General features: G+C 45.1%; 4 protein-coding genes and 1 long non-coding RNA gene across 7 annotated transcripts; 3 read left to right on the forward strand and 2 right to left on the reverse strand.

Annotated features, from left to right (window-relative positions):
- Window positions 1-148136: 148136 nt before the first annotated feature.
- ctnna2 (catenin (cadherin-associated protein), alpha 2) lies at window positions 148137-437728 on the reverse strand. Of its 2 annotated transcripts, XM_018735926.2 has the most exons (18): window positions 437360-437728; window positions 421758-421864; window positions 387807-388002; window positions 382338-382504; window positions 380061-380180; window positions 379305-379571; window positions 357122-357325; window positions 220944-221024; window positions 212362-212514; window positions 180618-180710; window positions 177962-178118; window positions 177288-177488; window positions 170944-171095; window positions 168417-168530; window positions 163884-164065; window positions 163072-163177; window positions 158347-158481; window positions 148137-149325 (listed from the first exon to the last, which is right to left on the reverse strand). In XM_018735926.2, the coding sequence occupies exons 2-18, from the start codon at window positions 421857-421859 to the stop codon at window positions 149038-149040; spliced, it is 2718 nt and encodes a 905-aa protein (XP_018591442.1). In that variant the 5' UTR covers window positions 421860-421864; window positions 437360-437728; the 3' UTR covers window positions 148137-149037. The 2 variants fall into 2 exon arrangements, with proteins under 2 accessions (XP_018591442.1, XP_018591443.1); XM_018735927.2 differs by lacking the exons at window positions 357122-357325; window positions 379305-379571; window positions 380061-380180; ... (2 more) ...; window positions 421758-421864; window positions 437360-437728 and adding an exon at window positions 246400-246426.
- lrrtm1 (leucine rich repeat transmembrane neuronal 1) lies at window positions 238723-241302 on the forward strand. Its single transcript, XM_018735928.2, has one exon. The coding sequence runs from the start codon at window positions 239292-239294 to the stop codon at window positions 240864-240866; it is 1575 nt and encodes a 524-aa protein (XP_018591444.1). The 5' UTR covers window positions 238723-239291; the 3' UTR covers window positions 240867-241302.
- Window positions 285373-288505, forward strand: LOC108924503 (uncharacterized). Of its 2 annotated transcripts, none has more exons than XR_001965304.2 (3): window positions 285373-285726; window positions 287281-287361; window positions 288000-288505. It is a non-coding gene; the product is annotated as an uncharacterized LOC108924503 (long non-coding RNA). The 2 variants fall into 2 exon arrangements; XR_001965303.2 differs by having other exon boundaries at window positions 285373-285700.
- A 109342-nt stretch (window positions 437729-547070) lies between the features above and the next one.
- adra1d (adrenoceptor alpha 1D) lies at window positions 547071-560605 on the forward strand. The gene is made up of 2 exons (XM_029258814.1): window positions 547071-548474; window positions 558640-560605. Exons 1-2 carry the CDS (start codon window positions 547526-547528, stop codon window positions 559188-559190), a joined length of 1500 nt encoding a protein of 499 aa, XP_029114647.1. The 5' UTR covers window positions 547071-547525; the 3' UTR covers window positions 559191-560605.
- A 2331-nt stretch (window positions 560606-562936) lies between these two features.
- LOC108924382 (5-hydroxytryptamine receptor 4) lies at window positions 562937-564022 on the reverse strand. The gene has a single exon (XM_074559724.1). The coding sequence runs from the start codon at window positions 564020-564022 to the stop codon at window positions 562937-562939; it is 1086 nt and encodes a 361-aa protein (XP_074415825.1).
- Window positions 564023-568037: the final 4015 nt, after the last annotated feature.

Here is a 568037-nt window from a genome sequence, read left to right on the forward strand (position 1 = left end):
CGAAGAAACGTCAAGGTGCAATAACTGCGATGGAAAAATTATTAATGTTATTATGTTGAATGGTGGGGGAGGAGAGATAATCTGACATGCGTAACGTTTTGCTTATGTAAGGGGATGAAGAAGAGGTCTATATTGGTTGAGGGGTGTCTGTACTTTATCGTATCAGTTCAGGGAAAGTACCTTGATCAAGGGTACTACTTCAGTAGCAGGAACACAAACAGTTTAAAACACAATGCCACCTGTTGCACTGTAACATATTATTAAAAAAAAATGAAAAACGAAAACTGGAGTCCACTTAGCCAAATGGAACCGCTCCCATTGCTCTTGATATTTAATACGATATTGGTGCAAAATAGCTGAATAACATTTAGCGAAAGATAAATCTGAGGAGAAACCTGTTTTAAAAAATTGCATTCATTTGGTTTGATAGTTTAGCTCATTGCAAGCCACTTTAAACAGGACTTGAAAAAATGGAGGGACAGAAAATTAAAAAAGAATCATGCTTTCCCCACTAAAAATACCGTACATTGTATTCCAACTTTAGCCTTGTTCTGCAGGTAAATATCCCACTCAGTATAATCCCATTCACTCCCAAACCAGGACTCTAAAGGTCGAACCCTGAACCTCGGACATCCTTCATCATCCAAAGACTCAGATGCTTTATTGTTATCAATTAACGTCACTTCAGCAAGACCAACCGGGGAGAACGTTAAACAATTTTTGATTGGATACTACCTGTAACCATGGGGGGGCGGGCTGTCGTGCAGTGGCTTTGGGTGAGGCCTGGGGTTACTGGAGTCCCACCTTGGGTGTGTCCCCTCCCCCTCCAGCCCCACGCCCTGTGTTGCCGCCTTAGGCTTTGGTTTGCCGCGACCTTGCTTGGGATAAGCGGTTCTAGACATTGTGTGTGTGTGCGTGCTACCTGTAACCCTAACCGCAAATGCTAACGTTACCAGTATAAGCAGACCAACTGGGTGCAAAACTGAACAAATTCAACCCTAGTTGAAATCCTAACCCCCAACCATAACCATAACTACAGTTCCATGTCATCAGATTACCATTAATATCCATCTCCTTGGGGACGTGGATGCATTTTTTCAGTGACTTCACCAGATTTTTAATTAAAACAATTCAGGGGTAGGTGCTATGGTGCTGTGGGGGTGTTGACTAAAACACACACCATGACCATAATGACAATACCATATAAGAAGTCATGTGCAGGGGAGTTTAGGCCCGGAGATTTATGACCCTGCTGATTTATATTAATTTGGACACAGACGGTGCATGCAGATGTACCCAGACAGACAGACAGACAGACACACACACAAGTGGTGGTGAATTTTATTGCCCGACAGTGAACACGATCAATTTCCCCGACAGCTGTCTGTCAGAAACAGAGCAAGTTAATCAGTTTGGTTTTCTTGCGTTTCAGAAGCAATACTTTTTAGTGTCCGCGGGGCAAGAAGGGGGAGGGGCATTATTCAATCAGCGCACCGCTGACTGCGAAGGCAACATCTTCTGTTAGGTCACAAGCGAGCGCCACCGTCGTTCGTATTATCTAAACTGCTGGCAAAATGAACCGTGACACAGGCGCTTGAAATTAAAAATGAGGATCGATTCACTTTGCCGAAACGTCCCTTCCTGGACTGGGACCCCCTACCAAGGATAAACCGACGTGATGCGAAAAAAAAAAAAGAAAAATTCAAAAAGCTGCGAAATTGTCGCGTGTGGCGGTTTGAAAGAGGTCCCTTTTAACTCCTTCAGCAGACAGATTGTATTCATTAGATGACAGACAGTCGTTTATCATAATTAGAAAGCCGCTCTGCTAAATTGGTTGCTGCCAAAGCAAGAGTCTAAACAAAAACACTTTCACACAAACTGGTTACATCTTATTAAAAGGCAAGAAAATAATACTTTTGTTGACAGTATCAGTAGGATTCTCTTTAAGCCGTGACAGTTTAATAGATTATACTGTCATTTTCGTGAAAGAAAAATGGGGGAACCTGTTTGCTTTTCAAAAAGCAGTGTTTAGGCTGTACAGCTGATATGTGTAATATCACCCTGCCCAAGAAATGAACGCTATAATCAGGCGGTATTAAAGTACACGTGCACACATTTTGCCATCGATATGTACAAAAGAGGATTCGGCCCACTCTGCAAGCTATTATCATCTGCAAAAATGCAATTGTTTGCTCTTTCTGCAGACGAGGTAAGTAAATGAACAGGGATTAATTCTCCACTGTATGATGTTCCGAGTGCATTAAAATATGGGGATTATTATTATTATCATCATCCTTCATTTTAGTCGACTCCTTTGTCCAAAATGACATATAATGTTAGATAACCAACGTAAGCGTTATTACACCCGTTTATGCACTGTATTTATGCACTGTATTTCTACTGACCCAGTTCAGGGTAAATTCCTTGATCCAGGGCACTGCAGCAGGAGGGGAATTTGACCACACAAGCATCAGATTGCAAGGCGAGGATCCCTCCTGCTGTGCCACCTGCTCTCTCGTGTATGAAAATAAATGTGGTAAACGCAGCAGTTTTGTATATTTTGAATTGACCTGTGTATAAAATAGGTGTATTGCCTCTGGCAACCAAGCGTGTCCTTTTTTAGGGTCCATCGAATACACCTGCACGGCATCACGGTCCGCGTGTCCCCCGGTGTCCTTAAGGGACTTTGATCAATGAGAAGTAATACCGGCACTTTCCGGGGGCAGCTCTGCATCTGTCGGCCCATTTAGGTGCGAAGTGTTGGGACACAAAAATTGCGATCAATAAAATTCACTTCCCCTCATCATTTGGATTGATTGACTTGGACTGGAGGGGAGTGCGAGTTGTGCTCTGCGCCCGATTACGATGGCAGTAATCTTTCTGTAAGAAACACCTTTGCGTTCACGTTTAAATTTATGTTTACCGATTGTATTTCATAGTTATGCGAATTCCGTGTTTTCGGGAAGCAGGGTGACATGTAGTGATTAAGTAGGTTACTGGTGCAGATCCCAGGTGGGGACCCTGCTATTGCACCTTTCGGAGAGCTGCTTACGACTTTGGCAAAAATCTTTGTCGCTCTGGATACTGGTAAAAATAGCAGTAAATAATAATTTCTGGAAATGTTCATAAAGAGGTACAAACGGTACCTAAAGGTATTGAAACGATGCTGTCAAAACATCGTTTTGTCCAATGTGCGAAACGAAAAACATGTTTAACACGGCCGAGCAATGAATTTGATCTTATTTCAGTTTTTAAATACTTGTTTTCCAGATTTAACCCCAGTTTCTGGTCCTCTATAAGACTCAGTGAGCCTTTGTGTCCGAGCTTCAAAAAGCTCTAACGGACAGTAAAGAGGTACAGTATTTAAGTGTAAAGTACTCACTTTTCTATTTTATTTTCAGTGCTTGCTCATTATTGTGTTATTTATTTTGTATTTTATCGCATAATCCTTTTATATATTTTGTATTTTTAGTACATTTATCAAACACCACCACCCATGCTTGCCCTGCTATTCATCCCTCTTTTGTCTCATGAGGCCACTTTGACTTTCACACCTCCCTCCCTGAACTGACCATCTGATGCTGTTGATGGATGTGGGGTCAAGTTTGTGTGTGTGTGTGTGTGGGGTGGGGGGGGTTCTATCAGCATTCTTTTTCAATTCCATTCATGTTCTCCCTCCCTCCCCATTGACTTTGAATATTTGGAGTTTAGGCACAAGGTGAGATGGGGGGTAGTTTTCCACACCCACCTCGAACGCCTACGCCCATCAACGGCCTCGTCACCTGCTTCGCTGCAGCAATGGCGGAAATGAGAGCACTCCCAGAATGCTTCAGCATCAACGCCATCGGCTGACTCGCGACAGAGGCACTTAAAGCAGTGGGTGGTTCTCCAGCAGGTAGGCAGTTAGCACCCACACCATCCCATCATGCCCAAAGTGCCCTCGGATGTCACTTAGAGTAGCCCCAGGTGTTCACTTTGCTCTGCAAGGCGAACGGGGGTCAAAACACCTATATGAGTCGCTTATACAAAACACGCCGCAACTCGTGATATTTCGGAAAGGTCTGTCCGGAACAGGTGCCGAGGGGCCCGGTGGATCGAGGGCAGGAACCGCTGCAGGGGCGACCTTTATCACGAGAGTCGCTGCGACGGCTCCCGCCTGGCGAATGGAAGGCAGCTGTTTGGTAATTGCGCCCGAGATCACAATGAATCACCGGCACGCTCCTAACATTGTTAGCGCCATCAAACTGTCAGGCGCCGCGCGTGCCCGGCCCGTGAGACGAAATAGCAGGTGGCGCGGGCCGACACTTTCGAATCGCCGGCAAAGAGGAGAGAAACTGCCGAGACGTGCGTTTCCTGCTCACGTGTTGGCAGCCTACTAGCATTCAGAGCTCAACCTGCCTGCTAACGTGTATATTTTGCAGCTCTGGGTATCAGGGTATTCTTTCTGGAGTAATTCAGGGTAAGCTGTGTTACTACAGCACTGGTACTACAGCAGGAGTGGGATTCAATCCAGGGACCTTCCGGATCTGCTGCCTCACCCTCCGAAGTGCCTCAAGTGAGGAGCAAGGCCTCGACTCGCAGTCCTTTGTCTTGCTCTCCTCTTTGCTTTCACGGAATCTTTTTTCCCAGATAGGTCACTCCACTCGTTTCACAGTAAATACATGGTACTTTGTTAAGCGCTGTCAAGTCGATGTCGATTCTTGCTGAACGTGTGTATCGAGTCTGTCACTTGCTGAGCTGTGACGGGCACGTTGGTAGCAAGGAATCCGTAAGATGCCGGCAAAATACCATCAGTGAAGTGCTGAACCTTGTTGCTCTTGTTGCCTGTTCACGTGCATTTCACCTCGTGCTGCTACGCTGCTTGTTTTGGTCCAGAATTCCACTTAACATTTTTTGTTTGAACTAGACCGGGTGCCGGGAAAGGCCTACCGGTATCTGTTTGTTTGTCATTAACATGAACATTTTTGTATTAAGTATGACAAGTATATGCATTTGGTTGTTAAAAGTAAATACATTCACTGTTTTCAAAAATCATTTCTGTAATCCTTTTTTCCTACCATTCAGCTGTTGGACATTCTATGGTGTTTGGTACCTTGTATTGTAAACCAGATGGAACGAACCATTTGGGGTATTTATAGGTGGGAGTCCTTGGGCACAACCAGCTTGACGGGGGTGTTTTACTGTGCAATCGGATAAATGTTTCTATAAGGTGTAACATAGGGATATTTATAGTAGAAAAATGTTTTGTATGGCTTGTATGTTTTTGTACTTATGTTGGATGTTATTTTTGGGGGGGGAATGCACTTTGGAATAGTTCAGGCTGTATGGTGTAGCCAGGAGGGCGGAGTTACTGCTATATAAGCTTGTATTAGGTCACTAGTGGGTGTGGCCAATTGATGAAAATTTATGCAGACAGGCACTCACACACACCAAATAGGAGAGTTGTGTTTTACGATACAGGAGTCGCGGTGGCGCGGTGGCGCAGTGGGTCGGACCGGGTCCTGCTCTCCAGTGGGTCTGGGGTTCGAGTCCTGCTTGAGGTGCCTTGCAATGGACTGGCGTCCCCTCCTGGGTGTGTCCCCTCCCGCTCTAGCCTTCCACCCTGTGTTGCCGGGTTAGGCTCTGGCTCCCTGCGCCCCCATATGGGACAAGTGGTTCAGACAGTGTGTGTGTTGCTGTTGGTGCAAGGGGTTAAGCCCATGGTTCATAGGCCTTATGTTCTTTTGTAATTTAATATTTGTTTTTGTATTTGGTTGGTGTTAATGTGTTTTGAAGAACATCTTTTAAGTAAAGAAAAATAAACCTTTTGGGTCCAGCTACTTCAATTCTCCACTGCTGCCTCCATCCGTCGTCCATACTCTCACAGAGTCTTTCTACAATGTTTTGTCCTCCACTTAATTTCTTGGGGTTTAAAGGGCTTTCATTGTGATGATTGATCCCAACCGCCTGGTTGCTGCTCGTCCTCTTCTTCTGTCTCCTCCTCCAATTTCTCCAGACATCACTGTCATCTCAAGATGTGTCCGAAAGACAACAACCTCAGTCTCATTTGTGCTTATAATGGGAACTTTGCAAATAGGCTTTAGAATATTGGTTCCCCAGTGGTGGACTGAGGTCCTTCAGCCCTTCAGAACTGCTGAATCTCTTCCAGCATTCAAGGCGTGTCTAAAAAGAAACTCTCTTTCAGACCCACTTCCTTCTCGAGCTCCTGACACCTTCAGAAGCTACTGCTACTTTTCATCTGTTTTCTTACTTCTATGTCACCTTTGTAAGATGCTAATGAAATTTTGGCCCTAGAACAATGGTGGTATGAGACAAATAAGCTGCGTTTCAACAATCTTGTGAATGTATCCAAGTCCCTGTATTTCCATCTGTTGTGGGATCCACTTTTGTTTACTTTTTACTAGAATTCTGCATAAGAAAAAAATTGTCTCACAAAGGCAAAAACATAAATATAGTCAATTGCTTTATGCTCTACATCAAAATACGCAGTGGAGAAAAACCTGATACTTGTATCATGTCTGTATTTTAGCCACATGCTCTAAAGTGGAAGGGGTTTTCAGTCAAAATTCCAGAACTGTGGGTCTAAGAAAAAGAAAAAAAAAAATAATTTTTTTTTAAAAGCAGACAGAAACAGACATGATACAGCATCCACTCACATGCCAAATCTGAGCAGTCAGTTCATCACGAAAGGCCATGTGCATTTGAGTCAGGATAAAACAGAGATTCGAAATTTTGTTAAAGACATAATAAACTTTTCAGGTCTTTGGTTGACACTAATGTTCATAAAAGAGAGATAAAAAAGGATCCGATGAAGAGCTAAAAACGGGACGTTGTATTTCAGGTAGCGGGAAGATATGTGTTTGACTTTGACAAGGGATTTCCAAATAGGACAACGATCCGGGATGAGTTATTGGCACACAGTTCAATGTGTTTATGCCTTTATTCATTTTGAGAGGACCATAAAACACCCTGTGCGTAATGGAACTTTGAAAACGAGCCGTAATGCGGCAGAATTCTGAATGTCATCGAACGATAATAGCGTTAGATAAAACACATGAATCGTGGAATTAGAAACAAATGATGCATTTGGGCCCGAAATCAGAGAGCTGCATTTTCAGAACTTTTCTAGTAATTACACAGCGTCATTTTCAAAGCTTTGGCTTGTGTATCGCTCATTTGTTTTTGGGGTGTGGTTGAGTGTATTTATTTATTTATTAATTAAAAATAAACAAGTAAATAAGTAAATAATTGGGAAAATGCCCATAATTTCATTTTTTCATTAATCATCTGGAGCAGAGCTGCGGCTCAGACACACAAAAGAAGTTCACAGCGGAAACTCATATTTTAGTTTTTAATTAAATTAGCTATGAAAACAGTGAGGACGTCTCCCTAATTTGATCAGGCACTGAAATACTGGAGGAAAAACCCACGGGGGATTAGAAGTGACATCAGGGCGAGGTTCTCGTCGTGCGAAACTTCCCCGTGCGTCGGAAACCCTCGACTCCGTAATTAGCCTCCTCTCATTTCGTGCGCACGCTTCGCCGACCCGTCAGTTTGCACCGCCGGGGCCCTCGTGTAAAGGTAACGGATGTGTCGCAGGCCAGAAAACCTATAATACGCCACTGTAATTGATGCATCGAGGTGTACGGCATATTTAATCCAACAGCAAGACGTCTCTCTTTTCAATCGCAGGCAATTACGGCAGCGCTCTCGCAGAGACGCCCGTTCCTTCGGATTGCTCCGGGTGCGCCTGATATCATGACCCTCGCAGAAAGCAATTAAGGAGGAGACGCCATTGCATCGTGTCACATAATTAACAGCTGTTTTGCATGTTAATTAAAATGAATCCCAGCTGACCAATATGCAACCAATTAACTTTTCTTCCTGCGAATGACTGACACGGGGGGAGTAATTTGCTCCTGCCCCCTCAATAGAGCAACAGTTAGGTATGTATAATGGGCTTTTATTTCTGCGGGGCTGGGTTACGCTGCCGGCGGAAACTCGGGACGCTCTACCAGATGTGTCACGCCGGCGACGAGGGCAATCTGTTTGTAGAGTAAGCGAAAAAGTGGAGCGGATGTCAATCAGATACCAGTCGGAGCAGGTCAGGAATCCTCACCTGAGCGCAAAATTAAAAAGGACAGATTCTTATTAAAGCTAAAAGGGAAGCGTTTGCTCATTGTAATGCGAACGTGGCCCTTCTACAAGCTGCCCGGGAGAATCAAAAGATTTTCCTTGAAAAGGGAAACATTTAATCGGGCCGAGCGGCTCCCCAGGAGACTGACGGCTCGACAGGAACTCCCAGCGACTCGGCTGAGAACGTGGACAAATCGCATGGCGAACACGCGAGGCCTTGTCACTCAGCCAGCGCCTTTGTGGGACGGGCGACATGCAAATCGGAGCGGCGTCTCTTCAAAGGGCAGGGCCATTCGCCGAGAAGGGGGCCGAGACGGGTGACGAGGCGTCTGTCAAAATGAAGCCTCGGATGAGTGACAGAGGAAGCACGGGGTTTCTAGTGACGCTTTTGCATACTTCGTCTGCTGTACTGAATGTCATAATGTTGTTATTATTATTACTCTTTATTTATCTGACATCTTTCTCCACTAATAACACTAAGCTCCTTACAGTGGTTTACCCATTTACACATCTAGGTCGTTTTGAGTAAGTATTTTGACTGAGGGAAAAACAGCAGGAATGGGATTCAAACTCAGGTCCTTTGGGTGCAAGGCGATGGCTCTAACCACTACATCACCTGCTGGCCGCACATTAAAATTCTAAAATGTAATAAAAATATTAAAACTATATATATTTTTGAATCTTAAAATAATCAAGGGGACACTGAAAATATTACTTATTTTTTTGAAGTTTATGATTGAAAACCTCATATTATTCTGTGGAAAGTAGATGCTATTTCCAACTTTTTTCGTTCCAAACTGTGATATGACCTTCCTTGCACTCTGCATGAGGAAAAATACATACATTAGGTTCCTTTGTTTAACTACACAAGAAAAGAGTTTGCTCATGCGCCACTGTATTAAAATTGACCGCCACCATAAGACAGTGGTCTTAGGGCATTCTCATGAGCTTATTTCTGGGTGACATCTCCAGTATTTGTTGCTGACATGATGCATTCATCCAAAGAGGTTTTTATCAGCAGCAAACATCCTGGAACCAGCAAACTTCAAGAACTTCTTGGGGGACCACAAAATGCAAGTGAAGTCAGTGGAGTTATTCACAAAACTGGATGGGGAGGGGGCGATCTGGGCTTGTCTGAACACTGTTCCCCCTTGGTATGTGTATTTTAGGTTATAAGTCCCCGTTCCTGGGGGTGCGGTGACGCAGTGGGTTGGACCACGGTCCTCTTTTCCGGTGGGTCTGGGGTTCAAGTCCCGCTTGGGGTGCCTTGCGACGGACTGGCGTCCCGTCCTGGGTGTATCCCCTCCCCCTCCGGCCTTACGCCCTGTGTTACCGGGTAGGCTCCGGTTCCCCGTGACCCCGTATGGGACAAGCGGTTCTGACTGTGAGTGAGTGAGTCCCCGTTCCTCTCATAGATTCAAGTGATTTTAACAGATTCTCCATATCACTACATACACTTGTAAAAATAAATACAAATAAATGCTCAAATATGTCAGTGAGGAATTTGTCACAGAGTATGGGTATATTTTTTAATTTATTTTATTTTTACTTTTGTCCTCTCATAATTAATCCTGCTGTGACCACATTTCCCGAACAAATGAGAATGACGCCATATCGCTCTTTTGACTCATCGTATGCAAATAAGGCCATTTTGGGCTCGTGAGAGGCCCGACAATATGCTGGGACAAAATACACTCCGAGAGAACCGTCGCTGGATTCATATTCTTCCTTTTAAATAAACACCGGTGGAGGTCATTCCTCTCCGGCTGTCAGAGGCGGCTTGGCAGAATGCTCGGCAACCTATCGGCATGGTAACAAGGACTCGCCCCCCCCAAGCACATAAAGTGCTGCGGAAGATTCGGCTGGTCGCCGTGAAGGAAGACAGCTTGGGAGACAGAAGGCAATTTAACGCCGGAGCCGTGCTTCCGCGGAACATGAGATCGTTGACGTGCCAGCAACAGTTCCCTGTGTCTTGAGAAAAAGGGAACAAAAAAGAGAGTGGTGGGGGGGGGGGGGGACTGGCTGTGCCAAAAAAGCCAATGAATAATTGAAGCGAGTGTGGGGGACAGAGAGAAGAAACACGTTCCAATGATTCCGGTTGCGTCGGATAGTGCAGCGGCACGTGGCTCCTTGAGTCGAAATAAGAGTCGTCACCATTAACCACTTGGCTCCCCTAAGCTGTGCTGACGTGAACCAACACACCCATCATTGCGTGTATGTATTTACACCCCAACTTGGCATAGGCCCTTCTTCTGAACTTGGGATGCCCGGTTTCCAGTGTTTTCCAGTTCTGGCTCTGTCCTTCACAGGGACACACTTCGGCAGGCTGCCTGCGGTCACCGCGCCAACCAGACGGAGAATCACCGCCTTCGGGGCTCCCGGTGGCCCGGAACTACGAGGCAGGACCACAGACGGGGCCGCGTGGCACCGTTAGTCACAGAGACGATAACAATTGGCTGGCCGACAGTTGCTGGCGTTGCAACTGGAAAAATCGTGATCGCTGCAGGTAGCACGATGGCACTGCAGGACAGACCTGAATGCATTTGAATTCTTCATGGGGAACTTTTAATTCAAGGCATGGACTTCTGAGAAAGTATAGCACCTAAAGTGTCGTTTGTAATGTTTCTCGGGTTCTTTGCTCCTTATTTGCATGTCTTGTTCTATACATGGGCCGAAAATGAAAACGTCAGTGCGGGAGAAGGCTTTTCAATATGAATTGTAGTCTTCGATGCATGTTCCAGAATGTTAGCCGTGATTAGAGGGATTGTCTTTCGTGGTGTCTGACGATGGCCCACAGTTTCAACATTATTATCGTGCAGCTGTTACCATGGGCTTGATTTATAGCTCACTGTTGAAGGAGACTATCCTGTTAGCCACCTTTATCATCAGTGCAGACGCACCGTGTCCCGAATCTCCTGCGAGCTGAAGGAACTCTAAAACCATCCAGCAGAAAGGCATCTGTGGCCGCCCCACACCTGGCTAACAGGTGTCCACCTCGTGTTTGGCGAAGGAAACGGCAGATGGTTCGGCTCCCAGAGCTTGACGCTTTGTGTCTTTAACGGGTCAGAACGCACGGTGGAAAGACATCCACACTTCTCCTGCGCAGATGGGTCCGCGTACAAATACATTGGAATTGAATGGAACTACACACTCGAACCTGCACTGGAACGGACTTCACTCTGGGAGAAGCAGGCAGTGGAGGATTTGATTAAGGAAACCAGATGGAAAGGAATCCATGCAGTCAATCCATCTAACCCTATTTGGAGGAAAAAACGGATGTATGCGTTTGTACGTCTACGATACCGACTGCATTACCTGCACGCCAACGGGCACAGGCGTGCGCACACACACACGCACACACACACACACACACACACCTTCGGTACAGAAACAAACCAAATTACAACTATTGTAAGATATAAATTTTGTTTTACAAACTGACAGCGAACCAACTGAAAAATCTCTATCTATCTATCTATCTATCTATCTATCTATCTATCTATCTATCTATCTAGGGTGCATCATTCCCAGTAACCCTTTCAGTAAAATGAGTACTACTCAATATTAACATAATAACGAATGCAACGAACATTTTCTGCATTAACACGTACTTATTATGCACAAGACAGTGGCGTTTCAAGGAAACCAAGCCTGCTGGTTTCTGAGCTCGATATTTTGCCCCAGAAAACTGCAAACTATAAAGAAACGGTTATGTTTAAGACCGTTTCCGGATGCATAATTCCTTGTGTTGCCGAGCAGCAGTTATATCAAAGCAGCCATCATGTTCCGTTTGATTCCAGCAGGTAAGAATATTGTGTAGCTATTAAAGAGCTTTCGTTTTGGGAGAATATCAAACGGCACTGTTCCCTCTGATCAATTGTGCTTTTTGAGCAGAATGGTTGCGCGCTGCAAATCCGGCCTCGTTTCGCCGGCGAAGCTGCTGCTGATGTTCTGTGAACCGGTCGGGGTGTTGCGCAACGGTAGGCAGAGCGATGACTCTCTAACTCCCAAACCACGGATTAGTCATCGTTAGCATTAAACTGATGCACAGGGCACACTTGTTTACATTCCTTACATTTTTGGCCTAAATTGAAAGGCCCTGATAGCAATGAGTCAAACCTTCTCGGGACGATATTTTCTGCTGAAAATGTATTTGTTCTAAATTTATGCGTAAGGGCAGCAGTTGGCTTAATGCTAAGGACCCGATTTTGAATTTCTACCCCTCATGTAGTAACTCTTGATCAAAGTATTTACACAGAACTGATGCAGTCGAAACGACTCAGCCTCATAAATGGGTAATCCATTGTAAATGACAAACAAACTATTGTAATGTAATATACTTCTGGAGAAAAATGTCAGCTAACGAATAAATGTAAATACATTTTCCAAAAAAGCACCTGATCAGATCCTGAAGAGATGATGAGGATTAGAGAGATAACTGAATTCTCTTTTTGCATCACAGATACATATTTCCCCGGTTTTATTACTTTCACAAACTCCGAAGACTTGTGCATATCGAATCGGCGTTCGGCACAACTCAAAAGACGTCCTTGACCAGAAGTCGACTCAGCATTTTATTGGCTCTTGGCGTCCCAAATTAATCAAGACAAAAAAAAAAAAAAAAAAAACGGGAAGGTCACAGAGCATCGTTTTTAATGCACGCAGGCGTTATATTCCCTGGAAACGATGCTCAGTATTAAAGCTCCACCAGTAAATCAGTGTTCGGTGCTCAGCTATTGCTGTTCTTACTCTTATTTCACACGTTTGTGCAGTCAGGCCCCAGTCCATGTATTTCAACAGTCCTCTGCAGAATCTTGTTCGTTCACCTCATCTGTTTCTAAGTGACATTTAAAACAAATAAGCCTTTTTTTTTTTTTTTACATGAACGAAGGAATGAATGACACAAAATTTTTTTAATGCCCATTTCTTTGCAGCAGCACACACTACTTACGTACAGTATGTAAATGCATACATGGTAAAAAACAGATAAAAAGATAAGTGAAGCTGCCTGGCGACACCTCCTGAAGACCTGCCCAATGAACCTGAATGAAATCCTGGAGAAAGGTATAAAAGGGGCCAAGTCACCCCAGGCAGGCTGTGGAGTCTCTGGGAGACAGCACACTTTCCCAAGCACTTTCTATTGCTTCGACTGCACCCGCGTTCCTGACCTCGGCCGCGACCCTTGCCCTTGACCTGGACCTCGGCTCTGCTCTGTGTCTTCGCTCTCGACCTTGGTTCGGTCCCTGACCACGACTCTGGGCCTGGCTTTACTCTCAGACGCAAGGACAAAATGAATCCTTACCTATTTTTGTCCCTTTCCGTGTTTGTCTTGAATCCTGTCTTGTGCCCTTCAGCTCTGCACTTGACTCCAGTCACAACCTCACTTCAGTGAAGATCCTGACGTACATAAATAAATAAGCAACCACATTTATACATAACTCAAATTTATACACTAAATATATTTAATTAAATTAAATCATATATCCTTGTCAGGATCATGGGGAGGGAGTCTATCCCAGTCACTAAGCTAGGAGGGGTATTAATATATTAATATGATATATTAATATATGCCAATATATAATGAAAGTGCAATGTCATCTTTAAAATATCTAAAAAAATTACTTTTTATACCAGAGATGTTCAACTGGTATATATTATATATGAAAATATTAACACATGCCATCAGAACACCAGTGGTATAAAAACTTTCATTTTTACTGCACTTTTTAAAGATGTGTTGGGTGTTCATGTTTCTATGATAATTCATAGGGTGCAGGAAATGTGCCCCCATCCCTTCTAATCCATAGTTTCAGTGAGTTGGCTGGTAAGTTAACAAATTAACTAGTGAAATCAAACATTACAAAAATGTTCTGACTGGTGTCCCATTCAAGATGTACCCTGCTTCACACCCTGTGTTTCCAGAATAGGCTTCTGAGCTCTGCAACCCCGCACTGGACAAGTGGTTGAGCAGACAATGGATAGAAAGGTATGACCCCTTCATGACCCTGCCCCCACCTCATTATAATATTTATCTCCCCAGCCTTTTTCCAACCAAGACCGAAACACCTACCTCTCTAACCACTCCAAAACCCCCACCGCTATATCATTAGCGCCCAAACACACTGATCTGGGTCTGGCCAAGACCGGGTTTTCTTCCCATGATGGATTCCGTGATTCAGTGAAGCTGAGTGAACCCTCTGCTCTTTCCAGCAAAAGCATTCATCACTGAGATCATCTGACCTTCTGCTCCTCAGCAGAAGTTGTTCAGCAGCAAAGGGGTTAATGAGATAGTTTATCCAGTAATTGGCAAGCAGCTGTACTATAAATTATAATAAATAATCTTTGTACAGTCCAAGAAATTCCTTTTATAGCTGTCAGGTGAGTGTGGCCTTGAAGGCTGTTTTACTGCTCTATATTGTACAACCTGTGTCTTTTTACAGATGGAACGCCGGGTTAATAAAGGCTCTTTGAATGTTCCCAAAAGCGTTGTTTAACAAGGCTGCTGAATAAATGTTAATGTGAAACTAAATTAACTTCTATGTTCCGCCATTGCTGCTATTGTACGGAACGTAATGGAAAAATTTAAAGAGTCAGAGCTGAGAAACATAATAATAAGTATTATATTAATGGAATATTATATATCCAGTTTATGTTACAGTAGTGGGCAATTTTTAGTTAGAGCAGGAATGTGGCTGTGGTGTGTAATGTGGCGAAGCGGTTAAGGAACTGAAAGTATCTTTTCATGACACTGCTGACTGACAGTCTCTCGTGAGACCTTCTTATTTTGGATGTCAAAGGCACACTTCATACCCCGGGACACCAGGGCAAACTTTCCCCAACCGCCAAATTCCCTCGACACATTCCTGGAACCATCTGTCCTTCCTTCGGACCCAATTTCCATGACAGGTGGAGTGGGATGTACCTTCCCCTGTAGCCCATCCTGTCCCATCTTGCCCCAGTGGACCCACTCACCACCCACCCTGTAAGTTAGGGGGAAAGGACAGTGGGGCAGATCACCCTCCCAGGTGTGGAAACCCACTGACTCTTGGCAGCAATGGGCCAAGGCTGGAAGCTACCTGCTAAATAGATGCATTTGTTAGATGTCCGGTCAGCTTGAGGGCATCTGGTGATCATCTAGAGGTCATTGTCCTTCACAACCCTTTCCTAATTGTTTATCACGGACTATTAATTGTAAATGTCCTCACCGCCATATGCCTGTGTATTTTTTTGCATATTAATCCTTGCTAAACACCTCTTCAGCCTATAGTAGTTCAGTTCTTCATAGATTTTACTAATGCTCTTTAATGTTGAGAACATCAAAGTTATTTTGAAATAATGCTCCTTTTCTTAACCACTACGCCGCTCTGCGTTTATTACGTTCATAAACCGACAATAGCATGAATTATCTGAGATAACTATAACATATTGTTGCTCTTAATATGCTACAGGATTCTGGTGGGGCTCAGGGGGATACAGATGTTTATGAATAATAATGGATACGGCAATTATGTCCTTTGAATGTTAATGAGCCACTGTTGAAATAAGACAAAGTCTGATGTGACATCCTGGAGCGATTTATATCTCTACGGAGAGCTTATTGAAGTGTTTCCAGTGATGTACCGGACACGGAAGACATACTTCACTTTAACGGCATGGTCGGGGGAATCGAATGGAAAGAGAAGTTTGGAACAGAGGCGTCCAAGTGCATTGTGGGTATGCAAACTGACCTGGTGGGAAGGGGATAAAACCTGTCCAGCCCTATGAAGTGTCTTCGTATGTGTCTCTTAAAGAGCACGTCGGTTAAACAGAAGTGCGTTAAATGTACACTAGATCACTTTCTAGCCAGTATATATATCGATTCACATTTATTTACTTAACGTTGTTTTCCAAAGCAACTTACGACGCTAAACTACCTACAATTATTTACTCATTTGTGTAGCTGGGTAATTTTACTGGAGCAATTGAGGGCAAGTACCTGGCTCAAGGGTACTACAAGGGTGTCACTGCGAGGAACACTGCTGTCTCACAGCGGCTTGGTGGTGCAAGAGGATGTGGGTTCAATCCCCACTCAGTCTACGTGGAGTTTCCATATTTCTCCCTGTGTCTTTGTGGGTTTCCTTTGGGTGCTCTGGTTTCTTCCCACAGTCCAAAGATACGCTGTTTGGGTTCACCCATAGTGTGTGAGTGAAAGAGAGTGCGCGTGTGTTCCACTGATGTATGGATGAGTGACCCAGTGTAAGTAGTGTATCCAGCAGTGTAAGTCACCGCAGTGAATAAGGTGTGTGGGCTGATAACACTACATAGAGTTTGTTGGATGTCGCTTTGGAGAAAAGTGTATGTTAAATAAATAAATGTACAGTTGGAAGTGGGAACTGAACCTACAACTGATATTGGGGTAATTTAGATTGCCGCAATCTTTTAATGTTTGCTTACAACACCTTTGTGTGTTTTCAGCTCACGACTGTTTTTAAGAACAGTTAAAGAAAATGTCACTACATAAATGCCATTTTTTTCCCTTTTTTAAATGTAAATACTGTGTAAATGCCACTGTAAACATACAGTAGCTGAGGAACCACAAACTTTCTGGGCTTTTTGGTGTGTTTCGGAGCGTTGGATAGGGCGCCGCGGCCTGATTTGCGATAAATGCCAGCTAAATGCCGAGGAAAACGACGCTCTTTCCGAGAGCCCCTACGAAACAGAAGGTGACACGAGTGCATTAACACATTGCGGTCGCCACGTCTGTTCAAATTAGCGTCATTAATCATAATTAGCGCGGCGCATTACATATCCCACTTAATTGCATGTGCTACAAAGGGAAAATTGCCCGGAAGAATCCAGACTGCGATCCCTTATCTCTCCAGAGACGTGCATTATCTCCGGTAATTGCCAAAAGGTACTTGAGCAGGAGTTGCAGATGTACCGTGGGAGGGAGGGATCGGTGCCTTTGACTCGGGGAAACCCAAGCGCGTGCATTTTCGAGCCTGCACGCAGATGAGATTGCGTGCAAAGCGAGGCTGCAGATAGCAAAGAGCAGAACTGAGCTGTTGCCCGGAAGGTCACAGGTTCAAAGCCCCAGAGTGGTGCTTTGTAACAGTAAGCGCCTGTTTGCCAGGGTAAAGTGTGCAGGCTGGATTACACTTATGGACAACTTTCTAATATCCATAATCACCATGGTAACTTCATGCTTTGATGAATTGCTGGATCATGGAGCAAATGAGATTTTGCTGACGCCGCCTGTTTTATTGCAGAACATCTGTATTGTGAGCAATGCAATATTTTCCATTAGCATTCCCGGAATTTTGATTTTTTATTCGAATTTGCTTTTAAGCGTGATGAAGAAGTGGATCAGCAGCAGAAAGCAACATGCTGAGGGAGTCACCATCTATGCTGATGTCATCTAAATCAAGTTGCTTTATTTTCCATAACAATGGTGGATAAATTTGGTGAGATCACACCTCCGTGTTGAATTACCCTGATTAAGTAAATAATTACGAGCTGGGAGAAGAGTGCGATCTGGGTTTTCCTTCCTGTGGAGATGCAAGAAAATATTATTGATTCATGTATTAATAAGCTGTTAATTATTATTACATTTACTCATTTAGTTGACACTTTTCTCCAAAGCAACTCACAATGTTAAGGTTACAATTATTTACCCATTTATACAGCTAGGTAATTTCACTGAAGCAATTTAAGGTAAGTACCATGCTCAAGAGTACTACAGCTAGAGGTGGAGATTGAACCTACAACCTTTAGCTCAAAAGGCAGCAGCTTTAACCACTCTGTTAACAGCTGTCCCCTATTACTAGCTTTGGCTGACACCTTTATGCAGTGGTAGATACACTACATTAAATTCCTCGCAGACGTTCACTCATCTATACAAGAGAGCAATGTAACACACACAGCCTGTGGTCCATTTAGAGTTCACCTGAAACACATGTCTTCAGACTGTGGGAGGAAACCAGAGTACCTACAGAAAAGCAACATAGACCCAGGGTGAGTATGCAACTCCACACAGCTTGAGCTTGATTTGAATCTGCATTGAACACACAACCTAACGCCAGCTGCTGTCCCGCCATATCCCAATATCAAGATGAGATACCGTGTGTGGCTGTTCTCAGGGCACAGCGTCGCTCGAGGTTAATGGTCCAGCAGGAGATGGATGCTGAAAGGGCACCGGGCTGATCTTCTCGCTTTCAGACCAGGCCGTGTGGATCCGGACTCTTTTGGCTGATGCGACAGCTCTGCGTTCTCTCCGCCTGGCCGACCATGCCGCCTCATTGTGCACACATTCCATTACTCATTTGCTTCCCACACAGTCGGCGCCTCTCACAGCCATTTTCCCCAGCCTTTGACCCAATAATTTCTATAATACATGTGATTAATTTACATGGCGGGGAAACAGGGCAACTGTTTCCCTCCATTTACAAACACGACTGTTAGTGCAGATGGCTGCCGATCAACCAGCATCACCTGGTGGACCCCTGTTGACCTGGAGGAATGTGCTACTGCCCAGTTCCTTAGAGCCACAGGTGCGAGCTCCGCCACTGTGCCACAGACATGCCCACAAGCACCATCATTTCAAATTTTGATTACGAACAGGAAATAGAAACAACCTGGGGGGAAGGTAATGGCCGCCACGCAGTCAGATACACTTAACTGGCATGGTATGTTAAGGTATCCCTACAAAGATGCTCCTTGACTAACGATGGGGTTACATTCCGATAATACCATCCTAAGTGGAAAAATCGGAAGTCGGTTAAAGAATTCGGTACCGCACCTACCGATCATCATAGCCTGACCTGCCTTACCTTAAACGTGCTCAGAACACTTACCATAACCTACAGCTGGGCAAATGTAAGCAGGAGACACACATGGGCATTTAGTAGACATAATGGGATGCGCAAACACACAAAAAAAAAACACTTTCAACACTGTATCGCTCGTTTACACTCGTTGGCGTGTTCGCTGCAGAGACTGCGATGGTGGTTGAGCGGATGCTGCGGCTCACTGCCATCGCCCAGCATCGGGAGAGAGTATCGTACCACGTGTCGCAAGCGTGGGAACAGATCGAAATTCGAAATTCGAAGAACGGATTTGACCGAATGCGTATCGCTATCGTCCCATCGGAACTTTGAAAAATCGCACGTCAAATCGTTGTAAGTAGAGGAGCATCTGCACATGTACATCATGTTTTACGTATGAAGTGTGTGTGTGTGGTTTTCTACATGTGTTATGTAATATATATTTACAGTATGTGTACACATGTTAGATGCTGCTTTATTAATGTTACAATACTGGAACCTAAATATCGTTTCAAGGGTTAAAACCTAGTTTCTGCTCCAATGTCCAAACAAACCAGAAAGGAGCAGCTCTAGTTCATTCTTTCATGTCATTACAACACATGTTTATCATCAGTGAGGTGTCTAGCTACCTACAAGTGGCCTTACCGGTACTCCCACTGTAAGCATCCTGTGCTTACGATCTCCTCTTGTTGGGCACATTGGCAGACAGCTGGAGATGTGGGTGTATGGAGCTGGGATAAGTCCACACAACCAACCCACAGACACAATGAGTTACTGTTGTATTAAAAAATAAGACATTAATTTTACCGTTCATTGAAGGGTCCTGCACGTCAAAAAAAGAACAAAAAAAGTCATAATATTCTGAGATTTTTCTGCAAGATATTGCAGCTTTTTCACATTATGAATTATTCTCACCTCTCGGTGGTGTTCGGAGATATTCCTCTCCATATACATACTGCCATATAATCGTGATGCTGTAAACGGGCCTCCGGGGAGCTCTCTGCCTCCGACCATATCCTGAAAGAGCCAGTCTCCAACCGAGGTGATGAAGATCATTGGGAGGAATGAGCAGGATGCTCAAAGTTAACCACAAACTTTTCTGCAGCACCCCCAGCTCAGACAAATGACCTTCCTTCGTTGTGTTACCAACACCTCAGGATTCTATTTTTCCCCAGGTTTTTATCTTCCCACCCCAACTCTGCACCTGAAATTTATTGGGGTCCCTGTCCTCCTCACAGGCACCGTGGTTAATTCACACAGGCCATTTGTTCTGGACCAACGTCTGCAGTGCCAGACGTCGGATACCGGGTGATGTCGAGAGAGCTGATGAAGAGCTGGCTGGAATGCGGCTCGGTAGGAGGGTGACAGCAACAAAAAAAACGGATCACAATGATCTCACAACCTCGCAGATTCTGCTCCTTCGTGTCCGTGGCACATTCAGCCAGGAAGGTTCGTGTGCTGCTTTGTGGACGTGGAAACGCTGCTGCATGTGGCCACTGGATGGCACCACTGTCAGTCAGATCCGGGGCAAAGCACAGCAGTGTCTCCCCTGAGGTGCGACACTGTTTGGTTTTGATGATGCCTAGAATAAAGCACACTTTATCGACCCTTGGGCGAAGCTTTGGAAACATCCCACTTTGACCACCGCAACACCCGTTTTCTCTGCACTTGCAATTCAGCCTCCAGAGTTCCCACGCGTTGCGTCACGTACCATCTGAAGTCACCTCCGTTCTCACTCCGCTGCTCTGTTTATCCATTTCATCCTGCATAAATGAAATGTCCTTCTCACCATCTTCAAGACGCTACATGGTCTTGCCCAAAGCACCTCAGCAGGCTTCTCCACATCTTTCCTGACATGAAAAGCCAAACCCAGAGGTGTCCAGATGAAGGATGTGTCCCATTGATAGTATTTGCTTCAACCCCCACCCAAATGGGCAGCTTCCAGAGATGGACTGAAGCTCAGGAACCTCAACTGTTTCTACTTCTGCCGGATTGTAACCGAGCGTAAATAAACTCAATATTTGGGCCTGTAGGCCTCTTATAATCATGAGGTTAACAACCTTCAAGATTGCAGCGTTTCTGGAGAATTCCGAGGCGGGGGAGCTGAGTTCCATCATCGGCACGCAAGTGAGAATGTGGAACTAGAATCATCAGTAGTAGGACAACCGCACATATCAAACCCCACACGGATAAGACTTGCTCTGATTTAGTCAAAAAGACCCTACTTTAGTATTCTTTGCCATTCTCTGAATGAAGACATATGTAGAAATCCACATTTTGGGTTTTGTACATTGTCCAAACACTGGATGCATCTTGGGCGAGAAGTGATGCCGTGACCCGGAGCTTGACCGAGATGCCTCCCGATGCGTTCCAGCTTTCTCCCTACGTCAAGCGCACATCATGCATCATGCATGAATCCTCATGCCCGTGAATCTGTATTCCACATGGATTAAATACGTTTGTTTATTCATCGAGTCAGGTGGTCCCTCCAGGCGATGCGCGTAGCCCCCCATCGTCTGTGCATTTAAAAAATGAATATGGGGTATAAAGCAGAAGGGTCTTTGATTCTGGGAGGGCCCCAAGCTCCTTCTCTCTTATTTGGCGCATGCAATATGCTGCACAATTGTTGCCGTAGGGGAAGTGAACATCTCTCGCCACCGTGTGCAATTTTTAAACGTTTTTGCTGTTATGCGGAAGAATCAACGGCTGCGTAGCGAGGAAACTCGGAATCGGACGCCAGGTCCAACGGCCTCACTCCGGCCTGGCACAGAGGGCACATCTATCTGAAATTTACACCCCTCTGAAGAATCTCTGGAACGGTTGTGAGCTGCACCCAAGCAATTGCAGATGAGAATGGTTCAGGAAGAGGAAAGACTGTCACAAGCAATCAAATGGTCACGATTCTGTGATCCCTGACATCGGTGCAGTCAAGTAGCCTGGCCAGAAATACAGAGACCCAGCATTAGTTTTGATGATGAGTCACTGACTGCAACCCATCAAAAGCACCATGCTGTGTTGATACTGCAGGTGACCACACAAGCAATTATTTATTTAGCCAAAGCTTTTCTACAACATGACTTACAGTGTCAAGCTACCTACAATTTTTTTTTTTACCTATTTATACTGCTGGGTAATTTTACCAGCGCAATTTAGGATAAGTACTTTGCTCAAGTGGACTACAGCTGGAGGTGGAAATCAAACCTGCAACCTTTGACTCCAAAGGCAGCACTTCTAACCATCACACTACCAGCTGTCTCCACAGGCCCTTATTGTGTGTGACTGCTGGGATCAAAGGGCTGGGGTCCGGTGGTCCAACTTGCCAAGCGGACTCCTGTTCTGTCATGCGCATGGCCTTGATGCTCTGCCTGCTGGCGTGATCTGTAGCGGCCCATCCAGGGTGCTATTTCCAACAATAGTCCCATGTTTCAGCGCACCTGCAGCCATCACACCTGCACTTCATCATCGAAACGCAGGAGTAAAAACAACCCCGATTCCCTTGACTCTAAACTATTACTGGGATGACGCTGGTAAAGGCATGGAATGCAGTCTTCCATGGAAGCATTTCTCATGACCCAAATGACCTGATGAGCCTTGAGAAGAAAATCCGTAAACCTTGCCGTTGACATTTTTCTTATTGTCTTTGCTTTTTATGCTTAAGCTTCCTGTCATAAATTCACTCCAACAGTGCTTGCTCTGCGATAGACTGCTGTTCTGGCCTTGGTGTACCCCAATTCACCTTGCGCCCCTTCCTTCTGGGATAGGCACTGGACCAAAGTGATCTTGACTTGGGCAACCGGTTAAGGATTGTTTAAAAGAAGCTCTTGTTTTTTGTAGAATGATTCTTAATATGAGATGTAAGCATAATATTTTGTCATGCTAATGTGACTCTAACACAAACTGCTTGTGTCTCTCTCTTGCCTTGGGACCTACACAAGTGGTCGCTGCGAGTCGGATTCAACTCGATGACGCTTCATCCACACCTGCGAGACTGATATAATATATACACATATAATATCTACGAATATGGTAAATCCAGGAAGAAAGCTGAACACAGTTTCCAGAGGTGCACGACAGTGAACCCCAGCGTAGCAGCTGGCAGACAGCATGAGGATGGTATCGCTCACTCCAGCTGAAACACACAGTTAAGAGAGAGAGAGATGATGGCAGAGAGCTGCGCAGTCACTACGTTAGTTTGAGAGCAGCAATCATCCGGGGTACCAGCAACCATGGATGTGTTGAACATGGACAGCAATCCTCAGTGATTGGAGATTGGTGGTGGTGAGGAAGGACAGATATCATTTTTGACTGTACTTGAATGGAGCTGGTAGACCTGAAGGTCAGCAGCCTGGGGTGATGGTTATGTTTTTAAAGCTTTGAAAGAGGAATTATTAAACAGATATTGATGAGATCTTTAGTAACCAAGCAACCAGCTAAGCAACTGACTAACCAACCTCTTAGACCCCAAGAACTCTACTTTTCTTCAACCCTCTAGCATCTCATGAGTTTTCTAAATGTCATTCTTATGCTGGCCTGTGGTCCCCACAGACCCCCTACCACAGTCTTTCTAGAAACTACAAAAATGCTGTAAAAATTGAGAAGACATTCCACACTTCTCTTTCGCCTGATCTTCTCCTGCAAGTTTTCTGCTCACTGGCTTCCAATAGTGAACAAGTCATAAATATAAATGGGGACATTACCTAACTTTGGAATTTCAGAGTGCTTGGAAAACCCAAGGATCACAATTGTTGGGCGAATCATTTATTTATGCTAAAAAGGCAAAAGCATTGTTCCTTCAAAATAATTAGGAAAAGCTCTCTGAATGTTTCCTGCATAATATAAACTATTCATGGGATCAGCCCCCTGCAACACAGCTACAAACAAACCATAAAGCCACTAATGAAAATGCTTTCATGCATGAAATAGTGAAAGATTTTCTAATGGACAAATGGAATGACTTATTTAATGTAACATATGTACGCTGACACGTGTGGTCACTGATGGGACAACCCAACGCTAATGGTCTAAGGTCAGGCTTAAGGCATCGCTCTGCACTGTCGTGTTCAACTGCAGTTTATAAGACCTGTGGGTCAGTGTGTCCGGTGTTCGTCTGACCCGGAGCACAGCGGACGCGGATGCTCCAAGGGCCATGCAGGGGTGCATCTTACTGTCGGCGCGGGGCCACTTGTCATACTTTGTTTCCATGGTGTCGGCTCCCCCGTCAGCTATAACAACTCATCATAACAATTACATCAATTTTGGACTGTAAAATTCAACGGCGGCTGGTTTTCATCCGGCAGCAGCGGGGACAAGATGAATGGATCCCGTGTGTCTGATGGGAGCTGTTTGAATGGAAAACAGGGCCTCCTGATGCATGATGCCAACCACGGAAAGGTGAGTAATGTGTGATAAGAAGGGTAGGCTTTACACCACCTCCCTGGAAACACACACACACACACACACACACACACACACACACACACACACACATACACACAGAAACAAACTTAAAGATGACACATACAATTACTGGCGTCTTTTTGTGCACCAGCTGCCACCTTGCTATACACCCTTTCCTCCCGTTAACTGGAGGTCAGCAGGAGCACTTAATGGAAAGAGCTGGAAGCTTGCTCAATTTTGTCTCTAAACGGACAGTGCAAAATTGGCTGCGATCTCTACTTAAGCGTCAGACACCTACCCTTTATGAATAATGCAAGTGATACAGGGAGGGCCTTGGATGAATTTGATTATTTACCCCAGGCATCCTCACCTCTTCTTCTTCCATACACCCCTTCTCCTCCTCTGAACTCCTTCTCTCATAATCCCCCCCCGCAACTCCCGCAAGAATTTTGCACAAACCCTCTCCCATAGACTTCCTTCACTTTCCTACAACGATGAGTCACACAGAGCATATTATAAAGTGTACTAAATCTGTGTTTGCATACTCTCGGGTTATCGGGAAGTTAAACGCCAAACCCTGGGAGGTATGCCTCCGGCTCCTTGCAGGAGAAGAAAATCATCAAACTCAGAGGCCATCGGGGAGGGAACCTGAATGAACCTTCCTGTGCTCTCCACGACCAGGGTTTTATGTTCAGGCCTGCTATACAGGGGAAACGCTCTATTTTCCATTGCACACAAAAGCCTTTTCCTCAGGTCTTCACCAAGAGGGAAATGGAAACCAGTTCAAGCATGGCTGCAGGAGATGCAATCAATCTTCTGTGCACTTCTTAAGGGTAGAGGGTGAACAGGCGCTGCACAAGGTGAAGTTGAATAAACAGCTGTGTGTATACTTTTTATTTCATTGCGAAATATATATATATATTTTTCCATGGACAAATTTTTATGGCTTCAGCTGTGCAACCTGGATATTCAGCGGGATGAGCTGTTTATGCAAACATGTCACTCTTGTACCTGCAACCTCTGCCTAAGCTTGACTCGAGGTCCCTAGTGATTCAGACCAACATGACCGCCCTGATCGCAGCAGGGAACACAAAGCAACCGCCGGAGCCAGAATTTAAAGAGTGCTCAAAAAAAGGATGGTGCCAATTAGCCCCTGTCAACTAAATAAGTGACCTCAGACAGGTAGGTCTTGAACATGCTGTTAGTGACGGGGCGCAAGCTTCTGCCTGTGCAGCGCAAAAATTGAGAGCGTGGGATATGGCGGAAATCACCTGACCCGGTCAAGGACGGCGACCGGGTAGTGGCCGAGATGGTCATAAAACACTCGATTGCCCTATAAAGATAGGTCAGTGCTGCTGGGATTCATCGGTCCAACCTTGGGGTCAGCAAGCCATGTTCATTACATCACATCAAGGCAATTTGGCACCTTGCGCTCCTACTGGCAAGTTACATATTTCACGATGCCTGCCCAGGATTATACGGGACAATTATCACACGAGAAGAATGAGTCACGGCACTATGCTAATGAATTATATAAGCGGTCTGAAAAAATAAAGGAATCCAAATAAAGTACTTAAAGTAATTAAGTGTTACTCTTAGGTGTACAAAAAATGAAATATATAGACGAGCACACAGGTTCAGACTAAGTGCATACAGTTCAGCCTATAAGTGTATTGTTCATATGTTGACATGACTTTCATTTGAAATGTCAAATAACTTTATAGAAGTAAAAAGCCTCTTATTACGCTTATTCATGGGGGGATTAAGGGTTCCCGTGTGTTTCTTTCGGTGAAGCCAGATTATTTTTGAGTTTAGTTCCCAGACCCTCTGGTCTTTTGTGCACAGAGGGTCCCCAACAACAACAAGAGGGGCACGTCTGGAAGGATCGCTCATGATTCTGTGCCTTGATTGATTGGAGATGGTGTAAAACTCCCTTCCAGCATGCATAACAAGATTTGGGCAGAATCCCCCCACTGCTGTTCAACACCCAGAGCTGGGTATTATTTCATTCTGTTAACACCGACGTGGTGCAGCCCAGGTAAAATAAAACTAAGATAAAAATGCCGAAATGATGTAGCATCGGATAACTTTCAGTACGTAAATCGTGCTTATGAGCCAGCAGATAAACCTGTGGAGAAGGTACTTAACCTGAACTGTGCTAGTAAATATATTCTGCTGTAGATATGAAGGGGGGGTTGAGTCTGAAAATTGAAAAGCTGCACCGAGCAATGAATCAGTAAATATGCATATGAGGAAAGAACACATTGTATGTTGCAATAACATAACTTGTTACATGAATGCATGAGGATTTCGAAAAAAATCTGTCGGCCAATCGGAAACGCACTGAAGGTGGACGTGTCACTTTTCCGATCTCCATCAAGCATGTACCGCTTTATTTACTGTCCCTCATGAGCTCTGATACTCAGGTGAGATCCTAAGCAGCAATGCAGGATGAAGGCTTCCCATTCAAACTATTCTTATTAGCATTTTTACTCTTTGACATTTTATTATGTGATGTTTTTCCAATTTTCTTTGGTGTCACTGAAAAGTAGCGTCCAAAGCACCCCTTCATACAATAAAAATGCTGCCAATGATCTTGGACATGGACTGTTAACATGAATGAAAGACGGGGACAACGAGGAAGTGGAATGCTAAAGAGCCCGCTGCATGCTGGGAAAAAGGCCCGTTTCATTTCCTGCTTTAGATCAGCAGATGCTGTCTGGAACACAGTCGGGGACTGTTGATGCATGAGTCCAGCTATGTTTTGTGTACCAGAAAGTAGTCTGCAGGTACCGGAGGGAAGGCGAGGCTCGCTTTGGTCGGCCAGAAATCAAGGGACCTGAAAAAGGCAGGAAAACAGCTTTGTGTTTGTGTATTCAGAGAGAAGAAGGGTACGGTGAGTCCCAAGGCGTAGAATGAAAATTCACAAAAGTGCCAGTCAACGAGTGAATAAGTAAATCGATAAATAAAAATAAAATCTTGAAAAAGTAAAAAAAAAAATTGAAAATAAAATTTTAAAAAAATGAAACTGCGGGCTGAATGCATGTAGTCTGGTAAATATGTAAAACCCATAGATTGAGAATTTCAGCTTCAGACAGAAGCAATGCAGGAATTGCTTTCGGTTTCGGTTTTTGGTGAAGTTTTCCAATAAGGAAACATCTTTGTTTTGGAGTCTGAAAACAGCATGGGACTTTTGTGGGATATTTTGACAGCTTTAAAAACTGTCATCATTTAACATGGGACCGTTATAATCCATAATCAAGTCGAGTAGCATCTGTGGTCAGACTACCAGGCCCTGGACGGTCCAGATAGAGGCCCGGCGCCATGAGTTTTCAGCCAAAGGTAAATTCTCCTTTTCCGTTCCGTATCCGCTTAAAGACCCAAAAATGTTCATGCACCCATCCATTATCAATGACCACTTGTATAATACAGGGTTGTTGTAGTCCAGAGCCTACCCTGGAAGCATAGGGTATGAGCCACGACGCCTTGGACGGGACTCCAGTCCATCACACATCCCACACACACACACACACACACACACACACACACACACACACATCCCACACACACACACACACACACACACACACACACACAAAAAGGACAACAGCCTGCCTAGTCTGGACTGTTCACTGAAAACACCATCCATTTTGCTCCAGGCTGCCATGACTCCTAAAACATGCCTAGCGACAGATCCGATGCGGAGTGGCAGTCTTTAGTTATGTATCCCTACGGGATGCTATTAAGCATGGTAAAACATGGCCCTCGTTCATCTTCCTGAAGGGTATAAATAGTTTTTAATACACACCTCTAAAATCATTAGGCCCTCGTATTGCCGGCAGTCTATAAACGCGACTGGCGCTCATTAGACGAGTCTGCTGCGCAGACGACTCTTTGTAGCATGCTGTTGCTCGGCTTTTGTTTGTTTATTTATTTAATTGTTTGTCTGGGATCTGCTATAATTATGCCAGAACAAACAGTTTGGATGCATCGCTGTGGTAACTGTGTTTGCAGCTAACCCGCGCATTCAATGTCACACGGCGCACGGCGCGCACCTGTATCTTTTTACGCTGCTTTTTGCTTCTCTCTGGCCGAACCTCTCTTGCTGTCCCATCACGGTTCAACGAGTAGCTTTTTCAAGATGAAATGGTGCGTAAATCATGTGGTCGTGTGGATATGCCTGCAGAAAATGATATCCAGGCACGGGGTGACTCGAATGCTATGGAGCCCAGTAACGGAGGCTAGCAGTATATTTGTATTATCTGGTATTGTCACGTGTAAATAAGCCACCCTAAGAAAGTAGGTGATGGAGGCAGGTGACATAGTCTTCAGCCCCTGCAATCATTGGCCCAGGGTTCAACTCCCAACTCTTGCTGGAGAACTCTTGATCAAACTGCTTACCCTGAATTACCCAGTAAAAACTACCCAGCTGTATAAATGTATAAATCAGAGTTAAATCAGCTTAACACTGTAATCTTTAACCTGGAGGGAGGTTTCACTTAAACAAAGAGGCAAATAAAGAAAAATAGATTATTGCTAATACTAATAATAATAATCCAAGGTACCTGGAGAAAATCAAGCACGGCACCATGGAACCCTTCTCATCACAGTGATCACTGGGCGCTTCCTAAATTGGTCATGGTGTTCATGAAGTCCCCGAGGAGTCAGGAGAAGGTAACAACCGGGTCCTAATGGACATCTGGTGCAGATTACCTTGATGACCCCAAGAGGTCGGATGCCAGAATGAACACCACCCTGGATGGTGCCGTAGTCTTTTGTTTGTTACATTCAAGTCGTGGTATCATGTTTGCTGCAGAATGCTACTTTGGACAGGGAAATAGAACTTAAAGAGCATTAATCATTCTCCATAGTTAAAGAACATCCAGAAGAAAGAGATTTAAAAAGGTCTTAAAAAGGAAATAAATTTAATTTTTTTTTTTTTTTCGGCTGGGCGCCATACTAGAACAGCAGTTAATTGAAACCGTTATTGACATCTCAGCCACGAAAGTTAAGGAACATTATCTTAATGAGCTCGACGCCACACGGTCTCGGAGGCTAAGCTCTAATTCACTGCCAAGTTGTTTACGTGTCCCGCAACTTCCCGTCTCTTTGTCTCACCCTAAATGAATTCCTCCAAACCGTGGCCGCAGCTGTAACCTTTACGGGTGTTCGGCAGCTCCCTGATTAATCTCGCACCGCGGTGAGCTATGGTAGGTTTGTTCCTGGAAAGGTTCACAATTTGGAAATGGAAATATCATCTCAAACTGTTATTTTTTACATTCCATGCCCTCTAGATCCAGATCCACTGTATTAATCTTATCTTTTCCATAGGTCTTGTGGACCTCTGAGGGGTTATTACGTGAGAATGGGAAGGAGTTTGATTTTTACTTAGGGTTTTGGATTTTCCATGTCTGGGGCAAAGATCTACGACTGCTTGGTGGTGGGAGAGTCAAGAACAAGGCCTTCTGACTACGTCATCAGTAGACCAGTTCCTCTCCCTCAGTTGTGACACCCAGTACTTTAACCCCTATTTTGAAATGGCAGTTGTGACTGATGTGTGGTATAGATGTGGGGGCAAATTCTGTGTGAAGTTCAGGAAAAGTGGTTAAGAGACTTTTCAAATTTTTATTGAAGCACATTAAGCAGAGACAATAAGGAGGGCAGAAAAAAAAACCACGAAGAGGTGAAAAAAGCTACAGCTTCTGCCTTGAAGACTATGTCAAAAATTTTGGTGTGCATGTGTTTGAGAAGGTTTTGGAGTGCTGCAAGAAGTGTGTGGAATCTGAACACAGGTACTTTGTGTGAAGGAAAAGATCCCCAACCACGAGGAACCTTCAGATGTGGAATGAAAGGAATAGTTTCAATCAACCCCCATACTTACGATTTGTTACACATCCAAACCCGTGCAGCTCAGTTGCTGTCATGGTCAAACTGCTGTCATGCTGCCAGACCTACAAGGTCATTTCTACTCTACCAATTCAGGAAAAGTACTGTATATTGACCAAAGATACTACAGCATCAGCAGGGATTTGAGCTCAAGTCCTTTGAATGCAATGCAAATGCAACTACGTTACCAAAATAAAATAAAGAAATAACTTAGTGATCATCAAGCTTCATACCTTTGCCAGGTAGATTTTGACGCTCTATGTCAATATCAGGATGCCCATCCTCAATGATTGACACTCAACTTAAGTAATAAAAAAACACACACACACACACACACACACACACACACACACACACACACACACACACACACACACACACACACACAGTTAACCTGCGTGCTATCCGGAAAAGAAATTAGTTTATCAAAATTGTGAAGATAGCCATGATAAGAGAATACACTTGGCTGGAATGCAATAATTACTTATTTCATTTTGACAGCATTGCCCTCCAGTCGGATGGGTATTCCACAGGCGCACACAGACACACACACACACAAACACACTAAATTATAAACACATTAAGCATCGATGCAGCTGCAGACTGCTTAAAAACCATTCCCGACACAGAATGCTCCTGCAGAAGGCTCTTTGCAGGACGGCCGAGCCACTGCATGCACCAGCAAACTGCAGAACTGCTCTGCTGATAATAAATTGGGCATGGCTTACAAGTGGTGCGTTTAGAGAATGATAATGCTTCCCAAAACACTTGGCCCTTAGAAAGGCACTCTCGGCATTGCAGGCGGAGAGGTGATGCAGGCATAATGCAGCGGAACGACGCAGCCGGTGTGCTTCGTCGCGTGTAACAATATGGCTCATCAGGATGGATGTGTGGGTAGATCCTGCATTTGGAGTTTAATTGTGTGCAGTCCTATCACTGGGTCAAATATCCACATCCGCCTTGCGGTGTCTCCAAGGCCACAGGTGCTGGAGCTCCACCTGAGGCAAACCCAATGCAGGAGATGAATGCGCCTCGAGATGACCTCCCTGTCCCCACAATGAGTCTCAGAGAGATGCGGCAGGACAGAAGAGCCATGTTGAAAGCAAAGGAAGCCCTCACTTTGTGATGCATGTGGCCTTTATCCCGTTACCCTGCTGAGGATTGACATGTTGTAGCACTTTGATGTTCTCAGGTGAGGATCATAGTGGGTGCAAATCCATCACTGAGACCAGCATTGGCTTGTGACTGGAGCATCATATACACACAGTTTGGGTTCTTTGGGAAAGGAGCAACTCTGTAACAAAAATAATAATAATAATACTAATAATAATAATGAAGAAATCCCTGCAGTGCTACTGCCTATGCAAATTTCTCTCTTTCTGAACAAATCCTTATTTTTCCGACAAATGCTGGCTTAATTTTCTGCTTGGCAATCAGAAGTGAGAAGACAAACAAATTTTGCTTAAGAACAGGATGTGCTTGTACAGCCAGTATAGATGTACTGAAGTGAGCTAAATTTAATAGCAGGAACATTTGGGTTAGCTTGGAAAGGTGCGGAGGATATACAGAACCAGTCAACTTGACAAATGGGTGATTGCATGGAGACCGGTGCCCGTGAACTTATTCCTCACCCCAGTGCATCGCAACACACACGTGCACATGTGCACGCTCACACAGTAACACACACACAGCAATGAGAAGCTGGCTGATGAGACATCTTACCTGTTTACGGAGGACCTCTCCAGCTCGATCGATAATGGCATCTACGAGTGCTCATTGCACTCATGACTTTTATTGCACGGCTCAATCAGGAACATGTGGCATGCAGGGTGGAACTTCTCGCTGGAGGAATTTCATAGGCTTGAGGGCCATGGGAATTGAACGCTTGCCCTACTCTACATACCAAGCAAAATGTCTAAACAAAAATAGCAGTTGCAAGAAAAACTGGAAAGAAAAACATCAAAATGACAAGGGGTGTGGCTGGGACACGCATGACCAGTGACCCATTAGTGAGGGTTCAGGTAAACACGCATGGAGCAATGACAGCTGTCGTGAGTTGAAGTCAATTTTAGCGAGACTGTCAGCTCCATGAGTGCACACCCACCTGTCGGTTACACGGTGCACTCCTTAACCTTTGTTGGAGGGAAATAAATGAAGTGGAGACAGTCTGCGCAGGATCAATGAAAAGTCAATACAAAAGCTCTCAGTGCATAGAATCAAACCTTCAAAGTCCCAAAGTTATAATCAGCATATCAATAACCTAAGTGCTTGATGGTGACAAATTCACTCTGAATTGTTGGGAGCGGTTGCTTCAATGAACGGCTAAATTACAGAGGTCCGCTTGGCCAGAGGCCTGTAACTGAAACAGAGCTGGAAAAGAAAAGAAAAATCTTTTTCAAAATGCAGCATCATGCTGCGTCCATCTCAACAAGTTGCCTCTGCAGACTTTATTCCATCTTTGTTGGGAGGTCACGTATGCCGCATCCGGACATTCGGGAGCCAGGAATTGAAAACAGTAGGGAGTTACTGTAGGGAAACTGAACGAGGCTGACGGTGAAGACAAGACAGGGTTAATGATGAGGTTATGGGTTGCCATAGCGATGCAGTTAAGCATTTCATTTGACGTGCGTGCCCTATGGCTTTGTTAAAGCTCCTGGAAAGCTTTGGGACTTTTTAATAAGTGTAAAGTAACATTTCCATAAGTAAGTGATATGCGTGGTAGATATCGGCTGTTTCTGTGTTCCTCCCGTGAAAATTACCTGAAACATCCAGACAGTCGGGATACAGATCAGCTGACCATGACAGCAACTGAGCTGCTCAGGCTACAAATTGCTATTGGTTTATGACGCGTCTGAGGACATCTGATTCGGACCACAGCGATTAAATTAATCCCATTCTAAAGGTTGGACCCCGATGCGGATTCAGAACTGATATTTGTCCCACACAGCTTGCAGCTATTGACTGAGTGGTGATGCGCCGCTATCTTGTGACATTTCACAGTGCGCTGAAAATAGCTGTTTTTTAGCCGTGACCTTGTGTGGAGCTGTCGTCACGGTGGGATGCACTTCTCCATGGGCTCTTTTTTCAGCGTCTCTACGTGTGAACACACGATGCGGTACCAAGGCATTAAAAGGATGCTGAGATGTCAGTCAAAATGGCACAACTAGAGCATCTTTTGTTTCTCGTAGTTATGTGAGCTCCATGGGATTTTCATAGGTTTGCATCTGATTAAAGCCACTGGGCTGAATCACACATCCTCCAGAAGAGCCAAAATGAAAGGTTTAATTGTTTGGCAGCCACCCTAATCTGGGGTAGCTCTTTACGGATGACTGTTTTCTCTTCAGACAACTGTATTTACAGAAGGTGTTCTGGGTATACGCCACACTGATGGGAAGCTCATTACCACCTCCTTCTGGGAGATGAACATGCAGGCTTTTGTGTGAAAACCCACTTCCTTAACTGGCACACCCTTTCCTTGTCTCCAGTCATAACATTTTTAACAAAAATCTCCTTCTTTATTTGCTTTTACACACCTTTTTTTTTTGCTAAACACAGTCATAGAATGTCCCCCCTTATCCGCGGTTTCAGTTACCCGCGGCCAACCGCAGTCCGAAAATATTAAATGGAAAATTCCAGAAATAAACAATTCATAAGTTTTAAATTGCGTGCTGTTCTCAGTAGCGTGATGAAATCTTGTGCTGTCCCACCTGGGACGTGAGTCATCCCTTTGTCCAGCGTATCCACGCTGTATACGCTACCTGCCCTTTAGTCACTTAATCTTGGTTATTAGATCGACTGTCACAATATCATAGTGCTTATGTTCAAGTAACCTCTTTTTTTTTTTTAAGAAAAAACTTTATGTAAAAGAAATCAATAGTTATGAGGACCTGGGAATTGGTCCTTATTTTTTTTTTCTTCTTTTTCTGTCCGGGAAAAAACCGTATATAGGGTTTGGGGCTATCCACGGTTTCAGGCATCCGCTGGAGGTCTTGGAACATATCCCCCGCAATAAAGGGGAACTGCTGTATTTATGCGGCTGGAAACTCAAAAAGGTCCGGCAGCAGAAATCCGATCCTAACAGTGGTTACAGATCTTGTCCTTCAACAGCTACACTGCTTGTTTTCAATCAAATATCGCATGAGAAAATGCTTCATCCCTCCAGACCCATTTAGAAACGAACTTCTTTCAGGAACCTGGTGAAGTTTAACGGCTAGGTTTGTACAACAAGTGTGTGTTTTAATAGCAACTCTTGACATTTTGTCTTGCACCTGCTCTTATGGTAAAAGTAGGTTTCCTTTTTTAAAAAAAGTCAACAGTTCATAAAATGCATATCGAACAAACAAGAATTGGGATTATGTGGGCCTTCATTAGCTAGAATCCGAGTCTAAAAAACATTTAAAAAGTCAGTCATAAGCACTAATTAGCAGCACATTAACATTTTTCATTTGATATTTATTTCTCGATGCGGCTCCCATCGTGCTGGTTCGGAGATGGCTGAAAGACGTGATTAAGAGAGAGAGACAGAGCAGACATTTCACTGCTGAACACGGGTGAAACAAGTCTGCACTTGTGGCACATGTACAAAAAATAAATATTAGAGCATGTGCTGTTTTGCCTGACCTCCCAAACCAAAAAAGATGCATTATCATGGGATGTTTACCCATCATCGTATGACATCAGGCACAGAGAGCAGCAGAGGAACGCAATCCTCTCCAACGGCGAGGGTTCGATCCCTTGCAGCGACCCCCTGCAGCCTCCTCTTCTCAGGTTACAGCTCTGAAAAATCTGGTAAGTCAGTCCCAGAACACACTTTGCTGCAACTGTGTAAGATCAGCTGTTAGTCAGGAGATACCGCCCAGTGGTGTCACTAGGAGGGTGCGCGGGGTAAAGGAGACACCAAGTGACACCATCAGAGGGGGTGACACTAAAATGGGTGTCTATAAAATTTGTGTGCAGTGTTTCAGCAGAGGGGGGGTGCGGTGGCACAGCGGGTTGGTCCGGGTCCTGCTCTCCAGTGGGTCTGGGGTTCGAGTCCCGCTTGGGGTGCCTTGTGGCGGACTGGTGTCCCCCCCGGCCTTATGCCCTGCGTTGCCAGGTTGGGCTCCGGTTCCCCGTGACCCCGTATGGGACAAGCGGTTCTGAGAATGTGTGTGTGTGTGTTTCAGCAGAAATGCATTATTCGTTTTTAAAGAAAAATATCCCTGTAGTTCTTTATAAGAACAAAAATGTTTTTCGTAATAAAGCCCAGCTTACATGTATCGATACACCTACAAGGATAAAACTCTGTGCACATTGACTTTTCGAACCTTCTAATGTGCACCGCTCAAAGCTTTCATTTTTACACAGTTACAATACAATTACAATTACAAGGATGTTTTAGATCACCTGGTTTCATCTCCACACGCTACAAACACGCTCCCTTGTTTTTGTCATTGATTTTGTCCAATTTTCTGCTGCTTTCGCTACCATATTGTGGTAATTAGTATTTGTGAACCTGTATCAATAACGTTAAAATAAACATAATTTTGGTGCGGTTCTTAAACGTTTTTACACACACACACACACATTTTCAGAGCCGCTTGTCCCATACGGGGTCACGGGGAACCGGAGCCTAACCCGGCAACTCAGGGCATGAGGGGACACACCCAGGACGGGACGCCAGTCCGTCGCAAGGCACCCCAAGCGGGACTCGAACCCCAGACCCACCGGAGAAGAGGATTGTGGTCCAACCCACTGCACCACCACACCCCCTGCTAAACGTTTTTACTTCCAATTCTATTGTTTTCTTACCGAATTTCACTTTGACCACATGAAACTATATCAATGTAAATACATTTAGGCTGTGCGAATTATATTGTAATTTAAAGGTGTAATTTTAATTTTGCTACTTGTTTATGTCACTACTACTGCCATTACATTCAGTAATATAGGGCAATTACGATTTACGAGTAACATTAGTAGACAAAACATTATTAAGGATTCTGTATGGTCCGGTACAGGAGGAGGTCCATGGGGGGGGAACACCATGAGTTACCGGACTGGGTGACACCAACCCTAGTGTCGCCATTAATATCACCTGGGGAAATTTTCCTCTGAGTTGCTGATCTGAAGTGATGAATATCATAAAACGATGAATAACCCGCCTCCCATACCCCTCAGATATAGCAGGCAAACAGGACCGAGAAGGTCAACGGGCACCAAAATCTCTCCCTCTTTCATTGTTTTGCATCGCAGTGTACACACTATACGCAGAGATATATTAAAGACATAGCTCCCACAACCAGGATGTCAGAAACAATAAAACACAGTGGCATTTGACAAGTTAAAGGTGCATGGTCAGTTCATGGGTTTCATGAGTTTGTTATTAAAAGATTTCAGAGTTTCTGCAAAACTTCCGCAATGCAAACATCAACATTCAGGGAAAAGGCCACAGAATACAAATGCAGGCATTTTAAAAATGTATATCATCAGAAATTATAAAGACAAGAATCCCACCCACTGGCTCTTTTTTAGTATTTCTGATTATGATCTATTCAGCTGAGAGGCTAAAATAATTTTTTCCCACACCGACCTGTGCTGTGGCTATGGCCATCTGATGATGCATCGATATCAACAGACTAATGAGAGCAACGAGACGGTCAGCAGAAGTGGCAATCTGGTATTTGCAGAAATCCCAGCCCAACCCATAAATCTGCACGTGGCGCTGTAATTCACCAAGGGAGACGGCGCAGGCAGGACCTGCGTTCAGTCTCAGGTTGCCACTGCAGACTTTATTACCTATTGATTTTCAGCGGCATCCAAATTATAGGTATATCTGTAACAAATGTGCCATGTTCATTTTGGGCTTGATGGCAGTTTATTAAGCTGCTGTGTTGTTGGCAGGATCTTGTTGGCCCAAAAAAGAAAAAAAATCAACACCTGTAAGACTTATTATGGGCTTAGAGCTCAGCCTTCCGATGAAGATGGCTTAGAGGACTGCAGCTGGTGTGGTAGTTAAGGGACTGCTGTTCATGACAAAAAGATACCGGATGAAGTCTCAGCGATCTTTATTAGGTGAGTCTATACATCACTTTAGATGAAGGTGTTGGATACACAGTTAAGGTCTGAATACCACTCCTGCTCTATTACCCTTGATCAAGGCACTTACCTTGAACTGATGCAGTAAAAATTACTCCGATAAATAAATCTGTCAAAAAAGTTGCATGGCATCCAACATTGTAATAGTCTTGACATTAATAATATAATAGAGCGTAGTGCTTTGAGCTGCTGCCTTTGGACCCAAAGGTCCTAGGTTTGAATCTCACCTGCAGCTGTAGTACCCGTGAACAAGGTACCTACCCTAAAATTGCTCCAGTAAAATTACTCAGCTGTATAAACGGATAAATAATTGTAAGTCGCTTAACATTCTAAGTTGCTTTGGAGAAAAGTGTCAGCTAAATTAATAAATGTAATATAATAACAGCTGCAAATGCCACAAATCAACACTGACGGATTGTGATGCAGGGGCTGTGCTGCCTGTAGTGAAAGATGTTTGCAGGGACAAAAATGATTTTTCCCATTTCAAAATGAATGTGTGTTCCTTTCAGCTTGGCCCGTTCTTGAGAAATTGGTAATCTTTAACTTCAAAATGCACAATTAAGGTGCCTTTTGTAGTTCAGTGCTGATTGTAATGGAGTTTCTTCAATTACATTCCGCTCCATTATAACAGCGTGGCAGTCATATAAAGTCCTCATGTACACCAGGGCCCCTATTCAGTAGTTTATTTCAGTGTTCTATTACTAAAGTGAGATTTTATAAGTTTCCAGAGTGAAAAGATTGCTTTAAAAGCGTTTTTTTTTCTTCTGAAAGAGAGGAATAGTACAGTAATAATGAAATAATCAACGCCGGTGTTGGAAGCTTGGATCGCAGGAGTCAGCGGACAGCGATCTCGCCGTCGGACTGACACACGTTACCATGACGACTGCTCAATCCAGAACACTTTGGAACAATTATAATTCGGCGGCGATGCTGCCGACAGCGTTAACTGCCCTGGCCCTGTGTGGCTGCTGCTGCTGCCTGGTTCGGAGCCTGTTTAAACTGGGGACATCAACCGTGTGGGAGGCAAACAGGCTGCAAACGTACAACTTAAGCTGCTATAGTTACACATCTGCAGCTTCCTTGAATTTCAATCCAGATTTATTCCACCAGTGAAGAAAGTTTTTTTTCTTCTACCTGATGACACTTCATAGCTTTGGAGCTGGCAATTACACCTGTAATTACAACTGCATGCAGAAAGCAGCATTAGTACTTACTTTTCTCTTTGGTCTCATTGTGTTTGCAGCGTTTTCAGAGATAAATTTATAATACATGAGCCAAAGTGCCTTTATAGAAAAAATAGACTGAAAAAAATAATGCAATCTGATTATTTACTTTCTGTTCAGCCTGTTACTTTCATGCTTTATGGTCAGTATAAGCACCTGGAAATGTGTGTGTGTGTGTGTGTGTGTGTGTGTGTGTGTGTGTGTGTGTGTGTGTGTGTGTGTGTCAGAAAGAGTGAGAGCCAACAGACATCCTGCATGAGTTTGTAGATATTTCACACTCACAGCCCAAACAGGAGGGTTATCTGGAAGCTGCTGTTTCAGGGTTGTCATGCTCTATCAGTCATGCTTTAAGTCATTTAAAAAAAAAAGAATCAAAAATAGTACATTTTCTGTACAATATGACTGATGACATTGAGACATCAGCAGGAAACCACAACACTAAAATGGACCAAAGTGGACAAGTGGCCAGTGTGTTCTAAGACCTCCCTTCAATTTTAGCCTCTTGTTTGCACCCCTTGGCACTCCTAGCGTGTTGCCATGGTTACAAGTGAAGTCCCAACATTGCAGCCAATGACTTTCCATCAGTGTTACTTCCCTCTGCACCGTCAACGGCGTAGCCATGCAGCTTGACGCAAGAAGGGAAAAAGAATTAAAAAAAAGGAGATGACATCGTGCACCTCGCCATAAATCCTGCTCAGCGGCTAACGGGACAGTGGGCCATCAGCAGAAATAAAGGTCAACAGTTAGTAGTGGAAGCAGCACGATCCATCGCAGGCTGGGAGGTGACCAGCAACACATCTGATGGATTGGATGCTGAGTGAGGACCAACTTCAGGAAACTGCCTGCAAGGGCTCTGCCACTTTCCTGCCCAATTGTGCACTTAGAAACAGCTAGCTCATATGCAAACGTTTACATTTGCATTTGTTCAGTTAGCAGATGAATTTCTCCAAAATGACAAACAACCCTTTAAACAAAAGTGCTTTTTTTGTAAGCCGCATTATACAAGTAGCTGCCTATAGAATCGGGAGGGAGTGAGAACATACTAAGGTGTGATGCGGATTTTCCGAGCTGTTAGGAAAACAGTAGAGAAGTGGGTTTAGGAAATGTTTTGAGACCCTTCTTAATTGCATAAAGGGATTCAGCCACTGTGAGGGATAGAGGGAGTTATATATAATAGAACTCCTACACAATAACGTTGTCAGTTGGCATCCTCTGCAAACAACTGGAAACAAGGCTACCGTGGAAATCATTTTAGTTCTCCAAATTAAGTCGTTTACATGCAGAATATTGCCTGCACGAAAGGCCCAAGTTATTGTTTTCAATTTAGTCAACTTTTCGTTGTCGCAAAGAGAAGTGAGATGAGGCTTTTTTGTGTCTCTCCAAACTCCCATCTTAAATCTCATCTATATTTAAGTGGGCCTTTGATTTTCACCCATAGAAATGACTCCCATTCTTTAAATGCTATGATACGTTCTCGGATGATAGATTGTATTAATAATAGCCTTTCTGGACTTTTCAAATATGACTATTTTCATATACATACGTATAAGAGGGCAGCTCCAAAATTACTTATTTATACTGTAGAATGAGGGCCGGCATGTTCCCAGTAATCCTTTTAATGTTTGTGGTGCACTACAGGTTAGTGCAAAGCATATTTCTTATTAGACGATATTAATATTTATATTAAATGGAAATGAGTGCTATACTAGATGTTCTATTTTGTAGAAAGTTATTTTTTACCACTACAAAACTTCTGACTGCCAAGAGTAAGAATAACCAGTATGTAATTAGTCAGTCCCAGGGGTCCGCGGCTCTCTTTCTGAATAAATTGACTGATTTCGGCACAATAGTTTGTCCTTCTTAGTCAGATTGTATTTCTCACTCATAACCGCAGCCCTTGAAGCAGATATTGTGTGAAAATTGACAGAGAAAGAAATTGGAGATGGAAAAGGATGCAAAAATTGGAAATGGTGAAGGATGTACCTTATACTTTTGTTTTCCATCAATGCTTGGAGGTTAGCGGCCTGGCAGGGGCTGGTCCCACACTTGAGTAATGACCCGAGATAAAATGCTCACGCAACACTTCGCCTCATGCTTAAAAGGTGTGAACCACTGAGTTTCTCAGGTGCCTTGATCACTGGTGTTACAGCGTTCCACACTCCATGTACAAACATGCAACCCTGTGTCACCGGGTGAATTGTGAAAAGGGTACGGTGGATTACAAACATTGGCGGCATCGACATTTTTGCGTGCCTCTGTGAACGCCAGGTCCTCAATCACCATCAAACCAGCGGTTCCTCTGCACCCAGCCAATCCAAGACAGTAACCAGAACAAATGATCACACTTTCAGGCACTGGCTGGGTGCTCAGAAGTGCAGTTGGAGGGGAGTCGAGGGACAGATTCTTCTTCCAGTGCCACTGCTGTGGGTCCACCTTTGTGGTGGGGAACGTTTGCTCATATGTATGACAGCAGCTGGTGCGTCACATACAGAATTGGGGAGATCTAGTGACACGGAAAAGCAATGTAAACCTGTAGAGTGAAACAACACCCGCAGAGGGAGGTCTAAGGGATGGCATACCATTGTCAACTGGCTTCAGAGGACTAAGGACCGAGGATGAGGTGCTTGGAAACATTGTACAGATTATATACATTCCATGATTTGATACCTTAACAGAACATTTTTTTTTGCATGTTCTGCATGACTTTTAGCTAAACTTTTGTTACTGTATAAAGCAGGATATTTCTCCTGGAATTGGAATCTGGACAGGAACACCACCAAAAGCAATTGACATCTACATTGGTGTCAGAAGTGGGGTTTCGGATCGGAACTTACTCTGTCACAGTGGTGGCTCCTCCAGTGGTGTGCCACCATCTGGAGGTCAGTGTTGACTGCAAGCTGCAAGTGGGTGGTGAAGAGGATCCTCTGAGCAGCATGGGGAGAAATGACAGGGAGAGCCAGAGAGAAAAGATAAACCAAGCGGAAGAATCCTGTCAAGCACTGGAGGAAGTCGGGGTAATGCGCCGACGCGTTTCCTCCAAACCGCTCTGGTTTGCAGGCAGTGCGTGAGCTGCGAAGCACGGAGAGGTTAAATGGGAACAGGGCTGTTTGCATGGTGGAAACGCAGAGCCTTATCCCCCAGCATAGAGACACAATTAAGCCTGTCACATTTGATACTGTAAAAGCCATTGCGTTCATTTGCCGAGAAGAACATGAAAATAGATTCTGAATAAATCTGACTCAAGAGTGAGATAAAAGAGGCCTCCCCCATCCACTTTTCCATGCTTAAGATTATTACACATGAGCTGATCTGTTTTTATTATTTACCCCCCCCCCCAAAAAAAAGTAGCATCATACAATATTGACACAAATTATTTGCACGTGAACGTGTGCTGAATAAATGGGCATGAATGCTGGAAGGAGATAAGACACGGAGGGTAAGGTTCAGTGATATACTCTCTGCACAGCAACAGATCTGTTGCATGCGACACAAAGGCTCAGAAAAGGAACTCCATGTCTGTCAACTTTGTGCCGTCTGTCGGTTATTTTCCAGCAAAATAACCCGAGGGCGATATCCAAACTGGGTGCCTGCTGTAAAAGGAGTTTTTGGTTGCATCAGGCGTGATGTTTCGACACTGGGTGCAGCCTTTCTGCCTTTAACCACCAAGCAGAAAAGTGTTACTGTAGCCTGTGAACACTTTAGAACAATTCCAATAAAACACAGTAGGTTTTACACCAGTGGGAAACACCTTACTCAAAGAATCGATTCGCCTGGAGTCTCAAGTTACAGGATTTAGTTATTATTTACCTCTATATATTGACATTGTTGCCCAAGGTGACTTACAGTGTTAGACAAACAACTTCAGAATTATTTACCCATTTACACAGCTGGGTAGTTTTTACTGTATCAATTCAGGGAAAGTAGCCTGATGAAGGATTTTACTGAACAAATGGGATTTGAACCCAGAGATCTTTAGATTTCAAGATAGTATTGTCGCAATCACATAGAGAGGTGGCTTGGTGATGGACTCATGTGCAGAGTTCATTTAAGGTACTAGTGACAGGACTAATGATAGATAGATAGATAGATAGATAGATAGATAGATAGATAGATAGATAGATAGATAGATAGATGCCTGTTGAGCATTGCTTCTCCATGACAAGACTTGAGGAGGCCAGCCTCACGGCACTACACCACACTAAAGGAAACTGATAACTGCATGCCATGATGGACGCGACGTGCCTATGCGAATTGGGACATGAACTTATTTGCGCTTAGCAACAATGAAATAAATAGCTGTAAATTGACTTTTTTAAATTGTGAATGCCCAGGAGTGGTGGGAAGTCACTGGCACAAGGACCCCCCTGGAAGGTTTTTTTATTCCCTTGCCTTTCAGTTGAGAGTTTTTTTGTTCCTTTCCTCTGTGAATGGCTGGCTTACTTCCAGCTTTAACAATTGCATAGTTATTGCAGTAATTTAATGTATAGCCGACCTTTTATTTATATTATGCCTCTGATCCCTTGTTCAACGCTCTGTGTCAGTGTGTGAGAAGAGTGCTCCATTGAAATAAATTGAACTGAATTGAAAAGTGACACCAAGGGCTGGATGTGACAATGAGATGAAGATGCTGAAGATTAAGCATGGATGTGTAGCCGGGACAGGATGAGGACGTGAACATTTACAGAACTTTGGAACTGGGCAAGGACTTGAACGATAATTTGGATGTCGAGCGGATGGATATCGCTCAGGAGCAGGATGAGAACTTGAACGTGGAGCAGAAGTGGTTCTTTGGCTGCCTGTGAAGCATGAGTACACTAGCAACAGACCGTTTGAGCTCTGTCTAAATTCTTTCCCATAACGGTGGATATGGTACAGATGTGTGCAAAGGTGGTCCATCCCCAGTTGGGGTGGGGTCCTGCTGTGTCCAGCCCATGATCACCGTGACAAATATCCTCAGTAACTGCACTCCAGCTGCACCCACTGCATACAGTTAAGCACTTGGTGATGAGTCCAGCAGATTTAGTAGTCAGATATTGAACGAGGTTCGACAGCCTGAAGTTGCCACATTTTTAGTTTTCCATTCAAACCTAGACCACATATCACTCAATGGATGTTATATTGAGGTCTAATGTTGAACCGTTGCCACCATATTCACATGACTTGAAACTGACATTGTTTTCTTGCATGACTTGAGAATACCCGACCTCTGACAAAAAAGTCTAGAAAAAGTTCTTCCCCGATTCATTCCTCACATCACCTGTATTAATGCCATTGCTTTTATTCCTATATATATACACATGCATACACAGTACTTTCATGATGCAGATGACATTACCCAACAGAAAGCAATGCTTGATTTCCACCTGTTTCTAAAGTGTGCATTTTCCGTGTGTTGCCATAGCAACGCATTCAGAATTTGATGGGAATAGGTCTTTTTTACTTGACTTGCTCTGATCCCTACCTTAATATTATATTTGGATAAGGATTTTTTTGGTGAAAACAAAACTAAATTTATTTAGTGTAGTAGGTACACTCAGGAATAAACAATAAATGTAGAAGAAATGTCCTTTTTTTATATTAGCTGGTGTGAAAACTTGTAAAACCCAGGTTTGAGCAACGGATACTTTTATCTTGATGCTAAGGTCTGACTAATCCCGAATTAAAAGCCCATTCGTTTATTTCACGGAACAAATTCCCTCCTCCCTTCTCTTTATCAGTCTTATTCTTGCACCAGAGTCACAGTTTCGAAGATTGTTGTTCATCCCCCTAAATTTGCTCTCTGAGTTTGAAATTTTGCTTTGAAAGCAAACAGCGTTTGCTAATCAAAAAATCACCCTAATAGGTCTACGTATGTTAAATGACAAATAAATAGTCGTCAGCATAAAATTAGATTAACATCATTCAAAACACAGAGTTTTACACTAGACAGGGCATTATATGATTTACCATACTGACCTGATGAGTTCATATTATACTTTCCAGAAGAATTTAAACTTGCATACAGGTGATTTTTAACACATTGATTTACATGTACGATAAATAAATTAATTATATGTGAATAATAGTAGACAAATTGTAGACAAATCTTGATGGCTTGTAGCAAAATGGCTCCTTGGCTTACAAACACATTTCGGACCGGAAGTCAGTTCTTAATTCGATTTGTTTACATCTCTAAAGTCACTTTTACCTCTGAATCACAGCCCATAAAATCTCAATTACCAACATGCCATTAATTTATTCACATGTTAAGTACTGTTAAAATCCTGGTAATAGTTGCAATGAAAAATATGCTGTAACACTTTTGTTCGAATGTTTTATTAGCTTTGAGCTACACACACACACACACACACACATTTTCAGAGCCGCTTGTCCCATACGGGGTCACGGGGAACCGGAGCCTACCCGGTAACACAGGGCGTAAGGCCAGAGGGGGAGGGGACACACCCAGGATGGGACGCCAGTCCATCGCAAGGCACCCCAAGCAGGACTTGAACCCCAGACCCACTATAGAGCAGGACTGCAGGCCAACCCACTGCGCCACCGCACCCCCCCTAAACGTAATAAATAACAATAAATAAATGATTAATACAAACACACCACACATGTAGTCATTTATAGGTGACGACTTAAAAGTGCAGTAAGTGCTATAAATTTTAAAATAGTGCAACTTAAATAAAATGTGACATAAAAGATTAGAAACCCTACACCTAACATAAACCATATAACACACCACAAAACACAACACTTACCTTCACCAAAAATAGGGGTTATGGTGTTCTGTAAGTGCGAAAGGACGTGTGTTACTTACCCCAGGATGGAGGCTCTGCCACAAACCTGTGGAGTCACAGCCAAAAGAGGCCATTCCACCGCTCTTTGGTTTCTGAGTAACCCCATTGAGTGACATCTTTCTCCATCCTAAATGTTAGATTGCCCCAGATTGTATAATACACACCCTGGACACTCAAGTTTACCCCTGTCTGGACCAGCTGGGTTCTTGTGTTCCAGAGCATTTTCTTGGCCAACCTAATTACCAGCCACGTCCGGGCTGCTGCCTTCTGAGCGCCAGGGTTCCATCCCCTCAAGATTTTGTCGTACGTCAAAACCATCTGCGGCTCGATCTTCCTGCATAGGCGAGTCACTAAACACCAGACCTCCCGCACCTGCCCGCAGTCCCAAAAAGCATGTGCAAGAGTTTCACTCTCACCACTGGAGTCGTGGGCAGAGTTGGTGGCTGGTCAATTTGTGCCTGTACAGGACTACTTTGACCGGCACTTACTGTGTAAACAACACCAGTTCAAACATCCTGATGGTGGTCAAGCCCCTTTGGATGAATCCTGGCTCAAGAGCCCTCCTCGAGTCCCAGAAGAACTCAAGTTCCTCTTCTCTCGACCAAGGCCTTATACAAGACTTTGTGCTTAAGGAGGGTCTCTGCCTCGACCCTGGCCGCCATAGTCTTTCTCCGCTTTACAGCATGGCCATATCTTGGCATTAGGCCCAGTGTTAGACCAGGACTTCACCAACTGGCGCATCGGAAGGGCCAACCAAAGATGCACAAAGTACTGGTGGGGATGCTCAATCGGAGCTGCCAGTCGGTTACATAACTGGGAGAGGAAGAGACAATCCAGTTTACATTAAAACAAATTTAATATATTGGAAATAAAAATATGTTGCCTCCACAAAGACCTATTCAGCCATTATTGTTGACAGATTCATCCCATGCAAAACTGGTAATTTTTCCCTCCTTTTAAATTTCTTTATTATTGCTACCTTTGTCTCCATGGTAACATCATGCCCCTTCTTACCGGTGCTGTCAGAATCACTAACTCTCATGAACACCAGACAAAAGTAATAAATACCGTGGAAGAGAGTTGAATTAAGGTGCACTTATTCTGCCTCGGTGCAAGTCACATTTTCTTTTCTAAAAACAGAAATTTTCAGAAAAGTGAAGAAAACTCAGTTAAAAACAAACACACTGAGAAGCCAATGTATTCTTCGAAATCATACATACAAAGAACAAGTTTATAATTCAGTTCAAAACTAACGAATGCGTACAAAACTGGACTCACATGATAGACCGGATAGCTGTTTGAATTCGTTGTCTGTCATCGACAGGGTGTGGGGTCACAGTTAAGATTAACAAAAAAGTGATGTTTTTCATTGTATTAAATCTATTAATTTTGCCAATGCTTTTCTCCAAAGCAACTTATAACATTATCCACAATTTCTTATCCATTTATAGAGCTGGCTAATTTCCCTGGAGCAATTCAGGGTTAGTACCTTGATTGCCGGTGATGGGACTTGGATCTGCAACCTTTGGGGTCAGAGGCAGCAGCTCAAACCGCAACGCCAACGACTGTCACCGAGAGACTCAACAGCTTCCAAATCACGTTGCAGTGTTAAAAGTTTTATTTATTCAAATCTTAACGTTTTCAGAGAGGCACAATAACGGAGGACGCGCTCAGTTTGAATTACCACCTTTATAGGACTTAGTGCGAATCACGGGCATCAATCTTACTTGGAATTTAACACTTCATTCTAAATGTTAATTAACGACTCTGGTAAAAGACTGTGATGTCTAAAGCCTTGTTTTACACAAAGGCTGTTTACTGCATGACTGATGAGCTTGGAAACTGGCCTTCTCTCACATTACCGCGGCTCTACAGTCATTTGTGCGTTTCGATATTTGCCAAATGCGACCTGGTGCGACCCATAAAGTACATACTTCCTCTCTGAGAACCAACCTCATTACTTATATCAACCCTTTAACGTGCGTCGGTAGCCGAAGGGAATTTGTCCTGTTTTAAGTTTCGTTTGTTCCTTTTTCGTATTGTGCGTTGAAAGGTCCGTATGGAAGGCATCCAAGCCCCACAACATTTGATGTGTGTAATTTTAATTATTTTCCTGCAGACAGGTGTGAGAACAGATGTACCTTTGTGTTGCTTTGCTGAGAATATGTAAACCTTTCATCCCAGCACGACGTAACAAGAGAACCTCCTGCTTCCTGTCAACCGCTAGCTGTCTCTATTAGCGGCGCTGACAGAGCAAAGGGAGCGGCTCGGAGAAATGGCTTCCTTCGCCGCCCCCTCCCATCTCCCAGAATGCATCACCGTTTGCCTCGAGCCGGCTGAAAGCAGACGGCCGTCGAGACGGTTTGTGTCTTAAGTGGAACGGAAGTATCGAGTCCAGAGAGTCAAACACTGGTGAGTTACCTTGAAATGAACATGCAAATAAAGGGCAGATGAATCAGTTCGTAAGTGCATGGAAAAGATCATACACAGTGAAACATGCATGCACACACAGTAGAGACTGCATATTTTGTCGCACACACGTCGTCTAAAACTGCTCGTCCCCTACGGGGTTGCGGGGAGCCAAAGCCTAACCCAGGGCGAAAGGCTGGAGGGCGAGGGGACACACCCAGGATGGGACACCAGTCCATCAGAAGGCACTCCAAGCAGGACTCGAACCCCAGACCCACCAGAGACCAGGACCCCATCCAACCGACTGCACCACTCCACCACCATATATATAGATGCAGTCAGGGGGCGCAGTGGGTAAAATACACACACACACACACACACACACACACACACACACACACACACACACACACACACACACACACACACACACACACTTTCTGAACCACTTGTCAGATACAGGGTCACAAGGAACCAGAGCCTAACCCAGCAACACAAGGCATAAGGCTGGAGGGGGAGGGGACACACCCAGGATGGGACACCAGTCCATCACAAGGCATCCCAAGCGGGGCACGAACCCCAGACCCACCAGAGAGCAGGACCCCGTCCAACCCACTGCACCACTCCACCACCATATAGACATATATATATATTTGCAGTCAGGGGGCTCGGTGGTGGAATGGTGCAGTGGGTTATCTGTATATATATATATATATATATATATATACACACACACACACACACGCACACACACACACACGCACACACACACATATTTACTGTACATATGTAAATATGTACATACACACACACACGCACACACACACACACCTGTATATGTACATATTAAAAAAAGCAAAAAATGATCATATTTTTCAGCTTTCAGCATTAATATCAAAATGTAAGCGTAAGGCATCTTAAGACACCTGAGAGAAACCCATATTCAAAACAAGTCTATTGCTACCAATAACACTCTAAGTACATGACAGGAAAAAACATCCACTAATTACCACCATTAGTGACCTTTAGACAAATTACAAGTTTTTCCATTATCTTGTGCCCAACAAGGCATGGCGAGCTGACGGTACTCATCGATCTTCGAAAGATGCTGACCTGCAGAGTTGGAAAAAGAAAAAAAAAACAAACCAAACAACTGATGTCATTTCCTACATCTTCTTAGCTTGACTTTACAGTCATAATGGCATGCAGTAAAATTGCGGTCTATTAAATATCAATTTATCATATTGTACACAGCTGTTGGCTTGAATGTTTCCAAGTTGCAAGGTCTTGCTATACATTCCAATTTTATTTCATAGATGACGTCTCCCTTCTGCATCTGGGGGATGGGGTGGTGCGACGGATTTGACCGGTACCTTGCTCTTTGGCAAGTATGGGATTTGAGTCCTTTTCGGGGGGCACAGCACCTCCGTGTTTCTCCCTGCGTGTACCTCTCCAACATACAGAAGACGGCACTGGCGACCCCCTTCTGTTCTTCCCTGGCCTTGAAAACCACATAGGTGGTCGCTATGGGTCAGGCTTGACTCGACGGCATCAACAAGAACAACCTTCTACATTAATTACATTTAAAAATTATGCTGAACGCTAAGGTAGCATTATGTCCATATGGGGCACGCAGGAGCCTCTCTTTTGCATTTTATCTTACAATAAATTTTATCTTTTTTGGGTGGCACGTGGCATAGCGAGCAGTGCTGCTGTCTCACAGCGCCTCAGTGGTGCAAGAGGACATGGGTTCAATCCCTGCTCAGTCTGTGTGGAGTTCGCATGTTCTCCCTGTGGCTGTGTGGGTTTCCTCTGGGTGCTCTGGTTTCCTCCCACAGTCCAAAGACATGCTGTTCAGATTCCCCCATAGTGTGTGAGTGACAGAGAGAGTGCGTGTGACCCATTGTAAGTAGTGTATCTAGCAGTGTAAGTTACCTCGGTGAATAAGGCGCGTGAGCTGATAACGCTACATAGAGTTCGTTGGAAGTCGCTTTGGAGAAAAGCGTCTGCTTTGGAAATGTTTTGCATCTTTTGTTTTTGATAAAAAGTCTGCAGGTTCACCATGTCTGACCTCACCTGGTCACTCCCCAAACCTGGCATGCCCAGCAGGCCACTTTGAGATTATTGTTTTCAGATATTAGTAATTCTGATTTCTGATTAATAAATCTCTAGACTCTTTTGCCAATTGTCGTTACCGCGTCTCCGTCCATCTCCCCGCCCAGCCCATGTTGCGCAACTGCCTTCCAGCGAAGCACACCACACCTCCGAGGAATACAAATCGAGCCCCTCCTAAATGTGCTGATGCCATTTAATTTTTTTTTACCCTCCAAACGCTGTCGGATTATAGTGGAATGCAGACACAGCGAACCGCAAAGCCAGGATGTGGAACAGCAGTAGCGAATGAACTCGGCGGTTCTGGAAAGCTGCTGCCGTTGTTGATTTTCCCAGCGAAGGAGAAAAAAAAAGTCGAAAAGGCGTCGGTGCCAACGGCCTTGAAACATAACAGCAGTTCTCTGCTCACCTTATCTCCCAATAACATCCCGACTTTTAACCGGCGAACTCGTCAGAAACAATATCAGCGTATGAGGTGTGAAAGGAAACACGGAGAGATGGGAAACGCTTGTTAAAATAACTGAAGGTCAGCGCGGAACTTCAAGAGCTCCGACGCAGTCATTTTAGAATGGACTTCAGTAGCTGGTTGATTGTGATAATGATCCCCTCATGTCTATTGATTTCTTCTGGCTTTGTGAGAAGTACATCTAAACCTGGTGATTATGGTTATCAGGCCTTACAGCTGGTCCTGTCCTATGGGCCAGATACACGTAATGCAATTGTCTTGCCTCGTGGAGCAGTCGTAGCCAATCATTTTCTTATTACGGCTGAAATCGAAATCTTTTTGTGCGATTAAGGTGGAACCGCCCCTCTTAAGTCTATTACGGCTCAGAACTTTATTGATGAGCTCCCCAAATCCCTGCTTCATTACAGAATGAGAGTGGCTCTACCTCTGTTGATCATTTAGTAGATGTACCTATTTATACACTGTGCTGTACGCTTGATCAGTGACACACCGGTTGAGCGAGGAGCGCAGGGTAAGAACCGAATGTGTATCAACAGATTTTTTAAAATGCTTCTTTAATTTTTTTGGAATTGAGAAAACGAAACAAAACAGAACAAGAAAATACCGTATGCTTATTGGTCCTTTGATTTAGACCGCCAGTTTGAGAGGGGTCGGATTTATATGCACCCGTAATTCACGGGGTAGAATACCATCCCCTTTTAGTTAAAGGTTTGATTGAATTTTTGGATTGAACTCCATTGAGTTTCCATGAAAAGCGATTGCGAAAAACACGACAAGAAAAACAAAATGCATATGACTGACAAAATGACAATGATATTTCTGACAGGGGGTTGTGGTGGCGCAGCGGGTTTGGCCGGGTCTGCTACGTGGTGGGTCTGGGGCTCGCGTCCCGCTTGGGGTGCCGTGCGGCGGACTGGCGTCCCGTCCTGGGTGTGTCCCCTCTCCCTTCGACCTTATGCCCTGTGTTGCCAGGTTAGGCTCTGGTTCACCGTGACCCCCATTCGGGATAAGTGGTTGTAGACGTGTGTGTGTGTGTGTGTGTGTGTGTGTGTGTGTGTGTGTGTGTGTGTGTGTGTGTGTGTGTGTGTGTCAAGGCCTGTCAAAAAACAAACCAGTTTGATGTAACACTTGTTGCTGCCTATGGCAAAGAGTGGCATGAGAGAAACAACAAAAATAAGATCTTGGATTTCGGTTGCAAAGGACAAATATGCATGCAAGAAATGAATGTTAAAAACAAAAAAAAAAACAACAAAAACTATTACAAATATTTAATATACAAGGCATTTTCTTTCCTAGTTCAAGAAGCATAATTAAATTTTTGTAGTGATGCATTTAAAATGCTTCTACAAGCAATGAATGGGTGGCTTTTGATGCAAATTGCGATTAACTCTGATGCGTTTCATTGCCAGTAGATTTAGCAGCCAAAAGTTGCACGATAAGTGCATTTAAAAGCATCACAGAAGACAGGATGCCGGTGAAACATGGCGTGCGCTTAAAACCCTTACTCAGCTGTTCTCGCACACGGAGCGCGGCGCTAACAAAGAGGAGAACCTGACGGAGCTGAGGCCGCCGATGGCTTTATTAAATCTGAGCGGGTGTTGTATACAGCAGGCCGCGTGAGTCGGTGTTCGAAAATAAGCAGAATTCATTAGCACAATGCTCATCTTCAGGTTAGTCAGCACACACAAATGGAATCAATTTGGGCGCATTTATCAGCAAACGCCGCAGAGTATCATATCGCGTGGCGTCTGCTTGAGACGAGGATTCTTCTCCCACGGTTATGCGGAGCTGCTCACTTGGATGGTTGTTGAGGTTCTACTGCATGATCAAACAGCTCATGTCGACTAAGTGGGAGATATGAGCCTGAGTCGGAGCGCATGATCCCAATCCATTCAAATACAGTTGGGCAAAAAAAAAAACGCATTAACATTGACAGTTTGGGTAATTTAACAATTGCCCAAATGACAGTGTCCACCATCAAGAGGCAAGAATTTAACACGTCCAGCCACAAAAATTTGACTGAATAACAGTATAAAGTTCAATTGAATTATGTATAGCGCCCTTCATAACAAGCTGCCTCCTGCCACTTATCAGCACATGCAAAAGCAAGAGTAATAACATCATATTGTGGATTTCAAAAAGACTGACATCGTAGGGTGAGTACCCGGAACATGCTCGGTACAGTACAAAAAGGGTGCCGGGAGTGCGTTGCATGGCTGTCCGCAAGGATTTTACGAGTCTAGGTGTCGGGGTGCACAGAGCTGACCTTAAACAGGACACACGAGCCAGAATGGCTTCAGGTCAACATACAGATGTCTGAATGAAAGGGCACCACACTGAACCAATGTCACTTTGGATAAAAGCACATGGTAATTGAATATTAAAAGGAATTAAATTCTGTGAAGCCCCCTTTTTGGGGCTCAGTCCACCACTATGTTCAAATATTCAACAAGCCCATATATACTGCGTTTTAGGGGTTACACGACTTCAGATATTTCCGAAGTCGATAGTTATGCGATGAAAGTTGAGTCAATGTCGAGAAGACGCTGATGACGTCATTGATAAAAGCACGAGAGAAGGGAATGCTGTGCAACAGCTGACAATCTGTATTCTTAAACTGAATAAATATGCTGACGACATCGTAGCCGGGTTAAAAAAAAAAAAAGAAAAAAGCAGCTTTTGTGTTTTAAAAATAAAAAAGAAATTATGAATTAATCATGTTTGAAAACCATTTTTTGCTCAAAATGTAAAATTTAAAATATGCCTCATTTATAGTTTCTTGTTCTCTTGTTTTTTGACTTTGACTTATTTTGTTTTGTGGTTTTCTTGAACAACCCGCATGTAAATGAATTGAAACTGCATATAATCCATCAGTGGCTTCATCGAACATGTTGGCTTCGCTCCGAGTTATTGATCATAAGTTAATATGGATCAATAGGTGCTTTTCAAAAACAGCAAAACATCCTCTTCTTACAATTTGTGCCACGCACAAAATCTTCGGACACTCATTGTAGAAGAACCCCACGCAGCACCGTGTTGTATTAGATTGTCTGCGATCTCTGAACATGTTGCTCTAGTTTGTATTATATTATTTATCATTTGCGCAAATGGCTCCAGAGTGGACATTTTTTTACAAAGAAAAGACTGCCAATGAGGCTCACTTTATGTCCAGGTTAGGCGACTTGTTAGATGTTTATTTTTTCAGCAGACACTTTTCTCCAAAGCGACTTCCAATGGAGCAAGGGGCGCAGTGGGTTGGACCGAGTCCTGCTCTCCAGTAGGTCAGGGGTTCGAGTCCTGCTTGGGGTGCCTTGTGACGGCCTGGCATCCCATCCCGGGTGTGTCCCCTCCCCCTCCAGCCTTACACCCTGTGTTGCCGGGTTAGGCTCCGGCTCCCCGCGACCCTGTATGGGATGAGCGGTTCAGACAATGTGTCTGTGTGTCTGACTTCCGATGAACCCTATGTAGTGTTATCAGCCCACACACCTTATTCACTGTGGTGACATACACTACTTACACACTCATCCATACATCAGTGGAACACACACACACTCTCTCTCTCTCTCTGTCACTCACACACGATGGGGGAACCTGAACAGCATGTCTCTGGACTGTGGGAGGAAACCAGAGCACCCAGAGGAAACCCACACAGACAGGGGGAGAACATACAAACTCCACACAGACTGAGCAGGGATCAAACCCACAGCCTCTCATAGCACCCAGGTGCTGTGAGACAGTAGTGCTACTTGCTGAGCCATAATGCTGTTAAATTGGAAATATCGGGCACTTTAGGGCATTCATCATATTTGGTATTGTGAAATTTTGATTTCTACACTTCGTATGATTAAACGCAAAGAGAAAATTAATAAACAAGTCCTTGTTTTCTTTTTGTGTATGTGCTCAGAAACAATAAAACCAGTTTTTCTCATTTTTCTGCTAGTTAATCTGTAACTTGTTTTTCATTTTTAAAACAAAAAACGATTGAAGGCATCATAATTCGCATTTTGTTTTTCAATTTCGAGTAAAAAACAAAGCAACGCAACATACACTGACCGATTCGAATCGTTCCTCTGCTAGAGTTAGCAAATCCCTTTTCGGATGAGTATGCGCATTGCACTTGCACTTTTGTTGTACTTCAGGATGCACTTGTATATTTTGCAAGTGACAGTAGCACAGGCTTCATCTTTAGTGAAGTATTTCGACACACTTGCTGAACCGCTGCTGGTTTGCTGCAGTGACCCACCAGGCTGCTCACCTCACGACTAGTCGACGTCAAGCTTAAAGCATAATTGCAGAGCAGTAAAGTCGACAAATCGACTAGTCGACTAGTCTGTGCAACCCCTACTGCGTGTGTACACACACACACACACACACACACTATACATAGGGTTATTGAATATTTGAACATCTATCTATCTATCTATATTCAAACACACACTTTACACAATTGCATTGCTGCTCTTCTGCAGTGTCTAAATGGAAAGATTTTATTTCTCTTTTCTGCAGTACCACAATGGTCTGAGATTAGATTAGATTTTCGCTTTAATTTTCTCAGTGTGGTAAATTTAATAGTACCGAGTGATGAGTCTGTTCCCATATAACTGATTCCATTTCAAACACCGAACAAATCTACCCAAAGACAGTTTGTGCAATTGCCGCTTTGCAGAAAGCCTCAATCAGAGTTCTGACACTTGACTCTGCAATAACTTGTTTTCGTTCTTAGGGTCCATGCTCATAAAGGGTACAGAAGCAGTAAATAAGTAACACAACGATAGAATATAAGGTAGCTTTCGAGAAGGAATGGCCTCTTTTTTTATGCAACAGCTACAAAACCACCAACGGCCCTGCTAACATTATGCTTCCATCATGCACTCTTCTTGACCTTTTCACCTTTCAACACAACACCTCAGGTGCCTCAAGTCCTCCCATCTAAAGTCTTGTTAATAGCTTGCACCAAGGTCTCATCCCATTTACCCAAAATGCCTCAGGTTTGTCAGTCATCTAGAAGTCAAAGGCTGTATCTCCACCACCAGCATGTCCCAGTTCTTCATTGCATGTTTTTATTTATATAAAACAATTCCTCAAAAACCCAATTACCTCTGTTCCTCAGGGCTGCAAAGAAAAAAAAAAAAGTGTTTATGGCTCTGTTAGTATGAGTGAAATGGGGGAAATCAAAGCTCTCTTGTGAATCACTTTTTTTATCCCTCTGTCATCATGTGCACAGCGCCAACACACATCAGACCAACAGACAGCTGTATTTCGCCTGGATAAACCCTTTTCATCTGCATCCAGCCAAACTGCAGAAAAAACCTTGAAAGAAAAGTCACAGAAATGCTCTGTACATTATGGATGGAACTTATTTTCCAACCATTCTGTGTCATGGATAAATGGCGACATAAAAGCGAGCCTATTACGTTTCAATAAATGGGACCGTCGTGTATGTTCACAAATGGTCCGTTCTTCAAATAGCATGACATTTCGGAACAGGGACCATAAAGGAAACATATTTTTCTTGCATTAAAGTTTGTATTTTCTCTCTTACAACAAATGCAAACTAGATAAGGCAGACACTAAAACATTGCAATCCTTTATTGATATTTAATTAGACTCTCATTGCTGGTTTTCCACCATTATTGTTACTTTTGTTGGCCCAGTAAAATGGTAGAACTTTCCAGTGCCCTTTACTTTAAAATGTTGCTGCTGGAGAGAAACTTGCAAACAATACACTTGCACAAACTACTTCATTTGAAAAGTGTGAAAAAGGTCTAAAATATATTTTGTTAAGCATTACAACGGAGTAAAAGATTTCGAGGCAACACTTTTAGGCTGAAGTGTTTTGTGACCTAAGCGAAAATCCCTCCAATTTGGGGTTAGGGATCATCATCTGGGCAACAGGAGAACAGCTCGGCTTTTCACTTTTCCACCCTTTTTCTGGCTGCAGTGGAAACAGAAAAGGGAAAAAAAATCATCATCAGTTGACAACTTACCAGCCAAACAGTGATGCGGTCAAAAGAGTAATGGATGCATTTTTTAGCTACATTGCTACATTTCTCTTAGAATTTTTCTTCACTTTCAAGGTTATGGCTTACAACACATCACTTAACATGTTCAGACTGAATGACTTTTGTTTTTTTTTATTTGTTCTAAGAGGCCTTACTATGCGCTAGAAATCCCAGTAAGGTTAAAAATATCGGCATTTTCATACAACGGAGGTGAAAGGTCATGCATGTTTCTATACACTGAAACAAATTCTTCAGCTGTGGTCTCCAATACGGCTGTTAAGCATCGAACCAAGAGATTAATAAGGGTGGTCTTTACCAAATGCAAAAACTTTTTCTGTATGTTACAATTATTGAGAAAACAAGAGCATGTGTTTTGACATGTGAATCAAAAGAAACCAGGATCAGGAAATTACACCTGACGGTGATCGTATCAAAAGCAGGGTCCCTTCAGTGACTGCAAGAGATGATGATTGTTATTATTTTGAATGCCTCACTCTCAATCTTCCCCCCTCTGCTATAATCTGCAGGGGCCCACGAGAAGGTTAATGGAATGGAAACTTTAATTGTATGCACTGTATGAACTTTAAAGTGCCCACCGAAAGGCTCAAGGCGATAAAATTCCTCATTCAGTTCTTGTGCTTTCACGCGTCCCTGTAGTGGAAAGATCGCGCCCTAATGTACTTCCCTTTCACATTTTCAGATTTCATTTCAACCTGAACCATAAAGCATTAATTGAAAAAAAGAGCTGTTCCCTTTTCAGCAGCAACTTTGGGAAATTCATTGTGGGATTTCTCGGAATAGCTGCATACGTGGAGGGAACGGACAGGCTTGGGTCAGGGATGCGGCTTCTTAACAGAAACATTGTGATGTCTGGCTCTGAGCCAGTTTTTATTTCCTTTCAAATAACTTGGATACACATCGTTATTATGGATACACATCATCATTAGTCATCGTCCTTTGTAACATAGGCAGATTTGCACAGAAGACTCTCGATTTCCAATCACACGGATTAAGCTAGCCTTAATTTTGATTTACATTGATCCACTTAGCAGATGATTTTCACCAAAGTTGTGTTCAACTCAGAGAAAACAAAAATTCAGTTTACCCACAGGTGGAGAGATACAGATGCGGACATACCAATTACGAAGTATAATTAATTAATGTTTTTTAAAAAAAACTATTTATGTGTTTATTTAAGAAGTTGGTAGTGTGATGGTTAGAGCTGCTTCCTTTGGACCCAAAGGTTGCAAGTTTCAATGCCACCTTCTGCTGTACTTATTCTTATTTGCTTATATATTCTTATTACCCAGCTATACCAATGGGTCAATAACCGTAAGTAGCTTAACACTGTAAGTTGCTTCACAGAAAAGCATCAGTTAAATAAATAAATGTAAATTTAATTTTTAAAAAGTGTAATGCAAGTTTATGAAGGACATAGGAGACCAGTGAGATGCGGTTGAAACTCTTCTTGATGCAATTGGGTTTAAACTGTTTAATTAGGACCATAAGGTGATAGATGATTCACTAAGTTTATGAAATTCTGGCAAGTGGCAAGGTTGCTGAATTTTAGTCAGAAGGTTGCTGGTCAGAATCCCCCCCCCCCCCCCCCCCCGGTTTTGTATCCTTGTATCCTTGGTCAAGGTACTCATCCTGAACCAATACAGTCAGAATACACTACTATATACGTGGGTACATGAGTGTAAAGTTGAGAATCTTGGGAAAAGAGTTCAGATAAATAAAAAAAAAAGTAAAAAAGCAATAATTAACCAAAAATTTTGTATACTCAGTCTAAACCAATCATTTTTTTTAACATTTCTTAACTGATAGTAAACAGAAATTCCAAAAAATATCTCTCTGCTTCTTGAAAATTTGAACAAAAAATGTGAAAATATGAATAATGAATATATTTTTCAATAAAAATTTTTAAATATGAACAAAAATTTCATGTTGCTCTTAAGTGAAACTCTAAATGCAAAACTGGCATAATAAGAAGAAAATATTTAAAGTCCAACACAGTTCTGCTCCATGTTTATGTAATGCTGGTAATAAATACTCTGCATGCGTGCGTGCACACACACACACACACACACACACACACACACACACACACACACACACAAGCAAGGAAATCACTTTAGTAGCACCTTTCTCTCTGGCTCGTGAATTAAGAAAAGTGATTGTACACTGCATGAAGTCTCAAAAAGTTCACAAAGAGAAGCTATATCTGCCCAGAAATAAATTTGCACATTTTTTCCTCAGAAAATCCCCAAAAGGACTGGAGCAATCTGCTGAAATCTTGTTTGAGCAAAACCACTTCAAGCGCAGTGTGATGTTTCAATAAAACATACAAAACAGGCCCTTTTCAGCATTTCTGGGTTTTTATATGCAGCACAATCTCTTTTTCTGTCTTATTTCTATCAGTCTTTTTCTATCACTTTATATGGATATGTAGATATATATCAACATATCTGTATAAATATACAAATCTTTTCAGTGGCTATGGGTGATGCAATGAATATTTGGAATATTTTTTAAAAAGGCTCCAAAATATTACAAAATAAAAAGCAATTAACACAAGACTGCAACAAGCACTAGTTAATATGCATCTGTTCCTCAAGTTTCAGCAGCTTTTTTTCTTTTCTTCCCCAGACCTTTAAAAATGATTTCTTTGAACCAGTTGGGTAATATTTCGCCCTAAGAAACAGCCATCAGTTGCCCATGTTGGTTTAATGGTGACTCAGTGAGTGGGGCTGTAGAACTGCTTGCTTCACAGGGAGGCTGAACAGCAGGAGAGAAAGCGCCGGATCGAGACGGTTCAGGGTCAAAACATGGATGACCACGAGGGACAGGACCGCACTGCGGCCAATTACTGCAACATCAAAGACACTGGAGAAACTGACCACTACAAAGGAACGGGCCATGTCCGAGTAAAGGCCGAGTTTGTGAGGCCTCCTGGAGGCGATCGAGCGCCGTGCTTTGTGGCATGTCCTCTACAGAGGCTAATTGGTCACGTCCCTATCCAGTTCCTGCCTCCCGGCACCCGGGTTTAGGTTTGTCAGCCGGTGTGATGGTTGCTGTTGTGCAACATATCACAAAGTCTATCGACATGAGTCTATGGGCACGCGAAAGGGTCTGAACTCAAGACGAACCACTTTACTAGCATTTACAGTATGTTGTTAGTTCGCATCCTCTATTTTGTCATACTTTGGCAAAATACACAGATCAATAAATGAGTGAAATGTAACACTGTAACTATTTACTTTGGGTCACTTCTAGCGGACGCATCCCTGCTAACTGACTCAACCACTTCAGGTGATCCTCGATTTACAATGGGGTTACGTTCCCTGAAACCCATCATAAGTCAAAAATACCCTAAGTTCAAAATGCATTTAATACACCTAATACACACCTCTGCGTGGCGGACTGGGAGGTGCGGATTGCTGCTGCTACCCAGCATCGCGAGAGAGTAAGGCACCGCATATCGTTTGCCTGGAAAAAAAATCAAAATTCAAAATTTGAAATACGGTTTCTACAGAATGTCTATCACCAGCTCACCATCGTGAAGTCAAAAAAATCAGAAGTCCATCCATCGTAAATCGGGGACCACCTGTGTAGGATCTGAACTTAAAATGTGTATAAATAGACAAAGGGTGGTTATTTTTAGAACAGTATTTGAACACATGAATCATGCTCTGCCATGTTTTATCAGTCATAGGTATGTTTAAGATTGACCTGAGGGGCTCAACATTTGACTCACTTGGAAGAGATGGTCTCTCCATTACTACTAGTTTTCCAACCCAAGGTGCCATGCATATATTCCTCAAATATATGTATATACAGGATGTGTGTGTGTGTGTGTGTGTGTGTGTATGTATGTATTTATTACTCAGTTATATACTTTCATTCCACTATTAGTCTGCTGACTAACTTGGGAGGTAGCATGACCAGAGGGACCCCTAACAGGTAATAACCAGGACCTGCTGTAGATAGCCTTTGTCAATGTCCTTGTGGACCCATGCCCTTTCAAGTCACCAGATAGCTTCATCCTGCGTTCAATCCCATAACAGTTTCCATGGAAACAAGACCTCTTTCCCTCTTTCTCTGTCTCTCTCGATTTCTCTCTCTTTCCTGCTTCCTTTTCAGGATCTTCATTCACTGTTACCAACAGGGACTTCTTGAGTTTTCCTTTGAATAATGTATCCTTTTGAAAGAGATCGATGCGAAACTGAATCAAAAGCACTGTAAAAATATGATTAAGTGTTGAAATGGACCATCTTATACTTTGATCAGAAGTAGTCAAGAGAGCAGTGAAGGTTCCTAGAATTAAAAGGACTCATAATAAGATAATGTGCTAACAGATCTCATGTTTTGGTAAATTTCAAGTTTCAGTTGGAGTTACTTGTTCATAACTAACACGAGGCTGTAAAAAGTATTTGCATGAGCACTTTTTTTCTTGCAAGTTGAACATTGAGTCACATTTATTCAGTACAGTTATCAACAACCGTACAAGGCAAGGGTTGCCAAGCAACGCTGGCCTTGTTCACTGCGTTCAGATTAATTGTGGGCAATTACTTTTTTGAATTATTATTCAGACCTGATTTTGGAACCTCCACAATTCAGTTCCGACTCTTCAAGCCAGAATGCTAATAAGTTAATGGTAATGTCAGCGAAGGAGCATTTTTCAATTTAAGGAAAAGACAATGGCCCTACCTTGCCATTCAGTAAGCATACCGTTTATTCTGATTACCCCACTACAGGTTAAAAATAATAATCGGAATAACTTGTGCATTTTTTAGACCATGGTGATTACGATTAAGCTCTTGCAAATGTGAAGTATCTCATTACCTGAACAGGACCAGGTAATTTGTTTTTTTGTTGGACGCACATTTCAAAATGAAACTAAAATGAGTAACTCGTTGACCTCATCTATAAATACTTTAAAGACGTTTACATCCATGCACTACACAGATGCAGTTCTGTGAACAAAACTGCCAACTCACAGTGAACAAAAGTGAACCAGCAGCAGATGAAAAGCTTCAGACACAGACCCAGGATTACTGAAGCACAGCTTGTCACCACGAGGTTACTCTTCACATCCCTGAAGTAGCTGCCTATAGAAGTGACATTCAAATTGCAAATACATAGATGATCGTAGCAGATGGTTTTGGACTCATTCATGTAAATGTAGCTAACAGGACATCAGGAGATCAAGATTCCCTAATACTAGGAGAGATTCAGCAGCTCTGAGGGGCAGAGGGTGCCCATTCCATTACACCAGGACCTAAACTTGGCTTAGGGTGTGATGAGGCCCAGTAGAAATCGTAGTGTAGATCCAGTCATGGTCTCATAGGCCATAACAAGAGTGCTAAATGTAATAGAGGCAGCTACAGAAAGCAAATGGAGACAGAGAAGGAGGAGAAGCACATGTCGAAAAAGTTACAGAACTATTGTAAAATTATTGTGCTGTATAATGTCTTATTAAAGGGAGGAGTGCACCTGAACTTTTTCAACTCCCACTATTGGCCCCGCAGCATTACCCTGTGAATATGACACAATGCACCTCTCTACACAATACTGACTTTCCCTTTAAGAAATACTTTAGCATTCCCTCTCAAATTGCAACAGATGTTAAATAAAGTTCTCATTAAAAAACATCAAATGCTCCTTGAATATTTACTGATGCTTTTGCGCCTGTTTTTATTTGCGTCCCCTGTTGTGAATGCCTGTGCCGAAGCCTTTGAATGCCTGCGTGCTGGTTTTGTGATGATGCATTTTTCCCCCTTTCTTCGCGCTGCCCTGACATTTTACTGCTGAATGACATTTAGCTTACATACCGTAGCTTCCTATTCAGCTCTAACTAAAAATCAAATGACATGCATTGGGAATAAAGAAAAAAATAAAATAAGTACAAAGATCACAGCTTGAACTTGAACTTGCCAGACTTTGAATGGGCTGTCAAACTAACTGAAATTGACTCTCAACTCAGTTGTCTCCATTTATTATAACAACATCAATAATAATAATAATAATAATAATAAGAGGGACAGCTGGTAGCATAGTGGTTAGAGGTACTGCCTTTGGGTCCAAAGGTTGAAGGTTTTATCCCCACCTCCAGCTGTAGTACCCTTGAGCCAGGTACTTACCCTAAAATTACTCCAGTAAAATTACCCAGCTGTGTAAATGTTGTAACCTTATAACCTTAACATTGTAAGTTGCTTTGGAGAAAAGCATCAGCTGAATGAATAAATGGAATAGATCAGAAGACATGGTGCTGATCTGGACTATTCCCTTGTAATGTGTACATTTTGGGTTCAAATTCAGCTTTTGCTGCAGGACCCTTGATCAAAGCATTACCCTGAAATAATACGGAAAATTACAATTCATAAACAAGTAAATAATTATAAAACTTCTTATCTGACATGTCACTTCTCTTTGGACAAAGGTGTCAGCTAAATAAACATTAATAGTGCTATTTCTAATAATTAGAAATGATAAATTTCAATGTATTTTCGTTTTTGGAAAGAAAGATCATTAATTAAAACGTGTTCCAATGATTTAACACATGTTATGTCCATATTGATTTAACAAGAATTGTACATATCCTCTGACCCGACGCAAGTCACATGGCACCGTCTCCACGGTAACGGGAGTCCTGGGGGTTAAGGTAAGAGGGATAACAGTTCTCTTTGTTGGATAGATCATGTCAGTCTGCAAATCGCAGCCATTAGCACTGTCTGCTCAGTAAATGGCACTGAGGGTACAGGGTGGGCTGTGGGGAGCGTAGCAGTTCAGCACAAGAACTCGGGATCGAAAAGAGCAGGCCTTAGCATGTGGGATGCTCATCCCAGAAATGTGGTAAAATGGGTAAATAGTAACCTTAGCAAGGTGACTGCACTAAAATGGTGTTCCAAGTAGCGACATTACATTAGAGCCCATGTGTCCTCCAGTATCAGAAACCCTACAGGGCAGAGTGATGAGCAATCCTGTAAGGCCACGCCCCTTCATTATTATTGGTCAACTGCTCTAAGTGGCTTGTCTTTCGTTGTGGAGAGTTTGTCGCATGTCTTTCGACGTCAGATAATCCTCCCCCCGGTGGCCTCAACCGGCTGTCAACCATGATAGCGTGAATACGCTGCACTCTTGGTGCAATCTCCGTTCAGGCAACTACATCCACTTCTTCATTAACACCACCGTTCCCATGTGCTCTTACTATACGTGCGATATTACAGTATAAATGAGATCATGCATTTATGGAACAATTGTTGGACTTTCTTCCCTATTTTTAATACCGTTCTCGATACTTAATTGTAATTTTGAATGTTATGTGTTTCTTTGTGGTTTTGAATTATTTGTTACAAATAATTTTTTAACTTAATAAATATAGTGAGAGCAGTTTGGCTAAACGTTGTTTAAACTGATTGTACATGAGTTCTGTTAAAAGGCTGGGGATTCTGCCTGTTATTTTAAGTGTGTGAGATTTTGTTTGATGTATATTTGATTATACTGGTAAGAATTTTGTAAAAATAAAATTGTTATTTTTGTGATTTTTTTTTCTGAAAGTAGGCTTAATACTTTATTTGGAATTTAATAAAACTGGGAAAAACATGTAGATCAGGCATTTATATCTTTATGAACTGTGTCACAGAAGAGCAAACTGCCCACAGTAACACTTCTACCAATTCAGACTACAGCTACACTGAGGTGTCTGATCCGTCAGTCTCCTTGTAGAGAATTGTCTGTGTCTCGGGGGGCTCCCCAAGCCTTTTGTTTAACCATTGAGTTGCAGCCTCAGTTAGGATGTCTGCGCAACGCCAAGAGGGACCCCGGTCATCACCGAAGGGATCTTGCTTCCGCAAGCACTATAAGGGCAGGTAATAAAACTTAAAGCCTTGTGAAATTCCCGGGTCAATTACAACAGACTTCAAATAACTTGATTATCGACCCTTTAGCCCAAGTCACTCCATAAAAGGGGGTACAGTCACTTTCGGGAATGGACAGGATCCATATGTGAGATAATGTGACATAATCCCTCAATAATGAGCATCACGGTGGACCCTGCGACCCGCGGGTCTCTGGTTCGCTGCTGAGGTTCTGAGCCATGCTGCTCAGCAAGAGGCTTCACACACACCTTCCGTAACAAACGCTGAAAAGGTTAAGTGTGGATTAAACGAATTCACCAATTCGCTTTGCGCAAATTCACCATTAAGCCTGTAAAAGCTATAATCACTGACACACATATACAATAACATGAGATATACCAACACGCTTTGGCCTAATCAAAGCCAAAGGCATAAAATTACTCTTAAAAAGCCTCGAACCTTGTGGAGAATTGAAAAGTCACTTACAGAGACGCGTGCACACACACACACACGACTCATCGTATTCCTGTTCTTGTTTTTTTCCTTTTCGGATTGTTCTCCATTATTCCGAGGTGCTTCAAGTTAATTAAGGTGGAGGAAAGCGATGGGAAGGCCCTTTGGCCCTTATCGCTGCCTATTACCCGATCCGGCTCTCCCAGACGGTTAACAGCCAATGCCAGACCCTCAGCCGCCCCAATAATGATGATGAGGGCGTTGATAAAACCAATTATTTTAGACGGCGACTAGATTTTAAATGCATCCAACTATTGTTCCAGGAAAATGCTCATGGCTGGTGGGTCAGGTCGATTAGGGCTCGCACGTCATTTCGAAAGCTGTATCACTACAATTTTTCGTAGCGTTTCACTGAAAAAAAGGCTTCTTTCCTGGAAGCTCTTCACATGGAGGAAAACAGATAAAATTACATTAAAAACCCAGTGAACAACAAAAACAAACAACCCAAAAAAACAGGAGGTGTAGTAATCCAAACATCCTAGGTTCAAATCCTACTCTTTCTGTAGTACTGTTGACAAAGGTACTTCCGTTAAATCATTCCAGTAAAATCACATTGCTGTACAAACAGAGAAAATTACTGCAAAATCGATCAACACTAAGTCACCTAGGAACAAATCTGGTACTGTATAAGTTCAATGAAGTGGGAAGAGTAATAGGTATTTCTGCAATATAAATTAAATTGTATATTCATATTATAATAATAATAAAAAAACCTTTGCTATGTGTTTTGCTGCTGAGAACACTCAGCTGAGCAGAAGCACATTAATTGCTCCAGAAAATAATTTGTTAACATTAAACAGCCAACTTCTGAGTGACAGTTACACACGTTTCTGCAGCAGTTACCAATAAGTGTAGTAAATAATCAATGCTCTTAGAATCACGACAACAGTGACTCATGTCACAACAATCAAAAGTATTGTTTTCCTTGATTGTCTCAATCAAGAGTAAAATTAGTTTTGGCAAAGAAAATTGGTCCTAATTAATTTGCCATTATTTCAGGGCCGTGTCCTCGGGATAATAAGAATGCATCCTGTTTTTGTTTTCCTTTACTCATCTGCGAAAGACAGATACTGCGGGAAACGGGATCCAGTGAAGTGAAAATGCATGATTTAAAAAGTTGCTTGCATTATGTTCTCTACACAGAAAAGAGAAACTACTGGGCTTTCCTTACTTTATATTCCAGTCAGAGTGGCAACAGAGAATTTTATTTTAGATTCAGGGGCCGTCCAGGAAAGCAGATCAATATTCATGAATCTGTGGCTTGAATCAATACGAAGTCACTGTTTCTACATCAAAGCAAAGGCTTCCCATTACTGATAAAGGAATATGAGTATTCAAATACTTGTGAAGACAGATTGGAGTGTGTTTAAATAAACATCCTATTCTAATGATCGTATGATTTTCTTACCTCCTTTTTTTTTAATGCTAAATGTATCTGGAAATTGTGCTCCTGTTATAACTGAACACCAAGATTAAATCACAGGTTAGTTGGGGAACAGTCCCAGGAAGAAGTACAGTCTGTGAGATGTGTGTGAATCTGTCTTTAAATACAGGAGGAAAAAAGATAAAATGCATATTATGACATCAGATTATATAGACCTGATATATTATGTCAAATTGAGAGATTGTAATGTTATTAATATTTCTTTTCCTAACTTCGTTGTCCATGAATACTTAAAATGTCACACTGTAAATTTTTCAACTTTACAGATATTTACCCTTTCAAACAGCAGGGTATTCTTACTGTATCAATTCACGATAACTGTTTTGATTAATGGTGTTACAGTGGGAATAGATCTGAACCCAGTACCTTAAGGCTGCAAGGAAACTGCTTAAACTTGAACATTACCAGCTGATCTGCTAGAAGGTACATGTTAATCAACAGTTTAATCCAAATTAAGTCCAAAGTACAGATGTTCCCCAATTTATGATAGGGTTACGTTCCTATAACCCCATCGTAAATTGAAAATATCCTAAGTTGAAAATGTATTTAATACACCTAACCTACTGAACATCATTGCTTCTTATCCTTTAAGATGGTCGAGATCGTTGGTTGCGAAAGTCCAAGTTCATGTTTGATGGCCATTACGGGCTTGCAGCATTCATGCTGGGCAATTATCTTGAGTTTCAAAAGTAATTGCCTTCCTCTTCTTCTTCCAACCAGTACCAGGAGACACAGATGGGCATTTCGTAGACATGATGGATGCTCAAAACACAATGTAGATAAGAGGGGGCATCCAAAAAAAAACGCTGGAAACACAGAACACTCTAGAGTATAGGTTGTATACGCTAGCAAGCGCATGGCAGACTAGGAGATGCGGATCGCTAACGCTGTCTAGCATCATGAGAGGGTATCGTACGGCATATCGTTTGGCTGGGAAAGAATCGAAATTTAAAATTCGACGTATGGTTTCTGCTGAATTAGTATTGCTATTGCACCATTGTAAAGTCGAAAAATTGTTAAGTCGGAGCATCATAACTTGGGGACCACCAGTAGCCATTTTTCTTAAGAACTGGGAACCTTTGCTGTAACTGAAGATAGGCTCATAGCATCATGCATAGCATCCTCAACCACAATGACGCCTGCTGTCAGAAATTAGAATATCTGGTGCCAGACAAAAGTCTGTTTGTCTCTTTACAGCCTACTACAAAAATCTGCAAATTCTGAAATACTGAGAATAACAACATTTTGCACAAGTGTAATGTTGTTTCAGAAAAGTTTCCAAAGTTTCTAGCATGGGTTCAGGCCAGTTTTCACGCACCAAAAAGCCTACAGTGCCAAACCTAGAATACCGGGGTGTAAATGACATGAATTCGCCTGCTGCCGGGAAGGAAATAGGCCTCTTTGAATTAGCCTAACTGCAAGAAAGGTTCCAACAGATGTTGACATAATTTGTGATTAATACGCCTGGTTCAGAAATGCGCAGTGCGCACGATAAAATGCCACCTCCACCGGGGCTGCCGGTGAAGAGGGGAGGGTGATAAAGCTTGTTTTCATACCAAGGGCCCACGTAAACGAGCTCTCGAAATGACATCCGAATCAAATCAACATGCAGCAATCAATATACCCTGAGAGGGTCCCACAGGGCCCACAATCTTATCCCAGAATAATATTTCCATATATTGCAACAGTAGACAGATATAATGACAGGAGTACATGCACACAGTGCAAGCATCAAATTGATTCATATCCATTAAAATACGCATTTAAATAGAATCCATGCCCATTTTAGACATAAAATGTGACAGAATTTATCGGCGTATGCATAACTATTTCAAAGCATGCAAATATAGCTACACATGTGATTTGTTTCATGTGAGATCATAACTGGCATTTTTAACTGCAAACACTGCGGGACTAACGGTAATCCTTACATTAACTCTGCTGTAATTTGGCTTTTTCACCTAAGCGCACTCCAGATTTCCAGGTTTTGCATCGATTAATGGGATTAAATGGTATGAAAATGTCGGCGTATTCTTTGATTTACGTTAAATCGGTGTAATCCATCTCTTCTCTTCCGACTGCTTTTAAAGCTTTTGGCAACCCTCACTTAGATTAGCGACACAGATCGGTGGAGGCATCAATGGTTTATTTAAAGTTCTTTTAAGCACGGTGTGTTGACTTACAGAGACTACAGTTTTAATGGATTTTAAAGTAAAATGTGAAGGATTACTATTAAAGTCTATATTATATGCACTATTTAAATATTTACATAAATGTACATGCTTCCAGCTTGAATCCCATCTGTAGTCCTGGATGTTTATGTATTTAACCTAGTTGTCTTTTTTATGTTTCCTTGGAATATTTTGCATGTAATAAGAATTAAAATTCACATTCTAAGCACATGGTTCAAGCTGCAATGGATTTTCACTCCTTTTCAATCTGATTTTTACATTTTTGAATGATTGCCAAACAGAACACAAGTCTGTATGTACCTCACTGTAAGCAGTACATTTAATAGTTTTTCTCCTTATTGGATGGATGAAATGTCAAACTGAAAATGTCAAAGTGTTCATTTTCTGATTTCTCTTGGATGTGTGCTGGTTGAGGAAGTGCACTGGTAACCATAAGGTTCCGCATGTAAAGCCCAGGATGTTTCTCAAGAACTTCAGAATACCTTCAAAGCTGTTATTCTTTCAAAATCCAGAAAAATATCAGGATCACTGTTGCCGTAGAAACACCACTAGGGCCCCGCACAATGACACTGTCCACACCCCATCCATCCATCCCTCCCTCCCTCCAGACCCCAAGGAACCTAAAGAAAAACCCAGACCACTCCAATCTACAGCCTTTCTTACCAGGTGCTGCTTTGATGGGGCACCAAACTGTCTCTGGTAAGCTGTAGGAGAATACAAGTGACAAACGAACCCCACCTGGATGTAGCTTGAGGCCCACCATTAATTAGCGCATGGCCTCTCGCCAACCACGATAAATATTTTAATATGTAGCAGAAACTCAATTAAGTGCCATAATACCTGCCACCAGTCTTTAAAAAATACTCCATAAATCATATCGATTATTATGTGCAGCAAAGACTGAGGGATTGTTTGTCACAGTCAAGATAGCATAGTAATGAAGGAGAAACACGAGTACTGGTTAAGTATCATCTATGGATGCACGTAACATGGTGGTTAAAGAAATAATATCATAAACAGAATGTCGCATGTTCAAGTTCAGTGAAAGACCTTGCTGTTGTATCCGTAACAGTATTTAATATAAATAATGTCAGAAAAATATATCCAGAGATTAAGCAGCAGTCTGCAAGTTTGTTTTGAGAAAATTTTCTAGTAATGAAATGAAACTACTGACGTTTGCATTACTGGCTGTCATGTCATGGGGTCTCTACCAAAGATCAGCAGGTTGACCATCCACACCAAGGTGACCTCAACTGAAGTACGTACATTCAGAAACAGAGAAGGACAAACTTCTCTGTACCTTCATTCTTCTCAGGTACGCATTGTGCTGATTTTAATTTAAATCTCTCTTGGATGACGCATAATTGAAAGTGAAACAGAATTTATTCGGCACTTTCTCAATGTTTGGGAATTAATAGACAAATATTTATGTGACGGCCGAGCATCTATCTCTGCGGCCTCGTTAAATTATCAATCTATGTGTTTTATGTCTGATTAAATTAACTATTGAAGATTAATGATGAAATAAAGCAAGAGATATATTGCAGTGGAAAAAATCATTACCTCCAGCCTTCAATATGAAGTGCAGAAATGACATGGGCTGAGGATCTAACACCCTCAGATTAATAGCTGTTGACAGTTAGAATGGGGTACAATATTGACACTAGAGCCAGGAGATTGAGCAGAGCGAATAACTGAAATGAAGAAAGAGTCATTCACTGACATACACTTTAGAAGATGTTGGTGTAGCCATTCGTTTAATTCAAAAATGGGCAACAACTTCAATTGGAACACTGACCTTACAAAGTCTTCCAATTAGCGAAATAGTGAAATACTATATTAATTCATGATGCTTTTTTTCAAAAACAGCTCACAATGTTGAGTTACCAATGTTTAACAACTTATGCAGCTGTCTTTTACTGCAGCAATTTAAAAGTACTATAAGAAGTGGCAACAGCTCAAATCACTACACCACTTACACAATAAATAGCTTTGATGATCAATGGTTCAAGGGCATCCAGGGCCACCTTTGTACCTTATGTTTCAGGTGTAGGCCCCAGAACACTGCAACCCTGTCCTGGACAAACAGTTTACTGATAGTGAGTGAGACAGTGATTTTTTTCTAGATAATTCTTTAACTTTAAATAAGTATTTACCTTTATTAAAGAAAAAAATGACAGTTTTAACTAAAATGAAAAATAAGAGTACATATCCTATAGGCTTTGCCATAGCTCAGCCATCAAGCCAATTCAGGTCTTTGGTTTCATTGATCGACTATAAACAGCCACCTTCCTCCACCCTCACCCCCCCCGTGGGTATGTCGGGGTCACTGCAATTTTTCAGTGCCAAATTTGACACACTTTATAATGGTTGCCATCAACAGAAAGGTTGTTCAAAAGGCTTTCTGTCCTGGGGCGGGACATATTTTCATAACCTTGTCAGTTTTACTGTCTCATAAATCTGTATAAGGTCAGCCGGCCAATGCCAGCCTCAATGGCAAGGGGGTCCTGGGTTAATTGAAGAAAAAAAAGCAGGTTTTTGCCATTTTCTTGTACAGATTCCATAGCTCAGGCTCTGCAATAGAATGCTTTGCAAGCAGCGGTGCATTGAGAAACTGAGAACGGAATGAACAAAAACAGCTCAGCTGCCACTCTGCGTTACAAAGTCTTTTTCCCTTAAGACCTGAAAGTAGTGTGTACCATTGTTTTTACTGCTGTGGCCTTACCTGTACAGCTGACCTACCATTTAGTAACAAAACAAGGACACAAAGAAGTTTAAACAAAAAAAATATCAAATTATGCAAAAATACTTAAAACTACGAAAGGGGGACTGTGATTTGTTTGCATTTGCTCTGCAAGATAACGGCTGACTGGTAAATTTGCTCCATTATGCTTCATGAGAGAAAATATGCACACCTGGACACGTGAAGTGCCATGTCCCTGCAATGGTTCTCCTAGCAAACACTGCAAATGTGAGGCATCATCAACTCGGCGAAAGCTCCCTCCAAGGGCAGAAGTGCATTTTTCAGTGTCATGTGGATCACCCCACCACCTGACCCAACAACACCCCTCAAGGCCCAGTCAACCCAGGAGATTCTGTTTGACATAGCAAAGCTTTTATCTGTCATCTCTTTGGTCTTGTCACACCGTTTCTGCCTGGGGGTTCATTGCTAGTGTGAGTAAATTATGATACTGAACAGACATGCTCTTATTTGCCCATTTCCATCTGTCTATCCCTTGCAATAATTTAACAGCTCAACAATTTAAAAATTTTATGTATCATGGAAGGCGTTGGAAAATTTAACTGACTCACGGGTCTTGTTGTGGCACAGAATCTATGACCCTTAAACTGGAGGTATATATAAATCATACTGAGCAAATTTCTGAGGGGGGTTGATCCTGGGTAACCCACATTCACAAAAGAAATACTTTATTGTGCAATGCAAGAGATCGAGTTAGTGAAGGGCGAAACATCGAAGAACAGGGGAGACCTGAGGGTCCACCTGTCCCGTTCCCACCAGGCACTATTTACATTGAGTGAAGATGATCATATAAAATCAGTGGATAAAGTGATTATGAAAAATTAGCTGCTTTTACTTTTCCCCATGAATGACCATAGCCTTTTGGCTCAGTTTTCAGCACCAAACACAGTAACAACTACCAACTGAAGAGTGGCCAAAAAGTCCCTCTGGATTGACTTTATATCCTCTGTTTATCATTTATCATTTGTTTTGTGGACAAAGATGTCCTGAAGAACACAGGAAAAGATTCAAATTTGTGCAGAAAATGAAGGTGAATATACAGATGATTCATAATAAAGTTTATATATATATATGTATAAATACATGCATATGTGTGTGTATTTGGTGGAAGGAAACAAACTGCACTTTAGAATCAATTGTCTGCATCTATTGCTCTTTTTCTGCTAACGTAATGAACACGTTTTGTGGGAGATGTACATTGCTTTGGAGAAAAGTATCTGCTAAATGAATAAATGTACATGTAAATATATATGTTTAATTAGCATACATAGGGTCGTTGCTGCCACCCTTTAGAGCTCATGTACAGGTGCATTGCAAAATCCAAAAGGAACAAACTTGAATGCGTAAGGAACTTGCATGTGCTTATCTTTTTTTTTTGTTATACTTTACGCTTACAGCTCTTCATAACTACATGGGGAAAAGCAAGGAGAACTTTGTTTTGTCAAAAAGCAATCAGACAGAGATAAATAACTGTATTTGCTACATGAGTCATATTACGGAACTGACCAGTTGGATTCAGCGTTACTTATATTCCAATCTCATCTGTACGGCAACTTTATCTCAGTTATTCCAGGTGCCATTTATAATTTGAGTCAAATATGCCTGTGATGGACTTTACTCTGTGACATTATCAACAGCAAAAAAAAAAGAGAGAAAGTGACTGATAGCTTTTAGAAAAATTCACAACAATGAAGATAAAACGGGAGTTTTCTAATATTTAGTGGCCTTTCAAAAAGTTTGGAGGTAATTGACTATTTCCTTACCACAGTCTTTTAGTGTATAAAAAGGTTGCCATTGACAACAACGTCAAGGAAGAAAAACATTTTCACTTGTAAAATTACAAGCAATCAGAATGATTCATGATTCAGAATAAAAGAGTTGAGTTCTACAAAGACAGGTGAATATATGCAAAGCAAACAGATGCGCCGAGCACACGGGGGACCCCTGCTGTGCTCAGAAGAGCACGTTTTCTACATCTGAATTTGTGTTTACAATAAATGTGACTGCAGTTCATTTATGACCCCAATCTTCACTTGCCATCAGACAATATTAAGCAAAATTCAGTCCTGAAATTTTCCCTCCACCATTTTTACTACACCATAACGCAAACTGTTTCAGAGACACGGCAAAATCATTGCCTCTTGAAAATGTAATTTTTGCATTTTAGCATCTATTGTCTAAGGAAATTGACGTGTCCTTAAGGGACAGAATTTTTCCCCTAGGGGATTTCAGGTCCTAGAGTCTATTGTTTTGTCTTTGAGCAAGATCCTTAAACAAACACGTTCAGTTAATAACCACTAGATACAGGAGACATATCTGAACCTGTGCATCCCTTTGGTTTATTGTTAAAGTACATCTATACCCTCCCAAGCGATGAAAACCATGAGCTGGATTTCACTTGACAGCATTCTCTCTACCTTACCTAAATAACCTTGTTGATCTCATTGATTTAATAAATATCATTAACCAGTTAATTCAGTCACAGTGGAGGCAAAAATCAGTGATGTGCTCAAGGAGAAACAATAACAACAAAAGTAACATCTGTAGTTTGTAGAGACCAGTTATGGAACAATGAAAGAAGTTTTCAAAAGACTTCTAGAGCAAAAGTCAGATGTGTCTCGTGTAGAATAGTCATCATTTCAGAGAAAAGCAGTTTCATATTGCTGAAGGCTCATGTCCAAATGTTAGCTTTTTGTTTCAGAATAGCTCAGACATGGCTGGATTATTCATCCACAATCAGAATGGGCACAAAAAGCAAAGTGAGGCCTGCGGAAGGATCGCGTCCCGTCCAAGCATTAAAACATCCCCTGGTGCATTGTGGGTGTGCTCAAACAAAGACTTATGGGAGCGCTCTATCAAAAGGCCAATGGTGGTTTCCATCCGTTAAACATCTCAGTGTTCCCAATTTCATGCCCGCCACAATGATTCACTTTCTAAAAATTAAATTTGCCGACAGCAAAACCTCAACAATCCATCAACGTGCGGCCTAAATCCTTCAGAGAGACATTTTATTAACAAAGCTGTAGGCTCTACATAAATGATAACAAAGGCTTAATCACCCAGCAGGACAGTAAAGAGAAACTCCTTATTGGAGAAACTTGGTGTCATCTTTAAACAGATGGTGGAGGGATTTTGCTACGTTAATGAAACCCTCTCTTTGCTCCAGGTATTTGTCTTCCTGACAGCTGCGTCCCTGTTGAGCACTTATCAAAGTTTTCCCCCGTCATTTTTTAGCAGTTTGTTTTGGCTTTAATGTCGCCTTGCTCATTTTAATGTCCACGCCGCTGCAGCGATATGCGCTGGGTGATTGCCGGACTTACCTTCAGAAGAAGGGCATCATCGCAGAACACGAGCGACTTCACTGCAGCATTTAAGAGGCCGTCGGCCAGTCAATGTTAACAGGCTTTTATGGTCCGGCGGGTTTCAGGAACAGCTGTGGTGTCCGTCTTTCATAAAGTCCCATCTCAAAACGTAAACAATCAATTTGTCCGTGGGACAACCTTTACTGGAACCATATGTGGCCATCTGGACCATCGGCGAGTTCTTCAAACACACATGAGCCTTGGCAGTAACTCCTAAGCTCTACAACATTGCCCTAATTTAGTGCACAGAGGACATTGAGAAGTCCTTCATATCTGAAACCAGAGTCTCCAAAAGGATCTTCCCAACTTCTAAGGGTAATTTAGTACTTTTTCCATGTTGAATTTGAGAGCTGCCATTAGAATAAAACTTCTCTGACTTCTCCGCCACTGTGATCCACTTTGTTGATCTCTGTTCTGGTGGCTGTTACTGCAGTAATGGTTGGCAGTTTGCTCTAGGAGTCCTGGGGGTTAATGCATATGCCTGAAGGCTGGATCGGAGGCACCTCCATTTATGATTGAGCTAGATGCAAAGAACTCAGCTCTGCCTGGGCATAATTTAAGAGCAGGGCAGCTGTGCTGGATCCAGCCTATGAAATGCCCAATCCATCAAAATGGACATACTTGGGGTTACGTATAACACACAAAAAAGCACCACTTGGGCTGTTTGTGGAATGGCTTTATTTTTAGGAATGTAGGACCTGCTAGAGAGCAGCTTGACACAGCTGAGTGCGCCAAAGGCAGATGTTCAGAGGAGATGAAACAGCAATGGCTGCCATGCAATTTTCAACACGGGTGAAGTCTAGACTGGAGCAGACAGACAAGTAGAAAGTCTAGAAAGAGTATGTGTTCAAGTAAGGCAGGGAAAACATGAGGTCTGAGTGCTAAGGAAAGGCCTGATGTGGTGGGATTCAGGATTTTGGAGGTCTGTGGATTTTAGACGCGAAACAGTTGCAGTTTTACCATCTTGAGGAGAGCGGGACTTGAGTGGAGTTAACAGTGGGATGTGCTACAGGAGTGCAGGTGAGGGAGATTTAAACACCAGCCATACTCCCGACCCTCCGCTCAACAACCCTCAGCTCAAGGCATCAAGCCGATTTCTGCTAAACAGAAGTACCAAGACAACGGAGTGACTCACTGAGGCCACTTGATTATTCTGTTAGAATAATAATAAGGCTCCGCCCCCTCCCCAGCCGCCACCAGTCTCGTCTGTCGGCAAGAACAAATAAATGGATATTTAAATGCAAGATCAAAGGATCTGGCGGCAAGTAAAAGGAATACCCTGCTGCTGGCTTGAAAGATATTTATAAAACAGCATCACAAACATCCCACCAGTTTTGCAATGAAATTAATCAACCTCAACATTTTTTCTTATTCATATAATTACTTTTTAAATTTAACAGCCACAACTTGTGTGATGGCGGGAAACTAGATATGTTTGTACTTTTGAGTAACATACAGTTGAAGGGTTTGAACTCCTGCTCTCACTGAGAAGCCCTTGATCAAGTTACCTTGAACTGAGACAGCAAAATTGACGTGTTTCTGAAAATAATGATTAACAGCAAGCCATGAAAACAATTCGGCCAGTAAAAAAATAACCCAGTTGTATGAACAGGTAAATAATCATTGCATAGTGTAAAAACCTAAAACTGTTACCCATTTTGGAGTGAAGTGTCAACAAAATACTGAAATAATAATCCTAAGAAATATATACACTGAGTTCTGTCCATTTTCAACCTTACTCATGTTCTTTTAAGCTTTCTCTCTTTCCCAAGTTAATCATAAAACTGACATCAAGTAATGAATTATGGATAAACACATATTGTAACTGTTCGCTCCAATTTTCCCTCCTCCAGCTGAACTGTACCACCTCCCTCATCTTACCCTGAACTACTACAGTAAAAATAACCTGTTGTATAAATGGCCAAGTAACTGTAGAGCTAATCGCCTTGGATGGCAAAATGAACCAGCTAAATGACTAAATGCTAATGTTATTTTATACTGTTTTACTTACCAAAGAGAATCATCTAAGTCACAACCATTACACGGTTCTGCCTAAAAATGTGACACTACTTTACTGGCCACTAAAGCAATCACCTTAAATGTTTTCTCGAAGCTTGTACATCCTGTAAATTTTTTTTTCCTTCCCCTTTTCTTGCGCTTTGACTAATTTCTAAATGGTCAGGATCAGGCAATTACACCCCTACAACATATTCGCATGCATGGTACATGTTTTTCTGTGGCTGCTGTAACTCTGTAGCACCTTGTTCTGAGTTCAAAGACGAAATGAACTTGCATGACTGCACAGAGCCACAGAAAGAACTGGAATACAGGATTGCATTGCAGCTACAATGTTAGACTATATTAAACTGGCCTCCATAAAGTGGAGTGTGTTTACATTACATTTACATGTACTCACTTAGCAGGCACTTTTCTTCAAAGCGACTTCTGACGAACTCTATGTAGTGTTATGAGCCCACACACCTTATTCACTGTGGTGACTTACACTGCTAGATAAATTACTTACACTGGGTCACTCATCCATATATCAGTGGAACACACACTCTGTCACTCACACACTTTGGGTGAACCTGAACAGCATGTCTTTGGACTGTGGGAGGAAAGCAGAGCGCCCAGAGGAAACCCACGCAGACACGAAGAGAACATGCAAACTCCATGCAAACTCCATACAGACTGAGTGGAGATCAATCCTAACCCTAACTACCCAGGTGCTGTGAGACAGCAGCATTACTCGCTGTGCCACTGTGCTGCAAAAAATAGCATGTTTTTGGGGTTAAAATGACTTCACACTACATTCCAAAGCAAAGAGAGAAACAAAGCTACAATCACAATTTTCCCATTGAAAAAAACTCACAGCCAATCACAAAGCATGTTGACAGTCGCATATTCAGTCCAACCCCTTTAATTATCCATCTATTAACAATGGCACATTGATATCTTTGAATTATGATTAGACACCCCCCCCCCGGTACTTTTTGGACCAAACAAATGATGGGTTATTTAAACAGAACATCAAAGAGCATGGTGGGACTCAAAGATGAAGATCTGGCTTTACCTCAGAAAAAAAAAATCATAAAAACCCTCAAAAGAATTTTTTTGCGCACTACATGAAGCAGGAATTTGTACGTTTTTCAGTTAGCATTCCCACCAGATGGACTACCGTCGACAGCTTCACATGTCAGGGTGATAATGACCAAAATGAGAAATGACAGCCTAATTGAATTCCCTTCTCATTCTGATGGGTGGCTTCAGAGGCTAACAGGCTTCGTAATTAACATTTCTGCAAAATGCGCAAAAAAGCTAATAACGAAGCCCAAAAATTGTTTTTATCTCCATCCCTCTGTGATTTCCCATCTGATTTCCAGGTTTCAGAAATTGTGGTCTTTTCTTGCATTTAATCCAAATGCGCTTTTAACATCCACCTGTGCTTTCATTGATGTTCTATCGTGGTTTAGGCCGACGCCAAGGACGCATGTAGTTCTTTCTCATCCTTCATAGCACCGGTTTGAGACTCCACTTCTGGTCCAACCCCACCTTCTCTACCACATCTGACCTCCACCCACCGCTTTCCTTCCCTGCCATATAATCCATTCCAGATCCCATATCCTCTCTTCCAATTTCCTACCTGTCCGTTCCCGGACACCCGTTGAGCATTACACTATTACGTACTTCAATAAGACCTGAGAGAGAATCGCACAAAGACAATTCACACAGAAGGCCAAATATTGGTCATGCTCATTAAAAAAGTGTGCACACCTATATTGGTGTAACGTTAGTTCACCTGCTTCTGAAAACGATGATTAATAGCAATCCATGAAAGCAATGTGACCACTCTCGGATCAGGCTGATAATTAAAGACATTATCCTTAATTTGGTGACAGCCACTCGACGTCTGAAAAGTGATTCTAAGCAATGAGTTTCCTCTTAGACGTGAATGGAAAATGATTCAATTTAAGTAATTATCCCAGGTTCTCATGCATTTTCTTAAGAAAGTGGAATAAGTGTGTGACTGCAAGTCTACAATGGGAGTCACAAGCGCTATCAGGAACAGTTCATTTTATGAGGCTTAATGGTGCAGAGGAAGAATAATTTAAAGCAGAGCTCTAATTAATTTAAAATTTCTACAGAGGAAAATGGATTAATTGGCACTAAAATCCAACATTTAGTCCTAAAAAATTATATGACAAAGAATTAAATTTGCTGATTTAATTAACACCTCATGTGGACTTGTTGTGCATGAGCAGCACTGAGAGTATGAGAGTGGGGGTGACAGCAGGAGGTGGGGGTAGCATGGGGTGGCACGGGGTGGCACGGGGTGGGCTGAGGAACTAGAGATCAACCAGCTATCCCTGGCTTGATTCCAGTGGGTTGTTGGTTTTATGAGGAGGAGCACAAAGCTAGAAGGTGGAGTCATTTTCTGTCAAGTGTGATGAATGACATTCGAGAAAGACCACCAGTCCTGGGAAAAAAAAAAAATAAAATAAAATAATAGTGGCAATTTTAAAAAGCAGCCCTAATGAGGCAGCACTGCTGATGTGTGGAGGAAAGGGAACAGCACCCATTTAGGGTGAGAGAGCATTTCTTGTCCACTGTCTCAGCTTTAATTGAGAAAATCAATTTGTTGAGACATTTTGCCGATAAACTTAATTCCCCTTTTTCTCTGCAGTTCCCCTCTGATATGTACACTATGCTTATTCGAAAGGAAAGAGAGAGGGAGACAGTGAGGGATATGGTGGAAGGGTTAGTAACTGGCCTAGAAACTTGGCAACACACACACACACACACACACACACACACACACACAAACAAAAATCAGAGGCTCCAGAAATTCAGGACACAGATTACATCACAAAAATCACTGCGAATCACTCTCCACAGAAGTGCTGCGTCCTACAGAAGGGTCACGGACTACAGGGGGAATTTATTATTGCCGGAATCTGCAAAGAATGTGAACCTGACAGACTTTGGGCTGCATCTAATCAATCGTCCACGAGACAGCAAGGTGCTGCAATACACAGAGGGCTGCAGGCATACCGCACACAGGATGGCTCGTGTAAGGGGTAGGAGAGCGAGAGAAGGAACCTGGTAGTGAGTAAGACCTTATCTCCTTTACTTCCCGTTTCTGAGGTGCACGAGCCAGTCTGTGCCAGTGAGAATATCACCGTCTAAGCCTCTGCATAACTGACAAACAGAGGTACGAAGTTCTCGCGGAAAGATCAGCAGGCATTCATCTCGAACCTTGTACTCACAGGACTAAGATGAGATGCTGCGTTTGAAATGACACCAGAGTGGATCTTACCTGCAACTGAGGGCTGAGCCTCACCGAGGCATATATATCGAACCCATTTCCTGGTGGAAGGAGGTCAGGACTGAAAGTCGACCTATCATGGGGCACAAAATTGGCAGTGACGGTATGTGACCCGATTACTGCAAAGCAGTAATTAAATACCTTTTGGCATAGACAAGAAATAAGGTTATGGACTGCAGTCCTTCTGAAACTTGAGATGAATGGAGGGATAATATATGCTGTGAAGGAAAAATCTAAACAGGTTCAAACCAACTCCCAAAAAAGCACGTACAGTCATTGCGCAGATAACATCAAGGTTAGGGAGCAAAACACCACTGGTGACCTGAGATGTCCACTAACCGTGTGACTGGGGGGCACACCTTGTCCTGTGAGGTGTAATGTCTAGTACTGATTTAATTAAACAGCGGGGAAATGGCAGTATATCACTACTTTAGGATAAGTTTGTTCAAGTAACACACACACACATTTTCTGAACCACTTGTCCCATACGGGGGTCATGGGGAACCGGAGCCTACCCGGCAACACAGGGCATAAAGCCAGAGGGGGAGGGAACACACCCAGGACGGGACGCAAGGCACCCCAAGCGGGACTTGAACCCCAGACCTACTGGAGAGCGGGACCTGGTCCAATCCCCCCGCGCCCCCCTTCAAGTAACACATTACACATCTAGAATACCCACCAGGATTGCAAAATAAATGAAGAGAATAAAAAAAACAACAATGATAGCAGGCAGCTGGTAGCATAATGATTACAGCTATTGCCTTTAGACTCAAAGGTTGCAGGTTTGAATCTCACTGCTGGCTGTAGTACTTTGAGTGATGTACTTACCCGAAAATTGCTCATGTAGGCTTTCCCGGCTATATAAATGGGTGAATAGTTGTAAGATTAACACTATAAGCAGTTTTGGAAAAAAAGCGTTGAATAGATATAAGATCATTTGTTACCTTTGTGTCCATTACGTCATGACGCAGAACATAACATAACTTCAGGTTTTCATTTGCAAATAAGAAGTGTCAATATTTATTCAACAAATTAATCATATACCTGAAAGCAATGGAGATGTGGGATCAGAGGATGGTCGTGCAGGATCGGTCATTGCCATGAACTCTGACAAAAACGTACTCATGAACATTGTCACTAAAGGGAACATCAATGAACATGGTCCAAAATGGCACAGTAGTACCATCACTGACCGCAAAACCACTGTAATCCTCACTTTTTGAACTTCTATAGAAGAATGTGGTGCTGTTTCTGTTCATCGGAATGTGTCTTAGGAAAAGGTCCTGCTCCCCATCAAAGCGATCATATTGTTCAACTGACAGATGACGTCCCCAGACTGACAGCCAAGCGCTCGAATTATTAATCTGACGCGCCGAGCTCCCGAGCGAAGCTGTCAAAGCGGACGAGATGCCGTCGCAGCCTTCTGTCTCGAGCCGCAACGTAATTACCCATGCGTTTGTAAATGCCACGACTGCAGCTTGCATGCTGCTCCTCTACAAGGGACTGCTTTGGGAATTCAAACTTCTGCACATGCTGTTTTGATTTTAATTTAGAGGCCTCTTGTTATGTAATTTTGAGCAGTGCTGATCCTGGCATTCCTTTGTACTCTCGAGGGACTGTTGAGTTTGCGCGGACGGTTTTGTGATTAACCGCCAGCACCGATGAACGGTTACCTTCACGTGTCTTCCTCAAGGATTCGTCTCCAGCGGCTCACGCAAACGCAGGGAAAATATTGGGACCGTCCAGCGATCGGCCCCCCCAGCCTCCGCAGCCTCGCTCGATTTCAGGCCCGGCGCCCTCGTTGCGCGTCCTTGTAATCTTTTGAAAACTTCTTTCATTTTTGCGTTTCTTTCCACCATCGACAGACCGTAAGACTTTGATCAGACTGGTCTCGGAGGAGCTGCGGGCGGCACCATTCAGAGTTCAGGCTGTTAAAAAAAAAAATCCTCAGGAGTCTCAGTCTACATACATACCTTAACCCAGATCTCAACCATGTGCTTCCCTGACCAAAAAAAAAATCACATTTCCTGCATTTTAAACAAAGCCACAGTTCAAAGCTCGAATCAGCGCTCTTCTCCCTGTAGTTATGGGCGAAAACTTTGGACGAAGCTCTAAGACAAGCTTGCGTTGCACATTAGATGCTTTTTTTATTAAAACCTTTGGCCCGGATAGACTCCCTCATAGCTTGTCCCCTTACATAAGGACAATGTCCAGGTTTTGGCTGCAGTCCAGTGTAACAGTCCCAATTCCCTGTGCGACGAACCGCACTTGACTTCTCTCAGCCAACCATCATGTGGTGTTAATCCTCGAGGAAACTCTAAGTTGTCTTTTTGGCTGCTACACAACTGGAACGAGTGTTTGGGGAGCTGTTTGTGGAATCAGGCAGGGCGCCACCCACTGTGAGAGTTCATTTGAACAGCGGAGAGCCCTTCAGTAAAGGGTCCGGTCTGGGAAGAGACACCGCAACGAAAGGCGTCCAAACCCCTCGTTGTGAGTGGTTCCGATCTGACCCATCTCCGTGTGCGCTCCGGTCGAATCAGAACCAGGCCTGTCCAGACCTGCTGTTTGAAATGCGTGGAAAACCGAAACCCAAAGCTCCCAGAAAGCCAATCGCTCATCAAATCAACACTACTCTGCTTCCACACGAATTAATTTGTCTCTTGGTGTTTCACTTCTGTAATTTCAAAATTATTGAGCTGCGCAGTTTGATTAAATCAGTTTCACAGACTTGAAACAACAGCATGTAGCTCTTCTTGTTGTGCTTGTAGGTGGATGTTGATCACAGTGTAAAGTGCTCCTGAAACAAGGGGTGAGGAAGAGCAGAGGGGTTTTTGATCTTCTTTTACCACAAATCATTCTTTATTACAAATATGAATTACACATTGCAGAAATAATTTTTCCAGTCAGTATTTCCTTCAATTTCTGTTCAGACTTAAGTAGTGGGATCCTTTAAAAAATGGATGAACTTATGGGGCAGTGGACATACTAGTACATTTGATCAACATATTTACCCTGAACTGTTGCAGTAAAAGTTACCCAGCTGTACAAATGGGTAAATATCTCTGAATCTGAATGTGCAATGCAACAAAATTTTTAGTATTTGATTTTTTTTTTTGCAGTTTCCATTCAGTTTTGTTAGATTGAACTTTTGGCATTAGTTTGTAATACAGTATATGTCAGTTTTTAGAAAAATATTCTGAATCCTTGAACTTAGCAAATTTTGACACTGCATTCCAAGCACAGAATATTCCAGTACCTTTCAGAATCTGATGCTTTCTAGAATGTTTTGATACTTTCCAGAATGTTCTGGTGCCTTCTAGAATCTTCCAACGGCTGTAAAGCACCAAACTAAAACTGACGCTAAGACTACTGGTATTTTTCCGCTCAGAAAACTTTAACTTTTCAAAATGAAAGCAAAAATCAACATAACGAAGAACTTTGAAAAATTTTGTTTCATTGTGTTTTCTAATATTGATAAGTTGCCTTTGATTAAGGCATCAGCTAAATGAATAAATCATAATGGAATAGGTCCAAATTGGGTCGATTAGTTGCGTTTCTCCTTTTTTGGAACGCGAGCCACCCAGCAGCCACAGTGGTATCTAGCGCATGTAACGGGCAAAGTGCTGCGTTGCATCCTGTCTTATAAATGCGACAGACTACAGTTCGTGCCCCTTGTCCATGAGTCACCTCGCCTCTCGTAACATTTTGCGACATGAGATGAAGTCGCTTCAGTTGCTTTGTTGAGGACAGCAGCACATCTCGCCACACGTAATGTTTTGCAATTCTCTCTCACGACATTTTGGGCAAATCCAATATAATTTCATACACGGGAAAGCCGCGCGGCCCCGAGAGACACGGAGCGAGCGAGAGATAGGGCGCTGAGGGCCACGTATCATCAGCTGCTGTGGCTCATAGGTTAATTATAACACTTGTGAATCCACATCAGCTTGGACAGTGTGCGACTTCAATCTCAGGCACAGAGGGTTTCATCCCCACCGAGGCGCTGGGGTCAGCCTTCCTACCGAGTGTACCTGCAGTTTACCGTCAGCGCGGCATTCCACTTTTCCTTGAAGTTAATTCGAGACAATGTTAGGTGGAGTGCAGGAGCGCCGCAAAAGAGGAGACTTTCCTTACAGAAAAGGGAGTCTGGGGACACGTGCAAACAAACGGACTGGGTGAAGGTCAGCAGGTTGAGATGGAGTCAGTGGGCAATAACCCCCCTTAACAACCCCCTCTCCCAGATTGAGACACATTGGAGCGGAATGGAGTGCTAAGAAGAAACAGGGTAGATCTAGAGGTTCCCTGGTTCGAGAAAGAGCCTCCGTGCTTCTGTTTCGTTCACATGAAGGAAGGCAGACGTGAGCAGATGGTGGATTGGTTTAGAAAGTAAACCTCTGATATGTATATGGCTTAATGAGAAAGAATGCAGTTATGGCTGGGAGTGATTTTTCTGAAGAAAATTTCTATCTGTCTATCTATCTATCTGTGTAGTCAAAACATAACAAAGTACAGTATGTTTATATACGTACTGTTATATCTGTAGGTGACCGCAGTTGAGATTGTGCAGACACAACCCTGAACACATGTTTAATGAACACTTTTGTTCCTCTTGGTTGCACTACATATACATATATGCGTCTTTAAAATTTAATGTCCAAAAATGCTCCTTACATGATTTATTGCAGGTAGATATTAGGGTTTGTGACAAATGTATGGGTTTTTGTGTTCTTTACCTTTCTGCAGGCAGATTCCTCATTATAGCCCTGTTGATTTGCTGTAATTTATTATATTGATTATTCACATTCGTTGTCACCTTTTAATGCCTACGGGTGTTGAGGGACTCCAGTCTTGACTCATGTCCCTTTGCGCTCTTTGCATGCAATTTTAATGACCATTAGATGTTCTTCAAAATGTTACTGGTTTGATTTAAAAATTGTGCACATGGAACTGTAACTTTCTCTTTTTCAGCAGGATTGCATAGATCTTCCTGTGTTATATACTCTCATGTCATGTTCTGGTGGCAGGGGGTCAAGAACCATATCTGTTTGAGGAGTCTTCAGCACAGATGATGGAGCTGGTGGATTGTAGAATTTAATTCACTGGGAGGACTCAGCAACACCTACATAGGCATACAGCCACTGATGCCAGAATCTAAAATAATATTAACTTTTTTTGTATTTTAAATGTTCTTGCTCCTGGGTGAGCAGGATATAAAGCAACATTTAAAATCTGGTATTAGGCACTTAAATTGTCTGTCATTCTTAGTTTTAAAAAGAAAAGCAAGACCAGGATATATTTAAATGTAAGGCCCTGAACAATATCCCGTAATTGCTGCTAGCTAGCATTCAAATAAGATGTTTAAATCCTGACGATTTACAACGGACGCTGAATTAAACTGGTAAAACTGAAAGCACTCGCGTATATTAAGTGCACAGAGCTCATTCGGAAGCCCTGGTTTATTACAGGTCAGCCTGGGCTGCAGCGGAGCACGCTGCCTCACCTCGACTTCGGCTGGTAAAATACGATCTTTAACAAAACGAGAACACCGAACAAGGAAGCAAAGCAAATAAAAAGGAAAAACAAACAAGTGGGGCGAAGAAATTAAGCCATAAAAATAATTGTTCTATTGACAATCTCGAGAAGGAGTGGCGAACGCCGCGGACGCGACAGGGTGAGGAACACGGAGGTGATGGGAGTGTGAAGTTAGGAGCGTATTGAACGTGGGGTGGGGGTGGCGGGCCGCGGTGAACTCATAGTCGAGTCTTGTATTGGAGGTCTTTTCTACCTCTGATGAAGAGAGATTAAAAAGAATACATTAATTAAAATGTGCATAAATTGCCAATAGAATAAAATTAAGATTCATGTATATTAAAAACGTCATTACTAATTTAAATCTTTCAAATCACTTCTTGATAAGCAGTTATGCCATAAATTCCAGATCTACCTTCTTTAGCGCAGTCTTAATGAAATATTGATGATCTTGACCTATTTAAGAGACACGTGGAGGAGGTTAGGATGCGTGAGAAGCCCTTTCACGTTGGCTTCCGGACTGCATCGTATACCTGTTAGCGCTCGATGCTTTGTGGTGCCTTACAGCGGGAGTTCAGTATGTACCGTGAGGAACTGTGGGCCAGTGCTGAAGCAGAAGGTTATTTCAATGTGTTGTTGGTCACATTTTCCACAATTTAGTTCTTAATAATAGACTTTTTTCCCCAAAATCTACAGATAAAGTTATTTTTTGTCACATCATCCACGTATTGTCTAACAGTTGCGCAACTTCACGTCCAGGCTATGGTGACATCCCGTCTAGACTGCTGCAGATCTCTCCTGTCTGGCCTTCCCACTGCTGCCCTCAAACCTCTACAGCTGATACAGAACGCTGTTGCACAAGTTGTGTTTGACTTGCTGAAGCATTCCCACATACCTCCCCTCCTCTTCTCTTTGCATTGTCTTCCTATAGCTGCCTGGATTAAATTTAAGACCCTGATAATGGCCTACAAATGCATCAGTAGAACTGTTTCCGGATATCTACAAGGCTTGATCAACTACACCCCAGCCAGACCGGTACGCTCTTCCTTATCTGCACCGCTTGGTGGTCTCGAGCACGAAAGGTAAAGCATGGAGATTCTTGGCTCTGGTTCCGTTGTAGTGGAACGACCTTCCCCTCTCACTCAGAACTGCTGAATCTCTGTCCACATTTAAAAAGCCTTTTAAAACTCCTCTTCCAGACTCACTTCTCCCATAATCTCTTAAGTTCATGTAAGATGTACAGTAAATGTTCATGCACTACAACATTAAGATCATCTCCAGATAACCCTTTACGCAGATACTCTTCTATGTAACATAAATGTTTATATGTATGCTTAAAAAAATTACTAGGAAGGTGATCAGGAATGGTCAAAATTCTGATAAAGTTTGATACAGCTACTCGTGCGATGAGCATTGGTGCATATGGTGGAAAGAAACAAAAAGATACTTAAGAATCGCATATCTGCAACTATGTCTCTCTCTCTGCTAATGTAATGAACACGTAGCATTTTCTCTGAGATGTGCACCGCTTTGGAGAAAAGCGTCTGTAAATGTAGTTGAATTAGCATCTATGTGCTGCTGAAAGGTACAACAACGAGATATTGAAATGCGACTCAAAGATTAGTTTTTTCACCAACGCTGGTCTTCATGTTCAATAAGTGCTTAGTCAATTCAGAGTCGCGATGGTGCGGAGCCTATCACGGAAATGGCAGGCCGAAATTTATGGACCACACTGGTGAGATGCCAGTCCGTCGGAGGTCACTGACACACCACACTAGCTGTTCCATGTGTGAAGCTATGTTTCCAAGACCATTGCAGAATGACTGGTACGACGTGACAATGCCGAATGGCTTGAGTTGGCATCGACTCCACACGCAAGCTGCAATTTGTATAGCAGCATTAAGGAAACCGTTCCCTTTTTTTAATTGAACATTATAATGACTCTGTTTGATGCTCAGCGGTTTCACTGAGGGAGGTACTCTAATGTGCGATTGAAGTACATTCATTGCAATTTAATGTGCTAAAATACCTACGGGGAACCGAACAAGGCTCCGCTACAAGGCCAAACCCTTGTTGAGAGCAGAATTGGGCTTTAAAATCCCTTCTGGTGTATTAATGTTGCATATTTCCTTATTCATTAGAGGACTTATTCATTGGATTTCTAAAGCTCTGTATAATATCTGTGGATAGAGCATGTAAATACAGGTGATATAGCATAATCAGTTCGTTCTTGTCAGAACAAACAGCTTTGAAAAATTTGCTTGGAAAACGTTGCGGCTTTCCATTAATTTTTTTTTCGGCTTTTTTGCCGGATGTGCTGCATTACGACCTGGAAAGGGTGGGAACGATGTCAAAACAGAGCCCAGTGTCTCTCTGTGGGTGGGGGGATCAATTCCCACGATCACCATCGTACCCGTGCCTCTAAATCACTTTAAAGCAGACTCGTACCTGAGGCCGCAGTGATAGTGAACCCTCCTTGCTGCCGCAATTCCCCTCTGTGCTCGGTATCAGGAGAAAGAATCTGACAGATGATTCTGAGAAAAGGAAGGCAGGTGAACGCCAAGCAGATTATAAAACATTGCCTGCAGAAGCAGTTCAGCATAATGATAATAATTACAAGTTTTATTTTTTATTTCTGATGGTTATGCAATCACTGTCTCTGCTTCTGATTCACAGGAGCACTTAGACCCAGGTGTGAAAGGGACATATCTGATGCATATTAATGATGGAAATTAATAACTCGGTGAAAAGCACTTGCTGAGAGAATTGCTGTGAGGTCTAAAGACAGAGGAGTGTGGGGTAGCAGGGCAGCAGTGGAGGCCAGGGGTCAGACGGTAGGGTGGTAGCAGTCCGCAGCCCACTGGGGGGGAGGTGGATCCACTTGTCTGAAAGGTTTCTTCCCTAAGTAATGTGGTTCCATGCTTCCCTACTGGACTTCATGTGCAGTGACATTGCTATGCTCACTTGTTCCACACTGTCCTGCACATCCTACCAGTCTGGATGAAACCAGAAAATCCCAACAGAATCCATCATTACTTCAGGCTCATGGTGCAAGAGTGACCACAATCACGAGTCCACTGAATAAAGGAAAGTTGGGTACACTTGGTGTACTAGTTATTGGAAAGAGTTCAGCACCTCCATGGTTTTATCATCTTGGATTGCACTGTATCTCCCATAAGAGGGGTGAGACCTTCCATCCAGTCACCCAGGATGTGTTCAACTATAAACTGCATTGTGTGATCATGTGATTCAAAAGAATTGATAATTCATGGTAAGTATACAATGCAAATGTTCACAAGGGCCGTATTACATGAAGTTGCAGGTTCACACGTGGGACGCCACTAAACAGGGTCTTCATGGATCAACTGACAGCAGCTGATTAGGATTCAGTTGCCAAGGTCGCGAGGTCTGGAAAAGCTGGACTATCTTGTGCTCTTTTTTTGACTGCTAAAATGAATTAAAAACTCCACATGTAGGTATCACCCACTCCTCTTCTTCATGGTTCCATGGCTCCATTGTAGTGGAATTAGCAACTTCTCTCCCTCAGAGCTGCTGAATCCCATTAAGGAACAGTCTCGAAGCACATCTCTTTCAGACCCACATCTTTCCTCATCTCCAGTGTGCTCTATACACCTGCATTACATTACCAGTCACAAATACATTATTACCAATGAATTCTATATGCAGCTTCCTCTTTAATGTCTGCTGGCAAAGGCAGCAGTACTGAACAAACTGATTGCAGAATAATTTGCCTGTATCTGTATCTCTTTGTCTGTTGCTCACATGCGCTTTTGTTTAAAATACCTGATACATGAATCCATGTAAATGTGAAAACACTCATTAACCCTCAGCTTTCCCATTTTTACCTAATTTTCCCATTTATACTGAATTTATTTAAATATTCTGATTAATTTACCAAATGCGGACATGCTGTCCCTTTTCACTCAGATTTTTTAACAGTATGAAATTATTTTAAAAAGTGACAGCACACCACATGACTCGTGGCTGCACCTTCCCCAGTCAACGGGTGGGACAACTGGTAGGGTAGTGGTTGGAGCTGTTGCCTTTGGACCCAAAGACAGTAGGTTTGGATCTTAGCTCTGACTGTAGCTTCTTCCATTTCTCCTCTAAAAACAGATTACCCAGCTTTGCAAAAGAGTAAATAATCATAAGAAGCTCAACAGTGTAAGTTGCTTTGGAGAAAAGCATCAGCTAAGTGTTAATGGTGTATCGGCCTTTTGCACCCGTTACTGGTGAATTATTTCAAAAGGCCTCCCTGGAGAACTCTGAAGTGCTGCCGAGTGGCACCGGAATCATTCTTTGTGGTCTTTAAAAGATGCCGTGCTTACCTTAACCCCGCTGCCATTCACCACCAAAGGGCCTGCCTCCCAAAAGCAATTTCTGCTCCTCCGTTGCTCGATTATGAGTAACGATATTCATTTAACAATGAGGCGCGGCCGTTTCTGAGCGCGATTAACCTTTTTTAATTGACCTCCACATCTACAATTCGCAAAGTGATTTGCTTGCTAGTTATTCTCCTACCTTAGTCCCCTTTCAAATATATTTCCCATTTTATTCTTTCAATTTGGAGGACCTTTTTATATGTGGGCTGGGATTCTTCTTTAAAAAAAAAAAAAAAAAAAAAAAAAAGAAGAAGGAGGAGAAGAAAGGACTAATAATCCAGAGGAAATCAATTTATTACTTTTACTTATGGGTAAAAACGTCTCCCTGCAGTGGGCGAAATGTCAGCCGTGGCGGAGTTTATGTGAACTGACTCAGAGTTACGGAAATCTAATGTACCTAACATGTTCTCTGTATGACTTCCAGCACTTTTCGAGGTTAATTATGAATTAGCTCTTGTGCCCATGTTATGAGCATTATGGCAGGACAGGAGAATGATGCAACATGACGGCAACAGCACGTGAATTCTCCTTCAGCTGATGCCGGCCTCCTGTAGCGGCCGTGCGATGGTGCCGTGACTCGGAGTCCGGCAGCAGATCCGTGGCTCTACAACACGACGTTCACCGCGGGCTCGAAAGCACCGCCTTCTGGCCTTCTCTGCTTCCTCTTTAGCACCAGAGGGAAACTACAACTTCAGCCTTGAAAAGGGAGATATTCCGTATACAGCCGTGCATCATAAGAGTCTTACAATTTAAAGCTGTCACGGATAATTGACAAAACCTTCTTCTCGTGCACCTGAAAAAAAAAAGGAAAAAAACTTTAACCGGCGCTGACAGAACTGTAACTCTTTTTTTTTTGTGTTTTCAGAACATTCAGAGCTTTTTCACTGACAGCACACCTTATTATTACATCTGTTTTACCCTAGAAGAAAAGAAAAAAAAAAAATCCAGTAAATGTTCTTTTACTGAGTCATTTCTTGAGAGGAATGAACACGAATTACATCATAGGCCTTTCTCTGCAGATTAAAGTACAAACATGTTGTTACAGCAGAATAACACTTGACAAGCTTTGCTGAATTTTAAGCTGTTCTCTTATCTATAGATATATGTTTAAAATAGAACAGAATTGCAACACGTCATATGAAAACATTGTATTACATTACGTATATGTGTACAGACATGTTAACTGCGTGTGTATAAATATAGACATAACGTATACTGTATATTTACGATATATCGTCTCATAAGTTTGCTGCTTGTTTAATTAGTGGAGGCTTTTCTCCAAGGCAAATTACAAAAAGAAATTATATATTGTTTTACATTGTCTATTTATATATTATTGTAAATACATATACATTGTATCATACATTTTACATTAAATGCATTTGCTTTGATTTAGATTTTTTTTTTATTATTTCTCGAGCAATTTCTGTAGAATTTATAAATTATAATTCCCGAGAAATTATGCATTCCACATATTTCCACCATACAGTCCATGCCATCACCACCATCTGTATAATAGAGAACCACAGGTAGAAGTTCACACGAGTTCCTTCACCCTGTGGCTGAGCGGTTCCGTTGCAGCCGACTGGATGGCACTGTGTGGGACGAGGGACCGTCCTCGCCATTAAACCATGCACTGCTCACCTTGTATAATTTATGTTTCAACACATCTCTCAGACACATAACAGCTGTCAGCGTCTCGGATTTCTCTCACTGCATGCGCGGTGCACACGGCACACACTCGCTTATGTAAAATTCATGGCGCGCAAGTCTCTAGTTTTATGGAGAACCGCCAAGTTTGCCGGGCGCTTTTGTTGTACTTTAAATAGATTCTAAAGAGGCAGAAGCTGAAGCATTGTCTGAAAATACACTTACAGATGTGTTTCAGCACAGGGGAACAACTGAAAGGGGAATGTTAAATATAAAACATTTACACATTAAATCATTTCAACGCACATGCTTCTGATCCTTTTTTACCCCCTTGGTGTTTGCAGCCGCCGTGATGCAACGGCCGCCCAAAGAGTGATGGGCTGCTAATGAAACATGATGATGAAATTCTACAAACCACAAAATATGGTAAAGTTTAAACTCATGGAAACAGTGGAAATAGCAGACCATCTGTGGGTAAAAAAAAAGAAAGTGTCCCAGTCCTGTCTCGTTGTGGACCTGCAAGAAGAGAGGGGGACTGAAGGATGCGGGTGGGGGGGTTGGTTGTCGTGGAGATGAGATGTGACATGAACCAGCTGGAAAAGCTGAGGAGACTGAGGCTCAGAGAGACCCAGGGGACGCATCACCCACCCCCCAGCCGCCTCCTCTTGTGACCAGAACCAGGTCATTTGTCCTCTGCACAACCCCAGGAAGAGGAGCCATCCCTGATGGAGGCGCAAAGCACGTTTTCCAGTGTTTTCCTGTAGAGGGCAAACTTCTTTTAGCCAAGAATGAGGCATCCAACTGGATGATTTTATTTTTTGGGGGTTGACACACGCACCTGTCAGGCCCTCTACCACCCTGCGCCACATGACCTTCATGCTGTGTGGTCAAATTAATTTGTTGCCAGGCAACAAGGTTAATATTGTGAATTACCTTTGACCAACTCTATTATTCACAATTTATAAACTAGGAGCTCAAAGCACATTCCTCAAGGACAAAGACTGAAGAAACCTGTAATAAAGACTGCAACCGCACAAGGAAAAGGTTGCGTTCTCTGATATGCCCACAACCAGCACAAAGACGGCGGAATTAGCCTCATCTTACCGTCACTGCCACCTAATATTCCATGCTAATGAGGGTGACTTGCCTTCTCAGATAAGTTATCATTCATTCGAAAGACAGAACAAGTGCTGAATAAGTAATGTTTTCTGCTTATTAAAGCTGTCCCGTGCTTTAAATTTTAATGACAAGTGATATGTGGATGCATGAATCACACACATGCCAAACATTGAAGAAACAGTTTAATTTTCTGCACTCACGTGGCTGTTTTGTCAATTCGTGGGCCCCCCTCTCAGGAAACGACTCATAATTAAACCGTGTCACGTACTGTATGTTATGAGACGGCTTTCTTTAAGCTTCAGCCATTCCTTACAAGGGAGGGAAAACAAGTATACTGTTGACTGCACCAAATAAACAGGCAGAGTATAAACCCAGCACCTTCTTGTTCTCTTTCAACCACAGCAACGGAAATAACGGCACAATTAGGCATTCAATGGTCTTTGTGTTGCATTAGTTAATACACAGGATGCAATTAAATTAGCAGCTTCTGCTTGTTTATATGTTATGTGTAGGATACACAGTACATCCTCTGCATTTAAGTCCTTGTCTATATTTACCTCCTTGAAGCCGACCTCAAGACCAAGAGAAAACAGAGGACAAAGTGTTGGTCAACAACATGGTTGGTTGGTTGGTTGGTTGGTTGGTTGGTTGGTTGGTTGGTTGGTTGGTTGGTTGGTTGGTTGGATGGATGGATGGATGGATGGATGGATGGATGGATGGATGGATACTATTGTGAATTATTGTTCTACATACAGGGGGTGCAGTGGCACAGTGGGTTGGAGTGGGTCCTGCTCTCCAGTGGGTCTGGGGTTCAAGTCCTGCATATGGGATGCAGGGTTTCAGATGAAGTGTGTGTGTTGTACATGTAAACACATGAATTTAGTTTTAAGAAGAGTAACTGTTATTTAGGATTTATTTGCTCTGATTTCACTCTGTATTCAAATTTGTGAAGGAGCACTGTTTTACAGTATTTTTTTTTGGCAGTAAGCTCTTTGTTATAACTGTGGGAAAGTAGCTTATAAACAGAATTTAAGGTACAAGATATATATATATTTTTTTGCAAAAGCAAAACCTCATAAACCTGCAGTTATACTGTATATTGACTTAGAATGTTAGGCTACTTACAGTTTTTTCCCATTTGTGCAGTTGGGTCATTTTTACTGGAGTAATTTGGGGTAAGTACTTTAATCAAGGGTATTACAGCACAAGTAGGGAGTCAAACCCAGGTCCTAGATTCCAAAATGACAGCTGAGACCGCACTGGGAGGAATTCCTTGACTATAGAATGAAGTCAAATAACCTGAGTCACATCAGCAGAATACACAGACAGACCCATACAAGCCACGATGCCTGAAATACCAGTATAGCATTAACTGGCGGCAATTAATTGTTTTTAAGAAAAGTAGCCAGAAATGCTTTTTAGATGCCAGCATAAGAAGCAAAAAAAAAAAAAAAAAAAAGTGGCAAGAACACATTGACATGCCATTTTTACATATTTCCTTTGCATATTTTACAGAAAGGGATGGGGTACTTAAAAAGATTGGTGCAAAAATCGAATCTTCTTCCTCAGCAGCAGTGGAGGGAAAAGACTAGAAACTATAATATACAGGAGGCGTTGGGGATAGTGCTGACTTCCTATTCAATAACTCTTTTATTTGGATGCTATTAAAGAGCTTTTATTACACACTTAGTCTAATTTTAATGCCACATAAACAAAACAGTGGAGCTGCTGTGAGGAACACCTAGGCTCATGATATTACTTCTTTGTGTTACGTAACGGGTAGCGATGACCCCTGAACAAGAAAAAAAAAATCCCACAGTACCCAAGGGAACCATAGCACGGAAAGGACGGATAACGGAGTCCGTTATGTAAAACATTGCAGATCGAGAAAATAAATGTAATGCAAAGTTATATATGGGATATTTGCAATGGGTGGAGAGGTCAGTGATCAACGAGCAAGTTGTGACAATAGATGTAGAAAGTTGCACATCGGAAACCCTCAAATGACCGGGCGCGTGTGGTCATATGTTACCACCGCCAAGCCCACCAACCTTTCCTGGCACCGGCGAAGCGGGCATCTGTTTAATGTGTTCCTAACGCTGCGGTGCATTCAGTACACTGCAGGTTCTCTGCTTATCAAGATAATCAATTTGTACTGCAGACTTCATGAGATCAATAGCTACTTTAGATGCAAAGTGGCATCTCCTGGTTTTGGTGGCTGCATTTTAGTTTGATATTTAATGGACCTGACAGTCTGTCCAAGTTATAAAGCCAATGTAATTTAAATGATTTTGGCAGAACATTGACTGCAATACATAGTGGGTATTTCTTGCTGTTTTTTATGCCCTTACTTTTTATTTTTATTCTTTTTTTCAATCCTAATGAAATGATTCTCAGATCAGAGGAACACAGATCAAAATTTGCAAGAAAATATTTCCTCCTTCTGCTATATAGATTTTATTGTATAGTTTTTTTTACGGGTGTGTGTGTGTGTGTCAGAGCAGATACCATAAGTATGGTGGCACTGTTGTGTGTTTTGTCCTTAGTGACATACAAAGTCCATTGCCAGTCACAAGGCATTCTGGGATGGTTCATACAGCACATACAAAATAGCCTTCACTGAACCGTAGACTTAATGACAAACTGGCTGGAAAAACACTACTGCCTAATAACCCAGTCAGGGTGAATGAAAATAGTTTTTAGAAGAAATGATGTAGTATATTCCTTGTTTCTTTTGTCAGTTGTTCTTTTCTGAATGTGATTGAGTAGCAGGAGGAGGAAAAACCAGGTGCTACAAGATCCAGCGATGATGATGCTGCACATTCTGGGCCCTGTTGTGGGGCTAGACCATGCCACATGTCCAGCATTTAGGCAAATGCAGGAAAACTCAGAATACTATTTCATGGAGCTGATCTTTCAAAGGGAACAGGCACTCTGTTAAGGTTTACATTCATTCATTGCTTTTCATGGCTCTACCATGGACGGTCCCAAGCTCGGCTGAGAAAGGAGGAGGGTCGGGCATGGGGCTAGCTACCTCACATCGTAAAAACCTTTCCAGCTAGAGAAATGCCAAGAAGGAAACTTCAACAGGAGAGCCCTTCTTGGGTTAAAGGTGAAGAAGAACAAGTAGCTTTTCTCCAAAGCAACTTATAATGGTAAGCAAAGTGGAAGCATTTACAGATTTTTACTTCTGGGTGATTTTTCACCCGGGCAGTTCAGGATGTGCCATGCTCAAGGGTGTTACAGCAGGGGGTGGGGTTCGTACCTTCAACCTCTGAGTCCAAAGGCATCAGCTCCAAACACTAAAGTATGTGCTGTTTCACACCAGTCTGATACACAATGTATAGTATATGGTTTCAAGAGCTGATACTAACTGCTTTTCCATTCAGGGTGTAACCTGCCTCAAGGTCTGTGCTTCCATGATAGGCTCCAGATACCCCTACCATTAAATGGACATCTAGTGACGGATGAATGGATGGATGGATGGACGGACGGACGGACGGACGGACGGACGGAAGGGCATCTGAATATCTGACACTATCCTTGTCCGACAGGCATATGTGTTCATTTGCACCTCACTAGCGTTAAACAGGAGATGATGTTGCATCTCAAGTCGTGCAACAACTAATGTAATGCAGAATGAAAAACATGAAAAGCAGTCCTTTTACTTTTAGGGCTGCTGGAATATATTGATCATTCTATTTAAAAAATACAGATCACTCTCTATGGGGTGAAGCAAGGCAAATCCCTTTAAAATCCCATTCTGGAACCAATCCATAAAGACATTAATGTTCGATTAACTACCACTTCATTAACATAGGGCTTCATGGGCTTCTCTCTGTATGGGTCTTAGAACAAATGCCCTCCAGGCTAAATCCTTGCCCCCCGAAGGAAGGTGACTAGTGTGACTTAATGTGACTGATATTGGGGTGGGACCTTAATATGGGATAGCTCTCAGATATTCCTATCACATGAAACTTCTTCAGCCAGTTTTTCTGTGTGCTGAGTATTCTCATAAACCTTGTCCTTTCCCCTGTCCTGTGCTGTATTCCATGGCTAGCTCACCTGCACAGAGAAATGTTGCTCTGCCAACAATAATCCCCCAGTAAAAAGCTGAAAAAACAGGACATCTCAGGAAGTGCAACACATTTTTTCCTTCATTAAAAAAGTCCTTTAAAAACCAAACACAACACACTGCATAGAACAACCCACTCAAACTCCATCCTCACAGAGCATCGCAAGGATACAACCAAATAACTCATAAATCCAGAATCTCCAAATATTACATGACTGTAACAAGGATGAAACCGTGGTACTTTCCACATTCATCCTTTAAAAGTTATTCAAATCAGAGTATCTAAAACGTTCTACAACTCATTACCAAAATAAAGTTCCCCTTAGGCTTATCACCCTCTGATTTCAGGACTGCACATCACTCCCACTCAATCATTTAATTATCTGAAACCACACAAATACTCATCATGATATAAAAATGCAGAGAGAGATGTACATTATTTAAAACCAGCCCTATGGTCTTATAGCAACCAATGGAGGGAGCTGAACAGATGCTGCAAAGTTGACCCGGATGACCTCGGACCCCATCCACTCACTCCAGGGGTGCACTCCACAGCTGTGTGGACATAGGGAGCAGCTGGAGATGTGCAGAGCATCCATCTGCAGAGAAATGACGAAACAAAACACAGCCACACCTCACTCAATATACTTTATGTAATAGTCCTTTAATACAAGTCTATCAACGTCAATGAGAATGGCTAAAAACTGGCACTGGATGCTTGCCTAATTGCAATATTATTCCTACTTGCAGATGACTTCAATATTTCGGGCGCTAGTAGCAGTGTCCTCAAGGGACTGTAGAAATAACCAGAAGAATAGATCTTCTTTTGAGATCCAGCCTGTTCTTAATACTACTAATTTCATTATATGGCCTACAAAGAGGCAGGTGAGATGTTTGGAGTTCATATTCACAGGGCAAGCCTTGGCACTGAGTCATAGCATTCACACACATTAACGCACCGCATGGCATTGGACACAAGGGCTCGTTCGGCAGCCGTTCGAATGGTTTCCTTCACAACAGCAACGAGATCTTGATCCCCAGCAGTGAAGCTTTGAATTGTAGTTTTCCAACATTTTTCTCCCTTTGCAGGTATTATATTATTCTTCCACCTGCTTCATTGGTTCTGGCATGGCAAAAAATGGAGTGCACTTTGCAAATCGGCAGTAACTCATTAATTACGCAATTCATTAATAAGTACCACGTGCTGGCTCTCGTAGCATTCGTTAACATTTAGAAGTCTACTGAATCGCACTCAAAAGCACTCAAACATGCCCCGCCGTTACATATAACAAACACTTGAAAGAAATTATTTGTGCACACAAGTGCCTGCAAGTTCAGGAACACCTTCTCTACATCTTAAGGTAGATCTGATAAGTGAAGTAAGTGATTATTAACTATGCTGTCCTATTGTGGAGTTTTATGAGGATAAGGTATGTTGGTATGTAAATGCAAGACCCCAAAATGAACAAAAATTATTTCCACTAGGGTTATTATCCTTTCTGTGCATTTAATTGTGGAGAAAATTAGATACGATTTGACTTCAGCCCCTAAATATTCTTGCTTTCATATGCACATTTTAATTTGACCTTTGCCACTGGTTTTATTGCACGGTAGAGCATACTTACCTAAATCAATAAAACCCATAGAGGTTCCGTGGCAAACTCAACACGATACTTTGTGGGATTTCTAACTGTTGGTTCACGCGATGAAAAGTGTGCATGATTTTCCAAAGGCTGGGAGCGAAAGGCGGGAGAAAATAACCCGCACGGAATCCGGTTCTTTGTGTGATGAAACCAGATGAAATCTGCAGACCCCCTCAGTTCCACAGGCCCCCAGGGGCAAGTGGCGACCTGTAAACACCTTGCTTCCATCAACTCCACCCAAATCCCCCCCCCCCACCGGCACATTCAGCCAGCACTCAGAGCGGTGCCGTATTCCCAGCGGCCCCAGCAGCACAGTGGCAGAGGCGCTCGGGGTCTTCTGCTACGAAATTCATGGAATTCATTTCTGTTGGCGCCAAAAAAACACTTAGAACAAATCGAAAGTCAGCGAAGAGGTGGGTTTCCCTAGTGCCTACAGAATCCGACTTGTAAACTATTGGACTCCAACCACTGGCAAGGTCATTTTTCATGGGCACCACAGCAGGACTGTTTGATTTTTACAAATGATAATCATCTGACTGGAAAAAAAAAAAAAAAAAAACACTGTTTGTGTAATTCTTTAAAGACCAGCTGTTGTTTTTTTTTTGTGTTTCATATACCGTAAAAGAAATGCAGGCCCTATGCCGAGCGCCCAGAGACATTATGGAACATATTTGCTTAGAGTTAGCGAGAGACTATGCGCATACAAAGATGCGAGAGAAAAAACACGATCGCTAGCCGGGCCCGCTGCGAGAATATGTATTTACATAGATAAATATGCCCGAAGGGTTATCAACACAAATAACGCCATGCCCCCCATTGGATAAGCGGTGAAATTAATGATTTACATAGATGTTCGCTCGGATTAAAAGAAACAGACAAAATGGCCGGGGAACACAGTAGCCAAAAGCTTTATTCATCGCTGCATTTATGGATGCTCTTAATTGGCACCGCAGCGAGGTCCTTGAGGATCCTTCGCTTGTCATGAGAATTACGCCTCTGAATCCAGCGGCCTCGACAAAGCTGTTTTTAATTTAGGCCCTTTAATTGTGCAGTTGTCACATTCACCAGATTCTACCTTGAGTGCTACCCCTCTGTTTCAATTAAAGCGCTAACTTTACTAAACAAACAGTGCCAAAATCTGAAGGCTTAGGAGCTGGTACCAGTTTTAGGGTTTTTAAAAAGGTAATACCTTACTTAATTTTTGTCAAACAAATATAAAAAGTCAGCTTGAATGACAAATGCATGCCATTGCCACAGCTATCATTACCATGATAACGGGTTTGAGGATGGATGGATGGATGGATGGATGGATGGATGGATGGATGGATGGACGGACGGACGGACGGACTGAACAAAACCAGACAAAACAGTTTCCTCACACCACAGCCTTGCATTTTTATTTCATTTATTTTGTTTATATTCTGAAGCACTGATTCTTTTTCAGAAAGTACTAATCATCCCCAGACAAGACCAGCATCCAAATTACATACATGCTTCGAGCTCCCAGAGGCTCATGGGAAGTCGAGCAAACGAAGGTGCTTAGACCAACTAAGTCAGCGAGGGAAGTGTGGTAACCCCTCCCAGGCCTCATGGGATTCGAGGCACAGTGGTAAGCATGCGAATCGCTTCGGAATGCCGCCGTTGCCACTCGCTGCGCCTGGATCAGGTTATTTGTAAAATACAGGCTGTAGGAGAAGTAGGAGCCTCAGTGAGTGATGGTAGAACTGGAAACATCTGATTAGTCATTCTCATCACGGACATCTCATCCATCAGCCCTCCCCGCAACTAGCCCCCCTTCGTAGAGCTGCATTAAGTAACGCGGAATCCCATTCAATCGCCGCAGCATTTTTTTAGAGGACAAATATATTCAGATAAAATAAATTTAAAAAATACGTAAGCGCCGATTAAACCGCTAATCACAGCCTTTCCTGAGCTAACCAGACAAAAATCTCATTATTTAAACACAACTCGTTTGAAGCCGGCCTCTTCGTGCTCCTCGTAAGTGGTTCTCAGAGCGCTGGAAAGACTCCGAACTTCCTCTTGCAGACGTGTTCGATGACCTCAGCTAATCCAGACGCCCTCCGCTAACGTTGGATTACGGTGCCAGCTTTCCGAAGCAACAGTAAGATAAAAGCCAATTTAATTAACTACCGTAAGTGTGTGTGATGCTGGTATATACTTGTATTCTTGTCTCCAGCCAGACACCCACTTTGCTGCATCTGCACAACTGACAGTTTTTTTTTTTTTATTTTTTATTTTTTATTTTTTATCAGACCCTGGCCAGAATTTCAGAGGCGCTTCCAAGGGAACCCTGCAGCCTTTGTTTCGACCCAATCGCACACAGAGGGTTAACATGTTAATGCTGCGCGCTTGTTCCATTGTGTGCGCTGACAGCATCTCGAGCGAGTGTACCCTTCGCACGCGTTTAATCCCCTTTTTCGGCCATTTGGAGGACGCGGCACGACGACGGACCAAACAAGCAATTTCGACAGGGGCCCGCAATTGTTTTTATTTGCTTTGCGTCCGCTGTCTTTCAGCGAAGGAGAAATGGTGAGATGAACACGGAGGACCGGCAGATGGTTCCCCGAACAGCGTCTTCAAAACACCCCGCTGACACCTCCACTACGGCCCGATGAGCATGCAATTTAGAAACCGATGTTGACGCATTAGGGGAGTGAAAAGCGACAAAACACGAACGTGACACGTGAGCCAGATACAGAGAGAAGACGACAGATATTAGTGGAACACCTGAGCCAGGGAGTCGCACTATAGACATGTTATTATTATTACCTAATGTTCATCTGACACCTTCGTTCAAGGTAACTTACAATGTTGGGATTGAACACTAAGCCGCTTACATTGATTCGCCCACTCGTAGATCACATTTTTCTTACTTTATTATTTTAAGGTGAGTACCGTGATCAGCGATTCAAACCCAGGACCTTCAGCTACAAGGCACGGTAGTGCGGCGGTAAGATTTAATGCCTGTGTGCATAATTACTAACCACATTCCACTCTTTTATTATGCTGTAGTATTTAATAAAAAGTATACAAGGTGTACTATCGAGGTCACACAGACATGTTAATTTTGGTATGCTGTGCTCATTTGCTATTCAGAATTTTATGTATTTAATTATTGCAGAGCCAGGCGGTGATGATGCAGCGTTTTTTTCATCCTGCTGTGGTACATCTTCTGTGTACTCAGGGTAAAAGTCCCCAGAGTGCATTGCCAGTTGAGTGAATTCTTTAGAGTGAGCACTGAGAGATGCATTACATCTTTCCTACGGCGGAGTGTAAGAGTAGCTCCAGTAGTGCCATGTAAGTGAATGAAAAGTAGATGCCACATCCCGGAAGCCAAGCAGAGCCAGGCAGCGGGAATATTAGTTTTGTGGCATACTCAAAAGTGAAAGTGGCCCACAACAGAAGAGTTTTCCACTCCACTACGTATTTATTCATCTGTGGTTTGGTTTAATGTCATGAAGGGCGAAAAAGGAACCAGCAGGTGGCACAGTGGTTAGAGTCATCACTTTGCCCGCAGTGGACCCTTGTTTGAATTCTGGAGTCAAAATGACCCAGGTCTACAAATTAGTAAATTACTGTAAGTGTACAAACAACATTTACATGTATTCATTTAGCTGACTCTTTTCTCCAAAGCGACTTACACTATTACGAGATTACAATTTTATGTCGTAGGTTACAGCGTATGTTGCTTTGAAGGATGGCGTCAGTTAAATCAATAAACATGAATCAAAGGAAAAAAAATGAGAAAGAATAAGCACACTGTGAGTAACCATGGTAACCATGGGCCATTAGACACTTTGACCTTGTGCATGGATTTCAAAAGTGGTTTTGCATCCAAATCATCTTCTTTTTTCCCCAAACAAATATTTAGCATTTGAGCGAAACAGGCTATCAGCATGTGGCATCACAAAACGGCACGGCACCACAAGCAAGTTATTGGAAGTCGTCAACTTTATTTGCCCAATGAACCTGGACGCCTTTCGCCTCCCCTGCAATGCCACGATTAGGCCAGATTATGGCTCAGCATTTTTCTCGGCGAAACAAGTCTTTGCCTTTTCGCCTAGACGAACTTTCCAAAGTCCCAGAAATTTCTCTTCCATGTTAAAGAGGATTAACCTTTATACTCCCAAACAAAATCGAGACCTGCGTAACAGTCATGAAATTCCCAGTATTCTTCAAGTACTTTTTGTACTTCTGTCTCATCCAAAATTGTCACAGGTAAATATGCCTGTATTATGTAGACATATATATGCTTATGGAGCATAAAATATGGGAAATGACTTATTCATCTTTGAAGCGTTTAATCAAGGTGACTCCTAAAACAAAATTCTTCCTTATTTGTCCTTATTTCTTCCAAATTCCTTCCTTTTTTTTGTTTAGATTCTGGTTTCAGATTTTTACTGGTCAAATAGCTCAGGTCAACTCAGGCCAAGTTTTTTGCTCAAGGCCACAGCAGCAAATATCAACCCGTAGACATCCGGGTCATGTAAGTTGCTTCCATCCTAGATAATTAGTAAATATCAGATTTTTACCTTTTGAGGCAGTCATTTTTGTATACTGTCGCGTTTTCAGTCCCAGCGTAAACCAGCTATCGGAAATATATTTTTGAACAGTTTCGGCAGCTTTTAGCAAGGAGCCGTTGGGATTTACCCTGCGGTTGCGTTCTGACCTTTCCGAATTATAATTTGCAATAAGGTTAATTAATTCATAGAGGATCGTTCACAATCAGGCCATAATTACTGTGCGCTACTTCATCCAAGTTGAAACAGGGCTTACACAAATAATTGTTTGATTGGAAATACGTGTCCGTGAGGTTATGCCGAATTCATTTGAATAACAAAATTTGTTTTGCAAAAAACTTTTGCCCAGAGTCACTTTGCTTACTTTTATTGATTTATTCTGTATCTTTTAACGAAGAGAAAACCCAAACATTTCTTGGTTAAGTCCACTAAAGCTCAAATTGTACTGGTCGGGCTGGCGGAGCTTTCCCGGTATGTCTCGGCACGGCGTGCTCCTGCTGAATACTACTTAAAAGCTTGAATTTTCTGTTATTGTTTTTTTTTTTTTTTTTTTACCTTTTTTTTATATAATACTTAGGGGGTTTTTTTCAATATGTTGAGAAATTTTTCTCCCCACCCGCCATGAATATGAGTATTGCTGCATTCCTTCTTTTCCAGTCCTTGTCACATCTTGAGCATTTGAAAGGTACATTAGCACTTCTTTTTCATGTCAGAATCTGGTTTCTAGTCCAGTTTAAAACAAATTTGGATTGTGTAGGTGTCTGCTAGCTCATGCTTGGATCTGATCCGCTGCTCTGCGGGAAACTGTGACAGTAAGAGGCCGTTTATAAGGTACCAAACCAGGAGTACGGGCTTCGTATTTCAACATACTGTTATCGGCTCAATAGCAGGACTTCACTCACGTGAACATATGGAATCTTCCACGGTCCACTTTCTAGCAGCTACACACTATGCGTGTCCCACCTGCATCCGCACTGGCATGACAGAAAACTCATGCAAATCAGCTGCTTTGCGCAGGGTGAAAAATAGAGATGGAAAGAATAATTTGGGGATCTTTTTATCCGACTGCTTATTATTCATTATTCGGTCATTATTCATGACAGGGAAAGGCTGAAAAATCATGCCTGTATCCAAACTCATATTGCTGTAAAATGAATGAAATCCCATCACTCGGTAAATGACCAGGTCACAGCCGTCTCCTGGGTACACACACGTCTGCAACTGCGGGATTACGGTGCGCGGCCCCCGCTCCTTCGAAGGGTGCCACATTACGACTGAGCGCCAGCTGGACCTCTGGGAGAGGACGATTTAATGGAAGAGGTTGGAAAGGGGACTCAGTTACTCCGAGACGGAGGGGAACGGGCCTTTTGACTCAGCGCTGGCATGTCGACAAGACGGCTCGCGTGTCCCAGATCAAAGGCTCTGGGAGACACCCCCAGCCGCGTTAGCCGCAGCCGTCTGTCATGCTGCTGAAATTCACCGGGATCCGTGTGAAATGGAAAAGCGTGTGATCTGGGGCTTTTCATAAGGGCTTTGATTTACTGTTTTGCTGAAAGTGGTAACCCCCCCAACTCTTTGAACCATGATGTCTGTATTGGAGGACTGTGGTGTTCAGGCCAACCCAGAAATAGAACTCCGGTGACTTCCAGAACTTAAAGCTTGCATATCAGTGGCAAACAGTTCAGCACAAAATTCATTTAAAAAAATCAGAAAATATTAGGATTACAATGTCATGAGAAACCAGTGTGAGAGTAGAGGTGTAGCTGTAACATTTTTTGCCACTGCAGGTTAAATTAATAGACAAATGGAGTCAAAAGTTCAAGAATCCCTAGCCAAACCCACCCTTTTGTTAGTCTACTTGTATTATTTGTCATGTTACATTGCGTTTCTCATCATTTCTGTAATCCTTCAAAGGTTTGAAGATACCACAGGTGTCTTTCTCAGGAGACCCCCTGCTTTCCTGGCTTTTCTGCAACATCCTATTTTCAATAAAGAGCGAAACTGGTTCTTTATATACAGAAGCAAAGAAGAGAAATATCAGTGCAACTATTGTAAAACGTAACTACTATAAGAGATGCTGCATCTTCTGAAGACAGTGGAAATAAAACATGTGGGACAGCACTCATAGTGAAACTGTTGCAGTATGAAATTTAAATAAGCGAAAAATGCCTTTCACTGTCTTCACTGTGTGAAAAACAATAAAATATGTAAATGGAACATATAGTGTCATGTGACTCAAATCCATGTAACAAGGAAAATTGCTGGAGAGAGAATGAATACATTAAGACATTTTTGGACAAAGGATTTAAGTGTACATGACACGATTGCTCATTTTATCGGTAAAATGTGGATGATGGGTTTCACAAATGTCACCATTGTAAGGCAAAACAGAACTTACAACGAATATGGGTTAAAGCACATACCTGAATGGAATTTTGCACTGATTTAAGAACTTTCATCAGTGTTGAATTAAACGGGTCCTGAGGGACATTAATTTACTATTGTTAATTTTGTTAATGTGAACGACATAATTCTCGCTTTAACATCACTGAACGAGACATTAAAAAACTCGTTGAGATTTAATTGATATTTCTGTATCTGTTGCACATCTATATTACGTATCGAAGTGTCTTATTCTCTTTTTGCTTATTCGGTTTAAATAAATTAAAGATTGTGTGCATTTCAGAACTAATTAAATGCATGAGAAAAGACTAATGTGGGCACCTTTAAAGAATAAGTGAAATCCTTCAGCTGTACTGAACAGATATCATTTGGTTGTAAAGAGCATGCACGGCTGCGACCGTGACCGTCTTCATGGCTGAAGCTAATATCTTTTCTTCACGCTACAGAATTGCAGAATAAATTCACCAACCCAATGACTGTGTGCAACTGTCATCAAAACCCTGGATACACTAGGAAAACAGGAGAAACAGGAACGGAACTGAGAAATAGAGATAATCCCAAATAAAGTAGAAATTAAAGTAATAGTTACAAGAAGCAAATTAGGGAAACATTGTCATTCAAACCTAATGATAATACCATGTTCAACATGTGGGTTTACCATGCTTCCTTTCGGAGTAGGGCATCTCTCCTTGTCACCACATCTCCTATGTTTGAGCGTGGTCTCAATCACCATAAACCCTAAGGAAGCCATTCTGTGTCCCATCCATCCATCCATCCATCCATCCTCAAACCAATTATGATGGTAATGGATGGATGGATGGATGGATGGATGGATGGATGGATGGATGGATTTAGAGTAACTACTGCTGACAGTGCATTTATGCCCAGTTAAGGTGTGTTTACTTTTTCCCCCACGTGACACAAATCACATGGTCACAATAACAAACCACATTTGGTTAGCATGTGGTTCTGCCCTGAACCTTAAGGACCAGATCAGAATCAGAGTATTTGTACATTGAACCTCTCAACATATTACAACGCACAGTTAAGCCATCTGAAGTTGCACTGGGGTTCAGCGAAAGGGATGATGCTGGGTTTAGTGTAAATATCTGCTTCAACCCAATAATCATGTGAATTAGCAGCCTGTTTGTACGGGAACTGTGGATGGGCTAGGACAGCCTGTCTGAGACTTGCGTCACTACTCAGTATGTGATCATTTTCATTAATACCTTAGAGGGAAACACCACTGAGGGTAATGATACAGGTAATAGGGGTGGTCGGAGATGCTTGCTGGGCTGTCAGGTTGCTCTGTTGTTCCATGCTCTCAACACCACTTCAAGACCTTCTCACAGTAGCATCTGTGTTTAAAACACCGGTAAAACCCCTGAGTGTGTTTAGAATTTTCTGGCCTATGTATACATTATGGATGGGACAGCCAGTAGCGTAGTGGTTGCAGCTAATGCCTCTGGATCCAAAGGTTCGATCCCCACCTCTGGCTGTAGTACCCTTGAGCAAGGTACTTACCCGAAATTGCTCCAGTAAAAAATTACCCAGCTGTATAAATGGGTAAAGAATTTGTCTGTAATAATAATTGTAGCCTTAACAGTGAAAGTTGCTTTGGAGAAAAGCGTCAGCTAAATGAATAAATGTAATGTGATTTATGGAAGCCATATCCAGCCTTAGCATACAAATGCCACTTCCAGGCAGGTGAGCATCCTCACACCTGCAACCTCATTGTCCTTGTGGCTTATGACCAGATTGTCTCCAAGCTGACCTCAGTCAAAGGCATGGCCCTTCCTGTTTGATCGGTGATGCATTCTTCTTATCGACATCTCCCACCGTCTTGCTCTCTTTCTCACACACATACACACACACACACACACACACACAAACCCGCTCACATTCAAGTGGTAGAATTAATTCACAGCAGTCCGGCACAGCAGCTGGATCCTGTGATGCAGAAAGATAAGGGCCCCCGCTCCAGCGGTATTGTTGTGGTCCACAGAAAATAGCGCTCTTATTTGGAACGGAGCCATTAGTCAGGCAAGGCGATACGGTCGTCAGGACAGGATTAATATGGTGGTAAAATTCAGGTGCGGAATGTGACCGTTTCAGAATCACGGTTTATAATTTCGATTTTCCTTAACGCCACAAGCGGCTCTTTGTTGCACTTTTTTGCTCCAGGCCGCGTTTCAGTGCAGATGCAGAATCAGTCGTGAAACATCAACGGGAATTCAGGTGCGTACATTTTAAAACATTTTCAATTTCCCCCTCAACAGTACGAGAGAACATGACTGAAAGTGCGCAAGCTAAAACTTAAAATGCGTGTTTTTAAAATATATGCATTCTACTGTGTATTAGTCTAAAACAATTAAAAGTTTCCTGTTGCAGCCCTTCTCTCCTCAGAGTCACTTGACCAGACCGGGTCGACTGACCTCCAGCTACATCGATCTGTGCTCAGGCCCAGTCAAAGGAGACGCAGCTCTTATTCTGTATGGATTTTTATATCTAGCTCATGATCAGAGGCACTAGGCATTGTGGGACCCCCCCATCAGTTCATTAACATAATCACAGATAACTTCCTGCCCACCCCCAAAGGGATCAAACATACAAGGGTGGGAAAACTGTTCATACCTGGCCAGATGCATTTTTTTTTTTTAACCTTTGGTTTATTTGTATGTGAATCCAAAATGTGACATGCTAGACAAGGTTAAATGGTTTTGAGTTTTCAGTAGTCCTTTCCCAGGATTCCGCGAATAGAGGGTGAGACATTTCAAAGCCAACCTGGCAACCATATGGAGATGTACTCAGCGTACATGTGTGTTTGTGTCAGACAGCGTTTGGGATGGGGGAGGGTCTCTTCAGTGGTCTAGACCACAACATTTCCTGAAAGGTGGACTAGCTGATGGATGAAGGTGGACAGGTGCAGCTGTGTAGAGATTGATGCCCACTATCCTCCCTCTCCCGCCAACGAGCACACTTACCCGTTTAACACCACACAGGCCAAAGTCGACTGGACAGCGTGGCCACCCCCACCCTACATAGGGAGACAACCAATGTTTCATTTTTGACCAAGGACCACTTCTCGCATCGTCCGCAGCAGCGGAATGTTGAGAATACAGAGTGAGAAATTTAATTTCCTCTGCAAATGAATCTACATATATAATCATCTCCTCTACAACCATTTCGCATTAATGGTCGGCAGTGTAAATAAAGTTGCCCGACGTGTTTTGATTACATGCATATAAATTCCTTCATTAGAAATAACCATACAGCAAGGGTCATGTATGCAAAATGGGGAAAAAAAAAAAAAAATTGTTCCATCAAGGCTCCCCTTGAAAAGTCACAGAGCCCTGCCCCCATAAAGAACAACCCCAACTCCAGCCACAGGGCCCGCCCGCTAAGAGCACCCTCACTCCACCCCTCATCCATTAAACCCTCTAGTCCTGGTTCTAAAGCTTGGTTTGTGGTCGACTTCCTACCGCAGAGTACAGACGTGCAACAGCCACCCTGCTGGTGCATCAAGTTACAATCTTCGGACTATTTGTTTTCCCAACATCTGTCGGTCCCTGGGGCTGATGTGTTGCTGCCTGAGGTTCCTCTTGCTCTGGAACCACATTGTTCATTGCGTGTGCTAGATGATCGGTCCCTGTGGGACGGTTGTCTGGGCCTAATTCCACCGGGCAAGTTTTCATTGACTCTTCTCTTTCCTTCATTGTTTGACATACAATCGTTTTACCAGCCCCTTTTACCGTATATAACCCTGTAAAAGTAATCACTGTTTTTCCTTCTCTGAGCTATTATCGCTGCTACTTAGCAAACAATTGCACCCAAGGCGACACTACGCCTTTCTGAAGCAATACGAATGAAGTATCTGGCCCGGTACTACAGTACCTGGTGCCCTTCAGCTTGTAGTGTCTGGGTTGAGATCACTTTCAGAGACTATCCATTTACACGTAGGTACCAACAATTCCAGCTTCATTCTCTGTTGACACTTTGCTCAGTTTCATCTGTAGAGTTGCAACTGACAGCATGTTTGCAGGGAATCGATGCTTTCCATTCTCAGTTAACCTCAGCTTTGTCTCAAATACATTTAAAAAAGCTTTTTCATTACTTCACAAAGGAATGGGAGTCGTCGTAAAGGGCAAATTCGCTGTAATACGTTACGTTCATAACTTATTGATTCTGAGAAATATTGCTATTAAATTGTGGCGAGCTGGGGAAAAGGATTATACAATAAATATTAAAAGGTTTACGGAAAGACAGTCCATTTCTTTTTCCTGGCCTCAGTTTTCAAACATGGGTATATAAATTTTAAAAATAATAAACAAACAGACAAATTACTCGAAATATGAAATATTATTTCATGGCTCATTCTGCATTAAGAATTACTGCGCTACTTAGCTGCCCCTTGGAAAAAGACACGAAGACATGAAAACTCTGTATGCAGACATACGTGTGTGTGTGTGTGTGTGTGTGTGTGTGTGTGGGGGGGGGGGGGGGAATCAAGCACCAGGCTGTTAACAGCTGTCCTGTACACGCTTCGCTGCGAGCCGCAGCGCCAGCCCAGCTCGAACCGGGGTGCAGACAGCTGTTCCTGCGAGAGCAGGCTGTTAGGAAATTAACCCCCTCCGCAGAAAAGCGACACGTCTGCGCACTCGGAGGCGCCGTCGCCTCAGGTGGTCGCTTCGCGTACACAACACATCTCGGCTGGTGCAAGAACCGTAAACTAATGGAACGAGGAACACGAAACGAATGCGGTTCAACTCGGGCCTCATGCTGAGCGCTGGGATTGAATTAGACCTTTAGTTTGGGTTTACAGGTGAACAGGAATTGATTCATATAAAAACTGACAGCTCGTGCAGTATTTAGTATTTTGCCATGACTTTACACCACAATACACATACACACACACACGCACACACATACACAGGGGCCTATTCCAAAGCCCAAGTGACACACAGCAGTTACCACTCCGTTAAATGCTGCTGTGGCGGATTGACGTTCGCAGTTAGAATGCAGCCCACCATTGAAATGGCATTTATGTAAAATAAGTAGGAAGCCTTTCAACAAATTTGACTAATGGCTCAGGAATGAAAGAAATATCCTTTTTTACAGGGCAATGTTTTAAAATTAACTGGCGTGTCATGATTTAACATGATCAGCGCTGATGCAGGGTTCAGCGGGTTCAACGCTGATTTTCCCAACACATCCTGAGCATCATGGTCATTAGTCAATAAGGCACATGATTCATTGGCTTTCTTCCTCATCTCAGCGCACATCACAGAAGCACCTCGACCGCAGAAGCAGACAAAATTGGCAAACTGGGCCATTCAGCAGCCAATGCCATTTGTTACCCAGAAATAGACCGTTGGGCTGCTGCAGCAGGTGGCGTAGTGGTTAGAACCATTTGCGATTGCGTAGGCTGTCCCGTTAGGTCCGCTTACTTACATCTCAGGGAGCGCATCACCACTCTCACGATATCGGCAACAAGGTAAAAACAAAACAAGATCACGACATTGTGTTCGTGGGTGCACAAAATACAGTGTTAGGCCATATTGTTAACAGTTTGGGGGGGGTGCGGTGGTGCAGTGGGTTGGACCACGGTCCTACTCTCCGGTGGGTCTGGGGTTCAAGTCCCGCTTGGGGTGCCTTGCGACGGACTGGCGTCCCGTCCTGGGTGTGTCCCCTCCCCCTCCGGCCTTACGCCCTGTGTTACCGGGTTGGCTCAGGTTCCCCGCGACCCCATATAGGACGAGAGGACGAGCGGTTCTGAAAATGTGTGTGTGTGTGTGTTAACAGTTTCAATTAACTGGTGCTTAGGTAAAAGAAAAAAATAATAATAATAAAAATATTTGTATAACCTTGTACATTTGCAGTACTTACCTCTGCTTATTTCTGCTGTTTTGCCAAACTGTACTTTTTTCCCTCACTACCAAACAGAAACAAAGCCATTTCAATGGACTTTGTAGTGCCTCATAGGAAGTTCCCGCCCTTTTCTTGGGAACGTACCACTATGGCAGGGGTGTTCCGCAATGTGTTGGCAGTTGTGGTAGAAACTGTAGTGCGAAATGTACATTGATGTCTCTGTTTTGAGATCTGATTATGCTATCAAATTAATGTCTGCAGATAGTCTGAGTTTGTGGCCATGATGTGTGATTTTGCAAGATTCCAATATGGTATGTGCTAAAAGGGTTGGTGCTTGGTGTATATAAGGAGGCCCTGAGCAGAAAAATGGTGTTCATTAGTACTTAGTGAAGTTTGTGTTCATAGCATGTACTTTTTAAAAAAAAAAAATAAAAAATAAAAAAATAAAAAAAATAACAAGAACATAAGTCAGTCCCTAGCATTTGTGTCTGTGACTTTACTGTCTAAGAAGTAAGTGGTCCTAGTTCTCCTCTTTTTTTTTTTTTTTTTTTTCAAATTTTTTAAAAAAGCAACATAATTCACCAAGGAATGTTGGATTTTGCAATACGATGACTTTTATTCCTTATCCTGCTGCATCACCTTTGAGCAAGACAATTACCTTGAATTACTGTAGTTAGAAAAAAAGAAAAATAGTCCCTCTCCAATAGAACTGGATAAATTAGTGTAAGTAGCTTAGTCTACAAAGCCTACACCCTGGGTAGGACCCCAGTCCAGCAGAGGGCTACAACACACACACATACTCAGCCCACCTGAAACATATGTCTTTGGACTGTGACAGCAAAGGGGGGTGCTGAATAAGTGGTTGCTCTTTTATTTATTTCTATATTCTAATGGGCATCATGTTCCAGCACAATGTTGCAAACGGCAGCCCTTGTGTCACAGTCAAATTTATTAAAGTTACCGCAAATCACCCAGTGTTGGCACTCCAACCACTGGCAGCACACATTTAATGAAAGTGACATCACCGGGGTGTCGGTTGATGCCAAGATGGAAAGGGTGGCGGTGTGGGAGCGGACCCTCTCGTCATTAGAATTCAGGCTCTTTGGCAGAAACAATGAGAGCAAATTTATGCAATCTGTGGAAGAAAAATGACTTTCCCTATGCGCTCATCACATGATAGACGGGGAGACCGGAACCCAGGGTACAAAATAACCGTGGAGGATGAGAATGGTGGTGCAGAGAGGTTAAAAAATGGATGCATCTTATATACCATGCCTTTCCACTTCCTAACTTCTGTCATATGATAATGATGACATGATTGTGTTATTGATGTTTCCCTCCGGAGCTGGTGGTCACAATGTTCGATTCCCAGCCACATGCCTGAAGATGATCAAGTGAATTTTCTTCCTGTTGCATTTGAACAAAGAGACACATTTGGGGATGTAGGTTTTCAAGAACTAGGAGAGGGTATACAAGAATGAAGAGGAGGAAAAAAACATAGGAAAATATCTAGTGAACCATATAACTTGTTTTAGGTGTCAGAAAAGCCTTTATATTTATCTGTTTTCCTGACTCTTTTCTCCAAAGCAACTTGCAGTGTTTATTTACACTGACTTACCCATTTATACAGATGGGTCATTTTTAGTCAATTGAGTCAGTTCAGTGTAAGTACCTTGATCAAGGGTATTGCAGCAGGAGTGAAAATTTGAACCCACATCTTTTGAGTCTAAAGGCAGTGGGTCTAACCATGACACTACCTCCTGATACGCTGCAGTGTGTCTGAATGCGCACATTTGTTTACTGCAGTTTTCAATAATCATTTAATTGGCATTGAAAAATATATTACTTTACATTAGCAATAAGAGTTAGTGGGATTTGAACCTATGTCCTTCGACTGCATGATGGTAGCTTTAAGCACCACATCACCTGCTGCTCTTGCATTGTTTTGATAAATAATGATATGTGAGAAATGTAAGAGGAGGTAAATTAGCGGACTTAGATTTGAGTCCCCGCTCCTGTTGTAGGACTCTTGATCAGGGGAAAAGTTACCCAACTGTATAAACCACTGTAAACTGCTTCACAGTAGAAGCTGCTTTGGAGAAAAATGTCACCTGAAAGAAAATAGAGGTTTCCCCCGCTATCCGAAAGTGGAGCGTTCCTACGAAACCTTTCGTAAGCTGAAATGGCATAAAGCGAAGAAGCAATTACCATTAATTTCTATGGGAAAAATTTCTGAGCGTTCCCAGACCCAAAAAATAACCTACCAAATCATAGCAAATAACACATAATACCTAAAACAACACTAGCATATAGTAAAAGCAGGAATAATATGATAATTACACAGCCTAAATAAAGTAGAAATAATGCATGTACAGTGTAGTTTCATTTACCAACAGAACACCACACTTTCTAGACCCATCAGTCCACTCAAATAATAAACTTTCCATTTTATCCATTACTGGATGCCGACTAAAAGAAACCACTTTGCTTCTAACAGAACCAATATTAACTTCGGCAGCTTTCAAGATTCTTCCTCTCCGCATGTAAATAGTATGAATGGTGGATGCAGGCAAGTTCAACACACGCACAATGTCTTTATTTCATTCTCCATGATCGAAACGCTTAATTACGTCCAGTTTTACGCTAAGTGTAACACCCTTACAAGCTCTCTTACGCTTTTCTGATATTTTGGGACACATCTTGCTAACGGATGCACAAAACAAATCGAGATGAAGCACAGATGCTCAGAGACACAATTCAAAGCTATGGTGGCTTGATGCTGAGATGCTGAGTGTCGTTCCTCAGGGTGCGGGCTACCTCTATTATGCTATTCTCGCTTTTTTCGTAAAAGTGAAAATCCTCTTCGGATTTCTTTCGGTTAGCAAAAACAGGTACTAATGTAGGTCTTTCACAGAAGTGAAGTGGTATAGGGCAAACTTTCGAAAAGCGGGGGATACCCGTAAACAAAATAAGTACATTTTAGATAACGTTGACAATCAGCAGACAACGCAAGACTGAATGTCACATTTTCAACATGGAACTGCAACTTGAGAGAGCATTTAAGTGACTCAGCTAAGTGTTTTATATGTGGCCTGCAGTGGCAATAGCACTCAATGACTGGAGCATCTTACGAAAGTAAATCCGTAGAGGAGCGATAGAGGGTTTTGAATGAAATGTGTATTCTGAACAAAATGAAAGAACACACGGGATGAGTCAAGTTCCGGAACCTGTTCTTCCCTCCTTTGTCCATTTATTCTATCAAACAGTGTACAAACACCAAGAGCAGTGTTTTAAAGGAAAACAAACCTTCACATTTCTATCATGTTTATTCTGGAAGGAAAAAAACTGCCAGCTATGATCTTACACGAAATGTACCAGCAGCTATAAAAGGTTATAAAAGGAGTGACAAACAGACGGCAGCCGTCTGCTGGGTCTCAAGCTCGAATAAATAGGCCTAAAGCAGCCAAGTTAAACGCATCGCAGCAGACATTTGATGCAGTTTGAGATCTTATTTATTTATTTTCCCCTGGCAGATTATGCAATTGTCCCGAGAAACCGACTGCTGAGCAGTGACATTATGCAACAATCAGCAGAGCACAAACCATGAGGAGGTTTGGTTTCCTTGATGACAATAACATAAAAACAGAAAATAAACTTTTTTTTTAAGAATGGCACCAACTTCACAACTAAAATATAGCTTTCCTGATGCCAGAATTTCTGTACATGAATAAAGGATTTTTTAAAAATCAGAATTTTACAAATAATTTACGAATGCACTGTCTAGTATTTATAAGAAATGTGTCATGGAATTTACATTTATTTATTTAACAGATGCTTTCGTCCAAAGCGACTTCCAGTGAACTCTATATAGTGTCATCAGCCCACACACCTTATTCACTGTGGTGACTTACACTGCTAGATACACTACTTACACTGGGTCACTCATCCATACCTCAGTGGAACACACTCTTTCTGTCACTCACATCATGGGGGAACATGACCAGCATGTCTTTGGACTGTGGGAGGAAACCCACACAGACACAGGGAGAACATGTAAACTCCACACAGACTGAGTGAGGATTGAACCCATGTTCTCTCACACCACCCAGGTGCTGTGAGACAGCAGTGTTACTCGCTGTGCCACTCTTTACTCCTTTTCCTCCATACTAGTAAGTGAAAGCTCTCGTAAGTTGAGTAGTATAGGGGATAAAGTACGTATAGGTTGGTCGGGAACAAACCCCACAGAAAAACACTTGAGAAGATTTCACCCAGGAAAAGGACATCCAGAGGAGATGAGCGCAGGAACAGGAGAAGGGGAGTCGCAAACAAGGGACACGTACCGAAAAATGGTTCTTCACGACCGGACACGTGGAAAATTGACGCTGGTTAATAGTAACGTACAAATTAGCATCATTATGCAAAACAGCCCGGAATGTTCATTTTTGATGAAATTTCACATAATTGTCTGTAACAAACCTTAATATACCCAACTTCACAAATTAATGTGCAACTTAAACCTTCTAAAGTCACTTTCAATACAGTTAGTAGCCTCTTATTGCAGCTGTAGCAAAGACATTTTTGTTTATTGCATCATCTTTAGTAAAAAAGGATATAACAGTGATTAGCTCACTACTTTGCACGAGGTAGCTTTTAATGCTAGATAATTAACTTTAGAGAGATTTACCCATTTATACAGTTGGGTATTAATTCAGTAGTAAGTACCTTGATCAAGGGGACTACAGAAGCAATGGGATTCAAACCAAAGACCTTAAGACTGCAATTTAATGACCCAAACCACTGTGTCACCAGCTGATTACATTCACTTCAATGTTAACTAAATTTCAATGTAATAAAATATACAAATCACACACACACACACACACACACACACTCTCTCACAGATCTGTGGTCTCCTGTTTTATTCATTTGTACCCATAATACCCATCCTCTTGCAAACTGAATTTGTTTACAAACACTCCATAAATCCTCTGTAGCTGCATGAAACACATCTGACAGATAAACAGCAACCTCCAAAGTCCCCTCATAAAACCCAAATGCCTATATAATTTCCACTTTATTTTGTTGCTGCACAGTGACCCGATTGCTTTATTATGTGCAGAAATATATCTTGCATTTCGTGTGGGCCGCATGGGTCATTATTGCAGAGCTCACTTTGAGATTCAGGTATATCAGCCCAATTATTTGACCATTATCTGGGAAGATGCACACTTAAACACTGTTGGGTAATCAACAAAAGTGTTATAGGTCGAATCCAGCAGGAGAAAATGAAGGTTTTGTTAAAAGAAACACACACACATACGCAAATCACATACACACACAGCCAGAAGATACAGACGTAACATCAAACGGTTTCCCCATCTGTACAACATAAGGCCTGTCCCTCTTCATCCGAATCTCCCGTGTGACATGTTTGTTTGTGAAGTGCTATGAACTCCCCCGGACACTTTCATCTCCCACCCGATGAAGTCATGCTGTTGAAGAAGAGGGTTCACGTGTCACGAGGGATCCTAGGCACTGTGCACATCACGTCAACTGCCGCCACATCCTGGGCTCACGATGAAAGAGCAAGGCAGAGTGTTTCCGCCAAAGTACTCGAGGATGTGGAGCCAGCGTGCCACCATCAGCCTCAAGTCCTCACCTGGAAAGATAAAACTTGGATTGTTTTTAATGTACAGTTTCAAACCTGCCCTCATCCCCGTCAACAAACACCTGAGAGCTTAGCTAAAGGACCTACCTGTAGTGTTACGGTGGAGAACATCACAGTCGACTCAGGTAGATTCAGGGAGTTTCTCCAACTCAGAGTCACAAAATGTGAAATGAAGAATCATCTGAACAACTGAAAACTTTTTTTTTAGAATTCCGAGAAAGGAAAAAAAATCCCAAGTTAAAATATATAAGCATGAGGGCAAAGGAAAGGCCACTTATCCAAGGTCTTATAGTTTGTTAACTATTCTGTGGTACCTTGGAGTTACTTGGAGCCAAGATGCGTTTCCTGCATTAATGCTTGCAGACCTTCTCAGCACTTCCTCTCTTTAAATTCATTAGTTCCATTTGTGTCATTTCTCCCATAGCAAGCTCTACCACAACATACACTCACCGGTCTCCTCCGCTCCATGCTAAACACGGTTGGTGTTTGGGTTGGCTGATGGTAAACAAAAATCTAGAACAACATTGTTATTCAAGGTGTGACCAACCTTTGAAAAGGAAAAATGTTTGTCCCAGTTTAAAGCTAAAAATTGTAATGTTCCACGATGACCGTGAATACCCACCACTGCACATTGTGTTACTGGGGCCATAAATAACTGCCATTAGAAGTGGCAGTTTTTTTCCCCTAATATACAAAAAAACTGTGCTGAGATTTTAGTTTTTATCACTGGGAATCTGCTGGAATGTAAGATTATTTGAACACTTTGGAGCAATGTGGCATTAATACATTTTAACAACCTGGAGAGAGCAGGCCATTTTCCAATCAGCTTATTTGCATATGAAACAGCTTCCGACTCATAGAACATCTGGGCACCAAATATGCTTGGTGTTTCCACACGGTGGTGATGAATGGCTGGTGCATGGGGCCTTATATCTATATAAACATCCAAGGAAATTATGTATCAAAGTGTTTTTTAATTAAATTTTTGATGGTGAGATTTAAAAACCAACGTCTCCTCTTGCATAACTCACGATGACTATAATCCTAGATGATCGGTAAGTAGAAGCAAAAGAAAAACATAAATCAGTTAATAGGTTATTCAACAAACGAGCCCTTGTTTTTTTCTGAGGACACAAGTAGATTTACCTGAAGGTCAAGTAATAGATAAAACCCCCTGAACGAAGGCATCTCATATTCATCTGCTAGATATTAAACTTCAGCAGTTCAGGCCAAACACACTGCCCTGGATACAATAGCAGGGTCCTTCATTTTGATCTCCATTCCATGGCAATGTAATCACATATCTACAGTACTTGCCATTTCCACTGCCCTCTAGATAGGCAGGGAAGTTCTGAGGGGTACCACTATAGTGCATTTGTATGTCAATGGTACTAGTCACAACCCCTTCAAAGGCAAGATAAAAACAGAGAAAACTTACAGAACAAATCTCAGGTAAAGTCAAGGAGTAGGGAGGCATCCATTGTTATTCAGAAGAGGTCAGAATCCTATGTACAGAGGCCTTGGGATGGTCGGAAGTGTAAATTCCATAGGCGAGAAGCTATAAAAATTTCAGCTGCATGATTTTCCTTTCAAGTAAGCACTTTAGGAAGTTTACACAATGTGGAATCTCAGTGTTTATCAGTCATTCGAAGGCACCGGGAGTCGCACCAGCAACTTTAATAACTTCTCAAAGCGGATGAGCTCACCTCCGATCGAGTGTTAAAGTGCAGGGAAATGAGAGCGGTGACACGTGGTCCGCGCCAAGACATTAGCAGACAGCTCCAAAAAAGCACACTAATAATTCCAAATCCTCTCGACAAAGTGTGACTTATGCAGTTTTACTTGCATAAGTGTACAGTTGTTGTTAGTGAGGTGCAAAAAAGTTATTCTTTTCAGGTTGCCAGACCTACAAAAGTCTAAAAATTAAACAAAATAACAAGATGCTGTTTGTTCTTGGTTCAATTGTTTTGAAAGGATAAATGAATGCAGAGAACAAACCTGTGAGTTTAGAATGGCCACCCTTTGTATGTGTGTGTGAGAGTTTCTATTGGTTGTGCAAAAGCTGATTTAAGTAGATTCATGGTGACCTTCCGCTCACATTCACACACCTAACACTGCGGCCCTCGGGGGCTTGGACTCTCCCGATGCTTCACACATTTAAAAGGTGGTGGTATTTTCTGTTTTTCCAAGACCTTTGAAATCAGTGACCTGAGAACTGTGTGTAGAATAGAGAATGGTGTGTGGAAGTCCATGAAAACAGGAATTTGACAGAGCCACACATCACAGGGTGTTGAAGAGACCCCAACTCAACCCAACCCAACCCAACCCAACCCAACACAGCCCAGCCCAGCCCAGCCCAGCCAAACCCAACTTGACCCCATGATCGTTCTATCCAGGACACGGCACATGTTGAGTGGTTAAATATGTAGAACATCACAACCCCCATGTTATGCCATTAAAGCGAATTCTCGCACGGTTCAACGCAGACTTGGATGAAGCCCACTGACCAAAATACATAAATACGGGTAATGAAGCATCGGCTCGAAGGGGCTCATATGTCACTATGTATTTGGCCAGTTAAAGTCTTCATTTGATGAGGAACATCACCTTTCCTTTATGTTGTGGATGAAAAACTGGCAGATTCTGGGAAGCTCGTACCAGAAGGACTGCAGTTTCTTACTTTCCCTCCACATGGCCTGACAAAATGCTGTTTACAGTAAGTTCATACATTAACGTGAGCCCCATGGTGTAAATTTTACCTTCTCGGCTTGGGGGATGTCAATGAACGATGGTGGCACAACGGAACGAAAGCCCTGTGGAGAGTGGAGACGAATTGCACTTGGATTCCAACCAAGCACATGCATAACCTCAGATTCTTTAAGACAAAGTAGGTATCTGAAAAAAACATTTACCCTGGTTCACAAAATGAGTAAATACAAGCCTCTGCATTCATCTGTCACAACCTGCACTTTACATGTTGGACCATAAAACATATAACCAGTAAAATACCCTGAACAGCAGCCTGCCATTGAAACAGACCTGAAACAACTCAGCTTGTCATTTATAAACAAATCATACACTTCACTGACAAATATCACTGCCCAAGGCAGATCATTAAAACCAAAAATGAACTTTGTGTATTTTTAATAGATTCCTCATGCAGGCACAACCAATCCTCATTTGCACTGCGCCATTTTTCAAGGCTCCATCCTTTAATACGATTTGCTTTTAAAACGTATGATGACCTAAAGCTGCCGTAACATTTGAAAAGAATAAATACCGGAGTGTACTTTTCTGTAACTGAACACGAGACAGAAAGCAGATGAGCGATTGCGGTTTATATTTGCGTAGCTAGCTGCCGCGCCGGAGCTGATAAGCTCTCGCTCGCTGAAATACACAGAAAAGAAGAATCCAAACCTCTTGCTGACCCCTGCGTATTGTGATTGTTAGGAAGAAACGGGGTAAATGAGGGAAATGAAGGGAAGTGTTATCTTTGCGGGTTTTTCCATGAGTCAGCAGTTTTCAGGAGCGGCGGCAGCGCTGCTAACTGCAGGCCCGAGGAGCAGCTACAGCGCTAGCCTTGTGAACTTATGACCACAGGTTTTGATTTCAAGTTCTTGGCCGTGAGGCTGGTGCTCTACTAGCGCTGAGAGTAGTACTTAAGCAGATTTGTTTCAGTATAATATCTAATGTTCATAAATGGATAAAAAAAGTGTATCTACGCAAGTCACTTTGGATAAAAGCCTTGCTAAGAAAGTGAGTAATGTAGGCTGCCCTCAGATGTCGGGTAAGTCCGGTGAGGCTTTTTCCTTTCCGTTCTCCTGGTACATGTAATTTCTTCTGACAGAGACTATGGGTCATCTGAGAAGTTTAAAAAAAAAAAAAAAAACAGTTTGATGAGTTACTCTGGACTGTCAGACAAGTTTTGTACTTTATGTACAAGATTAAAAAGTTTGAGGTTTTAGAGATGTCCTTTTAATTCCAAAGCATCAGATTTGTTAAATCATTATGGGCATTTTGACAGGTAAACAGCCAAATTAATATGATATTAAATTGAATTTTGGCCTCGGTCCACATTTCATTAAAAATAGGATCTCTTTAATATACCTGTCTAGTCGTCCTCTTCAGGGAATCTCGAAAGCAGCATCCAGCTCCCCCATTTACTGTTTTCTTGAATTCAAACTCATTTATTTTTCATCCTGAAAAATGAAGCCAGATTATATTAGTAACACATTAAGGAACAACGCATGCGTCTACAACCACTTGTCCCAAGCGGGGTCGCGGCGAGCCGAACCTAATCCAGCAACAGAGGGTGCAAAGCTGAAGGGGGGAGTGGCACACCCTGGAAGGGATGCAGCAAGCAAGGCTTAAGAAACAACATACATTTCTATTGTAATTCTTCAATAAACTCATACTTTTGTCCAAGGTGACTTACAGTATTAGGTTTGTACGCTACACTACTTACAGTGCTTCTTACAGTTTTGCAGTTGGGCAATTTTTACTAGAGTTATTCAGAGTAAGTACCATGACCAAGGGTATTCAAGCAGGAGAAGGAATTCGAACCTCAGCTGTTCTGACTGCGAGGGGTTCAATTCATTCTCTGACAGCAAAGCAGACATATGCAATAATTTGGTATACCGAATGAATGGATGGATCTGTTTGGAGGAATATCTGTCAACCCAGCACACTATGAGGTTATTGTAAGCTGAGAAAATGCCTTCAGTTTACTGGAAAAGCAGGATATTTCTTCCTGCAGGACATGCTCTACAGCCTCCTCCATTTGTCTACGCCCTTCTTTGAATTACGCAGGCAACACAACAGGAAAGACCAAGACGTAAGGCTGAAGATCCCCCTTGATATAAATCCTCTTCAGGATGAGGGTTATTGATCTGTTAGGTGAAGTGCTTTATACCTCACGGCTCATGTTGTTTTGCTGTTATTTATTTATATACGCGGTTATTTGAGTTTGTTTTACTACTAGGCTGCAACTCTTTTCCAAATGCTTAAACCACCATAAAAAGGGGGCTGGTTCTTTAAGTAATAAGGTTGGTTATTTATCGTCGCCATTACCGGCCCACCATGGTCCCGGAGACTGAATTTGTAGCTGGGAGCTGGCTGTTTTAATGCCAATCTCTCCATTATCTGCCCGGACCACTCTCCAGGCTCGTCCCACCCACCAGCCCCCGGTGCCTGCGCCATCCCCTCCACCGCCGTGCTACTGTCTAGACCCATATGTCTTCCTCCCACGTCATGTTCCGGACCCCTTTGTTGTCATCAAAGACTCAGCGTTGCTCCGCAGTTCCCCCTACGGCATGCTGCCTATTTGTGGAGGCCTACAAGGTTCAAACACTGCAGCGGTGACTTCCCAAATCGACCAGTGTCCCCACAGCACCAGCCCGATTCCCCTTATCCCTCTCCAGCACACTAGGCGTAATATTTTTATTCCATTTCACCAAAAAAGAAGAACCCAGCACTGCGCTGGCCTTTTGGCCTGGTCTTGGGCGACAGTTAATTTCCTGAGCCCTTAAGCGGACTGCAGGCTTCGCGGTTAAAAAACAGGAGCCGTGCCCCTGCCCCGTCATACCGCACCCCCTCCCCCGCAGTGAGGACTGATCGAGACGGCAGCCTCCAAGCAAAGAGTGCATGTCTGAATTTCAATGCAAGCTTGACTCTCCGGTTCCCCTGTAGCTCAGCTCTTAGCTGGCATCCCTCCTTAGCATTCATACGACTAGTCTCTGCAGAAGGGTGACTCCTCACAAACTCTGCACGCTGACCCCTACTGGCAGCCACAGATTAAACGGGTAGAAAACAGCCTGTCGGACTTCGCTCTCGATTCTGCATAATGAAGATGTGGAAGTGAATATATGTGTATTCATAAAAAAAAAAAAAACAACTTTGTTCTGAACAAACAAGGAGTGTTTGGCGATTGAAAATTGCTTACAGCAGTCGTACCCGCAGCTGTAGCTTTTTTTAAAAAAATTTTTTTAATTATCTCTGGGGTGAACAACAAACTAGTTGTGGAATATAACAAACCTGTCTAATGTGCATATTAAAACAAGTCCATTTTTATACATTAAGCACATGAAATCATATGCAAATAATGCAAAAATGTTTGCAGAGAGAAAGTTCAACATATGCTTATTAATTAAGAATGGGCACATTTCAAGTCCCAGCAGCAGAATCAAGGAAAAACATAAAACCAAAACCAACACTGAAATCATGTCTATAGAAATTCAACAAAATATGATTAATAACATGAAACAAAATAACACATTCAGTGCCCTTAGGTGTAAGAAATGCATTTATAGTGTGGTACAAAAGCATAGCTCATTCACCTTGGCAGAGTAATTGAAAACCTTAAAAAAAAAAAAAAAAAACTTGTAAAAAAATTATTGTAAATTGTTATATGGCCCCAACCATAGTTAACCTATAAACCACCACGGCTGAATTATTTTGTTACCTACATTAGCATTTGAAGCAGGAAAAGCCTCAGCGTTCATTCCAATTAAAGCCGACCAACTCCTATGTTTACAAGCAGCAATTTCGTCGAGGTGGTACGAGTCATTGATCGCGGAACAAGCCGTGTTTAATAAATAAAAACACAGGGGGGTGTGGAACCGCCGTGCGCTCCAGAATTTCACCGGTAAATGAACTTTACCCTTGTAGTTGGAACATCATCCCTTCATCACCTAATAATTTAAGAGGCGCTCAACTGCTCCAGGAGAGGAGTCTGCAAGGACGGCAGGTGTAATTATTCTAAGCAGGAAGGTGGTGTTCGTGCTGGAAGTAAAAGGGTTGATTCATTACCCCTCTCTGAGTTGCTCCCTGCAGGGCACCAGATTAAATCCCTTCAGTGGGGAAAAGTTCCAAGATGGTGCTCTTGCATCTGGTTCGGCCCAAAGTGGGCCAGGGGGCGGCGCGGCGAACGAGACTGCGAAACCCAGAGATTTGAGGTGTCCGCGCCCTCTCGGGCCCCAGCGTGTCTCTTCCCTCCCACCGCGAGGTTATCCATGTGAGCATTTGTTCACATCATCTAAGGCCTCGCAGGAGAAACGGGAAGGACTTCAGCTTCACCTTCATCTGTGAATGATGAGCAGCTCAACGTCTTCGTTTCACTGGCTCCGCAAGGTTACCGAGAGGGACTTTCTGCAGCCAAGGTGTCAGACGGCTTCAAAGTCCACCGAGCAGAGCAGAAAGAGACCTTTTTTGTACCGTGAGCTTCACTGTGAATGCCATGTCATTGGTTTGACATGTTCACGTGGAAAATGAGTATTTCTCCTATCAGTTCAGGACACATTTCTTCGCATACTTTGTAATGTACTTAATGAGAATTTAATTATGTGGCGGATGACATCTTATACAGTTTCTCAGGTAACACTCATTGTGCAGCAACAGCGCTGCGTGTCGTAGGCGTTGGGATACATGCGAGAAGATATATATGAAGGCTTCCGTCATTCCCGTGTTGCCAGCGGAGCTCTGACAAGCGTGTTCGCCCCCGTGACTTTGTGCTAACATGCCCCATTTTAGCTGCAAACGCAGAGCCCAGGTATTGTTTCCTCCCCGTTTCCGCTGGGATGAAAGCCACATGCAACGGAAACGGCCACGTGAGCCCCTCCTGCCACAGCGGGAGCCGAGGCGTTCCTCCGCCGCGAAGCAATTATCGGCGGAGCGGCAAGAAGGTCACGGCGGTGCTGATTCCGGAACTCTCCTTTCTGGAATTGGAACAAAAAAGTTCTAACAGGGAAGCCCGGAGGAACAGCGAGACGGGAGGCTTAGACACAGAGAGGGTCATGGGTAATTTGTTATTCAGATCAGTCTCCTTCTTTCGAGGAGTCTGAGTGCACACGCCCGAGCACATGCATGTAAGCCTGAGAGAGTGTGTGTGTGTGTGCAGCCTGTTGAAGCCACATTATATTATCTCCCATAACAACTTAAAAATTTCCCATCTCTCAATGGCCAATGCTTTTGTAAAGAGCAAGTTTTAACTTGACCTGTTCTCTCCCAAAAGCCAAGAGGGCAACATTCACAACCATTTTGAGGTTTGCAGATCTTTTTTTTTTGTTTTGTTTTGTTTTAATAATGGTCAGCTTTCTCCTCTTTCTACATGGTTTAGTTAAAGATAAATATGAACAACTCTGTAGCTGCAGGATGTGGGTGCAGGGCGTTACATCTGTTGTGGAGCTGATCTGTGGAAGAGGATCCGGAATGACGTTTCAGCACTGGGTATGGTGTCAGGAGTAGCGGCTCACTCTAACACACGGATATGCGCGCATAGGAGCTGCCCTTCAGAATCTACCCTTTCAGGTCTCAATTGCTAGAGTTCCTTTCTTGGCCAGGTCAGTAATGCAGATCCGAGTCCTTTCTTTCTATTCGAACCCTGATTACAGGAGGCCCTTAGCCTGATGACATCAAGGTGGAAAAAGGCCAGGGAACCAACATCACACCAACATCACACCAGCCTCAACCGCTAGCGGTTCTCTTGCTCGGCTTTTCTAAAAGTGTCTTGTCCAGAAGTGCCCCCATATACCTTTATTGGGAGGGGGAAGAAAATCCAATTTCACCCTCCGCTCAGTGTAACACCTCCGAATGTCTACAACATTCTGTCTCCCGTGTCCATCTTCATCTGGCCATCCATCATGGACGTGCCTGTTTTCACTTTCCAGATGAACACCTAACGCCGGAACGAGTCGAAGGAAGTGCGAGTATCTGTAACTGCAGGGGAGCCACTTTCCACATTTAATAGGTTAAATAATTATTTACCCGTTTAGTCGCAAAGTCAGTTGATTATTTTATGTTTTGGTGGGGAAGGAGAAGGTGCACCGTTTTTGATGACCTGGGATTTGTTTCCCACTTTTGGTCCATGGCTGTGCAAGCAGTGGAGAACCAGAGCAGAGTCAGCAGTAAAGAGATGTTTCTTCGCATCCCAGATAGCAAAAATTTAAATCTTGAAACAGAACTGGAGTTCTTAAGTCCATAGTGCCCTTGAGTCCAGGGTTCCATGGAGAAGACTTTGGAGTGGCAGTTAGAATCCTGGTTAAGGACATAGTGCGGTCATCTGAAAGTTGCTGCTTAAATCCAAATAAAGTGTCCTTAAGTTTGGATTTAAAGTACCTTTACACTCAAAGTAATACAGTACAGTGTAAAGACGACGAGCATCTCTCTCTTATTCATTACAGCGCTCAGGATTTTCCCTCGGTTCTTGCGAAAGGGTCTCACACTCCACGTGTTTGCAGTACAGATAGCAGACGACAGCTCATGATAAATTAACAGGGAGGGGGGGCATCAATCCCAGCAAAAAATTAGTTAGGAAACATTAACGTGATGGAACGTTGCAGGGAGCCCAGGAACTTCACCCTGATTGGCCAATAATGCAAAACTCTCCGTCAGAAATGAATGGACATATGGCCGTGTGCTCTGGTGCAGATTTACAAACAGTATCTCTCAGTGCGTTGGCATGTATGTGTTGGCAGAGTTGCTAATTTGAGCTACTTTATTCGTTGCCCATCTAGGGCACCCAGATGTCTTTTCATATGATGGTTTCCAACAGCAACATGATTTCTCTTCCTTTATCCCTCCAAGTCTAAATCTTCAAACCCTGGGATGTCGTTCATGATATCCATTCACTGGCAACCATTCATTATCACTAAGGAGTCCCTTTTACCCAAAAGTGTACTGTTCAGTGTACAAGTTTACACACAAAAAATATGATTAGTTTTCTGAATGGAAAATGCCTAGATTAGCCACATCCTTGTAGCATCATCCAAGGAGTCCTGACTGGATGACTGGGGGTTCTGAGGATGGAGGTATATCGTGGTTTCACTGGGCCAGTGGAACACTGACCTTAGGCTGCTCCCTTGGACTGCTCCTAAAATATATATAACTATACCTTTTATGAGCTTGAATTACCCAACCAAAAACGTACACTATATCTTGAGTTAGGAACATTTCGTCATGCAAAGAAAAAACTATGTTTTATGAAGCTGGAGTGAAATAAAGTGTTCTTAGTCAAAGCTCACAAATATAAACTTTTCAGCAATATGTACATAAAAACAAAATTTGCTTCTAATATCTGCACCATTCTCATCAAACCTTATGCCACCACTCTCCTGGTGGATTACTTCGCCTCATTGACATAAACTTTCTCTGATCCCTTCTTAACCCCTTTCTCTCTGCCTCTAAGGTCTTACCACCCCTCATGCCAGGAAGCCGTTTACCCCCGAGACCCTTCCTTTTGCCAGTTTGTCTATTCGTACACTTCTGATCTTGTACACCAGTGCTGCCTGTGATTGTTCAGTCATGGTCTTTGAGCAGGACCACGACTGACCCCTCCTTGAACTAACTGACATACACCCCATGATGCCATCCTGCAACACACCTGAGGTCAACACAAGCATCCAGACTGTATTTTCCAACTTCTGCCGTAAAACCTTTGGAGTGCAGCAGCAAGCTGTCTTGCCTAGAATGATCTCCTACGATACATAAGGTTTCAAGAAGAAACGGTCCAGTAAGACTGAGTTCCTCCCCGTCCCAGACAAACTCCAGTCTACCTGTGCTGATCTGCTCTGACTCGCCTGCACCATTCTGTCAGCTCAGATGTTCTTCAATTCCCATTGGGCACCACAAGCTCTGGACTGGACTTCTTAACACTTGGCTAAGTTCTCCAACCTGAATTTCTTTACAGGTTCCGCTTTACAGTGGTTCTATACTGCACTCAGTGGTTAGAAGGCGAGGTTGTGATTAACACTGCTACGTCTGGACTTGAGGGTCCAAGGTTTATACCCCTCCCTTGCTGTAGTACCTTGGAGCACAGTACTTACCTCAAAATGCTCCATTAAAAATGACCCTGTGGTATAAATGGGTAAATTGTTGTAAGCATCAGCTAAATGCATAAATCTAAATGTATTTTCAAGTAAATCACAATTCCTGCTGTATACTTATGCTTCCAATTTGGTTTTTCTCTGTGAGTCACTGCTGTACCTTTGCTGTCATATCTGACCAGATAGATTTCCACCCTGAAAGACTCAGCATCCCGAAAATATGGTGTTCATAATGAATTATGTTGAAAATTCAAGGTCCTGCTCGACTGACAGTACCCAGAAGGTGGTAGTCTTCTTAGCAGATGTGCTCTCAAATTTTAAAAAAGGGATTTCTGAACATCAAAAATATTATTTTGTTGCATGAGACATTTTCCATCCAAAACAATTTGCTAAATTTATGTAATGCGACATTAATAAAAACAAAGGATTAAAAAAAATACACGGGTCAACCAGTTGACCTTCAGCATCTGGTAGTGTCTCCAAGGGCCCCGTTCAGGCCTGGGTTACCTCTCACGAGTCCCCCAGCCGTGTCAGAAAAGTCCCAGCATAATAGAGAGGTGTTATTTCAGCCAAGAGCAGGACTTCACATCCAATTAGAGCAACCCGACGGCTTTCCATCACCGCTTTCCAGGATCCAAGGTCGTTGGAAGTTTGTTTCTTCCCACAAAAGTAACTTCAACAGATGAATGCAAAAGCAGCATTTCAGAGAGTGACTCCAAATTCCATCTTGAGCAATAGCTTTTGACAGTGTACATTTCATTTCCCTTAGATTTTAGTAACACTTGACCTTAAAGATGCCTGCCTGAAAAAAAAAAAAAAAAGGCTGTGAAGTATTTTTACATAATCTGGTACATATAGTTCCAAAACGTGTACATTATGCTGAATACAGAAGCAAAATAATGTAATCCAGCGAAAAATACACATGCATTATAATGCTTTGTTCTGGGCAAATATGAAAGGAAAGGTAATTGTAATAATATGCCCTCTGTAAAACAGAAACTCATTCCTTTTCATTTTACCAGGGTACTGTACTGACCTTCTACAGTAATTACTATTCCTCTCCCAAGCACAGCACATATCATGCTGGCTCAGTAGTTAACTTTAAAAAACTTTCAAGTGTTTCTTTTCTCCCCAAATAAGTCCCATTTACATGGTAATGAAAGAAAAAAAAGAAACTTTTCCCCGTTTTCCGATCAAAGTAACTTCTAATTGTGTGTCGTATGATTAAACAGTCATATTTGCATGATAAACAGAAGCAGACGCGACGCTTTGCCTGGCTCTTGCTCTGCCGAATTCATCGCTCGTATCCAAGGCGCGAGTTAATTTGTGTACACCGTGCTAAATACCCACAGTTAATTGCAGCCGCTCTGAGATCTCCAGCTCAATAAATATAATTTGTACTACACAGGTACCTGAAGACCTTGACACATGGTTTTTGGGTGATGGTTTGTTTGTTTGTCGTTGGTTTGGAGCGATCTCGACGATTCCTTGGCGCCGTGCCGTTCCCTAGCCTCCCACGTGGCAAGTGGATGGTATGTCAACTGTGGTCTGGGGTGTAGCTGACAACATGTATACATATATATGTGTGTGAGTGGGTGTGTATGTATATATTATATATATATATATATTCTCAATAAATGTGTTTGTAAGGGTTTCTCTGTATTTTAGAGCCTTAGGGTATTTCTTTAGATTTTTTCTAATTAATTAGTGTTACACTGCTCACTTTTTTGTGTGTATTAGATAGATTCTTCTTTCATTGTATAGAGTTTTAAATCATGTGTGACGGTCTCCATAGTATTTATTTATTAATCAGTTTCAAGTTATGAAGCGTACATAGTGAACAGGACATTCACAAGTAGGTGTTGGATTGGTTCAGTTATACTACGACACACACTTGCAGTCCTGCTACATCCATTCTGGTCTGTTGACGTATGAAACCAGAATGTCAAGTTTTCATTATACCAGCTGTTTATTATATGGTGTTGAAGAATTGGAAGGCATGTAGCCACTTGTGAATGAATATGCAATGGTGCAAATTCTAAGAACTGGGTCTTCTTAGACATTCATGAAACCAATACAATGGCAGATAGCTAGATAGATAGATAGATAGATCAACCTATGAAAAGCCAAGAAACATCGTGTCTGAATGTAGCCATTCACTGTACTATGTACTATAACGCACACACACAATAGGCTCCAAATCCTTGCTAAGTGGCAAATTCTTGCTTCTCCTTTCAGGGATGGGTTTGGGGAGTGGATAGAGATCTCAGATCTTCAAATTACCATTCAGCAGCTTTCCAGCTAATGAGACATCAAACACGGCCGCGTGAACGGCAAGTCCTCAATACCTTTCTGATCCCCATCAGAAGCTGGAGCTCGAAGGCAACAGTGCAGTGTGTGTTTGTGTGTGTGTGCTGGTGAATAATTCAGCAGTTCCTATATCTAGAATAGAAATCAGAACCGTAAGGTGGGAAAACCGGTACTGAGGTTGTCCGACACACTCTCACACCCTGTTTGGTGATGAAGGAGCTGATCTGGCTAAGTGATGCTCCATCTGGAATATTTCCAGGAGTTACATGGGTGAAGATATCGATCTCAATTAATGATCATATGGCTACATTCCACTGATATATCGGAGTTTTGGTTCGTACCTCTTTGGGAGTCCTTGAGTATGGTTCCAGGAAACATCGGCCTTCTCTGAAACCAGTGCTTGAAGTACGGCTTCTCTCACGGAGGTAAAAAGAAAAAAAATGCAAATTGTACTCCGTGTTTTAATTTGTACTGGAGGACAACCTGATGACCGGAGAGGGAGGAGGTGGAATGTAAATGGAAAGGGAACGAACGCAGGTGGAATTACCATTTAGAGATTTTTCCATGAATAAAATTAGCAGAGACAAAGCACTGTGTTCCAGCAGCTGCTGGTCAGTGGGACCACTCTCGAACCCTGGGGTGCACTGCGTTCTGGAAATCAACGTCCGAGTCTAACGGCCGCCCGGTCTAACAGAGGGATATCTCCGGGAACCCATTCTTGACTGGGACCTCCATGCATGAACATGATGTTTACAAAAACGACTCTCACACACACACACACACACACGCACGCACACACACATATACATGCTTCTTGTTTGCTTGCATTGCATGTCTGCTACTTCAAAAAAAAAAAAAAAAAAAAATTAATAAATAAAAGCAGGCCTGCTTAGGTTTCCAGCCCATTTACATAACGCACGGCACAGCACAGAGATTAAAGCTGAGCTTTACTCAAAATTATTTGTATACTCATTGTATGAAGCATTAGGGGATTAGCCGTAGCGCCAGCAAAGGGAGCACTTTTGATCAGGCTCAGTCCCGCCGGCTCGTACCCGGGTGGCTCCTGCTTACAGAGCTAAGTCTCTGCTGGTTCTCCTTACACTGAAAGCGGGCTGCTTTGATGCTCGCAGGTCTGTGGAGATCTGGAGGAAGACTTTAGGAACCGGACAATCTCTGTCTGGAGGGGGGACGTGGGATGGGCACGGGCCTGCAGTGTTGGAGTACCAGCTGCCTGGCAGGACCGCAACGAGGCACTGGGAATCAACACGCGCTACCAGCGCAGGAAATCCTGCCTACGGTGGAGAGTGGACGTCTCCCACAATGCCCCTCTGTGGGACACAAATGAGGCTGCGGTAGCACACGGAGGGATAAAGAAGTGAGCAGGAGGCAGGCAGCACAGCAGCTACAAAGCAAACCTGCACCGCTGCAGATTATGGTTCAAGGCTTTCACTGTTGCACTGTTGAGGAAAAGTGATATCAAGCGGATCCGATGCATACACTTACAACGGAACTGATGCGTCCTCAACTTACAGAGGGGTTCTGCTGTGACAATTTAATTTTGTTTATTCTTGCCTGAGCTGAGTACTTGTTTTGTTCAGATGCGTTGTGTTCAGTGCGCTTCAAATACTTATTGAAGTATTCTTATTAAAATATTCTCCTTGGTCTTACCCTCTTGCTGCCTTCATGTTCTCATAAACACTACAATATGGAAACCACGTCTGTGTCTTCATTTCCCCCATCCGCACTCACAGCTGTGCTCACTATAATACATAAACAATTAAAATGCATGAATGATACATCATTAGACATTATGACCGAATGCCGGGACTGTAAAATACCACAATAATACGAGCGGGGTGGTTGTTGTACATCTGGGTGTCTTCGTGAGTCACTTACATCATAATTTGAGGACTACCTGTCCTTACATTTACCTTTATATTTATCCATTCAACAGACATCATCATTGTCACCGGGTCACCCTGACCCATAGCAGCCACTTGCATGGTTCACAGGGTGAGAGAGGAAGGCAGGTGGGTTGCCAGGTCCTTCTTCCACATGTCGGGGGAGGCACGTGCATGGGAGGGGCACGAGGCTGCCTTGCGCCCCAAGCTGGACTTGAACCCCAGACCTGCTAAACAGCAAGGCAGCAATCAAGCCCTCTGTGCCACCATATGCCCCCCCAGAGGAATATACATCTCAGAAACATACAATGAGTGCATTACATCAGCAAAAAGAGAGACTTGGATGCAGACATGATTGTAAAGCCCTGTTAGTTTGTTACATTTCACCATATGAACCAATGTTCATCACACAAGTAGCTACATAAAGGTTTGTCCATAAGTCCTTATTTTTAGGCTCCATGTAAATGGAAGTGGTTTTTTTGCCTCTTACTAAATGTCCTTTGCTTTTACAACAAGTCATTTGCCACACATTGGAAGTGTTTATGAATTTCAAAGCTGGTTTTGTTGCCAAAGGGAAGAAGCGGTCATAATATGTTACAAGACCACAATTCGAAATCCGGCATGAGGATGCTGATGTCGTATCCACGGTAAGCATATGTTACCTGAATTATTTAAATAGAGGATCTTTTGTGACCGCTGAACAAAGTGTCCTAAGTTGATTAAATTAACCAAACTGTTAATTGGTTATTGACTGAACCGCGATGAGGCCCAGCATGCCAGGCATTGTGTCCTGGTTCATGGTTCATTTGTGCAGTGGGGTGGAAGTGGGCATGCTGACTAGAGAACAGGGGCTACAAAGGAGTTTTTCAACACAGAACAATGTCCTCTCCTGGCGTGACACTTCAGCAGACACGTCGCTGAAGTAGAGGACGGACCAAGCCCCATCCTGGGCCGCACATCAGTTGTTGCCAGGGAGGTCGCATCACTTTTGTTTACCGCAGAGAGACGAAACGGGTGGTTACGAGGCCGAGAACGCCAATGTCATACACAGCTCCACTTTGAAATTCCTGCAGCCGCTTAATTTGTTTGCACACAAAAAATATGACACCACACACACACACAAGGTGCCATCCTTTTGCCTGATGGCTGCCAAAAATCGAGCTTTTCAGCTTTTTATGTTCCATAAAACAGCTTGCTTTGTGAGATTTTGTACCTTGCAAAGATAAAAGCATTCCGAACTTGTCTGATCGAAACAGGAATGCAACCGGGAGATTAGAATTTGAGATGTCCTTTGATTGGGGGGGAAAAAAAAAAAAAAAAACTGAACAGAGAATGTTCTTTTCTTAGAGGATAAAAATGACGGCTGCAAACTGACCCATTGACGCGTTACGATCTTGGCACTCTTTGAGAATGGGAAGAGGTCAGAAGGTAATTCCTGCCTTACTCGTGTTTTTGGTCACAAATTATCAGTTAAATGACCGCAAATTAATATGTAGCCTATAGAATAGTTTCAGTACAAATTATTTCTTATGAACGTGTTGAGTTGGACACCAGCAAGTCATCATCTGCCGGTTGAACAAGGTAATTTAGTACACAGAAAAAGTAAAAAATCACAATGGCTCATTCTCTACTCTTTCTTACACTCATACACAGATGGTCCCAGAAAAACATTATATATACCGTGATGAAGAGAGACAACTGGCACCAGATGGCATCGTGTGCGGACGAGACGGACAGGTATCAGCTTCCACTTGCGGTACTCATTTCAGCGCTTTGTTTAACCTCTACATCTCAGACCTTTCACAGTAAAAGTACACATGCAGTACATGTGTGGGGTATATTCCCTAGAAGCAGCTACTTTTAATCAAAAGATTACATGAAAAAACTTTTGAAAGTTCTCATCTGCCTACATATATCAGCTGGTCTGCTGATGTTCACTTGATTGCTCTTAGCTAGTTAGGTCGTATTAACATCTTGGCTCATGTTCTCCAATTTGCTTATATATGCTAATTATCATACATCAACTTGTTACAACTTATTTTGTGTGTGTGTGTGTGTGTGTGTGTGTGTGTGTGTGTGTGTGTATATATATATATTTATACAGTGTCATATTTCACATAATTTCATATACATTATTTGTGCATAAGTGAGAAAACAGCTTACCAATATTATATACATACATTTGCACCAGTCGTCCTCCCTGCAGGACCACAGTTAAGATGAAGAGGAAAGTTTTCACAACATCTCATACTGAAGCACTCAATAACACCATCGTCCCCAGGTGAGGGAAAGGTACCACAGCAATCGTGAGGGCCTCGGCCCTTTAGATCTTCAGGTCTGCGGCAAGTAACCCGAAGAGCCACACAACCTGTTCAGGGTGAAAAGCCATTGCAGCCCACCGAGGCAGGGGTCTTTAACAACTCCTGGAGCACTTTGGGCACCTCTGTTTCTGCAGGGATGTGGAAGGGCTTTAAGGAGTCATAATGCGTTTAAGACTCCCTATTAACACTATTTACAACCTGACTGACTGTCTGATAAAATGATGTTTAATAAGGAGAAATCTGAAAGACACTTTGTAATAAAACTACTGTGATCTCAAGGCAAAAAATAAAATCTTTTGCTCTCTCTCGGGAGTGACACAGAGAGAACAAGCAATATTTCTGTGGGCCTGAATACTGGGCCATAATTGGTTTCTGTGGGCTGGAGCTACTGGTGGAACTGAAACTGATGTGAAGCACACTTAATAAAAATAGAAGTGCCGTAAGTTGTATCCAAGGCTTTTAAAGGGGGGAATGGAATCGCGGTGAGTCTCTTTTTATCGGACACAGATAAATTTGAAGAGAGAGAGACTGCAAGTAGAGAAACGGGGCGACCCATCAGCGACCTTGGCTGGGACGTTTCGAACAACATGACGGCCTCATTCACATCCAACCGCTCTTCAGAATGACTTCATTTCCAAAAGACACGCAACGTTCCCGAAGCCTTTCGCCATTTAAAATATGCCTTGGCTTAGTACTGTATTTCCTAACCTTATAGGACTTGTGCAGATGAAAGGATCACAGAATGATATGTTAGAATGTATGATCCTTATACTTTGATATTTTTTGTCAAAACACACACTGGCTGAAACCGCTTGTCTCGAGGGGGGTCGCAGCGAGCCAGAGCCTAACCCGGCAACACAGGACGCAAGACTGGAGGGGGAAGGGGCACACCAGTCTGTTGCAAGGCACCCCAAGCGGGACTCAAACCCCAGACCCGCCAGAGAGCAGGACCTGGCTAAACCCACTGCGCCACCACGCCCCCGGTATTTTTCAGAACATCAAAACAGAATTTTATACATCTGAATTTAATGACCGATTAGCATTCAGGGCAAAAGAGAGGGAGTTTGTTGGCAGTTCTCCCAGGATGAATATCACACCCTCTTCAGCTAATCATCCGCTGTGCTTAACTGGACAGTTGAACCCGTGTCTCAGCCTGATGTATAGGAGGGGGGCATTCTGGCACCAGCTGTCTGCCACGAGATAAGCGACCACTTCACCGAAAATTGCTCCAAGGTCCCTGAAAGGCATCACATAAATGTCAGAGTTCTGATTTTGTTCTTCCTTTTTGTGGACATGGCATAGGCTTTGAGAGCCTTTTGGGAATTACAGGTTTCCAAAGGTCTCCACAGAGTTTGGCCCATAACTGGAGGACACCTCCAGGGGAGACCACACTCTCAGGAGATCGTAGTGGAGCAGCCAGTCCGACGTAGCTTCTGCACACTACCGACGATCCTCTAAGCAGCAGGTCTGTGGGTAATTAGGCCCAGCGGTGGGCAGACCTGAAGACGAACGCACAGTGGGGCGTCTGCTCTGCTCTGCTCTGCTCTGCTCACGGCCTGCCAGCCGACAGGGGTACGAGGCATCTCTGCGACAGAGGTGCTCAACGAGTCTTCATCTATCGGACCGAGACAGACCTTCGTGGAAGGTGCTAAAGTTATCATTACAATATGTAATATGAAGATTTACACGGTGAATTTTTTTAAAAAATTTTCTTCATCACCTTTTACAGCTGAATATTTTTTGTGAAAGAATGCAAGTTAAGCACTTTGCTCTGTGTTAAAGAGTCCATTCTCCTACTAGAACTTAATCCAGCAACATATTAACCAAAGGACCAGGACCGTCACCGCTATGCCACCTGAAGACCTTCCGTTGAACAAAATGAGGTCCAATGGACAACAAGCAGCAATGGCATTAATCACGTTTGTCACGGCTAATCTTTTTCTCAATTGTGACTTCGTTCACTTTTCCAGGTTTTGTAAAATGGCGAAACATCCCCTTCTCTCGTTCCCTGAAGAACCCAACAGTTTGTTTCCGCGTGAAAGCTAAAGTGCTTCATGCTGAGCTGGTGGGATCCGCGGACACTGTCTTTGGATGAATTAATAAAGACGGCAGTTTCTTGCTGTGGTGGATGCAAAAACCCGTCTGCCTAAAAAGCCAAATCGTGCATTAAATATGTAGTGGAACACTCTTAGATGCCTTCTGCACAAGGCGGTGACTTTTTCGGATGGAATCCACGCAGACGAGGAGCTAATTGCAGCACCGGCGTTTCGGTTGAATGTTCTTGGCTTTCGAATCAGACACGCCCCTCTGCTGAAAGCACAAAAATTAGAGCGAAATCAGGATGGAACAGAGAGCAAGAATAATATCTCTGTAGTGCTTAACATGGAAGTCATACACATTGATTTACCGATTTTAATCTCCCGAAGAGTGCTGGTTCATGTCCCATAGTTGTCTCGATTGTATAAATCGGCGGTTTCCTTGGATTAAAGCAAACGGTGCGTGGCCGTGCTTAACGCTCTCTTTCACCATCCTCATAGGCCCAGCGACTCTTCTTTATTCAGGGAACGTCACGGCATGTGTTTTCCACACCATGCGAACAGATCAAGAAAACAAGGCCATCGCGTATTTCGCTTGCTCCTCGGAGGCCCTTCCAAGAAACGAGGAGAGACAAGGTGTAGAAACGATGGGGGGGGGCGGGATTCTTACGCAACGTAGAGCAGTCAGAGGAGCAGGTCGGCTCAAAGGACCTTTTGCTACTTAGCAGTGCTTCTTTTGTTTGATTCCCAGTCCCCCATGAGAATAGCTCACCATACTCTGTATTAGCATCCCCTGCTCCTCTTCAGCGTCCTGAGCAGTAGCTAAACTGTTTGGTTCAGCTGCGACATCATTAATCAATGCACCGCAGCAACTGGATGCAAAATGCTAATGGGCAGCTATATTTAGTGGGAAGGGCTGCGCCTGGTGAATGCAGAGCAACTGCGGTGGCGTGAGAGGCAAGGTGCCGTCATCTTTATGTGGGTCCCACGGTGGACTATCTGAAACGTTTGTACGCGACAAGGGGGAGTGGGGTGTAATTTGTGTATTCTAATTGCCATTTAACCTAGAACCCATTAACATGTATAATTAATTCTAGATCCCGTATGGAGCAGCTGTGCGGCAGGTCATGGTACAGCTTGGTTTCAACCCCATAGGGAGGGTAAAACTTGGCATTGGGAGACCCCGTCACATGACTCCCAGAGCTCCACGTCATCGGTTGTCGGAGCTGTCCGTATTGGTCACGCATAGCGACAATTGCAGCTCAACCCACATTCACAAAGTCCTGCGTTATTGCTTAATTCTTGGCCCATTTAATTTTAGTTGTGATTGCTCTGTTTCTGGGTATTTCCTAGAACTTAAAATTTTCTTCCTATGATGTCATATTCTGCTCTATAATTTCACTTCCCGGCATTAAATTAACATTTATTTCTTGAATACATACAGCAAATTCCTGCTCCTGTTTCAGTGCTTTATATTCATTGTTTTTTTATGAGCAATGCAAAGAACTGCTGTGGGGACAAGAAATTAATCTAATATCAAATTTGGACAAACAACTCATAAAATTGGAATGTTTGCACAATTCATCCAGTGTTGACCAAAAAAAAGACAGTTTATTATGGTGTTGTAGATCATGGGATCACGCAACATTCATTTTCAGAATTATTACCTAACAAAAGCTGCAACCTTTAAAAAAAAAAAAAAAACTCATTGTAAATTCAAAATGCATAGAAATAACATTATCAGCTCACAAATAAGAACAATGAGCCGACGACAATGGAATCTGTAAAATCATCAGTGCTGTGAGACATTCATTTTTGTGCAGTCAGTTTCCAATCCAGCAAAGTGTCTGTTTTGGCGGAAATGGAATTAAACTGGTTGCCGACTCCATACCGGAGAGGCCTCCGAGACCTTTCTGTGGTTCGTTTTTCGGCCTGGAAAAACTCCAGTTACCTGATGGCAGCACTTGAGCAATTCGCCCTCTTTCCCTAGAACCCATAGTGAAATTCAAATGCAGGCCGAGCTACAATACTGGTAGTTAACGTCATTTCAAAGCCCTCCTGCTTCTATGAGTCGGGAGGCATGGCTGTGAAGCCGGAAACTTCATTTTTCTTGGAATGGATATTTAAGATATTTTCTCTTTGTTCAATGCACTCAGCGAAACAAGGTTTTCCGAGCGCAATGGGAGCGCCACGCTGCGTTACTTACGCAAGACGGTTCTTTCCCATCAAGCGATTGCATTCGCACTGCTTTTCAAGTTTGCTTTTGAAGCTGCTTCCGTCAATAATTACGAGGTATTCGATCCCGGATTGGGAAGATTTAATGCACCGGCAGTTCTACTCACAGGTTTGCTGATGCTCTGCACATATGGTGCTTTGAGCAGTTACGTGCACTACCGTCATTTACCAAGCTACTATCCAAAGCCTTTCATGAGTCAAAGCATCAGGCTGTTGGACTTGGAGGGATTCTGAGGACATGGAGGACGTGTGCCCATCCCTGAGCACGGTACCCCACCGGCCACGTCCACATTGCCACAGGCTGAGGCCTTCCCATCTGTCAGAAGCAATGTCTTCCATCCGTTTCTGAAGCCCCAGGGCTGCCATGCAAAGCTGAAGTGGAACCTTCCCGAGTCCACCTTTACCATAAATACAGATTTATGGCTCCGGCTTCGATGTGTTCTCAGTGATGTGAGCAGAATATGGGACTTTGTGCCTGGTATTTTTGCAGTGAGGTGGGGTTCATTCTGCTTTCCAAGTCCCTTTTCGATCCACTGATGCTGAAATAACTTTGGTATTATTTCATAAAATTCATTTTTTATATAACTTGTCATTTGCTTTGGCACAGTTGGGGAGAAGTTAGTATGAGTCGCAAACAATTTCCACAAAATCTCACATTCCTGCTCTAGATTTTTCTTGGGATTTTTTTGTCCAGATTTACTAAAAATGAGAGAAAAAACTTGGCATTTATTGAAAACATTTACTGCAAGCTGAGCGCACTGCCGCAGCAGGCAGCACTTGTGTCTCAGAGCTCCTTTGCTGCAGGTTTGGACATGGGACTCAATCCAGCTCAGTGGGTCTATAGTTTGCATGTTCTTCTTGTGCTTGCGTGGATTTCCTCCGGGTGCTCTGGTTTCCTCCCACAGTCCAAAGACATGGGTTTGAGGTGAACTGGCAACTCTACGTTGCCCACATGGCATACGAGTGAATGACTGCTCTCTGACAGGCTGGTGCACCCTACCTCACACCATAATTCTTCCAGAATAGGCTCTAGACCACTGCGGCAATTGGTTATTGATACAGAAGGGACTGATGAACTATGTTTTGTTTTATTCACTTAACACTTTTCTCCAAAGAGACTTGCAGCATTAAACTCTCTGAATTATTTACCCATTTATACAGCAAGGTCATTTTTACCGGAGCAATTCAGGGTTGGAACCTTGAGATGGAATTTGAACCCGGAACCTCTGAGTCGAAGGGCAGCAGCTGTAACCACTGCTGCCCTTACAAGTCAAATATCTTAAATCTATGTAAAATTCATCTTGTAATATTAAAAAGTCCATGATTAATTTCTTCTCCGGCTGGTCTTTCTACCCACCTTAACCTGCATGAGTCATAAAGACAAAAAATTCCTCCACTCTCGTCGAAGCAACACTGCTTACAGCAGAACGAGGCCCACACTAGTGCTCCTCGGGGTGCCACTTCCCCGGAATCCTCACGTTTCAGCCAAGCTTAGAATTATGTTTGTCACTGACGCGGCGTCTATTTATTATTTATATAAGCCAGGAGCCCGTCCTGCACTTTAAAGATAAGGCATTAATATTGATGAGAGGTGTAAGGCAGACTCACCTCCTCACTGGGTTTATTACTGTGCAAGCCCCGTGACCCGTGGTAATAGTTGTTGCTATGCAAGAAAAATTTGTACCCCTGCTCGGGTGTACAGAAGGACAGCGACGGCAGGAGGTGCGGGTATTATAGCGTATCCCAGTTCGCAAGCATTTTTCAGCGGGCGTTCTCCTTGGACAAACTTATTGCGACTTATCCCATTAGTTATCAAAGATATTATATATGATTAAGATTCGATTCATAATAAAAAAAAGCAAAAAAATGCATGCATGTCTGAGTTGTTTGAATGCGTGTGTATGGTGAACAGCTCGTCCTGTGCGCAGAGGTACTAGGATAGCTTATGAAGATTTCCTAAAATGTGGCTGAGCTCCATGAGCATCTTAAAAAGTATTTAATGTTCCACACCTGTGATGAACACTATATATGATTGTGGCATTTCCCTTAAAAGCCCTTTGTTCTCAGATTTAGATGGTGATATGTCGCAGCACTTGGTACAGTGGTAACAGCTACCACCTTCAAGTGAAGACCTCGGTTTTACTCGCCACTCTTGTGGTGCTTACCACGAACTGACACGGTAAAAATTACACGGCCATAATAATGGGTAAATCGCTATAAGTATCTCAGAGTGCAAATTCCATGAAAATTCACCAGCTAAATGAATAAATGTGCTTGCTGCAGCATCTCGTGACCCAACACAACTGAGCGACAACGACTGACGGATCATCATCGCTCCTTTCCCACCGATTCGGACTTGCGGCGGACTGTCAAAGTACGGTGTTGAATTACAGGCCGCTTCTCCACCAGTGAGTTGTCTCACAGCTTTGGACAAGCCAAGAACCATCCCCTTATGTGTTTACCAAAAAAATGTCCTTTCAATAACAGTCCTAAAATGCAGACATGGTGAGAAGCGAACAAGTCACAGAAGGAAGAAGAGACCATTACTAACATTTGCTTCCAAGACGCAGTCATGAATGCTTAACTCATGTCAGCCCGCACTGTGTACAGACATGACGCTTCGTAGGCTTAAGAGCTCGATTTTCGTGTATAACCTGCGGCAAATGGAAAGGAGGAGATTCCCCGGTACGCTGAGCGCATCCCGCTCGTAATAGCGACTAATAGGAATTCTCACTGCAGGGAAGAGAGACGCGTAAACGGCAATGCGAAGACGTGCACGCAGTTAGTACGACACCGCGGTACGTTCTTTGCAGCGGCGCGTTTAGATTTTTCCGGAAGCCATCCCAAATTAAGAGCGAAGCAGAAATGGGGGGGTGATGTCAGGATCTCATGCTGTGTTGCACTCTTTGTAACCAGTGAACAAGAAAATGCCAAAGATGAAGTTAGATTTATCAGCAAGGGATAATTAGCTACGTGTCGTGTGAAATTATGTGGGTCTAATCATATACACACAGGCATGCAAACACACTTGAAGACACACGCAAGACTGAGCTATGCACTATATTTCGGACATTTACCTGAGAGGAACGTGTAGTGTTTCCAATACGTTTCTTAACGTGCTGTACACAACATCGTAGAAGTGCTAAATGCAAAATGAAGTACTAAAAGAATTAATGTAAATTTATACGCCACATTTATGAGATAAATCAATTTCTGAGTTTTAACAAGAGATTTGTGACATAAAAGTGCAGATTTGCCTTTGGGTGGTTGAATTTCATCTTCAGTTGACGAAGGGCCGAGCGCACGTGGGCGTCCCGCGCTCGGTGCGTTAGCTGCTAAAAGTTGTTAGGGTTTGGGCGGCAATAAATCCCACATTAAAGCGTTGTTTGCGGACCGGTTAAGTAAGTTGACACATTAGCACGTGTCGGTCCAGAGCAGTTTTCCATATTGATGCTGCATTCATTTTAGGCGTTATTGTCTTTATTGTTTTTTTTTTTTTTCTGCCTGTTGAGCTTCGTGTTTTTGGTGCAATCAAGTAAATATCATCCATGCCTTTCCACACCAATTTTTTGTAGCTTGGCTGGTTAAAAAACATCTAAAAACACCAAGCTTGGTCATCAACTAAACTTTGAACATTTTGGAATTTTATTTGTTGTCAGAGAAAACTGACACTGTATTTGGTCTTTTCCACCATTATCCAGACTGATAGACTTCTCAGTTGAGGCGGCCTGGGCCTTTAGCAGTCAGCTCCCACCTTGTTCGTGCCCAGGGCTCCGGTTTCCATCTGATAGAAGCCAATGGGTACAGAGCTGCTTGACATTTAAGCAGACGGGCCCCTTTTATAATCTTTTAATTTGTCAGGTCAGTAGTAGAGCTTCTTTCACTTTCTGGTAACAAGCCTCGATACCTGTGGCAGCACTCTGGAATGTCCAAGGACGAAGGCAGATGTTTCATGTGATCTGATTTGCCACCTGAAAGGTGTATTTAAGCCTGTGTACTTCCTTTTAGTCCATCGTTGTCACTTGTCATGTCATTAGACCATTCAACATGAGTAAAAGCTGATTTTGGCAGTATGACCTGAAGCTGCTTCTCCTGCCTTTGGAAATTATATGGAAAGCCAAGGGACGAATGACACTATTTGTTGGGATGTCTTCATTTTTTCGAACATCTCCCAGCCTAGCCACACCAGACTCAGTTTATTGCCTGTGCTTTTTCTATGAGAGCATAAATAATACAGGTGCAATGTACACTGGGCCTCCCCAGGGCAAACATTTTACTTCTAAGCCACTAAAAGCCAAAACCCAGGCTCAGGCACTTACCGACAGGGTTCGATTTAGCAAATATATTCATATATTTGGCAATCAAAGGTACACAACCATTGTAAGGCTCATAAATATATAGTTATGAATATGTGCATCACAATAGTTGTGCTGCTTAGATGTGCACCCTACGGTCTTAGAGTAAAACCCACCCATTCCTTGTGGACAAGTCTGACAGCAAGTCAAAATATTCTTTGTCCAGTGCCTACTACTCTGCCTTAAATCCAAAAAAAAAAAAAGAAAAAAAAGCTGCGAAAACTGCGTTGACTAAAGGAATAATTAACTCCAATTAATCTCATCTTTCACTGGGGGGAGGAGTGCATCTCCCCGTCTCCCGCTCAAGCGATTACGGATGACAGCAGTTAGGTTTTTTGGTGTCCTTAATGCGGCGGTGAAAACAATGGCGAGAAGCAGAGCGGCGTCCGACTGAGGGCGTTATCGGCGAGCCACAGAGTTCAGCTAAATGGGTGGTGGGGGGGGTCAGCCAAGCAGCCGAGCAGGAAATAGCATAACTAATGGAAAAGTTTGTTTTTATTGGTATTGATCACCGCATTATGTCTCAAAGTCTCTGGCCCCAGTGTCTCCTTGGATGCGGGATCTATCAAAAAAATTGAACGTTCGACCATTTAGTGATTAAGTGGGAAAGAAAGGGCCGGGGCGCCCAGCACGAGGACGGCACTCTCCGAAGGCACAGTCGAGGGAAACAAATGTCAGGAGCTTAATTAACTTTTTGTGGGTCTGGCTGGGATTCAAGGACTGTACTTAAAGGACATAAAGCTTTTTTTTTTTCTTTTACCTTTATTTTTTCCTTTTCTCGAACTGACAGCTGTGACTGCAGTCCATAACATCACCCGCTCTGCGCTGCCAGGCCTCGGCTGTGTTAAGATGCATCCCGTTTTTTACGCACGACATTTTTATGCGTTCCCTGGCAATCCTGCTCAGGTTTTTTTCTTTTTTTTCCCCCCTTTTTTTCTTTTTAAAATCGTTCATCAAATCAGCAGATCTTTCCCGGCTGAACATTAGGCTAAAGCATCAGGTGCAGAAGTGATGCCGTAGCAGGTAATCGTTGTTTGAACAAACGTCCGGACTATAAGTTCACGCTGATTAATCCTCTCGAACCGGCATTCCCTGCAGGCTCCCAGGCAGGGCCACTGCTAAAACTGTCATGCTGGTTTGTTTTTCAGCGCCTCAGTCGAGCAAGATGCCTCTAATTTATGACCCAGTGAGGTCACGGTGCTCTTTCCCTCCATAATTTATTATTCCTGTACCGCTTTGGCTCTTTCACACAACTCTTTCTCTGCACATACATTTTAAAACTTTTTTTTAATAAAATGTGTTGCAGAACCCTCTTCATATGGCTAATAATCACCCCAGCTACTCTAGTTCTTGCAGTGAATTGGAGGCAGATTTCTGGATGTCGGTCATGACTACACATACTGTAATTACTAAAAGATATCTACGAATTCGAGAGGTGCTCTCAGGCCTATGGCTCTGCAGGATTTATCCATGAATGTGTGTGCAAGAAAGCGTAATTGAGTATTACGTGTGTATAATAACAGACGGTTTTTGCATTTCGGAATGATAAGTGCCTGGCTGAGTGTCAGAGTAATTGTCAAAAAAGAGAGAGTTCAGGCCTAACTCAACATTTAGAGAGTAATTATAAGTTATACATAATAATATCTGTTTTGACACGCTGTGACTAATGCGCAGTTTCTGCGGTTGGGAATTTTCTTATCCCGCCCACCTTGTTCCTCCTTTACTGTAGATCAGCCCTTCTTTCTCTGTGTATTTATATAATAGCTAGCCTACCTACTAAGTGCTTCACTTGTTGTGCTAGTTCTGAAATACACTTTGTGTAAACTTTATGTAAACTATGATTAAATGATGCTCACAGTATGAAGAGGGGAAGAACGGAGAATTCCAGGATTCAGAGTCACGCTCCGGATATAAAAAAATCCAGATGTCCGCCGAGTTCACCCCGATTAAATCCCCTAAATTATTATTTTCAATTAACCATAATTTAGCTGATAGTTTTGTGCAAGATTGTGGGAGGTTTGTACAATAAGCTTCTTATGTTTATTTATCAGGTTCTGTTCATTCATTTATGGGATACTTTCTCTGCAAAGGGAGTTAAAATGGTAAGTTACCTCCAATTAGTCATCCAGTTATACAGCTGGGTCATTTTTACTACAGCAGTTCAGGGTAAGCACCTTGCTCAGGGGTACTACAGCTGGGATTGAGATTCAAACCTGCAACCAGTCCAAAGGTGCTACCAGCTGCACGTGATTATTTGTCTGGGTATCGGATAAATTCAATTTACTTAACAGGGTAATTTTTACCCTGTTAAAAGGAAGTGCCTTAATAAAGCGTAGTTGTGCAGGTGGGGATTTAAACCTAGGTTCTTTGTTGGGAAGGTGATGTCTTTCACCACTATGCCACCTACTGCCCCATTAACGTGGGATGTAACATGGCAGAAGCCCCACATACTAGCAGCGAGCAGGTGTGTGCAATCCAGGAAAATTTATGAGACGGTGGCCCGGGCTTCCAGGCCACAATCCAGTGCATCTCACCAATGACCTTGCAGCGACACCTCACTACGCAGCACTGCTGTCATTCTTCTGCGAGGAGGAACTCATGGGCGGGCTAATGTAACCGCGATCTGCCGCAGAGCCCACTGCGGTGGTCTGGCAAGAGATCAGCCCCCAAACCGTCTTCCCATGCATCACAATATGGCTTTATAAACTACCAGCGTTAGCGACTTATTATGAGCCAACATTTTACTTACTTTCATGCAACACGGGCAAAAGAGCAAAAAAAGAAACAATAAAAAAAACAATAAAGACAATAATGCCTCAAATGAATGCAGCATCAATATGGAAAATTGCTCTGGACTGACACGTGCTAATTTGTCAACTTACTTAACCGGCCAGGAAACATCGGTTTAATGTGGGATTTATTGCCGCCTAGCCCTAACAACTTTTAGCCGCTAACGTGCCGAGCGCGGGACACCCATATGTGCTCGGCCCTATAAAAAGCCCATTTCGACAGAAGCAAGGCCGAGCGCAGATGGAGGCTATGATTAAACTAAACGACTTCCATGTCCCCCGGATGCCTGAAGGGATCCCAGCCATTGGCTCCCGCTCTGCACGGCCCATTGACAGCTGTCGGGTACGGCGGGTCAAGATGGAGGTGCCCACGTTTCATTTAAAGACGCCCATAAATCAGGGTCATCTTTGTTAAGTTCATCGCTTCTCCGCAGTGATCTACAGCTTTATGATTATTATGACCTTGTTGAAATGTAAGGAGTTTTTTTTTCCTTTTTAACGATAGCTGCTAGTCTGAAATTTAGATTATCGCAGTCTCCCCATGTTAGCCAACCATCTGGTGAAATGTAGAGTATGAATATGTTTATTCACTGTAATTTTCTGTACTTTCGCTAGGGATCCTAGGGATCTTTTTCCGCCGCGTGCTCGAAGGGCACCCGGCGCCACGCTCGCCACACAGGAAGTTGATCTGAAGTCCAAGGTGGGGGACCTAGCTAAGATATACGCTCTAAGGCTAAAGCGAATCAGCACGGCCCATATTGGACTGTTATTACAGTGAGTGCGGAATGGCTCGGGGTGACAATAATTCATTATACACACATTGCTCTGTCTGATGGGTGGAGGGTAAGCAATATGGGTTTAATTAGATTCCGGGACCACTCCGGGGTTTTAATACTGGGGCTGTTTAAAAGCTAAGCTTCCCTGGGCTCCCCTTACTCCGGTAAACAAACAATACAGCAGTGCATATTTGTGTGCGTGTGCTTCCTAGGCTGCGCTTCTTGTAGAACACACACACACACACACACACACACACACACAGATCTGCCTGTGAAGGTGGGTGGTGGGGGAACTGGGACTGAGATCGAAGGAGCGCCCTCTTGGTCGCCTCTCACCGGCAGCAAAGAAGCTGGATGTGCTGGGAGTCTTTGGAAGTTCATTAGTCTTCTCCTGCTTCTTCACAGAGCTTTCTTCCAAGGAGCCAGAGGTTAGCACGAGTCAAGTGCCAGATGCCCCCGAACCATCCCTCGGAAGACACGTCCGTACCCAGAAAACACACACATTCACTTTCTGTGAGGTGTAGCAGACTACAACTTCGACACTCATCTGAGCCTCAAGGTACTCTACTGACCTCATATCCTTCGGTGACTCCAAAGAGACTCCGCTGACCCCATGCTTCTGTGAATCTGAAGAGAATAAACTGACCCCATATCCTTCTGCGATTCCAAAAAGTCTCAACTGAACTCATCTTATTGTCATTCCAAAGAGAGACTACTGACGCATGCATGTCCATCTTTGAATGAGGTTCTACCAAGCCCATATTCATTTGGGGATTTAGAGAAACTCCACAGTCCCATACCCTGCGTGCATCTAAACTGTAAAAACGTGTTAGAAGGGTCCTCATTCCCCAACACATTAGTGCATCATGCAGACAGCCATTATTCAGAAGGTTACCTCTGTCAGATGCATACATCACTCCACATGGTATTTTTAACTACAAAGACTGGTTGTTAGTAACTTATGATTTATACGAATGTATGTCTCATCAAATTGAGCTGCACCCTCAGCTTCTCAAGCTATTGCTTAGACATGGTTAACAATAGAGAGATTTATTACCAGCTAAGCCTGAGAGTACAGAAACCTCCTAATGAATAATTTTGTAGATCCTCCATTTTAGGAGAATCTAATATTCGGAAATTTTGTACCACAACCGCATTTGTGAAGCAATCACATCTCTTTTATCATCACTGTCTGCCAGGTCTCTAAAGTAATATGTGTGTCCCTTATTGTCTTTGTTAAAACTTGGAAAGATGCAGTTATTGCAATATTAGCCATAACTGCTGCCAACCTACCGCAGGTTGTTTCATTTCTTTTCCTTCATAAAAAAAAAAAAAATAATAATATTTTAACTGTCACGGTTTAACATGTTATGCCAGTATCACAACTGGAGACAACGTTGACTTTAATTCTGTATTTAGACCCGTGGGTATACTGCCTGCCAGGGAAGCTCAGCCAATTTTCAGTATTAGTATCCCCCCCCACCTCCTTGAGACTTTGATTTGATTAATTAAATCAGTTCCAGGACCATCTATTCAAGTGGCCTTTCTATGGAACATCATGAAGGTGGTCACCTTCACGGGACGGCATACCATCGCTAATAACCCCCCTTGAAGTTTAAAAAGAGCAGGCTTTCCAGATGAGTCGCTGTTGCGTTTCAGAGCGGGGCGCCGGTTTCCCCTGGCGATAGGCAGGGGAGAAATTCGAAAGCTTTGATTAATGAGCTGCTGACGGCCGAGGCCTGCTCCCTGCAGAACCTTTTCAAATCACAGCTCTCTCAAGCCCTAAACGAGACTGACATGGATTCATATGTTCAATAGCAGATCAAATCCATTCAAACGGAGCCGAAAGGCAGTGTGTGCCAACTCGGCGCCGAGACGCGAACAACCTTGAGCCCGGGATTAGATAAAACGCACAGAAGAACCGAGGCCATACCGTCGAGTTGAAGGGTTTATTAGAGAAGGGTGAGTGTAACAGTATGTAGAGCACTAGCCTCCAAGCAAACCGGATAGCTACTCAGACCTCTCCACGTCTAAATTAAATTACACTCTAAGCTACGTCCATCCAGGCTGAAATAGTTAGTGATATTACAGTCAGATAAATAAATTAAAAAAGGCAATTCCAGACAGCATACCGTGTGCTTTGTTATCACCATGTGGGTTATCGGAAATGAGGAAAGGACTCATATGCTCACTGTACGCTCAGTCGTGTCAAACATTAGCGTTATCGTGTCACTACAGGTAACATTTAAATCAAAAGTGCTGATATTAATATGATTAAATGCAATTATTATTGGCCTTGAAAAACTGATTCTGGTTCAACAGTATAGCTATCAGTGTTAGAGGTGACAAGAGGATTTTGTAAATTTATAGATTTTCATAGTCTTAGCCAATTTATTCTTATTATGATTATTATTATTAATATTATTATTGTTTTTGTTATTGTTATTATTTGTACTTTGAAGCCACAGTTTGACAGCCTGATGAAAATGCAACATTACAGAGACAGGATACAGAATCTATCAGCCAAACTTCTCAGCAGGATGCTGGTTCAGGCCCAGTGTAGCCTAACCCAACTAACGCTATGACGTCTCTGATCCTCCCTCCTGACCCACCCACCCAAAGCGCTGTGATCATCTTCTTCATGCGAGTAGTGCTAAGCCTCCTAACTTTCACACAAACACAGGTGGCAGCAATGTGCCTGCACGTTGAACCATGTTCATTAAATGAAATGGTCCAACAAAAGGGGAGGTCAAGATCAAAAAAAAACCAAATCCAAACAAAAAATGGAGGGGGGTGGTGAGGGGGTTAAGCTTCGCCTTGTGTTTCGTGTCCATCAGCGTTGATTAAAAGGAGTCCATGGCCTTGAACTCGCTCAGAGCCTGGACAGGTGAGATGTGCTTCTTCTGGGAGCCCCTTCGAACCCGCGTTTGACATTCCTCCGGCTTCTCCCGCTTCACCAGTGGCTTCTTCTCTGGGGCCTTCATGCGCCAGGATACGACGGGCGAGTTGACTGCCGCCGTGCCATACACCTTCTGGTACTTGGTGGAGGCCACATAAGAGGCTTTGACGGTCAGAACGACGGCGTTCATCAAGTTCTTGGCAGCCTGGATCAGGGAGGTGGCACTGTCCAGCTGGAGAAAGGCAACATTGGACAGAACAGTTACACTATGCATTTATCAATAATTCATTAATTACTGTCACTGTTATATTTAACATGAGGAAAAAGAAAAAGACTGGGAGAACATGAAGAAGGCTGAAAACAGAACTCAGTGTATATAATTGTTAAGATTATTATATAAACATTTAGTTGACACTAAAGCGGTTTGTAATGTTAGGTTTGTACACACAGTTACCGTTATTTCCCCATTTATATGGTTGGGTATTTTTACTCAGGGTAAGTACCTTGATCAAGGGTACTACAGCAGGAACTGGACTTCAACCCTGGTCCTTCAACTGTAAGGTGACATCTGTAATCACTGGACTACCCGTTGATTATTGATAATAACAATAATTAGTAGGACCAGTCAAAGTGGTAGCAGAGGTAGTAAATTTAACAGGATGAACACTTTCTAAAAGCCCTAAAAACCCTCCTTGGCAATTTACCGTGTCGACGTTTTATTTTTCATTATGACATTTTTTGTTACCGCTAAACCGCTAACTTGAACCACGCTGAACAAATCCTTTCTCTTCTCCCCGAAGGTGACAGCGTAACATTTAAATGGTCCCCCTGAGAGCCCGTCAGTGCCACGTGTCGCCGGGAGGCCAGGACAGCACGCCGAGAGCTTTCCCTCTAATTGTCTCGTTTAGAGAAGGGTCGGCACTTTAAGCTACACCACCTGTTGTTCTGAGGCCGTCTCCTGGCACAAGTCAAGTTCGAGGGCTTCCATTACTGACAATTAAGAATAAAACGTGCCGTCGCCACACAGCGTCTTGTATGGATCCGTAATTAACATACAGAAGGGTCGCATTCACTCTTTTTTGCTTCTCTTATCTTTGTTTTGTCACATTTAACGTCGGAGCCGTGCATGCAGAGATGATTTAACGAACCCCATTTCCACTGGTGCAGAGAGGGGGCAGGAAAACAAGGCTGATGCCTCTGAAGAAATCAGCATGAGCAAAGAGGATGGAGACCAACGTGGCCTGTGCCGATGCCCATTTGAACCTCCGCTCACCTCTTTAGGACACTTCCACCAAACCCAGAGCTGACAGCTCAGCTCCACTGCCGCCCCTGATGATGTATTTTTGGACACAGTCCTGATATAACAACCGAATGGAGGGTTCAGCTGGTCACCTCTCCCCCACCCTTCCCAATGTTACCTCCCAGATCAACTATCAGTAGCTGTGAAAAAGCAGCTCGTCTCCCACCACCCTCGATGAGCTTCTCCCAGGAGAGTCTGTGCAGAATCAGATACAGGTTGATAAAAGCAATCGCGGTAAAAGGTTTCCGCCAGCAGCGGCAGCGGCGCCGTCTCGTGATCAAGTGCTGTAGGGATATTTCCGAAGCAAAAGAGGGAAACAGCGAGGTGAGAGAAACCCCCATTCTTTCCAGAAGCTCCACCAAGTGCTCTGAACCCCGATTCCAAGAGGAAGAACAAAAGGCAGGTAGTCGATCTGACAGCTACTCTGCGGCGAACAGAAAGTGCCCGTGGGAAGTACGGTTACCGCGCCAACCAGAAATCAACACAGCTCATGCTATCGCTCGTCACTTCGATCAATTCAGTACTGTCATTATAAGATGAATACACAAACTCTCGCTACGCGTACAGGAAGCACAAGAATAGTTTATTTACGAAGATAACAGCCACAGAATGTTTTCAACTTTTAAGTTTTTTTTTTTTTTTTTTAAACCAGTTTACATAAGACTCATTTATTCATGAAGCAACGTTCTCAGCCTTCTGGTCACAAGGTTCTTGGTTATCTCACAGACTCCTTGTTAAAAATGGATGAAAATCTGTAGACATTCAGTGAATATTGGTCCCTCACGAATTCCATATGAAACTGACCAGAGCGTAGAGTTCAACTTTGATGTCTTATGATAACACTATGAACCATCGAGGGAACCAGCTACAGTATAACATACACATTCAAGTGTAGCCGTTTTCAGATTACTGCCATTTGGTTTGCTTCATGATTCTTCAACCAACGTTTTGTACTTTAAAATCCCATTTTTTCTAGCAAACCATTTGTTTTAACTTCTCAACTGCTGTCATGTGAACCACGAAAAATAAGGCACTTCGTTTAAAGGATATCGTTCAAATGATCCAACAGCAAAAAGTTCACGTTTATGTCCACTTCTGGGTTCACTCAAAAACCAGCTGTTTTGTTATATTACAACATTCCGACATAAGGCAAATTTTCAGACAACATGCATTTTGCCTGTCTGCGTGGAAAACACAGATGATCTGGAGTGTCAACAGATGTTTGGAGCAGCACTCCTCACAGGTGTGCCACGGGACTCGTCAGTATTCTGAATGGCTGCTCGTTCTAAACAAACATCTACTGAAAAGCTACCAATCATTCGTTTAAAAAAAAAAAAAACATTATGAAATAACACTCAACAGTGTATGTGACTGGTGCTCAAGGAGCCTTCATAAAGAGTTTCCATGGAGATGAACCAACACTCTGTTGCTAGACTGCAACAACACAACTTAACAAAGACAAATCTCAGTAGGTAGAATCAAAAATAAACACATCCAAATACGCCCAATTCTGAAGACAATGAAATAAAAGCGTTCAGAGAGTGGTCTGACGCAGATGATCTGCTTACACTGGCAAAATTTGTCCAAGTGGAAGAAAGGAGGTCAATTAGGGGGATATTTTGCATTTTGGCCACAAACTGGTGGTACCGTTTGTAAATTCCAGAATATTTTTTAGATATCTTGGGCCATCTCCCTGAGCACTGGGGCATTTCCAACCACCGGTCATTCATACATCAGTGTATGTCACCAGTCACTCATATGGTTAGCCTTCTCCATGCATTACACCATCCTTGGAAACAGCACATGGCAAAATCAGGAGAAAAACACAGTGCAACACTATGTAAAGAACAAAACAAGGCTATACTCATGACATGGAAGTATGGTTAAAGGGCATTCTTTAAAAGCAGGCAAAGTGGTAGGCTACTTAAGGACCCATGTTAGACTTAAAGGCAACATGAGAAAAGCTAAGGGAGGACCGGTGTTGCAGCATGGAAAAGACGACGCCCAATGGCAACTGGCAGTTAATAGGTTCTCTGAGCTGCCACCACCAGTTATGGGGATATGTTTTCATGTTTTGGCCATTATTACCGAACAAAATAGCCCGCAGCATGCACTCTATTTGGTAATTACACTCATTAAACCTCCGAGTCCGTGAGCTTTATGTGGAGGTGGGGTAGGGGGCGGATATGGAGTCCCAAGGGGCATTGTGGGAGGGAATATAAAAATAAAAATAAAAAAAAAAAAAAAACACATGGTTGCGTATTGGTGGAAATGTGAGGTGGGAGAATCTGACCATTCGGGTTTGAATGTGAACATGTGAACGGCAGAAAAGTGGCTCTACGTTCACTCCTATACGCTGACCCCAGCATGGGGTACACACATAACTGGCATTTTAGTGTTTGTCATGGTCAGAGGCCGGAAAAAGTGCACACGGCACATGGCTCTGTTTTAATCACACATTTGTAGCAAGGAGGCAGGAGAAGAAAAAACAATCTCTCTCCGTTCCAAGCAAACAAACTGTCATAATATCATCATAATAAATTCACATCAATAAATTATGATGTAATTAATTTACACCAACCTGCTTCTCCTTTTTGTCATCAAGCATTCCGTTTATAACTCTCCTTCCTCTGTGAGCTGAGTCGATGTGTTTGAAAACGCATCACCGCCATTCTATTTTTTTTTTTTTTTAATACCATTTCTTAGCACGTTTCCCAGACAGAAATATATCTGGAAAAGGTCATAACCATTTTCAAACTATGCAATACGTCATGTCAAAATGACACACAATGCCTTAAAATAACAATATCCATTGGCTTTATCTATGTCTCTAAAGAACAAAATTCCATACATATTTTACTCAAATTCACACATCCATATTGAAAAAGAACCATTGTGCATGAATTAGCACAAAAAGAATTGCGTTAAATGACAATCCACAGAATGCACAAGACCAATAATAATAATAATAATAATGATGATAATAATAATAATACCCACAGTTCTTTAGGCCATACATTAAACTGTGGGATTAACAAGGTCATCAGAGAGAAGTGGTAATAGTAATCGAAAGGTAATCGGAACCAAGGGGGTCCTTCACATCCCAGGGTAATTTTTACCATATCAATTCAGGGTAAATACCTTGTTGAAGGGTACTACAGCAGTTGCAGGGATTTGAACCTGGGCCTTTATGACTGCAAGGTGAGAGTTCTGCTCTAATCGCTGGACCATCTGCAGCCCCCTAGAATTAGGCACTCAAGTCTACAAACATGAGTAAAACAGCTCCATTATAGTAAAAAGCAGTGTAAGCAGGCACAGTGAAGCAATGGCACAGTGCACCAGTGACACTGGGTAAAAGGGTCCGTTCGGTTAACGAAATAATGGAAATATAATGGAGTCTCCACAGCGACAACAGCAGGACTCTGCAAACGCATGGCGAGGAGCCCATGCAGCCACCGGTCTCTCCAGCGCCCCTGCAAGGTCACACACCTCCATTACTGTCATTTTAAAGCAGCCGTCCTCTCACCTGTGCAGAAGAGGGCAATGATGTGCGAATGGTGTAATTTGGCCTGACGTGGGAGAGCTCCAACACTGCAATTACTCTCAGGCACTGTCACGATGGCGCTATTTATCATACGGGCGGATTTCGGTCGCTATTGAGGTCTGCTGAGAATCGAGATGGTATGTATTTTTTATAAACACTAATGTACGCGCTGGGGCTGTCAGTGGAAAATGGCTTGACCACAGAGAAGCCTGTAAGCGCCTGCCCGTTTCAGCAGACACCTCTCGACATAAGGCCGAGTGCCAACGAGGAGATGATGGCATCGCACAGACTATACGTGTCCTCTGTGTACTGCGTGTGACTAAAAACCCACTGGCTCGCAGCATTATGAACAACTTATGAATTTTTGAATATGCAAACATTTTCCAGTTTTTTTCATTTATTTTTAATTGCAGTTTCTCTACTTAACAATTTTCTAAAATTTCTGTTTTGTGCAGAGCGAAAGCCTCCTGTATTTAGGCACCCAGCTGATAGCTGGCAGTGAAAGGCTCTGACACGGAACACACACAGAACAGTAGTGCGGGACCAACTTAATCTAACCCACTTCCACTATATTTACAGAATGTGGCTGGTGTTCCTGAGTGCCTGTCAATAAGATGTTGCACACTTATGGGATAAATCGGTCAACATTCAGAATGGAAGAGGAGTTTGTGACTGCAAAGTCTTTCTAATTTCACTTAATACTTAACTCCTGTATTGTACGAAGGTGATCAGGATTAGTCTATCCTGAGTTTTGTGCACCTACTTGTGCGATGAACATCCGTGCATAAAGTGGAAAGAAACAAACTAGGCTTACTTAAGAATTACGTCTGCAACTATGTCTCTCTTTCCCGTAATGTAATGCACAAACTCTATTTTCTCCGAGATGTACGTCGCGTTGGAGAAAAGCATCTGCTAAATGAATAAATGTAAATGTATCTAAATGGTATGTGGCTCAGAGTTAATAAAAATATTAAAATCTAAAAAAAGTTGCGCAAAGTATTTTTCTTCATTATAGCAATATCTGAGATTGTCACAGAACCTAATCTGTAAATACGTCAAGTAATATTATTTTTTTATTATTACTCCGAAAAGCACAACAACATAGAGACAGGAAAAATGCAGAGAAACTGAAAATATTTCCAAGAAAAATAAACACTTTGGTCATCCACACATTGAGAGAGAGAACTTGAGATGTAGACCACGGACAAAATACATGCCCTCGCCAAGTATGTAAGGGTAATCAACTTACATTCCATGAATTCATAAAAAATTTAATTCGGTTGTAGGGACATCCACATTATTAACCTGTTATTGTCAGTGACTTGGTGATAAAACTGATTTTAGATCTCCAAACAAATTAAGTTACAAACAGACTTCTGGTCCCAGTTGTGTTTGTAACGTGGGTAGCTAGTGAAACCACAAATGATTTGTGTGGGGGAAATATTTTTTAAAGTGTTTATGTTTTATGTTGACCTTGTTTGGCTAAGTATAAAATTCCTTGTACAGCTTCATGCCCAGTGATGGGGTTTGGTTTAAATGAACTACTGTGTGTTGGACAACCAGTCAAAACAGCTTCGATTTTATAGTTTTCAGTGCTCGATAATGCGGCGGTCGTCAGCCCTCAACCGCTCTCTTGTAACTTTCTCTTTTTCGTCTGCGGCTCCCTGGGATCCGAGCAGTGATTGATCTCTCTATACCACCCTGCCATCCCTCCGCGTCACCTGTCGATGGAGATTACCAGGTGCACTCCCCTGTGTGTGCGCCGAGATTGCAGGCCCCGGCCGCGCTCCCGGCGCTGATTAACCTCCTTCTGCTCCACAGCGCGTGGGACACGGAGCCAACGCACGGATCGGTGCCTGGCGCCACGGAAACACCACAAAGGCCACGGACACCATTACTGACAGAGAGCCGGGGCTCGAAGCCGAAGAAAAAACTACGATAAACGAGACGTCCTGGTCCAGTTAGTCGGTTTTTCTTTCCTTGTCTGACCTCGTACCTGAACTGCGCCTGGTTCTCCTGAGCATGGCATGACGACAGCCGAAAAGAAGACTTCCTTAGCCTTTGCTGTTTTCGGTACGAAAGCATTTGCAATAAAATTTATAGTAAGCGAAGCATAACAGCCTGAAGGCCAATCAGATAATGCAAACTCCTATAGGCGGATACACATAATACACTTAGAATTTAAGTTCAATTTCTACACCTGGGTAATTTTTACTAGAGCAACATAGCCCAGCGAAGCAACTTGATCATCTCCACATTTAAACCTGTGACCTTTAAGCTGAAAGGTAGCACATTTAACTCCTGCATCACCTGCTGCCCACAATACAGTGCATACACATCATTCTGTTTACTCTGATTTGCGGGTAAGTTCCTTGATGAAGGATACTATAGTGCAAGGTGGGATTCAAATCACAACTTGCTTCAGAGGAAACTGTCTTGATAAATGAATAACTGTAAATGTCAATGTCTTTACTACGGCGGTATGGTATAGAGAAATCAATCAGTGCTCGAACCCCAAGCAACCATGATAAGTTACAATAGAGGCATTCAGGGCTGACGACCGCCGCATTATTGAGCACTGAAAACTATAAAAACGGAGCTGTTTCGACCAGTTCTCTAGCATAAAGCAGTTCATTTAAACCAAAACCTATCAGTAGGCTTGAAGCTGTACGAGGGATTTTGCATTTCGTCAAGTAAGTGATACGTGTGACATGTAAAACATGTACTTTTGCAGTACAGGTGGTCCTCGACTTACAATGGTTCGACTTAAGATTTTTTTCGACTTCATGATGGTGAGCTGGCAATAGATATTCAGTAGAAACCGTACTTCGAATTTTGATTTTTTTCCCGGGCAAGCGATATGTGGTGCGATATGCTCTCGCAATGTTGGGCAGTGGCAGCTATCCGCATCTCCCAATCTGTCACGCAGAGGTGTCACGCTCACGACTATGCGCATGATGCCCACACCTGTCACTGATCAGACGGGACAGGTATAAAGGAACCGTGTCAGCACACCTGCTCGCGGAAGCAACTACATCTCCAGAGCATCTCCGTGACCGGTGTTTACCTTCGACTCTCTTCCTCGTTCCTGCCTTCTCGCTACGGCTTGCATCTTGACCACGTCTCTCGTCTCATCCTACGGAATCCCGTCTGCAAATCGCCCGACCCATGCCTGTCCCCAACAACGTTTGCCTGCCCCTTTTGTTGTCTTTTCAATAAAATTCACCTGCATTTGGGTTCAGCAACAACAACGCCTCATTTTTGCCTCCTTCACGATGACAAGAGGTGTGTATTAGGCGTATTAAATGCCGTGTAACCCCATCATAAGTCGGGGACCACCTGTATTTTGAACATACAAGTCATTTGTGTTTTCAGTACCTCCTCATACAACCAGGACCAGAAGTCTGTTCATAACTTTATTTGCTCATAAATTTAAACTGTCTTTACTATTTAGGGCAATCAATAAATATTATATAGAGCTAACAGCCAAATTTGGCAGTTTTTCCCACAAAATTTTTTTTTCTTTACTGGTTTCATCATTTACATTATCAGTCTCATCAGCGCAGAGAAAGTGAAATGGGAAGCGGGTGTCTACATTGGTAATAAAGTGACCCCAAACACTGGACTGTCATGACTGATTGATTGGTTTTTGATCAGTTTTTCTTCAAATTGGCTCACTGAGCAGGCCATATAAATCTCTGCTTTGTTTTAAAAATGCCAAGAAAGACCTTTTGTTTTTATTTGCCCATATCGCCATATTATCAAAATCTTTGCGCTTGTCATTTTAATTATTTATTCATTTATCTGATGCTTTTCTCTACTCAGCTTACAATGACTGGTTTGTACACAAGGCCACTTATATTGATTTACTCATTTATACAGCTGGTTAATTTTTACTGCATCAATTTAGGGTAAGTTCCTTGATGAAGGGTACTATAGTACAAGGTGGGATTCAAACCGCAGACAAGTCTGGTTTAACTCCTCTTTCTCCTTTGGCAGCAGGGATGGCATTTTTTCTTTCAGCAACCTGAATTTTTATTAGCAGTTTGACACTTTGACATTTTTCCTTCTCGGTTATTTAATAGAAGGGTTTACAAATTAGTTTCGAAAGCTAATGTGCAATCTCCAACCGGTGCCATGTCATTTGTGGCCATCTGCTCTCTTTGCAGGATGAAAGTTGCTGAATGCCACCTCTTCTGCAATTCGCATTGCCAGATGAAACCAAACAGGACCTTTCAACGAGTAAATCGTAAGTCGCTTTGGAAGAAGCCTCAGCTAAATGTAAATACTCCGCGTAACTTACTTGGCTTCCAAATCTTCTTTACTTTTAAATGAGGACACCATAAATGGCAAATGCAATGAATGGCACTGTGGCAAGCGGCATTGTGGGACGCCGGGGTGGGACTTACCCCTGAGACGATGAGCTCCCCTCCCAGGTTCTGCACTTCGGCCTTCACCTTGCTGCAAATGTTCAGCTGGTGGCAATAGAGGGCGATGCGCTGCAGGTAAGCCAGCAGGTCCTGCTTGCAGGCCGAGTCGGGGCACTACAGACACACAAAGGAGGCCAGTTGGAGGACAACAGCTATGGGTTTGAATGGCAGAAGCATCATCTGTAGCATCCTGAATTATTCAAACAGCTTTTGAGTCAATCTGCTCAGAGAGATGAGCCACTGAAAATGTCTGCCATGGCTGCCATATCACATGGCTTAGTAACACTCAGCGTCTGGCCACCCTGGACCTGATTTAATTAGATATATTGTTAATAAACTGATTATTTTATGTTGTTCTTATTAGGTGTATGAGTCACGGCAACACGGAGGCAGAAACAGTCCATTGAAAAACTGCAAATATACATACAAAGAGCAAGGATAGAAGGTCAACAATATTTCGCAATATTGTTGTAATATTTCACAGGAATGGCCATGTGACACTGTGTAGCATGTTCCAGGACAGTGTTAAGACATACCAGAATTCCTTTGAATTATCATGAGGATCAAATGTTGAAGAAGGCTGAAGTGAAAATAGTGCAGCACAAAAAATGTAATTTTAATACTGTTCTTTGTATCGCATTTGTTCTATATTTGTTTAACACAAACAATATGTGAAAATAGGGAAAAAAAATATAGCAAATCCCATTATACAACCTAGCATTTATGCATGTTAACTTTTCATATACAGTATGCTTATGGTTATTATAATGAGGATTTTACACTTACAACAAAGTTGACTAAAGATGGGATCATCTGAACAGAACCGTATCGTAAGTCAAGGACCACCTGTACATTTTCTTGCCAGATATGTTACAGTAACCAGTCACAGCGACAGTCTCCAGCCTTCATGGCCTATTCTGGGTGTGGTTTCAAAATCCACATTTATCAAACTAACAGGTCAAAACGAGGAGTATTTTGAAATATTTTTGCTTTGGTTTTAAAACAGACTAATTGAAACTGTACCCCAAAACCGAGAGATGCATCAACCAACACTGACTCAGTTTCAAGGGCTGGATTTCTCCTCTACAATAAAAACACTATATTGCTTATATTTGTACAAAAAGGAGGAAGGAAAACCGTTTAACTTTCAAACCCTTTGTGGCATTACCAATGTGGAGGACAAGAATGGCAAGATTGTTTCCAATTTCCCATCAACAAAGGAAGTCCATTTAAATTCCAGTGTTAAACCACAGCACTATTATTTATTAAACACTTCTTACGCAGACATGCATTGCAGGAAAATAAAAGTTTTGGTGCAGTAAGCAAAAAAATGTCTGTGGAAAAGTTTTCCTGTACTTTTCCAGACTTTTGTACAAACAGTCAGTGTGGCCTTCTGGGTAATGTAGTCCTCAGAGCAGCAGCCATTTTCCTCAGCATCCCCCACTTTACTGTGACCCACTTAGTCTCGATGTTTAAATCCAAAGGCTTTTGCTTTCCTTTCTCACAAACTCCTACACACAATAACCAGAACTGTACTGAATGTATGGAGCTGCACAGTTGGCACCCCAAATTATTGCTCTACCCCTGGGGTCCAGATGCAGTGTTTCCTGTTCAATGAGACGATAGTCATGTTTCTGCAATTCTAGACGACTGCTCCCCTACATCCTCCACATCCCCTGCAGGTATAACTCTGTTTCCCATCCACAGCATCAAGGTGGATTTAAGCAGAATTTGGTGTGAACCCAACTGGAATCAGTGTTTTGAAGGCAACACACAGTGCCCTGCTATGCCTCACAAAATGCTGGAGACCAACATCTATTTGCACTTTTCCAATGCTTTAAACCTTATTTTCCAGAACTTCATGTTGCTGCCTTCTTTGTTTATAAACCTTTCCTTGGAACACAAACATGAACAACAGGTCTACAAGGCTCTGGAATCCCACTTGGACTGCTCTTCACACCTCAGAGATTCTGCTGATCCTTCCATCCATATCAACTCCACTGACTTGCTACTCAGAGGTCCTTTGGAACTACATGGGTGCGACGCTCTGCACTACAAGTTGCCTGCTGATGGCAGCTTCCTGGCTAAGCGTGAAACCCCTAGCCCATACCCCAGAGTACCTGAACCTAATGAAGATTACAGACTCCTCCATGTGCTTGTTAACCACCGTTCTGCAAAGCTTCTGACATCTACGGGGGTCCTAATGCTACTTCCCGGGGTTCAGAAACTCCAGCTCGACCGCTGACTTGCGATGACAGCCTCTGCTCTCCTTGCTGAGCTGAGATCAACTGTGCAGATGAGCTTTCAATGTTCATTTCTTGACTACAGATAATGCGCACAGACTCCCATCCTGCAAAAATTATTTTAACAATTGAGTGTGGCTGCTGCTGCAGAATTTGGGTTCCTTTATCCATATCTACTTTTATCTACTCGGCTTACCACGGTGAACCATATTCAGCCGTGAACATCTGTGATACATCATCAAAATCCTTCACATTACATAAGTGTATTAGTAATTACCACTAGCATTAGCGATCAATGCTAGCGCTCCCACTCAACTACAGCAGGGGGTCGGCAGCAACTCGGCTCTGTTTTTCCTTCCCAACACAGGCGCCAACATTTAGCTTTCACAGTCTACTCAGTGAAGAGCTGCATTTTGGCACGTACTGTTGTCGCTTCCAAAAACTAAGATTAAAAAACAGGCATCATCTATTGACATAGATAACTGAAGAGAATGATTAATTTCGGTGCAATAATTCACTGCAATCCATCCAAGGCGGATCTCAACTTCGACAAAACTGCAAACCGCAGATTGAATCCTTGAATTGCCTTACAGAAAACAAGTAACATTACTTGTGACAGTTTCAGTACTGGGACTCAATTTTTATTTTTCCCGCCTTTAATCATTCTAGTAATGGCAAGTAATTTGACATACAGAGAGCGCGCTGACCATGAATGCAGTCGAATCTAAATGTACTTTAATAAATTAATTTCCATACACATGGAGGTTTGGCACCATCCCTGGAACCCCAATGAAGATGTCATACTGTGTGCCATGGAATTTTGTTTTATGATATAAGAAATTTAGATTCCAAACACAAAACTGTGAGTGTGCTTTGTTTTTTTCTTTTTTTTTTTTTTTTTAAAGTAATTTTTGCTGGAGATACACCCTGCTCAAATTCAGTAATGCTTGCCAGCTGAATTTACTTTCAAGATGTGCTTTTTAAAGATACCGAAACATCAGAAATCTGAACTCCCACAGCAACATAGCAGGAGACCAGCATAGCATCCAGCTTCCTTCTGAAGTACATTAACGTGTCTCTGAATCCCTGGCACTGTTCAGGTCAGTCATGATACATGTGTGACTAAATTTCTTGACCATCATATTTTTCCAAATCCATCCCCCACATGATTAAATTGCTCATTCTGACAGAGGCCTCCTGGGGGGTACCCAAACCACAACAAGGCCTTAACTTTTCTCGCGAGGGTCAATATGTCTGCCTATAATTGGTTAAGGTTTAGAATGTGTGAACGTAACATCTTTTTTAACGTGTAGGATAACACAAATATTACCTTCTTAAGGCCTCCAGAAATATAATGACAGAGAAACCCCTAATGGTCCTGTAACTTTGTCTATGATCGACAAACAGCAGCATGCTTTCTTACATTTCCATTTATTCATTTAGCAGACACTTTTCTCTAAAACCACGTACATGTCACAGGAAAATACAATGAGTGCATTACATCAAATCCAGCGCCAAAAAAAAAATTCCAATCTACCTGGAATTTGTCTGAGATTAAATCAGTGGGAATCAATCCACCTTTCCGCACCTGTATAACCGCTTCTCAATAAGAAGGACACGGCGGGTGGAAATGAGGCCTTGAAGCTCCCTCCATTTGCACCTCGTATCGCCCCGTCCACCGTCCAGAATGGCGGCAGAAAGCAGACGGATGTGAATATTCAAGTCAAGGAACCGGTTAACGCCTGAATTAAAAACGGCAAGCCACCTGTTCAATTCATTAAAGTGACTGCCGATTCTGTGGACGGGGGCTGACGACGTGCCGTGTGACAGGTTTTGCACAGGCCTGGTGCCGTGGCAACAGTTCAATAGAGCAGCGGCCTTCAGTGCGGTGAGTTTTGTCATTCCAGGGCTTTTTCTCAGCTTTGGACCAAATTTCTCATTACTCAAAATACGGATGGTAATTTGAATATGAAACAAACTTTCCTGCTACTGTGGAAAATTACAAAAAAATAAATAGCTGTATAATGAATCAATACATCTTCACTGAATGCGAATGATACTCTGCTTATTCAATATTGATAGAAGGAAAAGGCTCCTCCTCGATGATAAAACATCACCTGGGGCTCCTGCTGGTTTTGTTAAATGTTTTCTCCTCTTCCTACCCTGCACTTTCCATTGTTCCCAAAGAGTCGTATTGATTGATTAGATGCCGAAAATGGTCTGTCAGCATGCTGCGAAGGTACTCATCAGATTATGGATGCAACACCTCAATGGGGCTAATTATATTATAAGACAGGCCCTCTTTAATCTCAGGTTCGCAATGCTTCGAAGTGAAGGTGCTGAGAAGGAATTCTGGACCCACAGCTTCAGCTCCAATAAGAAAAGAAGAAAGCATAAAATTTAGGCGGTGCCTTTTCTCCGGGGACTCCTTTGGAGCCCGTCACCATAACGACAACCCCACCTGATCAGCCACGGCTCGGGCCAGTTTGTCCATCCTGGATCCTGCTTCTGCAATCTTCTTGGCGGCGTTGATCACGTCTGAAGAGTTCTTCAGAGGCCCTTTGCCCCTTTCAGGGCAGCACAGGGAGGAAACCAATGTGTTAGGAAGCGACCCTGGTTTACCAAGCAAAATGAACTCAGATTTATGAGAAAATAGTTGCCTTTTCCCAATTACACATGGCCTTGGGAGTTCCTCTCAGACGTGATCTGAGGTCATGACCAAACTAATTACTAATGCTCATTGACTGATCAGATACGACAACTTATTAAACTCCCTCAGGTGTCATTGTTTCCAGCTCTTAAAATATAGACATTTTGTTTATTCAGGGGGAAATATTCTCACCCGCTGCCAGCACCACATAAATTGACAATCTGGCCATCCAAGTGATGGACATTAATGTATCTGTCAGGATAATTGGTTTACGTAGACAACTCAGAGGAAAACCACACATTCTGAAAAGAAAGTGAACATAAATCACTCAGATAGGGTATAAAAGGTGGAAAACAGACGGAAAGGCCAAGAGAGTATTAATTTGTGGATTGAGATGAACAGCAAAATTATTAATCATGCAAGTTTTTGTTAGAAGAATGATGTTTGAACTGAAAACATCAACATTAACACCAAAAAATGTGTATCTCTGTATAGCGATGGGATAACACAGCTGTTCATTTTAAAGTCACATTAGAGAAGTGTGTAGAACTTCTAAAGGATTTCAGAGTGACCCTCTCCTGCTCTGCCCACACCAGCCTCCCAGAGCACTGAGCCCTGCACACCTGGTGAAGTCGGTCATCTCCATCATGATCATGCACATCTGCTTGGCCAGCACAATGATGTCATTGCCGTTGTCATCCCACTTGGCCACCTCGGCGTCCAGCTTGCATTTTTCCTGACGGAAGCTCTCCACCTGCTCAGCAATCTTGGCCTTCTCTTCCTGGGGGAGCTGGGCCATGATGGCCTGGGGAGAGAGGAGAAGCGAACAGAGGAGTATGAGTAGGGAGAGAATCATGGATAGAGGAGCATGAGAGAGAAGGATGGACAGAAGAACAAATGCTGAATTATCAGATGCATGGAAAACAAAGAGAATGGTGGACAAATTTAAATATAAGATAAAGGGAGGATAAGGGCTAATGGAGAAGTAAGAAATGGAGGAAGAAAATGATGGGTAGAGGACTATGAGAAGGAAGAAGGAGGGAAGAATGAATAGAGATGTATCAATGTAAGGAAGAGAGGAGTTGATAGAGGTTCGTAAGCTGGAAGAAGTAGAGAAGGGTGGATAAAGGAGAATGAGATGGTGGAAGAGATGGGTGGACAGAAGCGATTGGAGACAGGATATAGAAAAAGGGAGATGAGATAAGGAATATGAAGAGAAATTAAAGAGGTAAGAACAGAAAAAGAAGGCAGATGAAGGGGGAGAGGGACAGGTCAAAGAAGGGCAGGAGGAACAGGTAGAAAAGATGGAAAAGGAGTAAACATGGGATGGATGGATGGATAGAGGAAAGGCAAAAAGAGGAGTGACTGGAAAAATTGTCTGATGGCAGAAGTACGAGAGTGGCATGACCAGTACAGAAGATCCAGGGGAACAGAAGTATAGATAGAACTATAGAATAGAACTATAGAGATAGATATAGATGAAGCGAGAAAGTGCTAGAAGAGCAGAAGAGGGAGGGGCTCAAAAGGACACAAAAAACAAAGACGCGAAATCCATTTTCTGACGTTGCACATTTCCACATAGTACATGCTTATCACACACTTCATGCACAGTCCCAGGTACAGCGTTCTGGTATAACCAAACCAGAAATCAGATACAGGTGGAGCCCATGAAAACCTGTTCATTTTTACTGAGCGTTTTAGCACACACTTGCCCGTTTTTACAACGGCCCATTGACCGGTGGAATCATATTTCAGGTGCCATAAAGCATTTTGGTGACCTACAAGTGGACGACGACACTCCTTCATGACCGCAGGGCTCAGAAATATATACACAGAGGTTCTTAGGAATATGAATGTGGAAGTGCCGCACCCTCTTAAGAGACCTCAGCATAAAGTTATAGATTTTGCCATTAATCATTGGACCCGCACTCATAAAGTGCAAATCCATATCTCCATTTTGTTGTTGAAATGGATGAATTTTCTCCACGACAATCCACAGCAAGTCCTGAAGATGAATAAATCTTGCGTCAAGGTCAAAGTCACAAAGTTGGGATATAAGGCAATGTGTGTGGGAGCAGCAGTAACAATCATTAATTTTTCCCAACTTTTATCACTGAACTGAATAAATATTGTTGTGTATTGGGTTTGTTACTGGTGAGATATGAAGGTAACTGTTCTATAAGATTATTCTGTAATTACCTATAATTCTGTTGGAAACACCACCTATGTGTGAATGAATCTGAATGGCAAATGCATACAAAGATCTTACTTTTAATATGATTCATTTTTCATTAAGACACAGTGATTGCTATCTCCACCAATCCCCACAACTCCGATGATAAGAATCTCCGTTACAGAGAAGGTGTTACGGAAAAGCAGGCACACGATACAGATGAACCCAAAGTCCTTTCGAGGATCCCGTTCCCTGTGCTCGTAGCTGCTGATGGCACGCTACCATGAAGGCACCGTAAGCGGGCTGCGCGTCAATTATTTATTAATTATCAATTGCAGCATTAACAATGTGTTTGCAATCACAATAAAGCAGATAACCCGGGCAAGCCGTATGTAAATGAAAAGAAAATATACAGTGGGTGTAGAAAGTATTTACCTATCCCTCCCCTGCATTTTTTCTGCAGGGTTAACAGAAGATACTTAAAATTCGGATGGTTATCATCAATTTTATTATAAAAGAAGAGTAAATAAAAAAATGCAAAACTGAAAAATCCAACTTTAAAAAGCATGGGCCAGCATGATATAGTCTGGGGGGGGTGAATACGTTCTGCACCCGCTGCAAATAAGCATAACAGACTGAAGCTGAGATCTGTCTTCGGGACTGAGAATCATAGAATAATAAAGTGTATTGTAACTGAGTGTATTCTCTGGGGAGTAAAAACTACTAGTATTGCTTATTATTACTACTAATATTGCCATTTCAAGAATTTAGAGTAACAGTTTATAGTTGGTATTTTTCTGGAAACCTTGCTAGAGATGGGCCCTCTTATAATCCAAGTGTCATCCTTCAGGTTAAAGGTCATAAGTCTATGAAGGTACCTTCGGGGCAAGCTGCTCCTCCTAAAATAGGTGTTACAGAACCCTGAAAGGAAGTGGGGGCTCTGGACCTCAGCGCAGCAGCAGCCGCAGCAGCCGCCTTCCACCGAAGCGCACGCTAGCACGCTCTCCGGCTCGACCGCGCGCGTCCAGCGTAAACTGCCGTCTGGCACTCTTCGCCGAGGGAAGCGCCTTCAAACGACTTTAATTCGTTTCCATTGGAAATTAACTGTCCGCGCACTCCAGAGTTGGGTTTTTACAGCCAACCTCTTCAACAGGGTTATCCAACTGGGCTGTGTGTGCGCGCGTGTGTGCGCGTGCGTGTGGCACCCTCTCCGTTGCGTGCCGCGGTTGTTTGTCCTCGTTTTATTGATTGCATTCTTATTTTAATAACTTAGAATACTGTGAGCTTTTGTGTTCTCAAATAATGGAGCTGACAAGCAAAGCGGGAACAACAAGAAAAGCTGTTGGTGGAACAAAATAATTCATGGCCCTGCCAGGACTTAATTTTCATATGCTGAGAGCGCCTGGGGAATACATTAGCGGGGGAACAGAGAGCGAGCGCGACCCCGTCTCTCCGGTGTGACAGCCGTACCCGCGTAGCACCCCTCGGGCAAGCGGGGAGACGCGTCACTCTTCCCGGCGAGACACGTGAGATGACGGACACGGCCACGGAGGTGGACAGAATGCTCAAGATAGACCGAATGCTCCTCATCGGAGAGACGTTTTCGCGGGGCCGTTATTCCCGCAGAGTCCCCAGCTTGGTCAGGCTCGTCCTTGAACTGCTCCACCACGACCACCAACATCAAATACAGCTTTTTCACACGGTAGCTGCACTGAAAGGTGTTGAGGAAACGGCGTACGGATCCCTCGGCTGGTCGCTTCCTCTGGTTCTCAAATACACAACCCATGTATTCGATGCAGCCCACCGAAGCCACCCTGCAGAAACACGGTGCCCGCAAGCAGGTCTCCCGCAGCCCATTCTTCCATCATCCAACTGACACAGCCCTGAGCGTCCTCATCCCCCGCGTTCCAAAACACAGCGACAGCAAACATAACGCCGCTGTGCGTTTTGGCATCCTTGAATGTGTGCCGAGCGCTACTCCACGCCGCCTCTCGTCCGCCGCGGTCGGGCACCATTCAGCCTCTCATCGAGATCCAGCCTCCCGAGATTTCCGCTACTTCACCGCAAGTAAAAACGGCCCTCACAGCGCTCCTTGATTATGCGCATCGGCAGGCGTCGGTGGGCTGACGTAGCCCGCTTGTATTCCCAGTGCTAAATAACCAAACAGTTGTGTGTGTTTATTCACCATTACAGCGTTTTGTTGAACAAAACAACATACATATGTATATTTTTCCTTATCATCCCCTGGCGATGTGGCTCGGTACCTCTGGCGCCAGCTTACAGCACTTTAAGGATGCGGCGGTTCTCCTTGAACGCGGTGCTGCAGGCCGGCTCGCGCTGTGAAATACTGCCGCGCCGCAGACCTCGCCCGGCTCCTCGGCGGAGCTCACCGATGGCTTCATTCTGAGCGCTCAGCAGCTCCGGTCTCGCCGTGCCAACTGGCTCCCGCTCCTCCTCAATTTACTGCTCATTCTCTTCCGTTCATGACTCTTTCTCCAGGGGACTTGCAGCAGGCTGAGATGGAGGGGAAGGGGGCCAGGATTTTGCTGTTCTCCCCCGTGCCGCCGCTCATCTGGACGGCAAGGTCTCTCCGGCGACCGGTGCGTGCCACTGATATCCTCCTAATGTTCTTTAAGCGGACGAGGGTTCTCTACTGAACAATCAGGAGCGCACACCGGGCCAAACGACCAATTACACTGTGGCATTACTTAAAGTTCATTCTGGGTAAATGTGAGCGAGACTGACAACCGTTCTGCTGCGTTGAAACAATAATAATGGGTTATTTGGTTAATTACAATATTTTCAACCCGATCTTTTTAGTAATGCTTTGTTCAGAATTCACAATTCGTACTGCATTCAATGTGTTTCGTTAACGTTAATCGAAACGGCTCTTCCGACTGGAGGCGATGCCGTTTGTTGTTACACTTAGTCAGCCGTGATTGGTCGGCTCGGATATCTTGCGACCTGATTGGCCGGAACTCACTCTGGCACTCTGCCCGGCGATGAGCTGGTCGTCCTCGGTTTGCACGCTGGTGCGGCTCCGGGCATCGTAGTCCTCCTGCTCGAAGTCCGAATCGTCCTCCAGCTCCTCGGGCGTCTGTCGGGGAAACGGAGGACAAACGAGAGCGGCAATGTCAACAACTCGTCAATGCTCTGGCGCCAAGGTAAATAACAGGCTGAGAAGAGCAAACAAACAATCAGTTTGCAGTCCGTCCGAGCGACGGGCTCCGGATGCGAGTTTAGATACGACAACCTGACCATACGGTCCTTCATCGGCTGGGTAAACACTTGGGCCAAAATCGCAGGACCTTCTGAGGTACTTAATACATTCGGAGGTGATGCTGCCGTGAAGATAGTCAGGTTTTAATGAATAATTAACCTCTGTGTTTCAAGCTACTTGCATCATTGCTTTTAGTCGCCAGGTTTAAAAAACACAATGGAGAAAAATGGACTCCAGGGGATGGAGAAAATAACAAAATGCATTCCCATTTGTTGCATCACAAGAAAAAAAAGCTGATAAATGAATCAACGGACAAAGCATTTTAAAATTAAGAGACGAAAGACTTCGGTATCCCACATGGGGCCTGTGGAGGATCTCTTGTTACCTTCTTGTGCTCAGGAGCTATCTGTTTGTTTGTTTGTTTGTTTGTTTTGGTGATGCCTTTCTCAAAAGCAACTTACAATTATTTTGCGATTGATCAAGAAGGTATCAACTCAGAATAAGTATTTTATCAAGAGTACTACAGCAGAATGTGGGACTGCAACCTGGACCTTTCAGCTACAATGTGGCACCTGTAACTACTACGTCACCTGCTGTTCCTGTCTTCCCCTCACACTGAGCACAAAGACAGCCAGACCAGTGTTAGCACCTCATCAGCTACATCCATCACCGCAGTATTCCGCTTTCATTCCAACTCAGACCGATGCTTAACATGACGGCTCTCACGAGATGCGCTCTACAGCTGGAGCCCCCGGTACACAAAAGCAACATCCTTAGTGGAGCGTGCCGCGTATCCAGTGGGAATAATGAAGCCGGATGGGTTCGCGAGGTTCAGAGCCCCTGTTCTACATTATTTACCAACATCAAATTATTTCCGTGATTTGATTTCGTGGCCAAACTGGGAAGAGTTCCAGCGGATTAATCTTCAGTGACTGAATTATCGTGGTGGTGAACGAAGAGCCGTAAGAGCCTTGGATGCGAAGGGACAAAGGGAAAGCAGCAGCAAACGGCAGCATCGATAACTGAATAGCTCCACGGGTGCAGCCCGACCTCGATCGAACAGTTGGTCTCCGGGGTACGATCGCCCCGAGTAATGGACCACACATGGAGGCTCGCTGACTTGCATTCGGAAGAAAAAAGGTCAACTGGTTTAACATTGGTCCAAAGGAAGTGATAAAGAGATAAATTTTTGCAAGAAGTGTTTTGTTTGCTATTTTAAAGCATCAGCATCACGGAGAAAACCAAAGGTAGCTGAGGATTCTGAACTCAGATTCCAACGTAAGCACGTGGAAGGCAACAGAGAGTTCTGACACAGCCACTTCCTCAACATATCTCAATTATCTCATTTTTTTAAGATGAAAAGCAAGATGGACTAACACAGACCTCACAGAGACCAGATACAATGTATACACATGCTTGTAGTGCTACGAATTCCAACACATTAAATTTCACACAATAGTTTTCCAGTTTTAATTCTACAACTGGATTATTTTCTCTCATCTCTTTTCTAAAATTTCCGTTTGCACCGGAACAACCACGATGTGTGTTTACCCATCCAGCGGCGAGATGGCAGTAAAGATCACTAAAACAAAATAGAAGTCTGAGACGAACTTAAATCTACTATTGGGACAGTTGGTACTGCCTTCGGACCCAAAGCTTGCAGGTTTGATCCCCACCTCCAGCTGGAGGATCCTTGAGGAAGGTATTTACCCTAAATTGCTCCAGTAAAATTGCCCAGCTGTATAAATGGGTTAATAATTTCAAGCTTGTAATAATTATAACCTTAACATTTTAAGTTGTCTTGGATAAAAGTGTCAGCTCAATAAATCTTAGCAAAAAAAACTAGCTTCCACTGTGTTTACAGCTTGTGTCTGGTGGTCAGTGATTAAAAACAAGATGACAACTTTTTTTATAGGATAAATCAGTCAACAATTGGCACCGAATAGGAGTTTCTGGAGAGATTTATACGTATTTTTGGTCATTTTAAACTGATATTCATTTGAATATAAAATGGAAGGTAATAATGTTAAGAGTATTACAAGGTTTTACAAAATTCTCATATTTTTACATATCTTGAAAATAACTGAAAGATGTCTGTTTTATTAAGTTGTATTTATTCATCAAGACTTAGTGGTAAAAGTGACTTTGGAGTTACAAACATACTGAGTTATGGACAAGTCAAATTACGAACAGACTTATGCTCTCGCTGGAGGAGAAGACTGTTAAAGAAGCTCCACGCTAAAGCGGCTGAAGAAAACTGAGCGGACACTTGGCGAACGAGTCTACGCACCCTGATCATGAGGACGGCCTTCCGGATGTCGCGCACACCATCGTAGACCAAGCGGGAGGCGTCGATGAACTCGTTCTCCTCGAAAGGCTGGGGCGGGCTGGTGCTCAGTGCCTCGATGGCCACCTCCACCTGCTCCGCAAAACGCGGCATCACTGTGGGCAACAGGAAGGACAAAAGGAAAGTTCTCACAAAACGAAAAGACAAAAGGCAACAAAAATAAATAAATAAATACATAAAACACAAGGACCGCTTGCTTGTGACAAAGGACATTCTCCCCGCCCTCGGGCGTAAATACAGGGATGTGGGACCACTTTAAACGGTGAGCAGATGGAGTGTCACAGAGACCACCCACCACCTGACGTCCTGTCTATAAGCATGAAAAACCCCCTCTCCACAGTCAACTGGCACTTCCTCTGTCCACCATACTGCAAAGAGCCTCATGAAATATGAGCCACGTGGAAGAGCCCTGCTGTATGTCAATTAACCTGGTTAACTTGGCTGTGGTTGGGAGTGGGAAATAAACCTACCCTTGAATTTTTGACACCCAGCGGAGAGAATGTCGAAACTGTGCCCCATTCGTAAATGCATAACTCAAACACAGTTACACACTTATTGCTTTGTTATTAATTTAGCTCATACTTTTCCCCAAAGTGGCCTACACTGATTAATTCATTTACACAATTGGGCAATTTTTACTGTATCAATTCAGGGAAAACACCTTTATCAGACGCATTACAGCACGGTGGGATTTGAACCCGGGTCCTTCGATTACTGCTATAACCAGATTTCCACCTTTTGCACATGCATCACACTGATCGCAGATGTATGAGTGATGAAAGATACGAAGAAGTGCTTTAGAGGGGCTAGTCAGCCAGTTCCTCTTCCTGCGTGATGAATTTATTGAGATCAATCCGTTGCGGGTATCCCATCAAACTGTCTTCATGATGGAAACACCGACTAAGCTCCACCCCTTCTGGTCTTAAGCAAGAACTGTGAAATGAAGGCTGTGAGTCCTTGATCACCGGTCACCCTTTCAAACATCCTGCCCACAGGTATCCACAAAGAGGGACTACTCATAGACAGCAGGTGGAGCAGTGGTTAGAATGTATAAAGCTGCAGCATTTGCACTCTGAGGACATGGGTTCGAATCCAGTTATAGTACCCTCTGTCAAGGTACTTACCTTGAATTGATACAGTAAACACTACTCAACTAGCAAATGAGTAAATCATATTAACATTGTAAGTTACTTTGGACTAAAGATGAACTAATAAAGGTAAACATAGTGAGCAGGGGACCACATGACAGAGCTATGCAAAGGAGCAAAAAATAAAAGCAAGTCCACATTTTAATTTTTTCTTAAAAAAAAAAAAAAAACAAGGATGAATGCGGAAGGGAAGGAGGAGTGCGCAGCGGAGCGGACCGATCACTGGACGGGGGAGCTGGGAGCCACTTTAATGAGGCCTCTGGAAGCGGAAAGCAGCGGCGCGCGGACAGCCGTCGGAGACCCCGTCCTCCCTCCATTTATTTCATTCCTCTCCCACACTTCGCTTTCATGTGCGAAGGAAGGCAAATCAATTACAGCACTCAAATGACGTAAATTTGAAAATTGCGTAAACTTTGGTGTCAAGCAGCAGAAGGTATATTACAGTGACATAAAAGGAGTTAAAAAAGGGCTTTTTTCATATTTTTTCATACATTTTAATCCACTTAGTGGAGCGGTGTAAAATAGGCATTCGGGAATTGCAACATGGTTTTAAATAGAAATATTTAAATAGTCTCCAAGCTGGTAATGAGTATAGTTGCTGATGGTAAGGAACAATTTCACTCATACCAGTTGAAAAATGATGAAAGAAATTAAACATGACTGAGTTGAAATGGATTTTCTCAAAGCCCAACTATAAATCTTCCGATAAGTGAGGAAAAGTAAAAAGCACATTTAAAATCAGCAGGGGAAAAAAAATGAGGTAATAATCAGGCAAACTGATTAAGTGCATTTAAGTGCATCAAAATGTAGCGCGTGTAGACATGGAACAACAGTCCAGCAGCAATCCACCAACGGAAGAGATGAATTGGCAGTTATGACCTTAACATGAGCGTAAAATGAGCGCTTTATCTTTGCCATTAATTAAAAACGTGCACCCGTTATGGGCTGCGGAACAAAACAAACATGACAACGTACAATAAATGGTCCTGTAGGACGTCGACCTCCAAGCTGCCGGTATTGCTTGTTGACGTATATAATTCAGGATATGGAGGGGGGCCTTGCTGTGTGTGACGGAAAACCAATCATCTGGCTAATGCCAACTGATTTAGAACTTCTCTTACACACACACACACACACACACACACGAAAACTTCTTGCTTAACGTCACTTTTGAGTGTGAACCAACTTCATTCCTACTGAACCCCCTCAAGTACCTCCAACAGCTTTATCTACCCAACAGAATGTCAATACATAATAATAATAATATTACTATTATTATTATTATTCTTACTACTACTGTTAGAACGACTGCTTACAATGGCTGACAGTTATTTACAATGTCAGTCTTCCACACTTAAGCTACTTACAATGATTTACACATTTGTACAGTAGGGTAATTTTTACTGTATCAACTCAAACTAAGGAACTCAACGGTACTACAGCAAGAGCAGACATTTAATCTGGGGTTCTTTCAATGCGAAGTGACATCTTTAACCGGGATGCCACCTGCTGACCAATTTCTGTACTACCACTGAGTGCAGCACAGAATCTGATGGGGAAACTGGCTGTGGAACAGGGTGTCTTACTTTTGAAGGGATGGTTTTATAAATAAGTTTGGATGCTGAGGCTTGACCTGCCTTTAATACCGTCAAAGGATTTTAAAGCATGATCCATTTTTATTGCGATTCGATTATCCTATCATTTTTTTATCAGTACATGAGGTGAACTGAGCAGGTGGCAGTGGAACACCAAATAAAAACAGAGCGACACTATAAACGATATGTGAGTTATTTTATCCTCTGTGAGGCACCTGCTCAAGGCTCCTGACCGAGGCTTTGGCAGCAAGGAGTCGGACTTTTGACAGATCTGCTGAAACAGATGGGCGCAAACGGTCTTGGGGAGAAAAACCATCACTGGTATCATATTAGACTGCAGATTTCCACTGAGGGACATGCCCCAGCACATGAGTGGTGGGAAAAAACCCTGACAAAAAGGCCCACCAATGTGCCACAGCACTAAAAACCTCATAGGTTACACTTGATTGGCAGCTATTTTACATGACAGCTGCCACATGCAGAGTGCACCGTGGTAATAGGTGTAAACCCATGGCTACAAGTAGCCATTTCCTAAAAAATGTGTGGGAACTGGATTTAGCTGAAACAAATTATTGTAAATATTTCCAAAGATTTTTCAATTACTTTATGAGTACATCATTTTAAGATTGTTCTTCTGATTATTCACCGCAAGAACCTTATGTTTGGCATTTTGCATATATTTGATCTGAATGTCATTTCAGTTCTAAAATAAATGTATTTCGGCATTTTTTTCAATAATAATAATTCAAGTGGCCCACTAGCCACAGAAATGGCCAGGAAAAAACTGGTTGCTCACCCCTGGAGTACAACATTACAAGGTAACATTTTTGCAGTATGGACTGACTACAATACTAAAGTTACCCCTGTTATTTGGTCTCCCAGTATCCGCATTTTCACATTCAGTCCAATCTGCAGTTATTGATACCATTTAACATCGATGGGTCCGGACTTTTATATATTTGGTCTGCGACATTAGGTCCAGGCTTTGACATTCAGTCTGATGCTATAAACTGAGATCGCATTTTAAAATGCATCAAGTGCCTGAGAGAGAGAAAGATTGAGACGCACTGCATTGTGGGAACACTGCACCCGTGCTCTCAGTTGTGTTGCACTCTGCAGTCTAGCTTGCCGAATCATGTATTTGAGCCCTCTGTTTTGCACAATTATGTTTCAATTTTCAAGTTATTAGTTCATTTAAATCTGAAATGTAGCATCATCTTCCTCAAGCCAATCCATCTACACTGTCACATATGAAATCATTATTTTTCAAAATTTATTTTAAACACATGACCCTTTGTCAACTTTCCGTAAATAGTTTGCCATTACCATGTAGACCCAGTAAATTCTAAAAATGCTAAACCTATACAATAACTAATGTTTAATTAATTTTTGCATTTATTTAGTAGAATCCGGGGATGTGTGGACCTCTGTGGAACTCTGTGTGGATCAGCATGGAACTGCAGGAATGTGACGGAACTCTGGGGGTGTGATGGAACTCCATGGAACTCCAGGTATGTGGTGGAACTCTGCTGAACTCCAGCGATGTGACAGAATGGTACAGGATTATAATAAACGACAGTCAAGAGGTTTTGTGGAACTGTTGCATCCAAATTGCAGCATCACTGTCCTGAAATGGGGAGTTGGTGCACAAATAGTATCTAAAATGCACAAAAGATCTGAAAAGCGTTCATCTTAGCATTATGGTCTACCAGTGGAAAACATGACTCAGCAGGAGACCACGAGTGATACTTACATATTTTCCTCTATTCTTCTAATTACATGGAAGTGATCTATTGATCTCCTTCACTGTACACAGACATTCAGTTTCCAGGACAAAAATACATAAATGAAAATAAACAGAATTTAAAAATACAATTATTGGAAATGCTTTTGAGCTTTTAATCCACCGAGACCATTACGCTAATTGTTTTGGTAGCAGGAATGCTTTGCGTTCATGCATAAAATAATTGAAACTAAGGACTGAATAAAAATCCGTTGAAATAAAGTCCGAGGTCAGCTCGACACCGAGTGTTCAGAAGACACGGCGTTGTTACTTGGAGACACAACATGGGCCAATAACAAGTTCTTTAAAAGAAAGTGGCCACAAGACACTTCAGGGAACTAATCGCTGCCCTTAATTACCACAGTAAGAATAAAAAATGGATTTCCTGGCACATTAAATATGGCTACACAGCAGGAACATTAACTGCAGCTAAACACACAAGACGGGGTCACACTTCCTACATGGCTTTTCTCGTTTCCTCGGATAGCGGGTCAGTCGGCCGTCTGCGCGTTTGTCAAAAGCAGTTTTCATTCCCTCCCTTTTTTATTTTATAAATCTGCACATTTTGCGTTCGTATCCGTTCACGCAGCTGCGTTTGCACTTAACAAATTCGGGTTTAGTGACCTTGCTAAAGAGCGCAACAGAAGATCCCCTTGTTCAAAAGGCATGGCTGGGTGATTAATAAAATGGGGCCGAGGCAGTTCAATTACTCTTTCAGAACGGATAATACCGCACAGGAGGATTAGTGTTTGCATCACAAAAAATGAGGCAACCACCTAAACCCTGTATTCATTTTCTGGATATAAAACATCATCATTTTCACCTTAATTAATCACGTAAAGATAACGGCAGTAGAGCACGAGGTCCACTAGCAGGCCATGACCGTGGTGCTTCCTTTGTGCCAGGTTGGCTGAGTTTGGCAGGGGAAGTGGCATTTGAAGGGGAAAACAGAAATTAAATATAAATATGAATCAAAGGAGAATGAGAGGATGGAGCAGGTGGCTTTGATTCCCCACGGTGTGAAAGGATTGACCTATAAAAAACTGGAAAACCACTAAAGGGTTAAAGTGGGAAATGTACAGTTTGAAATATGAAGGATTGCAGGGGGTGTAACGGTTAAGGAACTGGACCCATGACCACATGTTCACAGAAGATGATTTGCGCCATTAACATTTGGGTAAATTAATGAGGCAAGCACATGCATGGCCACGCCCCCCTCATCAGCTGTCCCCTCCTAAACAGGTGCTCATTAGGCCAAACGAGCCCCAGAGTGACGCTTAAAGCTATTAAAGAGTCCGGTGCAGGACGGGACAGAGCGATTCGGGTGAATGCTAATGGAGAAGAGGGCTCATTTTATGTTGGCTTTGTTTTGCTCCGGTTCTCCTTTTTTCCCCCCCACTATAAATTACTTCCTCCTGAAAGGGGTTTTTCCTTTTTGAGCAGAAGAGTCCTTTTTTCTTTTCCGTGTCTATTTAATTTCGTTTTGACTTTGGTTAATAATAGTGGAGAATAAGCCTTGTAAAACAGCCATCTGCCTCATTCTTAATAGCTCCCTGGACCAGACACGCCCCATCGTGTCGTACCGCAGTTCCTCCAGAAATGCCTTGGTGAAAAACATCCATCTGCACAGACAGGTAAACAGCGAGGCTGTCATCCCGGGTGAAGGAGTCTGCTGACTACATGAGTAATGCAATAGTGTAATGTAAGACTGTGGGTGGGCCTAGGGGCGGGCCCAGGCAGAGATGGACAGCTGGAGCTCACCAGTCTCTGACAGCAGCTTGATGGACTCCAGAACGCGCTCTGTGTAGACTCCGGGCTCGTAGTTCTCCATCTCGGCGTTGATGATGTGTACAATGCGGGCGGCTCGGCCGCGAATGGCCCCAGCTGTGCGGTCCAGGGTGTCCACGTCGCCCTCCTGCAGGGCGATCACGCACTTGTTCACGTCTTCCAGGATGTGGTTTTCTAGAAAGGTGAAGAGCAAAAGAGGAACAGTGGAACTCAACTCTGACGAAGAACACTTGGCTTTGTGGAGGGCCGTAGCCTTTGAGATTAAAGGCCTTTTAATATACAAGACACATTTCAAAAAAAGTATGGACCCAGAAGGCTCAAGTGATCAGACTCAGCTTCTCACGAGGGCAATCAGCGAATGAAATACTCCCACGAAAGCCAATGAAGCGCTTATTACACATGACGGCGATCTGCATTATCACCGTTTCATGGGGAGACTGTCTGTGGGTGTGAGACTATAGAAAAGACCGTGGAAAAGGCTTCTATGGAAACAAGGAGTTCATTTCTACAGAAGATATGCTCCCTTTAGGCCAACGTTTGGGAGCTTTTTGGGCATACCATACATATAAGGGCATTAGAAGAGAAAGACAAATATGAGATGGCAAACTTAGCAAGGCCTCTTTTCAAAGAAGGACCTACTGACGCACCTGAGACGGACAGGAAGTCATCCACGGAGGTGATGTCATCAACGGCCTCGGTGAGGATGCGAACCTGCTTCTCCCACTGGTCCTTAAACACATCCATGTTGTCCTGGGCCACCTTGCTCTGTGGCCGTGCAGCAAGAGTTAGCGCCGCATTGATGACCTGGGCAGGGAATTACAAAGATATATGACGGTGATATATAACAAAGGACAAGAAGAAACTCTGCTTAAGATATCATTTGCAAGACTGTACACCTAGCTGGGAGCCCTAACCTAAACAACTATACCTGAAGATTTGGAGCTCTAAATTCAGCACGGACTACAGAATCTGTGGCTCTAAACGTATCAGGGAGACGACTGGATATCAGACCCTAAACCCAACACAGACCAGTGCTTATCGGGCTCTGAATCCAACAACTAGACCAGAGCTTCTGAGGCTCTAAATCCAACATACAGAATATACAAGTTGCTCTTGGGCAAGATCAGCAGAGCTGTGACTGTAAATCCAACACCTAGACTAAAGGACCCAAAGATCTAAAGCCAACACCTAGACCATATAGATATAAAGATAGAAAACCTTAAAGAGGGGTTTTCTACATGTAAGATTGTGTGTGGTTACATGACATGAGTCAATGGAATAGGACATCATTGGGCAAGTGGAAGGTCAGCATAGAAGAGGAAGGCCTGCTATGTGGTGGATCGACACAATCACCACAGCCATGGACGCCCCACTTTCAGGTCTTAGCCAGTTGGTGGAAGACCGGATGCTTTTCAGGACAACTATCCATAGAATCGCCATGAGTTGACATCGAGTTGACGGCACCTAACAACATGACATGATACCATGCATCTGTGGACTGATCACAAGGACAACTGGTAAGCCAACCAAACACAACTCAAAGTGTAGAACAAGACTTACAAAGCCGATGCCTCATTTTTCACATGCAGAGGACAGAATTAAATGTCAGCAGTTGCGCGGTGTTAACTTGCTCAACAGTCAATGGACAGTTTACCACTAATCCTCCAAAGAATGACTGTTTCAAAGCAGAAAAACATCACTGCGGTAGATAACTGCTGAAATCAAAACAGGAGAGAATGAAATAAAACGTGGGGAAGTATTGAGCTGATTGTCATTCCGCCACATTTTGAAAGTTAGGCTGGCACAGCACACACTATCATTCACTCACGGAGCTCCTCGACGTTCAAAGCATCTAATGGTAAATTTGCAAGAGGAAAATAAGAAAAAATCTTCAAAGTTTCCGACGTACAAGCTAACAAAACACGAATTTCTGTGATTTAATGTCCTCACGCATTCATTATCACTTCAAACAAGCCACTTTCATGGTCCAATATTTTTTTCCCCCGATGGCGCTTTGATGACAAAGCCGCAACATACCATTGTTTTAATTAGGCATGAAAGTCAGCCGGTTCTCGAGCAGCAAGAAAGAAGCACTTGCCATCATGCACCTGAGTCAAACAGCAGGATCAGTGTGCAATGCTAACAACAAACAGTAAACAAACAAAAACACATTAATGTCCATTTGGCTAGTGGTCTTATAGCGGGCTTCGGGTGGGGTAGCTTTTCTCAGCTGGAGGTTATTTATCGCTGGTCAAATCTTTCATTTTCTCATAGATGACCTCATAAACCTTCAACGCTCTGCTCGGTGAAAATTTTTAAAGAATTGCACAGCTGTGATACAGGAGACGCCAACAGTACACACAACATCTGGGTTGTCTCCTTGAGCCGTCTGAGGGATGCGGAGCAGTAATTGACAAAGAAGCCTTAATAAGGACTATTAAAGGCTATCAGGAAGCACTTGGAAAAAGTGAAATATACACTAAAAGGCACTAATCACACAATGAAGTCTTTATGGGTTAAATACCAAAGATCACTTGTGTTACTAAAACGGACAGAAGCTTGAATTGGTTCTGGCCGAAATGCTCAATCTGCTGCATTACAACAATGTCCAGGAGTTAGAATGGACTGAAAGCATCCTGGTGAGCTGGTTCCACATGTGATGGACACATTTTTTGGGTTTCTTTTACTGACATTTATTCATTTAACCAAGTCTTTTCTCCAAAGCAACTTACATTGTAAAGCTACTTGCACTGACTTACCCTTTTACAGAGATGGATAATTTTTACTGTAGCAATCCAGGGTAATTACCTTGTTCAAGAGTACTACAGCTGGAGGTAGGATTCAAACCTGCAACCTCTGAGTACAAAGGTAACAACTCTAACCAATTAGATCTATTTATCAATTTTTCACCCATCTGTCATACAAAAGCAGCTGGTCCAAAAAACTTCCCGCTCCCTTCTCCTCCTTCAAGAGGGGAACATCCCACCACAGGCATCACGCATTACATGGACCCCTCCATCCAGCACCTCCAGTGGTGAAAAGCACCTAGAGCAGCCTTACAAATTCCACAGTGTGGTTTAATATTTGAAAATAATGTAATACCTTTGCCCATCTAACATTATTCGTATAACAAAAAGAATCTGAACTTGTGTTGTATAAGTGATAACTGCCCATGGGGGGAGAAAAAGGAATAAGGTCATGAAACAAATGCCAAAAAAGGAGCTTCTGGTTTATGTGTGCAAATGAATTAAGGGAAAGTGTGTGTGATATCAATGAGTGGCTTCAGTTGAACTCGTTCCTCACCTGGGGGCACAGGCTGTCGATCTGAGTGGCAGCCATGCGGACCAGCTTCACACCCTCCTCGTTGTTGGAGATGGAGCAGGCGAGGTTAGCCACCTAGGGGGAGGGGAGAGTCGTGAGAGTTAAGGGTTTGCACACACACAGCTTCACTTACACTCGTTCCTGAGTAAGAGGTCTTGCCAGAATTTTGGAGCTATATGATGCTGTACGCCTGAGGTAGCCAGTCAACAATCAGACTTCAGTCCTCTCAGCAAATCACTGAATGACATTTTATAGTAGATTTACCATAATAATAAGAGAAAGACATGTCAAATGCTGCTTGGTGCTTGAGAAATTGTGCACAGATGCAGTATCAGTCAGCTCCTCAAAGCGGGAAAAACGCACGCACGAAACACTGATGGATATTAATTTTACACCTCAGTTCGCTGATGTCTTTTCTGCAGAAGTATATTTTTCTGCATGTATGTATGCGTGCTGGTGTGCGTCTCTTGCTCCCCAAACATTTCTGTTCATGCTCATGTCTGCAACTATCAGCACTTGGTGTTGCATGGGGGTGGTGGGATTTAACACTTGACTTGAAGAGGCAACGATGGGGCAAAATATGTACCCAGGGTTATACCCGTTCAAGTGTTAGATTGCCATTTGCTATTTCATGGCCTGGCACCAACGGTCCCTGGTGCGGATCCCGTCCCTCTATGCCACCCCCCGTTCGGTCCGAAATAGACGTGTCGTGTGAAGTATCGTAATGGCTTGTATTATAATTTCAATTTCAGCTGGACAACTTGGTGCATAATTCAAACGTGTGCATTTTAACGCAGTTATGCGAGAACAGCTGGAAAAGCCCACCACTGTCGGAAGGAAGGCGGCTCCCTGCTCTTCGATGTGGATCGCTGGTTCGCTGCATCCGCGGGAGACCGCTCGCAACGCTGCGCCTTTCGAGGAGTCGGTCTCATTAGTTTTAAATATCTGGAGTGCTTTGGGTTCATTACTGGATTGCCTGAGTGTGCCTAAATCATTAGCTGGGTTTACTGATGCAAAAACCGCCTCATTGTATAATTAAGCTACCAGATGGCCTGCTAAACGAAACGCCTCCCCGCTTAATTTACGTCTGCTTACGTCAGGTGCTGCTCCCAGAATGCCGAGCGCCCTCCTCTTCGTGTGCTTTCCTTCCCTTGGCTGCGGGTTGCACACATCGGTACTTTTCCCTCGAGTTACTAGGTCCGCTGTGCGTGGCGCAAATGTACGGCTGGTTGTATAGCTACAAACGTTAATCAACAGTAGAGGAAAGCTTCACACACACACACACACACACACACACACACACACACGCACACAGATTGCCCAACACAACAAAATCCTTTTTCCAAAAGAAAGGTTTCAGGGGAGAGAGATGATGCTTTACACACTGTCAGGTTCTTCACGTCGTAAAGTGCGCCTTATCTTATTGTCGGCGTCTGCTCAAATTAATGACAACCGCAAACAACTTAATGAGGTCCTTATCCTCCTGCACAAGTGGACGGCTGCAGCACCACAAAGAACCCTAATCCATAAAATGGTGAACATCGCCGCCTAAACTTCTTCTCCAGGCAGATTACCTTCTTTTCACAGGTGGGAGTGGCACTGCTTGACCTTCTATCCCCCCCATCATAGTCAAGAATAAAATCAGAAACAAGAGCTCAAGTCCCTGTAATGGGCTTTGTGACACCATCTTTGCATCGAAGACCATCTTAAAGGAGAGTCTTGTGCGAGGATCATCGTTCACGTGAAGGCCAGTGTCACTTATCAAGTACGACGGACCCCAACATTTGATTCAGTTAAACAGAGTAGCTTCAAACAGTGCCTTTCTGACTCAAAACCTCCCTCCACCGTGAAATTATCATTCACGCTGAGCTCCACTTTGGCATTTTACTTCTCTTACAAAAAGAGCAGTTCATTTCATTTTGTGAAAGGACTCTGATACGCTGCAGTACAAACATGATGAAGGTATTAATAACTACGACGAGGGAAAAAAATGCCAAGCTTGCGCCTAACACCAAATTGCTGTGAATGCAGAGTTTGCATGATCTCATTTAAAATATCAAACATTAAAATAATGCTTTGGTCTCAGCAAATCTCAATGTGGTCAAATGTGGCAAAGGACCACTCCAGGACTGAAAACAGTTAATAACCGAGACTCATAGAGTATCTCCGTATTGTGTAACAGCTAAGTAGTAATGAAGCACAAATTAGAAATTAAATGGCTTCTATTCCTGAGAATTTAGGGCCAAACAGGTAATTATTATTTATTCATTCTTTGTGAAGTTTACTCAGAATGTTAGATAATCAAGCTTACAGTGATTTACTCAACAGTGGGGTATTCCTACTGCATCAATTCACGGTAAGAAGCGTGACCGAGGGTACCACAGCGGGAGAATTCAAAGCTGGGTCCTTCCAATGTAAGGAGACAGCTGTAACCAATACACCGCCCGCTGCCCCTTAATAGTAATGATTAGGATTATTTTGTATAGACAAAGAGGAAGCATTATGTGCTTTGCTGCAGAGTGTCACCAAATCACCCCTTGACTAGTAAACTGAGAAATCTGTTGTGAATCAAGCTTGGGCTCCCAGAGACAAAAATCTCCCCTTCAACAGAGTGCTGAGTGGGTGGCTGGGGGCCGGACAGGCTCGGGATGGGGGGGCCCACAGATAAATCAGACGTGTCCTCTTAAGGACAATTAATGGACTTCTTGTCGAGGAAGGCGAGGCACATGTGCAAGTGCCATGATTAAGTAGGGGGTCGGGGCTGAGAGCTCAGCGAGTTCCTTCTCCCAGATGGAAATACTGGATTCTATTAAAAGTACTTTCCAGAGGATGCTTACTTGTGTTTCTCAGTGTGTCTGTGGGTGTGTGTCGGAGGGGGGAGCCAACTCCAACTGCCTCTGGATAAATCAACTTGTCAACACCTACTGCAGGGGGCGCCCCCAGCTCCCACCACCCTGGGACCAGGTAGACAGGTTGTTAAATTCCCCTCTCAGCAAACACAGGAAACAAGTGTGAACTCTTCTGGGAGGTGGTGTGCATCCAAACCACTTAGCATAAGTTGACAGTAGGGTGTTAGTATTTATATAAAATACCTCTGAATAGCTGCACATGCCTGTGGAGGACCTCGTTTCTGCGGACAGCAGGGGGCAGCGTGCCGGTATTCAACGACCACTCGAACGGCACTTGAAAATAGGACGCTGGCCAGAAATCAACTTTCCCGCTTCTTCAGAGGGTCCGTATTCCGAGGCTTGCTGAAGGTTTTAACACCCCAGCTGCAAAGCCTTTACCGGTGTGAAAGTGTATTTACGCTCATGGTAACACATTTTCCACTTTGTCTATTTCTGCAAAAAGCAACATTGACAGTGATGATGATGTGGTAATAAAGGGCTATTCAACACATTGGAAAAAGGATATTTTCACACATCGACAGGTTCTACTTTGATGGAAGCCCAAAGAAAAGGCACTTCCCGTCGAAAGTCTGCGGAAATGGCCTCGATCCTCCTTTGATGGTAAACACGATTTTTTGGAATACTGCACAGTGCTGCCGATAATTCTACAACAATCTTGCTTCTAATTCCGTGGGCGCCCGTGCTCAGAGGCTACGCAATCAGATGACCGTGCCCAACATGTTTATCACCCTTCCACTCAGGGCGAGAACACATTAGCCTCACACTATTCTTAGACTCCTTGATCACCCCCTCAGCATCGCGGCTCTTCATCAGCCAAAGCGCGGCAGGAGTCGTTGGATACCAGCGAGTCCAACAGACCTCCGGGGCAGCTCTTTTCCTTCCGCTAACTCCACCACTGGTGATATGTCAGCTTCTACTTTTCCCTGCCTTGCTTTTCAACTGCTTCGCTGTGCTTCAGGTAGCAGGGCCTGCAGTAGAAGAACTCCATTAGGAGCACCATATCCCAGATCATTATCCCCACAATTGCCGCGGGGTAGCGGGTGAAGGAATGGTGGGGGTACATTCAGCTGCTTTGAAGTGAACTTTGAAAGCGGACCCCGACGGTTGTTGAGAGTGTATGTGGGTCTGGTAACAATGGCAGGAGGATATGCGGTGGATTCAGAGTTGGCCGAGCTTTGTGAAAGATGTCGCCGAGGAACGTCCGACCCATTCGGAATCATTTTTGAAAATTTCAACCATTTTTATTCCCTCATCTTGCAAGTTCAAACCTGTGGCTTCACTTTGGGGTTAAATAGCCCTTCTCCGGTGAGTCCGTCACCCTCCGCAACTTCGGGCTCTCGTTCTGCTCACTTCAGGGATACATCCGAATGCTGAAGATCAGATGCGCGTTAAACTCTGAATGTGGAGCACAACAGATTCTCTGGTCATCCAGCAGCATGCTTGTAAATCGGCACGACTAATAATGGAAGTGATGCTCTCTTAACTCTCCAGCAAAAATAACAGTGTGCTGGGGAGCACTGCTACTGGTACAAAAACAAGTCTGAATGGCTTTGCTTGTTACGATGGATAAATTAAAAATTAGGCTAATTGAGCCTCGTCCACAGTTTCCCGTTAATGAACTCTTGTGCTTAAATGGAGTGCACCCCTCCCTTTTCCCTAGTGGTGGTGAAGCTTATCTAAGAGTCTCCATGTGGCTTTAAACACCGATGGAAGAGTCGCTGCTTTGCCAAGGCAATTACAACTATTTTCTTGTCAATCATTCAACGGGTAAACTAAGCTACTGAAACAAGCATAAATGCAAAGAAATAAAAGGAGTTTAACTAAAGAAAAAAAAAATCTGCAAGACATTTTCTTAAGTGCAAAATTGTGCTCGCTTCTTTGTTCGATGCCTGATGGACAAAGCAACCATATATGTGAAAACTGCTCCTCAGACTTTGTTGGAGAGCCTCACACGAGAACACCGAGCTCCTGACGAAAGATAGAGTTTACGTCATGCTGCAAGGTTTCAACTCGGGTTTGAGGGCCCCATTGGGCCCTCACCATAGAGTAGCTTCCCACATAAACAACCCTGACAGTTCCCCGAGGACACTATTGAATCCACCTAACCCCAGCAAGAGGCATGTTCCCTTCCAATCAGCTCTCTCTGAACCTCCTGTTCCATTTTCCACAATGAAACGAAATGAGGGAGTGATGGATGATGATCGATGCACCGGCTGTGAGGAACACAGACCCGTTCAGTCTTTAGTCTAATGCCTTCCCAAGAAAGCTGTTTGTAGCCCAAGCTGCTGTTTCATATAAAGACCCCATAAAAGCGTAATTTACTTTTGTGTATGAGGTGCCACCGTGGAGGAATATATGTTCTGTCAATCACAGGGCGAAAAGAATGGTTCTGATCTCACGTCTCACAAAACACACTGCAGAGTCGGCCATCAGAAGCACCTGACTGGACGGGTAATTAAACCGTGATGCCGACATGTTGTTGACCAACGTCTCCACCTTGACACACAAGAGATTTTCACACATCAGGGTCACGCAACATGTGGTCATCCATTTCAGGTATTTTGAGGTGTGACTATGTCCCTGAGCTTCAGCCACCCAGCTCAAGACAGTCTCGCAGGGGTCTCCTTTTCTCCTTGACAGACGTTCTGCAAAGAAATCCCTGGAAAGGTGTCACGACTTTCGGTTATTTACATGTATCGGGGATGACATCTGCAATCCCCCTGAGCTATAGACCCAAACACAGATTTGTGTGTTGAGGCATAATGGACCTCTGAGATGAAGCCTGATCTTTGGAGACTTGGAAGACCGTGACAGATGTCTACAGCTACATATTGGGCTGGAAATGCACCTCACAAGTGCCCACACACTGACATTTATTCATTTAGCGAACTCCTTTATCCAAAGGAACTTACACTGTTAAGCTACTTACAATGACTTAACCATTCATCCAAAAAGGTATTTTTACCGTGTCAGTTCAGGGTAGGTACTGTGGTCCCGATTGAAATTCACGACCTTCGGCTGAGAGATGATGGATCTAACCACTGCACCAACCGCAACCCCAACACAAATACCACACATACACGCATAAAGAGGCTCAGAGTCACATACACAAATACACACATACAAGCACGCATATTGTAAAAACACTCATTTAAACACATTCGTTCGCGCACACAGATGCAAAAGCAGAGATACACACATTAAAACACAAAAAGCATTAATTAGCGGGATTCCTTCCTGCTTGTATCTTTTCAAAAGCCAACAAGCAGATGTGAGCCACTCTGCCCGTCTCCCCCACTTCACTTCTGTGCAACCAGAATGCGTGCTTTCTTCATAACATGTTCAATTCCCACTCAAGCACAGCATGGTAGGAACACATGCGTACACCACAACGGCAGGGACAAACACGGTGGAATTTCTAGCACCTGCTACGTAAAAAGACCAAGCAAATGGGTAATAATTACATACAGTCACAATTATATGTAATGTCCCTTAATAAATATGAGGGGGATGATTCAGGGATTGAAAGGAATGTGCCGTGAGGCCGCTGTCCTCTGTCTGCACTTGCGTGCATATGTATGAGCTGTGCTGTATACGTGTGGACCGAAGTGTCATGAGCGCCTCATTAAAAGAGCCATTTCCAAAGGCCACGGACATCAACACGCACGGAGGCCACGGGCGGGATGGTCCGGGAAACTACAGAAATCAGCGGCAGCCAACACTGGCCCTAAGGTTATGGGCTTTCTGGTGTTACTTCCCATCAAGCTCCTAATAACGGGGTCTTGACTGCATTTTGACAGGACATGTCACATGATTCAAATCACATTAGACTAAATGCATTGGTTAGGAACTAACAGCATACTGTACGTGCTTATTTTAGGATAACGCTGTCTTGGAGGAAAAACACAAAAAGCGTTTTTAAATGTTACTTTAATCTCTCAACATGAATGCGCATGTTGATGTGAACATATTAATCTCTTCAGTTATTGAACAATTACTTAATTGTCCTTAGCCATTGAAAAATTAAGCAGCAAAAAAAAGTGACAAACACCAGCAAAATACTATTTTACAATAATCTCCTTTTACTTTTCCAACAAGGGGAATATATTTTGCGAGCACAAATATTTACATTTATGTATTTAGCAGACACTTTTCTCCAAAGTGACCTCCAATGAGCTCTATGTAGTGTTATCAGCCCACACACCTTATTCACCGTGGTGACTTACACTGCTAGGTACACTACTTACACTGGGTCACTCATCCATACATCAGTGGGACACACACACTTTCTCCGTCACTCACATGCTATGGGTGAACCTGAACAGCATGTCTTTGGACTGTGGGAGAAAACCAGAGCACCCGGAGGAAACCCACACAGACAGGGGGAGAACATGCAAGCTCTACACAGACCGAGTGGGGATCGAACCCACGTCCCAGGTGCTGAGACAGCAGTGCTACTCGCTGTGCCACCGTGCTTTTAACAGTTGTTTTCTACTGTTTATTTTAGGTTAGCATGAATGGCAAACTAATAGGGATCCCAATTAACATGCTGGCTTTAAATGATAGGTGCTCTGTTGAAATCCCAATCAAAGCAGAGTAATTATGGGATCAGCTGGAATAAACACTGGCACATGGGCCACGGAGAACAGGGCTCCACTCCCCTGCTCTAAATGGTGTGTTACTACTCGAAGTAGTATGGCGGCACGTATCACTCGTGAGTGGCACGGCGGCACAGCAAGTCGTGCTGCTGTCTCACAGCACCTGGCTGGTGTGAGAGGACGTGGGCTCGATTCCTGCGCAGTCTGTGTAGAGTTTGCATGTTCTCCCCGCATCTGTGTGAGTTTCCTCCCACAGTCCAAAGACATGCTGTTCAGGTTCACCCATAGCATGTGAGTGACGGAGAAAGTGTGTGTGTTTCACTGATGTATGGATGAGTGACCCAGTGTAAGTAGTGTATCTAGTAGTGCAAGTCACCACGGTGAATAAGGTGTGTGGGCTGATAACACTACATAGAGTTCATTGGAAATCGCTTTGGAGAAAAGCCTCTGCTCAATAAATAAATGTAAATGTAAGTATAAAGGCAGAAAAGGAATGTGTAAAGACTCCCAATTAGGCATGAGAACAAGAGCTAACTTTACCAAAATCAGTGCAGGGCATGGGAACATGCTCAAAACAATATAAACAATCCCTAAAGATGGGTGAACACATATCACTGTACTGCAACTGACCAGAGGGCAGACTGACTCGTGATTCAAGCAATTCCAGTGACGGGACCCTCAGTAGTAGAACCTGTACTTGGCGGATCAGGAGAATGTTCAAACTACCCACTCGCTCACACTATAAAACACCATTTGAAAGTTGCTAAAATGACAAGGCCACTGACACGGAGCAGTAGAGTGCTGTACGTTTCAGGCAGTGGACTGCGGTTTCAGTCAAGGTGCTTGCCCACTTTAGTACTGGTTACCTTTTTCCTCTTCCTGAAACACTCACAGTTCTGACATGATATCGATCCCCCATCTCCTGGGCCTGCAAGCCAAGCATTTGGGGTTGGCAGGGAGGCATAATTATGAAAATGGAATGCGGCTATCTTAATTTTAACAGTATATTTATCCATCTTTATAGAAAAATACCACCAGTAATAACGTTTTAAATGCAATGCAAGGAAGGATTGTCATTGGCAGCTGTGATCACTGAAGAAGATGAGCTGCAAGTGTGAAAATCTTAATGTTAGGGAACTGTGGACACCATACTGCTGAGAGTGACGTAGTCAGCTGATCGAGAAGTGGCTCCTTATTTCCTGTCTATGGGTGGCCTTTTTGGAAATCAAACCTAAAATATTTCCCAGTCAATTTAAATATACTGTATATTTAACCCTAACCTAGAGTAATAACACTCAAGGCCTTTTAATAACAAGCTGTCATGAAGCATGAGAAGTGTCTACTAATCAGATAAATTATCAGAATCCCACCATAACATTACAGAGACCCTCACCATCCTGGCAGACACTGCCATGGGCCACATCTATTGCCACCCACACTGGTGGTACCCGGCACCTCCACTCCCTACCCTAAGGTCATTGCCGTTGGCCACGCTGACATTTCTATGGATCAACTGGTCCGAATCAGCATGTATGCCTGGTACGTGCCAGCCAGGCTCCACCCTGACTCCCGGATTACAGACGTACTTGTTAAAGGGCACCGGTTGTCAGCACTTAATTCCTTGACCTTTACACCGGAGAGAGCGAAGGGAAAAAGAATAATACTCTGAATTCATTAGAGCTTAATTCTCTCGAGGACAAAACAAGCACTGGCATAATGACACTGCACTTCTAGTGTTATCAGTCTTCTGGATGGGCCCATCTCAGAAGCAACAATTCACTTCTAAATAAAGAATATGTCTGGGTAAAATAAAATGTTTGTTGTTAATAGGAATCCTCAATCTACTAATAAAATGAATCAGATTCCATGAATCGGCTTGTAGAAATTTAGTCCAATACCATTCGGGTTGTCGGTGAACCCGTCGCCATAAACGAGGGGGAAAAACACATAATTGTCAAGAGCGTTTGTATGTTTACCCTGAGCCACATGCTGTGAAAATAACATACACTTCAACAACCTTTCTGTAATTATCTCAATGTGTGTCCGTCCTTTATCTTGTCCTTCAGGGGACATTTTCACATGGTTCCCTTCAAAAGAAAAAAAAAAAGGTCCTCGAAACAGACTTGGTGTCAGAGGTGCCAAATGGCAGACAAAGTCATAAAAGCAATCGGCAAGAGCTCTTGCTGAAGTAATTTGATCTAATTGCTTCATTAACTGGACAGATATAACATTTGCCCGAGGTCTACAATTAACACCGGGCTTGGTTTTAAATGTTTTATAGTTGGTTTTCTTTCAGAGCAACAATAAACTACAAATTGAGCATCCAATTAATTTTGTAATTAGTTTAATTAAGGCGTTGGACCTCAGTACCGGGGACCTTTAACTCTATGAGTAGCCGAATAAGGAATTTATCATGGAAAGCAAAATAGTGCATTTTACACCATTACACTGTTTGCGTGTTAATGTTTATCAACCTTTACTTAACTAATGCCTTTATCCAAGGTGACTTAGAATGTCAGGTGACATCATCACAAAAAGTGGGAACTTTGCATTGATTTAGCCATTTATACAGCAAGGCATTCATGCTGTAGCAAGTTAGCGTAAGAGAGTGGGGATTCAAACCAGATACGGCTTTGAACACTATGTCAAAAAAGGGTATTTCTGGTGAATTTCTGGAGTCTGACCCTTAGAAACTGTCTACAAGACTTGCAGAGTGCAAAAAAATGGCACCATCTCCACTGAGAGACAGACAAAACGTCTCATAGTCAAGATGTTCAAGCTTTCGGGGAGGTAAACGTGAAAGGTTAACCTTAATTGGGATTCCTCAAGGACACAGCAGCTGGATCTGATCACCGTGTTCATATAACAAGTTAATTCACTTTGGGGGAACTTTGGCTAGAAAGTGCTTCATTGTAAGAAGAAAACCCAATTCTGTTTCTCATTTACTGCTGATGGGAGACTCTGCGGGGGGGGGATGTCCAAGGGGGGAAGATTTCCGATGACAAAACCCGAAACTCAGGATTTCCACTGAGATAAAGGCTCAGTTGTAAGAGTTGTAAGAAAGGACTAAAACCAGAAATACTTTAAAATTACAAGCCGGTTCTAATGCTCTCTCGCACTAAGAATTAATGGTTCACAAGCTGCCCAAGGCCTGAAAAACAAATAATGAGATTAAATGGCTTCTTTGCATGCTGACTTCGTCATCTAAGAAAGATTCCGAATTCATACAAACACATACAAACATTTATGTATCCCATCGCATTAAAATAAACTTTGCAGCAAAAGCACCAAAGTTTGCAGCAACAGGCAGACATTAATCCATGCACGAGTTAACGACCGTTTTCCATGGAAACGCACCTCACTCACAAAACAGATTAACATTTTGAATTGATCTCTTCAAAGAGAGGCTGCATAAGGAGAGCATTTGTTATCTGCAAACAGAAAACCCCCAAGGGTTACTCAATAAATATAATACATCTGCAATTTGCAAGAAAACATATTTTGAGAAATAATATTAATTAAGTCTTTTATTTTGGCACTTTACCAGCTGTGTGTGTAGAGTTCTACAAATTACCAGTGTTTTTCCTCTCTGGTCCACAATGTTTCTCAATATTATGCAATATTTGTCAGTTTTTTTTTTTTTTTTTTTTAATGAAATCTGTGCTTTCTTTCAATTTTCAATTAAAACAAATAATAAAGACATGGTTTTGGTTTAGTTTTCAGCTTTCATAACTCAGTAAAGCCAGTGTAACTCAGTGGCAAGAAACCCAAATGCATCATTAATGGCATGGCCAGTAATGTCCCTCTCCTCTGACCGCAGGAGAGAACCAGAACCTCTCGAAACACATTAACCGCTCTGTGTGGCCGGCACCTGATTCTCAGCAGAGAACCACCCTCGCTACTTAAAGCCATTAAACGCATCTTCCGAAGCACATCAAAACACACACACACACACACACTCGTGTCAACATTAGTGGTCCACCTCTGAAATAGTGGCCCCATTTGGTTCTCTGGCTGTGTTCATGATAAAAGTATTTTTTGTCATTTTGGCTGCTGCTCTGTTCTTCGGCACTGTAAAGATCCATCTTTTTAAACCGTAACCCATTCAGGGCTCAAGCCACTGTCTCCCACAACTCCCACCCGCAGTCCTGTGCCTTCAGCTGCCACGGCCACTGCAGAAGGAAGCGGATAAAGGCTGGAACAGGCAATGTGGCCGTGAGGGGAAAACAATTGCAGTGATTAGGAAACGAGTGGAATATGCAGCTAGCGAGGACAGAGATAACATGGCCAGTCGTTACAGGGGAGACGGGACCGGGAGGGGCCGGGGGTCTCAGGCGTTCAAACTGGTGTTTATGCCCATATGCTGGCTCACTGCAGGCCTGACCGGCATTGAAGAAAGGCTTATTCTGAAAAAATAAATAGAAAGCAGCAGCGGGTAGCTGAAGAAAAAAAACAAAACTGAAACAAACAAGAAATTAGGGGCAGAGAGATACATCTGCCTCAGATGAGATTTCCCCAACAGATGAGACTCAATTTATTTCGGCAAGACCGCCGTCGCCAAAGGTTAAACGCAGGCAAGTAGTACAAGCAGAGGATTCCTTTGTGTTTGTCTGTTGTCATCGTTCCCTATTGAGCCCTCAGTTTCCCTTTCCTTCAGTCTTTTGTCGGTTCAAAATAATGGCATAACCTACGGCTGCCTGTCATCTTATTTCTTTTAAGTATTTGACGGAAGGACAAATGGAAGCTGGGGTTCAATGACAGTACTCAGTATACAAACACACCTTGACTTTGACATCTACAGGCTTCAGGGTGTCCCATGGGTACCTGAGTGGATTTTGGCTGGTGCCTCATTTTTTGAGTTCAAAAGGTTGAGACTTTGAGTACAAAAAATAAGATCGCCAAATGTAACCTTCACCAAAACCCATCAGCGCTCCCTAGAGAGAAATCTGACACATAACTACTGTTTTCTTCCATTACTAACAACTATACACAAGAATAATAATAATGAATTAGCTTATTATTGCTGTTACTGTGGTCATTAAATATTAGTTGCTTAGTTGACCCTATAATTAATATTACCATTTTATTAACTAAGTACCGACTTCATAATAAAGCAATTCACATTACAACTTTATTCTTTCTTTACTACTATGCTACCTGTGCACTGCTTCGTCAGTTTCTGGTTACATATGTGCGCACCACTTAAATCCCAGCCCCAGCCACCGATGGCAGAAGAACTCTCGGGAGGACAAATATGCAACGAGAGAATCGACACATTCTGGTAATTGGCTCCGAAGAGTAATGCCATTCGGATTAGGATTATTCTCCATGGAAACACTGCACCGATGTCTCGTTGGTCGAATACTAGCTTTAAAACTTTACTCTTGTTTTTCTCACCTTCCCCACCTCCATCATCGTACGGAGAAGAATGCCAAAAAAATTAAAAGCCAATAGGAAGATGAGCAGCCAGGAGATCAGAGTGTGGGTGGTCAGGAAAACTGCGGAGTCATATCGATGGGGGCTGAGTCATCTCATGCTTTCTGGAAAAGGACTAATAGCGTCATTGGATCATTAATCTTATAACAATCCAATGGCTGAGATGGGCTGAACAGCCATCTCTCATTCACTGTCATCACTTCAGTATTCCATCTTGTGCAGCCAATATAAAAAAAAAAAAAAAAAAACATTATCGGCCTGCCCGTTTCCATGGCTACGCTGTGACTCTTGCCCTGTTCTATTTAAAGTAGATTAATGAAACATAAATCCAATACTGCATATACACCGCAGGTAACGTGAATAATGCCGGAGCATAAAAATACAAGGCCTGATGCAAAGGTCACATCTAAACTAGTAATAGAGGATTTTTGGAAGACGCGCTGGTCTCCGAGAAGCTAAAAATTCAACACCATGTTAACGTCGACAACACAACTGCAGTAAGCGAAGCGGCAGAAATAGAAGGAAGGACAAAATCTCGGAAGAAACTAACAGTAACTAAATCACACTGTCAGGGCTGTGGAGAAGGAGAAAAACCTCCACCTGCTCTCTGCCCGCTGTTCTTCGAATATCATTTCATCATCACCACTGATTTTTTTTTTTTTTTTTTTGGAGACTTTTGGGTCCCCCCCTGCAGCACACCTCTTAAATAATTGAAACAATAGGCCTTTTCCTTCCGATGCCGTTAAGAAAATACTGCGGTTTCCACGTTGTCTTCAGAGTGCATTGCATCCCATGGGAGAAGTGCAGTGTACGCACATCGTTTATTCTGTGGACTGATTCTAAACTCTTACTTTGGTTACACGAAAAGAAACTAAGCTAAAATAAAAAATTTAGTAAAAGGTCACAGCAGAACAAAGACAGTGGAGATGAACACAAAAGATGGATGCGCTACAGTACCCCCACCTAATGGAGGGAGGCACGCTAGAGTGTGGGATCGCCGCGCTTGATGCGAAGGGTAACCTTCGAGACGGCCGACGAGATGCGTCTCTGGAGAGACCCGCGTTGAAGGAAGAGGTGGGAGTTGGAGGTGTAGAAGGCACCGACCATAGGTCACACAAATTCTCCAAGCAGCAGCAGCCCAAGAAGTGTGTCGGTAAAAAGTGGTCAGTTATTTGCATTTATTTATTTAGTTGACGCTTTCCTTTTCTGTAAAGCTACTAAGAAGCATTTACACTTTCACAGAGCTGGGTAAATTTACTGGAGCAAATTAGGGTAAGTAGCTTACAATTTAGGGTACTGCCACAGGTGAGATTCAAACAAGCGACCTTCGGACTGAAAAAGCAGCAGCTTTAATCACTACGCTGTCAGCTGCTCCCCGTGAATTACTGACAGCGATTTTTAATTTTTAGCTTCACAATAACAGAAACTGATTAAATATAAGAAAACGGATCATCAACCTATATAATTATAAAATGTAAAATTTTTCTGAGCTCTTTACATGCGGTACAGGGGGTGCGGTGGCGCAGCGGGTTTGGCCGGGTCCCGCTCTCTGGTGGGTCTGGGGTTCGAGTCCCGCATGGGGTGCCTTGCGACGGACTGGTGTCCCGTCCTGGGTGTGTCCCCTCCCCCTCCAGCCTTACATGCTGTGTTTCCGGGTTAGGCTCTGGCTTGCCGCAATCCCATTGGGACAAGCGGTTTCAGCCTGTGTGTGTGTGTGTGTGTGTGTGTGTCTGTCTGTCTTTACATGCAACTTTTGAAACTCTAAGTTTTTTTTTTAAATGAAAGCCCAACAATCTTACCACTTCTTGCAAAACACCAGTTGCACATCTACAAATATAAATCTGTCAGACTGACACCGAAATAAACCTATTTGGTCACGTTACACTAAATTAAATTACCTGTTCATAGCTGAAAATGACACAATTATTTCTTGTCTAGACACACACATGTAAATCTCATTAAAAATATTACTATCATTAATCTTCATCAGACACGTTTGTCCAAGGCAGCTCTTCAAGTTACATTATGTTACATTATCGACTTTGCAATGGTTTACCCCTTAAAAAGCTAGGTCATATTTTAATTATTAATTGAGGGAAATTACCTTGATAAAGGGTACTACAGAATCAGTGGGATTCGAACCTGGGTCTTTCTGACTGCAATGTGTCCTCCCTAACTGTGATGCTACAGCTGCTAAAAAAACAGAGATAGAGGCAAAAAGTAATAACAGCTAGGATGTATAGGAGACAGATCTCGAATTCACGGAATGAAAAACATGAGGAAACAGTTTGCCATATAAGCTATTTTAATTTGTGGCAACGTACCTATTTACAGCAACTGTATTCATGGAGGAAATTCAATGAGTGCATTCAATGACTGCTGGCATCAATTAAACTATAAAGCGGAAGAGAACGAATTCAGGGTTCACAGAGTCATATCAATCCCGTTATTTTAGGATCGTTTGTGTAAATACCGTCAACAGCTGCTTTAATGTGACTTACAGTACTGTTTCATTAACTTATTTGGTATAGAAATTTGCCAGATATGTTTTTTTTTTCTGTGTTCTTGAGCATTTTGCTGCTGAAATACGTTATTCTGCAAAATCAAATAGGGTTTTTCGGAGAGAGATGCAGCTTCGAACAAAATCGAAGAATTAATTGGCAGCAGGTGGTGCAGTGGTTTGAGCCACTGCCTTGCACTCCAAGGTCGCAGGTTCAAATTCTACCTACTTTGATAATACCCTTGATCAAGGTTACTTACCCTGAATTGGGGCAGCAAAAATTACACAGCTCTATGAAATGCGAAGTCATTGTGAGTGTTTCAGTGTACAAAGCAAACACATTGTCTGGCACTTTCAAGAGAAGTGTCACATAAAAGAATAAATAAATAAAATTTGATCCCTGACTGAAAGTGTAATTCAGGCCAAGGCTAGGCTTAATCTGTGCCCAGAAACCCAGTCGAACCATGGAGTTTGAGCTAAAAATGTAGAAAATACAACATTTGTCATTTCTGGGAGAAATGTAAAATGTCATTTTCTTTGGAAAATGACAGATATTTCAAACTCTGTTTAAAGTTACTAAATTTTGGCATCCAAAGCGATTCCTTCCTAGCGGTCATCACAGGTCGTCCCACTCTCATGTGAACATTAATTCTCGTAATTCCGTGTCCTTGAGAAGACTGCTGGCTCCATCTGTCCCAAAGGGGCTGCCACCAATCGTCAGGAATAATTCAACTCCTTGCATGAGATGAGTGATTAATTCCATCGTTTCAGCGAGCGGTCAAGGATGGTCAATCCTGGAGGACTGTGATGGGAGCATTCTGCACTGGAGCTCATCGAAAGGTGGCCGGCAACACGGAAACAAAGCACGCCATTGAGACCAACGCGAGTTGACCCGTCCCAGGCCATCAATCAAGGAGAAGCACGTATCCGTTTCCACTTTTACATACAATATGTCAACATAATGGCGCACGTCTGAAACGGTACATCCAGAGCTGCGTTTGGGAGAATATTATCGTTTATATGGCGGTGGATGAACATATGTTAAGGGAAACACAAACGCAAACAACATCCTTTGATTCTGGCAGATCTGAGCTGATCTCCTCTGTACAGTCAGAGTGATGATGCACTGACTGACTGACTGGCTGGATGGGGGGAGGGGAGAGGCGATGGATGGGAAGAAAAATCAGGTAGCTATGGAATAATAAAGGTGAGGGGGTGGAGCTTCCAGCTTCCCTTAGCCAGGTGTAACTCGGTCTCTATCCCCTCGTGAGGGACGCAGGAGGGACAGGTTACTTTGACCCTTAACCATCAGGCAGCTGTTCCCCCCTCCCCAAATCCAACAGGCACTGTGACCTGAGTACCAGTGACCTCTGACCCCCACATGCCCAAACTTTCCCGTTTCTCTTTCTTGCCAAAAGCCACCGTTTGCATTCCGGCAGTTATCGGCTTCCATGGCAACCGCGGAATCCACCTGTGCCAGCATGGAAAAGCACCTGACCTTCTCCATCTGCGGCAGAGCAAGTTTTCCTACATCTCAGGGCTGTTAGCAGGAAAGCTGGAGAAGATTAACCACCTGGGATCCACGGAGAAGTGAGCAGGGAACTAAAATGTGATTTCTGTTCTTCATATGTTTTTTTTTTTTTTTTTTTGTCCTGTTTACCTTTATTTGGATTTAGGATTACAGTAGAAAAAAAAATAGAAGTTAAAGGGACCCTAAAGCTGGAGTGGATAATTTACAAAGAAAATGCTTTTGTTTATTAAGCTGATGCTTTTATTCAAGACACCTTACAATGTTAGATACCCAGCTTTACTATGATTTCACATTTATTCATTAAGCTGACCCCATTTTTCTATAGCAACTTTGTTGTTAAGCTACTCACACTAATTCACCTATTAATATAGCTGGGTAATTTTTACTGTATCAATTCAGGATAAGTACCTTGATCAAGGGTATTACAGCAGGAAGTGGGATTCGAACCTGTAGTCTTCAACTCTAAGAAGGCTCTAATCATTATGGTACCTGCTGACCCCCATTATTTACCCATTTATGCAGTAGGGTATTCTTAGTGTTTCAATTAACGGTAAGTATCTTAACGGCATTACAGCAGGGGAGGGATTCGTACCCAGGATCTTTAGATTTCAGAGTGATGACTGACTACCACACCACCTGCTGCCACCTAATTTGATAGCAGTTACAAAGAAAACACTTCCAGAGCAAGGCCTCAGAGATAAAGTTCTTAAACACGTATCAAGATTAAAAGGTGTTTTAGGCTCGGGGGAGGACAGACAAAAGGGCGAATCCAGTCAACTGCCACGTCCCACCCCAGCACACCCCACCCCACCCCCATCCCTCACACAGTTGAAACGGTGATAATATTTTCTTGGACGACTTGACCTCCGATAAATTGCGCTCCGCATTTAATAAGCTATCTCGCGCAAAATCACCGCTCCTTAGCGCTCCAGCATTCACCTAATTAATCAGCGGCCTCCCGGCCACCGCCAGCTTGTTTAATTCCGTATTTGTACCCCGGTAAAAAGCAGGGCCCTAATTAGGAGAGATGATCTATTCTGCGTAATGAGAATTGATGGATTTTCTTATGGTTCGTCAGGCGCTTTCGCTCCTTTTCTCCCCCCACTACACCAAGCGCAAATCACCCCCTTATATAAAAATGGCAAATGAAGCACCCTGTGATTAATGGACTCATTTTCTGAGGATTTAACTACACGACGACGGCCCACTTCACCCATAAAGCTTTCTGATGATTAGATTTAGACTGTGTCATTAAGTCAAACGGTTTTAAGATACAAGTACCTCATTCGGTCTACCGTCTAACACGCCAAAAAACATTAAGTTAGTTACCTTATAAGACACAACAGAGATGTTCCATCCTCCCCCCCAGCACACACACTTCTCGACGAGTTTATATTCCTTTCGACACAATATTAATCAACGGTATCTTCTTGAGGCTCAGTATTTCATTTTTGTCCACTCTAGAGGACAAAAGTATTTAAGTGTGTATCTCCCAAACTGTACATGATACCCCTTAATAGCGCCCATATGTCTGAGGGTGGAGTTTGGGCCGCTTCTTAGAAATATGTTTTCAGAACAATAACACGGTTAAAATATGTTGATTAACAAGACAGATAAAAGGTTGGCAGCGGGTACTGTACTGGTTCTAGTTGCTCACTTTGGATCTGAAAGGTACCGGCACCGTTGAGGAAGATATTTACCTTTAATTGCTCCAGCAAAAGTCATCCAGCTGTATAAATGGGAAAATTGCTAAATGGAGCTTATGACTGTTTTTTGCTTTGGAGAAAAACACCAGCTAAATGTTTGAATATATATAAACATGGAGTCTGAGTACATTTGAACTTTGGTAACATGGTGCTGCATGTATTTAAATTCTAATTTAATTTAATTAATATGCAGAACCTTTACAGTCAGCGACAGGCAGCTGCAGCCTAACAGGTCAGATGTGCTAATGTACTGTTGAGTGAGTGTGATTTTGAAAAAAGATAAAAAGAACAGCTATTACCATGTGATGACAACGATCTGCCCTATTTAAAGGTCGGCCTTATGCAAACGATGTCTAAATACGTTACTTTTCATTTCGCTTATTTATTCCCACCTTCGCTGACCTGAAGGTCGAGCAGTTAGAACATCGACTGTGGTGCCATTTAGTTGCCCCAGAATGTCTTTTCTGGAAATACAGCCTTAGAAAAATGAACAATGGTTTATTCGGGTGTGCAATTATATTTTTCGATGCTGTGGGTTACCAAGCAACCGCTAATGTTAAGCCCTGATTAGCATCCTTGTTTACCTGTTTTCTTAGGGGAAAGCACTTTGACAAAGGAAAATCCCTGTTCACCTTGCTGTTCTCCTTCTCACAAAGAGCTTCAGAACTAATGCAGGCAACTTGACATGTGGGATAACATTGACAGAAATGTACAAATAATGAGCAATGAGTAAAACAAAGGAAAAAATAAACATTCCCTGCTAAAACAGTGCTACCAAAAATCAAAAAAATTGCAAATGAGAAAAAACTCTGACAAAATCACTATTTGGCAGACTGGAGAAGAAAAAAGTAAATATTAATAAAGTTTTTTTTAAACTTAAATTTTAATTTTAAATAAAATTTTTAAGTTCCTTGGCCCAGAAAGTTACTGCCACGATACCAACATGCATCATACTGAGCGGCATGGTCTTTTATCTCTGTGCGATACCCAAACTTTGAGTTCTCAAAGTTTCGAAAGGAGGGCTTATAAAGGAAAGGAACAAGACATGGAAACAAGCTGCCCCAACAGCTGAACCTGACCGCAGCCCAAAATTTCTCTAAATATACCTAGAGTAGCTGTCAGCAGGGAATTCGATGCCGAAGTAACAGACCCTTCCTCCTTATGTTATGTACAAATGGTCAAGTGAAGAATTTTTGAAGATGAATTCCTGAACATTTTCCACTTTATTTATTCTTTTTAAATTGTATTTCCTTTATTGTGTCCATTTTTACAAATTTCTCTGCATCACAAAGCAGGCGTGACCCGTGTTTACCTGCCAAGCATATGGATGGCAGTAAAGATCACTCAATTCAATTCTCTTCCGCAACGTTCGCGGCTCACGTCCGGTGACTCTGGATTTGTGAACAAATCAGTTTACAAATTTTAAGTTCCAAATTGTTGTTTGTAAACCAAGGAGCCGGTGTGTTTGTCATGTTCAAATATAGAAAAATACACGTTATTCATCAATGCTTTGGTACGGAAATGGCCAGCACAGTTCTTTTTCTCTAAGACGAGCTGGAGCATAACATCCAGCAAGGAAAAAAAAAAAAAAAAAAAATCGTATAATATCATAAACGTATCAAGCTGAGCTCTAATTGCATCACCCAGCAGACATCCAAAGAGCAGAGCACAATCAGGAATCCACAGCGATGCATTATAATTCTGCAATAATGCAGATTTTAACACGCTCATGAACATATCTGGTGTTTTATTAAATAACTGGACAGCAGGCAAATTTCTGGCTTGCCAGTGTTTCTCGAGGGCGATCTTTTGCAAGGTAATGACCACGCAGCAGGGCGGCACGGTGGATAAGTAATTGTACTGCTGTTGTACCCTTGAGCAAGGTGCTAAATGGGAACCGCTTCAGTAAATACCCACTTCTACAAATGAAACTGCAGCGTGTAGCCGTGAGCTTTGAAGGTAGCCACGCTAAACGCCCATAGAACGACAGCTACAATAATAATAATGCTAACCTTGAATTTTTCTATTAAAGGTATTAACTTGGAATCACATTAGAATGAAAACTCTGAATTCCAGCTCGTCAAACTACATTTTGTTTTAACCTCAGAGCGTGAACCGACAGCAATGTGAAACGTTTAATATTAATGGAAGGCCACATAAATTTAAAAAAAAAAAAAAACCCCAAATATTATTTAAATGAGACAGAATGATAAAATAATAAAAAGGATCAAAAAAGGCATTGCCGCTGTGAAATAAAAAGGTGTGCGACCACGTTATGCACTCAAGTTAAAACTAAAGCAAAATGTTAAACACGTGGTACATATTATGGTTTATTTACACCGGGAGGGTCTTTATTCAAAACTTCACCATCTGGCTTAAATGACGCTGACAGATTATACCACTTAATTTATTTATTTTAGTTGCTTAGCTGACAGTTTTATTCAAAAGTGCTCACAGATTTATCATTTTATTGAGCAGTATGTTTCAGCCCTGAACAGGCATTCAGCACCAGGGCTTATCCATGATCTGAACCCACGGAGCCACGGTCGCAAATCTAGACCCTTATTACTAATAACTATTATTTAGTGGATGTTTTTTTTTATATACCCAAGGCCATTTTCAATGTCAGGTCTGTACACTCAAGTACTTAAAGTTATTTACCCATTTATACAGCTGGGTAATTTTTACTGTATCAATTCAGTGAAAGTACCTTGATCAAGGGCACTACAGCAGGAGGAGGGACTCAAATCAGGGACTTTTGATTACAGGGCAAACGCTTTAACCGCTACACTACCTGCTGTCTTAGCTGAGCCAGCTGCCACATACTGCACTGATTCTAAGTGAAAAATATACACCGTTAAAGTACTCAGTGCCTTTTCTTTTCACACTCACTCCTCCGCAGGGGCCGGGGGATCCATTAGCGCCTCCAACATCACCTCCGCACCAGACTCCACCCTCCTTCCCTACAATAGAGGGGTTGCCACCTCAACCCTACCAAAGACGCCCGGCACATCCCCATGATTTCACTTTAATCCAGCGGGCTGATATTCGCACCTAGAACCACTGCGCGCCAAACAGGCGTAGTTGTAGCCGTCAGCCCCCAGCAGAAGCGGTCAAAAAAGCGGAAACGGCAACGTTGAAACGGACACACGAAGGAAGGATCCAAATGAGCACTTTGCAACAAACCCGCCGCTTAATCTTTAATGCGGATTGAGGAGCAAATTAATTTTCCATCCCGTTTTTTTTTTCCCCGGTCAAACAGGCGAAACAACATGCAACATGAGTTACAATGAAGTGGCGCACCGTTTCACTTGTTCGAGGCGGGATCCATAGCAAATCAATCTGAACTGCTGGCCAGCGTAACGCACCTAACGGGCAACTTGACCTGTTGAAGGGTCAACCTCAACGGGGAGTCCGAGCCTCCAGCGCGCGCATCAGTGCCCCCTTCCTGCCAAGTGTTCACCCCCCTGCGCAGAGCTACCCCCGAAAGCAGCGGTGTTCATGTCCAGCAGAGATTACCAAGTATGTAATGATATTATTCGCATCACTTTACCGAACTAATTACCGGTACAGAATTAAAGAGCTTTCAAATTTACACGAAAAGAGGCTTTTCATGCACTCCACCCCCAAAGCCACCAGCATTGCGGACGACCCCGTGCACCCCTCACAAACTCTTCACCCTCCTGCCATCTGGTGAAAGGTACCGAAGCATTCGGCCCTCACGGCCAGACTGCGTAAGTTTCTTCCCCCAAGCCGTCAGACTCCTCAGTACTCAGAGACTGAACTGACACCGGAAGTTGCGTACCGGTCGGTGCTGAACTGTCCATCATTGTGCCTATTGTCCTGTTTTAGTAATTGTTGGAATGTCTAGCGCCGTTTGCACAAGTTGCACACGTGCACTTTATGTAGTCTGTGTAGGTAACTCTGTGTTGTTTTATGTAGCACCACGGTCCTGGAGGAACGTTGTTTCGTTTTACTGTGTACTGTACCAGCTGTATATGGTTGAAATGACAATAAAGCCTCTCTTGTCTTGCTTTGTTGGGCAGTCAAAGACTTTCTCAGCGGCTACCATGGCACTGGTTTATTTTGTGTTTAAGATCCTCTTTGCTAAAATTAACAACGGGCTCTTCACTGGTCTGCTTGAGACAGGATTTTTGGAGGTGAACACATTCGAGCGTTATTATATAAAGCCTGCATGGATGCTACGCTATGCTAACCATTTTACTTTAATTGTCATTTCAATAATCCCTCACATTGTGCCAGCGAAATAATCCCCTTACAACACTACAGCGTTTTTTTTGGAGACCGTCCCATGACCTTTAGGAACACCCAAATAAGGGTCATGACCCTGGGTTCGGGAACCACTGGTGTACAGCAACTATTAATTGTCTAACACGTTTCCATCTGCAGCGACACCTTTAACGGCACTGACAGCTGTTGAACGGCAATAAATAACCCGCTAATCCGTTGGCTGCGGACAACAAGTGTAGTTACGTGAAGAAAAGCTGATGTTCGACCTCCGTCTTAAAGCTCATTTATTTTGGAAAATAGGGGTACAATATTGAAGACATTTTGAAAAATCGGAAGTCAAGGCATCTATAATTACTCCCTCCCGTGCCGTTGTTGAGAGATGCATTAATTGCATGGTGGGTATCAGATGAACTACTTGGGGCGTTAAGAGACGTTCAAGGAGACCCCGCGTTGAATGAGGTCACCTGACTGTGGATCTTAGTTTTTTCTCCAGGCAGATGCCTGCATATGTCGAGTTCTGCTGTAGACAACGTATCAGTAGAGTTGTCAGTTGATCCGTTTATGGGATGCGGAACATGGAATAAATCACGATTCAAAGAGAACTTATTTGTCGGAGACTCGTAAAGGCTTCAGTTGCGTTGAACAGAATTTGTGCTGGAGAAACCTGTGACGAGGATGTCGGAAAATGCCACGTGATAATAAAATATGTTCGATTTACATGGCCATTCCTGATGCTTGAAATAAAAAAGAACCATTTCCAGACTGAAAGGACTTACCGAGTTATTTAATTGATCAGGCTAAGAATGATGGAAGTGCATATTAATTCTAATCACTCATTAACTGAAATCAACCGTTTTTGCATTTTATGAGGGAAATAAACGTACACAAGCGAAAATGGATTTTCCTCATATTTTCTGCATGTCAGGAAATACACAAAAAATCTAAATTAGTGCCATTCCTCAGCTAAGGCCTGCGGTGTGACTGTGTGAATCGTGCCACTCACTCATTCAATCGGCAGCTCGGTCAGGGATAATGAGTTACGAACACAGTCTGAACAAAGAGCGGTGCTCACAGGGGTCCGGATGGCCGGTGATGACGAGAAGCGCTCAGCATTCGGCCCGGGATATTCATTTAGTTGCATTTTTGAACAGAAGCTGTCTAAATGAGAAATGTATTGGACGACGGGAGGTGCGAGGACCATGGCACTTCCTGAGAGGCAGCAGAAAATGACACCTGCGCCCGCTGTACAGTAAGAACAGCGAGAGGAGAGCAACCGCTAAGTCCCAATCAAAAGATCCTGCGACGATACATTGTAGACCAGATGCCGCCAGTGACAGTGTCCCAGGAAATGGCTAATTAACCAATTAATTAATCATGCAATTAATTTGAATAATTTAGCGCAGCGGTTCTCAACTTGGGGACCACGTACCTGTTGTTGGCCCACTGACAGTTTTCAGGGGGGTCATGAAGCTTTGAAAATAACATTGGCTAAATAAAAAAAGCCGAACATTCAGAATGGAAATAGAAGTATAAAAGTTAAGAATGAATACTGTTACTATGGTACTGCTATCTATGCAATCAAATTTCTATGCAATAAGTTGAGTGCAACATTTTCAAATTTTCCCACGATGGTTCCTTAAAGTTCATCTTTCCTAAAGGGGGTATGGCCTAACAAAGGCTAAGAGCCCAGGGTTAGAGGTCAGTCTCGTATACCACTGTTCCCCGAAACAGACAGTGTTATGATTTTCAAATAGACTATTTCCAACCTGTACATAAGTAGTGCAATGGAGTTCTTTGCATGCTATGTGTGACTGTGCAAAACCCGCACATGGTATATAATTCCCCATAAAATTATGGGTACTCACAGAAAGGCAGAAAATTTCCCACAAACCTTACACGAAGCTTTATTTACTAGCCTTGAAAAGAAAAAAAAGTTATATGTGTGTATACAGATAAATAATTGTAAGTCCATGTAGAGCAAATGGAAAGAATTAAAGAAGTAAGTGTAAAATGCAGAAATAAAGAAATAAGTATATATGCACAGTACAATAGTCATTTTTTGTGTGTGTAATTCCCCAGAGATGTGCAGGGTAATTAGGGAGATTGCGCCGAGTGTGTAATATATTACAAATGAAAGTACGCTTATTCAGAGCGTGGCTCTGGAGTGCAGTGTCAAGCCTTATTTTTTTCTTCCTTTGTCATACTTAATCTTGCATAATCCACTTAGTGTCGTATCTGGAAAACATGACAGGAATTCCTGTAGCCCTCTCCATGTCTCGCCGTGGCTGTCTCCCGCCGCCCGTCTTGCGGTGGGGGCGATGCCTTGCTTTCTGGATTAGCTTATCTCTGCTGGTAAGCAATCCAAGCGGGGGTGCTGGGGTAAAAAGCAGACATTACCAACCCATTGTCAAGACTGCACTTCGGTAATCTAACGGTGGTTTAACCACGGCACGGCTCGCCATGCCATTGGGTGTTGTGCGGTTTCTCAGTAGCTCCCTTCACACACCACGGCGAACAGTGTACAAAGCTGCAGAAGAGAAGACGGCTCACCTGGTTTTGGAACCTGCCCATCAGAAGTGTGTTCGTATCCTACGTTTTGGCTCTGAAAACGCGACCCACCCACCCATCTATCCATTTATATGTCTATCTGCTCATCCATCTACACTACCTACAAGTATACAGTGCCGGTCAAAAGTCTGAGTCCACTCGGACAACCAAGGCAATACATCCAGGGGACAAGCTGGACAGAAAAGCGAAAGCAACGCAACTGACATGAACTGCTGCAGAAGAGCTGGGAAGACCTTGCAGCTCATTTCCAGCAAAAACTTGTTACCAAATGCTATGGGGGGGGGGGGGGGGGGGGGGGGGTTCTAGGAGGTGTACTCAAACTTTTGACTAATTCTGTTTACAGACAAAACATTGTATGGTCACTTGGTGGAACAGCAGCAACTGAAATTTCCATAAAACAAAAGAAGCGCAGTAAGAACAGAAATAAGAGCTCTGTGTGACAGTACGTCCCTTCGGCGGTCCAACCCGCCGCTCTCTGGCCTCGCATGGCTTGAAGCCCACATCATATCGGTGCGTGCAGATGCGCTCTGGATCCCATATGGGAGCGAATGCCAGCGCTGGCTTGCATGCGGTTTGGCAGCTGGGCATGGGCGGAAAACGCCACAGTAAACAACTCCAAACTGCCCCCGTCAGTTTGATCTGGCTCAAACGGCTAACAGCCAACACATTGGGCGACGGAGGCATTAAGAGGAGTCGATGGAGAGCGGAGCGCTTGGAACCGACAGCCACACCAAGTCATCATTAGAATCTCTGAACTACGCGAATGTAGCACGTTTCGACCGTGCGATCGCCGCTCTGTGTCACGGAAGCAACGTGACGTTGTGATACACACCCGGCCTCGGCGTCAGCACCAATTACGGTAATATGCTAACAATATTCCAGATGATCATCATTATGATTACCGTGACTGGGGATTGTCGAAGGCCAGGCTCATGACGGATTTGATGCCGCGTAATGATACATCTATTTGCATTACTAATTGATCAAACGGTCATGCAGGCAATTCTGAAACTGCTGCCCTTGGCGTCCTGAAAACACAAATTATCGGAGAGGCCTGCACTCGTATTGATCCACCTGTACTACATCACACTGCAATCACCATAAACCATAGTCTAATACACACCTGTCAGCCCAGATGGCTCCTGCCGGGAGATTTTTGACACAGTGAGAGATGCGTCTGCACATCGGGTGAAGCATCGCTGGATATTCCATATTAAATTACGCCGCGGCTGAACTCCTCATCGGAGACGAGGAGCCGAGCCACACCACATCCTGGCGACTAATTATTTTATTAAACTTAGCCAGATCTAACAGCAGAAGGGGGCGGGGCTGCGTGGGATTTTAGATCTGACACCTACCTCCCACCAAAACCGCTACTGCACGTGGTTTCCTAGGAGACGCTTACTTCTAGTGGAAAGGATATTGCATACAGGGCCAGGTCACAGCGATCCATCCATGTCCCATGTTCCAGAACATTCCACAAAACTCTCACCACACATCCATATTTACTGCCACGACCCATGTGACATATAGCCCCTGAAGGCCACTTCAATATCAGTTCAGGTACAAATCGCTACTGTGCCTGCGTAAACATTGTCTATTTATCCATTTTATATATTTTTATCGTTCTTGGTAATATTCCGGGTGAGCGAACTGCTCGCCACATAAATCAAGGTGAACTGATGAATAGGTGCTGTGGCAAATTACAGAGCAGCTTCCCTCGACTTCCTCTCCTTGATCGTTCCTCCAAACTTATCGCCACATAACATATGACAGAAAGGAGAAAAGTATTTATAAAAACAAAAGTAATACAGAATGCATAATTACCTGCATTTATAATTCATTTGCATATATTGCAATGTATCCGCAGTCAGTCCTGCATTACATCAATCAGTACTAATTATAATACAGAAATATGCAACACACATAAGTAATACCTATTATAATGTGTAGCTACTAAGCAGATACGTGTAACTGTTTAAAAAAAAAAAAAAAAAAACCCAGTATACTCAGCCTTTGATGACAAAGCGCAGAAACACCACTAAGTACTCTTGAAACGGATGAGAACCAAAATCCAGACTCTCAGTAAGAGAGCGGTTATAAATCTCAGCAGCAACGGCCACCATCACTTCCGTCCATGGTCAACCGGGGTGTCGGCTGACGATCCGGAGGCCAGAAAGCTGGAAGCAGCCTTTTAATCACAAACACACCAGCAAGATAGACGGGTGATTCGGTTCAAAACCAACCCACGGCGTTCCACACCAGGAGCAACGAGGGCCAGGCTGACAAGGAGAGACAAAGGGAAGCCAAGCTGACCGCTAGCCAGGGTGCCACCCCCTTCTTTCATACGCGATCCACGTTGACCGTAGCCCGGATCTTGAGCTCAACAGCCCGAGAGGGTCTACCAGTCGGGCCTACCAGTCAGGTCTGGCAGGGTGTAGGAAGAAGAGAAAGCCAGGCCGCATCTCCGGTCCTAGCAAAGAAGGCGGTGAGGACAAAGGCACAGCGGAGGAAAACCTTAGAGCTCAAAGGCTTGAAGGGATTCGCATTTCTGACCTCATTACACTTCTACGTTATGACAAGTTTGCATCGTGGTCTTTCTCCATGCCCTTTTGGAGGAACGCAAACAGAATTGCACAAAGCTGTTAGAGACTTCTGCCTTGTATGAAATATCAATGCCTGAAGAGTTAAAAAAAAATTCGAACGACATATACGGTGACGTCGCTAATGCTGTCCCTTAAGCTACATAACATCTATCGCAATAATCGCCAAAAAAGTAGACACAGAAATAAAGAAAAAAAAAAAAAAAAACACGTTGTGCTGTTCTGTATTATCCTGTTCTTTTTCCTTTGATTACACGAAAGTGCTAAAATAAGATTTGAAATACAACAGGAAAACGTCTTTTCTCGAGAGCAACAAGGTGGGGTATATTTAGAAACAAACACTAGGAGACCGTTGTGTTTCGTCTCGAATTTTATGTAATACTGAGGATGCTGAGAGTAAAGTATGTGGGGAACTGTTGCATTGCTGTGGAGAAGCTGTATAAAAAAATAAATTAGGCCACAACCCAAGGGAAGAATATAAATAGAGAACAAAATAAGAGGCCGAGAACAGAGCTCTGCAGGACACCGCCTGAAACAGGATTAAAATCCCATCTCCCATATAAACGTGACGTTTCCCTTTCAGTCTCTACCAACAGAAAATGTAGTTTAGATATGTTTCCCCGAAATTACTGAAGACATTGGGGGCGAGAAAGGGATTGTTTGTTCCTTTTTGCAAGGCAAGGACCCCGTGGCAGTGTTAAAGACATTAAGCATAGAAAGGTGCGTGGATTACAAAGCAAAGGCGTCGCTGCTTTATGTTGCGTTGTAAAGAAAAACCGTAAACCAGGAATCTTATACTGGCGGGTACTCGTTTTTTGGAGGTAAAAGAAACGTAAGAAAAAGTGTTTATTTCAGTCGATCTAAAAGTAACATGGTGAGGACTTTTCGTTAATTGTTAAAAAGTTAATTAGTTAAAAAGCTGAGTTCCGGCCTGTTAATGACACTTTTCACGTATCCAAATAGCTATGAAGTCCTTGCCTTATACAGCGGAAAAAAAATAAAGAAATAAATAAAAACTTTATAAGCACATTTACACACAATGTCTCTAATGCGGACGATAGTTAAATTGTTTCATTAATCGAAACCTCAGCCAGAACACCTATTCAAACTTCTCTTTTTGTTGCATCTGTTCATTTAGTTCACGCTTTTCGCCAAAATGACTTACAGTGTTAAGCTACTTACACCAATTCGCCACTTCTAAAGCTGGGCCATTTTTACTGTATCAGCCGAAGGTAAGTACCTTGACCAAGGGTGTTACAGCAGGAGGTGGGATTCAGACCTGCAACCTTTGAGTCTGGAAGCAGCAGCTCCAACCACTGCATCACCTGCTGCCAAGTGAACGCTGGAGAGGAACAGGGGTCGTTTCTGTGGATTGCTTCCAAAGTGTCCCACTACGTGATGCCGCAGGTGGATGATGGATAACTGGACGACTGCTCTGGCCCAGCCTCTGCTAATTAAGGTCGTTCAGATCACACCATAAATATTTTCCTGCACGGCAACCTGGGGTCCTCGGTGTTATTTTGTCCTGTACGGCTCTCTCCAGGCCTATAAAATTATCTCCTTGCTAATTACTGGCCTCTACACCTCCATCACGGCGCAATAATGAACCTGTGAAACAATTAAGAGCCGTCTGGTAAACTTGTAAAGGGACAAGTTGTGCGGTAGGTATGCAGAGTGGGCCAGAACAGTGGTATGAGGTGGCCCTCTTCAGTGATGCCCATCTGCAGAGACTTCAGCGTAAAGGAGAAGGACGGCGCTCGGGATACACGGCGTGCCCATGCCAACAACAAAGTGCGTCAATGTAATGGACCAAGAGTGGTCATTGTCCTACACCATGACCCATCTGCGACACTGTGAAAAACTGGTTTGGTCATGTCCTGAATGCCCTCAAATGGCGAAAACCCAACTCAGATCCTGAGATCAAATGACGAGGAGCAGCATCCTTGTAGGAATTCTGAAGCCACGTCACGCCTGGTTTGAGGCACAAGATGACGTGTCCAAACAGACGTGTAATATGAGCTTTATACACACTGGGGTGTACCATTACAGTTACAGTGCTAGCTTTATTATAAACTATAATTTACTCCTTTCTTCAAGGTGTCTTACAGTCCGAGGTTTGTACACTAGGCTGCTAACAATGATTTATCCATTTATACAGCAGGGTAATTTTTTACTGTATCAGTTTTGGGTAAGTACCTTGATCAAGGGTACTACAGCAGGATGTGAAACTCGGACCTTCGACTGCACTAACCACTACGCCACGTGCTGTCTCGAGCCTATTGCCTTTACCCCATTAGAGTTCGGCACCGAGGGACCGACCCCATGTCGTAAACTGCTCTTCCCACTGTTACCTTTTGCTAAATGGCGAAACCGTGTTAAACCGCATTCCGTTCTGCTCTGACCCAAGAAGCGCAAAGTGCTTAATCGACAATTTGACCTGCCATAAACGTCACGAAATGAGATTTAGCGTGAATACTATCGATACTCCTGTTCCAATGGCCTGGATGCTAATTGCATTTTTGCCACCTTAGCCGTGTGCGTTGCTGCAAATAAAAGCATTTGTTAAGTAAATTAAATTTGAAATGTAAATCCGATATCCCATCAATGACAATAAAATCAAGAGGGTAAGAACAGAGGACTGCGGGCGGCGAAACTGCAAACAACTGGAGAACATGGGTGGCTAGAGTGTATAGATTATTTTTGGGGCCTCAGGTTTGAATCCCACCTCCTGCTGTATGCTCTTGATCAAGGTACTTACCCTAAATGACACAGTAAAAATTACCCTGCTGTTTAAACTGGTAAATAGTTTAAAAGTTTAAATCTCCTTGGAGAAGAACATCAGTTAAATAAATAATTGTCTTCTGGAGCTGTGAACAACATGAACTTGCCAAAGAGACAGATCCCTAAATCTCAAAACACATCCTCTAAGTTTACATTTATCTGACACTTAGGGGGCAAAAGAATGGTTCTCGGACCCCCCCTCGGTGAGCCAGCAGTTGGTATTGCGGTAATGAGAGAGACTGCTTAACTGCTGGGGGTCCTGGCATCTGGCTGCTGTGGCCCCTGACTCCTAGCTAAGCGATGCCCAACAACCAGGTCAAGGTCATTTGCATAATCAGAATGCCCTGTTTTCCCAGGCGACTGTGACATTTACATATATTCATTTATTTGATGCTTTTCTCCAAAGTGACTTACAATGTTAAGGGACTTGCAATTATTTACCCATTTATACAGCTGGGTCATTTTACTGGAGCAATTTATGGTAAGTACCTTGTTCAAGGGTACTACGGCTGGAGGTAGGATTCAAACCTGCGATCTTTTGGGTCCAAAGGCAGCAGCTCTTACCACTACACTACCAAGTGCCCCAAAATGTCCCTTCTATCTGCCTTGCAAGTGAAGATATTTGCAACTATGTTATTGTTCCGAGACAGTAAATCGCAAGAAAAGAAGATGCCATGAAGACTAAAAAACATGACAGTCCAGAAAAATGTCTCTAAAAAAGTCTAAATGGAGTAGGACGTAGCTTGGGGATTGATGGAAAAGAAAGAGGGGTACGTGAAGCATGCACACACACACACACACACACACACACACACACACACACACACACACCCGCAGACCCACCTCCACCAGCTTGTTAGCGTGCTCACGGAAGACTTGGGCGTACTCCTTGACCTCCTTCTCGTTGCCGCTCTTGGCCGCCTCGATGAGGACGAGCAGGGGCACGTTGGTTTCCAGGAAGGAGTCCGAGATGTGGTCCATCACCGCTTTCCGCAGCTGGAAAACACAGCAGGCGACTCATGGGTTGGTTAACGAACCAGAACCCCAGGTTCTGCGATGGTCAACTCCAGCATACTTTGTTCCCTCACAACAGCAGTTTGGTTGCATAACACATTATATAGGCATTAATTTATGGCTCGATAAAAGGCCCACGGGCCGCTCTCCGAACACCGCTCACGAAGAAGTTGCGCCTCATTAGCAACAACAGATTCACATTTATTTCTGACTCTACACACACATACACACTTACCGCTCAACAGGTGTGAGATTCACAGTAGAAGCATCTCATAGGGAAAGACCGGGTGTGGGCAGTCATGTTCTACTGACTCAGGAAGGTAGGGTGAGGAAAGTCACGGTGCTGCATACACACACACACACACACACACACACACACACCAACCATGCTTACGTCTCCCGAAATTGAACGTCTGCAGCAAAGGTGTGTGTACTAGCCCGCCCTGTCAAAAGTGAGTCAACACCGTGTGGGAGTGCCGCTGCCTCGTGCTCCTGCTAATGCACTCCACCGGCGCAGACAGTCGCTTATTATAATTATTATTGTCGTTCTTATTATTATTATTCTCTTTTAAAAAAGTATATACCGTAGACAGGGAGGAAGACGAGAAAACAATGGAAAACTCTCCGAAACCGCAAAGACCATCTGTCAGCCACTAGCATGCGGTCGTGGGTTTGTACACACACTTGCACAAACACACTCGCATACACTCAGACACAGCCAAATAAACGCTGCATTGCAGCAGGCGGTGCCGATAGGAGCTTTGTACCGCGCTTTTACGAGGAAGGTTAATTCGTCCCAAGCTGTGAGCCCCACTGTGGTTCTCCGTACTCTCCCTGTGTCGTTCCGCTCTCCGGCGGCGCGCGTTAAGCTCTCCAAGCGCCGAGTCGCTTACGATAGTCTCGTCCACGTCCTGTGCTTATATCACGCTGGGTGTCGAATGACTATACGTTTATTTTGCTTAGCTTAGCTTTATTCATTTAACACTTTTCTTCATGCTCAGCAATTTAAAGTGATTTGCCCATTTGTACAGCAGGGTCGTTTTTACTGTATCAGTTTAGAGTAAGCACATTGATCAAGGGTACTAGAGCTGGAGGTGGGATTCCAAACTGTGTCTTTACAGTACAAGGCGGCGGCTCCAATCACTGTGCCACCTGCTATCCTAATAAATCAGCTCCTTGGAAGGGTATTCGTCTACGGGACTCCGTCTAATAAAGCAAGGACTTCCTGCGGCTATATAGTGGGACACGACCGGGGACAGATGTTCCGCTGCCTGCTAGCGTGCGCGTGCGCCGTAAACTCCTGCATGAGGCTGATCGGTCGCTAAGTCCACGTAGGCCCGGGATCTCAGACGACCCCGACTGGCCTGCGGTGACACCTAAAGAGGCAGACCGTCTGCCAAGAGCAACCGCCATCAACGTGTCACCTCCGACCCCCAAAGCTGAGGTCCCCCGCCCGCCGTCCTACTGCCAGATCCGATGAAATTTAGCGCTAACGTTTCTTCGCAGGATGAAAACGGAGCCTGAAATGGACGACGCCGATGAGACATCGGCGGGCGACGGGCGCTCCTCCTCAAATTGCTTTCCGGAGCGCTGCAGATGTTTGGCTGTTTGCGAATTACCTGCTTCTCTGCTTGTATTTACTTATTAATTTTGTTTCTTAATTGTAATCCAGATGGCGAGTTAGCGCTAGCGGAATTGCTACGGCGTGCGCCGCTAATAGAGTCTAAATATTATGTAAACAAAAGAAGTCAGAATGAGTGGAGGGCCTCTGTGTGCGGCGCTCAGACGAGCCGGGAGATCGATATCCGCGTGGCCACAGATAAGCGAGGGACCTCGCGATCTTCAGAAATGAGATTAGCGGCCGTTTTGCAAATTAGGCGTTCTTTTTTTTTTTTTAAATTGGAATCTTTTTTTGGGCTGAAACATCTGCTGCGAACATGGAAGCAGATGTGTTTGAAGGCTAGCGCCAAAGACCCTCCCGCAACTCATCAGTCGGCGGTCCGGGGAATCGGCCTGCCCGTCGCCAACGTGCCGCTAGCCTCCAGATGGAATGTGCATTGCAGCTCCATGTCTGTTTGCACCTCGCCGCAATCCACGGAATAACGCACAAGTCTAAAACATGCAATTAAGCGAAAAGAATCCAATTATACAGTGCACCACAACTGGAGTTTGAACCGAAATTCACCTTTGCGTTGTTCTGTCATTGCACTCATGGCCTTGTACTGATAGGAGGGCTGGATCTGCGGATCTTTTATTTTGTTTTTTTTTTTTTTTAAATTGACACGTCAAAAGCAACCACAACATAACCACGGCAAAACGGAATGCGCAAATCGAGGCAACAGTGCTCACATTTCATAGGGAAAAAAAGAGGTCTCAAAACACAAAAGGTGCAGACAAAAGGAGCACATGAAAGATGCAAATGAAAGATGCAAACGAAAGGCCACAATACGGTTTCTGGTCGCTAAGTGCTCCAGTGTAGAGCTCAGTTGTTGCGGTATAAAGAGTAACTACCCTTTCTGGTATCCCCCTCCCCCCACAGCTATTTCCCCTTTCATGGAGAGAGGGCGATTCGCCCGGCTGAGGACGGCCGCGGTGTGATTAGAGTTGAGCTCGAGAGGTCGGTTTGGGGAACTGGGACGGGTGGTGCGTAATGAGGGCCAGACGGCGGTTGCGAGCGAGAGGGCTTCCCTTATCGGGCTCCGGTTAAAACTCGGCAGCGTGGGCACAGCCGCAGCAAAGCCGGCAAAGTGGCGGGAAAAGCACAAAGTGACAGAAAGGTGTCCTCTGAGATAGATACGGCCGACGGGACAACCTCGTTAAATAGGAGTTACGCGGCACGTTTGCCAGAATGACCAGATTAAAACAGTGTTTATGGAAGCGACGGCAACGCTTTTTATGCACGCCTCGGCAAAGATAACAGCGAGTGTTATTCGTAAGGCAGCGAGGCGTTGGTCGGACTCCTTCGCTAAGGACAAAGTTTTAACAGCTTCACGCCCAGGAGGGGGCAGTTTGAGGCTGCAGATACCGGCGTCCTCGAGGACCGGGGCCGGAGACCTCGACACAGTAAGACCTTGGCTATCTTCGAGTGGTTGCGTGACCTTAATTATTGTTTGGTAAGGGGATGACAGACATGAGCCTCTTTGGGGGTTGCGTGATGCATGGCTGCAGCTGACAGCTACATACACACAAATATTTATATTTATTTCATTGACATTTTCCCCCAAAGCAGCTTACACTGATTTACCCATTTATAGAGCTGGGTAATATTTACTGTATCAATTCAACATAAGTACCTACAAGAGTGGGATTTGAACCCTGATCATCCAAGCACAAGGCTGCAGCAGGAACCACAATGCCACCCTCTGCCCCTATATGGCCAAAAACGCTCACACACATTCTCAAAAACACATGTGTACATGTACAGACACACACAAGCATGCACACACACGCTCACACAAACACACGCTCAATCACACAATCAATGTGGAGTCTGGGGGCATGAGTCTATTTTTTCTTAATTCCGTTTTCTTTAACGCTGCACTTAAGATTACAGTGATTTTGGGAGAAGTACTGTAAAAGATCGAGCTCCAGATAACGGTGCAGAGCATCGTTTTTAACTGATGACGAATGTGACCTTCGCTCAGATAGCAACCAAACCATCTTTTTGTGGGGCACCATTTATTAGGGAGGAAAAAAAAGATCCCAGACTCACAAGCGTATAATTGAACACAAAGGATCCGTATGTATATATGAGTGTGACTTACGAGGGTGCTGCTGCTCCCATCATCTGTCACCAGGAGCCCTTAAATGACCTGACAGGGCTATATATCGTAGAGGGAGGACAAGGGTACGAGCCCGCGGCCCTCCTCCCGCTGGGAATGGATGCGTGTCGGGTGACGGGCCGAGACCGTAAAAAGGTGTCGGTTGTGAGTTGCCGGCCTCATCTTCCCAATTACCCTTGTTCATCAGTCTTAATAACAGCTGGAAAGGTATTTTTACATATTTTACACTCCATTATTTTTTCCTCTTGTCTTTAAGGGCACTTCTAGAGCTGCCAAGAAGCATGAGGCCTAGGTGGTTCTATAGCTGCTTTGGAGAAATGGGGGTTTGATGGAACGGTTGAGTATCCTCCAGGTGGCATAGTGGTTTACATTCATTAATTTAGCTGGCAATGTTAATTATTTACTCATTTATACAGGGTAAGTACCTTGCTTAAGGGCACTACAGCTAGAGGTGGGATTCAAACCTGTAACCCTTGGGCCCAAAGGCAGCAGTTCTAATGACTACTCCACCAGACTCTTCCTGGTCTCAGGTGTTGCCTTGCAAGCTGCAGGTCCCAGGTTTGAATCCTAGCTCCTGTTGTAGTACCCTTGTCCAAGGTAGTTACCTTGAATTCATACAGTAAAAATTACTCAGGAGTATGAATTGGTAGATTATTGTAAAGTAGATTACACCTAAGTTGTCTTGGACAAAGATGTCATATAAATAAATGAGTTCCCATCCTCAAATTGCATTAATAGAAATTAAAAAAAATGAAACCCACAAGCTGATATTCTGTATGTGGTGCAAAAAAAAAAAAAAAAAAAACTTGCAGCAGCTGGGATCATCTCAAAAACGAGCCGTGCTGCGCTTAATAATTATATCAAATTAAAATTGCTAGATATTAGTCACCGGATTAACATACAATTATGTGCCGTTTGTGGCGCGAACGAAGAGGAAGGCCTGTAATTTGAAAGGGAACAGTAAGACGTCGATCCTTACTCCTTTTGTGGCCCATTCCTGCGTTCCGCTTCTCTTTTCAGTACTTAGTGGCGCTGATTCACAGGGGGGTCTTTGTGCCATGTGGCTACGATGGGACGTTTCTGCCAAGCACCGTGCAGACAAATGTAACCTTTTCGCCAACATCACGCGCTACGTAACCATTAGCACCCCTTTAAAAAAAATTTAAAAAAAAAAAAAAAAATCAATTTTTAATATATGTTAATGAAGGTTGCATAGCTGTGTGTTTGAATAGCATGAGCAATTAACACTCTTACCGCAGCCTCTGCTCCCAATAATCTCTTCTTTTCTTCATTTTCCTTTGCTATACTAATTTACACCGTGCAATTTGCTTTAATTTACTTCAAAAGCCTGTTTTTTTTGGAACAGGTACAAACATTTTAATCCGCAAGCGAAAAGTCCATATTGCTGCAGTGTGGAGAGCAGCCGCTCTACCCGGCCCGCTGCGTCTGAATATTTCACATCCTTCGAATTAGTTTCGTCTGATGAGATGGCAAGTGTCTCCAGCCGTACTGCCAGAGCGCTGCTCTAAATCCCCAGGAAGACGGTCCTGACCCGCTCTCCACTGTTTTTGTTCCAGTCCTGCTCATTTAAAGTAAAAAAATTAAATATATATCCATATATGCATTGAATTTATGCATATACGTATGACTCATGTCTTAATTGCATCTGCAGGCACATAGTCTACTGCAGCATAATAAACCTCGGAACCTCACTCGTATAGTTTTCAGCTTTAACTCTAATGGAAGTCCGGCTCCGAAGAAAAGGCGTAAATAAACCTTCCGACATTTATTACCGCATACAAATGTTAATTACGTGGGAAAAGTTGGAGGGTGCTGGAGCAGGCAAAAGTCTCCACCGATTAACTGCTGTATAAGCAGGGGGGCAGATAACCATAACCATGTTGGTGTGTCACGCTGTGATGTCACACTGCGATGTCATACTGTGATGTCAAACGATGTTATTTGTACGATGCTCACTCCCACGTGGAACATCCGCCATGTGAAAGGAATGGAATGCTTGGCTGTATGAAGAGGGCTTGATCAATCAATAATCAGACACACACACACACACACACTGGGTGAAACTGCTTGTCCCTGAACCAATAATAAAAATATTTAAAAAAATATATATATATATATATATATATATATATTTTTGCACTGGCACCTTCAATAGGAGAGGTGTGGCGCCAGTGCGAATGAAAGGGTTCCAAACAAAAGATGACATGAGCGTCCAGCAAAAACACAGCCTCAAATGAATGAGGAGCCATGGTTAGGATTACCGGGTAAATTAAATTTCGGGCACCCACGCGCAGGAGTAAATCAGGACTATTAAACACTTTTCATTTCCTTTAAACCACTTTACGGTGCCATAAAACCAGAGAACCTGCGCAATAAGCATCTAACAGAATTTAACACTGCGCTGAATATTGAAATAAATGTCTGAGGAGGATTAAAATTATTTGATCTCTTTAATCTGCAAACAGTTTTTTTGGCTGATTGTAGTATATACTGTGGCTAAAATGAATGCTGTCTGAAGGGTGGGGAAGGAAGATGTTAAGGAAAACAGTGCAATTTACATATGGGTATTTATTCAGATATTACTATTATTAATCTTCATCGGACTCCTAACCACACAAGTTATAATGTTACATAATCAACTTTACACTGATTTATCCATTTACACAGTAAGGTGATTTTTTTTTTTTAAATTTTACTGCATCAATTCAGGCTGAGCACGTTGACCAAGGGAACTGCAGCAGGAGATGGAGATTCGAACCCAGGACCCTCAGATTGCAAAATAACACCTCAACTACGATGCCACCTGCTGCTCCTAAATGGCACTTGCTGCTATGGCTTGCGGGACATGCGTGCAAGGTGTCCAGTCATCACCGCGTCAGTGTTTGGCAAACATGGGATCGAGACATGTACTGGACACATATGACTGTGCAGTCTGAGAGGCTGAAATATAAAACGTTGCCGTTTTTGTCTGCCACAGCCGAGCACGTTTTTATTTGTTTACGCTGCGCGTTCGGCATGTTTGCCCTGTGTTAGCAAGTGCGACATTCAAATGCAGAAGCAGAGGAGATGGAGCCGTGGAACCCGCGCGCACCGTCGGGTTCTCACGACGCGGTCACCGCAAGTGGAGCTGCTGGACCCGTGGGAGTCGCCCACACCGAATGCGTGATCAGGAGGGGAACAGCGAGTATGACATGGGTGGCGGAGGTGTTGGGGGGAGGGGGGGTCGAGATCGGTGGGAGAGCCGCTCGGTGCTCACACTGCACTAGAGTTAGGCAGTAACTCCAGCCAGTATGTTGCCACCCTGGCCACACCCCCTTTCTACTGAATCAGCCAATCAAGCGGCGGCGTCAGCAACTCCTTGACTGGCTCCGCGATCGAGTCTCAAGGCTATCGAGGATCAATCTATGGGTTTGGGCCTCTTTGATAGTGCTCTGTTCATCCCTCAAAAATTTATTATCCTTCCTCCTTTGGCTCATTTTCCATTTTGTGCATAATCAAGCTGCCTTTGGAAATATGAAATATCGTCGGCAGCCGCGGGAAATATTAAACAAAACAGGAGAACATGGCGCGGCGTTTCACTAATTCGGTTGCGGCAAAAGCCTCTGATGAGGTTAGAATTTCACTGTAACGAGATGTGAGCTGGATGAGAGGACCGAGCTCCCGACGGCCCCCCGTGGTGCAGCGCCACAGAATTAACCACGTGGCGAAATCGCGGTGGGGCTCAGGGATACCATGTTTCACAGTTAAAGAAAGAGATGGGGAATAAAATGCTGCTTTTCGATTAGGGGACTCGTATCAGTGACTATGAAGCATCTGCACCACGCTGACATTTTCTTTTCCCGTTTTTGGGGTAATCTGGGACACGGTGCACTGACGGTGGCGGATCGGGAGCTGCGTTTTGGGATCCGGCTGACGCGATGAGGAATATCCGTCGGCGGATGAGCAGAACGTGAAGTATCAGATGCAATGTGACCCGTGAGACACCGCGGTGCACCTCTGTATGGAGTGACCGAGGTCGGTCATCTTGAATGCAAAGAAAAGAAAAAACAACGGGATTAAAAGGATACAGCGAGCTAAGGCGTAGGCATCGTTCTTGCTCACCAAACATCCAAAAAATGCGAGCGCTTTTGAAGAGCTCAAGAAGCTCTCGAGAAGAGGACCTAGCTACCGGCGGTGCGTGGAGCCCAGCTGAGCTGACGCCGAGCCAAGGTTCAGCTCCGTGGGAGGCGAACCGCACACCCCCGGGACCCCGAGGCGCGCGTCTCCCATGTCGCCTTCCAATTAAACGGTTAAGATCACTCGTCCCATCGTCTTTAAGAGAACCGGCAAAAAACATCAGCCTGGGTCACAAAGGCTGACTTTGAAAGAAACTTTTGATCGAGTTATAAAATACGCATATTAATGCTATGACTTATAACCACATGGTCTTCTTTTAGTCTCAGCAATGTCTTGCGTTTCTGGATGTAAGAATAACAAGCTCTGGTGCAAGAGTGGAACAGCTAACAGTTTGCATTAATAAGTTCTGTTTCTTGCTGGAGAAATATTGGAATTGCTCAGTAAGGCTAGGTCAGGGGTCAGGGGTCAGAGGTCAGAGGTGAGATGACCCACCTGTCTGCGGAGGTCCCGGGTCTTCTTGGTCATCTTGTCGATGGCAGAGTTGAGGGGGTCGCCCTTCTCCTTGCGGCCCGTCTGTAACGTAAAAACAAAAGCGTTTTTAAACACCCTGCATCCAGGCCTTGTCCATCGCTATACATTTAGTAATTACGACGCAGCACCGTTACCGCGGCAACAGAATTTAACAAACATACACGTCCTTCGTCATTACAACTTGTGAACCAGTCCATGATTTCCAAGTCTCCCTGCGAGGATGTGAATCACCCCGCGACGACGAGCGTTTCGGTCGTGTACAAAATTATCTTATAATTACTATTCTGATTGGCAATAAATCTAATCTCATGAATAATGAAGTTATTGTAATATAACGTTTAGCATTGCATTCGACGGTAATTTCGTCAATCTCTTCTTTATTAAACGTGATTGACGTTATTATTGTTATGATAAGATAACTGATTAGCATAATTGCGGGACTCTTAAGTAGACGTTTGCAGCCCGAATTGAGGGGTACGTTTGTCGGCGGTGCCGATGCGTTACGAAAAGGCTGCTAAAACTGTCGCGACGCAAGAAAACGGCCGCCGAGTTCCGCGCTTTCCTCACCCCACGACTTTCGGCATCTCCCTAAGTGGCCGTTAACGAGGTGAGTTTAGCACTCCCAGAGAGTGCGCCCCCTGCTGGTGGGCTGCGACCGACAGATTCCAATCGGCAGCGTCAGTATCAGCCACGAGACGAAAGAGCGGCAGATAAATCGACTTGTTTGACTGCAAGGAGGACATTAATAAATACAAACTGATATTTCAGGAGGAAAATAATATTCATTCTGCAGGGGGATTTTACGCAGCGATAGGAGCGAGGAGCTACTGATGGGAAGAAGACACACTCCGTGCGTGCGTGTGTGTGTGTGTGTGTGTGTGTGAGAGATTACGAGATTTCACGGTAACGGCCGTTATGACGTAGGACATTAATATTTTCAAAGCGCTCTTCTCATTACCCCACGCGCCTCTCATTTTCGAAATGGCTCTCTGAGCACTTTGAAGGCACCGATGAAAGCGGCGATAACCTCTATTTTGACTTCCATAAATTAAAACTGTGTATGGATTTGTTTTCTTTTTTCTTAACCGGCGACTGTAATTAAGGGGGCGATTTGTCTTGGGCTTCCAATGGGATGGGGTTACGGGGGTCATCCCTCGCATGCTGCTCCGCCCCCCACCTCTCAACCTCGGGGGAGGGGCGATACCCAGCATCCTCGTTCTTGTGTTCTGGAGAGAGCGGAGGGGAGGCTTCATCGGAGATTGCCCCCCGAACCCGCACGTCCTCCACCGGGGGCCAGCCCCAGGACGACACCAGGGAATACTGGGTAGCAGGCCTTTGAAAGAGCCTTGGTTCGTTACGGCCGCACCCCGAGGACTCACGTTAGCCGGGCGCCAGTCGGACCCAGTCGCACCGACCAGACATGGACCGAAGAACTGCACCGACCAGTTTATTGCAACTTGAAAACATGTTACACGCTCACAGCGTGTTTTGTGCAACATGGTTAATCATCCATCCATCCATCCATCCATCCATCGTCAACAACCGCTTGCCCTGAGCAGGGGTCGCGGCGAACCGGAGCCTCACCCGGCAACACAGGGTGCAAGGCCGAAGGAGGGAGGAGGCACACCCAGGATGGGACACCAGTCTGTCGCTAGGCACACCAAGCATGGCTCGAACCCCAGACCCACCACACAGCTGGCACCAGTTGAACCCGCCACGCCACCACGCCTCACTCGGTAATCATTATTTATCCACTTTGTCTATCCTTTCCCCAAAGTGCAGTTTGTGCCCTAACTACTACAATTAACCGCTTTATATAGCAGGGTAATTTTTACTGCATATTTTCAGGGCATCTTGATCAAGGGTACAGGAGGAGGTAGGATTCGAACCCAGGACCCTCAGATTGCCAAGTAACAGCACAATAGATTAGAGACGGAGTGAGATTTGGACCTGGATCCCACTGAACGGAGCAAGAGTGCAATTCGTTCCCCTTGTGAGGGATCAGAGGCCCCGGGGGGACATTTGGGGCGAGATAATCCCATCTGCTGACGGAGGCAGAGCTGTGGGCCATTGACCTTTGACTCTCAGTGCCCTTTGCAGTTATCAAGGTGACCCGTAACTCGTCTTGCTTAAGGACAGATAAATAATGTAATTCAAAGGGACTTTAGGATTCATATTTTTCCTTGAAAAAATTATATTTAGTTATAATAAATGTGTGCAAATGATCGTGACAGAGACAATAATACCAATACGGAGACAATAATTTCAATAATGACCAAAAATGTCTCTGTCACCACATTTTGCACACATCCTCCAGGTTGGCGTTTCCCGTCATCCCACGTGCGTGTCACTGTTGCCATGGATACCTCGTCTCCCTGGAACACCTGTTTGCCTGGGGGGGCACGTCCCCCCACGGACAATATTAAGGGCCACTGCATCGACGAGACGGCCGTCCCACCACACCACCTACACAAAATGAGGGTTCCACCTTTGATTCTCGTTCCTGGGACGCGGGGCAACCGTTTCCGCGGCGGATCGTCCGGCTGCCCACCCCAGGAGGCCACTTTTTTACAGTTCTTTTTTACAGTTTTCATCATTACCATTTGTGTTTCGTTACTTCATTTCCCACAGGGCACCGTTACTTTTATGACACATCCACTGACACGACAGGATGCTCTGTATTCACCGGAAAAACGATGTCACGTAACTGCAGTCTTGTGCATCGTGTCCTAACAGGGGGCGGCATAGCAGGTAGCACTGGTGCCTCACAGCCCCTGAATTGAGGATCTGGCTGTGAGTTTGAATCTGGATTAGTCCGTGTGGGCTGTTTATGTTCTCCCCATGTTTGTGTGGGTTTCATCCAGATGTTCTGGCTTCCTCTCACAGTCCTAAGGCATGTGTATCAGACTTCCGGTGACTCTCTACTCCCCGTAGTGAGTGAGTGTGTGTGTGCGTGCGAGAAACTGCAGTGTAATTGATTGACGCCCCTATGTAAGGTGTACCCAACCCCACATCTTCTGTTTCTGAGATAGACCCTGGACCACCAGGACCCTGGTTTGGACAAGAGGTTAATAATGGATGGTATACACCGTATATGTCATATAGCAGAGCTCTTCTTAGGATTTAAACCCACAACCTTTTGATCACCAGTCCAGATCTTTAACAATCTCCTTAACGCTGGTTCACATAGTACCACCTTACTGTAAAACGGGTTAAACGTTCAGTTGTTTGACTGGTACCGTACCACCTTCTCCCGGTTTTCGCCGAGTGGAAATGACGCGGGGCTCAGTGACACGAGGGACGCTGCTGCTCACGTCCCGCCAGGAACCAAATGCTAATGTGTCACCGAGGCTCCGGGGACGATTAGGCAGCTCACTGCTGAAATGGAAGAGTAATTTAAAATTGACTCCGTTCTTCCGCACACAAACCGAGTGGAAAATGCCGCTTTTCCTCGAGAGCGTGCGGTCAGAGCGGTCGACGATGTTGACCGTATGTTCAACGTTTGTTCTCGTGAGCCTGGGGTGATCAATGGTGACACGTCTGCCCGTTGACCCTCAGGGTGGCCACGGTGATCAAGAGGTTAACGCACTTGAGTCACGCTCAACGAGCGCCGGAGCGCAGGACCGTGAGGCTGTGGATTGGACATTTTTACCCTGTTGTTACTACATCAAGGGATCAGTCTGGCAGACTCTGAAAGGCACAGCAGTGCGTACTATGAGCACCTTCCTTCCACATTGCAGGGCAGCGCCGAGACCACGTTTGAGTCACTTCGACAGCAAACCCTACTAATCGGTGTCCTTCTCGAACGCGGATTCGCCACGGCCAGATGTAAGGTTACCTCTGCTCCTTTTTCTTGACCCACCCAAGAGGGGACGCCGCAAGCCTCGGTCACACCAGCAACGGAAGCCAATAGGACGCCTTTCTCAGACGGCGGCTCACGGTTTCTGTCGGTCAGGACCAAGTCTGGGGTCAATCCTGGTACCCTCTTCTGGAAAGAACTCGCTTGTTTTTTTTTTACCAACAGCTGTATTAATTTAATAATAATAATAATAAAAAACCTCTCTGCCCATGTGGCACCGCCGTAACCTCCGGGCCGCTTTGTCGGAACGTGCTGGCCGAACACAAACCCCGTGCTCCGTTTGCCTGCGCCCCGCAAGAAACTGGCTCCCTGGAAGAACAGTAAAGAACGCAGCCAAGTGCTGGCACAGGGCCTGCGGAAGTCTGTCGGCTGAGAATGGGTGCGTGTGTGTGTGTGTGTGTGTATCTGACGGAGAGAGACAGCGGCAGCAAGAAAGCCACGGAGGACAGTTTAAAGGAATACAAAAAGAGAGCGGCACAGCAACCGCCGCTGGAGGAGACGCTGGGAAACAGGAGCAGCGGAGCCCCTTCCTCCCTTCCTTGCTGCAGATCAATGTGTTAAGTGATATCAATGGCGGCTCCTCGTCAATTCAATTAGGGGAAGCGAGGCACGGCTGCCGGGCAGGAGGGCTGCATCGCCGTGGTGGCCCCCCACTGTGGCGGGCGGGCGGGCGAGCGGGCGGGCGGCTGGATAACAGCAACGCAGAGAAGGTACAAACTCTAGGGGGGGAACTGTTCACATCATAATCAATACAGCTTGACAACTTTGGCCAGCAGGTGGCGTACTGGTTAGAGTCATCAGCTTGCAACCCAAGGGCTGAGGTTTCAAACGAACTGTCGCAGCCGAAATACGCTGCCGTATAAATCACCGCAAAGTCTACGTTTGTATAAAGGAGAAAGGTAAATAAGTTTAAAATTAAAAAAAAAAAAAAAAATACAATAAGAACTTTGGTTTGTGGATCACTGGCAGCTACCTAAAATATAGTATAAATAAAGTATAACCGCACGACCCGAGCTCAAAAAATGAAGCGCTGCGTTAGTCACTGGACACAAACACCTGCCAAACAACAATGCCAAGCAAACACAAACAGGAAGAGCGGCACTGCGTGTCCAAGTAAACGCTGCGGTGCAACGGCTGATTCAACACCTCTCAGCACGATCGCTCATCGGTCGCCGTTCCAAAGAACGCCCCGTCCCGCGCGCGTCTCTCCTCGTGACGTTAGGCAGCAGAAAGCGCTATTTAAGAGGACTCGACACGCGGCAGACACAAAGTATCCATAACGCAAAACCAATCACCTGAACACATCGGTTAATAAATGTTTATTTACATTTATTCATTTAGCCGATGCTTTTCTCCAGAGCGACTTACAACGTTAAACGATTTAAAATTATTTACACATTTATGCAGCTGGGTCATTTTTAACAGAACAATTTAGGGTAAGTACCTTGCCCAAGGGTACTACAGCCAGAGGTGGAAATTGAACCTATGACCTTTGGATCCAAAAGCTCTAACCACTACACTACAATATACAGCTATATTAGATATATAATATATTATGTATATTTTTTCCTATATATTAGATTAGATATTAGATTGTAAGCATATACACGTATATGCATATATACAATTATATATCATTTTACTAAAGAATTTATATATTACACTTATATATTTAATACATTATTTAAGGGGGAGACTGAAACAAGGCAATAAAAAAAAAAAAAGGTTACAATAGCAAAAAAGGAATTCTGGGTAATCTACAGACTGATCCACTGTTTAAAATTTTGTACTAATTTAACTGTGATGGTGGTGAAGAGACTCAGTTAATGCCCGTGGAGAGGAGGGACTGAAAGGACAAGCAGGAGAAATAAAGTCTGCTTTGGGAACACAAACGGAATGCAGTGTGTGTGTGTGTGTGTGTGTGTGTGTGTGTGTGTGTGTGTGTGTGTGTGTGTGTGTGTGTGTGTGTAAGACCCCCTCATGACACCACTCCAGCTTCCTGACACCCTCAGAACTGACTGACAACTTCCAAAAAGTGCTGAATTTTCCAGAACGGTCCAGCAGCATGACCCAGGTAATGAAGACACAATCAGGGTGGTCACTTGGAGGTTTTACACACCATCAACACACTGACATAGTGGTGGATAAATTAAAAATGTATAAAAGAAAGTTATCTGATGCTACTGTTGAAAGCAACTTACAGTTTGCACACAAAGATTAAATTACAATATAATATTACTATGACTATTTATTTACCATTTATGCAGCTGGATACTTTTTACTGCATCCATTCGGCTAAATCATGGCTATGCAGACAGGGTCCTTTAGCAGGAAGATATGAGCTCTAAGCCCTATGCCACCTGTTGCCCGTTACGAGGCGCTACACCCAGCCCCAACTCCCCTTCAGAATGAACAATGGCTAAAAAAAAAAAGAAAGAAAAAAAGGTCCAGAGGTTCAACCCCTGGAAATGGAGTTACGGCCAATCTGGGAACCATCCGCTTTGCCGGAGTGTCGCGAACAAATATTTACAGCGCAGTAACATTGTGTCCCTCTAAAGTATGAAAGCAAAGAGAGTCGCCTTCATTACATCCATCTCTCTTCCAATTTCGCAGCGGCTGCGACGGCGGCGAGAGCTCCGCGAATTGTGCAGTGATTTTACTGCCGTTGCATCATCGAATCTTTACTGTCGTAACCGTTTCCGAACGGCCGCTCCTGTCCTTTACGGCTCTTAATGCCACCATGCACGCGGTCACGCGCACGCGTCGACCAGCTGAGGTGGTGTTAATAATAGTGGGCAGCAGGTGGCGTAATGGTTAGGAATCCCCGCTCCTGCATACCGAAGTGATGCGGTAAAAATTACCCAGCTCTAACTGGCATATCGTATGTAGCTCAGTGTACGAACCTAACAATGAAAGCCAGCTTGGAGAAAAATCTCAAATGAATCAATAATAATAATAAAAATGATATGTAATAAATGTATAACAGTGTCAAGATACTCATAATTATTTACCCATTTATACAACTGGGTAATTTTACAGGAACAGTTTATAGTAAGTACAAGAGTAATACAGCTAGCGGTGGGATTCAAACCTCCAACCACCGGGTCCAAAAGCAGCAGTTCTAACCACTACACTACCAGCTGTCCCTGAACAACCCCACAGGGACACGGTAAACCTTAACACCTTTTCAGTGCCCACACACCACGTTCAGAAACGTGGTACAAGGTTCCAGGGACCAGGGCTTGGAGGAGCTAACGACGCAAGGAGACAGCCTTGCGTGCCGGATCAGACATCGCCGCACTGCCCCACGTCATTTTTCTCTTCGCTTTTTGTATTCCCTCCTTTTTTTTTTTTTTGGAAAAAACAAGTTACATTTTCATCATCTTGTCAATTTGCATGGCTGGGCCACATGGGAAGGAGCTTAGTCATACAAGCCGAGCGAGCATATGGAGGGTCCTACGGGGAAGGCGCTCGCTACGGAAAACGCCGCGCCTTGTTTCACGAAAGCTTCTGCAAATGTATTTTGATACTGAGGAGGGGAAAAAAAAAAAAAAACAACAACCTCCACAGTTAAAGTGTTCAACAAGTGACAGTGTCGGCGTTCAACGCAGCGCAGCGCCAGCACGTGCCGCTTGGCTAAGTCTCGCTCTCCCTCGTGACGTCAACCCCCCGGCATTTGGGGTCCGATAAATCCGAGCTCAACCGGGGTTCGTGCTGCGGAGATGAGGTGTATCGATTAATGATAAGAGGCTGTTGCTCGGCAACCGTCACTTAAGGAACCGGACAAAGCGCGCCGCACGGATGCGACTAAAAAGGAACCGCGGTTTCGCTCCTCCCTCCGAAACGGAAGGCGACAGGTTTGACTGTTTCAAAAAAAAAAAAAGGCGTGAAATATGAGATAGAAAACAGAGCGTTAACCATTTTAAAGCTTTTTTTTTTTTTTAAATCAACCACTTTGCTGAGAAGTGGGACATTTGGTCTGGGGGGCAGAGGTCCTTCCTCGCTCTCTGGGGCTGGGGGGTCGAGTGGATCCGCTGGAGGGAGACGTTCTTGGAACACAGGCCTGCGCTCAACACATAGCGCCCTGGTGAACCATGAGTGCTCACGATAGCTGCGTGACTCAACTGCAACTTAAGGGAAAGTCAATTAAACTAATGGTACTAATTGCACATCGTTTATTATTTATTCACGGCACCGTCGTTAAAACCCGTAAGGATATGGACCCAACAACTTTTGATGCTGTTCAGAAAGTAAAACGAAGGAACATCCAGAGTCACGTTCCGCAAACGTGCAAAAGCACTCGAGCACAGAAGTGATGTGAACTCGAAAGAAAGCGCACGTTAAATACTGGAACTTTGTTCATTTTGCCGATACTTTCCTTCAAATCCATTTACAATATTAGTTTTGCATATAGAGCTATTTAAAAAGATGAGGGTAGTTTTTACTGCATTTACTCAATTGTACGCTATCCACTGATACACTCTGCACTTCTCTAAGTGTCTCTGCAGGGCGAATTTTTTAAAAAAATAAGACTCCAGAGAAACGAAGGAAATCTTGACAATTAACTTCAGAACTAGATAAAATTAATTTAATAGCTAAAGTTTTCATTACAGTTTTTAAGCTTTATATCACACGTCTAACAAAACGGTGGAGAAAGATGAGATGCAAAAATAAATTAGCATCAAATTTCTTTACTCACTCATAAGTTTTACTCAATTTCCTCATCGCTATGGGCCTCTCTGCCTGCAGCTCCAATACTTGTGCCACCCACCAACATTAATTTTACACAAAGTGGCTTACAATGGTACGGTACTTACAACTATTTACGCATTTATACAGCTGGGCAAATTTTACTGGAGCCATTTAGGGTAAGTACCTTGCTCCAAGGCACTACAGCGGGAGGCGAGGCTCAAACCAGCAACCTTTGGAGGCAAAGGTAGCAGCGCTAATCACTACACTACCAGCTGCCCTCTATTCATTTTACCATGAACAACTTGGGTCACAAGGCACTTAAAGACACATGTCCTCTAGAGCGGACAAAGATTAACGTCTCGGGCAGCCACGCTTCCGCTACACTTCCGAGACGCCTGCCCTTCCGCACCCCTCCAGCACACGACAGGACATCGCCGTCTATCGGTTCGGGGTAAACACCCTCCTCGAGGGCACCGCAGCAGGCGTGGAAATTCGAACCCCGAACGTTTCCATTTCCAGGGTTCAAACATTAATGTAACTTCCAGGGGTTTCTTCTACTGGGAAAGAGATGAGCCTGTGACCACACTGGAGGAGGGACTGTGCTCGTTGGACACAAGCCAGGCTGTGTTAGAAGGTGTCCGGCAGTTTAGACAACTGGACGCTGCGATAAAAAGACACGGATGAGGACAATGTGGCCCGTCACGGACGGCTGCTTTGCGGAAGGCTTTCCGTGGGTTCCCTGGACGAGCTGCGCGACGTTCAGCGTCGCCCTGACGGCTCCTCATTCTAGCAGCGAATTTACCTCATTTTGACAGCGTCGATCCACACCGGACCTCGAGTCGGAAAGGCAGGGGCCCTCGAGGGAGGCGATCCTGTCGCAGGCCTCCGGAAACCTCCCTGAGCGGAGGTGCACCTGTGGTGCGTTCGCTGCTCGACGTGATGCCGCAGCCCATCTTTGGAGGAGAAGGGCCCAGGGGGGCGCCGGCAAAGCTCCCGCAGGTTGGGCCATTTGGTCCCCAGGGGTCCGCTATTGTCTCACATGGGGGGGGGGGGGGGGGCTTTGAAACAGAGGAGCTCACAGGGAATGTGGGCTGCTCACGAAAGGTCTACAAGAGAGACTAATCTTTGATTATTAAAAGAAGATCGAAATCAAACAAATTTTATTTATATAAATAAATAATTTTTAGATAATTTTTCTAGGAATTTATTCCATGGTTTACACGCTTATGTTTCAGCAATATAACTACTGCTAAATACATTATAGTAAAGGCAACATCTTTGTCCAAGGTGACTTACGGTGTTGCATAATCAACTTTGCACTGATTTAGCCATCTACATACCAGGGTATTCTTATGGTATCAGTTCAGGGTACCGTATTTCTCCTATCTGACACTCCCGCTCTAATAGTAGCGCCCCCACCCGATAAGCTAGGGTGCGGCTAATATTTTTCTGCTGATTATGTTGATTTTTAATATGCTTGCGCACGTATACGGAAAACTTTAGCTTCTTGAAAATGATCAATGATTAAACCTTAATTTAGAGAACGCAGTTTTCTTTTTAACTTTTTATTTTTAACAACTACAACGGATTTCAAGCTGTCTGGCCATGAGCAGTTCGCCGGAACACAATGTTACGACGTTTCTTGAAGCGTCCGTACCAGCCATTAGAAGCCTTAAATGACTGGCTGCCGTTTTCACGGCGAAACCTCAAAGCCTCGTGCCGCAAGGATTTGCCAGCGACTCGAACCCCACATTGAGATCGTTCCTCAAACCAGTTTATCAGAGCAGTTTCAATATCTTCATATCTGACGGGCCGAGCAGCTCCCGACTTTCTCTTCTCCGATTTAGGTGCGTTTTGTGATCGTGTCTTGTTCTGGCACCAATCTTGCACTCGCCGACGGTGAACATCGAAAGCTTTTGCGGCGAAATGTTTTCCTTTTTCTTCAGCACCTGCAATAACCTTCAACTCAAAAGCAGCTGTGTGCGACTTTTCGCTCGCCATATTTAACCCGCGTTTACGAAATGACATCACTCGGGCCGCATGGTTACCACGTGCTACGTGCTAGGGAGAATTAGGCAAACTTCATGATTTGCACAAATCAGGCCTCAAACAGATGCGCCCTTCCCGCAATTTGCGACGCGAAAATTAGGAGAAATACGCTAAGCGTCTTCACCGAGGGCTAGAGCAGGAGGTGGGAGTAGAGCAGGAAATCGTTAGGTAGCAAGATCCTAACCGCTATGCCACCTGTTGGTTATGCAAGACCGTAGCGAATAAAAGAACAAACTACCCTTGACTAGTCAAAACTCCACACGCTGTGGTTACAGAAGGTTTGTTATCGCGTGTGCGTCTGTGTGCGTGCAGGTGCGCGTGCACGCACACTGTATAATCATCGCCGCTTGTCCAGCCCATCGAAGAGAGATGAAGTTTTGCCGGGACGCGGCTGCACTTGACATTTCCACCCGGAGGAAATTTACAATTTGACGCTGGATATTGCTTTCGCGCCGCGCCTCGTCCGGTGACAGGCGGCACCGTGGGCGCTACGTGACCTCCCCCCCTCAAGCCCTCCGCCCGGGCGTCAGGAACTCACGGCTGTGGCGCCAGATTGTTCTAGGGCAGCGTTATAACCGGCTACCCCGGTTTTAAAAAAAAAAAAAAAAAAAAAAAAAAAACTTGTGGAGATGGACATCATTCCAGGGCCGATCTTTCCCACGGAATTTATTATCCGGGGTGCAAAATAAACCTGAAAAACGTCTCCAGATGTCAGACATGAGAGGAGGGTTCTTGGGGGAATAAAAGGAGCGTGAGATAGACTGTCATCCCTGCCTAACCCCCTGCCCGCCCACAGTGAGTGTGCACGCGTGTCTAAAGATGCAGTGTGTGTCCAAATATGGAGACCTTCCCAAAGAGGGCCAATAGTGACTGTGGTCCACGTTTAGTCAGCCACGCTCGGGTCTGTTTTAAACCGCCGTTGCTCCGGCAACGGATGCAATCAGACGTGGTCGGGTCGCGTGGGTGTATGTGTGTGCATGTGTGTGAGGGATTCGGGAGGGAGCGTGCAACAGGAGGAGGATGGACAGCGGCCGTTCTCGCGACAAGGACGGAGCGCCGGCGTGCAGCGGCGCTGCAGCGCTCAGGGAGGGTGTGAGGTGTCAGCAGGTGGCGCAGCGAAGAAGGACCCGGACACTCGGGGAAAGATGCTCACCCCGACCGGAAGTGCAGAAACACACCACTGCGTTACTGGACAAAGTGTGAACGCTGCAGGCTGTGTAAGTAAGTTCAGAAGAGAAGTGTTGCTAAGCACCCCACCGCCCGCGACCGCGGCTCCGTACCGCCTTCGGCTGTTGACTAGACGGAGCCTTGCTAATTACTCTGCGTTTCATCACACGCGGACTGTAAACACGTTCTTTCCCGCAGAGGGTCTCCGAGTGCCGGTTAAACAGCCCCTCCACGCCACCCCACCCCACCGGGTACAGGAGGAAGGGGGCGTGGCAATCCAACGCGATCCTTCCAGCTCAACCGAGGGAGGGGTGTTATTGATTTCCCGCGGAGGTGGCCCCTGTGTTTCCCTGCCGAGCACTCCGAACCCCCCAACCCGGTCTGTTCTGTAAACACTCAAGGAACATGTGAGCCCTGGTGTCTCTACAGGCCCATGCTGGGGACGGACCGATTCTGTTTACCCTGTCTAGTCTTAGTCAGCTCACCTCGCGCATGGGAAGCAGATCAGCTCACGGAGGGAAACGCAAGCAAAGTGCGACAGTTCACACACCGCAGTTTGCCCACCGTGTGGCAAATTTATTTATTCATACAGTTGACAGTTTTCATTAACATCCCCTACTTACACAGTAAGATCATTTTTACCACATCCATTCAGGGTACCTTGATCAATGACACTAGAGCGGGATGCGGGAATGGAACACAGGTCCTTTATGCGTAAGAAGAGAGCTCTACCCATTACTTTCGCAGCTGCCCCACATTACTATACGTTTTTTATGATCAGCTCATTTATTAATTTCCCGCCAAATGATGTCACCGTTTGATGTGATCCGCGCCTCCGCGCTCATCATTATCTCAGCTGCATATAACAAGGCCTCTTCTGTTCAGTGTTTTATGAAGCTTCTAATTCAAACTCTGCCTCTTTTGATAAAATATAAAAATAATGCACCCCTAATCCCATGGCAGTTAATTACCAGACCTGGAAGGGGTCGCCACCCCGAGTAATGTGACCCCGATGACACAGCAAAGGGACGGGACCCAAGGGGAACATAATAAATATTCAGGACACTTGGACACTGCAACTGAAAAGTTGACCTGTTCACACTAAATAAGAGCTACAGCAACACACGCTCCTCCGGCAGGCGGTGAGCAGGTTGACGAGAAGCATCTGTCCTTCCCAGTGCATTGGTCTACCTGAACGGTCGCAGCGGCTGCGGAAAGGGGCAACCCCTTGTGCCGCTAGGCGCCATTTCGGTATCGTTGCAGGCTAACTGCTGCTGCTGTTGCATCTGCAGGTTGACGACATGCGTGACACACACAAGGGGCATTAACCGTCCCACGTGGGCCGCGATGGAAGTCGAACACGGTGCCCTTCCTGCCCCGATATCGTCTGCATCGTGGCACTCAAAGGAACGGGGCCGATAACTAGTTCCTACTCTAATGTGAGCAGGGTAAGAGAAATGAGGGAAGGATGCAAGATCAATACTTTGCCTGCTTTTACCTGAAAAAGTATATCACTGTGCTCTTGTTCTCATTGGGGAAGCGACGAGAGACCACTAAGGCGCATCAAGTGGTTAAAAAAAAGGCACATCTTCAAGAGTGCAATTATAAATAGGCAAAAGACAACCAGCACAACAACAGTCCTGACAAAAGAATTTAGAGAAGATTTAAAGTGCCTCTATCAGCATAGCTGGCGAGTGAGATGAGGGAAGGAGATGACCTTGATGGAGAGCTTCGGTAATTGAGGTAATTCAGGCCCTTGAAGGAACACCAGCCCACGCGGCCGCCTCCGTTCCTGATCTGGTGCAGACCAGTTTGAGGGGATAGCTCCTGCTCCCTACTGCCGGAGCACCTTTTTTACTGCCTAGAGGTGAATTGTGTCCCTTCCTATAGTTATGAGGACACTTTTAGTAGCTAGTGCCAGAAGAATGTTCTCACTTCCTGTGTTCAATAAACTGCTATCACTTCCTGTTTCAATGGTCTGCTCATACTTCTGTTTCCAAATATCTGCTCTTACCTTCTGCTTCATCAGCCTGTTGCTACTTCCTGTTGTCAGTAGACTGCTCTTCCTATTACTAAAACTCTTAATAGATCCTGTTTGCAGTAGACTGGTCCTACTTCCTCTTTTAATAGGCTGCTCCACCTGTTTGCAAAGGACTACTCTTACTCCCTTTTGTCAAAAAAACTGCAAATGCTTCTTGTTTCCAGTGCTCTGCTCCTACTTCCCATTATCAGTTATCTGCCACTCCTGTTAGAAATGAAATGGTATGACATCCTGTTTCCAAAAGACTACCCTTAGTTCCTTGTTCCACCTGCCTGCTCTCATTTCCTGCTTTCAACAGACCACTCATACCTCCTGTTGATTTGGGATGCTGTTCCTACCTAGGATGAGAAGATGGCAACGCTTCTAAGTTCATCATTTGAACCTTCCAAGCACCTGGGAAACTTTGAGAACCCCCCAACTTCCCCACTGCGGTACTCGCAAAGTAACAACGGGCACAGTCCTCTCCCACCGACACCTGATTAGCAAGAGGGCCACTGTGTTCCACAACCCAATGTAGCAGGGAACTTTACAGCAGTATATAATAGACTACTGATTAAGCATAACCAACGTAAACAAAACACGCTACGTTAATGAATAATCAACGGGAACTAATTTTGCACTTTCGCATTGTCTGCTGCTACTCCTGTTTATTGGCTTGACGTGAGGAGCACGTAATCCCTGCCCGAATGGAAATGAAGATGGATTCCTTGGTGAGGCAATTACCCTGACAGGCACAGAGTGAGAAGGAGAGAGGTATGCGATTACACGATGACACAAAGCCTGAAATAATTGAGCACATTCAACATGGACTCTTCTGATAGACACTCAGCAGTCCACCGGGAACAAGTTCTGGATATTGTGAGGGAATGAAAAGAAGGATGGAGAGATGAACTTGGGTGCAAACGCAGGCCTGGAGGATTTGAGGTCCTTCAATGTATATTGCAAAGACAACTTAGAATCACATCACAGGACTGAGAAATCGCTTGCAGTCCAACCGGTGGAGGCCTGGAAAAAAATCGGTGTTAGCCACTTGTTAACGATTGCTCCTGAGTTTTTGGGTCCCATTCATCTCCTTGAGGCCTAATGTGGGAGACAGATTGTGAGCAATCCACAGGAGCATGTTTGTATCCCCAACCTCAAGCCTTGGGTGTGCCCCTTGTGAAGTATGTGATGGCCGCGGCAGGAGCTTCTGCTCTTCGCCCAATTCCCAAAGTTTATTCGCTTGCATTAGTTCCGCGAGGGCGCTGATTTGGCTCCATTTGTTTAATTCGTTCGGCTTCTTAATCTGCAGCTTCGCACTTTCCTTTCTCTGCTTTCTTTGTCTGCCGGGAAGCTCTTTCATGTGCCTGGAAAAACCAACTTCCCTCTCGCCTACTGGTCCTTTCTATTCGCATAAGTATCTGAAGCTACTCTTTACAGCCCAATTTCTCTTTCTGTTTAAATATCAGGGGGATGTATGCCAAGGTTTATAATCATATATAACCTCAAAAATTCAACAGAGGGTCTCTGCAGAGGCCTTCAGTCAAGGTTACCTTGAGTTAAGGTTAACGACTCAAGGTTAGCCAATCAAGGTTAATGTTGAGGTATGGTTCCTATCAAACGTACATCTGTCATGTGCAGGCTCTCAGAAATCTGTTATGCTGATGGTTCAGGTTCTTCCGTCTCTCGCAGGCTGTGTCGAGTCATTACTGCGCACAAAGTCATTAGCTGATGGCGCCGCCATTTACTTCGGCGAAATGAGAGGTGTAGAGCAGAAAGAGAAAATGGATCTGACAAGGCGTCCATATCTCACCGTGGACGTTTTTCCCTGCGTGTTCACTTCTACCATTTCCCTGCCAAAGCTGGCCTCCATCAGTGGATTCCGACGCAGACCTTCAATAGCGCTACTGAGTTATCACCCTTAGCGCTGTGTGATGTTACCATAATGAAATGTCAGACAACCTTAACTGCTCCACAGGAGGTGACTGTGGACAGAGAAAGCTGCATTTAGAAGTGGCAGCAGAAGTAGTGCAATGTAAGAAACTGCGGGTGTCCTCCAGATTCACTTCAAGTCCAATCGTTCTTGACCGGCTGCTTGTGTTGGGCTGCACAGATGTGTACGTGTCTTTAGGATAGAGCTGTGCAGAAGGAGGACTTCACAGAGAAACTTGAAGATGCAGGGCGTGGCTGGGGTGACGCCCTACCTTCGACCGCTTCGCAAGGCTTCAAATGGACAGCAGCCTACGAAGGCTGGTTAGTGCAGCGCGTCACAGGCCGCTGCTTTTAAAAAAACGAAGAAGAACTAACCGATACGCTACAGGGGTGTCCGTTGTTTCTGAAACGAAAACCTGCGGAACGCCCCCAGTAACATTTGTATTCAGAGAGAAACTTGCACGTCTCCAGTAACACAGAGAAACAAGGCTGGGACGTACCAGCGCCGCGGAATGCAAATACGCCTGTTTATTTCGCTTCGATCGAATCGGCACAACAATGACCTCACGAATTGCGCCGAACTGCCGCTAAACCGGAAAACAGCAATGAAAGATGCGGAGCGACGGTAGCAGAGTGCTCTCCGCTCGGCCGCTTTTCAATCCTGTCTGTGCGGTTTAGTTTTAACACAGCAGCGGGAGAAGCCTCATAATGAAACACTTACAAGGTGTCGTGCCTGGGCCATAATCTGCTCCTGTCTGCCCACGAGCTTGGAACATGCATGTCTTTCCCTGCGGCGATTGCACATTCACATCACACACAGGTCTGGGGTCGTACACAAACCACTGTACTTGAGCAATTAAAATCTATCTGCATCCGCAGCATACGCTCTTACAATTAACACACGGACGCAACTGCACACACACTCACACTTTTGGTTGCACGCACATACTGTAATATGCTCCTTCGCCGGATATTTATATATCATTGTGACTGGCGGCATATAAATTTTTCAGTCATTAGCAGAATATTAATGAGTAATAATGAGAAAGCAGCATTCTAACGGCAACGAGGCAGGATGCTACAGATGGATGGCATGTTTTAATTCATTGCAGAGAAAGGGATGGAGAGAGAGAAAGAAAGAGATGAGGAGGAGGTGGTGTGTGGCGTTCGGGAAGAGTGGGGGGGCATGCATCAGTCCAGGGCTTCATTAAAGCCTATGGTATAAGACCTCCCCCTTTTGAATATGGAAATGTCTCAGACACAGAGAGAGACCAAATAGGAGGGAGGGGGAGAGAGAGACAGAGAGAGAGAGAGAGAGTCAGAGAGAGAGAGAGAGAGAGCCCAGCCTGAATCGTGAGTGTCGTACGACACTCAGTGAACAGAAGGGGCTTCTGCAGGCGCCGGCAAAGCACTCGTCCACTGCAAGGGACCCCAGCGTCTCCGCTCACCAGCCCGTGGCCACTCTCGATGTCGCCCAGAGCCTGCCAACCTCAGGGGACACCATGACCAGTAACCAAGGAGAAGACCAGCGCAAGACGACACTCTGAAAACCACGCCAAGAGCAACGGGGGGATCCAACAGCAAACCTGGGAAAACTAGGACCTGGTATTTGTACCCCCCCTTTGAATACATAATAAAAAAAATACATACACATGTTTGTTTTCCCGCTTTTTTCGAGGAGCTGTTCCCTGAATTAATAATGAGCTATCTGCTGGATTAAACGCCGTCCACATCCCTGGCCACCTGAAGCAATGGACATTAAATCAAGCTGACAGACCATCTAAGGCTCTATTTAAAGAGTTTGTAGGGATTTTTTTTCCTTTGCATCCCCGTTGCTTTTGGAGGAATATTTTTTCCCCTCCGCGGGACCATCGCGGTATTCACTGCAGAGGAGTGGAGCGAGAGAGAGGGAGAGAGGAGGGGAGAGGGGGAGAGAGAGCGAGCGAGCGAGAGAGTGAGAGAGTGAGAGAGAGAGAGAGAGAGAGAGAGAGAGAGAGAGAGAGAGAGAGAGAGCTCCAGCTCATGTACACAGCCAGGGGAACTCGCTCTTCCTACAAGTCCGCTGAAAAGGCACTTGGATTCCTCCTCTTTACCGGGCCTCTTTCACACGAGGAAAACTAAGACATTGTACGGCTGCCAGGATCTGGTGTCCGCTGAAAAGCGGAGGCTGGGGGGGGTCGCTGAATTGCTCCAACAGTGAGGTCTTTTTGAGATTCGCACATAATTAGTGGCGGCACAAAGGGAGCAGCTGAACAGAGGGTGTCAGTCTCTGGAAAGGGGTGAGTAGGAATCCTTTCATATGAAATCGGTTCACCGGGAATGCTTTTTGAGACCCCCCTCCGCTCCACTCTGACTCCCCGATATCGAACATGAGCAAAGTGACTTGCCTTTTATTCCACTTAATTCTTTTATTTTTGTCGTGGCGGGATTCCTCCTCCCTGTAAGTAAACAAACGAGCTGCATCAGAGAGAGCGAGAGAGACGGGGCTTGAGCGGGAGAGCCGAGTGATTTTTGCCTGGGAGTTTATCAAATACGATGTAAAATTGGAAAGATTCAATGGACTTTTTCTCCGCTACATCCAGGGATATTCATGCTAATGGATTTCCTTCTGATTGGTCTGTACCAAAAGTGGCTACTGAGGAAGCCCCCTGGATTGATACTCTGCTCGCTGGGGATCTTACTGAAAATGGTCCCCATGGTGGGGGCTGTCTGTCCACGGCTCTGCCGCTGCGACAACAAGCTGCTGTACTGTGAGGGGCTCAACCTGACGGACGTGCCCCGCAACCTCAGCAGCGCCATGGGCCTGTCGCTGCGGGAGAACAACCTGGTAGAGCTACGCGAGGGCCATTTCTCTGGCCTGTCGCAGCTCACCTGGCTCTACCTGGGCCACAACACCATTGAACTGGTGGAGGAAAATGCCTTCGAGAGGCTTCGCCGAGTCAAGGAGCTCGACCTGAGCGCCAACCGAATCGAGAGCCTATCGAATGGCACCTTCCGCCCCATGCCCAACCTCCGCATTCTGGATTTATCGTACAATAAGCTTCAGGCTCTGGAGCCTGACCTCTTCCACGGCCTTAGAAAGCTCACCAACCTGCACCTGCGCTACAACGCCCTGAAGTTTGTGCCCGTGAGAATCTTCCAGGACTGTCGGAGCATGCAGTTCCTGGACCTGGGCTACAACCAGCTGCAGAGCCTGGCGCGAAACTCCTTCGCTGGGCTGTTCAAGCTCACCGAGCTTCACCTGGAGCACAATGAGCTGGTGAAGGTCAACCTGGCCCACTTCCCCCGCCTCATTTCCCTGCGAGCGCTGTACATGCGCCGCAACAAGGCCACCATCGTGGTCAACACCCTGGACTGGACTTGGCACTTCCTGGAGAAGATCGACTTTTCCGGGAATGAGATCGAGTACATCGAGCCTCACGTGTTCGAAAGTGTGCCTAACTTGAAGTCACTGCAGCTGGACTCCAACCGTCTGACCTTCGTGGACCAGAGGACCCTGGACTCATGGAGGTCATTGCACAGCATCACCCTGTCCGCCAACGACTGGGAGTGTACCCGGAACGTGTGCGCCTTGGCCTCCTGGCTGAACTCCTTCCAAGGCCAGCGGGACAGCGGCCTGCAGTGTGCCAGCCCAGATTCGGCGCAGGGTGAGGATGTCCTCGATGCCGTCTACGCGTTCCAGCTGTGTGAGGACCCTGTCGATGTCACCACGCAGGTGTACACCTTCACCAAGGACAGGGCCAGGGGGTACGCCTACGGCGGGCCTACCGGGAACCCCTACGACCTGCAGGACACGGAAGGTGGGGAAGTGGCCACCCACTCGTTCACGGTGACTGTAGCCACCGATGATATGGAGAGCACCATGCAGATCCACAAGGTGGTCACGGGCACCATGGCACTCATCTTCTCATTCCTGATTGTGATGCTCATGCTCTACGTATCATGGAAGTGCTTTCCGGCCGGCGTGCGGCAGATGCGCCAGTGCTTCAGCAGCCAACGGCGCAAGCAGAAGCAGAAGCAGAGCATGCAGCAGGTGGCGGCCATGACGACACCCGAGTACTACGTCGACTACAAGCCCAATCACATCGAGGGTGCTCTGGTCATCATCAACGAGTACGGGTCCTGCACCTGCCAACAGCAACCATCCCGGGAGTGCGAGGTGTGACCCAGAAGGGAGTGGTGGATTGCTGAAAGGGGGACTATGCTGGAGGAACCGGAAGGATCCCACACACTGTTTCCACGGAACTGCACCGCGCTGCTCTCCAGAGAACCGACAGAAACTGTGATGAGGGGGAGGGCTGGGTGGGTGAGGGAAGGGGCAAATGGAGGCAGGATGTGTGTGTGGAGGGTGTTCACTGCTGATATAAAACCCACAGCCTCTGAATCAGGGACCTTCTGACTTGACGCAGTTGACAGAAGCGGAGGCTCGACGAGAGGCTGCTCGCGCACAGAGTGGATTTGAGCTTTAATGTGTCTTTCTACTTCAGGATATTCAAAACTGTCGAAGGGACAGACGAATCACAGTTTGTATTGTTAAAAAAGGAAGAGGACGGCGGAAAAAAGAGGTCTGTGTAAAATATGTAAAAGCGGAAACAAAGAGAGTGGAGATGGCGAAAAAAGATGCAAGCTATCATATTTCTTTTGTAAACTAAAATGTTTAAATAAATGAATTGCTATTCACAGTAACCGGGTCCGCAGGAGCATTTGGGAGAAAAGCAGAAAAGCGGTAGCTGGAATTGAACAAGCGGGGGAGGTCGGGGCGGTCGTTGCTACAGGTCCTGGCACTTTGGTTGGAGTAGAACCCACCTGATCACTTCAGCTCATTTGAAATGTTATACTTCAAAGGGCGACTGCACCTCGGTCCCATACGTGAGAAGAAATCTCACAGGGCTACCGTTTCCTCCTATTAACAAATATGACAAGAAGCTACGCTCGCGGTTGCACACTTCTTACACAACTGCTTTCATTTCACCTGATCCATCTGCATCGGCCCCTAAAGGAGCAGGATGTTACGTAGAGGTCTGTTGATTTACAGTCCTTGGGTGACACCTAGGAAGGGATCTTTGTGCTCGAAGATAAGTGGTTTTACAGATGTAAAGCTTAAGCAGACGTGAAAGACATGTATCACATCCGCCTGGGTAAATAGCATCTCTATCCCCAAACAGACTGCATAACATTTACACGTTCGACTGCTGCCCGTGCGTGTCGGCGCATGACGATCCTCCTTAGTTCCCGTTGGTGTTGAGGCTCTTGTAGTAATTGTGGTGTTCTCGCCTGAGTCGATCTCTGCGTAGCGGGAGAGGCGACTGGGCTGACAAGCTCCTGAAAAGGAGGAGTCGGATGCTCTCTAGTGTCGTATCATCAGCTGCAGTGTGAGAGAGGAAGGAACGGGCAAAGCAGCCACACACACACACACACACATAAAACACACATACACATACGCTTATTCGCTTAAAGACAGACATGCAGATGTGCTTACACACAGAGGCATGCTCTCACACACAAAGAATCACATACAAACATGGACAGAGGCGCACTCACCCACAGACCCCTGTAAACACACGCGAACTCAGCGCGCGCGCACACACACACACACACACACACACACACACACACACACACACACACACACACGCACCTGCTCACGTGCGACTCTGCGGAATACATTTAACCAAGTCCTTTGATTTTGCTGCACCGTCTGTGTTGTGTCGCATCTTTGTGTGTTGTTACGACCGTAGTGTTGTTTACCGCGGTTGAGACGTGCTCTGGTTGAGTGACCTGGATTGTATCGTGTGTGTGTGTGTGTGCGTGCGTGCGTGCATGGCCTTTCGAATCCACTCTCAGCAAACCCAGAGGTGCTCCAGTTGTGAGTGACCTGGTTTGGTCAAGACACATTTAGAACCTGTTCTCTTTGATTCATCGCATGTGAGCCACTCCGCCTCTGTCATTCAGTCTTTTTTCCCATGCATATCTGAGTTTTTTTTAAAAAACTGATTTTTCTGTGGCTCACTGTATGTTTTTCCTAAATAAGAACAATTTACAGTGTTGCTGGGCAAAGGGCAGACCTGTGGTTCAATTTGTTTGCAGTACAATTAAATTGTATGCTACCTGGAGGCAGGCACATTCCCATAATGCACCTGGAGAATAACTGCAAATGCAAATGAGAATGATGGAGTACAGATGTGGAATTATGGGTTGCTCTTGTTACAGGAGATCCTATTTTTGGCCTTTGCATAAACTTTTTTCTCAGCTAAAAATGCGGTACTAATAAAAAAAAAAAAAAGTCATACACAATCTTAATGTGCAACAATCAAGTAGCAAAGAAATAGCATAATTATATATAGATTTAGAGCAGATCCCTTCATTTTCATCCTAGAAAATCTGGATCTGACGTTTTGATCTTCTCTTGCCGAATCTTCCACGCCGGCCACGTTCGAGTGGTTCCTGTATTTCCGTCTAAGGTTTCCATAGCCTGCGAGAAGGTTTCAGCGGCATTTCTGACAATTGCACCCCCTGCCCCCGCCATATCTGGTACCTGACACTGAAACACAAGATCACAGCTCCAAATAACCCGCGTCTGGGCCTCCCCCGCAGGGCAAATTATTTCCACAATAATCTCCTCTCGTTAGCGGTGAGATTGCCTAGGCCGAGGCGGGTACCGCGGCAGCCTCTGATTGCCGGCTGAATGGTGGCAAATTGCCGATTTGTTTGCTTTCCGTGACTCTTAAAAAATACTGATGCTGACTGCGGCGGGAAAAGGCACAAGACGGTTTATTTACTTTCGTGTCTCGATATTGACATTTGAAACTAATTAGGAAAATACTATGGGGCTGATGACTTTTCGCCACCGAAATCACGAGCGTAATCAAATCTTTAAAAGGGTGATTGCCACATTATGTTTCTCCATTTGCAACAGCTGTTGGAGCAACAACGACTAAACACATGCGATGGGAAGTCTAGCTGCTCCGTTGCTTGCGTTACCCAGTTCTTTCACAGGCGTTGCTCGGTGTGGTGAAGGGACGCCGACTCGTCTGGGGCCCCCCGCCGGCCAGCGCGGCGGCGAAGTGAGGCGACATCGTCTCATAGCGGTGCCTCCGCGCTCGCAGCTTTCGGCGGCTACGGATCTGAGCCGTGCCAGATGCGCCGCTCTGCGTCGAGCAAAGGCCGGGGTCTCGGGGAAAATGTCAGGACGCATATCCTCCGTAGCGCACGTGCCCTGAAAATCGCCAGCGTGCGTTCGCAGGGGACTGCCGGAAAAGCGCCATGCTCCGGAACCTGTCCCGACCAACGCCAACGCAACCCGTCCTTCCTCTTAACGTAAGCTTTAATAAAGGATGCTGGGCCTTACTATTGGTATACAACAAAAAAAAAGAGTCAGGTATTTAATGAAATTTGCTTCCTACTTGTAATACTGATTGAATCACGTTGTGCGGTTCACTCATACCAGCCATGCATAATAACAATAATTTAAACAGAAAAACAGCCATGCGTAATTAAATATAAAGCTAAATGATGACTGGCACCGTGGACGGTTTGTGACAAATGAGTACAGCGCATAGTTCCTGCTCTCCCGTAATGTCAGTTATTACTTACGATTATCAATATTCTCATTATCGACGTTGCCGTCATTAACCTCTTCCACCTACGACGCGGAAGCGACGGTGCGTGTGTTTCCATCGCTGTGACCGTGCTGTCTATCGACCACATAAGCAGTATCGCTCTCTTCCATTCAGAGCCAGAGCTGATCTTTGCCGTTTCCGTCACCGGGCCGCACAGCCATGCATTAATGCGGGTCCGAAATAAAGGTGAAAGGGAAAAAAAGGAGAAAAATCAACATTGAATTATTATGTGATCTATTTGCGTTTCCCAGGCCCCGGGCTATTTGCATTACCACTTTCTGTATCTGCTTACAGAGCCGGATACTCGCCAGGGCTAATCGGGGTTCAACTGCAGCATCCCACCAGGCCAGGCCACCCCACCCCACCCCACCCCCATTTCTAAACCCAGTTTCCCAAACACTGCAGTGCCTTGTGGTGTCCTGTGAAGAATGGAGAGCCAGCATGCAAACGCGAGCACTGTCTGTCTAGTGCGGGGGCTGGTGGCCAGAGGGCAACGCTCATCCTGTCACCCAGGCAGAGCAAAGCGAGGACAAACGCCCTCAGATTCCTCAGGGATGCAAATGAGCAGCGCTAAACCGACACTAATATCGGAACGATTTCTTTTCAGTACAGAAATTGTAAGGCAAAAACTTGAGTTCATATCACAGAACAATAATAATAATATGAATAATATGAAGATGATTGTTCACCATGAGGGGCACAGCGTCTAAGTCAATAATGGCATCAGCTGTGTCAGTGATGTGCTGGAGCTGGTCAGAGGTTACACACACACACACACACACACACACACACACACGCGACCAGTTGCATCCACAGAAAGGCCAAATTAGTTCTGATACTGCGCAAATCTTAGAACATCACCAAGGTGCAGAGCCCAATTATAAATGGGCCTGTGAGAAAGTTTCGCACCCGTGAGGAGGATCGATACCACCCACAGCTCTGGGAAAAGAATGTGCCGCGCCATCGGATAATCAGCCTCCATAATGTAAGTGGTATTTCTGAGCATTTTCACGAATGGCGCCATACTGCGGCTCAAGAATCCAACGGAACGTTTTTCCTCGAGTCTCCCGGGTGAAACAACGGTTTGTCTCCGAATGACCGTTATTACTCACAAACTTGCTCACTCTGTGGATGATCATTTAAGGTCCCCTTTCATATAGATGGATGCCTTCTGTGGCAGTTCATGTTAAGCACGTCGGTTAAGGCTAAAACAAGCATGCCGTTCCGAGGATTCACACCTGCAACCTTTCGGTAACAAGTTGGGCTATCAGGCATTGTCCCACCCGCCGTCACTGAAACACAAAGTGGGGATTATGCGTCTGCTCTTGTGCTAAAAAAGAGGGCTTTAGAATGCTGACTTTGAATGATTTACAACCCGGAGAGATGAGCGATGTGCGTCACAACAGTAAATGATAAACGCAAGTCCTTTATCAAATCACTGTCAGGCTGAATCAAATGCAGGACTATTTTCTTCACTCTTCGGTTTTATCACTTTTTTTTTTTTTTTTTTGGCTTTTAGATACCGAGACTGGTACATTTTTAAAAAGGTTAACAAGAAGGAGATATAAATATGCAAATTGCTCTGTAACACACTTGGAAAGAACCGGCACCCTCTACAGAGTGACCCCTGAACCGGATGAGAAGCTGCCGGTTGCCATCCCTTCGGCCAACTACGGCAAATTTCTCAGAGGTTCAGCATCCGGGTTTGGAAAAGAACGAGCGGTAACAAACAAGGTGAAGTGACTTACCTGTACCGAGGCCACAATGGAGGTCATGAGCGAACAGCCACAGCAGCGGATATGCAAAAAAGAAAAACAACAAAGAGAAATGGTTAATATTCATGGTATCGGTGACACCTCTTTACGGTTTGTGGTTATTTTATTTCAGGGTAATAGGACAGAAAATCCATGCGGAAAGCGCTGTCCAGTGTGTTCTGTGCGTGCAGCTCTGCACACAACATGAAGCGCGACCCGGTCTTTACCAACCAGCGGTGCGTGAAAAATAGCCTTTTGCAACAGATAGCCGAGAATAACCACCGTGGAGGGAAAAATACAAACAGGCGGCCAAATTTTCTATTACCGCAGTGAGTCGGGTCCCGGATGAGGCCTCTGCTCTTGATCCTGTGAACTAAGAGTGTTAATCTGAACTGCTTTTTGGCATCCAGTTGTTCGGCTAAAACCCGACGAAGATCCACATTCCACAGAAACCTTCTTTTTGTTACGTCTACACTTTTGTTTTGGATCGAGCTCACCGAACGTGCGATTCCTTGTGCCACGTGGAGATGCCCGTGGCGACCAAACACGCTTAGCAACGACACGCATTTGACCCAGGAAGGGAGCAGGGACGTACGGGATGTGCGTCGCGGACTGATCGACCCCCAGGAAGCGCAGTGCGGGTACAGACCAGCCCAGTTGATTCACCCACTCCGGGCACAGGGCCTACTTTCCTGTCTACGGAGTCACAGGAAGTGTTGACAAGTGGAGATGGAGCGCCACGCCAGCTCGCGTCCTCTGCAGGCTGCCTGATTACATTCATGGGGTCCTGCCGAGATTTATGAATAGCGCGCAGACAGAGGAAGGCGCATCCAGACTCTGAGCAATGGGCCGTCCGCAGGATCGCTTTTTCAATTTCTTTCCCTCCCAACAAAAGCGGACGGGTCTGAGCTGGTGCCCTGCGAGATTATCTATGGAGGCCGACATCAAAGTATGACGGTCATTTTTTGTCAAAGCCGCACACCGGACAGAGAAGCGGGAAGGCTCTGAAGAGCATCTCTGTACTGTGCTTTCATAGATTTGCACAACCAAAGGAGCCTAGAGCTAAGCCCTTCACATAGCATCGACTGTACTCCTTATTAACACCATAGATAGATCGATAGATAGATAGATAGATAGATGGCTGAGGTGCTACACAAGTAATGCTATAATACTCTATACCCCACACTTTACAGCCCTCCTGGTGCATCCTGTATGGTGGGGGAGCAGGTGGTGTAGAGTTTAGAGCCAACGCCCTGCACTCGAAAGGTTCAGGGTTCGAATTCCCCTTCATACTGTAGAGCCCTCGATAAAAGTATTTACGCTGAATTGATACTGTGAAAATTCTCCATCTGCATAAATTGGTAAATCAATGTAAGTAGCAAAGTAACCTAACGCTGTCAGAGAAAGGTGTTTGTGGATATAATGATAAAGTTTTATGCAGCTACTTGTGTGATGAACACTGGTTCATAGAAAAGTGGAAAGAAACAAACTAACTGCACTTAAGAATCAGGCGCCTGCATTTATGTCCCTCTTTATGCTATTGTAATGAATACACTGTATTTTCTATGAGATGTTCATCGCTTTGGAGAAAAGCACCTGCTAAATGAATACGTTTAATGTGTTGGATAACTTTTATTTCTTTTTTATTTATTTATTTTTTAAAGTTTCAGTGCTGTTTTGTTCCTTCTTTAGTAAACAAACCCCGACACATTCAAAACAGAGGAGCCAAAGACCCGGGTCCAAAACTGCTGCGGCGTTGTCGACTTCCACCAACACAGTTTCGGATTACTGGCTATGATGAGGTGAGCAAAGCAAGGTTTCTGACCACCCTCACCCACCACAGCAACATTATTACCGCATTCTGGCCTGGACTGGGCAGCAGAACTGTGGGACTCCATTACTGGGGAATGAGTTTAGTGAAGGAACAACTCAAACCTGATTTGTCATCCAAATAGGTTGAGAGCAGAGCATTGCAAGGAAATAAAAGAAACAACATCTGCGGAGCTGTGATGAGACAGAGTGGGGGATGGCGCTCCCATTTTTAAGAAGGAACAAGGAACTCCAGGGACCCAGGAATGGAGCTTCGGACCAAGGTGGCACAGCGGCCCCAACTGCTAACAAAGTCGGCAGATCTTGGCCGTTTTAGCTGAAGAGCCCCTCTCAGTTGGTCAGCTGGTCAGTTGCTTCAGCAACAACTTTTTCTGTCTTTTGTTGCCTCCAACAATGATGCTTTCTTTAAAACAAAATAGACACCTGTTTTGAAATATGGGGGGGAGGGTTAACGATAACAAAACCCAACGGGAGAAATCCTTTCCTCTGACGGTGAAGAATCAAGCCAGGATTACAGTACAGTCTCGCAGCTGAAGGGAGGCCTTGTTTATCAGCCTGCAATATGGGAGAAAAAAAGCAATTTTTCAATTATTTCCCCCCAAAATCCACTTACATCTATTCATCAGAGCCAAGGTGCTGCCGATGAAATATGAATCAGAATAGAAACCCAAAGCTGTCAGCTCTTTAACGCCTCTCCAGACAATGGCGCAGAACAGCGCACAGCCTTTGCATTTCCAAAGGGTTTTGTCATTTAACTGTGGTTCTTTATAAATTAGCATTTGACACGCCTAGCAAACATTACATTAGCATATTAACTGCAAAACCAACACAATAAATAAAGCGAAATTTATACTGTGTAGTACGTGCTCATTTCTTAAAGCAAGTTTTATACTGTTGCAAGGATGATGTTTGTTAAACAGAATTACTCCACTTTGCATATTTTTTTCCTGAAATGCTTAGAGATTGTAAGAAAAAAATCCCCGAAAAATACAAACAACATTTTTAAGTCGTTTTTTGTTAGGATTTGACAAGGCCAATATTGTCCCATTAATGTCATTTCAAGTCATTAATTAGTGCGAGGAAGACGGCTCTGCGGAGAGCCCATAAACGGGCTGTGAAGACACGCAGATGGCAGACTGCTCCTGCAGCGCCTCTCCGGCGAAGACAACCCGCTGACGGAGGCAGGCACCAAGGACATGGCGCGCCGAGGTCGGCATCAGACCCCACTCGGAATACGCAATCGCCTGCTCGGTCGCGACAGCGATCCCCGCAGGCCGAGACCAGCAGCCCAGCAGACTCTCAGCCCTTTAGGAGGGCTGGCTAGAGCCAGCAAGCTCCTCAGAGTCAGAACTGAGCTGGAATATACACAAACGGGGCGGAGAACACGACGAAAAATGCACAAACGCCGGTAAAAACATGGATAGAACCTCGACTCGACCACGGTGAATTCCCTTCACAAACACCTTAGGGAAAGAATAGGTGAATCCCACTGAAACATGGCAACGACGAAGAGTCTCAGGATCACCATCATCTCAAATCCGAAAAAGCACCTGGCAGAGCAGGACTGACTTTCTTGAAACTCTAAAGTGGGAGCAAGCAAGCAAACAAACAAAAAAACAAAAATCAACAGGTGTTTCTCAGAAGATGCCTTCAAACTGGGGGGCACTGTCACTACAGCTGGTGATCTACAGAACAATTGAGGGGTTACTTCATACCATGACCTTCAACCTTCTTTAGCGAAACATGCTCTTCTTCCGGCCTCGTCCATTGGCCTCAAACACCTCTACGTTTGCCTTCATCGGTCTTACACACCCCTATATTTGCCTCCATTGGCCTCATACACCTCTGCTGACCTCGCTTGTTCTTGTGCTTGCCCCTCCACCTGCTTCTGAGCACAAGGCCTGTCCTTGGCGTTGGGTCCTCAAGGTCTAAAAGTAGAAAAACCACCTCGTACAGTGGAGAACAGGGCTCCACCAGGACGCCAAAACAGTTTATAATCATGCTTCGTCTACGGTGAGAAAAACAAACAAACAAAGAAACAAGAAAATCCCAGGACTACAGCAAGGCCAAACTAACAACTTGGTTTGGTTCCTACCGTCACGGTACATTGAATACTCACGGACTAAACATGGATGGCAACCAATATACATTGTGATGATACATAATTTGTTATATGCACTGCAAAATTATTTTTATTTTCTTATCATTTAAAATTTTTATCATGATTAATTTTCTCCTTTTGTAATGCACTCTGAGCTGCACATTTTTACAAAAGATGCTATATGAAGTTATTGTATTTAAACAAACACTCAGATGGGACATGCTGATGATACAACTGCAGATGGAAAACAAAGTGAGGACTGCAGAAAAATAGATTAATAATCAGAACAAATGGCTTCAATTTATAAGGTATAATCACAAAATAATCTGAGGGAAGACTTTCCCTTCCTCCTGGGGCTTGGAATACCGGACCATTATCTGGGACAATTACCAACAAAATTAATCATTCAATCACCATTTTAATAGCTGCCCCATCTCCCTCGGACAAAAAAAAAGAAAAAAAAAAAAAGAAATTAAATCATGAAAGCCATTTAATTAAATTGAACTAATTCAATAACTGTAATCGTTCACAAAATTAAAACAAAAAATATTGCATTTGAATGCCCCCACCACTCTCTTGCAAGTCTAATAACTTCCAAGCGGGAGAGAGTCGGATGGGTCGAGAGACTCCGGTTTTCGGTTTTATCACCTTTATCAACTAGAGACTGCTCTTACTTCCGAGCACGCAATAACACTTCCTCAGCGCCGATAACACCTTTGCCCCTTTTCACCTTGCGAGAATACATTACACAAGTAGAATCGGAAGTGGGGAGCTGGGGGGGAAATGGAAAAATATAGATAGCAGCCGACAGCCGGAAAGTTTCGTTTTCACAGATTACCTTCAGCAGTGAAACAGGACCTTCTGGGTAATCAGATGAAGAATGATGAACCAGTTGCACATGTATTGTGGGGTCACATAATTAACCATAATTATGGGCTCATAATTAACCCCCAGAATGGACATCCCAGTGGTCAGTTTCAGATGTGTTTGCTTCTTACACACAACCCTAATGTTCTGAGGCTGCCAGATTATGATTTCTTGGTTGGAGGAAATTGACAACCGAATTACACCCCCGCACCCCATCGTTAACTGCATCTCTGTCGCCCAGGACGACTCCCTCCTGTCTGGAGCCATGTGACCCAACCTCACACCATCAACCCACCCCTTCCAAGTTGGGAATAATATCCTGTTCCAGTGGCCGTAATGAAAAGCCCCAGACTTACTGGGGGTCAGGATGAAAGATGGCTGACAAAGCACTAAAAGCGGTCCTGATTCATTGGTGTTCCCAAAACACAGAGATTGTTCAGGGCAAAAGTATGTTTAGCTGCCTGTTTGTTTGTGTGTGTGTGTGTGTGTGTGTGTGTGTGTGTGTTTGTTCCAGTGATGACAATCTACCACATACACCCTATGACATGAAACATAACTAATCACACACAAAGGTTACACATGGGCTGTACACAGCTACTCTTGGACAAATTTACAGTAATGTAAATCCAGAATAAATCTGTGCACTGGACTGACCCAGACCTCAATAATGGTGACACACAAAAAAAAAAAAAAACCACAATGCATTTCAAAAATCAAAATTGCACAACGACTATTTTTGTGTAAAGATATGTGGATTTTTTTTTCCCTGTGTATCACTAACGTTTCAAGCAGAATAGACATTTATAACAATGTGTTTTTTTTTCCACTGAAACAACAAAAAACTGTACGGGAGGCGCCTCAGAAGCAATTAAAAATATAAGCATTCTACTCATATGGAAATATTACAATATAATCTATAACACTATAAAAGGGTCTACGGTATCTGCTTCCCGACACATTTTGTTGAAAATAATTACAATCCCATCTAAATGCATCGCGCCGAACAATTACATTATACATCATTTTAATTTTTATAACAGATTTCGGATATTTGCCACTTTGGACAATAATTGAGCTCTGTTTTTTTTTTTTTTTTTTTTTTTTTAATGGAAAAGTAACAGGTGTTTCTGGATTACTTTTGTTAAATATGTCAAAGCAGACTACAGGAGGCAGCGCAGTGCGTGAGCTCCATAGAATCTCTGCTTTCAGAAATGTCAGAACGCAGACGTCGCACCTCTCCTCCGTTAAGCTGCCACTTAGCCTCCGAGACCTCACCTGACAAGCGCCCCCGCTGTCTCACGCGCTTTCAATTAGTCGCACCCGAGCATTTGGAGCCGCCCAGGAAAGACCCCTATATAACCCTCCTTTACCCACTTTCACGTGCTGCAAGTTTTCATTTTCAGAACTGGCATCTGCAAATCATTCAGCTGCAAATGGGCCTGTTTTAGGTCACTGTCCATTTACGAAGATTTACGTTCCTCACAGTTCAACTCCAAATAGTATTAACAGCCTTTTAAGTGGACATTTACACCAAACACCCAAGGGAAAATGCTTATCTGCTGTAATACTAGAAGGCAGCATAAGAAGCACGATTATGGGGCGGGATGTGGTGTAGTTGTTCGAGCTGTAACCTTGTAATCAAAGCCGTGGGTTCGAATCGCAGCTCCTGGTGTGGTACCCTTGATTGAGGTTCTTACCCAACTGTAAATTGTATATGGCTTAGTGTACAAATTGAATAGTGCAAGTCACTTTTGGGAAAAGCGTCATCTTGATTAATTAATTAATAATGTAACAGCAGGTCTCACACAATGCCCCCTGCTTATCTTCATTGTATTTATCTGATACTTTTTCCAAAAACAACTGACAATTATTTACCCATTTACACAGCTGGGTATTTTCTTTACTAGAGCATTTTTGAGGAAGTATCTTGCTAAATGTTAGTACAGATGGAGGTGGGATTTGAACCTGCAAACGCTGGATCCGAAAAAATCAGGTCTAACCACTACGTTACCAGCCTCTCCAGCTTAAAAAGCAACCACACACAAGCAATCGTTATCACAGTACCTTTAACCAACGTATTTCCAGTGAAAAAATCCGATGGCACAAACTTCCCAGCTGTTTAAGAAGGTAAATCGCTGTAAGTTTCTTTCGGGGAAAAAAAAACATCAGCTACAGGAATAAATGTAAATATAATGATTCAGAGAGTGAGCATCACTCTCCGACCTCTAATGGAAGGACACCCGGGAAGGTAACACATTATTAATACATCACCCACATTGCTTCGGATGTGGTACCTCAAAATTGAGCGCTACACCATCGAAGATACAGATGGCGATTGCTTGCGGCAGGACTGCGCCATTGCATCAGCGCTAACGTAACAGTACAGTTCGTAGAAATAATGCCAGCCGTCATTTGTGTGGCTCGGTGGATTTCTGCCAAAGTCTCTGTCCTGAACATCTGCTGAAAAACAGGTAACAATGCGACACGAACTCTTCCCTCCAATTCGATGAGACATACATTCATTCCTTCATGCCGTGCCCCTGCCTCTCGCTCTCGAACAGCAATAGCAATAAACTGGAGTATTTCGGATTTTACTGACAACATGTGTTGAGGCATTAAATTCACCTTGCGCTCATTGATGTATGACAGCTTCAAGGCACTATAAAGGATTATAAGAGGCCACCAAACCATCTGCTAAAAGCCTTCCCTTTTCCTTCCGTCATGGCTGATAGGGTTCAGTGTGGAACAAACGTGGTAGCTTGGCGCGAATGGGGCTGCGATCCGGCCGGGTCCACCACACTGTCAGATACATATCTGTATAATCACATGCACGGGCTGTGTTTACGCAGACCTCCCAAACTGGGGGACCTTAAAAAAAAAAAAAAAAAAAAAAAACGACTTTTAGCACTTAGCATTAGCCAAATCGCAAAGTCTGTGCGCAACAATGCTCAGCAGACGCCTGAACTGAAGTGTCGCAGGCCACACTTGAGTCTGTAAACTGCGTCACTCTTCATTGAAATGGCTTGTTTTTCCTACCGCAAGAAAACGGCTTAACCGCGGCCTAACATCATACAGCAATGTCAACTGGAAGCCGCTGCGTCGGAGGGCCCTAATGGCTACGCCCGCGCTCTAGCAACATTCATTCCTGTTGCCTTTTTCATGCGCTGCCGCACTCACAAACAGAGAGTCAGCCGCCGCCGCTTAGTGGACGTTATATTCCCATTATTTAGGCCTTTTGCGATTTGTCGAATTGCCAAAACGCACAAAGACCATTTGCGTTCCGATATGTTCCGGCAACAGCGCCTGCATTTTATTTTCCCTAAGAAGCTTTTAAATTTCTGCGGATTCTGGGGCAGAATGAACTGCGCACTTTGCCCACCTGTGAGGTGTTTCACAGCAGAATGGGATACTGTAAAATTACACTCTGCCATAAAAATAATCATGAGTATTACTTGCTGTCCAAGCACTATAAAGAACATGCTTGACTAAGTACCATAAGCAATTGCCTTCACTTTGTGTTCTTTTCCATTACTAAAACAAAGATATGGGATGAAAAAAATAATGTCTTTGGATATAAAATTACTTACATTTGTTGGTACGTGGCCAGAAACAAAATCCTCAGTACTTCTCCCTGTTTAATTGTGCTAAAATGACTGAATCAAAAGCATATATTTATTACACTTTGGTATTTAAATAACAAACATATTCAAAGTTGCTTTAATTCAATAACTCAATGTGCAGTATGTTAAAGTGCTGTATGTGTGTCATGATTTACAACATTTTCCAAGTTCCATACTATAAATACACGACTGGATGACGGTGAGACAATACAGATGGGTGACCGATGTGTCTCGTCTTGGGGATCGCTGCCACCCCTGTCGACATGGTGAAAAATCTTTCATCTGGAGGAAGCAGGGCAGCCATTGAAGGTGATGCTGCCAGACATGGCTTTGAACGCGGTCCCTGTGGACGGAGACTAAGAGATCCTCGTGCATCGACACGGGTGGATTTGTGCCGCGAGCCTATCAAACATTAATAACGGATCTCGCTTGGAGGCACGAGCAACCTCAATAGTCTTGGGGGCGGGGATCATATGGTCTTGGGGGGGGGGGATCTCAAGAAGGTTGCTGAAAAGCGATCAGGGTTAAATGACGACCCACCTACACAACGTACACCTTTCATGGTCAAGGAGTGACGTCTCTGAACCTCCAGATTCACCTAGTACGGTCAACATGGATCCTATATCTTGCCATCTGATCACGGAAGGAACCGAGTGCTCCTCTACCTGTTCTCCACGGACTGCAAAGCAGCGGTCGGCACAATGGTATAATGCAGGCAACACGATAGGCAGCGCATCGGGTCTTCGCATGCAGACCTTTGCTGCCTTCTTTACATTCCGAAAGCTTTGCTCCACTTCCACCTTGGCACAACGCAACAGGCGGAAACAGCAATATAAAGCATCAAACAGCAACAAATGTGGAGCAGTTCAATGTCATTGGCACGGAGGCAGCCTGCGTACTTCATTTGCCGCAAACTCTTCGTTTCAAAGGCGAGCTCAAAATGACAGTAGCTACTCGGGGGATGTTACAAGCAAGGCTCAAAGAACACAAGACAAACGGCAATAACGTTTATTACGGCAATAACTACAGAAACCGCATATCTCCAACCGCCAGCAACTGACTGAGCAATAACACAGCGGCTCTTCTGAGATTAGCTTAGCCCCAAGGATCTCAAGAAAATGCATACATAGTATGAATGTGTTATGTCACCTGAAGGTACAGTTTAAAAGACATCCAGGAGTTTATAGACCAGAGTCTGTAATAAGCTTGCTTACTCCTGAACTCTATCGCTCTCCACTGGCAAGGAAGAGATTGAACCTCCAAACTGATTGACACTGTTGTGCTAAGACCCATTATAGATTAAATTTGTGATCTCATTTATGAAAATGGCTAAGCCCTGGAAATGCAATTACTATCTGTAAATCACTTTGCCAGCCTTCATTCGGAACCCCTTTAAATAGCAAAAGGCAGCGAGGCTATTTTAGTTCAGCGGTGTAAGGAGAGAGTGTGCCGATGGCGTAGTCGGCTGCTTGCCGGCGCTCGGCACCTACCAGGGCACCACTTGTATCTGTAAGGCAAAACTTAATTTCCACTGGACCCTGACCGGCGTTCACATAATGCTCGTCACAAGAAATACATTTTGGAGATTGGGTTCAGGTGGATCTACTTCCTACCTACGCTGCAGCGCAAACACATTTCTATGGACAAAAGAGAGCCAGAAAGCTTTCAACTGCCAAGGAATGGTAGGAACATTCAGACAGCAGCGAATTATCTCAACGCATGAGGAGAAATTGTGTGCAGAAGCACCCCCTAAATGGAGCTCCCCGAACAATGGATGGCGTTCCGCTGGATTTCAGTGACATCGTACGCCGGGGCGCCATCTCGGCAGAATTCATTCTGACGAATTGCTTGCGAGCCGCGATGGTGCACGTGCACGGCGAGGGAGGAGGAGGGTCTTTTCAAACCCCCCGGAAGAACCAAAAGGCAAAACAATGGAAAAGCATTCAAGACCCCTGCAGAGCAATCTGTACTGCCTGGCTGTTAATGGGGCCACTCGTATCATTATCTCTCCCGAAATGTTGGGGTTTTCGACAGTCGCGATTCTCCAATTACCAGACGCCGCTCCTCCCCCCGTGGCATAACGGCAAGGGCCAGGGCCCCGGTTGCATGTGCATTTGCATACAGACCTTTCATTTGCACCATGGATCATTAGTCGCAGCACTCCATGTCAGATACAAACAAAAATAAATCAAAAAAAAAAAAAAAAAAAAAGACCAGTACTAGCTGAGGGATTCGGAATGTCTCGCGTTTATGTAAGTGGCATCTGAAAGAGCCAGTGACACACTTTGAGCGAGGCTGCCACCTCCTCTGGGACTGGCCGTCATCTGGCCCATCCGAATCTGCGTGACGGTGGAGTCAGAGTAGGACACGCGGCGAGGGTGCGATCGCTCGGGAATGTTCATCCTTTCGTTGAGCCATCCAGCCCTATAAATATGTAAAGTGTTAAAACTGAAAGTCACTTTTGATAAGCGCACCGTTTACGCAAAATAACAGTCCGCACGGGTCTTCGGAACCATCCGTGGAGCACAGCAGGAACATTGTGAGCATAGCCTGATGGAAGAAAGCACTTGAGCTTGAACCTCCTCACATTCCTCCCACGCCGCTGCACTCCACACCGAGCCCGGTGGTGGGAACAGCTCGGCGACGTGAGAGTTATCCCACCAGAACCCTGGCAGACAATCGAATCTGTGACTCGCCTGCTAATCAGCCATGGTGCCCAGGCTTAACACTATGAGCACCCTCCTACTGGAGACCAGGCGCCTGCAATACATCATGGGTTTCTTATTGGTGATCAATGGAAAGGTTAATGCTAACTCCCGGTCCGATTCCTTCTAAACCCGTAATTGAAAACTTGGGGTTGATTTAAGATTCCCCGCAGAAGAAAAGGAAAAAAAAAAGACACCAATCGCACACTCAAGCTAATCTAGTTCAGTGCTTTCAAAAGCAGCATCAGACAAGAAGGAAGACATGTAACTTCAGGAAAAACCTGGGCAGTTCTAGGTGCAACAAGTTAGGTCAGGACTCCAGAGTTTCTACGAATCGTAGCTTCAGACTTTGCCATAAACCCTAGACACGCTAAAAGCATGTTTAGAAGTTAGCTTAATGGAGTAAATGTGGTGTACTTCATAGCTGCAACTCTGTGGATCTGTTTTGCTTCTCCAGATCATTGGGCTTCAGATGAGGGCACGTACAAGAGCATGACCGACCATGCGCAACATGTCAAGCACAGAAGGCACGATACCGCACGGAACACCGTACCGCAGGTTCACTATTGTGAGGGAGCATCACAGCAAAGCAAGGTAACCGAGGAGCATATGGATGTACTTTTACCTTCCTTCAAACCGTAAACCATGCAGTTTCCATAGCAGTACTTCAGGTGAGATGACGCACACTTTAAACATTGTTTTGTGCACTGTTATTTAACTGGGTTCCTTACAACGTCGATTCAAGGAAATTTTTGCTGTTCAGTTTGAATTACTTCTTTGCATCATCGTCCCAAAGCAGGACTGATCATCAAAGCTCCTCCCCTACTGCAGTGCAAAAATTCAGTCCAGGTTGTAACTGGATGGAAAGGACGTCTATCCTGTGATGTCATATACATCTGATAAGTATTCAATCCAATGCGATGACCGGTCAGTTTTGATCGTCGCTCAAGCTGCTTGCTGCTACGAAGATGTCTGATTGGCAGGGTGACATTCGTCCTCTCCCCCCCAGAAAACTTCACCATATTGCATTTCCTACGAAGCGTGAAATCAGCAGAGGTTTTTACAAAATATTCGATATCCATGGAAAATAAAGTTGGGGAGAAGAGGGCGGGGAGCGGGGATCGTGGGAAAACAAATGAGGCTAAGCGAAGCCATCAGGGACAACGCAGAATGAGACAAAAATAAACGATTCGCGGTGGCATCCGCTATCCGCCAAAAGGAAGGGTCGCAAGGAAACAGATGGAACGGCTCCTCCGAAACCGTACAACCAAAGGCATCAATCACCGTTTCCATGAGACAAAAGGAACGGGGCGGGGGGGAGGGGGAAAACGCAAGCAGCAGTGTTAATGTTAGCATACGCTCAGCACCTGTCAGTCATCCCAAAGCCATCCCGTGAGCCTCCCGTTACAGAGGCTGTCAAAACATCCGAGAAGGTGAACGTGGGAGATGGGGGCCACTGTCACCAGAGGTAGTGGTGGTGGCGGTGGTGGGGTGGGGGTGAGTGTGGGGGGTGTGGGCTGCTGCCAAGGAGATGCATCTCAGTGGAGGAAACAGAACGAATCACACAGCCTATGTGCTGCAAAAGTACAGTTATTTATTTGGACACGGGAGGACAAATGAAAGGTCATTTTGACTTCCGTGTCCAAACAAATTACCACACTTTCGGGGGAGCACAGAGTGTGCGATCCATTCTCCACTCCCGTAGGTGACTTCTGCTGTTTCCGGAACCTTCCCTCCAATCACCAGTGGAGTCAGAGTTCTACTTCGTAGATGAGGCCTTCCTGCTGAACCTTGATCAGTGTGCCTCTCCTAAATTTAAGTCGAATGCTCACCTTCATAAGTTGGTAAAATTGTACATTTGCTAGATAAGCAACTAAATAAGGTTAGGTAAAAATTAATATCGAAAACAGATTTTTTTTTTTTTTTTTTTTTTAAACTTCACAAAACCTTGAACTCATATTTACGTGCAAGTTCGGACACAAGAAAGGGAAACAAATGGCTCAGAGTATATAAATTAGCAAGCAGAATTGTACATAATTAACATTAAATTCAAAGTATTTTATGTCTTTATTGACCGTTTTCATTTGGAATTAAAATCGAGAATTTAAACATTATTTTTAATCCTTATCCTACCTAATACCTTCGCACCGGTGCCATACTATGAGGGCAACACCTTTACAACATGGAACCTAGAGCCCGTTAACTTGACAGTAGCTGGAATAAATGGATGTGAGCAATATGTAAACATTTGCTCAGGTTTTTGCCATCCTGCCTGTGAAACTCAGCGGGATTATTCGCCTGCCAAAAGCTGGCCTAATTAATGAACATTGGTTAGCTAAATGACTTTGACTCGCAGTTCAAAATCAAAGCGTGTCGGGAGGCAGTTTTAAAAAAAACTTTGGTGAGGTTCCTAACTTTTTAATCCATTGCCGAGTCTCTCAAGTTCAACTTGGCACAACTCTAGGATGGACTGATTCGTGTCCAAACGAGTAAATAAACGAACGCAGATGGAGACAGACACCAGGCAGCTTCCTCCCCCAAAAGGCCGCCTCTATTCACTGTCAGACCTGGTGTCCACTAAACTGCCTGTTTATCCGATTTATGATGTCTGCTTCTAAAAGATCGGCTCCTGTTATCTGCAGCCCGTCGCCAACGTCGCCTCTTTGGAGCGAAAATCCACCAGCGTGTTACTCGCGCACAGTGACGACACGTCTCATCGCTGGACCTTCATTCTATGCCTGCAAAAAGGCCCTGAACACTGAGGGAGAAAAAAATCAGCGCGTCTTAGAATCGATTTGAGTTCAGTTAAAGGATAAAAAAAAAATGTTATAAGCACACTTTTCTTTGTATTTCTGTGTAACAGCAGATGGGAAGAAATTCAAAGCTACAAAAACTTTCAGCCCACTTTTTACAGTAACAGTTGAATGTTATTATAGCTACAGCCATCCATCCAAGCTCAATAATCGCTTGTCCTGGTCGGGGTCACCGTGATTCAGAGCCTATCCCAGAATCATTGGAGTGCAAGGCTAAGGTTGGGGGGGGGCCGCACATCTTTGATGGGACATCAGTCCATCACAGGGTGGTTATACCTATAATGTTACGTAGTATTACATATAATATATCTACAAGACCTGAGCACTCGCTCTGCTCCAACCAAACCACTACGCTCCTCAAAGACTGGCCACTTGGTGGTCACATGCACAAAGTTCCAAAATCAAAAGCCCAAAGCTTCCCGGTTCTCGTTCCACTGTGGTATAATGAGCTCCCTCTGTCCCTCAGAGCTGCTGAATCCTTCTCAAGATTCAAAAAGGCTATCAAAACATCTCCTTCCAACCCATAAACTTGCACTAAATTATCTGCTAGGATAAAAAGGTCTCCCTACCAATTCTGTATGCAGTTACACATGTAATTTATGCTGGTTAAATCACAGTATTGTATTAATTGTACTTTGAGAATCATGTGCCTGTACCTCTTTTCCACCTGTTGGTGAAATTTACTTTTATTTACTCTTAGTTGTATGTTGCTTTGGAGAAAAGTGTCCGCTAAATGAATAAATGTGAACAACGAACAATACCCAATCGAATACAAAGTTTAAGAAGTTGAGTGCGCTACGCATCATGCAATGTGATTATTTATGTCTAAGATCTAAAGGCAGCGGTCAGCACCCTGCAGACAGAAATTGCATGGCAAGATGAAAACGATTAAGGCGTGCCACTAAATCTCTCTCAGATACGGAGGGTTTCGGTGCGCAACAGTCCGCGTGATTACATCCTCGGTCGGCTCTCGCCCATCTTCTTTCGCTTACTCGTACGCTATTCGTTACGATTACAATTTGTCTTGTCAGTTAAATGAGGCAAATTGGACCCCTTTTGTCTGGAAAAGGGGACACAAGAGCGGAGAAGACGGACTCCTCCATATACGAGGCCTGGTGTGACAGTGCTCACACTGCTCCGAAACGAGCTCGTTAAATCCGATGGGCCTAATGTTCGAGAAGAGATGCGTTAACCACGCTCCCAAAGTAACACGTCAGAGTCCATAAACTTTTATGGGTTCGCGTCCATTGGATCCCAATCAGTTCCTTCCCTGGGATTCAGTATAAACCACACGACCTCTCATTCTAAGGAAAACAACACCTAATTATACAAGTTAAGTAACAGAAAACAAGTGATTATTTCATTAGTTACTGGAAAAAGACTGTATAATGTTAGTTAGTTTTAAAACCATCAGGTTAGACCACTTTCAATTAGTTTCAGTAGAACGAACATAAACAATATATATCTGCCATAAGGAGACACACTATTTATTACTTAAACTTTCAATTAGAAAAAGAAGCATTTTGGATGAGGAAGTGGTGTTCTGCTGGGCAGGTTTGTAGCTTGTGCTTCATAATGGTTTTGAAAACAAATGTGGAATTTTAAAATATGTGTTGAAATCCTGTTGTAAGCAGTTTGATTTAATAAGGTCCAGGCAATTTATTTTTTATATATAATGTGTCCCTGAGCATTAACTCTTTCCTAAACTGTCTTTCTGTAAAAAATAAACAGATTAATCAATTGATTCATTTATTTATTTATTAAAAGGGAACCAAATTTGTGCTACTGATTAACACAATTGCAATCTAAACAGGTATTGTAATTCTGAATTGTATTCATAAGAAACTGCTGTACTATAGTAATACTGTAACTGTCAACCACTAACAATTTGAAATTACTATGCAAAAAATAAGCATGTGCAACTCATTTGTTTCTCTTGCCATGTGATCTGACAGCAGCTAATTTTCAATCTGTAGTGACATGTCTTTTCCCTCTAAATCCATCATTCTCTGTTCCTTTAACGGGAGTGAATATACCGCTTTGAGCTGGGCAGAACCGAACCTCCCAGCCTCCACGCTGGTTCAAACCAGGGAGAAACTCAATTCATTAAGAAATACATGTTAAGACAAAATATCACCAGTCTGCATCCCCTTCCACCCCGACCTTAAAAAGCATAATTAATTATTCCTCTTCTTAACAATTATATAAATTAGCAATGGGCAGCTTAACGCAACTGCATACACGATTTACCAATTTACTCCCAAAATCGACATATGTTTAATTATTTAAGGTTATAACCCCAAGGGAAATTAAATAAATAAACAAATTAAATGTTTAATGCTATCAGTACTTAACAATTACGCAAATTAGCGATAGCGTGGGCAAAACTATTTGCGCAGCTTAATACGATTCCACGATTGTTTCAGGGGTCATTAAGTTTTTTTTTTTTTTTCCCCCCCCTGCTAGCTATAGGAAGTGCCAGACGGAGGGGTATAAAAGACCCACCCAAGCAAGTCTAATGTGATTTGATTTCCTATAAATTAGAGAAGGACATGGCTTTATTTTTACACAAAAATCCAGAAGAGGGTTGACCAGGAGGTGAGCCTGGGCATTAAAAAGCTCCATCTGCACTCCAAATGAGGCGGAACCGCTGACGTGTGGAGTGCAGCGTGACTTCCGTTGCTGCCCTCGCTGCAGTCTGGGTGGCGCTTCCGTATTGGCATCTCGCCCGCTTCGAACCCAGACCAAAATTTTGACAGCGAACATGTCACACAGAGAGGTCTCTGGGGAGATTTTTGCTAAAGGGCCCTGAGCACCAGACCGGTAGTCTACCCCTTTTCTCGTCTGTCACTCTAGAGAAGATGGGAAGATGATGCATGTTCAGTTCAGAGTGATCCAGAAGTACACATGCCAACCTTTGTCATTCATAGAAATTAAGTCCTACAATGGATTAACAACCTGTGTGCCTTTAGCCCAATGCTTCCTATGACTAGCTGAAGATCCACAAGGATGGATAGAAGGATGGATGGATGGATGGATGGATGGATATCAATTATTATTCTTGGACTTTCCCTGCAAATGACTCTTCCGTGATACGGTTTTAAATTTAAAAACACTTCCTAAACCTGACCAGCTGAGTCAACGTGAAAAATACACTTGGGTCCAAACTGCCTGTTAAGCTAAACTACCCCCCCACCACCACCCCACCCAACTCTTCTTTTTCACTCTTTTTCAAAGAGCTTCCAAGTGATGCGTTAATAACCCACACAGAATAATGTATACCTCTGAAAAGAAAAACATGAAAACTTAATAAAATAAATGGAAAAAACTAAGGCGACTGCTAAAAAACCTTTCATAAACCTATTTTTTTTTAAAAAAAAAAAAAAAAAACAAACAAAATAAAATGTGGGATGTTTGTACCATAAAAAGTATCTGCCGATATCCAATTTTCCAATATTTCTCTAAAAAACAGTAATTACATTTTAGAGTTTCTTGAGCTTTCATTTTTCTGCTTACTGAACATATCTGGACTGCTCCAGGATGGTAAGCTCCTGCTCAGACAGAGGAGCTCCGCTGCACAAAGCTGCTTAACCAAGTCATGCATGCTGGGTCCTTCAAGATCCATCTTCTCCATCTCCCCTGTGCTTTACTAGGACTAATCGGGCGGGCTGGTAATGTTTTGGTCCCAGGTCATGATAGCGTAACTCTTTCCCCAAATGAATCCACATCCAATGGGGGCATCTGGACACCTCAAGCTTTCGGGAGCCTCAGCAGCGTCCCCTGACAATCATGAGAGGAGATGGATGTAAAACGAGACGCCTCTGCCGAGGTGTCTCAGGTGAATCGGTGCCTCGACTCCATTCCATAGCTGAGTTTCGCGCCCGAGAACCACAAAGGGAACACTTTCAGTGGTGGCAGTGAAAGATTGAGGCTGAACTAATCTGCAGAGCCCTCCATCTTTACTTCATTAACTCAAAAGGGCCATTCTCTAGTCATAATGTGATTCAATTCATTTCCCTCAACTGGACCAAATATAAGGTCTAAAACGTATTCCCTTTTCATAAAAATACTCCATTTGGTATTCATAGCCCAAATCGTGTCTTAAAACAATGGGCCGTCCTCTTCTCTGGTCTCCACCAAGTACTACTTGAACTGTATTGGTTTGCTTTCATCGTGCCCTCCGAGGAAATGAGAGCAGCAAGCCGCTTGTTTGTGCAATAGTGATATCTCTACGGACTTCAAATTGGAGACAATACAAAACGAGATAACAGTACAAGCTGCTCTGCCTGTGCATTCTACTTTTTTATAAACTGAAAAAGCAGCAGGTGTATTTAGAGGCGCTTCTTCTGCCTCGGGTCTTGGGGAAGTGCTCTTATGAAATGATGCTCGGCGGATCACTGGATCGGTATCTCGGGATGAATCCTATCTGAAGGCACAAGTTCAAGATGTCAGAGGTGCACAGTGTGTTCCCAGCATCGCAACATCAGGCACCCTCCTCCAAAGTCCTTCATGACACCGAGCAATCACGGGTGGTGGGGCGCGAAGGGATGGTGGGTGCCGGGACCGCCTTTCCGAAACTGATCTCAGAACTCAGCGCATTGTGAACTGCGATCAAGATTCCGTCGCTTTCTGTTATTTGGGGCGGAGCACTGGCACCCCTGTTTAGCGAGAGGAGTTCACCTCTGGCACTCATCGTTGTAGCAGCATCTCATGCTAAGCGATGAAAGCGGAGCTGAAACACTGACAACCAAAAGGAAGTTTGACTGGAAGCGACTGCTTATCGTTGAGCTGCTAATCGGCCTCTGTCCCAGCAGGGGGACTTATCATTAACAATCAAAAGGACCAACTGGGAAATGTGACGATTACTTGGGTTTATACGAACCCCCGCATTGAGGTCTCTGTATTCTGGATTTCTATAAAGAAACCAGAGCAGTTTATCTGACCATATTCAAGGATAACCAGGGGAATACTAATGAGCAGCGGTCCAATTAAACATTGCAAACTCAAGCCCAAGCGCACTTTCAGATTCACCCAAAGTAGGATTTGGTGGCCGCGTTGAGTGACCCCAGGGTAATTCATGCAAAATCCATCCTCCCACTGTACTGTAGGGTGGAGACTGGGCCAGCATGTGAGTGGAGTCTAGGCCACTTGGCTGCCTGTCCACTGATCACTATTCTCATTGTTAACCATAATTTATGTTCAAGGCAACATGCAACATTACTTATTTACTCATTTATGCAGAAGTGAAATTCCCATTGCATCTACTGAGGGAAAGTACATTGATCAAGGATAATACAGCAGGACTAAGGATTTGAATCTGCGACGTTAAATAGCAAGGCAATAGCTCTTGGTGGATTTTGCAGAACTAGAAAGAGGGATGTGTATTGTTGTCCCGCAGATTCATCAGTCCAACAGCTCGGAAACTCCAGAAGAACTTCCGCACACAATCCTAGGAGGAAGAGCAGTGTGTTTTTTCCTCTCTATGTTCCGTTTGAATTGCGTTAGCTATCTTCTCATCTGGATATTTCAATCACAAGAAATATACAGCAAGATAGTGTATTTGCAGCTGTATACACAGGCACACACATTCACATACACACAGAGTATTTTAAGTACCCTCCTCAAGAATACAATGCCGGGATGCCCCTCCAGGGACTCTTGAGGTGAAAAGTCATGATAGATGCAGCCTGCGGAAACCCCAGCGTGAAGCGACCTCCTGGAGATGACTCAGGTGTGGGAGGGGAGGGGAGCCCAATTTGCTGAGCTTCATCACTCGGATGAACCCTTTCTCTACAGCTCGCCTCGCTTTTCAAAAGACTACATTCTGTCATTTGCCTGAGCATGATTTCACCGAGTGGATGAATCAGCAGAAAAACATCTCCTCTTTCATACGGTGAAACATGCCCTATAATTTGGCTCGATGCATGTATAGAATTCTCTTTTTTTTCCCCCTCCTGGCTGTAACGTTTGCATTTAGTTGCCTGTAATTACTTGATATCAAGTCATTAATTTACAAAAAAGAACATTTTCAATATTTATCTATCCAGCTCAAGTAATAATTTATAATAATTAATAAGTAAAATGTGGGGGGAAAAAAAACCCTTGTATTATATAACACTTATGTGCAATCTATTTGATAGCTTTTCTCATTGCTATTCAAAGCATGTTCAACAGTTTTTCGTTTTATGCATGCTTATTTCTCCTCCAAAATTCTATGATGGCCTGGCACTCAGAGTTATCTAATATGTGAGACGTGTTATGGAGGCTCCATTCCTCAGCAGAGCCCTGTTCCACCCTTGACAAACACCTGCTCGAGGCTTTCTTGACCTCCCCAACCCCGACCGTAAAGCGGCCAAGAGGCGGTACCGTGGTCGGAAGACCCCGTGGTGCTGACAAGTTCTGGTGACCATCCTCCGGGTGGTAAACCGTCCCCCTCAAAGCATCATTCTTGTAACTCACATAATTTGGGCCTAATGAAATCAGCCCCCATTCAAACCAGTGGCAGCCTGGGAAAGCCAAAGTAGAGGAGCACACACTCTCATGCTGTCATCCCACTTAGGTGCTATTGTGATGGAGCTCTTCGGTAACCCCAGGGGACCCTACACACCAGTGAAACTGGTTCCCAGCACAGATCATTTCTACCACGGTCTGATGCTCAGAAAGCACCGCTCAACACAGATCTTTAACTTTTATCACTACGCTTGAGTGTAGGTCTAATCCAAACCAACGACCACTTTGGTCACGACACTGACAATTTTAAACAATGTTGGATTATTTACATTTGCTGAAAATATCATAGTTTTAGTGGGTCTTGGAAGTTATTGAACAAGTTCCACTGTTAAGGACAGAAAAAAAAGAATATTAGCAAAATGCATTAGTCAACGCCAGGTGATAATCTCCAGCTATAAAGAATGCTAGATGTTGCTACCAAAGTCAATGTTGCTCTTTTCCACTTTGAACCTCAGGCGAAAGGTCGATTTTCCAGCAAGATCGTTATAAGTACAGAGATTATCAGAAAGGAAACGTGACGGGAATCTAACCGCTCAAAAGGTACTCGTATAACCAATGGAAAGACAAATATACGGAAGGCCATAATCAGAACATATGGGTATAGTATCACTTCTGGTGCTTAACTCATCATTCCCATGAAGGAGGAAGTCAAGGTGTCAGTGAGTGGCAGTCACATACTGAGCACCATCCAGTCATCCAACCAGGATGTGACACACACACACACACACACACACACACACACACACACACAGTGGAAAACTCACACCGTTCTTTGTTTTGCAGTAGATTTAAGTGACACTTGAGCACCAAGGGTACTTTAATGCAACACAGCAGGACCGTATGTGAGGCACAATAGTCCTTTTGGCATTTACACCTTCAACCCTCAGGAATACTGAGGGTTTTAACCGCAACGCCCCCGCCGACCCTAATCCGGCCCCTTATCCAAACTCTCGAGACACCGCTGCGCTCACTAGGACGACCGCTGACAAACGACGACACGCGTCTTGGAGAAACACAAGCCGGAATCAGAAAAAAAAAAAAAAAAAAAGAAAAAACAGCAAAATGAGACCACGGGGAAGGGAGAATGAGACAGTGAGACAACTGTGGCCTCTGTTTCATAGTGCAAACAGACATGCATACAGTCTGAATCGCAGCAGAAAACACACCGACAGCCTTGGGTCTGGAGACAGGAACATTGCTGGATTCTGTCGCATTAACACATTGCCAATAGTCAGGGTAAGGACACACCGCGTTTCCAACGCGTGCGGAAAAAAAGTGAGCTTTGTTCATCGTTTCGAGGTCATATTTCAAGATGAGAAGTTCGGTTGTGGTGTTGCCCGGACAAATGGCACATTCCAGCAGTTTGCCGTACGGCCGTCGCTCTTGCCGCTTCGCTGCAACCTTCACTTCTCGATGGATCCCTGGCAGGGAGGCGGCGGCCCAGCGCCTCGTTACGGAACCTGTTCCAGGCAGTCAACGTGACCGTTGCCTTCCTTTAGCCGCAGCGCTCTGCGTCATCTGCTCTGCATGTGCGAGGCACCCGCCTAGACAGATCGTCAATGCTCAAGAGGGCCTGATTGAAACAACGAGGACGCACCGGACCGACTCATTGATTAATAAGATGTATGGATTAGGTGCTTGATAGATTACTCTCGCTTGCAATGGAACAGAGCAAACGAGCGTGAAAGACGTCCTTTCCGCATTCAGATGCGAAGGGGATGGCAATACGACGATATCCATGCCAAGCATAAACAAATTATAAACTGAATTATCAACTACGGGACAAACCCTGTCCTTCAATATACAAACATCACAAACCGCCGCCGAGCTACTTAACTACTATTTCTAGCTCGGAGTAAAACCGGAGCACTTTTAGGCCATATGGCACGCGTCTCAACTTGCAAAGAACAAGTCAGCGGTAACGAATGTCAGCCTTTTCTACGACGCTTCCTAGACAGATGTGGTAACCTGTTACTCATTTGTCAGGTACGCCTGCATTCAGCCGGGCTCTTATGTAACACGAACCAAATATAACCTAAAAAAGCAGTCGCGCAGGCATTCGAGCAGCTGCTGTCCAAACAACAGCACGCACGCACGCACGCACCTCAGACCTTTGCTCACTTTCAGTTAAACATTCATCGTCAGAACGATCTCAGATGTTGCCATGGGGAAACCGAGGCACTCTGCAGTCACTGCTGACATACACAGGGGATCGCACAAAAGCCCTACGGCGGCCACGCAATGGAGCGAGAAGCAACGGCAGAGGAATGACTTCCTCACTTGGAAACTTGCATCCTTGCAAAAAAAAAAAAAAAAAACACTGACGTTGACCGGATCGAAACCTTCACCATCTCACTTCATCTGAGTCACTGCACCAAATCCCGCACATGCTCAGTCAACCCGCGTGCCTGCCTCAAACCCTGCATCCTCAAACCAGCAAACTGCAGCCTTGCAAAAAGAAAAAAAAAAAAAAAACTTATACAGCAAATCATCGCCATCCACTCAATGGAAAATAAAGTTATGATCCACAAAGGCATGCTGCTGTTTGTGTTATGAATTTATAAAGTGTACATTTACATTTAAAATGTAAATGTCAGCACTCTAGCGAGTTCAGACTTTGGTCTGCGTATGTGGGGAAAGGGACGATTTCTGAAAGTCGTACAAAGATTAATTCAGATTCAAACAAATGCAAAATAAAGGTCTAATTCTTCAAAAGGCCAGACGTTTCCCGGCAGGTTCTGCGCACACCCACCACATTGGCCCCTCTGCCTCTACGCGTCGGAGGCAAGCGGCCGTTTCATTGAGCAGGCGGGCCGCCCGGCACCGCGAGGGGAGCGAAGCGAGCCGCGCTTTGCAAGCACGGCGTGAGCGATGAAAAGATGCGCGGACCGGGAGTAACCAAAGTTTGCCGAACCCAAACAATCTCCTCCGGCAACCGATTCACGTTGAAACGGCGAGTGCGAGCAGGACCACGGGTGCTGGGAAGGGGAAGGAGGCACAGCAGAGCAAGGGGGAGAGTGTGTTTGGCATGCCCCGGTGGCAGAGCGGGGCCGTGCCCCGCAGCTCGCAGGCGGATTTCTGCTTTCTCGGGGCCTAGATCACACGGACTCTGTTGGAAATGTCAAAGGGCACGTGCAGCAAGCGTCCATGCCTACGAGAGCCGCTCGGCCAAATTCCTGTTCCAGCAGAGAGGAACACACGGCGACCGAGGCGTACGCCTCTCACGAGCACAGATGGCCGACTTCTAACTTCTTCTCATAATTCTCCTCGCTGCTGCCTCTGTTGAACGTTTATTTTCAACAATAGACATAAATAAAATCAAAAGCTCAAAACAAATATCTGAAATGGAGATGAACAGATTTTTTTCCCGCTGAAACTACGATGAATCAGACAGAAATCCGCACCACTGAAGGCTACACTGATTTCATTAGATAATGCTTATTATTGTTGTGTCCACACAACAAAGGAGCCCATTGACTCCCAGAGAACATGGACAGCCCCATCCACTTAGACATATTGCTCTCACTGTAATTCAAAGGTCCTTTTCACTGTGGTGTCCAAGACTTTTGGAGGGCATCCAGTGGCAATTAAGTGATTTTGTGTCAAAACTTGCATCCTAATATTTGCGAGTGTTACACAGATACGATGGAAAGAAAAGAAACCCAACTTCACCCTTTGTTCAAAAAACAACAAAGGGTCGTGACTGTAAAGACAACTGACTATTAAGCAACTTTTCGTCATCACGGTATTCGTTCTGCCTCCGTCTCAACCGCTCCGTTTTCAAAATGAATTTATTTGTGCATTAATTTATTTCATTTGAAGTGAGTGGGAACGCCGTGGTCAGCGGCACGGTTGCCGTTAGCAACAGCAGAAAGCAGTACTGAGATTCACTGGAGTGCTCTGGGTGTCGCCGTGCCGAGCGCCCTGTCCTCCTACCTCTGTGTGCGTAGGGTCGTGACCCCCCTCTCCCAGGTGGTGTAGTGTCTGGAGCCCTTTCCCGTCCAGTTCAAGCACATGATTCAAGTCCCTGCTCTTGCTGTGTAGTACCCTTGATTGGGGTACTGTAGGGTGCTGAACTGCTGAAGTAAAAACTGCCCTTCTCTATAAACTGGTAAATTATTCTAAGTATTATGGTGTACAAACCTAACACACTCTATTTCCACAAAATAATACTTGTACAATGATTAATAGTGTTAGCAATGCAATTCAGCCATTCTAGTGATCCCTTTACACTTGCTCCACAATAAGCTGGAAGAGTTAGAAGGTGTAATGACTTCCCTCTCTCCCTCAGAACTGCTGAATCCCTTTCAATGTTTAAGAAGAGTCTCAAAACCCATTTCTTGGCCCCACTTATCATCTCATCGCACTGTGTGCCCCACACCCACACACAGGCTGAAGCCGCTCATCCCGAGCCGGAGTCGGAGCCTAGCCCAGCAACACAGGGTGTAAGACTGGAGGAGGAGGGGACACACCCAGGACGGGACAGCAGTCCATCACAAGGCACCCCAAGCGGGACTCGAACCCCAGACCGGCCAGAGAACAGGACCCGGCCAAACCCGCTGTGCCACCGCAACTCCATGTCTGTGTGCCACAATCACCCTCTATTTCCTACCAGACTCACTCTATATGCAGTTACTTGTGTAATGTAGTGCACTGTAGGGGCAGCAGGTAACATGGTTAGTTCTGTTGCCTTCGGTTCAAATCCCACCTCGAGCCGTAAAACCTTTGAGCAGGGTACTTACCCTAAAACGTTCCAGTAAAATTAAATAATTTTAAGTTGCTTTAGAGAAAAGTGTCAGATAAATTAATTACATTTACATTTTCTTATTTGCTCATTTGATCATTTATCGAATGAATGTAATGTGCGCGGGCAAAAACCGACTGTTTCAACAATCACCTATCTGCATGTAAAGGCCTTCGTCAAACCATGAAATGCACATTTTCTTTTTTTTTTTTTTTTTAAACCCTTAGCTGCGTATCGCTTTGGAGAGAAGCATCTGTTGAAGGAATAAAACGTAAAGGTAAGCGCTATCACTATGCATATTTTCCCCATCACAAGCCACGCACGTATTTGCAAATGGCGAAGAACTGTTAATAACGAGCACCTAGTTGAGAATTCAGTGGCAAAAATCCTCAAGTTTAAAAATGCAGCCAACACATCTTAAGGAGGGAAAAGCGTGCGCTCCTTCCGCCGTCTCTTTAAAGACAAGAAAAGCAGAGTCGCGCCTAAACACGCAGCGTTGCGGCTGCGCTCGCGGTCCAGCCAGCGGCCTCTTTGTTCCCGCTAAAATCGAGACAGCTGGCGTGACAATAACCATCATACTTGCCACGCGTCGTTTCCGACGTCCAAAAGCATTCATCTTCGCATAAATCGGTCAACAAGGGGACGGCGGCAAAGCAGCACCGGTTGCATTAAGGGGACAAAAATAAATAATAAACATCAATCATGTTACACAGTTGTTTAATATGTCTACGTTAATCTGATTCACAGCTAATGCATTTTAATGCATCGGACCGGCCTCGGCTTTACGTGTTTAGATGGCGGTTTAAAGGGCATTAGGGGTCTGATCCCGGGGCTGCGATCCAGCGCGTTTTGCGGGTTAAATGAAATGGAGTCCAGAGAGCAATCTGGAAGCGCAGATTGTGCGGCCGCCCAGCTCGTGGCCAGCCGCTCGCTCGGCGCCGCTGCCAAGGCCCATCGGGTCCGTTCAGGCTCAGGAGTTCACCGAGCCAGGCGCTAATGCGCTAGCGGTCGCACGCTCGTTGTGTCGCAGCTCCTGCAAATTCTTTCAGCCATTAGGACGAGGGTATTTACGTGGAGATGAGAGGATTTTCTTGCAGTCGCTTTAATTTCTTTTCGTTTATTTGCAGGAGTGGTCCGCCGTGGGGGGCCGAGCATTCAGGAGAGCGCAACCTATTAGCCGCTAGCGGAGGGACCCAACAGCAAGGGGTCACGACCGGAGCGAGGGCAGGGGAGGACAGGGTGGAGGCCCGGACGGCTCCTCGTGCGACGGGAAGGGAGGGAACGGTCGCTTACGGCCAATTGGCGCCAGCGGGGTGGCTCGCCGGGCTCCGATCCTCGCGTGCAAACGAGGCCCACGTTCATTCAGAAAACCCGCTCGGTCAACGACCGCCGCCTCCGACGGGTAAACCGAGGGCCGCACGATCCGCCGAAGACAAAGCGCAAAGCGGGTTCGGAGCCGACATCGTTTTAAACACTGAGCGGCATATTTGGGATCCATTAACAAAAGTTGCGAGTGAGCTGGAAACGGGCGGCGGGGAATTCAACTGAGCGTGAAGCAGACATTTCAGTGCCGGTTCCATTCGTTTGCAGGATCGTAAAAACTCAGCGCCCGGCAAGGGTCGCTGCTCCAGGATCCTCCCACCTGACAGAAGATCGGTGCCCAGACCGCCGTCAACGCTCTCGAGACGACGTACGGTTGCGGCGGCGGGTGGAACTCTCTAACGGGCTACCAAAACCGAGCTGATGGTCAACTGTTCAGGTTCTGCAGGAGCCGATCGAGCAGAGAGACTCGTCAAGTCAGAGAGCCAACGCCATCGGTAAACGATCTACAAAACCTATAATAATAGAGCTAAACTGATAAACATATTGGGCACCAGGTGGCGCACTGGTTAGAGTGCGAATGCCCTTGATAAATTAAAAATGGCAGAAATAGCTAAATCATTTTTCTCTAAGTCACTTTTGAGAAAAGCTTCAGTTAAATACATTAATCACGTCAGTTAATGATTTGTACTTTCAATATGAAAAAACTTATCTAACTAAATAACTCGTTAAAAATAAGTGAAATCGGAAATATATGGGGTTCGTATCCAATACATTCGGAACTGTATGTTACTCCACCTCCCACGTGAGTAGTGGGACACAGATATCTATATCTATATATGTGAAATATTACATAATAAACTACAATATTTTATAATTTATTTAAAATTTATTTAACTGACACCATTGTACAAGGCAACTTACTAAGCATTTCTCGAGCAAAGTATTTTTGCCATGTCAAGTCATGGTAAGTACCGTGGTTAAGTGCACTACAGCAAAAGAGGAATCGGAACCCAGGTCATTTAATCGCAAGTACAGACTGAAATGTCGACACCACCTCCTCCAATTCCCCCCCCCCCCCCCACAACATGGGTGGCAGCATGGGTTCCAGCTCACTGTATGAAAACTGAAGAATACATGACAAAACAGAATAAGATATCGCTGGGTCGTGGGGAGGAGACGGAATTACTCATGTAAAGATTGAAAACTAAACTGCACTGAAGGACAATAAAGACATTATACAGCAGACTGGCAAAAATCCCAGAGTGGAAGTTTTTCAAGACTGGATGGGGGAGTGGGACGATACAAAGAATGAGATAAACAGCAGATAAGGCCAGACACCCATGATTGTCATTTGTCTAACTCTTCCTCTTCGTAACTCGATCGGCGGGGAAAGCCAGAGAAGACAAGGGGACACAGCGAGACTCGCCTCTGTCCACAGCATCCAGGCCTAGAGCTGAACTTCCGAGCTCCGTTGTGGGTTTTTAATGCTGTGGACCTTATATGAGGAGCCACCTTGCTGGTTTTTTGCCCCCTTCAATCTTACTAAGACCCAGCCATTAATTTCGTCAACTGTAGAGGACATTTGTTTTTGTACAGGCGCATCCCGAAGCGTACACGCTGAAATTCCGAGTCCTACTGCACCTTACAGTGGACGTTACAAGCTTTAAAATGATACCACGTATCCGGGGGAGGAGCTTGGACAACTTCCTAGAAATTAAAGGAATTCATTAGAAGACCTTTCGCTTGCTGGATCTCAGGAGGCCGCGTGAAGCGCGAGGTCTTGTGTGCGTCAACACCGTGCTGTCTTGCAGACGATCTCAAAAGTTTTCAAGCACAACTATGCTGCCTCGCCTGGAAAAAATCTTCAGATAGGACATGTCCTTGTTTATTTATATATTTTTAATGGTGTCTGCCCGGGTTGGCGCGGACCATCGCGACCATTGCTCCGACCGGTTTATTTATTTTGATTTATTTATCGAGCCCCTGGCAGGCTGTCGCGGTAATTACCCGGCTGGAATGTTGAGACGCAGTCGATTTGGGTTTGGGCAGCGGCGTGCGAAGAAGTAACAAGAGTGGAGAGCTGTCCTTTCTGCCTATGCCGTCCTGGGTTGGGGTCACGAGGGGGTCACCTAGGGCGAACGGCCCGAGGAGGCATGGCGCCAAAGCAGGGAATTACCATCAATGCCACCTTTTCCACAGCATGTCTGTCTCACGACGGACCTCATCAAAGCAAGCAAGAAGAATGTGCACAACAAACACTGAACTGCACCGCGGTAATGCGCTCACAACAGAGGAAAATACACAAATATACCATTTTTACATTCCGCACTAACGTTAAACTCATAAGCAATAACTACGTATGCATTCTTGCCAATAACAAGTCAATAAAGTCGTTTATCTGAATTAGAAATCCTTTCCCTTCATTTTGTCACATTTTCGAGTACACAAGGTTATTTATATTCTCACACATGAATCTTCATTAAGGCACAAAGTGGGATGGATGCGTCTGTAAACGGAGAATTTTATACAATATATTAGCTTGCATTGTAAAGTGTGAAGAGTTACGGGGTTTATTAAAAATGAACAGGGACATGGGTAAAAAATGCAGAAAGTATGACAGTGGACATGTGGTTAGGGTCTTGTAACATATGCCTGTGACAGACTAGACGAGAAGCTGCTATTGTTTATAATAATAATAATAATAATAATAATAATTACAGTAATTATTATTATCATTGTTAGTAGAAGTAGTAATCGGTAGGACACCTTTCTGTAAGACAACTTGCAATGTGAAGTTGGTGCACTAAATTACAATGATTTACCCACGCTGGGCATCCCAGGGTCAAGTAGCGACCAGGGGTGAAGTGATACCGGGTGGATCGATGGGCTGTTTTTATGAAAATACGAACAAAATAAAAAGTAGCTTTAGAAAACAACTGCATCCACAGCAGTGTCGGTTTTGCAGTGCAACGACCCTTGACCCCTGGAAGTCCATTTAAACACTGGCCGCACCTGGTCCTCGTCGCTTAATTAGGTGCAACCAATAATCGCAGAGGTGGGTGTGGCCATTCTCTTGCATGCCACACCCCTTTACGCAACTGTGTAAAAGAAATTTTTTACAGTTTCAATTGAGCATAAAGACCTTAAACAAGGGTGCTGCAGCAGGAGGTGGGATGTGAACCCAGCGCCTTCAAAGCACTAAATATTATGGCTCCTGCTGCAGACGTCGCACGGTCCACTTTCCGCCGTCTCTCAGAAGAAAGTAGCCGGCTCACGCCACATCGATCGAGCGCGACCTTTACAGGAGGAGAGCATGACGTTCAGGACACGGGGACTCGTCACGCATGGAGATGTTCGCCAACGCTCTCTAAGGACGGCGAATCGATAGCGCCATCGGCAGCCTGGAAGACGGCTGGCAACGTCAGCAAACTAGCCGAGCCGCGGAAAACTCGCACCGCGTCCCCGGAGGGCACCGGGGGGCTGCGGCACCGTGACGCAAAGACCCTGCCTCCGGAGCGGCAGGGGGGAATGGCAGCATCGCGCCCCGAGAGAACTGCGGTGTCGGCCCCAGCTGCCGGCGACACTCCAGCACAAAAGTGCGCTGATGAGGCTGGTGGAGGAGCAGCCCGCCGGGACAATTGGGCCCTGATGCGCTAATTACCGGCGCCTCTGGATTCCGGGTTTAAGTGGCGCTCGCAGCGTTTGTGCCGTGGCTCAGGAACACTCCAGATGACACTCTTCCCCGGCACTGAAGAGGTGTGTTTGGCTTCCCTGAGTGCAAGAGGCCGGTGCGTGCTGACGGATGCGTACGGAGAGGATGAGCTTCCTCTGTATGGTGCTGTCTCTCATTACGTGAACGATCCTGCTTTCTGCAGGAGGAGGGGCCGGGATGACTGTTGCCTGGGTTACTACCAGCCACCCCCCCCCGTGCCTGGTTCCTATCAGAGTTCAGCCACTCGTCCGGTTTGAGATGCCATCGCTGTCTATGGCTCACTAGTCACCGCGGCGCCGCTGTACCCTGGAGACGCAGCCGGTGGTACGGATAGACCGTGGCCAGGCGATTCTGCATCCCTCTCCTCCCATTTCCTCCACCAAACAGCACCCCCCCCAAATGGTAGCGCGCAGCCAGAGTCACTGCTTCGGGATCCTCGCACCCGAGCCGAGTGTCCGCACATCAAGACTACGTGCAGGGGGCCTTGGTTGCCTTCAGCGAAATGCATTCCCTTCTCCAGGTGCTAGAGAGAGCCAAGAGTCCATCCCTGTGGGGGAGGTCTAGGACACCGCTGGGATACTAAGAGCCCCTCTTCATCATCCTATCAGTCATCTGTCCCTCACTCATCCTGCCCAGATTGCCCTCTGGATTGTTCCCAATAATGGGAGGTTCACAGCAGGACTGCGGTGGAAAGTGGTCAAGCCCCGGTTTATGGAAGCGTGATGAATATGCAGCTCTCACCAGGCAGCGCGACCATGTCAGAGTACGGTGACACTTTCGCGTCTGATGCCGCCGCTTAGAGTCGGGGACGCGGAAATGGCGCTGCCTCCTCTGATGTGCTCCCGCCGCCGCGGGCAGAGCGCTCAGAGGCAAAAGGCCTCGGTGTATGATGGACGGGCCGAGATGCGGGCGCAGCGAGAGGTGTGCTAAATGAATAAAGGGAACAAGAGGAAAAATAAACGTGCGGGAGCAGCGACACCGACCGTGTCTTCCGCTCGTCGCAAATGACGAAGGTGAGGGAAGGAGACACTCGGTCGGACAGTGACAGGCAGGCCAAGAGTACGCTGGACTTTCCCTCCAATTTTTACATTATTCAGCCACATTTTCTCAATATTTAGCCACACTGTTATTACTAAATATTAACCTTTTTCTTAAAATCTGACACCTTTGGCCAGTGGTGCACAGTGATTTATCGATTTATACAGCAAATCCTCTTCTTACTGTTTCACTTCAGGGTAAGTACCTTGATCAAAGGTAGTGCAGTAAGAGGAGTATTTGATCCCATGACTGTAAATATTGCATCATCTGCTGCCTATATTGCATTTTTTAGCCATATTATTCTTAGCAGAAGCATTCGCTGACCCCGAGCTACATGGAAAGGTGTTTCGTGTGCCGCTGGCATGTTCTAATATTGTCACATTTTAAAAGGATTTTTATGAAGAAAACATCTGGGAGGCTGTTGCCTTGAGCGTGGCCAACGGGCCTTGGTCACTTCCATTTTTGTGCTGGGTGACCACGGCCCACCGAGGTTTATTTCCTCCAGTTTCGCATCGGTCTACAATTTTTGGTTTCTTCTCCTCAGTTGCCAGCTTGTATAGACTGTTATAGCTTACATTTATTTATATATAAATGTTATATTTACATATACATATTATATTATTACGCTATTATATATTTATGTAATTACTTGTTTTTACCCTATTACTACTTAATTTTTCAATATATAGTATCTTTTGCAAATATGTCTTACGTGTGATGGTTTGTGATGTTTTATGTGAAATCGTTTTGTGTGAGTCTGTCTTTCTAATTAATGGTAATGTATTCTACTGTACTCTGCTCTTTATTATTCGCGTATATGAAGGAATGACTAACATAGAGTATTGATAAGTGGAACAGCTCAAGTGAAACTCGGCACAGACAACCGTTGGCGGAATGAGTCGGACACCCCTGCTGTGGCGTTTTGCACGTGGTGCTGTATTCCACTCATATTCCCGCTCTCTTGGAGTGAGAAGTGGCTGATGAAGATGCGTTTTGTCCACCAAAGACCTTATCAAGAGCTTGAAAAGGTCAGGAGGTGCCCTGTTCGGACAGGACACGCCTTCGATTTAATGCTCTTTAACACCCTCACACTCTTGAACGCTCCCTGTCCCCCCTCATTTGAGTGGGCACCGGTTGGCTGAAGGCGTTTCTCTCCTCTTGGATCCGCGGCTTGGACCCCCGCCGGCCCCTAAGTGTTTTCACACGTCGCCTGGTGTTAAAGGGCAGAAAAGCCGCGGTGGGCCAGAAGCGAATGATCCCGCCAAATGAGACGGGGCGCCGCCCCACGCTCCACCGACATGCCATCGGACCCGCCGATGCAGACCGCGTGCTGCCCCAGGGAGGGATGTTCAGCGAAAGGGCAGTGATGTGCACATGATAGGTAAGTGGTCGGCTGACCGATATCGTTTCCATCATCTCTGCTGACCCCAGCGATCGACTGATCGGCTCACCATTAGGGTCCTGATCATCTGTGCTGACCCCAGCGATTGAGTGATCGACTCAACAATATCTTCTCGGGATGATCGGGACGGAGACGGCGAGCCGACTGCTGCGGCACACGAAGGCAGCGACAGTGTCTTCTGTGCTCCTCCCACTCCGATTCGCTTACTCACCTGAGTTCCTTAAACGGTTTTAACCTGGTTTAAAGTCCAGCCCACAATCTATTCACTGTCCAAACAACCACCAGCCCAGTTTACGAATTTATGTGACCACTTACAACTTACAGTGTAACGTCTGTACACTCATGTACTCACAATACCTTAGCTAAGACCAGGGTAAACCCTGGTAGATCCACTTTATTTACAATAAAATGTTGTAACCTACAAGGCAAGGGTTGTGAAGTGGCTAGGGCTGTCACATAGCCAAATGAAAGGTCATGGGTTTGCATCCGGGGGGCGCGGTGGCGCAGTGGGTTGGATTGGGTCCTGCTTTCCGGTGGGTCTGGGGTTCAAGTCTCGCTTGGGGTGCCTTGCGACAGACTGGCGTCCTGTCCTGGGTGTGTCCCCTCCCCCTCCAGCCTTACGCCCTGTGTTGCCAGGTTAGGCTCTGGCTCCCCGTGACCCCAAATGGGACAAGCGGTTCAGAAAGTGTGTGTGTGTGGGTTTGAATCCCACCTCCTGCTGTAGCACCATCGACCGCGGTTGTTGATCACTAAATGGATACAGTAAAAATTATCGGGCTGTATCAATAGGTAAATCAGTGTGAATGTGATTAATTAACATTAAAAGTTGTCCTGGGAAAAGGTATCAAGCAAGCAAATTAATCAAATAAATGGTTGCAAAACATCACCAGGTCACTTTCATTTACATTTTACGCATTTAGGATCAGGATTTGCCGTTTACAAGTGTGCCTGTTTTGCTTTGAACTAAATTAGTAAAAAAATAAAACGTGAACAGCCATTACTGAAAGTGCATAGTCAAATTATGATATTTCATCAATAAAACTGTTTGATGTACAATACGCAAATGAAACCGAGCAGAATAATTTCATCCAACATTTATACTTCTGCATTTCCAGACTTAGCATCACATAAACAAACGGCGTCAACTTCGAAGTGCACAAGTATATATTTAAATATATATAAGCTCAATTTCTGGAAAGAAAAAAGAAAAAAACATCGCAGTTCTTCATATGACGACTGAAAGCTAAATATATTAGATGAAATGTCAACAACTAGAACGTCAAGTGCAGAATGTATTTCTGAGAGCAAACTAATTGGCAGCGGAAGAGCTTTAACAGAACCCGAAATGTGCAGCTCTACCGCTACCTGCAAGATTACGTAACTCGCATGGCAGCGGTCTGCTATGAAAACAACACGAAAATATCCGCACAGCGCGTGTTATCGACGCTTCGTCTGTGCGGCTGAGCGTCGCCTCGGCTCTAAGTGAACTCGCTCTTATTGACAGACGCGCTCTCGAAATTACACTTTTTTCCCCCCCATGCGGCTCCGAACGCGAGCGGAAATTAAGGTCAAAAACGACAAACATTTGCGCAATTAGCGGTTCGAGGCATGCGGGACAGGCCTCGTCGTGACGCTCTAGTCGACAGGAAGTGGCGAGGTGAACGAGGACAGGTGATGAAGGCCGATGATGGCGTCTCACGCTGGGGGATGGGGGGGGATGGTCCTCTTGGCCCTTCATATGTTTGTTTGTGTATCTGGCTCTCACTTATGTGATAAATGTTTGCCTCACTTGGGTATTAAATTCCAATCATCATCATCATCAATTATTATTTTTCTTACTTTATTATTATTAGTATTATTATTACAACCTAATTTCAAGAAAAGTTGAGATAATATGTAAAATGCAAATAAAATAGATAGTAATGATTTGTAAATGATCTTTTACCTGTATTTGAAAACAGTACAAAGATATTTATTGTATTATTATTATTACTACTACTATTACTACTACTACTAACCTGGTGCCCTGTGTAGCTGAGATAGACTCTAGACCTGCCACCCTGACATTGACAAGCAGGTAAAGAAAGACTACAAAGTTAATAAAGTTGTTATTCCTTTAGATTTCGTCCAAAGCAACTTTCAAATTACAGTGATTTAATCATTTATGCAGCTGGGTAATTTTTACTGTATCGGTTCAGGGTAAGTACCCTGATAAAGCGCACTACAGCAGGAAGAGGGATTCGAACCAGGATCCATTCAGTGCGAGATGGTGGCTCTAACCACTACACCACCTGCTGCTTCAGAAGAGCATGGTGTTCCTCAAACGGCACATGTTTTTGAGCAGGAACACTGATTTATACATAAAGGTGACTTACCTGGAGAAGAGTCCACGTCCACGATGGAGATCGGCAGCCGTGAAAAGAAGACAGAAGACAACAAACCGTTAGTTTTCAGCCAGGGACACGATTCAGAGATGTATATAGGTGGTTGCCACGGAAACACAGACCTGCTTTGTGTTTATCAAATTAATTAATCGCACACTCGGGGAGGAACTCGTCTTTGCACCGTGCACCGCCCATAATGTACAGTAGCTGCACAGCGACGTTCCAGAACAAAAAAAGGAAGCCCAGAAAACCTTGTTGGCTAACTTGCGAGAGCAGCGCACTCTGCGGGGCGGTCCGGTTCGGTCGGGGCGACCCTTTAACGCCGGTGTTTCCCGCCCCGAGTAGCACGCAAGCTGTTCACCTGGTCGGCCCGCTGCGGTGCGCTCGGGAGGGACTGTATCTGCACGACGCGCGCTGCCAGGATGGGACGGGTCGAGGGAGCGAGCCAGCGCTGGCCCGGGCCCTCTGGCATCCGAGGGCCACACGCTGCGCGTGTATGCGAGAGAGTCCATGAGGCACGATATCGAGGATAAACAAGAAGTCCAAATGCAGAGCGGGTGCCTCGGGGAACTGGGCGAGCAGCCTGCCGGCGTTCCGCAGCTCCCGCCGTCCGACGGGATGGCACGCAAACGCGGGGCTCCCGAATGCGGTGCCTTTCGTCCCCGGGCGCAGTTCCAGGTCCCCGCAGGTTGGGTTGACGCCAGCATCACGGTCTCCGCGGCGACTGAAACAGTGACCAGCGAAGCCAAAACCCATCTTGGAGAGTGAGGTGAAGCAAAGAGCCGCAAAGCTGCCCCGCCACCCAGCTGCCCAGGACCGAGCGGTTCCTCCCCACGACCCCCCGGGGACAGGCTGCGTTTCCATGAGCCTCTGCGCGTTTCCCGTCCGCGAAGTCTGGCACCAAAAAAACTACCCTGCCGGATCAGCGACTGTATGTAAAGTCTTGTCAAAGTCAGGGTCGCGGTGGTTCAGAGCCAATCCCAGAAACACTGGGCATGAAGCTGAGGAGGGTACAGCTCAGGTGGGACACCCATCCATCACCCCTCTGGAGCAGATGTTTGACGTACACCTTCCTCCTGTACTTCCGTTCGTGGTGGAGAATCAGGAAACAATGTGGACGAGGAATCGTGGAACAGCGAAGACACTTTCCAGAAGGCTCCATAGCCTCCCACAGCTTATTCCTGTTTATGAGGGAAACGACTGGCCCTAAAGGTGGCTCGGCACGCTCTCCTGGTCCCCCCCGGCCGACTGTTTTATTTTTTATTTTTTAATTTTTAGTTACTTCAGCCTCGCGAGCCCACAGTCGCACGACGATTTCACTTCCCGAACATGTCTCGAAACACGGACGGTTCCCCGTTCTCCAACGGCTTCTTCCTTCAAGCACGGTTGCCAAGGCAACCACAAGTTGTCAGAGTTGATTGTTCTGGAAGTTTCTGTGAGAGGGAATAAACCGAGGTGCTTTTAGGCAGCAAACTTAAGGAGAGACGCTTACAACACCATTTTTATTAAGCTTTTTGTCGTCGATTAGCTGTCCTTCCTGGTGCTACGCTACCAAAGATGCCCTGGTAAGTGAAAGAGGGTTTGACTCCACTTTGCGGTGCTGGAACCGGACAAAAGCTAATTTTTTTCTCGAAATAAATTGAGTCCCGGGTCCAAAGCACTGCTTACGCAGCCAGTTTCCCATCGCAGCAACTTACATCTGATGCTCTTCTTTAAAGTGACTTACACTGATTTACTCATTTGAACAGCAGGGTAATTTTGACTAGAACAATTTATAGCAGGTATCTTGATCAATGCACTAAAGCACTGGGATTCAAGCCTGCAACCTAAGAGTCCAGACGCAGCAGCACCAACCGCTACGGCACCTGCCGGCCGTGCCAAAATGAGGTAAGCATCAGTGACCTCGAGCAGGTGCGTTAATTTCACAGGTCGAAGGTCATGGGTCCCAACCCAGCCGGCACGGCAAATGTGGAGTTTCCCCACAAACCTCTCATTCAGTTCGCAGACACTTTTCCCCAAAGCGACACACACAACTCAGAGGAAAATTTCCTAGAGCTAAGAAGATGCATGTGAAGTCCATGCACGTGTGTTCGTGCGCGAGTCGTGTTTGTGTCCCAACAAAAGCTGCTTTTCGCTGTACTGAAAGCAGTAAAGTGCACTGGAGCATAACTACGATTTCTAGCAGTAAAACACGGTGAGTAAGCGAAAAGGGCAGTTCAGCACCATGTTACACATCACTCGTGACACAGCGCGTCATCGGCCAAGCGTGCGCTCCATCGCGGTTCCGGCTCTGCCGCGACACTTCGAAAAGCGTCTTCCCTCGCTGCGTTCCGTGCACCACCTACTTTAACAGTTTAAAAAGAGCAGCGTTCACAACTTTCCTTTTGTTTTTTTTTTTTTTTTTTAAAGTTTATTTTTTCAGCTGAGTGCCGTTTACCGTGTCTGGAATTGATGACAGCGGCAAAACAAATGGCGGTGTGAAGAGGGAGGCGCCCTCTCACCAGGGTCACGTTGCCGCACGGGGATGAAACCCATGGATTGTCGAAGAGGGACTGAAAATCGAACCAGATGGCCAGCGACGACAGTCGAATCCTGGCTCCGCTCACCAGAGCCGGCGACCCTAACCGTAACCGTTACACCAACAGGCCAAGTCCTGACAGAGAAGTTTCTAGAATCGGCGACGGCACTGCGTCCTTGCCTTGGCGAACTCTCTTAGCATCTTAACGGCCCCTCATTCCCGCTGTCCAAACAAACCTACACAGCTCCGCAAACAACAGATGCGACACCGTTGTTTTCAAAACAAGCAGACGACAAACCGCGTCGGCCAACTGTAGCTTTTCTCGTACCCGTTTCGCTTTGTCTCCAGGGCGGTCCCGCACGACATTCCAACACATTTGGTTTGCGCAGTCAGCCCGGGCGCCGTGATTCACTCACGACGACTCCGGTGATTCAGCGCGTAGCTAAAAATGGACGGTCGGCTCCGGAGGACAGCAGCGGGAGAACGCGGCCCTGGCGTCTCCGACAGCAACCGGCAAAGGCCTGGTACCCAAAGGGGCTTTGACACTTAACCGCTCTCATTTGCCTGTCCCGTTTGTCATTACTACTGTTCAAATCGCATCGCTCTGTCATTATTTGCCCTCTTCATACTTTATATTTGTCTCACAGTGACATGTATTTATGTGTCCAGTATTATCCAGTGTCTCCGTCCCCACTGCGCTGTTTGTGTGCTTTGTGCAGTGTGCAATTTCCTTGGGGATCAATACAGTTTTCATCTATCTATCCATCCATCCATCCGTCACTGAAATTTCCCTCCAATTTTCTTTTTTCTCCAAAATTCACGGAACCTTGAAAAAGTTGGCTCGCTGAAAAAGAGATTAGCAAGACTAGGGGCAAATTATTATTATTATTATTAATTTGAGCTGGTATTAATACTGTACTGTATTGTAATTCTTTTATCGTCGTCTGATCTAGGCTAGTCCACAGGAAAATTTTTATTATTGTCACCTCTAATGGTGCCGACAATCGATGTTGTGCGTATCGCCACTTTCTTATAAAACAGAGCTATTGGGAGAGAGTCTTTCAGTGTATCACTTGAGGGATGTACTTATTGAATGGAGATATATTATTATTATTATTATTATTATTATTCAGCAGCAGCAATGACCCTTTTAGGCTTCTCACAATTTCCACCGTATTTATACTGTACAGGGGCCACTGGTGTGCATGTTTTCCCCTTCTGAGTTGAGTTCATTATTAAAATAACTTACTATATTACCATGCACTTTTGAATAATTTCATTATTTTAAGTAACCCATTTCTGCTGCAATGCAGATAACGAGTTTTTTCCATGCCAGTTGGTGTTGAAAAGAAAAAAAAAAAACATCTGTAAAGGTCTATGTTTATCCAATACGTTAATTCCTTGAATAGCCTGCAAAGCACTAGGCTTTTAATATTCTGAATGCAAAAGATAAGCTACATAGCCTCAATACCCTTCTTCTAGGTCGCAGCGAATACACGGCTGTCTTTGAAATGGTGCTCCAAAGCACAACTTTCTTGCTCTCTGCTCTTTTTATTTTAAACAGGCATAAGGCGACTAAAAGAGGTGCGAAGGGTAAGAGCGACATCAGCTCACGCACTCACTGTCCACTAGGGGGCGCTGTCCCCGGTTCATCCGGTGGCATTTTTGTAGCGAAAACGGTGCCAACCGGAACTAAAGCTCATGATGCAATTCTCACAACTTGGAATTTGAGGTCTGGCCACAGAAGAGCAGGAGAGAAAGTGAGTCTTTCGGTCCACGGCTCGAGGCTAGCTACACGGTGTCGAGGAAGCATCCCGCAGTCACACCTCACAGCCTACAAGCTGTAGGTCTTCTCATTGGATTCAGGAATGGCGTGCCCTTCATCAGTCCACCTGAATAGCCGAATTACCTTGTTATTCTTTGCTGGAACATTCTACAATGATCCGAATCCCCGGACCAAAGGTGTGGAAATCAACCGCAACTTTTCGTACCCAAACGACACAAAATATGAAGATAAATTACCCAAGAAGGACTGCAGAATCGGCCACTGATCCCACAGGTGATCTCCGTGCACACTTTACAGCGGTAAAGACGTCCTGCAGCTTATTTTTTTCCTATTTGTTTTTAGCCAAAACCTCTGTCCAAATTGACTTTAACCAATTAGTCATGTTTCGTATTATTTGTACATAGAGGCAATAACTTATTACAGGTTCAGCGGCAGCTCATTGGCTAAGACTTGGTCGCAGGCCAAGGCCCTTCAGCACATGATGTATCACACAGTAAACAAGGTCCACCAACTTCGCCATTCCCAGGGTGCTTCTCTGAATGCGAATCTGCGAGAGGGTCAGCTCTAGCGCCTCGGTCTCCCCGCAGCCGCTCGCGCGCTCGGGACACCTAATCCAGTTAGGTGTAAACCTCCACTGTGTTATTGTGTTTATCGGCGGGTCGCGCGGGCAGCCTTCTGCGGTCGATGGCCTCGCTGCGGGATCGCGGGGTGCCGGGTGCGCGAGATAATAGAACCACCTAATCTGAACTTCACAGTACCGGGGGCATGAAATGAAGAGCACAAAATCAGAAACCTGTAATAAAACCCTAAAAGTTGGCTGTACGGAGACCGGGTCCATAGCTGTACTTCAATTCTTTTTTTTTTTTTTCTTCTTTTTGTATCACTGTGCACATTGAGATTCACAGCACGTTTTACGGAGCTATAATTTTGAAAAATGTACCCGGCACACCCAGGATGAGACCCCTCAGGGTTGAGACCACAAGGCATGGTTATCTGAACTATCACACACTGACGATCACCTGATGACCAGACAGGGGAGGCTGGACACCCACCTGTACATTTATCTTAATGGTGTAGCATTAGAATCTCCCAGTATTTTTCATTTTTGTTTTCCTGCACCCATTAAGTTGTCTCTCCTCTCCTGTGCTCCCTTTTCCACCCACCACAGTTTTTACATTTATATCATTACCGCTTATACTACAGTTTGCATGTTATTCTACACTATCAGCACTACTGAGGTAACACTGTCCAAAAACACACAATTAAACTGAATGCGGGCAGCATGGTGACACAGCAGGTAACACTGGTGCTTCGCTGCACCTCAGCTGTGGGTTCAGACACAGGTTCAAATCCTGCCCAGTCTGCATAGGGTTTATGTGTTCCTCCAGGTGCTCTGGTTTCCTCCCACAGTTCGAAGACATGTGCATTCAGGTGGACTGGTGACTTGAAATTGCCTGAAGTGCGTGTGAGTGAATGAGTGAGAGTGTGCAATTGCCCTGTGACAGATCAGCACCCTCCCCAGAGTTTAGCTTTCCTTACACCTTATCCATCTGCAATAGGCTCTGGACCACCATGAGTATGAATTGGGAAAATGCAGTTAATGAAATAATGAATAACTGGAATTAAAAGTTCACTGTATTAGCAAAAACAAAGACATTAGAAATTAGAAACTGTACAATTACACATTTCCCAGCTTGACTCTCCTGGACATATGGCCACAGCAATGGTTTTGTGGCTCTGTGCCACATATTTCATCTCCACAGGGGGTGATTTTTTCTTCTTATTATTTGTACCATCTCATGCTCTGCTCCATAAATAACAAACAGCTGTTTTTTTTTTTTTTGTCCCGGCAGTTCAAAAGAAACGGGGTGAACGCAGAAGCGATGAGTGCTGTACCCTTCCAGAAGACCCCAGGGACAATCTCTGTGCATGAGGTACGCCTGTCTCTATTAGTCTCTATTAGCTCCATTAGAAGGGGACACGAGCAGATGAAGGCACGGAGCCCCCTTGCAGCTAGCGCTCGTGTGCTGAGATGCAAGCGATCGGAGAATGAATAAATGATAGCGCTCGCGGGCCACGGCATTCGTGGCTTCGAAAAAGGAACTGTACGTATGATTTATTTATCCTTCTTTGATTGGATACGACCCAATGGGGACAATCAGACAGGCCTATAATGATGTTCATATATGTGAAAACATATTCGCTAGCGCTACCGAGAAGATGCACCTTCCCAAAAAGATCCTTAATATCAAGCTGCATGCGACTGCCAAGTAGAGCGCTATTAAAACAAATACAATTACCCAAAAGTGTGGGAAGAAACCACAGCTCAATTAATCTTTACTCCATATGAGTACAATTTGAGGACGGTGATAAGCAGGCCTTATATCCCACTATTTATTTGCTTTGCAGGTGGCTTACTCACTGCAGCAACACATATATTTGCATGTATTATATTCATAATTTCCCAATGCAATTAGTGTCAAGTACTTTGCCATAGCCACCCTTTAGGGATTTGAACTCACAACCTCACATGAATCTCGCACACCAACCAAACACGAGAATGTCTCCCCAGCCAGTCTGAACATCGCTCTCTTCGGCATCGCCCAAAGCTTGAAGATATGGAGAGCCTCATCAAAACAGTGGAACCCGCAGGAGGACCGACAAGGAGGTGAACGCCGATCCTCTGTAGGGACACACTGCGCAGTAACTTCACTCGTACGAACCAGAAATCGGCCTCAGAACAACTTCCTGCCAGCATCCCCTCTTTGCCATTAAAGGAAACATTCGCCTATCAAAGGCAACAAGTCCTTCTGGTCTTTAAGATATAGCCACAGTAATTCATAAACAAGCTCACCCACATCAACATATGCCTATTAATCAAATATTTATGGCCCATCTATAAAAATGAGCAGCCTTGTCTTAATTATAGTGAACGCAAGCGTAACTTCAAGGGGAAATGGAAAATAAGAGATTAGAGCATGACACTAATTACGAGGCCCTGACTTTAAATGAACAATAAATAATTTCGAAAAATGCTATGCGGCAAAAATATTCGCTGTGATAAGTCTGGCTGGAACGTGCAAGGAAAACGATACCTGCCCCCAATGGGAGCCCGATAAACACCGAAGGATAGAATGGAAATTTCAATGAGAAAGTGAGGCGTTTCCAATTAAGGCGTGCTGCTGTTTCTAATTGAATTTCACTCTAATTGGTTCACAGATTTTTTTTTTTTTTACTTCGTTCAACCAAATTTTCGCTAAGTCAGATTGTAATGATAGTTGATGTTGACTCTCAAAGTGTGAAACTCTGAAAGCGCGCGCAAGGGCCGACGCCTTCCTTTTGTCCACGTGACGTGCCGCGGCATTTGCGTCTCTCTGCTTGACAGCCACACACCACAGCAAGCATATTTGTCAACGATAACAAACATTACCAACAACAACATCAATGTCATGTTTTCAAGAAGGTCGGTACGTCCCATGGACTGCGCCTTGGAGTAAGAATTGCAGCGGACTATCGGTGGACTGCGTGTAGACAGATGACCATATGGAGCAGCCCTGACTACGTCTCCTTCTTTGGGTACACTCGAGACAAAAACCCTGCTTGTACTTATGTATTGCTTAATATGTCCACTGACCCGAAGGATCCCCAAATGTTTGGACGGAGTGACATGGGGCACATGTCTGGGTGAAGAAAAGCCTCCTGCTTCAGGCAGCTGGTCATTTCCATGGTGCGTTGCTTTCTGGCATAGTCGTTCGCTCGTTTGGATACGTGGCGTTCGCTTTGAGCCCAAACACGTACGGCAATCATGCACATTGGGGGTCCCATCGCAGTCCTGCCAGGGCGGGGGGCTGGGAGGGAGCGAATGCGTCGTAACCGAAATCGCTACGATGACAATCAAGATTTGGCTGGGGGCTGTTTGCACCGAGCTGCTTTGCCGCATCTCCAAAAACGGCATTAATGATAAACTTCGCTAGTGCCCTGCTCCAAAGAAGTCCACCTCGAGCAAAAAAACAAAAAACAGTTGGCGGAGGTGACTGAACAACTTCAACGCAGAATGGCAACGGACCCAAACGTCTGTCTGATTTCTTGGCGCACCGTAGCAACTTAGCATCTTAGCAATTTAGCTTAGCAAGTTAGCACCCACTACATTTGTTCATGTAGCTGACTTCTCTCCAAAGCAACTTACACTGTTATACTACTTTCAGTCATTTACCCATTTATACAGATGAGTAATTTTACTGAAGCAATCTAGGGTAAGTACCTTGCTCAAGGGTACTACAGCAGTAGGCAACATTTGCACCGCCAACCTTTGGATCCAAAGGCAGCAGCGCTAACCACTACGCTATCAGATGTCCTTTCTGTGACCCAAAACCGGCCTAAACCAAACAAAAGAAGCTAAACAACCAACAGCTGAGAAAATGGGGACCCCCAATTTTTTTCTTTTAACTCATTTTATGAACAGCACTATGTCACAGAAACATGTAGGCAGAAACAGTACAATGACAAACTGCGGACATGTCCGCACATAGAGCAGGAGCAGAGGGTTACGATACTTCACAGGTACGGTAATGTAAAGGGGCTTTCTAATACTTTCCAAAGGGGTATCGAAACATTCCAGAATTCACCGAATTGTCATGCAGATGAAATGTTAATTTTTCAAGCAGAAGAAAAAGGTGGATTTGTCTGGCACACCCGCTCTCAGCAACTCTATCCTCCTGAGGGACGAAGATGGAGAGGCAACAAGATGCAGCGAATAGGTGCGCAACTGCACCATCGGTCATCAGGCAAATGATAATGAAACTGGACAATTTAATATGAGCCTCTTGATTAAAAAGCATGTTTGCCTAATCCCTACCCCTCCCCCAAACCCACCCTCCCCAAACCTTTATTAATGATGTTGCTGAGAGTACATTACCACAGGTAATCATCCACACACTTAATGGTGTCCCCAGTGTAGGGGGACACGGGACCAGGGTGGCTTCTCATCCCCCTGAAAGCCCCCTGAGCAGGATTACCTGCAGAGCTAAATCTCGTTTGGGTCGATGATTGGACAGGACAGCCGCAGACACCATTTGGGCTCCGAAGCTCAGTCAGACAACTTCATTACAGTCGACATGGGGGTTAATCCGAATCAGAGGAGGGCACCTGAGCTTTGACGTTTACATAAGTGGAGATGCCCTGGTAATCAATGTGGGTAATTGGGTTATTCCAGGTAATGGCTCTTTGACCTGTGAGCATCAAGTTGAATAATCGCAACGCAACATCTCAACAGCGTCAACTTCTCTCCTTGACGTGATCCCAGTTTCGAAAAAAAGAAGGGGGGGGGGAAAAAAAAAAAAAAAAAAAAACACAGGAACCAAAAGCAACTGAAAGATTAAATTTAAAAAAAAAAAAAAAATCTTAATCCACTTTGGAAATCAGTTAAAAAGGAGTTTAAAAGAACAAAAAGGCTGCAAGGCTGGAGGAGAAAAAAAAAAAAAAAAAAAAAAAAAAAGAAAAAATCGCAAATCAAACAGCTGGGTGTGAGTAGCTGTCAGTGCTGGCAAAAGGCTGAGCCAGTGTGCACTTTGGCCTTACCCATGGCCCGGTGGGGGTGGCGTAGGGAGGTAGTGCCAGGGAGGGATCCGCTGCAGTTGAAAGGAGGCGAAAGCTGAGGCATGGCGAGGGAGCGCTAACCCCAGGCCCATCAATTAGTCACAATGAAAGAGACGCAAAGTTGGAAAATGCAATTTGCCCAAACGGAGAAAACAAACGCGGTGCTGAAAACGGTGCCGATAATTGGAGTAACCCTAAAATATGAGCTATCAAGAAGAAGACGGATGGTGACGATAACGCCGCGTGTCAGTTACACCTCGAATATTGCTCAGTTTCAGCGCTACGGATTAGGAGTGCATGTTTTGGCCAGGCTCGGCACACGCGTCCCGCTGCGGTCGTCTCTGTCGAATCTCGCGCCCCAGCAGTTAACCCATTTTTCAGGAGCCAACAAACCACTTTTAAAAGATGACCTAAGTGGTCTGCAACAAGGTGGAAGCTTTTCTGGGGACCAGGTCCGGCACAGTCAAGATGACCTCGTAAGAGTAGTGTCAAAACTTGAGCTCAGGTTGGCTGCGGTCTGGTGGCCAACAGTTGAGGCCAACACAGCAAGAACGCAACAAAGAAAACTGTATGAATTCATAAAGTCAACAATAATACTGCCCTGAGTCACACGTCAAGCTACAGGTGGTCTTCAACTTCTGAAGTGGTCTTGTTTAGCGTTTTCACGATTCGCAAAATCTCACTATACCGTCCAAGGATGTACAATCGATTAACACACATGAATACTATGTTGTATGATGGACTTTTTCCCCACAAATTTCAAACATTACTCATGTTACAATAATACCGATATAGAATAATAATACAAATACTGTACAGTATTATATTTTCATGCTTGTCGATTATTTTCATTTTTCTTTTAAAATCTATTGTGTTCCACTTTTTTCATTTCAGTACCACCGGAACACCGTATTTCACCCTTGTTATCCATTTTAAATAAAAAATTAACTTGAAGGGACTCTCAGACAAAACAAACACGATTGCTACGAGACACCCAAATGCTGACTGAGAGCCAATAAATAACTGATACGGCAGTTCGGCTAGCCGACGTTACTGTACAGCAGACGGGGCGGTCGTCATGAGACGTTATGACCAAATATCGCGACTCAAAAAGAGTATCGTACCGTTAACGGGACAGCTGTCGTAAGTTGCATGTTTCGTAAATAATAGACTACCTGTAACTGGAAAATGTAAAAGATGTTCACGAATACCATCCCGGATTCAATTTCGAGAGAACAAATTTGGATGTTGGAAAATAGTGGGGTGACACTCGTTTCGTTTTTTACGGTTACACAGCAGAACGAGCTGCCAAATTAAATCAAGTGGACGACGAGCTTCGTCGGCGTTAAAGTGACGAGCGGGTTGCTGAGCCTGTGTAAATGATGAGAATTAGCATTATCGCCAATATGCTGTCTAATGTCTGCACGCCACCTGTACATGATGCAGCCCTGCGTCTTAATGCTTACTCATTTGTCGCACATTGTCCTTTTAAATGCCAAACTTGCCTCCGCCATCTGTCGGCGAGGGCCACAATGGAAGTAAGTCTATGATTCACTGCATTATCTTCACAGCTTTATCTATATCTCAAGCACCGTGTCACGAAAAACTTCACTGAACAAACAGGCGTCGGCATTTTCTCTTCTCAGCCGTTCGTACGCAAAGCCCTCGGAGGGTAATTTGCGCCGTCGGAGTCGCAAGAGAATAGAAACGGACGATTTGTGCAAGGGCTGAAAATTCATCGTTCTGCGCGCCGGCTGAAGACAACTTGCCGGGAGCGCGGATCTTGGACCCTGGCGCTTGCGATTCCGGGCACGACTTGTACCTAACAGCCCTAACATCCATTTGAAACAGTCCCCCTAGACATAACAGAGTGCAAAATTTTAACTGACCGGTCTGCTAATTGCAGATGATACCCCACCATGAGGGCCGGGCCGTCAAATGGATACTCTTGGACATAGGCTCAAGTCCCAGAATCTCTAAAAGGTACTGATGCAGCATCAGTCATGCAAGGCAGAGGCCCTATAAAACTGATTTTATAATGAGGGTGGCATCTGGCTGATAATTACTGATGGGACTAACTTACATTTCCACATGTGCATATTCATGGAGATGCTTGATCTGGGCTCCCTGCAGCCAATTGGAGCAGAACGGATCAAACGGAACAATACAGAAAGTTACAAAGTGCTGAAAAATGGCACCATTTCACACTTCCGACTCCCCTGTGCGTCACTTGCACCAAACTTGCGAGCGGGAAAAATGCATCGGCTACAAATGCATGGTCGCTGCTGGAAAAGTACCGTTAAAAAAGTAAACTCCAGGTCCAAGGAAGTGATAAAGAGGACGTGAGCGCACTTACCAGCCCGTATTTAACACCAGGCATGGGGGCGATGTAAAAACATGGCTACCTTCCTAGGCGAGCGCTGCCAGCAGCAGAGGGTGGGATGCTGCAAATGGGGTAGAAGCAGCCTCCATGAAAAGCGCAGATGCGCTTACCACCGAGACGGGGGAGAAGGGTCGGCACCCATCTGCCCCGTTCAGGCTTGGGTGAGAGGTGTGGTGCGGGGATGCCAGGTAGCTGCCAGGCTCCCTGGTCTGAGAGAGTATGATGTGGGAGTGATCGCTGCTGTCCCATGGGGTGTCCCACATCCTGCTGGGTGCTGGGAGGTGGCATGCTGCTCACGAGCTCCCAGAAGAGTAAAGCGCTGGCACATGTCAGCCAGAGAGAGAGCAACTCCGGAGCCTGACCTTCTGGTACTGTCACAACAGTCGAATAATCGAACATGATATGATGGTGATTCAGAATAAGAGCACCCGCCATTCTGTAGTTCAAAAGATTATCCAAAGATCTGCACCCTCATATGTACGGGACGTACTCACTCCCTACACCCCAATAAGAGTGCTGCACTTCTCCACCTTTGGCTACTTGATAATCACATTTATAAGCAATCTGAAATAAAAAGCCTGCCAGTTCTCAGTTTTTGCTCTGTTGTAGTAGAATGATCTCCTGCTGCCCCTCAGAGCTGCTGAATCCCTTCCAGCATTCAATTTCCCACTGGACCCAGGGCTATATGCAGCTCCTCATGTAATATCGTACAGTACAAATAGTAATACTGCACAAATTTCCTGTGATTCCACAATGAGATGTACCTTTACTGTGAGGTGTATGCGGCTTTGAAGAAAAGCATTTGCTGAAAGCGCAATTTCACAACACTGTCTTGCCAGATTTGGGATTAAAACCCCAAACATTAAAGTATGGTCTCTAAAATGGAGCAGTGGATCATGGGTAGGACCCAGGGAGTTTGATACAGGGGTGGGGTGGGGTGGGTGGGGGTGGGTAAGGAGGTGGTGCTGTTTGAATAAACAACTCAAGGCCATTACTCCTTAATGAATTCAGCATCCCTCCGGCCAGCATTGACCATCCATGACACAGGAGCTATTTTTACCCCACGCAAATGAATATCATTTATATTCCTTTCGTTCTCTCATTTCTTTGTGTTTATAACCAGAAGCGCAGCATCATGCTGGAAGGAATTATTCTACTGTATTATTTTTCCCTTCCCCAAAAATCCTCAGTCCATTTTTAATCAAAACATCAAGGTACGGGACACCAATTATACTACATCTCAGGTATGATTTTAACTAATATTGTATTATATCAAGAACAACATTGCAGGGATTTTAACTCACAGTCACATCCCGCCTTCCACCCCAACCCCCCGTCACACGTAACAAACACCTGAAAATTTTCGGCAAACCTAATCGGTATGCGTTTAGCCTTCATATCATCATATAATGATTTAATATCTTGTTCAATATAGTATGAATGACTATATATCGCTTTCAGCATAATGTGAACGAATAAAGCTGGGGTAATTCACGGTAACTCGGTAATAAGATAGACACCAAAGACCTGCGCTGGTGATCAAAAGGTTGTGGATTCAAGTCCCAGAAGGGCCTTGCCGTTGTAATCGTGAGCAAAGCTCCTGGTCAGAATTACAACCCGGCTCCCCCGACCGCTGAAATCGCTAAGACATGAAACAAAAGCTGTGTCATGGATGTAAACCCGAGCTCTGGAGGACAGCAAGTGGCAGGCGGCTAAACGGCGTAATGCACAGAAATGAATGCAATGTATGTAATGTAATATAATAATGTAAGAGCCCGCAGATCAAAGCGGCCGCCAGCCCTTCTCCTGGGAAAGCGGGCCTGGAATGAAAAGGAAGGAGCATTGATCCAACAAACTGCTCGTCCTTCTAATGCGCCATCTTGCACGCTGTTGTGTGCGCGAGTTCAAAAGATGTACACAGCTGGGCTCTCCAGCTCTGGGTCCATCTCATATTTGTGAAAAGGGGAAGAAACTGGTCAGAGATCAGATAGGAAGCAGCACACAACATATCACGCACTCTGGTATGAATGTAACACACTGGTGTACAGCGCTGCTTGAAAGTATGGGAAGCCCTTACGTCCCTTAGTTTTACCACGAAACGGTTATTTAATGAGGTACAGTGTTTCTCGTGTCACATAGAAGGTACGTAATGACCAATTCCATATGTTGCTTTAGAGGAAACTGTGTGTAGTAGAAACACGCAAGTAGTGCAAGTATAGAAATAAGTGACGTCCAAGTTGCACTGGTTAAACCGAGTAGTATCACACACAGATAAAAACACAGCAAACTGTGTTGAGCGTCATCTCCATGGAGCATAATGCATAATTTTAATGTATTCCCTGCACCCCATTTGGGCTGTTGCACAGCAGTACAAAAATCCCTTGGGGAACAGGCCATCCTCAACCAACGTGCCCCCCAGAGGCTGTGCTTCGCCTCTGTGCATCCACTCGCTTCGACAGTCCTCCCCAATTGGGCTGACCCCCCAGAACCTCCTTCGTTTTGAGTCCACATTGCGCCCCGCATGCTTCCACTCTATCAGGACATTTGAAAAACAACCCCCACCCCCACCCACCCCCCGTATACCTCAAAAATAGCTGAATCGGTACTGAAGCTGGGTTCAAACAGGCTGCCAGAGGGAGCAACCTAACAACATTACAGCTCGGAGGGAAGGCGGCACATAGAACGCTGTACAAATGGCCGATTGTTGTGATATTTACACATTCTATTGTGAGCACAGGAAGCGAATAACAAGCAGGAGTACGGTTTTTTTCTTTTTTTTTTTTTTTTTTAAATTACTGTCACTGACTCGTGTGAGTGCCGAATGCTAAAAAATGAACCGCACGAAGCAGAAGTTGCCTGTGCCATCACGAGCACGGACAAGCTCTAGCTGCGGGATGGTGTATAAAGGGTCCGATCGTACAGCGCTCTAATCCCAAAGGAAGAGCCATCTCCGGAACATTCCGGCAAATAACGGTGGCTCAAAGCTGTGGAAAAAAGCACAAGCTTAAAGCACAAGGTGCGGACAACCACGAGGAATCCCAGCGTTCGAGGCGTGAGAAAAGGTGGAACCTTTGGAACCTGCGAGGTCAGAGGTCACAGTGTAGGCATCACCTGATAGCTATGGCGCCAGCCTCTTCAATGGACCGAGCCAAAAATTGTTAGAAAATCAAAAAATGTTGTGTAAGACATGAAAATTTATTGTTTTTTACCTGGGATATTTGAGGCTATGACGTCAAAACGGTTGAAAAATCGAACACGGCTCAGGCCGGCCTTGCTATTTTGAACGATTAGTCAGTCTTTGGTTAGTGTTAACCGGATCCAGGATGGAAGTGCCGCCGACGCCCTGTAGTGGGCACACGCCTAAATATACCGGCCTCGATTCCACCGAAGACGTGTTGCACCAAACGTCTCAGAATGGCGCCGCAGCCTAAATATACCCTGTTTTGTAAGGCACAAAATCCAGAGCGCATCGGTTCCCGACTCTGTTTACTTCTCAAAATCTGAGCACGTCTTTATCAAGTCTAAATGTGCCATATGCCAAACTGAAACAAACGAGCAAAAAAACAGAAATAAATAGAAAGTTGAATAAGGTAGCTGGATTTGCATGAGGAGCAGAGGTGCGTTGTTATGGGGGAGGGGGATCAGACCGGAGCGGAGGGGCGCCGAGCGGAGCCGAGATGATCCTGGAACGAGCGGCGAGCGGTCGCGCCGTGCATGCTGGGAGAGCGTCGGCGCGACCTGGCGGCTCGTCTGCTCCTACACAACCCCTCCTCCACCCTAACCCCCCCAGCGTCCAATCGGACTCGGATGCCACTGGGCAAAATCGCGATAGTCTCCTCCAGCAGTCGGCTTGTTGGTCAAACCCCAACAGGGCTATGAAGGCTAGGGGTACGAGGGAAGGATTGGGGGCTTGCAGATCCAGAGATGGGGGGGAACTAATGCATTTCATTAATACTCTCACATTGACATGGCAAGGTCAGGCTCTGCACAACAAAGGGAAGAAAAGGAAAAAGGAAACAGGGAAAATGGACCTTACACTATACTGCACACCACGAAAAAAGTCAATAAGGCCAAAACATGAACCGTCCCAAATACAGACTTGCATTAAATTTTGGTTTAATGTACTGAATGAAGACACAAAGGCATTAAGAAAGAAGAGCACGTGTCTCAGGCTTATCATTTTTCATTAATGGTATCGGGGCCCACGCTCAACGGGGCTCTCTGATGGTAAATGTAAATCCAAGAACCTTCGTGTGGGCACAATAATTGAGCTTCCACATACGATGAGCCGGGAGATTTCTATTAACTTAAAAAGAATGGGGCAATTTATCGCGCCGTAAACCTACGTGCGTCCCCTTAATGCTCTTCGGTTAGAACCCTCCGGTGCCTCCGTACATTTATTTGCATGCATAATCCATCAAAAATTACACTGTAAAGTATTTGTTTGCTCAAGTGACAGCTAAATAGAAGTTTCCCAGAATAAATACCCTCCTGCTGAACTTACAGACTGTGGGCCCAGCTGACCATGTATTTATGTTGTCTGAGCTTCACTGCTCAATAACTAGACTTGTAGTAAAATGCTGTGAAATGTATAGGCCCTGGGTTTGAGCCCTCCTGCTTCTCCAGCACCCTTGAGCAAAGTTACTCTAGTAAAATAATCATGCTATATGAACTGGTAAATCATATTAAGTGGCTTAGTATACAAGAATAGCATTATTTCCCTTTGACAGTGGTGTCAGATAAAGAAATAATAAGTATCAATAATTTCAATGATACAGCAGCCCTGTGATGGTCTGGTGTCCTATCCAGGGTGAATCGTGCCTCAGGCCTTGGGCTTCCAGGATATACTGGACCCATTGATAATGGATGGATGTATAGAATTATAAATTAAACATACGCCCCATCCCCACCCATGGTACTTGCATCCTCCTACAAACGGAATCTGTCTCCAAATTTCCTGTCTTTTCTCCCTAATGGGTTGCGCTCAAAGAATAGCTAAATAAATAAGTATATACTCAGCACCAACTAATTTCTATAAGCTTCATTTTTATTCCAAAGCCTGACAAGACTACGGCAACTATTACACATAACGATGTGTGTGGGTATAAAGCACATCATTATGCTGTATGAAATCTCGGCATGCAATTATGTTCATATGTACAATGTATATGGGAGGGAGAGTTGTGCTTTTAAGTAGAAGCGTGGTCCTCCAGAAAGGCCTGTAAAATAGGGCAGCAGCACATTATGTTCTGCAGCTCCTTGTAGACGTGACACAACCTAGATGTCTTCACAGGCACGGAGTCCAGCCCACGTGTCATTATAGCAGCGTGATGGGGGTACACGCAAACACAGGAACACGTTTTGGCACCCAGAAGAACATGGTGGGTCATGTGACCACAGAGGTGCGACAGAGATGTGCGAGGTGTTGACGACGGGGAAACCGACAGTGGGATGAACTGTAGAACTTGGACCCTAAAAGAAGAAAGAGTCACCCCACCCCAAAGCCATCGTTTGCCCTCGAACCACACGTTTTAACCAAACTTTCCTCACACTGTCCCCCTGAATCCCACTGACCCACTTTGCTTCATTAACAAAGAGCTGTTACCTTGGCATCCAGTCTGCCGTCGTTCAACCCTTCCACCCCCCAACTCCACTTAATGGATCTTCTTGTTAAAAAAAAAAAAAAAAAAAAAAAAAATGGGGCAAAAAGAACATTTTTTGCACTTTCATTCTGGTTCCCAACATGTCTCAATTTCAGTGGAATGAAGCCAGATACTCGCATCTTCAACAAGAGAAGGTTCGGATCACTTAGCCGGGCTGCTTGACTATGGCAACGTGACCCCATCCAACCAACGTGGCAGAAGCAAAGTCCAGTCCTTTGACTCCTTGCTAGAGAACGTTTGGCGAAGTGAACCGTCCGGTGCTTGGACCCGAGCACTTCACACTAGTCACCAATAAAGGAGACATTGGGTGGTAATGAGCTCGACAGGTGGGCCAAACATGTCCTCAAGAGCCAGAGAATGATGGTTTCTCCAACATCGATTAATCACGGCGCGCCTGACTTCTGCGATTTATTACCATCTTCCCCTTTGTCTGCTGTCCAGAGCCAAGGTGGAATCTGGCTGGCGGCCCCGAGGAATGACTGTCCTCTAAAAGAACGCTCTGTCTGGTTCCAGGTTTGAATTCCGCTCCTTCAGACAGAGAGCGCTCAGTGCGAAACACGCCAGCCACTGCTGCCCTTTTTTTCCCGCCAAAAAGCGCGTTCGTAGCAGATGCGCCTGTGGAATACCGACCGCCTCTTAAGCTATGCATTTGTGTTGCAACCACTCCAGACTCTTTGCAAGTGAAATCTGCAATTAAAACGGAGTTGTTCTCTTGCTGAACACATCATGTTTCTGTGCCCTTGAGTTAAAAAAGAGGCCCCGAAGTTAACCACTTGCTAAAACACATTTTGAGAGGGCCGAAAAATAAATATATAAAAATAAACGCTTACTTTAAGTAACATAGCAAACTGGAAATCGCCTCCTGGGTGTTTGCTTCTCACTTGGCATCTGAGTTTATTTAAATTATAGATTTAAGCAACTGAAGGCCTGCAACTGGGACAGAACCAACCTAACGGCGGTATTTGTAAAGACCTTCCCCTCACTTGGACTTCCAAAGGAGAAATAAACATCTCATTGCTCACGTTTAGCAGGGGCCCCGCCCCTTTGGCGCCACGTTTGCATTCGATCGTACCGGAGTGCATGGAATATAATATTCTATGGGGCGTACCTCAAAAAAAAAAAACATATCCAAAGGAACTGATGAGGCAGTCTGCCCAATACAGTAAATACTGAAGTGTGCGTTACCAAAAAATGAGTGTTATAGCAGCGGCTACAGATTCCAGGAACATATATGTTGTTTTCAATATATATTTAGATTTATTAATTTAGCGGACGCGTTTCTCCAAAGCGACGTGTATCTCATAGAAAAATACATAGAGCGCATTACATCAAGAGAAGAGGAGGCCTGGATGCAGACACGTGATTCTAAAGCGCATAACGTTAATTTGTCACGTTCTACCATATGAACAATATACACCACGTGAGTAGCTGTATAAAGGTTTATCCATTATTCTACAATTATTAAACACTTACACGTTTATCAAGCTCACCACCTGTTTGCGACACTGCAAAACCTCCGTTGTATCCGTTCAAGGACAACAAGACCGAAGAACAGCTTTTACCTACAGGCCATCAGACTACTTAACAGCAAGTAGTCCTGCACCGCGACACTTCATTACTGACGCTTGATTACTTCTCTTCCAGACCCCGGACATTACTACTCAGTATTCACTGTTTACTATAACTGTATTTATTTTTACCTTTATACTCGTTATTTGTGCTGCCTTACTTATCTCAACATTTCTTGTCTAAATACGTGTTTGTTCATGTCTGTTCACGTCTATATGAGCTTCGTCACACGCATTTCAGTGCCCAGTGTACCCAGTGTAACTGTGAAAATGACAAACGACTCTGACTGCTCTTCACAGATCAGCGGAAAAGTGGATATATATATCAAGTTACGGTGATTTTGAATGTTTATATATAGGTACAATATAAATCACAGCAAAACGAGCATCTATTAACAGACCGGTAACTGTCTGCAGGAGTGATATACTTGAACACTTCTTGAAAACTTATTTCTTGCTTAAAAACACTTAAATTTTGCAAACGAAAAACAATCAATTTTCTGTAAGCTTTTCGTTCGCCTCGAGCATTTGTCTGTACAAGCAAACGGAGTGGAGGGTAACAAAAAACAACAGCATCAGGGGCTGTTGGTCTTCAGGAAGCGTGTCTGTAGCTGTAGGCCAATGCCGAGATCACGGCAACCATCAAACCGGTAGCTAGAAAAACGCTGCAGTTCAAATGGAAACATGATGGGCCGTTTTGTTGTGTTATTAACGTAAGATTGTTTGATTTTGAAATGTCCCAAAGCGAAGCGTTCGCCGCATATGCTGTGCGCCATTTTCTCAGACCTAACGTCCAGGGGGGGTCTCAGTGGGACCACCCATCACTGAGACATCCAGACATTCTCCCCGGGGCCCAGGCTGACGTACGCCTTGTCCCCAGACCCCGTCCGCACCCTCACCTCAACAGCCCTTCGGGAATCCCGAGACACCTGGGGAGTGACGCGGCAACACCCGCAGGCCCTGGCCAATCCATTAGGGACGATGGCGAGAGAGCGAACCAAGGTCTCCCGAGTCAGCGTTCTGCGGGATGCTTTATCGACGATGTCCTCAGCTGCAGAGGAGGGGCCTGAAAACATGGAGTCAGCAAATCACGGCGGGAACCGTTAGTCACAGGTCAGAGTGGGAGTACAACTGTGGCTCTGTGTGGGTCTGCAGACGTGGGATGAAATCCTATATTAACCATCAGTACAGCTCTGCAGCGTTACAAAACAACAGCTGGCAGCCCAATGGCACAAGCGAGCGACTGGTCGAGACACAACGATCGCGATCGATAGGCCTTTTGTCTATAAATGATTTTACATATAAAGTATGCATTTGGCCATTGCTTCCGGTGATCCGGCACACTGGACATCCTCCTCCGAACCTCCGTCCCACATCCCGGGAAGTGTCGGCAAGCAGACAGCATATGGTCAAGCAAGACTTTTACATAGATTAGGATGCAAATTTAATAGCATGATCTCCCTAAGCTACCCTGAATAATTACAATATTCTGAGAGATGTTTTACGATCCTCTAAATCCAAAGACGAATCCAGACGGGAGGGGAGCGCTGCTTTGGTTTACTGCGCTAAAGAGCTGAACTCACTACAAGGCAGCGGTTGGGGGTGAGTGTCCGGGCGGCACCATTGCAAACTAAGCTCAAATCCGACCGAGCAGTCCTTCCAGATCACTGCAAAACACTTAAAAAGTGTGTAAAAGCCAAATATTTTTGAGATGGTTTTGGATCAGGTGAAGCTGTGTGTCCAGCCTGACCGATGAAGATGAACGTCTTTTTAAAAATTCTATCTTCGGTGACCATAGAAACGCGCCCCAGGAACGTTATACTGAGGAGACTGTCATCATATCTACTTTGTCGGTTATAATGAGTTTTACTTTAGAATGCGACTAACCATTTGTTCATTGAAATAATAATAAAAAACATTTCCTGTAATAAAAAGTGATGCAAACTAAAATACAACTGAAAAACACCAAAAAAGTATAATCAGTGTAACAAATCACGGTCTGTGGTCTAGTCACGGAACAACTATATCAGGTGTAGCAACAGTGTGATTTTTACGTATTTCTATTTCTACATGACATCCGACACCTCTCTTGATATCAGCAGGTGGCGTAGCGGTTAGAGCTTCCACCTTCAGTTTGAAGAACTCCGATTTGAATTCCAGCTGCTGCGGTGCTTTCCATCAAGGTACTTCGCATGAACTGACAGAGTAAAAATCCAGCTGCATACATGAGTAATTTATTGTGAGCAGCTCAACATCAGCACCAGCCAAATAATAATAATACATTTATATTAACATTTATTTATTTAGCAGCCACTTTTCTCCAAAGCGACTTCCAATGAACTCTATGTAGTGTTATGAGCCCGCACACCTTATTCACCGCGGTGACTTACACTGCTAGATACACTGCTTACAATGGGTCACTCATCCATACACCAGCAGAACACACTCTTTCTGTCACTCACACACTATGGGTGAACCTGAACAGCATGTCTTTGGACTGTGGGAGGAAACAGGAGCACCTGGTTGAAACCCACGCTGACACGGGGAGAACATGCAAACTCCACACGGACTGAGAGGGGATCGAACCCATGTTCCCTCACACCACCCAGGCGCTGTGATAGTAATAATACCGCATTCCCTGAAGTCCAATCAAAAGGCAAAAACTGGGATCATCACACATATAAGCAGAAAGCAAAAATATACATATCGCATGTATTTAGTGACAATTTCAAACTTTAGCCTGTCTAATACTCCCGTTAATGTTGGGTCTTGGAAAAAAGTTATTTTTGCTTCTTCCTCCCGGCAAACCCATGGATATTTTGTCAGTGCTGCGCACAGGCCCTGCGACGCGACTCCCTTTCTCCCTCCACGAACCCACGTACCGCGCTGGCACAGCTTTCAATGGGACGCCGTTCCACTAATATTATTTAATACAACGCCACATTTTATTTATTAATTTATTTTTATTTTTTTTCCTAAAAGGTTGAAATAAGATTTAGTGGTTTATGCTAATCTCTCTAATACTATTAGCTGCATGACTGCAAATGAAAGCATTGTGATGCCATTCGTGTCTCGTGTTCTGAATTCACGAAAAATGATGGCGGAATATTAATAAGCGCTTGGAAAGGGAGCGGTGCTGGAGACTCTCCAACGCGTCAGTCAGCAGAGACACCACATCGCCGTCTCAATTTCCCCGAGTCGAAACATCTAGGGCAGGGCTTCTTAACCTGGGTTCCGTGGCTCACTTTAACTTCCACGAATCGTTGCAAGAGAATTTTTTTTTTTTTTTTTTTTTTACAAAAAAACATATAAAATAAAAAAAATAAAATTGTCACCTATGCTATGGTATGATTATCATCATCATCTATCTTTCTCCAAATTTATGAGGATTTTTTCTTGCGGCTCTTTGGTTTTCATCAGATTGTTAAAGGGGGGGGGGGGGGGGGGGGGGGGGGGGGGGGGTCATGGCCTCCGGAAGGTTAACAACCTCAGAGCCAGACAGAAACCAGGCAAACCCCTTCAAATTAACCGGTGTGGCCAGGTGTTCCAACGTTCACCGTCACTCACGCGGACTCTTTGGATGATGAAGAGGTTCGGGTCTCCGTCAAGATATAACAAGGTGGGCGACGCGAACCTTTCGGCAAAATGAGACGGGCGCGATCGCGACGGGGCTTGTCGAGTGGGCCGGGAGAGGTGTGCCGATCAAAGGCCCTCGGCAAGGGTGCTCTCTTCCCTCCGGGCGTCGCCTCGCGGGAAGTCGAAAACCGCTCGAGAATACTTGAGCGTAATTAAGATAATACCTGCATGGGATAAGGGCGTTGCAAGGTGACTTGGTTCCTCGTCTGTGGGCGCGCGCGTGCGCTCGCGTGCGTGCGTTTAAGCTCGGAGAGCACAGCATGAAATCCGTCAGTCACAGATACACAGAGAGCAACTTCAGAGACACAGGAACACATTGAAATTTGAGCGCGACACTGACTCAGAGCTTTCTGACTTTTAACACATTTCATGCTCTTTTAAAGGCCCCGCGGCAAAACACGAAATGGCGCCTGACAAAAACGAAGGGGGGAAAAAAAAAAAAACACGTTTGAAAGGTATTTTATAGACCGCACACTTTCACAATCATAAGTGGATCCTAGGGAGCGGCTGTTTATCGCAACTTGTCGACACGCATCTGCTAATGTTGTCCACGGGGTTCTCTGATTGGCTGCTGCACACGCCAATCAGGGGGAAAAAAGCGTTGCCTGGCAACGCGAGAAAAATCCAGCTCGTCAGCTCAGGAGTATCCATGTGTTAACCTGCGAGCCACCCTCCCGTGTCTGCAAGCAGGATCCTCCCGCAGGCCATAAATTGGAATTTATGTTGTTCATTTTTTTTACGTAATTGGGCCCATTACAGACATCTGATAGAGGGAAAATCTTTGGCCACTTTTAATACCTTTGGAGATGGATCGCGCTGCAGAAATACGAGGTTTCGCATTCTGTTTCACAGCTTTGGTTCATGCTGACTCAGAAGTCGCTAAATTTATGGGAGCGTCCTTCTCCAAAAGATGTGTGTGGGGGGTGGTAGGGGCTGGAGCGTAGGGGGGAGGGGTCTGCTTTCATTCAGGTCTGTCTCACAGCATCGGATATGTGCTGGGAGAACCAGGGACAGAAGTACCAAGTCAAAACTTTGGGTTTTCAATGTCGTATTTACTTATGCTCCCCCCCCCCATTTGGACCCATGAATAAAATATATTAGCATAGTTCCTCAGTCCTAGGTAATAGGAACTCCTTTTGAATTACGGGCTGATCGAATGGCGACTATTCAGTGTGATCAACCAATTTTAAGGTGCAAATTGGCTTTCTTACAGGCCGCCCTGGTGGGACGGACGAAGAGATGGAGTCGGCATTTCGGTGACAGGAAAGCCCCCCCAAGGCTGTCGTGACCACTCGATACAAACAGCACATTAATAACCGGGTGACAAAAGGAGAAAATGCATACATTAAAAAAAAAAAAAAAAAAAAAAAAGCTCCTCAACCGATTCCAGAAAGGTCACGCAGAGTAAACATTCAAACAAAAATGTCCCTAATTAGTGATTGATTGAAAGCAAAAAAGGGACCTTCTGAAATCAGTTTAATCATGTTGTGATGTTAATTATTGTGTTTATTTCCCAGTGTCATACTGAGCCGTGACGGCTGATTGCCGCTGCGGAGGCAAAGGGCAGGCGCACCGAAATGGCTACGGCAAGCGGCACACGTAGACCAAAATAATTTTTTTCGTTCGTTTGTTTAACGACTTCAGAGAATTTCAATAAAGACACAACAGTAATTAATACACAGCAATTACCTTTGAGCGCTGTAAATGGTTTAGAGATGTACATAGTAATGTTATGGTGTGATTTTAAATTTAATTTTTCATACGTACTTGTTACTGCAGTCCATGGTTTATGGGGGTTTTAAGCCCGACAGCTATCATATCCCATAATGAGACCTTACAAACAAGCGCAGAGAGTACGTGAAAAGCAAAAGGATCACCGTTGTTTAATTGCCAAATTTAGCATAGAGCAAAAAATGCAAAACAGTTGCACAGATTTCTTATGCAAGAAAATCCAGGTGAAGATTGCTATCCGATTCACGGTACTGCCTACAGGTTGCTCAGGACACAACGCCACGGGTTCAACGGGGCTGCCCAACTGAGACATTATAAATGATGGCGTTGCGATGATATAAACTCAGGGTCATAAGAAGGTCAATGACTGACCTGAGGGAGCCACTGCCAAACTTCTCGAGTTCTCTGGGTCAATCGTTGTAGGGGTGGGCAGGCAGAGGGTGTAGAGGGTTTAAAGGCCTAAGCGTTGCAGGACAACAAGATCAAAGCTCCCGGAGCATCAAGGCCGCATCCCGCGGTGTAACGGTCAACGATTTTTCTTCTCCTTCGTCTTCTCCTCCGAGAACGGTTACAGCAGCAGACAAACTCTTCTTCTCCAAAAACGGGGTCAAAGCGAAAGTGAGTGGTTCTTAATTCGAGACTCTCGGAGACTCCCACCAGTGCCGATACCCCTGACCTGCCCTGATTCGCATGAAGAAACGCGTCGCCTTTTCCGTCGAATAATAAATCAAACGTAAACGTAAATCAAATTTAATGATAAATCAAATGAAGAACAATGTGTGAAGGGACAAAAAAAGCCTTAATTCAGACTCCAAATGACACGTCAGTCATTACTATTTATTTATTTATTATTAGCTGTAAAGAGGTTTGTTTAGTTTACTAAGGAATTACATTTGTACCAATTCCAATCAAAAGGTACCTTAGAAAATGCAACAGTGAAAACCATGTGCTGCTGGTAATGTTTTCAGAGGACCAAGGATTGATTGTTTGAGTCTCATGGAAAAGCCCTGCTGCTGATCTCCAGAGGAAGGTAACATATGAGCTGAAGGGAGCCCGTTACCACCTATTTTACACTTCCGCAGAAACCTGAAAATGTGACACAATTCCGCAGGAAAAATGACGGAAGACTTTGTTCCACAAAATTTAACATATATTGCTTTAAATAAACGCTTTAAAAACCAATACGGTGTGCCAGCAGTTTTGTATGAATTACAATGAAGGCAGCAAAGACTTTTACAAATTAAAACACTACTTTAACACATCTCAAAACGGAAGCTTATATAATTTACCAAGAAATATTCTTTTTGATTTTTTCCCCACATTCATTGTCACATCAATTAATAAAAACAGTTCTTAGCCAAAGAGATAAATTTTATGTGATATCATTTCTCTGAACAACTGTTTTTTGTTACACATTTGTTTTTATTGAAAGACTAAAGCAGCACTGATGCTCTAAGTGATAAATATGTAATCCATGAATAAAAAATTTATGCCAAGATTAACCAAACATGGGAAGTGAAGCCTTTTATTTTGAATTTGCCAATTCAAGGTCTCCAATTTGACCAGAAGCCATCAGCAATGGGGCCAGTGATTGTCCACGGCGTGACCTCCGTTTTACACTTTACTTATTTATAAAGGGGGATGTACCTGAAGCAGTCGAGGTAAACCCTGCTAGCACAGACAGGGATCAACAGGCCTAAATGATGGTACAAGGGTACAACCACAGTGCCTTCAGATTACATGTCCAGGTTCTTATCCGCTACAGCTCCCTGCTGTTCCCGGCGTCCAGGGAATCGGACCGAGTCGAATACGGATAATGCTGCTCTCGGACTGAAACCTCAGCAAGTTCCTGTCCTCCTCACAAAATCCATTCCGACATCACACCGGGCCGCGTTAAAGCTATGAGAAAATGACGCACAAAGTTCCTCAAATTCTATGTAAAATTAAATGAAGTGAAGAAAGGACGACCTGTATAAGGGAACTGGTGTGCTGTGCAGAGGATCCCTCACAATCGCTCACATCTGCAACATTCACACTATTGATCTTACAAGTGATCTTCCAAAGACGGTGTCTAGTGCAGCTTCGCTCTGCTTCATTTTTCTGCATTAGGCTACAGCCTCTGACTTTTAGGGGAGATTAGGAGAGACTGTTAGGGGAGAATGGAACACACAGCAAAGGACCGTTTCATAATTCTTTTTTGGGGTTATGGAGTTATAATACCTCACGATTCGGGTACAGCGATGGCTCGAAAGTCGGATGTACACACGCAAAGGGTCACCTTGAGTCACTGTGTTATATTCACACTTTCCGCTGCTCTTTTGTGCGAGCCAGACCCAGCCTCAATCCCATCACAATCCATTTTGTTCGGAAAGCATGGGCATCGCAGGTTCCAATTCCCGAATCCCTGAGCAAGAAAACGCCCCACCGGCTGAAGGGCTGACAGATGTAAAACCGTGGCCGGGCACGCCGAGTCGCTGTGGACCAGGGCTTCTGGTGAAGACGCCACCATTAATTCTGCTCACGTGCACTTCTGGGAGGAGAATGCAGTCTAGGGGTGCGCTGCAGCGGACCGGACGAGGCGCTGAATACGAATGGCCGACCTGTGGTCGACAGAGGAGAACCGCCTTCCTCCCTTCTCACATCCCTGCAGATCAGAGTTCCTCTGTCTACATCGGCTCGGGCTTCAGGAACTCTGAAGCTGGACTCACATTTGGGTTCACATTACTATAGCACAGCGCTGTTGTTATTTCTGTTGTCGCTGAAGCAAAGGGCAGAGCAGCGGAGACCCCAGTGGAACTTAAGTCTGCAAAGTTCTGAGCTCATCTTCAGCTCCTTAAGCATCATATGGCCTCCTGCCCTTACTGAGGGGGACGGCTTTGGTAAGAAGACTGCAAGAGAATCTACGGTCTCTTGCAGAAGATAAGATTCTGTGAGGAGGCTGAGTTGAGGGGTCAGGGGTCATAGATGAAGGACTAGGGTTTGAAAACAAACCAGCAGCAGAACTAATTTCTCTAATGACTGAGCATGTTATCCTGACCCATTGCGTTGGTGGAAAAACATCTGAACCCAGGCCTGGCTAGAAACTTTTTCTGGCAACCCTCCACCGGAATACTGGCAAACAACACTCATCTGCCCTTATCCAGTTCCAGTTCATTCCTTAAAACTGACCGAATATCAAAAAACTTGATAATAAAATCACTTATTTCATTATTTGTCATTGGGAAAAATTCAAATTTATCCCAAGACCATTCCGAGTTCACCGAAAATCACCCTGAATGATGTCTAATGCCATAAGGGAAAAGTTGCATAACACTAAGATAGAACAAGAAACAATTAACATTACACAGAAAATTTTAAAGCTCAACAACTTCATAAAGTAAAGGCGCTGTGATGGTGTGTGGACTGACTTGAGGGAGACTAATATTTATCACATTTCAATATATGAGTAATTGGAAAATTATTGCACAAGGATGGAAAAAAAGACCCAAACACAAACGTGAATAGACAAGCAAGATCGTAGGGTTCTAGAAGCAACTGAGATCGTGGGTACATGGTTCCCACAATGCCTTGCATCTTGCAGTCTGTCTCGCATGGCTGCTTGGAGTAATTTTCAAATTCTATTCGACTTTATTGTACCAAAGCAAATATCACGTTTACGGACCAGACGTTGCAAACTGGAAATATGAAAATCCATACTGATTAATACTAAGTGGTATTAATAATCAGGGTCTGGATAAATGAAAAGCCAGACATTGAGAGACCGAACAGCTGCTGACTGCAATACCATATATTACGTAAAAATAACAGCAACAAAATATTAATCACAACAGCAGAACTTACCTTTTGATGCGCAAAAGGAGCATTGGCACATGAAAAAGGAGAAAGCATATCTAAAAATCATATCAACTACCACATGCTAATGTTATAATCACCTTCAGCTCTTTAAAGCACTTCTAGCACCAATGCCTATTTTTCAATAAAAAAAAAAATTCACAAAATAAAATGAAAACTCTGTTCACTCCAAATTTTGCATCCTGACCATTTAGAGATGAATCGAGGAGATACTGTTTCCTCAACACAAATAACAGAAACTTAATCCCATTTGTTACCCCATCACTGAGCATGAATATCACCCTCATGATGCGTCATATGAGACAAAAGTGTGAAAAGGAGGGACGGGAATGATATCAATGGGAATCATGTTCCTCAAAAATAACTCCATTGATGAGTAGTCATAAATTTTTGGTCTTCAAAACCTGCCAAGCAGTTACACCCCTGGTTCAATGAAAGTCTATAAGGCAAATTCCTCTACTGTCATCTTTAGGTGCTGCAATAACCACGAGTTTGTGATGTAATTGACTGATCCTGTCTGGCCTCCCTCCTACTGCCATCAAACCTCTACAGCTGATACAGAACGCTGCTGCCCAAGTTGTGTTTGACTTGCCAAAGCATTCTCATGCATCTGCCCTTCCTTGCCTCACTGCATTGGCTTCCCATAGTGCCCAGATAAAATTTAAGACCCTGGGTACAGCCTACAAATGCATCAATAGAACTGCTCCCAGATATCTACAAGGCTTGATCATCTGCTACACCCCAACCGGACCACTACGCTCCTCCACATCTGCCCGCTTGGTGGTCCCACACACAAAAAGGACACCACAACAGTTCTCACTTCTGTTGTGGTGGAACGACCTCCCCCTCTCATTCAAAACTGCTGAGTGTCTGTCCACATTTAAAAAGGCTCTTAGATCATGGGAGAAGTGAGTTTTAAGTTCATGTAACGTGTAAATGTTAATGTTCTATAACTTTGAGATCATGCCTGTTAAACAATGGATAAACGTTCACGGAACTTCTCCTGTTAATGTAACATAAATGTTTATACACATATACATATACAGTTATATATGTGTGTGTGTGTATATATATATATATATTGCATATATATATAAAACTCAGAAGGACTCGTCGATATTTGGATAAAGTTTTATGCAGCTACTCGTCTGATGTACAATCACACGTCTGCATCTAAGTGTCTTTCCACTAACGTAATAAACACATTGTATTTTCTATGAGACGTACGTCGCTTTGGAGAAAAGTGTCTGCTAAATGAATAAATATAAAATAATATAATTCGTTGGTACGACTATGATGGAACACAACATATCTTCAGACGAACCTAACAGCAGACTTTTCCGTTAATCCAGCACTGACTGCATCTAAAAATTTGCAGCATGACAACAGGTAGGGTTAGGGTATATGCCATGGAGCCCAAGTAGTATGGTGTTCACGGTAAGGAAGGGTATGGAAGTGTTTGCCGTTGCCTTCTTCAGTGCATGTCTTTGGTCTGCACGAAGAATCTATAAAGACAGCGTGAGGATGGAATACAAGGTCCGAAAATACAGCCCCAGAGCTGCGAGGCACCAGTGCTACCAACTGAGCCACTGTACTGCCTGGCATAACCACAGCATTCAGAGGCTTTGACTGTTGAGGAAAGCATGAGTCCATCACTACAACTGAGAGACCATGAATGGAATCCACCGCCAATTGTAACAAGCTCGAACCCATAGCGATTGCTCGGCAATGAACTCAAACCTTCACCCATAATGGGCGCCTGCTTCCTCGCTGAAAGATAAGGGTTTATGGAACGCTGGAGGCTTTTAATTTCGCCTTCACACATTCGCGCATTAAAATGCACTCAGTGCTTTCAGCACTTTTTGTCTTGTTTAGCATAGTTCGTTGAACTTGAAATGTATTGACTCGGTCGGTTCAGAGAGTCATCGCTTCATTCATTTCCAGCCCACACTCTCCCCCATTTCCACAACCCCTTAAAACTCTGCACAGATTCATGAATCCTTGTATTGTTCTCAGCTGGAAAGATTCTTCATTGACGCGTGAACTTCTTCAGCCCAGCATCTAAAACTTTGCGCTTTCCACAGCTTAATTATTTAACGTCAGTCCGGCCGATTAATTAGGTAAAAATCGTGATGCAGGAAGTTTGTTTATTTGCCAAAGGCATTACTTCAAATAAGAAAGAGTTTTAAAATAATCACTGACATAATTAAAAAATAAATACAGCCGAGATTAATATATTCGTAACCTATACTCGGGTCACTGCAGGGGATTATGGGCAACAGGTTGGCAAATTGAGCCACTGAAAATGGGAATACTGGGCAGGAGATATGCTGCATAAACTCCAAACCCACAGGACTCTGACACTCCACTTTTTAGAAGCTGATTCTCACAATTCGCAGCAGTGAACCAAATTCAGGCTCATTCCACATTTAGAGATGTTGTGTCTTTATGCACTAAGGGGACATGGATGAGCAACATTTCTCCATAAGCTATAAACTATAGATGAAGTGTAAAGTATAAATACATGTACTGCCTCTCCCTGTCTTTCAGATGTCTGCATTTTACCTTTATTTCTCCTTTTCAACACACGATGCAAATCACCACTGGTCCATTATTTATTTATTTATTTTAAATGTACTTATTTATGTATTTTACAAAAGATTGGAGCATACTGAGTTTGTGAGTGAGTGAGTGAGTGAGTGAGTGAGTGAGAGTGAGTGAGTGAGTGTGTGGGTTGTGTGTGTGTGTGTGGGTTGTGTGGTGGGCGGCAGGAGACAGCAAACTGGTGGGTATGAGCTCTGTTGTGAAGTTTTGCGAGAAGTCGAAGGAGACGGGAAGACAGGAGAAGAGGGACCTTTTCAAGGCGAACAGAAATACACATAATTGAAATGCGCCTTCAGCCATCTATCGACCTAATAAAACTCCCTTTGCGCTACTGAGTGATACCCACTTTTCCTTAAATATGACATATTTCCACATTCTTCCTGAGCAATTTCAGCTGGAAATATGTTTCAGCATTGTGTCATATTTGTCACTGCGGGAAACGTCATACAAAAGGTAAAAGCAGAGGTGTTTTTCCCGCCAATTTCTGCACAGTGATCCAGAACCTACGACTCTCAGCAGTATAGTGTGTAAAGCAGGGTATCGCTGAGCTGGATTCAAACCCACATCCAAACCCACAGCCCAGGAGGGGGGGGGGGATCACCCAGAAACTGCATGCTGTAACAGTAAGGTTTTGTGAGCTTTACAATCCCCCATTGAGAAACTTATCTTCGACGAGGACTTTCCGTAAGATCTCGACAAGTCCAACGAATTAAGGTATATTTTGCATCACAATGGAGGACTTTTCAAAACTGCCATGTCGGAACAGACCTGTCAGGATGCAGAAAGAACCGGGATCAACTTGTTCCAACGGCGGTACTTGACGAGTGGCGAACTACACTGTTTACACAGTACAACGGATAAACCCTGACAATGACATGGAGACGGTGGCTGAGGGACACTGACAATAGGCATTGTTTGAAGGCAGCTTACAATAAATATCTCCACATTTCACACGTAAATATGGAGATTTCATCCGCCCGGTGCCGTGTCCCGTTGTTTCGGCCCTTTCCTGAGCCCGCGCTCGTCGGTCGCGTGCCAAACTGTTGCGCAGATCCGCATTATCTGCTCTTAGCTCCGTAAGAAATCAAAGGCGTCCGCGGCTCTTTGAACGGAATTTTAATTATGTTTACTTTTCCTGTGTCGTGCTTCCCGCTTGTTCCCCACCTGTCAGCTGCCTGGGAAAACGATCCTGAAATTGTTTTTTCTTACTGCCAAAGTGCTCCCCCACCCCAAGGTTTCCGCACTGACGACGTCGATGGGGACAGATTCGAGGAGACGTGCACTCCTTACGATCATTACCGATACCTTATAAGCTGCTGCGCATTGACAGTTTTATTTCACGGCCCTTCCTCCGCAGTTTATGCGGAAGATGTGATATGTTTTAACAAGGTAACACATCCAGAACAAAACAAGCAACGCGAACAGACTAAGCGCACACACGAATGCAGCCCGTTACCTGTAGATCGCGCTCTCTCGGCCGTAATCCAAATCAAGTAGCTCCTTTAAAAGAAGGCCTTTGTACCGCTTTCCCTCCAATGTCCAGCAATTACATGATCGCGCTGCAATTACATTTATTCATTTAGCTGATACTTTTTTTCAATGCAACTTACAATGTTAAGGTTACAATTATCACAAGCTTACAATTATTTACAGATTTATACAGCTGGGTCATTTTTACCGGAGCTATTTAGGGTAAGGATTGTACTCAAGGGTGCTGCATCTGGAGGTGGGGATCAAACGTATGACCTCTAGAGCCGAAGGCAGTAGCTCTAACCGCTACACTACCGGCTGTAATATAGCTGTCCTTATATATAGTTTATAATTACCTCTCCTTCGCTGCCCATGGAACGGCTCATATGTGTGCAGAACAGCATGAGAGGATGTGACTATTTTCGGCAGGAAATCGTGAAGTCGACCATGTTCCCGCGCAACCGGAGCTACTTCACGGAAAGAGCGATTATCTAAGGCCTGTGTGGTGTTGTATAGGGATGAGGACAGAAATCACCTGAAATTGCAAAGGAACTTGCTACAGAAGTGCTAATAAAAGCAGGCAACACCAGACATTTGTAACGCTATTATGGAAATCACATGCTGAAGCACAATCACTCGCGGGGTATGCATTGCTAAGTTACTCTTATAAACTTCCCTATAACAAGCTAAAGTACAACTTAAGACAAAGACGGCTCAACTATAAACACTGTTCTCTTTTGTGGGGATTTGGGTTCACAGCTGTGATTCAGAATTATGTCATGCATTTTTCACTCTTCCGCATTCATTCTCCTGGACGGTTCACTGTAGGGGTGAAAATCATGGGGGGCTGTGATTGAAAGGGCAGCATAAACCAGTAATGAGTCCTGGTATGCTAAGACCATGAACAAAAGGTAGAATTCTGCTTTGGTCATCAACTACGAATACTACGGTACACCACCTTTTACCACTGCTTATACAGAGGCTTTTCTCATCATTCAGCTGTCAGCAGCCAGTCAGAGTGCAAAAAACCAAAGGATAAAAAAGAGGAAACAATAATCCCTGAAACGCGAAGGTAAGACAGTACAGCATTGCCCTCGACTTCACAGATTTAATTGAGGGTGTGGTAGGCAGGGTGTGCGATAGTGCTGAATGCCGTAAAATACTGCCTGTATCATATATTTGAGGAAAATGTCAAATTTCTCTACATACAGATGCTCCTCGACTAACAATGGGGTTACGATAAACCCATCCTAAGTGGAAAAATCGTAAGTCAAAAAAGAATACAGTACTGCATCTACCGAACATCATAGCCTGGCCTATCCTACCTTAAACGTGCTCAGAATATTTACTATAGTCTACAGCTGGGCAAATTTAAGCAGGAAACACACATGGGCATTCAGTAGACATGATGGGATGCGAAAACACAAAATAAAAATACGCTTTTAACACAGCATCGTTCGTTTAAACTCGTTTGCGTGTTCGCTACAGAGACTGCGAGCGTGGTTGAGCGGATGTTGCCGCTCACTGCTGCCGCCCAGCATCGGGAGAGAGTATCGTACCGCATATCGCAAGCGTGGAAATGATCGAAATTCAAAATTTGAAGTACGGACTTGACCGAATGCGCATCGCTATCGTCCGACCGTAACTTCGAAAAATCGTAAGTCGAACGATCCTAAGTCGAGAAGCGGCTGTATATCATCCGCTAAAAATAATAAATAACAATAAATCATTGTTCAGTCAAACAATAGCAACATTTCAATCAAACAATGATGGGGAAGTACAAAAGTACAAAAGCTGGAAAATAATTCTAAAGTACCGACATGAAATTTTTTCCGGTAAATCCAAAACCTATTAAATCTGGGTCCATTTAATCGTGGATTTACTGTTTTATCATTATTTATTAACATAGCTGATACCTTTCTCCAGGGTGACTTGCAACGTTAGGCGTGCACACAAAGCTGCTTGGAATTTAAGAATTTGTGTTTATTACACATTCATTTACTGCAAAGCTACAGATCTAACCACTACACACCAAGCGACCACATGACAATAGGTTGTATAGCAGTTGAAAAAAGCATTCTTGCAACCTGGTTCAGTCATGTTGTATTTCTGGATCTCATGTGCCTAGTTTCCACAGCTATGGTATATACCCAGCCACATAAGCATATAAACGTATGTATGCTAAAAAGAAAACCCATCAGATGTGTAATAAAAGCAGGTGATGTTGGACTAACAGGTAACAGAATTGGAAAGAGCTGAAATGATTTTTTTTTTTTATTCTAAAAAAGTAGATGATGTGTTTGTACAGCACCCTATTACTGGTTAATGAAAACCCAAAAACTGGAAATCAAGCACAGACAGACAGGCACTTTAGCATTCCTTTCACACACCTTGGGCTCCAGCATCTGGCCCTCTCAGCGGATGGCCATGTTGACGGCATCGCCGTGCCATCCCAGATTTCCAGCAGCCTCACCCCTTGCCGTGTGCAGATAAGATAGCGACAGTTCTCCGACTTCAGATTTAACATCAGATTTCCAACGCTGTAATACGGTTTCCAGCTCCGAACTTAATAAATACTTGAAGTCTAGAAACCAAACGTTAAAAAAAAGAAGTCATAAGTGTTATCTGTTTCTTTTCCTTCACTCCTCCGAGGGGCTTCGTGTAGGAAGGCGGGGAGGGTCACCTCAGGCGACCTTTCCCACCATGTCTTCTGTTTTCCAATATGACGGGTTTGTTTTGTTTTGATTCGGAATGTGCCGGAACCGCGAAGGCGACCGCGACTGTTTTCTTTTTCCCCAGTTGGTGGAAACAACAGCCGCATTGCACCGGCCCATGTCGCACACTTCACGCTGGAATAGAAGAACATTAACTGCGGTCCACGGCAGACGGCGCCCAACCGACCGTTTGCCCAAAGGAGGCCTTCGCCGCTACACGTTGCCGTGGCAACGGCTAGCCTCACTGCACGCAAGCACCTGTACGCCAGGTGAGACCGGGGGGGCAGCTTACTTGCTTACCGTCACGTTTTCCCAATGAAACGATGGTACTTCAATGAAAAAATAAACATGGAATGAAAAACAAAGCTATAACTCTACACCACTGGCAGGCAGTCTGCCTAAAATGCGACCGACCGGATAAAGGAAAAGCAGATGCAGGTAGCATCCCCAAGTGAGTGCTTCCTGAAACTAACTGTGAAACTTCAACAGTATTCCATCACGTTGATGTCTATTGAAAATGGCAGTTCTGCCGACATAAAGGTTTGAATGAGTCTTCATAATCAGACAGCCGTAGTACAACATTTTAACGATAGGTTACGAGCGTTAAGACACAACACTGAAAATGAGATAAAATTAAATTTACCTAAGGAAAAATGTGTGTATATATCTTTTTCTTTTTGCTAAAAATGGATAAGCAAGCGATATAGGCTATGATTGGATCATGCGAGCAGCGGTTTCGCTTCTCTGGTCTTGAGAGATGAAGCAGGATCACGACCTTTACAGAACAGAAGAAAGTTTGTATGTGTGAGGGTAAAAAAAAAAAAAGGCTGCAATTTGCCCTGGGTGCTGTACTCTGGTTTGGTGTGTTATTTCATTTATTTATTTATATTTATTTATTTTATTATTTTTTTTTTTTTTTACATTCCCTGCCCCCCCATTAAACATCATAAAACTCTTGAAGTTCATAGTTTCCAAGAAAGGTGATTCTGCGAGAAACACCTCAGAAGTGCTCTGTGTGTTAACACTCAGAGATCTGTGGGCTTGGGGAGTTGGACTTTTAAACAAACATACTGCTTGGAGAGAAAACGAAATGGAAAAAAAAATTAAAAAAGCAAGAATGCTGGGCATTTGCTGCAGCCATAGAAGCCTGGGAAAGGTCTCAGCCTGTCTGGGTTTCAAGCATCTTCATCTCTCCGGCTCTGGAGAGGTTGCGGGTGTTGCGGGGATAGAGATGGGGTTCGTCTTAAAGACCATCCAAACACAAGGACCTCTGGGATCACCACACGTAACGACGAACGTGCCTCCTCCTTGTCTTTGGCGAAGCCGACCCCAGTCACCCGTAGCAGGTCACCACGAAGACACCCGCAAACCGGGGCGACACCTCTAGTCTCCAAATGGCTCGTTAACATTGGCCGGGCAGAGAGTGGTGGTAAAAGGCTCGTCAGCGTGTGCACATTTTTGGGGGAAACCTGGAAGATGGGGTAACGATGGGGGATAAGGTGGTGGGGATTCACACCCAAGCGGCCAACAGAATCTAATCTATACTCCAGTTAAAGGTAGCATTAGAAGCCCAATGAATATGGAAAGCAAGGGACAGGTCTGCACTTACATAACAGCCTCAAGTGTGGAATTATATTTAAATACGCATTATGTCGTGTTTTGTAGCATTACAAATGCAGCGTTGATATTCTGCTCTCTCACTCTCCAGCGGATATTATGGACTCTTTATGCCATGAGACTTTTTAATCCACTACTCTCCTATTCAGCAGATCACTGAAGCAGTGGGACTCAACGGGCGCTATCACACCGTCTGTCACAGCGGCATGTCACCGATAGCGGTGCCACCGCAGCAACATACATTCATTCATTCGACTCTTTTTCCAGGGTCAATTTCCACATTAGGTTTGTACCTTAACCTGCGTACAGTGATCTACACTTATATAAAGCTAGGTCATTTTTACTGTAAATACCTTGCGGAAGGGTACTATAGCAGAGGCAGGGATTCAAATCCAGGTCCTCTCGAGTGGAAGGCAATGGCTCTGACCTCTGAACCCCCTGTTGCCTCATGTGGAGCATGACAAGAACATGAGGAGAAGTTGGTTCACCTCCTGGGACCCCAGGTCACTCGCCCCATCTATAGGTGCTCCCGCCCCCTGGGCCAAATCTCACTTCAGCACTTCTTGACCAAGCGATCAAGCTCCAACCAGGAGGGTGCATGTAGAGCATGTCCCGAGAACAGGGAGGACAAAGCAGGAGCAAAGGGAGCAAAAATAAAATCAATCCCTTCACCCGAAGCCCAGAATAAAGTCTGATTTATCAAAAGTAAGAGCCAGTAATGACTTATCAGCGAGGGCTGGAGGAGTCTATTACCCTTAGACCGTATATCAAGCATCTCTCATTTGGGATGTACACACTATGTCAGGCACCGGTGCTGCCAAACTCCAGATTCATTTCAAGGTTAATAAACCTCTTCCAGACAGGTTTACCTGTACAGTGTGACGACCCTGAGGTCCAGTAATGAGATGCAGGGAAGCAGGCGCGCTATCTAGGCACGGCTTGGCTCAACCGCAGCCCACAAGTGTAACTGATTACAGCAACACCACTTCTAGCCAGTTAAATAGTATCCATAGAGGGGGAAAAAAACACACGTAAATGCTAGGAAAATGCTAACGTAGACGTGTGACGCTACAGCCCAAAAGCAGTAGATGAAGTGCGCGTTGACAATTTTGCAGGTCTTGGATCATATTAAACCAGAATTCTCTCTGGAAGCACAAATGGCGAGACTGAGGATCGCAAACATCACGAGATGAGATTATCAGATTTTCCAGAAAAAAAAAACTGAGTGATTGGAAAAGCTGGAGGAAAAAGAAGGGGACGAGCGGCAACCAGATGGATGGACTCAATCACGGTGAACACGCCCCTTTCATCACTAAGGACACAAGGGGAGGACAGAGCATTCTGGAGGTAATCGGCATGTGTGGTTGCCAAGAGTCAACATCAAGTCAATGACCCTTAGCAACAAACAAATAAGGGTTTGGGTGGGATTGGCATTCGCCGGGTAAACTTATCCAAAAATGTAATGCAGGTACCTACTACAGGTCACAGATGCAAGTCACTAACAGGTAAATTGACAGGTGGGAATTAAAGGAGAGAATTGTAGGGAGCTCATCTCTTCTGCTTGACTTGATCTGAGTTTGTCTTGTTTTTCACATTTAATGTAAACTAGTGAAAGTGGAAATGTAAATATCGGGCATGTCATTGGCTGTTGGCGGATCCACCGTGTACTCAGGACGTCATGCTTCGTGAACTGTCACAAGTGCCGTGTACCGTGAAACGGTAAGACACCATTTGAAGCGGGGGGCCTGTGATCACGACAGATATCTCGACATCTCCACCTTTGCGTGTAATAACAACAGAGCCCTTCTACTTCAGCTTCAACACACACTATAATACATCAACCCATGGCAATGTTCATGAGAGTCTCCTCCTGAATTGATGCCAACAGGACCACCAAGGTACCTGAAGCCACGCAATCCGCAGGAAGCGTAGTCAGAAGAGAATCTGGCGCAGTGGGGTCGGGGAGCTCAAAATGTGTGAATTTACATTTTACACACCTCCAGTCTACTTCCAACTCTCCTCTGTAATTTTATTGCATTTAATCGTATTATGGACACTGAAGTATGGCGAATTGGTGGGTGGATGGAGGTGTTCTTCGGCCAAAAAAATGAATCATCACAAGTAAATTCTTCACAAGCAAACTCACATAGGGATTTTTTTTTTTTTTTTAAATAAATCCCCAACGCTATGAAGTGGAATTTTGAACTTGGGCCAGACACGGAGCGCTCGCGGTTAACAGACAGCCGAGAGGCAAATGTCACCCATTACGCTGGACAGGCCTCCATCCCGTCAGCCCACGTCCATCTAATTGTTTTAATTATCAGAGCCTGTGTTAACACTCCCGGCTGCTGGCAGTAGCTGGCGATCGGTGGTGCTAGTGTGCTAGCCGAGCGCTCTAATTAAAGCACAGACCCCGCTCCTGTCCTCCCACGCTCTTTATTTCTATGTGACGGATCTTTTCTGCTCTGCAGAAAATCGTATGTGATGTGTATAACTATAAAGACCACTTCACACATTTAATTGGGTAATTTTGTTGGTTTGGTACTCACGAAAGCCTCGGTGACCTACTGGATCGTTGCTCTGAAGTCTTAGCTGCTAATTCTTAAAATCAAAACTTGAATGAATCTAACACTGGGTAGCAAAGAGGCTGAAGCTGTTGTCTTACAAGCCACCAAAGGACCCAGGTTCAAATCCCTGTTGTATCACTGACAAGGGAACCTACCCTGAATGGTAACACTAAAAATCACAGAGCTACATTATTGGGTAAATCATCATACAGTACCAGTCAAAATGTCATCATACAAAAGACGACTTGCTTGGACCAAAAAATCCTCCAACCGGACTTCCGTGAAGCAGATGCTGATCTCGTAGCTAATGAGTCAAACTTTGAAATATTGGGGTCGAAGTATTTGTAGGAAACGGAGACGGTGAGCAAATAAGTTTACATTTACATTTATTCACTTAACAGACGCTTTTCTCCAAAGCGACTTACAACGGATACTATATAGCGTTACTAGCCCACACACCTTATTCACCAAGGTGACTAACACTGCTAGATACATTACTTACTCTGGGTCACTCAGTTGTATATATGTGGCTCCCATGTTCTAGTTATGGAGGTAGCAGTGTCATGATGCGGGACTGTTTTGTTGATTCTCTTTAACAAGTCCATGGGAGGTTCAACTAGCATGACCAACAAAGCATACTTTAGACACCCCAAATGGCTAATTAGACTTCATTTGACTGCAAGATACTGACAAAAATACACCTCCAAGTTGTATAAGGACTATCTAAAGAAGAAGAAATGTGAAAGACAACTCAAACTAATGACCAGGACGTAAAACACTAATAATTATTAAAAAGCTAGTTTGTAGCAAGTATACTCAAAATTTTGACTGGTACTGTACAAATATAAATATCTGCACACAGCTTAGCATGCAAACTTAGCATTTTAAATCTCTTTGAATTAAAGTGCCAGAAAAATATTAGCTAATAACAATAATCTGTCAGGCCTTCAAGAATACATATCCTTTAAAAATTGGGTATTCGCTAAGATACGAAGGCATAAAGTATCTAGTTCAATGTCTTTTTTTTTTTTTTTTTTTTTTGTCAGTAATCATATTAAAGGTCATAGTATAACACTCAAAAAGAAAAAAAAGTTTGAGAAGCAGGGTTCTGATCCTTAATCCTTTAAAAAGCTTCCTCGCTTATCCCTGGCACTATAGGTGGAAAAGGAAGTTATAGGAAGTACCGCTGACAACTGTACTTTACAAAGAGTGCATATTGTTGAGCAGTTATGTCAGGCGTCGTGCATTCAAGTTCCACTTTCCTTTTTCATTCGCCCAGACCAAGTGAAATGCTGTTCTATAACAAGGATGTGCGTCCTCAGCCAGAAGAGTGCGACAGAGGACAGGTGAGGGCAGGTAACGGACGTCCGGCGACTTATAAGGGCAAGCAGAGTGTTGAACATTGGGAGGATCCTCACGCGCGACACACAGCCAGGGATGTGGTAAAGCTTGGCTGGAAGAAGCTCTCTTTGCCTTTTGAAAGCGCTGAGTGTGAGCGATTAAACGGGAAGAACCAGCCACATGGCGGTCAGAGGTCAGGAAAACAGAGGATTTTCCATTTGCCCCATTTCGGGCTCAAGCTCGACTCTGGTAGCTGGGCCTGGAATATGGTTATGATAAAGGCACAAATCCTCCTAAATAAATTCCAACAAAAGAAGCGATACTATAAACTGGGGAAACGCTGATCTCGTGGGGACAGAGGGCACCAGAGCGACTCATGGCGATAACGAGAAATACGGAAAGGCGGGAAACGTGCGGACCGTCGCATTGGTCGAGTCACTAACGAAAGCACCGACTCCTCCCACGCTCGAGGCTCAGCTGTGCTTATGGCTGCTCATCATAATTATTACTTTTTTTTGTATTTCAAGGAACAACCTTTTGTACCATTTGTTGATTTTTACCGCGCACAGGTTCCTTGACATTTAATAGCCGAAGTGGAAAACGCAATTAATTTTTTTTTTTTTTTTTTTTTTTTTGCAGTCTATTTTCTCGGTTTTTAACTTGCTTTTCTCAAGGTTTTATGTGTGTCCCAAAGAGACCCATTACCACCTTCAGCGCAATGCTTTCAGCAAGCGATACCTGCAGTGGACGAGTTTGCGTTCCCATTTTTTTGGAGGGCTGAAAACTGTACGAAAAAAGAAAGAAAGAAAGAAAAAGAAAAAAAAAAAAAAAAAAAACTACACAACACATTTTTCCTCAACTCTTGAAGGCACAAAAAAGGTCTCGGCACAAAAGCTGTGCATCTCCCTGGGACACATCGAAAATACCCAATAAATAACCCGCTTAAATGAACGGTCTTTACGTCGCAAAATCGTCTCAAAATAAGCAGCTGTACACAGTCGAGCAGCGGCAGACGCGGTTTTTGCCAGATTACCGCTGACCTGCTGACCCACATTTCGCCAGCTGTTTCATACCATAATCGGTATAGTCAGTAAGACCATTACTGGGATATACTTCCTGGAAAACTCTTAAATATTTCATATCTGTCTAATATAAACGTGGGGGTACGGTGTGGAATGACGAGGTACTTCGTGGTGCCTGCATCCCTCATCTTTGAGTCAGATCCTTTATTTACGGCTGAATGGATGATGAAAATGTGCCAGATGCTCCCGGTGACCTTTCCTGACCCGCGTACATTTAATGAACATCCCAGTACTTTATGATCTCTGCTTCCACCAACACAATGAAGCAATAACCCAATCTTGCAGGTACGTCCTGCGTCACATCTATAGGATCCAACCTCATCTCACAACACACACTACGCAGGTTCTGTTCCAGGCCGCGGTGATATCACAGACAGGGTACCGCCACTCTCTCTTGTCTCGTCTTGTGGTCTCTGCCACCAAACCTCTCCAGATGATACAGAATGTGGCGGCATGAGTTCTGTTTGAATTACCCAAGAGCTCCCGTGCATCACCTTACAGTTCAGTGCTCTCGTTACGACCTACGAAGCCATCGACGGATGTGCTCCTCGATACCTATTTTCCTCCACCTCTGAGCACTTGGTGGTTTCACTCGCAAGGGGTCCAATAACAAATGCCTGAAGATTCCCGGTTCTGCCTCCATTGTGCAGGAATGAGCTTCCTGTGTCCCTCAGAGCTGCTGAATCCCTCTCAACATCCAAGACAGATCTCAAAACATATCTTTCAGTCCCATTTCACTCCTGATCTCCTACCTGCTCTATGAACTTACATTAAATCATCTGCCAAAGAAACTATATAGTTACATAAAAAGCTGCATGTGTATTGTACACCGGTAAAAATGGGGGAATTTGGCCCATGTCCAGAGCTCCTTCTCCTGACGTGACACGCACAAACCTCCAACCACATGTATGCACAGACCCAAAAAAGAGGCGTTTTATGATATGCTCTGACCCGAGCTTTGATTTCCATGTCACAGAGATGTTCCGGCACAATTTGCCAGGGGAAGCGCGCTAACCGGTGCGTGCAGTGCATCCTGGGAGATGATCAATGGGAGCAGGCTGCCGCTGAAGCAGGATGACAGGAGGGCCGAAGCGGGGCGCGGCGTGCGCCTCTGTAATTGCTAACAAGGGAGAGGGTTTGTGATTGATTGGCCGGTAACTAACATTCATCCTCACTGTCTGTTCTCGTCTTTAGCTTGGATTTCATTACCTTGGATCCACGCGAGCACACCCCCCCAACCGCTAAAACAGAGGAATCGTAACGAGAGAACGGAGGCTCCGGCCGGTGGCAGCATCCCACAATCGAATGGTAAACTACTGGGAGGTAAGTCTAGCGGCGGCTTTATTCAAACCGTTGGCTCCTTATGGAGAAGTGCAAAAGGTGCGGTCGGAAAGTTCCGAGACTTACGTTTATTTCAAAGAATGATGGTAATGCATCATTTACTGCGTACGTCATCAATTCTCCCTCCGTTCAGCTCCATTTTGATTTTTTTGAGAGCAGAAAAAAGGTCTTGTGGGACAAGTGAATATGGAAGATGCGGTATGTTTTTTTCCTCCTCAAGCTATGAGAAAACGGTCAAAGGTTTCTAATTTATGGAAACGCTGCTTCACGCATTGCTACCCCTAGTGGATCAAAAATGTAAAAAAAAATCCAATTTAAAAAATCTAAGAAAAAAATCGAGATTTCATGACATTTTAAGCGTCCCTAATAACATGAAGGCAGACCTTCACACATATTTGTCAAATCATATTTGTCCAGTGTGGTTAAGGTGGTCCAGAGCCTGTCCCACCAGCATATGGTGTGAGGCAGGGTACACCTTGGACACCAGCCAATCACAGGGCAATTTCACTCTTATTGACTCACATACACAAACTACGGGCAACCATTTCACCTGAAATGCATGTCTCTGGACTGTGGGAGGAAACCAGAGCACCCCAAGGAAACCCACACAAACATGCAAAGTCTAAACAGAGCAGACTGGATTCAAACCCACATCTGAAACCACAGCCCAGGAGCTGTGAGGCACCAGTACTACCTGCTGTGCCACCGTGCTGCCCTACATCCACACCACTTTTTGAAATAAATAAGTCTCTGAACTTTTTTTTTCTTAGAACTCGTACAGTATGCGTGTGCTCTACAAAGGGTTGGACCCGCATGCACGTCGCTGATGGGCCAAGTACGAACAAAGTTAGTTTGGGAAATAAAAAAAAAATTAAAATCAAATTATACATATTTAATTGGATTTGGTTTTTAATAGACAAACTCTCTCATATTTCTCCAAGACAACTCTTGATATACTCATTTCCCCTCTGAGTACACGGGCAGGATCTCTGATTAATTAAAAATAGTTCATTTCCCAATTGCCTTATTCGCTGCCTAATATTCTTAATGAGCCTAACGTAGCAACTAATGCAATCAGACACGGGGACTTTGAGGATCTCCTTTCTGCCGCTCTGAGCACTGTCCCAGCTAATGCGACTCGCCGTCTGCCCGCTGGCCGCGGGGTAAATCTCTGCCTCCGGAGTTTGCGGGAGCTGCGCTCTGGACGTCCGCTCGGCCGGGGGAGGCCTTCTCGGACGCCGGGGGTCCATCCGCCCCCCTCCCCTACCGGGCCCCGTCTCCAGCCCGCCCGGGGACGTGGCTCGTGACGGAAACGAAGGAACACCAGCGCCGTCTCCGGCCTCCCGTCACTTCGGCTCGATGGACGACGGGGGACGGACGCTCGGGGTCCGCGGCGGGACGGCCGAACGCTTGCGGAAAAACGAGCGCGAAACGCGGAGCGGCGTCGATATGTTTCAAGAGGCAGCTGGTGTGACGGAGCAATAACAAGGGACACCTGGCGCCGCCGTAGTTAAGGCTACGAGTTCGAGTCCCGAGGGACGCCGCCGCCGAGCCAAGAACCCAACATTATGCGCTTCATTAAATATCCAGCTGGGAAACCTGTAAATGTGTGAAATTCAGAGGTAGGTGGGTGTTGGCAAAGCAAGAGAAGGGGGGGGAAAAAAAAAAAAAAAAGCCATGTAATGAAAATATAACGTAATAAGGTAATGAAATAATAAAACGTCCCCATGTCTCGAGAGCCACAATTCCTCCAGGGAGAGCTGCCTTCCTGAGAATTATGAACAACGTGTTTTTATTTCCCTCCATTTCTGCTGTTGCTTCTATTTTTGTTTGAGCGCGACGGCGACGGGCCCCTCTACGAACTGCCAACTCACTAAACAGTCGGCAGCGGAAATTCATTCAGCCAATTTCCAACCAATTTTCAGTCCCGGCATGCTCAGGGGCAGCGACGGGGCGACGGCCGAGGACGGACCGGCGTCCCTGAACCGGGAAGCTTCGGATTTAATCTCAATTGCTGGCCGAATTGCATTATTATCTCCCCGGTTGTAAAGTCGCGCTAAACTCAATTACTTACTGCACCGCCGTACTCCCGGCCCCTTTGACAAACTGCATCAATACCTGCCACCGGCATGCAGATCGCAATTTATATCCGAGCGCGAGACGACCGGCTGCGGGTTCGCAGGAGGACGGGGCCTTCGGCTCCTCCGACCTCCTATCCGTCTGCCCAGCAGCCCCGCCGCCTCCCTTTTGCCCACTAGGGGGCGTGGCGCCCGACCTCGTCCCTGCTCGACCCGGGCCGACTTCCCATTTCAAAAATAGCCGTTTCGTCCCCCGGTCCTTTTGCGCATCGGGAGCTCCGGAGCCGCACGGCCACCCGTCAAGCTGCATTTCCAGGGTTCGAGCATGGCTGTGAGTCCCAGGACCCAAGTGCAAAAGCCTTACAAGAGGAATTTGTGACACTACCTGCAGAACAGCTTCACGACCTCAGGAAAAATAAGGGTGTCCTTTTGTAGCTCATGATGTGCATGTGACGCGACTAAATTAGGGCATCGGGTGGCTTAGTGGTTGGAGCTGTCACCTTCCAATGGAAGGACCTAGGTTTGAATCCCTGCTCTTGCCATAACACCCTTAATCTGGGTATTTACTCTTAATCGATACAGTAAAAAGTTACCCTACTGTTTCAATAGCTAAGTAACTATAAGCAGCTGGTAACAAAGTGGTTACACTGCTAGCTTTGAACCCAAAGGTTGCAGGTTTGAATCCCACCTCCACCTGTAGTACCCTTGAGCAAGGTACTTACCCTAAATTGTTCCAGTAGAATGACCCCACTGTATAAACGGGTAAATAATTGTAGGCAACTCAACACCGCTGTTTTCGAGAAAAGTGTCGAACGATACGAACAAACGTATGCAGCTTTGTGCACAAACCTCACGCTGTAAGTCAAGCAAATGAATAAATTCAATTCTTGGACCAATTCCCATGCCTTTTTAGGACATGTGTTTCACATAGATAGCTTACTAATAGCCCTCAAGACTGATTTCCTTCTACTTAATGTTATTTTATTAATTTCTTTTTTAACATTTTCAACGATTAACGTCTCGTTTTGGTGCAGCAGAGACACCGAATGGGATAAAGCTGCACAAAACGTGTCCGGCCAAAAAACAAAGCGTCCTTTACGGAGGCCGAGGAAGCAGGACCCCTGTCGCCGTCCGCATTTCGTTTACCTCGATCGGTGGCCCGAGTCATCAGGCTGTCATCCGGAATCATTGGGAAAACGCAGATGTCGTTAATGGGGGGAGGGGGTGACCATTTAAAGACAAATTTTTATGTCTGTGCGATCGCCTTCGATAGCTACTGAATTTTAAGGCTTCGATTAAATCGGGCAAATAAAGGATCTGAAACGGTCGTCGAACAAGGTCGTCTGCAGGGGGCCTTTTAGCAACACCCCCCCACCCCCCCCACAATTAAACTAGGAGCCCATGTGCGTCGTCGCATCATGACAAGGCAATAAAAAATGCGCTATTATTTAACGTACGTTGCGTACGCGAAGAACGTCCCGGCGAATTTACACAAACGTTTGTTCTGCTCGGCCTTTACTTGCACGCGCTCCCATTTGCGTCATTATGAAGTTAAATTAAACACTGTTCTTGCTCTCTGGTTGCCATTATGAATATCATTATACATTATTATCTTTAATTACCATCATGAATATTTCACGTTTTAGGCGCACGCTGTTAAGAGCCCTACAGTGAAATTAAGCAAACAGTTTTGGCTTCTTCGATGGCCCACGGCGTGTTTGCGTGGGGCAGGTTTGTTCGTGTTTCTAGATGGCGATCGCCATCAATTTAAGAAGCTTTCTTCATGTAAATAAAAACAACTTCCCACAGTCCGGCCGTGGTAACTGAGCACAGTGCAGGGTTCTGAGAACCTGGTATGGTAACGGGAGCTGCCTTGTCGGCAGCATCTACAGCAGGGGTCCCTCCCTACAGTCCGCATACACCTTTACCTCCTCGCGCCAGCAGGTGGCATAGTGGTCAGAGCTGCTGCAGTGCACTCCAAGAACTCGGGTTCGAATCCCACTTCCTGGCGTAGGACCTTCCAGTAAGGCCAGTAAGGTACTTACCCTGAATTGATCCAGTAAAAATTACTCGGATGTATTAATGGGTAAATCACTGCAAGTACATTAACATTGTAATTTGTAGAAAAGTTTTAGCCAAACTGATAAATATTAATGGGAGAGGGGCTCTGGGGCCTCTTAGGCACCCCCCCTACCCAAGAGGGGAGTGGCCCTGCACAATTCCAGGTGCTTTTAATTCTCATAGACGATAAAACCCCGCCCCCCACCACCTCGGGAGTCTGTTGTTGTGCAGGTAAACTACCCCTTTAAAAAATGACTGGTAAGAGCATTAAGTGAAGAGAAAGGGTTTAAATACGTGACGCTTCGCCACTGATCTCCGTGGTGCAGGTGAATATTAATGTAGCACTCGTGTTCCGCCGGTTTGCCCGGAATAAACGCAGCGGCTCGGTTATCGCCGTCGGCAGCTGCCGTACCCCCCCGACACCAGCGCAGGAGAACCCTGACAATGAGCAGATCTAAGCCTCTCAACCCCCAGGTGAAACTGCTCCTTTTTTCTGAGGGGTTCAGGAGAAGGGGTGCTGGGCAGGGCGGGGTGGGAGGGGCGGCTATTTTTCCCAACCCCTATTCGGAAGAGAGTCATTTTTTTGTCTTTATGGAGAAAAGAGAAAAAAAAAAAAAAGAAAAATTGTACAGATTCTCCTACACGACTTAAATCCTGTTTGACTTCAAGGGGACGCTGCAAATCCGGCCGAGACGGGAAACGAGGCGGTTCTTGAAAGGGCTTTTGGCTGCGGATTCGCCCGGGAGTCCGGCTCCAGGGACCGCCGCAGAGCTCCGGGCCTCGTCGAAGAGCAGGCCCCGCTCGCCTCGTTAGGTAACGCGCCACGACCCACTTCCGTACTGGCACAGCTGAAGAAAGCACAATTGTCTCCTGTACCAAAGAGGGGCTTTAACGACCCTGGATGGACACATCTGCTCAAAGCGACACGTGGTATTAATACTATGCACCTGATGATTATAATAGAAGAAGAAGACCGAAGCAGCTGCTAGAAACAGATTAAACAAACAGATTTCAGGCCCTGCTGTTGGACTTTTGAACAGGCTCTAACCGTTTGTATGCCATGAAAAACTAAGAATCTGCCGAAAGTTAAGGACCCCCCTCATAGAAAAATGTCCATAAATAAATTTAGAGAACATACTGCAGTGAAACTTCAGAGAATTACATCATAATCTGTAATATTCAATAATGCTGTGTTAGTATTAGGTAGCATTTTTACATCTAACTTTTTACACTTTCCACATGTTTCTGACACTTTTCTCCAGAGCGACTTACAGTGTTACCTGCTTACAATTATTTGCTCATGTACACACACACACACACACACACACACACACACACACACACACTTTCTGACCCGCTTGTCCCATACGGGGTCACGGAGAACCGGAGCCAACCCGGCAGCACAGAGCACAAGGCTGGAGGGGGAGGGGACACACCCAGGACGGGACGCCAGTCCGTCGCAAGGCACCCCAAGCGGGACTCGAACCCCAGGCCCACTGGAGAGCAGGACCCGGTCCAACCCACTGCGCCATCACGCCCCCCCTCATGTATACAGATGAGTAAATTTTACTGCAGCAATTTAGGGTAAGTTACTTGTTCGAGGGTGCTACCGCTGGAGGTGGGATTCGAACCTGCGATACCTCGTTTCAAACACTACCACTTGCCGCTACTGTTTCAGTTAGATGGTTTCATTATTAAGTAAGTCAGCATTTCACGGACCACCTGAAGCACATCCGGCGAACACAGGTTGAGAACTCCTGCTCTAGAAACTTCTAATAGGCGTATGGGCCAACTTGTGCATCACACAGAATGAAAAACAGATTGTAACACAGAACAGTAACAATAGGAACCGGAATACGGGATGAGACAATAGTTAAGACTCGCTGCACATCTATGCGGAATGCAGGGGAGAAGGAACGATGCGTGTCAGGGAGTGCGAGACAGAATCGGCAGAGGGTGTTCTAAGGGGCGCCTGTAAATTAGGCGGCCAGAGAACAAACCCAAAGTCGTAACCCTGAAAAAGGGGGTTTGTTTCCTCAGGCCGAGCCCCGCAGGACCAGAGGTCGGAGATACCGCTGAAATGTACACGAGCCTCGGAAGGCGACGGGCGCACAGGACCCGAAAGCCGGAGTAAAGCTTGAGCGCGGAAGGTCAGAGCTGCAGATCCTCTGACTTTGGGAAAGCTGAACGCCGCAAAGGGACCGTGAGAGTTTCTTTTTGACCTCAAACGAGCCGAAGGACACTTGAGGATAATTGGTACCTGACGTGCCTCCGGGGGCCCCTAAACGGGATCGGTGGTGGTGTTTAATTGCGTGTGCAGGACAGTGAGCATTTTTAACACCACGTCCCCTGCATGAGGAGGAGCTGTTTTTCGGCGGTCCACTGAACCGCTCCGCATCAACACTGCGGTCTCCGAACAGAGTGCATATGAAGTCCCCAGCTTCCCAAATCGAGACTCTGGTCTCTTCACTATCAAGAGCGCAGTCTCCACACTTTGAGCCCTTAACATATCCACAGGAGCACAGTGGCTTCCCCACATCGACATTCCGGGTTCCTTGCGTGGAAATTCCAGCTTTCCTACATGAACATTCTTGTTTCCTTACATCAACGCTCCAGCTTTCCCACAGACATTCCAGATTCCTTACATCGAAATTATGGCTTTCCCACATCGACACTGTTGCTTCCCCAAATTGATATTCCAAATTCCTTACATCCAACTTTCAGCTTCTGCACCTCACCGTTCCAGCTTCCCTGCATCAACAGTCCGGATTTCTTACATCGGAATTCCGACTTTCCAATGTCTCCAAACAGACTGCATATGAAGATCCCAGCTTCCCAAATCGGGATTCTGGTCTCTTCATTTGTAGACTGCAGCCTCTACATTTTGAGCCTTTAACAAAGCGACAGAAACACAGCAGCTTTCCCACATCAACATTCCAGGATCTTTACATCGAAATTCCTGCTTTCCCAAATCGACAATCTGACATTTCAGATTCCCCACATCAGGACGCCGGTGTCCCCAGACTGAGACTCCAGGTAGAAAAGATGTTACACAGGAGGACTTGGGTACTGCAAATGGGCTTGTCATTTAGGAAGCACTGCATCTAACGGTCATCCTAGCAGGTCTGAGATCTAGAAGGTGTAACAGAGTCCCAAAAGAACACCATGGCCGTCTTCTACATGACCTTCATTGCATGGTCACTACAGTGTAGCATCACATTAGGCAGCTTTCCAGTACTCCCTGTACTGTAGTTGTAATGTACACGTCTTTTTTTTTTCCCTCCAACAGCAGAATCTATTTACCCATCATGACTAACAAGTTCAGCTTCCTGAGGGACATGAAGAAACATATGAAGTCTAACTAATAATATCCAAATCTATGCATTTCATTTTTCTGCTTTGAAGACAAGTATAAGTTGATAATGAGAGAGAATAGCTGTGTGGGACCAAGATCAGCAAACGCTTCATCCGACGAGTTGTCTTATTCACACCGACAGAGAAATCGCATCGGCTGCGCCTACCCAGAATCATTGGCGAGGCCGCTGGAAAAACACGCATGTGAACGATGAACTGACCCTGGCGCTCCTGCTGGTTCTGCTGCCGGGATGGGGGCCGTAAAGGGATCCGGCTGTTAACATAATGCTCCTTTGTTTTAATTACACCTCTAACAAACAATTAATGGGATCGATAATGTGCACTTGTAAAAACCCCGCCTAGGGCGAGCGCAACGGCAAGGCACACCTTCCTCAAGTGAAAATTATGTAAGGCGACGAGCCTCCGGGGGGCAACAAAAAAAGGGCAATTTAAGTAAAGTGAGAAGCCTATAATTGATTTAATAAAGTGCTGATTAATTGGAGGTGATGCGGGTCATTTCCCCAGGGTGCATTCGGTGAAATCGGGCCCCCGGGCCGTTTCCTGCTGTGGCTGTGAGTGCAAACCTGGGGACTTTAAAAGGGACCTCATTCTGCTCTTTGCCCTTTAACACCTTCATAGCGGAACGAGACCTTGGAGGGACCGAAAAAATGCAGTGGACTACATCCTAAAATGTATTTTGCACATACATCATGATACAGATTTGCATCAGCGTGCTGGATGGCAACCTTCTACTTTTAGTTGCAGCACTGACTTTTTTTTAAAAAAAAAGTATTCACCCCCTTGTACGTTTTCATATTTTATAGTTTCACAACATTGAACGACAAAGGATTTAATTGGGCTTTATTGACACCGGTCAACAGAGAGGTGAAAACAGTTGTACAAATTAATTTTGAATTAATTGTGAAACACAAGACACAAGGGCGTGAATACTTTTTGTAGGTATTGTATTCATTTTGCTGACAATTTTTTTTCCAAAGAAAGTTACACTATTACCCTAATCACAGTGATGAACCCATTTATGCAGATGGGAAATTTTTTACAGTATCAATTCAGATCAAGTCCCTTGATGATGTTTACAACAGCAGGAGGTGGAACTTGAACCCCAACCATTGTGGTGCAAGGCAACAGCTCTTACCAGTCCACCACCTCCTGCTCTATTATCCCATTTTTAACTACTTGTCTCCTTCATGGCCATTCTTACTGATGGTGTTACTATGAACAATCACTGCAGTTCTAAGAACAGCGGTTGAACGAACACACACACACCCTGGCTGAGCATCGCGAGGCTGTGACCCACCTGAGATGCTGGATTCGTGTTCAGACTCAATGTCTCTCAAAGAGGAAAGTGTTAATACTATCGCACTGGACCGAACCCCAATCTGTCTCGCCAAATCCACCCAGCAAATCAGATGTCACCTCAACGGACTCTCCGTGCCAGCCGCCATGTGGTGAGTATTCGGCGAGCAAACACTCGCACTCTGCACCAGGGTGGCGATGACACGCTGCTGGATGAACGCAACCAGCAGTGCAGTGTTCCCAAGGAAAAATTAATATTTGTAAAAAAAAATCCATACATGATTTCTGCTTTGTGCTGCTTGGTGTTTTCATCTCGCTAACCGCCACATAAATACAGAAAGAAAAACGAAACTTCACACTATCTGGGGCAGCAGGTGGAGTAGTGGGTAGAGCGACTAGCTTAGACCTGGGTTCCAATCCCAGCACCTGCTGTAGCACCCTTGATCAAGGAATTCGCCTTGAACTAAGTAAAATCCCCCAGCTCAAAGTACTGCACAAATAACCATATTATGTATATACACACACACACACACACACACACACACACACACACTAGTATTAGTGGCTGTCTGCATGTTATATACAATATGGTTGAGAAAATAGCATGTTACATTTATATTTAGCTCTAACAGAAAAACTTCAATGACACGATTATACGATGAATAGCATGAAAAGAGCATCCGATAGTGCAAAAAAAAAAAAAAAAAAAAAAAATCCCACATCAGCTTTCTCACTTTATTTTTTACATTTTGATTTTTCTCTCCTCACGCTGCAGCGTCTGAGCCGCACGGGCTGTTTGGAATTACTCAGCCTTGACGGAATAGATCATTTCTGACAGAGGAAAATGACAAAAAAACCTCTCAAAATCATATGTAGTTGGCTGATAAACGGGTCATGTCAGTAACCAGCTCTAATGCTGACTGATACGCACCTCGGAGTCCCCACTCGACTTCCAAATAAATTGCAAGTAACAGCAACAGTCACTTCAGACGCTGGCCACAGGGCACTGTGTGTGTGTGTGTGTGTGTGTGTGCGCGCGCGCGCGCGCCATGTTTTTTACTTATGTGACAACAAAACCCCCAAAAAAATTAAAAACAGACCTTTTTGGGGGACATCCTCAAATGCTTATGTTTTTGGTTTTTCAAAATTAAAAAATATATAATTAAAGTGTTAAATTATCACAAGGTTACAGCATTAGAACTGAAAATATTCCTATGATAACACTGTAAAATGATAGATGATTAGTTTCATAGCATTTCGCGGTTATTTACTTAAATTTTCATTTAGCTGAAATAGTTAAAACGAGGGGGCGTGGTGGCGCAGTGGGTTGGGCCGCAGTCCTGCTCTCCGGTGGGTCTGGGGTTCGAGTCCCGTTTGGGGTGCCTTGCGGCGGACTGGCATCCCGTCCTAGGTGTGTCCCCTCCCCCTCCGGCCTTACGCCCTGTGTTGCCGGGTAGGCTTCTGGTTCACCCGTGACCCCGTATGGGACAAGCGGTTCTGAAAATGTGTGTGTGTGTGTGTGTGTAGTTAAAACGAGAATGAAAAAATATAAACCATTTTTAAATTACTAAAAATGTATCGCAAGATTACCCTTATTACTTTTATAGATGATAATTTTTTTTCAACTTACAATTTCATATTTCATTAGTAATGGAATCAGGTATTTAAATGGAAGTCTGTATGAAAGTGAAAAGAAGTGTGTGTGTGTGTGTGTGTGTGTGAGAGAAACAGATACATGCACTGTACCTACATATAGCATTTGTCTCAGACCAAATCTACCCGCAGAAGTGCATAAAAATGCTTTTATGTTAAATTTCCTCCATATTAGACCTGTTGCTTCCTAATAATCACCATTTCCAACATTCAGTCTACAGCCACAGTAAACAGAGCGGAGAATCAATACTTTTTTTTTTTTTTTTTTATTTGTACCATTTAATTGTTTTCCTCTCCAAATTATGAGCAGGAATATCTGATTCTCACTAACAATCAACAATACTGGTGAATATTACTGTTTATTTCGCCCGTTATTCAGAGAATCAGTGCACACATTGCCGGGGCTTGGAGAAGGGAAGGTGCTAGGGGGCGCTAGAGAGCCAACAACATTTGCAAGGGTCAGATGCAGTTTTCAATTTGTGGAATACTGGGAAACCTGGGAGGGGTAAAACGGAAACTGACGATGAATGATGAACTGGATGGGGGGGGGGGGGGGCATAATGTGACACAGCATCTGACACGCAGGTAAACCATCGACAGCCAGTAGGGCGACATGAGGGGTCGAGGCACTACCTGTTCGCGACTCCTTTCCACATCATGACCTGATGGAATCGGGCTACAGAAAGAAAAGAGGAAAATGACATCTGAACGCTGGGGAAAAAAGGTGGGGGAATGGTGGGTTCAATCCAGCACCTAGTGGTTGCGAGCTACTTAAAAATGAAGGGTTCAACTGACAAGTCCTTGAGATTTGGGGACAGCCGTCGATCTGACCATTGCGGTTACTGTTCATACACACGTTCGTGGGGTCACGGATGGTTTTTTTTTTTTTTTTTTTTTTTTGATCCATCTGACAGAAGTCAGGGCCACGAAAAATGACTAACCGAGGAGCATCCGATGCGGTCGCCGTTATTGTCACGGTTAAGGAGCACCGGGAGCGAGGTCCTCCAACGTGCTCGTCCGTGCACCGAGTCGATGACGGCGTTGACAGTTACGCCAAGAACTACGGTGTACCAAGGAGGGATTAATACCTAATGGCAACCGGATACTCGGATCAGGCCGTATAGAATAGTTTCATTATAATTTACTATTTTTCGCTAAAACATATTTGCTCCTTACTAAACGCACAGTTCAATCATTTTTGTTTATTTGCATTTTCAATAAATCACATTTAAAATAATTTCTATAATCCTCATGTATCAACGGGTACCACCGTAATCTAAATTTGGAGTCGGTGTCCACAAAACAAACGAATAAAGTCGCAGCGGGAAGCGGCGCGAGCCAAATGAATTACACGTAAATCTAATGTAATCCCTGCGGAGCAGCCTGGACCGTAATCCCCCAAGTCCCGCTTCCTTTAAAGCGGGGCTACTTGGCCAAATCGCAGCCGAGGAACATCTGTTAAGTTTCGGAGCAACAATTAATGGAGACATTAAAAAGCCGTGTTTTCATTTTTAATCCGTGTATGGAGATGAAAGGAAACGCGATGCATTTTTAATCCCTCCGACAAAGCGGCGGTGGGGGTCGCGTTCATTAGGCCTTTGCCAGAACGCACTCCAATTTGATTTGGGAAGTAATTGCGAATCGTCCCAAATGGGATCGGGAGATAGCGCAATCGAGACAAAAGTGAATTAACCTTCCCGTTGTGCTTCGGGAAGCGCGGCGGTGGGTTTTCTCCGCCGCACGAGCGTGTTTGCGGATGGCGGGACGACACGGGAGGCCCGGGGATCGGCACGCCGATTCAACCTCCTCGCCGTAACCCGGGCGGTTCCCAGCTTTCTCGCATCCCAGTACTTGTTTTATGCTGTCATGTTGTTGTTCTGGGTTTGAATAAATCCACAAATACTATGAGGAAGGGAACCGATCACTGCAGCTACTATGCTTCGAAAATACTGTATAGTATATACGGTATACTATATACGTATATTAACTGTACATATATTTACCGTATGCATTTACTTTGTCAATATAAATTGATTATTAATGTTTACTAATGGACTTTAGTTGTCACTAACAGCTTGAGCTCTCCTTCTACACACCGAGTATGTGTCTCTATATAATCATTTATCTTTATTTTCTCAGCCGACGCTTACAACGTTAAGCTACTAACACTTACGTAACCTGTTCATACAGGCGGATGATTTTCCTAAAGTGATTTCAGGGTTAGAACCTTCCTCGAGGACGCTGCAGCCGGAAGAGGGATTTGAACCTGCAACCGTTGGATCCAAAGAACAGGAGCTCTATATGCTACCGGCTGTGCCTTACATAGCAGCGGTGTCGATCACGCATATCTCTATTGACCATCTGTTACGTCTCATACGATTATGCATCGTGCTATATATAATCATGCTGCGTATCACATTAATCTGGATCATTTAAACGACTTTATCTATTACCCCCCCTTCATCGCCACTTTTGGAAACGGTCACGGACGCTCTCCGACACTGGCCGCCGAGAGAGCGCGACGAAGCCTACGGCTCTTAACCGGACCGACAGTCACCTTGTCCTGCAGCGTGGCTTACAGTAATGGAGTATTAAAGGACATAATGGGGTAACCGGGTCCCTCTCCTTGCAGCAGTACGCATAAAAAAGACGGCCTCTTTTTCCGCTACCTGGCCGGGAAACAAGAAACAATTCGAGCCGAAAAAGCCGATTCGCAGCCATGCAACATTTAGCCTCCGATTTCAGGCAGATTCCCTCGAGCCACACCGTGATTCACCGCGATATTGAGAAGGTAATATGCCGTACCATAAGACAAATGAAGGAGAAATTCACACCCTGCCGCTTAGTTTAAAAACACCAGAGAATTAGTGCGAGTCGGCTTCCGCCCCACGCTCTTTTTTTTTTTTTTTTTGCTTTAATATTGGGTCTGAATTTATCGATCTGACACGGAAAGTAATGGAGGGAAAAGAAAGAACAGGAAACGCGATTCTCAGAGTCATCGTTGCGAGACCGGAAAGCGGTGCTTTCGTCGGGACGCCCGGACACCGGCTTTGGCATGTCGTAACTCTGCCGAGAGCGCCCGCGGAAAGCTAATGGGAAGGGCCGCCACGGCCTGTCTTTTCTCCTTCTCTCGCAGTAAAGTTTACGATCTCAGACATGCTAGTCATCAAAAGGCGGCGAGATTTCCGCAGAACTCCACGTAGCACTAAAATTCGATCCCGGACACATCTTTAGGTAAATTTCGAGTGACCTACCACACATCAGGTTCTGTACGTAAGCTTTTAGCGTGTGGCTTGGTATCGATAATGAAAACTGTCAGTTAGCATCGAAAAAGATTTTGCACATATTTTATCCCAACGAAAAGAGTCCATAAATATATTATCCTCACAACACACCCTAACCTGGATTTACAGGCAAAATGCTGAACACACACACACACACAATCACCCACTTCACTCATATACGTATCTTCAAAAATCTCATCATCGTGTGCAGCTTTTCTCCAAGTGTCAAGGAGGAGTGTAATATAATGGCTTTAATGTGGCTGACAGAAAAATCAAGTTTCTTTAAAAAAAAAAAAAAAAAAAAAAAAAATCACAGTTACTCATTTTTATCCTGGAACGGTTTTATCATAACTAAGGGGTCAGTCATTTGTAAATGAAATAAAGTACAAACAGGGTTCTCCCAGCTGTCGTAAATTGGGATGGGGTGTATAATCATTTTGATGTATTTTAGTTATTTATTTTTCACTTTATGTTATTATTTATTCATTTTAAATACTGGAGAAATCAATATTAATTCCAAACTCAATTGCTCCAATGGCCAAAATTACATATAACTTTAAAATGTCACAATGAACTTATACAAGTTGATATGAAGTCACAAATAACATTTTATCACCTTTAAAAAACAAGCAGCAGTATTTTACATCAGTGCCCATGACTTTTATTATGTCAGAAGAAAATCTATAAATCATTATAGGGCGGCTTGGTAAACTGTACTCCATTTAAGCAATAATACATTTTTAAAAAGGTCATCCAGCTATTAACTGTGGCAAAATACGGCTTTTTACACTCGCCCTGCACCCCCGCAACACGGCCCATACAAAACCCCCATCTTTCATATTGTAGTCTTCCATGAATTAGTCTCCTACCCGTGAAAAACTATTTTATGGCTTATTCCCAGTTGAGGTAATCGCTTTATTACTGGTGCTCAAATGAGTTTTGGTTGGTTATTATGGTTCCAGTGGGTATAATGAAATTTCACTCAGCAGCAGAGCAACAATATAACAATAAAAAAGGAATACAAAATCAATATGAAACAGACTCCTTCTGTTTACCATTTAAATCACCGTTCCTGAGGAGGCGAGTCAGACATAAATCAGGGTTCCATTAAATGATCATACACACGGCATAATAACAAACAATTACTGCAACCGTTCGAGGTGCCATCAGCCTGCCGGAGCTGGTCCACAGTAACGGCACAGTGACCAAAGGAGACGGAGCAAACGAAATTTTCACACATTAGGACCGCTGACCAGGAGGGTCCTTCCAAGACACAAAAACTCAACGAATTGCAAAAGACATGGAAATAAGCTTCACGTGTACCGTAACAGTAGGGGGGCGTGGTGGCGCAGTGGACTGGACCGGGTCCTGCTCTCCGGTGGGTCTGGGGTTCGAGTCCCGCTTGGGGTGCCTTGCGACGGACTGGCGTCCCGTCCTGGGTGTGTCCCCACCCCCTCCGGCCTTACGCCCTGTGTTGCCGGGTTAGGCTCCGGCTCCCCGTGACCCCGAATGGGTCGAGCGGTTCAGACGAGGCGTACCGGGACACGGCTAATGGCATTACGGCCAGCCTTCAAATACGGGGAATGGGTGAGCAAGTGCAGGCAAACGGGGGTGAATTATCAACCATACTTAAAGTGCTGCTGAAAAGTATGTGTCCTTTAGTTTTACCACAAAATGGGTATTTGATGAGAATCTGTTGCTCTCATGTGACGTAATAGGTGTGTAATGACCAATTCCATATGTTGCTTTTAAGGAAACCATGTGTGTAGTAGAAACACACAACTAGTGCAGGTATAAAAATAAGCGAAGCCCAAAATGAACCGATTAAACCGAGTAACTGAAAATCATAGTAATTCATTTTATGTTTATTTTAAGATATCAGATTTTAAAATTTTCTTTTTTTTTTTTTTTAAATTTTATTATGTTATACAGGGATAATGACCAGAATGACCTACTTTGAAGCAGCGCTGTATGTGTAACTCATGTATACACACATACATACAAATATTATACAGCATACACACACACACACACACACACACACAGACGGACAACCAGTTCCACTGAGTGAAACCGCTTCGTGGAAGAAAAGACATCCTGCCAGACCTACTATATTATCAGTATATTGTCACCAGACCACAGACTTTACTCCGTTACAAAAGTACGAAAGACACATGAAAAGTACACATACATAATTATGTCCTGGTATTATTATTTACCCGAAACCTTTGTCCAAGGAAACTTACAGTGCTCGATAATCGACTTAATTACTCATCTGTCTGTACAGCAAAATAATATTTACTGTGTTAAGTCGGGATAAGCGCCTTGATCAAGGGTACGACACCAGGAGCAGGGATTCAAATCACAAACCTTCAGATTGCAAGGTGATAGTCGTACCCACTACACCACCTGCTGCCCCTGTGTACCAGAGGTAATTTCTGTTGTCAATTTTTATCTCCTCTTCTTTAAAGGAGAGAAGGTGTGTGTGTCTGTCTGTGTGTGCGTATATGCACGCATCTGTGGTCATACCGGTATTTATAACACAGGTTAGAGGAATTTGGCTTTCAAATGCGCAACAGCAAATCAGGTGTGTGAATTTCAAAGAGCTGCGGTCAACACAAGGGCTGCAAACCAACACTGATCATCATCTGGAGCCAGGTGGAGATGCCCTGGACCCGAGAGGCTGCCGCGAACCCCGCAGCTGGACGGCGCTCCTTGTGAACACGCTGCGAGGTGGTACGCTTTACGAGTACTACATTAACAAACAGGCCACGGACAGTTGGCAGCGTAATGGTTGGAGCTGCTGCCTTTGGACCAAAAGGTTACGGGTTCCAATGCCACGTCAAGCTGTAGTACCCTTGAGCAAGGTACTCTCCTTAAATTGCTCCGGTAAAAATTACCATACTGTATACATGGGTAACTGCAGGTAACAACATTGTAAGCTGCTTTGGAGAAATCATCAAATAAATATACTAAATATTATGATTATTGAAACCTGAATCAGGACACAAAAGACAGAGATGTGGTCACCTAACGTAATATCCAGATTTTCCTTCATTAAAAACATCTCAATAACAACTTGCTATAGAAAATTAAATCTGAGCTATTTGCTAATCATATGAGGGCCAATTAGGGGATCAATAATGACTTGTCACCGTTGATATGCCAACAGCTTCGCTAGAAAGCTCTGCTAGAGGCCAACAGCAGCTGTGAGTGCCGTGACCGCGGCTGGAGGTGTTTGGTGTGGGTTCCTGGCCCACACGGGTCTATTCCGGCCTCGTTCCTCTTTCCTGGAACACGTTCAGTCACGTAACGCGCAAACACACTCCGACGATGGCGACGGCACTCAAGCGACCACCGAACAGCCTGGATAGAAGATCCAGGAGTTCCTAGGAGAGGGACGGCTGGAACCCTCGGTCCGAGATCTCCATCGCAGGAGCCACCTCTCCGGCGTAAGTCCCAAAGCCCAGCAAACCCACGGTCCATTCCGGTTGGGCCGGCCAAGCGCTCCTGGCCACAACAAAAACAAAACAGACAAATGAAAGCATGTCTAATGAAGATTTCACAAGAGCCCGGTGTGCCGAGCGGACGCCGGCCAGCATCACCTGCACGGTCCGGACCTCCCGAGGGCCCGGTGCACAGCCTTCTCCGGGCAACGTACCCAGAATCCCGGTTCAGCCATCTGCAACAGAGCGGCCCCCGAGGGACCGACTCCGGTGCTGGTTATTTTCCCGTTTTCTCTTGCATGGTGTCTAACCGCGGGAAACCCAACCCAATCTGTCAGCCACGTGCAAAGACCAGACACCAGGAACCCAAGAGAAACACGGCAGTTTAACAGGTTCCTGTTGAGCGCTCCAGGCATCAGAAGAAAGAACCAGAACACACACATATATGTACACTAAATAAGGTCCGCAGTTTACCCACCCCCATTTATAACTTAATATTCAAGGATTGAATGTTGATTTACATTTATTTATTTAATGCTTTTTCTAATGCAGCTCAGAGTGTTAGGATACTTACGCTTATTTACCATTGATACAGCTGGGTGACTTTACTGGAGCAATTTACCAAAGTACCTTGTTCAAGGGTACTAAAGCTAGAGGAGGGATTTGAATCTGCGATCTTTGGATCCACTGGAGGCAACTCTATCCACCAGCTGCCCCCTGTCAAATGTGCATTTTTTGGAGGAGAGTGCTCAGATACACCTTAGTTTTATCTTATTTATTCGAAGCTGTCTTTCAAGCACACACGCACGCGCGCACACACTGGCTGAAGCTGCTTGTTCCGAGCAGGGTTGCGGGGAGCCGGAGCCTATCCCGCCAACAAAGGGCGTAAGGCCGGAGGGGGAGGGGACACAGCCAGGACGGGACGCCAGTCTGTCACAAGGCACGCCAAGCGGGACTCAAACCCTGGACCCGCCAGAGAGCAGAACCTAGCCAAGCCTGGTGTGCCACCCCACCCCCTTGTCTTTCAAGCAATTTGCTTTAAAAAAAAAAAATTAAAAAAAGCGTTGATTCGTTTGCAAAGCATGGATGGTAAAATGTTGTTCCAAATTGCTTGAGTTTGTGTTTAATTAATGTTTCCCCTCGTAGGACAAAATAAAGAGTCACACTTCTAGCTTTACATTCTCCAGTTATTTCAGTTGGGGGAAAAAAATGTAATTTGGTCTTAATTACAGTGCAATTACTTTTTTCAGTCTTGTACTGCTACAGGACAAGTACACAAATTACAGGAATTATAGATTGACACATAAACGAGTAAAATAGCTCGATAATACCTAAACTGCAGTTTCACAGCAAAGTCACACCATTTATATATCGATATAAAATTGAAATACAACTAAATACACTGCCTCCGTTTAGTACAAACTGTTGATTTGCACTAATTGTTTGAAAACACGTATTACAGTTTAGTTTTTAAGGACATTTTTCTCTTTGCAGTTTTGTGCAGTTTGTGTGAAACCAAGAAGATGACCAGTGTTTACCTGCCAAGCGGAGAGGTGGCAGTAAGGTGCAACCAGGAGTGTGGGACCGACTTAATATAATTCACTAACACAGATTTTAAAGCTCGTGTCTGGTGCACCTGACTTTTGGAGATCAATATCAAGACGATGAATAGTACGTGTGTTTATGGGATGAGTCAGTCAACAGCCGGTATTAAATACAAATCTTTAAAGATAGCATTTTATTATTTTAAATTGGTTTTAATTTCAATGCAGCTGAAAGACAAAAATGTCCTCTATTGTTGTTTAGCGAAGCAATATCTAATATCTTCTAAACCTAATCAGCAACCAAATCGAGGGAAGTCTGTATAACTATATAACTGTATTAAGCTTTTTATTGACTTAGTGTTAAGAGGTACGACAATTGTTGATCAACCCCCGCAGGTAAATTCACACATACAGCAGCTAAACACAAAAAACATGGCACCAAAAAACCCATAATGCAATTCACCCAAAGAAGCAGGCAATTAAAAATTACAGTTAATAGACAATTAAAGTGCAACAGGTCTAAAGTCTCAAGGCGCAGCCCTGCTTCTCCGTATTAAAGCACCAGCAGGCCTTTGGGTGGCATTACGAAGGACACAAAAGTACTTCTTCGTACCGCCGTAGCTGAACAATCTGGTGACGGAATTACGAAGGATACAAATTACGAATGGACATCCACTCCCAATCGCATCGGTTTCTTGAGGAGCCGGTACATTTATACATTCTCACAAGGCAGGTCACGAAATATGAAGGCAGGCAATGGTCAATGACCTTTTCTTCAAATCTCGCTCCACATAAGGAATAAACACTTAATAAGATTACCGCTGACGCCACAGATATATCCCTGAGCCGTAGGCCAGGATTCAGCAGAGTGTAAATGTTTCTGCTAATGTGCGATGTTCTGTAATGTTCACCATTAAATAAATTGTTTTAATTAGCTCCTCATTTGCCAGGCATGCAAAAAAAATGCTTGCAGCTCACTTCTGCGAGAGCAATGGAGGGAAAAGCCCATTCATGGCCGCAGCGTCCATCTTCGCTCAATGTATCCCGCTCCTCGTCTCCGTCTCAGTCATACTGCGAATCCTTACTTTATTAAGTTGATTCATTCATCCGAGGTAAATGCAACCTGCTGGGTACGTTAACCATTTATCGTTTTCAGAAGACTGCTAACTCTTCGCGCTAATTTTAGTAAAACTATATTAAAGCAAAATGTTTCCTGCACATCATTAAACCTGTAAGCATCTCACAATGTCTCGGGGCAGAAGGCAACATTGTGGTAAAAGCTGTCAATCAAATGATCCTTGGTTCAAATCTCTGCCTGCCACTCAACCTTTTCGTCAATGTATTGACCACAAATTCAAAGAGTAAGAATATCCTGCAGTATAAACGGAAATGTTGATTATCTAACAAGATGTTCAGATTTACTTACAGCAGCTGGAAGCGTAGTGGTCAAATTCACCGACTTTGGACTCAAAGGTTGCAGATTCGAATCCCACCTCCAGCTGAGCAAGGTACTTAAATTACTTTGCTCCAGTAAAATTATCAATTTGTATAAATGGGGAAATAACTGTAGCTTGACATCATAAGTCACTTTGGAGAAGAGTTTCAGATAAATGAATAAATGTAAATTTGTGACTTCACGCGCCGAATGTTACAAGCGACATTTTTCAAATTCCGAAACAGCCACGGAAGCAGAAACCACGCTTCCCTGCACGAGCGCCACGGTGACCCTTGCATCAGCCCAAATTAAACACACTGAAAGGCAGCCCCGTCTGCTGTCTGATCTGGGTTTTGTTTGGTTTTAGCTGCTGTATCATTTCAAATGATGCATCAAGTTAATTGTTTGCGATTCTGTTACTGACACGGTAAGAATATACGACCTGCAAGAATGCAGGTCACGTGGTGGCATGTTGTCGAGCTATGTCCCGAGTCTGTTACAGTAAATGACAAACCGATCTACTGGATCCCATTAAATTAACAGTAAAAATGGTAGCGAATGCGACGGAGAGACCACCACACAAAAGAACACATTTATGCACCTGTGCAGTTATTGGTATTATATACAACGCCGTTAAACTGAAGACATTGCATTTTTTTTTTTTTTTTTTCAGTAAAACTGCTGCCAAATTCAAAATAGCAGGATAATAATGGACAACGAAGGTTAAGCAACTGGCTCAAAGATGCACCGTCCTAAAATCTGGACCGGAATCCTTTGGTTGCAAGCTTAATCTCTTAATCACTTCTCCACGTCCAAGGCCCATGAGACAGAAAGCCTGAATTATACAACAGGACTGCGTTATTAACCAATGAGAGTAGGTATGGGCGGAATAGAACACATCAGCTGGCCAACGAGAGGGAGTCTGGACACCCCAGAACACATCAACGAAAGAAAGAGCCAGAGCACAGCAGAACATATTTACTGAGTAGTGCAGAGACGAAAGAACTCTTCAGATGACCAAGGAGGGGGACCTGGTAACATAAGATCACATCTCACCAGTGAGACAGCAGAACACATCTCCTGACCAATGAGAAGACCTGATAACAGAAGGTCACATCTGACCAATGAGAGAGAAGAATACATCTACTGACCAATGAGAGTGAGTGTACATACAGCAAAATACATGTACTGGCCAATGAGAAAGCCTGAATAGAGCGGAACACATCTGACCAATGAGAGAGCAGAATACATCTACTGACCAATGAGAGTGAGTGTACATACAGCAAAATACATGTACTGGCTAATGAGAAAGCCTGGATAGAGCAAAACGCATCTCACCAATGAGAGAGAACCTGAGTGCAGAACACACCTACTGACCAATATGTGTGTCTTGCTGAGCCCCTCATGCTGTTCCCCATTATTAACATCTCCCAAGGACTCCCAGGGACTTTGCTCCAGTCTCGGACCCGTTCCAAGGAACATTACAGATGAGCCGCTGAGCCGCTATCCCGCTCAGCAGCTGATGGGATCCAGTGAAGGATGAAGACCAAGTCATCATCTGTTATGGCAAGACGGTGAAAGACAACAGCGGGAAGGAAAAGCGAATCGTTTGCAGCCCCGATCGGGCTTTCTCGGCCCCATCCGTTTGCAGTTTCGTACGCTTGCGGTCATTCTGAAAGCGCCCAAAGTATTCACGGTAACGTCGGGTCGGCCGCGACCGAACTCGCCGACGAGTCCCTCCCGACATTCCCCGCACAGCCCCTTTCGCTTTGGACTTTTGGAAGTCCACTCCTCCACGCGATAAGAAAGCGCAATCCATCTAACCCCCCATGTTATTATCTTTGCTACTCCAACTTTCATTTTCTCCACAGCGCCCCAAAACGGCGCAACAAAGACCAGCCAACGTGAACCGAGATCCCGGCAACCAGATCTGTCGTTACGCCAACGGCGCTTTCCCCTTCGCTCTCGCCACACTATTTACAACACCCAAGAACCGCAAGCATCCATTGTCCCCCACCGCTTGACCGTGCCATTTATTACCCAGAGTGCAACAGGCCAGACGTCAACAGCCTCGGCAGAATAAAGGAGCGGAGAAGCAGCGGATATCAGATGGAACGGCGAAGGGCCGGCTCCTTGGGCAGAGGGAGAGATCTGCGGGACAAAGGGGCGCCGTTGTCCAGATAAGAGCAGCAATGGTAGGCATCTGCACCATCATCGATGAGTCACACTCCTAACAAGATTTACGCCTATCTGGCGCCCGAGTTATTGTGGGGAGGAAGCTGGCACTTTTAAAGCAAGTGGGACGATAACTGATTTCATCTAGCTTGTCCATGATTATGAGCAGCTTTCTGCACGGCTTGTTCGAGGCACCCGGCTGTTGCGGAGCGCTCCAACGGAAGGCCGGGGAGACGGTTCGTCTGAAGTCAGGCCCTCCCGGACCGCCCCGCGGCACCGTGAACGGGAACAGTTGCCTGTAATCCTTCGGAAACACTGCCACGGAGGACACGGGAGGCAGAATGGGGGCGAGTGCCTGCCGCTGGCACACGAGAACGAGCGCGAGCTTCGGTGCGGAGTCGTGGCCTGAATGAGAGCCTGCTGGGGGAGGCCGCATAAACGAAACAGCCTCCAACCGCAAAACACAAAACGGCCTTTCTCCTCCATCATTATTCGGACAGGCCTCACAAGGGTCAGGAAAGAAAAAAAAAAAAAAGAACAACTTTTTAAATTATATATAAAATTCCTAATCTCATTTCATGATAATGAGGGTCTCCAGTTTATCTGTGTGCTGACAACGAATTTTTACTGAATAATACAGAGTTCTTGCAATATTGGGTGGTCCTATACAAGAGAGCACCGAGTCTCAGAGCGGGCTCCGACAGTACTGATGAGGGGGAAGTGGGGGCGGGGGCGGGGGTGGTGTAGGGTGGACAGATGAGTAGCATGTTGGAACAGAAGCTACAGCCGCCACTTCTTTAATGGGAGGATGGAAGAATCAATTCAACTCTATGAGACCTTCAATGCTTGATCTCCAGCCCCTAGGCAACTGAGGGGTCATCCTTCAGACCCTGCTTTACACATGCCTGGTGAACACTCACCACAAATGAATCAGAACACCCCACTTACCAGGTCCCCTTTCCACCCGTGACGAACACCCCCCCAACGTGTGCCTGCCACACTAACATATGTACAGTTAATAAAGTTAGGGGGCCGGGCCTCAGATTTATGTCTGCCCACATAATCCAATTAGGTTTGATTCCATCGTTTGATCCACCTATCAATGTCAGCGACGGCCTGGCGTGCTCTCAGAACTGGGAAGGGGAGCCCTCTAATGCAATCGGCTGCCAGATACGAGAGCTTTATTACGTTAATATGTCTCCGGTTAATTCTATCTCATCTCCTAATATGACTTTGCCTAAAAAAAACCAATTAAATACTAATTTATCTGATCACCTCAACTGGAGATGTGACACGGCTGGCAATCCGACAGAAAAGCCCCTCCCTCTCCCACGTGCGGCAGGTGTCCTGGATTCTGGAACATTCTAATAGAAGGGACAAGCCTCGGATGGGGGCTCTTCCTTCGTCTTGTCCAAGACGCTAAAGGAGACGCGTCGTTTCCGAGAGCGAGAACCGTTGGCGCGAAAAAGCAGATCGTTCACAGACATACATGTTGGAGGCAAAAAAAAAAAAAAAAAAATCACTCCTCTCACATCAAAGGGCTGCAGCTTTCATCCTGACAGGCTGCTCAGGTCTGTTATTCCGCATGCACATCCGCACGCTCGCTCCTTCCGCTGAAGATGCGGGTATATGTACGTTGGAAACGAGGATGCTAGATGCTGGAAAAATGGTGCTGAATCAGAAAATCTTTTTTTTCCCCCCCTGCTCTTTTAAAGCGGCGAGACTGACTGGGGCGCAGTGTGTCTTTACACAGTCTGTGCTGTGGGGGGGGGAAACAATTCTCAAATCACGTCTGCCTTGTTCTCCTCGTTCAAAGCAACCCCACAAAACCCATAGACCCCCGAGAACTGAAAACGTTATCAAAAAAAACCCTCAAACCGACGTGCGGGGAAAACCAGGAGTGCAGCACTCTGCCTCAGAGGAGCCTCTAGTCCATTTTATTTCCCATCACCTCTCAGTAATAAAAACCCTCCGCAGACAACAAGCAACGCAGCGATTTATTATCATTCTGGGGAATATTTTATTTTCTTGATTACCGGAGGCGTCAAACATGAAGAGCAAATTAATGGAAATGCGGGCGAATTACAAACTCTGCTTTCCTCAAGAAATCTCGGGGAAGGCCGCTGAATTACGTGCGCAGGTGGAGCTGTCCTGCCGGAGCTTCCCTCCGGTTGATCGCCGTAACGCTGAAGAACATGAAGAAGAAGAACACGAAGAGGAGAGAAAAGTCAGGAGGGAGACAAACGTGAAATGATTCGCTCCCCGACCTGAAAACGTCTGAAAGCTCAAATTCCGTGCGAAAGAAATGCGTTGAGGAGCATCTGATGGCGACGGCATGGCGAGCGGTTGCTAATGACAACAGTTGGTTTCGCTGCTGCGGTCCTTCAGACACACCCGGCAGACAGCCTCAAACGACACTTACGGTAGGAAAGGAATGGGACAACACCCCCCGAGGAACGCAGTAGAAGCTCCCGTTCTTTAGAAAGTACATTTACGTTTATTTCTTTAGTCGACTTACACCGTTAAGCTACTTACAATGATACAATTACAATTATTATTGTTATAATTATTATACAATTATAAACAAACTAAGTGTACTTTAGAATCACACGTCTACTTAAGTGTTTCTTTCTCCTAATGTAATGAACACATTGTATTTTCTATGAGATGTTCGTCGCTTTGAAGAAAAGCGTCTGATAAATGAATACATGTAAAATTAGTTTGTATACAGATGGGTAATTTATTGGAGAAATCTAGGGTAAGTATGTCACTCAGGCAAACTAGAGCTGGAGGTGAAATTCGAACAAGCGACCTTCGAGACCAAAGACAGCAGCTCTAACCGCTAAGGTACCAGTTGCCCCATCAGTACATAAATCTGGTTCACGAGAAACCAGTCCGCCCACAATCCTCTTGACCCCAGCTCCAGGAGGATGGAGATGCAGTTCAAGCCCCCCAGCCCCCAGCCCCCAGCCAGGCTCCGCCCCCCCCTCCACCCCCCAATCTGTTCGGAAACGGCGCCGGTGCCGCCGAGCCACACGGTGGCTGCCGGTGCAGAACACGGTCGACGCTGACAGATGGGGAGGAGGGCAGGCGACGCCAAGGGGAGCTGGTGATTTATGGTCAAGTGTGGGGCGATTAGCACAGGGCGTTTAGCACGGGGCCCCCCGGTGGAGGGAGATGGCAGGTTTGCCCAGGAACCACCCAGCGTGGGGACACCTTGTTTATTGGTATCCCTGAAAACTTCACCTTGCCGAGCAGCAGAGACGGCATCGTCACATATTTGCAGCCAGGGAAAAGCAGAAATTTCATTCTAGTAATGTTCCTGATGGTCTGAAACATCCTCAAGGAGCAGACCGAGTTTCTTGAGGTCTACCAACAGACCAAGAGGACGGAAAGGTGTTGGCGTGAATAAAAACTCCTTTCCACAGGCTTCTGGACGACAATAACGTCCAGGAGATTGACTTCTGGCCGGACTCCGGTGCTTCAGACCATTTTCTCTTATAACCGATGCTCAGCTGACCGTTTTAAAAGTAAATTTGACTGATCCATTCTGTTTCTTCCGACAGAGCAGAAAGCCCGCCACCTTTCATGTTTCAGAAGTCAGTCTAGCGAGTGAAGCTCGGCGCTCAATACACAGCCATGCTTTACCGCTAAAGCTGAGAGGGAGTGCAGGCGGAGTACCGTGGTGCCACCGGACCTTTCCGGCCACCTGTCCGTCGATCGTCGACACGCCGATCTCGAGTTCTGTTCATGAATACGGCCCGGGAAGCTCACTGCTGCCTTTTGGTAGTCGATCAGTGCGTCGGGGAATCTGTTCGCAGAGGACTGGAAGGACGCGAGGGAAGAAAGACGTGGTGCCCTTGCTTAGAAGAAGCTGTCGTGGCGCAGGAGGACGTCGCGTAGCTGATCCTTTCACGAGTCTCCAACGCAAGTAAGGCTGAGATGAAGGTGATCTCCGCAGGGGGCCTTGCTGAAGGATACAGAGACACCGCGGGAACCGGAGGGTGGAGAGGAAGCTGAACGGCATTTGCAGAACCAGGGAGTTGAAGAGCGATGTGTCAGTCTGGGACGTAAAGGGAAAGGCAGCGCAGAGTTTCCAGAGCTTTACAGTGGGGAGGGGCAAAGCAGTGTCCTGCTACTGGGTGAGGGAGGGAGGGTTACACCACGTAACCCCTTAAAACACCTGCTCATTTGCAGGTAAAGCCGCGTAGCCGGACGCCCGACTCCCGAGGCAGCGCTAACCTTGCCGATACACAGCAGCGGGTGTGACATCTCCATTAGTCACTGCACTGCGATTGTGCAGAGCTGACATCCCGGCGCCCACGCCTGCACTCTGCATCCTGGCTTTCCTCATCACCTTCCTGAAAAAGGTTCCACCGCGTGAAACAAACAAATAAGTGACAACATTACTACACGCCGAGCCCAGAGCCGAATCCTCCCCTAATGCTAACTGACAGCCGGGCAGAAACGCCTTAATTATGAGCAATGCACGGTACATTATGATGTGACATTAATTAGCTCTTCCTGTCTGCTACCTGGCAACGAGGTGTCTAGTTCCACGCCACCCGATTCCTCCGATGAAACCGCTTGGATAAGCTGCAGGATGCAAGTTGCTGCGCACGGGGTGTGTGGCAAAGGCGAGTGTGTGTCTTGAGGGGGTGGGGTTACTCCAGGTAGGGTGACTAGGGGGTGATTTGGGGTCATGTGAGTGGTAGGGTAAGGATGCTCTTCTACGTGTAGATGATCACATCGGGGCAGGAAGAAAAAGCAGATGATCACAAAGTCATGGGAGCTTCATCTGACAGCAAGAGATGGACAACGCAATGTAGAGAATACAAAGGTTTGGAGGGGAGTTGACACAACAATGTGGGTGGAGCTAAATGTAATAAGTCCCAAAAGAAAAATTGCGGTGGAGGTGAACTAGAATACTGAACCACCAACAACTACTATAGACAAAAAGGAGGCAGAGTTGACCGGGAAGCAGCTCCATCAAACTTATGTGGCCGTTCAATATACAGAGAACTGACCAATGGCAACATTTGCAGCTGAACCAATTGGTTACATCCTTTGAGAGAACTGACCAATGAGGTGCTTTCATTTCCAACAGTCCCGGGGCAGCTGGTAGCTTACTGGTTAGAGCTGCTGCCTTTGAACCCAAAGGTAACAGGTTTGAATCCCCCCTTGAGCAAGGTACTAACCCTAAATTGCTCCAGTAAAAAATTACCCAGTTCTATAATACGGGTAAATAATTGCAAGCTGCTTTAGGGAAGAGCAACAGCTAAATAAATAAATGCAAATAGTGAGCTCTTTTCAGACAGGCAACCAATGAGGGAATGGCATTTCCAGATGTACCAGTCAGCTACCCCTATATGGAAAGCTGAATGATAACTGGCTACACTCCATTGCTGAGCTGACCAATAAGATGGATGTTTTATCAAATTGGTAATACACAAGAGAGCTGAAGATTAAGGAGATGGGCAGGGCTGAGCCGGAACTACCGCGCATGTGGGCGGAGCTATTTAAGAGCTGCCCCTTGGGTTTCTTGCTTCTAATGTCCTTCCAAGGCCCAAGCAGCCCGAGTCTGCAAGCTGGGTTTGAATTGGGAACATCATCAAGTAATCCGCAAAGCTCTAATCGTCCTTGTTATGCATGTGTGTTTCCAAAGTACTTACTAAATTAAATCAAGCGTAATAAGCTGCACTAAGAAGTTAAACTGAGAGAGGAAAATACGCGATTGAACAATGAACGTATGCGCATATGTATAAGTTATGCGGACGAATAACGAAAGGGTTTAACGTCCGGAATCACAAAGTACACGGAGGCCCCCGCAGCACAAGGACGACGGATGCACAAGCAGCTCGCTGCGAACATGAGCTCGCGAAGTTTAAAGAAAACGCAAAAGTACTGCGTTTGTACACTGCAGCAAGATCAGCAAAGACACCCATGTCAAAAAAAGGCAGAAAAAAAACCATTTCCACACCCATGCGACTCTGTAAACTCTTTACACTCATTCACTCTGTAAATATGTTACTTATTCTGCAATTCTGTGCCAGCTGTTTGTTGTCTGTAAACACTGGAAGCGTCAAGAACCGCAGCAAATTCCTTGTATGCGTCAGCACGCTCGGCCAATAACTCATTCTCATGTGCAACTTCACACTTTTCGAATCCTTCCGCGTGTAATATCCAGCATTGTTCTGGAGTAACGTTTTGTTTGCCCTAGGAGAGATCGCGTCAAACGGGAACGACTAAAGATAGATGTGTCCGCAGGTGCCGATGCGAGTTTGCCGCGGTTGCTATGACATTATCGGGCGGGTTGAATCGGACCGCAAGCGACTCCTCGCAGGCAGGAAGCGGAGCAGCGGCAGCTATCTGTGCCTAGCGCCAAGCTATCGCATCTCATCTTTCTGCTCTGTTTCTGTGTCCTTATTTTTAAGGCGGGGCTTTTTTTTTTTTTTTTGGGGGGGGGGGGGGGTCTTTGTAGGCCGCACTTCAGTTTAGTCTTCAGCCAAGTTGTTTGGCAAAAGGGCAAAGTGCCGGCCTGCTGGCTGGCAGCGATCTGGACGCGGCTCCCACACTTTTCAACAAGTTCAAAACCGACTGCGTCACCAATGACATCCTTTTGTGTGTGTGGCTGCAGGAGCGCAGCTGTTACAGTGGACTGTGATCTGTCAACGTTTGCCGTCAGTGTCTCTACACCTCCGGTGCCGGAGGCCATACTGCAATGTGCGGACATACAAATGCGCGTGCGCGCGCGCACACACACGCAGAGTCTGAAACCACTCATTCCAAGCGGGGTTGCGGTGAGCTGGAGCCCAACCCGGCAACACAGGGCGCAAGGCTGGAGGGGACACCCAGGACAGGACGCCAGTCCATCACAAGGCACCCCAAGCAGGACTTGAGACATAGAAATGTTTGCAGAAAAGAAAAAAAAAAAAAATTGCAAAACCTTTCAGCGGTAGCCGCTGGAAACTGAAGAGTGCAAGTTTAAGAAAGTTCTGGTCTGTACCTCTGCCGTCGGAGGCCGTGTAGAGGAAACCCCAGCAGCACCAATCGATCTCATGCGGTGTACAAATGGACGCAAACAAGGGAGGTAACACATCTTGCTTGGTCCCAATAGCTCACTTAGGCCTTGTAGCGCTAGCAGCGCCACGAGAAAAACCTCCGTTGGGTCAACGGTGAACGGCGGCCGTCCCCCATCGCTAGCAGATGGGAGCTATTGAGAGTCGGATCGCACTTGTTCACTCATCCCTTCTTTCTGCCCATTTGTCTGTCACCGCGCTCCTTCTCTCGAAGTGCCAGCCGTCATTCCGTATTCCGGGCGATGTCCCTGCTCGCATCGAGAGTGATCCAACAATGTCCTGTCATTAGGGGGACAGCTGCTGTCTGCCTCTGGCCCCCAGAGTATTCTTCTGTGGCCTTCTGACCCTATTCCCTCTCTCACACACACACACACACAGCTCCCTTCTTCCTATCCAGAATCAAAAAAGGGTGCTGCAAACGTTTGTCCGACTGGCAGAAATTGCGCCTCATTCTGGATTCTCGCAATCCCACAAAGCATTTACCCCATCACTCATGGCGGCCATTGGGTCACAAACCCACAAACGCGCTCCAACAGGACCCGATTTGTTCAGACGGCTGCGCGTCCCTGCACCCCGCCACACCCGCTATGCGAGATGCTGACATTCAGCGGCGATGCCGGGCCCTCCTCGCATTGCCTCTCGTTCGTAATTAAGCTCTTCCCCATTGGCCCCGGGGCCCACCGGCGAAAGGGCATCCGTCTTCCGCTAAACAGACGCAGACCGACATGTGCCAGGGCCCGCTAAACGGCGGTAAAGCGGCTCCTTAAATCCTGTTTACGGCATGCGTGGCGAAACGTCCCGGGCCGGGAGGCGCCCTCCTCCCCGGCCCGGGTCCGGCCATGCATTACGCTGCCGATCAATTGATAGATCGCTCTGTCTGGGCTGCCGTAACTAAATCAGCCAATCGCGATGATTCAGCACCAGTCGGGGAGCCGCGAGGCTGCTGCCACCAATCACCGATCACCAGGCCCCAGACAGATATGGACATTTCGCTGTCACTTGAACCTAATTTATTGCCCGCGACCACATTGATTAACCTTGTGTGGTGCCACAGCACCTCCCTCAAAGACGAGCCCCAACGACCGAAACAGGAAAAAATAATAACAGTGTGCAGGAGGGGGGATTTTCAAAGAACACAGCTTCCCCCAAGTCTCGCGTAGTTCGATGTGAGCGGCAGTCCGGGTTCTAAGTACGCAGACGTCGCGGCTCAAACCCAACGCTGCGTTTGGCCTCCCGTTTAATCGGATCCCATCCATCGAAGGGACCGTACGCGCCGTCGTCCCCTCGCGTGGATCGACCCCGATTGTCATTTCGGCGTTCGGTTTTGGGGTCTATCATTTTCTTTTCCCCCTTATATTCATTAGAACGATTCTTCCAAGGGCAGCGGTCCATCTCCATAAGAAATGAGGGAAAATTGACGGTAATTGAGAAAAGCGCCAGGTCGTTTAAATCCACTCGGTGAAATTAGCGGGAAACAAAAGGCAAAGGAGTCAATTCTCCCCGCGTGAGCTTAGGCATCCTAATCAGGTTTAAGCTCTTTTAGGTACGAGCCCCCGTTCCGATGATGCAGCGCTCCGCTTTGTGGAGTCGCATCGCCAGGGGCTCCTTTCCGTCGCGCGCGCCGTCGCTTCAAAACACAATTCATTCAGGCTAATGAAGCGTCACCGGATATTTAGCGAGGCAGACTCTGGGCAAGCGCCGCGGTTTGGGTCCCAACGGCGGGAGGAGGATCCCAGAGCTGCGCTGCTCGCCGGATCGCCACACGGGGGAATGGAGGCGGCGACACCCTCGGATGGACCACGCTGTCAAACAGCCTGTCGCTGTAGCTCGAGAGTGTGTGTGTGTGTGTGTGTGTGTGTGTGTGTGTGTGTGTGTGTGTGTGTGTGTGTGTGTGTTCGTGTTCGGAAGAACGCTACTCAGGCCTTGTTAACATTGTAGGCTATACTACACCCCTACTAACCTTGGCCCGCTTCTCCACTGTTTTGCAAAGACATCATCTGCAATATTTACAGAATTTCACTCCAGTGGCATCATTTTAAACCGAGTTGGAGCCCAAGCAGTACCAGGAACTTAAGGAAAAAAAAAACACTGAAAATGAACCGTACACCTGTGCTAATTGAGTTACGAGGCTGAGCACTCATATGCCTGCGCTTTGTTCAAGAAAATCATCTTTCACATGTCAAAAAATTCAATTTAAAAAGCCCGCAAATGGGCAGAATGAAAAACAGTAGCGTACGGTATCATCCTGTGCTAAGGAAGCCAACGAACCGCGAGATCAAGAATGTTAAATTAAAAACGTGTTCCTGGACATCTGTGTTGCGATATAGGTTGCCGGTAAGGGAATGTAACCATCCACCTCACGCGACCCTAGTGGGAGGAGCTAAACTGTCTCCTAGATCACACTCGGGGGCCATGCAAAATACAGAGCTTCCCTAAGGTCTGAGTAGCACTTATGTTTCTTACACCTAAATTCCTTTTTCTCTGTTTTTTTTTTTCCTACTGGTGTTGAGATGCTATGTTACGTGTCCGCAGTGCAAATGCCGTACAAATTTGCTCAGCATCTCGAGAGACCCGTGAGCTCCGAGTGAAACGGCGCACCGGGGAAGTTCTCCTAGTCTGCTAATTATAGCTGGAGTAGACGCGGAAGGGACCCGTCGAGGCTGAGTCCTGCCTCGGGAACCAGCGGCGATAACAGCGATGACGGGCGGCGTTTCAAATGCCGGGTCTGGGTCGACCGCCTGGGATTCAAATGCTCTCAGACACGCACTTGGGCGTGCGTTGGAAGCGGATGTCAGATGCGTTCCTACGGCTGCACCTACCACAGCCCCAGAAGGAGAGGCCTCAGAACAGCAAGTTGCGTGTACGTTCAGCTATAGAACTTGCAGAGGGAAGTGCCCTTTGACCTCCCTGCAACTGCCTACATTAACTAACTTGTGCCAGTGCATCAGGCTCCTCCACAGCCATTTCTAAACCCACGAGAAGCCGAAACATGGGTAGGTAGGAGTGCTTTCGGGCCCACCACCACACAGCTTAATACTGTGCCATATAGAGATGGGGGCAATAGAGGGTATGGACATGGGGATGGATTACAACAAGGCACTCACGTTGTTCATGTACTCGCTGAGCAGGTCCTGCAGAGCCTGGCGCACAGCATTGCACTCAGCGACAATGCGCTCGCGCCGGTCATCCCGTGTGCAAGATGAGTCGGCCATCAACGCTGCACCGCTGATGATGCTCTCCAGGCGCTCCTCCAGGGACGGCCGGAATCGGGCCTCGCTGAAGGTCAGAGGGTCCAGGATGATCTTGTTCTGAAGGAGAAAGAGACACATTCGAGTGTAGAGGTAAACCCATAACCAAAAGGAAATTGGAGATGGACCAAGGAAGGAGCCAGGCGGTACATTCAGCTTCAGCGCAATGTATGCGGAATCTGTTCCGAGCGTGGAATAATGAAAGTAGTCATCAGTTTGCCTCTCTGCTCAAGGCCAGTTTCGAGTCCCACATTCTAGGTCTGAAAGGACAGCAAAGGTCTATGTAATGCACACACAGACGACATTCAGCAAGCAAATCAACAGGAAACAGATGAGGAAAAAAAATCACAAAGTGAAACTGAAATGAAAGGAGTCATGGAGACAGAAAGGGTGATGTTAGAGGTTTGCCGTTTTAAATACACCAAAAACTACAGAACAAAAAAAAATTAAATTGTATTTGGCGACGGCAGTGATAACCAAAGCTTTCCACACAATTTGTTCAACAGAGTAGTCAGAGGCAGAGCGAAGGTGACCTTCACAGGTATTTCCGGGCCCCGGGTTTATGCTTTATGGAGCTTATAAGTACAGAATGCAGAGCAGGTCCGCTATGTTTTACTGTATAAGTTGCCACAAAATAGACGTTTTATGGGCTCTACAGCAGAACAAGAATTACCATATTGATGGTTAGCAGTATTATAGTTTATGACTGTACACTTTAAATATACCATCCTCAGCACAGCGCTGTGCAGCGGCTTTTAAAAGGTGCGACCACGACAAAGCGGGCGTCGTTTATTGGTAAAGGGGAACATTACGAGCCGGGCAGCCGATTCCAGAATTGCGTTCTCCTTCGCATGATACACTGCCTGTCGTCGTCATCACGCAAAGTGCTTTTAGGGAAGCTTCCGGTACAAACACGTTGATGCGGAGAAGCAGAATCGCGTATAAGACTGAAGAACAACGGAACACATTTCTCCGACGCTACCACCGAGGGCGTCGCGTGGAGGGAGACGCCGGCTTATCAGGCAGATGGAGATGAAATCGGTGTCTATCGATGGGTTTGAAACCTAAAGGTTTCATGGCCACTGAGAGAGAAAATGTAACACAAATAAAGCATCCCTCCAAAAAGGCAGGGAATCACCAGAGTGGGAATAACGTGACATCTCACCAGCTTCTCCGCAGCACATCGGTCCCCGGCGCGGAGTCGTTACGGTCCGAGCGAGAAGAACCCAACGTGCCCTTTACGGCCACCCTCCCCTTCTCCAACAGAAGCGTCATGTCAGAAGAGTCTTGTACTGTCAGTCTTAATTCCGCTAACATGCCAGAAATGGTAAAACGTCTTTAGCAGGGATCTCTAGCTTGTGAGTGGGAGACAGGTCATGGGATTGTCCACCTATGTAGATGACAAGCGACATGAGATGCCCATCCAGCCGCGGGGCGCGAGAAGCTGTGACGGCATCTTCCTCGGCAACGGCGGGGTGGGGGGGAGCCTCGAGACACCGAGCCTCCGTGCCACATGCATTTCTGACATCGCGCACGTGATGTGCTTTCTGGGGTGTCCAACCTGTGACGAACGCAAACGAAACCTGTGTGTGGGGTTCAGGGAGTGTGTGTCTGTGTGCCTGAGTGTTTGAGAGATGGTGGGGGGGGGGGGGGGTTCCTGCAACACGTGTGGCTTGTTTATCCGTCACGGCAGCAATCACGCCTCCCCAGTCGCTACCTTCCTGTCACGCAAATAAATAAATAACCGCAGCTTTAACTGCAGTAATTAGGCCTCCTGTCTCTTCAGCTCTGTGCCGCTGAGATGTACGATCTTACGTCGGGATGGAAGAGGACCCGTCCTTGGTCTCTGTGAGACAGCGCAGAGGGCAACCATCCCCGAGGTTGGCAGGCGCCTGCCCTCCCTGTTCACAGGATAGGTTCCGAAAAACACAGGGGATGGGTGGCTTCCGGAACTCGGGAAATCTGGAAAATCTTTTCGATCAATTGGCAGATAATTAGCTCTGCAGAAATCCTGCCCCCCATCCTCAGTAAGCAATTGCATCATCAATAACCATGTGTCCATACTCTAGCATGGAAGCATAATGCGTGAGGCAATGTACATCAGCCCATCAGAGGGCAATCACACACACACTTTATCACTCATACACACTAGAGGCAATTTAGAGTCATCGGCAGCTCACATGAAACATGTCTTTGGATTGTGCTAAGAAACCAGAGTACCTTGAATAAAGCTACACAAACATGGGGAGAACACGCAAACCTCACGCCGGCCGAGCCGGATTCGAACCCGCGTCCGAGCGCAGCCGTGCCGTTCGCAACCGGTTCGAACCAAAGGTGATTGGAACTGGATTCGGAACCACAGAAGCTGCAATCGGGTAAAGCCGAGGGACGTCCCGTAAGAGAGGGAACGCAGCACGACCACCGGTTTGCCCCGCCTACATAGCGCCAAGACTCCGCCTCTCATCTTGCGCCAGGGTTTTTGTTTCACGATTTGTCGTCATCTCCCCCCTCTGTGGTGCAGCTCGCCCCCATCTGCTCCTTCGGGTCTTCGGAACCCGGCCGTCTATCAAGCTGACTCAGCCTCTCGCCCGGCTCGCTGCCTGCACGCGTGCCGAACCGCAGCGAAGCCGCCGCAGCCCCGGCCCCGTCGGGGGAGGGGGGGGTGGGGTGGGGGTCGGCAACTTCCTTTCAAGCATCCCAGACAAACTTTGTTCCCGACAGTCCTGTTCTATTTCGGGGTTGCCCGGAACGCACGGAAACCGGGGCGCGGGGATTTTCAGGAGACTTACAGCAGCATTATAAGTTTGTTTGTGGGATTTTTGATTTTTTTTGCTTTCTTTTCTTTTTGAAACGAAGATAAGAGACGCCGGGAAGATAGCGGCTTCGCCCGCCTTCCTCGGAACGAGGCTGTCGGCCCGCTGATAGGCCAGCGGTCGCGATACGGAAGGGGATCCTCGCACAGCGGCCTACTAACGCAACCTCTTATCGGGGTTTTTAACACTTCTGTAATATTCAAACCGCAGAGGAGGGGCAGGGAGGGGTGAATAACCTTCCGTTATCCGTCCTCTACCGGAGTTTTAATTTATTGCATACGCCCGTAGCACAGGGAACTCTGGGAGCCCGGGATCCACGCCGCAGCCCGGAGGGAACGAGGCCCCCCGCGGACTCCTCAGAGAAAAGGAGCACAAGCTCACGTGTCGCGGAAAAAACCTCCTTACAATGCTGCCACTGCCATTTCGCCCCCTACATTTGTGTTGGGCCTGCACTCTGACCCTTTATCTAAAAGCAGAAGAAAACATTTGTCTGTGGTCAGTAAGTGACCGCTGGGTGGGAGAAGGGGGTCACAGCTCAGTAATAAGCGATATATAAAAGCAGAAAAATGACCTGCTGACATAAGATGTCAAGTCCTTCACTTCAGCCTCGCGGATGGGATACAAAGGGTTTAGTGTCCACACTGAACCCGGGCTGAAGGTCCGGTTCAGATGGGGTCAAGACCGCCTGCGTGCGCCATGTCATTCCCACCGCAGGGCAACGGCACGCAGGTCACGCGTTCCCTCGGCTGTGAGTTCATCCCACCACTCGGGTTCCTTATCGTTTTGCTCCTGGTGACGGGAGGTATCATCTCACCCGACCCCCCCCCCCCCCAACCCCCACCCCAAGAGAGCCCCACCCACTGCAGAGAAATGGCAAGGGTGAGCGCTATGCCCTGAAAGACGAAGCCCCATCCTCCCACCTGTTGACTCAACTAACAACGCTGACCGAGTCGTGCGCTTTGCACTCTCGCAAACTCAGTCTTGCTGCCTTGATCCCAAAGCTTTTCTCATTGCTCATTGATTTCCTCATTCGACATCAACGTCCAAAGCGATGCACAACACTTACAGCGCATATCGCCACTGTTTCCCGCTACAGTATTTCTACAAGGGGACCTTTAACTACAGTCACATGCCGGTATGAAAAGTAAATGGAGCCACGTGGGAAGCAGCCATGATGTGTTCCTCACACTCTCGATTCTTCTCACTGAGACCAGAGGCTTCTGGGGGGGTTGGAAACACCGTGTGATCCCTCACATTCATTTTCACGTGCAATTCTGCCAAATTCAGCACCAGCTTTCATGTCGTTCAGTCTGCTCGTTGGTACAACAGCAGCTCCCTCCCCAGTCTCCCTTGGATCCGAACCTGTTCCCTCCTGGTGAGAAATCCAGAAAGTGAACGGAAGGAAGTGACACTCTGAACATCTACGGAGCAGGGGGCTGCGATCCAGCACATCTAATTAATGTTGTTCTATAACGCTAACTGTTGCCATGGAAACCAGAGCCATGAGTTCTTTCGTAGTTGGAAACCCCCTGGATATTCCATTACATGAAGACCAGTTTGATCGAATTCATACACTCAGGTGTCTTCCTTGATATCTGTTGTCCATTGTTCAACGTGCATCTTTCCAGTTAACCTGTACTCACATCACATGGCCACCACGTCGAGAGGACCTCAGTAGACCACAAACCCCCGACAATGCATCCATCCCACTCTCGGCCGCGCACGGCAGCGTCGCCCCGTTAGCCAAACTAATCCGGACAGGCCGCAGGTTGGACTGCTCCTTTGCACCCATCCACAGATCCACGGGGACGGGGAACGAGTCACGTTACGAAGATCACTACCCGGAATCGCTGTATCGCATTTCAGCGGGAAACTTCATCAACTGGACATTTGGCTGCCGCAAGAAAACATGGACTCCGGTAAAGGGAGCAAAGGGTAATTCGCCTGCCTGTCTTCATTTGCAGGAGGATGTACAGTTCCTCCCTTGCGGACGGCCCTCCTCGTACGAACGGACCTGGGGCCGCTGCGAAACCGTCATCTGTCATTTCGCCGGTACGCGTGGACTTCGGAAAGCGGCGCCGGAGGGACAACTGAGGAGAAGCGAAGTTTAGTCACTGCCCCTCACTTCAAAACTTATTAAGGCTATCCATAAACACTGATGAGTCAGTCCCATTTGGACAGTTTGTTTTTCCCCCCCCCCAGTATCCTGAGGAAGGTACCATTGACAACACGCCATCAGTGATTTCTGTTTAGAACTTCCAGTACTTTCGTTTGCTCATAACGTTTCTGGGTTTGAATTGGTATAAGTGAGAAAGAATGCAGATACGAATCTCGACCCCTTCCTAAATCCAAAGTGCTCTTATGTTCATCCCCCCTTGTCTCTTCCCATTGGCTCCCTGTAGCTCAAAATCAACACTGGTTACAGCCTAGAAGAGGGTGAAAGGATCTGCACCCCGATGCCTACGGGACCCGATCGCTCCCCACGCCCTCCACCTCTGGCTGCTTGGTTGTTCCACTCATGAGAAGTCCACAGGTCCTCGGTTTTTGTTCCGATGCGGTGGAATGAGCTCCCATTCTCCATCAGAGCTCCTTCAGACATCTGGCAGCGTACCGGTTAGAGCTGTTGCCCTTGGACCCAAAAGCCGCAGTTCTGAATCTCACCTCCAACTGTAGCACCCTTGAGCACAGTACTTACTCTCAAATATTCCAAGAAAACTAAACAACTGTAAAATCAGGTAAATAACTGTTAGTATCTTAACACTAAGCTGGTTTGGAGAAAAGCACCAGCTAAATAAAGAAATGCAAATTTAAGCATTCAGGAAGAATCTGAAAACCCACTTCAGATTTATTTCTCTCCCAATACCGCCAAAAATTTCCATCACACCATTGCTCACAATCGACTGCATCTCCCACCAATTCTGGTAAAAGCAATCACATCAGACCATACTTTCACAACCAAATCAAAGTATCTAAAGGTCTTTATCTTTGGGCATCTGCTAAATTAAAAAAAAAAAAAAAACTAAATGAATAAATGTACATGTATGCGCAAAGAACTGTTGCAAACCCACTTGGCAACCAAGTCTCTAACCTGTGTGAACACATTTTTTTACATATTTCCGGTGCTGAAGGTACGTTAATAAGTAATTACATTTACAATCACTGCCTCCACTGTCATTTTAATTTTTTATTCTAATGAAACAAAAATAGAGGAAAGCTACGCTATTATAGTGCTGCGTTAAAAGACGAGAACCGTGAAACACCTGTAAGCAACATAAATATTTCAATGAGTCTTTTTTTGCCCCATGTTTTTTTATTATACTGTAAAGTGAGGTAAAAGGCGATTGCTCGTGAATCTTTAAACCCTTGGAACACACACAACAGGCAGGAGGAAGGGGCGGCGTGGGCACAGACACATGGACACATACAATTACAACGCTTAAGATAATGGAGGGCTCGCTTCACTTGGGTTCACTGAAGGGTCTAACAGGGGGTTTTCACAGCACTTTACTCACATGTCCTGAATGCTCCAACAAACACACATGGGGGGAGAGGGAGGCCTATTCAAGTCATGCTTAAATAAATTTTATTTATTTTTTTTTTTTAAAGTATGTTTTCCAGTGTACCACATGGTAGCATCTACAAGGCAGTACAGAGAAATTTCATCACTGTGAAGATGAATTATTATTTACTCTAAACTCTTATTTCTCTAACGCAACAAACAGTTTGTATAAAGGCCTGTGTAGTACGCTACTTTACAATGATTTATGCAGCAGGGTAATTTTTACTGTTTCAGTTCAGGGCAAATATCTTGATGAAAGGTGCTACGGTAGGAGGAGGGATTCAAACCCGCTGCACCTGTATCATTTCAAAGCTCTTCATATGGCACAGAAGCTTCATTATTCATTATTTTCCACAAATTATGTGGGAAGCTGGTTGAGGATCTGTCTTCCGGAGGACGAGCGTCAGCGCTGGTGTCGTGGGCTATCAAACCCAACCCTGTCTGTCCAGCACAGGTACAGATCTTTCTCTCCACCGGGATTAATATCTAATGCATGAAATTCCAGAAACTTCCTCTGTTGCAGCCACATGCTCTTCAACCACACAGACAGAGGGTGCAAAACACACTGAACCCATGAATAAAACACGCCCAGGAGCTCCCGGCGCCTCTGCTGCATTCCCATAATCCCCAGCTCCTGCAGGTACCTGCTCTACCCACCTTCTCTGGTTCTGTATGTAGGTTCTACAGCTCCTTGTCCTCATTCTCTCCCCACGGCTCCATGATTTTTAAACATCTGGGAACACGTTCACCTACAAAACACCCCCATCTCATGGAAACCACCTCCTGCTGCTCCATAAACACTTATGAGAAGATGAGGAGCTGTGACCTGCAAAGGACCAAAGTGATGAAAAGGAGGTCTGCGGGGGTATGAGAGGTGAAGAGCAGAGATCGCCAAAGCACAACGCAGGTTAGCGGATGGCCTGGGGAGACAGGGTGGAAGCATTGCCTCGGCCGTATAGTGTCAAACTCTAAAGGTTGGGGATAGGGTCTACAAAACACTGCAGTGCAGACCTGGGATGGTCATGATGGAGAGCAAATGCCAGGTTAGCGGGTTTCTCGGCTGGACCCTTTGAGCTTCGGAAAGGGAGTCAAAAGGATTCAATCGAGACAGGAGGTTTAAGTGGAGCTGAAACCTGGACCATCCTGGACCTCCTCCTTCTGTGACTCCACAACAGGTGCTAGTTGTGAGACTAAGATAACGGATGGATGGTCGAATGGACAGATGGAACGATCAATCTAACACATCAATGGATGGTTGGATCAATTGATCGATCAACCGATTGACGCATAGCTCGATTTTTGGAAGAAAGGTTGAAGAATGAAGGAATAGATTACCGGTTGTTGGATGGATTTTCCAGTATGAATAATGGAGATTATTTGCACGTGGGGATGGTGATTTTTTTCCTTTAAAGAAAAAAAAAAAAAAAAAAAGAAAATCAAACTTCATCCCACCCATCTCCCTACACTACAGAAACCTTTTTTTAGCAGCAAGGCTATTTCCAGGAGCTATCTGGTTAACTCTAGTTCAATCTGTTCCTCCATTCATGACACTGAAAGGAACCAAAATGTCAAAGAGATCAGAGGCGGATAGAATGTAGCACTACTGATGAGAACACCGAGTTCCAGGAAGGGTTGTGTGCAGACACACGCACACATTTTTGTTTTGACCTGAGATGTTCCTATGGTTCTCCACATCATCCCACCACTCCCCATCACCATCAAAGCCTTTCATTTGTTTCGTTTTAGGGTTAGGGGAGGAGAATTTTTGAAGGCACTAAAAGTGTATACAGGTGTTACTAAATCGTTAGGTATCCGCAAGCTGCGACACGAGTGGTCATTGAGAAATGGGATTGACCACCTCAGTATTAGACAGGGACCACAGCAGGCAAACTGAAAGCCTTGGGTTCAAATCCAACCCTTGCACAAGGTACTAATCCTGACAGTTTAGAAAAACAACTGTACTATATAAACGAGTAAATCAAAGTACCAGCTATATTTTAAAGTGAAGAAAAAAGAATAATAAAATTAGACCTTCAACCATAAAAAAAAAATCACGCATTTCTAACACGCACTCCAGGTTTGCCTTATGTTTTGAATTTTCACAAAATTCCATACTTTTCACAGCACCGTAAGCCAGGAGTATCTCTCGGGGGGGGGGGGGAACCCGCATCCCGTAACGACGTCCATGTCTCACACACAACGAAATACGGTCAGAAGACCAACCTCATTGGATTCCCAGAAAACCAAAGATTGGTCCTCTGTAAATTCCGTACATTCGACTCATTTGACCTGAAAACGTTCAGGACCGGTAAATGGCAATAACCATCTAAATAGTTCAGTTAAACATCTTCCTGCTAGAGATAACACAAGGAAAGCAAATTACTTTAACATCTTATTCCGGTAAATCATTAGCACACCACCAGATTCCTGGAAACCGTCCCCCAGACAGCCCTACACACGCTCCTCTTCCCCAGCCCACCTGCCTCATATTCTCCATGACCCAGCAAAAGGGGGGGGAGATAAAAAATAAACCATTATTAGCATTGTACAGTATGTTACCTAATTAAAATAGCACAGATCACCTTGTTTCCCAGCCAAACTGTGCAGCTGGGCAATTCTGTGACATTTACACAAGTACAGAAATGTATGGCTGGGGTCAAACACGCACAGTAAAAAATATGGTAATGTACAGCATCCTTCCCAAGATTTTATTCCCACGTGCACAAAAGGCCGCCGCTTCTCGCGCTGGATTCCGCGTGAGCGCAACATGCAGAACCTCCATCCATTTGCCAGCTGGCAGAAGAAAGGGTACAAGCTGTACTGTATCTCTCTCCTGATTGGCTAATCAGCGATTAAGTGCCGCTTGTTTCATCTCTCCTTAATTAACCAATCAGCACTATAGGCGATACAACTTGTTTAACTTTGTCACCTGATTGGCACTGCACTGCATACAGGCTGTATCATGTCTGTCCTGATTGGCCAGTCGGTACTGAATTGAGTACAGTTTTTTTTTTTTTTTTAAATCTCTCTCTCTCTCAATAGGCCAATCAGCTTTGCCGATGGTACAGGGTGTCTCATCTCCCTGCCCTGATTGGACAGTGGACACACAAATCGCTATAGTTTTGCCTCCCTCATCGAGGGGGGGAAAAAAAAAATTTAAGAAATAAGGAGTTTCCGATGTTTCACGTATTGTGTCCTGGAAGAACATTGGTAAAATTAATACGTAGCCTAAATTAATACATAGGAAACCTAACACAAATACTATAAACTTTGTAAAATCACAATAATGCAGTGAGACATACGCACACTTGAATGCATATTTTGCTTAAGACAGAGTAAAACTTTTTTTTTTTTGAGATCTAAGATTCAGAGCATGATTTTTACATGATTTTACATGTATGGGCCTCGGACTGCGGCTGTTAATAAACTGTTAACGTGCTGCGTACAATGTTGAGCAACATTAAATCATGGTTTTCACGACAGGGATGATTCGATCCAACAAAACGGAACCTTGAGAAACTCTAGCAGTTCTGAGTAAAAGCCAGCTTCTGCTGAGCTACGGCACCCAAGCGCTACAGAGAAGAACCGTACGCCTTCCAGAAACGCGAGCGTCTGACACCTCCTAGAAAACAAGGGGTGCCTCGTTTTACAGCTGTTTGTCACACGCTAAATTTGCCACGCAGCCGTCGGCGAGGCGTGAAATACAACCCCGCCCCCTTCCGTGTAATTTTTGCGGTCACCCCGCGGATGTCAGTTTAGGGGTGGCGGGGTCAAAGACAGATTTACAGCACGTAGAAGGATGGTGCCAATCAATCAGGAAAGGCCTCTGAGGGCCCGAGAGGGCAATTATTTCACCTTTGCCCCCATTTTAGGAGCTTTCTATTATCTGTAAGGACCCTCTTAAAGACACGTAAATCTCCCCAGGACCACTGGGCGATGCTACTGCTGCCAGGTTGAAACATCTTGATGGCGTCCCGACGCCATCGTTAACGCGCGCTCTCAGCCCAGGCGCCTTGAGACCAAGGGGCACTTATGGGGATGGAGCAGAGGAACTTGGTGACGTGACCCGGCCACATAGCCTGGGCAGGAAACAGCCCAGCAGTCCCTAAGGGACCCCTGGGGGCAAACACCTTAAACGCAGAGAGCACCCCCACCAGGGAGACGCGGTCACAGGCCACATTTCGAGCTGCCGGTCTGGCGACCTCTAAAGGTCACTCAGCAAGACCCGCAAAACTCAGCGACTCATAGAATGTCCAGCTGTATTAATTAACAATTAATTTATTGAAAAAGGGAGGAAAAAAAAAGAAATTAAAGGCATCCAGAATTGTAATTAGAAACCTAATTTATGTTCCGAAGACAGGGCCACGGCAACCTTTATTAATTATTCAGCATGGGCTTATTAACCTTCTAATAAGCTGCTCGCAACAGTCAGACACAATATATCAGACAAGTATACATTCCTGATGAAGATTAAGCCATCTGGATGTCCACCGGTGACACTGCAGTCCATGTTGTGGTCCGCAGGGGGTAAAACCTCGTAGATGACACACTTGCTGCCTCCTGATTCACGCCTGGGACAGCAGGGCACGTAACCTCCAACTTAAATCATAACTTAAGGGAAATTCTCTGAGGTGAAGCTAGAAATCAATGCAAAACGTGAGTCGGAACGAGACCGGAGACCTTATTCTGCCATTTTGCACAGTGAATAACCTACTGTTGTACCCTCGAGCATTCAATTTAACCAAGAAAAAATATTCTGCTGGTCAGAATCGATCAGCCCTCAACCCGGGGCTTCCGATTCCTCGCATACAACTTGCTCAAGTCGCATTTTCCAATTCGGACATCGTTAAATGGAGAATGACGGACACAGGGCATCATGCTATGATGTGATGATGTGATACCATTGATCCCGCAGCACAGCGGCCAACTGTGGCTCCTGCAAACTTGATTCTGACGCTGTTGCCCAACCTTGACAGGAAAACACGAGGGTCACATAATTAAAATTGCACTCGCACATCCGGGCCAGTTTACAAGGCCTTCCCATCACAAGGCAAGTAGAATCACCATCAAACCACAGCAGAAGCTAAGAGGAGACCTTGTTTCTCAAACGTTCAACCATGCAGTGCAACTACAGAAGAACCCAGACCAGGATGGAACACAGTTGCGCAGTCATGTGACCGTGCAGGTGAATCTTGGCATCAATGGGGTCCACCACAGCTCCAGGTAAGCGGGGGTCACATTTGCAGGGTCTCCACTAGGCCTAAGCTTCTGACCATGAGCCAAACCCAATCGCTAACTAACCAGCCTGCACCTGACTGATTTTGTGAAATCACATCCCCGACAGCATCCGTCCGGTAAACAACAAACACAACGATGTTCACGCATCTTCATGCGGTACAAGACAGAAAGGGACGCCCTCGTTCAGCGCCACAGTTCTTGCAACTGTTAACGGCACAGAAAGGTTTGCAGTCTGAAACCGCTTGTTCCATATGGGGTCACGGGAAGCCGGAGCCTAACCCGGCAACACAGGGGGTGGGGGCTGGAGGGAGAGGGAACGCACCCAGGACGGGATGCCAGTCCATCACAAGGCACCCAAAGCAGGACTGGAACCCCAGACCCACCGGAAGGCAGGACCTGGGCCAACCCACTGCGCCACCGCACCCCCCCCAAGGTTTGTAGTTTTGATTTCAAATCCCAGCAAGAAGAACCATCGCTATACCCTTGAGCGACGCACCTCCGTCCGTTCATTTCGATGAACGGCGAAACGTATGACTGGTTAAAAGTGGAAAAACTGCAAGCTGGGAAACTCTGCTGAGACAGAAGTGCCTGCAAAGCAGCTGCGGAATAACAAGGAGGAGCCAGGTCAGAAATAAACTGCAGCTTAGGTTGCGGACGCTTTGCTGCGGGAGAGGAGCTGGCCCTTGTTCCATCATCAGGACGCCTTTTCGCTCCACTCCTCTCCCAGCATGCCTTGCATTGTTCTCCCTTGACAGCTTAATGAAGCAGCCAGGACACCGGCCATGGTGCGTTTCCATTACACACCCAAGCAACGAGAGTGCCGGTGCAACCCGGATCTCGTCCACATTTTCGGCTTCCTGTTCGCCGACACCCCTGGAAGATGGAATCTCTATCATTTCAAATAGGAACAAAAGGAACAGTTTTAAAAAAAAAAAAAAAAAAAAAAAAAAAAGACGGACATAGCATTTGTTTATTCACCCGTGCGAGAGCCGTTATTTCATGTGCTGTCAGTCTTTGTTTCAAATGAATGTCCTCATTACCGCTCTGCGGTGGAGTTCTCCCTCCAGCTCGGCCGACGCCTCCCTCTCACTCACAATAAGAAATCAATAGCGCCATCGCAGCGCCAAAGAGGAGCTTTCATTTAACTATTAATCAAGACGTGGCACAATCATAGCACGACGAGTTTTATAAAGGTTTCTCGAATGTCCCTTTCTTTTCGTAGTCTGCTCTGGAAACCAGGTTGAAGGAGGATGAAAAGCAGGCCGAGGTCACTGAGGGCTGTCCGTGGCTGTCTGGGGAAGTCCGGTTCAGTGACCTCCAAACGGAGGTTCTGACGCTCAGAAGACACGGCTGCCGCTGACCAGTCCTGGACATGTCCCCATCGCCCATTTTGTGTATTAGGCAGCAAGGTTCTACGGGGGGTAACGGCCAGTGTGTGTGTGTGTGTGTGGACTGCTTTTAGGGCTTTTACTGTAAAGGTTTTGGAGTGGGTGAAGTTTCAGGTCCTCATTAGTCCAATAAATTGGCTTCGTTTTCGAGGAGAGCTGCATTACTGCTATGAATTTGTTTCTACCCTGAAAGTGGTCTCCTGGTCAAATACTATTCCTTTCTAGCGGTTGAGTTTTCCCTCCAAAAAAGTCATGGGCATCTTTGTTTTTGAAACGGTTCATCCCATCAAGGGTCGAGACCATGCACGGGAATAGTATGCATTTCAAAGTATTCTTAAGGGAAAGGAAGGAATGCGTCATCAACATCAAGGGTCTGCCAGACATGGAAAGGCAGCTATTCGAGTATCATGGAATCAACCCCAACCCAAGGAAACCCCAACAATGATCTGCTTCCATGCACTTTTCTACTCACTTCAAGAGGGGAAACAAGAACACCAACTAGCAAAGAAGGCAAGGAGAGTTCACTCATCCGGGCACCTACAGGACCCTCCATCCATCTTGAAGGTTCTTTTGTCCAGGAGTTATCTTCAAGTCTCCTCTTCACCAGCAAGGTGTCACCATAAGTGCCACAGAGGTTCAGCAAGTCATGTGGCCAAGATGATCGTGACAACAACGGGAGACCACGAAATTCACTCTGCTTGTCATTCGCAGTTATCACCCACAGCTCCATCCTAGTTAAGTTCGTCTTTCCGGAAGATCACCTTGTACGTCTCGGAAATCTGGAAACATTTGATCAAACGTTCAGATCGGGGAACCTTGAAATATCTGCTTTTGAAATGTCATCAGCTCTTCTACTCTGTATATCATCCAGCTTTGAAAAAGGGCAACAGTGTGTGCTTAACCTGAAACATTCCTGATACTTCTTTGCATTTTACTTTGAGACACAGTCAAGCAACAAGATATTGACAAACAGTCAGCGGAGGCGGAAACATCGACAATTTCAAAAAAGGACCGTGTGGAAAAGGAAGAGGCAAGGAAACCAAGCGCCGAACAAACAAGACATCCTCTGGCCCACAGGTCTAAATTGCCACCTTCTGCTGACGGTCATCTTCGACCGTGCAGCCAGCAGACGACTGGGAACCGGGGGACGCTCACTCCCGGCGTCCTGTCGCTTTACACATCCAGCTCAATTAGCCTCGTTCTGGTCTTCCCGAACCACCTCGGGGACGGGTTCTTGCAGGTGGGTCTAATTACCATCCGGCCCGTCCGCACCCCTATTTCTGTTTTTTTTTTTTTTTTTTTTTTGTTTTTGTCATCTTTCATTATTTATCCCTTTGCCTTATTTGTATTACCCTGACAGGTGCATTAGTCTCGGGCGAACACGACGTTTAGCCCCGGTACCGCTCAGATATTGGCGATATAATTAAGAGGCGGGCTGAAGTCACCAGGGTGAAAATGACTGAAAGGAAGAAGGTTTTTATTGAGCTGAAGGCTCCCCAGTCAATAAGAGTGTGGGCAGGTATCCAGCGGGGGACCCAAGGTAGAGAGTCTCTTGCACAGCCTGACGTCAGGGAACCTGGCCAAACGACTCTCTCTCCGGCACTTGATGATACACATATCCGTGGCCTGAAGGAGCAGCCCAAGTTGGGGAGGGATGTGTAACTGGCAGCATTTCCACCATTCAGGATGGAAAAGTAAATCAGCCTGTGGCTGTCAGCACATCAGCGTATTATCGCCACCTACAGGTCGGTCAGAGATTTGCAGGTGGTCAGAGATGATAAATGCGAAAGTTCCCCTCTCAAACCTGCTGCATCTGCAGTGAACCTGACAACTCATGGATGGCACGGGAGACGCTTGAGTCTCAACAGAGGATGGCTCTGCTAAAGATTTCTCGAAATGCAATAAGGTCAGGGGGGTGAGAGGTGAGGAATCACGGTAGATTGGAGACTCTTTCACTAACGTTCCCTGAAGAGGAAAATCCCAGGAGACATAGAGGAGGTGTGTGAAAATTGGAGGAAAAACAGGTGCACGATGGACAATGAGGTCCACTGCCCCCCACAGCAACCCTTCATAGACTGGGGTTCCACCCCTAGGTGGGGTTTCTACCTGAAAACTCCACCTCCAGCCACCCAAGAGACCCAGATAACATTCACTCGTCTTTCCACGTCGTCTCTCCCTAGGCTACTTCGCTCTCCAGGAAGTACAATTTTGCCTTTTTCTCGTCAGCTTCCGGAGTTTTCTTCTACCTGATTTTTTTCTTTTGTGAACTTAATCTTTTTAAAAAGCACCCGATACAGGAAGCAAATTAGGATCTTAACAACTTCAGAAGAGCAGATGTTTAACACTGGCAACCTGGAGGCAAACTTCAAGCAAAGCTTCCTAAGAAGCACTTAAAATGCGGTTAAAGTAGCTATTAAAGCAGTAAGCCTAATTTTTAATGCAGCAGCACCCCCTGCTGGCAGCGCTCTCCACTGCTTCACAGTCCAGGTCCATTAGACCGGTATCTGAACGGAGATGATGTGAACACCAGGTTGCGCTAATAGAACCCAGCAGGGGGAGGAAATTTGGAAACTGAACCCCATCGCAGTAATAGAAGTGACTAGAATCTGAAGAGCAGTAAGAGAGAAAGAAGGCTCAGAAAAAAAAGACACACAGACCTAAACTGTTGCTGGAATAGAACCAAGGTGTTAAAGTGATCACAGGGAAGGGTGGCGAACCGAAGGTCTTTCCTTGCTGCGTTTGCCGGTTCGGCTAATAGGAAGGGAAGCGGAGGGAAGGGGTCGGCACGGCGGTGTGGAGCTGGTGCCTGGATGCGGCGGCGGGCCCCATCATTATCCTCTGCCGCAGCCTTATAGTGGAGAGAACCGCCCTCCGGGTCCAAATCAAACAAACATTCCTGCCGCATACGCTGCAGCCGGTTGTAGGTGTGCGCTTCGGCTGCCTTTCACTCGCGCCACCCCCGGTTATCCTGCTCAAAGCGCAGCGCTCCGAGGATCCGGCGGGCGCCGTGTGAACCAGCGCGGCAGCACTGCGGGAAGGGGCCCCACGCCAACCGTCCGTGGCATCGCATTAATGCAGTTCGAGCTCCTGTCAAAGGCAGATAAAAAGGATGAAGGGATGAAATGCAACTGAAAGGAAACCCTACTGGCTTCAGGGGGGGATAGGGGCCCCCAAGTGCGAGTCCCCTGAGGGCCACGCGGGGCCCGTGTCAAACAGGCAGCGTGGTAAGGTTCTGTTGGATCAGAGCTCCACCAACTGACTGCAGGACCCAATGACGAGGGTGGATCTTCATCCTTGCAGTGCTGCCCCCTCTAAAGGGCACCAGGAAGCGGACCTGTGATTCCTTCTCCTCCCCTCACCAGGACACACAACTCCGACATGTTTTATTTATTCATTCATCGTTCCTGCATTTAATATCCACGAGTGACATTTAATGATGTTGGCGAGCTGGAAACCCTCTTACGTAGAACTGACCTGCCTGGCCCTTAACCATCGCTCTCTTCATATATTAGAGGAGGAGGTGGGAAGGCAGAAAAATGTTTGTTTCATGAGAAGGAGGTGAGGTAATTAAAGACAAGACACAGCACGAGCGTTGCTGGCAATCCAGCGCTTCCTTGAGGCTCCATGATAGTTCCCCCTACAAGAAAACCCCAGATCACGGAGGTGCGGAGAGCTTAAACCTGTGCGCAGGTGAGGCCATCTACCTCTCCAGCACCTGTTCCCTGCTCACAGGATGACAGATAACACGAAGAAAAAAAAAAAAATCCTAATTAATTGGACATACGCGTCACTATTTTTACATTTATTCATTAACTTAAGAAGCTGTAAAAAATAATACACTGATCTCAGTGGCAAAGGGCTCAGAAACATCCCCTCTGGCCCCTTGCATGGAGCACATGGCAGATGTAGACAGAGCAGGATGACAAGACATTCATTCATCCTGTCTAGAATATCAGGAGCGTTACTAATAACAAACTTAGTATTTCCGCTGAAACACCAAGAGCTGAAGGTTATAGTGCAAGTACTAATATGCCCATAATAAAAACTGAAAAAAGTGAAATGCCGCCACAATACAATTACATAAAATAATTAAAGGAATTAAAATAAGAATTAAGACTTGTAATTCCCACATTATCATTACTATTATTATTACTTAATGTGTGTTGGAAATGAGGAGGACAACCTGCAATGAAACACTTAACGAGGGATTAATTATTTAAGGAGACCCGCTCAGAGTACAGATTAATCCCATGACACTCTACACTGTTCCACCTTAAATAAACTCAATTACAGCACCGAGGAAGGGCTCACTGCCGCCCCCCTGTGGACCAACACGATGCCAAGGGTGAGACAACATGTGGCAGTAGAGGAAAATCTCCAACTGTGCTGTATGCTTACGCAACGCAGTCGGCGGTGTAACTCAGCAAGGCCTCGACACGGGTTCCGTTTCCATCGACAGCCAAACAGCTGCAATGATGCATTTTTAAGTGGCTCATCTGTCACCATCTCAGCTCCTTTGATATGCAGTTTACGATCCAGCCAGCGGGGTTCCCGATCACCTATCGGTCCCTCGCCCCCGCGTTGCTGGGCATGCATGGAAGAGAAATCATTTACATCTTTCCGAGCGCACGGCGCTGTTCGGCACACGTCACCGCTTGCATATTCATAAGGACTTTGCGTTCGTTCTGCTGGATCCAACAAGTGTCTGGGGTCACCGCAGGACAACTGTCAGCATGAAACAAGTAAACAAGCAGCCTGGGACTCAACTTTCTCCGCGCATTTTCCCCCCACATATGTTCACTTTACGCGGTCCCACATGAAGCCACGTCGGGCGTTTTGCAGGCCGACTGCAATGGCGGCTCAGCGCCACCATGTGGCAACACTGCAGCGGAGCCTCAGTGGAAACGAGGCACGTCTTTTTGCTGTCTGAGTGATGGAGTCTGTTGCGGAGTGGAAATCCACTCGGAGAATCAATGCTAAGGAAGCAGACTGATTGAAGAGAGGCCCAGCGGGAGGGTCCACGTGGCCCCCCGTCAACGAGGCACTAATGGGGTGCAGATTTGGGGTCCTGGGCTGCACAGGTGGGAGTAGGTTATTCATTTCAACTGCCTGTCAACCATCGTTAATGAGTGTCTGATTGCTGAAGTGACAGTGTAACAGCATTTTAACATGATGTAGCGATGATGACAATAAAGTAACAACGTAACAGTGTATATTCATTATTTTTTAATAATGTGTTTAATAATGGAAAAGCCATTATGCAGCTATTCATGTGATGTACACTGGTTCATATGGTGGAATGCGACATATTGGCTGTGCTCTAGAATCACGTGTCTGCATCTAAATCTCTGTTGGTTTAAAATGCACTCATTGTATTTTTCTCTGAAATGTAAGTCGCTTTGAAGAAAACTGTCTGGTAAATAAATACATGTAAATGTATGTAAATGTAACAAAGATGCAAGAATGATGCAACGATTTAGCAAACATGTAACAATGATGCAACAAGGCGGTAAAGATGTAACAACGTAACAATGCCGTGATGATGTAACAATGGTGCAACAAGGCGGCAATGATGCAAGAACAATGTAACAATGCCGTGATGACGCGACAATGATGCAACAATGCCGTGATGATGTAACAATGTAGCAATGATATACCAGTGTAACTGTAAAGGAGACTGCAGAGCTACAGTGACAAGTTTTATCTCTCCTACAATAAAAACATTTGTCTTTAATTTTTCATTTATTTGATTTATTTATTCTACAAAGTGATTTACTATGTGAGGTTTGAATATTAAAATACTTGCATCAATTTCTTCATTTATACAGCAGAGTAATTTTTGCCATATCAGTCTGAGTACATTCCTTGATCAAAGGTAATACAGCTGCAGTGGAGTGTCGAACGTGCCTTCTGCCTTCACTGCTGAACACACACACACGCACACACGCACACACACACACGTACAACAGAGGTGTGTTTCATACATTCCGAAACCCGAATCATAAAAGCCCCTGAAGTTACATCAAAATCTAGTCACCGAAGTCATTTAGTTCACTCACTGGTGACCAGATGGTTGTAAGGTCATGCCCCGAACCTTGTCCTGCCATTCCAGCAGATGCTGTAAAAGCTATTGATTAGGTTATGAGAGTTGAGGAAGATGGATACTTTGAAACAAAAAGGGGACATTTTTCTCTTTATGTGACAGTACAAGCACTCAGGTCCACATCTGAACAACAACAGGTCCATGAACTGTGTCACAGATTAATACTCCGTGCCACAACATCCAGCTGCTTCTCCAAAACGGACTTTACTTTTACTCATTTAGTAGATGCTTTTCTGGGAGGAAACGAGAGCGTCTGGAGGTAGCCCGCTCGAACATGAGGACAGCATGCAAACTCCAGGAACACTCAGCTGAATCCAAACCCACATGCAAAACAGCAGCCCAGAAGTTTTGAGACACCAGTGTCATCTACTGTGCCATACATTGTAAAACACAGTAAAACACACAACAAAGATGCGCTCCGTTTGAGTAAAAAACCTGAACAACAAGTGTAAAGAGGATGTATCCAGGTCCAGATCTGCGCTCTAATCGTCTGTCAATGTGTCCATCTGTCCATCCGCTCAGCTGCCCACCCGCCAGGCCCACAGAAGATAAAATGTTCGGAAACCACAGGCCATCGCGCTCTGCACCGTTTCATCGCTGACCTGTTTTATTTTTCCGTGTCCTTTATAACTGACGGTTATTATTGACTGCCGTCATGTGCCGAAGGAAGCGGATCAAGGCTCTTTCTCACGGAGCCTCCGCTGCCTCTTCCAGCGGTCGACCGCTCACGGTCGCTGGAGCTCGACCACGCCGGCACCCCGCAGAAACAGCACTGTTCTCGCCTAAGGCCAGGCGGCAGGGTGGCCCACTTAACGGTCTCTTATGTAGGGAATAAATGTTTGTAACGTGACCGTTCATATATTTGCTCATATCAAACACACACACACACACACACACACACACACACACTTTCCATTTCAGTATAATGCGGAGATTATCACTCCCCCCCTGCAGATCAAATGAACTTCCCCTTCCAACACAGGGCAACGATCTCGTGCAGAGCGGAACCTGGTGTGTCTTCACTTCCCCACGTTGCACACACACTGGGGGAGGGGGGCACTGGAGAAGGTGTGTGCGACTGGCTGATGAGGAGGGAGTTATATAGCGAGGACACGTTTGGGCCGAGTTCTGACACGATGTCTCGAGATTGGGCTGCTCTGCTTCCATGCGCAACGTCATAAAAAACATACAGTACAATATGGAAATAATTATAACTAAGGAAAGAAGTATAATAATTACAACGGTCATGACCAAAGCCAAAAATTAGTGGTTGATAATGAGAAAGGATGTGCAAACTATAGCAAGTTTAAAATCCATTATATAATTATATAAAAGAATATTTTTTTAATTAAAAATACTGCTGCTGTTTTTTTTTAAAGCACAACAGGTTAGCACATTTTTTGCATTATTTTTACAATTAATCATTATTTAGCCACACCTTTGTCCAAGGGGATTTAGAGCATAAATCAACTTTAGAGCGATTTACATTTATTTACTTTGCCCGACACAGCTTACAATATTAGGTTTGTCCTCAATGTCGTTCACAATTATTTACCCATTTCTACAGTATTGTCATTTTTACACAATCAATACAGGGTAAGCAAGCACCTTCAGAGATACTGTACCAGAAGGGGGATTTGAACCAGGAGCCTTGAGCTTTTAAGGTGACATCTGTCACCACCATCTCTAACCAGGGTTGCTGTCAACAGAATTGACAGATTACTGAGGAATAATACAGACTTTTGTTGAATTTATTATTGCTGTATAATAAATGCTATATAAAGACCTGAATCTGACTCGCACAGAGTTGGATCTGGGAAAGCTGTCATGCCACTGATGGCCACTAGGTGGCCTCATCGAGTCGAGCAAAATTGAACCAGGGCGCTGAGTTTGAACTCCTTCAGGCTGCACATCAGCAAGCTCTCGCCCGCTCGCCTGCCGTTTCCTCCTTGGTGCTCATGGGAAATGAAAGGCCGTTCGGTTTGTGGGTCAGTAAAGGAGGGAATACACACAGCGCTGCAGTGTGAGTGTGCGCGACCTGACAGCGCCGTTGATATTAACTGAAAACGAGGCACGGGGGGCATCGCACGGGTCCTTCTTCAGCTCGAATACTTCCGTAACGGCAATAATGAAAAAAGCGAAGGTGGAATAAATGCCAACTGCCACACATCCCACAAATTAGGAAGAAAATTACTCCTGGACTTAATGAGAGGGAGGGGTCTTTTGACTCAGCGGATGCAGGTTTAGATCCCACCTCCTGCTTTTGTACTCTCAATCGAGGCATTTGATGAACTGAAACGGTACAAATTACCACACTGGATAAAGGGATAAATCAGTGTGAGCGGCCTAACATTAAGTCTTTTAGTAGAAAGGCAGTGACATGAATAAATGCCCAAAGACATGCTGTATGGATTTACCCCTAGTGTGTGAGTGACAGAGAGAGTGTGTGTGTGTGTGTGTGTGTGTGTGTTCCACTGATGTATGGATGAGTGACCCAGTGTAAACAGTGTATGCAGCAGTGTAAGTCACCACGGTGAATAAGGTGTGTGGGCTGATAACATTACATAGAGTTCATTGGAAGTCGCTTTGGAGAAAAGTGTCTTATAATTGAAGTAACGTAAAGGTAAATGAAATTGCAATATTGTGATACACCGGACTGGCTGGCGATTCCAACACGAGGCGACCAGTGATGCATGGTCCGGTCACAGGCGGATGATCTGTACTGTCACCCACAATGCAAAAGAGCAGTCGCAAGAAGACGGTGGACAAAAGCAAGCAGCTGCATGGTTTGAGAACTCCAGGCAGCCCAAAGACGGGCCAACGGAAGGACAGCGGCAGTCGACTGCACAGCTGGGGAAAACGGTGGAAGTGCAGTACCGAAGTCTGACAGCAGGGGGCGACAAAGCACGTGGCTGGGAGGGTGAGGAAAAGTACTTACATCAAACTCGTTGAGAGCGGCGGCCAGCTCCCCGATGCCGGCATGGCCCTGCTTCTCGTCGGTAGGAGAGGCGGCCTGGGCGGCACCGGACACCCCGCTCAGGGCCTCCTGCACCTGCTTGAAAACGTAGTCGCGGTTGGCGCGCGTCGCCGCCACGTCCGGGTGACGTAAGAAGGCCTGTGAGGCCGTGTACAGCATGGTGGCGTTCTTCTTGAGCGCGCCCCGCGCCGCCGCCATCTCGTCTCGGCACTGGGGGTCCTTCAGCTCCTGGGGCGGGCGGGAAGGGGGATTTGGGATTACCCAATAAAAAATGGCAGCTTTGCCCCCCATGCGCACACCACCTTCTGCCTCCTGATAAATGGCTCCTTCCGGAAAAACGGCGGACCGCCTCTTACAGCACTCTTATTAAACACATTACGATTCTCACCCCAGCCCTTCGCAGCCTTGATTATTCAGCAGGAGTTCGTTCCCGATGTTCCCTCCGCTCGGTTTAATGGAATTCACACCCCAACATGAAAATTATGTATGCATGTCTTGGACAGAAGTTTTGGGTTTATGGGTTCGCTGCTTTGAAATTCTCCGTGATGGTGGGTTCTGATAAATGCCACTTTAGCGGCCGCCTCCCAGAAGGGTCAAAGAGCTGGGTTTCTTTTTTTTCTTTTTATTTCTTAAGCACCCATGCCCGATTGCCCCGTTGACCCAGGCCGACGCAAGGTGACCCAGGCCCATGTAGCCAGGGAGCGGCCCCCCTCTCACCTGCTGCCTGCGCGCAGCCACATAGTTGAGTTTCACCATCTCCCTGCCAAACTCCTTAAAGCGGTTGGCCAGGTCCTGTTCGTTGGTGGCATTCTTCACCGCCTCCAGGGCCTCTTCCACCTGAACGGACACACACACAGATGAATTACAAAAAGTTTTGATGCATTCCTGCATTTCCCTCCAAAACCACGGTGTCTGACTCGATGCAGACTGCTGAGTGAACCTGAGAGCACAGCCCACCCGATCATCTCGAATGCCCCCACGAGTGTCCATTAGGAGCCGCTTGATCACCTCTTCTGAGGTAATGGCGTGCTGTGCAGAGAACAGTGCTGAGCTGTGCTCTCAGGGGTGCGAACGCAGGATTGCAGGAACGCTTGGTATAAAGTGGCTCGGCTCTGCGGGAAGTCTCACCGCGGATCGCCAACGCGGTCGGCATTTTGTACACGCACCTGCCTGAGCCTGGAAGCCTTTTTACAAATGACTAAAGCTCAGTGTAACTGTATTAAGCCTTTAACTAAGGGCAGGGAAAAAAGCAAAAGTGCTTCTATGAGACACAAGAAATTCCTCTTCTGCACTTGAGGTCACAGTGATGACATGTTAAGCCATTGACTTCTGAGGAGTTCTTTGGAGAACTGCTTGTGTACCAGAATCAAGTGGCACTAACAACAAAGTAAGTCGCAAATTGTGGTGTTGGGGGGGTATAACTCTTCTTCTAAATTGCTGTAAGTTACTCTAAGTCCAATTCTAAGACTGAGGTGTCCCTCAGGGCCCTGTTCTTGGACCAATCCGCATCATCTTGGCTTCATTCAGTCTGTTTCTTCGTGAAGCAAACTTACCAAACTAGCGAGAGAGACGGTTAGGGAAGTGAAACCATCCGAGGGCTCAATCTGAAACCAACTATAAGCAGATTATGGGGAAAAAGATGAGGGGTCCCACTACCATAGTGCCGTGTCCGAATGCCAGCTGGACTATGCAATTCTGGCCCGGGAAGTACTGCTCTGTATTTCCTTGGGTCTGCCAGATGCCAATCAGCATCTCACCCCACCCCATGGCCCGCAGTAGACAACGTACCCCATGGGAGGAGCCCGTATGACCTAATGGAAGGTCTGCCAACTCCCACCCTGCAGCAGATCAGCAGTATTTTCATTGGAGGTCAGAGCGTTGGCCCAAAGTTGGCCCGAATTAGCCAGCTAGCTGGGAAACTGGCCGGCGAACTCATCCGAGTGTTTCAAACGCAAAATATGAATGTGCCCTTGCCAGGAAAAACATTAGGCCACTACAGAGTAGAAACTGGCTCGCGCCCAGATAGGAAACGGCAGTTCTTTTAACGTGGTACCCCTCCTCTATACGTTGAAATTAAAGTGGAGGCGGGAAGATTTTTCTGCCGATAGGCGGCTGTTTCTCGCCACCCTTCACCCGTAAAAAGAGATCGGGAGAGGGTTCAGTCATAAAACACGAGACGGACACAATCAATGAAAGAAGGTTGAATGGATTCCGGAAGCCCCTCCGTCACACGGGGGCATTATTGCCAGGAGAGGCAGCACCATGAATTCCAAAATACTTCGGTGAAGGACAGCTGAGGAGAGGCCTGCGGAGCTTCACGACAGTTAAACAGGAAGGTGCTTTTTTAAATATCTTAAAAAAAAAAAAAAAGATTTCCAAATTCCTAAACTGTCTATGAAAATAAGTTTTTTTTTTTTTTTTTTCTTTTTTCCCTTTTTAAAAATTTTACTTCTTTACAGATTGAAAACATTGGTTTGATAAGTGTCTTCCTGCTTGATTGCAATTCCCATATTTCTGACAGTCTCACTATTTGTCTTCTTCCTCTTATTTAATAACTCAAAGAAATTTATTTTCCCTGTGCTTTTCAACAGATGACAAGTGTTGACCATGTGACAAAGGACGTGGGCAAAGGGTGACATTTACATTGTTTAGCTGCATATAGTTTTTTTTTTTTTTTTTTTTTTTAAATCATATAGATTTTATTTTTTTTTTTTAAAATATATTTCTTCACCCATTTTTTTTTACCAATTTATAGAACTGGGTCATTTTTACAGTATAATTTTTCATTAACTGCCTTGAAGGAAAATACAACAGGATGTGGGAGTGAAACCCGTTTCCTTTGAGTACAAAGTGGCAAGACATGGTGATCAAGGGACTGAAGGTGTGTTAAGCAATTAAATAATGCAATAGTGCAATTAAAGCAATATTGTAGAATAGGGAGAGAGGCAGTGTAAGTCAAGGGGTACCATGTGAGGTGGGGGGGTGAACACGTACTATTTTGAGGTGGGCCAGCAGCCTCATGACGTCGGCCATATCAGCAAGGATGAGCAGACGGGTGACCGCTGAGAGGAGGGCGCGAGCGGCCCGCACCATGGTGCCCCGCTTGACAGAGGAGCAGGGGTCGTCCGCAAACTCCGAGGAGGCCACGCGCATGGTCTCACCTACGGGGGAACAGGGACAGACCGGTGGTCAGGTAAACGGCTTTAAACGCAAACACCTACACATCACCCACGACGACTGGGAAAACCGAGCGGTTCCCCTCCCCCCCTCCTATAAAAGTATTATTTCTGATGTTGCCGTTTCCATCTTCAACGGACCTCAGTACTTTGTGGACCTTCATACAAACATTTTGCTCACCTTTGCAAACTTCAATATGGTATGTAGAATGAAGCTGTGGGAAAATGGGACACAACAAAGTTCATGGCCTTAGAAACTGACTCTGGTTTGGCTAAGGACACAGAGTCAGATGAAGAACACAGCCATGGATGGTACCATAGTTTACACTTACATTTACTCATTTAGCTGATGCTTCTCTCCAAAGCAACTTACAATGTTAAGCTACCCACAATTATTTGACTCATTAATACAGCTGGATAATTTTGCTGAACAATCTCAGTATAAACACTTTGCTCAATGGTACAATAGCTGAAGGTGGGATTCGAACCTATAACCTTTGGGTCCAAAGGCAACAGCTCTAATCATTGAGGTACCAGCTGTCCAGAGTTTAAACACTAACACAAAATAGCTAAACCCAACACAAACAGTCAGTGGTGACCTTGAGGGAACGATGCCCCCCCCCATCGCTACCCTCCCCAACGGTGATGACTCAAAGATGCTTTCTGGACCCAGGGAAGTGCAGGTGTCTCGTCTGGGCCGGGGAACGAGGCCAGATCCACGCCTGTCAGAATCGATGATCGTTCAGCTACGAGTAAAGACGGACCGACAGGTGGAGGAACCTTTGCTTTTCATTTCTTTGTTTCACTTTTCGACTGGACTGTAACCACGACGCACGGGGACGCACACCGAAGTCGGTCTCCAAGCCTTTAAAAAAGTGATCTTTTGCGTTTGTTCTCGATGTCTTGTGCTGTCATTTAGTTACCTTTCAGGGCGGGATCCGAGGTGGCTGTGTCGCTGACGTGGCGGAAAGAGCCGGAAGTGGGCGGCGGACAGGGAGCAAAGCGGGTGCATGCTGGTATGACGTGCCCATATGTTCGGAGTCGGCTTCACATCCCGATTTCCACGCGACCTCTCGCCCCTCCCCCATACACCGACAAGTCGGATGTCTCGCACCCAAAATGCTCTTATGCAACATTCTCGTGCCTGTTTAGTGCCTCCAACGAAGTAGAAATCACGCCGTTCAAAAGTCAGCAAAACAAAGTCAACGACGCTCCTGAAATGTGGCGTTCACTTCCAGCCTCCAACTGACATTTACTTGTTTAGCACATGCTTCTCCCCAAATTCACTGCGTTAAATTTGCACGGCAAGCTACTTAAGTGCAGTGATTTAACCATTTATGCTGAACTGATCATTTTTACTGTATCGCTTCAAATCAAAGACCTTGATCAAGGGTACCAGAGCAGGTGCCAGAACTTGGACCCGAGTGTTTCGACTGCAAGGCAGCGATCCAACGCCGTGCCACCTGCTGCCACCTGCCCGGGAAAAGGGGGCATTGGGTCCGTTATAAGACTTTGAGAATTTGACAAGCGCGATCTCTGCGTCAACATGCAAATTATTGTACGTAAATGACTCGGGTTTAGTTCACATGTACATATTCCCTTAATTCTGAAGTGTTTCAAGCAGAAGGTGGGAATCAGAGGAGGGTGGGAAAAGGAGAGGAAGAAAGAAACAATCGCCAAGCTTGCTTTACCTCCTGGGCTGGGGCTGTCGAGACACAGGCATGATGCCCGAGTGAAATTTAATTATTAATAAGGAGCCTGAGGAAGATAATTAAGACGGCATAAACTGCAATACATGTGTACAGCAAATCTGGGTCAGCACTGCAGCTTGTCTACCGGCAAAGGGCTTCACAAATTCATGAGGAAGCTGTACCACCCGAGAAGCCTAGATGTTACATCGCTGCTAAATGTGTCCTTCTGGCTTAAAGAGCGAAAGGGAACGATACCCTTATCCATCAAATCATACCTGACTCGCGTTATGAAGAAGCGGGTCTGAGCAGGTACAGGTACTACATACGAAGCGGATAAATTGCCTAAAAGGATGCTGACGTTGCAGATCTTGACACCGAGCGAGAGATTCATTAAAGGCCGTCATCAGTTTGTCAGAGACAGCTGATCGGGGCTCCATTCGTCTTTCCGCCGTCCTGGAGGATTTCGACATTTCCATTTCGTAAAGGTCACCGGGTCTCCGGTACCAGCAATGACACTCGGAGCCTGGCCGATCACCTTCTTGCGGAGGTCATCACCCCCCAGTCCTGCGTCGAGGCAGAGGTCCCGTGAGTCGCGAACACCCCCCCCAAGTGGATCGCTGTCAAGAGCGAAGCTACAAACCAGGGCTGATACAAAGGAGCAAAGACTTTTGCCACTTGCCTCCGTAGCCTGTACCGCAGCGTACCGTATTGAAACATGGTACTGCACACTGCGAACGTGGGAATTCACATTCTGAATGTGGAACATCATTCTCGGTGTGTGTGTGGGGGGGAATCGCATCCTGAGCCAAAAACTGCACATCCTCTATGTGGATCGTCGCATTTTAATTGAGCAACACAAAGCATCACATCCTCAGCATGGAACGTCACATCCGGAATGCGGAATGTCACATTCTCGACGTACGTGCTGTTCAGGTCCCCCATAGTGTGCGAGTGACACAGAGAGAGAGTGCGTGTTCCACTGATGTATGGATGAGTGACCCAGTGTAAGTAGTGTATCCAGCAGTGTAAGTCACCGCGGTGAATAAGGTGTGTGGGCTGATAACACTACATAGAGCTCATTGGAAGTCGCTTTGGAGAAAAGCATCTGCTAAATAAATCAGTGTAAATGTACAATATCGCATCCTCAATGTGGACGGTTGCATAGCAGATGCAGAACATCACATCCTCAGCGGGGAAGGTTATATTCTGAATCCGCAACGCCGCATCCTGAATGCAGAACGTTAAAGCCTCGGTGCGCGATATCGCATCCTCAACGCGGAAGGTTACGCCCTGCATGCGGAACGTCGCATCTCGAACACAGGCGGTTACGCACACTAGGTGCGGAAAATCTCATCCCGAATGCACAATGTTACACTCTCGATGCAGAACGCCACATTGTCAGTGAGGAAGGTTACATTCCATATACAATATCACATCCTGAATGTACAATGTTACGAATTCATAGTAAAATATTGCACTCTGAATGTACAATATCACGTCCTGAGTGCCTGACATCAAAATCTCAGTACAGACTTGCACATTCAGTATACAGAACATCACATTCCAAATACGAAACTTAACATTATGGACGGCGGTACTGCGCTCAGACATGACACACACACACACACACACGCAGATGCTGGCTTTCCCATCTCAGCGTTAACACACAACAGCGCTTCTAACACACGAGAGCGTGGACCAATTGCCAGCGGCAGCACGGAAGACACCGCATCCCGTCGCCGTTCAAAGAGGGGAATCATAACCCCCCCCCCCAGCCCACCCCTTTGCGCACCGAGCCCCGCGCTTCCGTCCAATTCTGTGCCAAGTTTCGTTTCCGGGAACGACGGGAAGGTTAACGTCGCGTGACTTAGTGAACGTCGGTAAACATCGAGGATCATTACATTCAGGGATCGCGATAGATTGCTTAGTTAACGGCTATCAACGGGTAAACGGGGCCGTCTTCGCGCGCCTCCCATCGTCAATCAATTTCCAATCCGTCGCTTCACGCAAAGTCCCATCAGTCTTACGAACGGGGCCATAATCCGCCGGGACCAAACGCACCGTGGGTCGCGCGACGTTTACCCACGCGTCCAAAACGCGGTATCCGTTCCACCCCAGCGGAATGAGTAAAAGCCTTCTGCGCACATCAGCGGAAGAGCGCCTAGGGGTAGGCTCCTTAACCGGGAGAAAACGAGCGCCATCGAGCGACCGCAAGCGCGTGCGTCACGGCGTGCCCTGGCACGCCTGCGTGAGTGAAACAGCATGTGGGCTCTGATCACTGTGCATCACAGCTAATTAAAAAAGAGACCCCGCAGCCACGCCATTATCTTCACTGGCACATCGTCAGTCTCGCAAACATCGAGTAATTGCCTGTTGGTGTGCTGTAGAGTAAAACTGCGCGCCGTTTCGCCGGACAGCATGGTAACCCGACCACGATCGACACTTCCAGCGGCAGCGGAAGAAAGGAGATGAACATGAAATTATACAGTGCAACAAAAAGTTTATGATGTCGATATTTTTTGCATTTTCCAATCGGTTTTGTTAAGAATACGTTTTTTGGCATTAGTTCTTACTACGTGTCAGTTTTTAGAAAAATATTCCACATTCTCGAAATGAGCAAATTTTGGCAACGGGTTCCAAGGATCGATAATTCCAACACCACCTAGCATCTGATTTTTCCTAAAATGTTCTGGTTCTTGGGACCCGGTGCCAAAATTCGCCAAAAGTTCAAAAATGTGGAATTCCTTTGTAAAAACTGACATATAGTACAAAGTAACACCAAAAGTATACTTGACCCAACAAAACTGAATGGAGAAAACAAAAAAAAAAAAAAAAAAAAAAAAAAAAAAACCCAACCTTTTGTTACCGAACTCCTTCAACTCCCAGTAATTAGGGCAAACCTGAGCCCAATAACTGAACCACTTCAGTGATTAAGGATGTGTAAAGAAGAATACGGAAGGACCCAAACAACCAATGTCGAATGTCAATAACCGCTTGTCCCGAGCGGGGTCGCGGCAAGCCGGAGCCTGTCCCGGAGACATCGAGCACAAGGCGGAAGGGGTGGGGACACACCCCGGATGGGACGCCAGTCCATTGCAGGGCCACAATTAGTTAGCCAAGCACACAGCTGGACAAAGGTACTGTAGCGATTGCAGGGCAAGCATCTTGCTCAAGGCCGCTACAGCTGGATGCGGGGATCGAACCGGCAACCTTCGGAGCCAAAGTTAGTCGTCCAGAACACACACACACACACACACACACACACACACACACACACACACACACATAGTCTGAAGCCGCTTGTCCCAAGCTGAGTCGCGGCGAACCAGAGCCTAACCCGGCAACACAGGGCGCAAGGCCGGAGGGGGAGGGGACACGCCCAGGACGGGACGCCAGTCCGTCGCAAGGCACCCCAAGCGGGACTCGAACCCCAGACCCACCAGAGTGCAGGACCCGGCCAAACCCGCTGCGCCAACGCACCCCCTAGAACAACACGGAATCCTTTAAATTAATAACCGTGGCGTTGGGCTTCTCGACTCCTCACGTTCGGACTCTGGTGGGATCGAGAGCAATCGAGAGTTTGGCGCGGCGCTCACCTTGCTTGCGCACATCCTCCACGGCAGCGATGAGCTCCTCCTTCAAGTCCTGACTGTCCTTGGCGATCTGCTCGCCTTTCTCCAGGAAGTTGTGCGTGGCCTGCTCCACAGACACGGCCAGGACGTGAGCCTTCTTGGAGCGACCCTTCTTCTTGCCGGAGGGGCCTTTGTTGCTCGTGTTCACCAGCGTGGTCACCTGGGTGGAGAAGGGCGGTCGGGGGTTAGTCGTCGCGACCTCGTGACCTTCAGCCACAACACCGGGATCGAAAGAACGAAATCGGACACCGTTCCGTTAACCTATCGGATTTGAACAACCGACGCCCAGCCAGGTCCGGAGAGCCTCGTCGGCTCGGAACCCACGTTCTCGCGATGGAAACGTCAAGCGACCCAGCCGGGTATCGGCAAAGCGCCCGATCCGAAAGCCCGGCACGCAGAGTTCTGCGAGATGACAATGTTTGCACGAGATCAGCATTTCCCATTTCCCCCTCGTAAGCGAACGTGTCGCGTCATCAATCCCAGATGACGGGCCGCCGAATGACCGTTGTTTCCAAGCGCCTTTGGTTCACGTCGCAGACGCACACGCTCGCCGCAAGCCCGCGGTCTCTCCGCATCATCTACTGGTGTTAACTAAAAGCGCACCGCACATCTACCGGCAAAGCTGCGCCGTAAGCAGCAGCAGCCAGGCCGTGTCCCAGCAGGACTCCAGCTGTGGAACCTTGAGCAAAGGTACAGTACGGAACCTCAGCCGCTTCCGCGAATATGTATTTACGCACGGTGTGCCCACCTTGTGAAGGTAATCGATTCCTGAAAAACCCTTAAAGTGAATTCTCAAAAATTCTTAGCTCTGTTGGGTTTGTGAGCCCAAAATGTACCGTCAGTTATGCTAAAATATTACCGCATCCCATTAAAATGGGCGAAATTACTTTGCTCGTTAAAACAGGTGTACCCTGCTCCTGAAAATGAGGAGGATAACGAAAAGGCAGGTAGCAGGAGCCCATTAACCGTTATTCCTTATGGGAAAATTACAGTCGCTTCCCAGCCCGTTTCGAAAACCACAACTAACTTTGAGAAATGTCTCTAAAAATTATAATACACAAAAAAAAAAAAAAAAAGAATAAATACATACACACAAGCTGAAACCGCTCATCCCAAGTGGGGTTGCGGTGAGCTGGAGCCTAACCTGGCAACACAGGGCATCGATGCCAGAGGGGGAGGGGACCCACCCATGACCCTCCCATGACAGGATGCCAGTTTGCCGCAAGGCACCCCAAGCGGGACTCGAACCCCAGACCCACCGGAGAGCAGGACCCGGTCCAACCCACTGCGCCACTGCACCCCCCAAAAGAGCACATAAAAAAAAAATTAATAATAATACAGCACCGCAGTAAACTATAGGGTATTTACTGAAGTTGCCTCGAAATATTGTTTCAACTTTAACCGTGAAGACGACCACACGGGGGGTCTTGTAGTGCTCGAGCGTGGGGAGCGGAACCCGGATTCAGACTTCGTAAATCTGAAACAGGAGTACTGAACGAAAGGTAACCCGAAGGGTCGTAACTCAGGGAACGACTGCATTTCGTCAAAAAACCGTTAAGGCTCACGAGCGTCTGGTCGGAAATGGCAAAAACAACAGAATCCATCAGCGGACTCCGTAACGAGGTCGGCAGCTGGGCGAAGGCGCTGCCCTCCTGTAGCCATCCAGGGTAAGACAATTAGCGACTCCACGGTGAAAAGGCCTCGACTGGCAAGATCCCCCCCCCCCCCCCCCCCCCCGACGCCAGGCAGCTGCCACCTCTGCCAAACGAACGCTCCTCCGCCATCTCGCTGCTGGCCCTGCAAAATCCCACATTTGCATTTGCAACCGCAAAGACGGCGACAGCTGAGGGTCATCGATGTCAGCGATGGGGCGGAAAGCCCAGAATTACTGCAAAAATTCCCAAATACCCCTTTCTGCTCAACTGTTGGCAGCTGGCTTGGGGTACCAGCTTGCCTCTTCGTGCAATTTCTTTTCACGCCTACATTTCTAAAAACGCACGCCTGAAAAGTATCGGCCAAGCGTTCGCACGCGAAAGCGCACGCCGACGTCGCGACGGCAGAATCTCGAGGAAAACACATTCGGGAAAGAAGCTCAAGCGAGTTCCTAAACCGACTCGTTTTCGTTCTTGCCTCTCGAGGCGTCGCGAGCTGCCCCTTCCCGCGCGGTCCGCCCACGCGGCGTCGTGTGAAATGTCGCACCTTCTTGCGCTTCTTAGGCCCGTCTCCATCTCCATGGAGACCAAGGTGTGGGAGGTCATGCTGAAAGAACCACCTATGCGGCCGACCCTGGAGAGCAGCTCGGTTCGCAAAGCCGTGCTTTGTTTCTCCCGTTTGAACAATTTTGTTTTCGAAAAGAAAAAAAAAAAAAAAGAAAAAATTTAAACGCTCAAAAGAAACATAAATTTAAGTGTCGCCCTTTATTGAAACCCACTGCAGCACCGTGCTCAACAGCCAGGACCTCTGGAGACTCAAGCCTTCAGCGCCTGGACTGCACGTAGCCCCGTAATCACTGCGCCACCTGTTGCCCGTGCTGTGGAAGAACACCGACTCGCTCTCCGGTCGTGCCCCTCCCCGGGCAAAAGAGCTCTGAACGAATTTCCCAGACTGCGGCACATCTAGGATGTCGCTCGTGATTCCCAAATTAAACCCTTGCAAATGAATCTCGATGCACAGCTGGGGCCTTTCTGGGCGGTCGAAACCACGAGGTACCGTTTCACCGCGCCAGAACCGAGCTGTGAGAAAACCCAATCCGCCCTGGTTCGGCGCATCAGGCGAGGGCACATCTGGTGCAGCAGGGGGAAGACGACAAAAAAAAAAAAAAATTTTTACGACAATATCATTCCGGGGAGGGAATTCAGGGCTGCGCCGCGCTCCGCCATAGAACTACTGGGAAAGTGCTGAGAAGCGACTGTTTTTATTGCAACGCACTCGTCGGGACCGCTCGTGAACTCTGATCCCGCGTGGGAATCGACCTTTGGCGCAGCACCACGAAAGCTCATTATTTATTTAGCTGATACTTTTCACCAGGATAATTTACAATGCTAGGTTTTTATAGCAAGGTAATTAGTGATTTGAGCATCACTGGGGTATTTGCTGCTTGTTTTCCCTCTATTAGAGTATCACAGCATCCTTGAGAGCATCTGAGCCACCTGGGAAGGCTGTCGGCAAGCCAGCATACCGACGCTCTCCTGATGGGGCGCCGGTGCCGGCAGCCGATTCCCACTCACCACCCCACCGGATGAGCCACCTGGGCCTGGACCATGAGCGTCACCCGCACAGACTCTAGCTCTCCATCACTATTCGTAGCACTTTGAACCCCAAGAGGTCCATTTTTCTCATCTTCTCCACGGCTGGGATTTTTTTTTTTGTTTTCCTCTCCTCAACTACCATTTGGCTACTTGACCAGATTTGCAATAGATCACTGCTGTTTCTGTCACTTCCCTATTTATCTATTGTTATAAATAGATTAAAACTCTGCTTAGAGCACACTGCAAAAACGTGGTTTTAATTGTACTGAAGTTGATGTATCCATTTACATTGCAATTATTCATTTAGCCGACACTTTTCTCCAAAGCAACTTACAATGTTAAGGTACTTCGAATAATGCAAGGTACTTACTTACCCATTTATAGAGCTGGGTAAATTTTACTGGAGCAATTTAGGGTTAGTACCTTGCTCAAGGGTACTACAGCCAGAGGTGGGGATCAAATCTGTAACCTTTGGGTCCAAAGGCAGCGGCTCTAACCAGTACACCACCAACTGTCCCATTTATGTAGCAGTTTAACTTTTACCGGATCAAATCAGGGTAAGCACCTTGATCAAGGGTACTACAGCAGCAATGGATTTCAAACTCAGGACACTTTCACTGCAAGGCAAAGGCATGTTATTAATTACGTTAATTAGTTCAGTGGGCTCTTTTGCACTAAGCAACCTGCAATTTTACCTGTTCGCCGTGTATTGAAACGGAGCGATTCAGGTTTATTACACTCCTCGGAGGCAGAGCAGTAAACGTCACCCACCCTTTAACCGCTGCACTAAGACGCCTTCAAATTATTTTCTGTGCGAGAGCCTGCCTGCATTTCGAACCCAAGACAAACAGCTATTAGGGACGCTGCCTCCTGGGCTAAAGCGAAGTCCGAAGCCCTGCCAGCCTGTCGACGGCAGCTAATTGGCAAGAACCCAGAGTTTTTTTTTTTTTTTTTTTTGTTTTTGTTTGTTTTTACTGTTGGTTGTTTATTATTTTTGTCTTCTTTCGGTAGTTTTTTTTTTTATGTTTGAGCTTATCCTCGCCTACTCCGACACTGGTTCTTAAGGGACAAACGCTGTACTGCCAAAAGAAGTGCTTTTTTGCCCTTCTGTTTTTTTCTTTTATTCGCAAACAAAGTATATAAATAAACGAAAGAAATTTCTCAATGCAAATCTGAGGTCGACCTCAAAGAACCTCTTTACGCTCCTTTCGCCATTGGCTCCCGACTGGCGATCGCCAGCTCTGCCCACGGCGTCTCTCTCGTCAATTCCGTCCGACTCATTACACCGTTAAACGGGGCCCCGTTTCCATGGGGACTTGCGGCATCACGGTTAGACTCATGTGCATGCTGCCTCAGCAGATCGGCGTGACAGCGTTATGCATATTTCATACGTGCCGCACTGCATCCGTATCGCACACGTACCGTTTCCGCCCCGATCCTGCTGAACACCGCTCTAAAAAGCATGTTGGTAATGGGCGTTTTCTACTTGGTATTACCACGGTAATTCCTTAAACTGACAAAACAAAAGCAGAAGCCGTGCTGCCCAAGATACCTTTGAACAGGTAGTATACTACGAGCTGCTGCCCTGCAAGTGAAGAATCCAGGTTCGAGTCCCACCTCCTGGTGATCAAGGTGTAACTTACCCTGAACTGATGCAGTAAAAATCACCCTGCTGTATAAACAGGTAAATCAGTGAATGGGTCAATTTTTGCAACTCGCTTCGGACAAAAATAGAAGCTAAATGAATAAATGTAAACTGCTGTGCAGAACATTCTAGCAACTTGGGTTATTTGGGCCCATATTGAAGATGGGAAATATCAAGGGTTATAAATATCTCCACAGAAATATCAGGAAGTGGGTTTTATCGATGAAACAAAGTGCAGCAAGCTGATTTACAGAGCTCGAGGAGGGACAGCTTGAATGAGAAGCTGTTTTTACTGCTGCGAGACATTTAGTTTTCATGCCTTTACACTCTGCTCTTCGAGGGGTTTGAGGACCGCAACAGCGTCTTCGCCGTCACCCCTGCTTTCCCTTCTGCTGATTAAGTCCTTGAATGAAATGAAAATATTTCCAGTTGCAAAATGATGTTCAGAAAGTTTTGGATGGTTAACTGTTGAAGATGTGCAGTATTTTCCTGCCTCGGAAAAATACATCGGAAACAGAGAGAACCTCTACCTGGACCTCGTAGGTCACGGGTCCTGATCCTTAACCAGGAAGGACGGCAGTTTGGGTCTACACCAGTGTCACGGCTGGAGCCTCACCTCACCGTGAGGCGGTCCGGAGTGTACGCAGACCCCTCCTGGGACTCGAACCAGCAACATTCTGCATCTGCAGCCTTGCTCATTAACCACAGGCACAAAAACCACAATCAGGCTGTTCTTAACACCTGTGGAGAGATTTTCCTCCGATAACTTTACCATATAAAGTTAATTCACTTTCACTAAATAACTTCCATCACAATAAATACACAGAAATAAAGTATTCCGTTGCAGATTTCACGATAAAATCACCTCTCGGCACATAAAACATTTCATCATAATCCCTGAAACACACACACACACACACACACACACACACACACACACACACACACACACACACACACATTGTCTGAAACTGCTTGTCCCAAGCGGGGTCGCAAGGAGCCGGAGCCGAACCCGACAACACAGGGCGCAAGGCCGGAGGGGGAGGGGACACACCCAGGACGGGGCGCCAGTCCATTGCAAGGCATCTCAAGCAGGACTCAAATCCCAGACCCACCGGAGAGCAGGACCCGGTCAAACCCGCTGCGCCACAGCGCCCCTATTCCTGAAACATCATCGAACGATATTCATCTTACATCTCGAAAAAATTCTAAATTAATTACACTGCAGCGCTCAACCTTTTCTTAAGTGCCTGACAGATTTCGCCACTGGTCATCAGCGGTCCACGACTCCAGGCAAAAAGTGCGGTTTGCCTTTAGCTGACACTTCTCTCCAAGGAGTCTTACGGTGTTAAGCTACCTAGAACTACTTACCTGTTCATAAAGCTGGAAAATTTTACGGGAGCAAATTTAGGGTAATTACCATGCTCGAGGACACAACAAGTGAAGGCAAGTTTCGAACCCGTGACCTTTGAGCCCTAAGGCAGCAGCTCTCACCGGTCCACTACCAGGTGCCCCTGGTTTAAATGCCACTGAACCTGCCTTCCAGCGAACGCTCCAAGGGCAGCAGCAAGACACCATCCACATGTACGCCTAGCGGGCCTCTTTGCATATCTCTAAGAACAATGCCCCTGATTGGCTGAGGAAGCCGTATGTCACGCATGTGGAAACAGTCATTAGCTGCTGATTACGCAACCTCGAAGGGCTGGTCAACAGGGCTCAGGGAGCGCAGCATCCGCCTCCGCTGGTCCACCGGCGGCCGGAGACGAATGCATTAACCGCTTGAATAATGCATGGGGCCTCTTTGCGCGGTTTTAGCTTTGATTGCTGTTTGGCAGGAATGTTACACCATCGGCACAAACGAGAGCGAGGGTGGCGGGGAGGGGTACGAGCCCATCAGATGGTTTCTTCATACGTTCAACCTGTTCTGCACTAGTTTAACTGTTCGGAGACGCACGCCTGCGCACGGGGCATCGATGCGGGCTGGTGGGGAACTCGTCCTGCTCCGGGTTTCCTCCAGTCCGCCTGGAAGCGGAAAGGCTACCTCGCCCAGCCCTTCCCCTGAAACAGTGTGGAGTCGGGTCACTCTTCTGATGACCAGAGAATGGTGGTTCTCCTTGCTCAAGGTGGGATCAATGTCCTTTTCTGTTTTCTTTTACCGTGGCACAAAAACTCCCCAAGACGCTCAGCAGAAGAGCGTCCAACCCTGGAGCGAAACAGAGTCAGAGCTTTCTGCTTCAGGCCTTCGAACCCAGAGCCCTTCAACTGCCCAGGAACAAGGACGAAATGAAATTAAAGTCCCCAGCGACATGAGCAACGGGAAATTACGCTATACCATGGTACAATTATACAGCGGCTCAAGCCTATCAGCGTCAACCAGTCTCGTTGGTATGACTCACCGCTCCGGAGGGAGCCGAAAAACCCCACCCCCCTCCTTAGCAGATTACATACATTTCGTCTGCCGGAACACCCCCGACGTGCATCGAACACGTAGCCGAAATCTCTCGCAATCGCTTCAGCAACTTTTATATCAGACTTCAAAATTTCTCTTTCGCTCTCACATTCTACTTTCTGTGGTGCAGAAGTTTGTATGAATATTAATATTCCTGCTGAGAGCTAGGGACAAATGGCATCGCCAGGCGGGGCTTGAAGCCAGGGAGCACGTGTGTTGATTTTGACAACAAAAGTGATCACTCCGATCAGGTCTGGACCCCAGTCCACAATGCAGGACGCGGCTGTTCCTCTCGTTAGGCGCCGATACCCAAACCTGCACTTTCCCTCGTCTCCAGAACAACGTCCGTCCACCACAAAGATATGAACTCAAAATCGTTGCGGGGACGCAAACCGTACCGTGAAGATTAACGATCGCAGGGGCAGCAGGTGGCGCAGTGGTTACACCTGCCACCTTGCACTCAAAAGACCCAGGTTCAAATCCCACCACCTCCTGTGGGACCCCTGAGCAAGGTACCTACTCTGAAAGCACACAGTAAAAAGAGCTATTGCCCCACAACAGAAATGCTGAGCGATATCTGTTGTGAACAATTCACTGCAAAAATTATAGTTCTATCTCCAGTCTCCATTTATTTCAGTACAGTGATGTGATGCATGTGCTTTTCCACTACCAGTTCATGTATTGTATTGAATGAGCTATTATGTATTGAATCCCACGTAAATGTTACGTGAATATGCACACATGTTGACTTATTATAAAATATATATGACGACTATATTGTGCGAGGAAAATGCTGCATGTGCAACACAGCAAGCACCGCACCCTCAGGTTTTATCCCACGTCCTCACTTTGCATTGAGCTGTGAAGCTCTCGCAGAACCATCTTACCCACGTTGGCCAGGATTTCGGCTGCTGTCCGAGTTCACACCGTTACAGTTTTCCCTCGATCGATTTGACACATTACTCCAAACTCCGGTCACTGCTCTCAAAACAATTAACACAGCCATCTGAACACTTCATTCATTGTCTAAAACAGATTGTAAGTTCTTGTCTATCTCATACTACTTCCAGATGACATGCATACTTTTCCCCAATACACCGTGCACAAAATTCTGCAATGTTTGCACAACAGTTCGTACAGCCAACCAGAACTGTAATATATCAGGAAAAAAGCAATTGCATGTCTTTCGTTGGTTTAACACAAATCACAAACATTTATGTACCGTTTTGCTAAACGCAACAAGCAAAACTCTCATTTGTTCAATGCTGTTACACGTGGTATGTTCTCAATGAGCCCCAAATTGAGATCTGCTGATTTAGTAATACACACAACACAGGAAAAGCAAATTTCCTAATTGATTACACAGTTATCACAATTCCTACAACTAGAAAAGTGGAAAAGAAAAAAAGACAAAGAATAAGAACGAGAAGGGGAAAAGGAAGACATGTAAGAGTGATAGGTGGTGGAGAGGGTAGAGGAAGATGAGTGGAAGAGGTAGAGGGGTTGAGGGGAGAGGAGGCGAGGATGTAGGAAGAGGTAGAGGGGTTGAGGGGAGAGGAGGCGAGGATGTAGGAAGAGGAGAAGGGAGAGGAGTAGAGGGAGAAGAGATGGGTAGAGTGGAAAGAGCAAGAGAAGAAAATGTAACAAGACATGAGCGAAGAAGAAGGGGACAGTAGGGTGGAAGAGGAGGGAGGAGAGGCTGAAGGATTGGGTACAGATGGGTTTCAAATGAAATGAGGGCCACCCTAATTGACCATGTCATAAATCACGGTCTTTACTTCAGAGAAGCTGGGTAGAGAGTTCAGCCCAACATAAACAGATCCACAGTGACTTCAATTATCCGCACATTTCAGAGCGAAAACCGGTAAGTAACCATACCGTTGTACTGCTATGGTTACACTCTAGTACTCTACTATAAATGTTCATACTCATCCAAACATTTGTCAGAATGGAAGTTTGACAACATTCAGATGGACGAACAGGACTCTTTTCAATTGAACAAGAGCATGCCATTGTTGACATGGTGGTCCAGAACACCACCACCCGCCTCAAAGCAGAGAATAATACAGGACAACCAAGTATTCCAGAATATTCAATGCAGTCTTGCCACAGTTGATCATGTTGTAAGGAGAAATGCCATCCGGATGAAGCAGGTATACAAAGTGCCTTTTGAGAGGAACTCTATCAGAGTGAAGGAGTTGCGACTCCAATTTGTTCAAGTACATGTAAGCCACACAATTAATGCACTTTACTGTAAATGCAAAGATATTGTCTATATACTATTCCACCGTAAGTGGAAAAATTTAGGCGTCTCTGGACATAGTGCTGTATCAAAGGGGGAACCCAAACTGTTCTGCAACAGTTACAGTAGAAACTTTGCAATCAATGGCATTACTTTAAAAAACACTAACTTATTGTACCTTGTGTTCTTACTCTAGAGGATTTTGGAGTTGGATAGCAGTGCTACTCATTTTGAGTACCAATATACTGATGAAGCTGGCTTCAATCTTAACAAAAAAGGAGAAGAGGAGGAATGTGATTGGCCATCGTGCCACAGTCAATGTTCTTGGACAGCGGGGAGGCAACATCGCCATGTCTGCCACAATTTCAGCTACTGGTGTTGTGGCAAACAAGGCTAACTTGGGGCCATACAACACTGAAAGGATACAAATTTTTTTGCACTCCCTCAATGAAATCCTCTTCCCGCAGGTTGACCAGAAGCAAATGGATCGAGATTTTGTAGTTGTTTGGGACGATGTTCCATTCCACCATTCGGCACTAGTGCGGGAGTGGTTTGAGCATCACCCACGTTTCAGGATGGTGTTCTTTCCACCATATTCTCCTTTCCTGAATTCAGTTGAGGAGGAGTTCTCCTGTTGGAGATGGAAAGTGTATGATCGCAACCCTTACAGTCTTCTTCAAGCAGTGGAAGAGGCTTGTGGAGATGTTGAGGCAGTAGCTTCTGTTATACAACAGAACTCCTCAGTAGAGAACCTCATGATAAACGTGTATTTGAATTTCATGTATTTGTGTGTACATCAGACTACGTTATACAATCAATAGACCACACAATTGTACATTAGATGTTAGTATTTAATTTTAGTAAATGCATTAGTAGAAGAAAAGGCAGGACTTCTTTATGCAGTGGAATTGAACTGTTTGGTCAAGGTAAGAGTGTGTTTAGTTGGCTGTGTTAACTGTTTTGAGAGCAATTACATTCATTTGGAGAAATGTGTCAAAACGATTGAGAAAAATTAAGTTTGGCTTTGTTTATATGCTCCCTCCCCAATTATTTTTGAACGTTTCAAACCGAAAACTAAACCAACCTTTTGTTTTTGACAACAATGAAAAAAGTTCTATTGCTATGCATTACAGAGAGGAAAAAAAAAAAAAAAATTGCACATGGTTTACACCGTACATATGTTCGTTCTTCAAATGAGAGCACTGTGGAAGATGAAGAATAATGCATGTGTCATATTTTGCACAGAACTTGCATTTAAAGCTGGGGATAAATTTAACAATTCCTATTAATAAATGTCATAACTCACTAATTTCGTTGATGACCATAATTGTTTTTAGTTGCAGCCCTAATATACGGTATGTGGTACTTGACTGTTCCCCTGCTGTATGAACTTCAGCAGCGTGGAGTAATTCAGCAGTGCAGTGGCAGTTCTCCCAAAACACTAAGCAGCAGCTTTCCGATTGCACACATGGAGCCTTAACCGCTGTGCTACCTTAGGTGTTCTCGCCAGCCCCCAGAAAACAGGTGACTTCCCACTGCAAGAACATGGTTGTGACCACTGGGGCCAAAGGAAACAAGCAAAATCAGGCAGGGGTGAGGGTGGGGTGACGCCTCTCCGCACCGCAGGACGGACCACCCTAACCATCCCTTTCTGACAGTTCCTGATTTTTCAACTCCGCTGCCCCCCACCGAGTCCCTCAAACACAACGCAGCAAAAGGTTACGTGCTAAATTAGGTTTGCGGGCACCTCAGAAGCCTCCGGGTGACGGATCTGAGATGTGTGTTCCAGGCTCCTCCTCGGTCCTGGTCTAATTTTGGAGAAGTTGCCAGCGGGTTTCCAGATTATAGGACCCCCTCCAGGCCTCTAGCTGCTTATGTATGTCCCGTGGTAAAATCAGACTAGTGCTTTTCCAAAACTATGACGTCCTTCCCCCAACAGGCATTGCTGCCTTGTCAGAAAAATCTACTTCTAACCACCCAAACGTCAACTTTATCCGCGACTGCATCAAACAGCCCCTACGCAACAATTAATCTCCTCGTGAAGCTTCCAACTTCAGACGGGCATTTGAAGAGAAGGACTTTCAAATCCATTCGGATGCATTAAAATAATCAGCACGGCTGGCGCGCGCTGGACGTCTTCCATCCCCACTCACGCAGCTGGGATGTTCTCAGTGGAGCGCTGCGGGCGGAAACAGCTTCTCCCAGCCCGAGCCCAGCGTCGACAGGCAGTAGGCCTCCAACGTCATCCCACAGTCCAGATCTGCCTAATTATGACCTAATTATGAAGACTGGGCAGTGTGCGCTGTGGCAGGACTCATTGGGTTCTTTTAGTCTCTGCCAGGGTTTGCTCCAGTGGGATCCAGGCCGCAGTTGGGTCTGTACTCATGCTGGGCTGGGAAATTCAATCTGGAGGGCTCCAGCACGTCAACTTGGATGATGGCGGAAGCACAGCGACACCACCTCCTATGAGAGGTGCAAAGCAAGAGTTGTGCAGATGAGACGTACACCTAAGGTTTCTCTCGGGCTGCGGCATCGAACGACGACAATCTCGCCAGACAATGGAGTACTGATGGAGATTGTACGGCTTAGGTTGGATCCGGGGTACGGCACCAAACAGGCACAGTCCCATCAGACGATGCTTCCGTGATCCAGCGACAGATCAGGCAGAAAGACAGCAAGAACACAGATTGAAGAGGACGCCTAAACCTGAACACCTGTACTGCCTCACAGAACCCAGAAACGAGAGAGAAAAGTAAATATTTGACGAAGATGCCAACACAGACGCTCAACGATGGCGACAATAAGGACACTCAAAGGACTCAGACACTCACAGAGCTCTGAAGCCATTCCAAGATCGAACAAATTTGAGTGCGTTCTAAATCACAGCAAACGTTCATTCAACCTGCTTCGTATGTGTGCACCTAAGTAAATAACGATCCTTGGGGAAAACAAGAAAAATAGACAATTCACTGTTCGACGCTAACGGTGTAACTCAGTGGACTCGCACACACATGGAATTCTAAACCATTTTTTCGCCTTGCGATTACACATTTCAACCTTTTCTGGAGCACAAAAGTTACTTTACCCTTCCGTGTTTGTGCAAGCACAGTAAATGTAGTTGTACTGTGGCAAAGCAAGAAGGAACTTGCTGTTTGACTGAGATAACAACGAGGAAACAACAAAGGCACCAATGAGGAAACAAGTTTTTAACTCAAGACACACTTTGAGCTCTTGGCCGGTTTTGCCTTGAGATAACTCATTTGAACTCATTTTAGAATATAGCAGAAGCTACCTGCTTCAGATTTGTGAAGATAAAACAAATGAACCCCTGGAAAAAACAAAAAGTGAGGGAAACCACTGTTCAACAAGGCAACTCAACGATGGCGCCAATGAGGAAACTCAATGATGGACTCAGACACGTATGAAACCCTAAAGCCATTTTGCCTTCAGTTAAGTTATTTGAACCATTTTTAGAATGCCGTATAAATTATTTTAACATGCTTTGGTATTTATGAATATAAAGTACTGTATATGTAATGTTCCACTGACAAATGGTCCATGCAATAGGACTCTGTTGGGTTTAAGATGAATCCATCCGTTGTTGCAGTGAAGCTATCTATCACAATTGAGCTCAACCCACCTCACTACCATGTAGGATGCCTGAACAGCCCCAGGAGTCTGCCATTGTTCGCTTCTGCTTCCCATTGTGTTCTGCAAAGCAGCTCTACGGGGGTGGGGGCTATGGTGCAGATGGGTTTGTGACAGCGTCCAGTGCGGCCCAGGGGAGCAGTGCACACAGATGGTGCTTTGCATTTGAAAAGGTCTGCAAGTGATGGGTGGCCCAGAGATGTCAGCGCTCAGCATCCTGCATTTGGGGAGTCGGGGCTCAGCTGGACCGAATAACCGGCTCAACCCAGCAACCAAAAATTACCCCATGGCCACCGCCACTGACCCAACGCATTGTCTTTAAGAGTTGCACTGGAATCATGGCGTCAAGAGAACCAGGGCTCCGTGTAATTACACAAGCGGCACAAAATTGATTTTCTAACAGCTGGCCGATTTGGCTCCGTTCTTCCACAACGAAGTGATGAAAATGGCCTTGCGATGTTGCGGCTCAGCCCTGCAACGCCGAGTCAAATTAAAAACGCCCCTAGCATAGGTGTAGCTGCCCAGAACACTCAACATCCTCCCGCGACGAACATCTTAAAAATGACAGAGGTTGTTTAAGGACAAGTACTCCTGTGTTCGGAGCTCTCTGGGGAAAATTGATAATGAGGGTTCCTACAAAGAGTCTGTCTGAGACCATATTCTCATCGAAGAATGTCTGACCATGGCGTTGCAGTCGTGGCCAGTACGTGGAAAACCATAGCAACCCTGGGAGCAGTTCGATGCTAATTGTTGTCCGTTGACCCGAGCGGGAGCTCAGGTTTCCGGAAAGTCCGTGACATCCCCAACATCGCCCTCTTGCAGGTGCTCCAGCTGAAGCTACGGAACGGCCCCCATCCTTCCGCTGTCGACAGCATCCTGCCGTAAGACAATACCGATATTTTCATAGACTGGCGATTCAAAGCACTGGGTTGAAACACACAGATTAATAAAACTATAAATCCTGTCTCAGGAAGACGATCAGCGCAGGTCATAATGGAGATGCGAAAAACAGCACGATGCTCTGTTTATCTCCCCCCATGGAGTCAGTCCAGCTACTCCCATCAAATTGGATGCAATTATTTTAACGTCAGGCCTGAAAGAGTTTGAGATGAACCGCGCATTTGCCACCGACTGCGAGGAGTACAGCTCATCGCACCTGACATGGAGTAAAAAACATTTAATGGGAATATGGCTCTACACAAATATTTTGCAATTCATTTTTATAATTGATTTATTTTAGCCACACCCACTTCAATTTTTTTCTCTTCTGCCACAATGTCTGAGAAAAGGGTTTGTCAGTAACGATAATGCAATATAGAGTTTGAATTTCCGCCTTCATCCAGGTCACCGAGCGAACGCCACATGGTTCGGAGTTACAGGAATTCACTTACGGGGAAAAAAAAAAAAAAAAAAAAAAGAAGAGGGAAGACATGAATAAGTGTGAAAAAGCTGAAATATCAATATATCATGAGTCACAAAAAGCCTCCATTTCTGACTCTTCGTGTCCATCTTGCTTCCACACGTACCGTGTTGCTGTGGAGCCACGGAAGGTTGACTCAGAGGAGTTTTAAAGCTCGAGGTAAAAACAGGCCAAAATATACCAGACTGTGAAGTGTCAGAATTTGGGCTCAGACTACTTTCCCCGCTCCCGCCAAGGACCAGCTGGGCTGTATCCCGCCTGGCATGCCAAAGGCTCATTGTCGGTCCTTCACCCTCCCCTGCACGCCTGTCAAATCCATGCTGCTCTTGCCACCCCTCCCCCCAAAAAAAAGGGGGGAAAAAAAAAAAAAAAAAAATTACAGGTCAGCAAAGGCAAGACTATCAACTGATGGACAAATGCTTTCGACTCTGGTATGAGTTATCCCTTAAGGACTTCAGTTTGTTTAGTTTTGCAAAGATTTTTTTTCCTGTTTTCAGCAAGGAATTGGAGGGTGGTTTTTTTTTTTCTCATTTTTTTTGAAATTCAAGTTTGCTGAAGGTCTTGGAGGTCTAGTTCACACCATTTCCACACAAAGTAGCTGTAAGACAGCGACCGTGGGGGAATATTCCGCAAAAACTAATGGTAGTTATATCATTTTTGGGTAAAGTGAACGTTTCAGAAATTCAGGTGATTTCAATTCAGTGCAGTTCATCCACAAACGACCACACCTCAGGACACACCTGACCGGATACTGCAACGACCGGACGGTACAGTGCATCAGAGTATTATTTTAAAATATATTTTAAAAATATACTCTTTAAAAAAAGAGCATAAATGGAGCCCAAATTAAGTGATTTTCAAGCATACAACTGCAAATACACAAAAATGTACTTTAAAGCAGAATTGGTAAGAAGCCATTGAATATACTGCAGAATTATGTTACTTTCCCTTGTAAATGTCAAAGTCAGAGGGGGAGGGAAAAAAAAAAAAAAAAACACATATGACACACTTCACTGACTGCAGATGTGAAAATGAATTAAATTTATTTTAAAGCGGTCTTCCTAACAAATGGAGCACTGAACAACTGAGCACAAGTGACACGCACGCACGCACGCACGCACGCTTAAGCTGCTTGTTCCAAGCGGAGTCACGGCGAGCCGGAGCCTAACCCGGCAATACAGGGCGCAAGGCTAGAGGGGGAAGGGACACACCCAGGACGGGACACCAGTCCGCTGCAAGGCACCCCAAGCAGGACTCGAACCCCAGACCCACCAGAGAGCAGGACCCAGCCAAACCCACTGCACCACCGCACCCCGTACGTACATACATACATAAATCAAAGAAAGACTGCTGTTTGCAAATAGTATGTAAACAAACCAACAGCTGAGGAGAGGAAAACAAAATACTCCCAACCAAAAGTAAATAAGAATAAACCTCTGGGAGTCCATGTATCAGGACCTGCCCATCCTTCCTGGACACGGTAGTATAGACCTGGTATTTGGCCCCATTTCATATTTTAAATAAATAAATAAAAAAAGAAATAAATAAACTCAGCAAACTGCTGCACCAAAACAACGTTGCAGTCCAGTAACAGCTCACTGACAGCTTTTTAAATAATCTGTCTAAAAATCTAACACAGCAAACCACGTTCTCCCATAGTCTTGGATTTCAATAAGGGGAAAAAAAAATTACATAAAAATAGTCTAGAAACAGATACATTCAGCACCATGTTTGAAAAGCCACATATTTTAAAGAAACATTTGTTTCCTTCAAAACTGCCAAAAAAAAAAAAAGTAGCCCCTATTAGCAAAGACCACCAACTATCCCAAAACAGCCCTCACCCGCACCAACATGTGCCAAAACAAGCCAGGCAGATGCACACGCTGCCAACCAACACGCGTGTCCGGGAATATTCCGGGCCCTGCGCGAGCGTCGGGAGTAACGAGCCGTTAAAGTGAGATCGCACGCTCCGGCGGGGGCCACAGTGAGGTCATCAACCGGCGCCCCCCGCCAAGCCGCTACATTTCACACATTCCTAATTAGACTCACTGCACTTCATCAGCTGGCTGCATCGTTTCGATAACATCTCAACAATCTGGCGCTGGTCATAGAAGCACTTATTAAACGAAGACGCTTCAATCGACCTCGCGGAAATTCCGCCGCATTCCTGTATCAGCATTCGGCTGTTCCTGTTGAGAAAATATGTAATTCATCTGAAAGCTGCTAATGCGACGGGGGAAATCGCGAACAAATCGGCAGTTAGGGAACGCAAGCTTGAAAATGTAATTACTGATGCCTTTGCATTTTTAAGGACGACTCTTCTCTCTGCGGAAGAAACATATAAACGGCAACAGTCGGCCAGCAAAGGCTGCACACGCCTTCACCTCATCTCCGCAATTAACTGACGAATTCGTCTCGAAGGCCAGTAAGTGGCGGAATTTTCAGAGCTGGTGCAGTTGGAAGGTCGAATAGGGAGTCAAATACCCGCATCTGCTGTCGTACCCTTGATCAAGGCACCGACCCTGAGCTGGTGCAGTAAAAATTACCCTGCTGTATAAATGGGTATGCGGGGCAGCTGGCGGTGTAGTGGTTAGAGGTGCTGCCTTTGGACTCCAAGGTCACAGATCTGAATCCCACCTCCAGCTGTACTACCCATGAGAAAGGTGCCTACTGTGAATTGCTCAAGTAGAAATTACCCAGCTGTATAAATAGATAAATAATTGTAGGCACCTTAACATCTGCTTTGGAAAAAAGCATCAGCTAAATTAATAAATGTAGGTACATTACAAGAAGTGTCACTCTTGCACTTTTGGGTACCTTCTGAAGAGAAGAGCCTGTTAAACGAATAAATGTAAATCTAACGCTGTAAATCAATTGGAGAGAAGCGTCAGATAAATGAACGCATGATAATTACGGTGTGCAAAAACAAAGACTACAGCCGGCAAAAGGTCAATGTGAAGTTTAAAATGAAGTGCAACATGGGGGCGGGGGGTTGGCAACGGAGCGAAGGTTTTGTCCAACTGAAAAATCGCGATCGATGCCGGCTAACCGCTCCCTGCTGGACTCCTTCACCGTCCCCCAGATGCGTAGGAGCAGGACGAGAGCAGAAGGGAGCGCTAGCTGGACATCGGGACGGCCAATTCACACTGACCTGCTGCGTGTTGGGTATACGTGGGCTCGGGGCGCCCCCGGAGGTAACGGCAGCCCCATCACAGCGCCGCGTGACTAAGTGAACTCGCCGCGCCGGGCTCGGCAGCATCGGCGAATCATCCGTACTGCATTGACCGGACTCAAATGCAAAGGACGGCACCAGTTAACAGAACATCCAGACAATTCTAAGTCAGTGATTCCGACAAGAGCCGCACTGCACGCGATCGCAATTTTTCTACCTCCCGAAAAATTGTACGTCGAGGGCACTCTGTGTATTTTTTCGGCACATCACCATACGTACGCACACAGCAGACGTCGTCACCGCATTGTCGGGGGACATTTTGGCCACGTGCAGAGAGGAGTAAACTTCTTGGGCCGCATTCCACCTGCTGGGCCACGAATTCAGTTACGAGGCTTTTCGCTGTCAAGACGGAGAGCTTCGAGCGACACGAGGCACACGAATCCTGCAGGTTTCGGGGGCGTTGCGGTTCAGCTTCCCCGTGGTAAGAGGCGAAGGGACGGGTTCAGTTCCTTGTGATCCTAAGCCGCAGCACCCCCTCCTCAGACCACGTACGCCCTCGCGCTTAGCCACCTCTCCTTTCCAGTCCCCAGGTATGCCATTTCAAGGATTTGCTTCATTATTCATGGAGTCAAAGTCTTGCAGCCCTGCAGTCACCGGTGACACAGCAGAGCTGCTGTATAATCTGACACCGATTTCCCCCGGCGCTCGGGACGAGACGGGACAGGACCGGCTGCGTTCTTCGGGCGCTTCTCCTCCGACCGAGGCTTATCTAGGACCCTGCCTTTGCACGAGATTATCCGTTCTGTTAGAGAACAAGCTTACGATTTTCACTCTAACCGTGTATGCAGCTGGAATAGGGTCAGTCACCATCTCACAGGTTCAACAGCAGGATCCCTCCTTTCCTACGGCCAGCTACCGCAACGATCCGCATCTCCGGAATTCATTGCTTTGTATTCTCCTGGGGGCGAGAGCGTGCCCACAAGAAACACGCAACACCGATATCTCAACACCATAAAAAAGAGGGGAGAGGAAAAAAAAAATAAAAAATACTGCAAGTTTTACCAGACTGTTACCACAGCAGTTCACATCTGTCTGGCAGTGGGAGGGGACAGTCACATAATTAATCCCAAGTTCATCAATGTCAAACACCTCACTGTCAAGATGGACGAAAGAAATGGCACCAGTAGGCTTTTCATGTGGAATTTCAGCCAACAACAATTCAGAAAGTGTACACAGACACATACAGCAGGAGCTTTGGGGACTCAAGAGAGTTAAACAAAATCAAGATTTATTTATAGGGTGGTATCTGGACTTATTTTCACTGCCGTTAACTTCAGCAAATCAAGAGAACAAGAGCGGCGGGCCATTTGGGGTTTGAACAAACGACACGGTGGTTAGCGAGGAGCACATTCGAAGGTGGTTGTTGGGGTCGGTCTGCACCATGCTCCACGCCAAGCGTCCACCGATCCCTTTGGATGCAAACATCGGTCCGAGGCTTGAATTAATGACCGCAATCACAGCCGGCCGCCTGCCGAAATCAGACAACATTGGGGCGGACTGATCTTCGAGGACCATTTGTTGACACCAATTTGTCGACCAACTTCAACATTGAGTCCTGAGTTTCACGGATGTTTAAAAAAATAAATAAATCAATTCCTTTCCCCATAGCAGCACGGGAGCCCAGGGGAGCAGCAGCTCACAAACAAAACCAGCTCAGAATAAATGGCAAAGATAAATACATAGCAGTCTTTATATATTTTTTTTTACCCTATAAAGGCTGTAATCCTCAGAAGAAGCTGGTAATGATTACTTGCTGCCTGTTTCTCTTTTTTTGCCATTTATTATGAGCGAATAGCTCAGGGCACAATCCTGATTTTATACAAAAGGACTGTTAGTCAGCATCAAGTTGAACTGAAGAGTCATGCAGAGGAGGTTGGAGAGGAATTTGGGTGGGTAATATGCAAGATCTTAAAGGCTGCAGGGACACAGGAGTAGCCAGAGATGTCAGTGTGAAACAGCTTCCGACCATCTGGATTCCACTCTGTCAGTTCTGTCACACTCATCCATCTCTTGGGTTCACACAGGACCTGAAGGAAACAATATTTTGGATTCCACTGTGTCAACTCTCAGTCAAACATCGACTCTTTGGAATCCAAAAGCTGGTCGATTCCCCTGCGTCAGCACTGTTACACTCGAACATCTCCTGGGTTCACACGAAGGATCTCAACGAGATAATGGTGCGGATGCCATTATTTTGACTTCGTAACACTCAAATATATCCTCAGTTCACACAGAGGACAAATTAAACCACCTTTTGAATTCCAGTGTGTCGATTCTGTCACAGTCAAACTCATCATGGATTCACACACGGCATCTCAATGAAATAAAATTTTGGATTCCAATATTTCAACTCCGTCACACTCGAAATTCACACATCTCAATGAACCTCAGTGAAATAACCTTCTGGATTCCATTATTTCAACTAAATAACTCTGAAACATATCCTGAGTTCAGACAGAGGACAAATTAAACTACCTTTTGAATTCCAATGTTTCAACTCTGTCACAGTCAAACTTCTTCTCTTGGGTTCACACACGGAACCTCAGTGAAATAACATTTTGGATTCCAATCTCAACTCCGTTACACCGAGGACCTGAGCGAAAGCAACTTTTGGACTCCATTGTGTCAGCTGTGTCACAGTCAAACATCTTCTCCCGGGTTGACAGACGGGACCCGAGTGAGACCACCTTTTGGGTTCCTTTGTGTCAGTTCTTTTAGGATGAAATGCTTCTTTAGGGCTGCATACTGCTGCAGTACTTTTACCATAATTAATTCAGCAGAACTGTCTCCACTCATCCACGAAATCCATCTGACACGTTCTGCAAATCTCGATATCATCATTCGAAGTCGAAGGGCAGCCGTTACGTTAGCGGCCCCTTTCTGTTTCTCCGCTTTCGCTTCCCCGAACGGATCATTTCTGCGGTTGCATGTCGGGTGACAAGAACAATGGGCCTACCGGAACAAACAAATAAAAATAAAGCCAATGTGCTTCGCTTTATTGGCTCATCTGTCTTTGCATTTGTTGCTCCCTTAAAACAAATGAAAATCAAAGCAACACAGCCATTGTCTTAAATACTATGCCAATAGCTCGGCGCCCGCTAATTTCCGCTCAAAGATTATCGTTCGTTTCCTTTCAAGGCGGCGCAGCCAACAGTGTGACGTGAGGCGGGATTAGCTGTGACTGCAGCGCTCGTACTTAAGTAAACAAGCAACCAAACAAGACGAAATATAACTTGCAGCTCTGCTAAGGTCTGCAATTAAAGCAAACGGGAAAGTTACGGACGAGGCTCGCGCGACTTTCCGCTTACGCACTTTTACCGCCATTAGCCTGTCGAGTTACGGGCGCAGCACATATGATTGCAACAATAAGGCTGAAAACAAAAGGAAATTGATTGTTCCAGTGAACAGCTGCAGAGAAAAATTACGTGACATTTCTGAATCGATGACTTGCGTTTTCCGGGGCGGGGGCGTCCGCTCCCGCTAGGCGTGTCTGTCGAACGACGGCTGTCACGAGCATGATGAACAAACAGAGGCTCGCCAGCTTATTATCGTGAGGCAATTCGGTGCTTATCAACAGCGCGAGGGCCCCACCGATGCGAGCGAATCGATTTTCTTACACAAAAGAGACGAGCGCTCAACGGAAGTCTGTCCTTTGATTTATATTCATAACGGCCTACAGCTCGTCTCAGATAAGCGCACACAAGGCAATTAGGTGGTATTAAATTGTCGGATTGCTCCATCTCCTCTCAATGACTTTTACAAAGCGGGACATGTTTCGTTTTGTTAAAATGTGCATCTCTGGATCTCGGGGACCAAAACTCTGGAATTCTGGGAAGACATCTCTGGAGCTCTAGAATGTGGTCAGCAGTTGGCACAATGGTTTTAGCTTGCAACATGAAGATCCCTGGTTCGAACCCCATTCTTGCAGAAAGCATCATCGAGGCACGTACCTTACAATATTTTACCTTAAATGGATAAAATATTGTAAAGTTGATTATCAAACATCACAAGCTGATAAATAAAGGTTGAAAGTTCAAGAACTTTCCTGGAACCTTGAGCCAATCGCAAAACTCAGTGCTACCAAATGTCCTCTAATGAAACCACTGTGAGGAGGAGATTGCCAAACTGGGCAGCAGGTAACAACCTCAGTTTACGTGAGTTATGTACTTCTCGCACTGCGAGTCAACGGGAAGCTTTACCCAAAAGATCTCTCGTGCCTTCAAGGCGAGCTTCAACAGCTTGCTCATTATCGGAAAACAAGTATACATTTAAAAACGTTCCAAGACGCCCAGTTGACATTAGTCCCCACATGGTTCGGCGAGCAGGGGATGGGGCGTGAGAGTTGTAATAATGTCATAAAGCTAAACTGAATCGATACAAGCAAGTGAAACTGCATGTTTGGCCAAAGGGAAGAGCTGGATAATGCGAGGGCCATGCTTCAAACCTTCTGAAGGCGATCGCGTTCCTAGAGGTAGAAATGTCTGTGCAGGGGGCTCTTGAACCTTGAGCCACAGCAAAATTTATGGGATAACAAGTCCCAAGTGCAGCCGGTCGTCCCAACGATGACCTCAGGCAAAGGCCGAGGGAGAGAAGAGGGAAAATGTTCTGACAGCTATGGTGCAACAACGGTGACGTTAGTTGAGGTCAGACTTTGCTATTCCTTTTTTTTGACATGTTGTGTTGTTGGATCTCTTTAGTTGTTGTTATATTCTTGTTCACTTTATTCATGTGTTGTGCGAAACAAGAAGATCAGCAATTAATCCAGCCACAACTGATCTTGAACCTGAGATGCCTCGTTGCATTGCATACCTTGATTTAATATAATACGCAAAATAGAATTTTCTTACAGAGTAATCAAAACAAAGATAGCAACATTGAAACACGTCCCTACCGTCTTCACTTATGGTAAAAGGGTATTTCCCCCCCCACTATTGCCACGTGACGTATCTGAGCTCCATTGTGACCCGGCCCAAGTGCTTAATCTCCTACTGACAGACTCAAACAGTCTAACCAGCAGCCATGCTTAACACTTACCGTGGACCCGGGGGACCCCCCCACCACCACCACCACCGCACCCCTGAGAAATGTGTCCCTCTGTAGACGTTTTAAGGAGTTCAGTCTCTGGTAAACGACCGAAGAACAGCGCAAATGTTCGCCGCGCTACGGACGATCTCATCTCAGCTAATCGATACAGCTGTGAAATCCACCGCAGGCGCCGGGAGAACACAGATTACTTTCCTAATCATTCCCAGTTTCATTGTGTATTCATTCTAATGGCTACATGCATTAGTGGGTTTAATGCGTGCTACATAATTCAAAGGCAAAAATCACAAATTCATGGAGGGAAAAAAAAAAAAAATCCAAAAGTGGGGCATGGCAGGGCGGGCATGTCTCCGCCCTTGGATCTTGGACCGCGGTTGGTTAGGAAAGGGAAAAGGGATAATCTTCCGATCAGTGGGGTCCTCCGTGTCCCAGATTGGACGGCATCGCTCTTCCCAGGGCTGGACGTCAGCGACCCACTGGGGCCCATTAGAGCAGCGATCGCTCATCACCTGCGGTCCTGCCAGTACAGCCCGTTTGCCGCTTTTCGCCCCTCTCAAAAGGCAGCCTCGGGTCTTGGGGTTAAAAATCTGGGCCCCAATCAGCCGAACCCAACCCAACCCCCCACCCATCCCCGAAAGAAACACAGACGCACACTCGCACAAGCAAAGCCGGCCTGTTTCACAAAAAGACAACAGTCAGTACTGTCATGGGTCCTACATCTGGGGCAGCTGTTGGGAGCGAGGATCAGGCCACATACCACTAACTCTTACCCTGGTATTCAGAGTCCATCTGGACTTCGGAGGTGAGAACCTGAGCACTGACCACTGACCAACAGCGTCTTTAGTTTGTTACTGACATCAGCTACTGTCCGTTACTTTCACCACCTTTTACTCTGTTACGGTTAATTACTGACCATTACCGTCCAGTACCAGTGACTCCGGATTACTCTCTTAACATCTTTCACTGTTACTGTCACTTAACATTAACCACTGACTGTACCTCTCCGTTACCATCAGCTACGGTCCGATACCCTCTCTTACCACCCGTTAGTGTTACTGCCAAATGCGCTTAATTACTGACCATCACTGCCTGTTACCAGCAGCTACTGTCTCACGTTACTATCTGTTACTGTCTGACAATATTAATTACTAACCCTTACTGATACTGATTCTCAGTTGCTCTTACCATCTTTCACTGTTACTGTCTCTTTAAATTAATTACTGACTGCTGCTGTCTGTTTTTGTCAGCTACTGTCAGACACTTACCATCTGTTACAGCCAAATGCTGTTAATTACTGACCATCACTGTTACCATCAGCTACTCTCTGTTTCTCTGTTACCATCTGATACCATCTGATACTGTTAAAAACTGACCATTTACCATCAGCTACTGTCTGATATCTTCTCTTACTAATACTGTCAAATTCTGTTAAATTACTGACCATCAGCTACTGACCAATTCTCTTACCATCTGTTGTCTGATAGCGTTAATTACTGACCATCGCTGTCCATTAGCATCAGCTACTTAACCCTCTGTTACCGTCTGATACTGTTAATTATTGACTGTTACTGTCTGGTACTAATTAGAGACCATTAACCATTAGCTACACCGTTATTATTGGTTACCGTCCATTACTCTTCATTCTAATGTGTTAATTGGCATTATTCTATTACTGTACTTTACTCTGTTACTCACTAGTACCAGATAGCAACGGGCAGCTTTTTTACTATATTGCTACGAGCCCTCATCTCTTACTTTGCATCAAATTTTGTTACCGTCCATTTCTCGCTATTGTCATTTGTTACTGTCCGTTACATCCATTAACAACCGTTTGTTGTCTATTACTGCTAATTACTGTCAGTTACTCTCCATTACCCTCAGTTAGCATCCATTACTGTCCATAAATGTCTGTTACTCACTGGCTCTTCTGGATCCATCAGTGAACACGACGATCACTTAGAGGAAGATTGCGTTTGCCTGCAGCTACCAGATGCACTGGTGGAGCAAGAGCTAAAGCCGCTAAGCATCCAGAGGACCTCTCATCAAGTCACCCTTCGTCACGCTGTGAGAGGGTAGATAAGGAATCGCACCCTCAACCAACCCCCCTCCTCCCCACTCTGTAGTTAGACTTGCTGGGAGATGGAAACTGCTCCAAGAAACGGGATTAGAGAGGGCGGCTGGGAGAAAAATCCACTCAGATGTCTCAGGAGACACGTGTTCTCCAAGCACTCAGATGTACCGCTTGACCCAGCAGAGTAATCTCATCCACAGAACGCATGTTGACGGCTCTGGGGTCTCTGAAATCGCCCAACCGGGATCACAGGCTGGCTGCAACTGTCTGCTTTTGCATGCCTTAGGACACGGCAAACTGGATCCCGACTACCCTACATTCCTTCATTCGACTTCTAATTATCCTGTTATGTAGATATGTCTGCTGAAACAAGTCAAAATTACTGTACAACAAGGTCCCTCCAAGGACTTGAACCAGAAACCAGAAGACTGACAAGGCCAGGTGACCACAGCAAACCTGCTGTGGCTCCACATTGGAGAGTCACCCTTTCGGTGATCTCAAGCTCTACGGGGGTATAGCAATGAGTTGGACTGACCACACCTTGCTCTCACAGGAGAGAGCCCCAAATACTTGATCCTGTTAAATGGACAGACAGGAAGCCTGCTGAGAAAAATTCTAACGATTCAACCATCATCCTGCGGTTGATGTGGTTTGCAAGTGTAAAAGAGCCTTTCCCTTAAGGTCCAAGAACCACCAAGCAGCACACAATGGTGCCTCAGTCCAAGCCCTGACACACATGTTCCAGGTCTGGTTCCAGGGTGAACGTCGGGTCAACACTCTAGCATCGCTTCATATGTAATCGTGATGAGGGAATCAGCCGTGGTGCATCACATCATGTCAAGGCATTTTGCCTTTGGGGGTCCCAGAAAGCCTGATTCAAAGCCCACCTCACTCAAGTGAAACCAAGCATGGTTGTGGACAACAAAAATCCTTCAGAGCCCCATCTGTCTGGCCGATGGCTGTTCAAGGCTATTTTAATGACCAATGTCAAAAAGGACACAACAGTGTCAACACAGCAGTTCAGTCCATGTCAGTGGTGTTCTGAGAACCAGCATTCAGCTTCTGTATGACAAAGGAACATGAGTAAGAGCACAGCTGAAGGCTAGATTCAAGCACCCAAGGCTTAGACTCATTCAAAAAGGCTGGGATGTCTCTAGTTGCCTCTCATTCTCCTCCGAACTTTGGATCCATCAAGGGACCGAAAGACAAGAGGCTCACACCTCATCATCCCTCTATTGAATAGGAAGACCTTTTTGATGAAAATAGCTAAATTCCACTTAATTCGGGACAACATCTCCATAAACTTAGTGCCACCTCTCTTTCAGTGATGTTTTCACAGCGCAATCAAACACAAGAGTTGGAAAAACTCATTTCAACCCTTTTGGGATGGTTAAGCACGGCTCCTTCGACACGTCACTGCCTTTCCAGAGAGCGGCCAAACCAATGCGGTCTGAGATACAGGGAGGCTACAGAGTGAGGCAGGGAAGATGAGCACTGCATCAAACATCTCAACGCTGACATACAGTCAACGGAATCAGGCCACCCCAAGCCCTGTCCGTTATTACCGAATTCGGCAGCCGGCACCCTCGGATCTGCGCCACAATTCACAAGGAGGGTAAAAACCTGTCCTTCAAGGATCAGAATGGACTATCAGGACAACAAACATATCTGATATGACAACTTGTAGAAAATGACAGCTATAATCTCTCGATCGCAGTCCAATGAAAAGCTCCAATTAAAGTCCATACAAAAGAAGTGCATGAATAAAACCAATGAATAAGCGTCTCAACACGTATATCATTCAATTAATCACTTAAAATTAAAACAGAAAAACGAGCAGCGGCAAACGGAGTGGTTAGAGCCACCGTCTTTGGACTCAGAGGACAAAAGTTCAAATCCCACATCCTGCTGTAGCACACCTACTAACATTAGCAGGTGTTCTCACATTGAACTAGCCCTTTAGTCTTCAACACTGAAACGCTTGGATTTTTTGGCTTTTCCCACAATCCTCGGCTGTGGAAGCTGGCGAAGACGTCAATGTGCATGGCGGTAAGGCTTTCCGCAGCTGCCATCCCAACAGCACCCGCTGCCAAGCGTTTTGTTCTGCGTTCGACTAATTTGCCGAAGCCCCTCCGGTCCCCGGCACACTCGACACTCGTGAAAGTAAACGGTTCGGATCTTAAATCGCTCAAAAAGGGAAATTGCAATGACTGCAGATAAAAACTTTATCATCGCAGAGAAAATTAACGGGCACCGTTAGTCGCTATTGCTTCGCTGCCGTTCTGCAATTAAGACGAGGCGTAATCAATTATTTTTTCCCCCTCCTCTTTCTATTGTCGTTGTCAATCTATTTCAGTGAAAAAATAAATAACTACAGAAGGATGACATCATCCAAACATGGCGCAGTAACAGCCCAAGCGCACAGCGAGTCAGAGCCCAGCCCCCCCATCCAACAAAGAGAAAACTAAGGAAATGTCAACAAAACGGCCACGTTTGTATCCCAAGAGAAAGGATACAGTCGCACCAGCAGGTGGCGTGGTGGTTACAGCCATTGCGCTGGGAGAGCAAAGTCTCAGGATGGAATACCTCCTTCTACTACTGTACCCTTGATCAAAGTACTTACCCTCAGCTGATACAGTAACAAGACTCAGTTGTATAAATAAGTAAATTACTGCAGAGCTGAAAATTGCCCTGCTCTGTAAATGCGTAAATCAATGTAAATAGTGTGCAAACATCACATTGCAAGTCAAGTTGGACAAAACTGTCAGCTAAATTAATTATATAAATTCAGTCTCAGAATGGCTGTTTGAGCAAAAACAGCAAACTTGAGAAAACTATTTGGGTGTAAATGAGAGTAAGTGTCAAACGGGAAGTTTAATAAAAAATCGATCGTCTTCAGCCACGGTTTTGACCCCACCCCGGTGACCTGAGGTGCCCCAGGAAGCCGTCGATACTCCATCGAGCGAGTCTTCGCAAACAACTGGTCATCACAATCATGTCACGGGTCGCATTAGCTGTCCTTCCCACAATCCTTAGCAGCGCAATCCCTGGCAGGACTCTGGTTTTCTATCAAACGGTGTTGTCCTGTTGCGCGGTGCTGGCGTAACGGGACCAGCAGGCCATAAGAGCACATCCTACAAGGCAGCAGGGTTGGGATGCCAAAGCAAAATGGAACCTTCTAGAAAGCGCGGTGTTTCTGGAAGCAGATGCACCCCTTTGCAGAGGAAGAGAAAAGGTCAAACGTCCGACGATACAATGCAATACGGCAATAAACCACATGCGCCCCTTTTGACTGAAAATGGGAAATCATGTCATGAACTTGTAGGCCTATAAAGAACAGACAAGTGCGACCTCAACAGTCCCTGACCTTTTCACGGTTGGAAATGGAATCGAGTCCCATCGCGGTGTCACAATCCGCAGACGGTCCGGCGTTTGTGCTCGAATCGGTGGCCGGCAGGACGGCTCCGCCGAAGACCACAAACATCTCCAAGTCCAAGAAACTGCCCTCGGGGAGTTCCACCAGGCAGCCTACAAACTTCAGCTATTAGATCCAAGCCTCATCTTGCCACTCATAATGTATCCCAAGATTCCCAGCAAAACAAGTGGAAAGGCAAAATGTTTCCAGGAGGAAACAGGCTCTAACCATAAAACGACATTTTTCTCCAAAGCGATTTACAATACAGCTACTTCCAATTGATGGATAAGTACACGATCAAGGTTACTGCAGTGTGGGGGGGCATTTTGATCGGAAATCAGAAAGTCACGTTGGGTGTGAAGTCAACGGTGAAGAGTGCAATAAGGAAACGGGATATGGCACCACGAGCGCAAAAAAGTGCCGCAACGGGGGGACCAGGCGGTGTAACGTTTATAGCAGTCACCTCCTGCTGTACCCTTAATCAAGGTACTTACCCCAGGGTAATGCAGTAAAAATTACCCAGCTGTATAAATGGGTAAATTCCTGTAAGCAGCCTACTTTACAAGCCTCACATTATAAGTTGCCTTAGAGAAAAGTGTGAGAAATTAAATATCATCATCATCATCATCATCATTATTGTTCTTATGTCTTTGAACATATCGTAGTCCAGCTCATCCTTGTTATATTCAGTACTTCCAAATTACACACACTAATCACAGGAGGGGCCCCCACTTAAAAAAGATTTAATCCAAAATTATTGCAGCTATCAGGTGTCTTAGTGGTTAGGGACCTGGGTGTGCAAGCTGAAGGTTTTTGGTTCAAATCCCACTCCTGCCTCAAGACCCTTGTAGTCACCTTGGAGACTGAAGTGAGACAAATGAATAATATTTAGAAGCGTAACGAATGTCGGGTGAAGAGTGAAGCATGGGAGTATTACTGAGGAATGGAGATCATGACGATCAGAGAGGACCCTGGTCCTCGGCTGCATGTGCGCGTGCGCGCACACACACTCACACACGGAGCTCGGCACACATGACAACCGCAGAGGGCTTCAGAGTGAGAGAAGAAAAACGGTCAGGAAGGCAGCGCGCCCATATCGACGGCACCTTTCAAAGAGGATCAAATGTACGGTCGACCGCTGCTTAACCAGCCTAAATCTGCCCGTGAAGCGCGACCGTTAATAATACAGGGGCTTCTCAAAACACCGATTAGTAGACTGACAGATGAAACCTTGTCCAACGCACCGTCATAAATCACAAGTTTGTCTCCCCTCCCCCCCGCCAATATTTTCAGTGGGTGGACACGAGAACGTTACACGTTAAAGAGGTCAGCAGAGGGTTCTTGCATTTTAAAACACACACCCTGAGAGTCAGACCCCCCCGACTTCTCTTACAGGATGACACCTGGATACATATTAGTGAAAAACAACCAACCGACAGCAATCAATAACACGATTCATAAGCACGTGTCCTCCATAAAAAGTGGGCATTTCAACAGGAAAATTGGGAGCTATGGCAACTAGATATTTGTTTACTGTAATTAGCTGTGTGTATCAGGGAGCTATGGTAACCAGGGGCAGGTGTTTGTGCGTGTTGGTGTCAACCCCTCACATAGCCCAAGGTAAAATCTGTGGTAGAGGACTGCAGGAATGGTACTATTTTATATGTAAACATTATATATTCCATCAGCTGACACTTTTCTCCCAAGAGACTTATAACATGAAGCCACTTACCAGGATTTACCAATTTATACTGCTAATGAATGAAACACTTTGGCTGCTTAACAAGTTCGGTGTAATCTATACAGTGTGATCAAGTTTACTGGGGTGGGGGGGGGGGGGGGGGGGGAACTTGTGGAGGAAGCTTCCGCCCCCAAGAACTGGGATGCGAACCTAAAACCTCCTGATCCATAGTCAGACACAGTATCCACTATGGCACTGGTTCTGCGGCTCAGTCCCAAAGCAGGTAGGCAGTAGGTGCTATAGTGGGTAGAGTCATGCCCTTTGCATTCAGAACGACACAGGTTCAAATCCCTCCTCAGAAATGTAGCACCACTGAGCAAGGTGCTTACCCTAAATTGATACCGTAAAAATGACCCTGCTATATAAATGGACAAATAAAAGAGAATGCCATTCTACACAGCTGTGAATGTTCTAGAGCCCTGGGAGCTCTGCGTGTGTGTGTGGTTCAGCTCAAGCAACCCTAACCCCCCCTCTGAGACCGCCTCCGTGATACAGGATTTGTTTCACTCCAGCGAACAGCCGTCCCCAGTGGTGCCACAGCCTCTTCTGTTGCTACGCGGGTGGGGTTGGGGGCCACGGGGTTCGGACCCTTGCTCGCAGGGATTGAGGGCGTGACTGGCGGGGGCCGGAGGGACAAGACCGAACCACGCGGACGGGTCTCCATGACATCCCGTGTCCCTTGTGCGCGTCGAGAGCACCGAGTCGTAGAAAACCGACAGGCGGAAAACCAAGCGTCCCAATACTGGAGCTCCTCTCTGTCTCTCTCACACACACACACACACACACACACACACACACACACACACACACACACACAAAATAGGTTGTTTGCATATCCTTTGTGTCTGCAGATGGACAGGCCTCCTCCATGGGGCCACCGGTGCTACAATCCACCAATGCACTTTGGGAGAGCTACCACCGCATCGTTGCCGGAGAGTGGGAATCGAACCCCTGACTGCAGCAGTAGTGGTGTGTAGCACGCCGAGGCGGCCCGGGGAGGGGGCGGAGACACGGGCAAAGCAGCCACAGCTGGGGCTGATTTCACTCCCTATTTCTTCCCCGGTGCCCAGCAGTAGACAGAAGAGACCGAGGAGGAGAACGAGGCGAATCCGAACCCGATCCCCGAGACGACGGCCGCGTCCCGACCGACCCGACTCTCCCGGCCCCGCCGACCGGCACGAAACCTCTCCCTACCTGTTCCCCGGTCCCCCTTTCCCATCTCCTTCCTTCTCCCCTGTCTAAGGGCAAATACAAGCCCACAGCAACGGGCGACTGCATCTCCTGTCTCGTCTCTTACATTGCGCCTTTTCATTTTCTCACTGTTAGGGACTCACGATTTCACACTTCCACATTCATGGAAGGAATTGGTTTAAGTTCGTCGCTACAGGCCCAGCAGGTGGCGCAGCGGTCAGGGCTGGGGCCACGTTGTCAGAAGGTCCTTGGATCAAATCCCGGCTCCTGCTATAGAACCTTGATCAAACTCATTTGTGCAGCTACATATTACATTTCAAGCTCCATAAGCTCTTGTGCAGCAGGAGGCGCGGTGGGTTGATCAAGGTATTTACCCCGAATTGATAATCCAGGAGGTTCAATACATCCGGAAACCTGAGCGGGAAGGGTTCCCGAACCCACCGCGCATCGCACCTGCAGGAAAGAGCGGAGTCGTCGCTCACCGAGGACTTGCTAAAAGCTCTTCGAGCACCAACGGGAAGTTGAGCGGAACATGACGAGCACCTGCAGCATCTGCACCCGAACCCCCTTCCCGTCTCCTCGACGCACTGCGAATGAGAAGCCGATGACCCCGGGTCATCGCCGAACGCCGAGCTGAGCCGAACGGCGGTCCGTTAGCGCGTTCGTTGCGTGGTGGGGTCACCTCGAGGGTCTCAGAGCTCCGCCTACCAGGCAACTGGCCAATTAATCATCCTTTCAGAGAGAAGGTGTGGGAGGAGGACTAAGGACCCTGAGGACATACTGTATGTACTGAAAAAATACGTCAGCTCCACTGCAGCAGGTAAGGGTCTACCGGGGGTTCCATCGCCACCCCCCACCCCGGTCCCCGCTGCCCCGCCTTTGCCCCCAGCTGCTATGTGGCGTATCAGCAGGAAATCCCAAATGTCACCCCTGTAAATGTCACCTTTTACCACCCCCACCCCCCCAAACCCCACCCCGCCCCCATCAGGGATACTGACATTTACTTTCCTCAGCGCGGCACAATTTGCAGCCGTAGTAAACAAACAGGCCCACTGTCAACACAACACAACACGAGGAGAGAAACAATGCAATTACTGTCTATTTACCCTCTCAGCAACACAGCGGCTTTTTTTTTTTTTTTTTTTAACTGTTTAAACCCCAGCCTGGATGTGAACCCACATACAGCTGTCATATTTACAGTTCCTTAACCAGTCTGCCCCTAGTGGTATGTTAGACTTACAAAGGACAGAACGAGTGGGTTCAACGTAGCATTGAGGAAGACTTCCAAAACTGATATCTCTCTCTCACGCGCTCACACACACACAGAACGTAGCACCCCCCCCCCCCCCCCGAGGGCAGCATCCTCACCGGCAGACACTGTAGCGGAAGTTTAATTCCCTCCTGTTTGACTGCAGATTGACCAAAGGGGCTGAGAAATGACTTTCTCGTTGGCCCCGAAATGGACCCTCTCATTAATCGGATCCTGGAGCAACGGATCAGGTGGGGTGAGGGTCAGGGTGGGGGGGGTGGTGAACGGAGTCCCGATTCACGATCCCACAACAGCCAAAGGTCCGATTAATCTAAAGCGCAGCGGCTGAGGGTCTCCGTTAATCTGATTTCTGAGCGGCTCTGGGGATGACAGCTGATGCTGATTCCGGCGAGATGCTGAGGATCACGCTGAGAGGTCATGGGGGGGGCGGTCACCAAAGCTGATAGCACCAGTATCCATCATGTGTGTTGACTCGCTTCTTAAGCTCCAGCAAAGTGGTAACCATGATGATGACTGCATCAACACATTTTGGAAAAGGTCATTGTGAAGCAATGTGACCTTGACTCCAGATTGAATCTAAAACCACTGACCGGTCCAATCTGGAACCGCTCACCCTCATCAGCACCCATGATGCCGGTTCAGCTGAAGATCTGCGGGTACCATTGGTCCGCTCACCAGCCTCGCCTACTTTCCACTTCCCCGCCCAGAGTGCTCGGGCGCGGGCTGTCTGACCTGGGTGTTACGACCTCTGACGGCGTCCATCATCCCTGGTGGGCAAGACCGACTTTGGACAAGTGCTCTCCGGGCTCGTCTTCGGGGCCCACAGCATCCGTTGCTGCCAAACTGTTCCTGACTCCATATGACATGTTACAGGCACTGTGATCATTCAGTGATGAGGTGGAGACCTTTCTAGAAAAGCCGCATAGTACTTGCAACTCTATGAATCTTTCAAATTTTGAGTCTGGACATGTGAGCCTAGCTAACCAATCAGAGCCAAGAGAAACACCCAATCAGACACGGTGAAATTGTAAAACCTGAACGGATGCCAACTGTCACAGTACAAGTGACCAATCAGAGTGGGATTGCAGCTGCGGAACTGACCAATCAGACTGTGGAATTGCGACGGATGAACTGACCAATCGGAGACAAGAGAACTAAACCAATCAGACGCGGTGAAATTATGAAACCTGGACAAACCCCAACTGTTACAGCACAAGTGACTAATCGGAGTGGGATTATAAACGTGGAACTGACCAATCGGAGGCGGCGTATTTGCGGCAGTGACCAATCAGAGTCCTACCTGTGTGACCAAGGGCTCCAGAAGTCTCTCGACGGTCAGGGTTCGAATCTCAAGGCTCTTGGGGTCCCATTTGAGAAGGATGGGAGACGTTGCGGTCGTCATGGTTCCTGCAAGAAGAGACGGACAAGGGACACGGATGAAGGAAGGCCCTCGCGGGGCGGCAGTGGGGCGCAGCGCGTCACGAAACCCATCTCTTATTTTTATGTTTCCCACAGTCTTAAAAGTGGCACTTCAAGCCCCATAAAGAGTTTAAAAGAGGGATTAGAACACATTAAACTTAATGGAGAGCGTTAAAGGAGCTGCTTTATAGCGGCGTCGAGCGATGGAACGGCACGTTTGTTTTCCGAGACCGGAGGACAAAAACGGGAGTGTCAGCAGGCGGCGAGTCAAATGCCTGGGGAGAGCCCTGCAGGAGGGTCATGCGAGGACAGCGAACCTGTCCACACCTTTCCGATGGGGAGTCGTCCCCATGTGGGATAACACAGGGGGAAATCACTGAAAATTCTCTCCAAAAGTCACCCAAATGGATGGTCACAAGTGGCTCCAGCAAGATTGGGAGGAATCATGTACTGGATGCTCTTTCCGAAATAATCAATCAATAAATGAAAAATCTTAATGTTACAGTGAAATTTTTACCATATCAATTCAGGGTAGCTACCTGATCGAGGGTACGATAGCTGAAGGTGGGATTTAAACTCAGGTCTCGACTCGACAGCTTTAACCATAACGCCACCTGTAGCCACCCCGCCCGTGGGTCTCCACTAACAACCCCCGCCCCCCCAACCCCAGTTAATGTCTTCCGCATCCTGTCTGGGGAGGTTGACCCCGTGTGACCTCGCACCCCTGCCAGGCTATCACCCTGGAGGCAAGCTGTCACTCCGGCTGCCTCCATAGACCGACTCCCCGACTCTAGCCAGTAATGACTGAATACATTCACTTTGTGGGGGGTTGGGGGGGGGGGGGGCAGTGACTTACCATATGCGACACCCACGGAATAATAAATCTCTGCAGCAGAAGCCAGCGTATTGTTCCGACCGTTCGATGTCCAGGTCCGTCCCAGGACACAATACACTGGCGCTTCATATTACGAGAAATACAAAGAGACGTTTTTGAATTTCAGTTCCAAAATGTAGTTCTTTTAATGGCATTTTCCTCACTAACCCATTTTCTAAAATTTCAGTTCTTCCCGAGCAAACGTGACTCGCGTTCACTCACCCAACCGAAGCGCGCGCGCACACACACGCACACACAGTCAACAACCGCCTGTCCAGAGCGGGGTCGCAGCAAACCGGAGCCTGACCCAACAACACAGGGCGCAGAGCCAGAGGGGGGAGGGGACACACCCCGGAAGGGACTCCAGTCCACCGCGAGGCACCGCAAGCAGGACTCGAACCCCAGACCCACGGCAGAGAAGGGCCCGGCCAAACCCGCCGCCACCCCCCCCCCCCCCCCCCCAACCAACGCATTGCATTAAAAAATGATGCCAAGAGAATACGAGTGTGTACCCAACCGCCTTAATTCAACTCACTTCCACAGTGTTTCCAGTGTTCGACTAGTGCCCCTGGGTGCTGCCGATCCGTCGCAAGCCGTTTATGGGACGGACCAGTTACCCAACGGAAGCGAACGTGGGTTTGTGGAGATAACTATTTAAAAATTGCAAATTAAATTTCATTTTAACGTAGCTTGAAGTTAATAATATTAATATAAAAAGTCTTAAATGGAGGGAAAAAAATTTTGAAGTCGAATCTTTGAAGGTTTTTACAGGACTGTGAATAAATTGAGGGACGTCTATTTAGGGTCTTTTATATTGGGGGGGTGACATTGGAATTACAAACAGGCTTCCAGTCCTGGCTGTGTTTGCAAGGTGAAGAGAAGGTGCGTTTTCTGTTTAGTCAGTCAATCAATAGATTGATAGATTCATTACTGACAAAAATTAGATAAATAATTAAAATATCGATTAGTTAACTGATTGATTAAAAACTCTACCTGCTTCTGTGGCGATGCTCCGCCAATAGAACGGACGAGCACTGTCTTATGTCACCCAGTTCGGGCCGCGAACATAAACGGAGAGTCCATGTGACTTCTGACCGCCGTACGGTTGAGCGCTTCTGCATGGGATGGAGGGGAAGGAGCGGCTGAGGGCAGCACGCACACACACACACACACACACACACACACACCAACCGCAACAGCTGGAAACAGCAGCTCTTCGTTGCATTTATTTCTCTAACTGACAAATTTCCTCCAAAGGAACTCAACAATTTACCCCGTTACACAACACGGTCATTTTCACCGCAGCAATGCAGCGCAAGCGCCTCGATCGAGGGATGGGATTCGAACCTGTACCCTCCGCGTGTGCGGCTGAAGCGCTAACCGCCACACCAGCGGCTACCATCAAAAAATGACGGCTATTCATCGTTTAACTGTAAATTCTCGATAAGCCTCAGTCGAGGTGCTCAAGAAGCGCCGTTGCTGTGGTAAACGCAGGAATTCCGGTATTCACGGTAAAACTATGATTTCCGAGCTCTTTCTGACCCACCTCACACTTCCTCCGTCGTTCGGGGACTCCGGACCCCTGAGAACCCGCCTCCGTGCGGCCGATCTAACGGCGGCGGGGACGGCAGCGATGCGCGGGGGCTGCGTATTCCCATTTGGGAGACCCACTCGGGGGGGGGGGAGGTGTCTTGGAACCACTTCAAACACGTCAACAAAAGAAGCGGAAACAGACTAGATCGTCCTGGGCGAGATCCTCGGCGCAGGACCCTCGAGCCAGACGGCGCGGCGGCTCGGCTGAGGGTGACCGATAAGGCCTCTCGGAACACAGCTCGGTCACACTCGGTACGCACGCGCAAGCCGCCGTGAAACGAGATGAATCGCACGGCGGAGCTCCAACGTGAGCGAAAGTGGCGAAGCGGGTGACACCAACAGCACAGCGATCAAAGAGCCCGTAGGAGAGGAGCGCCACCACGGATCGAGGGGCCAGACCTGCATCCGTGCCGGTAACCCGGAGAGGATCCGTGTGTCGCGAACCACACGCACGCTGGGCGGTTCTGAAAGAGGGACGTAAATCAAAGCGAGGAAGGAAAGAAAGGGTTTTCCGGAAGGTGATAGACCAAGCGTGGGATCGGAGCCCACCTCCCGCCCGGGAGGATGATGTCACCCTGCTGCAGGTAACCTGTCCGACACGCTCCCCCCCACCTCCCCGTCCCGGCCCGGCCCGAGCAGAGGGTTAACCCCGCTGGGCTCCTAATGGACTCGCAGATCAATGGACCGCAGGCCATCAGCAGGACCAGGCTCCCGTCGGAAAACAAAACCAGGTCCTCTTATCAAGCCGCTCCGCTTTCATCTCGCTTGTTTCCCTCCCCACCCACCGCTCCATCCATGGTGCTGCTGATGGCGCCAGTTTTTTTTTTTCTCTCCTTTCTTTTTTTCAACCATGCCTCTGGACACAATTTCCGTTCAATCTGCCCAGGCGGCCGCATCGGCGGTCGATCTGCGAGACGGGCAGCCCGTGTCGCGCGCGAGACCGGGCGGCGGTCCGGCGGGCGGCGTGGCGGCGGCGCTCCCGACTACGCACGCGTTGTCCGCTTATCCGACGGTTTCCTCCGAAGCCATCTTCCATTCCTCCTCATAGGCGTTTATACATGCGCGCTTCCCGCAGAGCATCTCGGGTTGCCTGCCCGTCCTCTACGGAAGCGCTCCTGTTCGGGTTTGAATGGAACAAGATGTAAAAACACAATAAAGAACGTGGCCCCGTGGGTAGCGCCGGCACCTCACAGCACCTAGCCTGCATGACTGGATGTGGGATTGAACCCAGTTCCGTCCATGTAGTTACCCTGGGTGCTCTGGTTGTCTCTCTCAGTCTGAAGCCCTGTTCCAGGTGAAATGGTGACTAAACTGCCACTAGCTCAGGTGTGTGTGTGTGTGTGTGAGTGACCAGTGTATTAGCACTGTATGTCACCGCAGTAAAGGCATCAGCTGAACACCGGTAAACAGTCATACATCATTTTGGAGAAAAGCATCTGAAAAACTAATAAATTTAAGGTGAACATAATAACCTTCGTAGGGCTGATGGTGAGGAGGGACCCCGGAGGAGGAAGTCGGATCCATCGTCGCTGCCAGACGAAACGCAGCGGCGACGCCCAACGCCTCTCGTCACGGCGGGACCCGAACCCAGACCTCCCCGGCCCAAGACAGAACGCAGCACGCGGGATGGAAACACTCTGGCATCAATGGTGAGACTGGTTTCCACCAGGCAGGAGGAGATGTGTGCAGGATGTGAGGACGAGAGCGTCGACCAATAGTGTCAACAATACACCCCAACTCCACGTTATCGAACCCGAGTCCATCAGCCACACAGAGGGACTGGAGGAAGGCCTGGATCAGCAAGGCTGGCTGCTTCACCCTCCACATCTCTCTCTCTCGCTCGCTCTCTCTCTCACCCACCCCCACACACACACACACAGTGATGTTTGGGTCAAGCAGCGGGCACCTCCCCCCCGGATCTCCGAAGTCTCCCTGACAGGCAGGAGACGCCCACCGGTAATTCACCATACAAGACTTTAACGACAAGGCGTGATGCTGAGGCGAGCGCCGGAGGGAGGAGAAACCGATGTCTACCAGGATGCGCGCGCGCGCACACACACACACACACACACACACACTCAAGAGCTCAAGTTTCCCTGAACCGATGGAGAAAGAGAAAAAAAAATAAAAAATTAATGCACAAGCGCTGGAGGGAAAACACAGTTCAGCGCAGGTGGAAAAATCATGATCGCTTTGCCAATCAAAGTGTTAGAGGCGCTTGCTAATGAGTGTGTGTAAATAAAATAAAATTATTTTTTTATTTTTTTTAAAAGTAGGACCAGACCTTACTCGGGTGTTCCAAGACACAAGCTCTTTGCCGAGCGTTCAGCATTTTCCTCACCAGGAAGCCCCGCCCCCCCCCAAACCCGGGGTATTCGCAAAATGACGTAATGACAGTGTAACAGCGGCCAGGAATGGAAAGTGGATCCGAGGACACGGCAACCTTTGAGAGGGCGGTCCGCGGAACGGGTTCGACACCTCGCGCGCCCTCCTTACCACCCGGGGACTGCGGTGGACAGCATGTCGCCAACATGCTGCTTCCAGAAAATTCCGAGAGCCCTCCCAGGACCATCCAGAAGGCAAAAGAACATCCCTCCCTGAACCCGTTTGCCCGCGTGGAGTCGCTCGGCGCAGGTCTGTCAAAACACCCGTCCAAAGAACGACCCTTCGGGGTTTTTTTTCCTTTTCTTCGGCGGCCTTTGTTCACACTTCCTCCGTCCCTTTCTTCCAGGCGAACGCGAGCGGGGCATATTAATGACTCGGGTTTGACACGAGGACCGCGGGCTGAATGAGACGGTTCTGGAACGGTCGAGCGGGGCGGTCTATACCGCGGGAAAAGCGGACAAGGGCGGTTCAGACAGTGACGGATTCCGCTGACCTGGCAGAACGGACTGCTGGGCTCGTCCTTTATTTATTTATTTGAAAACCACAATGCAATTTGCAGAGTGGCGCTGGAGAAACTTCTCATTATTCAATTATTATTGTTTGTTCTGGTCGGCCTGTTAATTTATGTCATTTGGCTTTGCTTTGATAACACCAGTGCCGGGGCTGCAGCACTTAACAACCGAACCGCTCTAATTATAGAGGCAAACAGAACGGCGGCAACGCGATTATCTCAGCCTTGGTATGAGACGTCTGCGTGGGCAGGTCTCCTAAGACTTGTGTGTGTGTATATATACATATACACACACACACAAACACATATACATTATGCACACACACTCGAGTTTTGCCACATTTCTCCGTATCCCAGCTTTTGGCAGGGACAGCAGTAAACACATTTGCGTTTACATTTATTCGTCATGCAGCACGCGGTGAACCAAAGTGCATTTCATAACGAACGAAGCGCTTTAGACAAGCGGTCGAGCGTAGACCGTCTGTCCGGTACCGCCGATTCTGCTCGTGCACATTACGCAAGCTGCTGATCGTAGAATTGATTGGAAATACGTCGCTGACCTTGATGGATGATGCGATCCGGGTTTATTGAGCATATAGGAGATGAGGAGAGGAGTGGGTTTGGAAAATGTGGTTTCAGATCCATCTTAAATACTGGAAGGGATTCAGCAGCTCTGAGGGACAGAGGGGAGCCCATTCCACCACGGTAGATGCAAAACCAAGAACTTACTGGTTTTTGATTTTGGGCCTCTCGTGAGCGGGACCACCAAGCCGCCAGAGGTGGAGGAGCGTGCAAGGCTGTGACAAAGCAGGGTGCAACTCCTATTCTGCAATTTTCCCAGGCAGGAACCGTCCTTCACACAGCTGTGAGTGATATCTGTCGGGAATTTTGCAGCACGGGAGTCGCGGAGCTCAAAAAGCCAGATCAAGCGGTGTACTCTTCACAAGGTGGAGCCCAATTTCACCTCCCCTCATAAGCCGTGACACCTCAGAATGAGGCCCCCGCCTTCTCTCCGGAACCAAAATAAAGAACGGGGCCAAGTTAACATTAAACAGGCGAGAGAAAAAAGTCCAAATCTTCTGTTTACTCCAATTCCAGCAGAGATTAACCTTTGGTGGTGGCAATTTTCAAGTTCACCGTGGAGCTGGTGTACTCAAAGAAGCAAGGACTGGTGGAGGCCTTTCTGAAGGTCCATTGAGGTGGTTGAGCTTGGCGAAGTCTCCAGTCAATGCACCTTGACCAGGTGCTGCAGATGGCCAAAAAGACATTTACCATAATCCTTCAACAAGGCTCCTGGCGTTTCACTCCCACTTAGCTCTCGTCTACATGGAGCTCGAAGAGGCTTAAGATTCCTGGCTCAGAAGGGCTCTTAACCCTGCACCCGAATTTTCCAGCTTATATTTCAAGAGCTTTTCACATCTGCTTGACGTGTTTACCGTCCTGGTATATTTTACCCATAGTTTTCCAAATGGTATCTGAAAGTGACCCCAACTCCTTGCAACCCCAGCCACGGTGAAGTCCCAATGAGGATATCCCAACAGGCCTCTTCCTACATGGGAGCCGGAGGAGACACTTGAATACGCCGAGTCTTGAGCGAAAGCAAAGCCCGACTTCTACCGCACTGCCGCTGGAGGGACGGGGGTGTATGCGTTTGTATTGTTCGCCTGTCACGCTCATCTCGGTGAAGAGTGTTTACCGAAGTTATGAATGACAACGAGGAACAGGAGCTGCGACAGTCCTTACCCTCCAAGACACACTTAGAGAGCATAACACTAAAGCACACTCAATTAGGTCTCTTGCTCCACATGGCCCCAGTACCACCCGAGACCACCTCCGTCAAGCGCTCCCTCGCTGGGCACGGACCAACATCCAGAACCAGAAGCCAAGTATCTACAGTGTGCACCAGGGTCCCTAGCGTTGTGAAGGACAAACGGTAGGCTTCTTACCCTAAAGAACGGTAGAACAATGGCTCTACTGCTCCGGCTCTGTGGGGCGGCGGGAGACGTACACAACGCCTTCCGCAGCTGTCGTCGCCTAAGCTTGATAGATGGTGTCGGACGATGATCAATTAAGCAGTGATCAACGAGGCCGACGGAGAGGAACCCTCGGAGGCTGGCTCTGCGGCACCAGCAGGCATCATTCAATCGACCATCTCCAACAAAAGCCGTTGGGATATTGTGCTGAGACCCTCCCCATCGCCCTGTGCACAAATGTAACCAGAACGCTCTTAACGTTCCCTTTTCCAGAAGAACTTCACTCCTTCCTGTTCCACATCGGAGGTCAGCAGAGCACATCCACACAGATTAACAGAATACTCAGATTGAGGTTAATGCCCTGAAAGGGATCCGATACTATGGAACGAGGTCATTACGCTGACTTGACCCACCGTCGTGCAGACAGCCTGATGTCTCCACAAACGGTACTGACTTGACCATACATTTACATTTATTCAATTAGCTGATGCTTTTCTCAAAAGCAATTTACAATTTTAATCTACTTACAATTATTAACCCATTTGTACAGCTGGGTAACTTTTACTGGAGCATTGAGGGTAAGTACCTTGCTCAAGGGAACTACAGCCAGAGGTGAGATTCAAACCTGCGACCTTTGGGTCCAAAGGTAGCAGCTCCAACCACTGCACTACCAGCTGTTCTATATATGACCCCACCAAGAGACATACGGTATGTGACCTCGGCTCGCCCGCTATTTCAAAGGATGACCTGCGAACAGGGACGTTAAAATGTGTGATTTACACCGCTGGGCCGCTTGGAATTTGAATGAGCGAGCCAACTTGAGATCAATAAATTCAAATTGTGGGAAAAAAAAACTTCTGCAGAGCGTCTAGTAGGTGCGTGCGTGAGCGTACGTGCCGTTATAGGTTCGGGTTTCTAAAGAACACATTTTCACATTAACATTCACACGCTGTCCCATCACAAGGAAGGTTGGGGCAAAAATAAAGTACCACAAAAGAAGCGGTAAATCCACCGGTCTTCCTGTCTCCAGGGAGATGATAATGTTCTTTTTAAGTGCTAACTCAGAGTAAAAATTCCACACTTTACCACAACATATTGGGGGGGTGGGGTGTCCATAGCACTTGTGGAAAGTTTAAAAAAAAAAAAAAAAAAGAAAATTTTTTCAAAAATGGACTGCTGGAGGGTGCGTTGCTGCAGCGGGTGTGGCCGGGTCCTGCTCTCCGGTGGGTCTGGGGTTCGAGTCCTGCTTGGGGTGCCTTGTGATGGACTGGCGTGCTGTCCTGGGTGCGTCCCCTCTCCTCCAGCCCTGGGCCCTGAGATGCCGGGTTGGGCTCCGACTTGCTGCAACCCCGCTTGGGACAAGCGGTTTCAGTCATTTTGTGTGTGTGTGGTACCAGACATGAAGGGAGCAGCACGGTACAAATAAGGTATTCACCTTTCAATGAGTAACAAGCAGTACTGATGTGGTACCAAATAGTACTATCGTGGTACCAATCACGGAAAGAGCAACCTACAGCAAAGTAGAAACAGTATGTAATGTGGTACCGACCTTGCGATGAGTAACCAGACCTGATACCAATCACGGAGAGAGAAACCAGAAGTATAGTACAAACAGGGTATTGACCTTGCAATGAAGTACAAACAGCAGTAACGTGGTACCAATCGTGGAGAGAGTAACCAACAGCAGAGTACAAACCAGGTATTGACCCGACAGCGAGTAACAAGCGGTAATAATGTGGTACCGAAAATGTCGAGTATCAAGTTGAGAGAACGTGAGCGATACACGCGGTCCGCCTCCAAGTTGTCTCTCGTATTTAGGGACGGGAGGGCAGGACCATAGCGGCGTTTACCACGGTGACAGCGGAAACTCGTACTTATCCAAGCGAAGTGCTTCGCACCATCATCTCAACCGCCACGTTTCAACACGCAACCTTATTAACCAAGACAAGGCCGTGTTCCTGGTTTTAAACCCGAAGCATGAAATTATACACGACAAGCCGTGTCTGGAAGATCAATCCCGGGATATAAAACACGCGTTTTTGTCGACCCCCCCGCCGACGGCAATAAAATTAACGTCCGAGGAGGAGCACGAGCTTTTAATGTGCGTCCCGTAGAAAATATTGCTGCGAAACGCCAGCGACGCAGACAAACGCGGCACGTCCGTTGGTTTTAACGTGAGCCACCTACGTGCGACGCTTCGGCGAAAAACCGGCTCGCCGTCCAAGAACTATTAGGGGATCCGATTTGTAAATTCCATTTATGCACACGCAGGTCCTGAATCAATGGAAAATATTTAATATTAATAAGAAAAAATTGTGCCATATTACAGCTGAAACAACTGTACAACTGCTAACGCCGGGATGGGAACCCTGTGCTGGTTTTTCGCACCTTTTTGTGTGTTTTTTTTTGGCGACGGTTTGACACCGCTGTCAAAGAGCGGAGCCCACGTTCTCCAGCTAGCCGTGCACGACTTGGGACCGTGAGCCGCGAAACAGTCGGGTGGGGGAAGGCGGTGCAAAACGAGGCCCTGCAACTCAAACAACATCCCGGTTCGTGTGTGTGTGTGTGTGTGTGTGTGTGTGTGTGTGTGTGTGTGTGTGTGTGTGTGTGTGTGTGTGTGTGGACTCACGAGGGAGAGCGTGTGGACTCACGAGGGAGAGCAGGAGGTAGAGAAATAAAAAAAAGTGAGAGAGAAAGACACATCCATCCAAAGCCAGCATCCTCCTCCGTGCCCAAAAAAAATAGGTGTGAATGCAGAATCCCTTGAGGGGAATGGAGCGCAGGAGTACAAACGAACGGTAACGAGGCCCCGAACAACACAAAAACACCAGCGTACAAAGGGAGAGACAAACACGGAAACACGGCCGGAGGACAAGGGTGTTGTCATGGAAGCTATTCATAGTTAGATATTAGAGGGACGGGGGAGGGGCGGGCCAAGAGCGCCAGCAGGGCCGTTTGGCCCCCCTAGGCGGGACCGCTGAATCAAAAGAATGGAAAAGGACCACATGGAACGCCAAAGTGTCGAGGGAGCGGCGGAACCAGGAGTTGGATGCCGGTGCGGAGCTCTGGCCAACGTTTCGCCGGGGCCCCAAGTGAGAAACGTTGACACGGCTCCGCGGACGCATGCATTCATCTCGTAACGAACGGAGCGGTTACAAAATGACGGGTGTCGACCATCATTCTAAGCAAAACCAGGGTCACCTTATAGAGCAAATCGTCCCTGGGGTCACCACGTCACCGATGCCACCTCGGCGTGGCGGAACCCAAGGATGTTCTCGGCCCCAGTCAGGCACGCGCTCCGCGTCCCGTTCTCGAAGCTCAAATTCACATCCCGCATCGGTCTCCTCCCGAACCTTTCGCCACTCCTCGCCCCGCACGATGAACGCAACTCTTGGAAAATTAAGACCAAAGTTCACGGCCGCCTCTTTAACGCAGGAGCTATCACGATCTCCGCAGTCGGATGGATTCTGAAGATGAGCGCATCCACTGAAGAGGCGCTTTTGTGGAGCACGTTTTACATTCACACGCACGCTCCTTTCAGCACAATCTTTTGTGCAAAGGTTACTTACAGGTTGAAAGCGGACAAGAACACTAACAGTGTGTGGTATGTATATATATTTTTTGACACAGGTACTGTTCAGTAGCTACAAACCCCCCGTGCAAAAACAACCTTCTTCTGCAATGTTTTAAATGTTTCGACCTGGGTCTTGTCTGATGGGGCGGGAAACAACAGTAGACCAGCAGACCTCCGTTTTTGATGCTAATGTCTCGAAGGGATGCTTGGGGAGTAGCCGTGCGAAGGACGCTGCCCCTCCCACCAGGCCTAATATCTGGGATTCGAGTCAAAGCCGAGAAGGTGCTTGAGTCAGAGGCGCCGAGGTGCACCGAAACCCGTCAAATTTAAAGCTGATCAGCAATGCGATGGAGAGGAAGGACTTGTAATAAGAGCCAATATAAAACCGTTCCAACGGTGCCCTCAAGAAAATCTGCATTAGCGGGTCGTAAAATGTGGCGGAACCTTCCGGAGTCCTCATTAGGGGCTAGGTTTTGCCAGGAGCAGGCGGGGCGTCGAGCGAGCGTAGACGCAGAACACCTCCCCGCCTCGCTTATTAGTCGCGTCCCACGATCCCGTCTCCACCGGCCCTCGCGTGCCGCACCGTCCCGAGCAGCGCAGGAACCGCGGGGGTCCCGAGAGAAGAGAAGAACACGTGTCAGATGTTTGCCAAGAGGTGGAGATGTAGAAGAGGGAACGCACCACCCGAGAGCTTCTGGTGACATCCAGCGTCAGAGAAAACCGCGGCTCTCGGCACGCGCACACACACACTTAGGAGGTTCATTTTCCGGGGAATTCCATTAATTTAACCTTCAGTCAGAATCAATAACGCCGCTTCCAGGCAGACAACCTCTTCCGGGCTCTAAAAACAAATTATGGACGATGTTTTAGAGAATCTCATAAGAAGCCTTTGAAATGTCCAGTAGCAGCTTTCCAGGAGTACCGCTGTGCTGGAGAGGGCTGTGGCACAAAGCTTTCCTTTGCCCGTTTCCCAGGGGTTCTCTCTATCCTTTTAAAATACCTTTAAAACCACCAACTACCACTGAGCCTCATCACACATTCCTGCTTAAATCCTCCACACGAGAAATGGTCAGCTCTTCAAGCGACGTTACACCGCTAGGCAACGATACGCAACCCGATTGTTTTTACGGCCAAGCAAGAGCGCCGCACTCCTCCGCCACTCACCGTTCGGTGGCCCCCCTGACAAGGGGCCTGAAATGTAAAGCCCTTCAGTTTTTGCTTCAACATGGTTGAATGATCTCCCTTTGTCCTTCAGCGCTACTGAATCCCTTCGGCGCTCAAGAAGCGTCTCCTAACTCATCTCTTGCAGACCAACTTCTCGCCTGAAACTTCCACAACTTCGCCTTTCTCCACCTGCTCCTTGATGTCTGGTCATTTTATTATTCAAACATCAAATCTGTATGTAACTACCAGAAGATGTGCGTTATGGAAACGGCGATGTCAAAGGGAAAAAGTGGGGCTTCAGCAACTGTGTGTCTAAGCGCTCTATCGCTTGTTGGACGCACTTTTGTTTCCTGCGAGCCGTACACCGCTTACGGGAAAAGCATCAACCGAATACACAACCACAAATGTAAATACTTCGCCCACACAAAAAGATCTCGACACAACCATGATCGATGCTGGAACCCAAGAGCTCGTCTCAGTCTCTTTATGAATGACACCACGAGATAGAAGCTCTTCTGGAGCCCACCCGTGCAACCTCTTCACGTTTCGCGTCGGGATCGCAGTCTGTTTGGTCACCGTTGATTCCGGGCCGTTCGATATGCCTTCCAGCAGTTGACACAACAATGACTCAAATCAAACTGGAACGGAGCAGCTGGAGGCAGGTTTGCTTTGTAGGTCCGGATTGAGGACGAGTCCTCAGCACATGGCAAGCCTGCTGCGGCTGGGTCACCTGCAAGGATTTATCCAAACCCTCGATGCGCGTCCTGCTGACACCTGAATGGAAATACTTAATCTTGGCGGAACAGACTTCTCGTGCAACACGGCGTCCTGCTGCTCTTTGCAGCTACGGGAAACGAAGCTCTGAGCCTCCTGATCGGTCCGGTGCGAAAGCACAACGTGATCCATAATGCATCACCATGGAGCGAGTCCATCGGAAGTGGACCCAGAAGTCCAGACGGTTGAGATCAATACGACGCGGGGTGACGTCAATTATTCATCCATTTCAGGCTCCGCTCGTGGTATAATTCGCATCCCCCTTGGTCCGGATTATAAGGTGTAAACTCACCTCGAAATGAGCGCAAGCGTGTATGCGGGGGTGCCCTGCCTCACTGTCGGTTAGAGGACGTTCTCCGAGAGACGACGTGGTCCAGTCTACGACCCGGAGGAAGTGACCGCTTCCTTTTACAGTAAATCACAGTCGGGGACTCTACAGCACCCATTCATCCACCCCCACCACCACCACCACCCCGACCTCGCATGGAGACCCAAGGCGCCAGTCACATAATTCACACCGCTGCTGCAAAACTTGCCGTCCAAATTAACACCTCCACCCTCCCACCCACCCACACAAGTTGCCATGGGATGTTTGGCCTGGCAACATGCAGCATGGTATTTAAGGAACCGGACTTGTCACAGTATCAGTTACAATAAATAAAAACACCTGTAAAATAAATATATTCGGACTGAGCGCAGGCAAACCAGCTGAACACATAACACACTCTTAGCGCACTACCTTCAACAGTTCCCCAAAAATAGTTAACCACGAAATAACTTTCTGTTCCTTTTATTTATTTTTTTTTTGGAAAGTGTTGACCTCTGGCCTTTCGGTGGGTTTGGAAGAAGTCACAGAGGGGCACAAGAGCCGCCACCGCGACTCAGCAAATATTGGAGGCGACGTTTAAATGCAGCCCACGCAGATTCCAGCCGCACTTCCGTCCACACAAATAGAAGCGAGCTCGTCCGCAGCAAGGGGTGTCCTCTCTCGGCAAACACACAGCTGCGTCTCACGCTTTGGCTGCCGGTGCGTGCCAATGAAGTAAAACTGCAATGTAGTCTAGTGCAGGGCCCATACTGACAGTGCAAATGCTATAAACAACAAAGGCCAGCAGATGGCGTAGTGGTTGGAGACGTTACCTTGCAACCTGAAGGCTCCCGACCAGAGTCCTCGCACCTGCTGTAGTGCCTTTAATGAAGCTATTTAAAATTAATTGATGCAGCAGGAATACCCCAATGTATAACGGGGAAATTACTATAAAGCTAATTATCTCTCATGGCAAATCACCTTGGACAAAGTCATCAAATAATAAAATATTGCGCAACACATTCTTAAAACCCGAAATGTGTACTTTCGGTCAAAGTCCCGTATCAGTTTGGAACAAAACATAAATGGAGATGGAAACCTATTAACCGTTTTACTTACGCATAATGAACTGTCTGGCTTACAATTTGTAAAATGACAGACCGTTCCGGAAAAATCGGAATACCTCGCTGTGCCAACGTACACGCAAATTTTGACCTCTACACCATCGATGACCCGTCCAACCCCTGCAAACTTCCAAATGTCTAAATTATGTTTTGTGCAAAGAAGCGCTTGTTGGAGGAAATTACAAGGCAACATGGGAAAACCCATTAGGGTTTGTTAATGGAAAGAGGCTCTTAGTAGCACCACTGAATTTTTCAGATGCATTACATAATAATGCACCTTATCAATGGTGTCATACGCGAGTCGCCGGCATCGTGGCAGAGTTTTCCGCTCCTCCTGGAATTAAGCTGTGCCCCAAGGCAGCTGATCTAGCTGATCACTTCTCACCCGTGTTAGTAACTCGCGGTTGCACCGTTCAGATTACCCAAGGTACCCCGGGTAGAAATGCAAATGACGCCCTTTCCCGAAGGTTAGATCCCATCCTCAGACAGCTGGTACATGTAGGTTTGTTGCCTTTTTCGCTTAAGTGAAACTTTGAAGAGGATGAGTGTGGCAGGGAGGAGCTTGTTTGGCCCACAGCGCGTCCACATGGTGCACGCGCGTATGCGCCGACACCGAGACGAGAGCGTGTCCCACCTATCGCTGCCACGCCGCGGCTACGGCCCCGGGACAGAACCTCCCCCTCCCAGCGAGCGCTCGGTCAAACACTTCCACTACGCCGGGGCAGAGCAGAGGTCCTCATCTGCCGCTGCAGCTGAGAAAACTGGAGGAGAATTAAGAATTTAGAAAGAGTTAATTTAAGAAGAGCGCGGCCACTGGCGCGCAGATCAACTGCTGCCGCTGCGACGGGAGCGACCCGGCGCCGGATGACATACAGCGGAGAGGCGCGGAGCACACAGCGGCGCTCAATTTCACGCGCACTGGCACAGCGCAAAGAAAGAACAAAGCAACACGGGAGGAGCGGCACGCGCCTCTCGCGTCACACTCTCGCGCGCCTCTCCGGGGTCGTCGCTGCAGAGCGTCGCCGACGTGCACGCGGAGCCGGTGGTGGTGATGCTGATGATGATGATGAGGATGGTGGTAGCGGTGGTGACGATGGCAGGAATCGTGCACGCCTCCTCCGCCCGCGCGCGCTATCCTTGGCCATGTCGGTGCGAAGCCTTCCTCGCGCAAGCGCGCGCACGCAGCACTGCCGGCGCCACTCACCTCGTCGGACAGCTCCCGTGCTGGAACAAAAAGGGGCTCCGCGTGCGTTGGATGCGCGAGAATGTGCGAGCCGGTGCGTGCGCGCGCGCCTGCGTGCCCGTTTCTGTGTTTGCGTCGCGTTCCTTTCTGCTGAACGGATTTTACTCCCCCGGACTTGACGCCGGACGCTGGGCTGCTCCGCCGCCTCGCGCTGAACTCCGCCCGAACGAATGAGAGCCCCACGCGCCGCCGCTCGCGGTATCTAGGAAATGCTCCCCCCCCACCAGCCAACCAACCAACCAACCAACCAACACACCCCTCCCTCTCAGCCAAATAATGCCTCGCGTCCTCTTCCTCCTCCCCTCCCTCCCGCAGAATCCCAGCAACAGCGAGGGCAGGTGCCGAGTGCGCGCACGCGCCTGGGGCAGAAGAAAAAAAAAAAGCGATCCTTGCAAAATAGTGAGCCATGTGGTCAATGGGCAGTTCTCTGCGGACCTGCTATATAGTGAGCCTTCCAATGGACCGGGTCCCTCTGCGCATGCGCAGTATTTTCGCTCGCTCCGGTGAACGTCGGGTTATAGCGGCGCGCAGTCAGTGAACTGGAATGAATGTTTGGGATGCTGTATATCGCTAAAAACTGCGCCTTTTCAGGTCAGGGAAAATAGGGGAAGGTTAGTTCGCAGGGTTATCCGTTTTTCTTTTCTACAGGTGTGTGCCTCAGTACGGCGCCGTGTAATCACAATAGTTTGAATGAAATAACCGCGGTTTCATTTCTCTTTTTAAAATTTCTAGAATTATTTATTTATTCCATTGTTTTTTGTCATTTCTGAGTGTTTTTTTTTTTTTTTTTTTTTTTTTTGCATTTTCCATGGCATCCTCTCTTGTGTTTTTCTTCAGTGTCTCTAGTGTCTATGGAAAATATTTTCCAACACTTAAAATTATGGTGCCAAAGATGTGATAAAATAATTTTTAAAAAAGTTAAATAGCATTATAGTGCTTGATAGCAACTAGTGTTTTCAATAGAGGCAAAACAACAATAGTGAATAATAAAGAAATGTCCTGTTGTGCAGATCTGTGTTAATACAGAGTCCCAAAATGTTCTGTTAGGAAAGAAATTACTTGTGGAAATTCTCAATTTATTCATTAGTATTGTAACATAACAGATATAACAAACCATGTAGTGTATCAGAGCTCAACCTTCTGCAGAAAAGATTCATAAAACATAAGACATTAATGAGGTTTCCTGTCCCTTTTTATTACTTACTACAGCAGTACAGCCTACACACCAGGCAGGGTTAAAATTAAACACTTAAATCAGAATTTTATGCAAAGCTGTCAAAGAGAAACAGTGAAACATATTAGTGCAGCACATTAACATGCATATGTGCGCATGGTAATACTGAGTTTCGGAAGCTTCAGAATGTATTTGTCATAAAAACAGTTTTTTTTCCTCTAACAGGAGAACATTGATGAGCCCGTGATGGTCAGCAACATTATATAAGGATGAATACCACCCTATTTTTGACCCTTGACCTCCATTGTTTAATAGCTTTCATATAATGAATCATCATATATCATTTTAACATACCACACTGTAGTGTATAAATGAATTTTGAGTGTAATATACATCATCATCTGAAACCGCTTGTCCAAAGAAGGGTCGCACTGAGCCGGAGCCTAACTCAGCAGCACAGGGTGCAAGGCTGGAGGGGGAGGGGACGCACCCAGGACGGGACACCGGTCGGCCGTAAGGTGCCCCAAGCGGGACCCGAACCCCAGACCCACTGGAGAGCAGGACCCAGTCAAACCCACTGCACCACTGCACCCGCCTCTTGAGTGTAATATACTCAGTGCTAATATATATACAAAGAAACATGAGAACCTTGTATCTGAAAGATACACATTTATGAGAGACAACCTTCCAAAGTGTCAGTCTTAGATGCTGTCTTCTCACTTTACAATTGAAAAGACCATCTGTGCACATAATTTACTGGGAATGAATAAAGAGGAGGAAGAAAGAGCGCTCCTTCCCCACAGCAAACCGGGGACACGTCACCTTTTCAATTTCCACGGGGATAGTTAAGGGAGAGGCTTCCAGCCATCGGTGATGAACGGTCTCTCAGCTTTCCCGGCCTTTTTTTTAAAGTGCTTCTTGAGCATCTCGAAGCTGATGATGCGTCAGATGCCAAAGCGAGCAATGACAGCAGGATCACGGCCACTCGCTCAAAATTCTGCAGCCGGCGTCAATCATTTAGCATTCTGTGTGACTCGCGATCCCAAGGGGGTTATTTGAGCCTTGCCGAGCCACACTTTCTCTCCGGCCGGTCATCTGTACGGATCCTTGGCAGTGGGGGGAATATAGTAGAGCGCCCAACAACCCTCGGCAAATCCCCATTGCAAAATTGCACGTAGGGACTTGCCACGTGGGACTCGCACCTAGGTGAGATTTTGTGAGTAAATGCATCTTAATTTCCAAAGATAGACACGTTTGAACCACTTCCACCACCGAGCAGCATTCACCATCATTTTTTTCTGCAGGTATTCATGCATTTCTGGAGCTTCCCACTGCCTGCATTTATTGCCTTCTCAAGCAGCGCGCCGTCGTCCTGAAACCCGGCGGCGCCCGTGACGTAAACCCTCACCAGCACCAACGTTCGTCACTCAAGTGTCTGACGCTTCACGTCCTCGTTATAAAAATACTCACATAACAGGTTTTGAAATAAACCGTAGATGTGACACTTTTCTCCCATGCAAAGGAAAACATCAGTGATTTACATTTAATATAAAATTCAGCCACACATTTTTTTTTTTTCTTTGACACTGCAAGCCAGTGGGTTACCCAACACGTTCAACCCCCAGAGCAATTTCCTCTCGCTTTTGCTGATGCCCCTGCATTTCAGTCTGGTTGGAGTTTGCGAGTGGCAGCTCCTCTAATTAGTCCCGGCACTGGGAGAATACACATAAATCAGTAGAAATGAACAATCTGTATGGAGATGGTGGAGGGGATTCAATTACTCCAGACAGGGCCACTAAACAGCTGCACAGCTTTCCTATTATGCGTTATCCCCCACATCAGCTCATCTGTCACGAAAATGGGCAGAGCCCAGCCTGCACTTTCTTACAACACTTTGAAACTTCTTCTTCTTTTTTTTTTTTTTTTTTTTTTTTTTTTACCGTGCACCGCGAAACTCATCCTATCTGACTCGTCTGTCAAGCATTTACGACGTCTCCTTTACCGTACTCTCTTGGGCCATTTGCTCGCTTCAGTTTCCTTGCAGGGCGTCGCATCTAACCGTGGGACATTTTGGCGATCCAAAATTTTGCTGCCTGAAAGAGGGTGTAGAAATGCACTTTTACGTTGCGATCGAGCGCGGAACAGCGTCGCGCAGATGTCGGAGGGACGCGCGCTCTTAATGGAACTGTTTGTATTCCACTGATGACGGCTGCTTTGAAAGCCGGATCCTCTTTCCAAAGAAATGCCCTAAGGACTGAGTTCATTTTTAGCCGGCAATATCAGTCAGACGGGTGTGACAGGTACCACTCAAGCTAAACATCGGTACTTCAGGGGCGTACAAACGTTAATGAAAATTGACAGTTTGAAAGCAACAGTCAACACTTCTGCTGCAATGATTTTTTTTTCACTTTATCCCCCCAAAGGAATAGTGGCTACAAGCAACAGCCAATAAGACCACAAGGCTCAACGGATTGTATCGGGCAACACTTATCCATCAGTCGGCTCCCTTTCAACAGATTGCCGGTCACATTGCTAAACATGAAACAATTTAATGGCAAATTTGCAGTGGACCTTCAGCTGATGAGTGCTGATGGGTAAAACGTGTGACATGGGGGCACAGCAAGTAGCGCTGCTGTCTCACAGCGCCTGGTGGTGTGAGAGGATGTGGGTTCGATCCCTGCTCAGTCTGTGTGGAGTTTGCGTGTTCTCCCCCTGTCTGTGTGGGTTTCCTCCCGCAGACATGCTGGTCAGGTTCACACATAGTGTGTGTGTTCCACTGATGTATGGATGAGTGACCCAGTGTAAGTAGTGTATCTAGCAGTGTAAGTCACCACAGTGAATAAGGTGTGTGGGCTGGTAACACTACATAGAGTTCATTGGAAGTCGCTTTGGAAAAACGCATCTGCTAAATAAATGTAATGTGGACTGCACTACTGATTTTATTCATTTGTCTTTTTTTCATCAACCGCTTGTTCTATGTGGGCTCGCAGCAGTCCGGTGCCTATCACGGAACCACAGGGCAGGCGCCGGAAGGGTACACTCTGTATGGGACACCAGTCCATTGCAAGTCTTCTTACACTCATTCAATGTCAGAATATTTCTGTAGGGTTTGCATATCTTTCTGCAGGCCATCTGGCAATAGTTTAACGCTTTGATTCTTCCTTCACCTTCCCAAGGATGTTCAATTCCGAATAAGTTTTAATTGGGATAACGCCAAGCTCATTTCCAGAGCAGGCAATTCAATTTGATGACTGTATTTATTTCTAGAGTCCTTTCTGAGGAGATATTCCTGCTGCGAGAGAGTTCAAGTCGGCACGTAAGGTCAGCAGTAAGTTACGGTAAATAGCAGCGAGGACAATTTCGCGGCGAAGCAAACATCTCGACCGCAAAATTCCATCAGAAGCCAGCGAAGCGGGATCGAGATTATCTTTTCCAAATGGAAGACCTGGTGGCTGCGTAAAAATATTTGTTCTTGGTGTCATTTCCATGGTCCATTAAATTTGAAGGGTACTTGCATAAACCTGCTTCCAAACTTGGGCTGCTATGAATTTCCTTATTTCCAGGCTCATCTCCATGTTGGGAAATATAATGTTTTGGTGCGGGTGACCATGGTAAGACGTGTGATATGTGAAATTATTATTCTGTTGCACAGCCACCATGATTTATATTGGATATTTTAGTGGAGAAAATCAGTTTGAGGTTACCACGGTAGGGCACCTCCTAGGATGCAAACCAATAACCTCTTGGTTTCCAGCCCACGTCCTTAACTGCTGTGCTACAGCTAAATGTTTCGACCTCCCTCTGGGTTTTTCTGACAGCACAGTCACGGCAGTCCAGGCAAAGCCATTTGTTTACTAATTTTCATCTCTTAAACTGAGCTGCGGCTTTGTGGGATTATTGCATTCAGGTTGGTTCTCGGCCCCATCAGGCTTATCTCAGTTTTCCCATCTGGCGCACTTTGTGGAGCGCAGGAGTCTGCACTTCATTTTCAGGGAATGGAGTGGCTTCTATATATATAAATCTGTTATGCCTTGCTGACCTTTATTATTACGTATTAGGTGATGATAACTAGTGATGACTAGTTAATCCATTTGCCTGTGATATTTTGTATGGGTTTTAGAAGATCCATTGCATATAAAAGCATATTTGTAGGAGTCATACAAGTTCGATCCCCACCTCTGGCTTTAGTACCCTTCAGCAAGGTACTTACCCTAAATTGCACCAGTGAAAAATTACCCAGCTATATAAATGGGTAAATAATTATAAGCCTGTAATAACTGTAATCTTGATGTTATGAGCCGCTTTGGAGAAAAGCATCCGCTAAATGAATATATGTAAATGAAAGTTAAACATCTCTGTACTTTTATAAGCCCATTACCACCCAGCTTGTTCTAATATTATTGTATTTTTACTGTGTTTTCAGAAAGGTAGATTTTTATAGATTTAGCCGCCACTCTTCTCCAAAGTGACATAATATAGGTACTATGTAGGTACCTTACTTGAGGGTGCTAGAGAAAGAGGTGGGATTTAAACCGTGATCCACTGAGTGCAAGAGAACAGCTCTGATAGCTACGCCACCTGCTGCCATCTGTGGGAAATGACTTTACAAAACAAATCTGTCGGCTCCCACCCCAGCGAAGTACACGAGCGTAAATCATCAACCCTGAGCACCTCAGATGACCCCACTGAGGCTCATGCGAGACTTGGGGCGGCCCATCAAAGGCGGCGGGACAGCATGCTTGGCCAAGAGAGGTCCTCCGATCGAAGGGAGCAGGAATGTCAGACGGAGGAACAAAAACCGGTGCCGCCCCCCGGGCAAATTCTCCGAGAAGAGCAGGCGCACTTATCGCTGTCAATCCCACTCAGGGTTTCTAACCGCTTCAGGGCCACCGCACCACTAATGCTGCTTTAGTTGCGTAAGCATTGTCCTCTGCGGCCCCGCTCAAACAATGAGTTTTTTAAAGCGAGCGCTTTTTTCTTTGCTAAACAATCGTCGCGGCGTGTGGTAGATGCAGGGTCGGCGCGGCAGTCCGGCGGGACCGCGTGCAGCTCAGCAGAAGGGAAACGCAGCAATTTATGTGCAGGAGGAAGATCCGCGTTTTTCGGCATCGTGGTTCTGTTTCGTATGGGTGGAGCGGTGGGGGGAATTAGCAGGTCGAGTTCGGTTTCGGCCCTACCTCCGCGTGCACCGGAAGAAAAAGTGGCGGCTGGTGTTTGGAAACACTGGGGGGGTAAAAAAATTCCTGCCACTAAAAACAGCGTTTAAATAGGTTATTCTTTGTTTCACTAACTTACAGATAAAGGAGAAGCATGTTCCTGCCAACACTGTCTGAGGGCAGCAGGTGGCGTAGTGGTCGGAGCTCCTGCTTTGTACTCATCCGGTTTGAATCCCACTTGTACTGCAGCACGCTTGGTTATGAGTCTTACCCTGAATTGGTACGGTAAAAATGAGAAACTGTGATGTTGCTTTTGAGATACACAGAAAGCATCACATACAAGAATAAATGTAAAATAAATCAATGTAGCAGGTGTCACACTTGTAGCAAGCAAGATCAAGTCTCCTGTTTCAAATCCCACCTCCTCCTGTGCTGCCCTTGATAAGGGTACTTACTCTGAGTCAATATTGTAAGAAAACCCTGCTGTATAAAGGAGTAAATCATTGTAGAGTTGATTATCTGACACTGTAAATCATCTTAATAAAAATAAATCTTAGGCAAAGGTGTCATATAAATGATTAATAACAATATATCGAATATATAATTACATATTTTAAAAATCCCTATGTATGGCATGCTTTTAATTCCACATGTTTGTACAGATTTTCTGTGGTGTGTTTCCGGCCACCAACCGGTGCTCCAGCAGCTTCACTGACACAAGTGTTACAGTTTCAACACACTTTATTTTAACAATGCGGCTCCGCTGAGTAATGCACTATTCAACAGAAAATCGTCGCACTGAGAGGCCAACGCGGAAACGAGAGTCTAGATTGGAGAACTCGGGCTCAGATGATGTATTCCATCTATTCATGTAAAAGTTTTTGCTGGTGGATCTGGGATCGAAAATGTTTTTAAAACACAGAGGCGGTGTGAGGTGTAGGTCTATGGTTTCTATTAAAAATTAAAACAGTTCCAAAACTTGTTTCGAAGAGAACTTAAAAAAAAAAAAAAACGCACATCAGGAAGATAGTGCTTGTCTGATTCTGATTCCGACCTTATTCTGAGGCTCGCGGCTTTAACCTCGCTTGATGCACCCAGGTGGCATCGGATAAATGGCGTTAAACAATACGGGCATAGCCTTAAAAGCAGCTTTAATCCAGGGGGCGCATTCTTAAAATGAATACGAAAGATAAATGTGATCAATTACAATCAAGTAAAATTACCTGCTTTATTTGCATATCATTTGCAGCCAAAAACCTGACCTCATTTGAACCCACAGATGCGGCAGTGGAACAATTTCAATAGATGCCGATGCAGTATTAAATATATTGAGAGCGGCTATGAAAAAATAACCACATAGTGTCAATAGCTGGGACCGGGAAATATGAATATGAAAGAGCCTGAAAGAGGCCCCTAGAAATGTCCCGCTATTTTTACCATTAGTTACGCAGTTGACCACAAAACAGCAAATCGACAATGACAGTTGGAGGACGCTAATTGGATTACCGGACCCAGACGACCTCTCCGAAAATCCGCGAGTTTAATCACCCGTATTGCTCGGGTTTATCGGACAATTTGCTCCATCGTACGAGCAGATAAAACGTTGCAGGGAACGAACGGCGAGAAATGGCCGTTTGAGAATCTCGATTGTCTTCCGTGATCGATATCGCATCTCAAAGGTGTTTCGTTGAAAGCATAATGGAATTGCTATTTTAATTAAAAAAATGCATCGATAGGCCCGTTGCGGACATGAAAGGGTAAGTCGTAGAGAAATTGTTGTTACTGACTCCCACGTAGCACTTTGACTGTTACCAGTGTGAACATGAATCATGTATTTGCTCATTCGGCTGACACTTTCCTACAAAGTGACTTACAATTTTTTACCTATTTATACAGTTGTATAATTTTGGTAGACTAAGTACCTTACTCAAAAGTATTACAGCTGGAATTGTGATTCAAACCTGTAACCTTTAGGCCCAAAAGCAGTAGCGCTAACCGCTACACTACCAGCAGAGTGATGAAGTGCTCTCACAAATGTAATTGGCTCCTCTTAAATACCGGCCAGTTTCCGATTGCAGGATCTGGTACCTTTACCCCTTAGTGAAGGTTAGTGAGACAGCCAGCGGTCTTTGTCTGAGGGCTTGATGGAAATGCCCCAGACCCATTGGCCCCCCGTTCGGGTGTTTGATCTGCTAAGAGGCTTCAGGGTCGCCCTTCCACCCTGTTCTTAGAGGATCCATCATCCAGGATTTCCACTCACGGGTGCCGGCTCCCGCGCCAGGGTTTACACCTTTTTCAGCTGTGAAGTTCACAGACTGTACTGATGAGGGAGGGTATCTGTAGAGTTAACCCTTCAAGATAACCGTAAGCCCAACACTTAGAGTTAACCCAAACCCTTGAAGAAACCCGAACTCTAAAGAGCTACGTTCAGACCCCACTTGTTACCATAGTACAGGTTTCCCCCGTTATCCGAAAGTGAAGCATTCCTGTGAAACCTTTCATAAGCCGAAATGGCATAAAGCGAAGAAGGAATTACCAGTAATTTATGTGGGAGAAATTTTTGAGCGTTCCCAGACCCAAAAAATAACCAAAAAATAATCAAATCGTTGTAAATAACACACAAAACCTAACAGTATGAATGGTGGATGCAGTCAAGTTCAACGCACACACAATGTCTTTATTTCATTCACCACGATGGAAATGCTGAATTACGTCCAGTTTTACACTAAGTGTAACACCCTTACAAGCTCTCTGACATTTTGGGACACATCTTGCTAACGGATGCACAAAACAAATCGAGATGAAGCACAGATGCTCAGAGACACAATTCAAAGCTATGGCGGCTTGATGCTGAGATGCTGAGTGTCGTTCCTCAGGGTGCGGGCTACCTCTATTATGCTATTCTCGCTTTTTTCGTAAAAGTGAAAATGCTCCTCGGATTTCATTCGGTTAGCAAAAACAGGTACTAATGTAGGTCTTTCACAGAAGCGAAGTGGCGTTAGGCGAACTTTCAAAAAGCGGGGGATACCTGTAGCCCTGATCAAGGTTCTTACCCTCAGTTGCTTTAGCAAATATTTCTCAGCTCTAAGTCACTTTGGAGAAGAGCGTCAGATAAATGTGCGGTCAATGTCGTAACGTCAAGCAGGATTTGATGCGAGGGCCTTGTTTGGGGAGCCCAAACGAAACAAACTGCTCTGAGTCCTTGTGGAAGAAATGGTTCTGGTGTCGAGAGACACACTGCACCTCATTACCCGCTGCGGCCATCGCGTCGTGTTCCCGCGCTGGCAGATGTTCGCTCGCCTGCCTGGCAGGGTGTCGGAAGGAGGAATCGTATAGGAGATGTGGCAAGTTCACAATGCATATTTCAGAAGGAGGGGGAATAAAAGGCACTCGGAGCCGGTGTCAGAAACGTCCTGCTATCTTTGGACTTTAATGTGATCCTCCTTGGTAGCGCAGTGAGTAATATCAGCTGTCAGGTAGTGCTTCACTGCAGCAGATTATTTATATACAGCAGCAGGGTGTACAGGGGCTTTTTCATGGAGGTCTGGAGGTCAGAGAGTGACTTTGGGCCTCCGCGGCTGTATTTCTCCGAACGACGGCAAGGAACGTGGCGAAAAAGCGTCTAACCAGACTTGACCTTCCTGCTTTCGGGAAAGACGCGTCCCGAGATCCCGGCACCTCTTGGCGCTTCGGCGCGTCCTTCTCCAAAACCCGTGGATCTTAGCAGGTCGGCTCTGATCCTCCCGGAGCCTCCCTCGCATATCTCGCCTGCTCGCAACATCTGTCTTTCAGTGACTTCGAGTTGAATGCGTGTACGTGAGAACGCCAGGAAGGAAAGCGTCGGTGGAAGGTCGGGCAAGAGTAACAGTGGTGGCTGGTGACGGAGGACGTGATTTTCAGTAGCCCATCTTTTGTTTAAAATAAAACCTAGCAGACATTAATTTTTTTTCTTTTTTAAACCATTCAGAAAATCGACCGTATGAAAACCAAAAACTTTTATGCAAATCTTCTTCTTTTTTTTTTTTTTATTTTTTGAAAATGTTGTAATTAAGAATATTTTCTTTTTTTCCTTTCGTAAAATAGACAATGTGATGATACAGGCCACTCAGTGGTACAACAGCAGGACCTACAATCAAGTTTACACTAAATTTGCGGAAACGGGCACTTAAGGATACACTGCAGGAGAAACTGTTTTACGAGGGGCGTCGCTGTAAATACTCCCTTTAAATTTTAGTCGAAGAAATGTTTGGGCTTTGCAGAATATCTTTATTTTTTTACGTTTGCTTATTTGAGACATGACATCATGATACCGAAGGCCCATTGCGTACACTTGTCCCTACCATGTTTTACCGCAGCTCATTCACTGAGACCTTCCCAAAGCACGCTGCTGAAGGACACACCTGGACTCCAAGACCACCTCGCCACCTAGTGAAATGACACAGGTGTTGCACCGGTTCAGGGTATTGTTAGAGGTTCGAAAGGTGCATCAGAACCCACCGGAGTATGTCTTCGCCCCATATCACCCCTCCACCCTGCTTTCCCGACCGCACACACACCGGTGTCTCTGTCACCCTCACAGGAAACACACCATAAATGATTAATGGCGCGCATCCGTCTGGGACCGTGCAGAGGGTGCGCGTAACGGGAGAGCAGCTCTTAGAGCCTGGGGTTGTGGAGGGGACCCGACGGCCAAGGGCCAAACCGCCAGGGGCCCAGAGGTGTTCGAGCACAAAGGAGCGGTCTCCCGTCAAGCTCTTTTCGCCCGTCCCTCCTTAAAACGGAGCCGCGAGCGATTTGGCGCCGCTCGTCCTCGCGCGCGAGCACATCGACACGCCACGCGATACTAATGAAGACGTGATCAAGAGCGCCTAACGCCAGTCCCCTCCGCACCGGATCGACGTCGAAATCTGGAGCGCGCGCAGACGGCTGCTCCTCGGAGACGGAGCCATGGATTATTTATTCGCAGTGGCCCCTTGTGGGAGGCTTTCAACTTCGGAACAAAGTCGACGTGCATTGTAGATCTCGGTGTGTGAACTTCTCTGACAATGGTAGCTTGTGGGGGTTTCGTGGCTGAACAGTCTAAAGAACACCAGAAATATATATATGCTCTACATATATATATAAATATGTAGTTATGTATATATAGTTATGTTTAGATTTATATGCATTTTAAACATTAGAATAAATAAATATATTTATATACAAATGTGTATAAAACTATATATACATGTACACCTACATATATATATATATATATATATATATACTGTGTGGGGGGCGCCATGGCGCAGTGGGTTGGGCCGCAGTCCTACTCTCCGGTGGGTCTGGGGTTCGAGTCCCGCTTGGGGTGCCTTGCAATGGACTGGCGTCCCGTCCTGGGTGTGTCCCCTCCCCCTCCGGCCTTACGCCCTGTGTTGCCGGGTTAGGCTCCGGTTCCCCGTGACCCTGTATGGGACAAGCGGTTCTGAAAATGTGTGTGTGTGTATATATACTGTGTATATATATGGATACATATGTAGGAATAAATTTGCAGAAGGAAGACACACACTCTGTCTCTCTCCCATACAGATGTTTCATTCTGTCCTTCTTAAGTGGCCGTCCTTCCCAGCCGTCCTGAGTTCTTCACCTTCCTAGCCGTTCCGAGTTAAAAAATGCTGCATTAAAAAAATTGTGTGCCTCTAGTAATAAAGAGAAAAAGGGATTGCATTTTTACAGCTCTGTCGCTCTTATGATAAATTACTGCAAATGATGTGCTCGTCTTGTGCTGCTTCACTGCCTTGTTTCTCAGAAAAATAAACCATTGGTTATTAAATATTGCTCAGTTATACTTGCATAAAGCTGTGAACGAACGCTTTATTGTACTGTCACATTGTGCTTTTAGAGGTTCATAAATATTATTAAGCACTAAGCGATGTCATTATTCAGCCATAACATTATTATTAAGTTATTTTTATTACTGGAAGGTCTAACAAAATCCAGCATTTCTTCAAATAGAATGTCACAACATGCATTTCCTCTTTTTCTGTAATTCTTAAAAAAAAAAGAAGAAACATATGGATGCACTGATCCGTGTGCGTTGCAAAAGGAATGAGACGTGATGTTGGAACTGGAAACTCCCTACCGTTCTGTGTGACTACCAGTACTGTCCCCCTTTTCATCACACACACACACACACACACACACACACACACACACACACACACACACACAGACTGAAAGTGCTTGATCCAAGCAGGGTTGCAGCGAGCTGGGGCTTAACCCAGCAGCACAGGGCGCAGGGCCAAAGGGGGAGGGGACAAACCCAGGACGGGACGCCAGTCCATTGCAGGGCACCCCAAGTGGGACTCGAACCCCAGACCCACTAGAAAGCGGGCACAGGCCAAACCCGCTGCACCCCCCTTTTTCATCACAGTCATTTATTTATCACAATTTATCTCCAAAGTGACTTTGATGATTTCCAGGAAACAGGCATTAGCACTGATATATCAATACAAATTGTGTAACATTTCTTACATTACTCAGTTTATTTAAAATGCTAGTTATTACCCTCTTTCTTTATTTGATGCCTTTGTCCAATGCAGTTTGCACTATTAGACTTGTACATTAAGCTATTTATACAAGTTACCCATTCAGACAGCAGGGTAATTGAGCATAAATACAGTGCTGAAGGGCAATTGAGGAGGAAGCAGGATTCGAACCCACGTCTTCTGATTGCAAGGGGACGGTTCAAACCGCTACACCACCTGTTGTCCCTAGCACAGCCTTCCACTCGTGCACTTGTCGCCATCTCCATTTCCGAATTGCGCTCTTCACTCTCGGCCCGATCCTAGTGCTTTCCCTCATACCGTGGCATTTTCGCTGCTCTTCTTTTCTCAGACACACTTTTCTCATATGATTCATTACAGCTGTCTGCGAATTTCATGCTTCTCAAGTTACCCAGTCATACACTGCTGGCACAATGAATAGTTAAGGCACTGTCATCTGGGGGGAGCGCTCCAGACAGCCGCAGACGGCAGATTTTCGCTGCCTTGAAAAAGACTCCAGGCAAAGAAGGCTCAACAATTTGTTATGTCCCTGAAAACATGATGAGAACTACAGTAATGCTGAGAAAATGCACACTGGAGCAAATTAATATTTGTCCACTTAATAAGCACTGAGTGCGAGGATGTTCTTATCTCGTTTCGCTCCAGACGTGGAGTCGGCGGCTGGCAGCGAGGCTTATCTGTAATCGCCACAGGTGGATTACACAAGAAAAGCATTGTAAACCCGTGGATTACACAAAGGTTATGAGCGCCGATCTCCGGCGCTGCTCTCTTCTGTCAGCACAAATTCTCGAAGCTGGACTGCGCTGTCTGGGCCGTGCAGAAGAGGACCGCGTCTTTAAGGCATCGGGATGATGAAGGTGCTCGGTGCGTGTTTGCGGCAGGTGGGCCGGGTTCGGCGATCGGTCACGTTCACGGTTGAGATCCCTCAGCGGAGACGTCACTCGTGTTCCAGCCGTTGGGTTCTAACCCAGACATATGACTTTATTTCAGGGTGAGGAGGAGGGCGAGATGCTCTAGGTTCAGGGCGGGTTCTTCGCTCGTCATCACGCGACCCCGTACGAGCCGCCCTGGCCACGCCATCCATCCTCCTTCATCGACTCCAACCGCCTGTCCCCGTCGTGCTGCTGCTACCGCACAAGAGCCCCGCTGCCTCCCCATCATTTACCGGCTAACTTCCTGCCATTCCACAACTCCAGATGGCTTTTTGAAAATAAGCCCGATGTTATCGTTAATACGATTCCGCATGATTCATTACCAGCGGACCAGGCATTTATAAAGAGCGCAGCCTCTCTGCAATGCCTTCTTTTCTTTATCATTTTGCATCATGATTGCGATGCCTTATGCGAACGTAAAACAGATGCATGAATGAACCCCTTTATGGGTATTCAGCTCTCCGCCATATTTTATGACCTCCGGTTGCCCCTGGAACTTCTCCACCCTCGCTCATCTTTCTCCCATCCCGAACATTGCGCTACAAAAAAAAAAAAGAACGGCAAAGCAAACAAATAAATACACGAACGCGTTTCCTCGTGATATTGAAACTGTGAGCGATCTTAGTGCAGAAGTGCAGCTTCGCAGAGAGAAACCGTCGCAAATATTTGCGTTGAGGACAAAAAGAAGCCGTCGAGCGGGAAGTACAGATTACTGCCCCGTTTAACATTCGTTTTCCCATTTATCGCCGCTTTGACTTCCATCTTAAGACAAGGAGTATCGAAGGATTTATCTTGGCCTTTCATATTTCGAGACGAGCAGCACTGAGTGCCGCGCCGCGACGTGTCAGCTGAAGTGCGGAGTTAGCCAGATCGGACGTTTCTTCAATGTGTAAAGTTAATGAAGTTTCTCCCTCACGTAGGAGCGGTCTCGGCCTCGACTGATCGATTGATTCGTTCATTGTCTCAGTTCCCTGCTGCTTGATGGACTGCTCCCTGAAGTGTCACCCCTCCCCCATGAAATGTGCTCTGTCTCCTCCGCCGGACCCTTTTCCGGTAATTTTTTACCGCACCCCCCAGCAGATGACTGCTCCGATGACACCGTGCACTTGTATCCGCTCTCGGTGGTACACGTTGTGGCTCTTTTGCAGGCACTCCGAGCTCCACAGCCAGCCACATAACGAAAACCAACTCCTACCAACTTCCCCAGCACAGTGATTCCTGCGTGGGCTGGGCTGCGTCAGGTTAACTCCCTCGTTCGGGGTAAGCACTGCTCTAAGGTAAAGAGACGACTATTCCTGCGGGGTTCTGAAACAGCAGCCTCAGGGTCACCGGCCAAGAACTTCGACCGCAGTGCCCCCTGCTGCAGACAGCTGCTGAAGTTCAGGTTCTGACCTCCTGGCTTTGCTCACAAACACAATAGGGCAGGTCCACAACAAGATCCAACAGGACATGAGTTCTCAAGCACCTGGAATCCAGCCAACGTCATCTCGGCCTCCGAGGCTCATTGACTGATGTGTTATTGTCTTAAAGAGCTCGGCTAGAGGCAGGAAATCACATTTCCAGAGCTCTGACATTTTGTTTCGTTTGGCTGCATTACTGCCGCAGTAACAGCTGTCGGAGGGTCTGACAAGCAGCCTTACATTTATTCACCTAGCCGACGCTTTTCACCAGAGTGACTTACAATGTTAAGCTACTTACAAGCATTTACCTATTTATACAGCGGGGTATTTGTTACCGGTGAAGTTTAGGGTAAGTACTTTGCACAAGGGTACTACAGCTGGAGGTGGGATTCAAACCTGTGGAGTCAAAGGTTGCAGCTCTAACCACTACACTACCAGCTGGTCCAGTGGTCAGATTTGTGGCCAGTTTCCCTTGGCCTGAATGCATTCACTGGTATCTCCGAAGGCCCGTCACTCAGGTAGCAGGCGGCGTAGTGGCTAGAGCTGCTGTTTTGCATTTGAAGGACCCAGAATTGCATTCCAGCTTCTTCTGCGGTACCTTTGATCAAGGTACTTACCCTAAATTGATACAGTCAAATTTACCCAGACTGATCAGTAAATATACTGTGTACCACCTGTGTGTTTGTACCAAACTGCCCGAGAAATGGATTCCTCCTGCAAACTTCAGTAATACAGGTCTGTAGTGTCAGCTGCCTTCAGAAAACTGCAGTTTCGCTGCACAGCAATTTCACACTGCAGGTGTCTATGTCACGGTGCAGAACCTACCAAGTTAGGGCATTACCTGTTCAAAATGAACATTTGGGTATAGATCTTGGGTATCAGGTGGGAATTCTTTGCCAAACCTGGATTCCTGTTTGTTTCAGAGGAATTTCCAGGTTTGTGTTGGGGTAACATTCGCTTCTCAACCGCAGCCTGCCTGCTTTAAGTTGCCATTCATTTTTTTCCCATTTTGAGAGCAATGACAACCCCTCAGAATGGCCATCTCCTTTAACTGATGACTCTGCGTGCCCCCTCTGTCATCCTTCATGTCTGTCTGCTCTCCACAAGATACGGGGACAACCGGCACGGGGAATGGTAGCCGTGAATCATGGGAGACACTCGGCGGCTAAATGAAGTCCCACGGCTGAAATTCCCGCAGCGGAGATGCGGCTCCTCTCCGAGACGTTTGAAAACGGCCGTCACCTGTCAAACCCAACCACTGGCAGTGACTTCAGATCCATTACGTTTTGAAACTCCTGCCTCCTCATGCTGCTGTTGAGGACTCTGCCTGCTGGAGAAGAACGGGAGGAAGCCATGCCAAGACGCTGAAGGAGCACTTGCCAGGAAGGGCCCTCTGTACCCCTGTAAATACTCTGGCAGGTCAGAAATCACTCGGGATAAAAGCACCTGTGAAGGCCTGTAGATCTCATTTACCCAAGTGTGAAACAACTTTTGGCGATAACCCGTGTTCTCCAAGATCGCCAATTTGTTTAAGACATCCAGCACGAAGACCTTGGTGCTTTCCCACCCGGATCCCATCATGCTCTTTGGCTCCTTAGAGTGCCCCCATGTTCCGGCAAAAGCTTCGCAGAGTTTGTCACTGTCATACAATATTGATGTGTTATTCGAAGTTTAATTTCGCACGTATGGCATGACAAATGGCATCGCCCACTAACAAACAGCTTGGGGGATGTAGGATTTTCATGCCAGATTTTGGTTAATGGGGCTCTGTAGAACAATAAATCCACAAGGGGTTTCTCTCCTCGACTCAGGTAAGGAGACCAGTCATCAGTCGTCTCTTTGCATTGGCTGGAAAAGTTTATGGATGACGGTACGCGTTGCCTAGCGCGGTGAAACAGAAGGACCAGACAGCACTCAACTCCTGCATACTAACACTGTGCACACAAGTTGAACGGAGTGCCTCTGGGTTGTTCTCCCTCTGCAGTACCTTTTAAAATTCACAACATCCCTGGTAATAAATCACCAGTTTCTGCAATGATGGAAATTCCGCCTCCTTTGTGTTAATTTGGTTTCCATTCCGCAAAACAATATGTTGGTCCGCGGGACCGATTACCCCCGTTCGGATTCCATAGAAGTTATCGCCAGTTGCGTGTTAGTGTGTCAGAAAGAAGTGGGAGCTGGTTTACAGATACATATGCTTGCACACGTGTGCGTGTTATTAGCCTGTGTACTGGGATGTACTGTTCGCCATGGCTCCAGCAATAGAAGAGCCACAGTCAAAAACCAGACTGATTGGGGTGAAGCGGGGCCTCTTTGGAAGTCCAACGCCGAGACGACTGCGCATTCAGCTCTACGGCTCTCGGGTTTGAAATGATCGTCATTCTTATCCTTCTCTTCTGTGATCAAGAGCTACTGTACGCTAAAGAGCCGTGGTCCAAAACCAGACGGATCGGCGGTCAAACGGGGCCTCTTTGGGAGCCCTACGCCAAGATGAGAGCGCATCCAGACTTGCGGCTTCCGAATTTGACACGGTCGTTATTCTTGTCCTTCTCTTCTCGTTCTTCAGCATGTCTCCAGCTGAATGATGACTCACTCAGCTTTCGTGGACCCCAGCTGCGCGACCAGAAACAACACTCTTACATTGACAGCGAAGAAGACATTAACCGATACATAAAGTGTATCTCAGTTAGTCTGACAAATGGAGTCCTGAGACAGAAGTGCAGTGCCTGCTATTTATCTCCTTTTGACCCTGAACCAATTCATCAGACGAAAGGTAATGTCTTAATAGCCCAGCCTTTAGTAACAGCTTAACAGTACTTAACTGCTTTTGCTTTCTTGCTTATTATGACATATTCAGACAATTTATAACATTGCGGGGGGGGGTTGAAGGACTTCGGCCAAACCCTGAAATTGACGCCAAGCAAAAGTTTCCGTCATCACAGACACAAGGTCTTATCACTGGAGTTGTTTGATTCTGACAGGAATGAGGTGAAATACACGAGCCGAAGTTTAACTTCTCTTTCCTGCTCCCTTGGGTCGAATCCCCGACTTGTCCACGGTTGTCCGGTACGACCGTGCGAGGAGAACACGCCTATAGCCCCATCAATCTGACTCAGACCTCCGTCGATATCAAGGGCCACGGGGATGACAAGACGAGCCCAATTTAGTGCTATCGTAATGTGGGAGAGGCTGTTCGGAGATGAGTGCTTCTGTGAGACAGGTTAGCGTCCCAGGCTGTGACTGCTTGCTCGTTCCTTACGCACCCTGACAAAGAGAAGGCAGGAGCTGGCAGACGCTCCTAAGAAGGCGAGTGAAAGGAAGAAGCAACGTTGTATGGGAGTGAGTGTGTGTCAGTCGGATTGGCGCAAGGGTGCCGGTCGGTGTGGAGCGAGTGTGTGTCAGCCGAAGTGGAGCTTGCAGCTGCCGCTAACTCGCTGTCATCACTACTCCGCTGCAGGGCCCTCTCGAAGATGGGGGAAAAATGCTCACAGCAGCGGTGGTCCTTGGAGCTCAGAGGAAAGGTTCGGTACCGGCTGCACTGACAGAGTACCTGAACATAAACCAACCAGGCCAGCAAGACCAAGTCTTCAGCTCCAGATAGTGGATTCCATCTGACACATCATCTCAGACAAAAGAACTCTATTGGGAAAAGGTTTTATAAATGGAAAATTCTATTATTATTATTATTATTATTATTATTATCACTACAACTAAAATATGTATATATAAATGTATACATATGTAAAATATAGGCACACATACGAATGTGCATGAAAATCTGTATATCAAATTGTATTCGCAAAAATGTTTAAATCTCTTGTATAAAGATCATTGCAGATACTTTTTATACATACAGTATAAAGTATATATGATGTTTTAGCTGTATATATGCATTCTGCAACTGTAAGCTGGAGTTTGGTTACTGCTTTGTACAGCAAAATGTTAGTGACTAATCTCAATTCAATTGAACAAAAAAAATAAAATAATACAAGGATAAAATGGGTGAAAAGAATAAATATACATGGTTGCTGTCCTTGCAGACTGCCGTATCCTATTGGCGGTAAAGGCTCATGACCTTTGTTCGCTCGCCAGCTCTCTGCTGCCCCCTGTGGCGATGCGCTGTGATGAATATCGAGGTGGATGGGTGTGACGATCAAAAGCTGAGTCTCTGCCTCTAGGGAAAGGGAGCTAGCCAGGCTGCTCACGTGAGCCCCATCCCCTCAACCGTTTCCAGAGCACTCAACGGTTGACCTTCAAAGCCCAGGCAAACATTCCCATTCCAGGAATGGCCTGACTGATGCTCTGGTATTCAAGGATGACTCTGCATCATGCGCCACGCTCTGGACTGATGTCATTGGTCAACCTGTTTAGTCTTTCCTTCCCCGTGGCTTGACAGGACCTTGAAGGTCAGCGACTCTGCAGCATCTCAGCTGTGACAAAACGGGCTTAGCGAGTCAACGTGACAACGGGAGAGACCATTCCGCTGGTTTATGTACAATGTGGGCAGGTCTGATAGAAAGCCAATTGTGGCACGTGAGAGGGAGACTCCAACGCACAACGAACACATAACAACATCTGTACCTGGTTACCACGCCTCCCTAACACACATGCAAATAGTTACAATGTCTGAAATTCATTTAACTTACAGCGATAGGGAGGCGTGGTAACTAGGTGCAGGTGCTTCGGCCCCACTTGCAGGTGCTTCGGCCCCACAATCTCAGCATTCGTACTCGATTAAGGATCGCTGGGTTCAAAAACTGTTGAATTTTGTGACTATAGGAGTGATGCAGCATATGGACTCACTGCTATGCCCTCCAAGATGTGTCCTTCTCTCTGCTGAGATGGACGCTGTCGCTTACATGCCTTGATGCGTCCAATCACTAGATACCTCCACCCCACTGCGCTCCGCCGCGAACCAACCACCCACCCGCCATGTCATGCGCCACCAGTCCGTCCCCAACAAACGCCCCCAGCCCACATCACAGCGCGCGCTCTGCTCGGTGGTCACCACCCTTGGGAAGCGATCGCCAATTATGGCCCCTTCCGTGGCCTTCCGCATCTCATTAGCGGGGCATGCAGCCAGGAGGGCTGCTAATGCCTGCCATTGTATGCATTAGTCATGCAATCAGACCCGCTCCAGTCATGAGATTAAGATGGGTATATTTACCGGACCTCTTGTGCCCGTGGCGCTGATTAGCCTGCGGAAGCGAAACTTGCCAAAAACGGTCATATCTTTAATTGCCGTTCTTGTTTTTCATCGAGAAATCACTGTTTGGGTTGGGCTCTTTTTCATAATGCAGCGAATGTGCGTGGATGTTTCTGGAAACGTTACACCTGAAATGGCCTGAGTGTGTTTTGGAAGAGCTTTCAGTTAGAAACACAGTGAGATGTCTTAGTGGCGGAGGCTGGACTGCAGCAGAGATTTGAGTCAATACATATGTTTGTCTATGACTGAAAGAATGAATGAATGAATGAATGAATGAATGAATGAATGAAACTTTATATTAATCCCAGGTTAAAATTCACTTTACTTGTAGCAGCATAATTATATTTGTAATATTACTACAAATTATACATATATAAACATATACATACATACATAAGCACATAAGAAGTCAGACACAATTAAATAGTCAAATTACATATATAAATTATTTAATTATATATAATAAAGTGTCACATATGGATGTGCATATAATACTTGTATATCAAATTGAATTTGCAATGTTTTAGCTTTTTTGTAAAGATTGTTTCAGTACTTTTTATACATATCTATAAATGTATATATACATTTATATATATACACAGCTATAACATATATACAACACACTCACACACACACACACACACACACACACACACATATATATAGTAGCACTGTACACTGGACCTTGGCTACTACTTTGTATGACAATGTTTGTGACTAATCTCTCATTCATTGCTCATTTTCAATTTAAAAAAATTATTTGCCAAATCAGAAACCAAATGCAAGTTTTTCAGATTCTACCTTATTAGCACAGCATGGGATGTGGGGAATTACTGCCATGTACAGTTGTTCATGTCCAGGACTGATGCTTCGTGAGAAACAGTTTGTTTGCAGGATATTTAAAATGCTTCAACATTTCCATAATTGACTGATCAATCGATATTCGCGGTCACGGGAGCCCCAAAGGACATGTTCTTTCGTGTTTCCTGTCGAACCCGACAATCTTCCAGACCCTCGGTGCATTAGAGCATCTCTGCTTTGTCGTAATGAGGCCTGCAGTAAAATGTGTGTGAGGCACTAGTGCTGTGGGCCAGAAAGATGAAACAGACCCAAAAACATCGTGGTGGAAGCAGGGGCGCAGTCGGTCTAGCGACGGGACGCAAAAAGGGGAGGGCACCACTGTGTGTGTGTGTGGGGGGGGGTTTCCATCTTTTTACACCAGTAGCAGGGTAAAGTGTACTGCCCTGGAGAGTGGGGTGGAACTGGAGGCTCTGGAGGTGCCTCGCTGCATCTTCTCTGTTTACACGTAAGGTGCTGAGAAAGGGGGGCAGGTTGAGTTGGCCTGATTCCATGGCAACAAGCAGCACAACTCAAATATAGTAACTGATATGACAATAGGGTGCCTGAGCCAAACACTTTTGTTTCTGTTATTGTAATATTTCATAAATTTAACAATTTTGTATTTTAAACTGTGTAAGAAGGACACACCTCCTCTATTGCCAAGTTACGTTTCTCCGATGCTTTTCCCCAAACCAACTTACAGTGTTAATGTGTCTATTCTTATTTAACTACTTACACTGCGGGGTAGTTTTACAGGAGGAATTTAGGGTAATTTTGTTGCTCAAGGGCTCTATAGATGGAGGTGGGATTTAAACCTGCAACCTCTGGGTCCAGAGGCAACAGCTTTAGTTGCTACCCCACCGAAGGGCCCCTTGTACATATGTTAGCCCAGCTGGCTGGCAATGCACACATTTACCCCGTTTCCACTGCTATGTTGGTGGGCAGTTTGGCTGCTCCGGCAATGTTTCAAATCCACACGGGCGTCAAACTTGAAAAAAAAATAATAAAATAACGTGCTATAGTAGTAATGCAGGCCTCGTTTGAGGAACCAGCTGGCAAAGTGACAGATGAGCCAGCGTGAGGTGCACAGCAGCACGTTTCGGCACCAGAGTGGCACCTGTTTCAGTGCAACCGGGTTCCTCCCATCAGGAAGTATAAAATAAAACCAGAAAATAACTTAAAATAACCTAAAAAACAGTGCGATCCAGCGTGCCTTACAGTATTTTCCCATTCATTTAGATGCATGTTTATTATGAGAGCATTCAGGTGAACCACCTCGCTCCAGGGTACAACGGCAGGGTCCTCTTGGGACTTGTCTCATTTTTTCTTAACAACTACGCCCCCTGATACCTTTACGAGGCTTTGCGCTGATTTGAATGCAGATCAGCGCGAACAGAGGGCGGGGCTACGCGGGGTCAACCTGCCAATGACGGACAGCCTTCGGCAGGACTCCAGCCACTGGCTGCTCCCGTCGGTAGCTCCGCCCCCAGGGTATCATGGCAACATGTAACCGAGCAACGGCGGAGTCGGGGCGTGTGCGGGCACGAGCTGTTTAATTAGCTGCCTGCTTTGATAAGGTCATGCCGAAACCCATTAAAAGCATCATTTTGTGTTTCCAGGAGGCAGAACAGGGAGGTAAGAATGTTTAATACCACGTTCCTTCTCCTCGGCTCCATATAGCTGTTTAATACCACCGAAAGGTCAGAATTAATGAATACATCTTCTTATGCAAAAGTAATATGTAGTGTGTGTTAAAGTATGGAGTTCAAGATATGCAAATGAAATTTATGCCATGTACTGATGGGAAATTATGATCGGAGCCAAACCCCTCCGCATAAAATTTCATCTGTGGAGAGAACAAAAGTTATTATCCGATAACTGACATATAGCTTGACACAGCGGGAACGTTAACATTCTGTATTTAACACATGGGTGACTTTTAGTGCCTTTCGCTTGATGAGACGTTTTTGCAATTATTAGCCGTACTTTTTGCGCCGTTACTTGATATTCAAATTGGTGAGTGTCTCACTAGCGCCCCCTGGCACTTTGAAATAGGAAAGGATTTTGTGTGTGTGTGTGTGTGTGTGTGTGTGTGTGTGTGTGTGTGTGTGTGTGCGCGTGTGTGTGTTTGTCCACATTCCCTGCAAAGCTGTTTGATTGAGGAAGGAGGAGGAGGAGGTTTCGTCTGACGGCGAACGCCACTCGGCGTCGCCGGAAAATGAGAGGAATTCAAGCGAAGAGTTCAAATCCATTCTGAGGTCTCTTTTTAAATGCAGGTCAAACACGTGACCGTTTTTCTCGGCCTCCGTCTCACTCTGCTTACCCTGGTGAAAAATGAATGCTTCTGATGTGCATTAAAAGGCAACCACTATGGCGGCACTTGACCCACCGTGTGTGTGTGTGTGTGTGTGTGAGTATGTGTGTGTATGGATTAAGAGAACTCCTACAGAAAGAGGCCCCCCTGTTGGGGGTGGAGTGTCGGGGGGGGGGGGTTATGGGGTGAGGCTACAGGCAGTTAAACCTGTTCATTAGTCTCATGAGATGTACACTGAACCTTTGGCAGTTACTGTCAGTTCTTGTCAAACTCTCGGGACGATGGAGGACGTTGTGGGATTCGCTATCATTCTTAAAATATTAAATGAGGACAGTTGTTTTATTATGGCTTAATTGAGAATTTCCGATGAGGAAATAGCGGGACATCTTGAATCATGAACTGATGCGACAGCTGACGCCCCTCACCTAAGCCGTGTCGGTTAAGGGAATCACGTCGGGTTTAATTTGTTCCTCGAAAAGGTCGAACTGCCGCTTAAGTAAGTTACTTGTAATGATTAATTAAGTAAACTACATGTCGATTGAGGCGCTTCCTGATTTGGTCCATCCAACAAAGCAAATCAAGTCTTGACAGGGACTTAGGGGACACTGGTCTCAGGGGACCAGACATTCATCTGACATCTTTGTCCAAGGTAACGTGCTCCTGTGTGGTTCGAACGCAACGCTGCTTGCGATGATTTACCCACGTATACAGCATTTTTACTGTGCCGGTTCAGGTTAAGTACCTTAATCAAGGGAAACAGAGCAATATGTGGGATTCAGACCTGGGTCCTTTGAGTGAGAGGCAAAATCTCTAGCCACTGCGCCACCTGCTGGTCGTCTGTTTCAGGGAGTGAATAGAAGCCCTTTAATGCCAGAAATCTGGACCTGATCACGTATGAGTTGTTGAAAATCAGCTTTACCTGAGCACTGAAAGAAATCATTTCCCTAAACCCGTTACAGGTTGCTTTCTCGAGTCTGTTTCTATCAGATTTGACCACATTTTACTTGGAAAATATTTGTAGATCCATTTATAATAACTGCTTGTCTTGGGTAGGGTCCTAGGGATCCGGAGCCTGTCCTTGAATCACTTTACCTCAAGTTACTTCAAGTTATTCATATTACTTGGGCACAAGTCCTTCATGCATAAATGCATTACAAATACAGTTAAAATATAAACATAGTTATTATTTTATTATTTACAAATATAAAAATTATTTATAATTTATATTAAACATTTTATTTAAAGCATCAAACAAAATAATGTTTTAAAATATTTAAAATAATAATAATAATTGTAAAAAAAATTATATCTACATAATTTTTTTTGGAAAACCAGCTTGTCCTCATTTGCACTTTAAAAGGCACCAAACTAACATTTATTCCTTTTCATGTGTCCAGAATAATGTTTGTAAGAGCATTTGGGAATTTTTTTTTTTATCTTGGAAGAGTTTTTTTCTGAGGCTCTTTCACGGAGCAGCGGTTAAAGATCCTTTTAGCCCTTTGGGATGAGCAATGCTGGACAATGTGGATGTGAATGTCAATGTCCCAAACCGTAGTGTCGCTGCTAATCCGACTGTCCTTGTCAAGCTCGGTGCCCCAGGGCGAAGCCGGCTAATTGTGAGTCGCCGTTACGAGGCCGTGTAAATAACCGGCAGCGTTGCCCTCAGGTCCGTTTCAGGCTGTGCGTCTTTACGGGCTCCGTTGGGCGGCGGCTGCGAGGGCAGAGTAATAAGCATAAAATGCAACTGCTCGACAGGAGGAAATTCCATTAGTAATAAAGCGAAGAAACGGAAATGGGACAAACACTCAATTTCCACATTGAATTTGTTTTGGATGAACCTGCGTAGTTTGCTGGACTTTAATTCAATTACTGGGATGTTTTATAGCAGCTGTGATTTCATCCTCAGGTGTCTATAGCTGGTAACTGGGTCCTGAGTTTTGTGCTTCTTTTGCTGTGTCTTACAATGTCCGCTGTAACAACAACCCCCCCCCCAAACCCTCGCATTTAACGATGCTCTTCATGTGAAATGAAAGTGTTTTTTGGCGTTTTGCTTATGGAAACGACTCGTCGACAAGCACCTGCGAAAGAAGTGGTCCGGAGCGAGATTCGTCACAGTAAGTATAATCTGTGCCAAAACGCCGAACAAGTCGGCTGGGGAAGGAGGCCTGGAATGGAGGTTCCCTTATTCTTCAACAGGATCATAAAGCCTTTATTCAAAATATAAAAGCATGTCCGACTTTTTGCGAACGTGTTAAAACGAACAGATGAAATTTTAGCCAGTGTACGCTGCTCTGTGGAGGATTTTTGCGGCTGCGGGCCCGAAAACAGACACGTGAGGAATAGTGGACCGGAGCTCTGCCGCGGGGGGGGCGAGATGGGGTTCAACCCCCAAGTATACCAGCTTCACTATGTTCAAAACCTTGTGTAGAAACAGATGTTTGTTTTCAGATCAACTGGAAGTGGTTCAAGCAAAGTGTCCCATGCAATGCCCCCATCATTATAATAAAGTTTCCTTGGGTGCTCTGTAAGTAATGGGTAGTTGGTAGTGTAGTGGTTAGAGCTGCTGTCTGTGGATCTGAAGGTCACAGGTTTAATCCCTACTGCTAGCTGTTGTACCCTTAAGGAAGGTACTTACCCTGAATTGCTCCCCTTAAATTACCCAGCTATGTAAATAATTGTCAGTAGCTGAATCCTATAAGTTACTTTGCAGAAAAGTGTCAGCTATATTAATAAATATGGCTAAATTGACACTGCATCCTAGCTTGTTTGGGTGTGAATACATATTTGGGCCACAAGATGTCACAAAATCATCAGAAAAGCTGCAGCACACAGGCCCTCAGTGGGGGGAGTGTGTAACGGAGGGGCGGCGAACAAAAGGGATGCGAGTGAATTGTCAGTAACTGCGACTGATTGGGGTTTGTGGATGAAATGTGACCACAGCTCATTTACCCCTCCCTGGGTGTGCGGTCCCATTGCTGTGGCTCTAATTGATTTGCAAAATTTGAGGGTGGCCTTTTGGAGGAAGGCAACACGACCTCCTGGCAAGAAGCACGGGAAAGTGTGACGTGTCCTGTAATTTGCACTGGGTCGGTAGGTCGTCGTCCTGCGGATGAATGTGAGCTCTGACCTGAGTTGCTCGCATCAAGGTGACAGTGACTCCACTTTGAACGTACAGACAGTTTCCATATCCCAAGAATAAAGTGAACAGGGGCCCTTCATTGGACACCTGGATCACGCCTAGATAAACAGGCGCACTTGGGTTCGAGGGAGCCCGTCGCAGCTCTTGGGTGAAGAATAAGTGTAAAGGCCTCATCTGATGTACGATCTTACTTTACATCCGAAATATACCAAGTATGGAGAGGTACACAAGTCATTTGCTCAAGAGTTACTGCTGTCTACTAAGCATTATTGTCCTCCAGAAGAAATGCTTCAAATAAGGGGAGTTGTTTTATCCGCAGTAAAAGGTACCACAGTGACCATTGAATAAACTGCACATAAACCAGCCTCGGTCGTATAAAATAAGGGTGCAAATAATGTGCTTTTTTATCGATCAATCAGTCAATCAAGCCAATACAGACATGCGTCGCTTAATGATGGGGATCCTTTCTGAGAAATGCGTCGTTCAGCGATTTCGTCATTGTGCGAACATCATAGAGTGTACTTATACACACCCAGATGGTATAGCCTCGATCATAGAGTGTTCTTATACAAACCTAGATGGTATAGCCTCTATCATAGACTGTACTTATGCAAACCTAGATGGTATAGCCTCGATCATAGAGTGTACTGAACCAAACCTAGATGGTATAGCTTCAGTTCACTCAAGAGACGCAGTAAACACGAGATTTATGACATTGCTGCCGGCGTCACACAGCATACTGTTTTACAGTAAACTTTTTAATAAGTAGAAAGAGCACGCTGTAAAATAACGATAAAAAGTACAGGATAGTAAATACTGTACGTAAAGCAGCAACAGAGGTGTTTATTATCATTATCAAGTATTATGGACTGTACATAACTGTATGTGCTGTACTTTCATACGGCTGGCAGCACAGTAGGTTTGTTTACAGCACGAATAACACGAAAACGTGAGTAACACGTTGAGCTACGATGCCGCACGTCAAATTTCATCTCCATTATAATATTATGGGACCACCATCGTATACGCGGTTGGTCATTAAGCAAAACGTCGTTAAGCAGTGCATGACTGTATTAGTAAATGCCAACAAGGTTATGGAGATTCAGCATCTATGATGGAAGCATAGGGTGTCAGGCAGGGTACATCATAGAGGAGTTACCAATCCATCACAGGGCAATCACACACTCCTTCATTCACTGACTCTCTCTCACACACACACAAATGCGGTGAGGGCAGTTTAGAGTCACAAGTTCACCAGATACATATCTTTGGACCATGAGACGAAACCCATATGAACACAGGGAGAACAAAGAAACTCCATACAGACTGAGCCACATTATATTTAAACACAAACATTCATAATATGTATGAAAACACAGTGGATTTAGTCGATATTAACTTGATGACTGCTACACTGACGTCAACGGAGCAATCGGAGTGTAATGGCACATTATCCTGACGTCTGCTCCACAGGGTTGACCTACTGCTGAGCATCTCGGCCGCGTGTCAGCGAGGTGTGTCTGTGTGCTACACCCCCCCCGACCCCCTCCAAACTGCTGATGATACCTGCGTTTCTCAGCCCATTCTTCAGCTCTACATGGGGCTCGGGGAACAAAATACGCTTTTAACTATTAATAGGGGTTAATGGCTTTGGTGTAAAATGAGTCATTTCTCACTATGAGACTCCAGGGAGCCAAAAATTCAGCCGTTTCCAGGGGCAACCAAAATTTTACATATATATATATATATATATATATATATGTATGTATATGCTTTTACTTTTATTTGTTAATAATTTTTTCTTATTTTTTCTTTTATGTTTTCTTTTAAATTTTCCCATTCACTCTTGGCCAATTTCATTCCAGGCTGGAGCTGGAGGGATTTTTCTTTTTTTATTCTTAGGTCGTGACTTTAACTCGACAGAAATTAGCTGTTGCCCATTGAATTCCTCATTGCAGGTGGATTGCTGCGTTCAGCGCTGACTGTGTCCTTTTTCGCCCACACTAAGCTTTTTCATTTTGCCACGGTGGTGCCACAAGGAATCAACAAGTGCTATTTTTTATGATTGCGCTTACATAAATAAATAAAAAAGAAACTGTGATTGTTTGGGTGGAAAATGTTGTGTAAGAAGCGGAAAGGTGACGACACCTTAAACTGCAGCTTTCGCCGGTATCATTATGGCCAACTGCCCCGCAGGGGGTTCGATTATCCTCATGCCGGCCCTCCGCTCAGCGAATGGCAATCTCTTATTTCCTCTTATTCGTACGTTTGTCTGTTCGGCGCAAACAGGCCAACAAAAGAAGGAATTAAGGAATCAGTCTGACCTGCTGAATTAAAGACAATATTTACCTTTAATTTACACTGAAGCAGCTACACCTGTCCAGGGCTCCTTTTCCTCTCAACTTGTATGTAAACAGATAAAACTGAGATCCATCAGCACCCGATTATGCTCATTCATGCAATATTACAACACAGAGCTGCCTGCATTTGACTGAATATGTTAATAACTGGGTTCTTTTGCAGTTTCGTAATTCGACGTTTTCTCAAAGACGCTGATGGGTATTCGACTTCAGGCCTCATATCAGAGCACAAGACCAGGACCCAATCTTCCCACTGAACCGCACGACCGCACCTGAGATCGGATGGACGTTAAGCGCTTGGTTGATCGGAACACGTACCCAGCGTGATGTGGGTTGTGCCGAAACGGAGTCCTGTTACAGACACCCGTCGACTTACGCGAATAGACCGTTCTTCAACCCCTTACGTAAGTCAAAAGTTACGTATGTCACATTCCCCCTCCATTTAACATAATCACATTAATAATTTTTCCTTCTCAGTTATTGCACCTTAACATATCTTCGTTATTATTGTTATTTTCACGCTAGCTGTTCCTTTCACTGCTCCTTTATACGTGCAGCATCTCTCACTATCGTATTTATAGTCGATATGGCTAACCCCGGTTCCTATAGACGATAATCTTTGTCCACCTTCATACTTCCTTATTATTTTCTATTTCATCTTCAAATCGATTGCTGTACGCTTGCGAGACGGTTCTCGTTTTCCTTCAAGGGCATGTTTACCACCAGGCATTGCGAATAATGAAATGGGTAAAAAATATATGAGTAAAGCACTATACTAACGAGAGGAGATGCGTTCACGCCACTCCGACCTGGAAGGGACCTCTCCGGCCAATCAGAACGAGCCCTAGGGTTCGAGGTGCAACCACCTTAACCTAGATGTCTGAGAATATCACCTCCTAGAGACAGGGCAGGAGTCAGCAGGAAGCAACTGTTATTTGTTATCTGTTACTTCATTTGGCTGATGCTTTTCTCCAGAATATACAGTCTTAAGATTCTTAATTTATTCATTTAAACAAGTGGGTAATTTTTAGCAGAGAAATTTAGGGCAAGTACCTTGATGAAAGGTACTGCAGCAAGAGGGGGGATCCAAACCTGCAACCTTCACATCCAAAGACAGTGACTTTGACCACCATACAACTTGGTGCCCAAGTCCGATTCAAAAGCTTTTGATTGAAGGACCTGGCTGAGCTCTGCCGACACCCTCATGAACATCATAACTGGCCCAGGAACAATATCAAAGTGCGTAAAATCATTCAGATTGGAAAGAATGGTTTTCTTAGCAATGAAATAATGCAGAGATTGTCAAAGCAGCATGGGTTTGGTTCACTGCCCTGAGAAGCTGGTTACATCAGGCAACTGATATTAGTGGGTAACTTCGCTTAATGTTGTCTCCACACATACTGGAATTAAATTCAGGAGAAATTTTATAATTCTGGGTAGAGTGGAATATTCGGAGCAGCAGAGAGGTCTGGTTGCTGTTGACAGTGGTTCTGCTTCATGCTTCATCTACTTCATCAGCGTGCGAGTTGTACTTCAATAAAACATGGTGAAGACCTACAAGACGGAGTGGGGGGGTAGAAAGCTGCTAAAAGCTGAGGAGGAAGCACAGAAGAACCCTTTTTGTTTGGTAGCGTATGGACGTAAACTTCTCTCTGTAGAATTTAAATTTTGGACCATCTCAGAAACAGACAATAAGCTCCTAAAGTCTAAATGTCATATCTTAAAATAAACATAGAAAATTAATGAATTACTATGATATAGCAAGTAGCGCTGCTGTCTCCCAGCGTCTGGGTAGTGCGAGAGGACATGGGTTAGATTCCCACTCAATCTATGTGGAGTTTACACGTTCTCTTTGTGTCTGCGTGGGTTTCTTCCAGGTGCTCTGGTTTCCTCCCATAGTCCGAAGACATGCTGTTCAGGTTCACCCGTAGTGTGTGAGTGACAGAGAGAGTGTGTATGTTCCACTGATGTATGGATGAGTGACCAGTTCGCTGGAAGTTGCTTTGGAGAAAAGCGTCTGCTAGATAAATAAATGTAATGTAAAATTTACACCCCCGATTCTACTTACCTACTTGGTGTAACCAGTGCAACTTGGGCTTTACTTATTTTTGCACCTGCACTAATCGTGTGTTTCCACTACAAACGTTTTCCTCTAAAGCAACATATGGAATTGGTCATTACACACCTATTATGTCAAATGAGAAACACTGTACCTCATTAAATACCCATTTTGTGGTAAAACTAAGGGACACAAAGAGTTCACATGTTTTCAAGCAGCACAGTATGAATAGATCATGCATCATCCTTTCAGCTCTATAAACAGAAAACTGTCCAAAGTCACCAGTCTGACCGGTGGAAATGGCTTGTTGCCCAGGTATCCCTGCACTAGAGGAGTCCAAACCTGTCTACGTGCTCAACTGCGCTACTCAGGGTTTGTCACTGTTGAACACGCGGAGGGAAAATCTTGATCGTCTCACAAATCTTTGATCACTGTCAAGCCGTGACGGATGTGCTTTTATCCCACAACTATATTCGTTGAGCATCCACTTCTTTGTGTTTTCCGCCGAGTGCGCGCTCCGCTTTAATTAAGGTAACAGTCGAGAAAATTGGAGGGATTTAAACCTTTTTTGATGCGGCTCGACTCCATGGATTGTTTTTTTGCCTCATTTAATGTGTAAAATTAAGTTAAAGGCATCGAGGAAGGAAGCGGAGGCGGGAAGTGAGACGTCTGGCTTCATTGTTAAGAGCGGGCATAGCCTGGACTGTTACGGTTCGGGTGCTAATGATGGTTCGAGCCGTTTGGTTTGCATAGGGCTGGTCTGAAACTCTGAAAAATGAAATAAATAAAAAGTATGAGCAGGCATAAAAAAATGACAATACATGTGTGCACAAAGAGCACGTGCCTTTTCTTTTTGCTACGATGTGATGTGTCCTTAAAGAGCAAATGAAAGTGTGGCCACCATGAGCTAATTGATAAGGTGGATACGAATTACACCAACAGTCACAATTGTTCCACTCGTCCACAAGGTGACAAAAGGCAGCTGGACTTCCCTACAAGAGACTTTCGCTCTCCGCTCCACCAGATCCCCACTATTTTCAGCAAAAATAGGGGCAGGTGACTGTTAGGTAGTCTGCCTTTGAATTTCATCCAGCGATCTCTACGTGAGTGTGAATTATCATAAGTTAAGGTATCCTACACCAGGAGGTCGTAGGTTTTAATCCCGGCCTTCTGACTTAAACCACTAAACTGTGGCGGCATGAAACCTCATGTGATGTGAAAGCTGCGGATCGAAGTCACGCTTTATCAACCATTTATCTGCATCCACCAGTTGCTTTTCCTCAAACCAGCATAGAGAGGGGTTAAACTTGCAGATTTATTCATGTCTATTCAGATAAACATTTTAACAAAGGGAATTCGAGCTGCACACTTTGCTGAAGGGCACTCTCCAGGTCTAGAGTGTAAAAACTGCCTGCTATCACTTGGGTATTAACGCCCTTCAGAGAGCATGCATTCATGGGAGATAAAGGGCATTAAAAGCAATGCTGGTAATCTGCAAACACTGGCCAGCAGAGAGGAGCACAATAAATGCGATTGTGGAACCAGTGACTCACAAAAAAGGACACTTTGTCTGATGAACAATGAAACCTGGCAGGCAAATTGTAGTTATTCACTCCTTTCGTAGGGGGCAGCAGAGAGTTTCCTTGTTTCTGGCCACGGCATGGAGTTTGAAAAAATCAGCTGTACGAACTTGCCAATTCTTTGCTGAGCACAGTGAAGCTGGGGGTGGGGGTTGGGGGGGGCTACTATTGAACTACAAAGCTGTTTCATAAGAACTGCCCGTGAACCTTAAACTCAGTCCACAACATGATCGCTCATCTGTCATGGTGAAGGTGGTTTCTGTGTAACTTCTCTTCTAATCGTGGAAATATTTTGTATCTGTCCAAAGTCAGCGAGCCTTTATGTAAATGAAAGTTATTGGAGCATGGATACACGAGCAAGTACGTGCGTGATCGCACGTGTGTGTGTGTGTGTGTGTGTGTGTGTGTGTGTGTGTGTGTGTGTGTGTGTGTGTGTGTTAGTGGTGTCCCTCTCAGCTACGTAACGACTCATCCCACAGGACTAAATGGTTCCTGTATGTTGGCCTAAAATCTGGGTGTGGGACATGTCGCTAGTATTGCGTATTCAATTATTTACATGTACATTTGTTCACTTGGCAGACACTTTTCTCCAAAGTGACTTACAACTCAGAGTAAACGAAAGGACATTTCAGACAAAGAGCTTTCGATGCAGACATGTTATTCCCAAAGGCCAGACATGCAGTCCAATGCCATCTTTTTTGCCCATTCACATCACCCAATTAGCTACTTATATTTGATAGGGAGTCAAATGATTGTTGTAATAATAATAATAATAATAATAACAATAATAATAAAAATGTTATTATTGTTATTATTATTATTATTATTATTATTATTATTAACTCAGATAATCTAGTGCAAGCTTATGTAGATCCCAGGAGATCAAGAGAGAAGTGGGTCTGAAAGAGATGTGTTTTGAGACCTTTCTGGAATGTAGAGAAGGATTCAGCTACTCTGAGGGATGGAGGAAGATCATCCCACCACACTGGAGCAAGAACTAAATTCATTAATTTTTAACAATCCCTTATCCTAAACTAGGGGTCTAGCTGGTAATTCTGGGCCCCCCTTTAATAAATTTGAATACATTATATTAATTGCTACTGGGATTTTGTGGGCCCTCTCCAGGTACGGGCCCCTGAAATCTTCACCACCATTCACCCGACTGGCAACAGTCCTGGTCCTAATGCAGGGTCAAGGTGGTCCAGAACCTATCCTGGGCCTATAGGGCATGAGGTAGGGTACCCCTGGATACCAGTCCATTTCAGCGTAAAAATGCTGAAAATCTTGTTTAAAGATAAAACATCAACACTACCGTACAGCGAACAATATTTAAACGCAACGGCAATGCGATTCGTCTCTTTATCACCATCTGCTCGCGTTCAAAGGTTCGAGATCAGAGTAGCAGGAAGCTTCAGTCGGACCACTGAGCTATGGGTGTGAGTCGGTGCCCGCGTCAGCCGGAGCTGTGCGCCCCGGGGGATGCGGCGGCCCCTGCAGCGTGGCAGCGCCCTGAAATTGTGTTTACACCTTGTTCCGCAACCCCTGCGGCAGGTGGGATTTTTGGGGTCCTCCGTTCGCCGTCCTCGGAGGCCTTCGAGGACAAAACTCCACACGAGCGCTCCGGCCGTGACGAAAGGTGGGCGAAAGGAAATTCTCGGGAGCGAATTTAATTTCGCTCTCCTAATCCCGAAAGGAGGTGCGCCGTCGATGTCCCGGCGACGTCCGGGCGGAACGCTTTCGGCTGCGGAAGCCTCCGCTCGGCGAGCGACGCGCCGCTTCTTGTCACGCTTAATCGCAACCTCCCGAGGGGCCGTGGATCTTTTCTTCGTTCCTCTGCAAACCCAAATCGCAGCGAATCAACACACATTTCTGCAGCTCCCTAGCAGCAGGACGTCCCCCTCCCTCCCTGCTACATTTGATGGGAAATCGGCCCCCCTCCGACCACGAGTCACCTGGCGGTGCTCCCCACCCGTGGACTGTGAATTGTGAACTCACATAACTCCTACACAGAGACAGAGCCGCATTCTATCGAAGGGGTCGAATATGTACTTCCTTCGATTCGTTCAGACGACAAGCTGCTCACAATTTTTCACCCAGCTTAATTTTACTGGGACAATTCAAGGTAAACACCTTGCTTAAGGGTACTACAGCTGAAGGGAGGATTCAACCCTGTAGCCTTCAGGTCCAGAGATAACAGTTCTAACCACTATTCCACCACCTGCTCCAGCAGCACTCTTTCTGTTGGTATACATGTTTCAATTAGCTGAATACACATTTGATAAGGAACACTGAAGTTTTTATTTCAATGTAGTTCTTGACAGGTAATGCAGTGAAAATTTATCGAGCTGCTGGGAGAGAAGTGGGTCTGAAGGAGCTGTGCTTTGAGACCCTTCCTGAGTGCCGACGGGGGATTCAGCAGCTCTGAGGGATGGAGGGAGATCATTCCACCGCATCAGAAGACAAACCCGAGAACGTACGCACCTTTGATTTTGGACCTCCTGTGAGTGGGACCGCCGAGGGAATGGAGGGGGAGGAGTGAAATGGTCTGCTTGAAGCGTAACAAGCGATCGGGTCCTGTAGGTATCAGGGACCTGATGCTGATGCTTTCATAATTCCGTACACCGTAACCAGGGTGTTCAGCTCGATACGGGCAGCCACAGCAAGCCAATATGTACAAGTTCTGTATTTAGTATAAACCACGTGCACTGCATGCGACACACAGGAGGTAACTTCACAAACTGGACACTCGCTGAGTGGCGCAATGGTCCACAAACCAATATGCTCATGTTCAAGCTGTTGGATGACTTGCACTGTTGTACTTTTGACATCGGAGCGGATCTGGATTTATATATTGACTTCTCCTTTTCGCTACTTACAGTTACGACGTTGCCAGTGTATTAAAACGTAACCTTTGCTCCGCGGGACACTATTCACGTATTGATTTTCAAAGGCACCCAGCGATCAATACTATCTCCCAGGGATGGGATGGTGGAGGCCGGTGAAACTCTCCTCCACCTTCTTGCTGTTTGTTGTCTAGTTGATGAAGTTCTGCTTTTAGAAAGAACAAAATGTCAATAGGCACATCATTCATTTGCTATTGTTTTGCTTTCAGTGAACTAGAACTTCAGCTCGCTGGGTCCCGCTAGATTAATTACACGTTATTTATAGTTTTGGGAGTTCGACCGAACAGAAACGCACAAAATAAAAAATGATACAATCTCTCCTTTCAAAGGTCATTTGGGTTTGTTCCCCAGCTGGAGAAGACTGCATCCAGGCAGGGGTCTGAACCACTGAGTCACACTGTTACCCGTGACCTTAGAATAATGTCTTTGCCCCTTTTCCATTAAGTTAAATGCTTTAACAGGATCAAGGGGTAGCCAAACAAAATATGAAATATGTTGCTTTTAGTCAAGGTGATTCGTGTGGACGCCTCTTTAGCATCTATTCTTTTTAGTGGGTTTGCAGAAAAAATAAAAATCACGAGAGGAATAAGAAGTGCTTTAAATTGAAATAGCGGAACTTTGCTGTAACTAATAGCTACTGAGAGGCGCCCTCTGCTGGTTGGTGTATAATGTCTATCAAAAGTGATCGTCCCACCAAAAATAGGTATCCTCCTTTCATCTTAGCATCTTTTGGTGTAGTGCTTAGCGTTGCTGACGTTGAACCGAAAGGTCGCAAGTTTAAATCCCACCTCCAGCTGTAGTACTCTTGAGAAAGGTACTTACCCTAAATTGTTCCAGTAAAATTACCCAGCTGTATAAATTGGGAAAATAATTCTAAGGAGAAAAGTATCAGCTAAATGAATAAGTATAAATGTACCAGCTCAGTTTTGACTCCTAACAGTCCTTTTTTTTTACTGGTTTCACCAACAACACAGGGTCACAACTGCTTACAGATAGAAAGTGCACAGAGAAAAAGCAAGTATGTCCACATCCATGGTGCGAGGGCTCAGGCTCAAAAGGTTACAATTTATCTCACATGTATGATCGTGTAGCACTTTGTAATGACCAGACATTCCAGGATTCACTGGAGTTGTCATACAAATCGATTGTCAGTTTTTCGAGTGGGAGACATTTAAACACTTTTGCCATCTACATCTTTACAGAAGGAACTTCAGAATTAAAATACAGTTTATTGCCAAATTTGTAAGATAGTCTATGTACCATAATATCATAAAGAAAGGAGTCTTGGCTGTGATTTAATAAGAGAATAGTTGGAGAGAAATCAAACTTTTGTGAAAGGTTTTTTGTATGGTTCTGTGTACTCCGTTCTAGTAAGTTTGGATCTTATCACATCCCCAGAATTGATGTATCAAGGTGCCCGGAGAGGCTTTGCATATAAAACAAAGCTGAGATTTTCCTGGGAACATCCTATAAAGATGCGCTGAGGTGAGGTCTGTTCTGTGAACGAGCCTGAAGTTTCGCTCCTATATTGTGAGGGAGCTGCAGGCAGGGAAGACTTGAGCACCTATAGAGGATCATTCCAAGAGTCATTTCTGAAATTCACGTTGCGTCCCGAACTACAATTATACCAATTCCCTCTCCCCACCGCACCCCGTCCAATTAACTGCATTGACTAACCTTTGAATATTGTAATCATCACCCCCGCACCTCAGTTAAGCTGTCGCATTTTGTTACCATGGCAGCAATTTAAGGGGATAATTGTCTGACCGGGCTGCACTTGGAACTCGTGACATCTGCCTTTACCGGCCCTCGCAGAGATGTCGGAGCAGTTAATCCTGGCGGCGGGGAAGGAGGTGGTATTCAACTGATCCCGAACCCCGACACGAAGCATCCGGGCGCACATTACCGTCAACCTCGAAGCATCGATCGTCATAACTCGCTCGGCCGGTTCCGAGAACCCGTTGCAGTGATTTCTGCAGGATCAATTCGCCATTGCAAACTAATTCAGGTGTCCTAATTTATTTGACCCTCAAGGCATTTTCTGACTATCTGTCATGATCGGCAATGGAACTAAGAATTCTAGGAATGCAATTATCTGCATGAGCTGCCTGTCAAGCACAAGCTGGAACTGAATTAGTCTCACGGCGCTCTGTTGTTGGCTGCTTTACTAAGCAGTGCGTGTAAGTCCAGGAGCTACAGCAGGGCTTGATCTGCAGCCCCCAGTGCCCTGAGATTCCCATAGATTCATATTTCATATTCCTGGGAGCGGGGTAACTAACGTAATCACAAGTCGGGCCTAGCGCCAATCAAACCGCAGAGCGATGCGTAATTCATCAACAGGAGGGTGATGCGATGCCTCGAATATGGATTTATGTGCCTGTTCATCAATCATCGGTTGGATAACGGGCTGCATGATGAGCCTGTTATTTTAGGACTACGTTCATTTTGGCTCCTTGTTAATTTTATCTCGTACGTTCATCCAATAAATCCGAATGAGAGATCGCGGAGGATGTCTCCCACGGCGTCTTCCGGCTGCAAGCCGATCCTTTCGCAAATAACAGCGGCGCTATACGAAGTAATGTGGATCATTGCAACGTGTGTGGGAGAAGCCAAAGTGTGTGTGTGTGTTGCATGTGCATTGGAAAGTGCAAATATGCAAATTGTGCAGGAGATGTGTCATTCACCTACCCCTCCACCGCCCCTCCGCCCACCGTCCACACCCACCACCCACAGCAACTGCCCAGTTCACTGTCCATGCCCACCTCCCTACCCAGTGTCCACACCCACTGTTAACTCCCACCATCCACAGGCAGCATTTCACAAAGGCTGGATTCTTTTTTCCACCAGAACCCACACCCATTGGATTCTGGGTAGAGGGCGCTCACCATCACATAAGCACGGGGACGGATCCCGGGCCGACCCCGGTTCGGACCGGCGGCGAGGGAAAACAAACACAACAAGGCGCTCATTAGGACGGAGGCCTGCTTTGTGTACAGGGATTCCAGAGCGATCACCCTGGACTCGCTCCGAGCTCAAAGACAGCCTGTATATTTTGTTCTTCTGGAATCAGGTAAAAAAATGACGCTGCGGTTCAAGACAACTTCAGGGGACCATCAGACCCTACCGTGAGCAAGGCCTCCTGTTTCACTCTCTCCGTTAGCAGTACCTCAGTGGAAGGTTCAAGCACCGGTTGAGGTGCTGGATCTCAAAATTCAAATTCCACGCAGGGACCTGATGAAACCTTAAGAAAATTTGGTAGAAAGAAGTTATACACAAAATCCCCAGCTGTACACATTGATGACATGGTAAGCTGTGGAAATAACACAGGCTGAAGGCTCCTTATAAGCCAATATGTGGGATAATAAATAATATTTTGACAGGCATTGTGGATATAAAGAAAAATACTCAAAACACAACTGTCCATTTATGACACAGCTCCATGGTGTCTGAAATTGCAAATGACAGGGAATTCTTACCCCCCAAGTCATAATCAATAAAAGCATGATAATACAGACATTGCTCTATTCATTCGTGGATTAGTTTCTGTCAAAATCAAAGATGCCGCTATAACAAACAAAATGTCACACGAAACATAGGGGCCTGGGACGGCCGGACCCGAGCGTAGCGTCGTTCGTCCGGAGACGAAGGATAAAGTTCTCGGTGTCGGGGACAGGCGAAGGGTCGGTCTATCGGCGGTCACGGTCGGAGCGAAGATCCATGGGTGAGGTCAGGGGACTTAGCGAATGGTCGGTCGAACGGCGAACAGGACAGGAACGAGGATCCGTGGACGTGGTCGGGAAACGAAGCGAAGAGTCAGAAACCGGAGGACGTGAACGAAGAGCTAGCGATGCTTGTGAACGAAGAGTCACGAGAAAGGGCGGTTGTCCCTGACGAGATTCCGCAAAGGTCTGGGAGTCGATTGAGTTGTGGGCGTGGACATGACACAAAAATACTTTAGGAGACTTTGGAAGTTTTTAATACTTTTATTAACTTTCAGCTTCGTTAAAATTAAGGCTAACTTTAAATGATTGAAAATAAAAATTTTGTTTCCAGAAAATTCTATTCCGTGGAGATTGTTGTTGATCACCAACGCTGAAGAATAAGGTGTAAACACTCTGGAAGTGAGGTGAATTAATGTGGTCCCACATTTCTGTTCTTTTTGGACGCTCTTTGCTGCCATCTACATTTATATTTTTTCATTTATTCATTTAGCAGACACTCTTCTCCAAAGCGATGAACATCCCAGAGAAAACACAAGTTATCAGCTCAGAGGGTAAATACACGTTGCATCTGTTGTGTGCAAACAAAAACTTCAGAAAAATGTTAGAAAACTGGTAAATGAGGAAAACACACACACACACACATTTTCAGAACCGCTTGTCCCTTACGGGGTCACGGGGAACCGGAGCCTACCCGGCAACACAGGGCGTAAGGCCGGAGGGGGAGGGGACACACCCAGGACGGGACGCCAGTCCGTCGCAAGGCACCCCAAGTGGGACTCGAACCCCAGACCCACCGGACAGCAGGACTGCGGTCCAACCCACTGCGCCACCGCACCCATGAGGAAAACATACAGTTGAAAATTTATTAAAAAGTGGGAAAATGTTTCATAACTTGACCGTTCGTAACACGAGAAGCCGGTGCAATCTTACATTACGCAGCTGCTGGAACACACACACACACACACACACACACACACACACACACACACACACACACACACCAGGCACACAATCAGCGTCAATTATCTGAGAGCCACAATTTTGTTTTACTCAAAATTAATTATCCCTTTGATCCGACTGGATTTTCCTTTAAAAGGAGGAATGTAATTGTCTGAGCAGTAATTAAATGTTCCCACGATATTTGGACCCTTTGGGAAACTATAAGTCCACCTAATCATAAACATGCACATGATTTGAATAGCGTCATGTGCTGTTAATTGACAGTGCAACTTACATAAAGTTTTTAAGGCATAAATCATCGACAAATCTGCAGTTTGTTATCAAACACATGCTGTTCTTCTGCGGCGGTATTTAATCACTTCATTGACAGAACTCCAAAAAAAAAAAAAAAGAAAAAAAAGGCAAACAAACCCGAAGCGAAAAGGGAGCCACTGTGGCACCTGACCTGCACGGCGAATAAATTATTTCCCTGCATTTGAAATAGCGCCTTAATTGAAAGGAATGAATTTGCCTCCTTTATGATGGATGGCGTTTGGTCTGGGAGAGACGTCTGGAAGAGCGAAGCCGGCGCTGCGCCTCCTCGCATGATGGTCTGGTGAACGTAGCTGTGTATTTTAGTTTGGGCCGCGACCGCTCGGGGGCTCGTGGAAGGAGAAGAATCGAGAGCGGGGGGCGGCGCGGGAGCCCCCGGCGGGAGCGTGGCCTCATCGGAGAGCGAGGAGTCCCGTTGTTGTTCCGGGGTGCCGTCATGACAGGAGGGCCCCGCGCAAAATCGCGATCGCAACAACGAGAGACTCTGTAATGTCGCACGAGCCCCCTCCCCTTCGCCTTGTAATCTGTGGAGAAAGCGACGGTCCCGCTTAGACTGACTCGCCGTTCCTGTTACGCTGCGGGGCGCCAATCGCAGGTTTTCATTTCCCTGCCAAGCAGGCTTCAGCAGAACAGAAGCACACTGCTCCTCCGCATTAACACACAAGAGAGTTACCGCAAACACGCATTACTGTCTGCGAAGGGCCCCCCCGTAGTTCGTCGCACCCGGTCACTCCGTTGTCCCGGGGCTCGTCGCCCCCCATCCAGCTGTGCCGATCGTACGACGCATCCCCGTCAGCTTGCCGTGGACCACAGGCGTGCCTTTTCCACCGGGGTTTCAACCCTACTTCCACTAGCGTATCCGAACCACAGGTGAGCCCTTCCACCTCCGTAAAGTGCGTCGGTTCTACGGGTGCGTCGGTTCCGTATTTGTCAGTTCCGTGTTTTCCACAGGTGTCCTAAGAAATGTACGTTTTTCCTCCCATGACAATAATAATGAGAATAATAACAATAATAAAGAGAATAATAGTGACAACAGCAATAGTGGAACAGCAAGAGAACATTCTGCAGTTCCCTTCGGGATCAAGAAGGCTTCTATCTATCTATCTATCTATCAGAGAAAGCAGGGAGCATGTGGACAGTGGGCCCATCTAATGGGATTGCCTTTACCATGTTTTTCATGTGCTCACTTAAGAAATGAATAGAAAAGTTAATGTTTCACACACAGTTACAGGGACACAGGGCTCTCGGCCCAGGAATGATCACAATAACCGTTACAATGTGGCCTCTCCATCTCACCAAAGGGGTCCCTGGGGGGGCCACAAGGGTCCCAGAGTCGAGGGGGTGGGGGGAGGCCAGGTTTCTCATCTCATCAGGAAGGGACAGATCTCTGTTTAACCTCTCCGGTGGTCTTTGGTGTTCCAACTGTGAGCAACGAAGGGGAATAATTCTCACCTCATTGCATCCTATACACCGGGTGGGGTTAAAAACACAGGAATAATACGAAAATGAAAAATTCCATCTGGGAGAGTCAAAAATCCTGCGCCAAGTGCAAAAGTGCCCATTATGTGCTGCGGACGGCAGTTTGACACATTAGGTGCAAAGGACTAGGAGTCTAATTGCAGAAGTTGTTTTTCTGAGTGCCTCTAAAAGTCCGGATTTACCAAGGCGGGGGTTCACTCATCCGGAAAATTCCCTCAGCTGCACTCCCAGCAGAAGCACACACGCAGGTACCCACACACACGCACGCACGCTCACGGAAACAGTGTTTTGCTAACATATTGTACAATATGTGAAATTCTACATCCAGTATTTCATATTACGGCAAATAAATAAAGAAATCAGTGCTGAGATTTGTTCAACATAATATGGGTGCAGAAATGGGCTTCTACATATGCACACTTGAGGCTGTCTGTAGGAGCTGTTCCTCACAGTCAGATCTGCAAAATATTTTGCCTGCTGCCATGTTTCACAATTTTATTCAAAGCATTTTAGTATTTAATATAGAACCTAAGCATTTTTTTTTGTCCGTGACAGCCCAGATTTAATAGCCTGGAATATGTTTGAGTTACTTTGATCTTTCATAAGCGATAAATTGAGTGGCAGTAAAACGAGAGTAAAATGAGGTACCTGCCACACTCCAGCTCCCGTGTTTTCCAACAGGCAGACATATCAGATCTAAAGCCTGAAGGGGCACTAAATTACATCTGTAGATAAAACATCCTGAAAAATCACAGCTCTGCTTTATTTGTTAATGTCTGATGCCAAACGATTAGCAAGAGCGATTCATTTTCGGTCACTACTCATCCGATCAGGGTCGCTGTGGTGCGAACCCAGGGCCTGGAAGCGTAGGTGTAAGAGAGGGTATAACCCTGTGTGGGACACAACTCCATCACAGAGCTACTGGAATATGTCACTCAACACATCAGTTAGCAGAACACATCATATATACTGTTTACATATTCATAGTTCTACATAAGCTGTGGACCCAACAGACCGATTTTATGCATTATAAAATTTTAGTCACCCTCATGAACTCAGTTGCCCTCCCTCTGGTGGTCAGGAGTGAAGGCGTAGCCATGTTACACCTCATACACCTTTATAAAATCCTGTTCTAATATATGCTGACGATAAGGATGTTTTTGATCACGGTCGAATTTTTACCAAGGCCATATGGAAGAATCATTTGTTGATAAAATGGACTTGCACCCGAAATCCTAAATTCCATCATATTACAGATGAAATTGAAAGCCATCAGTCTTTCCTTCAAAGATATGTCTGCTGAGAAAATGTGTGTTGTACTGCAATGTGTGTATCACTGGGGTTCTTTTTTTAAGCTTGTATAACATTTATTATTCCAGAAAAATAAACGGTGTGGCTTTCATGTCATTTCTATAGTGAGGAATAATAATGGCTCTTTCTCTCGAAAAGAAAAATCCTCATGACTACATAGTAAGGAGAAAAGCTTTGCACCTATATGGAATGTAAATTCCTGGCTGATATTTTTAGAACATAAGCTATGAAACTACTCTGAGTACAGACAAAAAAAAAAAAAAAAAAAAAGGAAAAAAGAGAAATGCCACAAAGGTAGCTGCTGACAACCTAGAACCTGAGTCTTTCAGCTGGAATTGTTACAGCATCGAGGCCGTGACGTGTCGAATGCAACGGTGTGTTGTACAGTGCTGTGAAAAAGTATTTGCCCCTTTCCGGATTTTTTAGCATATTTGTCACAGTTAAGTGATTGAGATCATCAAACAAATTTTAATATTACACAAAGATGTAATGTGAAAAAGCAATTGCCCCCTAAACCTAATAACCGGTTGTGCCACCCTTGGTGGCAACAACTACAATCAAGCGTTTGCGATAACTGGCACTGAGTCTTTCACATCACTGTGAAGGAATTTTGGCCCACTCTTTTTTGCAGAATTGTTTTAATTCAGCCACATTGGAGGCTTTTTGAGCATGAACGGCCTGTTTAAGGTCATGCCACAGCATCTCAATCGGATTTAAGGCCGTGCTTTGACTAGGCCACTCCAAAACCTTAATTTTGATCTTTTGAGCCATTGAGAGGTGGACTTGCTGGTGTGTTTCGGATCATTGTCCTGCTGCATAACCCAAGTGCACTTGAGCTTAAGGTCACGAACTGATGGCCGGATATTCTCAATCAGGATTTTCTGGTAGAGCGCAGAATTCATGGTTCCATCAATTATGGCAAGTCGTCCAGGTCCTGAAGCTGGAAAGCAGCCCCAGACCATCACACTACCACCACCACGTTTGACTGTTGGTATAATGTTCTTTTTATGAAATGCTGTGCTAGTTTTACGCCAGATGTAACGGGACGCACACCTTCAAAAAAGTTCAGCTTTTGTCTCATCAGTCCACAGAATATTTCCCCAAAAGTCTTGGGGATAATCAAGATGTTTTTTGGGAAATGTGAGACGAGCCTTTGTGTTCTTTTTGGTCAGCAATGGCTTTCGCCTTGGAACTCTCCCATGGATGCCATTTTTGCCCAGTCTCTTTCTTATTGCTGAATCATGAACACTGACCTTAACAGAGGCAAGTGAGGCCCGCAGTTCTTTAGATGTTGTTCTGGGTTCTTTTCTGAGCTCCCTGGATGAGTCGTCGTTGCGCTCTTGGAGTGATTTTGGTAGGCCAGCCACTTCTGGGAAGGTTCACCACTGTTCCAAGTTTTCTCCATTTGTGGATAATGGCTCTCACCGTGGTTCGCTGGAGTCCTAAAGCCTTAGAAATGGCTTTGTAACCCTTTCCAGACTGATACATGTCAATTGCTTTTTTTCTCATCTGTTCTTGAATTTCTTTAGATTGCGGCATGATGTGTTGCTTTTGAGATCTTTTAGCGTGCTTCACTTTGTCAGACAGGTTCTGTTTAAGTGATTTCTTGATTCAACAGGTCTGGCAGTAATCAGACCTGGGTGTGGCAAATGAAATTTAACTCAGCTTTCTAAAAAATGCAGTTAATCACAGTTCATTCATGAGTTAAGAAGGGGGGGGCAATTACTTTTTCACATAGGGCCAGGTAGGTTTGGACAGCTTTTTTCCCCTTAATAAATGAAATCATCATTTAAAAACTGCATTTTGTATTTACTCGGGTTATCTTTGTGTAATATTAAAATTTGTCTGATAAAAAAAATCAGGGAGGGGGCAAATACTTTTTCACAGCACTGTATGTGCTGTGTGGTCATGGGAAGGTGCGCCTTGCTGATATTGCGCTGCCTCCGAAAGCGATGGCTTCATTTGCCGCTGTGATGACTCATGGCAGCTTTTGTCTCCAGGGCAGCGAGGGGGTTGGATTGGGAATCTGGCTAAGGTGAAGCCCATCCTAAAATAACCCCACAGGCCACTGTCAGGGGCGGTGAAGGTCAGGTCAGCAGGCAACGGTGAGGTTGTCGAGCTGCTGAGCTTGGGACCAAAAGGTCAGCAGGTTCAGATCCTCGCAGGGGCGGCATTTTTAATAACGCACTTTTCGTAACCTTTCCTGACCACCACAGCGACGGAAGTGGGAACTGCTAAGCTGTATACTGCAAGCCCCTCTTGAGAAGAGCAACTGCTAAGCTGCTGTGCAGGGAAAAGCTGATGAAAGGTAATGGAAAACTAATGGAAAATGAGATGAAAGGAGGAGAGAGCCTGTTGCTCCACAAACACGTTTTTAATACAGCCTTGTTGATGGAAAAGCATTCGACAAGGGACGTGTTGATCAGTGTTCTGTCTCCTCTGTAACGGCAGAGCCCAGGATCTTAATTACAGTTGGGACAAGAATGGCTGGACAGCCAGACATGAAACTGGCTGTGTGGGACAGGAACCAAATCACTGTTTTGGAAAAGAAGCGGTGGGATTAAATACCCTTCACCCTCACAGCTGTGCCTCAATGGACAGAGAAGGGCATGATGAGTAGTTTTCTAAATGAAACAGCTGATGTTTTGTTTTTATGATCTAACATGGTTCTGTGGAATGACAAACCTTCAGCTGATTTCCTGGAAAGAAACTGGTATAACGTTCAGGTAAATGGCCCTATGCTTAGAAATACAGCCCCGGACAACAGCAAAACAGCGTGCCAAACCCTTTCGACTAAACACACATTTATTCATCCAGGTCTATTTCGGGTGGAAATGGGCTGCGATGCCCTGATGAAGATTTCCTTTAAATTAAAGTGCCAGTGTTCCTGGAACAAATAAAAGTTTAGCTACTTTGGGAGCAGAGGAGTGGAGCGCAGACAATTTTTCAGTCTATATTTATTCCATTCGGTCTTGCTGCAGCTCCCACAGCTGTAATTACACCTGCGCATCACGCTCGACATCACAGATCACCCTTCCGCCTGGTGTTGCCAGCATGCTGTATGCCTTGGTTACTGCAGCGTGGTCACTTGAAAGCAACACGACTCACTTGAAGCGGCAGCGATGCAGTTGAAGAACCACCTGAAAAAACGAACATTTACATTTATGAATTTAGCTGACACTTTTCTCCAAAGGTGACTTACAATGTTAAAATGCTAGATCATCGGGGTGGCACGGTGGCACAGCGAGTAGCGCTGCTGTCTCACAGCACCTGGGTAGTGCAAGAGAACGTGGGTTTGATCTCCGTTCAGTCTGTGTGGAGTTTGTATGTTCTCGCTGTGTCTGTGTGGGTTTCCTCCGGGTGCTCTGGTTTCCTCCCACAGTCCAAAGACATGCTGTTCAGGTTCCCCCATAGAGTGTGAGTGTCACGGAGTGAGTATGTTTCACCGATGCATGGATGAGTAATCCCTTTTAAGTAGTGTATGTAGTAGTGTAAGTCACCGCGGTGAATAAGGTGTGCGGGCTAGTAACACTACATAGTATACGTTGTAAGTCGCTTTGGACAAAAGTGTCTGCTAAGTGAATAAATGTAATGTAGATCAGCTAAAGTGTACAACCTACAGTCATGCACCCATTTATGCAACAGAGCAGAGCAGTGTCATTACCCCACAGCTCCGCACACTATGGGCAATTAGGTGTCAACACTTCGTTTGCAACACATGTTGGAACTGAAGTCAGAGCGTTTGGATTAACCTCTCACGAACACAGAAAGAACATGGAAACTCTTCAGAGACTGAGTGGGGATTGAACCCACATCCAATTGCATAGCCTGCATGCTGTGAGACACCAGCGCTATCTGCTGGACCACTTATGCTACCCATGTTAACTGATAATACATATTACTGTAGCTGTACAGCTTAACCTTTAACTGTACAATAAATATTTTTATTAATTTCAGTACAGAAACAGAACTATTTTCACCTTTCCAGTGGTGGTAAGAACTATAGAGATCCAATGTGCACTGAAGGCAGATTAAAGGGGACTTTTATTTGTTTAATTAACACCGTCTTGACAGAGATAATTACGATGCCTCTATGATAAGTAGGCAAAATGTAAGTGAGATATATGTATGTTCAAACTAAAGGTCCAAACTAAAAAAAAAAACTGAATAACAGATGAATTCCAGCTAAGATTTAATTGAGGATGGATGGGGCTGAGCTATATGTAGAAGATGGATGGATGGATGGAGTGCTTATAGGAAGAAATGTAGTTCAAGTGAATACATAGAACTCTTCCTCACCTACACCATACAGTTGATGTCTGTAAGCAGTGGATCCTCCACACTTTTGAGTAACTCATGAAACTTTTATATTTTTACCGCACAGATACACAATTACAGATACATGGCATCTTTAACCATGTGTCAGCCTTTACCTCTGACAGTGATCCAGCAGCCCAAGGTCAATAACCATCCCAAGATGGTCATCGCCTCAAACCTCAACGTCAAACTTGAAGATGAGCAACAAGCTTCTGCTTTATGGTTTTGGGGCAATAATCATGGATTAGAGATCTGTCTGTTTGTTTTTGTCCCATCCAATCCAATTTTTTCTTATTGTCACTTCAAGGATAATAAGATCAAAATCAATTACTTTTGTAGACGTATGGAGTCTTTGCTGCTTCTTGTATTTAGAGTCTGGTATTTATTTTGATTTAGGTTTTAGGGTAATAATGGCGTGGGGTGGAAACGGGAGCGGTCTCTTGTCATAGTTATAGTTTCCAAGTGTCCTCATATTGGAGACACAGGAAAATAAAGTCAATCCAGGATACAGGAGGGGGTGCTAATGTGGAACTGCTACAACAACCTTAACCTTCAATTCTCATTTTGGACTTTCTGCATGCTGGTCTTCTGGCACACAGAGACAAACTGCCATGTGGTGTGTGTTTGCAATAATGATCCCATCCGTTCTCATGCTTCCGCAGTCGTCCCTGAGCGGGACAGTACTAGGACGGCATGGACTTGTAGTCTAGATGCCGGTTCCGGAAGTGGGGAAAACCCACCTACCAAAACGGAGACCAGGCGGACCATGAGGTTATAGGTTCAGATCTGCAGAGAGTGGCTGCTAAATAAGGTACACAACTGTGTTACGGATTTTGCTTTGGGGAAAAACCACTAATTAGAAGACATGTAAACCCACAACCGTGTTCGTAAGGATCCAAGTAAATTCAGCAGAAATCACGAAAAAACTGCGGCTGCACTAAAAAGCTATAATTTTTTGTTTGCCAAACACAACAAGGAAGAAAGACCTTACAGTACATGGAGCTCCTAAATCATGTTCCCACCAGTCCATAAGGAGAAGGTCACACCAAATGAGAGACTGTCGCGGCTCCGCATTGTGCCTGGCCTTTAAATCACTGCCGTGATTGAACCGACATGAGGCTTATGTTGCTGCGCAAACTTAGCAAGGAACTCTCGGATGAGGACAGTGGGATGACGGTGGGCAGGAGACAAAGGGATTGGTCACGCATGACAAACATACTCACTGAAGGCAGCATGGACCATAGAACCACTGTTGTCACTGGAAGCAGAACATCAAACAGTAGCACTTGGAAGAAGAGACATATTGCTAATGTGATTATCATTGTCTATTATGAAGCTTATTTTCATAATACAGTTCATCCACACATGACCAGACTGCAGGTGGCCGGATATTGAAATACCAGACAATAGTAGTTTTCATATATTTTCCATACTTAAAAAAAATGTTAAAATCGTGGAGCTCAATTTTGGATAAAAAACAAATTATCGTAAAGAAGTGATTTACGATATTCCGGATTAGGCTCAGGACCGCAACACATTGAGAAGGACAAGCGGATTTAGAAAGTGAGTGTGTAGTGATTTACCTGAGCAAAACTTATAATAGTAACATGAAAATATTTTGTTTTAAATGCAGATTTGGTAAGAAAGTGCTATAAATGTGGTGCTGTTTTCTGGAATGGGATTGTGATCATAAGTAAATTTTCTCTTCAGCAGTTTGTTAAAGAAATGAAACTCAAATTGTTATTGAAATAGAAAAACTCAGTATATGGCATGATACATTGGAATGACAGGTCCCCCCCCCCCCCCCCAATCAGCGCACTCATGTGAGGATTAATTATATAATTCAATTTATTGTCTTTGTTTTTATGGAGCATCCTTATCAACAACCAGCAGCTCCCTGCTGTTGGCAACCACGCATGGTGCAGTGGAGGTGGTCAAGGAAGAAGTGAGTCATGGGTCTAGAAGTTCAGCTGCAGGAGATGAAGACTTTATTCACGTTCCCAGCCCTTGATCACACGGTTACTTCAACAAGGATGTGTTGGAGATCAGGTCTCAGGATTCTTTCCCTCTTCTGAAATGCAAAATGCTGACCAGGTGACACAGACCTCTGGTTAAAGACTTTGCTATGTGCCCACAGGGATGTCCGTTTTGTTTCCTTTTTGATTTCCCCTCCCCGTCTAGTATTTTGAGTGACACCTGTCCATCAGCATCAGTCCAGGAGTGATGGATGCAATTTGCTGGACCACAAAAGCGGGACTTCCCATAAGTTCAAAAGCAACTTCCTGGAAGCCATTTGAAAGCTGCATGCCTAGATAACTTTGTAGTCGTAACATGTTTTTTAAGACATTCCTAAAACAGTGTTTGAAATAGATACTCAAACATTTTAGTCTTAAGGCTTTATGTAGCAGGTCCAAAATAAAAAGCCTGAAGGCCCTTGGTTCTGGCTCTAATGTAGTGGAATGAAATCCCTCTATTACTCAGAGCTGCTGAATCTCCTCCAACATTCAAGAAGGGTCTCGAAACAGAATTCTTTCAGGCCCATTTTCACCTATCGGCTCTATAAACTTTTGCTGCGTTATGTTTTAAAAACATATATTTCATTCATTTCTATATACAGCACAGTGCCACAGTGAGTAGCGCTGCTGTCTCACAGCACCTGGGTGGTGTGAGAGGACATAGGTTCAATCCCTGCTCAGTCTGTGTGGAGTTTGCATGTTCTCCTCATGTCTGTGTGGGTTTCCTCTGGGCGCTCTGGTTTCCTCCCACAGTCCAAAGACATGCTGTTCAGGTTCCCCCATAGCGAGTGAGTAACAGAGAGTGTGTTCCATTGATGTATTGATGAGTGACCCATTGTAAATAATGTATGTAGCAGTGTAAGTCACCATGGTGAATAAGGTGTGCGGGCTGATAACACTGCATAGAGTTCACTGGAAGTCGCTTTGGAGAAAAGTGTCTGCTAAATATAGAAATGTATGTACAGCTATTCATAATTTAATGTATGCTAGTTAAGTGGTGGTATTGGACGAATTGATAAATTCTCTTTGACTACCGTGTCTGCATCGGAAGAATCACAGGTAGATTCAGAGTTGAGGCCAGTTAGCTGGGGGCTGGAGGATCACATATGCTGCATGTGCTCCGTGTGGGAGACGATGGATGTGGAGGATGGTCGTTCTGAACGGTCCACATGAGTGCGATCGCTGGCTCTGCAGCCTAATGAGAGGTAAAATCAATGTGGAAACGTCACACACCTCAGGCACCTGGCTGCACTGAATGTTTAATACTCAGGCTGCTATTTCTGGACAAATTCGCCGAGTGACAAAAGACGCGAGACGCATTAAAATGAGACCGAGCGAACCCTCCGTCTGCTCGTCTGCCGTGGACAGCGCAGTTCACGAAACCGAGGCTCTAAGAGACACTTAAGGCCATAAATCAAGATGGGACAAGGAAAGAAGGGTTTTTAATTTTTAAAATTTTCATAAACTCATTTTCTTTCCACTAAACACACTGTTGGGCTGAACTGGCTTTGTTACGGACAGACTGAGAAATGGGTCCACGTCTATTTTGTCTCACAGCAGTATCCCCTGGAAGGCGCCGCGAAAGTGACGGGTTTTAAAACATTTTACAGGCGGACAATGTGGGCTAATGAAGCGAAGGGGATGCCAGCGGAGACACTCGAGTTGGACCCAGAGGCACGTTTTTCAGGCAGAACCTCGCAGGTGTCCAGATCCGTGTGAGGCTAAATCCCCGTTACCCCACACACTCCCCCGTCTGCTTTGTGGCTTTCCAAAAATTCCATGCAAATTGTTTAGCTGCGAAGGTGCCAAAACGTACCGTTTTGGGCAAAAAATCACTCACAGATGAATTTTTCCATTATACTGGCAAAACTCCTTTTGTTCATTTTTTCTTTTTTTATTTGGCAGCAGAAGTTGTTATCCAGGATGTCCAGGACATGCAGATGACGGGGAAAAAAGCTGGAGCATCAGACATATTAATTCATAAATGTATTATATCTATATTAAATATAAACATAAATGTATATTTGTAGTAAATGTCAATATATTCAAATATGAATAAAATATATTGTAAATAAGATCGAGGGGTTCAGTGCGAGCACAACGTAGGATTTGTACAGCACAGCTCCAATAATATAATCTCGTACAAAGGGTTTTAATTTTTATTGAAATAACATGGATGGAGCAGCTGGTTGTGAGAGCCATCACCCCGCAATCTGAAGGACTCAGGTTTGAATCCCCACTCCTGCCCCTGTACCCTTGATCAAGGTACTTACCGTGAGCTGATACAATAAAAATTATTCGGCCGCACAAATGGGGAACGCTGATTATTTAGCATTTTAAACCACCTTGGACAAATGAGTCACGAGTCAGTTAAGTAAATATCCACCCAATTTCAGTAAGTGCTTCTCCTGAGCAGGGTCACGGTGATCTGGAGCTTATCCCAAAAGTATTGAGTGCAAGGCTGGAGGGTACACTATGGATGAGATGCCAGCTAAGTAAATGCAAATAACAAAAATATAATGAGGCTCAATATATATATATATATTTACGAAGCAGGGGTGCGGTGGTGCAGTGGGTTGGACCGCAGTCCTGCTCTCCGGTGGGTCTGGGGTTTGAGTCCCGCTTGGGGTGCCTTGCGACGGACTGGCGTCCCATCCTGGGTGTGTCCCCTCCCCCTCCGGCCTTACGCCCTGTGTTGCCGGGTAGGCTCCGGTTCCCCGCAACCCCGTATGGGACAAGTGGTTCTGAAAATGTGTGTGTGTGTATTTATGAAGCAGTTATACTTTTCCATAAAGTAAACTCCAGAGTTAAACTCACATACACATTGGCTGAAGCTGCTTGTCTCAAGCAGGGGCGCGGCGAACCGGAGCCTAACCTGGCAGCACAGGGCGCAGGGCTGGAAGGGGCACACCCCAGATGGGATGCCAATCCACCACAAGGCACCTCACGCAGGACTTGAACCACAGACCTACCATATAGCAGGCCCTGACCAAACCCGCAACACCGCTCCATCCCCCTCCAGTGTTAAGCTGCAAAATATAATTTTTGAAATGTAACATTTTTTTTTAACAAGGGGGTGCGGCGGCACGGCAGCTTCAGCCGGTGCCTGCTGTGCGGTGGGTCTGGGGTTTTAACCCTGCTTGGGGTGCCTTGCAATGGAATGACATCCCATCCTGGGTGCAACCCTCAACTCTATATTGCCAGGTGTGGCTTTGGCTTGCTGCAGCCCCACTTGGGATAATCGGTTGTTGACAACGGGCAGAGTTTTTTTTCCATTTCCTTACAATTCATACAGCAGGGTAATTTTTACTGCATCAATTCAAGGTAAGTACCTTGATCAAAGGCACTCCAGCAGGAAGTGGAATTCAAACCTGCAACCTCCAAGTTCAAAGGCAGCGGTTATTCCACTGTGTCACCTGGTGCCGTGTATAATAAAAGAGTCCCACATATAATAAAGGAGCAAAAGAAAATACATAATTCAGTGGTCACACAGCTATGGTCTGATCTATGGTCACTGGCTTCTCCAGCACAGAACCCCAGCTTATCGCACAAAACATCCACACCGAAAAGTTGAACCACAGGAGCTGCAGTTCTCATACGCTCCGGCTTGACCTTTAAACCCCCGGCGTCCCATAAGGCCTGTGGTCCCACCATGATCCGATCCTTTAGAACACAGTGTGAAGATGGGGGGGAGTTGCGGAGACGTTCTGGAGAAAATAATCAATAAAAACAAACAAGGGCCTCTCAGTTGTTTGTGGACATAGTCATGAAAGGACTCGAACAGTGCGAGGGACCTTTCGGTGGCCTCCAGGGAGTTCTCGAACCAAGGGCCACGTGAAAAGGCGTTTTGATCTCCCTCGGTGAGAGAAAGCAAAGTCAAATCGTTGAGAGGTGGGATCCGTGAATCGCATTTATTTGTGAGAGTAGATAAAACAGGACCGGGTCTCGGTGGGGGGCGAGGTACATAAATGTCCAAAAGAGCTGATAAGAACCAACTCCTGAGAGAATGAATTTTTGGCGTTTGGCGCTGGACATTTACCGAGCCATCGCCATTCCTCTAACTCGCGGTATAAAGAATGGTGCCGATATCAGAAGCTGGCTACCTGACCACTTTTGGGCCACTGGGGTCAACTGTCAAACGTGTGGTCAGACTAAAGTGAATTTCTTTCCAGTAAATCCTCCCTGCAACACACACACACTTTTGAAATATTAAATTCTGCAAGTAGATTAGATGCAGGCATAGGCCAGACGTGGCTTTCGACGCACCTGTCTTGTTGTTTACACTGCTGTACCGTGAAGCCGGCGGTCTTTGGCACTCAGTAATTCTACAGACTCCCTTTCAGAAAAACAGCCCGGGGGCATTGCAGTCCTGCCGTTTATTATGAAATTCATTATAAAAGGCGGCACCTCATTTACCTCTCGTACATCTCATTGAGCCATTCTGTAGGAAGACGCCTGTTGGTATTTCAGTCTTTTTTGTCCTTATTAACAATTTTCTGTCTGATCTGAACGTTTTGTCCGAGTCTGTTCGAAATGTGCAGAATAAAACACAGCTCTGTTCCAGTCTATAAGTCCTTTCAGACCCGGAAATGCTCCAGAAAGTTCCCTTACCTAGCTGTAATGGCATTCAGCATTCCAGTGTGGCTGTTCATTTCCTTGGTGTCCCCATCGAGGGGACGTCCTCATGAGGTACGGTTCCTAGATCCCTTCTTGAAGGTCGTACAGACCTTCTGTGTGTTTGTCCTCTTCCATTCAACCCACGTGTTGTTCACCTAATGAAGGTCCTGGTGGTGGGAAGGAGACAAGCAGTGGTTTGAGATCCACAGCTCTGTTGGCATTAGGTGAGTCAACAGGAGGATGAAAGCTATGATCTCAATTATGCTTAAGCTGCTTACAGAGATTTACTCATTTACACAGCTGGGTAATTTTCACTGGAGCAATTTTAAGGTAAGTACCTTGATCAAGGGTACTACAGCAGGAGGTGGGATTCAAGTCTACTACCTCTGCACTGAGAGATGGTGGTTCTAACCATTATACCATATGCAACCTTATCTAGCAACTTTCTCCTTCAAACATAATGACATATTACACATAAAAAGCAGAAAACACACAAACACACACACATTTTCTGAACCGCTCGTCCCCTACGGGGTTTCAGGGAACTGGAGCCTAACCCGGCAACTCAGGGCGTAAGGCCAGAGGGGGAGGGGACACACCCAGGACAGGACGCCAGTCTGCCGCAAGGCATCCCAAGGGGGACTCGAACCCCAGACCCACCGGAGAGGGGGACCCGGTCTAACCCACTGCACCACCACATCCTCAGCATGCAAACAATAAATGTCAAATGGAAAATTTAAAAAAAAAGTTTTAAAAATAAAATTATTTTTTTCTCCCATTATTAGTAGTAACAGGAGTTTTTTTTTTTTTTTTTTTCAAATAGTTGTGAACAGAAGAGGCTCGGAAGTCATTACAAAAACCCACCCACAAGCTAGGTAAGTGTTAGTTGCTTGATTGTCTATCACATATTTACCAACACTCCATAAATCTTAACCCACAAACAAACATAACGTACTCCTTTAATAGCACAAACTTTGCATAATCAATTCAGTATCTCCAAAAGGACAGTACTCTCTCACTGGCTCTATGCGGTCTCTAACTTTTAGAATCCCTTTTTTTGCCAAATTGGCCAAATTTGGTACGCATTCTTTCTTAAAGTTTCCATCCCTTTGTGGCCCTCAGGTTCAACACTAAAAAACTGAGCACTTGCAGTGATGAGTGATGGAACGAAACAAAGAGAGAAAGACAACAGTTTGCCATCAGTAGATAAGAAAGCCAACTGGCAACTGAGGAGAGGAAAACAAAAATTTCAAAACCAAAGAAATGAACAACAAAACTCCCTGGTGGTCCAACCACCAGTGGTCTCATATGTGGTTGGGGTATTCTATTGCGTTATAGGAAGCATGTGTTGGGAGAACCAAGATCAGTTCATTGATCCAATGTATAAAAAAGCATAATAAAGGTAGAAGTCATAAACCAGTTGCCAGTCTACTGGTCTGTTGAATATCAGTGTTTTCACGGTGTTTGTTTTATTTTTTTGAGGAGCATGGGTTCATTTGTATTTTATGCCTGGAGCTTCTTGGCCATCCAGGGAACAAGGCCCCAGTTTATGTCAGAACTCTGAACGCAGTGTTTCTTAGAAAGGTTGTCCAAACAGGGTCGGCCAGGGAGCCCTGGATCAGAATTCTAACCAGCTCTGCAGCTCAGTAGGACCAAGCTGATCGGACACGGTAAGGCTAAATCGAACACAATCCCACTCGGCTTGCACCTCAGCACTACCAGATCCTTTATTACAGCCACATTCCTAACCCAACACAGGAGATGTGGAAGAGTCGTGTTATACCATAAAAGTTCAGCAGCGGCAAACCACTCTATGTACGAAAAGTAACGTGAAGTCGGGGTGTGAAATGCCCTGTAAAGTGATTTTCAATTAAATACAAAGACAGTTAATGCTCAGCATTTATGCATTTCATACTTTTTATGCATTTAAACAGGAAATTAAAGAGCCTGTTAGAGGAGCCTGAATCTGTGCCTAATGCTGGTTGTGTTCTGGTCCATTATAAAACATGTGGCTCATCACATGGCAGGAACAGGGCCGGTCATTAACATGCAGACTGGAACCCTTTATTTTAATCATGCATTTCAAGTGCACATATAAGTGTCAGGAGTGGAACCGTTTTACCTTGAGCGCTCCACATACGAGCGCCCGAGCCGAGGGCATCGCATATAGAAAGAGCGACAGCTGAAGGGTGGGGGTGTTGGCCGCAGAGGGTTTGGATTGTGATCAGTTCAGACTAATCTCAACCCCTCCATCACATGTATGTTGTTTAAGAAAATATGCATCGTGGATCAAAACTTCACATGTTTTTCGTCTTAGGTGGACATATCAGGTGGCATTTAGCGTGGAGGCCTTCTGGGCTGGGAGTCAAGGTGCACACACACACACACACACACACACACACACACACACACACACACACACACACACACACACACAGAGGTGCTGGCACTGGAGTGCTTCCCAGCTCCTGATGCAGCATCCAGCAGTTTCTCCACTTGAGTTCACCAGCAAAGCATCCCAGAATTCCTTCTATGTGGCAAGTTCAACGGCAGCATCCCACACACTGAATAACTCCGCACAACAATATGGAAAAGGCTGGAAGCATCACCATAAATAATTTTTTTTTTTTTTAAGAATGTGATGCTGGGGAAGTGAACCGAACACTCGGGGCCAAGGGAAATACACATTTGTACCATATGAATAAAGAGCAGAAAAACACAGTCACATAACAAAGGAGAAAAGAATATGTATTCCACCTTAAGAATATTTTAGAATATTTTTCTTATTACATTTTTTGGTCTGATAAAGCGGTGGATTAAAGGAACACACTGGAAACGCATAACAGCCATTCAGTCTGCATTTGCCAAAGACCCTAAAAATTATTATCTTAGATAAGATGTGTGCTTTTGGTGCACCTTAACCTCCACCTGGATATTATATATAAAGACCAAAATACATTTATCAGCAGTCATCTGAAATCAGGGATTTCCAGTACCTGAACCAATTTGTTTTGTCCTCAGTGATGACAGATATGGAAAAACAGAAGTTAAGGTCCTTTTTTGGCTATGTCGGTCTGCTTTCTTGGCCTAGTCAAAAAATAAACAAATAATCTGAGCATCATGCTGAAAGTATTATATTTACTCACATTGCTGACACTTGTCTCCAAAGTAACTTAAGGTTGTTTACACAGCTGGAAAACATTACGTTCAATTAATTTCAGGTAAGTATGTTGCATCAGAGCTCCGCAGAATAAGGGGGATTCAAACCTACAAGTCTAAAGGTAGCAGTAATAACCACTACACTACTACCTGACTCCTTCGTATGCTTTAATAATATAATGAGAATAATAGAAATATCTTCCGAAGACTTTTGAGGTGCGCCCAAGCAAAATGAACTGCTGAGTAATTAATTTCAAAAAAGGCCACTTTTCTATAAATATAATTTCGCAATGACCTCTTCGTTGTGTCAAAAAATGATGCCGTTTTGGAAATTTGCGTAACATTTAATATCCTAACAAAGACAAAGAGACCATTTGTCTGACTCTTCCATAAATACCCTCAAACTACTCGTTCCGGCTATTTTTAGAAGCACTCTTTCAGTTTCTCGGTCAAAACCCTGACTGCAACTCCTTAATCCTCATTATGACCAGAAAATTAATTGATTTTTTTTCATTTCTGGAACTGGCTCTAAAATTTGAAGTAGGTGAAATTGGGGCCAAAATAAACGTGTTTCACCATAACACTGAGGTTCTAGTTGGTGTGACACCACCATAATATCAAAATGGACAACTGTTGCCATGCAAAACAGCTGAAAGTATAGTGGTTAGAGCTCCTACTGTGGGACCCACAGGTTGTTGGTTCAAATCTCGTCTCCAGCAGTAATACCTGTAAACAAGGTGTTTACCTTAAGTTGCTCCAGTAAAAATTTCTCAGGTGTCTAAACGGGTAAATAACTGTAAGTAGCCTAACATTGCAAATTGCTTTGGAGAAAAGTGTCAGCTGAACAAATGGGTGTTAAATGCACAATATACAGAAACTTTCTGAGCAATCTGTTCATTACATGTATTCATTCAAGACTAAAATCTGACCTTTTCAATCAAAACTTTAATTCCCTGTATACTTACCAACAGAACAGAGTTTAACCACAGTGATCATCATGGGACAGAATCACTAAACCAAGAAATTGCAAATATATACAGATACATAATACAATATAAGGGCAAAAAAACACCGCATCTATCACGGCCAGCACTTTCTAAGAAGTTCCAAAATGGTAACCAGATGTTCCAGGAATCGCTATAATTATCATGCATAAAACACAGCAGCGACGTCCTCGAGAGTGTCCTATGAAGACGTGATGGAGTAAAGTAAATTCCATCTTAAGTTTGTTCCCGGGCGCTTAGGGAGGTGCAGACAAAGGAGGGTTTGACACCTATCATGATTTTTCAATTAAAACAGCCCAGTGTTCAATGTCAGCTGATAGCTGGAATCATGCATGGCTAGATTTGTATGTTGTCTAGTCTGCGTCACTGCAGAGGGGGCAACTCTTCATTATTCCCACCCTGTTGATTGAGGGGGATGGTAGCGTAGCAGTTAAAGGTTCATACTTTAAGCCCGAAAGTTGTAGGTTCAACTCCGACCTTCTGCTGTAGTGCCCTTGAGCAGTGTACTCAATCTAAACTGCTCCCATGAAAGTACCTGGCTGAATAAATAGGTGAAATAGCTTAACAGTCTCCATCACTCTAAACAAAAGCTAAATGACAAAACGTTCCTATTGGTCACCAGCCTGTTTCCTGTCCATTCTGACCGAAAAGCTTGAAATCTAGAGAGCTGCTCTTTATCATAATAGCGTTGCTTTGCTGGACCAATCCAAAAAAATATTTTGGACATATTTTAAAGATCAGCTCCCACCCCTCATGTGTCACTCTGTGCTTCATTGAAAGAGACAGATATGATGTTAAAACAAAATAAGACAAATTCGCAAGGGACCCTCCCCTAAGAATACATCCTTCATTTAATCTCTTCTTGGAAGAAACGGTTTTGGGAAGGTGCTGCCAAAAGCTAATGCCGTCTCAGATTCGGGTTTGATTTTTCCACCGTTTCGTTGCTCCGAGGCGAGGCGTCAGCAGTTTAGAGGCGTGCAGAAAACATTTGAGCACTTTGTGCAGGAACGCAAAGGCCACAGTTCAGTTCGAACCCGTGCGACAGATCTCTTGCAGGAAGAGCACAATCGCCTAAGCGCTGCATCCTGTCACTTCTGGAAGTAGTTCAAGACACTGGAGAAGTGCTACATGATTTATAAATATACAAAATCGGAAGGAAGACTTGTCATTGGTTACAAACATAGTCAGACGGGCAGACGGAAGTTATGCAATAACTGTGTGCAATAACACTTAGGACAGGTGGTGCATGTCTAGCGATTGCAGTCTAGATCTCCATCTTCTACTGTCTTGTTACTTCCAGTTCAGAGCTTAGAAAAGTATGATGAAGAACACCACTCCCTCCCCATTAACCCTTGTCTCTCTTTGACTGTGTGAAGCCAAACCCTCAGATATCTTTACCACAGGTTGGTTGGTTGTCACTCAGGTGGGACTCATAGGTAGAGTCTGAGACTCCGTTATGGCGCACATCAACGCTTCATCTCCCTGAACAACCGAAGGAGGTCAAGAAAATAAGTGGGAGGCAGCAATTAGTGACAGATAATAAAAGTCCTTGATGACTCTGATATCTCTTGGGTTGGAAACTTCTGTTATTGTTCCTGTTACTGAGGTCAACTTTATTTCCAGGCTAGAATTTATTGGCTCAGTTATTGGATGTATTTGACTTTGAATATTGGCACACTCACTTTTTGACAGATAGCCTCTGGCTTCCGCTAGTGCCGTTACTGCCGCGTCGGGCAATTTGCAATGTCATGATGGCGTAATTTGATAATGGCATCATGATGATGTCACTCTGTTTGGTGGCTACAACTTTGTGATGATGTCATTCTGTTGGTGGTGATCACTTCGTGATGACGCAATAATGTAGGTGGTGAGGACATCATGATGATGATAATGATGATGATGATCTACAGCACACATGTGAGACAGGCTGGTCTCTTGTGACCAGGAGAGTCTATGCAAGAGATTAATTATGTTGTCTTTGGAAAACCACATTATTACATACACTGTACAACATGTTTGTGCATAATGTCCTGTGGTCTGCGCCGAATCAAGTTATTATTTAAAACAGGGGATTTTGTTGTACAAAAACCACAAGGACAGAAATTTTTCCGCTAGCCTCCTTCAAAGATGAGATCCTCAAAGAAAAAAAAGAAAGAAAGAAAAAAAAAACACCTTTGGCACCAGGCCGTACAGGATTTTCAAAGGATATTAATTTGCTTCATTTTTACTTATCTGCCAATGTTAATATCACAGTACGGTGAGCACTAATGCGCTGATTGAAGAGTACGTGGAGTTCTCCTCTGCAAAGCTTAAAAAATATGAAATATGAAATAGATTCACCGTGTAATGTGAATGGAGCCAAGGAATCACTGAGGGCACGGCAGCCCTGTGGCACGAAGAGGGGCCGACCTTGGGACTGAATGAGCTACGAATGATGGTGAAAAATGTCACTGGGGTTAACGCTGGATGGTCCAGTCTGGAACTCTGCTGGTCAAACTGCATTTAAAATACCAGACCAGATGTCCATTCATTCAAATCCCACAGTAGTGCAACAATTAAGGGATGGCTGAAGCTTGCATTGTGCCTTTGAGGGACGTAACGAACCTTTATTACTCCATTTCAATACACTGTAAAATGGAACTAAATCAAGTTGCTGAATACAAAAGTGTCTGCTTAACCATGATCTTACCTTGCAAGATCCTGAGTTTGAATCCCACTTCCTGCAGAAAAAGCCTGAAACAAGTTACTTACCCTAAATTGATGCAGTAAAGGTTACCCAGCTGTATAAATTGGTAAATTGGAAAATCACTGCAAAGTTGACTATCTAATATTGCAAGTCTCCTTAGAGAAAGGTGCATCATAAATAGAAGTTAATCAGGTTCTAAGAAAATTTTTAACCATAGTTATGCAAGCAATCCCCATTATTGAAATTTTTAAACTGCATTAATTAGAAAATACATTGTGTAACTTCATGCATGTATTAAATATACTCCTTCTGGGACAAGATAAATATGTCATAAACATCCATAGTACTGCATGGTCTTCACATAAGTGGTATAATAAGACAGGACAATGTAAATCCTTTCACATTTGGAGATAAACACTTGAGGAACATTATGACACAGTAAATTGGATTAAAGATTACTTCCCATCTGTGAATCTCACACCTCAGAATTTTAATCAGATTTTAATTCTCTTACATAATTGAGAATAATTTACATCTGAGTTTTGCACCAGTTTTGCACCAGTTTGTCTTCGGCGATCGTTGTTAATTGACCCGTTTCCAGCATGATTTAGATTGCATGGGGTATTCAGATTTTGTTGTTAGGTCTCCATGGAAATGCAATATTAAGTAATTAAGTAATATTTCAAGGATGAAGTAATATACAACTTGAATTATTTGTTTGTGTTTCGAACTGAGTTTAAAGTGAATTTTAGATAACTAATAAATGATCACATATCTGCAGCTCATTTGTCATTACAAGAAAATGGAATATGACTAAAAAAACAGTTAAAGCAAATTCAAAGCCGTTTCATTTCTAGTCTGAGAAGGATAACGCCGCCGTTCATGTTCATATTTGGTAGTTTGCAATGCGTTTTTTTTTTTTTTTTTGGAAAAATCACCGTAGTTGCAGTATGAGATTACAGTGTCAAAACTCTGAGAGCCCAAAATAGCCAATCCCCAGTTGTGCCACTGAATAAATGATGATGAATGTGCAGCGAGGCAGAGCCAAGAGCAGCCTAATGCGCGTGTCAGCATCGCTGTCCGCCGTCCCGGCGCAGTCCGCGGCAGCTGGTTCGCATCAGCCCTGCAGCAGCACCACCGCAGCATCGGCGTTCCGGGGTGGCCTCTCCGCCGCTGGACCACATGCACGGCTCTGTAGGAAAAACCGAGAGGTCCATGTAGAAGCGCGGAGGTTCTAGACTGAGGTCCGTGCTGAGTCCGTTCGCAGTCGCTTGGCAGGTGCCCTTCCGAGGACTCTCAAAGTGGGGGGGAAATCGATTTCGAAAACTGTTGCCATCTTGATTGGGAGACTTAAAATCAGTATAACTCATAAATGCATAGGTGTGCTATGATACAGATATAATGATCTAGAGCAGAGGTGTTTAACCTTGAGTCCATGGTCCCCTCTACTGTCTGTAGGTTTCTTTAAGGAGGTCTGCGAGTCACACTCTTACTTTCAGAAGAACACAGTCAGACTAAAAGTTATAAACAAAACAACATTTCTATGCTAGTACTGTCTAGGGCATAACTTTATGGGAAGGTAATCATTTTCTCACCTGTAACCTCAGTGCAGTGTTTACTCTGAAATTACTTATTGGCTATTTCTAGGAGTCCTTCGCTTTCGTCGCATTCAAAAGGTGTCTTGAAGGGTCTGTGGGCAGGAAAAGGTTAAGAAAAACAAGTCACAGACATCGGTGGCTATTATGTGGTATGAGTATGAAACAATGGGGCTTGGATTGTTTCAAGCGGAACCCTTATTGGAGCTGGTTTTCAGTTTGTGCCACACAGCACATCATCCCCACATCCAGAGGAGCTGTGTCTGGAGGCAACCGATAACACCTTCGCAACACTTACGAACCGTCCAGCAGTTTACCCAAACTCCCCGAATTTCCTTTTCGTGATTCCTCGCTCAGTGGTTGCGTTTCTTCACTGTTCCCATGTCACAGTGACTGAAAAACCCTCCGAAAATGGACTGCAGATTCATTTTGGTGAGTGTAATGAGACCACACGGGCGCCGAGATGATGGGCCGCTGGGAAGCTGCCTATTTTCGGTGGAAATTTCGGTACGGAACAACACCCCGTCAATCCGTGCTATTTTTACACTCTGAACTCTGACCCCTTCCATCTACCGGTGTGAAAATGCTTCGATGAGTGGAGAAGCCGTCTTTGGAAAGGCCTCCCCGACGCTCCCGCAGCAGACAGCCTCACAGCTATCCAATAAAGCATTGATTCCAAGCATTGGGTCAAATTATGGTCATTTACTGTAAAAGGGGGTACTCGCTACAATCAGGCGTCATTACACGAGTCAGGACTCCGTCGGAGTAATTGTAGGCGGGCTTGACAATTAATCACAGCAAACGTCCAGCACAGCGACCGCAGAACTACGCTGCCATGTGTCATTACGCAATCGCTAATATCCAACCGCGGTTACCGCAGCAGGCCTGCGGACACGGGACTCCTTTCTCACTTTGTTCGCATTTCCAAGAAAATAATTAGCATTGCATCATACACAAACTCCATAATTCATCTTGGGGATTATGATGGCTGGAGAATTTAACTATTTGCAGTGATTCCTTTAGCCATGTGCGCTAAGGAAGCGTGCTCCCAAAAAGTCCGAAATGAGACAGACGAAAATCAATTAACGACGTAAAAATACCGTGTACTTCGATCTGATTTGAGTTTAGTGCAGCAAATATTTTGATAGATTTAACATTACAATGTGCAATATTATGATGGGGGACAATTGTATTTCAAACATTAAACTGGACATGATATCTGCAGAATCATTTTATCGCACGCCCTTTCATGCAATCACTGTTTAAACAAATATGCAAATTGGCCATCTGCTTTTTAGACAATTATTCCCCCACAATACCCTTGTAAACAAGAACGCCTGTGTGTTGGGCTTGGGTTCGAGCCTGTTTGCCTTCGATTCTGATTATCGAGGGCAAAGCCAGATTGCATTTGTTTTGGTTTTTCGGATTGTACCGTCAGATGGTATTTTCATTTCGTCTAATTCTTCTGAGGATCTCGGCGAGAACAAGTTCCGTCATAGTAAAAATACTTTCTTTGTTTATTAGTAAAAATGAGTGAAACCAGGCCCTTGTCTGTCCGAGTCGGCGGGCACGTTAACAATGCGATGATATTGCCAGCCATTTGAAAGGTTTATATCTGTACGTTGTATAATATTTATTTGTAGAATCTTGGGTGAATCATGAGGACTTCTTTCTTGGATGAATTTCACAGCAGCCAGAATTTAATCTGCCACTGCAACTTTGAAAAGTAAACGCAAGCCATACATGTAACAAAGTGATGCTATGAATGGTTTATGTCAACATCAATACTGCTGTGTGATTTACTCTGCTGGTACATCTAATACGATGCCTTGTGTGACAATGGACATATAATTCACTCGAGGTAAAAGCTTTGAGTAAATGAACGAAAGGTAATAGGAATGTCAGTAAATTTCTGCTATGTGCAGGAATTGATTGGGTTAAATTCTGAACCTATCTAAGATGTGATCTGGAACTTGGCATATTTCTCACGTCCCAAATAAATCAGTTAGATGAGCCAAAGAACCAAATTTCAGGCCAGTAATATTGTTTCATAAACACATAACCAGAAGCTTTTGAAGTCTTTTTCTCGTTTTTTTTTTACTGTTTTTAAATGAATTTTTCCGCAGTCTAGGAGGAATTGCGTTTAAAAAAAAGATTCTGCTTCCCATATTCATTTTGCGAGCAGAAATAAATTAAACAAACGGCATATTCTCTATTTGTTCTAACCCCAGACTAATGGAACAAAATCAAGAAAGGAGAGATATTGAAATTAGTGGGGCGATCATTAACGGAGAGCATTTCCCGAAAATGGCCTGCGCTGTAAATCAGTTTACTCTGAAAGCCTCCCGCTGCCGCATTCATGTCAACCCTTTCATCGGGGTAAAAACCAACAAACAAAGGAAAGTTCATCAATAACATGTCATTATGAGTTATTAATAAGGGGCCTGAATCTGGCTTGCAGCTTCTGATGCTCTTCATTTCTCTGCTAAAACTCTGAAACACTGAAAAGAGTTAAATATAATGTGCAACATCACTATTTTAAAGCACAATTCATTCATTTATTATTAAAAGAGTATTAAAACAGCCTTTTCCCAGTTTCAAGGAATCCCTTATCCACTGCAGGGTCATGGTGGTACAGAGTCTATCCTGGAAGCATAAGGTGTGAGGCAGGGTACGCCCTGGATAGGCCAGTCCATAACTTTGAAATATTTATATTTTTAGTTGCACAATTTATGGAATGACATCTTTTTAAAACATTAATATGGTGACATGCAATTCGTTCAGATTCCCCAGTTGGTGAAATTTCTGATCTTTCATTTTTTTGAGGGGTCAGATCATTTTCATCAGGTCGTACACTCGCTTATATCTTCCTGTGAGCATCCCATTCGTCCGCAACGAAGTGAATGGACACACACACACACACACACACACAGTCCCAGCAGATCCTCAAAGCCCTGACTCCATCGGCTTCTTGTCAAGGCCCCTCTCCTGACTCCCACATCAGTGACTAATGGATACCTGACAGCCAGGTCCTGTCATCTGTCACCATGGCAACGCAGCTTGTATTTTTCTATTGGCAAAACAGCTTCATTGAAGCTAACTCTGTGTGTCCATGTAGGGACAGTGTCACCTCAGAGAGTCATGTCTCGCACACACACACACCCACACACACACACAGACACACACACACACAACTGCGTTCTGGAACTCCTCTGTGTGCTTATTGGACAACGTGGCAGCACCTATAGGCTCCAGGGGATCCACCGGCTAGCGGTTTGAGGACATTTGAACTGATGAAACCATAATGACATTTGACAAGCTGTTCAGGTTCGCATGGCAACAATCTCAAACTGCTCATTTGCGCAGCAGTGTTGCAATATAATTCGATATTCCACTCAAGATATTCCACAGTGCCAGCAGAGCCCCAAATAATGTGCACAAAAGAGTCAAGTGAGGTTACGCTGAGCACTCAAGATACCAGCGATCATTCTCAGCTTCACCCCTTGTCTTCTGACGGTACGAGGTTATTATTATTGTTATTATTGTAAAAATTAGTGGAGCAGCAGGTGGCGTAGTTATGATCTGAATATCCACTCCTACTATAGTACCCTTGATCAAGGGTACATTTTTATCTCATCACCCTGATGCAAATAGGTAAATAATTAATAATCAACATTCATTTATACACTGGAGTAATTTTTGTACTGTAAATTCAGGGTTAGTGTTCTCATGAAGAGTACTGCAGGAGGAGTGGGATCTGAACCAGCAGTCAAGATCTGTGATGGGTAACATATTTTACTCTTTTGTATTTTTTTCAGTTACTTGGATTAATTTTCACATGGTTTTTCACTTGACTGAATTGTTTGTTGAGACCAGAAAAGGCAGCAAAGTGGTTAAGGGACAGAACTTGAAGCATAACAATATTAGTATTGAGTCCTGTGTGGTGCCCTGCAGTTGAACCCTAGAGAAAAGTGCTGAACCCCCCCCCACCTTTATTGCATCAATAAAAATGCAGCACTTAATAATCAAAATAAGTGAGCCCCTTTCAGTAAAACTATCCATTATACAACAAAATAATACTGATATGCAGAAAATATAGCAGAACACAATACTATGGTCCATCTAGTGTCTAATGAAATAAAAGCTGGTTTGAATAGACCAATTTATGTCATATTATTTCACTTACACCATTTAATTTCTAGGAGGCAGAGAGAATTTAGAGGCATCTGTGTTGATAACCATCTTTATTCATAGATTTCTGTGCTGTCCTATTTCTCTACTCACCCCATACATGATTACCATGCTGTAATCCAGATTTGTCAAATATCATTAAATATATTGCTGTTTGCTTTGAATCTCTGGGTTTTTACCAGGCTGGCACTGTTTTTCATGCTATGTTATTTGATCATCCCATTGTTTAGGTCACAGAGATAGTCGCTTTATCTGTGTATTCAGATAAAATGGATTTTAAAGGTCTCATCCTTCTATAGGGAAGTAAAAAAATCAATGGCAAAGTGACAACTTTCCTGTTTATTTAGTTTCAGAAGTCTTTATATTGATTTAATTTGTTCTTTTCTTAGGGGGGTGCAGTGGTGCAGTGGGTTGGACCACGGTCCTGCTCTCTGGTGGGTCTGGGGTTCGAGTCCTGCTTGCGGTGCCTTGCGACAGACTGGCGTCCCGTCCTGGGTGTGTCCCCTCCCCCTCTGTCCTTATGCCCTGTGTTGCTGGGTTGGCTCCGGTTCCCCGCGACCCCGTATGGGACAAGCGGTTCTGAAAGTGTGTGTGTGTGTGTGTGTGTGTGTGTGTGTGTGTGTGTGTGTGTGTGTTCTTTTCTTACTGGAAATTGAAATTGAAGTGACCAGAACAGGTAAAAAGAAAGAGATCAGACTTAAAGTTTAAACTATAATCTTCTCTTCTGTCTGTGAGAAAGTTCTTCTGAAAGAAAAAGAAAAAAAAAAAAAAAAATGTTTCCTTAGCTGAGTTATTGCAATAAGATAAATCTATGTACTAACATTGATGGTGAGAATGTGATATTTTGATTACACTCTGGCTGTGTCTGAGTCCAGCTCCAGCAAGTTTCATGTGTAGACCAGGGTGCTCTGGTTTCCTTCCACAATCCAAAGATATATTTCAGGTGAACGTTTGACTCTACATTGCCTGTAATGAGTGTGTCAGTGAATGAGTGTGTGTGATTGCTGGCATCCCGTTCTGAGTGTACCCTGCTTCAAACCCTGTGCTTCCAGGATAGACTTTGGACCATCGTGACACCGCATTACGACCAATTACCGATATCGCTAATGAATGAATGGACAAAACCTGCTCACATTAATACATTCAGCAGAAACCCATTTTTATTCAGCAAATTACATTTTTGGAATTAGTTTTTAAAAATTAACAGCTTTTTTCCCGGATAACAGCAGTGCTTCAGGATGCAGTGGCAGGAGCCTTTGACTTTGACCCCAAAAACCAAGGTCTAAACTATTCCAGTTTACCGGTAATTGAGTTTTAAAGGTATGCGTTGTAATTAGAGTTCTGGAGGGAAACCCAAGCTGCAATTTAATAGTACAATCATTGTGGGTGGGGTGGGGGGGGGGTTCTTGGTGTCAGGAATTAAGGTTTAAAAGAGGAGAGTTTGCCTGGTTATGAAATTCTTAGCAGACCTTATTAATGGAGCCATATGTTACAGTAAGCACCGTGTCTCACACACACACACACAGACACACACACACACACACACACACACACACACACACACACACACACTCAAATCATTGCAATAATGAAACTTGTGGACACAAGTACAGTTTTGTTTTTTTCATTCTTTACCATTCCGAAATGTGTTTTTGCACAATGCCGGTAAATGATGCAACACCGCAAAGGGGAGGAAGGGAGGCTTTGGGAATTGTAATTATTCACCAAATTCTGAATCATTATGCAAATTAGTCCATTTGCAGGACTTAATCAGCTCCATACACGCAGGCGATCCGCAGCCGTGCGCTCGCTTCTCTGCTCGACTCGTTGGGACCGGGCACTGCAATTTCAGGCCTTACACTTAATGTAGTAGAACTCGTATGTTTCTCCATAAAGTATCATCATCATATTCAAGCTCCATCCTGGGCTGGCGGCTCCAGCAAATGCATATTTCATTGGGCTTATACAGCTGGAAAACCCCAGGGGCTCGATTGTAAGTCCCACTAATGACGGACCCAGCTGATCCTATTCCTCTCGAAATAAGTTTAAGCCCTTCCAGTCCTTTTCCATCATTTGTTCAGCTGAGCGTGAGGCCCAAGCCTCCCTCCATTTCTGTCTCACTTATTTATTACTGTCCCCTCCTCTCTTTCCGTGAATCTGTGTTTTAGAGTTCAGATCTCTCCTCTGGATTTGGCTATTTGGTCCGTCGCATCAAGCTCAGTGATCCAGACCCATGCCTTGCTTTCCCCCGTCCTCCTTCCTGCCCTTAGGTGTCACATCATTACAAATGATCATTAATAATGTCCATTGCTGTACGTTCATTAACGTCAAATCCCTTCGGATGTGACAAGGTCTCGGTAATTTGTGTGCGCCATCTCATCACTCGGGCTGATGTTCAGCATCCCAGCGGGTGAGAGACAGCTGACCTGCTACCTTTGAGAGGTTGTTGAGATGGACGGAGAGGACCACTTTGAGCCTGACTGATGGGATTGGTTTGTAGGCAGGACACGTGGACACAGGTCTGGTCAGTAAAGGAGTGGGATATCACTCAGCAACAATGTGTTTGGTTGATTGAAGCACTCATGGATTTTTTTGAAGACCCTCCATGTGAAAATCCATCAGATACTCCGATTTCCCACAGCCCTTCCGAAATCAGGTATGTCAGGAAGGATTTGGCAAGAAGGACTTTTTTTCTTTCACTTCAGCAGCTTCCTTGGCACCATTTACACAAAACTGCATCTCGGTTACATATTAAACCGTTGCGTACAAGCCAGCTGGACAAGAAAAGTTACCTGGCCCCTTTTGAAAAAGGAGGCAAAAGGCCACTATGCATAATAGGAAATTTAGTTTTGGTCTTTCTTTTTGTTTATTATTAATTTTAATTTATCTTCCTTCCATGTCCAAGGTGACTTGAAACGGTTGATAATCAACATTACAATAATTTACCCTTTTATACCACAGGGTATTTTTACTGTATAAACTGGAGGTAAGTGTGTGGATCACTCATGGGCCAAGTCAGGGACCAAGCGTCCAAAAGGCAGGATTAATCTCTTTCAAGTTTGTGCACCAGTTCATCCTACATCTTGAAAAGTGTGTCATTCTGGCTGGGTTAATATTAGATATTTTCCACTCACACATACATCATGAGGTAAGTACAACATACAAGGTGAAAAACCGGTAAAAGACGATAAAAATGGGGCCGCTCTGCTCAGAGCTCGTCTGTAAGGATAGTATTACATGAAGCCAAGTGAAGGAACCACTGAAGGTTTAATACAGAAATAAACATCTGCCCTTTGTTTATCAAGGCATAATCAACAGATAAAAACTACTTTGTGGTCTTGCCTTTAATCGCCATTACCAGTAAAATGCCCGTTATAGAGCGCACTCTAAACCGAGCACCAATTAAGCATAGTTTTGACCAAAAAAGGTACGTTTTTTAGCATATCGCTTTGCTTAGTCAATACCCTTAACTGTGGACGTGAACTGAAGTTACAATTTGTCCTGTTAGCTGCTCTGGATATTTGCAGGAGCTATTTGTGTTAAGAGGTGCCTCTTCCACTTGGGAACTAAGCCTGGAATGTTCTGGCCACAGGTCCGGTTTTCCAGACCCTTCTTAAGAGCACCTTCTTTGCCACACACCTGTCTTCTGTGGGCAGACGGGCGGACAGGCAGACAGACAATTGTATATTGTGACTGGTGTCTGCTGAGCCCTTGAGCGACAAAAAATAAATATATAAATATATTCAATCAATATATCAAATATGCTTGGAGCCCTTTGAGAGTCCCCCTTGAGCTCAAAAATCATGTTTTGGCAGTTGTGAATATTTGCAGAACTAGACCCAAAGTAAAATCGTAGATGTGAGAATACTGGAAATTTGGACGACTCGTGTTAACGAGTTCCTGGGATTTCCCTCCAAAATTCAGTCTTTATCAACGCCACTGAATGTTCAGTTACCGTGTTGTTCTGAAGAGTCCATCAACTCTCCCCCTGACCTTCACCACTTAGCACTCTGGCACCGTTAGTGTGACATTCCAGAAATGACAGCTCCTTCCTACAATGTCTTTGGCCTCGAGGCTCCGAAGGTCAAAAAAGGTGTGTTTGTTTTGTCTCGTTTCTGGAAAACTGGATTGCAGCTGTGTAATATAACCGTGAATATAACCAGAAAAGTGTGGCTCTTGCTCAAATAAACACTTCAGCTTTCTGCTTGAAACTCCTGATTTAACCATTTATGTAGTATGGTAATTATCCAGTAGGGCGTATCATTTTAGGGTAAGTACCTTGATCAACGGTACTAAAGTAGGAGAGAAGATCAAAACTGAGTCCTTCGTGGAAGGTGATGCCTCTAACCTACTGCCTCAAGAAAATAATAATTCTTATGATTATTTTTATTTATTTTATTAGTTTATTTTATAAACAGCAAGTCACAGTAACAAAGGGAGAAACAGTAAATACAGAAGCTACAAATATTAGGGTTAAGAATTAGGGTTAGGTCCTCTGTATGATTTTTATATTGATTAATGCTATGAAGAGCAGGTCACAGTAACACAGAGGGAGAAACAGTAAAGAGAGAATCTACAAATACACTGAAATATGTAAAAAAAGGCAAAAAGGTTACAGCGATAATTATGATTATTAATAAAGAAACTCCTGGATAAGTCTGTTCGGGAAATTTGCCTTTGCAGGCCTATATTTCCAGTTGGACCTCCTCTGCAAGTTTAACGCAGGTCTGCTGCACTGTGTAATTTCTCAGTTTTAAGGGTGTCAGTTGTCAGCGTTGCGTCTAACATCGAGTTGGCGGGATTTTGGCATCTCCATGGCAACACGTCCCGATCAAGGCTCCTGTCGTGGACTGGGCTTCCGGTGAGACCTCCGCAAATGTCACAGAAGCAGAGAGGGAGCAGGAGGGATGGGGGAGGACTCAGGAAACTGGCCTGATGCGGTTATGCAACAGAATGAAAAAAATTAAATAACTTCAAAGTTCGGGGGGGTGAAAATTAAACGTTGAAAAGGAATCGAGCAAAAAATGCAGGTCTGTAACTTCCACAACTGCAAGTCTGCACCATAAAAAAGCGATGTCGTGACGGACGTGAAACTCGGGCCGTCTGACGCAAGAGGCATCTTGAACGTGTAGTTCATTTTTCCGCCCTCCCTCTTTCTGCCTAATGAAACTCGATTTTTTCGCCTTATCGTGATGCCGCGCACTGAAAGGACACGGTCGACATGCGGCAGAGCAAATACCCTCCAAAAAAGCGAAGCGCTAGCGTTTTCCCCTCTACTGTCACAGTATTTGTTCTAACATTAATGACAGTTGTACCAGCATATGGTCATCAGAAGGTCTGTGCCTCGTGGCACAAGTACGATTTTTGATGACAAATCTCTTCCGTATGTCTGTCTCACAGAAGTTTTTATTCTCTGTCTTCACTGTTTCCTCCCTCCCGAGAGGCAGAGGAGGGCGAGCACTGGTACTGTGAGGTAATTCTTAAAAGGATACTGTATAAATGCACCAAGTGCCATTTCTGTGCGGGCTAAACCTCCACTACTGCCCTTATGGATAATGGTTATTGATGCCAGATCCTTTTTTCATTTTTTCCTCTAAGGCATTCCATTATGTTTCAGGTCATGCTTTCAGACATGACCTGAAAAGCACACGTGATCAGCAGTTCTGCAATAGCCAAGATGGTTAACTGCAACCTGCCAAGAGAGTCTCCCTCCTTCACAAAGCTACCTCTTCGGGTCTCAGCAGGATAGCAGGTGATGTAGTGGTCGCAGCTTTTTGCTTGCAACAGTAAGACCTTGGGTTTGAATCCTGTATTACCTTTAATCAAGGTAATGGAATTAGTTAATACAATAAAAATTGCCTAAATAAATTGGTACCCATATAAGGAGCCAATATAAAAGGATAATTCATTGCCAGTAGTTTTGTAAACAACCCTATCATCACATAGACCTGCCTTAATGTTCTCATTTGTTTTCTGAAAATAACCATGTACACACAGGGGCCCTGTCACCACGTTAGAATGCCCAGGAGGGGTGGGAAATTGCTGGTACTTGGGCACCCAGAGGTTTATTTTACTTCCCTTCACTGCAGTTCCGAGTTTTTTTTGTTTTCCTCTCCTCAGCTGCCCGATGATTATTGTAACAGTTCACTATAACTGCTGCATTTCTGTATTGTATCATTCTTTGGAACTTTGTTCAACACTCTGTGCCAAAATAAACATAAATAAAAAGTTTAAATATTTCATTCTTTTGAAAGAACCAACTCAGTAAATGTTGATATAAATACACACACACACACACACACACACACACACACACACATACATTTTCAGAACCACTTGTCCCATACAGGGTCACGGGGAACCGGAGCCTACCCGGTAACACAGAGCGTAAGGCAGGAAGGAGAGGGGACACACCCAGAACCAGTCTGCCACAAGGCACCCCAAGTGGGACTCGAACCCCAGACCCACCAGAGAGCAGGACCTGGTCCAACCCACTGCGCCACCGCGCCCCCAATTTTCACATAAATATATAAATATATTTATAGGTATGTATATTAGGGTGTGGTGGTGCAGTGGGTTGGACCACAGTCCTCCTCTCCGATGGGTCTGGGGTTCGAGTCTTGCTTGGGGTGCCTTGCGACGGACTGGCATCCCGTCCTGGGTGTGTCCCCTCCGGCTTAACTCCCTGTGTTACGGGTAGGCTTTGGTTCCCTGCGACCCCATTTGGGACAAGTGGCACTGAAAGTGTATATGTAATTTATATATAAATAAACATTTACTGAGCTGGTTCTTTTGAAAGAATGAAATATTTTCATTTTAGGGTTGTTTACATTTATATGATGCCAGCACAGATGATTTTGCATGTGTACATGGTATCCTTATACAGTACAGTCTGCCTATGTAAAATTTACCAATAGGTTCAACATGTCAGCCACAGTAGCTCCATGCTAAAAGTGGAAGTTAGAAGTGTTTGGTCTATGTACACTGGGTAATTTTACACACCAATTATCTGTTGGACCTCTTAATGCTCATAATGTATCATTGCAAGTTGTTGAACTTTAACACATTGGTGGTGACTATAATAAAGCAGAGTTCCTCTCCATGTCTAAAATATACACTCCCAATGCGTGTGAACCCTGTCTGCATTATTCCCACATTACTGCATTTGGCCTCATTTACCATAATATCTTCCCAAAGTCAGGGCCAAGACAAACATTTTTAATAGACACCCACTTTACTCATGGTACAGCTCTATGTTTGTTTAATGCGCTGCTCTGAGAGTCTGACATTTATTAAAATATTGTAAATGAATGCAAATCATATGAGAACATCAAATCGTTATGGAATAGGACTGAGCGAGGGAGAACAGCAGGGTACAAAAGGAATGACACTGATGTTTTGTTCAGTGAAACCCGGTAAAAAGTAGGTACGGTACATTAACCGTTCCTGGAGGAAACTTTGCCCCGCTTTGTGACCGAAACAACAAGACACATCAATAAACTTTAGTCTCCGTAATGAAAGTTTCCCATAAATTAGAAAGTTTTTCCTAATTTATTCACAATTCAGTATAATTAAGTTGCAGGTGGCGTAGTGGTTAGAGACCTCACCTTGCAATCGAAGGGCCTGGGTTTAAACCCCCTTTCATGCTGTAGTATTATTGATCAAGATATTTACCCTGAACTGTTGCAGTAGAAACCTAAAAATTACACTGCTGTATGAATAGATAAATCAGAGTAAATAACTTGAGTGCACATAGCCAACAAACCCCTAATAATAATAATAATCTTTGCTGCAGCAATTTCACCATCCTCTCCAATTTACTCTATAAATATTTTTACCAGAATTCTTTTTATGTAGTATAGTATGATACAATTGTAAATATTTAGGTCTTAACCCAAATAATAGGTAAGTAACATGTTCACACATATTGACATATCAAACTCTCTGTAGTGTTATCAGCCAAGATGGAAACACACACATTTTCAGAATCGCTTGCCCCAGACAGGGTCACGGGGAACCGGAGCCCACCCAGTAACACAGGATGCAAGGCCGGAGGGGGAGGGGACACACCCAGGACAGGACAGGACACCAGTCCATCACAAGGCACCCCAAGCAAGACTCAAACCCCAGACCCACTGGAGAGCAGGACTGTGGTCCAACCCACTGCGCCACCACACCCCACTAAGATGGAAATAATTGAATTGAATTGTTAGTAACTCTAACCAGCTTCATCTACATCAGGAATAAAGTTGCAGAAATAAATATGTATTTTTAAATAAGTCAAACTAAATTAATTTACATTTTCTCATCACCCAAATGGTGGGCAAGTCCATCCTTCCAGGTACCGGTGCCCTGACCTTTGATCCGGCAAAAGGGCCTTCAGAGGCTCCCTCACAGCTGCGGTTTGGGTTCACCCTGATGCAGCTTTGAACTTCAGAGCTCGGACGTTCGGTACCTGCCGGACCCCACTGACCAACGCTGCTCCCTGCTTCCTCCTGTAGACCCTATCATTCTGTTTGTGTGGTGGTCCTCCTCTCTTCCTTGTGTTGCCTTTACAGTATTTCTGCCACTTGCAGTGAAATATTTGCCCTCCCCACACAGCCTCCCTCTACCTGGACCGTTTAACATGATCCCAACCTCAATAGTGGGCCTGTAAAGGAGTATTACCGCTGTAATTTAATGAAATGAGAAGCATATGTCGTGACTTTTATATCACTTCACCCTACGATCCTATCGCTGCCTAAGGAGAATTGCCTTCATACTAAAGTATTACCAGATTTTACCGTTCTGAATGGTTCGCATTATGCAAAAAATAATTTAATATATCGGACCGAATACTCAGACCATGGATTGAATTTCATTACCTTATTGGAGCCGGTAAACGGTTTTCCTTTTGGTGGGATGCAAAACAAATAGAGCGCTGCAACCCGGATTCTGGACAGGTTCAAGGAAAGCAGGACGTGTTTCTTTTGGCCTGCACGTTCTCGCTTACCTTCAACTTAGAGACAGGAAGTAAATGTGGGCCAGACCGCCCCCTCGTGGTTAGGAAAGCAGGGTAAGGGGATGTAATCTGACTGTTAGTCACGTGGGATCGCAGCAGGATTATTTGCCGACGAGGACATGACTGTTTTTGATGGAACAGGCAGGGTGAGGGTCAAGCATCCTCGCCAGCTTCCGCTTCCACCGCAGGTCGACCATGGACCAGCTCACTGCCGCGGCACGCATGTCGTCTCCTGGCCGTTTGGAGCCGTGACTTCCCCGCTATATTCCCCAGGGCTCGTCCATCTCGAGTCGATCTTCAACCTGGAGTCCGGAGGCAGAGGATGTTTATTATCTCTACAGACACTTTCTCTGGATGGCTGGTGGGGGAGGGGGGTAGGGAACGGAGGGTCTGCGCCCCGGTGACATTTCAAAGTATTTTCCCACAGCCGAGCAGGCCTTCGCAGCACTATCCCCAGATCCTTCTGTCCCCAAAACTCGTCCCAACCACCAGTGCTCATGCCCCACCAGTGTATGACCAGTGGAATCTGTCGCCACCTTCTAGGTTCCCTCTGATGGCGGAATGTAGAAAACTTCTGTATGGGCAAGAAGGGCCACTGTCTGTTTGGAGTATGGGGGTTGTTTATCACTGCAGCTCAGCTTATTTAATGTCTCATAGCTGCTTACCAGAGGGAGTAATCACAGTAAATTTTTTAGTTACTGTTGGGAATAAGTGTGTGGAACATGCGTTCAGTGTCCGCTGGAGGACAGGATCTGCCTGTGTTGGGCTGCAAACTGCAGATTTGTACATGGCCAGTGGTCATTACATGTGGTGTGGTGGTGCAGCACGTAGTGTTGTAGTAGTAGCAAGTAGTGTCTCACGGTGCCTGGGTGGTGCAAGAGGATGTGGTTTCGATGCCTGCTCAGGCTAAGTGGAGTTTGCATAGTTTCCGTGTCTGTGTAGGTTTCCACTGGGTGCACCGGTTTCCTCCCACATGCTGGTCAGGTGGATTGGTGACCCTGAAATCACCCATAGATCGTGTATGTGTGTGTGAGTGGCAGAGAGAGAGTGTGTTTTGCTGGTATGTGGGTGAGTGGCCCCTTCTAAGTAGTATATCTAGCAGTGTAAGTCACCTTTGCTGTATAAGGTGTGGTCATTGTTGGAAGTCGCTTTTGAGAAAAGCATCTGCTACATGAGTTAATGTTAAATGTCATCACATCTGCTTGGGGGGAGTGTCACGAAGCTGCAGGCTTACCATTCCCAGCAGAAACACTCTTCCCCCATGTGATTTATATCACACTCACGTCCCCAGTCTTGCGAGAAGGTGGACAGTCCCTGTAGGGCTCAAGAACCCCCCCCCCCCACCACCACCCCTTCAACAATTTGATAGAATGAATAAATATTTATCCAGAAATTTGCGTCGCTTTTCTCCAAGGCTGTGGAGTGATGAAAAAAGTGAGAAACACAACAAGCGAGGAAACGGTGGGAAAAAAGCTCAGTGTCTTGTGAACAGCAATTGCTCTGAGTTCAAGTCAAATAAACAACTCAGTCGTAGGGTAAACTCCCTAATAACATTGATACTATGCTGTTGTAGGACGACAACAAGTCGAAGTGGAGTTGGCTTTGGCTGGATCTGCACGTTAACAGCCGCTGTGTTTGTTTCTTTGTTTGTCACGCCTCTTGGTTGCTGAGTTCATGGTTGGGGCCGCGGACCAGCTCGGTGACATGTTTGTGTCTTGCTAACAGGTTCCTTGCCTTTTGAATCGCTGCTAGATTTCCTCTACTTCTACGGACTCAATTTGCTTACAATATTTTCTTTCAACCCAAGCAACATTTGAAAGCTCAGTTTAATAAATGCATCAAAAAGCATACAGTGCCAGTCAGTGTGAAACAAAATAAACGCAATCGTACTGTAGAAAACTTTCACATGCTTAACCTCACGTCTCGTTTTTTCTTTTCCGGGTACCAGCCAAGTTCAGTCAACTTTGTGCCGATAAATATGTTGAAATAAAATGGAAAGCTGGTCGAGAGTCCTTGACAGATGGCATGGGCAGCCCTGTCCATCGTGAACTTACCCAAGGAGAGGAGACAAGAAGGTATCACATCTGTCTCAGAGCCTCAAACTGTCCTTTCTGTAGATAGGGCCAATGTGTCCACTGGTATTTCTCCACATTGTCGGCATTTCAGACTCACTAGCATTGTCTATTTGCAGCAAGCACAAGCTAGGTTTAAGGGGATTGGAGCCTGACTGAGTCCTTCTTGTTCTTCTTTGAAACCAAGTTGCTGGGGGACTTTGGGAGTCAAGCTTACAGTGAAAGTGGTTGATCTACAGCAACCAGTGCGAAAATACCCACCATACCAGTGATCGGGGCCTCAAGTGACAAGTTCAGGGAAGGTGCGCAAACACACCGTGCCTGTTGTTACACTGGAAAAATCGTGAAGAAACCCCTGGGAAGGGAGCAAGGGGATGGTCGCTCCACTGATGCCCTGTGAAGACCATTGCTCTTAAAATAACAGCAAAAGTTCAAGGTCAATCCAAAGACTCATCTGTTCATGCTCCAGAATGATTGGGGTCCATCTCCAAATAGGTAAGAGAAGCCTGTTGATGCTCCAGTGTGCCACAGGTCAAGCCCTGACTAGCTCAGCTGCTGCTCTCATTGGCACAAGTTGATCCCCAAAGAGGTCTGTTGATACTGTAGAAGATTATGATTAATCAGATTATTCAGAAAGGAATTTACTGCATTTCATTTGGCTGAGCACTTCCGCTGGCAAGCACCAAAAAAGCCGAGTACCGTTTTACATTTCCACTCTGTATCTTTTTTTGCTCTTATTTATAAAACATCTAAATAACATGTTTGATGCTGCTGATAGCCAGCTGTGTTCTAAAGCGAATACCTTTCATGCGGCCTCATGAAAGGAGGAATGTTGGGCTCCTGTCAAAACGGTATGAGGCATAGGGTGCAAGGTCTTTCTCGTCACGTCTTCGCCATGATTCTCAGCTGATGTACGGCCGAGCGAAGGACAGCCATGCGCTGTGGCAGCAGTGGAATGTCTCTCCCCATAAAACATAAAACACAGACTCCCTCGTATGTGGAGAGGAGCCCTGTCCAAAGTCAAAGGCGGCATCGATGCCTCCGCTCCTGTCATGACTCACCGAGGCCCTGAAACCAGAAACCCTGAAAAGGTATTTGTCCTGTCTAAACCCCCCTAAAGATTCTTTTTTCAAGATCATAAACTTAAATTTGATCATAATTTCATAAATTTGTTTTCTTCTACTTGACTGATCTTGGAAGCTTAGAAGTTTTATGTACATAAAAGTAATGAGATGTACGTTGCTTTGGTGAAAAGCGTCTGCTAAATGAATAAATGTGAATGTAAATGTAAATGTTATGTTAGTAATGCCGATCTATACAGGTCTCTTCATAAAGTTCAAGTCATACGTGCTTTCAGAATTTTAAATAATGACCCTGATAAAGCATATGCATAATGAAAATCCATAATCATACAAATCTTTATATCTATCTAACGACAGACTGTATCTGCCTATAATAATATCATAAATGTTAGAATTTCTCTGAATTCTGAACAAAATACAAACCAGGAAGAGCAGTAGGTATTGGGTGCAATTTGTCCTTATAAGAGCAAAAAGTCATGCAAGTTGCTTTGGACAAAATAATTTGCAATTAGAAATGTAAGTATTCCGAGAAAAACCACACTGTTGTTTTTATGCCCCGCTATCATATGTTGCAAACTCCTCTGTTCACGCCAAATAATGATCTTGCAGCCGATGTTCTGTATCAGCGATGATATTCCGAGAAATGTGCAATGCAGCTAATTGGAGTATAAAGGGGTCATCCGTCAGATGCCTCGTTATTGCAGAAACTACGCAATTATGTAATTGACATTGCATCTGGTCCTTGAAAATGCTTCCAGTGGGCTCGTTTGCATACGAATTTTTATTTAAATAAGTAAAAAAGGAATGAACTCTTGTTCTTCATGCGGTTTTTTTGTAATTGACTATGGGGAGGTGTTTGAAAATGTGGAGAAAAAGATCAACGAGGCCGGCGAATTCCCCAACTCCCGTCCAGTGCGAAAGGGGACTGAACTCTGTAACACGTGTGCGCAAACAGGAAACGTAGCGCTTGGGGAAGACTCCTGCGAGACTGAGGTCGCCATGCGGCTGTATCTTGACAACAACCAAAACAATAAATAAACAAACAATTGCCCCAAACAGACCAAGAATTGGCAGTGAAGAGTCTACTCATCCCAAGTCTTCTCATCCCAGGGCTCAGAGCGATTCCTTCAGGAAGAGACATTTTTACAACTGAAAGAGGAATAACAACCGCTGGTGTCCCCATATAATGCATCTCGCATGATTTATTCAGCATTCACCTGGCCAGGGTGTCCCTACCTCTTGGCGAAATCAATCCATCAAATACCAGGAGAGAAAAAACACCTGGAAGAATCCCAAACTGGACCCAAGAAGTCCTTTCAGTGCAGCCTCTTTGTATTGTGGCGCGCAGCACTGTGGGTTTGGATGGGGCGAAGGAGGACGTGGAGGCAGCATTCATAACGAACAGTTTGTTTGAACACCAGCACAAAGAAAATAATACTCTGGGTTCGAGGACCCCTTTTCCTCCAGGACCTGCGCTTACAGCCAGCCTGCCTTAGCACTCCTAAGCTCTCCCAACACAGTGGCAGACACAGGCAAGCCACCATTTCCCCCCGAAGTGGCCCCAGCGGTTACACACCATTTAACATTATTTCCCATAATGCAACTATCTACATTTAAACAGTAACGCGGGTCGTTACAGTATTATATTGTCTGTGCAATGTGGACATGTGCACTTACATAGCACAAATTGGGGAAATAAATGTCTAAAAGAAGAAATTAATCTGCTCCTTTTCTTAACTAATTTAGCTGGTACTTTTCTCCAGAACAACTTATACAGTGAAGCTCCTTACAATTATTTACTAATTTATGCAGGTGGGTAATTTTTATTTGAACCATGACCCTTCAAATTCGAAACAGCAGTGACAACCACTTTGACACCTGCTGCCACTTATGTATCAGTACACATAAAATAACGTTTTTCCATTACCTGATTAAATTATTTGAACTGTACCTTTGCTTTATTATTTATCTAATGCCTTTAAGGCAACTAACAAATGTTTGTACGGTAAGTCAGTGACAATGACTCGCCTATTCATACAGCCAGGTTATTTTTAAGATTTCAGTCATACTGGTAAAATTTTGCATAGACATCATGTATTCTGACACCATAATCATATGTAAAATTACCTATGTGGGATCAAATCAAAACCAAAGTATATAAATTATTAATATTTATTTCGCCGACACCTTTCTCCAAGGCATCTCATCATGTTAGATTTCTAAATTATCTAATAATACAGCAGGCTTACTTTTACCGTAACCATCCAGGGTAAGTACCTTGATCAAAGGTACTGCAACAAGAAGTGGGATTCAAACCCAGGACCTTCCGATTTCAAAGCAATAGCTCCAAGCGCTTCCCCACCTATTACTCTTTAAAGTGCTCCAGTTAATTCTTGCTTGCGTTACTTATTTTCCAGACCAGTTACATGACGGTCAACGATGAACTTGAGTGATCGGATCGCCATCGATGAGTGAACCTTAAACGGCAGAGCTTGAACTGATTGAGTCGGCAACGTGAGCCTAAAGAGCTGTGACCAACTGAGCTGAATAAACGGCCGCCAGCCCGGGGGCAGACACTTAAATAGAAGCTCGGCGTGACGTGGGAACACCTGAATGTCGGCAGCCGTCACTCAGCGAAGAGGACCTTGCCGCTTTAATTGACAGTGTTGCCAGCGGGGGGCCGGTGGATGTTTCACCAGATTACGAGACAGGAGACATTAGCCCACGGCGGGCGTTCCGGCTCATTTGGCATGCAAGGCTTAGAGGGAGCTGGCGGCGTGGACGGCCCTGCGCTACGCTGATAAAACCCACAATCTGTTTTCCTTCACACAGAGGGTTCCCTGCATGTTCCTCCCCCCGCCCCTGGTTCGAGAAGTCCAACTTTCTGTCTTTCTAAGCCCACACATCCCTCCTGTTGACAGCTTTATCGCCTTCTGAACAGCCACCGATGATGTAAGACTTTGAATTTACGGCCGACGAGTGTGAAGTCTTGATCGGTCCGTGGTTATAGCCAGCTGATTCCAGAGTTTTCAAGAGATCTCGATGGGGAAGTACTTTACATCCTCATAAAAACATATTTTAATCGCTTGCTTGCTAAGGGCTACGCCTCTGTTCTCTATGTACCAAGTTATAGTCCTCAGAATAACATCCACTTATGTAATTTTGCCAAAGACAGTTTGGCGTTTTAATGAATAGGGGTAGGAATATAAGGACATTTTGCCATCAGATTTTTTTTTTGTCCAACGGTACTTCAGGACACTTCACTGACAGTACGGAAAATATCATTAATAAAACAGCCGACTGATAGAAAAATTTTTAAATAGCCTATTGTGCCTTGCCGTAGGTTGAAATATGTGCCTAGACAACCTGTATTTTAATGTGACATGCCATTCTCTGGCTTTTGGAAGAGATCAATTCAAACAATCTGTGTTTTGATGCTATCAAAACTAAATATGAATTATATGTTTTCAAAGCAATTAAAAGGGGCTTGAAGCCGTGGCAGGGAAACAGAAGCCATTTGTAATACATTCCACATGCAGTCCTCGTGTTTGCTTTGCATGCTTTGAGGGAAAAGCCAAACATACCCAAAAAAGTTTGTATGTTGCTAACAAGTCATGCAAACATAGAATCTTTTATTAATTAATCTAACCCAGGAGCAGGTTTCTAAGACTTCCCAGCTGTTCAGAAAACCGAACTTTTCTGGTTGTTTGGCATGTCTGTGAGAGATTCAAACTCGTACAACATAAAAACACCTTTTGCAATATAAATAAACAGTTCATTACAGTTAGGCAACACCCTTAGGAAGGGAGAGCTGGGGTGTAATTCAGTGGAAGGCCATGGGATGAGCCTTAAATTTCGTGTGACAAATTTACGTTAGCATTAGCGTTCCTCATATTTTTGCTTTTGGCAGCCATCGCGATCTTGATAATGATTTGAGTTTTGTTACTAAGCCTTGTTTTAAAAAACTGAATTCCATCACTTAATATGTGCATTATATAACATGAACCATTTGTTCTGAACAAAATCTCATACAACGGACCGAGGGATTAGCATCGTCAGATAGCGCTCTCATGCTAATGTTGCCAAAGGCCAGCTGAAGTAGGAACGGGTACCAACTTATAATTTTCACCGTGTTTGAGTGGAATCTCCCCGCGATCCTTGGAATCACACTCATCATCGACTGAATGTTCCCTTTTTACCCTGAGGATTGCTTCAAATATTAACATGAATTGCATATCCATGATAATGGCATCGTACCTTATATATAATTGGGTAATAAGCTAATTATCCGCCTAGTGGTGTGATAATAAACGGCATTTACATCTGAGATGTTGCCTTTATACTAAACTAATTTGAAAGCAGGGTGTAATATGTGGAATGTAGCGTTAAGCATCAATGATTCATAAATAATATTTACAGTCATTCATACCTTGCATTCAAATATGCATGTGATGAAAATCTAAGCTTAACTTTAATTCTCAATGGGTAGGGGAAAAATACAAGGAAATGAAAATAAAAGTTTGAAATATGTCTAGAAAAAACAATAGGCTTACTAATTATTTTGACACCCCCGCCCTCCCAACACAAACAAATGATAAATTGGCTTTAAAAATCAAACTGATACTGCAGTTGTGTAAACATTCGTGCACTGTACAATTTTTAGACATCCATCATTTCCATTTTTCCCCCCATTTTTTTCTGCTTTGCAATGGGAGGATTTCCTTTTCAAATTGCCAGCGGGTAACAGGTTGCTTTCTTGCCTTCACTTTGAACTTCACTGTTCGCATAATCAGCGTGATTCTCTAATTGCTGCTGAAGCCTTTCCCCACGCAAAGCAAACTAGAATAACAAAGACAAAAAATCTGAGGAAAATAAACAGTAAAGGCAGGAGAGAAGCAGCCCAAATAAATCTTTGACTCTGCCAAGCATCTGCGCTGTCAGCTGGCGTTGGTTCCACATTGAAGGAGAAAACAGCCTTCTGAACCAGGATGCTGAGGGTCAGAACCATGTGCAGCCTCAATTACAGCAGGTGCCTCCAGGTGCGCAGGTCCTCAGAAGACCCCGGCCATCTTGACGGTCGCCTGTCAAAAACCTAATTTGACATTTTATTTATATATTTCTTTTTTCCCATACCAGCAAGGAAGTTCACAGCATGCCAGTCACATGTTGAACCAGAGGATGAAATTAATTGAATCAGCCCAAAAAATATAGCCAAATTATTGCATAGAGCCTAGTAGTCCATAATAAAGTACAACAAACACTAATTATTAATAATATTGATTTCACTCCATTCCCTAAGGCAATGTATAGTAATCAATAGCTTTATGTTGACTTGCTCATGTACACAGCAGGGTATTTTTGACTGTACCACTTCAGAATGCCCATTTGATCCAGTGTAAAATACTAAAAGTGGGCTTTGAACTCAGAACTCTCCTACTGCAAGAAGACAGCCCTATGCCAAAGGGTATCTCAGTAATGGCTGTGATTTAGTTTGTTTATGGTGTATTTGTGTGCCAATCTGTAATATGGTTTACTGTATTTCCTGAAATCTTGACTTCCTCAGTGTTTATTCCGTATGTAAATTATTAATACATTGCAGCTCATAAAGCCACATATTGTTAATTTAATCTTTATTTACTGCCTTGCACCTAAGTGGAATTAAACTAGTAAATGACTTTTAGGTCATCTGAAGGCTCAAGGAAAGACCTGATCCCTGTAGACCTTCAAGCAAGGTAAATTATGACATGTATACAGAAGTGATAAATTATTTCCAGCAATGAAAAGTTCCCTTTCGTGTCATAATATTTCATATTTGCTAATTAGACTTCAAAACAAACCAAGAGAGCTGAACCCCAAGGCCACTTAGTTTTCTCATTCATTCTTGCTTATTTGTTTGTGTTCATCCACAGTGGACATTGGAAGGGAGTATGAACCTTATTCTGTTTTATAATGCAAAATTTAGAAAAAAAAATTAATTCTGTGTCATATATTATTATTTTTATTATTATTATTAATAATAATAGCTGCATACATTAAGTATTTACATTTTTGTGGTTTTAAAAATAGTATGAAAAAATTAAGACATGCGCCCTCAGTCTCTCCAGTAGATTGAGTAAACCACAGCTCAGGTTATTTTATTATTCTCATACTCTACATATCTTTTAGAAATTGCATGCAAATTGAAATGGATAACTCAGCATCCACATGCAATACAACCTGTTAAAATATTTCCTGAGCATTGCGATGAAGTGCGTTCATCGTTTCCTCAAGTTTTCTCCTTTGCCGCTTAGAGGATTAAATCTTTCACAGAGGAACCACTTTCTTCCTGGGTGAAAATTGGATTGTTGCTTTGAACTGGTTTGGATTCCGTGTCTGGCCTCCTCTTCTGCTGATGTGCAGCTCGGAGAAGAAGATGGATGGGTACCTGCACACTTTCGTCTCTTCAGCCCCAGCAATCATGCCCTAGAGCGTTGCCTCGCCAGTGGCGGTTACTCCATGTTCTCAACCCACTTCCGACGGAGAAGTTCTTCAGAGAGTCCTAGAGACACCTTCTATCACTCTGCCCCTGCCAGGAATTTGCTTCTGAGTTCATATTCTCCTCACGTGGGACACAGACAAACCAACTGACCCCCGGCAGCTGAAGAAATTGTGATCGGCGACATCAGCTGGGGGGCAATTTGCTAGGGGGTTAAATCGCAAGAATTTTAAGGCCCCTGTGAAAGATGATTCCTCCACCGAAGTGTCAGCATTTCGTCACTTATAATACGAGTGGCATTTCCGGCGCATTTAACGGTGATATTTCATTTCCCTTGTACATGATTCCGAGACAAGTGCTGTCCTTTTGTCCACTTACATGCGGCGTAGGCAACAGTGATCATCTCCAACACGGAAACCAGACAACTGCTAGACCTCTCTAAGGTTTTGAGAGATCCCAGCTGTTTTCTAAGGGATTAACATGAGATATTCATAGTGAACTCTTCCATTTGACCCTTACTTTATAAAAACAAAGTGAATATATGAGTATTGTCAGTATAGTATTTCCTCCCTCCACAGACATATTTCCCATATCTGAATGGGAAATTTTCTAAATGAAATAAGCACAAAGGGCACATAATATTTTAATTAAAAGATATTTTTATGAACAAAATCCAGCTGTAGCCTCTGTAAGTTGATGTTCAGCATTTCATGTTATTTTAGCAGATCGTACACACCAGTGCTTCACTCTCCTCTGACAGACTAAGCTGTCCCAGTATGACCACTTACAGACACTTGTAGAAACAACTATTCTCACCACAGAATGGATCCAGGTGCACAATCACACCAACAGGATGGGACACATGACAAATCCAGGTAGGCAGGTGATCAGTCAGGAGAAGGAAGACATGAAATGAGTAGAATGACATGAGCTCTGGTCAGGGACTGGAAGGAGGTTCATTGACTGAGGAGGCACAAAGAGTCGCTGTGAAATTTCATAACCTGAGACATCCAAGGACCATAAATGCAAACACGCTTATGGCTTATATGAAACTCTGAAGAAGCCATGCCTGCTAATTACCTGCCTTTCCTGTTTCTCTTGCTCCTGGACATCTATCATGGCAACGCTGTATTTGTGACATCACTGCTGCCCCCTTCTACCTGGGCATGTACATCACAATGTTATCAACCGACCAACCAATGTCAACAACTGCTTGTCCCGAGTGGGGTCGCGGCGAGCCGGAGCCTTACCCAGCAACACAGGCCGAAGGGGGAGGGGACACACCCAGGACGGGACGCCAGTCCATTGCAAGGCAGCCCAAGCAGGACTTGAACCCCAGACAATGTTATCATTGAAACCTTATTCATTTATTCCCTGGCAGTAGGTTCTGGTCCATTAAAGAAGTGTGGTGGTTCAGAACCTGTGCCAGAATCCAGGTTAAACCCTGGATAAGATGCTAGCCCATCACAAGGCTTCAAACCTTATGTTTTATCGTATTTCCTTCATTATTAGAATGTGGGGTACAATTTTAACAAATTATTCACCACATCTTTGATGTACTAACAGTAAAAAAAAAAAAAAAAAAAAAATCTGAATTTGGTTGTTATGAGGAATCCATGACAAAAAAGCAAGAGTGAATGTCTCCAAGAAAACTATCGGTTTGTCCTTGATGGAGACGGGGATTTGCGGAAATACACAGATTCAGTGATATCCATGGAAAGCAAAGGCTAATTTAGAGATTGTTTCTGGTGATTTTACTGGGAGGAGGGTGTATAAAAAGATAACATCCCACTGACACAACTTTTTAACTGATCTTGAGCAACTGTAAAGTTACTAAAGAGACAAAACAAAAAAATGACCCGCACGTAAAAAGTCGAGCTCCGTGTAGATCTCCCTAGTATTAAAGTTTGCGAATACATTATGACACTTGTGATTCGTCAGGATCAGAATCAGGTTCGGGATCAGGGCTGTTCTGGAGATTATGTGATTTTGCCCAGACCAAATGACAGCACTGTAAGTAATCGCTTCCTGTTATGGCAAAACGGCCACATGCAGTAAGCAGGAAAACCTCATTAGAAGCAGTATAAGAGCATAGCGTAATAGCGGGCTTGTAAGCAACATACTGTGTTTTCCATGAAAGTAAATCGAAACCTCTTGCCCTTTTATTTTTAGGTTTGCGTTTCAGTTTCTGCATCATTATCAGATCAATCCACAGTTTAAAATCGTACACACAAAAGCTGTGAATAACACCACGAGTCCAGAATCCTTTGGCTGCTAAAAATACACACACACACACACACACACACACACACACACACAATGTCTACAATTGCTTCTCCTAAACCAGGGCCTAACCCGGCAACACAGGGCACAAGAGTGGAGGGGGAGGGGACACACCCAGGAGAGGACGCCAGTACACTGCAAGGCACCCCAAGCAGGACTCAAGCCCAAGACCTACCTGAGAGCAGGCCCTGGCCAAATCCGATGTGCCACCGCGGCCCCTCTGCTAAAAACATAGGTTAGAGAAACTGAAGAGGTAAGGCATGGACCATCAAGACTTGTTGAGAACAACACACACACACACACTCCTAAATCACTTGTCCCAGCAAACCAGAGCCTAACCCAGCAACACAGGGTGCTGGGGACAAAGCCTGCATGGGGCGCCAGGGCTTGAACTCCAGACCCATCAGAGAGGGGCATGGCCAAAGCTGCTATGCCACCGCGTCCCCCTTTGAGACCAACAGATAAGGCCAACAGATAAGGCCAAAAAAAGAGCAAAAATTGGAATATGTACAGAGAGAAAAGGAAATCTCCGAGCTATTTAAAAAAAGGTCACACACTTCCAAACTTTCAAGAGCTTTCTGTGCCGCCTTTTCCTCCATGACTTTCAGTTCTCGTGTGGGGACTGCAAAGAACTCCATTAGCATTCATCTGAATTACACTGTAGGAACTGCAGACCCTGGTGAAAAATGATATTATAAATATTTTGATTTCTGCTTTCAGTCAGATGAATAAAATCAGGCTAGTTGAAACTTTCTAAAAAACAGTAATAATCCAGATATTTTTAACTGCTTCCACATGAGCTGCAATGAAAGAAAAACTCAAATTTGACCTCAGACTTGGTGTTCAATTGACAAACATCTTGACTTTGATATGACTAACATGAGAATCCACAGACAAACTTCTCAATCTGGGTGTCACACTGCAGTGTTTGTGTTATATGTGCTTTATATGTATATATAGACACACATTTCCTGAAACCACTTGTCCCAGGTGGAGTCATAGGGAGCTGGAGCTGGAGCCGGAGCCGGAGCCTAACCTGACAACACAGGGCATAAGGCTGGAGAGGGAGGGGACACACCCAGGATGGGACGCCAGTCCATCGCAAGGCACCCCAAGTGGGACTCGAACCACAGACCCACCGGGGAGCAGGAGCCGGTCAAACCCACTGCACTACTGCACCCCCTGCTGTAGCTGTATGCTTTGTATATTTTTTTTGTTTGGCTTGAAGGCTTTCAGGAGAATCACTGGACAGAGTATGGAATGTAACTTTTACTTTCAACAGTTTCCTAGGGGCGGCACGCAATAGACTCTCGGCCTTTGTGCCCCTTTGGTCATCACGCACCTGCGAGAAAGAAGGAGGACCGTATTGCCTTCGTTGAAATGCACAGCTTGGAAAGGGTGTAGGTTATCCACAAGCAGACCTCCAGCTCCACATGTCTTTTAATGAGCCATATTATTGCGGTAAAATGACTGTAATTATAATCACATCTCAGTGAAAAAGGGGAATTTCTGCTTTATCATTCTCACCAACTCCCCCCTTCCCCAAGTCCCCGCCTTATAATTAGACTCTTCATTATATCCCAGAAGAGATGAGTCAGGTGTGAGGTGTAAGCTTCAATCCACTTGCAGTGACTCATGTCTGGGTACATGGATTCCAACACCGGAAGAATACGCTTCAAAAGGGGAAAGCTGATAGCCTGCAAATGACTTATGATGACATAGGATTAATAGCCCCCATCTTTACCGTACCAAAAATGGTACCTTTTATCCAGAGCTACCCATCAGGACACAGGCGTCACAGACGGAGGCTGTATTCTTGGAAGACGAGAATATTTCAACCACATAACAAATGCGTGTTCAAAATGACTCGGCCACATAGAGGGGGATGGAGAAGAAGTCTTCAACGGGAGGCGTTGCGGTTCTGGAGGCCCAACACGGGGCCGTTCTGAAACGACACGTGATTAATATCGATTGAGTGGAGCTGACAGCGAACTTGTGGTGACGAATGACCTGGAAGAGACAGAAAGCCGACAAGTAGAGAGGCAGGTAATCACAGGTGTACAAAGGGGGAGGGAAAAGGTCTGAATGCTGCAGTTTTCGAAACACTCGAATGTCGCTCAGCTAAGGATGGAGCCTTCAGGCTGAGGTTTCCACTCCAGTTAGCATAGCCTGTCCAACCTCGACTGTGCAGCTTCTAATCGAGTTGGACAAGTCAAACAACAGTGCAGTAAGACACACTCGACACACCCAAACACCCAGGTATGGTCATCAGAGCGTTCATCCGAGTGGTGGAAATCACACACATTTCAGAACCGCTTGTCCCATACGGGGTCGCGGGGAACCGGAGCCTACCCGGTGACACAGGGCGGAAGGCCAGAGGGGGAGGGGACATACCCAGGACGGGACGCCAGTCCATCGCAAGGCACCCCAAGCAGGACTCGAACCCCAGACCCACCGGAAAGCAGGACTGTGGTCCAACCCACTGCGCCACTGCACCCCCTTAGTGGAAATCAATGGAGCACAAAATCAAGTGCCAGACGGGATGGTTCACTTCTGGAAGGACTCGCAGATCTTCAGTCCTATTCATTTCAAGCCTTCAGATGTCTGTCCGCAAGACCGTTCTCTTGAAGATGCTTGCATGTCATACAGGTGCTGGAACCCTTCATGTGATGCCATCTTTTATTGCATGTAACAGAATTAAACTATTGATGGAGCAGCAAGTGGCATATTGGAGCTCTTACCGCATAACCTCATTAGGTTGAATCCCATTCTCATTGTAACAGTTGGGTGGTATGGTGGTACAGTGAGTAGAACTGCTGTCTTACAGTGCCCGGGTGGTGTGAGAGGATGGGGGTTCGAAACCTGCTTAGACTGTGTCGAGTTTGCAGGTTCTCCCTGTGTCTGTGTGGACTCCCCCCAGTCCAAGGACATTCTGTTCAGGTTCACTTGTAGTCTGTGAGTGACTAAGAGAGTGTATTCTACTGATGTGTGGATGAATTACCCAGTGTAAGTTATCATGGTGAATAAGGTGTGTGGGGTGATAACACTACATAGAGTTCATTGGAAGTTGCTTTGGGTAAAAGTGTCTGCTAAATATGTGAATATAATACTCTTGAATAAATTAGGTACCATATACTTCACCAGTATAAATAGATAAATTAATGTAAAGCTAATTAATACTATAAGTTGCTTTGAACACAGGAGTCAAATAAACAGACTGAGTAATAGTTTCCATTAAAGCACATTTTCTGTTAAAGAGATGCCTTTAATATGTTCAGATAAATTGAAAGCTGAGTTTTTTTTTTTTTTTCTTTCATTTCAGAATTTATATTTGGAGATTTATTGACAAGATCGTTATTCTCTTCTACAAATTTCTCATTTCTGAGTCTCAGAATATAATAATAATATATATAGTCTGTACGTTTTTTTTGTTTGCTTTTTGTTTCATCTGTAAAGAAAACAGAGCAGAACCACCCTTAGAAACATGAAAGCTTTATAGATCATTCAGTGTATAAACACAAAATGTTTCACTTCTACAGCTTGGCCGTTTCTCTTCTGTTCAGGCCTCATTTATAGCTCTCAGTTGACCGTGCTTGTGTATAATACTTGTGATTTTTATTATACAAACTCCTGTTGTTTTAACCCAGTCCTACGCTGTTATTATGCCTTATCTTACCAAACATAAGTGACATTTGCTTATTGAAGCAAAATGAATTTTAATATGCTATATCGTACTCTCTAAATTCATAGTGTTCCACTATGTGTTTGTTCGGGCTACATGTGCTAAATGCTTTAATGACAATAATAACAATTGTTCAATTTTTATTTTGCACCAAAATCTGCACAAATGTTAATTGCGTGTTTGTGCGTGAGATTAAAATCAAAGAAAAACAGAGGTAATTCCAGAACATTCTACAAAATGTGTTACTGAGAAACGAAAAATAGAGCCAAAACCAGCATTTCAAGGGTTGGCAATGAAACGTCAAATATCATTATCCGAAAGAATCAATAAAGCACTTTTTCGGAACAGGCTGAGTGTGGTTTCATTAGAGTGCGTGCTGCTAATTTCTGAGATAACTGTCAGAGTTTCTCTTCATTGCCACAAAATAAAGAGGCGAGTCAGGGCCCCTGCCCTCTAATTCCACACTTCCTGCAGCACAGGTAGTTAACGCTCAGACCCATAACGTGTTCGCTGGGTGTTTGAGGCCAGCGGTCAATTAAAAAGGGTGGCATTCCCCTTGCTGGCTGGACCCCTTTCTTCGGGACCACCGCGGCAGCTCCGCAGGTTCAGCTCCACGTTCATTCGTGAACCACAGCTGTGGACAAATGAGTTAAATGGGTTTAGATGGATGGATTGTTATCCAGCCCAAATCAAACGTACATTGAGAACAATCCATCTAAAGCCACTATGCTGATATATCGTGGTACTTGGCAGACTTTGGCCTCGCCGGATCTCGACGTCACACAAAGCCGAGCCGAAAAGCTAATTGACTGCAGAGAGTTGGGCCCATTACGCGACTTATGTTGGATCAAACGGAGAAAGTTCAAGGTTTAGTCAGTAAGTACCCGCTTCGATTTGCTTTTGGCCATGCCTTTAATTCTGCGTGTGCTTCTTGACGTCCCCTCAAGATTAACCCACCCGAGGGACACGGTGCAACAGCGGGTAAAAGCCTGGCCGCATAGTTCCTGAGTTGCTCTATGGGTATAGGCTTGAGCCCAGATCAAGGCGTAAGGATTCTGCATATTTCTCCCTCTGTTTTCCCCCCTCAGCAGATATGCACCGCCAATAGAATTTGGATAAGATACTTAATTGTCCCTGTAGGCAGTAAAACGAGATTCCGTGTGGCAACCTCCAGACGAGCAGCAGCACAAAGAACACTTGCGACAAGCAATCAATAAATAAATAAGTAAGAATTAGATTGAACTTTGGAATCCTCAGTTCTTAGCATCCATCGACGGTGGATGTGGGGGAGGAGTGGAGGCAGCTTTGGGCAGGGAGGGTGTGATGGAGGCCACAGCTCTGAGAAAGAAGCTGTTCCTAAGTCTAGAATTCTGTTCCTCCTTTGCCTAGAAAACTACGAGTTGTTGCTCTAAGATGAATGCAACTCATCGGCACTTTCACACACCTACAGTATTAACCTGTCCCTTTACCATTGCTGAGCTATGGTACAAGGGGTGCTGCCCGCACTTTCAGCATTCCTTAAGTAGCATCCACATTCCGGTGGCACGGTGTTACTAAGAGTTATGTCTGCCCACCTTCTGTCCATCGGACGTGTTTGAGTCTTCGGGAGAAAGGCAGAAACTATCCGGAGCACAAGGGTTTAGACACTATCTCACATTTTCCCATACGGGATTGGGGTAGGGAATGTGCTATTTGTTATTATGTTGCTTTTTTTTGCCGCTGAAAAAGCTGTTGTCTCCATTTTCATTTTATTGAATTTCTCTACAAACCCTGGGGCATTTTGAGCTGAAAGACATAGTTGGACAGTAAATGAAAAGGACCAAAAACATCTGAAAACTCACAGTGCGGAAGCAGCAACCAGAGCAACAATTATGAAACCTCAACCTCTCAGAGTGTAATAAAGAGGCAAACAAACTAATAACCTGCATATCAGTCATTATTAAACTGGTCAGCGCATCATTTTAATGTGCATCTATAATTATTACATTTTTTATCATTAGTATTATCAGACTTTCTTATTATCTTATTCTTTTAACCTTTAATAACAGCTGTATTTCTCAGATGTATCTGACAATAAAACTTGAACCTTATCCTCAAAGGTACAACTAGCATCTTCCTGGTAACTGACCCAACGACCATGAGGTTATGTTCTTGATCTCCATGTAACAGTCCATCAGAAGAATGCTAAAGGTATTTATTTATGTAAAATGCTTCTGCAGTATGTGGGGGTGCGGTGGTGCAGTGGATTGGACCAGGTCCTGCTCTCCCGTGGGTCTGGGGTTTGAGTCCCGCTTGGGGTGCCTTGCGACGGACTGGCGTCCCGTCCTCGGTGTGTCCCCTCCAGCCTTACGCCCTGTGTTGCCGGGTAGGCTCCGGTTCCCCGCGACCCCGTATGGGACAAGCGGTTCAGAAAATGTGTGCTTCTTCAGTATGACTTCGAACATTCAATTATTTATACAGCAGGGTAATTTTTACTGTATCAGTTCAGGAAAAGTGCCTTGATCAAGGCTCCCGCAGCAGGACTAAGATTCAAACCCGAGAACTTCAAGGGCAAGGTGGCAGCTGTAACCACTACGCCACCTGCTGGTCCGGTCCCCTATCCCCCACATTGAAGTGATGCGGGACAGATGGTACAGAGCAGACATCAAAAATTGTATGTTCTTCATGGGGGCACATATTTTATGTTATTACAAGCACTGCACATATGCTAAAGGTGTTCAGAAATAGCGATCGGAACTGAGGGTGCGTAATAGATGCGGGGGGCATGCAATATTATGTATTATTTATTATTTATTATATTAATTTGAGCTGTATCAATGTCAAATACTGTTCTCTAACAAGTACAAGCATAAGGGGTAACAGTAAGATGGTGAGGGCCTCATGGGTGCGTTTCGACATGAAGGCGACTCAACGCAGTAGATCACGTTCCCTTCCTTCACATCCATGTAAAAGTCATAACTATCCATGCAAATAACATTACATGGTCTTCACATTAGTTTCCTTCTGCCCTGCCAGGTCACCTGCCATACGTGCCGATTTAACCTTCTCACATACGCATGCGTGGGGAGCGAGAGGGTGGAAAGTGATGCTCCTCCGCCTCGTCGACGCTCTTTACCCCCCCTGCCACCCTTCCAGAGGTCGTTGAGGCGAAGTGCCTCTCGTTGCTGCATAGCATGAACCATCAAAATGCTGATGCCGTTTCCGAAGTGTTGCAGCTCCCCCCAAACTTTCCTCAAGAGCACTAGGCCCCAAACCCCTTCTGAACCGGATCGTATGTAACAATCGCCATCTTTGCACGTTAATTATAGTTTGTCGCAGAAGTAGATCCTTCCCAACGCGGCCCTGCATCTTAAGACCCCTTCAGCTGGACAGCTAGGATTTCAAAGCGGCACCGATGCCCAGGAATATATCCACTTTTTTCACTGTACAATGCATAGAGGTCAAAGGCGCTGCCTTGGCACTTAGTGGATGTAGGGTCAAATCCCACCTCGCACTGTAGTGGCCTCAATTAAAGAACTTACCCTGAATTGATTCAGTAGAAATGACCCAGCAGTACAAGTAGGTAAATCATTGTTCATATTCAAATCATCTTGAGGAATGATACCAGTTAGAGGGGTTATAGGGGCTTTTCATTTGAAAGACAGAGATTCACATCCAGCCTCCCGCTGTAGTACCCTTGATCAATGCTGTTACCCTGAATTAATGCGGTAAAGATCCCTAGCTGTACAAATGAGTACACAGTGCAAGTAATTTAAAATGCTGAGCTGGTTAAAAGAAAATCTTTTGAAAAATAAATTAAATGTCAGTGTTTATTATTATTATTATTATTATTATTATATAAAGTGGGAGGCTCCCTAATGCAGTGAACAAGACAGCCTGTTCCCGCTCCTTCCGCTGCAAGGACAGCAGGGCGACCCTGCGATGAACCGCTGTACTCGGACCACGTCCACCAAGCGCTGGAGAGCCACCCCGAGTGCAGCGGAAATGATTAAAAGCTCAGCGGGGTTATTTTCTGCTCAGCACAGCCCTCGGGGGGTACTTGCTTTGTGGGGGGGCACAGGCGCGATCTTCCTGAAACACTCACATGGGGCCCTCGTGCTTGCAATTCCGTCACGTCCAGCGTGAGAAAGGCCCCTCGGCAACATCCAACCCTGTGGGGAGGAGGGAGTGAGTGATCGGAGGACGTCCATCCCAAACACTCACACTCAACACGCACACTCACACACGCACACGCACACTAGCCCTGTAAACTCCCACAGTAGTCCCTGTTCTGCCATCATACAGGATTCACACTAAGTGGTCAGCTAGGGGTCAAGAAGCTCTCAAAGGTGTCTCTGCGCTCCATGAACATGGACAAACTGCTGCACGCTCCACGGTGGGAACTGGGTTTGAATCCCCATTCATCCAGCGCATGCAGTCATCCAGGGAGCACAAAAAGCCTGGAACCTGCAGAGCTCAATGTGGATGCGAAATTGAGAGCAAAGTGGAAAGTTCAAATCCCAGGGTGGCAGTTGCGTTGAAATGCTCTTCAGCCGAAAGTATAAGCTCTTGTTGGTGTGAATTTAAATTAAATTGCTATGTGTAAATATTAATAAATGTGTATAAAATTAATTTTAAAATTTAAAAATACAATGGCGGCAGCATGGTGGCACAGCAAGTAGCACTGCTGTCGCACAGAGCCTGGGTGGTGCGAGAGGATGTTGGTTTGATCCCCCCTTTGTCTATGTGGAGTTTGCATGTTCTTGCTGTGGGTTTCCTCTGAGTGTTCTGGTTTCACACACACATCAAAGACATGCTGTTCAGGTTCACCCATAGTGTGTGATTATTATTATTATTATTATTATTATTATTATTATTATTATTATTATTATTATTATTATCTATGAATGACCATTATTTAGAGCATATATTCCTCCAGGGCATCTGAAAATGTTAATTTGTTGACAGATATATAGGGCTCCTGCTGTTGAATCTTGATCAAGATACTTACCCTGATTTGATATGGTAAAAATTTACCCGTTGTACAGTTTTGTGCTGGAAATGAGGTCCCAACCTGACAACACAAGGAAGCCATTAGAATGGTGTACCTGGAAGTGCACTGAGTCTGACAAACCTACTTACAGCTTTTGCACAGCTGGTATCTTCATTGGAGCAAGTTTCTTAGTCAAGGGTGCTGTAGCAGTCCATGAGATTCAAATCTGCAACCTTTGGATGCAAACCCAATGATTCTAACCACGATGACGCCAGTTGAGCGTTCCCGGTGTGTGGACTTGTGCGAAGACGACTGAGAAGACCTTCCCTGTGGTCACATTATGATAACATTGTAATATTGCCATGTTGATGCGATGTTGTCATTTCCAGGCTGTCACCTGCCAAACCCTGAGACCGATCTATCACTCTGACATGCGCAGTCAGCTGTAAAGACAGCATCTCCAAGGAGCCAAGTCACACCGGTAGGACTTCAGCTCAACTTAATGACAGATAGGTTTCACATTAACACCCAGGGCTCATTGCATTCACTTTATTCCAGTTGTTTTCACATGACAAGCAAAGCACTTTAATGGACAGGGGGACGAGCTGCTTTAACATTTTACAGAGATACAGCAAGGCCTTCTGCATGTATAGTCTTGGGGAAAAAACATTACATAAGCCGGAACAAACCTTAGTATGGATTTCAAACGGTGATATTTGGATGAAAGTATTGGAAAAAAATTGCTGACAATACACTTACATTTATTTAGCAGATGCTTTTGTCCATAGTGACTTCCAATGAACTCTATGTAGTGTTATGAGCCCACACACCTTATTCACCGCGGTGACTTACACTGCTAGATACACTACTTACACTGGGTCACTCATCCATACATCAGTGGAACACACACTCTCTCTGTCACTTCATACACTATGGGTGAACCTGAACAGCATCTCTTTGGAATGTGGGAGGAAACCAGAGCACCTCAAAGAAATCCACACAGACACAGGGAAAACATGTAAACACCCCATAGACTGAGTGAAGATCAAACCAACACCCTTCCACACCACCCAGGCACTCTTAGACAGCAGCACAACTTGTTGTGCCAGCCAGTTGAAGAATTAACGGTGCTTCCAAAACTGCCCTTAATAAAACAGGGGGATGTTTAACGGAGGAAAAGCAACGCGTGCTTTTTATATGAGAAACACAAACAAACAGGCTTTTTGTTGCAGTACCTTGGCACCATCGCAACCGCAATCCCATCTGGAGCACGTTCCAGTGGCGTCATCCCATCGACTATAAGCGTGTCCGTAATTGCCAGCAATTTACCGGCACGGCTGAGTCAGGTGGAAGGCTCGGCATCTGTTTTTTTTTTTTTTAAATTCCCCATACATTACTGTGCGTGTTTTTATTTTCCATCTCATCCATTTGCATCTCCAGGCTCACGGTGTATAAATTAAAATGCCAAATTATTGTTTGGAGAAAGTGGAGAAGCTGGGAAGGGGCACAAGACCTGCTGGGAAATAGGCCTCCCTGAACAGCTCTGCCCCCACCAGCCAAAAAGGAAACAGAGTATGTTTTTAGAAATAATAACTGGAAGAGAAGTATAACATTAAAGAAAAAAAATACAAACAGTGCAGGAAGCTCCTGAATGAAAAAGAAAATTGAATTCATGGTGGGGCTCTGGGTACTTCAGGAAAATTTTTTAGACCTTTTCAAATGGATATTATTTTTAAAAAGCCAGCCAGGATTATGGAATTTGTATTATTACATATGGAGCTTACTGGAAAAAAAGCCAGAACAGCAACAGCTGTGGGACAGAGCTTAATTAGCAAAATTTAGAGAATAACCACATATTAGACAATCCAGCTGAGCTCTTAATTGAACCTAAATTGCTGATTAATTGAATTTCATGAATGGAATCATGTTGAACCAAGTGCATAAATTAAGTGTACTGCGAGTTTTCCGTGCCTACGAAAACTAAATGTGTATCTGTTCAATATCTGTTTTTGCCCAATAATATATACTCTTCACAAAAGAAATACTGGTTTTATTTTTTCTAATGTAACAATATCAGTTAATCAATTGAAGGCAATATATTTTAGTCACTTAATGCAAAAATTTTCAAACAGGACATCATGAATAAAATCATGAATATAAGTAGCACGGATCCATATTTTCTAACAATATCGTAAGGGTTAAATTAAAATGAAATTTTAACATGACTCAGTCTCACTTCCTGCTGTAGTGCCTTCGATCAAGATACCTGTCCTGCTCCAATACGGTAAAAATTACCCTGCTGTATAAATGGGTGGATATTTGTAAGTAAACGTTACACGTAGCTTTGTAGAAAAGCATCAGCTAAAAGAATAAACATAAAGAACTGAACTGAAATGAACACCACGTGCTCAGCTGGGGGTAGCAGTCTTCCAATGGAGAAGCAGAACTCGTTAACCAATTGTTTTGACCAGGAGCAGCGTAGTGGGCGGGGCCATCAGAAAAGTCCCTCTGATTGGCTGCAACAGCAGATATAAACCTTGAGGATGATTTCTACTGTGTCCAACTCTGGATCCACTTCAAAAATGTGTCGTTTAAGTTAGTCCACGTAATTTACCCACCAAACTATAATCTTCAGAAATTTAAAAAAGACACTGAGACAAACTGTGTGTTCCGTGAAGAGCAATTTGAAACTGTTCCGTGCTTATTCTGGCAGTGCTCATGTACTGTTTCTTATCTGATATCAAATAGATTATAATTTCAATCTTAACCAAATTTCTAATCCATAAACATAAATTCTCTAATAAGAAATCTGACTTTACAGTGCTCTAAAATGAAAGCAAACAGTGCATTCCTACTTTCCAAGACTTCGCTAACATAAAAAAAAATTTAAACCTTTAAATTGTTCAACGTTTTCATATAAACTGTAACCTGTGCTTGTATTCCCCTGGCTTCTTTCTTGTTGTTTTTTTTTTTAATATAATATCTTTATACTGTTTTCTTTGTTACTGTTGTGCTGGATTAATAAAAAACCTTGAAAATACCAGACGAAGCAAACGGCCCCTTGAGCAGCTCCCACGGAGAAGGTGTTGGTCTGAGAAATGTCCCCCGAAACTTTGCACCAGACACCTCTTCCTGTCTGACTACAGCGTGTGCCCCTCAGCTCCTAAATAATAGATGACAGTGTACAGCAAAAGGCTGTTTTTTCCCTTTTTTATTTCCTTTCCCTTTATTTTATTCCCCTTTTTCGCATTGCCATGCCTACGGAGCGGTCTCGGTGGCAGGTTTATGTATCAGTAATAAACGGCGCCTTGGAAAGCCACTCCATCGCCCTTTGCGCTTCCTGTCTTGACCCCACACCCTTCGGCATTTCAGTGTGTCAAGTGTTTCTATTTTTTTGGCCATGGGGACAGACCTGTACGTAAGTCAGCAGCTCCAGCTGAGGGTGGCATTACCATCCCACTGACCCCCCCCCCCCCCCCATCACCACCGGGGACTCGTTCCACTGCAGGACGGCTCAGTGCCAAGCCCAGGGTGCGAGGAACGTGTCTGGGTGCGCAGCGGCGAAAAAGCCAATGGTTCTTAATCCAGTTTAATCCACTATGGTATTTAACTTCAATAGACACGGTGCATGTAATAATTTGCTCTCTGCTCATCGCAACGTACATCGCAGTAACGCCGCGTTCATAACTGCCGCGCTTGTGGTAAGACACAAGAAATGTCAATGCAATATAGTTCAGAAATGCTCTCGGTCCGACTCCCCGAAGCCTCGACCCAGGCAGGCCTGAGGACATCTCCCAAGTACCAATCCATGCTGTTTGAAGTAATAAACATTTATTGCAAGTCCACGATTTGCAGAAAAATAAACAGTGTGGAGCGAGAAGCTCTATTTATTCCATTTATAATATTCTCTCTATTGTAAAGTTCACTGTTGTTGGATTGTTTTATTCTTGTCTTCTTATTATATTCTTTTGTCCCGTTTTATTTTGTCTTGTGCTGTCGCTTTTGTTTGTTGATATTTTCCCACTGTGCTCCTCTGCCCCCCCCCCAACCCCCCAAAGGTATATTATGGTGGGAAGAGAGGACTGTAACGCAATCATGTCATTCTGTTCTTTATGCGTTCCTTATATACACCGATAGAACTTGAATTTCCATGTCTGCGAGCACCATTAAATTTATGCCTGTAAATCTGATCACCAATCAGTTTATCCACAAACGCAAGTGTTTTCATTCCTGTATGAGACACACACACGTTTCCTGAAACCTCTTGTCCCGTGCGGGGTGACGGAGAGCCGGAGCCTAACCCGACAACACAGGGCATAAGGCTGGGGGGGAGGGGACACATCCAGGACGGGACACCAGTCTGTCGCAAGGCACTCCAAGCAGGGCTCGAACCCCAGACCAAGCGGAAAGCAGGACCCGGTCAAACCCACTGTGCCAACGTACCCCCCTCTATGAGAGAAATTTTAGGAAACTTTTTCTTTATTCAGGAGAGCAGTGCTTTAGTCCCTGTGGCGCTGAGCATTGTGGGATGGAGCATCACGTGAGTCTGGACGTTTCCTCAAGGTCATGCCTTGTGCTGTGCCTTATCATTATTTCATGTTAATAACCCAGTATCTAATATTTAATGTTAAAAATCCAACTAACCAGAACCATTAGCTGCACCGTTAACCTTATTGCCTCTTTTTCGTTAGCTACCTAACTATTAAACTTGGTTCTTTTTTATGTTTATATTACAATCATAGAGGGGGTGCAGTGGCGCAGTGGGTTGGACCACAGTCCTGCTTTCCGGTGGGTCTGGGGTTCGAGTCCCGCTTGGGGTGCCTTGCGATGGACTGGCGTCCCGTCCTGGGTGTGTCCCCTCCCCCTCCGGCCTTACGCACTGTGTCACCGGGTAGGCTCCGTGACCCCGTATGGGACAAGCGGTTCTGAAAATGTGTGTGTGTGTGTATTACAATCATGATAATTATTCTAAAATGTCTTATTTATTTGATTGTTTGTAATTTGTAACTCATTTATTCCACGTGTTATGTCCACCTTGCTCTTATACTGTATGTGTCGTGTGTTGAACTGTTGTGCGTTTCCCTGCAGGAATATTAAAAAGCACATCTGTCCTGCCCCTTCCCATGCGAAATAATAAAGTGACAAATTGATAATTATTAGAAAATAGGTTTTTCTTGTAACATTTCAACATTCCTTCTTTTCTCTTTACCATAGATACTATATACACTATATATATCAGCCCACACACCTGATTCACCGTGGTGACTTACACTGTTAGATACACTACTTACACTGGGTCACTCATCCATACATCAGTGGAACACACTTTCTGTCACTCACACAGGGAACCTGAACAGCATGTCTTTGGAGTGTGGGAGGAAACCAGAGCACTCGGAGGAAACCCACGCAGAAACGGGGAGAACATGCAAACCCCAGACAGACTGAGTGGTGATCGAACCTACATCCTCTCGCATTACCCAGGCGTTGTGAGAAAGTAGCGCTACCCACTGTGCCACTGTGCTGCCCTTATTATTATTATTATTATTATTATTATTATTATTATTATTATTATGTGTTCTCTGTTGGCCACAGTGGAAGAGTACAGTGATTTACCTGTTTATAAATCAAGGTATTCTTGCCGTATCAATTCAGGGTAAGTACCATCATCAAGGGAGCAGGGATTCGTACCCGAGTCCTTCAGGCTGTAAGGCAAGAGCTCAGTCATTGCAGTCTTTTCTGAGCAACATGGACCTGTGCGCGTAAAAATGATGATGGTGTCCCGATAAATACGTCACAGAACATCTGCCGATTCGTATTATAACTCATAACATGGGCTCTCAGAGAGGTGGAGGTCACGTTGCAGGTGAAGCGCCGCCTCCGCTCTCCTGCCGCCCTCAGCTGCACGAGAAGTCGTGATGGCATTGTCGTTTTACCTCCTGTCTCTTTTACCGCTGCAAGACCCAGCGAGCGCCAAAAAGTGAGTAAATCTCCCATGAGCCCTTTCACCGCTGCGCATAACTCATGTTCCGTCGTCCACAAAGCGCCAAGGGAGACGGGAATAAGAACACTTTGAGCCTCATAATGCTATTATGTAGTAAATAAGAGGCTTTTATCCAAAGCATTTTACCTCACTTTACCATTTTTACTGCAGTGTATGGAGGAAATTACGGTTAAATACCTGAATTCCTGACAGGTACAATAGCGGCTGCCTCTTATAGGACTTAAGCCCACATTTTTCTCTTTTTTTTACCTTTATCAGCGGTGCACCAGCTGCCCTGGCTAATTATTTCTATGTGTGGTAATTATTCTGTCTGAGTGGAGGTAATTAATTGATCCTGTTCTACCATAGAGGATATTATGTTGTTCTCTGTTCATCACTAATGAGCCATCTGGGGAAGCCAGCCAGGCGGCCATGATAAATGTCAAAAAATGGCAGGAGGTGCGAGGGCCGCCCTGCTCCCAGCGAGCCGCATCTCCCGCGTATACAAAGACAGCGTAACCGTGGCGACGCAAAATGCTGCAGAATAGGAACGGGCCATCGCCACTTGAGAAACGGCTGCCTTGCCCAGACTGCTCGTCATCAATTCCTCCGGGCCCAAAAGCTTGAGTCGGGACCCCATCTTGCTGTAGGCGGAGTACTTTTCAACCTGAGAAAGCGTAGTAACGCTGGGTCTGAAAACATACAATTAATAATTCAGAGTTTTTTTCTTTTTTTCCAGACGTGCTGCAGTCCTCTCGCAAAGCGTAATAAAGGGTGTGTGTTTGTGTGTGACTTATTTTTGGTCACCGTCTCAGTGACTTTGTGTCTGTGTGACCATGTCTGAGTATTTATTTGCCGTATTTATTATTATACACCATATTATTTATCTTTGTTTACTTAGCTGGGGCCTTTCTTCAACGCGACTAACAACGTCAGGTACTTACACTGATCTGCCCACTTATTCTGGTTCAGTTTTACTGTATCAGTTCAGGGTAAGTACCTTGATCAAGGGTACTACAATAGGACGTGGGATTCAAACCCAGGTCGTTTAGGACTAATTTATTAATTTCGCTGATGCTTTTATTTTAAAAAGCATCTATGCAGTAATTTTTACTGTATTGGTTCAGGGTGAGTACCCTGATCAAAGGTACAACAGCAGGACATAGGATTCAAACCCGGGTCTTTTAAGAGGCGTTCAAACAGCTGACCAATTTTACGGGAACATTTTTTAGGGCACGTTCCTTGCTCAAGGGTACCGCAGATGGAGGTGGGACTTGAACCTGTAACCTTTTGGGTACAAAGACAGTGGCAGTAACCGCTGCAGTACCAACTGCCCCTTGTTCTTACTCTGTTAACTTGCTGCTGGTGTGAATATTAGCACTTGGCCTGTACTGCTCTGTGTGTTTCTGCGTGTGAACACCTCTATGTGCGTGACACCCTGGAGTGATGCCGTGCTGGACAAGCTGGCCCTGCCAATCCCAGCGGACTCGTCCCCGTCCGACTGCAGCTCGTGTGATCTGCGAACAGCGTGACCCCGTGAGGCGGTCAGGGGAGGGGCTCTCGTCCCGACGGACGGATCCCCGCTTGACTGCGGCCGATCTGTGAACAGCGCGACCCCGCGACCTGCCGGGGACGGTCCCCCGAGTAACCACCGAGCAGCTGGGGACACCGCCCTGCGAGGGACACACTGGGGCTCCACAGCGCCCTACGCAGGTCCACCCGTCACACTATTTCCTCCTCCTTCCTCCCCACCTTCACCAGCTCCACAGCTGCTGTGGCCGATAAAGAATAAGTTATTTAAAAAAAAATAAAAAGACAGATTCCTAAATTGAAATCAATGTGATTTATATCCCCCGATTAATATCGCTGGTAAAGGGGCCATTTACTGCAAAACATGCTATTTTTTTAATCAGTGGAAACAAACAAAGGGCAGGGGTTGGGAGGGGTTGGGAGGGGGTTCTCTTCAAGCGGAGTCCAGACGAAAGGGGTCCAACCAGAGGAGCAGTCCCAGCAGGTCCAGTCCCAGTCCCTATATGTATATTTACATATTTATCACTCCTTTGTAGAACCACGATACCTCGGACCGGAAGGACAAGTGATGCTCTGCTTTTGGAGACGAACCGTCAGTCAGTAGCAATGCGGTGCCAGCGGGTGGCGTAGTAGTTGGAGGAATCGTCTTGCAGTCACAAGATCTGGGTTTCAATCCCACTTCCTGCTGTGGCACCCTTGATCGAGGCACTTACCCTGAATTGACACAGTAAAAATTTACCCCCTGTAGCCTGACATTTAGTTTTTTATAAAAGTGTCCGATAAAGGAGAAATAATTTACATTTATTCATTTCAAGTAATAATAACACAACGTAACAAGAATTTCATTATTTCAATATTTTTGCATTTTTCATTCAGTTTTGATAGATTAAATATGCTTTTGGCATTAGTTTCTACTATATGTCAGTTTTTATTAAAATATTCCACTCTTTTGAAAATAGCAAATTTTCCTGGAACTCTGCTTCCAGGAGCGGGACCCCCTACACAGACCCCCCCCCCCCCCCACCTCTGCACACACCTACTCCATCCTACGCTCCACCAGCTAAGCCATCCTATGTATTCCACTCCTGTAGCTCACGATTAATTGCCATTTATATTGATTAGGTTTGCTTCTATGTAATTAAAGCACGTCTGTGCAGAATTCTGGGAATTAAGGAGGCCTTGAGCGCTCTGGAAGATGCGGAGGGGCCGAAGGATGCTGCCGCGGCTGCCGAACGATGTGCTGACACAGTAAGTACCAGCGGGGCCTCGGAGCGCCTGCGTCCCACCAGCTGCGCATATGTGAGCATATTTTCTGCCTCGCATCTCTGGCCCCTGTCAGGAGTCTGGGCCGTTGCACTCGTCCCCGGTGCCGGCAAGAACGGGGCTCCGGCTCCTCCTGATAAATGGCGGCATCTGGTTTCACGGCCCTGCCTCAGCAAAGAGGAATCCAAACTATTCCCTGTCGTGCCAGACTTACCCCCCCTCCCCCGATCCCGCACGAGGTGCTGAGTTCTCACTGTCATGCACAATGTGCTCATGTCATGTTTTTCCATTCTGTCTTGCTTTACTATTTTTGTTTCTTATGAACCAATTATAGTATTTATTTTGTGAAATATTAACTCATCCGTATATTGTCAATCACCTCTGGTTCCAATACAAGGTTGTGGTATCCAGAGTCTATCTTGGTGTATAGGGTGTCTGGCGGGGTACACTAGTCCTTCATCGTGCAATCTCACACACACACACACACACACACACACACGCACATGCACTAAGGGCAATTCGGAGTCATCAATCCACCTGAAACACATGTCTTTGGACTGCGGGAGGAAACCAGAGCACCTGGCGGAAACCCACACAAGCCCAGGGGGAACGTGCAAACCCCACACGGCCGGGTTCAAACCCATGTTTGTGTTTCCTGTCATTTTGCATTACGATGACAATTTGTCAAAAGGAAAAATACAAAACTGTGTCGTCTAGGGAGGTATTTTACCGGTGTAACTTAACAGGTGGCATAATGATTATAGCTGTCACCTTTGGGCTCAGACGTCATATGTTCGAAGCCCCATTACTGTCGTAGTCTCCTCAGTTAAGGTTCTTACCCTGAATTAACACAGTAGAAATTAGCCTGCTATAAAAATGAGTAAATCAGTGTAAGTTGCTTAACACAACTCCTGGAGACAAGCGTCAGCTAAAGGGTTAAATGTGTCTTCCTTTTTAAAAGGCTTTCTGTGCTATTCGAACCCCTGGCAGCCGCGGTGTGCCTCTTTCTCGGCTGCTGGACGGAAAGGCCGCTCGGCAGGGACGCCGTAATTAACGTCGCCCCGTCACTGGACTCGCGACGACACGACGTCGCTCGCAGGCCTCCGAGCAGCGTCTACCCACAATGCCGCTGGCCCGCGACGTCGTCTGGAAAAGCGATCGCTGCCTCTCCCTCAGATTAAGTGAAACTTTAATATCCAGTCTGGCTCGTCGATGTTGCTCATATATCAAAAAACACGGCTGCGTCGTCCTTCAGAGCTGTCAGCGGCCAGACGACGACATCCGCCGTCCTCGAACCCCCTCCCCCCGCCGCATCGCACCGCTTCCATGGCCGCGGAATTCCTCGCTCAGACTCCGCGGATCTCTCGGGATTCACATGATTGGGTCAGCGCCCCCAACGGGCGCTGGGAACATGCTGATACACAGAGAGGCGGCGGCAGGAAATATCTCCTGACATTACACGCTGTCACAATAATTTTTCAAACTTCTCAGTTATGTCTGTTTTTTGCATCGATTATGATTATTTGACATGTACTGATTACAAAAGTACTGCAAGTACTTCTAGAGTGTCACTCTTAGCCACAGAAATTTGCTTTCGCTACTTTCATGAAAATTTTCAAGAATTTATGTGAATTTTTGCTCACACATATAAGGAACACAATACTGAGATATTTTAAAAGCCATTTGTTAACAAAAATAACATAGATATTCTGCACTGGAACGTTTTAGAAAAGCACTGAAACACAGCAGCCATTGGAAGATTCTAGAAAGCACCAGAGCATTCTGGAAAGCATCAAATCCTAAAAAGTACTGGAATATTCAGCGCTTGGAACCCAGAGCCAAAATTCACCAAAATTTGCTAATTTCCAGAATGCAGAATATTTTTCTAAAAACTGACATATAGTACAAACTAACATCAAAACATATTTATTCTATCAAAACCGAATGGAAAATGTAAAAATATTGAAATAATAAAATTTTTGTTATATCATCTTATTGTGACCTAAGGAGAGAAAAAAAACCCAAACGGAGGTATTACTATGGTTTTAGTGATCCTCAGGGGAAGGAGGGAAAATGATGCGGACACCTCCGACAGCCGGGTGGCCTAAACCGATTTGTCGTGTAACAAAACCCCTCCCCGACCCCAGCCCAGGCCTCGCCCCTTTCCAAAATGACGCACTCAAATTGTGGTACAATATGGAAAATTTTATATTTTTCGAGTATTTTAGTGTTTTTTGTAGGATTTTGGAGGGACGACGCGAGAGCACACTCCTAGCTTAATGAAAGACATTTTTTTTTTAGGAAGTCCACAACTCTCCTGTTGTCGCTCCAAAAATAGTCAGACAGTTCGTTATGATCTTGAGTATTTGATATAATTTTCCACATCTTTGTCTCCCCACCTTTTGCACCAAAAGTGCTATTCTTGAAAAATATTTTTTTTTAAAATTTGTTGGCTATGTGGACAAATGTTGGACAAAACTGGACATGTTCGACGTGTGGACAAACTGCTCGACTTTCTCATCTCCGTAACTCTTCCAAGCTCTTCCACTTGTTGGCAAAACCAGGTAAACCAATGTGGTATTATGCTCAGTTTTGGAGACGTAGTGTAAATCCTTCGAGCACAATCCCACCCTGGTCCACTGCAGGTAATTTGCATAATACCTGCCAGGTCATGTGACCTGTGATGCGTTTGTCAATTGGGCTCACCTGGAATGGAGGTACAAGCAAGCAAAGGTCTTCACCGAGTCCGGCTGGAGGTACCGGTTGCGGTTACAGGACCCAGAGTGCTTGCCAGGACCTGTTCAACTTCTAGCCTGAATTCTTGGAACAATAACAAGGTGAAACACAATATAACAGAAATTATTTGATTTCCAACATGTCATCACCAGGCTAAACTTCCATTAATTCCATTTTTTTTCTTTGTGGTTATGATAGCAGGATTTATTTTTCCCTTCCTTTTTGGATGCAGCCGGCCTGGTTTTCCGTGTCTCGGATTCCGACCCACGGAGTTAGGAGAGGTGGATTGGGCCAGATTGCGATTAACTAAAATTTCATGGTTTGTTACCCACAGTTCCAAACCGCTCAGGTCAGGGAGGTGTGCGGCACAGCCGTGTTTACACTCCTTTGCCGGCGTCTCGACTGCGGGTTCCGCGCATTCCCCCGCCGTCCCGTCGACACGAGGAGGACCCCGCAGCGGCCTGTCGCATTTTCCCATGGTCCCCCGGCCCTCTCAGGAGCGCTCCCTTTCAACCCGGGCCCCCAGCGGCTCGTAAAGGGAGCTCCCCCTCGCTGGGCTCCGTGTGCGGCCACTCGCCGCAGCAGCTGTGCATCCTCAGCGGGAGAATTACCGCTACAAATCTTTTTTAAAATAGGAGCCACGCGATCTCAAATGCCTTTGATTGCTGCCATGCTCTCCGTTTCTTTACCAAACACACGCACCTCGCTCATGGAAACCACATCTGTAGCATCCTTTATTACATGGATGAGCTGACATGACATTTACATTTATTCATTTAGCAGACGCTTTTCTCCAAAGCGACTTCCAATGAACTCTATCTATGTAGTGTTATCAGCCCACATACCTTATTCCCCAAGGTGACTTAATCCGCTCGATACCCTACTTACATTGGGTCACTCATCCATGCATCAGTGAAACACACACACACTCTCTCTGTCATTCACACACTATGGGTAAACCTGAACAGCATGTCTTTGGACTGTGGGAGGAAACCAGAGCACCCAGAGGAAACACACAGAGACAGAGGGAGAACATGCAAACACCAGACAGACTGAGCGGGGATCGAATCCATGTCCTCTCATACCACCCAGGCGCTGTGAGACAACAGCGCTACTCACTATGCCACCGTGCCACCCGATATGACATGACTAAGTAGTAACTGACTCAATGCATTCGTGTGTGAAAAGCAATTGTTTTTGTTGTTGTTGTTGTTTTTCCAGTTTTGTAAAAAGGATGAAAATGAAAAATGTCTTTCAAAGTCCAGGCACTGAGTCCATCAATCAATGACTCTATCTATGTAAATACACTTTGAATATTAAACGGAATAAGTCGCTCCCCATAACTTGCAGGCTTGCAGTCACTCTTGCGCCAAAACAAAAAAAAAAAAATCCAAGAAGAAAATGTCTGAAGAGTCATAAATTAACATTTATATTCTCTCCGCTGAAGCCCTTTGATACTTCCGACAAATCAAATGAACGCATCATCGTTTCGCAGCAAGTCGCCTCGATCTTGGGCCAAGTTAGGGACGCTGCGCCCTCTCGCGGCCGCGGCCGGGAGCAGCAGGGGGGCGCGCAGCGCGTCACCGGCCCCGCTCGTTCCGGAGGAGGAGACCTCGGGCGCGGAGACTGGAAGCTGCACCTCAGCAGTTTGCTTGCGGAGTTTTCTTGCGCAAGACGGTTGCTGTGGAGCAGCAAGAGCCCGGAGGATGCGGAGCGGAGCGGAGAAGAACGAGGAGGAGCACCTGGGGAATTAGGAGAAGGAAGGCTCTTCCACCTGTGAGGGACATCCTCGCCCCTCCTGAGTCCTGTCCAAAATGACCCTGAGGAGCTCGCCGACAACGTGGGGTCGTTCACACTGATCCGTCCTCGCTCGATTCATCTGCCAGGGACCCGATGGGTGCGCGGATGATGCGGCAGAGAAAGCTGCGCTCTGAAGAGCACGTTGCTGGAAGAACTTGTTCGGCCGGTGCGCGGCGCCCCGCGAGCACGCGCTGCAGGTGCTCAGCCTCCGCCAACTTTGTCTAAAAAAAAAAAAAAAAGAAAAAAAAAAAAAGTTGTCTGCATGGAGTTTTAAGATGAACCTCTCCGGCCCGGTCAATGCGAGCCATGGTGGGATCTACTCGCTCAACATCTCCTTGGCGGAGCAACTTTCGGGCAACATCAATACCAGCGGCGGGAGGTGCGCGAGCCTCACCCCGGACCCTCAGGTCATCGGGGTCGGGGTCTTCCTGTGCCTCTTCATCCTGGTGGCCATCGTGGGCAACATCCTGGTCATCCTGTCGGTGCTGTGCAACAGGCACCTGCAGACGGTGACCAACTTCTTCATCGTGAACCTGGCCATCGCGGACCTGCTGCTCAGCATCATCGTGCTGCCCTTCTCCGCCTCCCTCGAGGTGCTCGGCTGCTGGGTCTTCGGACGCATCTTCTGCAACATCTGGGCGGCGGTGGACGTGCTCTGCTGCACCGCCTCCATCATGAGCCTGTGCGTCATCTCCATAGACAGGTACATCGGCGTCAAGTTCTGCCTCAAGTACCCCGCCATCATGACGGAGAGGAAAGCCGCGGTCATCCTGGTCGTGGTGTGGCTCTCCTCCATGGTCATCTCCATCGGGCCCCTTCTGGGCTGGAAGGAGCCGCCGCCTTCCGACGAGAGCATCTGCAGGATCACGGAGGAGCCCGGCTACGCGCTCTTCTCCTCGCTCTTCTCCTTCTACCTCCCGCTGCTCGTCATCCTCGTCATGTACTTCAGGGTCTACGTGGTGGCCAGGAGGACCACGCGCAGCCTCGAGGCGGGCGTCAAGCGCGAGCGCAACAAGTCCACGGAGGTGGTGCTGCGCATCCACTGCCGGAGCGCGCCCGAGGACGCGGGGGCGAGCGGCAAGGGCAAGGGCCACCCGTTCAGGAGCTCGCTGTCCGTGCGCTTGATGAAGTTCTCGCGGGAGAAGAAGGCCGCCAAGACGCTGGCCATCGTGGTCGGCGTCTTCGTGCTCTGCTGGATGCCCTTCTTCTTCGTGCTGCCCCTGGGTACGTATGGCGCCGCGAAGGCCGTGGGTTCGGGTCCCCTGCGCGTGCGTTCTTCGCGCGCGGGAAGCTGGGACCCTTCGAGTGGTGGGGTCGAGTCCCCCGTGCGTGTGCGTGAACTTCCCGATCGCCGCGACTCTAGTGTGAAGCTACCCCCACCAACCCCCTTTGGGTGTGCGAGGTGTGTGTTCCGCGCGGACTTTTACGCCGAGAGCTCGTGCGTAAAAGCGAAGCTGCACCGTGACCGTCCCGCGTCCGTTCGTGGCACTTTTGAATACCTGGCTCTAACCTGGATAGTCATTGCTGAGGAAAATGATAATAAAATATAGAGAATTTTTTCCCCTCCCCCGTCAGGGAGACGACCCTTCTTCATCCTTTATCTTATTGTAACTATGGTAAGAATTCAAACTGCAGCGAGCGTAAAATATGTTTTCTTTTCCCACAGAAAGTATTTCTTATTCACAGGTTTGCGTCAAATAGTCCATATAACTCAAGCTGTCAGAATCATTCTCTCAAAATAATTTCTAATAACTCACACTATTTTATTTTTCAGCAGCTTTGCTTAAATTACACAAATTCTTATTTCCCAAAATATACATGAATGCAATTAACATCCATGTTTTGACTTACACATGTAGTTATATTGTCCTTTCTGCGCACTTTGGATGAAGCTGCTTCTGCTGATGTGTAATCATTTACATTTTAAGCAATTTTCTAACATTTCCCTCCGAAGTGATTTATAGTGTTAATATACTTGTGACGTTTTTACCTTCTTATACAGCCGGGTAATTTTTACTGTATCAGTTTAGGGTAAGTACCTTGATCAAGAGAACTACAACAGGAGGTGGGATTTGAACGTGGTTCCGTCGAGATCAACAGTTGTGCTACTAACCACTACGCCCCCTGGAGTCCTATCATAGCAGAACTCCTCACAATATGTAGTGCGGTAAAACCCGACTGGAAACTGATATCCTCTTTGCTGTGATGAGCACGAGGTTGTTTTTGCAGGAAACATAAAAAAAAACAACTTTGTATCCCTGACTCTAACCCAGCTTTCTGGTGAGAAATGCTGAATACGGCGCTTTTTCTTTTTTGTAGGAAGGGGGGGGGGGGGGGGAGCAGATTTGGATGTAAAAAGTTATGAACCATGAGTCAGCCAGTTATGATATTTATTTTTATTGAACCCGTAAGAAGTTTTATTTTGTGCATGTCGTGGACATATAGGGAAATAGAGTGTGTTAAATGTAACCATCGCATTTTGTTATATTTCTGTGCATCTCAAATGTCCCGCAAATTAAAATGTATCAGAAAGAGTGTTTTAAAGCGAGTGGTGCCCCTCTGCTTCTCTTGTCGAGTCGCCAGATGCGCAAAAAATGCGTGTTGAGCGCAATGGAAAAAAATTCCTAATAACTGACCTCTCGGAGCTGCTTCTAATTTAAATACAAAAAAACGTCAAGTTTTTCAGGAATATTGTTTAAAATTCTGAGGGAGGGTGACGCGGCTCACGCCTGGAGTGGCCGTTTTGTGACGCACCGATCGCACGTTGGATGAAAATCAGTGCTTTCGACTCTTAGCGCAGGTACTTCACACTGATTTACCTATCTTCATCCGCACAGCCCACACTGGGGGGAGGGGAGGGAGGTGCCAAGACACGCGCATTGTAACGAAATAAATGTTTGCTGATATGTGGGCTTGTGCGCGCTTCAACAGCCAGGTGGATGGAATGCGTAATAACGAAGTAAATGCGGCTATAATTAAAGTACGCACTGGGAGGGGAGCCGAGCTGATTGCAGAACAAAAACGAGTCCGGGGGGGTCTTGGCCACGCGCTGCAGGTCAGTCAGTAAACAACATAAAAAACGTAAACGGATGGGGAGTGCGCGGCGGTTGCGGGGGACGCGGGGGGAGCCCCAGACCGACACGTCACCTATACCTTTCCTTTTCATCCACTGCGACCTAATGGGGAGTTTTAATAAAAATGTCACTGTATTTAAATTAAATACCAATATGCACAAGCTACATTTCCAGTGATTGGTTGCTTTAATAATTTTTTTTTATCCAAAAATAGCTCTACATAATGAATAAAGAAATTGATTTTTTTCCCATAAATGTAGGATGTTACAGATATTTTATGGGATAGATAGATAGATAGATAGATAGATAGATAGATAGATAGATAGATAGATAGATGCTTGTATGTGTGTTTTCAGGACTGAGACTCTGCCATGTACAGATGACCCATCAGGCCCTTTTTAGTCAAATGATGGCAGAGCTACAAAGTACAGCTACGTTGCACAGAAAGAAGTTTTTGCCCCGGACTCTAGGTGTGCGTGTCAGTGCAAACAAACACAGAGAGTGACGGATTCCGTTAGAGGCCGCGCTCTCAGGGGGGTCTCCCTTACAGCCCCCCTAAGGCAGGCGTTTTTCATGTCAGCAATAAGCGATGAGAGGCAAAAGCACTGACTGGCTCCACTGAAAGATATCGATCTTCGCCCGTGTGTCTCGGGTATCGACGGGAATCTCATTGAGACGGACATCCATTCCGTTGCTGAAACGGTTCGGACTCCAAGCGCAGGATGAATGCGTCACTATAGCAATTTCATTAATTTGAATAACGTTTCTGAGGCCAGCGTTGCCGTACGCCTCGGCCCGAAGACAGACCTTTCATTTGTGCTCAGAAAAGTCCAAACTCTCATTTTCTAATGGGCTTCTTTCCCATATGATCCGAAATTACGTCTCTGTCCAGAGGGCCCACGGTGTTATTTTTAATTTCGCTTTTTGTTTTTTTAAATGCCGAGGGATATGGCATCTATTTCCAGAGGTTGAGTCCATGTTTCCCAGAACACGGGAGAGCGGCCACCCTTTTACGTCTGACAGCGGCTCACAGCAGCTTACGTGAGGGGAAAGAAGTTATGAACTGAAAATGACAAATTGCTGATGAAATGTGTTCTGCTGGAACCCCTTGCTGGGTGTAAAAATGAAGATGGGTATTTGTGGCTCCTTTTTTGCTCGCCGTTATTGAAGATCAAAGGTTCCACATGTACGAATGCTCAGCTCCAGCGGCGTCGCACCCCCTGCCATCGCCAAACCCCTTTGATCTCCGCTGCAGCGAGAAAACGAAAATACTGCACGTTACTGTTTAAATCTTGACAGCGGCGCTAATAACGTTTCCCCGCTTCCCCTTGTCAGACTAGGACCTCGGGGCCGATCCGATGACCCTCTTGGCTTAAAGGTCGCTGACCCGCTGTTGCTCCGCCGACTGCACGTGCACCACAGCGGTCCGGTAGGCTGGGCCTCCAGGTTGGAGCTTTGAGCTCATCTCCTCAGAGAGGATCTTTTCCAGCTGTAGCCAATGAGGGCAGATATATTCCACTAAAATCATCCTCGTCGACGCAAAATACTGAAATATTTGGAAAATACGTAATATAATATGTGTATAGAAATTTTATATATGACTATAAATACTGATTGATTCATTCATATTCACTAACCACGTGTCCTGGTCAGCGGTCCAGAGTCTATCCCAGAATCACAGGGCAAAAGGTAGAGAAGGGTTGCATCCTGGACACCAGTCCATCCCAGTGTGAACATACATATTTATAAATATCTATAAATTTGTTTTTGTGTAAATCCGGAGGCGTTTTTCTTCCAATCAAATTTTTGATCTGCTACAATCGTTTTAACTTTTACTAATTTAAAACAGCAAAATCTTAACAGCATAACCATCAAAGGCAACAATTCATAAATGTCTTTTTGTTTATCGACATGTGATATCAGTTACCAAAACTTTTGGTTTTACCTCGACAGATGCACTTAAGTCATTAACATATTGCTTTTATTAGGTAAATAGAAGTATTTGTTGTGGTAAATTCTGGACATTTGCATGGTGTTTTGCCGGTCGCAAGTGATGTTGGGAGCAGTGATGCAGTAAGAGTCAAAGTGCTGGGCAGTTTGTTCTGGACGGTCTGTGCTGGACAATCACCGCTAGACAGTCAGTACTGAACAGTCAGTGCTGAGCATTCAGTGCTGAACAGTCAGTCCTGGACATTTAGTGCTGGACAGTCAGTGCTGGATGGTCAGTGCTGGACAGTCAGTGCTGGGCAGTCAATGTTGCACAGTCAGTGCTGGGTAGTCAGTCGTGGACATTTAGTGCTGGACAGTCAGTGCTGGGCAGTCAATGTTGCACAGTCAGTCCTGGACAGTCAGTGCTGGATGGTCAGTGCTGGACAGTCAGTGCTGGATAGTCAGTCCTGGAAAGTCAGTGCTGGACAGTCAGTGCTGGGCAGTCAGTGCTGCACAGTCAATGCTGGATATTCAGTCCTGGACATTTAGTGCTGGACAGTCAGTGCTGGGCAGTCAGTGCTGGGCAGTCAGTGTTGCACAGTCAGTGCTGGATAGTCCTCTCCAGCTGCCTCTTGTTTTTAAATTCACATTTAACAGGGAGAGCTGGAGCAGATAACATCTTCTGGCCGAACACGAAGCCTCGGAGATATCTGAGTCGTGACCCCAGATCTGCAACGGTTTGCTGCTCCAATGAGGGTTCTGTGCACCACAGGAGGGAGTATTCCCACCCCCCGCGTAGTGACCCGCTCGCAGTGAGAATGGGGTCGCGTGGAGGATGAACTGGTGGACATACCAGCGCGCAAGGCAGTGAAGACCATCCCCCGCAGACTGGTCTCCCTCACACTGGGCCCAGCAGAGCTGAGCAACTGGACCAACGGCCATCAGCACAGCGCCCCCTGCCATGCTCACCAGTACTACACCTGTAACTGTAAAAGTTGCAGGTTTATGTCCCAGGGATCCTTCTGAGTAAGGAGCTAGTGTGATTCCACTTAGTGCTGGGGTACGATCTGGCAAGAACAGCGCTGAGTCACTCCGCCTGCTGTGAGGATAAATAAGGAGGAGCACCTGAGATACCATGAGCTTCCAAAGTTACTGTTAAGTTATTGGCGCTTGCCTTGACATTTCCAATGGCGCCGTCCAATTTGGGTCCGACTTTGAACGGTGAAAGCAAACATCAGAGAGGGAGAACACGATACCCAGGAGACGTCCGTTCCCTTGACTACTACCTATAATTCTTTTAAATCCGTTCAATAAAAGATACAGCCTATCTATCACTGTCAGATACATTTTAAAGTTGGGATGTTGGTTCTGTTTTAAGGTTCAGCTGCCATGTTAATAATTAATTGCGTTTTTGAACAGGATCCTGAAGATTCTGATCACGACCAAATCATATGGTTCTTTGATGGCTTTTAAGGTGCGATACATTGAAGCTCTTTAAACTGAATATGCAAAAATGAAAAAGCATGTACATTAAAATCAGATAAATGGGTATAAATGGGTGAATCACTGCAAGTAGCTTAGTGTACAAACATAATATTGTAAGTCAAATAAATAAAAGGAATTAAACAAGCAGAGTTTACTTTAAAATAAATAGCTGTTGGTCCAGCTCTTCATGGTCCCGTTTGTGATTTATCTGTTCTGCGGAAGAAGTTCTGACAACGTATTTTAATACCACAACAAGTCATCCCTTGAGACTAAACATTTAGAACTTCGGCTCGTTGTGTGTTTTGGTTTGAAACTAATCTAGAGGCCCGGAATGTTCCCCCCAACCTGGGGTCCGCACACAAAAAACAGGTCCAGAGCTGCACACGAGCACAGTGCCTTCATCTAGGGGCAACAACGTTAAAGCAACATTACAGCAACGTTTGCATCTCATGGGAATTCAGCATCATGCATTGATCATATAATTCATATGTACATGACTTATTTCACATTTATTTATTTATCTGACGTTTTTGTCCAAGGTCACTTACTGTATTAGAGAGTCAGGTTTACTATGATTTACCCATTTATACAGCAGGTATTCATACTATATTAATTCAGGCTAAGCACCTCCATCAAGGGTACTACAGCAGGATTTGACCCCAGGACCTTCCAACCACAAGGCTTCATCTTAAATCACTGCGCCCCCTGCTGCCCTAAATGGTTGTTTTATTTGGTCCATGGTGAGCAGAGTGAATCCTCGTCAGGGAGTCATTCTTGAAACCCGAAAACAAATTAAAGATGTTCGTTTGTGTCCTTAATCAACCAAACAAATACGGATTGAATACCGAAACTGGCCCTGCCCCCACGTCTTTCGAGTTCAACGAAAACATTTTTAAAATAGTGAGATTTATTGGAGTTGCTCTCGTGTCCGGTTAGTGAGGATATTGGTATTTCACGGATCACTGTTAAGATGGGATTTAGTGAAAAGGTAGTTCCGCTGCCTTTCGCATTTTAACGGCTTAAATCAAAATGTTTAACAGCCGGAATAAAAACGTTTTAAAGTCGTTTATTTCAAATTTCACTGCTATTCCTTTTCCCATGTGCCTGTGAGCGCCTGTCATTTCTGGAACAGAAATAATACAAAAATCTCGCCAAGAGAAACAATTAACGAAAAGGAAAATCAATTTTGATGTTATCTTTAACTTTTTTTTTTAATTAACCAGACATCTCAGCGATTGAAAATATTTAAGTTTTGTATTCACTCGGAATTCCTTGGCGTGCGGAGCGGAATCAATCATGCCGGTGCTTAGATAAAATAGCAGATGACATTAATAATCTAAAAATATAAACATTACTTCATTCTTCTGCGGTGCAAGTAAATGGTGGGTTCATGGGGGCAGAGAGACTTGGGCCTTCAAATCGAGTGCCAGTAGAGCCATGGGCAACAGGTGGGCTTGTGGTCCAGTAGGGGCCCTGCCGCTGGACAGCTGAGGGTAATATTTCTGTAAAAATTCAAGTTAAAAAAAACATCTAAATTTTTTCAATGAAAATGCTCCGCTGTACAAAGACATGAGGCCGCTACGCAGTGTCATCATCATCAGGGATGTGTGATCCCGTTCCTGGAGGTCTGTGCAGTGTCTCATTAGAGCTCCACACATAATTAGCTGCGTTAACGGCTCTATTGCTTAACGGATGTAATTTAACCTTCTCCCTCATATCAGTACTGAGGCTTCAAATTATTTGAAGCTGAGCTGAAAAACCCATAAAGACAATGTGTTTCCCTTTGGACTAAACACCAGTGTCGTGGCGGGTGGTGAAGATGTTCCGAGGTATTCCTTTGTCACCTCCATTTCTGATATTTTCATATTCTTTTCATATTTTTTAAATGAAATGTCCATTTCGACTGTATTTTTTGCGAGGCAACACACTGGTAAAAACACTGTTGATAATTAGCCGGTGACTGAACCGCAGTGATTTCTGGTAATGGGTCCGAATGGTGACACACTTTTACTTGAGAGCCCCAGCAGGTACCGGGAGACAAATACATACATTTGGTGTGCTCTCAGGGCGAGAAACAGCAACTCCCAAATTATGAATCATGACATTATTGATTTGGCTTACAGATTCCTTCGAGTGAAATCACTTAGAGAGCTTCCAGTTTCGCACCTCACTCATTTATACCTTAACAAGTACATGACGTGAACGAGTCGGTGTGAAGACCTCGCTCTGTTCACAGTTACAGCTATTATTGCAGGATCACGCTGCAGTTGGGCATATTCATATTTTAATTATATTTTAATTAGCTCCACTCTATGCATAAATAATATGTACAGAGACTCTGGTTAATAACAGCTTCAGTTTTATTTATGAGTACCAATCAAACTCCCTTATGAACTCATATAAAAAGTAAGATGTAAGACTGGACCAGTTGTTTCTAGACAGAAAGAGACCATCATATTCAGAATGCTCGCTCCTCACCTTTGTGCTCCTTCCGCAATTGGAACACTGAACCAAGCTCCGCCCACACTGATTGACAACGTGCCAGAGGAGCAAATGTCACGTCCCCTGCGGCGGCCTTCCGCACCTATATGAGCTATTTTTAAGTCACTCCACTTCTGTCCTCCTCAGACAGTTACTTAAAAGAAGACATCCCGAACTCTTGGGTAAAACGCCGAAGCAGACAGACCACATGGTCCATACAAATGACTTCATCTCGGGCATAAACAGTGAACCTCAATCAAACTTTTGCATCCAGTTATTTATATTACTTGTCGACCTCAATTCGGCAAAAGCTACTGTCTGATTTTCCCAAAGCCATCTACTCTTTTTTTTTTTTGGAGGAGGGGTTGTCATGGTAACAGAGGCATTATATCCAAACATTGGATCGTTGGCTGTGCCTTTAAGGTACGTCATTTGTAAGCCATGACTCATCGCCGGTGTCAAAGAGGCAATCATTATTTATGAAGACTTGCTCCAACTGTGACTACACGTGACTGCTTGCCTTGTCACAGCTGATTCACAGTTGTCTCCGTTCAGTAATAACAACGTGAGAACAACGAGACCTAAACACGTCACCCCAAAATTCTGCATTCTTTGTTTCTTACTATGCGGCAGCAGGGGGATTCGTGGGCCAAGGCCCCCTCGGGCAAGTTCTGAAATGAGAGCTGCTGGGATGCAGGAGAGCAAGGAAAATAAGGACACTTTCAAATATTCTATATACAGCTTGAGAAAACATGTCGGTTGTGCTCGTGTGTGTGCGAACGCGTGGGAGTGTGTTATTGAGGCAAAGACAATGAGACCATTGTTGAAAACTACACCTCTCCTCTCTTAGCCTGGAGCATATATTGCGCGTGAGGAACTGATCCTTCCAGGGTCATTTGAGGACCTCGAGGTGTAGCTCCGAGATGGGAATATTGCACATAAATATTCAGCTATATAAAATGTTTCGCGTTCGGCAAGTTGCTTTTCAAAAAGATGGGACAGCTTATCATCTATCATCTCCGCTATGTCTCAGCACATAACGGATGTGGCCTTTTTTCCATGTCCTCCCTTCACAGCGAGAGGAGTTCATCACGGAGAGGAAGTGTAGCCAGACATCCGGCCTCGCCGTGCACACAAACATGGTAATTACGAACCAGTTTCCCCCAGAAGAGAGCGATTCCAGGACCCAGTTGCACCCAGTTACATTCATCCTTGCCAGAAAAGCAATCCCATCCCGCACTTCTGGTAGTGAAACGTTCTGGCGGGCAGCTGTCTCCCTTTTGAGTTTCGATCAAGTGCCCAACTGTTCAGTTTATTACCACTTCCCTCCGAATGGCTTGAATGATCCTGAGTGGCGTCCGCAGGTTGATCGATGACAGCTGTGCCACGACTGAGCAAACGAGATGTGATCCCAAATTCTGACGGCATGAACATGTTCAGCTCAAAGAGATGCAGTAGAAAAACAAGCGTTGTATGACAAAGGCAATTTTTTGAGACTTTTGTATCTGAACGGTGAATAACAGGCTGTCGGCTCCCACTTATGAGAAGTGCCCTAAGAGAACAAAAACTTCAGTTCAAAACGTGTCTTGGTGACACTGAGAATCATGCAAGGAGAGCAGAACACCCCCCACATGGGGTATTACTTCACCTACACAGTTATCAGATACCTGTTCCACTATGTAAGCATCTCTTAGAAATCCTGAGACTCTTTATTGTCAGCAGTAATAATGTAGGAAATTCCTACACAAACTTGGTGATAAAACACATAGAATCCTCTAGAAAGGCGATATCATTACAAATGACATTGTGTTGATTTGCTATTCATTTATTGCAAGCTATACTTTCTTCAGTAGTTTAAGAGAAGGAGCGTATGAGTATTACAAGTGATTGCAGTAATTACAATAATTGCTTAAGTAGTATAGTAATAAAAATAACATTGTATCATATTTTTTGTCTGAGAACATCACTTTGGAGAAAAGTGTCAGCTAAGTGAGTAACTGTAAATGTATTGTTGGGTTTATTATTATTATTATTATTATTATTATTATTATTATTATTAAATAATGCATTTAAAAGTAGCTTCTCATAGCTGTCTAGCATAAAGTATAATATGTGAATTACAACTTAAAAAGCATTACTCCAAAAGAATAAAAAATGCTAGATTTTAAAAAATATAACTGTAAAAGAACAAAATCAATTCAGATAATTAATATTAATCATAATTCAAATAATAATTAAGAATAATAATTCAACCAGTATTATTAACGCTTGTCCAGCGCAGGGTCGTGTTGATCACCCAAATGACTATTTTTTTCTCGACAGTCGAGGCCACAGTTTCCCACATGTTAAGCAAATCTGTTGTTTCTGTCGCAAGCTGATAATTATTTGACAATCTTTATGTTTTGCTCCCTCTCCACCAGGCTCTTTCTTCCCAGCTCTGAAGCCCTCTGAAATGGTCTTCAAGGTGATCTTCTGGCTTGGCTACTTCAACAGCTGCATCAACCCCATCATCTACCCGTGCTCCAGCAAGGAGTTCCAACGCGCCTTCACCCGCCTCCTCAGGTGCCAGTGTCACCGGCGCAAGAGAGCGCTGCGCAGGTTCTACGACCAACGGTGGCGCACGGCCATCAGGGGCTCGGGCCAGGATGGCTGCGGGGACTACAGGCCGGGCCTCTCCTTCCACGGCTCCTGTGGCAGCTCCCTCCTATGTGAGGAGAAGGGGAGGACCTTCAGCTTGAAGGGGTGGAGCCTGTTCCCCCCGCTGCAGAAGTCCTCCTTCCAGCTCAAGGAGAAAATGAACAGCCTCTCGAACCGGATCAAGAATGGGCCGACCAAGGGTGCCCCGCCGTCGTTGGGCCGCGTTGAGGTCGACACGGTTTCCATGGGAATTTACGCCGACTGTTCGAACCAGTGCAACTACCAGATGTATGATCTGACAGAATGCTACAGCCTTAAGGAGACTGACATTTAGATCCACTGAGGCTGCTAGATTACAATCAATCCGAGCCTTTTGTGAACAATAAAAAACTATCAAGACGTTGAGAGACGCCTGTATGAGTTGAGAGGAATATTTTGCCATGTCTAGATATTGCCACTTCTATCCAAGCACAAAACGGGCTAGAACCCGATTCTGAATTTTATGGAGCATTTTATTATTTTTATTGCTTTCATCCATGGTGGACATTTCATGTTTTTGACGGTGTTCCTGGTCACGGACACACAGAATTCGAGACAAGTCACGTGCTGACAGTTATTGCCTGATAAAGGTCAGCCACTGAACCCTTATTGACGCAGAGGGTCAAGGTCTTTGGTCGTCAGCTCTACTGGCCCTCAGGTATCTCCCAATGAGTGGTGCAGCACCTCCATATTTTGCCAAGCTCCGTTTTTATACTCTTTGTTTGTTTAAAAATTACATGGAAATGAGATCAGTGAGACCCATCAAAAACGTGAGCAAATGACAAGTTCAGATAGATGTGAATGTATTTAATTAAATTTAAGAGCCACAGTAGGAAATATGGTGCCTGAAAGCTTAAAGAAGCCATTTTTTGTCTATAAAGTCCAGACCTGAATTTGTGATCTGTGTCATTCATATTCAAATGAACATTTTTTGGTCAGCACTCTTTGACTGGAGTTCAGGGTAAAGCCAAAAATCATGGTATACATGACATTATCATAAATTACCCTGAAGACATAGAGGCCATTCTCATATTTAACTTAAACTAGAAGGCAATTAAAAAGCATCGAGTCAAATTCTGTTGTCAGAGTGGTTTGCTTAGGGTTCGAGAGGCTCTGGTGATGTGAACCCCCCCATGATCAATGGTTGTGCAAAAAATACACTGCATCCTCCCCATCAGCATTAGTTTCAGTGCTGAATACTTTGAATAAGACGACTTCTTGAAGTTAGCAGAGCAAGGCAAGACTTTCGTGTATTTTCAGTGTTCACCCGAGAGCACCTTACAGCCACACATTCTCAACAAACTTCAGAGAGGAAGTGTGTTCAAAGTGTGCCGCATCGTGCATCAAGTACCTACCTTCCGCCGACAGATGTCACTGGCATGTTTGTTATTATTTTTGTAATTCTGCTTAATCCAAAAATACACAGCTAATTTTCTCTCCACTTCCAGGAGATGCTCCCCATGCTTGCTATTGCTGTACCCGTTGCATGCTCCCAGAGCACCGTGCGTACACATGACATGGTACGCAGAGCCCGTCAGCTGTCGTGTTTTTATAAAACGTTCAAACAGGATACGTTGAGTGTTTGTGCCGAGTGATAAACAGGTTTTAGCCACAGCCGGTGGGGGTGGGTTGGTGTCCATCTGCCAAAAGGAAATCTCGGTGGATCAAGTATTAGAAACACAGCGTGCGAGACTGGCTTCGAACTTTGTTCCCAGGGGTCTGCTGTGCGAGTCGCTCTCGGCTTTATCTCGATGCAGTCCCTCGACTGCGGTCAGAGGGCCACAAGAGGAACAGTTTGTTTTTCACGGGGGGGGGTTCGGGGGGTGAGCTCTGGGAGTGGCAAACGGAGTTAAGGGTCCCGTAAGGTCGTGTAGAAATCGCAGGCGCCCAGAAGGACTCATTAGTTCATCTTTTGGGAGTATTCTGATCTCTGGGACGACACAGAACCCAATCCGTCAATTCCGCTTGCGAAAATTTGAGGCTGTCCTTCACCGCACGCCACCTCATCCCCCAGAGTAAAAAGAAAATATACCCCCAAGTGCCTTCACGTAGTGAACACAAAGCGGTGCGCCGCAAAATCCCTCAGGATGAGCGTGCTGATAAACAAAGAATCCTTGGACATGAACCTGTTTAGACCTGCAAGAACATTGGGTTTGTCAAAACAGAATCCTCACAAAACAGGTCTGGCACAGTCAAATATCCATCTGCTGGAAGGAATTCTGGGACACCCTATGGCCCGTAGCCATCTACATGGATGCTCGATGAGACGGGACACCTAGCGCACCCAGCGTACTGTTGGGTGAGGGAGGGGTGACGCAAGGCTACCTACACCCCAACTTACAAGCCTTGCGTAGCCGAGCCCAAGGAAAGAGCAAGAGCCACAGTTAATTACAGTGAGATGGTGTTTATCATCGAAATGATTCATAAGTGTTTACAGAAAGCGACCATGTGCAAAGATATTTGTATATTTACATTTTAAACCATTGACCTTTGACCATGTGTACAGTGACTGCCCTTTCGGGAAAGTGTATATACAAAGTTGTACTATGTCTGTAAATTTTCAGAAGTGCTGCTTTCACGTGTCATGCGTACAGAGACAGAGTGGGAGCTTGGCTACAGAAATGATGTGCCACTCATTCGGTGCTGGTGTTTCCACTTCATTCCAGGACTGCGAAAGGAATAAAAACGGAGAAAAACCTGAGATTTCGACGTACTTTTCCTTTTGTTGAACAGCTGCATGACTGTTTTCAAACCACATTTAAAATGACAGAAGTGTTACTGTTTTTAAGTGAGACTCACCCATAGATGATTCAACGTCGCTATTAATTATCGGATTATCACTACACTATTTTTTGTTAAGGAAAAAGTTAGTAATTTTAATATAAGGAAGACATCAAACAAACCATGTTCAGTCACTGGTTATTTCAATTACTTGTGCTTCTTTTTAACTGTTTTATTTCTCCCTCTCTTCCCATCACTCAGTTTTTCTCAGAAAGTAAACAGATACACGCACACACATGCACACACACACAAACCTGTCAGCAATGCAAATTTTAGGGAAAAAAAAATGTAGCTTTTGGGACCTCAATGAATCACATCAAAATTACCTTTCAAGAGTTGCTGTGAAGAGATTGCATCTCAAAGCAATTCCCTGATAATTGATTTAATTCGACATAAAAACTCCCCTGGTCCCTAAAATAAAAATTATGCTTTGAATTATTTGCATTGCTTTATTTGTTCTAGCATTGCTTCGCCTCCTTCTCCCGTACTTTTCATTGCTTCTCATTTGAGAAAACACTGGGTCCGGGGCAACTGGAAGACCAACACCCCTCATGTGGGTTGTATATAACCTGTCTCTCCAATGTCATTCCAGACAAAGAATTATTTTCTGACAAAAATGTAATTCTCTGAATGTGTTGTAAGTGGTAAAAACAGGCTATGGAGCAACATAAAGTGAAATTGCTACCATTGAGTGCAGTCTGTCCTGTTGACAAAGGGCTGCAAGACAGCATCTAATTCAAAAAACATAACAGGAGAAAAACATGTCAAAGGAATTTATTTATTGACACATTTTACAAATATAATGAAATGAATGAGAATCTAGAATATGAGAACAGAGAAAGAGCTGAAAGCAGAGTAGAAATCCTACTCTGCACTGCGGTAAGTGCCAGAGTATTCAGAGTATATGTTTTTAAGACAAAGATAAATTAGACACATTGCTGCAGAGCTTTTCTTTGCCACATTCATTTGCTCCAGTAATAAAAAAGTCATTTACCATACAGAGCGATGTTTACGGTCATTTTCAAGCCAAAGAAAACGGGATAAATCAACAATGGGAAACAAATAGGTGAGGAGCTGAAAGACAGATGTGATGACACGGACTTAATGGACTGCAGGACTCCACTGACAGCTCAGTGGCAGTTTTACTGAAATACGTCTTTTAAAATAATGAGGCAAGAATGTTAAGAGTCATCAAAGTTATATAGGCAGCTGGGCATCAACTGGAAACATGGAACTGGAGATGGACTTGGACCTTGACTCCTAGTTCTCAGGATGGTCTTGACCATCCCGCTTGGTGTAGGAGAGGTCAGCGCTGGGAGGAGAGCCTGGGAGGCATATCCTACAGCCCATGATCATGAAGAAGGCCCTTCGAAAAGACCTGTTAAAGAAACCGTACAGGAATGGATTGAGGGAGGAGTTTGCGTAGCCCAACCAGAGGAAGATGTCCCAGATCACCCCAGCAGTACAGTACTCAATGAAAGGGTCAATGATATTGGTCGTGAAGAAGGGCAACCAGAAGAGGAGAAAAGCGCCCATAATGAAGCCCAGCGTCTTGGCAGCCTTCCTTTCACGCCTCATGGAGTTCCTCTGCTTCTGCTTCTGTTTCCTTCCAGCATCGGTGCCTTGGCTGGTGGTCATCTGGCTCTCCATAGCGCTGATCTGCATGGCCTGACGCCTGGCCGCCTTATAGATCTTCCAGTAGGCCACCAGCATGGTGGCCATGGGCAGGTAGAAGGCCACCAGGGATGCCGTGACGGCGTAAACTCGGTTTACAAGGAAGGAGCAGGAGTCTTCAGGAGGAACCACCTCCATGTTGGCCTTGTGTAGCCCAAGCATTATGGGGCCAAAAGAAATGAGCATGGGCAGAACCCAGCAGGTCACAATGAGTAGTGCTACCCTAGTGCGAGACATTTTGAGAGCATATACCAGTGGATTGCACACTGCATAGTACCGGTCAAAGGCAATGCAGCTCAAGTGGAAAATGGAGGTGGTGCAGAGCATGACATCGAGACTGGAATGAACCTCACAAAAAACAGACCCAAAGTACCAACATCCCTCCACTGTTCGGACCATGCTGTAGGGCATAACGACAAGGCCCACCAGGAAGTCCGCCACGGCCAGGGACAGGACGAAGGAGTTGGTGGGCGACTGCAGCTGCTTGAAGTAGGCAATGGCCAGCACCACCAGGAAGTTGCCCACTACCGTGCTGACAATTCCAGCAGCGAGGAGGGCATACAGCACCACCCGGGAACCTGGGCTCCGCCAGGGGACACAGGGCTCCACGTCACCGTACAAGGAGGCGTTGGGGCCCTCAGAAGCAGCCCACCACTGTGAGGAGTTTGCCATAATTTTCACTGCAGCCTGTCAACAAAGAACTACAGTAAAACATTCATGACCAAAAGCCCGTCCTACATTTAAATGTCATATCATACAAGATATACGTAAATTTAATCTCCAAAAAAGTGAATTTATCGTATTTGGTACATAAAAGGGGTTTCTTAGTGCAACCGGATATTAGGTGTCTAGTTTTACGGTCATACTCTAACCACTAGGGTTAGGATATAAGGTTAGGGTTAACCAAGTAAATCTGAGCAACGCATAACTGTGTTTTGGGCCAGCACAATTCTTAAAATCCATCAAGGCAACAGATGATAAATTATGGGAGGCACATATGTGTTGATTAACCCAAAATCCATTTTTGCTGCTTTTTGCTGCAAGTCCAACTTGACTTTGCGTCCTTCACGGGCAAATCCATGGATCATGGATATTGGAGAAAAAACCCTGCTGGAGTCATTCGCCATCAAACCTGTGATGGATTGAAGCAGCTCAATGGATATAGAGCTAATCTGAGCCTGGATCAGGATGGATGGGGGAGGAGGAACAGACACAAGGCTGAGTTTATCCTACGGTAATCCTGACAAGTTGTACTGCAAGAGTGAAATGGAGAGAGAGAGAGAGAGAGAGAGACACACACACACACACACACACATATAAACTGAGGCTGCCACCTGGAAGGCTAATAAGAACCACGCATAATTACGCTTAATGGATTTAACGTCTAGTCCAGATGTGATCCTCGGGGCACCACGGCACTACCAGGTAAACCCCTCCAGGGCCCTTCTCTGGAGTTCCGCTTCCATTAGCACGGTTGTGGTCGTGCGATCCGCCATGCCACCCCAGTGATGCAGGCCAAATCGACGGCCTCAGAGACGAGATCAGCAGCATAAGGGCCTTCCTATTGGCATGTTTTAGAAAGGAAAGTTTACATACACAGAAGGGGGGAATGAAATAAATAAAGTGAACCAGCATATGGTCTCTCGGAGGATAGGCGCCTGGGGGCCACTGCTGGCCAACCAAGCAGGTAGCGGAGGGCTCCCATTAGCGGAAAGATGGCTCGACGCACCAGCGCATCGCTCCAGCCCACAATGTTGGCAGGAGGGAACAGCTGTCTCGGTGGGGGGGACCAATCAAAGTGGAGCCAAGAGGGAGGCGATATAAATAAATAAGTAACCCATATAAAAATAGAATTTTAATTAGCGCCGGTGGGATGCTAACTCTTGTTGTTGAGGCAGATTTTTTTGGGGGAGGTGTCACTGGGCGGGAGGGGGGTTCCCTTTGCTCTTGTCACTCAAATGCATCCAGGTGCAGGTGGACACTTGAGACAAGGCTGCTTTCCATGGTTTCTCTGATGCGCTCAACGTCACCCGAGAAGCTCCTCGAACCGGGGCCCAGCAGAACAGTCCTGCCAAATGCGGCCTAAGTGTTTGTCAAAAACTGCAAGCTTCACCTCATTTTACGGTGCTCTGTATGAGGAACTGTGCTTCAAATGACCGTTGTAGAAATTCCAGTCACTCGTTGAGGTGTCCTGGTGGGTTGGGAAGGACTTTGTCGTCTTTTTCTTCAAACGTCATTTGGATTTACCGTTATTATTCTTGCTGTTGTTGTTGACCTTTATTTATCGCGCACCTTTGATTTACACCATTAAACAACCAACTTCAGAGCAATTTACCCAGCAATTCCATTGAAAACCTTGACCAAGTGTAGTACAGCAGATCGGGATGGAACCTGGGACCATCAAAGTGCAAGGTGATATCAAACAAATACTACACTACCTACTACCCCCACTGGAAATGTAACTATAAACATATATTAGTTTCCAATAATTTAGATTGCACACATTACCCCAGACGGGCTCTAGAAGACCAAGAGAATTTGGAGTCGCCTTTAGACGTATTTCACATTGATCAGGTTGGACGTGTTTACGATAGAGACAAGCGCACCCTTCAGTTCTTTTCATCAGCAGATCTCAAGATGTCAAGACAGCTTGAGTAAATATCGTATTCATTTAACTTTTGAAATAAAGCAGGGAGAAAAGGCGCCGCACTCAACTAAATCATCTTTTATTGCTCATTTAAATCATATTTTATCGCTCTCTGAATGAGAGAGTGGTATGACAGCGATGGCCGAGGGCACTGAGAAAGCCCCCCCGCATCCAAAAGCCTTTTCTCTCTTGGGGGGGAAGGGTGTGACTGAAAGACAAGGACATCAGGTTGTGTGTGTCATGGGGGTCATGTCTTTTTTTCTTACGGTCAGTTTTCTAACCTCCAACCCCCACCTATCATCCTGAGATGAATCTCTAAATCACAATATTTAAATCATGTCCCTGTTTCAAAATAAAGAATATAAGATTATAATGTACATCACAGGATAATGTAACACATTATCAATCAGTCAATACTCATCTAAAAAGTCCCCCTCCAACATGTTTAAAGGGCAACATTACAATAGCTTAGAAAACATTCATTAAAAATACATAAATAATAACCACTGTTGGTTATAAAAGGAAATTCAATCAGCTCTTCTGTGTAGTATTTTATTTCTGTTTAATTACATTTTTTTATGTTTTTCAGATCACATTACTGTCTGAAGAGTGATTGTCTGCCTGTACCGCTTTAGAAATAAACTTGTTTCATTCCAAGGAGGTGGATTCCTAAAGATGTCTTTATTGCTCGTGTTGATATTTCACTTCAATGTTCATGGCTTTGAAGAACGACGGCTGCAGTCGGTTTCTTCTTTTTTTTCTTCCATCATTTCAGATAACATGAAATAAATAAATTAAATTAAAATCTAATTCTCCCTGCAAAAGTCCATCCACGGCAGCGAAAGCACATAACCTGAACGCAGTATGAACACGGTACGAGCATGGTACGAACACGGCCTGGGGTTACTAACCGCATCCTTTTCACGTTTCAGTTCCGGTCAAGGCATGGGATCCGGAGGAGGAAGTGGATTATAGTTGTGTGCACTTATAATGCACATATTCATCCGCACTCACACACATGCACATACACACACACCCTGACATGCGTAGAATACATTTCATATATAAACAAATTATTAACTTCTATTATTAGCTCATATTACAGTAAAAGTGTGCAGAGCTGCCCTTCACACTCCTCACCATTGTCTTCCCATATTTTGTGTAAAAGCACACTCTCCCTCTAAAGTGCTGAGTACCGCGGTATTTCTCCCGGGGCCGTATACAAATGAAGGGTCGCTTCCTCTGAGCGTTGAGCTCGGGTCAAAGCCGCACCTTCCGCTCCTCGACTCGCCGCCGCTCTTTATTAAACTCTGAATATTAATGCTGCGCTCCGTCTGCGCGTCCGAGTTCGCTTAGTGCATCAGAACTTTCTGCCACGGAGCTGCTGGGGTTGTGTTGCCCCCCCATCCCCCACTCCTAAACCCACTCGGAAAACAGGTTCAAGTCCCTTTCACTGACTGACGCAGATAATTTACAAATGACCTTAATTGTGTGGGGAAGCTGCCATTTCCATAATGTAATAAACCCTCCTAGTATTACTGCATGTGGATTTACCCTCCATCCCAGTGTCCCCATTTCCATCCTGGAATCCCCATCCTCATTCCAGTGTCCTCACCTGTATCCCAGTGTCCTCATCTCCATCGTACTGTCCTCAACCCCATCGCAATATTCCCATCTCCATCCTAGTGTCTTTAATTCCATCCCACTGTCCCCATGTCTATCCCAATGTCCCATCTGCATTCCAGTGTCCTTGCCTGTATCCCAGTGTTCCAGTCCTCATCTTGGTGTCCCCATCTGCATCCCGGTGACCCATCTCAATCCCAGTATCCTCACCTGTATCCCAGTGTCACCATCTCCATCACACTGCCCTCAACCCCATCCCAACATCCCCATCTCCATCCTAATGTCCTTAATTCTATCCTAGTGTCCCCATCTCCTTCCCAATGTCCTCACCTGCATCTCACTATCCGCAACTCCATCCCACTGTCTTTATCTCCCTCCCAAAGTCTTCAAATGTGTCCCAATGTTCCCATCTCCATC

The sequence above is a fragment of the Scleropages formosus genome, chromosome 16 (assembly GCF_900964775.1).
Source record: "Scleropages formosus chromosome 16, fSclFor1.1, whole genome shotgun sequence".
Classification (NCBI taxonomy): domain Eukaryota; kingdom Metazoa; phylum Chordata; class Actinopteri; order Osteoglossiformes; family Osteoglossidae; genus Scleropages; species Scleropages formosus.

Coding starts and splice junctions, on each gene's coding strand:
- lrrtm1 (XM_018735928.2), top strand. CDS start 239,292: ATGCTAATGGATTTCCTTCTGATTGGTCTGTACCAAAAGTGGCTACTG.
- ctnna2 (XM_018735926.2), bottom strand. CDS start 421,859: ATGACGACCGCAACGTCTCCCATCCTTCTCAAATGGGACCCCAAGAGC. Junction 380,181..382,337: donor TGCTGGCCCACCTCAAAATA/GTACGTGTTCAC, acceptor GTGTCCGTTCAG/GTGGAAGAGGCCCTGGAGGC. Junction 163,178..163,883: donor GAGATGACCGACTTCACCAG/GTGTGCAGGGCT, acceptor CTGCCCTGAAAG/GGGCAAAGGGCCTCTGAAGA.
- adra1d (XM_029258814.1), top strand. CDS start 547,526: ATGAACCTCTCCGGCCCGGTCAATGCGAGCCATGGTGGGATCTACTCG. Junction 548,475..558,639: donor CTTCTTCGTGCTGCCCCTGG/GTACGTATGGCG, acceptor CCTCTCCACCAG/GCTCTTTCTTCCCAGCTCTG.
- LOC108924382 (XM_074559724.1), bottom strand. CDS start 564,022: ATGGCAAACTCCTCACAGTGGTGGGCTGCTTCTGAGGGCCCCAACGCC.